Source organism: Sabethes cyaneus, chromosome 2 (assembly GCF_943734655.1).
Source record: "Sabethes cyaneus chromosome 2, idSabCyanKW18_F2, whole genome shotgun sequence".
Lineage (NCBI taxonomy): Eukaryota > Metazoa > Arthropoda > Insecta > Diptera > Culicidae > Sabethes > Sabethes cyaneus.
Genome location: NC_071354.1, coordinates 14,159,835 through 14,722,900, shown reverse-complemented (window position 1 = coordinate 14,722,900; position 563,066 = coordinate 14,159,835). Strand labels below are relative to the sequence as shown.

The 563,066-nt window shown below is 40.3% G+C and overlaps 7 protein-coding genes across 9 annotated transcripts; 5 read left to right on the top strand and 2 right to left on the bottom strand.

Moving 5' to 3' along the window:
- Positions 1-76,267: 76,267 nt before the first annotated feature.
- On the bottom strand, positions 76,268-331,970 carry LOC128733462 (uncharacterized). Of its 3 annotated transcripts, XM_053827061.1 has the most exons (7): positions 331,868-331,970; positions 295,455-295,495; positions 196,520-196,584; positions 130,991-131,051; positions 112,316-114,644; positions 94,555-94,841; positions 76,268-83,996 (listed from the first exon to the last, which is right to left on the bottom strand). In XM_053827061.1, the coding sequence occupies exons 5-7, from the start codon at positions 113,074-113,076 to the stop codon at positions 80,467-80,469; spliced, it is 4,578 nt and encodes a 1,525-aa protein (XP_053683036.1). In that variant the 5' UTR covers positions 113,077-114,644; positions 130,991-131,051; positions 196,520-196,584; positions 295,455-295,495; positions 331,868-331,970; the 3' UTR covers positions 76,268-80,466. The 3 variants fall into 3 exon arrangements, with proteins under 3 accessions (XP_053683036.1, XP_053683037.1, XP_053683038.1); XM_053827062.1 differs by lacking the exons at positions 196,520-196,584; positions 295,455-295,495; positions 331,868-331,970 and adding an exon at positions 194,623-195,151; XM_053827063.1 differs by lacking the exons at positions 196,520-196,584; positions 295,455-295,495; positions 331,868-331,970 and adding an exon at positions 193,554-193,683.
- Positions 331,971-334,437: 2,467 nt separating this feature from the next.
- On the top strand, positions 334,438-349,606 carry LOC128734544 (ADP-ribosylation factor-like protein 5B). The gene is made up of 6 exons (XM_053828799.1): positions 334,438-335,171; positions 347,004-347,119; positions 347,712-347,804; positions 348,405-348,530; positions 348,605-348,714; positions 348,788-349,606. Exons 1-6 carry the CDS (start codon positions 335,126-335,128, stop codon positions 348,834-348,836), a joined length of 540 nt encoding a protein of 179 aa, XP_053684774.1. The 5' UTR covers positions 334,438-335,125; the 3' UTR covers positions 348,837-349,606.
- An 8,483-nt stretch (positions 349,607-358,089) lies between these two features.
- Positions 358,090-384,602, top strand: LOC128735120 (homeobox protein vnd-like). The gene is made up of 5 exons (XM_053829614.1): positions 358,090-358,247; positions 369,903-370,188; positions 375,149-375,339; positions 383,303-383,754; positions 383,809-384,602. Exons 1-5 carry the CDS (start codon positions 358,090-358,092, stop codon positions 384,600-384,602), a joined length of 1,881 nt encoding a protein of 626 aa, XP_053685589.1.
- Positions 384,603-389,679: 5,077 nt separating this feature from the next.
- Positions 389,680-393,749, top strand: LOC128734521 (uncharacterized). Its single transcript, XM_053828764.1, has 9 exons — positions 389,680-390,477; positions 390,667-390,832; positions 390,888-391,031; positions 391,091-391,712; positions 391,778-392,166; positions 392,230-392,410; positions 392,466-392,814; positions 392,881-393,028; positions 393,089-393,749. The coding sequence occupies exons 1-9, from the start codon at positions 389,886-389,888 to the stop codon at positions 393,708-393,710; spliced, it is 3,213 nt and encodes a 1,070-aa protein (XP_053684739.1). The 5' UTR covers positions 389,680-389,885; the 3' UTR covers positions 393,711-393,749.
- Positions 393,750-419,342: 25,593 nt separating this feature from the next.
- Positions 419,343-421,636, bottom strand: LOC128734605 (peroxidase). The gene is made up of 5 exons (XM_053828885.1): positions 421,464-421,636; positions 421,028-421,401; positions 420,212-420,962; positions 419,827-420,154; positions 419,343-419,762 (listed from the first exon to the last, which is right to left on the bottom strand). Exons 1-5 carry the CDS (start codon positions 421,634-421,636, stop codon positions 419,343-419,345), a joined length of 2,046 nt encoding a protein of 681 aa, XP_053684860.1.
- Positions 421,637-462,261: 40,625 nt separating this feature from the next.
- LOC128735119 (uncharacterized) lies at positions 462,262-463,798 on the top strand. The gene is made up of 2 exons (XM_053829613.1): positions 462,262-463,209; positions 463,271-463,798. Exons 1-2 carry the CDS (start codon positions 462,262-462,264, stop codon positions 463,796-463,798), a joined length of 1,476 nt encoding a protein of 491 aa, XP_053685588.1.
- Positions 463,799-545,627: 81,829 nt separating this feature from the next.
- LOC128735118 (vanin-like protein 1) lies at positions 545,628-554,633 on the top strand. The gene is made up of 9 exons (XM_053829612.1): positions 545,628-545,846; positions 547,844-547,906; positions 549,397-549,824; positions 550,250-550,568; positions 552,792-552,866; positions 552,943-553,733; positions 553,790-554,023; positions 554,079-554,396; positions 554,465-554,633. The coding sequence occupies exons 1-9, from the start codon at positions 545,628-545,630 to the stop codon at positions 554,631-554,633; spliced, it is 2,616 nt and encodes an 871-aa protein (XP_053685587.1).
- Positions 554,634-563,066: the final 8,433 nt, after the last annotated feature.

The following is a 563,066-nucleotide window of genomic DNA, read 5'->3' as shown; positions in this document are numbered from 1 at the left end:
AAAGGGATCGCAAGTTGAATGTGACTGCCGTGAATGCGAACTTTCCGCATTCAAACTCCGCTTTTTGAACGATCATTTGACTGTTTTTTCAATCCAGTCAATCTCCCGCTTGCGCTGCTGCCGTCTTACAATTCATGCGGCATCTCTGTAGAAGCAAACAGTCAATCTCCCGTTTTGCTTTGCGCTTTGAGAATATAAACTGCAAACTGACTGGAAGCATACGGTGACGTATTTTTTCGTTTCTCTTTTTGTCTCCAAATCGGCTGCTCACAGTAATAGTTTGTCACCCGGACGTCGGTCCGACGCAAGCAAAATATTCGTTTGTATTGGACGGAGTCCCACCGACTTCTTCCATGCACATGTAGTGGTTGTTTTTTTGTAGTATTGAATCATACGATTGTGCGGTTGCTTTTCGTAAGCGTGGTGACTGCCAGTCATTTGACTGTTTTGCAGTCATTCGCTGCTCCAAACGGTAAAGGCAACTTGATCGAAACGAAAATGTTAAACAGCGTTAGAATGCGTTCATACTACTGCGTGCCATCGGCGTTTGACTGAGCAAACTGCCAGTTGTGTTATGCATAGCGTTCGTATTCCATCACTAAACGGACGGTGTGAACTTGAATGCGCGTTGATGGGACTGCGGTAGAAAAAAAGGATCGGTCGAAGCCCTGGTAGTAAGTAAAGCCATACTAATTTTCATCATTTGTTGGATTGGATGGATTTAATGAATACTCCAAAAGTTCTTGCGCTGATTTGAGTAAAACACACTTACCTTCCGATCCGTGAACTTTGAAATCACTGAAAAGCGATTATTAAAGCATATTATTGAAATTACGCAACTGACTTTCTTTCTTAAATTCGTCGTACCGTTTTAAAATCCGTCCATCAAAATTTTTCATCGTCCGAACTAAAAATCACAACAATGTTTACGAAGCTAACGCGCATGTATTTGTGTAGGACGGCATGACAAATGTTATTCTGCAAAATTTCTGCAGGTCAGACTAGTTTTCCTGGCTGTAGAATAACGACAATGCCTTGCGTGAGTTATTTTCATTTATGAATGACGGAAATTAAAACGATTAGTCGACATTTTCTTCTTCGTCGCACGAAAAAACGTAGGAAATTTGGCTGGTAGGACTTCTTTAATGATAAAAAGCATTTAAATAGATCTCAGTTCACTTTGATTGATCACGTATGATAGACAACAAACTAAAATATTAGGGAATATAACTAGTTTTGCATTGTATATCATAAAAATGCTGGATAGGACGGGAACAGGCAATTACGACGAAGCAGCAACATACCCTAAATAACTTTATAGAACATAGGAAAGCAATGAAAACATCATGTGCAAAATTTTTGAGCAGAACTGATTTTAAAGTGGCCCGCGCAGTTAGCGTCGGGGTACAATGCTAACCTAACAAGCCAGTCGTCGTATGTTCGAATCTCGACTGATCGTTGCCGCTACAGAGTTAATAGGATCTTTGCCCTAGCCCCGTAATTTTCCTGTACTCTAATAACCGGCTGCGAAGTCTGTCGATAAGGAAAGGTCAAGTTCTGAAGGACGTTTACACCCATGGCTTTGGTTGATTTTAAAGGAATTTCCCAAATCAAAAGGAACAAATCATTAAAATTCGCAACCAGTAAGAGATAGATAGTTACTATATAGCAAAGTTGCTTATTTTAGTGTGTTCTACAATTTTTGTGAAGACGCTATTTTTTTGGACGCGTTCAAGAAACAAAAATTTGTGTCACCCTATTAGGCGGGTTCACGGTCACCCTAAAAGTATTAGAAAATGTACTATATTTTATTAAATAACTGGTCCAAAGAAACGCCCGTTGAAAAATTTCACATTTTTACTCTATTATTCTGTTTTTGAGGTTTGGTCCCATTAAAGGTTTGGTCATTAAAGTTTTCTTGAATAAATTTCATCAATCATTTTTAAATATCTTTTGACCAATCTTTATAAAATTTGGCAGATTTGCAGTGTTAAGACCTCTCGTTTATTACTAAAATAATTGAAACTAGATAAATTATGTTGGTTAACCCCTCTAAGGTCTACATCATTTTTAGCACCGCAAAATTCACTAAAATGGCCATAACTTTTTTATCTTTCAATATTTTTGCACCAAATTTGGGAATTTTGCCGAAGATATTTTCTATTTTCATAATATCTATAGATAATGGCCATATATCATATGGTCCTGGAGTTATTCCGGAGTTCCTTGGGAGACCGAGACATGGCTTTTTTAGATAAAGTTGTCAAATATTTAAAATTTGTTTGAAATCTGTTGATTTTTGTAAACTTTTCATCGATTGTGGACATATCAGTTACTTTGCCGCAGTTATGAGCTACGGTGCGCGCCGTCCGGATCCGGGGAGGTACGATAAATCCGGGCTCTGAAAGACATGAGATGATCACCAATCGCTATTTTGTCGAATGCTGATGTTTTTTGATACGCGACACGACATACTTTACTGATGCTGAAATGTCCCTTTGTGGGAACCGGTTCCGGATTTATAGTGTCCAATTATGCGACATTCGGCCTTAAAATCGAAGATAACAATTTTAAAATAATTTCTAAAACTACGCGCTATATTTTGATAAAGCTAGCGGATGAGTTACTACAACGATTTAACACCAGTAACGAGATTGAGGAAATTGTTGAGCGTTAGTTATTTAGAAAATTTAGAACGGACTTCAGACGCCTATAGCAGTTCAAGCTTTAAGGAGATCGATTAGACCTGTACACCAAAACACTCTGCGGAATGAATTCACTTTGATGTAACTCAAGGATTGAAGAGCAAGTATTGGACTGTGCTTTTCAGTACCCTGAGTACAGCCTGAGAAAGAGAAAGAGAAAGTATTTTCAGCGTGTGGCAGATTCGCTTTCGCATGGTGAACAGTACATTCTGTGCATCTTAAAGTTGAATTTTGCAAGCTTCTCCTCTAGCAGCATACAATCTGGGGGTCGTGTTGCATCAAAAACTTGTCTCCACTGTACTTGGTCCTAGGCTACTTGTCACCAATTCATTGAGCTTCTCGAAGTCGGCTTCAACCTGGTCGTTGGGCACCTCTATCCATGGTATCGGTGGGGTTTGTGAAAAGAACAGAATTCAGTGCACAGTCATCTGTCACCCTTGCGACATTGCCGACCCATCGTAGCCTCCCGACTTTCGTCAGATGGCGTTTGAAATCACTCCAATTTTTGCAATTGCTAACCCTGTTCATTTTTACAAGGGCTCTATTCTCATAGATCTCAGATGAGAACACAATTAGCGATTTTGAAAGTACCTGGGTGACTACTGTTACCTAAGTGACAGTATAAATAAATGGTAACTGCAAGGTGAGGTGAAGTGACTTAAGAATTGGACCTCAAATAAAAGTACTAGCAATTTTTTCAAAGAACAAGGATTTTCTTTTCAAAGCTTTGGGTACCGCTACCAGTACCGGTATTATCGGTACTGCTCCTTCCAGTACCGGTATTACCGATACTATCAGTATCTATCACTATCACTATCACCAAAATATCGCAGTTGCGACGGATGCTTAGTAAAAAGAAATAAAGAAGAAAACTTTCCAATTATGTATATTTAATTGGAAAGTTTTCTTTTTTATTTAATTAAAAAAAATTGATGGCGTATTTATTTTCGCGATCTTTCATTCTAATATGCACAATTAAATTGAATGCGCATATGCTGCACAACTACGGAAACTACTTTTTAATTTAAAAGCGCTATTAATCAAATCGTTTAGGATGATTTGACAGTAAAACCTCAATTTTTCTTTTTACTACTATATATTTTCAAGCTAACAAAGCTGACTGATATATTTAGCTAGCTTTATGCTTTATAAGTTTGTAGAACAAAACGAAAAGCTTCATCAAATTATGATGGTTGGTGTCAAGCAGCGGAAAACATCCCTTTTATTATAACATTACTTCTGCAGAGCTTATAAAACCCTTCTGACAAGTGGCCCACTTCAGAGTATGACGGTTTTGTAGCAGCTACCAAAATGTTGTGGGGATCTCTAAGTTAGTTTTATGAAGTTTTGGTGTGGAAAACCAGTCCATGGGCCTAGAAAAACGAATAAAGCTAGACAGATATGACACTTCCGACGGCGGATTGTCTCAAACATTCACAGCCTGTGCTGCTAGCGTCTCGCGCTGAATCGTCAATAAAATATCTATTCATAGAAAAAGGAAATTCTGTAAATTATGCCTATTGTCTATTATGCCTATCGTCCTTTATACTTAACGTTCGTATGCCTAAAGTCCGTATATCTAACGTCTTGCACCAACATGTTTGATTGACCTGTAATTATCTACAATTTTCAAAGCACAGATATTTTTTACAAATTTTGTTTTTAAATCAATAGCCCGTATGAATAAAACAGTTTTCTTTGCTTTTCCTGGGTAAATCTTATGGAGAAAGTAAAGTAAACTATTTTATTCATACGGCCCAATGTGTCAAGTTTTAGTGTCATATGCTGTTGTAGTTTTGAAATAGTAAAATTCATAGAAAAAGTTAGTTTTTAAATATCAGGAACAGAACATTATTGTATTAATGTCTAATTTTGATGTAAATATTTCGTAAATTGTAACTTTCTATGTACAGTGAGCTTTTGTATCATAACAATCAATTGCACCAACGAAAACCTTCGGTCACTGAACAACAATTCGTCAGTGGCAATTTACCGCAAAATTGGATTCGATTTCGGGTTTACTTCCGCGGATTGCGCGATTTAAAAAATTCACCACCCCAAGCAAACATTGGCGTAAATTAATTGAAAATATGAACACATTGCACATGTCTACCCGCGAAAAGCCATTCTCGCAACCATACATTTCCCTATACCGAATGGAAAACTGGATTTCAGCAACCGGTCATATCCCTGTGCCTCTGACCGCCGGAGGTGGAATTGATTCAAGTATTGTACTTTTGGTTATCAGCCGCTTTCCCGCATTCTCTCTGCTCAGATGTAACTTTATGATGGCGTAGCTCCACCGTAGCCAACGATTTTTTTAATGTAGTTATAATTACAATTATATGAATGATTCGTATAAATATTACAAAATTTTCATAAGAAATAAAAATAAGTACATAAATATTTATACAAACATTACATTGAAGTCACCATTCATTGCCTTTCTCCACTAAATTACCTTCCGTATACGAATAACGACACTTAATTCGATGTAGTTTTTCACGCTACACCACCCACTTGATTTGGCCCATCAAATCGACACTCCGTTTGTTTTTGACAAATCCGAAAAAATCGCCCAGTCAGCCCAGTCACTAAACACACCCGCAAAATGCGAGAAGCGTGTCACCACTTCAAAAACCCCTGCAGTCAAGTACTCCGGTCGTCGGACGGACGAACGAATTGTTCGTTCGGTTCAATCCGTGCAACAATGATATGCCGCCGTATCCTGTAACCCCAAATTGCCGGTCGGTATCAAGCGGCTGGCTGATAACTTTTTAATTAATCTCCCTGGTGATTAAGCTGTTGTTCACACGACACGAAAATTCAGGAGGTTATCAAGCTGGAATCAATCGGGCTGACTGTAGGGGGCAACCCCTGTGATGCATGTTGTGGATCTTATCGTACACACAAGCTAAGTCGCGAGACGGAAATGGTCCTTCTAAAGCTACCACTGCGCTGGAAGGACGGTACGCGTCTACAACAGGAATCAGCCTTGAAAGGATTTGAACGAATAATTCCATTGTTCGCACAGGATCATACAATATGCTGTGCTGCACGGTAAACGTTCGAATGGCCAAGCCGGCATCCTTTTCTTATGTTCGTACGTACGGTTTAACAATCCAAATGTGTAGCTCTGCAGTAGAAGAAAAGTGTTGTTCCGATTGCAGAAATATAAAGCAATTGGCCGTGTGTTTATTAGTGTGTCGTTCTGCTGGGAAATGAGCTTGTTTTGTCACTTGCTTTTCGGTACATGAATCAGGCTACTCCATGTTTTGGTATGCTCGAGTTGGAATGGAACCATGCGTGCTCATTTTCTATAGCACTGTTTAAAAGTTTTTTTTTCGTTTATTTTCAACGAATCAACGAATTACCAAATTTAAGGTATTATAGTGAAAAAACCCCACAATCTCAATTAAGCCATAACTCTCCATTTCCGTGAGTGATGTTTTGCTTTCAGGATGATGTATTTTGATTTGATTACTTCCTCCCACAGCGCACGGAGAAAAAGAAGTGCAACCGAGAACGGGAAATCTGTTGGTGATGTTTATTGGCCATGGCTTAAGTAGATGCCTTCCGGGGTGGAAAATCAGTTGGGTTTCACGATGAAGAAGGGAGAACAATATAAATGCTAAGTGGGTAATAGATGGGTCTTTTTCAGCCACTCGGTTGAAACCTTGTTGTGCTACCATAATTGAAACGTAATTATGGTGGCAGCAATGTCAACTATTATAGTTAGTAAAACCATTTGTTTGCTCTGCGATTGCTGTTTTCTGGGAAACAAAAACTTAACTCTAGCCGCGACTGTTTGGATTCCTGCAGCAAAAAAAATGACACAAATTCACGCTACCAAACAACGCTGGCGAAACTCAATTTGCGAAAAACTAACATCCAACTTCATATTTGGCAGCTTTCGCGCGGTACAACAATTCCGATTAGAAAAACAACGTGCACCGGTTTGGTAATTAAATTTAAACTGCCCGCCGGGTATTGTTCTTACGCTGCACGGTTCAATTCCGCAAACCAGCAGCGGTTCCACAACATACGCGCGGTTTGGTACCACCGAATTTGCTTCAATATAGAGGGGACCTTTATTTATCCTATGTGCGTCTGTAACTTATACAACAACTCAACAAATGTGATTTTTTCGCGTTTTCGATAATGAAATGTTAGCTTCAGTACACAGAAAAAAATGATATTAAACCATTGATTGTTATTTTGAAAATCTGAATAGGTTTTCCAATTTATATGTGATCTGACAAAATGGGTATGAAAATGGTTCAAAATCAATGTCTGTTGAATTTGTAGCTTTTTACCACCAATAATCAAACCGGTAATGTTTGGTTTTTAAATTCCGATAAAATTTAATTCCGGCAAATTTTAATTTGTAAAATTTAACTGTTTTGGATTAGGTAATACAGGACTCAAATTCTAATATCGTTTTTAAATCCAAGTGTGCGGTCATCAGTTAAATTATGTTCGAAAACTCTAAAATCATGAGTCTTTTTGTGTTTGAAAGGGCAAGCATACGCGGAAACAAAGGCCTAATAATTTGTCATTTCGAAATATACCTTTTGAATACTTTTAAAATATTTATTTGTCTATCGGGGCGGGCAAATGGAATATAAACTTACCTACTTTTCAATTTTTTTAGTCGTTTTCGAATTGGTTTTCTTCACATCATAATCTACAATGCTCTTCCAGTAGTAGTGTAAAGCGTCGTAAATAAAAAACAACAACAACAACAACAAATCTTCCAGTAGTCCTAAGACAGCAATATAATTGGAAATATGTTTCTTAGCTTTGCAATGGTGCAATGGATCATGGCGAAAGGCGATTTTTTGATAAAATCCAACATGGCGGCCAAATCCACGATGGTCACCGATTTTTTTTACTTCGTTTATAAACCCTAACTCTTCTCTTTACAAAACCGTGTCATTTGTAGTTTGTTTCATAGCTAATTTTGGAAATATTTGAATAATTATATGAAAATTGTGAACCTTGCTACAAATAACTGGTTGTTAATACCATTGCACACCTGATTTTCTGAATGTTTATTGTAGCATTTTTTCTCAGCTTTCCAATGGTGGTTGAAATGGAAATCGGTTGGGGGGCTCATGGTGAAAATGGCGATTTTTTGATAAAATCCAATATGGCGACCAAATCCAAGATGGCCGCCAATTTTTTTACCCCATATTTGAAAGCCCAATTCTTCTTTACAGAACCGAGCCATTTGTTAGTTGTTTGTTACGTGTTAGGTATTTGTTTTTTTTAACTGTTAGGCCCCTTGCGAACGAAAAAGCAAAGCCTAGGTGCTACATTCCGTTATCGAAACTTGACCTTCTGTTTTTATATGACAGACTTCGCAGCCAGCTGTTAGAGTACAGGACAATTGCAGGGCCAGTTGCTACGATCCTATGAACTCTAACAGCCTCTCCCAGCCGAGATTCGAATATACGACGACTGGCTTATTAGGCCAGCATCATACCTCGACGCCAACTAGGAGGCAACCCCTTGGCGAACGAGGGGTCCACTATTTCGCGCTTTCAAAAGCGTAAGCGTTATTTTTTAATCATGTTCAACCAATTAAACGCAAAAATTCCAATATTTGAAGACCTCGTGTCAGTAGTGGGCCCGGTTCAGTGAGAATTACCCACTGTTTTCAGCAAGCAAAGTAATACGCAGACTTCAAGATCCTTCTCGCGAAGCATACATCGTACATTCGCTCGTGTATGTGTCGGTATCGTTTGCTTCTCGCTTGAATTGCGACATTAGGTGCTTGCTGTATCAAGAATTCCTCTTCACTGTACTCGGTCCTAGGCTACTCATCGCCAATTTGTTGAACGTTTCGACAGACGTAAGTCAACTTCAATCTGGTTGAGCCATCTAGCATACTGGGCCCTCTATTCCTGGTGTCGGTGAGGTCCTAGCTCCTTGATTGAAGCGGAGGGAAAAGTAGACTCGACATTCAGCTTGAATGCGTCGTTGAATCTCCTTACTCGTATTGTTGTAGGCGATAACCAGAGATCCCAAATATCTCAACAATCACTTCCAGTTCATCGACTCATCAATCACTCCCAGTTCATCGCCGTCAATAGTTACTGTCCGTAGGAGGCGAACGTTACGCACGTAGCACTAGAGTAGCTTTGACCAGCCGCGTCAGTTAGTCCGGAAAACCGTTCTCATATATTAGCTGTTATAGCTGTTCGACTGTATCATATACTGCCCTGAAATCCTCGAAAATATGAAGCGTGAGCATGTTGTACTACAAAGCAGTGAAATGCGTTCTCATCAAGAACCCCACCGGACCAGGAATAGGGGGAGCCGAACCTGCAAAATGGTTCGACTAGATTGATGCCGACTTGGGTGTGTCGAGACGTTTAACGAATAAGCGACGCGTAACCCAGGACCGAGTACAGTGGAAAGGAATTCTTGATACGGCAAGAGCCTCCCTAGCTCTATGCTGTTAGGAGTAAGAAGAAGTAAGCACGTTGTACTGCCGAAATTTCAGGATTTCAGGAGGATTTAGATCGTGAACATTTGATCCGTAGTAGCAAGGACCCCCATAAAGCTCGTCTGTTACTGCTCTACGAATTTTCTATTGGGGATAAACGACGTAACAAAATCTGGAAGAACACTTTGTAGGCGACGTTGATCAGCCTAATATGGCGGTAATTACAGTAATCGAGCTAATCAAACTTTTTATAGGTCGGACAAACAACACCTTTCGGCAGTTCCATTGTTCTTTAGCTGTTTCATCGAAGCCGGCACGCTGTTTTCGTTTGTTAGCACTCCTAGATTAACTTCCAATGGCTCAATATTTATTGGTGGGGAGTAAGGTGATTTGCAGGTGGCTTCGTGAATATCTTTGCATGGGAAAGAAAGTGTGCTTCTGATCATTTTTACTGTTCGGTTCGGTGCGCACGTTATGTGGTCCGATCACCGGCCTATACATCACTTCCCTGTCGATGTGGGCGTTACTATTCCCGATGACGATCTTGATGTCCCGTGGCGAACAGCTATCGCACCGTACCTCCAGCAGCGCATAGAACGCTTCCTTCTCGTTGTCGAGTCTACCTTCGTGTGGACAATGCACGTTTATAATGGTGTGGTTGAAGAAACGGGCTTTTGTCCTCAACATACACTCTCGTTGATCACCTTTCAGTCCACCACGCGATTCTGCATTCTACCCATCATTACAAGGCCCGTTCCAAGCTCATTGGTCGCCCCACCGCTCTGGTAAAATTGGGCCTTGCCACAACGGATCCTGCACACCTTCTCGCCTTTGCGATAGATCTCTTGCAGTGCCACGATGCCGAACTTTCGGGGTTCTTGCTGTTCCATCAGCACCCTGTCGCCACCCACGAAACTCAGCGATCTGCAATTCCAGGTACCAAGCATCCATTCCATGTCTTAATTTCGCCGCTTTTGTCCATGCCGATTGCTCCGAGTCAAATTTTGTTGATTTTATGTACCGTGAACGTACCATATTCTGCGCAGTTGAGACATTTTTATGATTCTTCCGCTATTCTATTGCGGCGGTTATGAAAAATCCTCCTGCAGCGGCGGTGATAACGCGCTCAGCAGATAACCGCGAGATAAACGCAATATTAAAATTTAGGTTTTATAGTTTGCAGTTCTACAAAATAACAGTTTTGTAGTATAATTTTGAAGAAAAACAATTGATTTACTAAATTCTCATGCATATAATTACTGAAATTAGTTCTGCGATGATCTTTTGGTGGTTTGGTTTAACAATCAAGATAACCGCGATGTGGGGTTTTTTCTTGCAAGCTGCAATAAGTATTCTAGATTTAAATTAACAATGTGGATAGCAGCAACGTGTAGGGCTACGGTCTATAATATCTGGTAAAGAATATGGGAATCATAAGTCGACCAACAATTGAGTATATTTTTCGTTTTGTAAACTTATCCACGGTGCCTAATTCTGCGTACTTTCTTGCCCATGTTCCTAATTCTGCGCTTGTTTGCTCCTAATTCTGCGCACCCAAAAAGTGAAAATAAATACTCCTGCCTTGCTGTTTATGTCTTTATACGCTGAAAGCACACCAAAAAATCCGGCATTAGCCATTACCATAATTAAATCTATGATCAGGCCTTCTTGTGCTGTCCGGGTGGCAAAGGAATATTGTTATCATTTTGATTGCCTCATTTTAAATATTTTATTTTCGATATCGTGAAGGGTAAATTGATTCGGCTTTTCTGCATACTGAACATTACATTTTACACTAATACTAAAAACTGTGTTTTCATATAGAAACCACTTCCCCACTCTCTGACAGCCCCACGAGGTTGGACATTTAAAAAAATAGAAGACATGGTTTCATGGTTTGGACCCCGAAACACAGCACAGGATGCCAATCAATACAAGTTAAAGATTCTACTTGAATTTTCATGCCTCTATACCTCAGTCTCAGGGTGGGGTTGCTTATTCTTTCGCGATTTTTTCGTAGGATACATTACTGCGCAGAATTTGGAACATGAATAAAAAATCTGTGCTTAAATCTGCGCATTATTGCAATGCATTTTTCTAAGGAAAGCAATGCATGCAATCACTCTTTTTGAAGGACTCTCTTAGCGTTTTGCTAACGACGATGTTTTCTGCTATATAAGATACTTTCAGTTTCACGTTAAATTATTTCGCTCTCTAATATTATGGCCCGTTTGTGAATAATGGCGTAATATTCAACAGTTATGCACAATGTTAAAAAATACTTATATAAAGAAAAATGCGCAGAATTAGGAGCGGTCACGGTAGTAAGGATGGTTTAGGTAGGTTGCTTTACTAGAGCCACACTGCCGAGTCTCGTAATGGAGCTGCCATCTTAGATATAGTGCCGAGACAACACAATTGCTAATTCGACTGTATGTGAAAATTTTATCCGTAGTAGCACACACCCCTCTATAGCAGAGCCCGCCTGGTATTGCTCCACGAATTCTTTGGAGAACACCTTGTCGGTTCAGCATAATGCCACGAATAAGTACAGCAATCAAGCAAGCCGTCTTTTTCGTAGATGTGGGCTTTAGAAGCGATTCAATGCAAAAAGGTAAACAGAAGCCATTCTGAGCTTGCCTACAGCAATAATGTGGATAAGATCTGCAGGAAATTCTCCGGAACTTACGGAAAGCAAGCTGCCGACCAATAGAATCTTCAGAAAAGGGGAGATCTGGTGACAAATAAGAGAAACGTAACAGACCTTTTAAAAATTAATTAATAGATAAAAATTTATTTTAATACTAATATGACTATTTTAATTAATTCTATTTTCAAACTTCATCAAAATAGGGGTAAATTATTCTATTTTTTTCAACTATTTTTCCTGCGTCTAATTGTCCAGCACTCTAGTCCATGCACATTATTTCGCACACAGAACTCGATCAATGTTGCATCTACAACTTTACCGAACAAAATACACAGCCGTAATAATAAAATGAAAAATTTCCGCTAGATGCAAAACCCACGTGCTGCATAATATTATGTCGTCGTCGCTATCGCGATGTCCCCGATAAGCAACAATATTGCGCGAGTGATATATCAGGCGACAGCGAAAGAGAAAATATCCCTCGAATCGGACTCGAACGGAGGCCACGCCTTTCAAGCGAAGAGCAGCAGCAGCAGCAGAGCATACTCTTTCTCGCTCTCCCCATTTTTGCGGCAGAACCAGCACTTCCTTCGCACAATATTTTAATCTGCTAGAAATATTTTCCTGCTTTTCCTCGTGCTTTCCATTTCTCCCATCATCGACCACCCTCCTCCCTCCGAGTGACATGATGGAAGTAATATACGCAGCAGCTTTTCCAGCGTTATGGATTTGAATACGTCCTCGTTGCTGGTGGTATAGCACTGCAAGTTTGTTGTAGGTACATGCCAGTGTATCTCCATGGAAGCAGTGACTTGCTGCAGGCGAGAGCAATATCAAAGAATCAGAACGGATTTCGCTGGCTGGAGTTAAATTCTTGGAAATTTTACCTAAATTGAAAAGCAGCTTCATTCATGCAAAAAAGCTTCTCTCGCATGGAAATTCATCGTTGCGGCGCCCACCCTCGTTTGCGAGTTGAGTTGCCGCTGTGTTACTTAGTGAGGAAAAAAATACGGAAAGATGGTAATCTTCGCACATAGGTGTAAGCGCTAGGGAAGTGCGACAACAGTATATTAGCAAGGGCGGCGACGGCGACAAGAAGCAAAGCCGTAAACAGCATTTAATTTGCCTCGGGCCCCCAGAAAACCGTTGGGACGTGTTTGTTGGTGTCGCCAGTCGTTCTGTTAGATGATTATAGGAAAATTATCAGCTCCGGTGTTTTGTTGACAAATCCTTTACGCTCGCTCATCGGTAATCTTGCCGGAAGGATAGTTTTTAATTTCATTTCGGGGAAAATAAGTTCATATGTTTTTTGCGTAAGTTTTATCATCAGGTACATGTAGGTAGTTTAGTTAGAGAGGAAATGAGGATATCAACTCTTGGAACAGGAATTAACAATAATTTTATTGATTAGTGTTTGAAGGATTTTTGAATACCTTAAAAAATGCGAAATACATTCCCGAGCAAAGTTTTATAACAAAAATATATCAAAATTATTACATATTCTGCTGTTGGAAACAGTTTTCTCCGGAACCACGCATCCGATTTCAACGATCTACCAATTGAAAGCTGTTACAATTATTAAGTTTTCTAGAAAGTTTTATTGAAAACAAACAATCAATTTAAAACTTATTCCTAAAAAAATCTTGTTTTGACTAAGTAATAGTTATCGCCTGTTTCTCAGAGATGGGCAATTTCTACGTGTATTTCAGACCTTTAAATTATGTTTCGAAGACACATCGGTTCTAAGTGGTTCAAGATGACAAGCTATTCATGAAGGAAAAATTTGAAAGGCCTTCAGAAGCTCAAGGTTCATGGCGTTCGATTAGGCCTGTTTTCCAAAAACTCCGTGAAATTCACTTACTTCAAAACTCATGGAGACTTTGTTTTTCGATGCCCGTTGGAGTACAGTTTGTTCTGTGATGATGGATTCACCGATAGATTCGTTTTTGAGTTTAAAAACCTGTTTTTGGAAGTCTCGTGTTATATATAATCACGGATACGGAATACTTTTCTACTCGAATGACGATTTTGAAGTTTTTAAATTGCCCGAATTGCTCAGAAACATTATATGAAATCTCTATCAGTCAAATAAGACCCACAAAATCATGCTTGGAATGATTCAATCAATCTAGTCAGTTCAAAATGTATAAAACATAGTAAATCTAACCATCTAAGCATTGCCACAAGGAAGGCTTTGCCCAAGTATCGACAAGCGCGAAATGAATTGATAACGATCCTGAGGAGCGTTATAAAGCAGAACAAAGATCGTGAAGAACAACTATTCCGAGGGTGAACCAATCTCGTAAAGGACACACACCGCAGCCTAATATGGGTAGAGATGAGTAGGGAAACTTAATCACAAATGAGCGCGACCTGGTCGATAGGTGGAAGTAATTCATCGATGAGCATCTCAATGGCGATATAACAGAAAGAGGCGAAACGGAAGTTAACCTAAGAGTGTCTACAAATGATAAAAGGGACCGGCTTCCAGTCTCGAATTCTCGGACATCTGAAGAATAATAGAGCCGCCGGAATGAACCGACTTGCGGCAGAACTCTTCAAAAATAGTAAAGAATCACTAGCAACGGTACTTCACTGAATAATTTCATGGATTTGGGAGGAGAATAAACTAGCGAAGGAGTGGATGGAAGGTGCGGCTTGTTTCATCTACAAAAAAGGGGATGGGGTCGTTTGCTGTAATTACCGCGGCATCACGTTGCTAAACATAGCTTACAAGGTACTCTCCCAGCTTTTGTTACATTGTCTATCCCCAATAGCTAAGATTTCGGTATGAACCATGAGCTGCTTTCCAATAACATCTATGAAGGTAATATGGGTTCCCTTCATTTTCAAAAGTAGATGTTACACTAACATTCCCCTTCCCCTACGGTTGTTTGGACGTAGCCAGGTATATAATTTGGTAATATAACCATCTACGGGGAGTGCAACCTCATACGCTAATGCTAATGCTAGTCGTAAAAATAGTGGTTTTCATACATTATCTTTTCGTAGATAACGAAGAGACAATTCATAAATATTAATGTCAAGTATTAGTTTGAATGTAATTCGCATCAAAGTTGGTTCTAATGCTATTTTTCCGTGCCTATATCGGGAAAGTATACGATGACCCGCCGTAGACGAATCCATTCGGCACTCTAATGCGCATATGAGAGACAACCCTGACTTGACAGTCATCTTCTCTTACCTGGACAAACATGTAGAGATATTGCCCTCTACACGCTCGTGAAGAACCCTTCAAATTACTGTATATAGAAAGTGATACGCCAGCAACGACACACGGAGTTTCTATAAAACGGTGAGATGCAGAAATTTTGTCATGCCTGTGATGTGCAATGATAGTGCTGGCAACCTGCTTACCGACAAAACGGCGGTAGCAGCCAGGTGGAAGGAGCACTTCCAGACACTGTTGAATGGAGATGGAAATGCGGAGATCAGCAGGGACACGATAGGAATTGTAAGCGATGGTCAAGCTGTTGACGTTGAGCCATCAACACAGGAGGAAGTTAAGGGGACATAAACGACTAAAACTTTTGAAAAACTCATTATTTTTTTATTTCAGATTTTGATTCTGCAGTCTTTTCCGCATATTTTGATACTGATTTTGTAATAATCCGACCGTGAGAAGTGGCCGAAATACGATCACATACATAAGCGTTCCAGAGCGGCGTGAAACAACCACTTCGGAATAAAACGCCGCTCCTGAAAAACTACGATTTTCAAACTTTAAGTACCTTTTTCTCAGAAACTACACAACGTATTGGAACAAACTTTTTTTTTGTTTTGTTGGTAGAAGCTTGATAAACACTTTTATAACTTTTGAGCTGGGTGTAAGGCTCCTGGGAAGGACGGTATCCCGGCTGAACTTCTAAAAGCGGGGAGCGAGCGGCTGTACGAAACAATCCTCCGGATCATTGTCAGGATCTGGGAGGAAGCACAAGGAGTGAGTGGTTGGATGGCCTCATTTGCCCAATTTTCAAAAAGGGACATCGACTGGAGTGTAAATACTATCGAGGAATTACATTGCTCAATTCTGCCTATAAGGTGCTTTCCCGTATCCTGTTCTGCAGACTGAGATCGTTAACGGAGCCCTTCGTCGGCGAGTACCAAGCTGGTTTTCGTGGGGGTCGCTCTACGACGGATCAGATGTTTACCCTGCGTCAGTTGCTAGACAAGTTCCGGGAGTACAAGTTGCAGACACACCATCTGTTTGTGGACTTTAAAGCGGCGTACAATTCAGTTAAACGAAATGAGCTGTGGCAGATAATGCTAGAACATGGTTTTCCGACGAAACTACATAGTAACACTGATTCGTGCGATGCTGGATGGATCCAAATCATGGATCCAAATAGCTGGTGAGACCTCAGTTGCTTTCGTGACGTTGGATGGACTGAACCAACGGGATGCACTCTCTAACCTGATATTCAACATTGCCTTGGAAGGAGCATTACGAAGGACAAACGTGGAAAGGAATGGAACTATCATCGTGAAATCTCACATGCTTCTTGGTTTTGCGGATGACGTCGATATCATCGGAATCAACCGTAGAGCAGTGGAAGAGGCCTTCAGGCCTTTTAAAAGGGAAGCGGCGAGATTGGGACTTACCATTAACACCGCCAAAACGAAGTGCACTGTAGTCGCTTTTAACGCGGTTTTTTACGCGATTTTCGGAATTTACGCGGTTTTTTACGCGAATTTCGGAATTTACGCGGTTTGTTTTACACGGTTTTCGGAATTTACGCGGTTTTTTTTTACGCGAACGCGATTTTTTACGCAAATTTCGGAATTTACGCGGTTTGTTTTACACGATTTTCAGAATTTACGCGGTTTTTTTACGCGAATTTCGGAATTTACGCGGTTTTTTACGCAATTTTTGGAATTTACGCGGTTTTTTTTACGCGAATTTCAAAATTTACGCGGTTTTTTACGCGATTTTCGGAATTTACGCGGATATGCTCAAAACGTCTATTTTTTCGCAGTTTTTTTTACGCGCAATTTTGTATTTTTCAGGCCTTTTAAAAGGGAAGCGGCGAGATTGGTACTTACCATTAACACCGCCAAAACGAAGTACACTGTAGTCGCTTTTAACGCGGTTTTTTACGCGTCTATTTTTACGCAAATTTCGGAATTTACGCGGTTTTTTTACGCGAATTTCGGAATTTACGCGGTTTTTTTACGCGAATTTAGGAATTTACGCGGTTTTGATTTACGCAGGACGTATCCTTTGCGTAAAAAGCGACTTGAGTACATGGTTGCTGGTACGGAATGTGGGAGCCCAAGTGCATTAGGTGGTGCCGAGGTGGAGTTAGATGGGGAACGATATGAAGTAGTGGAGGAATTTATATACCTTGGTACACTCGTGACATGTGACAACGATGTAAGCCGCGAAGTGAAACGACGAGTTGCAGTCGCGAATCGGGCTTTCTACGGATTACGAAGCCAGCTGAGGTCCCGTAGTTTGCAAATTCGCACAAAACTGGCGTTCTACAGAACACTAACCCTCCCGGTGGCCCTTCACGGACTCGAATCATGGACGCTAAAGGAAGCTGATCGGCAAGTGTTTGGGGTTTTTGAGCGTAAAATTCTGCGATCTATACTTGGTGGCAAAATGGAAAATGGAGTGTGGCGCAGACGCATGAATCACGAGCTGTACCAGGTATACAAATATGCTGATATAGTGAAGGTAGTGCAATGTGGCAAGCTGCGGTGGGCTGGACACGTGGCCAGAATGCCCGACGAAAGAGTAGCCAAAACTATTTTCCGTAGAGAACCAGGAAGAGGCAGATCCCTATAACGAGAGCTGTCAGCTGAAGCCGCCTCTGATAGTGGTGGTAATAGAGGTAGACAACAAATTTTGAAACAAAATTTATACGAGACAACGCATGTATTATTATTATTATTATTTATTTATAATACATCGAACGCTAGGGTTTACATGAGTGACTTAATACTACGTAAATTGTCACAAATTACTTAAATTCAGACGATTTTTAAACACAACATTTTTTATTTAATGCTGCGCAGTATGACGAATGCAGCGTGTTGTTTCCCCTCTTTCGTTTATCGTAAAAAATAAGACTATCAAAAATCAGAATTTTTCCTTTCTTATGTTGCCGATAACAGAAAAAACGAATATGTTTCATTATCTACATCCCACATGCAACAAATTTTCTGAAGTATAAAACCGTATGATTGCGTAATTCTTACAGCTGCTGTCAAATTTGACATAAAATCGAGCCAGCAAGCCTGGCTTAAACGGCTTCAAGAAAAATGTGTACTAGAATGACGTTCGTGCCAGGAATGTGAGAAGAGGCCGTAGACTCCGAGGCAGACCGCGCACCCGGTGGGTGTGTGCTGTCGAAGACGACGACCGACGGTACTGGAGGACCATAATTCGTTCGGCGCAGGATCGGTAACGGACCGTTGTCACTAAAGTAAAGTAAGTAAGAAAGCGATAAATTTAGTATTGTGAATATTCAAAATTCGCTCCAGATCTATGACAGAGTATGATGCGTTTCCAAAGCTTGGATATTGTCTACACTTGTAAAAGAATAAGCAGACAAAAACAAGATTGGGGAACATTAAGACAAAGTTGTAAAAATGAGAATTCATTTTGAAGAACATGTTTCTAAGTTTGCAAAGGCAAATAAAGAAATGATTAGACGTTCAACCCGTTTCAAATCAAATAGATGAATACTTTTTAATGAGTATTATTCGCTAACCTCCACAGGTACGGTGTGCATCGGCAAACGATTTTACCATGAGAAAACAGAGACGCGAATGATTCAGTTCGCCTATAACTGAATATACGAATATCGTGTGCAACGCAAAAATGTGAAATAACACGTTCTGCTGCTTCGAAAGTAACTAACACTACTTTAAACAATTTTCTTTTCTTTATTATTTTGAATACTTTCCGGTGTCCCCAGGCATCTTATACCCGCTAAATGGACCACACTCAATGTTCAATATTCAATTTTTGAACTAATTTCGATGTTCACAATGAGGTTCATGATAAAGGTCAAAACCGACGGATGCATTATCAGCGAGGTAGGCGAATAGTGTATGTTCATGAGGGATGTTAATCGATTCAAATGATAATTTTCCCGCGAATTCTCCAACCGCTGATAGCCTCTGCTAACATCCATCTCCTGTATTCGAATAATATTTCTTAGATATTAGACGTTATTAGGTGCCATCCATAAAGTACGTCACGCTTGTAGGGGGGAGAGGGGTGGTTGATCTAATCGTGACGATTTGTGACGCAGGGGGAGGGGGGTATGAAGTTATGTGACGTCAAATGAAAAAAAATTCAAACGGAAAATTCGCGGGAATTCGCGGGATCTATAATTTAGCCTTCATTTTAAGATACAACTATTGACGGCTTCTATAAAATTAACCTAGTGATGGATTTTAAAACAAATAGTTAAATTTTTTAATAACTTTTCTTTACCGTATGTGTGTGAACAGGACTCACTTATTCTTCTAGTATGAACTCTCCATTAAGGTTTTACAGAATATGCTGTACACCACTGAAGAGCTCCTTGAGTACCGTCCTGTCTAAAAGATTTTTGCAACCGCAAATAGCAGTCACACAAAATCTTGAGGGGCTACGGGGTGCTACCAGAGACCAATGGTAATGTTTCCCCTTGATATTCGTGCTGAACTCAATCGATGAACATAAACTCATACCGAAGTTCCACGGGTTGTTTTAAGGTTTTTCCGTATAACCTATGCTGTCTCACACAAAAACTCCCTGAAGGATAGAGTTTGTGCCACGCGAATTAAATTTCACATCTAAGGTAATGTTGAATGACTACAAAAAATACTCAAAATGACAAAATCCGTCAGAAAAGTTCTTCCAAGGCGTGTTGCTGCAAGACATCAGTAGATCAGACAAATTTGACTGAATGGATGTAAATGACAAGGATATGCGCGAAACATTAATCGACGACGCATCAGCGACTTTTGAAGCATATTCGGTCGCAATAATTGGAGATCATCTTCAAAATACGTGAATCGATGACTTATAAGCTCGAAAATTTTCCTTTTTTTATTTGCTGAAGTTCATTTTTTCTGAAGTTAAAAAGGTTGGAATGTATATTTCGGGCGTTGCAGTGACGTAACGTACTTTCTCAGGGGGATCATGAATGTGTGACAAAATGTAACAAGGGGGGAGGGGGGTTTGATTTTGGTCAAAATTTGCGTTACGTACTAAATAGACGTCGCCTTAGGAGTTTGGGAATATCAGAGAAATATACAAAATAAAACCAAAGCCACTGTGCAGCCCTTTTGGTCATCTTTTCTATGAATTTTTTTCTTTTGTGTTATATTTGTTTAAAACAGTTGTTATAACATTTGTTTCATGTGATAGACTGTTACATGTTTCACTGCAGATAGTAACAGAAATATAATATGAAAATCCTTGCTTCGTTTGAAGTGTAGAAAAAATCTCTAATTCGCAAGCATTTCGCCAGCTCAATGATACTGATGTACAATGAGCCAACAAACCTTTCTAATTCATGACTAACCATTGAGTGAAGCCAAATAAATTCAATTTCACGTCTTGCAAATTTACAATCGCACGATACCCGTTTAGGAAACTGATCGAAGGATTCCCTTTGGCCCTGGGCCACCTTTAGCAAATTCGGTAATGCTTATGTATTGCAAAACGAAAAAAAAAACAGATGAGCCAATAAACCCGAATCAACAAAGCCATAAACCCAGGTTGATTGCATCAATCAAAGGAAAGTGCTTGAGGTTAGAACCAAAATTTAAAAGGCTCAAAATTGTCCATTGTAGCGCTTTCTTTCTGGCTTTGCGAGAGTGGCGAAGGACGAGTGCGCCTAACCCAATTCAATCCGAATCTGGCTGGATGGCGGCGCACAGGACAAGCTTCGAATGAGGAACCATTTATGCCCTATCCCTGTTGGTTCAGCTGGCCTTTTTCTGTCTGTTTGCAGCACGACGAAGCCCTCTCGAGTGGCAGAAGGAGGAAGTTATTATACGAATTAATTGATGTGTAAATAGTTGGAAACGTAATACGGGCATGGGAATGTTTGAATAGGCTGCCGCCCAGGAGTCGGTAAATTCAAGTGCCCTTTACCTGAGTCAGACCAGGCAGGCAGGCAGCAGGCAAACGGCGGTTGGTGGAATTTGCCAAACTGCGGACAAAACGTGCAAACGGCAAATGATCAATCCGCTGTACGTTCGTCGGTGATTGTTGCCGATTGTCTGTGCGTTAGGTGTGGTATATCAATTATGACGTTAATTAGCATCCCGTTTTGTCGCTTTTTCGGTGAAACAGTGGTGCTCTACCATGCGAATTATTACAGCTGAGAATTAGTGACAGTGATCCGTGATGAATTACCTTTTTCTCGGCTGGTTCCGCGCGATGCGCATAACGGGTACGATAAGACTAAATTTTGGTCATAAATTTGGTATCGTTCAGGTAGTTGAGAATACGACCACAGCGTGAAATTTTGTATTCGTTAACACTGTGCGTTTTTCTCGCGGGTCGCTTGGAAAAATGGGAAAACATGAAAAAGGTGCGCTGCTGCCGCCATCGTACACTGGACTGACTACCCGGACGGGGAACGCGAACGAGAAATGTGGAATGACACAAAAATATGAAACTGTGTAATCTGCAATGCATAAAATTTTCAAAGGAATCAGTCATTCGTAAAACATGGAAATCATCAAATCATCATCAAGCGGTGCAGCGGAGTGTGGCCGAACAAAAAACGAGAACGAAGGGTACCTACATGCAATTTTAAAATCGGGTGAAGGACAGTTTCACGTTTTGACAGTGAGGGCGCGAGCGTATGTTCCTTTGATGGGTGTCGTCGTGAGATAGAATGTGGCAATGCTTAATTTTATGAGCTGGGATAATGAGTAATTCAGTATGAGGAAATATACTAGGATTTTTGCTTTATTACGCGTCGTTTCTTTTTTATGGGTTATTAATAAGTGCATTATAATGATTAGCGAGATTACATGAAAGGGAAGCTACGTCGCCTGTCGATTGAGTGCTTGCGGGATAAATTTTTAAATTTGGAATACACTTTTGTACTGTAGGAAAAACGGAATGGTACTGTACTGTTGAAAATAAAATAAATTTCAGAATTGCTTTCGATGTGAAAACTAATTCGCAAACCAAAATATTCAATTCAAAAATTAACATATGTATTTTTCTTTTGGGACATCATTTTGAAGCTCTAAAGCTGGACCTAAAAAAAAATACTAACTCAAATGTAACGCAATAATACTTTCGAAAAGTCCTTTAATTTTTCCATACAAATAATGAGGATCTGGAAAAAATTCGCTTTCTCTTCCAAATTTATCTCTATTATGAAAATGGAAATTAGCAGTTTGTTGAACATTGTCATAAAAATACCTATCTTTGAAAGGTTAAGAATTACGAGCAGAATCGCAACAGCGAGTGTTTTTTTTCATCAGCCCCGGATGTTACCCCCTTCGACAAAGACTGCCGTTAGCGAGAATTGAATATCATATTTCCGAATCACTCAGTTTTTTTCCCTGGAGCGAAACCGAAGCGAAGAAAAAAAACCTCCACCTATAAAAATATTATCCTTTGCATTTTCGACTTTACGGTAAGAGCTGCTTTGCTGCCTCCCGCACGACGATGGTTTTTCTTTGCATACATATTTGCCCACATTAAAATGGGCTGCTGCTTACCACCGAGGAGGCCTATCCTTTAGTGTGGCATCCATGCGGCCCGCGCACTGATTCTATATGCAAAAGGAAGTCGGGCGTTTACGCGCCAGCCGTGTCCGTCCGCCCGCTCGCTGGTGTAAGAAGCTTAAGATTCTTTTGGGGATATTTTTTTTCGTCGTCGACGGAAAAGATTTTTCCTCGCTATGTTTCCGCATGCATAAACAGACTGTGACCGGGGGTTATGTGGATTGAGGCGAAAAAAAAGATGATTCGGTTATTAAAATGTTTGGCTAAGTTGTGTACATTGCGACCGAACCTTCTTCGCATGGATAGAGAAGTAAATCTTTTAAAAGCTTGGAAGAAGATGGAATTGTCGTTTGAATGTCGTGCATAATGCTATGTTGTTCATTGTTGGCAAATTGATTCAAATTATGATTGATGTGATGTAACTTATTTTCTTGCTTCGCAGCCTGAAATCAAACATTATGTCAGTCCCTTTTTCAATTCGCATCAGCAATTCTTTTTAGCATCTGACAACGCCACGAGAATCATATTTGACTATTTTCAACTACAACTTTTTATTAGTTGTCTGGTGAATTTGCCAGAGACAAGTCTGTAATATTTATACACCAAATACCTGTGTTTTTGTTGTAGACAATAAATGAATTAATTCTAATAAATAATTATGTATCATCAGAAGAACAAGAAAGGAGTTGTAAAAAATTTACGAATAACATCAGGAATCACTTCAAATGAATTTAAAACCTCAATCACGGTCGGAGCTAGTCAGTGAAGCTGAATTATACATAATTCCAAGCATTAGAAACCGCTTTATGCACAGCTTTTTAGATATTCTCGCGCTACATACAGTAAGATAAGAAAGTTACTCGCATCATAGATGCAAAGCTGAATCGACGTATAGATGGCGCTTTCGGTGAATTTTCAAGCAAAGCTTTTTAGCTGTTTCCTTTATCCTGAGCTTTTTCTTTTTGTGCATGATTCGGTGGGTTGATGGAAAACGCGAGATAAATATGGTGGGGTCATTCTGTTTATTCGAGTAAAAGCTTGCGTCCTGACAACAGCAGACCTGTCTGTTATCCGCGTTATTAGCACCGGACTCAACAGTGTAATCAATTACCTGCAATACCACGATTCGTACACTTGAAAATTTTTACCGAACTCTGAGCAGCCGAACGTTCGGTAAAATTGGATGGTGCCAATCGACGTTTACGGATCATTAGTAATGTTTGGCATAATAAAAAAACCGAACTGTCTGCTGCTCAGAGTTCGGTAAAATTTACGGTAATTTACCGAACTCGGTACTTTTTTAAAGTGTGTAACGTCAAATCAAATACATCAAAAATTAACGGATAACAATTTTACGGCTAACAAAAATTTTTGTATTAATTAAAATTCTATCATTAAATTAGATATTTATGGCCCGTTACAATGTCATCAACCCCAAACTAGCTTACAGTCGGCGGCGAGAATAATAGAGACCTTTCACATTTTCTTCCATGATTTGACTTTTAATGCAAGACATTTGGTTCGGTTAACCCTTATATGGAATCGTATAAAATAAATATGATGAAAAAATTGGATGTATGATGGCTTAAAAAAAAAGTGATGGTTCTTGGCAGTTAAAAAAAGATACCGTGCGTCTCCATTGCATTATAGAAAATTTCCTTTAAATAAAATTGTATCTCCAAACTGAAATATTATAATTTTCCGGATTGTTAATATATCATGTGTAAGACAATCTTAGCTCGAAAAAGGTTGGATATTTGACGATGAGTTTACATGTGTATGTGTTTCGTGATGTGAGGACCAAAGGCCCCCAGCTCTATTAGATATTATATCAAAAATTCAGAAAAGTATTATATCAGATATTATACCAAAAATTCAAAAAAAATGCTTTTAAGATAGATTTTTTTAAACTAATTAATTTTCGATAATGAAGCGGAGAAGCATTATTTTTGTCCACGGTAAGGAACAGTTATTTGGAAATATCCCAAAACAGAAAAATCGGAAACGATCAATAACTTGTAATAATATATGGAAGAGTATATGTATATATGAATCATTATATAGTTGAAGCCGAATGACATTTTTTTTTCAATTTCGGGCAACTTTGCGCAAACCAGACAACCATTAGGAGAAAGTACTATATTTTAACCATAAAAAAATATTTCCATCAGGATCTCTAAAGGAATCTCAGAAAAGATCAATTGAAAAATATGTTATTTTTTGATAAAATTTTTTATAGCTCGTTAAGAGAAAGAGAGTTACAGTATTTAACAAAGTTGCTTATTTCAATGTGTTCTACAACTTTACCGAAGACACCTTACATTTTTAAACGCATTTAAATAAACGAAAATTTGTATCACCCTAATGAAACCACCAGAATCACAATAGTTTGCTATTATTTGCATCTATCGGCAATTTTAAGGTGACCGTGAATTCACCTATCAGGGTGACACGAACTTTTGTTTTTTTAAATAAGGCCATTGCAAATTATTTTTAAAGTTTTTGTCACCCCGCCCCCCTCTCTCTTGGAAATTGTGAAAAAAAAATTATGATATTCGTCAATTTTTATTATAAAATCAATTGCCGGTGGGCTCTGCAGCCTGAAAAACTCGAAATATGAGTATACGAGTGGAGTTAACGCTTCTAACACGAAACAGAAGTGGAAATTCGAACAATGAAATTTTTCTATCATTTTTGTTTTTCTTTTTGTAAGATTTTGCATGTAAAATAATAACTTGTATGTGAAAAGAAAGAATTGATTTGGTTTGCACGATTAAAGTTTAAGTAAAAATGCTTAAAACACATATTTTTTAAGCTTAATTAGAAAAATATCTTTGTTTATTTTGGCCTCCCCGGAACCTCCCCACCTTGGTTTTGTTAACCCCCCAGTACTGATTCTTTTATGTCAAGGAACATGTGTGCCAAGTTTGATGAATAACCGTCCAGGCATTTCGGAGTCATGACCTCCCCCTGTTACGACCCCCCCCCCTTTATTTCGGAGTTATGGTCCCCCCCCCGTGCTAATTCCCTGATGTCAAAGAACATGTGTGCCAAGTATGATAAAGTTATGTTATGCCCCCTCCCCTATCAGGGAACCTCCCCGCCTCGTTCTTGTTAACCCCCCAGTGCTGATTCTCTTACGTCAAGGAATATGTGTGCCAAGTTTGATGGATAAGCGTCCAGGCATTTTGAAGTTATGGCCTCCCCCCCTGTCAGGGAACCTCCTTCCCTCGGTTTTGTTAACCCCCAGTGCTGATTCTCTTATACCAAGGAACAATTGTGCCAAGTTTGATGAATAACCATCCAGGCATTTCGGAGTTATGATCTTCCCCTCCTGTTACGAACTCCCCCCCACCTTTTGTCAGGGAACCTCCCTCCCACGTTTTTGCTAACCCCCCAGTGCTGATTCAAGTTCAGTTCTAAGTCCAATTACATACAGTCCACAATCATGGGTCGATCACAGTTATGGGTCATTTTAGCTTTATCTACCGATTAATTCGTGAATATTATACTAACTGATTGATAAAATTGTTACTCATAAGTAGCACTAATAATTTGATCAATCATTAGCAGGGATCGAAACATTTGCCCGTATGCAGTGCCATTTCATAATCTCAGCCAATACCGTCGCTTCGTATTGTTTCTGTATCGAGAGACCCTGTCTCTTGATGTGTTGAAACTAGCCGGAATACGTACATGATAATAAGCAAACATTCTTATTTCACTGTGACCAGTCGAAAAAATGTCACAGTATAGACAGGCAAACGCCGCATTTTGGTTACAGTTCTAGCTGGAATAGTATGAACAAGCGATAGAGAATAAGGTGTAATTATTGATGCGTTTTTCACCTGAAATTTATGTAATGAAAATTGTTGAATTTTTGCACGGTTTTGTGGTTGATCACTACTTTAAAGATAGAATAGATGCAGTAGAGTTCGTTTTCAATTTTGGGAACGTTCTTCTTCGAATCCGCATTATTTGGGGAACAGCTGTAGGCATACGAATGAAGCAGCAAACGAGAATACCAAAAACCACTACACCTTTTGTCATGCATGGTGCTAGAATGTTGAAGGGTTGAAGCGTGTCTCGGCCGCTCCGAAGTGTGTGCGACACGACGAGTAAGCGATGTTATCGTTTTTCTGGTTTTTCTTTTCTTTGCGTGTGTACTAGAAATCTGCGCATGACTGGTCGCAAGAAATAATGTCCAATGTCTTCAGATTTTGGTCACCAACCAGTATGTTTTACGTCCCTGATCGTTAGGTGATATTTAAACGGAAATTAACAGCTAAAGTTAAAATGACCCACAATTGTGGGTGACCCATAATTGTGGACTGACTATACTTGAAGTTGGGCCTAAATTGGTCTTGATATTGATTTTAACATTAGAAGTTTGACTTAACATAGGACATGAAGTTATATTTGAAATAGAACTTAAATATTTACTTGGAATTACGATTAAATAAGACTCTGAATTGTACTCGAATTCGGACCCAAAAATAAACTTGAATATAAAATGGCAATTAGACTTGTAATATGTAGTAGTTGAAATTTTATGTAAGATTTCACTCGAAAAAGGAATTGAATTAGACTTGAAGTTGAACTTGAAATCTGAAATGAAATTGTACTTGAAATTTAATTCGAAATTGAAGTCGAAATTGGACTTCAAATTTTATTTGAAATTGAATTAAATTTTACTTGATATTGGTCTAAAATTGTAGCTGAAATTAAACTTGAAACGAGAGCTAAAATTAGACCTAAAATAGAACTTGGAATTAGGTTTAAAATAGTTTTAAACTGGGCATAAACGAGAGATGGTAATATACTGCAGCACCGAATAAACCATGGGTTGAATATCCATGACGTTCACGAATTTCATACCAACGTGAACGCCACAAATGAGCGGGGCTTGGGAACACTTGGTACAGTCGGCGAAAACGGCTATGGCTGAAGCATTGATGATGAGTGACCGCAGACATTGAAGCTAGGTTTTTTATTGCTTTGATCAACAGTTTTAAAAAAGTCGTGAAGTCTGGAAATATCGTTAACTCAAGGCCTCTGACGCATCTACCCGCGAGTTTGAAGAGGTAGAAGTACATCACGGAAACAATTCTTAATGCTGGGCATCAACGAGGTAAAACCAATAGTGAAGAAGGGAAACTTATAGCAGTAGACCGAACCAGAGGGATAACCTTGGGTCAACATCTATTGCAGCTGTAAACAGTGTAAATTAATTTTTTCTGGCTTTTGAAAATTTAGATGAAATCTTCTTGGAAACCTTTTTCTCACAATTTCTCAGCTTCCCAAACACGGACGGTACAGCTGCACACTTTTTGACTATTTTATTATTAGTACTAGTATCTTATTTTTAAGATTTAAACTTTCTAAAAAAAATTTTGGTTGATTTGATACAACGGAACTAAACAAATAAAACGGGAATAAGGTTTCGATTTTTGGCATTCCCCGAGTTCATTTTTAGCAAAAACATCCGTTTTACGTATTCTAAAGTAGCGCTTACTTACCAAAACCGCCTCTTCCTTTTGAGTATTTGGTCTTCTACGCATTTATTTTTAGACCCATCCCTAGACCACACTTTCAGTCTGGGATAGATTATTTTCGGCCTCGTAAAGCTCCTGGCAATGATATTAAATTCATTTGCGAAGCCCAGAAATTGGTTATTTTAGTGAAAATCGTGCCTCTCGTTTCGATGCCCGCTGGTAGGATCGCCTACTCGAGAGCGATGTCGAACATGCAGGATAAGCCATCTCCTTGCTTCAACCCTCGTCTCGGCGAGCGTCTTCGAGATGCGCACGAACCACATCACTCGATACAATGTAGCTATGATAAGTCGCGTCAGATTGTCCGAAAATCGTATTCGTGCATTATCTGTCATAGCTGATCTCGTTCGACTGTATTGTATGCTGCTTTGAAGTCAATAAAGATGTGACGCGCGAGCACATTGTATTCCCGACATTTTTGCAAGATTTTTCGGTTGGTAAAAATTTAGTCCGTAGTGACGCTAGCCCCCATGAAGCCTCCTGATAATTCCCTACGTAACCTGGTGCTATCGGGGATTACCGGAGTTCTGGTCTGGGATCTGGTAGAGTTGCTTGCAGGCGGTGTTTACCAGCGATAGTTGCAGCAGTCGAGCTGATCACCCTTTTTAAAGATGGGACAAATTTCGTCTTTTACATCCATTCCTCCGGTAGCTTCTTCTCCTCCATATCTTGTAATAATTCAATGTAGAACGGTTAGTAGCATTTCTCGGCCATATTTTAAAACTTTGATGATTGGTGGTCCTTACCGACGGCTTTGTTAATCTTCAGCAACCTAATTTCTTGGAGTGCAGGGACATTACATAGTCACTCCTAGATTAACAACCGTTTCACCTCCTTCTGCAACTCCGCCATAAAGTTTTTTATCGAAGAACTTCTAACCGTCAATCAACTCGCGCTCCCTCCCTCGTATCTACACATGTTAGGTTTGGTCACTTTCTCGCAACTTGCACCTGTCGTTAGCTCGAAATAGTTGCTCTAATTCATCACGATCTCTGTCCTGCTTCTGGCACTTTTTACTTCTCAGAATCGTGGTTAACACATTCCTTGTTCGGAGGAATCTCTCACAATCCACCATAGAAATAAATGTTGGTGTTAGTTGTTTGAAATAAAAATCAATATTATGTCGGTTGCTATGTTGCCAATATAACACTTGTCATTTAATCAGTCAAGGTATCGCTTATCATAATCAGTGTAAAGGATGAGAATGTATGACAATCATAAATCAGCAATTAACTACAGCACGCAACGTTGCCCATTTATTCTAGTATACATTCGCATCCTCTGGTTCTCTGGTTCTAAACTAATCTAGCGCAATTTACGACACTGAGAGTAAAATTATTATTGGTGATTAAAAATAACTGTGCATACATATAAGAGGATATTGACATCTATTGGCTACCATTGAATATTTCCTGTTTGTGTCAAACTGTCGCGAATAAACTAGTTAAACATTATGATTTTTTCACTGATTGCATCAAACTAATGTAACCATATTTGAAAGAGGGAATAACTGCAAGAATAAACGCTTTTTTGTTTGTATAAAATCATCAAATTTCTTAACCATCTATCGTTTGAATTGCAGAAACCTAATAAGTTATCGGCGGCAATACAATGCCTTTCGACTGATTTAATTGAATGTTACTCTGCTGCAGCAGGATAACGACTATCGTGGTAAGCCAATATGACGAAACTTCAGCCTTCACGAAGAATGAAACAACGATCGGGTATCAATCAAGTAGTGTGCTTAATTTCAACACAATGGGCTCGACCCTTTCCGAATCAATCGCGTATGGAAAAAGGTGTACTCCGACAAGGTTCAGCCATTCAAACCAAGCCAAATCAATAGCCGAAACGAAAGAACAAAAAAAAAAAGATCGGGCACTGCATCACACCACATCATCACTGCAATTTGCTGCACTCCACACTCTAACCTGAACGAACAATCTTGCAACCGGTACAGTTTGAATATAACCGCTCCAGTATAGGGTATCTTCTTCGAAATAGAAAAAAAAAACAACAAACCTGCGAAGTATGTCCTGTCATTGCTGCTGCCACCTATCAGGTAGACCGTGCCAGAGTTTTTTCAACTTTCGGTCCTGAAATTCGATTCGGTTTCCCTTTGGCCCCTTTGTGTTTCACGCACTCGGGCCCGGGACTCGGTTGGAAAATTTGCCGCTGTTTGTTCATTTTTGTTTTACCTGTCAAATGATTGATTCTCTCCGATGCCGTGCAATCGGACCGTAAAACCCATCAGCTGTCTCTCACTTCCCGTGATGTTACGACGAGACAGAATTAGTTCAACAGTTCGAGTGCAATTTAATTTCGTACGGTACAAACTGCTGCAACAACGCAATGAATGCAACGTAACGCAGCAGCTTGTGTGCTCTTTCACCACTGACTGGTAATAATGAGTACCTAATTGGGGTACGTACGTACCGGTGAACGGAAAATCATAATTTCATTTCTGCGAACTAAGGGGATTCTTTCTGTTCGGTCGTGATTAAGTCGCCCATATGTTGGAGCTTTTGAAATGCTGCTCTATTTTTGCTGGGTTGCGAATGGTTAGTTGAAGAGGACACTGTATCCAAGTCTCGTAACTGAATTGTGTCCGTGGAGAGCAGCTTGGTTGGTGCCATTGATGTAATTTAATAAAGGTGCAGAAACGTTTGCTTTTATATTTAATCAATAATTGTGCTGAACAAAGCGTTTCAAACTTAGTATTGTTGGAGATGTGGATTCGAAGCAAGGGTTTTTAATCTTCCAGTTTAATATAATAAAAGCAACATGTTAGGATTGATAGATCCATTAACATCTTTATTATCAAAGCATTAGTACATCGTTAATGCGACAATCAATTATGTCGTTGCTTCGAGTATTTTGCCCGCAGGGGTGTGTCTGTAAAGTGAAGAATCGGATTATTAACAATTACAGAAACCCGGTGCCAGACCAACCTCAAAACCCACTGCTTTTTTCTAGTTAATATTTTTCCATCACTTTTGACTTAAAATTTACTTTTCTGACTACTTCGTTTACAACGTCGTAATGACAAGAAAAATTCAATTGACCGTAACGAATCTAATCACTCCGTTGTTGCTGCTGGTTCTAGAACACAAATGTAGCATTTTGTTACCCGGAAGCACCCTAGCACTCGTCGCTGGTTCGTTGTTGAGAATTGACGCATTCACCCTTCGAACTCGACCAGAACCGTTCGTCGGATAAACAGCACTTCGACGACGATGCCAGCCAGCAGCCCAGAGCCAGCCAGCCAGCCAGTCAACCAGCCGGCAGCGCCAAAGGAGCAAACAGCATCGAAAGCAATAAAAGCTAATTAATTAGTTCGGATCGTAAAGCGTAGAGTTCGTACGTATTTGAACATTCATTGGAACTTCACGAGTGCTAATGACCATGCGAGGAGTTGGTTAAGCTACGCCTGGATATTTTAGATTCCAAGATTACCACCGGTTTAGGACCGATTCAGCAAAGTAAAGCTGACTGGGTCCCGCATATGGTTGGCCCCAGTGAAGCTGCAAGGGAGATAGCTCCACTACATATTGAATCTCGTGTCATCATCATTCGCCAAACAGGAAGCAATGGCTGGCGCAAAAAGGCGACTCTGCGCTAATTGCGGTTGATTGATCACTAAATTTAATTTAATGGCTTCGCGCGGACGTCCGCGTAAATAGATGAGTGCAGAAGAAAATACATAACTGGAACTAACGCAAGCTTATTCGGGGCGGTTCGATTTTCTCACGCGATGACAAGTACCATCAGTACCAGCAACAAGCACTACTAGCTTTCACCGTGAAGACATTCGGTAAATGTATTTTTACAACAGCCGCGTATACGAGATCTTGTTATGATCTTTGGCGGAAGATTGCGTGTTTCAAATGAAAGTTAAATAACGACTCAATTTGAAGTGCTACCTACTTTTTGCTGATGTTTTTTACTGTTAGACGAAAAAAACATTTGTCTTTTGACGCCAACGTATAGCTAGAATTACTGCTAGTTTGCATTAAAAATGTTTTTCTGAAGCATGAAAACTAGTTTTTTTATTATTCTATCTGAGGTAAGCTAGCATTTTTGCATATTTTCAAATTTAATCCTTTTAGTCTGATTCTGATTCTGCTTCTTTGAAAAAGAGGAATACCCCTTTCTTTATATGCTCACTTCAATCGTAATGAAACTAGAAGCAATTCTTCAAAGTGACTCACTGCTTATTTTCAATGTGCGGTCGTGGTTTTCATTTAATATTCAGCGCTGGTATATTAATAGTATTTTACAGAAGAGGACCTTGAAATGATATAAATTTTGTCAGCTGCCTACGTATTTTGCTTCTCGTTTTAGACGATCGATTGATTTTATGTAAATGCCGCAGCAATGCGACTGACTTCCGGTTACTTAATCGTCGACCGAAACTGCTTGTCATTTTCGGTCAGATTTTTGTCTATCATAGTTTTTTTTTAATTTTTAAATTTTATTCCATCGCTTCTTTAGGGAGAAAATAAGTTACCTACAATGAATGGTAACTGAGACAGATTTAATATTATCGATGAAATCTGCTGTCCCATTTTCGTTCATTTCTCTTATGTTTCTGTTTCAGTTCACAACACTGGGGTGCCGTAACATAATTTCATAAACGTTCATAAACGAACATACACTCATGTTGCTTTTTACGCAAATGATATGTTTCGCGTGAATCAAATTTGCTTGTATTCCGAAATTCGCGTGAAAAAGCCTATGCGGCAAACAGTTTTCAGAGACTGAAAGATAATGAATAACTTTGTAGAAGATTCAATAAACAATAAAAAAAATGTTATGCAAGGTTATGGTGCAGAATTGATTCTTCAAATGGTCTTTTTAAACAAATCAGTGTTTATCGCAAAATTAGAGATAGATACATAGTTACTATATTCAGTAAAGTTGGTCATTTCAATGTGTTCTACATTTTTGGTCATTTCAATGTGTTCTACATTTTTGCTGAAGAACAAAAAAATTTTTGGACGCATTTAAAAAAACCAAACTTTGTATCACCCTAGTAGGTTGATTCAAGGTCACCCTGATAGTGCAAAAAAGCGCCTATTAATATACCACCCTTGAAAAATTAATTAGTTTTTAATCAATAGCTAATGATCGCGTTTTCGTAATTGGGTATTTTAGCGGTATTTAAATTCTCGCATATTATGATAATATATGATGTCACTGTAAAGTCACATGAAGACTTTTTCAAATTTGACGAGTGAAAGTAATAAAAAAAGCATTTTTTTCATTAAAATTTTTTTTTGGGATAAGACGATAGCTTATAAGTAAACCATTTTTCTTCTCAGCTCGCCTTAGACAACACAGTGGATAGATAAACTATGGTCATCAGCCGATACAGGTTTCATATGGGAGCTGTCAAAAGCTCGGTCAAAATGAAAAGCTCTATCAGAAAGATAGAAGAGAGGAAGAGAACTTCTGACATCATTTCAATCAATCGGCTTGGTTGATATCTGTCAAACAGCAAATCATTCTATTTTTGATTTTTATTAAATTTTTCATCAAATATTCACTTAATTTAAATAAAAAAAGAACTCTTAGATTCAGAAAACGACGGGCTATCAAATGAGGTAAAAAAAGCAACTTTTTTGGGAAAATTAAAATACCCAATTGGCAGGCACCATTGTGCTCCTTAATTCTGCGTCCGCATTTAACACTCTTTTTTATATAAATACAGCAAAACACACCTTATGTTTGTGATGCGTTTGCGGGAAATGATAGAATATGGAGAATGAAACCAAATTAGGTAATAGGCTACCTAATATAACGGGCGGCAGTAGTTTAGTGAGTAAAACATTCGGGTACCAACCGAAAGAGCGTGGATTCTAGCCCCATCTGCCATTGTTTTTGCTCTATTTCGAAATTTTCCTGTTCATCAATTTAATCATTCTTCGCATTAGACACTTCGTCCTACTCCAACATAGTTTACGTCATGACCGCGTATATAGGAGCAAATAAAAAAAAATTTCATGCAAAACATGTTGTCTGATCCAAAGTTTGGTGATGAATAGTTTAAAATAGTACAATTTTTCTTGCTTCATGTCCAATAATTTTCTCAATTTGTATCAAATCTATATAGGGTAAGCGTATCCTTAGTGGAGGTAGTACCAGTAGTGGTGGAACTTGAATAAATACGCCCTTTATGCGATAAAACGCAATTATGCTTCTAAATAACGTACATATAATCTGCACCTGGGTTATACAGGTTTACTTGAAATAATTGTCTCTGCTCTTAGTGGTAAAATGAAATTTGTAGAAAAATTCTGCTGGTTTTATTAGGATTTTCTGATTTAATTTAATTTAATCTGAAAATTTAATTTTGCGTAGCTGCTAAAATAAGTTTGGACTTTTATCTTTTTCTGATATTATTTATTTATGAATTTAAGAAACTTAAATCAGTTGAGCATATAAAGTAAGTACGTAACCTCATGCAAACAAGCAGAACCAGTTTGTATAAATTTTTATTGCAGTAATTGAATGTTTAATGTGTTGCCTCCATTATGGGCTCACGATGCCTCCAATCTAGGAACCTCGAAAGGAGCCATACCACCACTATAGGCAAACCAATGATGGTGGAAAAAATCTTTTTCTTTAACAAAATTCGAGTTTTTAATGATTCCAGCCGTCCTTTTTAGTAATATTAAGAATATTTCAATCATATCGTGCGCGTGTGCATGTATATTTGTTCTGATATCACTGTATTTTGACCAAAAATTTGAAATTTTACTGCTAAATACACCACTACTAGTACGCTCACCCTACATAAAAGTGAGCGTGAGTATGTTTGTATGTTTCACCATAACTCCAGAATGCCTTGACAGATCTCTTCTAAAATTGGCACACATATTCCTTGATATAAGGGAATCAGCACTGGGGGGTTGATGAGAGGGGGGGTCGTAATAGAAGGGGGAAGTCCATAACTCCGAAAAGCCTGGACGCTTCTTCGTCAAACTTAGCAGTCATAATGTTCCTTGACATAAGGCAATGAGCACTGAAGGGTTGACAAAAAGAGAAGGGAGGGGGGGGGGGGTCATAATAGGGAGGAGGCCATAACTGTGGAACACCTGAACGGTTCATCATCAAACTTGGCACACATGTTCCTTGGCATAAGGGAATCAGAACTCAGGGGGTTGACAAAAGAGGAGGGAGGTCAGAACAGGAGGCGGGGGGGGAGGTGGTTCATAGCAGAGGGGAGGCCATAACTCCGAAATTTGCATTGAGCAAACCGATGCATAATTAGCTATAAGACAGAAGGGGGAGCTGACTGGGAAGGAACTGACATGTAAGGAGACGAGGAACGGGAGTATGAATGTATGTTCCGCCATAGCTCCGGAACTTCTGGACTGTTCTTCATTAAACGTCGTTTGTCAAACACATGTTTTTTGGCATAGTTCTTTTATGCCCGGAGGTTGACAAAAGAGGGAGACGATCTCTTACAAGGGGAGAGAAAGGTTCAAATGGGTAAAGGGGTGCGTTTCTCTTGCATTTGGAATTTATGCAGTTTTACAAGTTGTTTTATTTCTGAAAGGTGGAATAGGGTAGCCATTAAAAAGGGGAGGGTTCAAAAACGTAAAAACGGCTTTGTGTCGATTTGTAGGGATTACCGAGAAGAAGCCAGATTTACAAGTGGTTGGGAGACAATGTGAGAGGAACTGACAAAGGGAGTAGACATATTCAAATGAAAAAAAGGATTTTATTTCTTGCTTTATGAGAGTTTTCGTTACAAAAACAGATGTACAAGTGACTGAGTGACAAAGGGATGTATTATAAAACTCGAATAAAGTAGATAAATTGTTAGTAGTAAAATTTATGAAGTCGATCATTTTAGTTTTTTAATTTGCACTTTTTGCTTCTAGAATTGAAATTCATAGAAAGTTTTCGGACAATTTTGATTAGCTGTCACTCCCGTTACGTTCAGTATTAGTCGAGTCGATTCGAATGACGTTAAAGTTTCAAATAGAACCTTTTACCGCATAAGACTTGATAAGCATAATGCCGAAGTAAATACGAATGCGTTGCGCAGTTTCATAGTATTAGCCCTAGTATAGCACTGATATAGAAACAGGTCACAAATCGAAATCGGAATATAGGACATAGGCTTTACTTTTTGATTTCCGGCATATATGTAGCTATCGCGGCTAGCTTGGAGGAAGTTCAATGTTCGCACACTTTTTACCATAAATGATATCATGTATCATTGATAACTTGATTTTCAAGGCAATAATCGTAGGCGGCTTAGTGGCGTAAACCAGAGACCCTCACATGGCCCACAAAAAATAGTCCCATGGCGTTAAATCGTATAATCTTGGAAGTTAACTTGCGGATCTAGTACGCGAAATTCGATCGTCGTATGTTTCAATAAATCAGTTGCTGCACACACGATGTGGCATTCAATCCCATCTTGTTGAAACCACAGTTACTCTATCAGTAAATAATGGCACTCATTTGACTGAAGTAATCCCCCTGACTGCTCTGGTCAATCGTCAGCGAATGGAGCAAGCGTAAAAAAGTCGTCCTGGTCCTGGGTGTAAAAGTAGTGAAGAGGTTCTCCAAATTGCCACGAATATCATCTGTCATCGACATGCCTGCAAGCATTTTGGAAGTCTCTGAATTCCTTGGTACAGTCGAGTTGCTCCCTTGCTCTCTTAGGTCGTGCAATAGTCGTGTACTTGAGCTTGGAGAGAGGGTCCTCCAACCCGTTATTGTAGTAATTTCGATTCCCCTCCGTTACACCCTTCTTCCAGTCATCAATCGCTCGTCATTCAAGTAAAGATATCATTGCATCATTCGTTTTTCGATTGATTATCAGAACGTGAGAGGTTGGCGTACTAAAATCACTTAACTATGGTTATTGTTTAGTAGTCGCGACTACGTCATTTTCATGCTAACGGGAACATAGCTCCACGGACATATTGATAGCAGCGAAATCTCTTCCAAAACTATACGGTTTTATGTTCCGATCGCAACTCTTCAACCCGGCCTTCAGTCTCGGAGTGGCGGAGTGTAACCTGGCGTCAAATATCCCTGAGAAACTAAAGACTGTACTCGAAAAAAGTGCAACGCGTTGGTTAATCTTTTTTTTCGGAAATTAGTGTAATACTTACGTTGGCAGAATTTCGTCATACTCCGTCAAACGCGATAACCGATAGCATCGAAGCAAAAGCAGATCCGCCAAAAACATGTGTGCCCAAGTAACAGTTCTAAGTTTTATTACGTTCTTCTAGCGGTTATCATGACCAATTCCATAAAACCACAAATAAAATTATGAGCTTTGCCTTCCTGACTTTCAACTTCCTGATGACCGTTACAAAACTACCTTCCGGCCAAGCAGCTTACTCTTCAGAAGGTTTTTAAAACTTATTTAAGAATCAGGTCATAAGCTTAAGTAGTCTTATCACACTTTGCAGAAAGCAGCAATAAAACCGATTATGCTTTTCGCTACTTGACTTGGCAGCTACCGCCCTAAGTTAATGAAGATTTTCGCTTCAAAGCTATAAAACATGCAGCTAAATCAGTCCGCCATCATTGTTAACTTTAAAATACATCCGTAAGCTGAAAAAGTTCAAGTTTTACTGTCAGATCAGCCTGATCGATTTGATTTATAACTTCCATACTAAAATATCCCATAGAATAATTAATATATTCTCAGCAGTCACCGTCGGTTTGCAGTATATGCGCATTAAATTTTATCGTGCATATAGGGTATGAAAGGGGGAAGGCAATGAAGATGCGTCCAACAGAACTTTAGCCATCCCAAGTTCCAACCTAGCACCTCCACGTGGTCATACCCTGTAATGCTCTTTCCTTAAGAATGAGTAGCTAAGAGGAGGTGCGATGCTGCGTGGATCCCGGCCGCCTGATACCAAAATTGTGGTTTTGGGTAGACGGCCGATCCACTCGGCCCCGTTGATAGGTAAGTCCCAACATATATTCTAATTATTTGTTTCATTCTAGCTCTTCAAACACCTACTATACTATGGAAACATTTACCGTAAAACTTACTAATAATGTACATAGATATTGTTGGGCTGATGTACTCTACTTTCGGTATTGAACTCTAACATTCCTCATAATTGTAGCAATAAATCTGATCCAGACCAATCACCGTTAATATCTCTATAAAACTAACAGATTTATTGCGATCTGACAAGCAACCGTAATAAGATCAATTTTGATTGGTGCACCACATTGTATTGCTACGCCCCACATATGGTGAGTTTATAAGTGATGTGAGACAGCCAACTAGTTTTATTGTGGTAATATAAGCAACCACAATAAATTTGCTTTGATAACAGTTTTGTTACGGTTTTATAGCTAGCTATAAGTGTGTTTTGTGTCGTATCTTGTTGGTACTGCTTAATACCCTAATATAATCAGAGGTTATGATTAATACCGCAATATTACTTTTATAAAATTCAAGTAAAACCAAGTGGTTTTAAATTTGTTACTTTGGCATCGTCGTAAAAAAAATTATTGCGTTCCACAGATGAATCCACCAGGAAGCTGTATTGAGAGTGGCTATGAAACGGGTGCCATCAACGGGCAAATCTACCTGGGCGAGTGTTTCCCAAAACGCATGGTGCCCCCTGGTTTCCAGCTACTACGCGCAGCTGGTGTTAGAAGGAACGCCTGAGAAAACAATGGGTGTTTGTGCCACAAGACGTCAATTCACTGAACTCGCCGGTACTGAGAAGCGCCCGATTGAAGGGCAAATCAATGCTTCAAAAGCTAAATATATGGTAGGAAAAGGCTCCACAGAAAACAATGATTGATGGAATATATTCGGGATCTCTGGGCACCAGGTATTCCACGAGGGGCCCAACGTGCTCGACCAGGTTGAAGTCGACTTGCGTGTGTCGAGACGCTCAACAAATTGGCGACGAGTAGTCCAGGACCGAGTACAGTGAAGTGCAATTTTTGTAACAGCAAAACCCAGCCCGCCTCTATGCTACTAGAAGAACTACTCGAAGGTTTTTAGGTCCTAGGCACAATTTGTCGGTGTTGACGGAGTTTGAAATACGTCGCACGCTTAATAAGGGAGTTGTAGTGCTTCCGTTTTATCCAATTTGCTGTGATTCTAAAGTTCATCAATATCTACGATCCACAGGAACTGAGGGAAAAGTTGGATTATATTAATTATTATTTTAGCTTGGTTCGGAAGGAATGTTATACAAACTTAATAAGCGTTGCTTCGATGACCTTCGCTTACATAATTTTTCACTCTTTTCCTTTCACGCCTTGTGTGCCTCCCCTGAGATATATTTCATCACTTTCTAATACCGTTCCTTCCGTCGATTGTAAATGCCTACCGTTAAAAAAATTGATTGAATACCCGATCCTAATGCAAAAATCAAAGCAAAACCATGAGTTTTTTTTGACTACTTTGTCCATTAATTTGAACTTTTGAGTAGACCACGAGGTTTGTTGAGCACCCTCTGAGGTTACGTCTGGTCAACAGTCTTTCCAACCCACTTAACTTATTTGATGGCTTAAAATTTGATGGATAAATCTAAGAAAGCTCCACTTTATAACAACATTAATTTTCAAAACTAGCATTCACATTAAGCATTTGTTTGGTAACAGAATTGAAAACACAGCTTGTCTACTCATTTGATCTTAAGGATTAATTTGAGCTGTTTTAAGCATACTCATTTGTGAAACGCCATAGAAATTCCGCATTCCAAACATTATGTGCGCTCTTAGGGGAATTTCTCGAACTTTTTCCACACGACTACGATTGTTGATGCAATAATTGTAAAATTATAATCGACTGTGAACAATGTTATTCATACAAGCAACTATCAAAATTAGCTTTAATAAGTTCAATTCTGTTGTAAAACGACAAAAAATAAACAGAAGGTTTATTTATTGAGGTATATTGAGGCTTACGCAATCGGGCACGTTATTTGCTTGTTTGTTTTTATTGTGCTCATTAGTGTTAATCATTATGCTGGGCACAAACCGAGATTACCCATCAAATCGGCGCATGCACCACAAACATTAAATTTCACGACGCAGTTTGGCTCAGTTGCTTCTATAGCTTTCGACTGAGTTGCTTTTCAGAGTTGCTTTCATTTTTTTTCGGGTTTAAAGACAAATTGCTTACTAAAACGGGACTGTTTTGCGTCAGAGGCAATTTGTCTGAAAAGATTTAAGATTTTTACGTTTCACGGTATTTACGTTATACAGTTGCAGTTATAGATTTCAAATAAAAGTCTTCGTCTTCTTCGGTTAAGCAAAGATTTCGACACATCGCTGCGAGGTTAACCTTCAATTGATCAACCATGTACCCATGTCGGGTTTTTCGAGCTCCAGCTTCGGGCTGTTCTTTTTGAAATATCGTCAAAAAATTCCAAGTCCTCGATATTGGTACAATTTTATATAAATTGAAATGTTTATGCATAAAAACGGGGTGGTCCGCGTACTCGAATTTTCGGTCGGTCAAGGGTTAAAGACTTTCACGAAACGCCGGCACTTTCGCCGCGGGTTTTCATATGTCTGTTATAGTGTTTCAAGTTCATCCATCAAGTTTTGCATCGTTCGAAATTTCTTCCAAACTAAATCTAATTCAAAAAAGGACAACACATCTGGATCTCATCATTCAATATCAACTATTTTACCTCATGGTACCAATTTGACGTTTCACATTGGTAAAATCAATTACTTCACAGTAATACTTATCCAGCAAACGAAAAAAATTTTCATTACATCCTGCCAAATGTTTTGACTTCATTGCGGTAGAATAACTATCGAGTTGCAGTGACCGTTTGATCCTCCCCGACCGGCACTATCATCGTGCCAGGCAGGTTCGCATTAGTAACGGTTCCCGTAGTACTGTAAGTGTGAAACGAACGAAATGAAAAACGATCCTAGCCGCAGCGACTAAACGATCTAGCAGAACAAATTGCGGACCACCCTGGATTCGGTCGTTTCGATGATGAGCCCAGCGCTAGTTTATACACTGTATGAAAGTGGGAGTTGTTAGTGTGCCACAGTAGGTACGTAGGTATAAGGTAGCTAGCCTGCGATGGTTGTTGGTCTTCTGTCATCCTCATCCTCGGGTAACAAACAACATAGGCCATAGTACAGGTCGGTCGGGAAGTGAACCGCCAGTGCAAGATAATAACGAGAAGGAAAACGCTACGGAACGAAAGAAAAGACCAACCGTTCTCCGGTTCTAGCTGGCAGTTGACGACTTCCGTTTCGTTTTTCCACCAAGCAGTCACACACACAAAACCGACATTAGAGGCAAAGGCATTAGTTGGCCAGTTGAGTTCGTCTGCTGCTGCCAGCCACCCAACCACCGTCGTCGTACGATTTCACAACAAGACGAACCATGCAGGACACACAAATATGCTCATTAATCAAAAAGGCCGCATGCTAAAGGGGTGGCTCACTCGTTCGTCTCCCAGAGCCTCCCATATACGTATCCTATTTAGGCAAATGTATCCCTGGCGAAGTTTAGTTGAGCCTCCTTCGCCGTTCGGCCGACTAGAGCTTGAAAAATGTTGTTTTGGGTACGTAAACCTTTCCATATTTCTCGCACTGTGCGGGCTTCAAACCAGCGACGTTCGAAAACTCGGGACCCTGAACGACCGACAGCGAAACACTACAGGAAACGAAAGGCTAATAAGTGGTAATTTTTTAATGGACTGGAAAGCAATATAGCCGGCGTGCCCGGAGGTACCTAGTAGTAGAATGATTTGCTATCGTTTGTGGGCTTGAACTTGAGCTAGAAGAGACGTATCGGACCGGACCGGCCGGCCTGCAGAGCCCCAACTGCGCGTTTGATTGTATGACGAATTCAAGGTTCGTTTTTATTCATCGATGTCTGCCTGTCTGCCTGCACACTGCGAACCACATTGACAATTCTCATTTTCGGGCCCATTGTTTCGAACTTGCGACCTTCCCATGTTCCTCCCCTACGGTCGGTCGGTTAGGTTAGGAATGCAAGCTTCGACAGCATATGATTCTCTGCCGAACAAATTGTATCCGACTATGTTTATTATCTCGTCAAAAAAGTGCTTTCTGCACTTAGTGTCGAAGGTCGTTTGCAGCAGAAGGTCCTCTCTCCTGCCGGGAAACGAACATCGGAGGCGATTTCCAACGGTTGAGGGGGTGCCACTTTTTATGTTTGCTTTAGAACCGAATGCTTTTTCACAACTGGCGCAGCAAATTTGGTATGTTCGACAGGAAGGAAGGGAGAGGGCACTCGAGCCCGCTGGTGTTAACGGTCCGTTTCTAATAATTCTAATGTCTCTGTTTCGCAGGCACATTTTTGCTGTCGCCTTGGGAAGATTTTCCATCGTTCGACTACCTGTTTTGAATTATATGCACTAATTATTCCGCTCGTAAAGTATAACAGGAGAAGGGTGCGGTTTCTGGACAATTTGTGGCTTTTAAAACCAGAATGATTTGTCCAGTTAATTATCTTACTTGTGGAAATTAGCTATAATATTTATAATGATTTTATTCCAGCTGCTTTAATTATTGTGAACCAACATAAAAGTTTATTTATAGAAAATTCACATTCGCATGTTGAATTAATGTAATGATTATCGGTTGTAGCGTGTTCACATCTGAGCAAAACACAGTCCGCTAGTAGAACACCAAAAACAAAGAAACAGCGCAAATAGTTAGAGAATCTCGGAAACCGATCAAAATAAATGGCTCAACTTGAAATGAGTTTCCTACGTCTTGCTTTGCTAACGGTTGTAAGTGCAAGAGACACCTAACACAGAAAACTATGAAAACGATTTTTTTTTTCATTATTTTCTACCTCCACTGACCGGTTAGCAATTTTCAGAAGTGTGTAACAGTACAGTGATTATTGTCATGATGAGCAATTATTTCTTCGGTCGTCGCACTTTGAAGCCCACTCGTAAAATGTATACATTCGGATCGGAGCCCAACACCTCGCCCGGTGGTGTCGGGCTAATTGGTCGGGACAATTACGTTGCTCTTCGCTTTGTAGGTAGGTAGTATATTGGTGGCGACGGCATGACATCCGCTCGCATATCGAATGAAATTGTTGGCTGCTGTTATGCATGCCAAGTTTTATGTTAGTTTTGTTCTTTTTTGATTTCCTCTCACATTCCTTCCGTCTATTTTCGAATTATGACAGCGCCGACACTCGACAGGCTCATGATGGAGTTCGCAAAAAAAAGAAGGTTCCCGTCTGGCTATTATCTATGACCTTCGTAATTATTGAGAAAAGAGAGACCGGCGAATAAAAAATATCGTCATCTTCGGATCTTTTTTGACGATAAATATAGGCTTAGGATAAAATCATGATCAGTAAGCTTGAAGACTCGAGGACTGTTATTATTATTGCATTGTCGGATGACGACCAGACCATGACGTGTTGCCAAAGTAATCATTCTCTGATGTATGTAGATGTGTTATGATTCTGAAGGTTTTGATACAAATACAAATTTTTCAAATATGTATACTTTATAATGTTGAATTTTTCTTGCACAGACTATAACTTCGTTTGACATATAAATCACCACTATCAATTACAACTGTTTTAACTGTTTCTTATAGACCCACCTCGTGTTTTTGTGTTGACTTTTGTAATGAGGTCAGGCATTTAATAAATTTTTTATAACGGTAGTTTTTTTCACAATCGATGCAGATGCCAGTAGAAGAAGGTAATGAAGCAAAAGTGTTTATAGTATCTCAGGGGAGACAAGGCATGAAGGAGAAAGAGCGGGAAATTACATAATGGAAGATCATTGAAGCAACGCTTATTAAGTCTGTATAAGATTCCTTTTTATCCAAGCTGGAGGATTCGCAGATCGACCCAAACTGGAGGTGAAGTTGGGCTCGAATCTGGTTATAATTGGCTCCCATTATAGCTTAGTAAGCAGAAAAGAGATCAGGTTTTGAAAGCTTAAGGTGAAATTAGTCGTCATCGATTCTGCCAATATCAAAAGCAGTTTTTTTGTTCGTAACAAAAATTCTTTTCATGAAAATATATTCGCTGTATTCAGATTGGTAACAAGAATGTAGTATTTACTTTTTATAAACATAATCCCGCTTTTGGCTCCAAAAACTGCTTCCGAAATTGGACTCTTCGACGAAAAGCTAATGACTGCTAGTTTCCCGTTAAGTCCTCTATAGCTGGACACCCTTGTAGCACAAGTCATTTCAACTAAGTGTTGTAGAAGCGTGTTAGTTAGGCAGCCTCTATTTTCGGACACTAAAATTTCTCAAAAACAAAGATTGATGAAATTATTCGGAAAGAATGAAACAATAGTAAATTGCAAGATTTCATATAGCAGCTAATTACCGACACAAAGAATTTGAATAGCATTTTGGATGCCAATTTACAACACCTATGCAGTTAAAAAGCTAATATACAACAACGTGCAGTATAAAATGCCAGATATGCTGATTTTCTGGTATGTCAATGCTTATTGGTTACCTGGGATGGGTAGTTTAATATACAAATTTGCAATTTTTCCTCACAGTACAGTAGAAAATAGCTTCCTCCATTGCTTAACCAGAAAGCGGATAGCAATATTCGCCGTGATTGTACAACATTTCGCCGAATACCACTTCGCAAAACACTTTAAGCGCGATGTACCATTTCATGGAAAACTTTTTCGTGGAAAGTACCATTTCACAGGGGTGATCCTCTTCTTGCTCGCTGTCACTCGTTCGGACCCAACTGAAGGAAAGTAATAAAAGTCAGTAGACCTAGGAAAACAAATTAACTTAGACAGTGGTGATTCCATCACCCTCCCCCCCCCTAGTGGTCGGCGCTTCCGACGCCGGCAGCACTCGCGGCCGTCTCGCCCTGAATGATCTAGTTACTATAAATAGGTCTCTAACCATCATAAAATAAATTCAAGACTCCAAATTTGCCAAATCTGGTTCCATTTGCTTGATTAGCTCTCGAGTTATGCAGTAATTTGTATTTCATTTGTATGGGAGCCCCCCTCTTTGGGAAAGGCGGAATCTCTAACTATCATAAGAACCTTCCCCGGCCCCAGAAACCCCTTCATGCAAATTTTCACGCCGATCGATTCAGTAGTTTTCGGGGCTAGCGGGGCAAAAGTGCAAAGCTCGAATCCATGAAATTAGCACAGCAGCAGCTAACAAAACTATAGTATCTTCAATCTGCAGTATGTTTCGGTAAGGAATGTTCTCAATTTACCATTCGCATACCATTCGCAGTCACACCGGACGGTCGCGTTTTCAAATCGCTGCTGCGCGCGCCCTAAATAAATTTCATTTTACCGTGGTGCAAGTGTTTTTAACAATAACATAGTTATAATCGTTTAATTCGTGTGTCGTACAACTTTGTGTGCACGGTTACAGTTACAATAAAAGTTATTCGGTCAAAAAAACAAAAATAATTGAAGATGAATTGCGAAATTTGTTTGTCTGACGCTGCAGTGGACTCGATAATGTGGACCTGTGTCGGTTGTGACCGATCGTTCCATGCCGCATGTGTGGGAGTGCCGATTCAACGTGGTTCATTACGCAAAAGGGACAGAAAAATCGACCCACAGTCTTATCTATTGCCGTGCTGTAGCCCCTGTCAGGCGTTAATCAACATTAACTTCGATATAAAATCGTTAACAGCAGAACAGGCTAAGTTAACAGAAGTGATCAACAATAATACAGAGGTGATACATCGGACAACTCAGCAAAATAATGTAGGTGCCGTGCACGAGACCATCGATCGCATCGAGTCATTGCTTATTGAAATTAAAAAAGAGCTGACAGGGGGAAAAAGCGCCGCTTGCACTGGCAATGTTATTTCCGTAAAAAACCATATTACGTCAGCTTTAGACATAGCGATGCGATCGTGCTATGAAAATGTAGAAGCAACGTTAGCAACGATGACGACTTCAATATCAACTGACTTAAAACTAATCAACGAAGAAATCAAATTGATCTCAACAAATGCCGCTGTGTTTAACGATAGCGCCGTCGCTGCCGATATGCTTTATAATTGGCCGGCCACGCAGATTATGGGTGAACTACAACACCTAACAGAAGCTGTCATTCGTCTTGAAACCCAGCAAAGTGCACCCGCTCCTAGTATCGCCGTGGAACTGAATAACGCCAATTGTAACGATGATTCAGTTGATCACTCGGGATGGCGCATTATCGGATCTACAAGGCGCTGGTGTGCAGATTGGAGAGATTACGACAATAAGAAAAAACGTCGTGAGGCTCAAGAGCAAAGAGAATTTAAAGCGTGGCGGAATCGAAAAAACCGCCGGCAACGTAGAATGCGAACGAATAATAGAGGCAATACCAGTGTCAATAACAGAAACAGCAACGGGGTTTATAATAGTAACAACAGCAGCAGATACAATAACAATAATAGAAACATCAATAATAACAGAGGTAACAGTGGCAATAACAGCAATAACAACAACAGGAATAACAACAACAACAGGAATTACGACAACAACAGGATTAACAATAACAACAGGAATTACAACAACAACAACAACAACAACAACAACAACAACAACAACAACAACAACAACAACAACAACAACAACAACAACAACAACAACAACAACAACAACAACAACAACAACAACAACAACAACAGCTACAACAACAACAGGAATAACAACAGAAATCTCAACAATAGCAACAACTACAACAACAGCAATAACTATAACAACGGCAACAGGAACAATAACTATATTTCTTATGAGAATAATAGGAATAACAACTACAACAACAACTACAGGAATAACAACAATATCAACAGGAATAATTACAACAACAACAGGAATAACAGCTATATTTCTTTCGATCATCCACAACACAATAACATCAGCAATCATCGAAATCATCTTCCCCCGGATAGAGCACTACTTGCGGCTGCTAGACATCACTTTTCTGGACCACCTTTGAGACCTGCTATACAATTTCAGCGGGGAGAAACGCTCAACCCTTACACAACAAATGATGAACCGCAACGACCGATGGCATCTAATTCTTCTGCTACACATTGTATGGCTTGCCTGCAGCAACACTCGTGTTTTTGATGAAATAAGTCATAGTTCGGTAAATATGTTTGATAACCACGCTACTATTAATACTCATTCCAAACATTGCTTGGAAAATATACCAAATAATTTTATCATTGAAACCCCATCAACTTCTTCGCTTAATTATTCTACGGTAACTGAAGTTTCGGTATACTGCCAAAATCTAAACCGCATGCGAAGTGCTCACAAAATTAATGAAATTCAAAAGAATATTTTATGTTGCTCCTTTTCTATAATTCTTGTAACCGAAACTAGTTGGGATGATAGTGTACATAGCGAGGAAGTTTTTGGTAATAGATATAATGTCTATAGAAATGATCGTAATTATCAATTGTCTGAAATGAAATCAGGTGGCGGTGTATTAATTGCTATTCTATCAGAGCTAGACTCAGAGATCATAATCACTCCATCATTTACCGAATTTGAACATGTATGGGCGAAAGCACGAATAGCTGGTGAGACACATATCTTTGCGTCCGTCTATTTTCCTCCAAACAATGCACGTAAAGAAAACTATGAAAAGTTTTTTGAAGTCGCGGAAAATGTCTTATCTGAGCTCTCTCCTGAAATAAAGCTTCACATATACGGAGATTTCAACCAACGCAATCTTGACTTCATTACAGACACTGACAACGAGAGCATTCTTCTCCCAGTCGTTGGTGAAAACGAAACCTTGCAATTAATATTTGACAAATCTGCCAACTTGGGTCTTTATCAGATTAATCACGTAAAGAATAGGCAAGATTGCTACTTAGACTTATTGTTTACTAACATAGGCGAAGACTTCTGCGTAACTGAATCGCAAACTCCATTATGGAAAAACGAGGTATTTCATACCGCCATCGAATATTCGTTATTTATACATGAAAATCTGCGACCCTACGAGTGCGAATATGAAAAAGTATCGGACTTTCAGTCCGCAAATTATGGGAACATAAAACAAAGGCTTCACAATATTAATTGGCAACATGTATTTCGAAATGAAAACAATGTAGAAATGGCTGTCGAAGCCTTCTATAAGCTCATATTTGAAATATTAAAAGACGAGGTGCCTATGAAACAACGAAGACGTCAGGCTCATTCAAAGCATCCTATATGGTACAACAGTCAAATAAAAAATATAAAAAATCGCAAGCAAAAGGCACATAAAGCATACAAAAACCATAACAATGACAATAACTTAGCAAATTATCTTGATCTCTGTGATCAACTAAACCAAGCAATAAATGTTGCCTTTGAAGAGTATATACAAAAAACCGAGCGTGAGATAAAATCAAAACCAAAAAACTTTTTCAACTATGTAAAATCAAAATTAAAATCAGAAAACTTTCCATCTAGAATGCATTTGGACGAAAAAACCACAGATAACATAGAAGAAATTTGCGACCTTTTTGCCACTTTCTTCCGAAATATCTATGGTACATTCACAGAAGAGGATCGCGATTACGGCTACTTTACACATTTTCCAGAATCCTCAAATGACGTAAACGTTAAACAAATTAGTGTATTAGAAATATTAGACGCCTTAGAAACATTAGATTCCTCCAAAGGCCCCGGACCAGACGGCTTACCTCCAGCATTCATAAGGAAACTAGCAACAGAGCTAGCTACTCCACTATTCTGGCTTTTTAATTTGTCCCTTAAATCTGGAATTTTCCCAAGCATCTGGAAAAGATCTTTCTTAGTGCCTGTGTTCAAAGCTGGTAAGAAATCTGATATCCGTAATTATAGGGGTATTGCAATTATCTCTTGTATTCCAAAACTTTTTGAAGCAATTGTCAATAAGAAGGTATTCTCGCAAATAAAAAATAGAATTACTCATACACAACATGGTTTCTACAAAGGACGCTCAACCACAACAAATTTACTCGAGTTTGTTAACTTTTCGCTTAACGCAATGGATAATGGAAACTACGTTGAAGCCTTATATACCGACTTTAGTAAAGCCTTTGATCGCATTGATATACCAATGCTTCTCTTCAAATTGAAAAAAATAGGTATACATCAAGAACTTTTAATATGGATCGAATCATATCTCACATACCGCCAGCAAATTGTTAAATTTAAAGGAAAAACATCTAATCCCATTCAAGTCACTTCTGGAGTCCCTCAGGGGTCTCATTTAGGACCGCTATTGTTTATTCTATTCGTTAATGATATCTCATTCGTTCTCAAGAATATAAAAATCCTTATTTACGCCGACGATATGAAATTATACTTAGAAATAAAAAATGAGACAGATGTCAACACATTTTGTAACGAAATTCAAATTTTTTATAATTGGTGTAAGAAGAGCTTACTTCAACTAAACGTGAACAAATGTAAATTAATTAAATTCAGTAGGAAACGAAATACACATATAACCAACATCTCCCTTGGAGATCAAATGATAGAAAATTGTGAACGAATTAGAGATTTGGGAGTTATTCTAGACTCAAAATTAACGTTTATAGATCACTATAATACAATTACTTGTAAAGCAAGCAACATGCTCTCTTTCATAAAACGCTTTAGCTTTAATTTTCGAGACCCATACACATTAAAAACACTTTACATTTACTACGTTCGTTCAATTCTTGAGTACTGTAGCGTGGTATGGTCTCCGTTTGCCAATGCACACATAAATAGAATAGAATCAATACAAAAACAATTCTTGTTGTACGCACTCCGTAATTTAAATTGGACGAGCCTTCCTCTTCCGTCATATGACAACCGCTGCAAGCTTATAAATATCGAAACATTAAAGGCGCGTCGTGAATTTGCAATGGTCTCATTTGTTAATGACATAGTCTCACAACGTATTGACTCTGCCGAACTCTTATCTAAATTAAATTTTTACGCACCTACTAGAAATTTACGTGTTCGTACACTATTTGCCACGGATCATTATCGAACTAATTATGCTAAATTCGGGCCCATAAATCAAATGATGGTGCTATACAACCAACATTGTAATTTTATTGACTTCACAATTAAAAAAACCAAATTGAAGCAATATTTTAGGACAATAAGTAATTCAAGTCAATAACAACAGAAAACTAGCAGAAACGAGCAAACATAAATAGAATATGTAATCGATTGATAACATTAGGTTAAGCTTGTATCACGGTCTACACACGATTGACTGCAAATAAATAAATAAAAAAATAAATAAATAAATAAATTTGCATCTTTCCTGTTTTGCGCTGGTGTATTGCAGCTTTCGTCAGATCGAAACTTTTCCAAACGTTTGTTTTTTTGTTTCATCAGCGGAAAAACATTGCTTTCCTTCGGCCAACATCTGTAGAGTACACAGTTTTCTGCAGATCTTCCATTTCTAGTATCTGAATATAGTGCCTAAAGCTGTATATAATTAGTTATACATTTTTGACTCGTCTATGCATCGCACTTTTGCCCCGTCCGTGAATCGCACTTTTACCCAGCTAGGCGCTTGACGGGGTTTGATTAAATTATGGAAAATCGAAATATATTTTGTAAAATCTTTTCATCGTAGTTTCAAAACAGATACCATGCTGCATAAAAATCCGGATGTTACCTATTGGTATCCGGACACCTTCACTAATTCATTCAATTACTTATCAAGTAGTAATATAAATATAACCAATTTATGAGGTGTAGCTATGTGGTTTACTTTGCAAATATATCTAAGATCGTTTAAACATAATCGGTGGTTAAGTAGGCTGAGCGAAATAACTTAAATAAATCCAAACATAACGTTGGTGTCAAACAGTGTTTTTTTCTGCGAGTTTTTTAGATTACTATTAAGTAGTGCCTTCGCGATTTAAGATTTTGGGAACTTATTATTCAAAGAAACCAATTTATTGTAACTTAGTATCGACAAAAAAGATAAATTTTAATCAATTGAGACGGAGTCATTCATTAATGTGGTGAAATAAGATGTATTTTTGTAAATAATTACGCTGTTCGGATTCAAAACCATGTTTTTAAATCCGGACATGTTTGACTACTGATGGTAGCTGCCTAATGTTTTTCTTATAAAATGCGAAAGGACACGTTGAACCAGGGTACAAGAAGGAGCCTCGATCAATAGAACCGGCAAAATATTTGGAAATCTAAAATCCTTTAAGGCATTTAAGTACTTAATCACTTTCATTCTCTGGTTAGGTAAGTGAGTCAGTGTCGTACTTGACTAGAATCGTACCGTTAATGACACAACAGTCAGTGCAATTAAAATTAAAAATATGTGCAGAGAGATGATTATTTAATACTATACTGCCCATAAAAGCATAACTGTCCCAAATGGATTTTTTTCGATTTTGAGAAAAGCACGAATGTAGCTTATTTATATCCTAATTCACCTAAAAAACTGTAATTTAGACGGACTTTGTTTGAAAAATTTTCCAAAAAATATCAACCCTGAACAGTTCTATACGAAAAATAAAAGCATAACTGTTCCATTATGATATTGTCTATTATAAACATTTTTTTGCCAGTTGAGGCAACCATAGAGTATTATAGCTTTGATAAAATAATATTCTTTTAATTTTCGCCTTTATTGAGTACAATAACAACTCAACAAAAAAAGAAATATAACAGTAATATTTGTTTAGAAGTTTATTTCAACGACTAGGTTGACCCGTCGTGGCTAGCCACGATACCAAAACCTTTGAAAATGTAATATGGTTTACAGTTCAGTAGCACGTAAAATTTATTAGTGAAACAGCTCTCTAATTGGCAACCTTCTATTAATTAAAACACTTACTCTACAAAGGAAGCAAATGGGGCTTAGATAAAAGGGCAAAAATCTGTCAATCGCGAGAAACGTGCTGCTCGAGGGAATACATTTTGAAAAAGTACTCAATTTTAGAACTCGATTCGGTCTCGCCAAAATTATGATTGTAGAAAATATCGATTGAATTATACCGGGCAGACCCTTGCAGTCCAATCCGCTAGCACTCGTTGGACCACAAATGCAAAAACAACCTTCGTTTTAGTAAACCGGACAAACTCTTGGATTAGTTATTTGCTTGAAATCGAGTCAATGCAATACAAAATCTTTTGATATTGTAGATTTCGACGGGTTTTTTGCGATCTAGTTCTTAAAAATTAGAATGCTTTTAATATATGTACTTGAAATAAAATACTTTACAGTAAATGTCTAAAACTACTTCTACTAAATACATAAAGTTAGAACCTAAATTTGCAGACTTCAATATTTATGTTACTTTATATTGAGATATTTCTGGTCGCTGTCAGTTTAGCAATAAAATGATGAAACAACACGTTCCACATAAACCACATTTTGGTAAATTCTTGCTTTTTTATCATCAAAGATTGAATGTGTTCCTTGATAAAACACCAGACTGCGTTTAAGAAAACACGCTACATCACTTTTGTGTGATTCAGATATCATCCCACACCCAATTCAGGAAGGGTTTTAGCTACGCTTCTCGTCAGAAACTACGAAAGAAGCCAATGTAGGTATAAAGATACTCAACAGGAAATGCGTTTTCGCGCTTTAATTGAGTATGTGCTACTTTGGCAGCTTCTGATAATCAATTATAGCTTGATTAAATCAAAGGCTGTCCTTATCATCACGTGCTAAATCGCACGTTTACTCTATCAATCTCAAACGGTTGACGTATGCTTCAAAAATTTGTTTTAAAATCAAATGTTTTTATTTAAGCGCAGGACTTGTTGAAATCAGTATCGCATTATGTGGCATCCCATCAAATTGCCTATTTCACCCACCCACCCACTGATTGAAATCATTGTTACCTTCACAACGCGTGACGGAGTCTAGAATTTTTTTTATTCAACAGCTTGCTTGGATCTAGCGTGACAGTCAGACACAAGGAAACTATATATAGTAATTTTTCCAAAGCTTTAACAGACAGAATTTTCTTCGGCGGTGACAGGGAGCAAAACCTTGGGCATAAATCGTCTTTAGACATTACCCTTCTTTATCGACAGACTTCGCTACCGGCTGTTAGAGTACTGGACAGTTGCAGGGCTAGTGCAACAATCCTACTGACTTTATTTAGCAGCACCGTCTAGCCAAGATTCGAACATACGACGACTGGCTTGTTAGACCAGCATCCTACCACGAAGCCAACTGGGCGGACAACAGGGAGAAGAGTATTTAATAAAGCAACTTTTTCTCCGTTTTGAGTCCACGATGCCCTTTATACTAATTTTGTATTTCGATTAAAAGGTTTTCAAAATAATAACTTGTGTTGTTTTTACAACAGCAGCGCGTACTTGAAGTTCGAAGCTCGAACTTTATCAAGTTTGCTGTTGTATTAAACTGCGAGGCTGCTCTTTTTCAATATTATATCTCGAATATCTTCGCCTTGGTTAGGATTTATAAAATGTGTATTACGAAACCAGCATTACTGGTTCGAAAAACACTGACGACTCTATGCCCAAGACCGCGACAGCTTTCCTGCCTTCTATGATCACGATCTTAAAATCCTGGAATATTATAGATATGTTCCTATAGCGCGTACTTTGGCGTAGGAACTATCTTCCACCATGTACTGAAAAAAATTCGAAAAAATATGGGACAAGCATGCTTTTATTTAGCAACTTACACTTGTAAATAAAAGCATAACTGTCCCATCTTCGAAATTTTGAAAAAAATTGCATTGGTGTTTAATTTTACAACAAAATTTATGTGGATAGTTCAATTACTAGTGTAACGTGATGTTTTCTTCGAATAAAGTAAAATAATTCTTGTATAATGACGCACAACATATAAATCAGTCAGTCAGTTTCAATCTCATTTTCCCACACTTCACGTTTTTCCATATGGGACAGTTATGCTTTTATGGGCAGTACATGTAACAAGTGAAAAGTTGTTTACTTATAGGCATTCATTTCTTAGACAAAATATGAGAAAGTTTCACCTGTCCGGAAAACGATTCAAAAGTGTCTGGATATTGATTCACTGAGACGTGAGGTGTCCGGATTTATGAACACGACAAGCCTGTTTATTTTTCTTATTTTAATGTATTTTATTGAGTTTTTATTGTAAAATTGATGTGTTATTGCACATTTAAGCTTTATATTTGATTATAGTATAAAGCAATTACTAGAATGTTGCAAAATTATTGTTTACGGAGCACATTAAAAATATGACCTGCTTAAGTGTCCGGATATTGATGCAGCATGGTATGTGAGTGATGTAAAACGCTGCTACAAATTTTCAACAAGAAATATCCTCCTGTTGATATCGTCTTTGCCGCATAACGAAAAATTACATCAAAACTGCCCCAAAACAACATTTGCACATAACTCAGCAACTATACTTCGCAAGCAACCAGAGTTTATGTTAGATTCGAGCTGTAAAAGTAGTCACCATGCCAATGTAGTCAATTTACTCGGAATCTGCACCGATAAATCATTGAATCGCACTTTTACCCCTCCTTACTCTAATTCTCGCTGAAATGGGGCCACTACTGACACGAGGTCTTCAAATAGTGGAACTTTTGCGCTTAATTGGTTGAAAATGGTTAAAAAATAAGAATTACACTTTTAATACTTCGAAATAGTGGACCCCTCGTTCGTCAAGCGGCTTAATAGCAAACAATAGCGTAATAGTTAAATAATAACTGGTAGTTTATTCAGTTACTGCCATTGCACACCTATTTTTACCTAAACAGGTTGGGGGACTCATGGTGAAAACGGCGATTTTTTGTTAAAATCAAATATGGCGACCAAATCCAAGATGGCCGCCAAAAAAATTTTACTCCATTTGAAAGCCCTGTTCTTCTTGTTTACACAACCAGGCCATTTGTTAGTTGTTTCATGGCAAATTTATGAAATATCACATGATATAGATCTCAAGGTTTGCTCAAAATTCAACTTTTTTGAAACTATTAAGCCCCTTGACGAATGAGGGGTCCACTATTTCAAGGTATTAACAGTGTAATTCTTATTTTTTAACCATTTTCAACCAATTAAGCGCAAAAGTTCCACTATTTGAAGACCTCGTGTCAGTAGTGGCCCCGTTTCAGCGAGAATTACTCAGGTATAGATGAGGATATGATGATGATAACTCCGTTATTCAAATTTAAACTCCAAATGACAAACTCTTTTCTTCACATTCCTCAATGCACCTTTAAAATCACAAGTCCAATCATCATAGAATTTGAAAGTTAACGATTTAAAAGACTTTATTTGCTATCAATTTCGTTTTGTTTTAATATAACATAATTTCAATATAATGTATCGAAAATAAAAATAAGATAAGCACTATTGTATCTGTAAACAGCTGTACCTAAACAAATACGTGCAAATCAGCACTATTTTTCTTTGCGCGCGGTTAATGTGAAATATTTGTTCACTTTGTGCAACTCAGCCGCGCCAGATTTGCCGCAGCCGCTACTTGAATAACATTTAAATTTCATGAATCGACAGAACCTTTTATGGTTGGGGTTGTATTCATCTCAACATACGCACCTTCATGCAAATTCTACCCGATACGGCGAAGCGCGAACGAAGAATTAGTACGAAGTAATCTCTGCGCTTATCCGTGTGCAGTCTTCTGTCGTGTCAGCATTTATCATTACCACCTATTTTCCAAGGCGACAATTTCTCGCACGGGGGTTTCAATGGCTTTTCATAAGCTATTTCCAGATGTGTGTCATCATCGCATTCATTCACACTTTTGGGATTTGCTTCGGTGCCACCAGGCAGCAGCCAGCTAGTGCTCTCCATTCAATAGTCGCGCGTGAGTTTGCATCCTCGTCTTTTGGCACACGATTTCACCAGCGAAATAAAGGAAATGGACCTATTTTCGATCCTGTTTATGTTGAGTGGAAACTTTTTTGTGAGGTTTCAATGACGTACAATACAAAAATTTAGATTTTCAACCTTCAGAATTTTAATTTGAGTAATGACCGAAAACTTTCAGCTAACCAAACATCCTATATATCCCTAACCATAACTCCTGTGCAAATGATGCTAAGTTTTTCCATCCATTTATTTCTGGCTACATTTTGTCGCCAATCATCCCTACCAACCTACTGAAACTGTTCCTTTCTTCTGCCAAAAAAAGAGCCGTTCCGACAAAGGATAGGGCAATTTCCTACTCATATTTGGTCTTACTGTAATTTTTTATCGCTCGCCGCACCAGCCAGCAGCCCGACCGAAAAGCTAACCTGCCAAGCTCAGAGGGTTCATCATTATTCATATTTGTCGGGGGATCTCTCATTCTTCGGTCGGTCGGTCTCATACAGGCAGGTATATTCGGAGGAGTCGTTGCTCCACGGGACGGTCGTCGCTATTTCGCGCACTCCATTCCGTCTCACTTCACTCCAGTCCACTGCTCCCCACTCCGTCCGCCCATACACATAAGCAGGATTAACTGAAGAAAGTAGATTGTGCATGATGTGCCTCCACTACAAGGTTGCTGCCTGCTGCTGGTTGCTGCACTACAAAGAAAAACGGAAGCCTGCTGACTACATCAGATAACGATGATGATACTTATTGGGGAAGAAATTTTCCTAGCTGAGGCCAGAAGAGAACTGTAGCAAAGCTGAACTTTATAGAGTGAGGATCCGTGGAAAGCTAAAATTAGACGAATGAATGTGTAAAAATTTGCCTATAGATTAGATGATCGTTATGCGGTTGTTATCGGATGGCGACGTCGGCAGGCGGCGGATAGGATTTTAAAAATCAAGGCATGTTTTCTCTCTTTTTTCTCTTTACCCTTAAAACGTTTCTAGGGTTCTAAGATATTGATCTGAAGTAAAAATTTAATAAAAATTCCACATTTTTCCATTCTAACTGTACATTTGCATGGAATTATCGGGCATAAAATGCCGGCATTATGCGTGAAGAGGTTCCAACGAAATTAACGACACGGCCGCGCGGCCGTTATTACAACCGGTATCGTACCGCCAAGCTAAAATCTTTCAATTAACTCGACGCTCAGTTGTGCATAATTCCTTAAACAGCAAAGGTTACGCAATATTTTTTCATTTGAGGTCAAGTTACTGGCTGGCGACCATAAAAACAAAAAGCACCCGGTGTCATATATTTCCGCACAGCATACATACCGGTGAGTGCCAGAATGGGACAGAGTGCAGGAAACCACAATAAATATTTAAATATCTCATAGGAGTGATAATTATGATAATGAGCGGTCCGCTCCGGGCGTTCAAACCTTTCCCCCGTGTGTCGGCGGCTGGCGGCTCGCACTTTGGTGCACGAACAACGAACGAAGACACCAAAACTTTAGCGAGTCCAGAAGATAGCGAGACACCCAGCCCCCGGAGAGAGAGAAGGAAAACTTTTTTCATCTCCATTATTATCATCGTTATTGTTTTTATTGCTATTAATTGATTTTTCATTGCTGTGAATGTTTTATGTAAATTAATCGTTATTATTTTACCGGACAGCACCAACTAGGAGCGACGAGCCAAAGTTGATCTTTTCATGCTGCCAGCTGACTCTATCGTCTTTCATCTTGATTTCGCCGAACGCCAAGAGCTATAACTATTCTAGAAACTAGAGCAACGATGACGGTATAAATTTGTGCTGCATTGCAGCCACGCCACGCAGAGGAAGCAGGATGTTTTGTTCCACAGCTGTATTAGCATTGCAGAAAAATAACTTATATCAGAAAACAGGAAAAACAACCTCACCGACTCGAGAATTTCTCGATGCAGATATAATTCGAAATAGAAATCCTTTTCTCTATAATGAGTTAGTCTTTACTCTGAAGTTGTTTCTGAATTGCTTAAATACGACGAGTGCTGCAGAATGAAAATGAAATGTTTTTTATATCAAACACCGAATTGCGGTGTGTCGTTTGTCTTGTGTTCAAGCAAGTGAAATATTCAAGAGACCGGAGAAAATTTTAAGAGCTCCCTAAAGGTAAAGTTTGATATTCCGGTGACGAATCCGATCACATTTTGTTTGTCAGATAAAACTCAATAAACATCGACTTTTTAATGTATAGAACTACAGTGTGACACATATGTCAAAACAAAAACAAAGTCATATATTTTTGTAAATAAAGGCTGAATTTCGAATTTAACTTTTACAAGTTGTTTACCCACAGATACAGAACGCAACAAACAATCATTACTCTATTGAATCGTCTTTTGCCTGGATAACACGCTTAAAACGCTTTTTAAAGTCGTTACATGCGGCACGCACTACTTTCATCGGAATATCATCCCATATCTTGTTGATAACTAGCTTAAATTCATCCAAATTATGATATTTATAATCTTTGAGCTTCTGTTGCATGTACCTCATTTACAAAATCCAATGGGTTCAAATCAGGAGAACTTGGAGGCCATTCCTTTTTCGATATGAAATCCGTCGGATTGGCTTTGCAGCACGTCTTCACAAGATTTGCATTGTGGCTGGATTTCTATCCGGTTGAAAGCCGTAATCTTCTTCACCATACATTCCCCGGACGTAAGCTATCAAATTTTGTTCTAAGACTATTTCCAGATAGTATTTTGCATTACCTTTGACACCCTTGTCAATAAATAGAACAGGAAGTTTCCCTTTCTTTGAAATACCTCCCCATACCATGACCGTTGATGACTTTTGATATCGAGGTACATTCCGTTTGTGCTTTGGAACGTCCATGATCGAAACCGACCACAACCGATCATTTTGAGCATGATGCGGGGTTTGAAGTACAAACAACTTTTCTATTCAGAATATATCACATCTGAAACACCGTGCCGACAGAGCAGCAGTTTGCATCTTTCCTGCCGTTTTTGTTTTGTTACTTCCGTTAATCCATGGATTTTATCTTTTTTGAATGCTTTCATATCCTGATCCATTTTCAAAATTCAATGAAGAATTTTCCTTTTGACATTCAGCTGAACTGCCATTTTCCGTGAGGACCGGTCGCAACTGCGACGAATTCATTCTCGAACAACCTTTTTGACCTCTGCAGTGCTAACGCTTCGTTTTCTACCGGTTTCTTTACGGTTTTCAACAGATCCCGTCTTGACAAATCTTTTTAGTCTGTAGTACACAAATCCTCTTTTTATGCCGTGATGTTTGAGGTCACGAAAAATAGTGCCGCATGTAGCACCGTTGAACAATTTATTTATTATCAACGGCCGTAACTTAAACTCTGGTACGTGCACACCGAACGAGACACAATACGAAAATGAAACTACGTCAAGTAGGACTTAAGTCATGATGCCACACACACATGGTCTTAGTTTGATTGTAGTAATTGGATATGCCGCTGCAAGCATAAAATGATTTTTGTTCGAATATATATGTGTCACACTGTACATCTTACCGCAGGGTGTCATTCCATAATTTAGGCCCTAGTTACAGTCTCTAATATGTGAGAGATTTTGAGTGCAAATAACACTGCCTGGATTTTGATGGTTTGAATTCATAATTTCAAAATTCATTAAATTAATGAAAAGGTTCACAGTTATATTTCCCCATACATCTTCTTTGTTATCGCCTTGCTTCACAGGCAGGAACGAAAGTTGAATACACCATCTATTTACTATGATTTCAATATCTTTCCTTTTAGAAAAACCTGATTTAGTCCACCTAGTGGTGAAAGGAACCTTTTGTTATACCATCTTATATGTCATTTGATATGGGCATTTCCAGTTCAAATATTATTTTTGATTTGTAATTGAATTTGTAATTTTTATAAAACTGACAGAGTCAAATTCTATACGCATCACTTTGAGCTAAATTCTTGTATAAACTGTTTCTTAGGCCCAGCCGTTCTCAAGTTATTCAGATGTGAAATCTAAAAATTACACAGGTCTGCAAAAAATAATTTTTTTCTAGATGCATGAGATACTTTAGGTGAATTATATGTTTTTTGAGGTGCTGAATCCAAAACTGATTTCCGTTTCTCTCCATCACGTACAGATTTTTTGCAAATTATACTTCTTATATGGAAAAGTCATAAATTGGGTGGAAAAATTATTATCACAGATTCGTAATAAAGACCCTAAATAAGGTCTTTTTTAGTATTTTTGTAAATTTTTACTTATTAAATACAGGAAAAATACTACTATTGGATTGAAATATTTTACCTCTACTATTTTTTCTCTCTTCAATACAGGATTACTTTACGCAGGTACGCTAACTTGCGCACATTCAACTGCAGTGCCTCATAGAAGCAAAATCTGTAAAAAATATGTATGAAGCATTTGTCTAGTTGAATGTAATCTACAATTTTGCTGAATAGAGTAGTGCATTATTTTTTCCATTTATAATAGAAACGGCTTTAAACCTTATTATATAAATAGAATGTTTGTTCGCGTCAAGGATAAAGTTGCAACACTATTATTGCGTAAATACAACAGATAATGGAGTACTCAGTTCCGAATTTGTACTTTTACCGAATTTGCTTCTATTAGGCATTACAGTTGACTGAGTACAAGGCGTATTTGAGCGCACCAAATCTGCTTTAAAATAATATTCTCCATAGTTTCTCCATCATATTTCCAAAACATGGTAGGGTTTACATTAATAAATACAATTCTGATGTAAAAATAAATTTTTTGATGTAAATTCCAACCGGGATATTCCTACTGCTTTATGTCTAAAACCAACTTTCAAAATTATTCAACAAGTATTGCATTAAAACGTGACGTGATGGACAATTTTTATTGTTTTTTCTGAATTCAGTGGACAAAAATCTATAAGAATCAGTTGAAAAATCCTATGCAGTTTTTTTGATGCAGACCTGTGTTATCTATTAGAGTCGACTCATGCAAAGTATCCGATAACCGTGTAGGGGAAAGTCCGCCAGCGCCGGACAGCTCCCAATACCGGACACTTCTGACTTTCATAGTTCAAATAGGGCACCTTAGCAGCCAATATGATAAAATCAATAAAAAGGACAGCAAATTAACATGTGTGATTTTATAGGTCAGAATCATTCATTGGAACAGAGATTTTTTTGTTTTTATCTACCACCAATCGATTTTTATGTTTCGGCTAATTTTCGGATCAGCATTACAGTGTTATTCGGTTCCATAAAATTTCGTTTTTCGTGTATAAAAAAATATCTTTCATTAAATATTTTCCAAGCTCCATAGTTCATTTTTCCACAAAATTATTCAATTCGTTAAAAAATATAAATTGTACTCAGTGATTCCCGTCACCCAGTACTGGACACCGAGCTGTCCCCCAATACCAGACAGCAAAATGCTTTGTTTGGTTCAGTCAAATTCTTGAATGAAATTAAGATTCTGCAAAAAAGAGATTGAGAAGAAAGAAAACATCAATTATACCGAACCGGTTATCTTACATATGAAAAAAAAACAAGGAAACCAGTTTTGTTTTTTACGAAAAATTGATCACCAGATCAATTTTTCGTAAAAAACAAAAGAGCAAAGCGCCTGATCAAGCACCGATTCGCACTTTTACTCCACTAGCGGGGCAAAAGTGCGAATACCGCGAGACAAAAGTGCGAAGCTCGAATCCATGGAATTAGCACAACAGTAGCTAACAAAAACATATTACCTTCAATCTGCGGTATGTTTTGGTAAAGAATATTCTCAATTTGCACCTTTTCTATTTTGCACTGGTGTATTGAAGCCTCCGTCAGATCGAAACTTTTCCAAACGTATGTTTTTTGTTTCATCAGCGGAAAAACATTGTTTTCCTTCGGCCAACATCTGTAGAGCACACAGTTTTCTGCAGATCTTCCATTTCTAGTATCTGTAATATAGTGCCTAAAGTTGTATATAATTAGCTATACATTTTTTCCTCGTCCATGAATCGCACTTTTGCCCCGTCCGTGAATCGCACTTTTACCCCGCTAAGCGCTTGACGGGGATAGATTAAATTACGGAAAAGCGAAATATATTTTGTAAATTCTTTTCACCGTATTTTCAAAACAGATATGTGAGTGATGTAAAACGCTGCTACAAATTTTCAACAAGTAATATTCTTCTGTTGTTATCGTATTTTCCGTATAACGAAAAATTACATCAAAACCGGCCTAAAATGAATTTTGCACATAACTCAGCAACTATGCTTCGTAAGCAACCAAAGTTTACGTTAGATTCAAGCTGTCAAAGTAGTCACCCATCCATGCCAATGTAATTAATTTACTCGAAATCTGCACCGATAAATCATTGAATCGCACTTTTACCCGCATCGCACTTTTACCCCTCCTTACAATAATGATTTTTATCGATTTCTCATTCGGATTCTAGAATGGTTCATTAGTGATGCAAGTACGTATAACCTATTTTTATTGGAAAATTGTCTTCTAAATTACTTGTCCAGTTGATAAAACCTGAAACAATGCTAAGTGTTGATTTTATATATGTCAAAATCCTCCGGTGTCCGGTACTGGGGACTTCCCCTAATCGACCTTCACGAATTTGAACCAACTTTAGTCAGATTGTCCATTTTAGGTCAGAAAGCAAAAATCTTAAATTTGGTGCCGATTGATCCCCCACGATTAGTGGTAGTACCTCTTTTTTTTTTTTAAGGAAAGACCCGTTTTATCAAACCTTTTTATTTTTTACTTACAGATAAACATGGAAATCTCGGCCAACATGTCAAAAGGTCCAATGTGCAAATGAGATTCTCTGTGCGTTTCCTCTCTTATGCTTATTACGGTGGCATAAATGCATTTCAACTCACTTTTTGTAAAGGATTAGCTTTCCAATAACACCAGCAACCGTTTCATCCAAAATAGACGCATTCAAGCGCATTTATGGCGCCGTAATAAGCGTAAGAGAGGAGACGCAAAGAGAATCTCTCATTTTCACATTGGACCTTTTGAAATGTTTCTCGTCAAATATTAGGTTTAGAAAGAAACTATTTTCACATTCAAATTTCAATCGGAAATAGTCGATAGACAAAATGGTTTTTTTAGCGTTTTAAGCTGGAAATGATCATATAGAAATCGACACGTCTTCGGAACTTAATTCAACTGTTTGTTAACGCCGTGCTAGTTGTCATTCATATGCATCCTAGCGATAAACAATCGTCAGCGTGTATTTTATAGAGCATATGAAAGCAATGAAAACATCGTGTACAAAAATTTTTGAGCAGAACTGATTTTAAAGTGGCCCGCGCAGTTAGCTTCAGGGAACAATGCTCACCTAACAAACCAGTCATCGTATTTTGGAATCTCGACTGATCGGTTCCGCTACAGAGTTAATAGGATCTTTGCCGTAGCCCCGTAATTTTTCTGTACTCTAATAATCGGCTGTGAAGTCTGTCGATAGAGAAGGGTCAAGTTCTGAAGGACGTTTACTCCCATGGCTTTGCTTTGCATGATTTCAAAGCGGTTTCTTCAAACAAATCATTAAATTTCGCAACCAGTAAGAGATAGCTAGTTACTATATGCAGCAAAGTTGCTTATTTTAGTGTGTTCTACAATTTTTGTGAAGACGCTCTTTTTTGGACGGTTTAAAAAAACAAAAATTTGTCTCACCCTATTAGGCGGATTCACGGTCACCCTAAAAGTGTAAGAAAATGTGCTATATTTTATTAATTAACTGCTTCAAAGAAACACCCGTTGAAAAATTACACATTTTTACTACATTATTCTGTTTTTGAGGTTTGGTCCCATTAAAGTTTTCTTAAATAAATTTCATCAATCATTTTTAAATATCTTTTGACCAGTAGAACCAATCCCTATGAGTTTTGGCAGATACATTTTCAGTGTTAAGACCTCTCGTTTAATACTAAAATAAGGCTTATACAAATTTGAAAAAAAGTTTATGTCACCCCCCCCCCCCCCCCCCCCCCCTTCAAAAATTTTCGAAATTTGAAGGGGCAAAACAATAAATTGCAATTATGTTGCATTCTTTAATGGTAAGCAGATTTTTACAATTCAACCAGTTTACATCTCTAAATTACCCAATTCGTGCAAAGTTGAAGTAATTATCCCATTAGTCTCGATCAACTTTCCTACACCCTCTATGCTTTCTGATTCCTGCTACAGGTCACAGGCGAGTATTGTGCTTAACCTTTAAGTTCCAACGCCGAAAATTGGGATGCTTGGAATAAGATTTCTGCATTTACTTTAAATTTGGTTCCATTTTAATTCCACTTGCTTCAAAAGAATCGAATTAGATTGAGGCATCAATCAACTAAACAATGTATTAGTGAAATTTGCTACCACTTTTGACAGAGATATTCCGAATTGCTGTGGAATTATATTTTGCTGTCATATGTAGTAGATAAGATTAAAATAGAAATACAACAAATTACACACTCCGGAACATCTGCTTTCGGTGCTTTCGGGGCTCCAAATTGATCGTTTTATTCCGTAGTGTCCTTGTACCCACCCTAATTTTGGATAAAGGGACGAAAAACTTAAAAATACAATTTTTTACCATGCATTGGACGCATGCAGAAAGGATGTCACTGAACTGTTCGAAACTTTTCTGCCTATTGTCATGTTGTGATTATCATTGGGATCAACGGTGGCCCCGATCATTAAATCAAATCAAGTCATGTTAAGTTATATTGCTCTTTTACTGAGCTTTAGTATGGTTATGTACGAAAGTGGAATTAAATTGGAATAACATTTTCATTGCTAGGCATTCGAAACAGTTTATCTCTCCAAACATTTCAATAGTTCGCAAAATTCTAGAGCTTTCGAAGAAAGATCTAAACATTTATACTGATCTTATAACAGGACATTGTCCAAACCGCTATCAACTAAAGCTTATGGGGAAACTGCAAGGTGATATATGTCGATTCTGTGGCACAGAAAAAAAGACTCGGAACACCTGTTATGCCGATGTTCGGCATTTTTCAATTAAAGATCAAGGTTCTTCGACAGAGGGCTGTTAGAAGCCCTGATATTTGAAAAACAACTCCCAGCGCAGTACTGCACTTCATCCGAAGTGCACCGGACTGGATAAATGCTATTAGTCAAACAATGACAATCGCTTCTGATAGTGATGCGTTTGCATCCTTAATATATCAAAGATAAACACATTGTTAAGAACCAGCATCAGCCGAGGAATGGGCTGATATTCATATGACTAAAAGGTTGACCAAGAAACAAGCGGTTTCAAACGTGAATGGTGTCAGATTTTTTTTCTTAAAAAATGTCAGTAGCATAGCACATCCCAGATAACAATTTGGGTTTTATTACACTCTTATGATGGCATTTAAGACCAAAATTGGCCTTGAATACCGTCATAAGAGTACAATAAAACTCACATTGTTGCTTGAGATGCGTTCCACGTAAAAAAGTTTTAGGGGCCTAAATTGCCATTTTTACGAGAAGATTACATTCCGATACTATTTCGTGGTTACCGAGCTCTGAACTAGTAAGCGACACAGATTTTCGGATTATTCTAAAATACAAGGTAACTAACCAACGAGTGACATGCAAGTAAAAAACAAAATTCAAATGAAGGTCAAGTTACACGTTTATGGTTCTCTAAAGTGATCCTGTAGCACTCCACTATTTTCAAGTTGATTCATCTCTGCCAGAATACTTACTTTATGTGCTTGGATAAAAAATTTTGAAAGTTGTTTTGGTTTGAACTAAAATTTAAGTACTGTACAACTTTTTTGTAAAGAACTTTCATTAATCTGAAAAAATGTACACTGGTTTCTTCTCCTTTGTTTAGTTATTGAAGGTTTGATGTTATTATTTTTTTCTTGCCCCCCCCCCTTGAACAATATTTCGAGACCAGGACATAAACTTTTTTCCAAATTTGTATAAGCCTAATTGAAACTAGATAAATTATCTTCATTGAAATTGCTATAAAGTATTGTAAATTTTAACTTATAGTAATTTCAACTGCTCATAACTTTCAAACTATAGGTCCAATCAAAAAACAATTCAATAGTGATCTATCCGGCTATATAACCTTTCAAATGAGACTAATAGCGCATAAATCGGTTCAGCCATATCCGAGAAACAGGCTATAGAAGTGAACTGCACACACACACACACACGTACACACACATACACACACACACACACACACACACACGCGCGCGCAAGACATTGCTTAGTTCGTCGAGGCCCTCTGGCCTCGGATCAACAAGTTTTTCGACCAATTTCTAAACCTTTGTTATATACTATAACAAAGGTAAAACATTTGCATCTGCACTTTCGTAAAATTTTATCCATTCTCTTTGGTTTAAAGCTTTGACAGTTCTCAATTTGATTTCTTATAACGGTAGTTTTACAATCGACGGAGGCGACGCTAGAAGAAAGTAATAAAACAAAGGTGTAGTATAGGCTAACGGAACCAGTTTTCGCTGCCCTAGGGGTTCACAAGTGTTTTATTGATATCTGGAATACCATAATTTGCATAACATATTCAATAATTTAAACATAATTATGTACTGAACCAATAGAATATGACTCCAAACCCTTAATGGTTATATAACTCAAATTGGCATTATTTTTAGTTGGTGTCGTCATATTGAAATGTTTTAACCGTGATCTACTTTTCACCATAGGCGAATTTCAATGGACCGTTCCTAAGCACAACGCGCACCCATAATGCGGTTATTTCTCAACGGATATCCATTTTGTCTTCACTGTTCAACTGAAAATTAATTAAATTTTTCCGACAAAATATAAATATAAATGAATTTTTAGACTAGAACAAGATACAAATGATGCTTATGGGGGTGGCGAAAACTGGGTCTTAGGGGTCGAAAACTGGTGCGTTAACATGCATCACCAATTTTACATTTACAACGACTTTTTCAAATATTTCGGCTTAAGTCTTACGCTGAAAACGTAGCAAAAATGTTTCTGTTTAATGTAGGCTAAACAATTCTCATCGATATGGCAATGAATCTCGGTTTTTTTGTTTGCTGTCTGAAAAAGTGGCGATTTCTGGTGTCGTTATCCCAGTAAAGGTATCGTATCCAAACAGAATGGGACAAGGCGTGAAGGAGAAAGAACGGAAAAGAGTCATTGGAGTCATCTGAGAAAATTTACATGTATTTTTATACGGTGAAAAAAAGCAGCTAAAAAATTGATGTTCTAGATAAATATTGTATGTCATCGCTGTTCCTAATATAAAACATGACAAAATTGAATTTGAATATTCTTTTTTCTTCCTTTTATTTCAATCCCATAGTAAGCTTATTCTATGCAACAATGATATAACAATAACCAACAAGCAGCATAGAAGCAAGTCAGAAAGCAAATTTCTAATTTTATGCTTTTGAAGCGATTTAACAATATTTCTTCTGTTATAAAAAAATTAAAACGATTACTCATAATACCCTGCCGGAAGCCGAACTAACAGCAGAACAGAACAGTATCTTCGTTTGAAGCGCGTCATACGAACCGGGCAGTGTCGGCAGGGGCAGGGGGATGCACTGCAGCCAGCGCGTCAGCAACAAGCAGCAACCGAACCGAACGGTAAACGGCAAAGCCCCAAGGATTCTGTTTGTTCACGATGGAAAGGCGATGAAACGCGTCCTCTTCTTCTATTCTCCCTCGGGGCACATTCTCACTTTATTATCAAGCTCCATTCTTCTTGGCCGAACGACGGATGGGATGGATGACCGATGCGCTTACTGTGCCAGTGCACTGCACGATGCAGCGGAAGAAGAACGGTAGTAGCTTCATTCGAAATTCATGCTTCTGTTGGAAAATTGGCGCATATTTCATAAAATATTGCCGCGCGTTGGGTAACCACGAAAATATTTATCACACAATGTTGTAAATTTCGCCATCATTTCTCGCAGCGGGCTCATTTTTCGAAAACGGTTTTATCGAAATGCTTAAAAGAAGCTTAAATCGAAAAGCTACAAGAACACAGTGAAGGAGCCCCCTCCTCTTTCGCACTTGATCCTTCAAGTGACTAAATCAAAAGTTTGGAGAGAGGAATTTCAAGTGTTGACGTTATCAACAAACCATTTCTAAAGCGACCAACCGCCTCAGGGAGACCACACATACATTTACTTCATATTTCTTCATCCCTTTTCAACAATATATGACGGCGCCTCTGTAGCCGGAAACCAGCCAGAAACCCTCGCCGGAATAAGCTCCATCATGTTGTTGAGCTCTTTGCACAGCAAAGTGTTTCAAATTGCTCAGAAGGTCGGGATTAAACTACTATAGGATCTGCCGCTCACTGCATTATACGTTCGAACCTGGAGCTGCCGGGGCGATGGGAACGACTTTTGCTATCAAGGTACAGTTTAGTGAAAGGTTTTCTCGAGTTAATCTTATACTAAGGGTAGTGAATAGGCGACATAACTCTTCAGAACATCGCTCGGGGGTACAGCACGGTGGGCATGGTTCGGTCGGTTGGTACGGACGGACGGACTCACCAGCCACCACACCTGAGCAGCAGAAGGCAATAAAAATTATAACGGTCGGAATCAGCCAGAAACACATGTACATGAAAACTTCCCCGGAAGTATACGGGGGAATTAATGATTCAAAATACTCAAACCAATTGAAGGATACTCGTTCGGAGCGCGCAATGAATCGTGAAAACGATGATGCACATTCGTGCGGTTGATGGTACACCGGTCTGCGAAACATTCTCCGGACGGAGGTATGAAGCTGCTTGAATTGAGTGACCTAAAAACAACATTAGTGATACAGTACTGCGCTATTAATATATTTGTATAATAAATAGATGTTACCATTCTATAAAATAAACCTGCATGGTGATTTGCCTGTATGCCTCCACCGTAAATCTAAAGACTGTGGACTATTGTAATTATTTGCATTACCAATCTTGCTGTTGAGATATACGCCTATAACTGGGTTTCCCAATATAAAAATAATAAGCTTTGCATGAGAACAGGGCAGCCAAAGGAGAATAGTTTGTGAGCGTTTCATTTGCTGCTTTGCGTCAGATAGTTGCTTGTAAATATCAACATAGTTTCAATAGTATTTCTGTCAAGTATGCGAATAGCTGCAAGTAGAGGGTCGAAAGGAACTGGTAAGAAATAGAGGACGTTAGCTAATTGATATTTTAACTGGCTGTCCACATGTTAGTTGAAGCACAATTATACTTCAAATCAATCTATCACAATGAATGATAGACTTATCTCAAGTTTTTAGTCTTGACCTTGAAATGAGGTCATACATATATATTAATATTTTTTGAAACGATGGTTCTACAATTGATGAAGGGACGGTAGGGGAAAGAAATGAAATTTTTTTTTTGGCGAAGGAGGGGAAGAGCGGAAAGGAAGGGGGGGTATTGGTAGCTATGCTTGATAAGTAGTCATTTTGACTCCTACCTTTTGTCCAATGCTGGAAGGTGCATGAGTCGAACCAAGTTGTAATCTGAGATTATAACCGGATTCGAACCCACAACACCCGCCAGGGCATGTGGTTCGCTGGTACTTGTCCAGCGCCTCTATGGTTCAAAGGTACAAGTACCAGCGAACCACATGCCCTGGCGGGTGTTGTGGGTTCGAATACGGTTATAATCTCAGATTACAACTTGGTTCGACTCATGCACCTTCCAGCATTGGACAAAAGGTAGGAGTCAAAATGACTACTTATCAAGCATAGCTACCAATACCCCCCCCCCCCTTCCTTTCCGCTCTTCCCCTCCTTCGCCAAAAAAAAATTCATTTCTTTCCCCTACCGTCCCTTCATCAATTGTAGAACCATCGTTTCAAAAAATATTACAATGAATGATGCCATCAACAATTTCGTGGAAATTGAAGAATGCGAATCAGTGTTGTAAATGATACCCCAGAATAACTAACTGGGGTTAATTTTCTAATGCATGTCATTCACTGCAAAAATTCGTCACGCACCCTGTAGGCTGTACTCAACAGGGCAGAGAAGTCTGTCGAATAAAAACAGAACATTAAGTTCCGAAAGCGAAATGCAGCACCAAGCCTGTGCCTTCTTATTGCTGAATGAAGAATGGCTCTACCTTCGGTGTTCACAGTGAAAAGTTTTCATGCCAAACATTACATACCACGAAAAACAAAAATGGAAATGCAGAACGAATCAATTCACCAAGCAAGGAACACGGAAACGGTTACCGGATAATGATTGGAAACTCCCGGGAATGTCCGATCTCTTCATTAACCGCACGAGCTAGCATGCTTGCTCGAGAGCTACATCGATTAGGCGTGGAGCTGGAGATCACTGCAAATTCGGTGGCCAAATTTCAAAAAAAAAGAGTTCTTTTTAATATACTTTATTGCAGGCTCATGTGCAATAGGTTTCGTAGTATTGAGAAACCAAAAGCAATGAGTTATCCGATGGAAGCCTATAGATGACTGTATAAGCGTATTGAGAATTAAGGGCAAGTTCTTCAACTACATTTAAGCATCGACAAACGACAAATCCGGTGATGTTTAGGTGATGGGCACTCTCGGTATGTTCACTCGTAACTATCATATAATTCTATGATAGTAACGAGTGGATATACGGAGAGTGCCCATGCCCAAATTACGACATGAAAATCGTTAACCCAGATATAAATGCACTGTTTTTTCGGTAGCAAGAATTCTTTCGTCCTGTCATTAGAAGTCATGATAACGGTCTGAAGTTTATAAAATTTGCCGCGGGTTTTGACGTAAGACCACGTCTTACGGTAAGTTTTGAGACAGGGTGTCATTCCAAAAAATCGAAAAATGCGAGCGTCACGAAAAATGAAAGGTTTTGAGCGCTAATAGCTCAGCGGTTTTCCGATCGATTTTCAATATTCTTACACCAATCGATCGGAAAATCTTCTAAGAATTGACCTAAATGAAGAAAAGTATGGATTCTTGATGTTGAACTATTGAAAAATTGAAAATAATGAACCTATGTTTTACCAGAATTCTCGCTTCGTGATTGGTTGGAAGATTCTTTACGATGATCTAAACCTATACCAATTTTATATCTGTGCTTGGGAAGTAAGCCAAAACAAGTGACAAAGTTTCCTCATTTCAACAAGATTTCTTAACACCGCGGTTAAACCTAGACCATTTTGATGTCCTTGCTTGGGAAGTACGCCAGATAGAGTGACAAAGCCCCCTCGTGCCAACAGATTTCTTACGAACGCGATTAAACCTAGTCCAATTTGATGTCTGTGTTAGGGAAGTGTGCCAGAAAAAATGACACAAGTCTGTTGTTCCAACAGATCGCAAATTCTTTACTGCGAGACGATTAAACGTAGGCGAATTTGATATCTGTGTTGGAAAAATGTGCTACAGCTGTAGTGTTCGGTTATAATACGACTCTATATGAATACGCATGCTTGCCGATGCCGTTTCATTAGAAGTGTAGTGAAAAGATGTGCTGTTGATAAAATAGGATTGAATTGGTAAAATCCCTTCAACGTGGGGAACCATGGGTAATAAAAACAATCTTTAATTTCAGTAAGGTAGCAGGAAAGCAATAGTTTGTGTTCTTGATTTTGTTAAATTGTTTTCAAATGCACAATCTTTTGAGAATTGAACGTATGCAATATTACTACTTTGATAAATGTTACATACAACGCATGTAGCATGTATATATGTTGCATATAGCATGTATACATGAAGAATCTAATGATTACAATCTAATGAGCATGTATTCATGCATGCTACTATCACTACAAAGAGACATACATAGTCCTGCGTCACCTATATATGCGGTCATGTCTTGTACACAACCCCTCTGATTTTTTATAACGGTAGTTTTTTTTACAATTTTACGGAGGGAACGGTAGAAGTAATAAATGAAATAAGGAGTCGATAAGGTCAGATTGAGACCAGGCGTGAAGGGAAATTGATTGCTTTTTCTTCAGTGTCAAAAATAATTTTTAATTTTTTCAGTATCTTTTTATGAAAATTCTAAAAGTCACTAATTTTTTGTAGATCCGATAGTTTTCGAATGATATTTTTTATTAAAAAAAGTGAGCCCTTTCTAAAAGTCTAGACAAATTTTGGAAAAACTAAGTAGGTATGCGTTGTTGCTTGTTTACATGAACTCTTTACACACACAAAGTTTCATTGAATTCTGAGAGGGTCATGCCAACCTCTGGTCGAGTTGGCATGAAATCCGTCAATATCGTGTTCGCTTTTTAGCTCTTTTCCACGTCTGAATATTCAGGAACCTATCTGGAGGATGGCCACTAACCCATCGTGTGAAAGATTCACGCAAGGTTGTCGAACGTGGCGAAAGCGCGCACTGAAAGAACGGCAAATAGCGAGACAGCAGGATACGTCAGAAAGCTTGTTCAGCGCATCACAAAACAGTAGCAAGAAAGGCCGGAACATATAAAACGCGATGTCAACTTCTTCTTCTTCAGCATAGAGCCGGGAGGGCTCGTGCTGTTTCAAGAACTCGTCTCCATTTAACTCAGTCTTGGACCACTCGTCGCCAATTTCCTAGTCGTCTCAGAAGTCGCAAATCGCTTTCAACCTGGTCGAGCCATCGTGTACGTTGAGCCCCCTGTTCCTGTTGCCGGTGGGGTTGTTGAAGAGAACTCTTTTCGTCGCACTGTCGTCCGGCATCCTTACGACGTGTCCGGCCCATCGTAGCCTGCTAACTTTCGCTAGATGTACGATGGGAGTCTCCCCCAGCAGTGCCTGTAGCTCGTGATTCATACGCCTCCGCCACTCTCCGCAAGGGCGCTTATGTCCTCCGTAAGCAGCGTCACGGCTTCAAGTCCATAAAGAACTACCGGTCTAATAAGGGTTTTGTACATTGTTAGCTTCGTGCGGCGGCGTATGCTTCCTGATCGTAGCGTTTTACGAAGGGCAGAGTAGGCCCGATTTCCCGCTTGGATGCGCCACTGGATCTCCTTACTAGTGTTGTTGTCCGCACTCACCATCGATACCAAATACACGAACTCCTCTTCCGCTTCTAGTTCGTCGCCGTCAACGGTTACCATCCGTAGGAGACGCGCGTTTGTTTCCTTTGAGTCTCTTCCTTTCATGTATTTGGTCTTCGACGCAGTTATTTTCAGCCCAATTCTCCTAGACTCCGCTTTCAGTCTGGCGTAGATTGCCTCCGCCGTCGCAAAGTTCCTGGCTATGATATCGAAGTTATCTGCAAAGCCTAGAAGTTGGCTACCGTTGGTAAAAATCGGGCCTCTCGTTTCGATGCCCGCTCGTCGGATCACCCCCTCAAGAGCGATGTTGAACAGCATGCAGGATAAACCGTCACCTTGTCTCAACCCTCGTCGCGTCTCGAAGGGACTCGAGAATGTCCCAGAGATGCGTACGAAACACATCACTCGATCCAATGTAGCTCTGATTAGTCGCGTCAGTTTGTCCGGAAAACCGTGTTCGTGCATTATCTGCCATAGCTTGTCTCGATCGACTGTATCGTATGCTGCTTTGAAATCAATAAAGATGTGATGCTTGGGCACATTGTACTCCGGATATTTCTGCAAGATCTGTGGGATAGTAAAAATTTGGTCCATAGTTGCGCCAGCCCCCATGAAACCCGCGTGATAATTCCCTACGAAACCTTGTGATATCGGTGACAACCGGCGTAACAGGATCTGGGTGAGTACCTTGTAGGCGGCGTTTACCCGCGTATAATACCGCAATAGTTGCAGCAGTCTAGCCGATCACCCTTTTTGTAGATGGGACAAACCACTCCTTCCATTCATTCCTCCGGTAGCTTTTCCTCCTCCGAAATCCTCGAAATAACCCAGTGTAGAGCTTTTGCAAGCGTTTCTCCGCCATGTTTATAAAGCTATGCCGGTAGGCGGTCCTTCCCAGCGGCTTTATTGGTCTTCAGCAGCCCGATTTCTCGTTTGACTTCTTGGAGATCTGGTGCTAGGACATTACTATCTTCCATGGGCGCCCTAGGTTAATTTCCGTTCCGCCTCGTTCTACGACTTCGCCATTGAGGTGTTCATCGAAGAACTGCTTTCATCTGTCGATCACCTCGCGCTCGTTTGTGATTAGATCCCCCCCCCCTTCGTCGCTACACATGTCAGGTTTTGGTGTGTAGCCTTGCTGCGTTTGGTTCACCTTCTCATAAAACTTGCGCGTGTCATTAGCTCGGAATAGTTGTTCTAATTCTTCACAATCTCTGCCCTCCTTTTGGCGCTTTTTCCTCCTCAGGATCGTGGTCAACTGGTTCCTAGTTCGTCGGTATTTGGCCAGGTTCTCTCTAGTGGCTATACTTAGATAATTTTTCCAAGCAGTTTTTCCCCTCCACCGCTTGTTGGCATTCCCCATCAAACCAATCATGTTGTGTACTCCGAGGTTCAATACCTAGTGCCGCGGTAGCAGCCTCTCCGATGGCCGAGTCGTCAAACGAAATAAGCTGTGGCAGATAATGCAAGATTTCCCGTCAGAATAGTGGTGGGTGAAACCTGCTATTCAACATTGGCATGAAAGTTGCAACACAAAGAGCAAACGTGGAAAGGACCGGGACTATCATCGTGAGATCTCATATGCTGCTAGGTTTTGCAGATGACATCATACGAATCAACCGCAGAGCAATGCTTACGTAGCGAAATTGGAACCCACCATCAACACTGCCAATTCGAAGGGCATGATTGCTGGCAGGGAACGTGAGAGTCCAAATGCTATTGGTTTCGGTGTTGATATTGACGAAATTCATATACCTCGGTACGTTCGTTACATGTGAGAAAGATATAAGGTGTAAAGTAAAACGACGAATTGCAGCCGCGAATCGAGTTTTCTGCGGATTATATAACCAGCTGAAGTCCCCAATTCTCTCGGTGGCTATTTACGGCAATGAATCATGGACATTACAGGAAGCTGACTGGCGAGTGCTTTGGGTTTTTGAGCGTAAAATTCTGCGATCAATACGCAAACGCATGAACTACGGGCTATATCAAGCATACAAATATATTGATTTAGTGAGGGAAGTACAATATGACAGTCTGTGATGTGCAGGGCACGTTTAAATAGCGGCCTTACCCTCCCAGTTGTCTTCTGGTCTATCAATCCAGTCGTCGCATGCTAGAATCTCGACAACAGCGGGAGCATCAGTTAGAGTCTGAGGATCGTAGCAGTAGCCCCGCAATTATTTCATATTTTAACAGCGGGCTGTAAAATTTGTCCAAAGGGACAAGCTTTTTTTTATTTGAATGTGATTTTCAGCCTATCTAATCTTGGAGGGCAGTCAATTTACGGGTCCATTACGTGAAATTATTCATTTAGCAGTTGTTGGTGACGCGGTGTGGCATGTCGCACCATCTTGCTGAAATCAACTCCTCCACACTAAGATTACTCAAAAATTGTAGCGGTCACCATTCGTTTTGTCCGGACTGAATAGGGTCTTTCTCAATAGTATACTTTACAACTGCACCAACAGCTTCTTCGGAACGCGCTGAACGGCGTTTCCATTTTCCTGTAGAGTAAAAGTGGTACGCAAGCGATACATGATTGTTTGAATGTTTTGCGCTGATAGACTTTTATTTCGACCGTAAAATGGACTTTCTCGATGAAGTAAAATGGAATTTCTCGAACTGAACGGACCATGGTTTTCGTAAAATATCTACTAAATTTGCCAACATTGTTCAGATGCCATTCAACTGACGATGAAATGGCAAATTAAACTAAAAATAAAACAAGTAAAAGCTAGTCAAAATGGCACACATATGCCTAAAACCTATAAAAAACACCCGCTACATTGATTGTGCTTTCTTCGGGCCCTAGTTGCGAAAAAACGCATTTCAACAAGTGCCAAACAGCTGGGATGTGGAAAGTGTGGAAAGTACACGAATGAATTCCCGACCCACATTAAACTTGTCAAACAATGCTTTCATCGATAGCTTAGGAATGAAGGAATGCAGTCACCGTTTCAGTTATTTTACATCCCGAAACGATTGCTGGCATTCTTTGTTGTCCCACCAAAGTACCGGGAACCAATTGCAGTAAAGCAATTGCCTATCATAAATAGATATCGTAAAACATCGAGTTCGATTGTCTCGTCGACCTTAAACTAAAAGGTGACCTTTTTATTTTGCCGTGGAAAGGAAGGCCACTCAACGGGAACCGGGACTAATGTTTTATTTGTCGGTAAAAACTGCTTTGAAACTTGCGTCTAAAAATACCGGCGGTTTGTTCCATAAGAATTTAGAATTGAAATGTAGAATAGAGGTGACAATTTTTAAGGGGTCGGAGATGAAAGAACCAAAAACATAGCAGGGCCAACTTTCTCAACTCTATTTTCCGAAATTGTACAAAAATGCGTGTTTATTTTTTTTCATATTTTTCACTTTTTATTTTACTGAGTATATACTTTTCAATTATTTGCAATTACATAGGGTTTTTGTTTTTTCTTCTGGGTTTTCATCAGTATTCATAGAGAATATTATTTATATAATATATATAAAATAATATTTTGCATTCCAACTGCCGGAAGAAGCGAACCGCCCGCGCACGGTTTCCGCGCATCACAACAGCACAGCCGCCAGCGCCGCAGTCTAACTACTTTGCTTTACTTGAGCTGGCCGATAGATGCCATCAAATAAGAGGGGCTTTTAGCTTTCCGTTTTTTTTTTCATATCTCAGTTTTGAGATAGAAAGACGACCCCGGATATGCGTATACGAGCGCGGCCGTGCGTGCGTGCGGCGTTCGCTGCTACGGCGGCAATTGTTGTCTGCCTCAAAACTATTTTCATTACAATAGGAAACGACGGTGGAAATGGGGGAGAAAAACTGTAGGTAGTAAATATGGGACTTTTGCTTTATTTTGATCTGCGTGGGGGAAATGGGAGGAAAACTTTTCTCGACTTTATACAACAGAGTTAATAGAGGAAACGAATTTTGTTTTGTTCACGTTCTGTTTTTTTTCGTTTTGTTTTCTCTTTCACTTTCTTAAACTTCGCTTGAGTAAGCGTTACTTCCTTGTTTTTTTTCTTTTTTTTTTTTTTTGAATATTTATAATTTCATTATATTCAGAGCGGTCTGACTTAATATTTACTAATTTATATGCGCTTGCGGCTTTCTGTCGGATTTTTCTCTCCGCCATTCTTGTTTGTCTTGTTATCAATTTGTTATTTATAATTAAGGTCAGTTTCATATCGCTTAAGTGACTACGAGAGCGAGACGACGACAAAAAGGACTGTGGGTTTTCTCTCTTTCTCTCCGATCGTTTGCGTGGGAGGGAGGGGGGTGGGGGTGAAACAGGAGGACACATTTACAACTAGGATTTTTTTTTCTCGCAAAACAGAAAACGACGATGGCGCGGCGTACGCTTAGAGAGAAGAGATGTTTGTTTTTGTGTTTTAATTGTTTCGTTTCTTCTTTTTTTTTTGTTTAGGTTTGGGCGATTGGTTTCTAATATTTACTAGTACTTTGTTTTATGTTTGAACAGTTTAATGTTTCCTTGTTTCTGGTTGACTTACAAATTAATCAGTTTGCTAACTCTTTTCGTAATGACACAGACTTGTTTCAATTTTTGTTTTTTCGCTTTTTTATACACAAGTTATGGGACGTGATGTGATCGCTTTTTTTGTTTCTTGTTTAGTAAGTAGTAGTTTTCTTCACTCGGATTTTTTTTGCTCTGGTAGTTTTGAACTGAGAACAGTTTTTACTGATGGCTTGTTTCGAATGAAGAGAAGAGGAACGAATGAGGACGCAATTTATGTTCTATATTCGGTTAGCGAATGGACGAAGGATGGTATCAGTTAAAAAAAATGAAACGTTGAGAGTGGACTAGTTTGTCGTTGGATTTGTTATAAGTAATATTCATTTATCAGAATACCTTGTTTGTCAGAAGTTCAGTGGGCTAATAATGTTGAAATGATTCCTGGTTTGTTGATGCGTAATTATTTTCATTTATTTTTGATTATCTAAGAATGAACCGATCAATTTCTGTAGTAAAAAACTTTCTTTCCAAGCAACATATTAGGTTTTTTTGCACTCTTATTGTTTAGAACTAATTTTGGTCACTAAAACCGTTTTAGTTGTGTAATAAAACCTTAAATGTTACTTGAAGTGTAAAAGCAGCGTCACTAACATGAAACTCCATTGTTTTACTGGTTGTCATCAGAATTGTTTCTTAATATTGACCGACGTTTCGATTGTATTCTAACAGAATTCTTCGAGAAGACTTAAGAATATACCCGAAACGATGTCGGATGGAATTAAATATCAGTTCTGATTTCACATTAGATTGTCAACAAGTAAAACAGAGGGGTCACTAATAAACACTACTTAGAACTCTCCCTCTAAAAATCGGTAAAAAATCATTCTATGTGTCTAAGTTAAACGGAATGAAAAAAAAATATCAAATTACTGCAGCAACCAGCAGCTGATCAAACAATTATGTTGCGGGTTTTAAGGAACTAATCGTTTTTTTTTTGTTTTATTTACAGAGCCTTTTCCTGGAATCATTCAGCCGGGAGGGCTCTTCTGGTAAGGTAAGTGAATAATTAATTACAGAAAAAAATCTGTCGCTCCAAAACGGGCCCAAATTTAGAACTTTTGCATGATGATTGAATGGCTATTCAACTTTTTTCTATGGCACTGATCTAATATTAAATCAAAATAGTTCAAAAATATCTCAGAAAACTCAGACCGTAAATCAGTCTGTGCAAAGTAAAACACAACCCACTGTACTCTAACGTCAAAAACGGTAAAATGTGTCTAAAAAAATCTAGTTTCCGGTCATTACTTAAGACTCACTAAAACAATGCAATCTAAAAACCATAATATTGCTATTAAAAAAAGCAGAAATAATGTTTAGTCAACGAAATCATCGCCAATTAGGGCTTCCGGTTTCGGTTCGGGGCATAACCTGTATCTATTTTCTACACACTGCAGTAGTGTGTGATGCACCTAGCCGACGAAAGCAGGCAGCGTCCTGGGTTTGTGTGTTTATTATTGGTTGCCCACTGACACCGCCGACTCCGAACGGCGCGCGATCAGAGAAATGCTCTTCTAGGCTAGGTGCATTACACATATTTATGCTTCCACTTTTCCGCTTCGCATCGTAATGTTCCGCAACAAACTCGGTAGTTATGTTTTTTTTTAAAAAAAGAAGCTAAATGCACCGTGCGGCACCACCGACCCGAGAAGACAAAACCCGACGGATTAAATCATCACAATTGGTTGCAATTTCTTTTCCTATTTCCGTGCGACTCTTTGTTTTCGAACATTATTTTTTTTATTATTTCTATTTTTCTGCTTAATGACACTTTTCCCATCTTCTCTACGGTAGTAGTTCATGTTCGCATCTCTTCATTATCCTCTCTCTTCTAATCTGTCGATCTGTTATTTCTTTATTTTTGCACACGTTTGCCTGTTGGGAGCAGCACCATTCCTGCACACATTTTATGTGTCAGAGCTCTCTAATTGCATACATTTCTTACTTCAGCTGCAGGCTTCACTCCATCTTTTTCTCTTTCTCTCTCTAATTATAGCACACTGTATCGTTTCGTTCATGTTTTCTTTTTGTTTCTGCCGGTCGGTCGAGGCTTTCGCAGAATTGACTGCAATTTTACGCCCTTGCTTGGTTGTTGGCTTGCTTGCTTGCTACCTACTACTGACTACGGGATGGATGGATGAGTCAAGGCAAGACGGGATATCAAGGGAACGGGAATGGCATTTTAGCTGTTTTGCTTTAAAATTTTCTCCAAGATAGCGAAAGATTCGGAAAGCGATAAGTACCTACATATTATGTTTGTTTCTTTTTTTTCCTTCCGAAGGAAGGGTGGCTCTGAGCGATGAAAAATTAAAAAAGACGAACAATAATTTACAAACGACTTTGGCGCAATAATGGGGAGGAGTCGCGTGGGTTGCGGTTTTAGATTTCCTATTGCGAATAGCCACAACTAGCCACAACTTTTTTTTTCGGGTTAACGTTCTAACGAAATAAATCAATTGGCAACGCGCGCGCTGCTCAAGTGTTAGGCCGAATCTGGCAGCACCGCCGCACGCAAATCCTCCCCGCTCGCTACCGATGATGCGATGAAAAAGACCTTTAACGTCGCGACGGGAGAAAAGTATGAGCGGAAAGGAAGAGGGGGCACAAGAAAAACCTTAAATTCTTGCTTTCTCCACGCGTCTGCATCACTTCTGTTCTATACACAACTATTTAAATGTCATCAATTTGTTATCTTACGTCCTAGAATCGTAGCTTTTTTGTATTTTTTTTCTTTATCTTCTATACTTTTATTAATTATAGTAATAAATCGATCACTTGACTGAATTGTTTCGCCCGAATTCTGCCGTGCCGTACACCTACGCATAACCCACCGCTTGTTTATTTTTTTGTTTACTTTCGCGCTAACTATTTACAACGAGAGACTTGCTTTGCTTGGACTGATGACGATGGGGGGCGGCAGGGCGGGGAGCAGCAGGGTACGGAGTAAGGGGGGCCAGGCAGAACTGACGTGTGCGAATGTTTAATTTTCTTTTACGTTGAATCCTAAATCGAGAAAAAGAGTGAAAAAATGCTCAAACTTTACAGCTGTTGTTCCCCCGGCGGTGGGGGAGGCGATGGCGGCAGCCAGCCGGCGGTTAAACTCTAAGAATTCATAAATAGCTTGTTCTTATCCCTAAGGTTGGTTCGCGAGCTGAGCGCCGGTTCTTCCAGCGCCCGGAACCGCACGAAACCTTGCTCGGCGACCAGCATCGACGAGCTATCACTGCCGCCGCCGGCTCCTACGGCAGCCGGGGCAGCGATCTTACCGGGCAGGACTCCACTGGACGACCCACCGGAGCTGCTACCTCCTCCTCCTCCTCCACCGTTCATGCCGTTGATCGGAAGATTCGAAGCGGACATGGTGGGCGAGGAGCTGCCCGGTTCCTGATTCTGCGGACCATGATCACTTCCGTTGTTGTTAAAGCCGGTGTAGCTGGAGCTGGACGATTCCCGGGAGCGTTTCTTGCTGTGGTAGTAACTTGCCGAACTGCTGTTATCGTCGAAGTTATTCACGTGCTCCTGGGACGAGTGATCTACACCGTGGCCGTTGACTATCCGATCGTTGAAGCTTCCCGGATGCACGAAATCTCCGCCGGGGAGATTCCGAGGAGCTGCCTGCGGATGATGGTGATGGTGATGATGGTGATCCGGAACGCCTCGGCCACCGGCAGTGCTTAGCGTTTGAGCTCCGTTCATGTGCCGATCCGGACCGATGGCACCTCGAGGAGGTCGTCCCTGACCGGGCATCTGCTGCACTTGTTGTTGCTGCTGCTGTTGTTGTTGTTGTTGTATTGCACCACGGTTGTTGGACGAAGTTGAAGACGACGCTGACGAAGCGGAATTGTTGTTGTTCCGCCCGCTTCCGCCGGCATGCTGGTTAAAGTGCATTCCGCCGATGTTGTTCAGAGTTCCACTCTTCCGAACACCGATTCGTCGTTCGAACGAATCGTTGTAGTTGTTGAAGTGGTTGTAGTGATGGTGACCCATTGTGTTCGCTCCGTCGTAATTGGCCTGTCCGCTTTTGAGCGTTTTGAGGTTTTTCGAAGCCCGGAATTCACCCCGGGAAATTGACTGTGAGGAAGCTGCCTGATCGAACGAGGGTCTTTCGAAGTTTTGAAAGTCGTAGTTTCGGGATCCCTGGGGCAGATGCACTGCCGGAGGACCTCCTCCTACCGCTGCCCCTCTTAAGCTCTTGGTGTCGTATGGTGGAGCATTGATCGGCTCCGAGTAGCAGTTGTCCATGATGTCGTGATACTGCGGTCCATCCGGAGGTTCCCCCCGGTGGTGGTGCTTCAGTTCGAAGTTCGGGTTCTCGTAGTGATCCGGCATCTGTTCGCTATCGTTCATGAAATCTTCGTGTTGATCGGCCTGCTGGCTGCCGTTGTAGTTGTTGCTGTAGTTGTGTGAACTTGATCGCATGCTGTTCGTTTCGATCGATCGCTGGAAGTCGTTGCCTCCCGGTCCCAACTGAAGATCCTGATTGCTGTTCTGTTCCAAGTTCAACGAATTCAGCGCAAAATTATCATCATAAATCGGTTTACCCGTGCGCAGCGTGTAGGTGTGTAGATTCGTGTTGGCGTTACAAACCGCTGGGTAATCCGTTTCGAAGTTCTCCTGGCTGGAGGATGAAGTGCATGGGAACAGAGCGAATCCGCTTGCGTTCGGTTGTTCCATGTCCTTCTCACGCTGAATCACCTTAGAGGTACCTGTCTTAAGACCGGTAACCCACGACAGCAAAGCGATGATTACGATTTCGATGAAGCGTAAACTGAACTGATAGCCCCACTGGAACCAGTCGATTTCGATGTGCGACGCCCACAGGGTCTTCTTGGCGGAACCATCATTCAGATTGTTGTTCGGCGAAAGTTTGACCTTCGTCTGCGAGCTGATGCTGATGGCACCGTAGATCTGCAGGGCTGCCAGGAGAATAAAAAGCAGTGCAGTGGCGATCGTGATGTGGATTGCGTACGACAAATTGTTATAACCGTGGATGTAGTTCTGACTTTTGTGCAAAATTCGTTTCAGAAGTCGGTACATGTACAGATAGAGGATGCCCAACGATAAACAGATGAAGATGTATATGATCTGACAGATCAACGAAAGAACTCTCGGTGGTATCTGGATATTGGTGGGACCATGACCGGTCTGTCCTCCCCGACTGCTGGCCATCAGTTGGGCTTGTTTGTGGTAAAACTGCTGTGTTTCGTACGATTCGACCAGATGCAGGGTAACGCAAAGACCAACGTGAACTCCGGAACCAATCATGATGGTCAGCGGACGAAGAATCGAACTGTACCGGTTGGTTTTGTGGTTGATCGATCGTAGCAACAGGAACAAAATCAAAATGGCGAACGTTGTCGTGAGGAATGTAAGCGGAAGATTCAACAGCAACTCCGAAGTGAACAAATTAAAACTGAAGTGAATGTTGTACGCATCGTAGCAAAGGTAGAAAATTCGCAGCAAGCAGATGATGATCAGGATCAAATGGATACTGATGAAATACGACTGCGAAAACAGATGCGTCAGTTTATCGTAGAAGATTATCTTGAAGATCGAGTACACCGCTAGGATGGTGAACAAAATCGCCGACAAATACACGTGAATGTTCCACGCAATCGTCCACGTACTGATATCTTCGATATCATTTGCAAAATTCCTATCATTCCCATACCCTGCTCCACCGGACTGCCCGTCACCGTCCCCACTAGCATTCGCTTTGATCATCACCGATTTTAGGTTTAGATTCGGCATCTTCTGCGTGATCGGCGACGACGAGGAGGACAGATGAATCAACGAGCTGACCGTACTGGTCTGAACACTTTGTGCTTGCGTCGAATACAGGCTACCCTCGCTTTTCTCCCCACCGACCACATCATCATCTTCCTCGTCATCATCCTCATCGTCCTGATCAATCCCACTGTTTTCGTTTCCCGCTTCGAAATCATCTCCCTCGCCACGGCTATGATCGTTTCCCTTATTTAAGTTCTTAGCATTACTTAACGAAGTCACCGGCGGGTTCAAATCAAACGTCGGCTGATTCGGTCTCGGTGCCGACGTGACCGATCGCAGCAACACATCCGGAATCGTCTGCGTACGCCCATTCGAACCGCTTAGTATCCTCGAAATTGACGGAAAATGCATCCCATTCGGCAGTATTGCACTGGAGTTCCCGTTTCCGTCCAGCATAAACTTGCTGTCCACTCCGTAGTTCTTGGTCGAATCCAGTTTGCTGCTCTTCTCCGACGGCGTATTCAAAGCTTTCTTCCGCTGGGCATCAATCGATTGCGACGAACTAGAAGGTCCACCGCCGCCTCCCAGCGCCGGAGGCGCTACAGCACCTACAGGAGCCGCACCGGATGACGGTTTCTGCGCACCGACCGGCCCGTTCAAATCCGGCCGAATCGGGATCCGCTCGTGACCGGGCATCAAACTGGGCGGTGGCAGAGGACGACGATTCACGTAGCTGCCGGTGCTGATGATCGCACTGTCACTGTTGGTACCGCGCAGCGTGGGCTTGTCCGCGAACGGATTCGTATAGTTACGATGCAGCGGTGGCGTGAAGGCTCGCGATGGCGGCGGGGACATGTCTCCCGGGAACATCGGATTCGTCGGGAAGCCCTTCTTGTTGTGACCTGCAATGGGAACGGAAAAGATAAGATACCCGTCAGTGCCATCTATCAAATGCATGTACAAGTGAATCATTGCAAAATGCATAGGTTGGTTTTGTTGTTTACTTTTGATTAAATTTTATCAATCTACACACAAACTGAAGCTTCACTTTTTTGCGAAGACGAAACCCGTTCTACTCTATGCAGCAAGCGGAAACCACCGCTAGACCTGCTAATTCATGCCAGTCTACTTCCTGGCACCCACCACCGTTTTCCGCCAGCTAAATCAAATGAAGTCCGTTAAAACCAGGAAAGCGAGGGGACTCGGAATTTACGATTGTGACCGGTGTCCACGCGAAAAGGTTCAGTCCGTGTTTCTTGCTTGCTTGCTTGTGCTTGCTTGCAGTACGTACGCGCCGATTGCGTGAAAAGGGTTCATTAGGAGAGGCCACGCTGCCAAATCAAACAGTGTGCCGGGTTGGCACACAGGAAACCAACAACGCCGTTGCAACGAACGGCGCACAGCACCGGGTAAGCGGCGGGACGAAAAATGGAGCGAATAAATTGTTCTACATAATTTCTTTTATGTATGCTTCTTGCCCCGCGGCACTTTACGCGTGTCTGGCCGTGAAGTATGTAGCTAGCCAGCTAGCTAGCTAGGCTAGCTAGTTAGTGAAGTAAACCATCAGCTATGGTGTATTAATTTCAGCAATAATGCAGGAGCTCTATGTGTCCAGGAGGGACGTACAAATTGGACGATTGTATGGGAAGGAACTGTGCCATCCTGGAAAGAAAATTCCCAGCCGACGGCTCAAAGCATTTAATTAATTTTAGATAGTGGAAAAGTCATTACGTGCAAATTATTGCTGAACTAAGTGTGTGTATGAAGATGCCCCCAGGGAATCGGCCGTTTTGCTGAGGCTAGCACAAAATGTTTCATTAAGATTTCTTCGTCTTGCTTTAAAATGATTATTTAAAATGTTCCTTTGAAAACTCCGACAGCGAAGATGTACTCTGGTAAGACGTTGATCAACATAAATTTACGAGCTTCATTTCCCGTGATATACCACCACCTAGTTTGTGACAACAAAAGCATTTTATCTATGACACTCCTATTAAAGTTTTCTCACTTTCGGTTGAGGTAAGTGGTAAATGCCAAAAACCGAAACCGGAAAAATATAAAACTTTTTCCATCTCTCGAATAGCGAAGGCCGAAAATAGACCGCCTCTTTCGGGCTTGGCTTCGCTTAGAATAGAAACTTCAACCACTTCAAGGAGAAAATAAAGTGAATTGCTAGCGGAGCATCCTTTTTACTATAAATATGTGGAGGAAAAGTTGCGGAAGGCCACTTTTCCACCGTAGAATGATAGCCTTCATGCTGGTTTATGTTTCTTCTTATCACGTATCGCAGTCGCTCATAAAAGGTAAGGGATCACTTTGCCTGCACCTGGAGGATTAAATCCTCTCAGCCGCAGCAAGCATGTACCAGGTATGAGCTAGAAGAATTTTAAAGTTCCTTGTGATTGAGGTGAAACAAGTTTCAGCTTGATGAAGGCTCTAAATTCTTAATTCTAAAGAATCTTTCTCGCCCAAAAATGATGCAATATTTAGAAACAGGATACTAAAAAATGAAAACAAATTCGATAGAAGCACTAACTTAGTAGGTATGTACTTCAATCGAAGCGGATTTTTTATGCTTTTATTTTCAGAATATTAAAAACTTGAAGGATTTAAACAAAACAGCTAACGACAAATAAATACAAAACATTATCCTTCACGGAAGAATCACCACTTTACGATCTATAAGGGTAATCTTAAATCGAAGTTAACTGCGGCTAGAATAAAGGGGCAGTCTATTTATGACGTCTCATAATAAGACAGTATTTTGTTTTAATACATTTTGAAATTTTTCCTCAATAACAATCTTCCAAAAAAAAGACTCACCAGAGTAATTGATTCTAATGTATATTTCACAACCAGGTTAGTGGTCTTTGTATCTTACAACTGACCCTTGAAGACCTTGGATGAGACAGGATATGCTCGGCCATCAATGAGGCCACAACTGCTGTTCTAGGTGAAGAAACTTCGAATGCACGAAATGACTAATTTGATAGAGAATGGTTGCTGCAAGCTTGGAAAAACTATCTATGCATTGCCACGAGGTATAATTTGGCCAAGTATCAACGACCGTGAGTTGATCACGATCTGAGAAAGAAAAAACGCCTCAAAAAGGACATAGACCGTGAAGAGCTAGAATAACTATTCCGGATTAATAATCCGCGAAAGTTCTATGAGGAGGTGAAGCAATCTCGTAAAGGATACACACCGAAGTCTGATATGTATGTGTGAGAACGAGGAGGGAAGCCTGATCACAAACAAGCGCGAGGTGGTCGACAAGTGGAGACAGTTCTTCGATAAGCATCTCAATGGCGATATAACGGATGGAGATGGAACTGAAGTTAATCTAGGAGTGTCTAAAAAAGGATAATAGTGTCTCAGCTCTTGATCTCGAAGAAATTCGATGAGAAATGGGATAGCTGAAGACCAATAAAGTTGCCGTTAAGAACCGAACTCCGAAAAAAACTTTACAAAACTGATGAGGAACCACTAGCAACAGCATTTTATTGGATAATTACCAAGATTTGGGAGGAGAAAAAACTACCGATGAAATTGATAGATAGGGCTTTATGAATTTTCACACTTCGACAAATCCTCCAGAAATGACGGAAGTACAACATGCATCACATTTTCGGGGATTTCAGTGCAACATACAATACAGTCGAGTTATGCAACTGACGCGGCTCATCAAAGCTACCCTGGAGCGAATGATGTGCTACGTGCGTATTTCAGGGGCACTTTCGAATCCCTTCGTACCACGCAGAGGGTTTCGGTAAGGGGAAAGACTGCCCTGCATGTTATTTAGCATCGCTATTGAATGTGTGATCGAAATGAGAGGAACGATTCCAGCTGGAACTCGAGCTTCCTTTTCTCTCTCCGCAAGACGTTTCGATCACCGCTGCACAAAGTTGCCCAAGTAACAATTTGGGTTTTATTACACTCTTATGATGGCATTTAAGACCAAAGTTGGTCATGAAAACCGTCTTAAGAGTACAATAAAACTCACATTTTTGCTTGGGTGACGATGTACAAAAGCTAATTAGACCGGCAGTCTTTTACGGACACGAGGCTATAACTATGTTTACGGACATACGTGCATTTGTCGGATTTAAACTTGCAACAAGTTGCAAGTGCTACTTGAAGAGATTATCACTGTACAACCGGGCAAAGTCGCAAGGCTACACCGACACCAGAAATAAAAGGGCCTAACGTGCTAGATGGTTCGATCAGGTTGAAGTTGACTAGCATGTGACAAGACGCACAGTGGTAACGAGTAGTCCAAGACCGCCCTCCCAGATGACCTCAAGGTACGACGGTGGTCTAACAAGCCAGTCGTCGATTGTTAATCTCGGCTGGGAGAGGCTGTTAGAGTCAATAGCAGTGCACGAAAAAATTGACAGCCCTGCATGAAGGCGAATGTAAAACCCAATGAAGCGCATACGATTTTACCCCCCGTAGTATTCTTTTATCTGTCAGCCGATGGACATGCACATGACTACTGAACTGCTGACAGTGCTTGTCTTTCTCAGTTTTCTACCCTTCAAAACAATTCATTAATGTCTGAAATGAAATAAAAAGAAAACTTATCCAATTTAATTCTACTGTATTATATATTTATTCTTGACAGATACGTATTTCGCCTACGACTTGCAGGCTTCCTCAGTGTCTGTTTTCGAAAATTGCTTACGCTATTTTAGTTCGAAAACAGACACTGAAGAAGCCTGCAAGTCGTAGGCGAAATACGTATTTGTCAAGAATATATATACATATTAGAGTCAAATTGGATAAGTTTTCTTTTTATTTTTAATTCCAGGTTTCATATTCTATTAAGAAACTCCAAAAACTCATGAATTGCATTGATGAATGATTTCTCTACTATCCTGCCAGAGAATTACGATCTTAGAATGCTTAGAAAAAATCAAGAAAACTCCAACCGGTAATCTAGTGAATTGATAATGACCATTTTTGTTCGAAAATGCTGTAAATTTTCTAGATTCCCTATCAAGAGGAATTTGATGAAATCCAGACATCAAATCTAATGGTGTGAGAAATTTTGCTCTGCCTAGTTGGTTTAAAATGTCGTCAATCCTCGGTAACGGGAATTTGTCTGCAAAGATCTTTTTGTGCTTTCAATAAATTTCTTTGGTACGAGTGTGAGGAACGGGCTGCTCGAGCCAAAGATGTTGAAGATTGGAGAGCTGTACGACAATACAGAAGTTTCAATTATATTACTTTCTAGCATATTGTTCATTTGCTAATCGATTTTGTCGTTCTGTGAGTGAATCTATACCTATAAAGAAGGATTTCTGTCTGTCTGTCCTGTGTTCCTTATAGAATCAAAAACTACTGAACCAATCGGCGTGAAAATTTGCATGTAGAGGTTTTTGGGGCCAGGAAAGGTTTTAGTGATGGTTAGAGACCCCTCCCCCCACTAAGAGGGGGGGCTCCCATACAAATGAAACACAAATTTCTGCATAACTCGAGAACTAATCAAGCAAATAGAACCAAATTTGGCATGTGGGTGTTTTCGGTGACAAGAATTTATTCTAGGGTAATTTGAGACCCCTCCCCTCTTTATAAGGGGAAATATAACTCCTCTCCCCTTTAAGAGGGGGGGTTTCCATACAAATTTCCTCATAACTCGAGAACTAATCAAGCAAATGGAACCAAATTTGGCATGTGAAAGTTTTCGAGGGCAAGAAAATTTTCTATGTTGAATTAGGACCCCTCCTCACTTTAAGAGGGGGGGCTCCTGTACAAATGAAATACCAATTTCCTCATAACTCGAGAACTAATCAAGCAAATAGAACCAAATTTGGCATGTGTGTGTTTTTGGAGACAAAATTTTTTTCTATGATGAATTGGGACCCCTGCCCACTTTAAGTGGGGGGGGGCTCCTATACAAACGAAATACAAATTTCCTTATAACTCGAAAGCTAATCCAGCAAATGGAACCAAATTTGGCATGTAGGTGTTTTTGGAGGCAAGAATTTTTTCTATGATGAATAAGAACCTCTCCCCACTTTAGGAGCGGGGGCTCCTATACAAATGAAATACAAATTTCCTCATAACTCGAGAACTAATCAAGCAAATAGAACCAAATTTGGCATGTGGGTGTTTTCGGTGACAAGAATTTATTCTATGGTAAATTGAGACCCCTCCCTCTTTATAAGGGGAATTGTAACTCCTCTCCCCTTTAAGAGGGGGGGCTTCCATACAAATTTCCTCATAACTCGAGAACTAATCAAGCAAATGGAACCAAATTTGGCATGTGAAGGTTTTCGAGGGCAGGAAAATTTTCTACGGTGAATTAGGACCCCTCCCCACTCTAAGAGGGGGGGCTCCTGTACAAATGAAATACAAATTTCCTCATAACTCGAGAACTAATCAAGCGAATTGAACCAAATTTGGCATATGTGTGTTTTTGGAGACAATTTTTTTTTCAATGATGAATTGGGACCCCTCCCCACTTTAGGAGGGGGGGGCTCTATACAAACGAAATACAAATTTCCTCATAACTCGAGAACTAATCCAGCAAATGGAACCAAATTTGGCGTGTAGGTGTTTTTGGAGGCAAGAATTTTTTCTGTGATGCATTAGGACCTCTTCCCACATTAGGAGGGGGGGCTCCAATACAAATGAAATACAAATTTCCCCATAACTCGAGAACTAATCAAGCAAATAGAACCAAATTCGGCATGTGGAGGTTTTTGGAGGCAAAAATATTTTCTACGGTGAATTAGGATCCTTCCACACTTTAAGAGGGGGGGCTTCTACACAAATGAAATACAAATTTCCTCATAATTCGAGAACTAATCAAGCAAATGGAACCATATTTGGCATGTGGGTGTTTTTGGAGGCAACCATTTTTCCCATTATGAATTAGGACTTCTTACCTTTTTAGGAGGGGGGGGGGCTCCCATTCAAACGAAATACAAATGTGCTCATAACTTTAGAACTAATCAAGCAAATGGAACCAAATTTGGCATGTGAGAGTTTTAGATGGCAGTATTTTTTTTCTGTGGTGTATTACGACCCCTTTCCCTTCCAAATTTCCTTATAATTTGAGTACTAATCAAGCAAATGGAACCAAATTTAGCATGTAGGAGATTTTTGAGTCTTGAATTTATTTTATGATAGTTAGAGACCTCTCACCCCTGTGGTAGGGGGATATGGACTCTCATACAAATAAAACAGAAATTTTTGCGAAACTCAAAAACTAATCCATAAAACATTAATCAATAACAAGACCACAAAAAATATCTATAGTAACACTAGATCATTCAGGACGAGACGGTCGCGAGTGTTGCCGGTGACCCGCCGTCGGAAGCGCCGCCCACTGGGGGGCTTGCAAAACTCGAGATAGTGACAAAGATCATCCGAGATTCATGATTTATGTACAACACAGGTTAATTTGTGGCAATACGAAGTTTGTCGGGTCAGCTAGTAGTCTTATAAATAGACAGAAGACAAAGGCAAAATATGTCTTGATATTGGCTTATTCAATTTTTAAATTGATCTACAATCAGCCAAAAAGGTATTTGGACAGCAGCGCATATATTTTCTTTAAATAATATTGCAAGCAATGGTAACTGGTAACACATATTTTTTTAAACAATGTTTAACTAAAGCATGTGTAGATGCATGGCAATAGTTATGGGAAGAGCTTTCTGTTTTGAAGATAGAGTCCTTATAGTTTTGAATTGCTTAAAAATACAATAAAAAAAGTATTGGGACAGTAAACTGTTAGTTGAAATAAATGTCCTTTCTCGCTTGACTACTACCTTGTAGGACCATCTACTATCTGGGATAAAATTACCTAATTTCTCACATATTCTTATATGACTCTCAGCATCTCAAGTCTCTGTCTAGCGCCTCTACACGGCCCTACCCGGTAATGCTCTAGATTTCAATGGCAGGATCGCGGAAAAATTAATCATTTTACCGCAATTTTCTCAGTTAATGTTGCCAAATTAAGGTAGTATGATCTTTATTTGGTGAAAACCACAAGAAAAAAACAAGTGCTGTGAACAAACACCAAGCTGTTCGAAAGCAAATACAAATAACTTTCTTATGGCGAAAATAGATTAATTTATCCCAGCGTAATCCAGAGATATTCACTAGGGTAAAATACCGTTTGTTTATCTAAAGAAAAAAGAAACAACCATTATAAACAAATAACATATCGCCGGATTCCTCTTGAAAATAGCTTATTAAAGAAGGATCAAGTTTTCATCAGGACGTTTATACCCGTGGCTTTGCTTTTTACACTGGCTTATGGCACACCTGGTTTGAATTAACAGACGCGTATTTATAAAAAAGGCGTCAAATTTGCAACCTCAATAATTTTTTCCATGGCTAGAACTAAAAAAGGTACAAAAGGTACAATAAACATGTTTCAACCACAGCAGCAAAATATATGAAAATGCAAAATTTCGCGGTGGTAGCTGCAGAAACGGGAAAAGGCTCTCAAGCTCTAAAAACAAAAGCCATTTTCGGCCAGCCTTACTTGTTAGAGGGACAAAAAAGTAGTAGAGATTGAGCTAAAATTAACTACAAAAATAACGGGTGACAACTAAAATTTTGGAATTTTTTCGAAGCCCCTATACTCAACAACAAACGAGCTCAGGGAGAAATGAGAGTATGTTAGCTCTTTCTATCCTCTTTCGGTCAGTATTTTTTTGTTTATGCTTGCCAATTTTTGCTTAAAACGGTGTCAAAACAAGAAGCATTCCGCGAGCGCGTTGTACACTTCTACGAAATTCCACAGAAATCTCGGGAAAAAGTTTATGGTACAACATTTAAAAAGCGAATATGTTGCGGCTTCGACTGTTTCCCATATCCTAAGATGCCCAACAACTATTCGCAAGCAAGGCAGTGAAAGATCAGCCAAAATTATGGATGCAGAAGGGCATCTTTTTTTTTTCCTGTATGGACTCATCACTGCGACCAGTATTGGTTTGATCTATTGTGATATCGCCCGGGTGTTTGCTGTATAACCCGCACTGCATTTATTTTGGCTATAGTCGCTATTGAGTGAGCGATATGCTTATTGAATTTTATGCGTGCTTGTGTGTAATTTTAGTACCCTTCCCTCAATGCTTTTTCTCTACTTTACCCACCTCGCTCCACATGACAGCGCTGTCCCCAATTATAGCCATCCCTGGAACAGCAAACCAGTGCATTGAACTATAAGGATCTCATTTTGCACTGTCAATAGGCCATATCGGGATAACATAGAATTCAGAACGAAGGAAGGGTGGTGAGGGGCCTGGGAATAAACCCATGCTAAAGTCACTTTGCCAGCGAATGGCCTGATTCTACTAAGATTCGAACCCATGCCCATTCGCTTGTCAAAGCAGACTGGTAACCTTGCGGTTACAGAGCCCCCCTCAGAAGGGCATCGTTCCCTTTCTCGTTTCTTCAACAGCAAGCCCTCTGGTTTGGGTGTCAATTAAGATGCACCAGACGAATGTTTGAACAAAATTTTGATCTCGTTTCCACAAAAACATCATGCAGATGGACAATACGTGTTTTGGCCGGATAGAGTATCATCGCATTACGCCAAAAAAACACAATCGTTCCTGAATACCCATTGGGTCCCATTCCCATTTTTATCCAAAAACCACGACCCGTAAAATCTGGCTTAGTGCGCCCAATCGAAGATTCCTTCGGGATTTTGAGTTCCTTGGTGTACAAAAATAACTGGAGAGCCACGAATTGCAAACAGTTGATTGGTAGAATCACGAGATGCATTCGCAAAGTTGACGGTGATGGCCGTACAACGCTCCTGTTTCGACGTCAAACGAAAGTTTCGCCGAACACCCGTTTACGGACCGTTTTCAAATATACACCGTTTTTTCAACAATGGATAATGTATCTTTACTGTCGGTAGAATTTTTTTGACTGGCAAAAAATATGAAACTTTTTTTTGGTTGCCAACTCTATCTCTTGAAATTTACTAGTAATCATGAATACGCTTGAAGTGGATATTTCATAGAATATTTCTGTGCTGAAAAAATTGTGTTATTTCTAACTCAGCGAATATTAAGATGATAAGAATAAGAACCTAAACCAAAAATGTTGAAAATCACGAACAAAAAATTAAAATTGAAAAACACCATTCGAAGTCATTTCATTCATGTGTTTATGGACTAAAAATCATTTGACGAAATCCCCATAAAATTTAGGTATCATTTCGCGCAATTCATCTCATAAGCCGTAATTAAAGTTACTTAATTTTGTCTCCTTGAAACTTGATGAACGTTTTTGACGTATTAATGACATCCTTCATTTATTTTAGATGAATGTGTCTTGAGCTGTTGCTATATTTTCAAACGCTTTTGAGCAGAACTTTCTAAAATAAATGAGCAACCTGTAAAACCTCTCGCTCGCTTGCTCGGCACGTGAATTGCGCGGTAATAAAAAAAAGTGAAACAACCGGGAATACAAGAAGCATTGCTCGCGTCGACCGTAAACGAATGTCAGTTAAACGACGACATACCTCCAAGTCAATGGTTGGTTGGCCTACACTGCACTGGCCCTGGTTGTGCTGAAAGAGAGGCTATACAGCAAAATTTACTGCAAAGACACAATCATCTGAACGATGATGTGAAGAACTGAATTTATGGTGAGCGTTTGCACAACAAAACTAATTTGTTTGAGTAATTCAAGTCAGTCTTTTCACGTAAGTAGGTATAACTAATTCTCAGCAAAAATTGAACAAGTACAGTTAAACTTATGGTGCTCTTGCAATCGGTCTTCAAATCTTTGTTGTGACTTTATTACTGTGACTGTAAGTACTTTATTAACTTTGTTCAAAAATATAGGAGTACTGGCAGCACGGTTGGACGGTTGGTGCGGGGTGTTCCAGACGCTCCAGTTATTTTTTTTTTTTGCGATTTGAACTGTATTTACAGTCTTGTGTGCTTGTGAAACCCTATATTAAATTTGTAGGTCGCCATCTCCAACTTGGGTATCCGACGACTCGGCCGATTTCAAACTACTTGTTACCATCAGTGGGGATCAGTTCGGATGGTATTCTTAGCATTTAACAGTGCCTTGTGATGAATTTAGATGAAACAATTTTAAAAATGGCGAACAGAGTTCGTTTTGCAAGCACCAATTTAAGCCATTTTTGAGGCTAGAACTTTTTTTAATCGTTAACTACTCTTCTTCTGTTGGGTACTCTCACCACTGCGTCCATTATTTTGAACTATTGTGGTTAACTACTCTAGATTCTCTCATGATGACAGGGTGCTGAGAGATTTCTTTTACAGTTTTCATAAAAAAATTGTAAAAAATTATCAAACTCTATACAATTGCTCCGTCAAGACACTTTCAAGAGGGATTTTTTTTAATTTTTCATATACCGTTTTTAAAAACAAAGGCATTATTCAAAATGGCGTACTAAGACCTTGATGAAATAAGACATTTTACTAAAAAGCATTCAATCAAACTCACCGTGTGGGTATGGCGTCGAGTTCGAGTGCCGATGCCGGTCGTGGCCATGGTGCCGGTTCGGGTTCGGATAGGTCGGATTGCTGTTGCTCTTGAGGATTTCCGCGTTCGGTGCCGACGTCGGCAGCACATGGTCCCGCTCCAGATCCAGCTCGTAGTTCCGATGGTTGGCGCTAATCTGCTGCTGATTGTAGTGCGGTTCCCGGCCACCACCGCCCAGTCCTCCTTCCACGGCACCGGCTCCACTTCCTCCGCCTAGGTTCAGCGAATCCTTGTCCTTCTCGCGATACCTGTATGTGTGCGTGTGAGTGTGCGAATAGAGACAAGAAAAAGAACAGAAAACGAATGTTTTAGTACTTTATTACCTGTCAAACAGATGTTATGGCTCGTTATGAATTAGAAAGGTTCCACCGGGAGAAAGAAAAAAAAGCCAAAGAATGTTCCCTATTTTTTTCACTTCTTATTTCTCTCTAGTCCTTCGTCTGCGTGCAAGGGCAGAAAACACATGCATGGGGCGCAGAAAAGCAGGAGGCAAAGACCAGCTTTTTTTCCTTCCTCTTCGAAGAAATATATTCATTGATGGGATTCCGACAAAAGCGACCCATAGCATCGGCCAGCAGCGGGAGATGTTAAGCCAAATCGAAAATGTGTGGCCCTCTTCGGGCGGGCTGGGCTGGTCTGTTCTGGTCTGGCTAGGAGGTTGAACCTGGCCCTGGTTCTCGCAGCCGCAGCCAGCAAGCGCAGAAGCTTTTGCAAACGTTCTTGTTTGCGCGACGACCAAAGGCCAAAAGCGGCACAGAGCCGGCAGCGGCAACGGCAGCGGCCGCAATCAGCCGTCATCATGATATGTGCCGAAGAAGCACACAGAAAATAACAGCAGAATGCATCATCAATAAAAATTACGTTTTTAGTAGGGGTGCCTTTTGATTGGTATCACACGGACGATAAATTTCAAGCGCTCTCCGCCCGGCGCGTTAATGGTTTCTTTTTTATTTTTTTTTATTTTTGCTACAGTTCGGCGGGCGGGCGGTGCGCGGCTGGGGGAATGAATGTTTGCCGATCAAACCTTGTTTTGCCGCAGCGATGCGTCAGTAGGGGTACCTATTTGCAGTTGGTGGCGAAGTTGCCGTGTTCTGAGTTCCGTGACAGGCGGCTACAACAAGCTGTGGTGGAAGATTTGCGATGAAAGTAAGTGATCGGTTCGTTTTGTCAACAACATATTTTTGTTTTGTTTTTCCAAAGCCTTTGGGAGAATTAGGAAGGAAAACAGCATCGTAAGAAAAGGTGCAAACTATGGTATTAGGATAGGGAGGGAAACTTTTAGGGTCGGACGCACTCAGTATTGATGAATTATTGAGTTTCCGTCGCTTATAATTACAACCTAGTGGCACAAAACTTAATCGAAATAATCAACAAACTTGTTAAGAGTCGTATTTAAATACGAGAGGTAAATTAAGTGGAGAATAACTCGAAACTTGTAATTAGGAAATATTCACACGTCAGCTTTGAAATGTTGCAGCTTAAGCTGTGAAATATTTCAGCACCGTTTGTGAAACTTAATAATTCTCAACCGTATTGAGTTATTGGCAATAAAAACATGACCTTCTTGGTAATTCGAATGATTTGTCCGTACTAGCAAGCTTCAGTGAATAAAAAGATTGCATTTGAATGCTTGCAGCATAACTTATTGCCTTCCTGGTGCTGGATGCACTAGAGCCAATAAAACTCGTTTCCGTTCATCGGTCAAAGGCTGACTGTCGCCTGGGCTGGCTGGCTGCCTGGCTGGCTGACTGTCTGTTTGTCTGTCTGTCTGGTGCATTGACATTTGAAAGCCGCTTCTTCGATGGAGACATTAGTAATCGTAATACATAATAGCGTTGACGACGACGACGACGACGACGGAAAAGCGATTCGGACCGGAAGCTGTTTATTGCGGGACCTTTCTATTGCTGCTGCTACTGCCGCCGCCGCCGTTCGGTCATGGCAACGATTAAATTGATTTCGGAAACGTAATAAATGCGCCATCGTAAAAGAATTTCACTCCCACCATCTCCTTCTATGGTAGATGATGCAAAACACATCCGAAAACCATTCCGGCTCACAGAATCCACATTCAGCAACATTTTAACTTAAGCGGGCAGTAAATTTGTCAAGTTTATTACACGACCGCTTTAAATCTTAGGCCCTTCTTAAATATAACTTTGAGTGGTCCCGATCGCCGCAGGGTTCGGGAGTTATACGCCCCCCCCCCACTTTTTCGGTTCCGTACCCTATTATTAATGTATTTACATCTTATAGGGAAAAAATATGAATAAATTTTTATCCCAGAGCTAAACAACCCTTCGACACGGGCAAAGAAGGTTACCTGCCGGATAATAAACCTATTCAAAGAGATTTACCATCCAATGATGCTCGTTTCAGAGTGGATGGAAGCTTTACTACATGACTGATAAAAATAGGAAATGTCTGTGCTGTATGATGGCAGAAAACATTTTCTCTCTTCAGAAATCAAGACGAAAAAAAAAAGAAAACAAACAAACGTAGATTGAATGTGCTTCCTTTCACCATTATTGGATATTGCTATTGGATTCATCATTTTGCGTAGGTGAAATCAATGATAAAGAAAATGCAATCAGTTGCAGGATGCACTGGCAAAGTAGGTTTGCTTCCATCATACTTCTTTTTTCTCCCTCTCGGTCATGTCGGGATTGTGCAAAGAAATTTATTGACTACCGCTGGTGGCTGCTGCTGCAACACGGTGAGGACAAAACGTTGGAAAATATTTTTAGATTGTATGCCGCCGCTGCCGTTGCTGTTCGGCGCTTACAATAGAGCGGAAAATTCATCCTCCCCTGACGGTCGCATCGGTCGGTCGGTAGGTGCTCAAACACGGGTGGATTATTTGCAAGAAATAACGACCGAAAGCGACCGACCGGCTCTTCTACCGACTGGGCGGTAGGTGAATGCAGTGAGTGAAAGATTATTTATACCCGTCAATATAATCGACAGAGAGTTCAGCATGTCACTGCCGATCATGAATGGGATTTGTCAGTGAGCCGCCAGTGCCAGCGGCATTGGCAGGCAGGCAGGCAGGCGGCATCGGTGGCAACAGGCAAGAAATGTAACTCCGAGTGAAACCCTTGCCCTAGCTACCGTGGATGGAAGCCAGTTGAGCTGCTGAACGGTTGGTTGCGGCTGCAAGATGTGTTTCGATGCTTGACGCAGAGTGACAGCAACATTTAAAAGTATCCAAATGTGTCAGAGTTATGTGAGATTTGTTCTAGACAGCTTGTTACCGGGGCTAGATGTTTTCCATATGATTGTGGTTTTGATTCGCCGAAGGAGTTACAGCAGAAATTTATTAAACTTTTTTTTAACGAAAATGTAGATGCAATAATTTATTGCCTTTTTTCACATAATCAGTGCATGTCGAACTGTCATATATTTCTTCATTATACCTTAACTGGAAAAATATGTCATTATTTTTCAAGTAATAAAGTTAGTTAGCTATTATAAAGTATAAATAATGTAATAAAAATAATTTTCAAGGCTGTAATTGTAAACAAGAAGATTTTCTTATTTTTGTGCAGCCTTTTACGGCTTTATAGCATATAAAATAGTAATTGACTGAATGTGTGTTAACGCTCGTATGTCTAAACACCGGCTGTTGATGAAGCTAATCGCCTTTTTGAGGTATTAACATGAATTAATCAGAGTGATGTTTTGGTCGTTACTTTCAAAGTATTAAGTTGAAGTTTTGGGTAAGCTTTTGAAATCTCAAATATAAAAGATTTTAGTATTTAGTAGAGCAGAAGGACTAAATCAAAAAACTTATCTTTTAATCGGATATGTTAATGTTGATCTGAAAAACTTACACGATTGAGAATATTGTACACGGAATCAATACATTAAGAATAAAAAAGTTTTTAAACCAAATTTAAACAAAGTATTTCACCAACTATAGGGAATCTTTCTTAAATGAAGGTAGAAGATATACAAGAGCATCTAGAGTTTTGGAAGGCGTGCTGGTCATTGCTCCAGTTATTGAAGAGTACGCCATACGTTGTAGCTTTCCAAGCATTTTTTGAGCTGTTATTTGTGTAGTTTTAGGCCACCACAATAGCGAAGCATATGTTAGTCTGGGTCTCACAATTGCCGAATAGATCCAGTGAGTCATCCTCGGCTTAAGTCCCCACTATTTGCTAAATGTATTGCTGCAAGCCCAATGAGCATTGTTTGCTTTTGAGATTGCATGATACTCTAGATGATCGTTCCAATTTAGCTTATGGTCAAGTATAACACCCAAGTATTTTGTACGTTTGGATAGCTGCAATTGGACTCCCCTCAGCTAAAGAGCTGCAATACTGTATTTCCTTCTTCTTGTAAATGGTATTATGACTGTTTTAGAAGGGTTAATACTTAGTCCTTCCAAGTCACACCATTTAATTCTGTAGTTCAGGGCAGACAGCATACTATTGGAAATAGTATGTTCATGTTTCCCCTTACTTCCCTTTCCCCTTATTGTTATATTGTCAGCGAATCCTTTGACTTCATAGCCTTTTTCAGCCAATTTATTTAGAAGATCATCGACTACTAGGGACCACAGCATAGGAGATAGGACTCCCCCTTGAGGGCAACCTCTAGTTGGTTTTGTCGTTAAAGTAGATCCTCCCAGTTTTGTAGTTATTGTGCGGTTGGTTAGCATAGCATGTATCCAGTTGGAATTGCACCTTTAAAAAGCGCGTTTCTCCATGGCTTTATTTATTCAATTGTGGGAGGCATTGTCAAATGCTCCCTCAATATCAAGAAAAGCTGCAAGTGAGATTTCTTTACTGTCAAAAGACTTCTGTTTTTGAAATCAACGTATGAAGTGCTGTTTCAGTTGATTTTCCTGCTTGGTAGGCAAACTGGAATTAGTTCAAAGGTCTTCTTTTCAAATATGATAATTTGATATGAAGAGCCATGATTTTTTCAAACGTTTTTAAAATCACAAATGTGAGACTGATTGCTCTGTATGCTTTGGAATTTGTCCTGTCGCGTTTTCGTTCGCTTTAGGAATGAACATAACCCGGACGTCTCGCCATTTCTTAGGAATGTATCCTAGTATCAAACTTGCCCTAAACATCTTTGCCAGAAGAGGAACCGTGATATCCTTGCTTTTTTGTAATAGCACTGGATAAATTGCATCTAATGCTGGAAACTTGAAGGGACTAATAGAATCCACTGCCCACTAAACTCTCGACTCCGTGAAAATAGCACTGGTTAATTCTTGAACTCTATGTTCGTCCCTCATTGAACTAGACTGAGCTGCGTTGATGCTCTGTGCGTCATCGGAAGACCTTTGAATTGAACCTGGAAAGTGTGTGTCTATCATGATACTAAGCAATTCCTGAGAATCGGTTGTAAACTGGCCATGTTTATTTTTAAGGCTTCCAAGTCCATTAGTGTGATCTTTTGAAAGGGCTCTGTGAAGTCTTGCTACAACGGGCAAGCTGTCAACTTGCTCGCATGTATTCCTCCAATCCCTTCTTTTAGATTTACGAATTTCTCGATTGTACTCTGTTAGACATTCTCTACAATTAGCCCAATTAGAAGTAGCCTTGGCTTTGTTGAAATGTTTCCTAGTTAATTTTCTAAGCTTTTCAAGCTTTCGATTCCACCATGACGCGTCTTTGCTTGAAGTTTTCCGCTTCAGTGGGCAGCTTTCCTCAAAAGCTGTCATGATATTAGTGGTAAATGTTGACGAGACTGTTTCAAGTTGCTCGATGGAATAGTAATTAATAATTATATGTTTACTAGCTGACCCGACAAACTTCGTATTGCCAAAAATTAAACTGTGTTGTACATAAATCCTGAATCTCGGATGACCTTTATCACAATCTCAAGTTTTGCAAGTTTCCGAGAAGTTCATGGGTATTTTAATATACAAATTTTCCTCACAGTAAAATAGAAAACAACTCCCCCCATTGCTTAACCTGATAAAATAAAGCGGATAGCATTTAAAAATTCGCCATCATTACAAACCATTTCGCCGAATACCATATTGCGGAACACCAATTCTCGGTTGACCATAACGCGGAATATAGAGTTTCGCAAAATACCATTTCGCGAAAAAACTTACGCGTGATGAAATGGTACAATCTTTTCGTAGAAAGTACCATTTCGCAGTGGTGACCCAACTGAAGGAAAGTAATAGAGGTCGGTAGATCAAGGAAAATAAATAAACCTAGATGGAGGTGATCTCTACGGGGGGCTAAATTTGGTTCCTTTTGCTTGATTAGTTCTGGAGTTATGAGGAAACTTGAATTTCATTTGTATGGGAGCCCCCTCCCCCCCTCCTAAAAAGGTAAAAGCAAAGCAAAGCCATGGGTTTATACCGTCTTTAGACATTACCCTTCTTTATCGACAGACTTCGCAGCCGGCTATTAGAGTACAGGAAAATTACGGGGCCAGTGCAACAATCCTACTGACTCTAACTAGCAAGCACCGCCTAGCCGAGATTCGAACATAAGACGACTGGCTTGTTAGACCGGCGTCGTACCTCGAAGCTAACTGGGCGGTCCTAAAAAGGTAAGGGGTCCTAATTCATCATAGAAAAAAATTTTGCCTCCAAAAACACCCACATGCCAAATATGGTTCCATTTGATTGATTAATTTTCGAGTTATGAGAAAGTTTGTTTTTCATTTGTAAGGAAGCCCTCCCTCTTAAAGGGGAGAGGAGCCATAATTCCCCTTCTAAAGAAGGGAGAGGTCTAAATTCACCATAGAAAAAAATCTTGTCTCCAAAAACACCCACATGTCAAATTGTGTTCCATTTGCTTGATTAGTTCTCGAGTTATGCAGAAATTTGTGTTTCATTTCTATGGGATCCCCCCTCTTAGTGGGGGAGGGGTCTCTAATCATCATAAGAACCTTCCCTGGCCCCAAAAACCCCTACATGCCAATTTTGACGCCGATTGGTTCAGTAGTTTTCGATTCTATAAGGAACATCCCGACAGACAGGAAGACAGAAATCCATTTTTATAGGTAAAGATGATCAGATAACGATTACTCATTCGACACATTCCAATTCTCAATCATATCTGATAATTTAAAACTACAAAGTGTTAGATTAAGAACTTCCTGTCTAGTTGACGTAACAAATGTGGGATCATTACCTTGATTACATATGTTAATATTATGCGATAATAAATAAGGGGCGAGTCTTAGAAAGATTTTTAAGCCCAAGGTTTTAGTGTCTTTGCAACCCCCTACCTAGCGCCTCCACGTGGCCATACCTGGAAATACCTCAATTTGTATAATGGAGTAGCCAAGTGAGGAGGTTCGGGGTCGTGTGGTGTTCAGTTCCTAACCTTACAACCGTAGTTTTAGGCAACCATTAAACCACACAACTTTATTTTCAAGTGTGCTGTTATTCAAACTAATATTTTTGGTAGACTAATCTAATTTAGAGAGCGAAATAAGGCGCTATATCCTTGGTCAATTGCAGCCTGGCTTCTGGTGGTTCATCCCCGAGGGACCGAGTATCACTTAACCTTTATTAGCAAAGATACTTCCAGCGACTGTAAATAAATCATTATCTATGTGTATGGGAAACGTTTGGTACGGAAGGTCCACGCTTTCTTCCTTCTCCTTGATTTCAAGGAGTTTGATGGAATTAGGTATTATTTCTGATTCCACTTGATTCCTCGATTCCTTGCTACATACTGCGCAGTGCCCGGACCGTTGACAAGAAAAATGATTGATTGAAGTACTCGTCATTTTTCTGGATGCTTTCAAGAATTGGTTGCCTTAGTGTGAGATTAGATTAGATAGATTAGACAAGGCTTTGTTTTTTGCAACAATACTTTCTGGCAAAATCTTTATTGCGTACGACAGATTTGTAAAGTGAATATTTTGTGAGCTCACTACAGAAATGAAAGTTGTCTGACTGAAAGTTCTCTGAAAATCCTATTCCGAACTAAATACCAGAAAAACCGTTTCTTCTTCCTACTTTTTGATCGAAATCCATCTGGACAAGCAACCACTCTGCTTAAGTGGATAGAAAATGTTGAAGAGAAAGAATAATAGTGGGTAGGTACCTATGCACTCGTCCCGACGTGCATAATAAACAGATGAATGCAACAAAACAAAACACACGTTGGCACGCACGTGTACATTACTGTTAGCATGTTTCGCGAAACAAAAACAAGCAAATGTTGATTTATGCTTTGTTGTTCTAAATCTGTGTGCCTTCAACGAAAACTTCGGAGCTTTCTTTGAAGTAAACTATCCGCCGACAATTGAAAACACAGAATCGTAAAAGTATTTACCCCATTATTTCCCATCGAATGTAGTTGAACACAACTGAACATATTTGCAGAGAAAGGCCATCCGCCAACCTTCGAATAACGTTTATCTCCTTTATTCGAATAAAAATTTATGTAAAACTTAAACACAGCTAAAAATCATAAATCTGTAAACAGCACAACTCATCTATTCAACTTAACAACAGAACAGATCTTCTCGCTTTATGGCACGGAATGCCTGATCTCATGGCTGATACCTGTGTCACACTTTCTGCTGAAATGTGTCCCTAGGGGATATAAATACTATAGACCTTTTTCCCTTAATGAATGAGATTGTAAACAATAATAAAAGTACACGTGCCTGTATATTTTATTTATTATTATTTTTTATTGCAGTACAACTTAAAATAATACTTTTAGACTTTCCAAGAAAATGAACTTTAGCATGACAATTACTCAGACTTCTACCAAATAAAACTCGAACAACGCCTTCAGTCGAAAGTGTGCTGAGCAAGCTTCCGATATTTCGATGCTTTCAATTGTAGTCCAGAACTACTACAGTAATGTTCCGATTTTGTCAGCTCCCGATTTTGTCTACCCCCGATTTTATCAGCTTTTTATCCCGATTTTGTCAGCCTATAAATTTTGTTTAACTTTTGTGCTTTTAAACATGATTTATAAAACTTTTCAGCCGGCTTGAAACTATTCTGATTCTCTGGGAAGAGTTTTTGAATAAAATGATGCCTTCTTGCGAGTAGTTCGGGGTCAAAATTAGGGTATTTTTATAGTAAAAGTTCTATGGTTCCTAAACAAGCAAAGATAGAAGTATACTATATTCAGCAATGCTGTGTATTTTTACTATTTGTACAACTTTGTAAAACAGGAAAAAGTCCTACAACAACTACAAAAGCAGCTAAAATAGAAAAACTGATTTTAACGATTTTTCATTTATGAGAAACAGGATTTTTCTATCTTTGCTGAAGAGATAGAAGGTTACTGTCTGGACTGAGCTGACAAAATCGAAACATTACTGTACTAATGAATAAAGGCCTAAGTCTGCTTATAATAGTAGTCTGTGGCACAATTTGATGCAAATGGTGTTGTTAGTGTCTCAGGGGAAACAAAGAGGGAGTAGGAAAGGGGCTAAAATTAGGCAAGGGAGAATCATTGAAACAACGCTTATTAAGTTTGTATAACGTTCATTTTTACCCAAGTTTGCGAATTCCGCGGGTAGTAAGGGGATTGTAGAGTTTACTAAATAACTTGTTTAACTAAATTTTTAATATCACAGCGAAAACAAAATTGCATTGTGTATGAAGATAGCATAGCTCTACAAAAAACAACTCTTTATCCCTTTTAGGACGATAAGCCATATAAAACCGCGATTTTAGATCTGGCTGCAACAAACAAAGCTAAAAATGTAATTTTTCTTGTACTTGCAAACAGTGGTAATCCCGTCTTTGTGCATTTAAATTGACTTTTTTTTTGTAGAACTGTGCAGTGATTTAACGTACAAAACATTGCAAAATACTTTTACAGGAGTCAATTTGAAATTTAAATAGTTGTAAATATGGATTTCATACAAGACTTGTTGGTTTATTTGAACCTCTCTACAATAGAATAAAAAAGCAATTTCGCTCTTCTCTTACACAACAACTGAGCTCAATGGGCTCAATATGAGTACGCAAATGAAACAACGCCGTGTGCAAATAAACTTTTTGCTCGCACAGAAAACCAACCATCGCGATACATCGAGTGTAAAACTTGAGAAAGTGTATCCATTGTATCCCTGAAAATTAATCGTAAAACTCGACTTCGTTTCATTGTTATTGCCCTTATTGCAGAGTATACAAGAAGCGTTAATAAAAATCTGCGTAAAAATGAAATTATTGACTTGTGCCAATGAGTTATATTACCTCAGTTGGTCTCCCAGTTGACCTCACCGGTACGACACTGCACTGGTTTAAAAAGTGGTCAGTCGTCGTATGCTCGAGTCTCGACTGGGAGAGAATGTTAGAGTCAATAGGATCGTCCTGTACACTTGAACAGTTGATGGCGAAGTCTGTCGAACAAAGTAGCAGAAGGCCAAATTCCATCGGAAAGTAGCGCCAAAACTTTACTTACTTTGTTAGTTACCTCAACCATTTTTGATGAAATTCGAGGTGCCGAACATTTTGCCAATTATTGGGAATACAAATTGAAATTCATTTATATCATAATGAATCTCAATCGAGCATAATTTGTTTGCTGTGACACTCACAACGGTTCAGTAAGCTCCTCTTGCGTTTCACTCGGACCATCATCGAGTAATGCCTTTTAATTTTTTAAATCAACCATCCTTAAAATGTCGAAACCATTCCCTGCATTTCGATTTATCATCAGTAGGAGCATTGTCGTCATAAACTTCCACAAGCATTCTTCGTGATTTTCTCCATTTAAAGCAGGATATTAAAATTTTCTGTAAAAACCGCTTGATTTCTATAAAATTCAACCTTTGCATAACACTAAATAACAAGGTTTGTGTATGAAACTACCCGTTAAAGAATTTACATTACATTTTGTTGGAGAAACAATGCGTCTGCAACAGTTTTTATTGTGTACATTTAAAGTTATGATATATTTATTGTAAAAATGTAGGGAATTCAAGTTTTATTCACATTTTTGTTTCTTATTTTATGGAATAAAATTGGCCACATCTCAACACAATTTTGCTGCTTTTTTGAATTATATTTTACCACACCATATTACCATATTACCGTAAAAAAACGATAACTTCTACTGTAAATGAAAATGTTTGTTCGCGAAAAAAGTTTTTTTTATTGTTAAGGTGAAATTAGTCGTCATCGATAAATTTCTAAAGTAGTTTTTTTTGTATGAAATAAAAATTTTGTTCGTAGAAAATATTCGCTGTGTTCAGATTGGCAAGAATACATACAGTGAATACATTTCTATAAATAGATCCCAGCTTTTGGGCCCAAATACTGCTTCCGAAATTGGGCTCTCCGATGAAAATTTAATGACTGCTAGTTTCACGTTAAGATACGTAACAACCCGTCATTTTAATGGTAAACCATGAAGTTATGGTGAACTACAATAAGTTTGATGGTACGGTTATCTTTTCTGATGATAAATTTTAATGTCTTTACTGTATTTGGTATCCTACTGGTACAATAATTTTTATCTTCGTGTTATGGTTATTTTATTCCGGGTAAGGATTCATCCAATTTTTCACTTTCTATATCAATCCATTTTTTTTTCTAATCTATATCAATTTACTCTTTCTCAAAAAAAGAAAAGTTAAGCCTGATTACTATAAAGTCAATAAAAACAAGAAAGTGAAAGGATAATATTTATGTCTGGTAGACTTAGGCCGCTTTTTTCGCTTCGATTTTGCTCATTTAACTACAGCGACTTACCCAAACAGAATTCGAAAAAGTGATATGTAGGGCACCTGCACAGTTTACTACTATCAACAATATTGCTGAAGAAAGTAAACCTTTATCTTTTGCATTTAACCCACTATGGGGCTACAATATCATTGCATTAATAGCAAAAAGAGCGCTTTTTCTACCAATGACATTGCAACCCTATAGCGCCATAAACATGAACGATAAAACTATATTTTCTGCAGCAATATTGATAATAATAATTTCTACGATTGCCCCATACACCACTTTTTTGATTGAGACGCTGTACTGCGCCCAGTTAGCAACGAGTTACAATGCTGGTTTAAAAAGCCAGTCGTCGGATGTTCGAATTTCGACTAGGCGGTGCTACTAAAGACAGTATGATTTTTGCCACTAGCCCCCAAATTGTCCTGTACTTTAACCTGCTATCACCGGCTGCGAAGTCTGTCGATAAAGAAGAATCAAGTCTTAAAGACGTTTGCTTCGTTGTAGCCAAAAGAGGGACAACGAAGCAAAGAGAGTATGCCAAGCCTGATGTGTGGTATTGCCCTGGCCTCAAAGAAATAATCAAATAATTCTTGCGACTGATTAAACCAAACTCTTCATATTTATTCAATTAGCAAAAATAATAAATAATCAATTTACTACCGCGAAAGCGAAGTGCAGGCAAAACCATGTTCGTAACCAACAATATGAATCACCGAGGAAAGGATCGAAACAAATGTAAGAGTAGAAAGGACTGATCCTGTATTCTAAAACTTAATATTAAGAAATGTTACAATACCATTCGGACTCTCGGTTGGAACTAAGTTATCATTGTTGTTAACAAATAAATCCTTGTCGTTGAATTGTAAACTTTATATGCTTGTTATAAGTGGTATAGGTAGTGATTGTTTATACGAACTGCATAAGCAACAAAATTAGACACTCTTCTGGTAACTATAAATACTCTAAACCAACCAAGGTAACCATCATTTTAAATATCGTACAGTATATTCATCCAAATTTTGCACAAATGGGGCTTCGTGTATAGTCTTTCGTTCAGAAAACTAGTAAAGGACAAAGATGTCAGCGTCGTAGCGAACAAAGATGTCAGCGTATGGATAACATTGACTTTCGAAGATACCCTGAGGATATTAAAAGCCAACAAAATTGCTTCTGTAATGAAGACTTCTGAGTCAGTGACTGAATCATTAAACTTTTAGACTAAGGTTTTATCGGCTCCTCTGTTTCGGTTTTTACTTTGCACTGAAATCCGGAATCTTCGTACAATATGAATTTGGTAATCATCTTTAAATCGGGCTGAAAATCTGACGTATGTAAAAAAGGTAAGTCTTGGACTTGAACGTCTTTCTAACACTTGACCCTTCTTTATCGATAGACTTTACAGCCGGCTATTAGAGTACAGGACAGTGCTACGGGGCTACTGCAACAATCTTACTACCTCTAGCAGCACCGCATAACTGAGATTCGAATATACGACGACTGGCTTGGTAGACCAGCATCGTACCTCGAAACCAACCAAGCGGTATTCGAAACAAACTAAACGGTACGGTGACGTATATAATTATCGTGATACTGCCATTCTTTTGCATTCTACAACTATTGGAAACAATTATCAATGAAAAATTATTCCTTTAAATTAAAAACAGAATTGCAGAAACGCAATACGACTTTTTCAAAGGACGCTCGACTACGACAAAACACTTTATACGGACTTTAGCAAATCGATTTCCTTAAAAAGAGTAAGTATATAGAGTAGGGCGGGGCATAAGTTTTTAAGTTGTTATCAATTTTCATGAAATATAAATAAGCACAAACAACAAAATATATTTTATATTAATGCGATAACTCAATATCTTCACATTCAACTATAAATCATCCGGAATAATAGTGTTATGCAAAACAAATTTTTCATTTTTCTGAACAAGTGCCGATCGGGGGCAAAAGTGCGAATACCGCGAGGTAAAAGTGCGAAGCTCGAATCCATGAAATTAGCACAGCAGTAGCCAACGAAACTATATTATCTTCAATCTGCGACTGTATATAATTACCTATGCATTTTTACCTCGTCCATGATTCGCACTTTTGCCCCGTCCGTGAATCGCACTTATGCCCCGCTAGGCCCTTGACAGAGTGTGATTAAATTATGGAAAAGCGAAATATATTTTGTAAATTCTTTTCAAAACAGATATGTGAGTGATGTGAAACGCTGTCACAAATTTTCAACAAGTTTTCTTCTGTTGATATCGTATTTGCCGTATAACGAAAAATTACATCAAAACCGCCCCAAAATAACATTTGCACATAACTCAGCAACTATGCTTCGTAAATAACTAACGTTTACTTAAATTCAAGCTGTCAAAGTAATCACCCATCCATGCCAATGTAGTCAATTTACTTGGAATCTGCACCGATAAATCATTGCATTGCACTTTTACCCCCATCGCACTTTTACCCCTCCTTACTCTACAGGACTGTGCCGGAAAAACGCTAAAAAGGTTCCTACGCCCTTCTAGGTGGGTTATATTATCATTATTTATTAAACGTAGTCAAACAGTAACAAAATAAAGTAATATGAGCTATATTTTTGTTTTTGCAGTTCTTTTTGTACACGGAAAGAAATTTGATTCCTATGCCATGAATGAAATCATAAAATCATGAAATGTGAGTTCATGTCAAATCATGACTGAACTGCCATATCAGACAGCACAAAATCATGAATAATAGTTCATGGTTTTGCGTTGTGTTGTACTGCAAGAAGCTCATGATATCATGATTTTTATTCATGGTGTATTTTCATAAATCATGAGCGAGAAACCGGGAATCATGAGTCATTTTGCTCGTTTTGGAGATCAAATTTCTACCCGTGTATGCTTCTATATAACGTACAATTCGATATAACGTACAACTTGAAAATCGTACATTTCGTTATATCGAAGTTCCCCTCTATAAAACGCATTCAGCGTACACAGTTTTACCCCTGGTAGTATTATTTTATCTGTCAGCCAGGCTTCATTCTCGGTTTTTTGCTCAGTAAATGCTCATTTGACTGCAGCACCTCAACTAAACAGAATTTGAAAAAGTAGTGTAAAGGGCAATTGTAGTGTTAATTATTATCTACATTATTATTGGAGAAAGTATAGTTTTATCTTTAGACTACTGAGCAAAAATCTGAAAATGAAGCCTGCTGTCAGCTCATGAACTTCACTACTGAACTGCTGACAGTGTTTGTCTTTCTCAGTTTTCTACCCTTCAAAACGATTCATTCATGAATTGCAGTGCTGACTGATTGCTCGACTAAACTGGCTTGCTCTTGACTGATATTTAAGGTCTTAAAGTTTAGTTGTTCAAACTGTCTGCTTTTTAAAATCAACCTGGCTAAAAGAAATTATTTAAAATTTCGTCGGTGCAATGTTTTGCGTTTATTGTAATTTCGTTTGCCGTTATCGGCAGTTCAAAATGAATGAATTATTCACATTTGATTTCATGCACTATTATTGAGAATGAATGAATGTAGAGAACAACACGAACACGAACGCAAGTGATTCGCTCGAATCGTTGGCTTCAGGCTGGCAATGTTTCATTCATTACATCTGTACTAGAAACAGAAAAAATGAGCATTATATTGCAACAATTCAGGCGTATTGCATAAATTGAATATGAGATTCCTACGCACTGATAATTGCCCAAGTATATTTTCTCTTACATAAAATTTTCGCAGCCCGATCTCGATCGCGATAACGATGCCAGACATTAACCGTGCATCAAATGCATTTTGGTGCAAAATGTGCTTCGAATGAGTTCTCGTACCAAATACGAACCATTCGCAATAAGATTTAAAAAAATAAGCGGTAAAAAATAAACCTACAAATAGTTTTGGAATTTTGTATCAGTTACGAATGTAGTTTATAAGAAAATACGAAATTATGTCCTCAGTGAATACAGGTAGAATTTGTTCCGATAATGATAAAACCAGGGATCTTTATAAAGATTATTTAGCGGTAGTTCAAAATTTACCAGAAAGATTGCCGGTATAATCAAATCCACAAATCATGAACGACATATCTGGTCGACATCGTTCGCTGTAAGGAAAACATGTACTCAGAACTTCTGTTATTGTTTCCTGCTCATAAACCGCAAGGTTACAGAGTCTACTGATAAGCGAATGATCGTGGGTTGGAATATTTAGTAGAATCAACACCATTTAATGTCATGTCAATGAGCATGGGTTTATTCTCAGGCCTCTTATATTTACCCTTCTTTCGTGCTGAATTCTATACTATCCCTTTAACATCTCTTATAGTTTGTGTACTGGACGGAAGACCTATCTAGGAAGGACTTAGGCTCCATAACGAGGCGAAACTGGTTAGTAGAGCAAGCTTCGAAGGAAGAGTTTAAAAACTCTCTTATACACATAAGCAATAATAATAATACGTATATCATTTCCTCAGTCACGATTATATATGGCAAAACCAAATAAAGTACAGAATACAACAAACGCCTCGGGCCAATCACAATGGATCTAAGCGCTGATCGTGGTGATTATCCCGTAAAGGAAAAAAAATCATTCACAGTGAGGCATGTTGCGCCAGCTTGTTGTAATGAGTTTCTTTTTTCGTTCAGATCGTTTTAACAATAAATGTGCTAACATCCGCTAGAACCAACTGCATTACGTGCCAGCCATTATACTTAGTATAAACAACAATTATGTGATCAGAATCGATCAAACTTTTCACATGATACAGCATATATTTTAATTTGAATGAATCCCGTTTACACTCCTTTTGTGTACTTTAAAACAAGGAGCACTTTCATCGCCATACCGCGAGAACAATGATTTCGATCTCGATAGTTCATAGCCGAGATAATTGGTTATGAAATTGCAGTTTCTTTTTTTCCATTCCAATTTAGTATAGACTGTTTAAAATGGCAAAACATGAGGCAAAATAAAACCACATATTTGCTAAGGTAAATAAATAAGAATATATTCAACGAAATCAGAGAAAAAAGTGATTCAAAAATTTATTGTTCTTCCGTTCCCTTCTGTTCTGTTGTATTTATTTAATCGTCATTGGTCTCAATTATAAACGTATTGAATCGGGCAAAATTGCGCAATGAAATTGAGGCACCTAAGTACCATTCAACTAACTGGTAACAAAAACAAAACTACCTCCCTTGAACTTCGAAGAGAGCTCTCCTGCGCAGCATGGCTGCAACCAACGGTCCCTCATTTAACTTCGTTTAAAATTGTGGTAATAAACTTTATGCACGAACGATTCAATATAATTTATAAATCAACTAGGTATTTCATTTCGCAATCCATCAACGAATCAACGCATATTATATGCCTTCGTTGATTCTTTTAAGTACCTACGAATCGTATCTGATTCATCAACTGCCGTGCCTCTCTATTAATGGCTGTTCTCGTTATCGATGTTCTCCTGAGGGCTTCGCCGCGATACATGTTCAATAAATTATGAAATAAACGCAACACTGGCAGTGATGAAGCTGTCACACGCAACGGGGAACGGAAATCAGAAGAAAATTGAATTTATACAATAAACTACTGCCGCGCAGATGATACGTTTCCCAAGAAAAGCACACCAACAATAGCATTTCAATTGTAGTTTATAACGATGTAACGGCATTGATTGCCGTAAAACATGGCATCAATATTTAACCTTTAATCGAATTTCCCATTTTGTCCGAGCGGACGTCGGTCGTGTCGGGACGACGGCGACGACGACGACGGTGTAGGGATGGAAAGTCTATCGTTGCTATAAATCGTAAAATTTTTATGCTTAGCACTCTACTGCCTCCGGTGTCCTGTGCCCATCGCACGAATCGCTTCGCTCCGCGAGATGCCACAATCGTAGTGGGTGAGCGCCGGAAGGGGATGGGGGACAGGGTGGGGGTTATTGGAACTCCATGAACATCGACTAGCTGATTAAAGTGCGCTCATGTTCCGCCGCAATCGGTCGGAACGCAAGAGTCAGCACAGGCAAACAAACAAACAGACATAAAAAAGAGGGCAATTCTAGAGACCCCGTACTCGCTCGCACTCACCTAAACGTCGTTAGCAGTGGCGTCGACACGGTCGTCAGACTCGGCACGTACACGTTGTCCGGTATGCTGCGCTTCGTTGTCGTCGTCGAGCCGTACGCGACCCGGCTGAAGACGGCCGCTATGCTTCGTTCCAAGTTGAAATTTCCGAACCCGTCGCCGAAGGCCTGCACCGGAGCCCCGGCCGGTCCGGTGCTTTCTCCGTTGGCATCGAGCAGGACGGCCCAACCGGGGCTAAGGAGGAATGCTGATGGTCCACAGTGGCACAACAATAGAACGGTACTAATTAACACTATCGCTAAGGAGGAGTATCGACGCGTGATGATGAAACTGCTAGTGTAGGCCGGTCGAGGCCTTCGGGATCGGCTAGGTTCGAAGCTGCAGGTGGCATTGGTGGCACCGGTTCTCACCCGTACCTTCTTCACAGTGTCCGGCGGTCGGCACTGTCTCCGTCGACCGGAATTGCGGGAACTAGTACTAGAGCAGCTACTACTACAGCTGCTGTTGCTGCTGCTGCTGTTGCTCATGTTGCTATCGGAGTCTCCGTCAGGCAGCACCGGTAACGAGCGGCCGCAGGAGCAATCGGGGTCCGGCAGCCGGACACAGCTGCTGATATCACTGATCCTACTACTAAGGCTGCTGCTGTCGCAATTATCTTCTTGTTTTCGTTCGATTAGTGCACTCCTACTGCTGACTCTGCTGATGTTGCAGCTCAGCGGTAAGGAGATCTTATATTTCTTGTGCATTGTTCCTTCGGCAAGCATCGTGAACACTGGTTTTGTGCTGCTGGTGGTGATGGTGGTGTGGTGGTGGCACACCTATCGCACTTTGCCACCCCGTTCAAGAGGATTTACGGTTCACACACTTCACTCTTTCGAAAATTCCCTCGTATACTCGCACCCAACCAACAACCAGCACAGGATTATCGATTTTCACCCCCAAAATGATGAAAATTATCCTAAACTAGAGCAAAACCGCCCCGAAACACTGTCTAAGTACATCTTCTTCGAGTTTCGTTGAGGAGTTTCGTCATTTTAGCCGCTTCTTCCTTTCGTGTTTCGTCAGCGTTAAAACACAACACTTGAAACTTCTTCCTCGTTTTCTTACGCCCAACAACCTCGTCGCTTATATTCCTGGCAAGCCGAGGCCTTCGGGACTTTAGTTGAACACCGCTATGCTCATATATTTATCACATGTCTGTTTCTTCTTCTAGCATCTGCACACCTCTAAGAACACTTCTCCGAGCTGCCCTTTTCCGTCTTCCAATTCTGGGCTCTTTTCTCTTCGTTCCTCTTGAATATACAAACACTCATACACACATACACTAAAACCCTAGATCCCGACCGTACAATAATTCCAGATCCTCAAAACACTGAACACACCGAGCCGGGTCAGGCTGAGCCGCGGCTGTCCTAATGATATACCGAACCGAACCAAGCAAAGCAAATCGACTCTCGGAAGGTCGGAACGTTGCGTTTCGCTGCTGCTGCTGCTGCTTTCGCTTGTGCTGTGGCAAACCCAAAGCAGGAGGTGGAAGAGGAGGAGGACTAGAAACACCGGGAACCCGATAGAAGCTTACTCATTCCACGCCGCTTTCCTCCCGCGCGTCCAGCAGAAACGGAACATGAAAGAAACACACACCGAGCGCACTCTCTTCTTTCGGTTGCTGGATGCACACAGGCGGAATATTTAATTATTCACTTCTTCTTGCCCGTCCTGCTGTGCTGGTGTTGTTCTTTTTCCAAGACCCACAGTGAAAAACTAGAGAACACCAATACGCCGTACTATTCCGAAACGGGACCGTTCTCCGAATTTTCGCTTCGTTGGCACTGGCACTACAAACGGGACCGATTTTGATTCCGATTCGATTATGTCAGCTCACTCGGGATAGTGCTTCTGAGAAACGGGGCTGCTGGGGGGAAGCACAAGCACATACACAAAAAAACACGTATATAAGTGAGATAATCCCCCTTGAGTTGACACGCGTGACCCGATTTTTTACTCCTCGAGCCCAATTGATCGATCGTTCGTCCGTCTGTCTATCTATCTATCTTCGCACACACTCGACGTCAACCGGTTCGATGCTACTCCAGTGTCTTCTTGAAGGCGACTGACTCCAGCTCTGAGCTCTGAGCAAAGCGACCTACACGATACGGCCAGAGGATGTGGAAGGCAAATATCATTACCACCTCCTCACACTCACGGCACAGCACCGTACACTGTGTGTCCTTTTGTGCTTCCAGAGGAGTTCTGCGCTCTCTGCTCTCCGACTGCTCACAACACAGAATGGGCACAACAGTATCCTTTGCACAGCTAGACGACTATCGGTGTTCTGAAATAAAGAGAGCGAAAAAAAAGAAAAATTAATAAACACGACTAGAGAATGAAAAGAATGCCGATCTGTATACAGATGGAAATGTAGCCGAGCCACATAGACCGCTGCACACGGTTTCGTGGAACGGGCGGTGAAAAGCGACTTTCTGGTGACAAAATTAATAATCTCCGAAAAAAAAGTTAGCTTTTCAACTGCCTTTTTTGTGTATTCTAAATAACCTGAATTGAATCGTTCATCACACAAAACCGTTTCTGTCACTGGCATTTCAGTGAGCTATCCTAATGGGAAACCATCGAACCGTCGTCGCTCACTGGAGCCGAGGTTATGTCCAACCCCGTGGAAAATTGTTATTTTCCACCATCGCATCGGTTCAGGGTCAAAAGGATACCCATCTCTTGGGTGAACGCCGCCGCCGCCGCCGATGGGAAAATAATCACCGTAGTGTGCTGCTTTACCAATTCGAAATAAACATTTGCTGGGGGAAATTCGTTCGGAATCGATGCCAGAAGGTTGGTTTTTTATATTTGATATAAAAAAATGAAGATATAAAAATCGTTCGATCCAGAGAGAGTCGAATCGTTAAAACCATTCGATTTTTGCTTATCGCTATTGGTTCGAGAATAGTAAAAGTAGACATTTGTGAGGGTTTCTCAAAATTTGGAAAGGCTTTTTGATCCAGTGATTGCTGTAACGAACTAATAAAGAGCTTCCGAAGTAATAGAGATAATAACCTGGTACTCAGTTTATGATGACAAATAACCAAAGTCAGAGAAAAACATCATACGTCCCCATTGCATTATCAAAACAGAATTTCTAATAGAAAAATATAAAAAAAAAACTGTTGTTTTTTCGCTCCTCACACCTTTAAGGTAACATGAACGGCTTAAAATTTTGAAAAGTTCATTTTTTTATTTCAGACTAGCTGATTGCCCGATCTTACTCGGGGCTTTTGCCTCTCAGTCACTTGTACGTCTGTTATAATGAAATTTTTCATAATGCAAGAAGCCAAACCCTTTTTCTTCATTTGAATGTCTCTACCCTCTGTCAACTCCATCCTTCTGTTGTTTCCCAACCACTTGCAGGTCTGTCTTCTTTTCGGTGTTTTATATTTCACCTCCTAGAAGGAAGAGGGGTCCTACCTCCGAAAACCCTCAAATGCCAAATTTGATTCCATTTGCTTGATTAGTTCTCGAGTTCTGCAGAAATTTCTGTTTCATTTATATGGGACCTTTCCGCCTCCTTCCAGAGGGGTCTCGAACCATCATAGGAACCTTTCTCGGCCCCAAAGATCCCTGCATACAAACGCCGTTACGCTGTCCCCGAGTCAATAAGGAACATACAGACAGACAGACAGAATTTAATTTTTTAGGTACACTAAAGTCGCTTTTCACGGGATTTTTAGGCGGTTTGTTTTTTTTTCGCGAATTTCCGAATTTACGCGGTTTTTCGTGAGAATTTTGGAATATACGCGGTTTTCACATGATTTTCGAAATTTACGAATCTTTATTTACGCGTAGTTTTGGAATTCACGAGGTTTTCAGAATTCAGAAGCGAATTTTGGACTTTACGCGAATTTCTGATGTTTCGCAATTTTGATTTACGCGGAATGTATCCTTCGCTCGAAAAGCGACTTGAGTGTATAGATTACTTCCGTAATATTTTTTGGTTGCTTCCAAATACAGAAAAATCAGTTTTGCAACTGTTTTTGGCTTCTATTATTTCTATTATTTTTCCTGAATTCAGTAGACGAAAATCAAAAATAAACAGTGCCTAGTAATTCTAGCAATAGTAGTAATTCTGTGCAATTTTTGTGTAAACTTGTGTTATTAATATAAACCTTGCCATTTCTCAAAGAAAACTATCTTTCTTGCCATGTGCGTATCGTTGTAAAACAACAAAAACAAGAAAGGTCCCATGTTGTTGCCTTGAGGAGCTCCCGAGAAGTCGGTAAACCAGAAATCATGCTGAATGTGTAGAACGCTGTCTCACAAGTAAGAACTGATGCATTACGTGAAATTCCGAGATGCGTCGAGTCGCAAGATTTTCTGCAGCAGTACTTTATAGTCTATACGAGCAAACGGTGATTTCAGATCAGTATAGTTTACGTCAATTTGTGCTTTTTGTTCCATGTACGATAAACAGGTAGACGTGAAATCCATATGGTTCGTGCTTACGTGGATCGAAAAGAAAAGCCATGGTAATAAACGTTGTTAAGAACTTGGGCCTGCTTTATCGACAGACTTCGCAACCGGTTATTAGAGTACAGGAACGGGGCTAGTGTAAAGATCCTATTGACTCAATAGCGGTCCAGGAGCTAAATGGGAGGGCCCACTTGGATCAACCGGGCATAAATCCTCGGTGGTCGGTAAAAATGTTCTAGCAAGATTAAAATTACCCACTCACTGATTCAAATAGCTTGAATGCAGCAAAAATATTAGTAATGCCACTATAAAATTTGATTTACAATTATCCATTGGGTAAGACCATCTTTAGGAGGCCTTCGCCTCCTCCCCGACAGATTTCTTGACATTTTAGCTCAACCAACAAACGTTACATAATTTGGACCATGCGTACGGAAGTTCTCATCTCTCAAAAACACGAATTCTGGAAAATTGAGACAAAAACTATTTTGGCAATTTTGGCCATTTTTATTTTAAAAAAAAGGCACTTAGCCATGAAAACTGATCGAAGTCAATTTTTTACTGTAAATAGTTCATTTAGTTTTTTAAGGTTTGCAAAATATCTGATTGAAATATACCTATAAAAATAAATAAAATTTGTGTCACCCTTATAAGGGGATGTACAAACGTTATCTTAATGTTCTAGTAAAGATAGGTAATATTTTATCAATAAAGATCATCAAAGATCATATTTGTAAAATTACCCATATACACTCTGACAGAAACGCCTGATTTTGATGGGTTCGATCCAATGAGGTTTAAGAAGGTATGGAAGAAGAAAACATTTAATGGTATTAGTAGCGAAAAATCAGAAAACGACGTCAAACTACAAAAACTAACGCCATCGGACAATGGGGTTTGTTTTCGAAATTTGACGTCACGCTTAATCGTGATTGGTCCGTGTACGATTCCACCCACACCATCATGAAATTTCTTCATTGCACTAACACCACTCAACCAACATTGCCACACCTGTATATATCACATTGGGTTCGATCCACTACTGGCACTGTGGTTAGATCTCCCTCTCTCACCGATCTCTCTCTTTCTATATGCTCTCTCTCACCGCTCTTTCTATTTCTATACGCTGAATACGTGAAACCGATTAAACACGCTAGATTAGTACAAACAAATCGTGTTTATGTACATTGTCTGTATAAGCAAATGATGTCATATTGAGAATGACATTTGAAACATTTTTAATTTGCACGTCGTGCAAACCAGCGGGGTTCAAATTAAAAAGTGTTGAGATTAAAACGGTCAAACGAACAGGGGTCCACGGTACAGTCTAAATAAAATTGCTGCTGCGTGTGCGTCGGTACAAGCTAAATCATGAGCGAGTGGCAACATTAATTTCAACTGGTTGAATTGTTTTTACCTGTCCTATGAACAGGTTGAACCTGTGGACGAACCGACCACTGATGGACTGTTTGAACCAAAAAAAAACCTTGGGCTAAAACGTCTTTTCTAAGACTTGACCCTTCTTTATCGACATTCTTCACAGCCGGCTATAATAGTGTAACAATCCTACTGACTCTAGCAGCCCCGCCTAGCCGAGATTCGAACATACGACGACTAGCTTGTTAAGACCAGCATCGTACATCAAAATCAACTAAGACTAAGACTGTTTGAACCTTCTGTCATTAATTTTGCATTCCATTTTTTGACATTATCAAATGTTCTGCAAAGCCAGTCAGTAGGGTAAAGAAGCGATTTAAACCGAACCAAATTAGGGGTCGCCTATTTTAATCAGTTTAAAATAAATGAGCCTCAATTGCAGTCTCTTGTTTCTATTTTCAGAACCTTTTGATAAAAACATCATCTTGAATTTATAATATTTTGGATAAGAAATATGGTGAACTGATGATTGTTGCCAAAAAACTTACATTTTTTCGGCTGCTGAAGAGAATCGCCACCTCGTTACTTTGAGCACTCATTAAAGCATTTCTATAAGTTAAGTACTGAATATCTTACATACCATTTTATAGTAGATTCGTCATCTTGGGGCAAGCTTATAACAGTGATAATTTGGTACAAGTCTTCAATACATTAGTAAAATTCAGGACTGCTTAGAAAAGCACCTTGATGGTTGAAATACGTTTTGGCTGATTAAAATTAAAAATTAAAAAAGAAGACAACTTATGCAATTTTATTCTACTATGTATATTTTATTCACGACAGATACGTATTTCGCCTACGACTTGCAGGCTTCCTCAGTGTCTGTTTTCGAAAAATTACTTTTTCGTTGCTTTTCGAGTGACGGCATTTTGTCCTGTTTGACTGACGAAAAACTGACCGCGATAAAAATAAAGTGTAAACAATACACTCTAAACTACTTCTATCCAAACTTTCAAGAGAAAATACCCAATGAGTAATTTTCTACAGCGTTTCTTCCGTCATGCAATTTGATGTGGGACACCCTTTAGCTAACCGTTAAGAAAAAATGCATTGCTGCGGTAGAAACGGGATCAAAATTTTCTTCAAACATTCGTCTGGTGCATCTTAATTGATAGCCAAACCAGAGAGCTTGTTGTTGAAGAAACGAGAAAGAGAACGATATCCTTCTGCATCTATAATTTTGGCTGGTCTTCCACTACCTTGCTTGCGAATAGTTGTTGAGCATCTTAGAATATGGTAAACAGTCGAAACCGCAACATATTTGCTTTTTAAATGTTGTACCGTATACTTTTTGCCAAGATTTCTGTTGCAGTTCGTAGAAATGCAAAACGCGATCCCGAAAAGCTTCTTGTTTCGACGCCATTTTTAACAAAACTGGGCAAGCATAAACAAAACAAAAATATTAACAAAACAGGAGAGAGAGAGAGGTAGCACAGACATATTCTCATTTCTCTCTGAGCTCGTTTGTTGATGAGCATAAGGGCCACGAAAAAAATTACAAAATTTTAGTTGCCACCCGTTATTTGTTCAACTTTTTCGGGAGCAATAACGCAGGCTAGTGAACAAATTCTGTAAAATGTCACGCATAATTTTGAATATGTATCTCGTGTTTGCGAATATATTTGTAGAAGGAAGTAAAATTCTAAGTGGTATGAAGTGGTATGAGTGGTATCGTTAAGAGGTTTAAATTATCTTTCTGAAACCTCTCCAAATTCGAAAATACGTCAATTTTATGCTAAGATTTGGCCATTTAAATTTTGGGGTCAAATTGACCCTAAGTTACAGAGAAAGGATTAAGGAAAATAACCCCGCTAGTGAAATTCGTATTTGAAAACCTTGAAATTGAAAGTCAAAGCGCCAGATAAATAAGAATTGCGAAGTACACAGCCTAACGGTCCTTCATCGGGCTATTCTTTTTAATTGTGAGGCATTTTCATTGTTTTAATACATATTAAAAAAATATTTCCTCTACAATTTTTCCTTTGTTATTCAGTTTTAATAGTCTCTCTAAGGTGTTTTCTTCAATTTGTATAACTTGAAAGCTCGTGTCAAATATTATGCAATTTCGCAAACGGCAATCCTATCGCCGAAGAATGCAAACTAAAGTGAACGATTAAAGTGTTCGTGTTTTTTTTTCCATGACCAACGAATGCTTCGGTTCGGTTTGATTACTGTTGTTGAAATGAATTTTCTCATTTGCATTTTGCGCTGAATAACTGCCAGTGCAGGGATTTAACAAAGATTTTTTGTTCACCGTTAGAAAGATGAAATATGTTTCTTTTTTTTCTGTGTAATTCTAGTGTATCTATAAACTCTAGAGATGATCGAATGGTTATCGATGGGGGGAAGCTTGTTATGTAAAAATGTTTTACGATTCCAAATTGCGATGCTATGCATAATAGGGGTACACAACTGAAAGATGCAGCGAACATAAAAATATAATTGGTTTCTGATATAATGGAAGACGAAGCAGAAGCAGAACCAGTGCAGTGCAGTGCCGGTGAAGGACCTGTATGTGGCAGTTTAGAACTACGATATTGTCTTAATATGTATGCTGGAGAGCTAGAATGATGCTGGGTTGATGAAGGTTTTAAAGGTGCTTTACCAGATCGCTACGGCTTCCAGTACACCCCTTGAAACTGTGGCCTAATTGACTTAGTTACGGTTTGCTATTAACCAACCGACCGAACGGTGTGGAAACCAAGTGTGCAATCGGATTGTCAACCAATTGTTATTATCGCATCCGTCGCGCTTTTCAAATATTTGCCTCTATAGCGAAAGGATTAAATGGCTAAGAAGAGCTCAGACGAATTCCTGTGGTCGTGCATTCTTTGCATGAATCAGCTCGATCAGCCGATCGATCGAGCGGAGTTGAGCATTGTTTGAGTCATAGTTGGAGTTCAAATATACTTATGGTAATAATTTGTTTTTTGTTAATTTATTCTTAAACATTGAAGTGTTTAACCGGTTCATCTTTAACGTCGATGAGTAACATTTTCCTACATTCCGGCGTGTATACTCACCACAGGAAAGGTCGACTTGGCACCTGTCAAACATTATCTTTACGGTCACTTTCGAGCTTTTAATAGCTGTTGTCTAAAACTAAAAGCATCCTCACCCGGCTCGGTTGTTGAGGTCGACGGACACGCTGAATGATGCATTGTCTGGCCTTTTATAACCCTCTCTCGGCGCTATGTGTTCTTTCTTTCTCTATTTTCGGTTCCACCGTTCCACAGAGGCATTGTATGTAGAGGCTAGACCTCGCCCCGCAGGTAATCTCCGCTGGTGATGACGGATCAACGACGAGTGCACAATTACCTGCGATTTTATGACTCTTTTCGATGCCCAAATGAGGGACCTAATCAACACCTACCCACTCGTAAAATTGCTGCTCTCCGGTACGGCTTCCCGGGTTGCTTGCCCCGGATCAGGTTACCGGAATCGGACATCACGTACGACGGGGGTATAATTTACACTGACCATCTGTTTTGCGGTTGCCATGGAATGGAATACAACCCCATGTCAGGACTTAGCTCATAATAGCAGATGATTAAGGTGCTTCGGATAATTTCTGAACAAATCTTTCCGCACACCTGAACCGGTGTCTAACAAAATATTTGCCAATCAATCCATAAAACAATTAAATGAATGACGAAACGCGATTAAATAATTCTATTTAAAGGCTTCGATAGTTTTTTTCTCAATATCTTTAAGAGTTATAAAGCTCAATGTTGTTTGATTTGCTGGATGCTTTGGGCAGGTAACTTCTTCTGGGTTTGCAAGCTTCCTGAACACACTGGGTGCGCTTGATAGTTAAGCAGGAAAAAAATCGCCACGATGAGGGAATGTTAATTGAAATGAGTTAATAACCACCAGTGAAGGTTAACAACATACCTGACGAGCCAATGTTCGCTGCAAAATGCTTTTTCTCGATGATCGAAGGGAGCTTTCCGTACGGATCTTTTGTGGGATAACCCAATTCGTTGCTAGCAGCTACTTGTATTGAACGTTCGATTTTTATGTCCGATTCTTATTATCGCGAAATAACATCAATTTACGAAATAAAATCTACATGATTGTAGATTTATGTTTTTTTTTGCCCATAAGTATGCGATGTTGTTGGCAAATAATTGGCGCAATCAAATTCAAATTGCTATGCTATATGCGATCAGTCTCGATAGATGAGAGACGCAGCAGTACGTACCGTGACAGCCTATAAGTTCGAACCATAAAGCTTGTGTGTTGCAAAACGAGTTGTATCATTTCTAATTTGAACTCCTCCTTTATGACATTTGTCGATCGCGAGGCTGTCATAAAAGAAGGTAAATGATTTGTCGATCCGCGCGCGGCAGCGTCAAGTGTGGAACATTGGCATTTTATCAATAAATAGAGCTGATAGACTTGTAATGTAAGTCTGGAACTGCAATAACTCGAAGCCATTCACTATCTTATCACATTATAACAGCAAGCTGTACGATCGGTGGAAGGTAGCGAATATAAAAACAACTTTTTTTTTCTCGTCTGATAGGTAATAAATTTTCGTGATGGTCGAATACCTAATTTCGAAGATTGGTTTGTTGAGCTTTTTTCTCAAGTTATTTTTAACAATGTTCACACCAATGGGTGCATTAAAATTGGAATTAGATAGCGAATTTAAAACCTCCACTGCCACTGATAATGGATCGGTTGGTCATTCATCCAACCGCTAGAAACTCAACCTAATCAAGCCAGTATAATGACTGAGGCTGAATTCACACAATGAACATGAATCGACAAACAGCGTCAAAACATCGTTTATTACCATCCAGCCAACCGTACGGCGATAAAGCATTCGATACTGCTAAGGCTAATTACGGTTTCTAGGGCTTCAGAGAAAGGCAATATTTACAAACATGCGGGTTCATTTTCGTCTCATTACTAATCAAGCCTTCGCTATACGACCATCAGCGATTGTTATGACAGCACAGCTACTAAGGTGTAGGTTCGAATGTTCACCCTAACCGGACAAAACCTGTAGCAGTAAAAAAAAGCTATCCGAAATTAATGCTATCCACCTTTCATTTAGGTTGGGCCTTATTTCACTATTTTCGCTGATATCCTTCTGTATTTTCTCAGCAGCCGGACAATTACCGGGAAAGTATATTATCATATTACCACTCAAACATCTATCCACTGTTTCGCACATGTGCATGCACATACAACGGTACAAACTGTTGATGGACGACATAACATCGGCACAGGTGGGGGGTGGTGGTACAAGGGTGACGATGGCAACAGCAACTCCTCTCTGGCCAACCCCCTATCTTCACTGTCATCATCAACTCGAAACTAAACGTGATACAACGGCCGGCGAGGCGCGAAACGGAAACATCGCCGCCGAACCTGTAGCAGCAGCGAATTAAATTTCAAACCAGCGAAACCTCAGCTATTAAAATCATCAATTTAATTATTATTCATCAATTTCGGCCCATCGGTTTCATCATGTTACAGGTGTTGTTGCTGCGCTCGTTGGTTGGGGCACACTTCGTGCAACCACCCTGTGTGAGCGAGCCTTGGATTGATCGAACATTTTCCGAAGAATTAGAGAAAGACTTGAGATCGGTTTTATTTCCCTCAGTGCAGTGAAAAATTCCCGCCACAGAAATGCCACAGTGTGTAGATTACTTAAAATATGCCACGTATGTAGCATTTTTGACGAACGGGGGCGGGTGCGGCCTGGCCAGACTGCTGCGGCGCATTCTCTGGTGCATTTCTCCGACAGCACTAATTAAATTTGATCCCCACTGAACGGCTGTGCCGTTCCTTCCTCCCTACCCGGACACACTTTCCGGGGATGTTCATGAAGTTGCACCATGCAGAATATGGTGGGAGTTCTGCCGGAATATCCGAAGCTATTTGCATAATTTCCAGCTGGTTGCCAATCAGTCCATCGAATTGTAACATGATCGATTCGATTAGGTTCGAATGTGCTGCCGCCGCGACTTCCCGGATTTCCTAGCTACTGCATATGTATGGGAGCATGAAGCGCTAGCTCTCATGCCGTGGAAAATATGCTGGGAATTTCATGCGCTGTGGCTGCAATTTGCTGCCTTCTGTGTGTCAAATTATCCTTATTGAGTCAAAACGTACTTTCAACTCAAAATCAATAAGGTTTTTTGCCAGTAACAAAAGAAATTTGCCGCAATGTAGAAGTGTAATACCCAATCTTATTCTAAAACAGTTACCGCTTTGGAAGAAACCTTTCAAGTCTTCCGTACAGGAACGAATCAGTTTTTTTTTCAGTTTCACCAGTCATCAAATGCAATTGCCCGCAAAAGTTCATCAAACAATATTTGCTCGATGTTTTCAACGCAGGACAACTTGCAGGCAGGCTGCCTGCCTCCGGCAGCAACTAACAAACTTTCAGCAGTTATTTCTCAAGTTATATTCTTTCTGCATGCCGGACCGTATCTTAAATGAACGAAATGTTATGGCACTTCTTTTGATCGAATATTGAACTTAACTCTCGAAAGCAAACTAGCAAAAAGAGCAAGCCGCTAAAGTTATGCTTTAGTTAAAGTTTGACGAAACTTTTGACGATGCTATGATTTAGAACACTAGAAAGCATTCAGAAATTACAAGCAAAATTGAAATATTTATGGTAGGATGGTACCTACTTTGTGAGTGATTTGTTTTTTGGCATTGTATTTTCTTTTGTGCTGAATTCACTAGATTTAGAAAATAAAACCCCAATTATTAATTTAAGAACAAAAGTAGACCTTACGTCTCCGATTACTGTAGCGTTCTCAATGCTTGTCTAATGAGGGAACAAAATCAACGCCTTCAGACGCCTTCAATTTTTGAAATTCACTCTGATGACAAACAAAAGTGGTCTCGAATTGCTCCCCTGTGAAACGCTGGAGGAGTTGATAACTGGACCTGAACATGTAGCGTTCTTGCAAGCACACCAGCAGTCTGCCATTCAAGACAGTTCACGGAATAATGCGGAGTTTATGGTCAATTTTGTCGAAAGCCGCTTTTAAATCAAATTTCAATTCAAATGGCAAACAGGTGATAGTGAAGTTTAACAAATTCGTTGTCACAGATTTACTGGGAATGAAACCATGCCGGTCAGACGACATATGAAACTTCGTGGCTCGTAGAATCCGGTCACTACCGATGATCTCGAACAACTATTGAAGCGACAGAAAGCCTAGTTAGTCCGTGATAGTTTTTCACGTCACAACGATCACCATGAAAGCGAACGAGAAACTTGTATGAAAATTTCCAACACGAAGGAAATTTTTCTTGTTCAAATGGCTGGTTGAGAATGAAGACGAATAGTTCAACAAGTGCACTAGGATAGCAACAAAAAACAAACAGTATGCCATGTGGTTCAGGAGCCTAAAAATTTGTTTTCTTCTTTGAAGCTACAACAATCATTGCAAATGGCGAAATTTTGAAGGTATCTTTATCTACCGAAACCTGTGGAACATTTGAAGCGGCAAGTTCAGCATCTGCATTAGATGATTGTTTAAGTTCAACGAAATGCATCGCGAAGAAATCGTACGCTTCTGCTTCAATCGTAGAATCTCCGCTACTGATAGACAACATTAGGCGGTATTGACTGAATTCTTAGCATTTACAAAACCTCAAAAGGAACTATGGATTCCGACACAAGCTGTAATATCGGTCACTCGCACACTTTCAATTGTTCTTTATCGATGAACGCCCTTCAAACTTCGCTACCCTAAAACGACGCTGCCAGTGGTTGCGTAAGTATCTCGTTTGCATGAAAAAAAAAAACTACGGAAAAATTCCCAAATTTCCGAAAAAACTACCTTAATCTTTTTCTGGAAAAGGAGGAAGAGTATGATGCGAAGAATGATTAATTGGATGAACTGGAAAATTTCGATATAGATCAGAAATATATTGGATTGTGCAATGGCAGGTGGGGCTCGCACCCACGCTCTTTCGGTTGGTATCCGAATGTTTTACTCAGTGAACTACTGCCGTTCGTTGTATTAGGTAGCCTAATACTTAGTTTTGTTTTATTCTCCATATAATTCTATCCTTCTAAATTAGCACCGCACACTCGTCTTCCGACGATACTATTTTTTTTATGAATGCTCTTTGTTTCTACCTCCGAGAAAATAGACCGGAATCTGCTCGATCAGTGCGATAGAAACATGCCGTGTGTTCCCGACTGTCGCTCCGGGAAGTCTTCGTGTGTTTAACCACCACGCCCCGAGTGTTTACTCTTTTTATTAACTGTATAGGGGAGAGTAGTTAACAGTGAGACAACAGGAACAGTGAGTCAACAGGAATAGCTACGTCATAAAACGTTCAAGATCGATGATATTTTCATGGAAAGTGAAGTTTGTGAACCTACATCGCATAATGTAGTTTGAGAAAAATTTATTGATTTTTTTGATATATTTTTCAACAACAATGAGTTTTGGGGGGGTCAAAATAAATTTAAATTTAAATTACTGCATGGCAGCACATAGTTGTAAGAGTTAATATTTGAAAAAAAAGACAGTCGAATTGTTTGTTAACTCTGCTGGTTCACTATTTTTCATGAAACATTTCTAATGGCAACGGTGAGACACAGACACGTGGCTGATACTCCATTTTTTTTAATTTTTTTTTGTTGTGTTCAATTGCAAATCAATCCATAGGGATAGACTGTAAATGAATTCTGAAGTATAAGTTAAAAGTTGGATGTCCAAGATTTGTCCTTTACATGAGTACTAGCTGACCCGACAAACTTCGTATTGCCACAAATTAAACTGTGTTGTACATAAATCGTGAATTTCGGATCACATTCAAGTTTCTGAGCAGTTCATGGGTGGTTTAATATAGGGTATGAAATGGGGAAGGCAAATGAGGAGCGTCCAATATAGCTCTAGCTATCCCAAGCCCCTACCTAGCGCCTCCACGTGGCCATACCCGGTAATGCTCTATTGAGTAGCCAAGCTAGGAGGTACGATATTGTGTGGTTCCCGGCTGCCTGTTCTCATAATCGAGGTTTTGGGCAGACGGTGGAGCCACACGATCTGGTAAGCATAATATAAGTTATTTTAATTATTTTTTTCGTTTTAGCTTATGAAGCATTTACTGCTTTATAGTGAAATCTTTGGCCAATACGAGTGTTAATACTGCACATGGATATTGGATACCAAAAGAAAAATTAAATTAATTATTAGAAGCACCTATGGAAACTAAAAGGACGCAACTCTATTCCATTCGAAGGACTGCTGGTGAGATTGTTCTATTTTTACCCATATATACCACATTTCATAAATAAACTAGAATCGGGAAGAGGGAGGGACCATCAGAGCACTTGTTTGAAGCGGTGGGCCTAGGGAGAGTGAAACAGTCAACTTTCTAGGGTTAATCTTGGCCCGATTAACAACACATCGTAGATAATGAGCGGGCTCTTCTCCCCACCTGCTGGAGTCATTCTGCATTAAGACGGTTTATTCAACGATTGACTCAGGTGACTTAGATCTTGGAAGGAGATTCTCTAAATCCCTGGTACGTGTAAGTGATGTTGCTTATCGACCAATTCCCTTTTGGCCCTTCATACAAGAGTTGGGAAGCATGACCAATCGTTGAATATGTTCAACTCTTTTTGACATGATAGGCTCATTGCTATGAACGGATGTTCTGCTAAGGCAGGTGGTAGTACCATATATTCATTATTCATATTCATATTCAGTTCATGGGTGGTTTAATATACAAATTTCCCTCACAGTCAAGTAGAAAACAACTCCCCCCCATTGCTTAGCCTGATAAAATAAAGCGGATAGCATTTAAATATTCGCCATGATTATATAACATTTCGCCGAATACCATTTTGCGGAAAACCACTTCTCGGTTGACCATAACGCGGAATATAGAGTTTCGCGAAATGTCATTTCGCGAGGGATCATAATTCCCCTCCTAAAAAGGGGAGGGGTCTCAATGCACCATACAAAAAAAATTTGCCTCTCAAAACACCCACATGCCAAATTTGGTTTCATTTGCTTGATTAGTTCTAGAGTTCTAGAGTTATAAGAAAATTTGTATTTCATTTGTATGGGAGCCCTCCCTCCTAAAAAGGGAAGTAGTTCTAATTCATCATAGAAAAAATTCTTGCCTCCAAAAACCCCCACATGCCAAATTTGGTTCCATTTGATTGATTAGTGCTTAAGTTATGCGAAAATATGTATTTAATTTGTATAGGAGCCCCCCTGCTAAAGTGGGGGAGGGGTCCTAATTCACCATAGAAAAAATTCTTGCCTCCAAAAACCTTCACATGTCAAATGTTGTTCCATTTGCTTGGTTAGTTCTCGAGTTATGCGAGCCCATAACTTCATTTGTATGAGAGTCCCTCTTAGTGGGGGAGAGGTCTCTAACCATTATAAGAACCTTCCTCGGCCCCAAAAATCCCTACATGCAAATTTTCACGCCGATCGGTTCAGTAGTTTTCGATTCTATAAGAAACATACAGACAGAAGACAGAAATTTGTATTTCATTTGTATGGGAGCCCCCCTCTTAGTAGGGGAAGAGGTCTTTAACCATTATAAGAACCTACCTCGGCCCCAAAAACCCCTACATGCAAATTTTCACGCCGATCGGTTCAGTAGTTTTCGATCCTATAAGGAACATACGGGAAGACAGACAGAAATCCTTTTTTATAGGTATAGATTTGTATGGGAGTCTCTCCTCTTAGTGGGGGGAGGGGTCTCTTACCATCATAAGAACCTACCCCGGCCCCAAAAGCCCCTACATGCAAATTTTCACGCCAATCGATTCAATAGTTTTCGATTCTATAAGGAACGTACGGACAGACAGAAATCCATTTTTATAGGTATAGATAAATGCATAGAGTAAGGAGGGGTAAAAGTGCGATTCAATGATTTATCGGTGCAGATTCCGAATAAATTAACTATATTGGCATAGATGGGTGACTGCTTTGACAGCTTGAATCCAACGTAAACTTTGGTTGCTTACGAAGCATAGTCGCTGAGTTATGTTGAGTTCTGTGCAAATGTTATTTTAGGGCGATTTTGATATAATTTTTCGTTATACGGCAAATACGATATCAACAGGAGGATATTACTTGTTGAAAATTTGTAGCAGCGTTTTACATGACTTCTATATCTGTTTTGAAAATACGGTGAAAAAAATTTAAAAAATATATTTCGCTTTTCCATAATTTAGTCAAATCCCGTCAAGCTCCTAGCGGGGTAAAAGTGCGATTCACGGACGGGGCAAAAGTGCGATTCATGGACGAGGAATGAATAGCTAATTATATACAGCTTTAGGCACTATTTTACAGATTCTAGAAATGGAAGATCTGCAGAAAACTGTGTGCTCTACAGATGTTGGACGGAGGAAAACAATGTTTTTCCGCTGATGAAACAAAATACAAACGTTTGGAAAAGCTTTGATCTGACGGAAGCTGCAATACACCCGCGCAAAATAGAAAAGGGCCAACTTGAAAATATTCCTTACTGAAACATACCGCAGATTGAAGACAGTATAGTTTTGTTAGCTACTGTTGTGCTAATTTCATGGATTCGAGCTTCGCACTTTTGCCCCGCTAGTGGGGTAAAAGTGCGAATCAGTACTTGATCAGAAGAATGAAGAATTTATTTTGCATAACACTATTATTCCAGATGATTTATAGTTGCATGTGAAGGCATTGAGTTACTGCATCACTATAAAATATAGTTTGTTGTTGTCCTTCTTTGTATCTCACGAAAATTGATGATAACTTGAAACATCGCACTTATACCCTGCCCTACACTATGTGAAAATAATCGGAATTTTCAATCATACCCGACAATAATGTATGCTTTACAGACACAATAAACAGTACGTCTTTTAAATTATTGTTTATTACCCTAGAATATGATTTAAATTGATTTCAAATAGGTGTAGAGTATGCCATACTCGTTGTGTCACTCTTCCTACCTATTGATTAACAGTGAGACAAATTTTCAAGGATGATTTTGAAGCTTTAAGTCAATACCTAAATTGTTACGTAGCGGTTTATGAAAATTCGAAAAATTACCAAAATAGCGGCAATTTTTCCAAAAGAAAGGTTTTTTCATCAAAAATCGCCAATTAAGAGCTCATAAAAAATTGACAAATTGAGATATCAAAAAACCGCTGCGTAACTATTTAGATAATTAATTTATACACGCTGAAAAAAAATTTTTCAGCCAAATCGGTCCACTAGACTCTGAGATACATACAAAAATATTAGATAGTGATTAGTTTTGATTGGTAGTGATTGCAAAATTAACCATGCGTTCCCTTTTTTTGGCATCGATGGACGCGCCTTGTTTGTCACGATTGCAGCAGTAAGCTGTGACACTTTATCAGTAGGAAATTTGCAATAATATTCATTTTGTTGTTTACTTCAACGCTGCACTGCAGCCAAGTGATAAACAAGAAGCCTCCATCTTAATTGTAGTGAACCAGGCGCCTCCTCCTATTTTTAAGAAAAAGGAGACTAATGGTTATTTTCTATTTTGCAATACAACCAAATTTTTAAAGAAATGTTCTGGAAAAACCATGGTATGTTTTTCGATTCAATATTTTCCAAGCATTAACCAATGATTCTATGGCGCAATTATTGTCGTATGTATGATCTGGCCAGTATCATTCGAGGCAGGTCCATCGTGAGAAAAAAGACCTAAAACCTATATTAATGTTCCGTTATCAAACGCTAGACTATATTACAACAGAGTATCGCAAAAATCCTACAGATTTTTTCAAATGCTTACCTAACAATGTTCGATTTTCGAGAGTGCCAAAATTCGTCAAACTCCGTAATTGTTCCCAAATCTGTAACGAAAAAAAGTAAACAATTTTTAGTTGCAGAATCATGAATCACGAGCAGAGCATAATGTTTAAAGTTGTTAGCCATCCTTTGTCCCAGGTGAATTCATCTGCGTGCAAAAAAAAAAACCAATAAACAATAAACCATACTGAACAAACAAAAGACGCACAACAAATATTCACAGTATTGATTTTAATGTCGGCAAAGAACCAATTTACACCCCGGTAGGAACCTGCTGCTGCATACTCTCTTTAGTTAATGGCTTACTCAATCCGGGCTGGCCTGGCCTGGCCTGTCCTGGCTGCAACACCACGAGGGTCCCGTCGTTCGAAATTACTCGCTTTTTATTCCGTTTGCATGTGCACCACTTTTTGTTTCGTTTCTTTTTTTTTGTTTTGTTGTTTTTTTTCGCTCTCGCATCGTACTGCTGCACCGTGATGAGCTTTGCTGCAGCTGATGGTGTGGTAATTAATTCTGCCCGAGCCATGAAAATGTGAACGAAGGAAACCGTGTCTGCATGAATGATGATGGATACAGTTGCCCGGCGATGGACCGATCCATCCCCGTTCATGGAGCGGACTGTTTGTCGCTTGCGGTCTGGTCTGTTGGAAAATATTAATAATACATTGCTCGTGCTTTTTTTCCCCTGATGGCACCGTGTCCTACTGACGAACGAAGGACATACGGCGGTTGGGTGCATCTGACTGTCCGTCCAATCAATTGATGGATAAATGAACACGGATTATTCTTCTCTGTTCGTTAAGGGTTCGTGTGGCGGCTGCCGAGAGTAAAAACAAAAAAAAAGCATCACTCCCATAATGAACTGGTGGTGTCCGGTTCTATAGAAAACACAGAATGACAATTATCACGATCTGCATTTTTTCTCGCTGTGTTTTATCGAATGTGAACGATTGAAATGCCAGAGATTATCGATGAAAGTGGTTTGCGTCGATTTTTTTTCTGCAAGACTAATTCCATTAATCCCACCGTCGGTCGTTGTTTTCCAACTAAATCGGCTAGATCCACTCATTTGGAACAGTTTCCTAAAAACCATTTCATACGTTTTCTGAAACGCTTCAAATTGAAATTGCCTTCACGGGCCGAAGAAAACGCCGGCACTCTAATTACCCAACTGTTCGGGCGGTATACTAGCCGCCTGGATGAACAAGAAACACATCATTACCGGCGGGAAACTGGGGTAATTTGAATCCCTCCCTAAAAACTATCATTTACAAACTGACTCCCATTCAAAGTGCGCACCCGCAGACAAAGAGTTGCTTATTACTCGGCTACCCTAGCCTAGTCGTCGCAGCACCGAATTTCACTGCCAACGAGCGTAAATTTTCTATTGCACTCTGGCTATATGAGCGGTACCCACGCACCGTTGATTTGTTTCCTGCCTTTCTAAGCACTGCTAATTTTAATATTTGAATCAACCCAAGCTACACTGCATAGTAGGTCCACCGCCAGACGCGCACACTGGTTTAGTTCTACCAAACACAAAGCCTGGATCTCACAATTCAACCCCACAACGTTGCAACGTTGGAGTGGAGTTTCGAGAATGAATGGATTCCCTCCAATCGATAGCATTCAGCAAAAACAACAATCTATTTCAGAATGAAAGTATACCATCAATTTCCGCCATCGCCAATTTGGGCCCACAGTTCAATCAAGACGTTTCGTTGTGCTCCGTTTTTGAGCGAAATTCATAAAACTTCCTCGTTTTCCATCGTCATCGCCGTAATCATCCACTACTGGCGAGAAGAGAAAGAAATAAAAAAGCGGCTTCGATCAACAACGGAGGCTGAGTGTTTTTGATAGAAATTACCATCGCCTGTTGATTTTATGCTAGAAGGAAACGATTCGTTTAGTCGGCACTGCTGTGTGTGCACACCGTCCATTTCGCCTATCTCGAATGGATTCCGACGGCGAGCGAGAGGAGCCTGCCGAGGCTTGCTTGGGAGTCACGATCGACCCGACCCGGTTGCTTCGGAAGACAATAGATAACCGGATTTCTTATATTGGTAATCTTCTACTGTATCAACCGCAGCGCTCCGGCAGTTCCCTCTAAATCTTTCGTCTATTTATCTGTGGACCGACAGCACGATAGACAGGAAGACTGACACTGATGGCTTCGGGGGTCTTTCTTTCTTCAGCCCTGGTCCGACCTCGCCGTTGTCGTTATCGTCGCTCGTCGTCGTCGACGTCGGACGCGATACGAAGTGGTGGTGAATGTGGCATACATTATCCTCTTGAGCGCCAAGAAAGATGTGATGACCGATCTGCCTTGCCTGGCTGCTTGCTTGCTTGCTTGCTTGCTGTAGGCACAAAAAGCGCACCTCCGATCGAACCTAACCTATAAGCAGGCCGCCGAATGGACTTCACGGTTGCTGCATCGTCGTTACCACCGAACTCCGATAGATCGATATCGGGTTTTGATGAAAAACGGTGCCCTCTAGAAGAAGGTCGGTCTATAGAATGGTTAAACAGAGAACACTGAGAGCCATGGATGGCCGACGATAACTTCCCAACCGGAGACTGATCTGAGCTTTTTTTTTAATTATAATGATAAAGCATCAAAGGAGCTTTTGTTTTGTTATTTTTGTTTGCGGATTTGGTAGGTTTTTCAACAATAAAAAGTCCATCACCAGTGAAACAATTTGAAGGAGTTTAATTTAAGCAATTTCGAACCCAACCGCCCAATCCATTGTTCGGACAATCTTCGCCGAATTGAAGGAAACTTTATATGAATGTTGGCTGTTAGTCAAAATTTGAATTTTCATAATGTAAACTTTTTTCAGATTGTCTTTCATAACGGTAGATGATATCAATGGATAAAAAACTTGTGGTAACCGGGAAAATTGAAATTGTTGAAAAGGCAATGAAAGTTTGCCTATATTTTGTTGGTTTGAATATTATATCTGAAACTAAGCACGTTGCCAAAAAATAAAACCATAAAGTCATATTTACAGAGCTGAAAATAACAACCGAAAAAATTCGCTAAAATCAATCCCATTTTCTGTGGAGTTTCCTATATAAATGGGATTGTTATGCAAAGTAAATCCCAAACTTTTCTTGATGGGTTATTGATTTATTCTAGGAGATGATACGACTGCTAAAAATTGAAAAAAATACTCCAAAGACTTATTTTTATACTCCTGCGCAAGGGAACCAAAGATAGATTTCTAGTAGGAATTTGTCGGACGACGTCACGTCTAACGCATTAAAAAAATTGCTTGTGTCGGAAGACGTCCGACTGACAACCGTTTTTTGCATTTACATTTCACCTTATGTGAGGAATTCGATCGGAGAATGGCAGCAATACATTTACTCTTTTAAGAGAATTACGATTACGAGCGTGGGCTTAACGTAGGCCTACGATTTTACTTTCTGTTCATCATATTAATATTAAAATCAAAAACTGTTATATTCTATTAGGTTTTTATATAAAACTAATCTGTTTGAATACTATCGGGATAAAATGTGTGCTACTGTTGAAAAGATATTGAAAAATTCTGTATAAAATATGACCGAAATTGGTCATAAAAACCGCCATAGGAGTACAATAAAACTCACATTGCTGCTTGGGCGTGGTTGTGGTAGGGTACTGTCGTTAACGTCGGGCCATCACGATTTTACAGTTTTAGTAACTCATGATATCTATGATACAACAACCATTGTAAAACTTCTTACGGTGATAGCTAATTTTTCACAATATTGGGGTTTCAATCGTGTATTCAAAACACCCGTACTGAATTTAGGGACTAAATCTTACAAAAAAAGTTTTCTAGGCGTAATGAACTTTTCTTCAAGAAATGATTCATGAAATGCAATTATCGAGATAAATTTTGAAAATGTATAAAGTGTGTTGTGCTGCACACGAAGACTATAGAAAAATCCCCTCCAGTACGGTGTTTGGGAAGGCTAGGGGGAAATACAAGAAACGTGCTATTTGTAAAGGTCGGGCCACTTGAGTAGTCATGGTTGGGCCACCATAATTTTAAGCGCAGAAGCGCAATAATCATTAGAGAATGTCAGTCACGTAAAATGTGATGAAATAAAGCAAAATTAATACGATAAAAACCTAGGTTTTTGTTGTTTTTTTCATTGTAGTTGTACACTTCAGAAAAGGCGATTGTAGCAATATTGATTTTACAAGACCGCAAAATTTCGCAAAAATGCAATTAAAAATAAGGTATTTTTACCTATATGAGCCGTTGTTTACGGAATTCATTCTTTTCATGTCTCTATATAGAATTTCAATACACTCAAGTCGCTTTTTACGCGAAGGATACGTTCCGCGTAAATCAAAACCGCGTAAATTCCGAAATTCGCGAAAAAATTCCGAATTCCGAAAATCGCGTAAATTTCGAAATTCGCGTACAAATAGTCGTGTGAAAAGCGACTTCAGTGTACGTATGTCTTAGATTTTCTGCGGTGGCCCAACCTGTACAACATGGCCCGACTATGACAACATCTTTTGTTTTCACGTAAATGCCTATAACTTTTTTATTTTTCAAGCAATCAGTTCAAAACTTTCCGGAAATATACATTATTCTTAGATCTTTGCAACGATATATTTAGATTTCCAAAATTGCTTTTGAAACGAAAGTTATGGGCGAATTCCAAAACGTGGCCCAACCACGACGACAGTCCCCGTAAATATATTTACGCGTTTTTGGGCGAATTTCGGAATCAACGCGGTTTTTAACGCAATTTTCGGAATTTGCGCAGTTTTCAAATACGAATTTTCGAATTCGTTATTTTTGTGCCATTTTAGAGTAATTTTTATATCCCCTACTAACACAGTTGTTACAAAATAATTACCGATACAAAGTGGCAACCGATATATGACTAATTCTAGTCATAAATAAGTTTATGCAACTCAAGGTGCTAGAATGGTGCTGCTCGCGTCATTTGTGAATCATTTTTGTATCCTTTCTGTATCTGTTTGTCATACGTATCAGATTTGTATTATTTTGGCATCGTTCTTGTATCACTTCTACGCCAGTGTTTACACCAATTTATAATTTTCGATTTACTGCCATTTTTGTGTTATTTTATGGCCACTTTATCGTCATTTTTGGGGTCTTTTAGGTGATTTTATATAGATTTTTATTTCATTTTGTTTCTTCTTTTTAAGTATTTTTGAGCCATTTTTTGTACCTCTTGTATTATTTTTGTGTTATTTTGGTATCATTTTTGTTTCTTATTCCCAGTGATGGTAAAAACTCAACATCTCAAAACTCTTCAAAAATCAAAATCAACTGTGAATCATGTCAGCTCGATCCTATGCAGAAAAAAAATCACATGTGAGTTTTTCTGTTTTCATAGCAAGAAGCACAAAACTTACACAAATTTCTTCTCACTCGATCACATTCTGCTTTGCTTCAACTGCTACCCGGAGCTATGCACATATACATACAAATTCCTTGTTGAATAGCATAGGCATTCTCTCGTGCGATACGTAGCTGTGAGTGAGCGTGAGGGAATAAATCTCTAAATAAATCGCAAAGTTTAACTAAAACGAACATTTGAATTACATGTTTATCTAATTCTTATTAGGCTTGTTATTTTTTAGTTAAGAAAATGTCGATTCCCGCGAAAAAAAATGTAAATTCCGCCAATATGTGTGCCATCTTAATTCATGAATGTGTGTTGCATTCTTCGTTGCTGATGTTTTCTCTGACGGTAGATTCTCACATCGCATAGCAATAGAGACATTGCGTATAAAAGCGAGAGAAATTCATATGCGAGTTTCGCACTTGTGATCAAGGTTGAAATTTCATGTGTTTGAAATCTCATTGAGTTTTTTGCTGCTATGAATTTTTCAACACTGTTTATTCCTATTTTTCTAAAGCCATTACAAATATTTAAAAAAGTTTTTGTCCCTCCGGTTTTGGGCCACTGCAGGGGGGGGGGGGGGGTGAAAAAAAACAAAGAGAATTTTTTAATCGAGCAAAAATATAGATTTTAGACATTTTTATTTTAAGTTCAAACGTGAAAACCAAATCTATTCTAATCTAATCTAATATATACGTTATTAATTTCCATTCAAAAATCTACGAAAAAAGACAAAAACGAACGATAATTTTTTTGGGCAATTTTCGGAAATTCCGCTGAATTTCCATTTCTATTTCATGCTAGAAGCGTTAACTTGACTCGTATATTCATTTTTCAAGTTTTTCAGGCTGTAGAGCCCACAGACAATTGATTTTATAAAAAAAATTTGCCCCAGGGGGCAAAAAATAATTTGCAGGATATGAATTAAATTTTTCAAGCCAATTTCCAAGGGGGGGGGGGGGGGGGTTGACAAAAACTTTTAAAATGATTTGCAATGGTCTAACTATCTGTTTCACTAACTATTTTTCGAACTAACTAACTATTTTTAATTTTTTATCTGTAAATTAGTTTTGTATTTTTTATACCTGTTTGCTGTCTGTGCCATTTTTATATTATTTCTATGTCTGAAGTAGTTTTACATAATTTTAGGATGCTTTTGAATTTATTTGGTATTAGTATAAAACTGTCGTTTTATTTTCATTAGTCAAATCCTTTTAGTAATTTTTGTCAGTATGTGGATTATATGGATTTTAGGCATTTTTACTTAAAGTTTAAACGTGAAACCCAAATCTTTTCTTGCTTTTAACATATACGTTATTATTTTCCATGCAGAAATCTACTCAAAAAAGAGACCAAAACGGAAGAATATTTTTTGGTCGTTTTTCGAAAATTCCGCTCTTTGAATTTCCAGTGCTAGAAGTGTTCACTCAACTCGTACATTCATTTTTCAAATTTTCAAGCTGTAAAGCCCACAGACAATTGATTTTATTTTAAATTTGACTCATATCCTACAAATTATTTTTTTTACCCCGCTTTTTTCAAGCCAACCTCCAAGCGGCGGGGAGGCGGAGATAAAAACTTTAGATCTGATTTCCAATAGCCTTATTAGTAGTTACTGGAGTTACTTTTTACGCGACTATTTTACGCAAATTTCGGAATTTACGCGGTTTTTTATGCGAATTTCGGTATTTATGCGGTTTTTTACGCGAATTTCGGATTTACGCGAAACGTATCCTTCGCCTAAAAAGTGACTTGAGTGTATTGCTGTATAGTATTTTGTATCATATTTATGTCACTTTTTAATCATTTTCCACTTCTAAATCGGTAATTTCTTTTTATTCTTTGCCTTTGGGGTGAAAAATCCCAAAGATTGTGTCTCTTTATTCGGAGTCATTTTTTTATAATTTATAAATCATTTTTCTAATATTTTTAGCATTATGTTGACTCCTTTTTAATAACATTATTGTACCGTTTAAATGTCATCTGAAAAAAATCACTAAGTTTTGCACGACGAAGCAAAATTTTAGAGAAAATTACGTTCTACCTCATGGAAAATTGATCAAGTATTTTTTCTTAGATCAACAATATGGTTTTGTGTTAACTTATTAATGGTAGCCTTTCCAGCAGACAAGTAATGAAAAGAAAGTAATGAAACATAGGTGTTACTAGTATCTGCGCTAGGGCTGCGGCCCCCTTGGGTCTTGTCTCGCCCTGGAGATACTATAAACACCTATTTTTCATTACCTTTTCCGTTGTCTGTTGGAAGGACTATCATTATAAAAAAATGATATTTTTCCTTGATTGTCAATTCATATGCTTTTAGAGAGAAAATTTTCATAATGTTTTTTGCTGTTCCTGAGTTTTGCTGTTCCGAAAAACTCGATTACCCAAACAATTTCCTGCTTCAATACTTTAAATTTGATAGTTTCCAGCACAAAGCTTTAGTAGAGAAGGAAACCCCTAAGTCAAAGTTGGTTGTTCTTCGACACAATTTGCACGGAATTGGTCAATTTCGAAAATCATCGCACAATCCCGCGCGCTCGAGTGAAAGGGACGTCCTCCCGGTTCAGGGTTACTATCGGTCAGAGCTGGCTATTACGACACCCACCACAGCCCGAGCAGAGCAACAGCCGCGGCGGCAGTCACCGCTGCTAGTCAGCGTAAATCACCCGCGGAAAAACCGTTTCTTTTTTCTACCTTAAACACCCAAGCACATTAGGATCAATTAGTTCCGATTGCTTCCACTGAAAACAAATTACCACCCCCGGCGTTGTCAATCGAGCGCCGCCGCCGCCGCCGCTGCCACATCGATCAGCTCTCGGAGTCCGCTTTGACAATTAGTCTATCGAAGCATCGCCAATCGAAGAGTGGGGGGCTGGCAGGGATGGGTAGTAAGTAGTACCGACCGGCTGGCGGAGCTAATGGCAGCAGGATATTTAGTGTGCGACATAATTGAATATAATCACACAGCTGTCAACTCTTTTCCATCGGACCCTTACTGTGGACTCCTCTGCCAGTGAGAACGCGCGCGCTCGTCCTCTCGTTTCTTTTCTGCTACGTCTCTCAATTTGACTGTCGTCGTTTGCCGCAGGTCGCCGCTGGCCGAAAAGCAATTAATTTCCGTTAATATATCGATCACGCGGAAAGGTCCCCGCGAGCTGCCCGGGGTGCCGTGCCGTGCCCGGTGCCCATTTCATCTATTCGTCCGTCCGCCGTCTGTAGGACAACTCAACGTGGCGAGATATATGTGGTGTAGTGTAGTTGTATGTAGTGAGAGTGAACACAGCACATCCAAACCGAAACAGCATTAAGCAATTAATTCCGTTGATTGCATTTTGGTTCTGCTCACCACCTCGCGCGCAACGGTATGACTTCGGTTTCCGTGGTTGGAGAAAACATCTTTGATGTGGATGGGGGATTGGGCCGTAATGACCGTTCATCAGGTGTCCAAATATTTATAGACCATTCGAACGAAGTGACACAGCGAAGCACACAGGTTTGAGGTGGTGGTCAGTTAGGAAAAGCGAGAGTAGTTTTGTGGTTTGTTATCGTGCATAATAATGTACATACATTCACGAGCACCAAAAATAAAAGTAAAAAAACAAACACGTCTCCTTACGGTGTGCGTCGGGGCGCGCACAAAACAATTCCGCTTGCCTTATTTCGTCGTCGTACAATTGATGACTGTCTTCGCAAATAGATTTTTAATAGCGTTTGAAATAACAAGTGTAAACATTGCCGCCACTTGACAGACTCGTACACAACAACAACGACAGCGGACGGCCCTCTATTTGCGCACATATAGGGGCGGCACCGCCAGGCTCAATCCTCGACTCGCGTGTGTCAGCAATATTGGCAAGTACACTCGTAAATTAAGCGATTCGATTATGCATGCAAATTTGGCTCAATTAACGAATCCACTACAATTTGGCCATTGCGGCGCTTGATCCCACGGCTAACTGGCTGGCTGGTTGTGTTCCGCGTGGCGGCCGAGCTGGGGATTACTCACTTCGTTCTGCTCATGACACAATACCCCGACCGAATGCTGCGCATTTATGGCAAGACCGTGCGCGAAACCCGAGAAAAGAAGGCATAATTTACACCACTAAGAACAGCAACAACAATGTCGGGCATTGAAAGCCTATTCCGTTCATTCGCTCCATGCCCTCCATGCCGTCACACTGTGCTTGATAATAAATTGCTGTCACACGAATGATCGTCATCGTCGTTGTCGTCGTCGTCGTCTCAAGTAATCCTATTCGTCACGAGATCATATATCGAATGACTCGAGGGGTTCCGACTGTTACCCGGCCATCTCCAAACATGTTGCAGGATTGCAGAGCGCCTCGGTTCAGGGCGGCAGACTGCAGTCGTAACCGAGAGTGCAATGTACACACCCTGACAAAACGTTTCATTGATTTATTCCGTTATTATGTCGTTTTGTGTTGGGTAAGCTGATTTGGTGTATGACCATGACGAATCCGAATGTCGCCAAGTGGAGGAAAATAAAATTCTTCTTCTAGCGCTGCTCCGGTCGGACTCGCAACGAAACGATTTATTCACATTCGTCAAACCCGCCGGGAAGGGGTGTCGGGGGCTGCTGCCGTCGGGTAGAACCGCGATAAAATAACTAATAGCGCCATAAAATGGGCGACCATTCAACAAATTAGTGTATTCATTGTTTGAGACTTTAGCTGGCAGAGGAGGCCGGACGACGCGACGGTTCGGACGGACAGGCTACTCAAGTGCACCAGGCAAACAATAAACGGGTAAAATTTATCTGAATGACGCCGTAAGTAAATAGTCTAATTGTTTGTAGGCGAAAAGGTTTCTGATAGAAGCGGACTCTGTGATTGCCGACCGTGAAAGTGTCAATTTGTCGTCCTAGCTTTCGTGACCTCCCCCGAGACTCGTGAGAGTTCGTCCGTAACCCGAGATTTTAGTAGGTGACTCGAAATTATTGTCTAACCTAGAACCAAAAGTTGGTAATTTGCTAAACGAAAATAAAAAGTTGCTCAGACTGGCGGTGCATAATAAATTACCGCTCGTAAACTGGGATTATTGTTATCCACGTTGAAAAACTGGCAAACATTGACCTTAGTCTGATATTGAGGTATCGACATCACCATCTTCAATTAGCTGAAAAAATTCAGTGTAACGAATTTTTTTTGCGTTGAAAGCTTTTTACGATGCTAATACAGTCACTCCACAATCGTGGGTCATACACAATCATGGGTCATTTTAACTTTATCTACCGATTAATGCATGAATACTATACTAATGGATTGATAAAATTGTTGCACATAAGTAGCACTAATAAGTTGCCCAAATAGCACTCATTGTCACAATTGAGTCGTAGCGGCTGATATGCGACAAATTTAAATGTAAAACTTGGGCTACAGTAACTTAAAATATAACAGTTGTATAACCGAAATAGCACAACTTATGAAACTTAATATGGTTACATTAACAGTTACTCAATAACCAATATGTAACATGTATAGTTACAAAATGGTTACTATTGAAGTTACACATAAACTGTAAATTGACTTTCAATTGGTGGCAAATTAGATATCTTGAAACTTTTATTGCATAGCGGAAACAATGCAGCAGGTTACAATATTGCTAGAATACAAGAAATTTATTTCAATCTATGGTTGTCAACGTCAAGCAGTAAATTTAACTGTTGAATATAGAAGAGTGTATAAATTTCGCTTCTTATTTCAACACAAATTTTAATGCAGTTTCAAATTTGTGGTGAAATGGATGATTCTAGCTTTGAAAAATTCATGCGCTCTTATTTAATCTAGCTTTTCGTTACTTACTTCTTTATAGAATTGATTTTTTGTAAAACAAATATGTAGCATATAAAAATTTTAATTTTCTGATTTTTTAAATTTATTCTTAGTAATAATGAATTAGTGGAGCAATCACCTAGAAATCATTAAAAAATAAATTGTTTTCGCTATCACTTAGTAAAATTCATAGCCATTTTGCCTTTGGTTTTAACTACTACACCATAGTCCTTGAAATTTTGTATCATTTTCGGTATATTTCACTGAAAATGATTTTAAGCAGACATTGTTCATCGATATCGGGAAAAGATATTTTTTAGTGATATTGTGAAAAAAAAAGTTTTAATTTAATATTTTTTTTTTAATTCTATATTAGAGAGGTTTTCAGCCTGCGGCTGGTTCGCCTCTTCTTTAATTTAATATCAAAGAATAGTTTCAGTTTGAATAAAACAGTTTACCAGCAGTGTTAATCATAGAAGGTTACATTTTAGTTAAATTCTAGTTGCACGTAACCTTAGCCTTCGACCTGCTTACGCTATTGGTTACGGTAACCAATATTAAATCTGTTGTGGTCACCTACTAACTAAAATTCTAAATTCAAATAACTTTCCCGAAGAAAGTAATATCTTAAATTGCATGAATTATGCGCTACTGCATACACAAGAAAGTCGTATATTAGGGTAATGTCGTTATCGTCGGGCCACTGTTATGGTCGGGCCACCACGATTTTTTCAGTTTTAGTAACTCGTGATACCTTTATACAAGCATTGTAAAACTTCTTACTGTGATAGCTAACTTTTCACTATACTGTGAGTTTCAATCGTGTATTCAAAACACGCACACTGAATTCACTGATTGAAACAATACAAAAAAAGTTTTGCATGTGCAGTTAATTTTTCTTCAAGAAATGATTCATGAAATGCAATTATCGGGATAAATATTGAAAATTTATTAAGTGTGTTGTGCTCTATTCGAAGGCTATTGAAAACCCCCGTCCAGTTAGGTGTTTGAGTAGGGTAAGGGGGTAAATGATACAAAAGCGCTTATTGTAAAGGTCGGGCCACTTCTGTAGCCATGGTTGGGCCACCATAATTTTAAGCACAGAAGCGCAATTTTCACTAGAGAACGTCAGTCGCGGGAAATGTGATGAAATAAAGCCTAATTAGTACGATAAAAACCTAGATTGTTGTTGATTTTTCATTGCGGTAGTACACATCGGAAAACGCGATTGTAGTAAAATTTATTTTACAAGATTACCAAAAATTTCGTAAAGATGCTATTGAAAATAGGATATTTATACTTATATGGGCCGTTGCTCACGAAATTCATTCTTTTGATGTCTCTACATAGAATTTCAATACGTATTTCTTGGATTAAGAGCGGTGGCCCAACCTGTACAACGTGGCCAGAGTATGACAACATTTTTTGTCTTCACGTAAATGCCTATAACTTTATTATTTTTTAAGCAATCAGTTCAAAATTTTCCAACAGACAAATGTTCGAGAACAGATTTCTTAACATTTTGGTATCACTTTTACAACATTACGACCATGCGTTCAAGAGTTGTCATTTTTTGAGAACGAAAATTCATTTTGTGATTGATTTTGTGCTCAATATGCTTTATTTGCATTTGATGATAAATCTGATTTCAAAAAATTGCTGGCTACATTAAACATAAAAAACGAAAAAAAATGTAAGGTACATTTCTTACCTGGCGCTAATCTAGTTAATTATTTTTCATGAAAATCAAACCTTGAGCTACTTTTGAGTGTACTTTCATGATCGCATGAAAAACTTTGACAAAATTTAAACACAGTATAAGGCGGTTTCAGATAAAATCAATCTCATTGGGTAAATTTTTCTAGTTTTGTCAAAATATTCCGAGCTTTGCAGTGGACAGTGCATTACGGAGATGTTTTTATGTGAGGCCATACTGTCCGGGGGTCTGCCAAGTAACCGAGAAACGCCTGGAACGGCTGTACACTGGGTTATTTCCAAGATTTGGGAGAAGGAGAAGCTACCAGACGAATGGATGGGAGGAATGGTTTGCCCTATCTTCAAAAATGGTAATCGGCTCAACTGCTGCAACTATCGTGGCATAATGCTGGTAAACGCTTCCTAGCAGGTGCTCTCTTACGCCGGTTGTCACCGATAGCACAGGTTTTCGTAGGAAATTACCAGGTGGGTGTCATGGGGGCTCATACAACTACGGACCAGAGTTTTACTATTCAATAGACTTTGCAGAAATGTCGAGAGTTCAACGTGCCCACGCATCAAATATTTATTGATTTCAAAGCAGCATACGACACAGTTGATCGAGACCAGTTTCATGCCCATTTCGGGGACACTCGGCGGGGAGACACGGCGGTAGTTGAGTCAAGGTAACGGCTTATCCTGCAAGCTGTTCAACGTCACACTCTTCAGGGGGTGATCCGGAGAATGGAAATCGGAACGAGAGGCACGATTTCCACCAAGGATAGCCGATTTTTAGGCTTTGCACATGACTTTGATGTCATAGCCAGGAACTTTGCGACAGCGAAGGCAATCTACGCCACACTGAAAACGGAGTCTAGGATGATTGGGTTAGAAATAAATGCGTCGAAGACCAGATACATGAACGGAAGAGGCTCAAAGGAAACAAACGCGTGCTTCGCTCGAACGGCGACAAACTAGAAGTGGCAAAACCCTTATTAGGCCAATAGTTCTTAAGGGATTTGAAGCCGTGGCGCTGCTCACGGAGGACACTCGCGCCATTGTCGTGTTCAAGCAGAAGGTACTGCGGACGATATTTGGCGGAGCACAAATTGAGAGCAGAGAGTGCCAAAGGCGTATGAATCTCGAGCTATATGCGCTGCTTGGAGAGATTCGCATCGTACATCTGGCGAAAGTCGGTAGGCTACGGTGGGCCGGACTCATCATAAGGATGCCGGACAAAAACAGTCCTGAAATAGTAGAGTTTAATTGGAAAGTTTTCTTTTTTATTTAATTTCAGGTTTCGTATTCTACTAAGACGCTCCAAAAACTTCAGTTAAAAACAGTCCTGTTCAACAACCACACCGGCACCAGAAATAGTGGGGGAGCTCAACGTGCAAAATGACTCGACCAGGTCGAAAGTGATTTGCGACTTTCGTGACGACTGAGAAGTTGGTGGCCCAAAATCGAGTTGAATGGAGACGATGGCTTGAAACAGCACGAATCCCCCCGGTTCCGCCAACTATCGCCTTTCCAAAAGCTAATCTGAACCAATTTCGGAAAAAACTAATTATGCCAAGTATCCCAATTAGACGTGGGCTTTACATGCAACAAGTTTCATTTAATTCTGAAAGGGCCATGCCAACCTCTCTGGTCGAGTTGGTGCGAAATCCGTCAATAAACGATCCCATTAGTCAACAGCACTTGAACGTTTTTTTTGCACTGTACAAGCAAGAACGTGATTGACCGATGATTGCCTAACTGTTAAAATTTCACTGGGTAATCAATGAACTCATAAAATTGTTATAGACTTCATCTGGTCATCGATGCGTTAATGACGAACTTAAGTCCACAGTAGTAAACTTTCTCTTTTTCATTCCAGTTTGATTTCGAAAAAGGTCGTGCCGGATCGATTTACGAACCTCTTCAAGTACTCTTAACCTCTGAATGGGACGTACCTGTAACTCTTCCTTCACGTACGTGTCACGTCTGAAGAAAAACATAGTGTTAACTCGTGGGAAATTGACCTTCTGTTTTAATGCACGAGAAGGGTACAGCATTCATTCCAATAGAACGAGTTTCCAGCAGCGCGTCGTCGGTAAGTTCAGTTGCTCACAATCGAAGCAAAACTTTCTAGGTCTGTAATTATTATTATTTTTCTACGACCTAATGACAAGGCAGAAACAACGGCAATATTGATGACAACAGATATTTACTTCGGCCGGGGGCTATCGGTGACAACGGTTGAATTATAAATTACCTTTGATAAATTATTCTAGTCATTAAACCCATAAAATAATGGAATAGGAAAGCATAAAAAGTTTGTATGTATAAGCTATTGGTTATGTCATTCGTTTGAAATTGTTTCGGTAAAAAAATTGTTTGTTCGTCAGAAAAAAAAATCTGACCTAGCATGGAATCTTTTAATGGCATAAAAAGATCCCACGATTTTTTTTGCTCTGTCGAAATAATCGAAATCAATTTGAGTTAATTTCACAATTTTGTCCAGGCAACAATTTGTCATAAAATTGTCCCCGAGAGAATAAATTTCCTTCCAACAGCCGTGCCGGCAAACGTCAATCAACCTACTTCAATTTTAATCGAATCACTACCCGTTGTACTTTGCCCCGTTGCACGGGAGGAGTTGAGTGCCACTAAACATGTGATTTTTTACTTATTTAATTGTGCAGCTTTGATAGTTAAACAGTAAACTTCAATGAAAATTTCCCGAATTACAAGCTACCGCGGCTACAAATAACAGTCTTCGTTTTATCGTAGTTTGACGGCGGTTGGTGAAAGCTCATTTTAAAACTTTCTCCGGTCAATAAACGCAACTATAACAACCGACCCGCGACCGCGCACTCTGGTGGGCGCAATCGCATTCTATCTTTCGATGATTAGTTGGGCCCGTTTTATTGCATTCATTAAAACTAGCGGCATGCGTATTACAGTATCTTTAGAATTGAAGTTTGATAGAAGTTTTATTAAATTACTGTACGTGATTGTTTGCAACCATGGAACAGGATCGTTTCCTGGTTTGACATTCTTTTTACAATCGTTTAATGACCCCATCGAGGAAACTATGTTAACTGCATTAATCATACCTAATAGAGTGATTACAGCTGAATACGCGAGTCACTTGGCACGCTTGAATATTCCGGCATGGATCCGGTTCTGTTTGTTATGGTGAGGACAATAGATCTGTTAGGGGACCTATTATTCTAAAGCAATTCAATTTCATTCATTTCTTTTTCTTATGAAAACAAGCAGATTTTACGGTATACATGGCATGAATTTTATGATAAAATTTAACTAGCCACTTTGTTTTATGACAGTTTTTCTTATTATAAAGTCACTCGGAAAACATGATTAAATTTAATCATTAAATCGTCGTCATTACGTTTAGGCGCTGAAACACTCAGAGCAGTATTCCGTTTTGTTGTTATTTTGTTGGTATAAAAACAAAATTGTCCCTTTGAAAACAAAAATACACAATCAATTTGATTCATTGGAAAACTCATTTATGTTCCCCCTGTGCACGATAGTATAGGGTAGTAATCTTTCGTGACATTTCGAGCTTTCACCTGCATTCTTACACTCTGTTTTGCTCCTTTGCATCCAAATTCGCGAATTTGATTCATATCGTTATTTTCTCTTATAACAATATTTCAAGCAGTTATTGCTCTGGTACTTAGCTTTCTAATTTTTCTCTGCCTGATGATGTGTTATTAAATTTAGTAATTTTACTCTATCGTTCATCGAACGATTTCCGTGTGAAATAAAAGTCTTCGGAACACATCCGATCTTTTTAGAGACTAAATTAGGACTAAATTGATTTGTGGTGTGACAGCACAGGCAGCCATAAGAATGCATCTGGAAAAATGCACACCTAGGTGCATGCTATGAGGGCAGTCGATGGACCAATAGAGAGGCGAGTTTGATGAGCAGATCCACTACATTTTCTAAGGTTATTTGAAACTGTTTTTTCTGTTAACTTATTTTTAGTTACATAGTTGACTACAATTTATTTAATTTCCAAATTACATAGTGTCAGTATTTTGTGTGTTTCACATAGTCTTGCTCTTTTATTGATGTTGACCGTTCTAAAATCGCACAAAAACCACGTAAATTCAAACATTGGTTTAAAAAATTGCCCAAGTTCCAAAATTCACCTGAAAAAGCTCGTAAATTCCAAAATTTGTGGAAAAAAACTTTCAAAATTGGCATAAAAAATCGCTCAAGTTCCGAGATTGGCGATAAAAATTCACGTCAATTCTTAAATTTGCGTGAAAAATCACTTAAATTCTAAAATTCGTTTCAAAAACCGCGTAAATTACAAAATTGGCGTTAAAAAAAACCGCGTAAATTCCGAAGTGTGCATAAAAAATGCGTAAATTTATAAAATCGCACAAAGAGTGTGTAAATTTTTAAATTGGCGTAAAAAAATAGCGCAGATTCCAAAATTCGCGGATGATAACTATGCGTAAATCCCGAAAATCGCATAAAAACCGTGTAAATTCCGGAATTCTCTTGGAAAAATCGCGTAAATTTTGCAATTCGCGTAAAAAATCGCCTAATTTATCAACTAAAAATCGTGTTAAAATGCACAATTGTCCAAATTGACATGAAAAATCACTCAAATCCCGAGATTCGCGTGAAAAAACCAAGTAAATTTCGAAATTCGTAAGATACTGTGTTAACTCCGGGAAAAATTTTGCGTATATTCCAAAAAATGCACAAGAAATCATATGAAAAAGTCCAAAATTCGCATAAAAACTTCAAAATTTGCGTAAAAATAAAACCGTAAATCCCGAAATTCGTGTACAAACCCACAAACCCACGTGTACAATTCCACTACTCGTGTGAAAAAACGCGTAAAACCAGAAATTCGCGCGAACAAACCCGCATAAATTCCACTGTGGAAAAAATTCCTAAAATTGTACAAAAAACCGCGTAAATTCTGAAATTCTCGTGAAAACTTGTTATTTCGTCCGAAATTCTCGTAAAAAAAACTCCATAAATTCCAAAATTAGCACAAAATAAATTGCCTAAATTCCGTAACTCTTATAGAAAATCCACCTAAGCTCCACAATTTTTTTATGGCGGTTCCAAAATTTGCGTAAAAACTCGTAAATTCCGATATACGCTTGAAAAAAAACCGCGTAAATCTCAAAATTGGTATAAGAAACCGCGTAATTCCGAACTTGGCGTTAATAAAACTGCCTAAAAACCGCGTAAATTCTTGAAAAAATAAACATGTAAATTCCAAAAACTCGTAAACTCCAAAAAAAAATTGGGAACTCCTTAAGTTCCAAAAAATTTGCATTTAGAAACATGTAAATTATAATTATTATAATATTGTTAAATTGTAATTATTTGTCAACCCCTTTATTACTGATTCCCTTATGTAAAGGAACATGTATGCCAAGTTTGGTGAAGAACCGTCCAGGCAATTCGGAGTTATGGCCTTCCCCCTGTTATGAACACCCCCCTCTTATCAACCCCCCAGTGCTGATTCTTTTATATCAAGCAATATGTGTGCCAAGTTTGATGGAGATCGGTCAAGGCGTTCTGGAGTTATGGTGGAACTCAAACTCAAGCTCACTTTTATATATATATAGATTACATTTTTAATTTTTTTTATTTGTGTGTTTCTTGTCTGTTTATTTTTTTTTGCTAATTTTTTCTTGTTTTAATGACTTTTCATCTACTTTAATTTTATGTATTTATTTTACCTTTTAGCCGTTTTAATATGTTCTTTTATATTTTTATGTTTCCTTCATTTTCTATGTTATCTCATGTTATACAGTATGGTTCCGATTATACCAGCTCCCTGTTATATCTACCCCCGATTATATCAGCTTAATTTTCCGAGTTTATCAGCCCCAAAATATTTTTTTTGTTCTTTTTAAGTTATTTAATGTTTCCTTTGAGGTCATATGAACAGCCAAATGAGTGTTGCAGGTGCTTTAACCCTTTATGGGCTAGACTGCACAGTGGTCCAAACAGCGAAATACGTGATTTTTCGCTTTGGGTGTCTAAACCCTTCATTTGACAGGAACCATTATGTGATTAATCCCCTTACAGGTGAAATACGAAATTTATTTTCTTACATATTCGCGATACAGGTTTTATATGTTCAGCAAAGATATTGTAAATATCAATACGAATCCCTCTGTCAAAGATATTATAGCTGTATCTCTTCATAGAAATTAGCTATGAAGCGTTATTTGTGGACAAATCCCTAAAAAACAGTTTTTTGTCTCTAAATTATTCTGGTCAATTTTCACGTGTTCATAGTGTTCTAGAAAATTATTTATCTTACTAATATTCACGTTTTAGTGGAATATCGTAATACGCTATTTTCTAATTTTTCCGAGATATTTATTTCAGTGATAAATAGTGCTTTTTTGGGCTCAAATATTTCTCAAAGTGGTGGTAGATCAAACAATGTGTGGAACTATGACCACCATTATCAGATAAAAAAAATTTTACCGAGCGTTCGGCGGCTCAAACCGGAAACAAATCCTATGCAGCCCTCGCATAAGGAAGTGCAAAAATTAAACTGTTTTTGTTTGTTCCTAACGAAGACTTTAAAACAGTAGCGGGTGAAACCGTCGCAAAGTGTTTAATCAACGCAATTGTGGGTCACCGTAGCACTATGGGCCAGAAATTGAAATTTCGGGACAAAAATATTTGCGGTTAAACGGCATGTCTCAGCTCAATGTAGTCTTCGGCAACTTTTTGAATGAAAAAATGATGCATCTTTTGAAGGGGTCGTCCAATATTTACGTGTTACTTTAACAACAATTTGAGTAATAACTTTTTGAGTAAATTTTTTTTCACCTTTTTGGTTTCAGAATATTAAAGATAAACCAATTTTAAGTATTTTTTCTGAAGATATCAAACTTCTACCTTTTACCCATTTTCAGCAATAGACCTTTGTTTATAAACGACCCCTCCAATCGCATTTCTTCTTGTAACATGTTTATTTCAACAGACAGCTCAATGTGATGTTCTAGACATCATTTTGCACATTAAAGAGGAATATTTTTGCTGGAGACTGTTTCGTTTTTTCTGCATTAATTAATAAGATATAACTATTTTTACGCCAAAAACCGTTTGATGAAAAAAGTGTATTTTTTCAAGGGTGGTGTCTTCGGAGAAGTAAAATAATAAAATAAAGCGCATCTTCCTGCACTATTAGGGTGACCATGAATTCACCTATTAGGGTGATACAAACTTTTGTTTTCTTAAATAATTTAAAAGAAAAGTTTTTTTCTCCAAAAGTTGCATAAAATATTAAAATAAGCAACTTTGCTGAATAAAGTAACTATCTATCTCTTACCGGTTACGAAATATAATGATGTGTTAAAAAAGAGCATTTGAAAATCAATTACACTCAATAACTTTGCACACGATTATTTTATTGCTTACGAATGATCTACAAAGTTATTTAGCATGTTGAAATACATATTTTCTGTGAAGATTGTTTGACGCTAGGACGCATATTTATTGAGTTATAAAATGTATGAAAAAAAAAATCCGTACTATTCCCAGGTATTCCCAGTCATGGTATTCCCAGGTATTCTCTGAAATACGCATTTGGGCAGATAGCTCTAATAATTTCCTACAAATTGGTATGCAAACTAATTGCAGATACTTGCAGATGGCTAAGATATTCGGATTTTTCATCAGACAGTTTTTAACCTAAAATCAGTTATATCTTATTAATTAATGCATATAAAGCAAAACAGTCTTCGGCAAAAATATTGCTCTTTTATGTGCAAAATATTTTCTAGAACATCACATTGAGCTGTCTGTTGAAATAAACATGTTACAAGAAGAAATGTGATTTGAAGGGTCGTTTATAAACAAAGGTCTATTGCTGAAAATGGGTAAAAGGTAGAAGTTTGATATCTTCACAAAAATTACTTGAAATTGGTTTATCTTTAATATTTTGAAACCAAAAAGGTAAAAAAAAGTTTACTGAAAAAGCTATTTCTTAAATTGTTGTTCAAGTAACGCTTAAATATTGGACGACCCTTTCAAAATATGCATCATTTTTTTATTCAAAAAGTTGCCGAAGACCACATTGAGCTGAGACATGCTGTTTAACCGCAAATATTTTTGTCCCGAAATTTGAATTTTTTGGCCCATAGTGCGTAGGCAAGCCTAAAATAAGATATGTTTTAAAATGTAATCTTTGGCCGCGAAATGTGCCGCGCTCTTCATTCATCTTCTTCCGGACCACATAAAATAAAAAACTAGATAAGTACACACTGGCTAAAGTGCCAACGATGTCCCAGGCAGAGCCAGTGCCAGGCAGTGAAATGTTTGTTGATTTTTCCCTCTCACTCTCCCATTTAGCAGTTCAATCCTCTTCTTAAGTCGCACGCTAAGAGGTTTCCAAAGAAAGAAAGAAACGAAACGGAAAAAACTGCTAACACCAAATAATGGACCGAAGACCAAGCAAGGTGACGTTTGGCGGTCGGTCTTTAGCCTTCGGTACTAGGCATTGTAGAGGATTTAAAATGCGCTCTCGAACTGCCAAGGAAGTGCCCACGGAGTGAGTGCTTCGCTTTGCTTTGCTCGGTCGCCTTCGATTCTCGCCTCAGATTGTTGCTGCTGCTGCTCCATTGATTGATTGATTGATGGATGGATTGATTGAAGATTGAACGATTCACATGGCAGGTCAAGCCGAGCGAATTACGGTACCCGATCACTGATCGCTCGCGCCAATTCGGCTGGACCGCGGTCGGTGATGGCTGGCTTTGGGGAGAAAGTGCGATATCAATTTCTTCCTCCGACGATGAAAAGAGCGAGAGGAAAGGTAAAAAGTTTAGCCAAAACCCTAATGATAATTACACTATCCACAACAGCGGGTGCAAACAGCTCTAGCCGCCGGGTTGACGGGTTGGAGGCGGACGGCCGGCTGGCTGGTGGCGAATGTAGGCGAAGCTAAATTGCATTATGACGGCAAAATTAAACTTTCTAGCCAAACTTTAGGTCGGGTTCGGTAGCTCTCGGAACGAAATTAAGTTGACACGGCCAGGTTCCAGATGTACCCCACGGTACCGGTACTGGGGCGGAGGTGATCCAATTCCCCAAGTGGGACAGCCAATTCTCGGAACGGTCGGTTAGTTTGATGCTCTATGCGGTTGTGGAAGTAGCCATCTGGCAACGGGTGGCTGAGGAGGAGGAGGCGGTCATTGGATTTATTGGGTGGGATCGGAACCAAGCACGCGGTGTTCCCGAAAAATGGATTGCCGTCGTTTGTAAAAGCCAATCCCGCGATTGGCAGTCGAGCTGCCTGTGTGTTGTGTGTCCGGCTGGGAGTGTGAGAGTGTTTGTATGCACTGCTGGTTATGGCTTGCGGAAAGCGGAACCGACGACGACTGCCGCCGCCGCCGCCGTTTCGAGTGGGTCTTTGTTGTGATTGAGTGGGAACTTGAGTGGCTCGGTCCGGTACGTGTGTGTCCATTACGGTCGGGTATTTAGAAAAGCAAAAGCAATTGACGGTTGTCCGGAGTACAACGGCAGATTGCGGTGAAAGTCTTTCAAGGGTTCGACATGCTCTTGAATTTTCCATAAGTAATCAAGTTGTTAATTCTGGAAAACAATTGACCGACGACCGACAAGTGTGTGCGTGTGGAGCGTAATTGAAGTGTCTAAATTGCTACATTTCGACGACGACGACGTCGACAAGTAACGGTGGGAGAAAATTGACGGACTGGGAACTGAGCACTAGCAGCCCTCTTCTGCGATTGACACATTTAGGGGGATGAAAGCGTTTTATTTTTACTGCAGCAAGTCGGAGGCACTTCAGAGCCCCCTCGAAGCTATCAACAATCGATTTGTGAAGTGGTTGGTTGTATGTGCTTACGGGAATCGGTTTTAGAGTTAGGAATTTGATTACAACTTTCAATTAATTTGGAAAAGTGGACATCTAGTTAGATTTGTCGGCATGTTTTGTACTCAAGTACTGATAGCCACGATTGTTTTCCAGCTGGTAGCAAATTGTTTGTGTGTTGAGTCTTGAACTTTGCGACGGCTACTTTTACCCGAGAGGAGAAACTGGCACTAAGAATGATCTTCTAGACCCATCAAAGAATTAGTTGAACATCTCTGATATTTTAATGAATTTAAATCCAGAACAAGAGTTTCTGGAGATAAAATATATGAATACATCAGTATTGATAGAATTCTAATCCATACAGACCCAATTTGCATTTCTTGTTGTTGTCAATTTTCTCAGCCCCTGTTACTGGTTACAAAAATTGATTACAGATTATGCCCATTTACATTTCTGTTTTCTTCATTCTATACAATTTTCTTTTTATCTTCAATCTTCTTTAAATTTCGAATATTTCATATTCATTTCAAAAGCCAATTTAACATGCATTTTGATACAGATGTTCGAAAGATGCACTTAAAAGTTATCTATATATTTGGAATAAGAGAGAATGGAAAAAAATTATCAATAAAATATTTTTTGCTGCTTATCTAAAGAGAGTTCAGCAGCACATTTCGCACAGCAAGGCACTGATAAATTGATCATTTCGGTAGGCGCTAAAATGGCAGCCGGTGAAGAAACGAAACCAAAAAAAAGCAAGATTTATTTCATTCGGATTCTCTATTATCGTTCGCTAACCTCCCGAGGAGAGAATTTTACCTTCAACGTACTGTGATGCCCAATCACGGTTCACTTGTTAATTTTAATTCTGTGCATGAAAGGCCTCCTTGGTAGGATCTCATTTTTCTATCAAAATTCCATCAATTTTCTCAACAAGAATCATAATTGCGTCGATTGAAAAGGAATAAACCAATAAGTCACACTTCTATGGCAATGGCAATTTCCATTCGTTCAATAACCCGAAAAATTGCACAAAAAGTATAATAGTGTTTTTCCTTTAAAGGGCTCGACAAAATGTGAAAAAATAGGCCTATGTGCTTCTACACCAAGACTGATCGACTAGTCTATCTATCATAGATGAGCTGCTAGTTTATTGAGCTGGCTCGAAAAAACTTGTCAAAAATAATCTCGTGAACCCGACAAAACTAGAAGATTATAGGCCGATAAACTTATTCCCGCTGTACGAGTAGGTGTCAGAGGCGATTGTGAAAGAGCAATTGATGGCTAAGGTACAGCGTACTGGATCATTGCTGGAAGCACAGTCAACCAACTAACACAATCTTAGCTCTTTTAGTTGCAGCAACTTATTTATGACTGAAATTAGTCATATATCAGTTGCCACAACTACATTGTACTAACTGTGTTAGTAGGGCCGGGTATCGGAACAACCACTTGTGCGAATCTTTTAAACTTTAAACTGCAATGCATAAAACAAGGCAAAATAGTGTTGACCGTTTTCGTTGACTTCAAACGTGCCTTCGAAACAATTTATAAGAAAGCTAGTGGAAGCTTTTAAACGTTCTAGTGTCCGTGAAACCGTGCTGAAGTGGTTTTAAAGGTATGTAAAGGTCGTGTACAAGTAACAAGGTACAAGGGTGGTGTGTGTCACCAGAAGCTCCAGTAAACCTTGGTGTTCCACAGGGCAGTGTGCTTCGACCATGGTTGTTTATTTTGTAGATGAATGATGTGAAACAAATTTTGGAAAGAGCAGAATTTACCCCTTTTTGCGGATGATACAATATTTTTCGTAATCGCAAACAGCTAAGATTAGTGGTTCAATGTGATGAACAATAAATTGAAAACTTCTCTGGGTGGTTGAAGTGGAAAAAAAACTTAAGTTTAATGTTCCTACAAAACAAAATGTATGATCGTTACTACACGGCTGAAGAGTGACGGATATAGAACATTCTAAATTGACGAAGCAAGTACAGGTTGTGAAGTATCTTGTAGTAATGATTGGCGAAAAATTAAATTTTAATGAGCACTTTATTTATATCATGCATAGGGCTGCTCGAAAGTTTGGTGTGCTGCGTAGAACCAATCGTGTTTTGACAAGAAATGCAAAGATTCTGATTTATAAGTCAATCATCGCCCCCCTTTATTATCTTGTATTTATTGTCTACCGTTTCTTAGATCAAAACAATAGATGAAACGAATGCATATTTTTCAGAATAAAGTCATGCGATTGATTCTGTGTTGTGATCGACTCACACCAAGGATGTCCATGTTACATTGTTTGCAGTGGATGTCTGTAAAACAGTGAATCAAGTATAATGCGTTTGTTATTGTGTGACAAAAGGACGGCAACAGATCAACGGACTAAAAGTGGTAGTTGGGTTTGTGCATTTGGAATCGCTGGTAACTGCGCACAGCAACACTAGTAGGGAGATATAGCGGCACATTCAAACGGGAGGTCGGGCCTACTTTGCCCTTCGCAAAACGCTACGATCAAGAAGCATACACCGCCATGCGAAGTAATTTCTTACGGACTTGAAGCGGAGACGCTGCTCACAGTGGACATACACACCCTTGCCGTGTTCGAGCGGAAGATACTGCGGACGATATATGGTAGAGTACAAACTGAAAGCGGAGAGTGGCGGAGTCGTATGAATCACAAGCTCCGTGCACTGCTTGGAAAGATTCGCATCGTGCATTTGACGAAAGTCGGTATGTTACGGTAGGCTGGACGCGAAATCGTAAGAATGTGCGACGAACATTTTTCTTCAACAACCCCACCGGCCGGCATCAGGAACAGGGGATTCAACGTGCATGATGGCTCGACCAGCTCGAAAGTGATTTGTGACTTATGAGACTACTGGAATATTGCGACTGGAAGAAAGACGACTAATGGAAACAGCACGAGCCACCCCGGATCTGGGCTGCTAACGACGGCGTTCGTTTGTCCGGAAAGCCGTGTTCATGCATAATCAACCATAGTTGTCTCGATTGACTGTATCGAATGCTGCTTTGAATCTAAGAATGATGTGATGGGTGGGTATGTTGTACTTCAGATATTTCTACAAGATCTGTCGGATGGTGAAAATTTAGACCGTAGCAGTGCGAGCTCCTTACGAAACCTTGTGCTATTCGGAACAGTCGACATGACAAGCTCTGAGAAAATAGCTTACAAACGGGTTTAACTCTTTTTATCAATGTTGCCAATCGAGCGAGAAGTCAACGTTGTCTGCTCCCACGCGAGTGAGTATGAGAAGCACAGCATTCAATGCTTACGCTGCACACGCAAGCATAAAACAAACAGTCACCGTTGCTGTGTGCAGACATTTTGCTACCTACACACTCGCACACGCACACCCTCACATCGTTTTGCTGCATAGCTTATTCTCGAGGTAAATAACTTCTGAGCATTTAACTGCCCGTGAGGCAAATAGGCGCACATACAGGTTTTGCATTACTTTTTCTTTTCTTCTTCATCTTCGCCTCCAATTTTACTCACGGGCGGCAGTACGAGCGCCCGCGAGTAATCGGCATGAGCAATTCGGGCAGCAACGGAGAACGAGAGCGACGACCGTAGCTGTTAGCCAAACACACACTCGCAAAAATTCGTCGCAATGCATGAATAAGTGCGAACGAGAGTCCAAAAGGGATACTTACGCCGGCGCGTTCGTTAGAATGAGTACGCGTGTGTGAGAAAATGAGACTACACGAGTGTGGGTTTCGCAATACTGCTTTTTATTCATCCGATAGCTTCATTTCCGTTGCCGGCGTTTCTAGGCTATGTTTATAAGGCTCTGCTAGTAGGCGGTCCTAACTAGCGGATTCGTTGGTCTTCAGAATTCCTGTTTTTCGTTTGACTTCTTTGAGATCACGTACAGGGACATTACTTTCTTCTATAGGCATTCGTAGGTTAACTACCATCTGTCGACCACCTCGTTTGTGATCAGATTCCCAGAAAATCCCAGAGTCCCCGAAATTGGTTCACTTGAATAGAACAGTGAGCTTAACCATGTGAAAGCTAGTTGGCTCATTGAAGTAATTAAAGATACGCAAATATGCTAGTGATGGTCAAGGTCTTGAAAACCACAAGCATAAGCAACTGGTTTGAGAATTGAGGCAAATGAAAAGAAGACGAGCCTCCTACAAGGCCACGACAATTACGAGTACGTATGTACTCTATGAAGAACTAAACATGAATATGTGTAGCAAAAAATATAGAAAATGTAGAGAAAAAAATTCAATGGAGGGGAAGTAAGAGAAGAACAAGAAATTGCGGTGAAAATAAACGAATATTTTATAAGCAGCATTTATTAATCCAGTGGAGCTGACAGGAGATTTCACAGATAAAGATTTGTCTAGGTAGTCAGCTGATAAACCCAGTAATACAGCCAGTGTGCCTGATTCGTGGGGGGAATCACCTGCAGTGAATGGGTCGGTAAAAGCCGAAGACCTGTCCGATAAACATGCTTCCAATCTACGAAAATCTTTTTGAATTGATAGTCACGAAACCGTTGCTCGAATACGCTACAAGATTCCTGTGCAAGCACCTTAAATCTAGTTCTTGCGGAGAGGAAAAAAAACTCGAAGAAGAAGCAAAATGTGACGGCGGTGTTTTTGGATTTGAAAAGGGCATTCGAAACTACATCAAGAACGAAGTTCATCATCATCTCTAAAAAATATGGTATAAAAGACGCTGTCTTGCAATGGTTTGTATCCTATCTAGATGGCCGAACACAAAGAACTAAACATAATTCTGTGATATCAAATTCCAAAACGGTAAATTTTGGTGTACCACAAGGCAGTGTGTTAGGTGCTGTTGCATTTATTTTATATATTATTGACATAAAGAGAAGGTAAAAATGAGCTCGTAATCTCAATTATTTGGAAGCCGCTAGTTTTGAATCTTACAAAATACATATTTCTATGTAAAAAATGTAAGGAATTGATTGGTGATAGTGCCATCTTATGAAGACCTTGGGAAGATGTCCAATTTGCCCTATTATCACAAAAAATCATGGTGAAAGCTAATTAAACAGTATAAAAACTTATTTGCCGCCCATAAAAAGAACTCAAATAGCTTCTAAATGTTATTAAAACATGCGAAATGCAGGAATAGTCCATTTTATCCAATTCACCGCTAAATACATAGTAAAACCTAATTAGAGCGATTAAAACTAATCCAAAGGCCGGGAAATAAACTCAAATTTTAGACCGTTATGACCTCACAAACGGTCCATTTTTACCTGATTCTCTCCTAGCACTACAAAAACAGGTTCGTTTGCTATTGCGTAAACAATACGCTATTTTTCAACGACGGTGTCTAGAGAAGTTTATCGATAAAATACAGAGCATCTCATCACTATAAGGGTAAAAAATCAAAAGTTCAGGAATATATATTTCTTACTAGGGAATAAATATGTTTTAGTGAAGAACGCACATTGGAAGAACTGGGAAATATGATACACAAACTGTGAGAAATAATTGACTGTCTAGGTGGGATTTGAACCCACAACTCTCAATCTCGCGTTGAGTGCGATACCATATAACCACCGGCCAGTACAAATTAACGACACCAGTATAAATCAATATCAATACTGAAAAAAAGTCAGAAATATATGTTATATTTCTTTTTGAGGTTCAATTTTTGAAAGATATACAGTTACGAACATGCAATGGAGACGCCTGATGTTTTATTTTTACTTGCAAGGAAAACATCCGTTTCGGCAAAAAAACAGAAATGTTTGTTTACTTACCAGAAGTTAAGCATACCAATGTGCCATGAAAAACATTAAATTTCAATCGAAGTTTTTTATCGTTTTTCATATATCTAACTTACTTAATTTTGTTTTTATTAGTTATATCAGTCTGTTAAAATTAGAACAGATTTTATAATCTCTTCAACGTTTCGATTCGATATTTTTATACTTCTTCCTCAAAGGTTGCACACTGTCTGTTCTTTACCAAATATCTGTGTCTCGTAGATGTCCCACTTGTCATCTGTCCCAAGCAACAATGTTAGTTTTATTGTGCTCTTATATCGGTTTTCATTACCATTTTTGGTCTCAAATGCCGTCATAAGAGTGTGACAAACCCCAGATTATTACCTGGGGTGTGACATGTGACAAAAAAAACAGATAGTTTTCAATTCCTGAAGAAGACTACAAATATAGAGTCGAAACGTCGGAAAGATTATAAAGTTTGTTCCAAGAAGAACACCAAATTCTACTGTCTACAAAACGCATTTGACGAAAAGTACCAAAAAAAATTTTTGAGATCAGGTTGGTTTTGCTTTGACAGATTAAATGTCATAAAAATACAGAATGAGCACTGTTGGCTGCTCGCAGTGAAAATCCACATCTAAAAAGAGCGATTCTATACTTTTTGTGATTGGCTGGGGTTCGCCAAATTTCAAATTCGTCGAATCTCTTATATTTGGTTTAATTTCAGCAAACATTTATTTTGGCTTGTATCTTTGTCGTTTCATTTATCCTTTCAATGATGCTTTTGAAGCTTCATTTCCAAACCATAGGCATTAAATTGAAATTTTAAATCTAGATTGCGATACATTTTGTATTTTTAGCTAGGTCTCCGATTCGTGATTTTTATGCATTCAAATTATACCAACACTAAAAAAAACTTTCAGCAGCTTTCACCACGTTTATTTTTAACCCGATCGTTAATCACGCTTCGTTCATCAAGGTTCGAAAAAAAAACCTAATAAAAGCAATCATCGTTTATAAACTGACGAAAATGCAATCTACTGCGACTCATCTAATAAAAACCTCAACTCGGTTTCGCAAAGATAAATAGCTATTTAGCTGGCAGGCAGCATGATGTTTTTTCCTCCGGCAGAACGATCAAACAACGCACGAGTGCCGTAAAACACCCACTAAAATGCATGAGTGGAAAATTCCTTTCCAGCAGCAATGGCAGCAGCAGCATCGGCAACCGAGATTCCATCGATGTCCATCCAGAACGACTGAAAACGGACGAACGGACGGACGGCCGCAACCGTGGCACCACCGCAGCACCGCACCATCGGTGCCAACCGGTGCGAGCCAATCGTTAAAGCGCATTACGAACGAAAAATCCAATTTGCCAATTTCGCTCCGATGCCTGCTGAAGAGAAATGTCCGAAATCGCTAATGTGTATGTGCGTGGCGTGGCCGCACTTTCCGAGTGGTCGAATATTTTGGCAGACTATCTGTGCCCGGTTCGCTAGCTTTTCCACAAACGACCAATTGAAAATTACGCCTAGAAACAAGCTAATTTCAGTGGCCATATTTCTCCGTCTCCGCTCCGGGGCAACCAAGCGGACGCAAATGGCCGCGTCATGTTGCGCTTTTCCCCGGTTCTACCGAACGGACCGACGACGACGCACCGCTATTTGCGTTTGTTGTTGGTGCGGGATGCGGCAACCGTAAACCTGATTCCGATTAGTTTACGGAACCGATCCGATATTTATGGCCATCACCTCCAACCACCACCAACACACATCACATCAGCCGGTCTATCAGCCGGCGCGAACCACCCGCCAGCCGGATGGGCGAACGTTTTCTGGCCATTGAGAATAAATTAAGTGGACCGTAAAAATTGCAAGGTGCTAATTAACAGCCAACTTTCCTCGGATTGACTCAGCGCTCGCTGCTTTCGGGTTCCCGAAAATTTATACCCCTAAAAGCTCGTATATATCGGAGTCCGATTGGTGGTGTGTTTCCCTGGCAGAGCCAGAAACAAGAAAAAAAGTACTCAACACGCGCGCGGCGGCATAAACGGTAGAGTATTTCATGAATTCGCATTTTGCATTCCGCGAGGTTTGGTATGAAGTTAAACATTACCCTGTAAATGGAAATTTATTGGATAATGTATTCTAAATTGTTTATTTTCTTTTTTAAAACGTATGGCATGTCGCGAAGCGAAACTTTCCCTCTACATATTGATTTGCCTGGCTCTCCGTTCGTCCGTCCATCCGTGCCGAAACAGTTTTGGAAGCCCATAGCTTTTATATTTTATTAATGAGGGGAACATAAAATTAGCAAATGACTCGAGTCCGTTTCCGCTTTGCCTAGCCACCGTTGCCGCCGCCGCCGCTGTGCCGCCACTATTGGATGAACCAGAAAAAAGCCAACCCAACTTCGAACGCATGAGGGTGTACCATTTATAGGCGAACATCCTCGTCGCTAGTCGATCGACGGGCCAGCCAAAGAGCGCTCTGCTTTGCGCTAAGGGGGTAATTTAAATTCTTCCCGTTGAGGTCAGTTATACGGTCAGTTCAGCGCACGGGCGGCTGCGGCGTCCAGCGGCGGTTATGTACCGTAGCTCGGGAGCCGCATTTAACATTCATCAAAACTAGAACACCAAGCCCGAATGTGCCCGCTTGTTGTTGTCTATGTGCGCGTGTGCGCCAGTGTGTCTGTCCAGCCGTATCGACGTGCGTGTGCGTGCGTGGCACTTCAAACACAGAAAATTTTCGATTCGGGCTCGGGCTTGGCTTCCCGGTGGTCATTATTGTTGCTTGCTACATTTGGGATTCCGTCTGGCGGCCCAATTTGGAGGTGCTAATTTGGGAGGCAACATTCTATAATTTGACGGACCATACTTCCCGGCGGCTTTCCGTGTCCCGGAAAAATTTCGGGGCGTAGCAGCAGCAAAATGAAGCCCGATACGTACGTTGCGAGGAGATCGTGTCGGGCGGGATGGAGATTTGCTTTGCACCGGTGGAAATTTTCTCAATGATAAATTATGGTGCTGACTGGGTGAGGCACGGAGTGACATGGTCTCAACTCAAAACTGCTGTTTAGAGAAGTAGGTACCTACGAACAGTTTAGCCGAGGTGGCAAGCGTAACTTTTTTCTACTTTAGACGAGTGTGCAAAAGCGGCGAAACGTTTAAATATTTATGAGCGGTAACTGGAGTACCTACTCACTTGTGTTTTTTTTTCGTTATATTTATTCATGTACGTCTTCTGTAGATGTAGATCTAGCTGAGATTTCTGTTTTTTCGGTAATTTAATTGTTTGAGAGGAGTCGAACCCATTTCTGAGTCATCCAGAAACTCCACCAAGTTAGCGAGATAAAATTGAAGTGGATTTGAGCATTGTTTCAAAACTGCCGCATTTGTATGTTGACATACAAACATACATAATTTGAAGTGAAGGCAATCAGTAGCATTGCAGACCTGTCCGGTAGATAAAAAATTAACGGAATGAACTAAAACCAATTTGCATATGAAAATGGAAACCTGTCCTCCGATCACGGAGTATAACGGATGGATCGGAATAAGATGAAACAATTGCATGCAGAAATTATTTCAATGTTGGATTTATTTGAAATAAAATGGGTCTCATGTGATAAGCAGATAAAACAAATTTAGAAAACTGTATGTACCACTAGGTTGTAATTTATGTTCTTTGATATTCATTTTCTATATTAATGCTGTTTATACAGCAAATTGTTTTGCAACAATAATCTATGTTCTTATTAAAGCACTGACATCCATGGTAAATCCAAAAAACTATGGATTTAGGTTTTATGACATCAGCTAATAGCATGTTGTAACTACTTCGACCCGTCCATGGCTTCTTTCTTGTGTGGACTCATCACTGCGACCAGCACTGGCCACAATAGATCATTGTGATATCACCCGGGTATTTGCTAGGGTAAGGGATCTAGTTTTTCGACCCTGTGCTAGTTTTCGCACTACTGCTGAAATATTCACCACTCCTGGTGTTAGACCGCATGAAAACAAGGCTACGCTCGGTAAAATTTGGTGATCCGTCAAGTCGGGAAAATTTTCGTACAAGTATTCGATGGTCTTACACGGTCGGATGGTGCCTTCAAACCGTTGTACACTACGTCAATTTGAGCCTTATTTTCCATAGGCTAGACGCAAGTCTACCGAACATCCATAAGTTTAGTACAAACGGGTCGTGCTGGCATTATTTCATGTAGATCAACAGAAATATAGCTTTTCGTATGATAGAGAATAACATCGTTTACCAGCATTGAGAACAGCTTGTGCGACGCTGAGGACTAGGTAATTGTTTATATTTTGACGATCCCCGCTTTTAAAACCCGAAAACATGAAGCAGTCCTAAATTGCTGGACATTTTCTTTGCTCGAGTGGTCGGTTAAAGAAAAAACCCGTTTTTGTCAAACTTTCTTATTTTCGTTTACTTGTCTTCAGAAGTACAGTAATGTTCCGATTTTGTCTACCGTCGGTTTTATCAGCTTTTTATCCCGATTTTGTCAGCCTATAAATTTGTTTAACTTTTGTGCTTTTAAACATGATTTATTAAACTTTTCAGCTTGCTTGAAACTATTCTGATTCTCTGAGGAGAATTTTTGAATAAAATGATGCCTTGCTAGTAATTCGGGTTCAAAATTAGGTTATTTTTATAGTAAAAGTTCTATAGTTCTAGGGCTGTCGGTATTGGGCGCTTTTGATGAAAACCGGTATTTCGGTATTGGCGTAGAAAATACCGGTAATACCGGTAAAATACCGGTATTGGCACATTATTGGAAATCAATAGGAAAGTTGATGTTTTTCACTAAATGACTTTATTTTCAAACTTTAGCTGCAGTATTGTTGCTTAGCAATGTAGAATTTAAGCAGATAGAATACGCTTAGCGATTTATTTCCCCTGCTGGGACGGATTTTGTTGCCACCTCTTCCAACAATTGAAAAAACTTCCGCTTTCATCGAAGTCTGACGAACGGCTCTAAAAGCATCAGGAATTTTCCTTTCATTTCTTCAAATTTATAATAGGGAAATCCGCTTTTAACTATTTCAAAAATTCTGCTAATGTAGCTAATCTAGCATAATAAATTCCCCGGTCTCCTACAGTCTTTCCACAAATTTTTCCTCCATCCCCAAACAGGAACCCTTGCATAGCGTCATCCTCTTCATCGTCGGTCACCGATACATTCTCTTCTCTGTTATCAATCCCAATATGATCAGATAGTGAAATAGAGATTTCATCTGCTTGTTTAATCAATGCATCACTCGAAAGACTTGAAATGTATTCCAAATTCTATTCTGGCAGATCCTTTGACGGCAAGCATGCTCAAAAAGCGCAAAGATCCCCGTATTCTGATCTGGGCCCAGCATCGTCGAAACAGACAAATAAAGCTGACTTCTTGCTTCATAAATGAAGCGACTTGTTTGATTTGTTGAACAGAACGTTTCAAGTAACCTTCTGCTGAAGTTAGTGACTGTTTCAAATGACGACGACTGACAGTCAGGCACGATTTGTCGATGTTGAGTAGATTAATTAGAATATGCGCTAAATTGTAGGAAATGTTACTCAAATTCAATTGCATTCAAAGTTTCTGGCCTTCTACTGAATATTCGATAGAAAAATACAAATGAAACTTTAAAACCAGTCGTCATGATAAAGAGAAAACCGTTTCATTGACGCAGTGGCGCTGCTTCAGTTGAAGCTGATGGTTCATAACTTCATTATTGAGTGACGATTTGCTACTGTAAGTGTCGTTGACGGGCCCTGATCTTGTTTCCTAAATTCGTTATTCGAGAGCTTTGAATAATTTGTTGGCTTTTAAATATCAGGTCGTTCAAAAATAAATTGAAAGGCGACGTCTGACTCATGCAATGAAGGATTTTTACAGAAAATATGTTCTACTGTGCCTTAAACGGGTTCAAGAGCTATAATTATTTGATCCACAGTTTCACTCTCTTCATTGCTAGTAGTCGAAGAATCTCGTCAGCATTAACACCAAATTGTTTTTCTACAAGTTATACAATCTTCTATCAAACTTAGTTCTAATTAGGAAGGAGGAGGTTAGAAAATACCAAGATATTAGAAAATACCGGAAATACCGGTTTTTTTCCTTTCCAAAACCGGTATTTCGGTATCCAAAAATTGGTCGGTATTACCGGTTTCGGTACTACCGGTACTACCGGTTAGACAGCCCTATATAGTTCCTAAACAAGCAAAGATAGAGGTATACTATATTCAGCAATGTTATGTATTTTTACTATTTGTACAACTTTGTAAAACAAGAAAAAGTCATACAACAACAACGAAAACAGCTAAAAAACTAATTTTAACGATTTTTCATTTATGAGAACTAGAATTTTTCTATCTTCGCTGAAGAGATAGAAGGTTACTGTCTTCAGCAAAATTTCTTGTAATAACATGCTGTAAAACTTTGCGGAACACATCAATGTGTTATGTTGAAACTGAAGAAAAATAAATTTTTTATTGCACTTTTAGGGGGATTAATCAAAATTTGAATTCCCCTGGACGATAGAACGTCCCCGTCCCTGCAGGTTGAAGATTCTTTACGACGATTAAGCCTAGACCAATTTGATGTCTTTGCTTAGGAAGAACGTCAGATTTCTTAACACCGAGATTAAACTTAGACCAATCTGATGTCTGTGTTAGGGAAATGTGCCAGAAAAAATAACAAAAATCCCTTGGCCCAACAGATCGCAAATTCTTTACGGCGAGACGATTAAATAGGTGAATTTGTTATCTGCGTTGGAAAAGGGCGCTATCTATCTTTCAAAAGTATTAGTAGTAGGGTAACGACGCCAGTTTTCGCCATTTTTATCGGCGTAAAATTGGAAAACCCAGATTTACTGCCATATAGTTGCATATCGATGAGCAGTTTGAAGCACACAATAAGCAGAAACATTTTTTCTATGTTTTCGGGAAAAAAATTAAGACTAAATGTTTGAAAATATGATTGTAAATGTAAAATTTGTGATGCATGTTCAAGCACCAGTTTTCGACCCCCCAAGAAACCAGTTTTCGCCACCCCCGAGCTCCAGTTTTCCCCACCCCTAGAAGAATGAAGAAAAAAATGGAAATCCATTGAGAAATAACCGAGATATGGCAATTTACTTGAAATCAGTATCAGTAGCATCTGTTTATAATTTGGCACATGACCGAAATCGTATCAGCATGGGTGTCAAACTTCAAGATTTTATAATTTACTGACACTGAAAGCTTTTCCAGGTTCACGGCTTTCTAAGGCAACCTTGTAGCAGATTCGGAGTACCTCGGCGGAAGTGCTCATTTTAAGATATATTCGAAATCATATCAATATGTGTGTCAAATTCCATGATTTTTATGTCTCGTAAAACCTTAAAGTTCCACATCCATGAAGCTATAATTTCAGTCATTCCAAAATGGCCATAAACAGTATTGGCAATGTTTTAGGAACTAATTCTTAATGGCTACTTTTCTTCAGTCGAATTTCAGTTCAAGCAATATAAACGTGCAGAAGCCGAAGAAACCAGATTTTTTAAAAATAATTTCCGATATCCTTTAAATATTCAGGAAGAACCAGAGAATAAACCTCGACGAATGCAACCGGCTGGGCAATTGAATTTTTTTCTAGACTCTGTACATTTATTTCTTATTTATGAACTTGCTTGCTAATTTATACGTAACTCGACAAAACTGGCATTAATGAGTTCTTTTACAGAAGAATGCATCTCTATCTTTAAGTCACAAATAAGGAGATCCAGTGGCGTATTCAAGCAGTATATCGCGCCTACTTTGCCCTTCGCAAAACGCTGCGGTTTCGAAGCATAAAGGGCCTAACAGAATGCTGCGTCAACGATTCTGGCAGCGTTATTCTGACAATTTTCCCATGGGTTTACTGTCAAATTGACGCTGACGGATGCGTTAACGCTGCATTCTGTTTGGGCCTTAAGCCACCGTACGTACGTGACAATGTTCAACCCTCTATTAGTCCGATAGACTATGCTCACGGAAGACTTACGCGGAAGACTTTGCGGACGACATTTGGCGGAGTACAAGTTGAAAGTGAAGAGTAGCGGAGGTACATAAATCAAGGGCAACAGACACTGCTTGGGGAAATTACCAACGTACATTGGGCGAAAGTCGGTAAACTACAGTGAACCGGACACGTCGTAAAGAAAACGGTTCTATACAACAATGGCTTTCATCCGATGATTGGTTCTCCCTACTTAATCTAAATTGTGGAAGGGCATCCTGCTATAAAACGTAGTCCTACGTCAAAAGTACGAGTGTTTCACATTATCAACAAAATATTATAAGATAAGTCTTAGAAGTTGTGCAAAACTTTTCCGAATGAAGCATTTCAATTTCATAAGTTGTAACAAATTGTAAATTTGTGTTCATTTAGATTTTGCATAAACCGTAACCCAAAATTTTAGAGTGGAATAGCACGGTTGGTTACGATAAAACTCAAAAAAATAAAAAGCAGATTTGCTCCGCAATCTTATATTGGAATTTTTGGATTTTACTTTTGAAGGAAAACACCTTACGCTACTTTGATAGCCCTTGTGAACGGCCAGTATCATGGACCGAAACGTCAGTGGAGAAATTCTTATCTTAGCACAAATCAGGTAGCCGTTTAAGTTTGCATTTGAAGATTACTCTGTATCATTGCTTCTTAGCACTGCACTGCAGATTGCGAAGTTTAGAAATGTTTCTGTAAATTATTATCACTTCTATGTATAATTAAACATCGTACTTCTCTTTGTGCTCTTTATACTCGAAGGCTTTGAAAACAATTATTTGTAATAATCTCTGTTTTCACGTAAAAAACTAAAGAACATATTCACAGCATGGATTTTACTCCAATAAATCAGTTTCTACAAATTTGATCGATTTTACGTCTTGTGCTTGCGGACCATGAGCCAGCTAGATCAGGTTGACACCGTTTACACTGACCTGAAGGCAGCATTTGACCGAGTCGACCACGTCCAGGTAACCAATTAACATTAACATAAGCAGCAAATCAACCGCTTACTGGCTTATCTGGCTGCACGTTGTTGTATATCAGCTTGTTGACTGCGTAGGTGTCGTAAATTGGCATCCAAAATTCTATTCAAACTCTTCGTGTCAGTAATCAAGTGCACATAAGCATTCTCAGCACTATAAGAAGGTTAGCAGTAAAGTAGCCGTATATTTAGCCAAAATAGCATTTAAGTAGCATTTAAAGTGACTTAAATGCTTATGGTCTTGCATTTGACTAGCATTGATGATGCTTATTGGGTGGTATTTTGTTAGCAAAGCTAGATAATTTCGCAGCTTCAGCAATTTTTACAATGTGGCTTGCCTTTTGCCTACAGAACCGTGAATTGACTGTGAAATTAGGTGCCTCTTTATCTGACTGGTTCAGTAATTGCTAATGAGTACCTCAGCGTAGCACTATGGGATCTTTACTGTTTTCGTTGTTTGTAAATGATTTATCCCGTATACTACCGCCTAGCAAGCAATTGTTTTATGCTGACGGCACTAAAATTTAATATTTTTTGAAACGATGGTTTTTACAATTCAAGAGCAACATGTGAAAAGGGCCTATGTCCGAAATATAAACAAATCGAATTTCAGTGTTTTACTATTGTTTACATTCTATACCACGTCATCATATAAAAATTTTCGGCCGAACAGAGGTTTTACATTGTATAACAATTGAATTTTAAAAGGGCATACATGCATGCAGTTCGTATTTTTTGTATGCCCTTTCGACCGAAAAGGGCTTATAGCAAAACAAGCATAGTATGTGGCAAGGCCCTTTTAATTCAAAGGGCTAAAAGGCTGTCTCAAACAATTTGACAGTTTTCCGTAACGGCATTGTCGTTTTGGTTTTCTATTCTATCGCTTGGCTACGCAAATATCTGAAATTTCAATAATTTTTAATTTGCGACATGGATTTTTTCAACAGTACCGATCTTTTTCTTGGTAAGAAAAAATAAATAGTGAATGAGGCTTACAACCATAATTTACTTTTTTCTAATAAATTGCAGCTTCCGGCAAATGCAATGATGGTACAAAAATGAACACATCATGGAATGATTCAATGAATGTTTCTTTTTCAAATGTTTCCTGTTCAACACCAATAAACCGGTATTCGGATCCACAGCGTGTGCCTTTGGATCTTTCGGTATCAGCAATCAACGAGTCTCCACTAAATTTGACAAATAATTGTAATGAAGAGGCAGATTTGCCGCTAGACTTGGTCACTGCAAAAACAACCCCACAAATTGAAATCTCTCCAGTTCAAACATGTGCACTAAATTTGATAAAACATACAAAATTAGAAAACGATTTAGAAAAGAAGCTGACATCGTGTCCATCACAACTGATTTCGACGAGGGAGCCGTTGCAGCTTCACTCAAATCCTGTGCCTTCCAGATATGATTATTCGAAACATTCGTCGTTTCTTTCAAATTGTCGCACCTCTTCTAAAACGCCTACATCGGTGCCATTTAGTGAAGTGATAACTCCATCGACATTTTCGTATAACTGTACCAATGAATCACGAATTTCATTGTCTATAACCCCGTCTCCTACGTTATGTTCATCATGGTTGTCCACGTCATCAAATCACGAACATGCAGGCTTCTGCAGTAGCTCAACAAAATTACCTGTTCCATCTAACCGATTTCACGATTCCCCCAGTAACGAAAGTCAAATTGACACTCCGGTAGTATCCTCATGCGTTTCTTATAAGCAAAGATATTCGTCCAGTACTTCCCATCATCCATTGGTGGAGTTGAAACCATACAACTTGAATGAACCTGAAGGTATCACCGCCCCACATTGCTCGAGTAACCATGAACACATCGGTCATAATAGCGATACTGGTTCCAAGGCTGACAAATTAGATGATAACGGTGATGAAAGCGATGACGATGATGTTCAAATAGGAGATACCACATTGTTAAACGAGTTTTCGATGCGGGAATATTTTGAACCATATTTTAATCAATCTCTCATTGCATTAGATGGCGAAACGGCTGCAGACGGTACGTTCATAAATATTGTCTTATGTCTATCAAAATTTACAGAACCCCGTTTTATTTGGTGGGCTTCATTTAATTTGGTGGGCTTTTTCAAAAAACAAAAATTTCGTCGAATGCAAAATGATTTCCCACACATTTTCTGATCTAATGTATTTATAGTAGTTTTGATGATAAATTATTTTCATGTTCAATAACAGGTGCTTTTAATGCCGCAGATAATGTTATTGATGAGCTCCTAGAAAGAAACACCAAGCCAAAAAAGGCGTTGAATCAGAAAGAATTGAAAATGCTTAAGCAAAAGGGCCACGCTTATACACGACCTAATGGTACTCGAATTCCCGCTCGCAAGGTGAAGGATCCTTGTAGATGTTTAAAATTAAAATGTTATTTGAAGTATGAATGCAATATACGAAACAAGCTACTACGAAATCTTCTCAAGTTGACTTCATCAGCGCAAAACCAGTTTATTTCTAATCATGTGGATATTTCATATGCATCATCCACCAAGGTATTGTTAGTTATTAACTTACTAATTTAATATATACCTAACATTTCACAATGATTCAAGGTTATAAATTCGCGAAGGATATATACCCACAAGTATTACTTGCCAGGTGTGGGAGGAATGGTACGCGTCTGTAAAACTATGTTTCTTACAACACTCGACATAAAGGAGAAAAAGGTTCGTGTACTCTCGAAAAAGAAAGTTGAGGGGTCCGGTATCGTTGCAGATGACCAACGATGTAAAAACAGTAACCGAAATCCGATTACCGGTGAAATAAAAAAATACGTCGTAGACCATATATCATCATTCCCGCGATACACTTCTCACTATGGAAGAGCAAAGTCGACAAAGGAGTACTTAGACAGCAATTTAAATATCACCAAACTATATGACCTATACTGCAATAAATGCAAAGAGGACTCTGTCGATCCTATTCACTTCAACAGCTATCGTATGATATTTCGCGGCTTAAACTATAGTTTCAGAAAACCCAAAATCGATACGTGTTGCGAATGCGACAAATTACAAATATCGTTAAAGAATGCCCAGAGTGCAGAGGAAAAATCCGCTTTACAGACAGCCCAAAATTTACACCAGCAACGAGCGAAGGCTATATACGAAATGAAACGGGAAGATGTCGCAAGTGCCAAGAACGATACCAGTGTTTGTACTGCTTCGTTTGATCTTCAAAAGTGCCTCCCAACACCACACTTGACCTGTGGTCAAGCGTTTTACAGTAGGCAGCTGTACACACTAAACCTTACGTTCTTTCAAACATTCCAAGGTAAAAACAACGCTATTTGCTATCTCTGGGACGAGACGAAAGGCAGGCGCGGGTCGCAGGAAATTGGGTCATGCCTATACAAATTTATAGGCTCCCTGAAGAACCGCGAGTCCGGCAGCCCTGAGACTGTAATTTTCTATTCTGATCGCTGCAGCGGTCAGAACCACAATTTTATAATTTGCATGATTTTTTCTTTCATTGTGGAAAAGCTTGCAGCCGAAGGACAAAGAATTGTGATTATTCACAAATTTATGGCAACCGGCCACAGTCACATGGATTCCGTACATGCGGCAATCGAACGTGCGAAAAAAGTTAACAGTTTTAGCATTGAAACCCCGCGAGAATGGGCGGTATTTATAGCACAAGTAAAAAGGAGAATCCCATTCAGTGTTAAAGAGCTGGACTTACCTGATTTTCTCAATTGGAAGCTTCTACAAAAACGATATAAAAAGCCAAACACTGATAACAGTGGAGAGAAATTTAGATTTAAAGATGTAATGGTTTTTCAGTATACTACGGAGAGCCTAGGAGAAATTCGTTTTAAATACGATCCGCTAAGCGAAGATTATAAAACACTGAGCATCGCTACTGCATACAATATTCAAAGCGAATTACCAACCATCCCACCAATAAATACAGAGGCCATTCAACTTTCGAAACAAAAACTGGAGGACCTTAAAGGTTTATTACCATATGTATCTAACAAACGATACTACGAGACCTTCTTGAAAACTTTAGTGCCACCGAAACGAGGACGAAAGAAGCTGGCTGAAAATTATCACTTTGAAGAGGACTTGGACTTGACAGACGAAGACTAATATAAAATGAGACTAATTTATAATAATAAACCTTTTGTAAAACATCACACCATACCAAATACAATACTCATTAAAATAAAATTCAAAACAAACTAAAATATCCAATACCTACTTTTTTATTTCTTGTTTTTTTAATTATTGATCTCTGTGTCCGCCTAGCACATTGTGCCTCAACCTCTGGAAAACATGTCGATTAAAACTCCGTCCTAGTTGAGACTCTAGGACTGAATAAGTTAATGTCACCTTAAACATCATGAATAACGAATTCCTCCCGTAAAGCAACTGTTTTGCCCACATGAAAGTGGTTTAAGTTCTTATTTCGGCGCATGCATTAGATCAACGACAGATAGCAGCGATATTTTCTTCGTGCCGGTCGCTTGAATTCATTTCTGTACCGCTACTAGTATGTTTAATCCGTTTAATCACAACTCTCCTTGTTTCCAATGGCAATCATTTCGCGAGTTATACTACCAAGGCCATGGTAGTTCGCAATATCACTTAGACACCAATATTTCCAACACGTACAACTCGTTTAGATACGTAAACTCGTGCATAGAAACACCTGCAGTTGGGGTACTCTGGGTACTCTCTAAAGGCAGTATCTGATGACAATAAAACGAAACGTAAATTTGCAATTTCAGCATATTATTTGAAATTTACTTACCGTATTTATCACAGCACCACCTTGGATTTGAAGAATGTTCAAAGCTTATTATGCTATATGAAACACAGCCGAAACGAATAGTATCCACAGTAAACACTTTATTTACTAAAAAGGCAGATAAACTTTGTTGACGTGAAGAAGGGCACAAAAGAAAAGCCTTACAGACTGCAGTTTATACACAAAACAGCATATAGAATGGCGTATGAGAAAAAGTGTCGGCAAAAAGCCTTTTCAACGGGGGCATATAGCATACACTGAAAAAAAGTCGGCGAATATTTTATTTTTGTCATATTTATATGAAAATGAATTAATTGTTTAGATTTTGACTACTAAGCATGAGGATGTAGCATATATTGTTAGTTTACTGCATATAAATTATTTGTTAGCGAAGTCGTTTTAAAATACGATTTAGAATATATTCAATAACTTTCAAACCAGGTTTTCTCGTTTCTAATATTTTTGACATAGGCCCTTTTCACATGTTGCTCTTGAATTGATGGAGGGACGGTAGGGGAAAGTAATGAAAATTTTTTGGGAAAGGAGGGGAAAGAGTGGAAAGGAAGGGGGGTAATAGGTAGCTACGCTTAACAACTTGTCGTTGTGAATCCTATCTTTTGTCCAATGCTGGAAGGTGCATGGGTCGAACCAAGCTATAATCAGAGATTATAACCGGATTTGAACCCACAACACCTGCCAGGGCGTGTGGCTCGCTGGTACTCGTGTACCTTTAAACCATAGAGGCGCTGGACAAAAGAAGACTGCGCAACTCCCCTTATTAATGCAGCGACCTATCTGGTTTTTGGGTTAGTTTTAGACACACAAATTGTGCCTCTTCCTCCGTCTACTGTAGATAACCACAGACCGAGAAGTACGACTTGCAAGGTACTACACGTGACGTTGTTCGTCGGTCAGCGTGTTAGTCGCGATTCTCAGCGCAGGTTTTCGGGGAAAGGCCCCGTTCCTATGAAATAGACTAATCTCATGTTTTAGTCTTGACCTTGAAATGCGGTCATACATATATATTAATATTTTTTGACATCCCGAAATGTACACCATAAAAGGAGATGTGTTATTATATTTCTCCCGCATAAAGCAAACATTCATGTATGACTATCTACTACATTTGTAGTAAGTTGTAACTGATCTTGGCTGATCTTAACCTTCCACCAGCATTGCGACATGATAATTAGCAAAGTTAAACGCCAACTCGGGCTCATCATGGGGATTGGGAAGGAATTTAGGACCTAACATTTGCTGCCTTTTGCGAACAACACAGCAAACAAACTGTTTCACTTTTGATCTAGGTGGATACCGTTGAGATACCCTGATAGTTTGCCGCCTTGTGAGTAGCTTTGTTCATTGATCGGTATTCGCTTCGCTCGAACAATGGCGGAAAGACATCATAGCTACGACAGCGCATAAAATTCTAGCCCTAAGGACTGTACAACTGCCCGGTTATACTCACTTCGCTTCAGTTGCATTGCCTGTCATGACCTCAACGACTCCAACACCTGCGTCTACGAGTAGGAACACGGTGTACCAACTATGACCTGCATGAACCACTCCGGCATATGACCGACTGTTATTTACAATAGGCAACATGACTTTATTTAATGACATTTTGTTAGAGTATTGTTTTTATGCTTTGTAATTTGTATTTATTCGTTACTCTGTAATTTTTGTTGTGATGCCGGATTTTTATTGATGCCGCTTTGAGGATGGATAATTAATTTTACTCAAAGCGGCTTTTCCCAGCCACGATATTTCATGTAGACCATTACGTTGGATGAAATTATGTCAAATAAATAATAGTAATGTACTAATTTTGTTATTAATGACGCGACGTTGAAATATACCTTACTTGACTGCATTTTAGAATTCAAATAGAACGCAATTCGTATTCGATTTCTAGTGTTGTTGAGAAACGAGTTTGTAGCCCACATCTTAAAAAGTAATTAAAAAATAATAAAGATTTTATGAAATCAATTTCAGTAAAAAACCAAAACATTGCATTGAGAGATTCCATTTACAACAAGTATTAGAAACGTCAAGAAATTCGATGTAAAATTCCGAAGTGTAGTGTAACTATTCATTTATTTTTATACTCATGAAATTTTTAATTAGTGCGTATAACAAAATTCATTCACCCACCATTCCCACCTCACCTTCACCTAAGTTTGCGTCCAAATTACTTTCCTAACTGCAGTATTATACAGGTACATTTCATCTCCTGTGTACATTCGCAAATTTCTCGAAGAAACTTCCTTGTTACGTGAAAGCGACCGATATTGCTCGCAGCCTAATACTTTTAGCAAACCCACCCCAAAGGTGTTCTAAGCCTTTCGCTTAGCTTTCGAAACCGTGCGCCTGCAGCAGCAGCAACAGCAGCAGTCTGCATCTCGTTTGATGTTCCAAATGCTTCGTGACCTGACGACCGCGAGAAAACCCGGTTCGGCAACGAACGATGGGGCTGTGTGCATGTGGATTGCCGCCGACGACGAAAGAGGTGCACCAAGAGTCTTCTTAGTCCCGTGTGTTCGGTTCCTTCCAACTGATGAGATACAGCAACACAACGACGACGACGACAACAACAGCAGCAACAACAACAACAACAAAAAATCGTACACATTCAAACCCGACAGTGGTAGGTTAGGTACCTGGCCTGGCACAAAAAGAATGCGCCTGCCACAAGCTGCCCCTGCTCTTTTTCACCGTTCCTCCAGCCCACCCCAACCCATCGTCGTTCGCTCCCGGTAATGCGAAGCACCTTTTTTTTCGCTTTGCTCTCGCCCGTTTTCAAGAGTCGTTGGTCCATGCTGCTGCTGCTGCTGTTGCTGCTACTCGGCTAAGCAAGTCTTTCTGGACGGCCGCCTCACCGATATGAAGAGATGACGACAAAGAAGGTGCCTAGTTGTTTAGAGCTCTACGGTACAGCATCAGCTCAGCCAGCAGCTTGCCTTTGGTTTGGTTTGGTTTCATGTTAATAACGAACAGCCCGTCGACGAACGACGTACGTACCCCGTGCGCACGGACGGATGAAGAAGTGTATCTTTCCGTTGTTGCATCCCGAACCCTGCCCGTTCCGTTCCCTTCTGTTCTCGCAGCTTCGGAGCAGGTTTTTAACACAGCATCCACCGCTGGCTGGCTGGCCCGAGCATAGGCACGGATAAACACAAAGTCCACAGCATTGCACCCGGTGGAGTAAGGAAAACAAACCGATCGAAAACGAAAGAGATAGAAAAGCAAGAAAAAAAAGGTGAAGTCGTGTTCGTCGTCGGTTAGGGCGGCGGCCGCGGCGACGGCAGCAGCAGCAGTACGGTGCAGGAATTCCTAAGATCTGCGAGAGTTAGTCATGGCTTTCGGTACCAGTTTTCCCAGCCTTTTTCGCTGACTATCGTCCGGAGCAGCAGCCGCACTGGTCTGGTACTGGTAGGCAGGGCAGTGCTGCGATACGATGAGATGAGATGGGTTTTCGACGAAACTATTGAACTCATAATACCGACATTTGGTTGATGTGAATCATAAAGCTGCGTGGTGAATGGGTTCTACGGAATTTCGGTAAATTGTGACGGTTGAAGTTATTGACTTCGGAAATCTGAAGCATGCTGCAGTTGTGAGTAACACTAAAACACGCACACGCGTTCCGAACGGCGAGGCGCGGTGGTGGGTTTGGAATTTTCGAAATGATATCAGCCGGAATGATGTATCCAATTAGTTAATTCAATTCGGCTATTGATTATCGATTATAGTTAAACCTCCTTTTATGATGACAGATGAGAGAAATTATTCCACATTGCACTTCCACAGATGACCGACTGTCTAATCCACACTATTAATTCCAAGCTCGATGGAATTTCTTCCATCTACTATGGTAGTTTGTCTACTACCAAGTTACGTCACCTCCAACAGCACCATTAGTTTCACTACTTGTCCTTGCGTCTGCAGGGGCTTTATGTAGGACCGTGTAGTTTTTTTACTGTACAGGAAGCGACACACGCATAAATCTAAACCGAGTGATTAATTATTCACCAACTCATCACGATGGCAATAATAATGATGATGATGATGATGATGACGACCACGCGATGATCGCCATCATGATTACACGTTGATAGCCCGTGCGAGGGTGATTTGGCGTAATTTGGCTGGTGGCCTTTTTCCAGCTATTAAGAGGAGCTACTAAGGTCGTCGACGTGGAAGAGGGGGGCTCGTCGATACTGTGGGATTATACCAGCGGAGCAAACGGGGTAATGGGGGGTGCTGGATGTGTTTTGCGGTTAAATTGGTAGCAGCACATTATGAGGTTTGGTGAAAGGAACCGGAATGGAGCTTCCTCCAATTTGACCTGCTCCCACTAATAATAAAGATCCTTTCGTAACATTCGCACTGCGAGAGCTTGCCTTGGACTCTATCGGATTGGTTGATTAGAAAGGTTAGATCGAATGCTAGACGCACTAACGTATGAGACAGTAGCAACTACACTTATTTTCCAATGTTCATGCATGTTTCTTATAGAAAGGCCTATAAAACAAATATCCATGCCTAATTTAAATTTCAAGCCAACATAAATATGTAAATCAATCAGAATATTTTAAAATTATTTTCGAGCTTCTCTTAGAAATCTAAGAGATCTAATGGAAGCGCCTTATTCTGTCTGTAACCAAAATCATACCCCTGGCACGACGCCATGTTTTCGTAGCAACAATCGCTGCTCGCTCCATCAATCCTAAACACAGAGTTGAAACTAATACATCTACACCTTAACTACAGCTGGTGCGAGCACCTCACGAACACTTTCTTATCTGAGGCTGGATTTACTGTGGTGGGCCCGAAAAAAAAGGTTGGTGATACAAGCATAACATTATTCGTGACACAACGATGCACAGTAATCAGTGCACCGGTTAAACCTCCAGCACCACAGTTGACAGTGGAAAATTGGTATCATAAATGCGAGCAAAGTCTCAAACAATTATGCCAGATTGCAGTTAAGACTAGCATCCGTAACGTAGTTGCATCTTATATAATTACGTAGCGTCGTTAGAGGTACACTTTTTTATCTGCTCAAATAAGGAGTAGACTACAAGTCCGTTTTCCAGAAAAAAAATTTAAAACAATAATTAACAATTTAAAAAAAACTTAAATGGAATGCAGCTGTCTCTACAAACTACAAACTAAGCAGATTTTTAATATTAGCTTGTGACATGGTAACAATCATTTTATGCTGTAAATCGTTGAAAGGTTTTATGAAATGGCATGAGATGTAATTCCTGTTTCGATAAGGTGGATTACTTCGACAGACTTCGCAGTCGGTTATTAGAGTACAGTTACAATTACGGAACTAGTGTAACGATCCTACTGACTCTGTAGCAGTACCGCCCAGTCGAGATTGATACATACGCCGACTGACTTGTTAGGCCCGCATCGTCGTACCCCGGAACTAACTGAGCGGTTGAAGCCTGCATCTTAATTTCATGTTATATAACTAGGAAACTGATGACCATTAAACGTTTAACATGACGATAGCGTTGGTTCAGCGATCTCATTGAACAAGCATACCAACACGTTGTTCCTGGTCCTGATTCGGTATCAATGAAAGTAAAAAGTAAAAAGAGAAAGTGAAACAACTGCTATTTGATATGAAAACAGAGCGCGGTTGCCATGTTTGCATGCATCATTCCGATTCGCAAAATTGTCCCATTTGCTGGGTCAGCGATACCATTGAAATATTGATCATCGGGGCTACCCTAATTAGTTCAGGCAAGTTGGCAGAAGTTGTTTATTTCACTTATTTATGAGAACGATCTGACTGATCAATGCTACCTCGTTATACGTTATACTACATATTGTTTGTGGTATTCTGCAACGCTATAAGCATATTTCCCATTCTATGCGTGCATCGCAGTAAGGTTGTTATTCTTGAATTTGGTTCAATAGGTTCATTGAAGAAAAAGTAACTAACTGAAATGCATCCTAATCATGATATTTATAATCCTTGAGTTTCTGCTACATGCAGCCCATTTACAAAAATCTAGTGGGTTCAAATCAGAGAAGCTGGAGGCCTTTTTCTTTTTCGATATGAAATCCGCTAGATTGGCTTTGCACCACGTCTGCACAAGATTTGCAGTGTGGGTTGGAGCTCCATCCTGTTGAAAGCTGTAATATTGTTCACCATACATTCCCCGAACGTAAGGCATCAAATTTTGTACTAAGACCATTTCTAGAAAGTATTTTGCATTAACTTACACACCCTTGTCGATCAACAATACAAGAAGAAGTTTGCCTTTCTTAAAAATGCCTTCCCACGCCATGACCGCTGATGAATTATGGTATCGTGGTAGGGTATGTTGCTGCTTCGTCGTAATTGTCTATTCCCGTCCTATCCAACACAAATTATTGAAAATATCAGCGATTTTTGTGACACACAATGCAAAACTAGTTATTTCTTTATATTTAAGTTTGTTGACCGGATACGCGATCAATCAAAGTGAGCTGAGATTTATTTAAACGCCATTTTTCAATAAAGAACTCCTAGCAGCCAAATTTCTTACGTTATTTGGTACGACGAAGAAGACAATGTCTACTAATCGTTTCAATTTCCGTCATTCATAAAATGAAAATAACTCACGCAACGCATTGTCGTTATTCTGCAGCCGGGAAAACTTGCATGACCTGCAGAAATTTTGCAGAATAACATTTGTCATACCGTCCTACTCACAAATACATGCGCGCTAGCTTCGTAAACATTATTGTAATTTTTAGCTCGGATGATGAAAAATTTTGATGGACGGATTTTAAAACGGTACGACGAATTTAAGATGTAAAGTCAGTTGCGTAATTTGAATAATATGGTTTAATAATCGCTTTTTAGTGAATTCAAAGGACACGGATCGGAAGGCAAGTGTGTTTGAGCCAAATCTGCTGCAGATCTTTTGGAGTATTCATTAAATCCACCTAAGAAATGATGAAAATTTAAGTGGCTTTCCTTACTACGACGGGAATTAGAAATAAACCCTACATTCCATTTGTGCTTTGGAACGTCCATGATCGAAACCGACCACAACCGATTATTTTGAACATAATGCGGGGTTTGAAGAACAAACAATTTCTCATCAGAAAAGATAACTTCGGTATCACCGTGCCGACCGGGCAGCAGTTTGCACCTTCCTTGCCGTTTTTGTTTTGTTGCGTCAGTTAATCCACGGATTTTACAGTTTTTAAATGCTTTCATATTCAGATCCATTTTCAAAATTCGACGAAGAGATTCCCTGTTGATATTCAGCTCAAATGCCATTTCCGTGCGGACCTGTCGCAACTGCGACGAACTCGCTCTCGAACAACCATTTTAACTTCTGCAGTTCTAACGTTTCGTTTCCTTCCGGTTTTTTACGGTTTTCAACGGATCCCGTCTAGACAAAGCTTTTTACTGTATAGTATACAAATCCTCTTTTTATGCCGAGATGTTTGAGGTCACGAAAAATAGTGCCGCATGTAGCACCGTTTCGAAATGTATTTATTATCAACGACCGTAACTCAAACAATGGTACGTGCACACCGAACGAGACACAATACGACAATGAAACTACGTCAAGTAAGACTCAAGTTATGATGCCACACACACATGGTCTTAGTTTGACTGTATTAATTGCATATGCCGTTGCAAACATGAAATGATATTTGTTCGAATATATAAGTGTCACACTGTAGATATTTGATACTTGTATCAGGGAATTGCGCAAGAAAAACTTCCTTGTCCCAACAGGTCGAAGATTCTTTGCGACGATTAAACCTAGGCCAATTTGATATCTGTGTTGAGATGAGGAAAGGCGCACGTTTGCCATTTCACTGGAAGAGTAGTGAAAAGAGAATGTAACGGGTGGCCAGGGTTGAGTTGCTCTTTTTGCTTCGTTTTTGCTCTTTTGACTACAGTGCCTCAGCCCAACAGAATTCGAAAGTGATTTATAGGACAAGTGTAGAGTTACTTATTATCTACAATATTATTAAAGAAAGTGTAGTTTAATCTTTTGTATTTATAGCGTTACAGAGCTGCAATGCCATTGGTAGCGAAAAGAGTGCTCCTTTGGCTACCAGCAAGGTATTAGCCCCACAACACCATAAATATAAAATATAAAACTACAGTTTCTTCAACAATGTTGTAGTTAATAATCAACTCTACCATTGGTCTATGCATTACTGTTTCGAATTTTGTTTGACTGGGACACTGTAGTCAAAAGAGCAAAAATAAAGTAAAAAGAGCAAATCAAGCCTGCGGGTGGCAACTAAAATTTTGGAATTTTTTTACGGCGTTGTACACTTCTACGAACTCCTACATAAATCTCGGCCAAAAGTATACGGTACAACATTTAAAAAGCAAATATGTTGCGGCTTCGACTGTTTACAATATCTTAAGATGCCCAACAACTATTCGCAAGCAAGGTAGTGGGAGATCAACCAAAATTATGGACGCAGAAGGACATCGTTGTCTTTCTCGTTTCTTCAACAACAAGCCCTCTAGTTTGGCTATCAATTGAGATACACCAGACCAATGTTTGAAGAAAATTTTGATCCCGTTCCTACAAAAACTTCATGCAGATGGACAATACGTGTTTTGGCTGGATAGAGCATCATCGCATTACGCCAAAAAAACACAATCGTTCTTGAGTACCCATTCGATCCCATTTTTAGCCAAAAAACACGACCCAAAAAATCTGTCTCTGTGCGCCCAATCGAAGATTTCTTCGGGATTTTGAGTTCCTTGGTGTACAAAAATAACTGGGAAGCCACGAATTGTAAACAGTTGATTGGTAGAATAAAGAGATGCATTCGCAAAGTTGACACGGCGGCCGTACAACGCTCCTGTTTCTACGTCAAACGAAAGCTTCGCCGAACAGCCGATTGTGAACCGTTTAAAAATGTAGACTAATTTTTTTCAACAATAGATAAGGTATCTGTAATTTCGGCATATCAGATCTTCTTCATGTATCTGTCTTTTTTTGACAACTTGAGAAGAAAATTCCAAAATTTTAGTTGCCACCCGTTATTTTGTTGTGGCAAGGACGTGCTACGCATATAAAAAGGGATCGAATAGGTAAAATGTCTTCAACGTGAGGCAAAGGGTTGGCAATAAAAACAATTTTTGATTTTTGTAAATTAACAGGACAGCAATTGTTTTGTCCTTGATTTTCGTCAGGGCAACTATAATGTTTCCGCGTTGTTTAGTTCGAATATATTTATGCATAAAAGAAAAGCTTTGGGCTTAAACGTCTTTCAAAGACTTGACCCTTCTTTATCGACAGACTTCGCAACCGGATGTTAGAGTACAGGACAATTATGGGGCTAGTTCAATGATCCTTCTGGTTTTATCTAGCAGTACCGCCCAGCCGAGATTCGAATATCCGACAACTGGCTTCTCAGACCAGCATGGTACCTCGAAACTAACTGGGCGCGATTGAAATCCACAAATCCAATGCATGCGATAATTTTTTTGGGCAATGATTTAAAAAATATCAACTAAAGGCCGTTAGCCTGCTACCTACTGGGCTGTAAACAGCCAGTTTAGAAGACGCAAATACCCAATGATTGATATCTTTTCTCCTGCGCTAGGTTTACGATAAAACGTTGATTTTTTACTTTGTTGAAAGGTAGAAGGAGAGGTTAGTTCGTTTATGTGCTCTAAATACTCTCAACTTGCTTCTAGGTTATAGAATCACAACATTCAATTGAGAACATTTACATATTATTTATTGAATGTTGTCTATGAAAAGTGCTAAAAGCTACGCAAATGTACATCGCTGTTTTAAGATTAGTCAGTGAAAATTCGTGCCGGTTACGGCTTGATTGAAAACTTGACGGACAATGTATCAAAACAGAGCTTGCATTAAATCTAAAAAAAATGAAGTAATAATTGGAATACCACAAGTTAGAGCATGAAGATAAATATAAAACGCATTCAGCGCATAGTTTTACCCCTGGTAGTATTCTGTTATTTGTCAGCCCATGGACATGACTACTGAACTGCTAACAGTGTTTGTCTTTTTCAGTTTACATTTATGACTTGCAGTGCTGAATAATTGCCCGAGCCCGACTAATCTGTCAGTTAATTTTGTTGCTCTTGACTGATATTTTAGATTTCAAAGTTTAGTTTTTTAAACTGCCAGCTTTTTAAAATCAACCAACAAATCGGTATTTTAGCAAATAATGCGTTAATTTTATATGGTGTAGTCTAACTACCAATACTCCCAAGAACTTGTTTAATATAATGAACGTAATTGTTTTTTCAATGCTACGGTGACGAAAATATGCATTAATAATGAACGGTAGCGCAGCTATTGGTGCTCTACCACAACTATTGGATCAACTACCCTAAATGAAATGCATAATGCTGCTATTGAAATTTGCACAGAAATTTTTATAAATCCGTTACAAACAAACCAGTATGTTGTTTTCATCATAGCTAGAGACAAAAGCTATCGAAAATGGTGATGCAACTTTGAAATCAGTTACTACCGAATGCATTCAATTATAAATGTAAATTAGAGTTCAACCATTCAATGAAGGTTTTAATTTATCGAATTACAAATTCATTGTGGTTTCATTCTAACCTCCGAATTTGAATATCATAATGTACAAAGTAGTCGAAATTCTCACGCGAAGCTTGTAATTTTGAATAATTTAAACCAATATAATCAAGCATAAACAATATTTAAAGGAATAGAAAAAAGGCACGTTATTGGGATAAAAAAGCACTTCGTGACAATCAAGACCGGAGTGCTCTCATTAGGTATACTCTGCAATTTTAGTTTCTATTCGGTTCCATTTTGTTAGTACACATTCAAACTAAATTAGTCAAAAAATAAAATTCTCCAATACCAATTACGTTCGAACCTATGCAGTTAATTTATCCAAAACGATACCGTTGTTGCTGGCTACCGACCGAAATGACCTTGTCCTGTGTCTGATTGGATTGAAGCGGACCAGCGGACCGATACGCTTCTCATCATTTTATTTGTTCGGCCTTCGACCCTGGTCACACTGCATTGCCGCCGCTGCGTCCGGAGGTGCGTTTGTCCGGGCGCACAGTGCGTGTGCCTCGCCTCGGACTGCCTCTTCCGCTTCTGTGGGCCGCCTCGAACAACCCGTTTCTCGTCGTTCGGGGTTCGGAGTTCGGTTGCACGGTGCGGTGCGGTGCATGTTGAAAATGCAAACGAGAATTTCGAGGATCCAAACATGCGGTATGTACAGGCCAAAAAAAGGTGAAAAAAAGAGTAAGCATAAAAAGTCGACATGCAACAACATACAGCAGCAGCAGCAGCATACAGCTCGACGATGTTCTTTTTTCTCGCTACAGTTAATTTAATGCATGCGATTTTTTCACGATGATGCTCTCTCTCTCTTGCTATGCCATATGTGTGCTGTTTCGTTGATGGGACTATCGATTTTTCAAGAAGAAAAGATTATTTTTTCCTAGTCGGTGTGCTAGCGAAAATATGAAAATGAGATGGTATCATGCTGTTGGGTGGGAATGTAAATGTAGAAAAAAAAATCTCTGCGGTTGGAAATGGATTAAATGCCGTCGCACAAATTAAAAAAGTTAAATGCTATAGAATATTAGATATGATCTAATGTTGTAGAAAAGTCCACCACCACAGTTTGCTGTATGTTTTCTTCAACGCTCATTTTTTTTACCCCGAATGAAAAAGATCGTTCTGATAAACCGAAATTTTGAAGGCATTATGATTAAAACATTATCCGCACGGCGTCACAGGCGCTGAGTCATTATTCACCTGGAGCGGAACCCTTCCTTCCACGTTCCATCCTCTCCTTTTTCGACCGAAAAAGAATCCCAAACATTCATCTGTCACCGGTTGGGCAGCGAGAGAAAAAAAAACACAGAGAACGGCTTGATAATTGATTAAGATCCCCATTCCAAACCAATTATGAAAGGTGCGTTTTGATCCCCCGGTCGGGTCCGCACGATGAGAATGCTAATTCTCAATCGATTATGATTATGATTCCGCTTTTCACAGCCCGGGTACACTCAGGCAGCAAAATCCTGACAGCGACAAAAAGCGAAAGAAAAAAAATCTTCCACAAAAATGTTTCTATACCATCCCTAATGAACCTCACAATGCGTTATTTTTCTACTCACTCTGCTCACTCGTCGCCTCGTCTTGGGCGCTCGTAGAGTAAATATTTGAAATACTTTTTTTTCTCTTCCCGGTTTACTTCCAAATACCACCCCAGCGGGAAAGAACAAATTTTCCCCTTTCCATTTGACTCGTTCTGTTCTGTATGGTTGCCCGAGGGTACAGCAAGTAAGACAGTCGCGCCGCCCGCCACTATGACGAAGCTGACGATGATGATGATGACGATCATTACTATCAACAACTCCTCGAGCGACGACCGCGAACGTTGTTCGCCTGCTGCCGAAAGAAAGGATCATTTCGCTGCGCTGTAGGAAGACCTGTAGGTTGTTGCGTCAGTGCAGTGCAGTCCGTTTTCCCCCTTTCGCTATTCGGTTACATTTGGGTAAGAACAGTGCAGCTATTTACTGCCATAAATACAGTAATAGTTCATATAACCTTCAAAACCACGTCATAATTTCTGATTTCCAACCGAAAAATGCGGGTCTTATCAGCGATTTTATATCAAATCATAACCATCGCATTAGCCCTTAGTTCCCTCGTTCTCTCCGTACTTTTGCGGTAAAATAACCCGAATTGAGGATCCCTAATGAAGTAATCCAGCAGAGAAAAAAGCAACATTGTTTTTCCTCTGGATTTCGATCCCTCGAAATTTGTGTGCCTTTTTTGTTTCGCTCATTAAATACCTTCGCCCACACGATGCTTTCCGACGATAAGAGCTCGTTTGATAGAGGAAAATATCCAAATCATCATCATCAACATCGTCACTCTGCCGCCCGGGCGCTGCTGCTTCTGCTGCACTCCCTCGGCCCGGCCGCTCCGTGGCCACCACAGCTGAATGGTGGATTAGTCGATTTACGACGCGCGGGGCCGGGGGTGGTTTTTGACTCTAGCGAAGAAATGATTTATTTCTTTTTTTCCTCCCATTGAATGTGTTTGGCAGCAGCAGCAGCAGCAGCAGCAGCTATAGGGCTGGCAAATAAATTTTCACATTTTCACAATGTTCTGCGGTAGGTACCTGAATAATGGTTTTCTTTGTTTTCGCCGATGTGTGTGATGTGGTTTGATGTTTACAACAGTTTGTGTACATGTTATTGCAAAATGCTACGCACTGATATGCATGCAAGAAAAATCAAAAAGCTGTTAGCTTGTAATTTACAGGATGATTTATGAGTACAGTTTCACTGAATGACGACCAAAGTATCGATTCAGTTCGGGCCGTCCTAAATCAAAACACAATGATTTTGAGTTGTACCCAAAAACCTGGAAGCAATTCTACCAGATTTACATATGTGAGTGAGTCAAAACTATCCCGAAACACTTTGAAACATTTGAAGTTTTTAACGATTTGCCAACCACCCATTACAGGAGCAATGTGCGCCGCCCACTTGTATACGGTCGGGGAGCAATATTGCAACCCAAACGAAGTCATAACAATTTATTATTTAGCACCACGTGTTAACGGTAGTACGTACGCAAGAAACAAAAAAAAACTTTTTTGCTTACTGCTTGAATTTTACATAAGAAACAAAAAACGCATATATCAATCGCGGCGACTCTCCGCGGAACGCTAAAACTGTATGTCTGGCCCGGTCGTTCCGGCTGCGTCAGTTCAAATCCATAATTCATACAAATATGAAGTCAAACCTGGCTGACAGGAGAGAGACAGCGGCTTCGGCGCCAAGCCGATGTGGATTTGTGCATTCAATTTTTTTCTCTCTGGCATGATGGTTTGTTAAATATTTACTATTATGACGATATTCTGTGTCTTTTTTTTGCTCCATCAACACGGAAAATGGAAAAACGAAACAAAAATAATAAACGGTCAAGCATTGAAAATACTCGTGAGAATGTGTACCACCAGGCCTTGCCGCGCGCCGGGTGCGGAATAAAACGCTTTTTGTGGGATTCCTTTTTTTTCCTCCGATTCCTGTCTAAACCGTTGGGATTTGAACGATTAATAAAACACACCGCGCGCCGAAACAAAAAGATAACGAATTCAAACTTTGATGAGCATGAATCGTTAACTATCGATAAGTGGGACGTTAGCCTCGAGCACTTCGGCAGGGCACTTCCTGTTGGCAGATAGCGTTCTTTTTCGTTATTTGAAGAGGGTAATTTTTATTTTTGTTAAATTTATTCATAGAATATATTAAACGCAACTTAAATTCGATACGTTCTATATGTTTTGGTAGAAACAAGTTTTCTGTAAATTATCTTCATTTAACTTGAAGTTAAGCTTCGCTTTGATCCTGATACTCAGTACAGTGTGGCAGAATTATTAGTGATGCAAACAGGTAGTCTAAAATCAAGACGGAATCGTCTTTTGGGTTTTTGGGTGGGTCCAGCTTATCGACCAATACACAAAAATGATGGTTTCTCAGCATTCCTGCAACCAACGCAGAACGGAAGAATCGCTTCAAATCAACCCACGCGCATCGATCTCATTCATCTTGTTCTGAAGCCGCCATCGATCTGAAGCCGCCACAGTATAAGGTGGCTGGGAGAAATAAAGCTAGGTATTAGACCACTTAATATGAGGGTGCGGTAGTAGTTTAGCTAGTAAAACATTCGGGTACCAACCGAAAGAGCGTAGGTGCAAGCCCCACCTGCCTTTCAATGGCTCAATATACTACCTATATTTTACCGAAATTTTCCACTTTATCCAATTTATCATTCTTCGCACCCGATACTTTCTCAAAATTGCGATTTTTGGGACCGTATTAACTCAAAGACGGTCACCCCAGGGTCTAAACAATGTTGCGAATCGAGCGAGAAGTCAACCATGGCTACTCACGTGAAAGAGTATGAGAAACATAGCATTCAACGCGTACGCCGCGCACGCAGGCGTAAAAGAAATAGCTGCCGGTGCTGTGTGCAGACATTCTGCTACCCACACACTCGCGCACGCACATCTTCACATCGTCTTCCTGCATAGCTTATTCTCGAGGCAAAAAACTCGTGGGGAATCAACTTCCCGTGAGGCTGGTGGCGCACTGGGATACAAATTTTGCAATACTTTTCTTCTTTATCTTCGCCCTCGATTCTACTCACGGGCTTGAGTAATCGGTATCAGCAGATCAGGCTGCAACGACGAACGACGACTGTACCTATTAGCTGAACAAACACTCGCAAAAACTCATAGCAGTGCATGAAGAAATAAGTGCGGGAGTTTTAATGGGATGCTTATGCCGATGTGTTCGTTAGAATAAGCGAACGCGTGTGTGAGAAAATTAGACCACACGAGTTTGGGCTTCGCAACACTGGGTCTAAATGAAAAATCACGTGTCAAATTGTTTTTAAAAAGGAAAAAGTACAGCGAGTTTAAAGAAAATCGGAACAATTTTTTTTCGGTAGCTACGTTTTTCTTATCAGAACGAAATTATAAAATAACAGAATAAACAAAAAAACACCTCGCGAATTGCTGTAAAGTAGATCTCGTTCACAGTTAATGTGAAGAAATTTAAATCGATTTTTTTGCTTTTCAAGAGTTAAGTTTAGTATACAAATTATATTACAGACTGAACCGCCACGACTTTTATAAACCAATGCATTGTGGCTAGTATTAGCCGCTATTGTAGTGGTCCGAATCTTATGTTCGAGGGTTTGAGAAAAAAAAATCTGTGGGTAAACCATTTAGACATTTCCAAAGACTTGATCCTTCCTTATCGACAGACCACGCAACCGTCTGTTTTTTTTTTTCATGTGTGGACTCATTACTGCGACCAGTATAGTTGATCTATTGTAATATCGCCCGGGTGTTTGCTGTGTGACCTGCACTGCATTTCTTTTTGCTATAATTGAGTGAGCGATATGCTTATTAAATTTTATGCGTGCTTGTGTGTATTGGGGATTACCCTTCCTTCAAAGCTTGATCTACTTTATCCACTTATTCCTCGCTGCCAGCACTATCCCATATTATAGCCGTCCCTGGCGAGGACTTCTTCGTTCCTCTGACCAGTACACTTAACTATAGGAGGGAGTTTTGCGCTGTCAAGGGGCTTCTGTAGGTAAATATATAGAATTCAGCATGAAGAAAGGGTAAATGAGGGGCCTGAGAATAAACCCATGCTAAAGTCACTTGACATCGAATGGCTTTATTTTACTAAGATTCGAACCCACGACCACTCGCTTGTCAAAGCAGACTCGGTTTCCTTCGGCTACGGAGCCCCCCTAACCGTCTGTTAGAGTACAAGACAATTATGGGGCTAGTGTAACGTTCGCACTGGCTCTATCTAGCAACACCGCCCAGCCGAGATTCGCACATACGACGACTGGCTGTGGGGTGTTGAATTAAAGCAGATTTATTGGCATGCACATAAGATAGAACACACCCCCACAAAAATAGTGACCTATTCAAGGGTTCATTCCGAGAAATTATTGAGTCGAACGTTCCACGCAACACGTCCATAACGCAGAGTGGCATGCTGCACCATCTTGTTGAAAAAAAAACCCGATTTAATCCACCTTAAATAACTGCTATACTTTGCTATACCAAGAGATTAATCATTTCAAGATAGAAATTGCGTTATTGGAATTTTTTGGATTATTGGATTATTGGTTATTGGATATTCAATATCTGATCGCAAAAAAACGAATTTATCTCGAAGCCATGTTAATGAACTATAAATGTTGAGTACACAAAATGAAGGTCATTTATTGAACTTCAAAGAAAAAATAGTGAGAAAATGATTCCGGTTTGGTTTCGATGAAATCTTAAGCTAACCTGAGCGGCCAAAATGGCCCACCATCTCTTCATGTCTGTTGCATTCCGGGTCACCTTTCATTTTTAGTCATGTTTATAATGAAAACCTGGGTTCCGTAGCTGCAAATACATTGCCAGATGAGTGGCTTTACAGAACTTTTGTCTGGGAAGCTACCCGTAAATCATCCCGGTACGATTCACCGTCCATGAGGATGCATCCTTCGTTCTTCCTCCTGGTTCCTCCTATATCATAATAAAAGTCGTAGCGGTAACTCCCCAACACGGGAAAAAAACCTGGCCACGTCGGATTTTCGAAATGCCGAGCATAAATTTGCGGTTCCATCAAGTAGCGTATGTTGCTGCTTCGTCGTAATTGCTCCCGTCCTATCCAACACAAATTTATAAAAATATCAGCATTTTTATGACACGCAATGCAAAACTAGTTATTCCCTAATATTTTAGTTTGTTGTCTATCATACGCGATCAATCAGAGTGAGCTGAGATCTATTTAAATGCTTTTAATCATCAAAGAAGTCCTACCAGCCAAATTTCCTACGTTTTTTCGTGCGACGAAGAAGAAAATGTGACTAATCGTTTCAATTTCCGTCATTCATGAAATGAAAATACCTCACGCAACGCATTGTCGTTATTCTACAGCCGGGAAAACTTGCCTGACCTGCAGAGATTTTGCAAAATAACATTTGTCATGCCGTCGTACACAAATACATGCGCGTTAGCCTCGTAAACATTATTGTCATTTTTAGTTCGGACGATAAAAAATTTTGATGGACGGATTTTAAAACGGTACGACGAATTTCAGAAATAAAGTCAGTTGCGTAATTTCAATAATATGCTTTAATAATCGCTTTTCAGTGATTTCAAAGCTCACGGATCGGAAGGTGTGTTTTAGTCAAATCAGCACAAGAACTTTTGGAGTATTCATTAAATCCATCTAACAAATGATGAAAATTAGAATGGCTTTAATTATTTATGCAAGATTTGAATTTCTTAACTTTTTTGGAAAGCTCATTTATGCAATGAAATAGAGGAAATAGAGTGGAAGTGAGATTTCCAATTTAGCATTCCCCGAGTTTATCTGTAACGAAAGTACTCTTTTTTGGCAATATGAAATCGTTCATCTACCAAAACCAAAGCATAACATATGCGTTCTAGAGGACACACAACCTCAGAGTTTCACGTGGGATGATCGGAAATCCCACCGGGGAGTAACCAATGGAGAGATTCAAGCTATTAAACGAAGTACCTCGCGTTTACGGATCTCTCATATGTTTACAAATAAAGTTATCGTTTTTGAAATTACGCAACTGACTTTATTTCTTAAATTCGTCACACCGTTTTAAAATCCGTCCATCAAAATTTTTCATCGTCCGAACTAAAAATCACAACAATGTTTACGAAGCTAACGTGCATGTGTTTGTGTAGGACGGCATGACGAATGTTATTCTGCAAAATTTCCATAGGTCAGGCAAGTTTTCCTGGCTGTAGTATCGTATTTTATGACATAGGCAATGAATATGTAAATTATCATTAATTTAGGTACTTAAAGTAGAAAAGCCGATTAAAACACTTTTCTCTAGCATTGCATCCTAAAATGGTAATTTTGGGGCCAACAAACTACCGGTTGAAAGCTCCATTAAAATAGTAAATAATAAATAAATAAATAAATAAATAAAATATTAATTCAATTCGAATATTTTTTACAATGGCTTGAAAATATGAACATTTTTAATCTGAACCCCGGTAATTGGAATGTGATGGTCACGTTGAAAAAAGATCAAACGTTACACACAATTTACAATTAAGCTAAATTGCCACAGACTGGCCAAATTAAAAAGTAAGTTTGGCAATATAACTCATATACAGCTTAAATCTCCCCAGCACTCAAAACAGATAATTTTCGTCATTGCCGAGCGAGGTACTAAAAAAGACAAATTGGATAGCGCTTCAGACTATCATCTCTTAACAGCTAAGATTAACTAAGTTGCGCAATGTTTTGAGTTCAATTTTCTATTTGTTTTTAGTATGTTTATGTTATGTGACATAACATAATGTTGCAATAATAGTTGCGGGTTATAAATAATCTGCAAAATTTTTTGGATGTTTCAACAGTCTTAATGGTGTTGTTCAAGGTAAACTTGTCATTTATAAAAGCAATTTAGTTCAAATGAAGCTAGATAAAATATGTTTACTTCTACTACAAACTAAGACACTCCACAAGCAAAGTCTTGGCGGTACATTTCGACGAAAATTCGCAGTCAACCGTTAGTGCACAGGATAATTGCAGGACTAGCAGGGCATCCCATTTATTCTAACAGTCTTTTGCTGTCGAGATTCGAACATGCGACAACTGGCTTGTGAGACCAGGGTCGTACCTCGAAGCCAACTAGCAACACAATAAACACAGTCTCTAATGCTCTTTAAAACTTTTTTGTTAACTATATTGTTGTGCCCTTTGTAAGAATTAGTGGTCATTTTTCAATGCATTGATTGATATATAGAATATAATAAAAATTTATCAAGTCACTATTGAAATAGGCATAAATGTCAGACATTGTTCAAAATGAACAAATCAGTCAATCACGTGTAAGCGTGTTTTTAGTTCTCAGACCCGGTGCGACAATCTTATACATCTGCAATTTCGTTTGCTTCGATTCTCGAAAAAAGTTACAAAATGCTTCCGGTTCAACAGGTCAGGAATAGTGTATTTCGATAAAACCTGAACCAAGTTGATGACCTGAACAGCAAGTTTAGTTTATAGGTCTAGTTCTGTTAAATAAAATGGCACACTTACTTCATTATTCTATAACTTGCTGAGGTATCAACGCAACGGTGGCATATTGATTTGTTCAATTAAATCGAAAAATACCTGTCCAAGGGCAAATAAAGTAATTCTATTTTGATAATAGAATGATATTTATTCCCTACTACGCACGCAATACATTATTTATATATTGTTTGGAAAATGAGGTTTCCCGACTAAACTTAAGCATGAGTCAATAACCGTTAACATCATCATAAGTTGAGTGCTGTGTGTATCAGGACGGGTTCCCTTTACAAAACATGTTGATTGTCCCAAAGTTCCTGTAGAGAGAATAATCCTTGAGTCGTTATTTCAGCAAATACTTCAACCCCAACCACATTATGAGCCGCAATGATTAAATTATGACGTTCAAAATCTCATCACGACGACAATCTTCGGCTATCCTAGATCGCATCGAATCTTCCCTTCTCCAACCGGGACATCCACACCAACCAAGCACAAATAAATTGCCTTTTATTGCATGCATGTCCGATGTCCATCGTCAGCAGATTCGATTCAAATAGTTTTGATAAAAATCTCCTACGTCCATCCGTCGTGTGTCCGGCGAGGAGTTCGCCCTCATCACAGAGCATACTCACTGCGTAAATCCCTCCAGATTGCGACTATATGAACCTATGTGTGGTAGCTTCTGCGGGGAACCCTCATCGATTCGAGTTTGATGGATCATTGAACGCACGACTGTTGTCGCTAATAATTCCCCTCTTCCACCACTGAAGCAAATCTAGAATGTCGATTATCTTCTTTCAAAGCGGCATTTTTACTACGCAACCAGGAAGCAAGCAACTAGCAGTTCGGTAATCCGATTTTGATAGTTTTCCCAGCGCACTCGAGCGCATACACATTCACTAGAGGCATCGAGAAGGAAACAAAAAAACATAATTATCCACCGTTCAGTGCTTGCAGCATCCCTGCGTTTTTCGTTCTTTTGGTCCAAACAAACCGTGTCCACATATGGCAACACTGACCTCCGCGGTATTCACTTTATGCGCTGTGTTGCATCTCACTCAAAAACATCTCCGCAGCAGCCCCTTGCATGCTGCGTCTAATGGTATCGACCGAACGAGCCGAACCGAACGGGGAAATAAACCTAAACTCCTGACGCTACCCCGGTGTGCTACCGCAGTTCGTCCTCCCACAATCCGCGTCACCACACCAATAACATCTTTCGGTCACCAACACACACCGTTTCGTTTTTCGGTATTCTTTCCAAGAAATTTTCGTTTCATCTCTTCTCGTACTCTCATCCGCCGTCGGTATTATTGGTTTTTTCTTCTTGATTTTGTATGTTTTCACGTTTCGCTTTGGAACCTTCTTTTCACGTTCGTTCGATGCCGTTGCTGTTGTTGATTTTGTTGTTATTGGGTTTAGTACTTTTGAGCTGAATGCACAGTCCACAAACTTTTTTCAGCAGGGAACGTTGCTCGCTCTACGGTTCAGACGACTACGTTTACCTTGCCAAACGACCGAAGCAAACGCGAAGAGGCGCACAAGTGAAAGGTAAAAATGCTCTTCTGTTTAATGGGACAAGGAGGCAAGCAAAAAAATAAAAACCAACAATTTTCCACGAAATTCCACTCAAATTAAAATTTACTGCTATTGAATTGAAAATCAGGGAGACAATCAAAAATATCTGAATTCAACACACACTTCTCTTTTGCTACTGGTAGATTCCCAATTCTGCTGATTCTGCTTTCTGTCTGCGTACACCGCGGCCGTCGTTCCAATGAGATTTCGCACAAAATCCGGTCTAGTCGATGTTACACAGGGAAAATTTCACAGAAATTTCATTCCGTTCTTTGAGCCCAATAGCGAACCGCGCGAGACATGACCGATTCGACAAAAACGACACGACGTCTCGGGGCTAGAATTGAACAGACTCTCTCTTCTCGGTACACTACACTTCTGCTGCTGCTGCTTCGACGATAGGCGAGGGGAGGCAGCGCGCACGCGAACGAAACGAGGATGGATAGAAAGAAAAAAAGTCCTACACCATCTTCAACTTCAGTACTTTTCGAACTTCTCCCCGTGGAAAAATGGGGTCACAGTTTAATCAACGAGCCGATTTTTGCACTGCTGTAACACGATCGAATCGCAATTATCACTACCGCAGCTCGACGGACCACTGTACCACCGGAAATGACCACTTTGAGGACACAATTTTATTGATTTTCCGAGCTACCAAAGTCCTAACGAGCGAGTATCAATCGGAATAAACAAAATGGCCATCTTGACGACGTTCCCGAACAGTACTAAACGCCACTCTCTTGCTGCTGCCGCGATGGACTGTTCTGCTTCCGAAACTGTTATACAAAACCATTCGAAAACAACGAACCGACCAGACGAGAGAATGGTAGGAGAAAGAGATTTACGCTTGCCGATGAGAGGCTCGCAGCGCACGAAACGTCGGTCTGTATGAAGGGTTCGAGGTGAATTAAAAGTTTTCTGTAATCGATTATGGAAAAATTGAAAACGGTCTGTTTGCTTTTGCTTCATTCATTCGAGACGACAGATTAGTTCTGGTTGACTTGACTCATTCGTGACCTCTTGACATGTCACATAATTTTTAGTACAAATTGCACAAGTCCTTTCTCGAGTCCCTTTGAACTCTCCTCTCTACACACGGGTGTTTGCGGATCCACAGGAGAGACTTGTCAGCGGACATCGAAGCCATCTTGTTTCGATACTCTTCGAAACTGTTCGAATGGGAAGTCTTTCCCATTCATGTCTAAACATTCAAACTCATTCGAGTTTACTTTAGCATATAGCAGCGAGCGGTAGCACAGTAGCCCATGTTCGGCGGTGTGCGTGAAGTCCTGTTTATAAACACAAGTCCACTTACACAGTGGCAGCAGGAAGAACAGTATGAATAGGGCTTACCTCGGCCGATTTTGGATCTAGCAAACAACGTCAGATTGCACGACGCGTGCGAATACACGCGTTTCAGCTTGTAGCCTACGGTGCCAAGGTGCGTTCGTGTGAGTGGCAACACGTTTGGCCCATTCAACAACAACACAAACATTCCTTGTTTCTCCGTTCCGTTTGTACGTCGTTTGATCCGATCGAGTCGGAATTCGGTGTATGTCGCTAACGGAGAGAAAAAGAGCGAAGACGGAGTTTAATTTTTCGTTTGCTGTTGCTGCCACTATAGGTTCCGCCAGCCACTACTCGCTTGTCCGTTCATCCGTCTATCTGCTGGCCGCGACCAGGCCAAAAAGCATAAAGAAACAGGCCAGCCAGCCAGCCAAGTCGAGCCGAGCCAAACCGAACCGAGAGCGCTGCTGTTGCTGAACTTCGATTGAACCTTAATGCTAATGGTTTGCGGGGCAAAGTGCTGCCGCTGGTTCGGATACCATGGCATGAACCGACCGCGGTCTTCGCGGGCTGCCAGGGAGCACATTGGAAATGTGGAAAGCAAAGCAAAATAAAAAAAAAACGAGAAAATGGAAAGGTACACGAAATGAGAAGCTCGACGGGAGGATAGCAAGCGATAAAAAGAAAGAGATAACATGAAATGAGCAAATTGAAAATTACGAAAAAAACTTACCGTACACAGAGCACAGGCACAGCGCAGTGATCGTCTTAAGAGGGTGGAGGCATTAGATGGATTAGCTGGAAGTTGGAAAATTACACAATTATTGTTTGCGTTGAAACGTTGCTACTTAGGAAGTTATTCGGTGTGTCTGCGGACTGCTTCCTAACGTGTTTCTGTTTTGTGCATTTAGGGAAAAGCTGAAAGCCGACCGAGCTCAGGTGTAGGTACTGGCGTTCTCCAGCGGTGCAGATAATGTATTAAAACATATTGAGGCTCGAAACCGGTTTCGAAATAGTTTCTAGATAACAGCTAATGTTTTAAAGTATGATTATTTATAAAATATACCGACGTAATGTTGCGTGGTGTCCTGGCGCGGAACTGTTTGGAAGCCTTAGCTTCACCAGGTAGAGGTAAAGGTCAGAACTCGGTTTCCGAAAATCATTTTGAGGGAAAAAACTCCTTATCCACAGCATGATCATTTGCATTTTGAAAATATCAAGTGCAGATATCACAAGAATACATTAAAGCGCAAGCATCAACCGTTGATGCGAACGAGAAAGATGGCATTTTAAAATCTTGAGTATTTCTCGAAAAACCCAGCAAAACAGTTTTTCGAACACATCGCTATGGTTTAGTATTTAAAATGACCTAATCAAAATGCATTCTCATGTAAAATTTTGACGCTTTTATATAATACGCGCTTATGAAGCAGTAACGAGATGTGAATGGATCGCTTAACTTCTTCGAATTATTGACTTTGCCAAATAGTCCCAAAAGACATTAAAAAACGATAAATACAAAAGCGAAACATAAGTTTGCGAACACATTTTAATGTATGAGAAAGTTTGGAATGGAAGGCAAAAACAATATTTTTATAACATGAAGTTAGTTCATCTCAATACGTTTTAAATAGTCTATTATGTATATTATTTTGCTTTTATTCTCTCATAGTTTATGTTTAGATAAGATCTGCGCTCATTTTCTGTCCCTTTCTGTTCCTTCTCTTTTATTTTTAATTTAACCTGATCTTGTGCGTTGCATTTTCAGCACGTTATCAAAAATCTTGAAGCAACTATCTGCCCGTATCAAACTGTACTGGAGGAAGTGACTGGTACAAGAGTTTACGTTAATCTCTCATATGATCCGACTGAGCATAAAACTATGGAAAAGCGACAATAAACCCATAACTGGAAAATAAACAAGATAGAAAAACGCACGTATATGTAGTAAACGAACGTTCGAATAACCGACGAATTCAAACGCTCAGAAAAATTAAGAAAAAAAGAACTAACTTTAAGGCGCGCACAAAAGCTAATGTTCGCTTAACTTTTTTGAACTGTTAACTTTTCCGAGAGTCCAATTTAAATTCCATTCCAAATTCAATCCAAATCCAATTGAATATAGTATTCAATCCAGATCCAGTCCAAATCTAATCCAAACTCAATCCAAATCCTATCCCTATTCAGTAACAATCTAATAAATGTTCAATTCATATCCAATCCATGTCTAATCTTAATCCACTGCATATTCAGTTACAATGCATTCCAATTTCAATCCGTATCCAATCCAAATCTTATTCATATCCAAGCACAATCTAATCTAAATTTAGTTAATATCCAATCGAAATTTAATCTAAATCCACTACAAATAAAATCCTGACTTGCTATCCAACTTCAGTCCAATTTCAATCCAAATCCAATCTAAATCTTAATCTAACCGAAAGTCTATCTAAATCCGATCTAAATCCAACTAAATTTCTATCCGAATTCAGTATAAATCCGGTCCAAATCAGACTGAAATTCAATTCAAGTAAAGTTGGAATCCAATACACTCTGAATCCAATTTAAATCTAACCAAAGTATAATCGAAATCTTATCCAAATCCAACTGAAATCTAATCCAATCCAAATTCAATTCAAGGTTGGTGAAAATCTAATTTAATTCCAATCCAACTCTAGTCTAAATCTACACCAAATCAAATCTGAATTCCAGATTCAGATCGAATCCGAATCCAGCCGAAATCTAATTGAAATACAACCAAAATCGATAACAAATCTAATCTAAATTTAATCCAAAACATATCCGAATCGTATCCAGATCCAATCCGAATTCAATCGAATTTCATTTCAAATTCAATCCAAATCGAAGCTGAATGCAATCCCAATCGAATCCAATTCAATTCAAATAAAATCTAAATTAGACCAAAAACCAATCTTAATTCAGGTCAAATCCAATTGAAATCTAATCTAAATCCATTTCAAATCCTATCTATATCTAAATCTAATCCAACCCAAAACCAATCCTAATCAAATCTGAATCAAATCAAAATTTAATTAAAAGACAATCAAAATCCATTTCGAATCCTATCTAAGTTCAATCAAAAATTTACTCGAATACAATCGAAATTCATTTCAAAACCAATCACAATCGAATCCAAATTTTAAGTAGACCGAAAGCCAATTTAGTTCAAATCAAATTGAAATCCAATCCAAATTCATTTCGAATCTCATCTAAATTATCAAATTCAAATTGTCAAAAATAAAATCCCGTTAAATCGAATCCAAATCTAAGTCCGAATCCAACCAACATACACTCAAGTCACTTTTTATTCGAAGAATACGTTCCGCGTAAATCAAAACCGCGAAAACTCCGAAATTTGCAAAAAAGAAACCTCGTAAATTCCAAAATTTGCGCAAAACCCCATAAGGCCGTTACAAATATTTTATAAAGTTTATGTCCTTCCGGTGTTCGGCCACTGAAGGGGGGGGGGGGGGGGGGGGGGCGAAAAAGAAACCCTGTGAAGTGAATTTTTTGATCGAGCCAAAAAACTTGGGTTTAAGCATTTTTATTTAAAGTTTAAACGTGAAAACCGAATCTATTCTTGCTTATAATATATACGTTATTATTTTCTATGCAAAAATCTATGAAAAAAAGACAAAAACGAAGGAAATTTTTTTTGGACGATTTTCGGAAATTCCATTATTCGAATTTCCATTTTTGTTTCATGTTAGAAGCCTCAACTTGTACACTCATTTTTCGAGTTTTTCAGACTGTAGAGCCCACAGACAATTGATTTTATAAAAAAAATTGACTCATATCCTATAAATTATTTTTCTGCCCCCCGATTTTTCAAGCCAATTTCCAAGGGGGGTGACAAAAACTTTGAAAATGATTTTCAATAGCCTAAATTCCAAACGTAAAAAAGTAAAAAAAGCGTAAAAAACAAAAACGCGCAAATTCCGAAAATCGCGTAAATATAGTCTAAATAATACTAAAATACAGTTCAATCCAGTTCTAATCCATATTCAATCCAAATCTTATCCGCACACTATCCAAAACCAATTCAAATCAATTTCAAATCCATTCCAAATTGAACTGAAATTTAATTATAGGCCAATTCCAACCTTCACCCAATCTTAATTCAGTCCTAATCCCGTCTAAATCCAATTTCCTCCAATTCGAATCCAGCCTGAATCCGATCAAAGTCCAATTAAAACTCAATCCAACCCTAATCCAATGCAATAAAAATTCAATCCAAATCCCTCCAAAATCCAACCAAAATCTAATCGAAATCACTTTCAATTCCAATTGAAATCCAATCCAATCCAAGTCAAATCCAAATCCAATTGAAATCCAATGCAGAATCAATCCAATTCCAATGGAATTTCATTTCAAATCCAATCCAAATTCAATCTAAATGAAATCCGAATCGAATCCATATGAAATAAAATTCACATCAAATCCAAATCCGACTGAAAGCCAATCGAAATCCAATCAAAATCTAATTCTAAATCCTATCATAATCCAAACGAATTTCATTTCAAATTCAACCCAACTCGAATCTAAGTCCAATTCAAATCAAATCTAAATCCTTTCTGAAAGCCAACCTAAATTCTGTCAAATTTTAATTGAAATCTATTTCAAATCCTATTTAAATCTAATCCAAAATCTATGGGTCAATCCCGGCGTAGTGGTTAGCATTCACGCCTCTCACGCTGAGTAGCCGGGTTCAAATCCCAACCCTGCAGAAGTCTCGAATGACCTAAGCAGTGTTAAAGTGATTATAATCAAACAATAAAAAAAAAATAATCCAAAATCTATTAGAATTCAGTCCAAATTCAACCAAATTTTATCCAAATACAGTAGGATTTCGAAGTTGGCAACAAATGCGTGTCGCCTATGTTGCCAAAATCGAAACCATGCTAAAATCGAGACCCTTTTTCGATATGAAAAAATTGAATGTAATTGCATTAGATTGACTAAATATTATTAATCAAAGATTGCAACCATTTTATGTTTAAAAAGTCCGCCAAGAGCTATCTGTCCGGTGTGAATAAATTTTCGCCAGTATGTGATAAGACGTAGTCCTACGGCAATAAAAACATTGTTCGAAACATTCCATAACTGCAAACTTTTTTCCATGAACACACTGTGGGTATCATTTTTTCGCCATTTAAAGCATGTATTCGGAAACAGACTGATATTTAAGCATATTTTTTGAAGTAAAATATTTTGTGTTGCCAAAAACGGATACTTTTGTTGCTAACCATGCCAAAATCGAACCATACCAAATTCGAAATCCCACTGTAATACTGAAAGCCAGTTCAATCTAGTTCTAATCCGTATTCAATCTAAATTCAATTTAAATCCAATCCAAATGCGACCCATATCCAATCTAATCCGATCAAAATCTAATTACACTACAATCCTGTTCAATCCAAGTTTAATCCAAATTCAATCCATATCTAATCTAAATTCAATCCATATCTAATCTAAATTCAATCCAAATCTTACCCAAATTAAACTGATATCCAGTTCTAATCCATATTCAATACAAACCTTATCCGAATACTATCCAAAACTAATTCAAATTTATTCCAAATTGAACTGAAATTTAATAATTGAAAATAATTATTTAATTATTAATTCCAACCTTCATCCAACCTCAATTCAGTCCTAATCCAGTCTAAATTCAAATCCAGCCTGAATCCTGTCAAAGTCCAGTTAAAACTCAATCCATCGCTAATCCAATGCAATAAAAATTCAATCGAAATCCAACCAAAATCTAATCGAAATCTTTTCCAATTCCAATTGAAATCCAATCCAATCGAAGTCTAATCCGAATTCAATCCAAATTTAATCGGAATCCAATTCGCATCCATTCCGAATTTAACTGAAACTCAGTTTACATCCAAATACAGTATAAATCCAATCAAAATCGAATGCGCATTCATTGAAATTCAACTAAAATCCACGTCCAATCCTAACGCAATCTGAATCCAATCCAATCAAAATTCACTCTGAATTCAACCTAAATCAGATCAGATATAGAATCAGCTGTTAGAGTACAGAACAACTGCGTAGCTAGTGCTACGATCCTATTAGCTCTCTCTCTATCAGCCACTCCCAGTCGAGATTCGAACATATAACGACTGGTTTGTTGAGTCAGTCTCATACCTCAAGGCCAACTGGGAGACTGCGAATTTAATTTAAAATCAAATATCGCTCACTTCAAATCCAGATTGTATCAATAAGCGTCCCAAATCCATGCGCACTCCAAACTTAGGTTTGTTCCAAATCCCATCCAAAATCAATTCAATTGCAACTTACATCTAAGGTTAAATTCAATACACGTCCAATTCATTGCATATTCAATCCGATCTCGTCCGATCGTTCCAGCCCAATCCGATTTCAGTCCACTCAAAACTCAATCCAAATCGATTCTAAATCCAAGCTACCGTAAGTAGGCAAGCTTAGAGTAGGCTCTGCTCATAGTTCCTAATTGAGGTAAAAATTTGCAATAAATTATGAGATTTGAGGGAAATGTGGGGTATGCAGAAAATATGGGCAAGGGTAAATCGAAATTAATTCAGATTTAGTCCAAATCCAATCTAGCTCGAATCTAACTACATCTACATGTTTCTCGTCAGATATAAAAGGGATTCTAAAAATTTTCTCCAAAATATCACTTCAAATCATCTTGACAATCCCTAGAAATTCATAAAAAAAGCAGTCCCAGAATTTCAATAATTTGTAGAACAAATAAGAGAAAAAAATTAGAAGGGTAGAGGCGAATGCACGAAAGTGTAAAACCTCTCAAATAAAATAACAACAACAACAAAAATTTGAAGGATTTCCATGATTTGAAACGTAGATTTTCCAACTTTTCTTTGCAGTATTCCACTATGGTGAAAATTTTATTTGAAAACTTTTTCCAGATAAAATTTTTTCTGCAATTTGAGTACATTTGCTATTATTTTCATTTGAAAATTTTATCCTGCGATACTTGTTCGAGAAAATCGGAAAACTTTCCTTGGAGTTTACAAAGAAATCAGCTGAAAAACGCATTTTTAAATACATAAGTTTATTACCTATGCACCTGTGTCCTATGTGTCTCTTTCTCACTGCGGCAATTTTAAATATGCGAGTTATAGCATTTTTTATTATATTTTATAGTAATATTATACCTATTAATAAAAATCAAATATTGTAGTCCTTTAGACAATTGATGAATGTATGAAGGTCAACAAAGCAAAGCATAGCCTAGGTACTACATTCCGCTTCTGTTGACTCTTACAGCTTCTTCCAGTCGAAACTCGAACATACGACGACTGGCTTGTTAAACCAGTGTCATACCTCGAGGCCAATTCGGAGGCATGCCTGAAGGCCAATAAACTTAATTCGAAAGTTATTCTCAATCAACAAAAACAAAAAGCAAGAATCTCAGTTCAAAAAGGAATTCTTACAATAAAACAACCTACTATTTGCAGGTGAAAATGACGATTTCCCCATACCTCGCTGCAAGTACCAGCTTAATGCCAAACATCAATAACAAAAAAGGGGTTCCATCCCTTTCACGATCCCGAACGAACGGCCGGTTGGTTTGTCCTGAACGTCGGGCATAATTTCTCAATTTTCAAAATTTGTAGTCTTCAATCAATAAAATTTTCCCTTATGGCCAATATCAATTAATTTCCCACAGCAATTCGAACGGACCGCACGCAGATAGTGAAAGATAGGCCGAACCGAACCTGAACAGACCAAAATGAGAAGGAGAAACCTTCCCTCGAAAGCATTAAAAACACGAACGAAAAAACCTATCGAACCAAACACAACACCAGGTCTGTGCGCGCCGCGAGACGGGTCCGAAAGCACCAAACTGATCAGCACCGCATCGAAGTCCAAGATTCTCCGCGGACCGTCCCGGTTGCCACATGTTTCCCCCGGCATCGTCGGCATCCCCCGTTCGGTCCGGCCCCGTTCAAGAGCCCGGCCGAGATCGCGCTCTGTCTTAGCTTATCCCCGGAGATTCACTGCGATCGTGGCTTCACGGCGAACGATGAGGGGGACGACCGATCGGCTAACCAACAGCCAACGGTCGACTTTCAAGAGGCTGTAAAAACGTTTTGCCGTTGTATGTAATTTAGGTTCGATGCTGCTGAATCGGGCAAGGTCCGCGTTCGCCGGTTACCACCTATATGAAATATATTGCAATCCAAATGCGTGTCCCGCAGTGAAGAGACCCGTCCGTATGACGGCGATGGCGGCAACGACCAACGGTGCAGACCTGTGCGAAGATAGTGCAACCTTTTTCTTCGGTCGACGGTGGTGGTGGTGGTGGTGCAAGACGGCAGAGAGAAAAAAATCGCTATTATTGTAATTATTTCATAATATGTAATTTGTACGATCAAATATCAAACCGACCTGCGCTTCAGCTCGCAATAGAGAAGAAACCGCATTTGTAACAGGGAGTTTTGCACAGTGGGAAACTGTACAGATGACGTCATTCGTGTTGAATTGACTCTGAACACTGTGTGTAATATCCAAAGAACTATGTATTGAATTGCAAAAACAAAAGCACTAAAGTTGATCTACCAATCTAATAGTTAACGTATTTCAATCATAAAAAGTTCAAATAGGTTGTACTGCAAATCGTGCCATTTGATTTATTCTCCACAGTACTACTGTATACTAAGCGCCTCCATTAAACAACATTTTTATTTTCCCAAATAACAATTTGAGTTTTATTGCATTCATACTGCAGTTTTTTAATGATCATTTCCCTTAGGCACAGCCGTTTTTTTATTCAAAGCAATACCTACTCCTGAAACTTAATTCCCGGAGATTGAATTGGGTACCGATATCGTAAGAATTCCATTCCACTAGTAGCCGTCTACTGAAAAGATACTGTAGAGACTGTCTGTGTATGTGTATGCACTACAGGACGACTTATCTTGAGAAACTTATATTTCTGTCAATCACATTGATTGATAATTCAAGTAGACCCAAAATCATACTTTTCAATCACTCTTCCCATTCGTAGGCTGTGGTCGTCACTGTCTACGGCACGCTGTCTTCAAAGTCTACGATCACTTATGTGCCAATTGCCACTTATGCTGATACCTGCTTAAAACCAGACTCCCTACAGAGAAGAACCTACATTAAGCGTACAAATCCTGACAGTACCGTTCGTAGAAAACATTGAGTAGCATAAACCGAAGATCCTGGATTTCACTTATAGAGACTCATAGAGTATAGAGCAAAAAAGACTCATAGAGAGTCTAAACAAGACTCTCCCTACCGGGACGTATGCGGGACGCACACGATCCAATTCCGACGAAATTTATGCTGATTGGACACTAACGGAGATGATGGAGTGGAAACAAAGCGTTATATTTGATCATCATCATCATCAGCAGCAGCATAGAGCCGGGGTGGCTCGTGCTGTTTCAAGCACTCGTCTCCATTCAACTCGGTCTTGGGCCACTCGTCGCCAATTTCCTAGTCGTCTCAGAAGTCGCAAATTGCTTTCGACCTGGTCGAGCCATCGTGCACGTTGGCCCCCCCTGTTCCTGGTGCCGGTGGGGTTGTTGAAGAGGACCGTTTTCGTCGCACTGTCGTCCGGCATCCTTACGACGTGTCCGGCCCACCGTAGTCTGCTAACTTTCGCTAGATGTACGATGGGAGCCTCCCATCGGCAAGCAGTGCCTGTAGCTCGTGATTCATACGCCTCCGCCACTCTCCGCTTTCAGTTTGTACTCCGCCAAATATCGTCCGCAGCACTTTCCGCTCAAACACGGCAAGGGCGCGTATGTCCTCCGTAAGCAGCGTCACGGCTTCAAGTCCATAAAGAACTACCGGTCTAATAATGGTTTTGTACATTGTTAGCTTCGTGCGGCGGCGTATGCTTCCTGATCGCGTTTTACAAAGGGCAAAGTAGGCCCGATTTCCCGCTTGGATGCGCCGCTGGATCTCCTTACTAGTGTTGTTGTCCGCGGTCACCAGCGATCCCAAATACACGAACTCTTCTACCACTTCTAGTTCATCGCCGTCAACGGTTACCGTCCGTGGGAGGCGCGCATTTGTTTCCTTTGAGCCTCTTCCTTTCATGTATTTGGTCTTCGACGCATTTATTTTTAGCCCAATTCTCCTAGACTCCGCTTTCAGTCTGGCGTAGATTGCCTCCGCCGTCGCAAAGTTCCTGGCAATGATATCGAAGTCATCTGCAAAGCCTAGAAGTTGGCTACTCTTGGTAAAAATCGTGCCTCTCGTTTCAATGCCCGCTCGTCGGATCACCCCCTCAAGAGCGATGTTGAACAGCATGCAGGATAGACCGTCACCTTGTCTCAACCCTCGTCGCGTCTCGAAGGGACTCGAGAGTGTCCCAGAGATGCGTACGAAACACATCACTCGATCCAATGTAGCTCTGATCAGTCGGGTCAGTTTGTCCGGAAAACCGTATTCGTGCATTATCTGCCATAGCTTGTCTCGATCGACTGTATCGTATGCTGCTTTGAAATCGATAAAGATGTGATGCGTGGGCACGTTGTACTCCCGACATTTCTGCAAGATCTGTCGGATAGTAAACATTTGGTCCGTAGTTGCGCGAGCCCCCATGAAACCCGCCTGATAATTCCCTACGAAACCTTGTGCTATCGGTGACAGCCGGCGTAACAGGATCTGGGAGAGTACCTTGTAGGCGGCGTTTACCAACGTAATACCACGATAGTTGCAGCAGTCTAGCCGATCACCCTTTTTGTAGATGGGACAAACCACTCCTTCCATCCATTCCTCCGGTAGCTTTTCCTCCTCCCAAATCCTCGAAATAACCCAGTGTAGAGCCTTTGCTAGCGTTTCCCCGCCATGTTTATAAAGCTCTGCCGGTAGGCGGTCCTTCCCAGCGGCTTTATTGGTCTTCAGCAGCCTGATTTCTCGTTTGACTTCTTGGAGATCAGGTGCTAGGACATCACTATCTTCCATGGGCGCTCCTAGGTTAATTTCCGTTCCGCCTCCTTCTGCGACTTCGCCATTGAGGTGTTCATCGAAGAACTGCTTCCACCTGTCGACCACCTCGCGCTCGTTTGTAATTAGATTCCCTCCCTCGTCCCTACACATGTCAGGTTTCGGTGTGTAGCCCTTCCGAGTTTGGTTCGCCTTCTCATAAAACTTGCGCGTGTCATTAGCTCGGAATAGTTGCTCTAATTCTTCACGATCTCTGTCCTCCTTTTGGCGCTTTTTTCTCCTCAGGATCGTGGTCAACTGGTTCCTAGCTCGTCGGTACTTGGCCAGGTTCTCTCTAGTGGCAATACTTAGATAATTTTTCCAAGCATTTTTTTTCTCCTCCACCGCTTGTTGGCATTCCCCATCAAACCAATCATTTTGTGTACTCCGACGCTCAATACCTAGTGCCGCGGTAGCGGCCTCTCCGATGGCCGAGCGTATTCTGCCCCAACCGTCTTCGAGGTTTGAAGCACCTAACTCCTCGGAAGAAGGCAGTGCCTCATTCAGTACTCGCGCGTAGTTCTCGGCAGCTTGTGGGTTATCTAGCTGCCTGATGTTCAGCCGAGGAGGGCGGCTTTGACGTGTCCGGTATACGGTGGACAGCTTTGAGCGTTATATTTGATACGAAACAAGAAAATCTCGCAGCCTTCGGTTGGCCCGGTTGTCGGGTCGTAAGCTGTTCTTACTCGCTATCCCTTGTTCGGTCTTAAAACTGACGGATACGATAGTTATTTGCATGCAGTGGACCGTTGGCTGATAGTTTCTCGTTCTCGATAATTCATCGAGGCGACTCTAAATAGCTTGATGATTTTTTCTCAACCAAATGCGCAGTTGTACTCCAGGTTCGAAGCGGCTCACGACAGCGTCTGATCCGAAAAGAGTAACTAAATTAAGAAATGTATTATCTCGGTACTATAATTAAGATGGAAGTGTCATCACGAGACTTGGTAGCGTGGTCTAAAATCTACAAATACCTCAAACAATCAATGAAATTCGACTCGGAACGTTCGGTATGGACAAAAGCAATGAAATAAGGACATGGAATGGATGCTTGATACGTGGAACTGCAGATTACTGAATTTCGTGGGTGCTGTTGGAACAGCTAGATTCCCGAAAGTTTGGCATCGTGGCACTGCAGGTGATATGTCGCAAAAGCGAAAAGGTGTAGGGGATCCGTGGCGGTATGTTACCAGGGAAGTGGAGCGACCAACAAGCTGGGAACGGGCTTTGTAGTGATGGGCAAGATGCAGGATACAATCACGTGATGGACCGGAAGGTAATCAACGACAGGAAGCACGCACACTTAAAAAACTCGGCAAAATTTGGCAAATTCTGCTGCTCAGAGTTCGGTAAAATTTACCGAACTCGGTACTTTTTTTAAGTGTAAACGTATGGTAGCTGTTCGCCAGGAGACATCAAGATCGTGATCGGGGATATGAACGCCCAGATCAGCTGAGAAGCTTTCCCAGGGCTGGTGATCAGAAGCACTTACTTTCCCTCTAAAGATATCCACAAACCCACGTAGCGATCACCTGACCAATCCCAAGTAACAATTTGGGTTTTATTACAATCTTATGATGGCATTTAAGACCAAAATTGGTCAATAAAACCGCCATAAGAGTATAACAAAACTCACATTGTTGACCGGTTTTTCTCGATCATCACCAACGGGGTGCAGATATCGACTTGGATCATTACTAGTACAACAGTTCATAGGCGATTAAAACTATCGATGATACATACCTTGCGACAAACCCGCTTTTCTCGGTTAAACATTCGGCAATTAGATAAATCGGAGTTGCCGAGAGCTACGCGCACCTTTTCGGATGAATATCTGTGCAGCTAAGTGCTTGGACCTTCGAAGACGAATCGAACAGGATGCGCTCGGCCGTCAATGAGGCAGCAACCGCGATGCAAGGTGACGGTGCTAGTGCCACGAAATGATTGGTTTCACGCGGAATGCCAGCAAGCGGTGGAGAGGGAAAAAGAACTTGGAAAAATTATCTGAGAATTGTCACGCGAGGGAAAATTTGTAGTATCGACGAGCGTGGAATGAGTTAACTGCGATTCTAAGGTAGAAAAAGCGCCAGAAGGAGCACAGAAATCGTGAAGAGCTAGAACAACTATTCCGGGTTAATGACATGCTCAAGTTCTATGAGAAGATGAACCAATCTCGTACAGGATACACACCGAAGATTGATATATGTAGGGACTAGGAGGGAAACCTGGTCACAAACAAGCGCGAGGTTGTTCTTCGATGAGCATCTCAACAGCGATATAACAGAAGGAGACAGATCGGAAGTTAACCTAGGAGTGCCTACAAATGATAACAGCGTCTCGTCTCGTCAGACATCTCGAAGAGATCCGATGAGATCCCGGTCAGCTGAAGAACAACAGAGCCGCCGGATAGGGGCGACTCCTGGCAGAACTCTTCAAAATTGGCCAAGAACAGCTAGCAACGGTACCTCGCTGGATAATTTCGAAGAAAAGGGGAAACTATCGGAAGAGTTATTGGAAAGTGTGGTTTCTTCCATCTACAAAAATCGGCTCAATTGCTGTAATTACCACGGCATTACGCTGGTTATCGACGCCAAGTTGGTTCTCCTCAGATTTTATTGCATCATCTATCCCCAATAGCAGGAAAATGCTTCGAATCAAACTTTTGCTTCAACAAATCGTCGAAAAATGTCGAGAGTACAACGTGCCCACGCCCACGCACCACGCATAATATTTCCGTGGATTTCAAGGCAGCATATGATACAGTCGAGCGCGAACAGCTATGGCAGAAATCATGGTAGGAAAAAGGTCCGCAGGTAACAGTGGTTGCCTCCCAGTGACTAAAGGGTGTCCCACATCAAAAGACATCACGAAAAAAACGCTGTAGAAAATTATCCATTGTGTGTTTTGTCTTAAAAATTTGGGTAGAAGTAGTTTAGAATGTTTTGTTTGTTTATATTTTTATCGCGGTCAGTTTTTCGTAAATTGGACAAAATGGCGTTATCCGAAAAGTAGCATCGCAAATTTATTTTGCGCAAGCACCTGGAAAATCCTCAGCTTGAAACATCGAAAAACAACTTGGAATCGTGCAGTCAACGGTGAGTCGTGTGATTAAACGTTACTACAGTAACGTAACGTTACTACGTTACAGAGAGCCAAGGCCCGGGAGGGACTGCATACGTAAAAAGTGCAGAAGGTTCCAAATTGTGACGAACGGCAAAATACGGTGGGAAAGTCACGGGCCCGGAAACTAAAATGCTGACGAAGCTTCATTGTCTCATCATGCATGATGAGGCTTGGGTCAAGGCGGACTTCTGGCAGCTTCCGGGGCTACTGTTTTTCACCCCCCAGCACAAGGTTGACGTTCCGGAGGAAGTAAGAAACTTTCCAAGTTTGCCAAGCAATATGCGGCAGACCAGAATTTTTTCTATGGTGAATTGAGACCCCTCCCATGTTTAGAAGGGGAATTATGACTCCTCTCCCCTTTAAGAGGGGGGGCTTCTATACGAAATAAATACAAATTTCCTTATAACTCGAGAACTAAGCAAGCAAATGGAAAAAAATTTGGCATGTGGGTGTTTTTGGAGACAAGATTTTTTTCTATGGTGAATTGAGACCCCTCCCCTCTTTTGGAGGGAAATTATGACCCCTCTCCCCTTCAATAATGGGGCGCTCCTATACAAATGAAATACAAATATCCTCATAACTAAAAAACTAATCAAGCAAATGGAACCAAATTTGGCATGTGAAGGTTTTTGGAGACAAGCATTTTTTCTATGTTGAATTAGGACCCCTCCCCACTTTAGGATGGGGGGCTCCTACACAAATGAAACACAAATTTCTGCATAACTCGAGAACTAATCAAGCAAATGGAACAATATTTGGCATGTGGGAGTTTTTAGTGACAAGAATTTTTTCTATGGTAAATTGAGACCCCTCCCCTCTTTAGAAGGAGAATTATGACTCCTCTCCCCTTTAAGAGGGGGGGGGGGCTTCTATACGAAATAAATACAAATTTCCTTATAACTAGAGAACTAATCAAGCAAATGGAACCAAATTTGGCATATAGGGGGTTTTGTAGGCAGGAACTTTTATGATAGTTTGAGACCCCTCACCCCTGTGGTAAGGGGATAAGGACTGTCATACATATAAAACAAATTTTTGTGTAACTCAAAAACTAATCGAACTCGAGAAATTTTATACTCTTTCATAAAATATTAGTCAATAACAAGACCACCAGAAACTATCATTAGATGATTCAGGCCGAGACGGCCACAGGCCGAGAGTGTTGCCAGCGACCTGCCGTTGGAAGCGCCGGCCACTGCGAGGGGGGGGGGGCAGCCCCCCGTGGAGATCACCTCTATCTAGGTTTATTTATTTTCCTAGATCTACTGACCTCTATTACTTTCCTTCAGTTGGGTCACCCCTGCGAAATGGTACTTTTTACGCAAAGAATTTCAGTGCAATGATACATCCCGCGTAAGGTTTTTCCCGAAATGGTATTCTGCGAAACTCAATATTCCGCGTTATGGTCAACCGAGAATTGGTGTTCCGCAAAATGGTATTCAGCGAAATGATTTGTAATGATGGCGAATATTTAAATGCTATCCGCTTTATTTTATCAGGCTAAGCAATGGGGGGAGTTGTTTTCTATTTTACTGTGAGGAAAATTTGTATATTAAAACACCCATGAACTCCTCAGAAACCTGCAAAACTCGAGATTGTGATAAAGGTCATCCGAGATTCAGGATTGATGTACAACAGAGTTCAATTTGTGGCAATACGAAGTTTGTCGGGTTAGCTAGTATGGAATAAAAATATAGCTATATACGATATCACAAGTCCCAATATGAGCTTTACAACAATATTATAGCAGCTTTGCTAACCAACGTTGGTCAAGGAGCAATAACAGTGTCATAAAACACAAATTGCCATTTGAGTATGCCATCATAACCCAATGTAAAGGAAAGACATTGTTATTCATTTCCAATAATAATCGTAAGAGATCTTAACACAGTAAATATTTTCCAATTTTCACTGTAAATGTTTGATTACTTTGAACGCATAGTTTTTGAAAAGTAGATCACATCAATAACCGTGCCTGCAAGAGTCATAAATTTTCAGCGACCAACGGTAGATCTCCTCGAAACCCACTGAAGCGCACCATATTTTCGTCGCACCCAGGAGAAATTATTTAATACCGTCATAATTAAACCATGAAACTTTCGACAGTAGCTTATTCCCATCACGCGCAGGGTCAGTTTCTCTTTGGGCACACGTCACTCAATTCGGTCCCTCGGAACCGGATAAATTAATCGTTCTGTGTGTTACTGCCGTCGAATTTGAATGAAATATTTCATTCTATACGGCACGGTAGTTTCATTACCGCGGAGAACGCAGAACTTTCCCAGCAGGAGTGCCCCGAAGACATGCGAGTGCATATCACGAGCGAATACAAAAAAAAGCAAAACATTGGAGCCACCACAGTCAGTGCTCCGTTGAGGTCACCGGCCACCACACCGGTAATGAAGCCTGCCAAATCCCGCTGTGATCGAAAACCGAAAGCCATTATTTTGCTTTGGGGGGGAACTGTAGTGTGTCGCACCGGAGGACCAGACCGGACCCGATCGTCACACAGCAGCAAATCCAAAAACAAAACGACTACGACGGCGACGACGACGACGACAGAGACAACCAACCAGCAAAACAACGACGGCAATCCGCCCGTTTCCCGCGGTCGTTTCGTCGTGCATACCATTATAAACGGAACAGCGCGCAGAGCAACAACGCGGCGACCTCAGCGATGTGCACGAATTGCTCTTTAGCACCAATTCCGTTTTGAATATCGAATGCACCTCGACGAAAACCCCCTCACATGGTGGCGGCTGCTCGACGACCCACGAGCCGTATTTCGTCCGATATTCGTTCCTATTAATTGTGTGAAACTGTATACCGTTTGATTTCGGCATGTTTATTAACTTTTTCCTTATAATCTTTTTTCGTGTTGTCCAAACGAGGGCCAACCGTTTCGAAACAAGTTTGGTGCGGTTCGCGAACTAGCCACCAACCATCATTCGGTTTTATTCTTTTATAAAACGCAGTAACTCTGTTGATCGCACGCCGATGAAGATGCTGCTGCTGCCAGTTTTTATGGGCCCATCATACGTAGGATCTTCGACGACGACTGTGACGAGTTCGTCAGCAGGCTCAGCCTCCGGCGAAGATCTCCGGCAGCACGCCGTGACTAGCCAAATCGACGACGATTATGATGATGCAGCCGCGTTGGATTTCCTCTTACCTCGAGCTCGAACTGAAACTGCAACTTGATGTGATATTATTATAGATTATTTATGCAGTCGCGCTTACTTAATTGACTGTAAATATGTTTACCAGCGTGTTCGCGAGTGTCGAAATGGTGGGAGTAGCGTTATGATGGATTGGCATAACCCGACTGGCTGGTACTGGGAGGTGAACAGCGGTGAAGGTAAGGTTTCATCCAGGCAGGTAGTTTTGCCATACTTCCACCAAACTGCACACTTTAATTGCCTTTGCGCCCCGAGTGATGATGGTTAACATCCCAATTAGAGAAGGCAAACCGGCTTGTTTGGAATGCGCTAGTAACTAGGATAAATAAAAATGGACTCACGTTTATAGTCTTTGAAAGTTAATTGTTTTTTTTCTTCCGTCTACGTAACTGCAGTAAAAAAATCGTTCTCGTCTGTGGTACGAGCCGTTTGTTTTATGCAACGGTTTTGAAGTTGAGTCAGACTACACGTTTCGTGTTGGGTTCGAAACATAAAGAGCTAAACCAGATGAGGCGCCAAATTTTCACAGCATCCAGCCCACTAACCAGGGGAAGTAATGTCTTGATTTAATTTTTCAAATGAATCAATCTACCAGCAAAAGCCAGCTCGTTTGACACAAATATTTTGTACATAACCTATGCCATTATCTGTGTTTTTTCTCTCGTTCTTATTTGCAAGATTCGAGTTAAAAAGCAACGTGATTGCTATTTATAATCTTTCTCCACTCTGCAATCTTCCTATCGAGGGAAATCAGGCCAAAAGCGATCGTCAGGTCAGTTCAGTTTCGCACAAACATAAGAAGGTTGCCCAGCAATACTGATTTTGCAGACACCCGCGAAGAAAGGAACACCGGAGGAAACACGACGACGACGACGGGAGGAGGCCAGTCAGTCAATAATAGAAATTAGAACGACGAGCCACAAATCGTCACAAAAGTCACGCTTTTCCTCCCTGCGCGCAAAATCGAATCCGCCAATCGGAGCCGGCCCGTGGATGCCGCGCCCGGTTGGTTGCAGCGCAGCGCCGTCATCGAGAGATATTTCCAACCACCACGGTCCGAAGAGCCCTGTGATGTTGAATAGAAATCATAGAAAGAAATCATCGTCATTATACTATAATAGTACAACGAAGCAAGGGGCGAAGGTAAAAACGGAAAGAAACAGACAAAGAGGACAGCCCGAGCCCGAGTTAGAAAGGAAGCGACTGTGGGACTGTGTGCTGCTCGTAGGAATCATGCTGGAGGCCATAGCTGTCATCCCCGGCTGCCACCAGTACACCACCGTCGTCACGCCAGGCCACCGGTCGTCGTCGTCGCGTTCCGTTCATTCCTTGCGGCCGACGGCCGAATAAAGCCAGTTTCTGTACTGCTCGAACCGTACTGGATTGGATTGGATTGTTGGATGGATGGAAAGATGGATAGATGGTGACCTGTGTAGTATATATATGAGATTTTCCGCGCTTGTAGGGCGCCCGGATTCGAAAATAACACAAACAAACGCCAGTTTTCCACAGATCCTACAATTTACTAGCAGGGGCTGGGGAAAGTATCCGATACACTCTGCGACACAGTAATAATGACTATTAAATCGTTATAAATTTAGCCACCCTACTCTAAAGTTGTCTATCGACTGACATGATATGAATTGACTCTGCCCGAGTCATAGAGAGCGATATATAAGTTTGACTTGAGTTGAAGCGAATCGAGCCGCAGCCGCACTAGATTGGCGGCGGCGGCAGAGGATTGTCGCTAACAGTTGCTTGGCGTGCACGGGAAGGCATGCAAGCAAGGCAGCCAGGACGGGCCGGCAGAATAATTACGAACTATGACAACAGTGCGGCCTTGCAAACATCTGACAAGCCAACGAAAGAATTTCAATGAATAATGAAGAGAGTGGAGCGAGGTACATAGAAAAGTGAACAAAATAAAAAAAAAAAAGAACTGAAGATGGTAATAGATAGCAAGGGAACGGAGGAGTCATATTCAAATATATGGGCCGCGTTGAGTACTCTAGGTACTAGGATTGGCATAGTTAGGCAAGCCACTGCATTATGTGAGATTCCAGTAGCAGCAGCAATAATGATGAATGATGATTATTCATCTATTTCATAAAGCCATCGGTGATCGAATGGAGCCCCGGTTGAAGCACATTAAAACAACCAATATGGAACGATGATTAGTAATTAGGGAAATAATTTGTTTTCATTGTGCGATGGATCGGTTCTATTGCCAACGAAGTAGAAATCAATAAGCCCCCGAAGGACGTAATTATCTGGCAAACGTAATTAGTACTGTGGTAATATGTATAAACGGAGTCTTTGCAATCATAAAACCAATCGCGATCCGAGATGTTGACTAATAATTGTTGATTCGAATCAACCGTAGCGAAAGAAGCTTTCATGACGTAACGGTAGGAATATTGTTGAATAGGCTATTTTATTATAAACCGAGAAAAGTTACCCGCTGACAAAAAAATCGAGAAGATTAAATTGTTTTAAAAACTTTTATTATGACCATATAACTTTATTACCATCTTAGATTGTCAATGAATGATAAATGATGAATTCATAATTATTATTATTATTACGACTCTTTTAAAACCAGAAATATCCGAGGCCAGATTACTTATTGCGGTTACTCATTGTGAAATGAGTATTCTTAGATGCTAGACGACCTTCCGCAAACCATTTTTTGAAGGCATTCACCACCAAAAATGACAAAGGGAATTTTATAGGAACGAAAATCAGCACGAACTCAAAGGTACATTAGTACCAGCGAGCCACATGCCCTGGCGGCTAGTACTGTGCGCCGGTCAGATAATCGGCGTGCTGGTATTTTACACCATTAAAATACCGCTTTTAAAATTAGTCTAAACCAAATCTTCTCAATTGTACATCTGAAGCTGAACATAAAACAAATCTTATGAATGCTTCGCCCCCTCACCAATCTTCGCCCCTAGGTAAAAGTTGCTTTTACTATCAATTTTCATTTTACATCAATTGCATATGATTTCCTAATTTATTTATGATGAAATTTTGAACTTTAAGGGGGCATAGTACCTTTTACACCATGGTTGTTGCCTCATTTCAAATATTTGTTTCTCAATAACACGAAAGGTCAATCGAATCGGGTTTTTTGCATTCAAAACATTGTATTTAATACTAATATTTACAACTAGCTGACCCGACAAACTTCGTGTTGCCACAAATTAAACTGTGTTGTACAGAAATCCTGAATCTCGGATGACCTTTGTCACAATCTCGAGTTTTGCAAGTTTTTGAGGAGTTCATGGGTGTTTTAATATACAAATTTTCCTCACAGTAAAGTAGAAAACAATTCCCCAATTGCACAATGGGCAAAAACAAGCTCGTAATCCCAAGAATTAGAAGCCGCTGGTTTGGAATCTTACAAGATACCTATTCTTATGTAAAAAAATGCACGAAATCGATTGGTTATAGTTTCATCCTGCTCAGACTTCGGGAAGTGGTCCATTTTGCCCTATTTTACCCAAAAATTACGATAAAAGCTAATTAAATACTGCTTAATTAGCTTTAAACATGATTTTTGGGTAAAATAGGGTAAAATGGACCACTTCCCCAAGTCTGCGCAGGATGAAATCATCACCAATCGATTTCCTGCATTTTTTTACATAAGAATAGGTATTTTGTAAGATACCAAACCAGCGGCTTCTAATTCTTGGGATTTCGAGCTCGTTTTTGCCCATTGTGCATTGCTTAGCCTGATAAAATAAAGTGGATAGCATTTAAATATTCGCCATCATCACAAACCATTTCGCCGAATACCATTTTGCGAAACACCAATTCTCGATTGACCATAACGCGGAATATAGAGTTTCGCAGAATACCATTTCGCGAAAAACCTTACGCGGGATGTACCATTTCACGGAAAATCTTTTCGTAGAAAGTACCATTTCGCAGGGGTGGCCCAACTGAAGGAAAGTAATAGAGGACAGTAGATCTAGGAAAATAAATAAACCTTGATAGAACTGCTCTCTACGAGGGGCTGCCCTCACCGCAGTAGCCGGCGCTTGCGACGGCAGGTCGCCGGCAACACTCGCGGCCTGTGTCCGTCTTGCCCTGAATCATCTAATGTTACTATTGATAGTTCCTGGTGATCTTGTTATTGATTAATGTTTTATGAAAGAGTCTAAAATTTCTAGAGTTCGATTAGTTTTTGAGTTACGCAAAAATTTCTGTTTTATTTGTATGAGAGTCCTTATCCCCCTACTACAGGGGTGAGAGAAATCAAACCAGAATAAAAAAAATCCCGCCTCCGAAACCCCTCACATGCCAAATTTGGTTCCATTTGCTTGCTTAGTTCTCGAGTTATGAGGAAATTTGTATTTCATTTGTATGGAAACCCCCCCCCCCCTCTTAAAATGGAGAGGGGTCATTATTCCCCTCCTAAATAGGGGAGGGGTCTCAATTCACTATAGAAAAAATGCCTACAAAAACACCCACATGCTAAATTTGGTTCCAATTGCCTGATTACTTCTCGAGTTATGAAAAAAATTGTATTTCATTTTTATGGGAGCCCCCCTTCCTAAAGTGGAAAGGGGTCTCAATTTACCATAGAAAAATTCTTGTCTCCAATAACACCCATATGTCAAATTTTGTACCATTTGCTTGAATAGTTCTCGAGAAATTGGTGTTTCATTTGTATGGGAGCCCCCCCTCTCGATAAGGGGAGGCGTTTCTAACCATCATAAGAACCTGGTCCCAAAAACCCCTATATGCAAATTTTCACGCCGATCGGTTCAGTAGTTTTCAATTCTATAAGGAACATTCGGGCAGACAGACAGAAATCCATTTTTATAGGTATAGATTTGTATGGGAGCCCCCCCCCCCTCTTAGTGGGGGGGGAGGGATTTTTAACTATCATAAGAACCTTCCCTGGTTCCAAAAACCCCTACATGCAAATTTTCACTCCGATCGGTTCAGTTCAGGCGAAATAGCGAACTCATAAAATGCTGTAGTGCATCCTTTTAATAAGCATTACTAATGTTTATTTGAAGCTTTATCCAAACGTCACTTTACTTAGCCTGCATTATCGACAATCGCTTGTTGTGGAAAATAGCAATTTAACAGATTATCGTTGTGTATGAACCAAACCTTTTTTTTTCAAATAATAGTGAATATAATTTAATGAAAGTTACCTTTGCCAAGACTCGAACTCGGGGGTTTCCTTCCCTCTGCAACATTCCATCGTGCCTTTGCTATCTCAACTACGGCTGGTTAGGTTAGTGGGTGGAAAATAGTCGTACCTAAACGATTTCTGTGATTGACGAAGGAAAGCAAAGGAATTTACGAACTATTCTGAGGTAAGAAAATATCAAACTTAAAGCGGTTTGATAGTTACACATGTTTTACTTTCAATTTTAGACACTTTGTAAAACGATAGTGAAAACCTAGGTGAAAACCATTTTAGAAGGATCGACGAGAAAAGTCTCCGCATTTACTGATATGTTCAAACAAATACAACAGTCAAACCTCCGTGAACCAACAATCCAACCTCTACTTAAGGCGCTGAACTTCATTAAATCTCAAGTCGATGCGGGATGGAACTCTTCATTTACCAACACCAATCAAATTTACTTTTTGGCATGGATGGCGAAGGAAAACTGCGAGGAAAAGCACCATTACTGGATGACAAAAACAATGAGGATGAAGTAAGCAACATTGGGGGAATAGACATACCGGACGGAATGGATATTTTTAGTGAAAAACTGTTCTCGCAGAATGTGTTTGTAATGGTTTGACTTGTCTTTCATATTTTTACTAAATGTCAGACATTTTAACACGACGCTGTTCTTTATTACCGTTATTTTTTATAAAAATAAAATATAAAAAAATGCATTAATATACATAATTTTCTTAATCATAGCTACCTGCCCTGCAAAACTAATGGAGTAGAAAAAGACAGCATCTGTTAAGTGGAAGAGGGCAGCAATAATGGCTGCATAAAAGCAAAATAAGAAGTTAGATACACGCCCATCATTAACACTGCTTGTTTTAATGCATTTGTCTAAATGCTTGTATGCAATATATTGTAACATTATATGCGTAAATAATGCTATCTTTAATGTTAATTTTCGTTAATGCTTCTATGCATTAATCATGTTAATATAAGGTTTATAAGCATTAAGTTTGCTTATATACAGCGGTTTGGCACTAGAGATGCTGATTTATTACCAATATACGGTTTTTGATTCAAGTGTTATTGATCAGTGTTCAGTGTTATGATTCAAGGTGCTTCTATGTTCAAGTTTCATATATTCCTGACCTTGTTCCGGACACATCTTCGGAACCGCAGATCCGATCTAAATTATGTTCAATAAAATTCTTCTAGGCCACAAAACTTTGCGTTTGTTAGTTATTGCAGTCAAATCGGTCCAAGCATTTCTAAAAAGCAGATGTTTATTGTTATATTTTCACTACTGAGACTGTTATGCGTTTATTTCTAACTTGTGACTGATATAGTTTGATATTTTATTCAAAATTTTGGAAACAAACATAACATCACTGTTTGAAATATTGAAAGCATGAACAATTTAAGGCTTATCTCAAAAGTGGTGAAAATTACATGGGACTGTTATGCATTTATGGGCAGTAATGGTAGTTATCATCAACACATATGCATGTGTATGTAATATACTGCTAAATTTGTAGAAAATTTGAAAGCAATCAAAAAATCGTGTGCAAAGTTCTTGGGCAGGATTGATATTTAATGGGGACCCTCACTGGAAAGTCGAAAAACTTGTTTGTTTTGCCTTTTATCTTCAGAAATGTTGAGTCCAAAGTATTTTTCGGTACGTGGTCTCGTTGAGAATTTACAGTAAAACTGTGGGATCACTTGAAGGGAAGTGTAATGCTGTACAATAGATTAAACGCGCTCTCCTCGAAACCATACGTTTTCAGCAACGGTGCGTGTGTCTCAGTTCCAGAGGATCAATTTGACTGAATTTTTTTTGACGTATAAAAATTAATTATTTAAATTGTGACGTAGCCGCTTTTCGATACCTCAATTTTTCAATTTTCGCTGCATTTTTAAAAAAATCGTTACACTTCGCAACCAGTAAGAGATGGATAGTTACTATGTACAGCAAAATTGCTTATTTTACTGTGTTCTACAACTTTTGTGGAGACACTGTACTTTTTAAACGCATTTCAAAAAACAAAAATTTGTATCACCCTAATAGGTAGATTTACGGTCACCCTAATAGTGTGAAAAGTTGCGCAATATTTTTTAATAAACTTTTACAAAGACACACCACCTGGAAAATTGAGCATTTTCACGCTAGAGCACATGATCGCGTTTTTTTCTAAAGTAAAATTTGCTTAAATAATTTCATCAATGTTTTATCAAATAACTTTTAACTGGTAAGGCCAATTCTAATAAAATTTAGCAGATATGCGCACAATGGTAAGGCCTCTCGTTTGAGACTAAGATAATTGAAATCCGCTTAATTATCTGGTTAAAATCGTTTTAAATAATTGTAAATTTTATTATGCTGTACACGACTGCTCATAACTTTCAAAGTAAACATCCAATCAAAAAACAAATCAATAGCGATCTATGAGGCTATATTACCTACAAAATGAGACTAATAGTGCATAAATCGGTTTGGCCATCTCTGAGAAACGTGGCGCGTTGATTTTATCCACCTATCATATCAATATGCACGATAAAATTTAATGCGCACATGCTGCAAACAAACTAAGACTGCTCAAAATTCACTGTTCAGAATGATCTGATAGTAAAACTTTAACTTTTCTGCTCACGGATGTATTTTCTAGTTGATAAAGGCTGCTGAACTGATTTAACTTTTACCAGAGCGAGTAGCGAAAAGCTTTATTAAATTATGGCGGTGATTGTCAAGTAGCGAAAGCTCAATCAGTTACCTGATTCTTATAGAGGTTTTGAAAACAGGAGGAGTGGGATGCTTGGTCAGAAAGCAGTTTTATAGCTGTCATCAGAAAGTTCTGGTGGAGACTATGTGCTCTATTAGCGGTTTTATGAAATTGGTCATTATACGAACGTAATAAAACTTGGAATTGTTACTTGGGTACCGTTAAGTAAGTTAAATTGTCAGCTAGGTTTCAATAGTTTTCGATTTTGACATTAGAAAGTATCGAATAGCACGCATCGATTCAAAATTGTCAAGTATCGCGAAAAAGGGTTAATTCCGATTCAGTACCGCCAGTATCGCAACGTCATTAGTAAATTAGAATAATAGGGTAAACGCACCAATAGTGGTGATAGTACCAGTAGTGGTGGAAACTCAAATTATTCCATTATTTTTGCAGATTTTGGTACAAGTTAGATACTTATCAAATAATACTGTTACTGGTAGTTCGATACTTACCAAACTTGTACCAAAATATGCAACAATAATGGAATAATTCAAGTTTCCACCACTACTGGTACTACCACCACTATTGGTGCGTTTACCCTAACATAGAAAAATAACATATAGCACAAATCTTCTACTCAATTGTGATTGTGAGGAACGTCGAGCCACAACGGTGATACGGATACCAGCCTAGAAGTGGCATCATTACAGGCAAACATTGGATCAACATGGTACGGCGTTATAAGACAGTTGTAGTCGATAAAAATAGTATGTTAATACACGCTTCAATCAGAATAATCCATGAAGCACATCATTTATTTATATGTATTGATGAGTTTCTTGTGTAGATACAAGCTACTCAGAAAAAAACTAACCTCAGCTGTTTCCACAGAAACTGAAAATTGCATGTGTTCTTAAAATAGAATCTTCAAAGGTCAAGAATATTTTTCTGTCAAAAAAGAACCAGCATTCCGTTGTATAGAGAATGTCCTAATTAAACACTATTAAGACAATAGCATTCTGATAAATCGCTCCAGGAAACCGACTTCTTTGAAGTCAAAACCTTTCTATTGCTTACTGAGTTTTCAATCAAAGAAAAAAAATTACCAGCGACACTCGTCCCCATCCCTGGGTTCCCGGCTGATACGATCCTTGTGTCGCACTCTATTCAAATCGCTAGTGAGTGAATTATTCACATTCACATACCGTACAAGGAAGAGAACACACAACAAAGCCGCCCAATGGCATTTCGGTTTAGGGGTTTCATACTACGAACCACCGCCTGACTGCCATTAAGCAACAACCCCCTGTACTGTGTGAGTACGCTTTAATAGATGAGAATAAACTAAGTACTGGACTGGTTTTATAAAGTCCGCAACCGGGGTGGCCGTCACACAGCTGTCACTTGTTTCAAGTGACTCGAGCTCCGCTTTCCTCAAGTCACCTCAAGCCAGCCATCCACGAGTGAACCTTCAGGTCCCGTATAACTTTCTTTAGAAACCGCTTAATTATTCATGTGTGAAAGTCAACTTGAAACGCTAGGACGTTCCGATACATAATAGATATGACCGGCTCGGTTGAGATGCACGCTTCTTGCGACCCAGTTGGTTAGCGGTTGCATAATTTTCATGTCAAAATTAATATTCGCCAAACCTCATCCCGCTCGTGAAAAATCTTGTTGCCTCCACAGTCAGTAGTCTCCACTAGACAGGTAATTCTAGATTAGCCGCTTTCCGTGAACCCTAAGCGATTAAGATAATCCGGCTTATCTTTTTCTTTAGATTACTAATCGTGTATAAACTCGGAGGAGTAAACCCTCTAACGCCATAGGTGGCGTTTTTCATAACGTATCCCAACAATGCCTGCTGCTATATCGTAGACAACAAAAAGCAAAGTTTTCTCACATTTCTCATAAATATGACTAACATCTTGTTTTCGCACCAAACCCGCTCATCCCCGGGCCCTCCACTCCAGTATTAACAATCACCAAGGCAAGGACACCACCAACCACCCAGTCAGCATCCCCAGGTTGTGCAAAAACAAGTCCTACCTGGTGCCGCAAAGCCACAGCCATAGCAACCTTCAATCGGATGCGAATGTATGTGCCCTGGTGTGTGTGTGTGTGTGTGTGTGTGTGTGTGTGTGGCTGGGTTTGTTCCGAGTTATGTGACCGGAGATTCGTCCATCGCCTGGAGTAGTATGAATCTCAGCGCTGCTGCTTACCTGCGAAAAACACACAAAGAGAGAAGACAAACAGAAGAAATATTAAATGTTTGAAATTGCTTCAAGCATTGTTGTGTGGCGATCGATAAAAATATATAACCTATAACTGGAAACCGAACATGAACGACACACTGCACAAACAAGATCTCCGCACTGTGGCCACAAAAGCTTGTTTTTCCCCGAACTCTAGGGTGTCTTGTTTGAGTGTTTGCCAAATGGACACAAGAAAACTTAGTCATTCTTTTCCGAGACGACTCGCAGAACGAGGTATGAATATGTACTTATAGACGTCATTCTTGATAGGTGGGGCTAATTACTGTGATTGATTTTATGCTCTATCACCGGATAAAATAATTGGATTATCGGAGCCTGAGGCTTTTTCCACACAGAACTAAGGCCGGGAGAATTTCGCAACTCTGGCTTTGTGCAAAAATATGTTTTTTGACAACATCCTCCCTGAATATAAATATAACTGACAGCAATTCTACACCGAAACGGAGACACCCTAACGGTCATCTATATCTGTTCGCTCATTCCAAACGATTTGTGACAGGGACTAATTAGTGTTCTGTCCGTCTCCGGCCGTATATGTCCCGCTTTTCTCTTTTCCGGCACACACTGTCGCTCTATCTCCTTGTACCATTCGCTACCATTTATAGTTATGTGTGTACCACCCAAAAAAAAAAAGAAAACTTGAACGATGAAGAATGAGACATGAACCAACCCCGAAAAAGTTTCACATGTGTAATGAAAGATGACATACCACTGATAACCACTGCTGGAGGTGCGCAACTTGTACCCTCCACTTACTGTCCACTACCGCCGACCGATCTGTGTCGCCAACCGTCGCCGCCGCCTGCTTGCGGCGGAGAGGGCAGAAAGAACCAGCAACAAGAATTTAATAAACTAATTAAATTCCTCCGCCCCGGGAAAGGTACTAACGGTGAAGATACTGCCGAACCGGTTATTATTATTATTACTGCGCCAGCCGACAACTTCATCAATATCAATCGTCATCGCACGGGAATCGTTCGGTTCCTGTCCGGGCGTCGATAAGCAGCGATAAGGAGGGATAATGATGAATCAGTACCCTTGATGTGCACCGTACATGTTGCCGGTTGCCGCACGGTGCTTGTTCGGTCATTTTGTCGAACTTGAATTTGTCGGTAGTGATGCATCAAACCGGCACCCAAAATCGGATGTCACTTCATGCTATCGTTTTCAAATGCAGTTTTGGCTTGTTCCAACATTTCGCCCTCCAGTAATCTTATCTACTTGGTGTCATTTGCTGGAGTTGGGGATTTTTGCTGAACTTTTAAAACAACGATCGATTTGGCGGGCAGTTGGCCAACAGATTTAATTTGATTTTTTATTAAACCGTTCAGCTACAACTCTGCCAAAAAGTTATCTTTTATTCATGATCATGGAAAAGTTTGTGCATTTTCATCCTCCGGTTGGATTATTCCGGGTTTATTTGTGCACTCGCACGCGAGTGCCTCTATAAAGAATACAATGTGTTCGAAGTTTAGAACGCTTTCACATCTCTATTTATTATTATTCTTAGTGACGAATCAGTTGTGCTGCTGATGTTCGAATGCATAGAAATAGAAACACCTTCTTTAGCACCTGAGAGTGGAACACTCGAACACCGTCGACCACAGACGATAGTGGGAGAGAGAGACTATTAATCCCTATAAACATCAATCGAGCACTTGAAAACCTTTGAGGCTACCCTTGATCGGTTACCGATGAAGCGCATCACTCGCACATGTGTACACCGCTAGTCAACCACAATCTCACACCATCCGTGTTTACCACATCTCTCAGATAGACAGAACAGAACAGAACGGACGGGAAGTCGTACCAGGGACTTTCAATCGAATTTATGACGCCAGCAAGCAATCAGTTCTACTTTTCATCGTTCATTGCTCACACTAGTCACACAAAATCTCACGCTGTCGTCGTTGTCAAAGAAAAACTGCACCTTTCTATTCAGATTGTATGCATCAGATGACGCATTGGTGGAAGGCGCCAAAGGACATCTCACCATGCATGTGTAACCCAAACATGAGAAATGTTAGCAGAAAAAAAACTTGTTAAAGAAATCTTTACACCCGGTATTTATCAAAGCCGTTTTCTCAACCGTGAAGGTGTGAAAATATTTAAGAATATAAATTATCAATAGTAAGCGTTTACTGTCAGAGCTTCGGATTTGGGGAATATGCAAACTTTAAAATGGTGCAATAACGTGACTGAAAGTATTGGACTTCAAAACATTACATAAGTCATTAAACGTGAAAATGATTGTTACTGTTGGGCGTATGATTTAATAACCCAAATAAATAACAGTAAAAAATCCTATATTTTTTGTAGAAATTTCGTCGTCGTCGTCGTCGTCGTCAGCAGTCTAGAGCTTTCCTTTGAGGTTCTTCCTTTCATGTATTTGGTCTTCGACGCATTTATTTTCAACCTAATCCTCCTAGACTTCGCTTTCTGTCTGGCGTAGATTGCCTCCGCTGTTACAAAGTTAATGGCTATAATATCCAAGTCATATGAAAAGCCTAGGAATTGGCTACCCTTGGTGAAAATAGTGCCCTTGGTTTGATGCCCGCTCAAAAGCGATGTTGAGCAACATGCAGGTTAAGCCCCCACCTTGTCTCAACTCTCGCCGCGTCTCGAATGGGCTTGAGAGTGTCCCCGAGATGCGCACGAAACACATCACCCGATCCAGTGTGGCCCTGATCAGTCGCGTCAGTTTATCCGGAAAACCGTGTTTGTGCATTATCTGCCATAGCTGGTCTCGATCGACTGAATCGTATGCTGCTTTGAAATCAATAGAGATGTGATGCGTGGGCGTGTTATGTTCCAGACAATTCTGCAAGACCTGTCCGGTACTAAAAATCCAAATCGCAGTTGCGCGAGCCCCATGAAGCCAGATCGGTAATTTCGTACGAAAGTCATTGCTATCGGTGACAGTCAACGTATCATGATCTGGGCTAGTAGGCGATGTTTACCACTATTATGGCGCGATAGTTGCAGCAGTCGAGCATCACCCTTTTTGTCGGGACGGGACAAACCACTCCTTCCACCCATTCCTTCGGTAACTTGTTTTCCTTTCAAATCTTGTAAATAACCCAGTGTAGAGCTGTTGCCAGCGTTTCCCGGCCATATTTCTAAAGCTCTGCCGGTAGGCGGTCTTTACTAGGAGGCTTTGTAGGTCTTCACTAACCCGATTTCTCGTTTGAATTTTTGAACATCAGGTGCTGGGACATTACTATGAATAAATTCGTTTTCAACTAACCGCTTGCGGTCTGTTAGACTACACAACACATTTTCTAGATTGTTTGCAACGAGTTCAGGAGTACCCCAAGGGAGTCATTTGAGGCTCTGTTGTTCGTCATAATGGATTAGCAAATATACTCATTCTGATGACGTTAAAATATTCAAACCAGTACATTTTTTGAAAGATTGCACGATTCTTCAAGAAAATTTGAATCGATTTCTTGACTAGTGTGAGCTGTTGAACTGTGTAACTAGAGTTAATTGCAACTAAACCGTCTTTGTAGCAGCTGTTAACTTAACATAGGAGTGTATCATTGCTTTGAATCCACCAGATTTCTTAAAATTGTGTGTATAATAAGCTGATGAACCAAAGCATAACCTTTTTTGGCACAGTCTTACCCCGACAGACGGTACTATGTTAACAACTGGAATTCTTCCGAGGCCCCTATGCTCAACAACAAACGAGCTCAGAGAGAAATGAGAGTATGTATATGTATTAGCTCTCTCTCGTCTCTTTTTGCCAATATTTTTTGTTTTGTTTATGCTTGCCTAGTTTTGCTTAAAATGGCGTTAAAACAAGAAGCACTTGGGGAGCGCGTTGTGCGCGTTGTGGGAGCGCGTTCACTTCGTTGTACACTACACTACGAGCTGCACAGAAATCTTGGCAAAAATATACGGCACAACATTTAAAAAGCGAAAATGTTGCGGCTTCGACTGTTTACCATATCGTAAGATGCTCAACAACTATTCGCATGGTGAATGATCCTTTGGGTTAAAACCACTCTAAATAAAAAAACCCGAATTAATCCACCTAGCGGCGTGACCTAGCCTTTCTACTGCCACAATAATCACTATTTAATTTCTCAGGAACATCTCTATTTAACTTGACTATATTTTGAAATATCCGTTCTGTATTCCTCAAAATCCTTATTTGCCAGTCAAATTCACAACGTATTGCGTAAAATAATTATATTTTCTTTCCTTGGGTGCAGTAATACTTGTAAGCGTCATTTATGTTACTTGATGAACATATTATTTAGTTTTATAACATTTACGTGATTTATAGAAACATAATGTAAACTCAAAAGATAATTTTTGCAGACTTGAATGAATATATATATATCGACAGCCTTAACATTCAGGCCTTAGAGCCACATACGAAACTTGTTTTGAATTGACAATATGAAATATGTGTTCATAGCAGATTTTTTGATATTTTGATATTAATACCATGCGTTCAAAAGTTAGCATCTTTGGAAAACAAGAGTTCAGAAAAATTATTATTATATTTCGATTTTGAAGAAAAAGGTTATCTACAACAAAATGGTTGATCTCAAAATTTTACTATTAGTTTGCTTGGCTTCAATTTTGCAATATATCTGAATTAGAAAAAATAACTGAATAGAGCATTAGATACAAAAAAAGAGAAATGGAAATATTTCTTAGCTGACGCTCCTTCAGATAATTATTTTTGCATGAAAATCAAAACTTAAGCTTCTTTTGAATGTACTTTCATGAAAAGATAGTCATTAGCTTGATCGCATCGTTTGTACAATGTATCCCGTTAGAGGGTTAGGAAAACAAGATGAGGTCGAATAGTGCAAAAGCTGTACCATAAACATGCTTGAGAATGGGAAATATGATCGATGTGATTTCCAGTGCTTGTCAATTCGATTTATTTATTGAAATATGATGCATGACATAAGATTTCTGTCTTTTAAAGTGTCACTAACGAAAACAAATCGTACAAAATTACTACCGTACAATGTTTTGCTCCTATTTTTATATAAAATTTCTAAGCTCTAGTATTTATTGATTGGAAACAGCATCTATTGATGCGCAAAAATTGTTTGCAATTTATATAAGTTTATCTGGAAAAATCAATCCATTAGTATATTAAATCCTATACACCACTATATCTAAATGCTTAAATTAACTGCTTTTCTTCGCTTTTTGCTTTTCTTGTCTAATTGCGAGTTACAGCAAGTGAAGAAAATTTATTTATTTATTTATTTATTTATTATTTATTATTATTTATTTATTAAAATGACAATCGAAATCTGAAATTAAAGAAAAGAAAAAACTTTTTCCGATTGAATCCCACTACAGTGGGATTTCGAATTTGGCATGGTTCGAATTTGGCAACAAAAGTATCCGTTTTTGGCAACACAAAATATTTTACTTCCAAAAGTATGCTTAAATATCAGTCAGTTTCCGCATTACTTTAAATGACGAAAAAATATTGCCCTAAGTGTGTTCATGAAAAAAAAGTTTGCGATCATAGAATGTTTCGAACAATAATATTTTTATTGCCGTAGGACTATGTCTTACTGTAGGTCACCAAAAACTTACTTACACCGCATGGATAGGTCTTGGCGGATTTTGTGAAAAAGGTTGCAATCGTTGATTTATAACATTTAGTTATTTTCCAATGCATTTACCTTCAATTTTGTCATATCAAAAAGGGTCTCGATTTTGGCACGGTTTCGATTTTAGCAACATAGGCGACACGCATTTGTTGCCAAATTCGAAATCCTACTGTATTTAATATTTATTTGCGACAGATGCATAGTTCGCCTACAACGTGCAGGCTTCATCAGTGTCTTATAGTATTGGGCGATACCGTATCGATACCCGCGATATCGATACTCAAAGGCCGATATTTCGATATTTTTCATCAATACTTACGACGTCGATATTATGCTAAATCGATAATTTCATCCCGATACTGTTTTGATAAAGCGGGATATGCAGCTAAAAAACTACAAGGTATACAGCCCTAAGGGTTGTACGAATGCGTGACGTAGCACTAGATCAGATCATTAGATCAAAGACTATTGTAAACTGCATTTCTGACATATGTATGTTTATAAGAAACTGTGAGTGCCATTGTTTAAGTGAATGTTTAAAAGAGAAGAGTAATTCAGATTCAGATTCAATTCTTCATTAACGGGAAACTAGCCGTCATTAACTTTTCGTCGGAAAGCCCAATTTCGTAAACAGTTTTTCGGCCCAAAAGCGGGGTTCTGTTTATAAAAATATAAATACTGCATTTTTCTTGCCAATCAGAACACAGCGAATATATTTTCATAAACAGAATTTTTGTTTCAAACAAAAAAAACTGCTTTTAAAATTGGCAGAACCAATGACGACTAATTTCATTAGTTCTCGAGTTATGAGGAAATTTGTATTTCATTTATATGTGAGCCCCCCCTTTTAGAAGGGGAAGGGGTCTAAGTACGCCATCGAAAACAATACTACCTTCTAAAACCTCCACTTGCCGCCAAATTTGGTTCCATTTGCTTGATTAGTTCTCGAGTTTTGAGGAAATTTGTGTTTCATTTGTATGGGAGCCCCCCCCTCTTACACCGTTCATAAAATTGCTCTCTCACCCCTCCATAAAATTGCTGGACATTTTATCTTTCCAACGACACATAAATTGTTCAGTTTTGTTCAGTAGTTTAGTAGTTATTAGCATTTGAAATCTTTCATTCCAACGTTACACTTCTATTTTCGTTTTCGCAAAGTGCTACCCAGTCCCAGATAGTAAACAAAGACGTAGTCCTACGTCAAAAATGTAGGCTAAAACTGGGCCAGGAAATGCTCAAGAGAGCAATATTTTCAGGATTTTTTCTCGTGCTGTTTTCTTTTCAGGTATCTACTAAGCTTAATTCTCAAATTTACTTTATTGGAATTGACTCTTATCCAATTCAGAACTGATCCGAGAGCACAGAAAGTATTATTGGGCGTTGACGGCAATAACAAAGACTTTCCAGCTTTGTACACGCCATAATAGCAGTAAAAGTGACAGAGGTGGGACAGAGATCGAAAAGAGCTAGAACCGGAAAGGAGCAACTCCCGGTGGAATTCTGCAGGAATGGTCAAGAACCGCCAGCAACGACACCTCACTGTATGGTTTCAGGGGTTTGGGAGAGGGCTGCCGGACGAGTGGATTGAGGGTGTGGTTTGTCCCATCTACGGAAAGGGCGATCGGATAGATTGCTGCAATTGCCGCAGCATATCGTTGGTCAAAGCCACCAACAGGGTGCTCTCCCAGCTTTTGTTGCGTCGTCTATCCCCGGTGGCAGGAGAGTGTGTAGGGAAGTATCAGGTGGGCTTTATGGAGGCCAGTGCTACTACGGATCAAATTTTTACTCTTCGGCAAATCATCCAGATGTGTCGGGAGTACAACCCATTATATTTTTGTAGATTTTGGGGCAGCATACGATTCAGTCGGGCGCGAATAGGTGGTGTGGTTTCCCGTACAAAGCGACGTGTCCAAAATAGAGCTGCACTGGAGCGAGTGATGTGTTGCGTGCGTGTTTTGGGGGCACTCTCTTAGCTCAACATGTTTTTTATTGATTAACTTTTATGAATCCCTTTTTTGTGTAGCATTTCCTTATCCCAGAATGCCGCCTTGAATAGTATCGATAAATCTAATATCGATGCTTAACGAACGATATATCGACGGTATCGATAAAGCGGCGGATTTGATATTGATATTCAATTATCGATACTTTCGGGAATTTTGCCCAATCCTAGTGTCTTATTTCGAAGTGTATACGTATCTGTCGCGAATAAATTTTAAATATTGGAATTCAGTCGGAAAAAGTTTTTTCTTTTCTTTAATTTCAGAGTTCGTATTCCACATTCCACTAAGAGGCTTCGAAAACTTCAGACAATTGACATGTTTCACACTCTCCTTGAATTTCAATGCAAATTTCAAAATTGCAAATCGTCATCACAACACAAACACACATATACATACATACACATATACATACACACATACATACACACATACATACACACATACATACACACATACATACACACATACATACACACATACATACACACATACATACATACATACATACATACATACATACATACATACATACATACATACATACATACATACATACATACATACATACATACATACATACATACATACATACATACATACATACATACATACACACATACATCACACACATTGAATACAATCAACATTTGATTGAAATGTTTTGATTTTACACGTTTTAACGGTTTAATATACGGTGCATAAGTGTTAAAGTATGAATAACTTTTGAATGAACCGTCCGATTTTAAATAACTCGGTTTCGTTTGATAGATCTCAACAGTAATTTTCAAATGATAATAAATCTGGTGATGCTTTACATTGAATTAATGCTTATATGTTACAAAAATATGTTTTAAATACAATTTTTTCACATTTCTTTATGTAACTTTCAAACTACAAGTCCAATCGTCATGAAATTCGGAAGTTAAGGGTTTGCAAAGCTCCTCTTTCATATGCAATCAATTTGGTTCAAATCGGTTGAAGGACCTATGAGATAATGAAGCCCCATATTTTTCGTATTTTTATACATAACTTTTGAACTAAAAGTCCGATCAGTATGAAATTCAATAGCAACCTATGGGACACCTAGACCTTTCATTTGACACTAAGATCATAAAAATCGGTACAGCCATCTCCGAGAAAAGTGAGTGAGATTGACAAGCGTCACATACACACACACACACATACACACACACACACACACACACACACACACACACACACACACACACACACACACACACATACATACACACACACAGAAAATGCTCAGTTTTCGAAACGAAGTCGAATGGTATATGACATTCGGCCCGCAGGACCTTCTTTCCATTTCCGGTTTTTCGAGTGATTTCTATACCTTTATACTATATATTTATATAGTAGAAAGGCAAAACACTATTCGCCAGCTAGGTAGTGGAAGACCAGCCAAAATTGGATCCTCATGGAGGGTCCAAAAGTCCAAAAGTGATTGAAAATGAACTTGAATTGAAGAAAGTAAGATTAAAAGTGTCTATATAAGTCGACCCCACCACTGGAGAGTTCTGGCAACACGGTTAAGAATTGTTGTTTTTATTTTATCGCTCCGCTGCTTTCGAAATTTTCAGTGTTTATTTCTGCAGTTTGCGCGAGTGTTTTGTTTAGTGCTGATGGCTTCCTAATCTCACTGATTTACAAAGGCTAAGTACGGATAAGTATATTTTCAAACTTAAAGTAGTTTCCGATGACATGTCATAGAAACCCCATAAAAAATAATTCAAGATGCCAATTGTTTTCGATATTTATTGACGAATATGGGTTTCGTTTGACATGTAGTTGGCGCTACGGTACAGATGATGCTGCTATGCATCAAAATTAAAATAGTTAAGCAGAGTTTTGAAATGTGTAGCTGAGCAACTGAAATGTTCTCTTCGGCTGTATTTTGATTTAAATTTTAAAAGCGAATAATTTGAATGAATGAAATTTCGTGTTTAATGCAATATCTCCAAAATAGAACTTGAACGGTATATATATGGAAGAGAACTGTTCCAAATCAGCTTCGCATGCTGCTTGTTTCAAATTATAACTATGATTTTGTCAAATTAAATACGCGCCAGAATAATGAAAATTATTCTGGAAGTGTGGATATGTAAAAGTATCCATGCCAGGCTTATTGTTTATGAAGGCGACTTCGGAATGTGCGTGTATATCCAGTCATTCTAGAAATGGGTCGTTGGATGAACAATAGAGCTATCACCTTCTATCTCCAGGACTAAAATTATTTGCATTTAGGTAGACAAACTTTCTAACTAAAAGATGCAAGTAATTTTTTTTACATAAAAGCGCTGCCGGTCAGCGGGCGATGGATTGTATCACACCCACACCCACACACACACACACACACACACACACACACACACACACACACACACACACACACACACAATCACACACACACACACACACACACACACACACACACACACACACACACACACACACACACACACACACACACACACACACACACACACACACACACACACACACACACACACACACACACACACACACACACACATACACACACACTAAATAAGTCGACCCCACCACTACCCAAAATTTGATGAAAGGGTTGATGGCAAAGGGTACGGACGTTTGAGTTGAGAGAAGAGTCATGGCCGCGTAATGTAAGAGTAAATAAAATAGAAAAATAACACCCATGGTGGTGTTAATTACGAGACTTGCCGTGCGACCGTCGGAAACGCATTGCTTTGTTTCTATCGCACTGACCGAGTAGTTAACAGTCCAACTTCTCTGCGGTAGAAACAAGGAGCAGTCACACAAAAAAATTAATATCGTCGCATGGGTCGCATGGGATATACGGGGATGATAAAAGTAGGAAAAAAAAATTAGGATATTCTATCTAATATAACGGGGGTCAGTAGTTTAGTGACCAGAACATTCGGGTACCAACCGAAGGAATCATCTGCCATTGTACAACCCGATATATGTTTGATCTATATCGAAATTTGCAAGTTCATACAATTAATCATTCTTCGCATCAGACAGTTCCTCCCTTTTCAAAATTGAGAGAAGTTTAATGAAACAATAATGTTAAAATGTAATTATATATGTAGTAGATTTTCATTTACAGAAAGATTGAAGAGAATCGGACCTAAGAATAAATGGCAGCGGTTTTGCTGGACATGCAGCTTTTCGAATACAGTCTCTATTTTATAGATAAATTCATAAAAAATGAAAAGCGTTCGGAAATAACCAAAACACTGTTGTTACCGATTGAAGCTATCATCCACTGGCTGGGTGCCACTCGGTGCATTCCGAATACATACAACACTGTGCCAAATTAAAGATACCACTTTAATGTCTTCTGCGAAATTTCTTCAAAGTGAAGGATAAGAACTTATTTTTTTTAAACGATTGAACACAGAAACACTACATATAAAACTACGCGAGGGGAAAACAGTAAATTTGCAGCGGGACGCATTAAGCTTCTCCAACGTATACGACGGCACCCTGAACAAACTAAAAAGATTAGAACAGAACAGAAGAGAACCGCAAACGACGCGTGTAGTATAGTGAAGAAGTCGAGGATTCGTCAGCCCCGCCAAACATCGGTCCTTTACTGCGCACCCACTATCAATTTTCCAACACAAACAACCACAAACGAACCAATAGGAAAACAAATTTCGGACCGTTAGTGGCTATTAACTTATCAGGGTAAATTTCATCTTACATCCCCCAGCATTTGAGCACTGTCACAAGACAGGTCTACAAAGTAAATTGAGCGCAGCACAACCTGGACGTTAGCGGTAGTCGACAGAAGCTTTAAAATATACAGTCGCACCCGTCTCCCAACCCCTCGAGACCAAAGAGCTAGTGCACAGTATCTATAACGGAAATCCGTTACCGAACCCCAAAAACCGACCGCAAGAAATATGATTATTATGAATCAAATGTAAAATAGTATAAGAATAAGAATTGACTTCATTTTCCTTAATCTGCTACCTTGGCACCTCTTTTATTACCTGTAATCATTGTTGAATGCTCCTGCGGCATCCAAACCAGGTGTAGAATGCCGCTTACATCCCCTTGCTAACCCTAAGCCCCCGGCCGACCCAATTATACCGGCAGTTTTCGGAGATATTTGTGACATACGATGTTGCTACTTCCCAAGCACTGATGACAAATACATACTCGATCTACCTACTGAGGATCACTTTCGTAGTCGCAGTTAATTCTGGTTATTTTCAGTTCAGACAAGTGTAAACTTAAGGAAACGTTTATTTTTTTCCGAAGAATTATTTAAAATTTTCTTGAAAGCGTTAGAAATTCTCTAAAGAATTATTTCCTTTACGATTTCTGGACCTACCAAACACATTACTAGACGAGAACTGGATTAGATAGCATACAGTCGAAATTTTCATGTACGAATTGGTTATTGTGAACCAATTTTCGTGCCTCGACGGTTACAACTTCGGATTGATTGAGGAGGCAGACAGCACGGAACACATTCGTATGAGACTGAACAGGATTGGACGTCATAAGAACTGGTTTGATCATTACCAGGGCGAAAAAATTGCGCTTAATGTAGGGTTTTTTGAATTATGGTGGAGCCAAATTAAGTAACGGTCATTATTATTGTCACCAATAGTTAATCTGTAATTTTTGCTAGAGGTTAATCATGTAATAAAATGGAAACAATACAGTGAGTGAGAATGAGATTTCGATTTTGGCACTCACCGAGATCATTTTCAACTTTGTGTGCGCCGTAAGTGTTTGTGTTTTAAAGGCGTGATTCAGAATGGCACGCAAATAATAGGAAAAAATGTGTTTGTTAACCGATGGTAATGTAATAAATACTATAATCCTCCAAATCCTCCTAGAGGGTCGTTAATATAGTACTTTTTCGTTATTTGCGCTAGAACGCCTCTGTACAAACAATAATACCTACATCTTGCAGATACCATTTAGCGAGTAAATTCAAGATATAAAGGCCAATTATTTTATTTCTTCGGGTGCTGTGAAATCGTAAAGGTTTTATTGCCTTATTAGAGTGCTATTTCAGGATTTTGATACAAAGTACACCTCTAGGTGAGGTTTACAATAACTTTTATATGTTGTACAATGCTCATGCGGATTATAAAATATTATGACTGTAGGTTAGATCATGTTTGTAACATGAAACGTGAATGATCAGCTTTGCGATTTTAGAAAGAATAAGGGCACCAAATTTTCTGTTTCGGTTTTGCTTATTCCGATCATATTAAAATCAAACTGAACGTACTGAAACGTAATATTAATCATACGAATTTTAACGAGGCAATATAATGATATTAATAGTTGAATTCAGTAGCATTTTCATCGAGTATCGTTATTCAACCAGCAAGTCGATCCGCACCCTGACCCTGAGAGTACAGCTGCGGAATTTCGGCGACCCGTGAACTCCGATAAACTCCAATCAATTAAGTTCCTCTCCAGCCCCATGCTCGCTCGGTTAACCCAATCTTGATTTCATTTATCTAATGGCACACTACACTCAGGCTTGTCGGCACTAATCCACTCAGCGTGCGGCGTACAGCGAAACAAGCACAAGCACCAATAAATCACAATTGATCACTTCCAATTGCCAAATTCGCTCAAATTATGTGTTATCACTGCTTTACGACCGCACTCGGGGGCCATATTTCATTAAGTCCCCCTCGGCTCGTCTACTTCCAAAGTTCCTGCCACTTTTGTTCGTCTCGTCAGCGAATTAAAATCCCCGCATCTAATCCATCATCGTCGGGCCGTGGTCGTGGCATACTCCACCCCAATGCTCTAGCTAGCCCGTTCCCCACTCACTGTAACGATAAGTCCAAATTTCCTATAATTCGATTTTTAATAAGTCTTTATTGGTTTTTGCTTTGCGCTCCACTTCATTATTGCAATCGTTTGCGTTATCGCGCGTTCAGTTCCCCCGCCTTCTGCTCCAATAATGATGCTTTTCGGTCGGCTTCAGGCGAAAATTGTTGCCCCTGACTTCGACACACTCCGGGCAAACGAAGAAAGATAACGATAGGAAATATAAACAGAATCGAACAATATTAAACATCGAGGAAAAAAATGATCGATGGTATGTTACCCACTTTTTTTCCTCCAAAATTGCTGATAATTTTGATTTGTTTGCCTAAGATAAATACGGCCCGGCCAATCTGCTAGTGATCCACTCCACGGTATCATCGGTGCCGGAGCGTTTACGAGCTCGCCGATAGATGGCCCTCTCTTAATCGTATGCGTAATTTTCACCATAGATGTATTTAATCAAGTGAACGAGCGGCGCACATCGTAAATAAAAATAAACCGCACACGGGCTGTGTCGATAAGAGATCGTAATATCTGATTTCGATGCAAACCGGCTAGTAGGGGGTAGAGCAGATTTGGGCTGGCGTTCGTTCTATGGCGGTTTTCGGCTGCACTCGGCCGTCAGCGCCAGCGGCGCTTTTTATTGCAGGCCAGTTGTCGCAATCTGCTGAGGGGCGACCACTAAGCGCTGACGTTGATAATAAGTGCTCAAATCGTTAGACACTGATTTACGGGCGTGAAGTGTTTGAGAAAGATTGTCGATTATTTTCAATTGTTAACAAAGGTATCAGAAATAATGACAAAACTTTAATTATCTAACAGATTGAATAAAATCTGAGTTGCAAACAATCCGCAGCTAAATGCAACGCCCGGTCGCATTCGGCGAACCCCCGGTTGTTAGCCCAATTTCGGTGCTCGAAGATGGTGGCAAATAACGACCACATTAACATTAAAGGCGTCTCCCCCGCGATGAAATCCAATGTCCACTGATCAACGAGCTCGCGGCTCGCGGGGGTGATGAATCTCGCACCAAATATTTGTTTATTTGTGTAGCTTTTATTGCGTTTGCGGGTTTGCTTCAGCTTCACGTGGCGCGCGGCATACGGAATACGACGACTACGACGACGGACGGACGGACGGACGGACGACGAGAAAGACGTCGACCGTGTGGTTATGGAACGGCTATGGACTATGCCGAGTAGACTGTTAGTGTGTTTATGTATGTGCGTGTGCTCACGTGTATGTGTGTGTGTAAATGTTTGTGTTGGTGGATTGTGTACTATCTGGCGTCTCCTACGGGCTGCGGGAGTTCTGAACGTGGCGGATTGTTTGGAGCTGGTCGTAAATTATGACGATCATTTCTGGTTTCGGCTTATTGGTTGGATTTTCTGTTTATTGTGCTTGTGTAAAGATATATGTCCGAGCCTGCAACGCGTTAAGCGCGTCGGATTTCGAAGAACGGAGTGCTAGATTTGAAAGTTTGTTTGAGACTGTTTATGATGGATTTCCTACAATTGGAACGGTTTGTTTATATTGGATCACTCGGTGAAGTGCTGCGGCTGTGGATTGACGGTGCATAGCTATCTGCTGCACTGACTGGATGTCTGACTAAAAGATTCTTCAAATTCTTCCACTGAAATGAAAATAGATCAGTAGATTCTCATTCACAACAAGAAAAAATTAATAGCTAATTTGGAGTGGACTTTGCTATAAAATTCTAAACTGCACTCATTCATTTGAATCACTTAACTAGTTCAGGTGGAAAGAAGAGACCGTTAGCAGAAATATTTCCACTCACCAGTTAACAGGGTTTGCAACGTATTCATATTTGGCAGATTCTATTTGACTCATTTTCCAGAAATATTGTTGTTAATTTCTCCAGATTTTCGATTCTGTTTCGAGTTTCCATGATGTTTCAAATCACCTACAAGGTTACAGGTTAGTTTATTTAAGGGGATATAGCCCTTGAAATTTTTATGGAAAGACCATTATTTTTAATTTCAGGTTTAGATTCTATCTGTAGCATCCTGGTATTTATAGCATACTAGCTGACCCGACAAACTTCGTATTGTCACAAATTAACCTGTGTTGTACATAAATCATGAATCTCGGATGATCTTTGTCACAATCTCGAGTTTTGCATGTCTCTGAGGAGTTCAACCTTAGATGATTCATTTTGGCAGTTACGTAACTATGAAAGCATCCCAGGTAACCAAGAAGCATCATCAATGCTATTCAAATGTAGGCCAATAAGCATTTAAGTCGCCTTAAATGCTATTTTGGCAAAATATACAGCTACTTTACTGATAACCTTCTTATAATGCTGACAATGCTAATTTACAGCTAATTACCGACACGAAGAATTTGAATACAATTTTGGATGCCAATTTACAACACCTTTGCAGATGCCAGATACACTGATTTGCTGCCTATGTTAATGCTTATTAGTTACCAGGAATGGGCAGTGTAATATACAAATTTGCAATTTTTCCTCAAAGTAAAGTAGAAAACAAGTCTCCTGTCCCCTCATTGCATAGCCAGAAAGCGGATAGTAATATTCGCCATGATTGTACAACATTTCGCCGAATATCATTTTGCAAAAAACCTTAAGCGGAATGTACCATTTCACGGAAAACTTTTTTGTGGAAAGTACCATTTCGCGATCCTCTACTTACTCGCTGTCGCTCGTTCCAGGAAACCCAGGTAGACCTAGGAAAACAAATAAACCTAGACAGTAGTGATTTCTGCGGGGAGTTACCTCCCCCCAGTGGGCGGCGCTTCCGACGGCGGGTCGCCGGCAACACTCGTGACCGTCTCGTCCTGAATGATCTAGAGTTACCGCCATCCGGGGTGACATTGGGCCACGGGGGTGAGATTGGGCCAAAAACCAAAAATGTTTATTTGTGAAAATTTATTATATCTGTAGAAACTGGTGACTTAAATTCAAAATGATGATGAACATAACATATTTATTCATAACTTAGAATGGAACACAGATAATATTAGCAAACTATTTAGCCTAAGCAGGGTTTCAAAGTTCGCGATCAAAAATACGCGGAAATAACGCTTGTAAAAAATGTCCCGCATAAACCAACCCAAACAAGAAATCGCATCAACTTGCTATCTTGAAGGTATATAAACTAATCATTTACAATGTTTCGAAAGGTTATTATGTGTTGGATAAGTTTTGATTACGAAAATAATATTTTTCGAAACTTTGTACTTTTCGAGCTTCACGGGGGTGAGATTGTGCCAAGCCATAATGATCGATCCAATTTGTGGATTTCACATACACAACAAAAATACGTCAGTATACACCAGCACACTCACATTCTTTACTATTGAGCACAATATTTTGACAGATTAGATTGCATCATCCATTTTGGAGCAAACTGCATCATAGGTCTGCTAAATAATTTAAATAATTTTTACTTTTTCTCTGGAAATTTCAGATACTTTGAATAAACACTCTAATATAAGACGAATATATTACACCGTGTATAAACTGCCAGTTTTAAGGAGGGGGGAGGGGGGTAGGATAGGCCACATGTTCTGCGGCCGCGGGTTCTTGAACGAAGTAATGGTTACTTTTGTTAAATAATCAAATAGGTATGCTTCCTTAGGATACACCCTTTCATATATCTCCCCCTTGTTAACCCTAGAAATGCTACTGGCTATATAAAGGCTCTCCATTGACTACGAACTCATTTTTAGTTATTTCAGACCACTCCGGGTTATTTTCGTTCATATTTTTTGTATGATGCGTTGTTTTTGGCCGGCCCCCTGCCCCTAATAGTCCACTTAGTTCATGGACGGCCACATATGAACTACTTTATACTGATCTATATGTGTATTGTTTATAAACATGCTAATGTTCACTGTTTAGGTTTTTAGCCTAACTTTATGTTTTTGGCACAATGTCACCCCCTAGAAGGGGTGAGATTGTGCCAAAGTTGATGCACTTCCAGTAAAATTAGGTTTCATTGTAACTAGACCATCTCTACGGTAGTTGTTAATTGAACAATTTAGTACATATTGACAGCTTCGAAATCAACTTAGTTCCTAAATTGTGTGTATACTGAGCTAAAGAACAAAAATATATACTTTTTTGGCACAATCTCGCCCCGGATGACGGTACTATAGATAGTTTTTGTGGTCTTGTTAATGACTAATGTTTTATGGAAGAGTCTCGAATTTCTCAAGTTCGATTAGTTTTAGAGTTTCGCAAAAATTTCTGTTTTATTTGTATGAGAATCCATATACCCCTACCACAGGGATGAGAGGTCTCTAACTGTCATAAAATAAATTCAAGACTCCAAAATCTCCCACATGCCAAATTTGGTTCCATTTGCTTGATTAGTTCTCAAGTTATAGGGAAATTTGAATTTCATTTGTATGGGAACCGCCCCTTCTAAACAGAAGAGGGGTCTTAATTCATCATAGAAAAAATTTCTGCCCCCTAAAAGCCCCACATGCCAAATTTGGTTCCATTTGCTTGATTAGTTCACGAGATAAGAGGAAATTTGCATTTCATTTGTATGGAAGCCCCCCCGCTTAAAAGGAGAGGAGTCATGATTCCCCTTCTAAAGAGGGGAGGGGTCTCAATTTACCATAAAATAAATTCTTGACACCAAAAACACTCACATGCCAAATTTTGTTCTATTTGCTTGATTAGTTCTCGAGTTATGCAGAAATTTGTGTTTCATTTGTATGAAAGCCCCCCCTCCTAGTGGGGGAGGGGTCTCTAACCATCACTAAAACCTTTCCTGGCCCCAAAAAGCTCTACATGCAAATTTTCACGCCGATCGGTTCAGTAGTTTTCGATTCTATAAGGAACATACGGACAGACAGACAGACAGGTAGAAATCCTTTTTATAGGTTTAGATTGCCGGTAGCGTGTAACCGGCACAGAGACCGCGTAAATGGGATGAGTGAGTCAGTTGGTGTTGTTGGTGTTAGATAGTGAACCGCAGGACACTATCGACTGAGCGAAATGCGGAAGAGGATCCCAATCCACGGTGTAACACGGCTCGTACCGCGGGTTGAATACCTGAGGGGGTTGGTTTGAGTTTCCCAAGGTCGAATGGAGCCTGTATGGTACCTGAACACCATTGTTCCAAGTTAGTAAAGATAGTTGAGCTTTTTTCCCAGTAGATTTGTACTACCATCGTTTGAAAATCTAACTAAAAACATTGATGGAACAAGTAATAGCCCCACATGTGTGGAAGTAACGTTCGGAGGGAGATAGCAAGAGCATAGTACGATCGGTACGGATGTGAAGATGAAAAAGGACTCCCACCACCTTAACAGCGTGGGATGGAGGACTCTCGGTATCATTCCTGGTCCTGGACTTACTATGAGCAAATGAGGAAGGTTACATGGATAACTTTTTCTATCTGGCGACGCTACATGAGGTTAAGGGACAACCTAAAACGGCAGAAGTGTTATCGCAGCAGAGCCTGTTCTTACGATGAGGCGTAAAAACTCACCTTCGGTCGGTCGACCACCCAGCTCAACGGGATGTAATCGCTAACAAGATGCAGCGATCGGCTGATACGGCGTCGCCGAACATCTACAACAAAGGTCCCACTAAAAAAAGACCACGCAACCGAACTTGCACGTGTCCTCTGGGGCAACAAAACTCCCCTCGGGTGTCATATACAGGAAAATAGTGAAGGCTGTCAGCGTAGCTACGGCTGATTATCCCTTTTTCCTGCTCACATACCGAATACGCCATTGCAATGTGTTTCGAAAAACCGTTGAACTACTGATGGAGGATGATCAAGAGTGGACTAGCCAGATCGCTGAGCAGCGATTCATGCTAAGCTATATGTTTGGCAAAGCACGCATGCCACAGGTTGGCAGATGTTCGATCAACACTGGCGCAGCCAGTGTTGCGAAGCCCACTCTCGTGTGGTCTAATTTTCTCACACATGCGTACTCATTCTAACGAACACGCCGGCATAAGCATCCCTTTAAAACTCCTGCTCTTATTTCTTCATGCACTGCAACGAGTGTTTGTTTAGCTAACAGTTGCAGTCGTCACTCGTCGTTCGTCGTTGCTGCCCGATCTGCTGATACCGATTATTCGCGATGGTTTGTACTCCCACCCACCCGAGAGTAGAATCGAGGGCGAAAAAGAAGGAGAAGAAGAGGAAAAAGTAATGTCAAATTTATATCCCAGTGCGCCACCAGCCTCACGGGCAGCTGTTTCCCCACGAGTTTTTTGACTCGCGAATAAGCCATGCAGGAAGACGATGTGAGGATGTGCATGCGCGAGTGTGTGGGTAACAGAATGTCTGCACACAGCAACGGCGGCTGTTTCTTTTACGCCTGCGTGTGCGGCGTAAGCGTTGAATGCTATGTTTCTCATACTCCTTCGCGTGTGAGTAGGCATGGTTAACTTCTCGCTCGATTCGCAGCATTGGGCGCAACAGCCTTTGCTGCAGAGTCGACGACGGTACGAGCGGAGCTCCCTTGTAGGAGTGCCCTACCACCACCTAGAAAATGCAATTCTGCAGCGTTAAGTCCGGAATGTACTCTCCGGGAGTGTCCTGCTACAACCTAAACAATGCAACCGTACAAGGAAGGAGAGGGTACCGAGAAACCAACGGAACAGTGAAAATTGACAAACATTGGCAACGTAAATCTTTTCTGAAACTGCTGATTTGTCACCAAATGCTCTACACGATTTTCTCCAGAAACCAAATGATCAGGCGTCTTATTTATTCATCTTCATGAAAAATAGTTCTATATGGAATAATACATCTTTACGTTCTATAAGGCAACATTTTCGTCTTTAATCATTAGTCACGGACTCACGGTGACTGCTATGGTACACTTCGAATTGGTATCCCATGTTGCTATCTCTCGTACAACCCGACCCAATTTGACACGATTCAAAACTAACAAACTATTGATTCTATCCATCACGGCTGTGTACGACACGTACGATTATTATCAAGCATCGTCGAACAACCTAGATGTTATCTTTTCGTCGTTCCAAATTTTCCCATACAGTATTAGTAACAGGACTCTTTGTTAGGCGAATCGCTACCCGAATGGTAATTAATTTTACGTGTAATACAAGCGAAATTATTACCGTTGTTTACATCACGACAGCCAGCTAGGAAGGAAGCTCGCTCGGTCCGATTGGGGGCCCTTCAGGGCTGCCGAAAAACAAGCTGCGTGGGTTAGCGCTACAATGCCTCTCTGTTGTCTACGGGCGTCTAGCATGGGCCCTTCCTTACCTTTTGCACCCTTCCTCCTTATCTTCTTGATAGGTCACGGATGTCAACAGCAGCTCCCCTGCAAGTAACCGTAGTCGCCCAGGATTCAATTGGTAGTGGAGCACCATTAGTCGTGGTCGGCCTCCGGTGTCCTCCTCGGTCTCGTTCGTGTGTGTGAAAGCAACCAACGAACGGTGGCAACCGGCAGCAGGCCGGATCATTACTCAAGCTTTTGCCGACAGAAGCGCAACAGAGTGAGTCGGTGAAAAATGAGAGTTTTATCCTTTCTGCGTGTCGTGCACGAAAGCTGCGAGTAACGGCGGAACCATCCAACCCCGAATCCGAATCCGACCAACCGACCGACCGACCGGAACAGAACGGAACAGGTGAAGGCAGAATGACTAGCACACAGAATGACAAAGTGCGGGACTAGTCGGTACAAATAGGGCGGGTCAAAGTTTGCAAAATTTTCCCAAACAGCAGCGACAGAAGTTTTGCTCCATTCGGTTCGGAAGGAAAACCCGAACAACGACGGGGATGTTTTGAAAAAGATCGATGGAAATGGTTTGTTTACATGTTATTGATGAGTTTTGGTCGAACGTATGTATCGGACTGAAGTTTAGACTGTGGAGCTGAAATAGATGATAGCATTTGATTTAAGTTTGATAGGAAAACTACGATATGTTCACAATTGCATTTAAGCTCCGTGGGGAAACTATATCCAAATTAGTTGAGTAGTTATGTAAAGTAATTTTGCTTGTTCTTCCCGTCCGCCCAGTTAACTTAGAGGTACGATGCTGGTCTAACAAGCCTCTCGTCGTATCTTCCAATATCGGCTAAGCGATGCGATGTTTAGAGTCGCTACGAGAATCATTGCACTAGCCCCGCAATTGTCCTGTACTCTAATAACCGACTAATGTCGATAAAGAAGAGCCAAGTCTTAAAGACGTTCATATCCAAGGCTTTGCTTTTTGCTTGTTTGCAAGTCAACGATAAAATATCGGACATGGCGTCATTAGTTTCTCATGTAGAATTTATTACATCTCGAGTATGAAATATATGTTACTAAGACTGTCAGAAACAATGCAAATGCAAAAAATAGAGAAACAATGTGACAAATAAAAATTTTGAAATATCAAATCAGAATTAAAAATAACCTTAAATGGCTAAAAATGCAAGAAAAATGGAGAGAAGCAATACTTCTGTCTATCGTGATCGATTTTTACATTTCGTAGGCAGTGTTAATGACGAAGACAAAAGAAAAAGAGTCGCGAACGGATCTTGTATAACCGTAACGGGAATCCCATCCTTTCGATAGGTCAACTCGCACAAAAACTGGATTTGCCCAAATCTACCGTACATGGTGTACTTAAAACGTTTTCTTAGTGTAAAAATATTGGACGAGAGGATCGTGCTATAGATATGAAGTTAAAGCAGATGTTGAAGACGTTCTTTTTAGGATTTAAAAAGCGTTTTAGACGGTTCTGGGTCTAATTTGGGATCTTTTCTGAACTGTACGAACGTTTTATGGCGAATTCAATTTAAGGTAATTTTTTGTATCATTTCTATACTTTGACAATTTTTTATGATTCTGAACTTAATTTCGAGTCGTCTTTGTAGCTTTATAAGCCTTATAATCCTTTTAGGCAATTCTAAGCTTAGTTTTTGACCTAAGGTTACCGTTTTTGGCGACTCTGGCTCTCTTGAACCTTTCCTGGCATCAAATCCGGTTTCCTGAACCTTTGTTTTTTTTTTAGTTTTTCCTGATTTAAAGAATTGTTTTTCATCGATTCTCAGCTTAATTTGGGATCATGTTTTTGGATTTTAAGAAAAATGGGCAAATCTGTGCTTAATTTGGTGTCAATTTCATGCAATTTCGAGGTTTACTTTAACTCTTTTTTGGTCTTTTATCCCGCCGCCCAGTTAGCTTCGAGGTACGATGCTGGTCTGACAAATCAGTCATCGTATATTCGAATCTCGGCTAGGCGGTGCTGCTAGATAGAGTCAGTAGGATTTTTGCACTAGCCCCGTAACTGTCCTGTACTCTAATAGCCGGTCGCGAAGTCTGTCGATAAAGAAGGGCCGAGTCTTAGAAAGACTTGCTTTTTTGGTCTTTTATACACTTTAGAAGTTACGATTTTGAATACACTTGAATCTCGTTTTACATCCACTATTAGGGGGACTTAAAAAATATCTACGTAAAAAAAGAGAACGTTAATTCAAATTTTAGACGTAAAACGAGAGGACGTTAATTCGAATTTCGGACGTAAAAAGAAAAGACGTTATTTCGTATTTCCTATGACGTATGACGGCGACGTTAATTAAAATGTCGGACGTTAAACGAGTGAACGTTAATTCAAATGTCGGACGTAAAACGAGACGAGGTAAATTACAAATTCGGACTTAAAATAGAGGCCGTAGAAATCACGGAAAATGAATGGACATAAAATCAGATTCAAGTATATAACTTGAAATGATTTTTTGGTCTTTTCTGACCTTTGGAAGCACTTTTTGGCGATCCTGGGGACGAGATTTAAGTTTGGTATCTTTTTTAATATCATTTCTGACCTATGGAAATGTTTGTCGAAGATTTTCAGCCTGATTTTAGATTAACTTTTTAGTTTTTTCTGGCCTTTAAAAGCGTTTTGCAGCGATTCTAAGCTTGATTTAAGATCTTCTATTGGAATTTTATGACCTTTAGAAGTATTTTTCGACGACTTTGAGCTCAATTTGAGATGATTTTCTTGTTGAGCATTTTTTACTTTTGGAAGCGTTTTCGGTAATTTAAAGGTTCAAAAAATCGTCATTGATTTTTGGGATCTAATTCTTAATAATGCTCCTGGAGCCAATAGAATACACTAGAGTCGCTTTTTATGTGGTTTGTTTTTATGCGACTATTTTTACGCGTATATCGGAATTTACGCAGTTTTTTCACGCAAGATGGAAATTTTTTATAATGAATATATTCGCCGAGCATCGGCAAACGATTTTATCATGAGAAAACAGAGATACGAATGGTTCAATTCGCCTATAATTAATGAGCCACACACATTCACACTTCATAGCATCGCTGAATATACGAATATCGTGTGCAACGCAAATGTTCACAATGAGGTTATGTTCGTGATAAAATTCAAAGCTGATGAATGCATTATCGACGAGGCAGGCGAATATGTGTATGTTCATGAGGGATGCTCATCGCGAATTTCCTACCCACGGCTAATTTTGGAATTTACGCGGTTTTTTACGCAAATTTCGGAATTTACACGTTTTTGACGTACGTCTTATCGCAGGGTGTCAATCCAAAATTTGGATTCAAGCCAGCGTCCCGAAAGAATAAAAGATTTTGAACGCTAAAAGCACTTCCAATTTAGAACGGATGTTGATGGTTTGCGTACCATTCGATTAATAAACGATACAGCAATTTTATGGCTTTCTTGAAAAGATTGTTATCTAATCGCTAAAAAGTAAAAATAAACGGAATCTTTCAAGTTTAAATTTTCCCATACATTTTCCGTGTCGACGGGCGACGATTACATTCACCATTCATGTGGTTGTGACTGCTACTGCTGCTTCAAGACAGAGAAACAAAATAAACTTTCGGTGGATGCGCAGTCCTGTCTTCTTGATATGTACCGACTATTGAAATGACATAAAAAGAAAAGCAAAGCCATTATCGTTTGGCTTTTTGCTAGCCACATAACGTTGCAGACAGGCAACATATGCAGTCAAGAACTGGCTAATGTAAATCAATTTTCGTGCCTTAACGGTTGCAGCCGCGGAATGAGAGACCTGACAAGAGCGAATATATTCAGATGGCGAAGAATGGAATTAAATGGCATCTCCACGTCAAGCTTGCTTTTTGATAATAGTCAGCGCAGACAAACGTACACTAAATATAGTATTATGTATTTGGATTTATGTGAAGTCAAATCAAGAAATGGCTCTTATAAATGCTAATAACATGTTTGGAAGATTAAACTTTTTTCCTAGAATTTTGGTAACAATCGCTAATCAAGCATTCGTTAATTGGATGATTCGTTAATTGGGTGTTGGGCCATGAGTTGGACCATGCTCCAACTTGAATGTAAAAATTCGATTGAACTTTTCAGCTTAGGAATTTCTAACAACTGTCTGTTGACCCAATTAGAATCAGTTGGATTGCAGTCGTGACCCAATTAATTCCAAATGTGACACTGGTAAAAATATTTGTTTTTGGTATCAAAAAATACACAAAATATAGAATACATACCAAAAATACGATACAATATGGTGTGAAAAGTTTTCTTTAATATTCAGTTTCTTTGTAAAAACCTGCCTAAGGTAGTTTTACGCCAGCTACGCGATTTTTTCTGAACCTTTCTGATGTTTTTATGAGATTTTCGGCATTTACGCGGGTTTTTACGCGATTTTCGAAACTTACGTGGATGTGCTCAAAACGTCTATTTTTACACGGTCTGAAATTTACAAGGTTTTCGTTACGCGAATTTTGGAATTAACACGATTTTTATGCGAATTCCGGAATTTACTTGGTTTTTCTACGCGAATTTCGAAATTTATGCGATTTTTTAATGCGGATTTCAGAATTTACGTGGTTTTGATTTACGCGGACAGTATCCTTCGCGTAAAAAGTTACTTAAGTGTACTTAGAAGGATGATAGCTAACGCAATTTTTCTGCATTTTTCTTTCAGTCCAACCATCCAACCACGAAAGGATAGAACGATCAAACGAAAGTTTGATTCATTTAATATTTGGACACAATGCTCACTTTACTACAGCGCTCCTAGTGATCGAATTTGGAATCATTTGCCAGTGGTCTGTTTGAAAAAGTCTGATTTTTTCAGTAGCGAAAATTTGGTTGCACTTCATTCATCTAAAAATGTTGTGCACGGTTGAAGTTGAAAGAAAAACCTAAAAGTTAAAAATCCAACATGGTCAGGTTCAAAAATTTTGAAATTATCGGATTTGAGCAAGTCTACCGTGAACGGAAAATTGCCGTTCGGATGAATCACAGTATTGGAACTTCAGTGATCGGCGGCTGCGTTTGAAGGTATTGAGATCCATTGTAACAAACAAGGGATTCTCGAATGACGATATTGCCGCAAAAATCAGTTCTAATAAGAGCACCTTTCGGAAAATTCGTCTGCAAGAAGCTTTTCGTTGATTTTGTACCAGCAAGCAATCAAATCAAACACTGACGCAGTACGTAGGTGCGTTGTATAAAAATATTCTAACGAAATACCAGGGATGCTTCTTTATGGACGACGAATAAAGAAAGTAAAGATTAAAGATGGATTAAGGGAGGAGATGTCCTCAGCAAATTAAAGTTTGTTTTGTGCTAACAAATTGACTAGGAAACTCCTGATCTGGCAAAGGATATGCAACTGCAGTTTTCGCTACAAGTTTTCGTTAAGCGGTTACTGGAAAAGAGTAACCAAGTGACTCAGGATGCTGCCGCGATGAAAAGATGGTGGAATAAAACGGTTGACTAACAGTGTGTCCAGGAGATGATGAGTGGTATTCGAGGAAATGTTCGTAACTTCATCAAAACCAAATATAAATTGTTTGATTTCACTTTGAAACTGCAATAAAAACCTTTATTGTGACCGCCTGATATTTCCCTTATGTCAAACCGAACCCGAGATAAAGTTTATTTTGTACGTCCAGATAATAACTGAATCGAGCTTTATTGAAAATAATAATAAACTGTCTACTAACAAATCTTGTTAAAAGCTCTGGAATCAACCTACTGTACTAAGCCTCAGCTCAGCATTATCGTTCGTAGATGGATACAATACAATTTAGGGCATCGTTCCTGTTGTACACAATTGTAACAAAAAGCGAGTATCATCCTACTATTTTGCAAGGGACCATTAGTTATAATATTTCCCTCGTCGTTCCCGACTGACATCTGTGCTAAGATTGGAAACTCACCGTCTACAATTCACACCCTCTCCGCTCTCACTGCTTTGCTTTCCAGCTGTTCAGTTCAGTTGAAGTGGGTTAGTTAAGCCTCAGCGTGTATGCCTTGTAGTGGCGTATAACATTCCCCAAATAGGTAATTACTAGGTATTTAGCTACTGATGGAGGCGCTAAGTTATTTTGCACCGCACATAAAACCCCAAAAACCGACCCAAACACGGCAGCACTTTCTCCCATTTCCCATGCCATTCAATCCGCCATTAGAAGTACATAAACGAGGAACGATGTTTAGTTTATTTGGGAAACACTTCGGGATTCCTTCCTCTGCCCCCCCGGGCAACCGAATCGTTTACTATGTGTGTGCATGTGTGTCTAGCTAAAAGCGCTTTATATCACTGTGCCATGCTAAGAGACAGCACAGAGGACGGTCGGTAACAAGTGCAACCGAGGCGCATTTCAATGTTCCTGATACCATTTGTTTAGTAGCTGCCATTATTGACTTTGGGTGATGGCGCTGGCGGCGGCGGCGATGGTGGCGGCACCGACGACAACGACCGCGTCGAGTGACAGCATTGGTTCTCGATTTCCGAAGTATCTCGGAACGGCTGTACACCGTGGTCCTGCGAGTGAAACAAAATATTTCGATATGAACCCCGCTCTTAGAGTGAAGTGGGTTTTAAATGCCAACATCATTTTGGTACGCCCCAGCCAGCCAGCACAGCAATATCGTTAGTATAGTTTCTGGAATCAAGAACCATTGGGAACAATCCGTTGAAAGGGAAAAGGGATTGGAAGGGAGCACCGTATAGCAGCTGTCATGTACTGCCCCGGTGTGAGCGATGATGATACGCGAGAAACACATTCCGATATCAGCCGCGCCGGCAAGGACGTAAAATTACAGAATGGTGTCATCGATAGAGGCCGCACGACGACGACGACGTGGTCTCCTCCAGCGCGCCCCGTCACTATCGGGAACTAGCTTCTAGGACAACCGAGCAACACGTTCGCCATAGATAGTGGAGCAACATAGCGGCGACCTAAACGTGTGTAATGTTTTCAGAGATATTGATTTTGTCGATGGTTGCATGGCGGCGACAGCGGCGCAGCGGTTGCACTTCTGTGTGTCACATTTGCTGTGCAGATAATGTGGGTTTACGGGGCAGCAGCTCCACGGTGACAATCGGGTCGTTTAACGACAGAAAAGACAGCACGGTTGCACCTTTCGAAGGTACATAACGTGTATGCCATCATATCGGGCGGTGGTAACAATAGAACGAAGAGAGCAGTAGATTATTATTTAACGCTGCTGCAGCAGTACCCGTCCGTCGATGATATTTCATCATCTGCGAAAAGTGGGTCGAGTGGGGACTAGATACTGTTTAAAGGTCAGCAGAGGATGCTGCTGCTGCTGCTGCTACAGGGGTGGTAGCAAACAGCGAATATATCACCGTAACAAAGGACCTACTCAACTGACCCGGGTATTGTATGGAATGCAGACACAATGCATGTCCTTTGACACAGTCTTTTTTTCATTGCTGGAACGGAGTTACACAGTAACGAGCGATTAACAACTTTTGCCGCTTACGTTTTATTACTGTCATGGCTGCTTCCCCTCTACTTGATGAGCTTCTCGAGCAGAGGCGATTTTTATGAGGGCCAAACGAAATGAAATGCTGTATCCTATTTCAATTTTATTTTAAATTAAAACTGATGATTTTGAAACTTAGACCTGAACACCTGAAATCACCATTTGCTATCAAAATTTTCTTCTGACCTTATAAAACACATTTTTTCCGCAATCTCACATCACTGTTGAGTTTTGAATTCCAACATAATTAACTTTTTAATCACCCTTCTTTTCCTACTAATTGTTTCTTCGATCGAAACAATTATGTCGGCACCTTTGTTACTATCAGCGAATTATGTGAAATAAATTTTCCATTTTATTTACAGAGCTATTGGCGATTTAAAAGTCAGAATTGTTTTACTGTAATTAGTTGATTTTATCACCAGTACATGTTTATTTATAAAAATAGAAGAAATTATTTTACTGTAGTTAGACCAAAAGTATTTCAATAAAAAAAACTCAGAAACAAAGAGGTTATCGATTTGACATCATTTCCCGGGTGTGTACATGCAATCGCAGTGTGATTTTTAGTTCGGACGAAGGAAAACTTTGATGGACGGATTTAGAAACGGTACGACGATTCAATAAACGCTTTCTAGTGAAATTAAGGCTCAGAAGATAGGTAAGTGTGTTCGAGCCAAATCAGCACAAGAACTTTTGTATTATCCGAATGTGATGATGAAAACTGAAGTGTCTTTCCTTACTACGATGGAAATGAACACTAAACCCTACTGATGTCGGTTGTTTACGCAAGCTTCGGAATTTACGTTAGTTTTTAGAATTTTTGAGGAGTTGTTTATGCGATTATTTGAAATTTACGCGGCTTTTACGAGAATTTTAGAACTTACGCGGTGTTTTGCATGCAAATTTTAGAATTTACGCGGTTGTTTAGACTTTTTTAGGCTCTAATGGAAGATAAAGTACTGTTTAAACAACTATTTTATAAGGTATTTGCCAAAAAATTGGTGAAACAAGTGGCGATTCACATGATAAAAATGGCTGCTAATTGTGTCCCGTAACGCTGGAATGTGTCCCATTTGATTTTGTTGGCGGAAATTTCGTTCGAAAAAACTTTCATTCCAAAAACCAATCCGTTCGAAATATAGAATAGCGGTGTTAATTTTGTCTTTAGGCAGAGATTGTCTTAATTTAGTCTTATTTTTCGTATTGTTACGGTTACGGTTATTTGAGCACGTTTATGAAATTTACTCTATTTTTGTGACCTTTTGGTCAATATTAGTATAGCAAAAGCTGAACGATAGCATTGGTACTAAATGTGTTAAATACCGTTCTCCTAATTTTTGCGTGCCCTCTTAAGCAACTTTCCCCCCTTTACACCCTCTTGTCATCCAGTACTTCAGTCCTATCCTCAGGATACGAGCAACCTTGGAAATCGGATGACCAACCCTGGTGGAAGTCACGGTCGTGCGCTGGAAGAGAAGAAGGGCTCTTTTTAGCTACGCTGGTCCTCCGGCGGGTAAGGCTGGTGGGAAGGACGGTATCCCGGCTGAACTTTTAAAAGCGAGAAGCGACCCAGCTAGCACCAACTCGTATATCAATGTACGAAAATTATCGTAAATATCGTCTAACAAATTCGAAATCGTAACTAAAGCTTGATAAAGTGGGACGAAGTTGATTTTCCATCGTATATAATGTTAATAACTGGCATACATACGATTTTCAGCACAAAATCGTATATTAGTACGGACTGAATCGCGCTTAATCAGATATTATCGTATATAAATACTTATGTAGTTAAAATTATTCGTAATCACGTATATCGCCTCCAAGATAGTACGGATATGCCAATTTTGCGCATCAAATACGATTTATTAGCATGTATATCTGTACGTAATGCTGATTTTTATCTTTTTTATACATATATACATATTTATACTAGCTGGGGAGTGGCTGTACAAAGCAATCCACCGAATCATTGTCAGGAAGGAAGAACTCAACATAGACTCAAGGGCAAAATTTATCTAGGCACTACGTTCCTCAATTCTGCCTATAATGTACTTTCCTTCGTATACTGTTCTGCAGACTAAGACCGTTGGCGTAATTCTTCGTCGGCGAGTACCAAGCTGGTTTTCGTGAGGGTCGCTCCACGACGGCTCGGATGTTTACCTTGCGTCAGTTACTAGATAAGTTCCGGGAGTACAACTTGCAGACTCATTATCTGTTTGCGGACTTTAAGACAACGTACGATTCAGTCAAATGAAATGAGCTATGGCAGATAGAAAGTGCTAGATTGCTAGAACATGGTTTTCCGACGAAATTAACTACGCTGGCGACGTTGAATGGGTCAAAATCATGCGTCAGAATAGCGGGCTGTCTGATCTCAAAACTGCGGGTTTGGGTGACGGCTGAGCCACATGACCTTGTTAGTAGGTAAGCTTAATATAAGTTATTTTAATTATTTGTTTCGTTTTAGCTCATGAAGCACCTTATACTGTACAGTGAAAACTCTGGTCGACAAAAATTTAAATAATGCTCATGGATACCAGAAGAAAAATTAAATTAATAATGGAAGCACTTATGGAAACTCAAATGATGCAACTGGGATGGGATGGAATGCAGCAAGAGGACACGCTTTCTAACCTGCTATTTAAGATTGCCTTGGAAGGAACACTACGAAGAGCAAAGGTGGAAAAGAACGGGATTATCATCACGAAATCTCACATGCTTCTTGGTTTCGTGGATGATCGACATCATCATCGGAATCTACCGTAGAGCAGTGGAACAGGCGCATGCCCCATGAAATAGCAACCAGAACTATTTTCAGCAGAGAACCAGGAAGAGGCCGTAGACTTCGGGGCAGACACCGCATCCGATAGATGTACGCTGTCGAGAATGACGCACGGTCAGCTGGTGTTCGAAGGAATTGGAGAACGGCAGCTCAGGGTCGAAAGTACTGGAGTTCGGCACAGGATGGATGACGGACTTTTGCCAATAAAGTAAAGTTAGTAAGTGGACTACTGTGCGCTGCATACACACATGCATTCCAAGTAACAATTTCAGGCTGATTAAACACGTATATAGCTGAGCGCTCCTATGAGCTGATTATAGCTTTTATAGCTAATTCAACCATTGTCTGACTCTACTTCTTTAATCAAAAATGCATGTCTTCTTTGCCATCTGATCTGATCTGATGATCCATAAGCACTTACTGTATGATCTTCCCAATCTGCATCTGCAGGACAGACGGTTAGAATATCTTTACACCTAAAGCAATCCATAATTACGCTCCGCATATGGGCGAAGTGTGGAAAAGGTTTGTCCGATCGGTAAAAATAGCGATGGGGACAGTCTTGGATGCTCATTGACAGGCAGACGATAAAACAGTAGCGACTATTGTTTACGAAGCTGGACGAGGTGGTCGAATGTGTTAGGCAACAGTTTGAACTGCTCCAGGTGTTGTCCGGCGGCAGGCAGTCAAACTGGCGGTTCTCGACGTGGAGGAGGATGAACCTAGGAACAAACAGCTTGTCAACGTTGACACCAAGGTTCACGAACGGGGGAATGTTGTAAAAAGACCGGTCGTTGACACGACGCTACCACGAACATACTAGTAAAAAAGCAAAGCCTTGGGCTTGAACGTCCTTCTAAGATTTGACCCTTCTTTATCGACAGACTTCACAGCCGGCTATTAGAGTACAGAACAGTTATGGGGCTAGTGTAACCCACCTAGCCTAGAGATTCGAACATACGACGACTGGTTTGTTAAACCAGCAACATACTAGTTACCATGCCGAATGTGCAAGGTTTAAAACCTATTTACCAATTATTTATTGTCTAAAATCAGGATTTGTCTTATTAGCGACTGTTTATTAGCTTTTTAAAGTGGTTTAAACCGTTGCTTGTTCAAACACCGTTTTAGTGCTTATTGTTTAGTGCTTTGATCGCTTCAAACTAACCAGTAAATAGCCATTGCTTTTACAATTCAACTACAGTTGTTACTAGGGATACATTCATTTCTATATACTAGATTCCCAAAAAATATCCCATAATAGATGAGTTGAGGAAAATTTTTTCGCTGAATTCCACTATATTCTGTCATTGCTTTCTCCACAACCGTTTGCAACGAAACTTCAACAATCGAGAATAAAACATCGATTTTTGTCAGCTATTTATTCAAATCTTGGAAGGCAGCTTGAAATTCCATCTGATAGGCATTCGACTTTTTCTTTTCGATATAAAATAACCCCATTTTAAGAGTTTTTGAGTTTTTGTTTATTTTCTCCGGCTTTTTATTCGCTGCTTTTTCGTCTCGTCTTTCTCAAAGTGACCCAGAAAATGCAAAAAAGTTCTTAAAGTGGATTTCCCGAGCCAGAGTTTCAGGTCATCCACTACTAGGCTGAAGCCCTCTTACTGAAATCGATAAATAGACGTTTCGAAAAATACAAAAATTAAACTATTTATGTTCTCATTATACCATGACCCGTAAGGTTCGAGTTCAAACCAAAGGAAAATTGGCTGAGCGCCGAAATTAACCATACCAAGTAAGCGACGTAAAGAAAAATATGTGTTTCCCAAGCACGCCTAAATATGTACTCTGAATTCAATTAAAACCGGCTCATACAGGCAAGCTGCTGGATCTTACAAGCAAGAGGGATAACACGGCACAGCGACGACGGCGACGACGACGACGTACGACGCCCAGGCCGGGACCAGGCTGTTCATCTTCGTCCAATTTATCCGTTGGACCACCATTGCATTTTACACTTTACAGTCACCATCACCACCTAACTAGTGGCGGCTTGAAGAGAACCGTGGAATGCAGATAAAGTTGCCAACCGGCCAAAAAGCCACCGCAGAACGTGTCCCTTTCAGTCGGGTCAGTGGACGCGGACGTGTGTAGTGTTGACGGTGGCTGCCGAATAAAATTATGCAGTGACTTTTCCCGCTCCGTGTTGTGGAAGCTTGCCTGTTTGGTACTTAGTTAAATATAAAATAGTGGGATATTCCGTATTCTTGAGTCATTCGAGTTTTTTTTAAATTCAAGGGCCAGTGCCTGAATGCACATGTCTAACAATAAATATTTCGGCGATTTTTTATGTTCAACTTCTAATTCAACGAATCCACCAAAAAAGCTGTTACTCTTGACGGGGAACAACTTGTCCGCGGTCTTTCTCCTTTAACCGACAGGGGCTGACTTCGACTCCGTCGACCTGCAGACCACACTGCCCTGGTACGCCACCTATGCGGTGGGAACGAAAAAAAACCTATTTGCAATTTATAATCTAGGCTCGGCTAACCACAGCGCAACCACCAGGCAACGATAGAAGATATAGTTTGGTACCTTGTACGTATTACCATTTTTCTCGGACTCCGTTCGACCGTCAAATGTCAAAGGTACGTGCATAACTCACCAGCAACACCCCCCGCACAGGCCACCGCACCGAGTATCCTCCCCCGCGCATAGCTTAATTTGTCGAAAATTGCTCATGATTGTTGTTTAGTTAGTTTTGAATCATCGGCTCCGTGTATGTGTCCGTGCGAGTGTGTTTGCGGTCTTTTGGGCGTTGATGGAGATACTTCAAATGATGTTGCTGCTGCTGCTGCTGCGGCTGGTGCTGGTGGTGCTGCTGTCGTCGGCGACAAAGGAGGCTGGCTAAAATTTGACACGACGAGGTCGAGGCCGGGCCACGTGGAATGTTGATTGACATCTCTGCAGAGAGGGAGACGGTCTCTGCGACCGGCGACCGTCGTCGTAGACGCGATGATGAATGGGTTGTGTATTCGTCGGGGTCGGGCGGCTTTGTTTGTGTGAATTATGGTGTCCCAAATGGGAACATGTGCAGAAGATCTTTCCCGGCCCGGGTCTGCACGGCTTTGCTCGAAAACTAAATCCTTTCGGTAGTGAGTTTGTACAAGAGAGCTGAATTTTCACTCGCAGCAAGATTTTCTGAAAACATCAATAACTAATGGCGATTTTCTTGCTTGGAAACTGACTATGTTCTGCTCTTATATACTTTGGGTGTGTCAAGTGTGATATTTTTTCAACGCCTTTTGTATCAAGATGAAAGTGAATGATGCGTTCCTTTTGAAGCATTCTACCTCTAGGTGCTGTGAGAAATCCATTTAAATTAGTGTGCTAATACGAAAATAGAAAATGTTTTCATTTTGCAATCCGAAGTGTTTTCTTCGTCAGTATACGATTAAAAACAGTTTAACATTTTAATTGATTGAGAAATTTGTGGGAAGCGTGATTTGCAAACTTTAAGAACATCGGGGTAAAATAACAAATCGGTTAATAAATATATCATCAATATCAATCATTCCATTAATTTCGTACACTGACACCGCGATTTTATTATTAGCTATTAGATTATTAGCTAATTTCCAATACATTTCAAATACTGCCTCCCAGTACTGCTGGCCTAATAAGCCAGTCGTCGTATGTTCGAATCACGGCTGGGAGAGGCTGTTAGAGTCAATAGGATCGTAGCAACTGGCCCTGCAATTGTCCTGTACTCTAACAGCTGGCTGCGAAGTCTGTCGTATAAAACAGAAGGTCAAGTCGATAACGAAATGTAGCACCTAGGCTTCTTTTTCTTTTAATTTCCAAAACAAAACCCAAAAAAAAGAAGTAATTTAAAATATAAAAAGCAAAAAAAATTTCAGTCAGTAATTTTCATGCTTTATTTCAACTCTGTAATATATTTGGATTAAAAAATTATCTGGGTAAAGCGTTAGATATGAAAAACTAAAAAGGGAAATTGAACTATTCCTTACCTGGCGCTTTCCTCATAATTAGTTTTGCGTGAAAATCAAGACTTGAGCTTCTTTTGTATGTACTGTCATGAAAAAAAAATAGTTATTTGCTTGATAACATCGTTTTTACGATGTTGCCCGTTAGAGGGTTAAGTAATTAATTATGATAAGGAAACGATACTATTCGTAACCTGCGTAAACCATTCTTTCCTAAAGGGGGAAGGTGTGGTGTGTGTGTATATTAGCGTAATGACAATTCTTTAAATCATAGACGCATAATTCTTGATAATTGTCTTCCATTCCCGAACCAAGCATCACGCCAAATTACCACATTAGCACTTACTAGCACATAATTTATAAGCTATGAACGACCGCCCTGTGTGGTGTAAGACTCCATGGAAATTAAACATGCACTATCCCATATTACGTTACTTTTGGCGGTGAAGCAAATTAAATTCTGTCGAACACAAACATACTGCAACACAATGTACATCGTTGCAACCCAGCCATTCGCGCCTTGGGCTTAAACGTCTTACTAAGACTTGACCCTTCTTTATCGACAGACTTCACAGTCGGCTATTAGAGTACAGCACATTTACTGGGTTAGTGCAAGAATCCTACTGACTTTACTTAGCAGCACCGCCTAGACGAGATTCGAACATGCGACGACTGGCTCGTTAGGCCAGCAACCTCGAAATCAACTAAGCGGTTAGATCAGAACCGAGAAAATTCTGAAATTCCCGCAAAAAAACGCGTAAATTCCCTAAATTCGTGTAAAAAACCGCGCAAATTCTGAAAATAACGTCAAAAAACCTCGTATATTTTCCTAGAAAACCGCGTGAATTCCGAACATTACATAAAAAATGCATAAATTTCAAACAATCCAAAATTCATGTAAATTGAATCACATTAAAACCATGTAAAAGCTATTTCAGTGTATTTTAAGAATTGGAATCGATCCAAGCTTCAAACTAATTGGTATTAGGTACTGACAAGCTATATTCAATATTATTTCAATGTAACGTTAATTTTGACTGTATTTAGCTACAATAATTTTTGTAGTTTTTTTTCACAGTATAATTTATAATCTACTAGCTGACCCGACAAACTTCGTATTGCCACAAATTAACCTGTGTTGTACATAAATCATGAATCTCGGATGATCTTTGTCACTTCTCGAGTTTTGCAAGCCCCCAGTGGGCGGCGCTTCCGACGGCGGGTCACCGGCAACACTCGCGACCGGCTCGTCCTGAATGATCTAGTGTTACTATAGATAGTTTTTGTGGTCTTGTTATTGATTAATGTTTTATGGAAGAGTCTCGAATTTCTCGAGTTGGATTAGTTTTTGAGTTTCGCAAAAATTTCTGTTTTATTTGTATGAGAGTCCATATCCCCCTACCACAGGGGTGAGAGGTCTCTAACTATCATAAAATAAATTCAAGACTCAAAAATCTCCTACATGCTAAATTTGGTTCCATTTGCTTGATTAGTACTCAAATTATAAGGAAATTTGTATTTCATTTGTATGGGAGCCCACCCTCTTAAAAGGGAAAGGGGTCGTAATACACCACAGAAAAAAAATTCTGCCATCTAAAACTCTCACATGCCAAATTTGGTTCCATTTGCTTGATTAGTTCTAAAGTTATGAGCAAATTTGTATTTCGTTTGAATGGGAGCCCCCCCCCCCCCCTCCTAAAAAGGTAAGAAGTCCTAATTCATCATGGGAAAAATGGTTGCCTCCAAAAACACCCACATGCCAAATATGGTTCCATTTGCTTGATTAGTTCTCGAATTATGAGGAAATTTGTATTTCATTTGTGTAGAAGCCCCTCCTCTTGAAGTGTGGAAGGATCCTAATTCACCGTAGAAAATATTTTTGCCTCCAAAAACCTCCACATGCCGAATTTGGTTCTATTTGCTTGATTAGTTCTCGAGTTATGGGGAAATTTGTATTTCATTTGTATTGGAGCCCCCCCTCCTAATGTGGGAAGAGGTCCTAATTCATCACAGAAAAAATTCTTGCCTCCAAAAACACCTACACGCCAAATTTGGTTCCATTTGCTGGATTAGTTCTCGAGTTATGAGGAAATTTGTATTTCGTTTGTATAGGACCCCCCCTCCTAAAGTGGGCAGGGGTCCCAATTCATCATTGAAAAAAAAATTGTCTCCAAAAACACACACATGTTAAATTTGGTTCAATTCGCTTGATTAGTTCTCGACTTATGAGGAAATTTGTATTTCATTTGTACAGGAGCCCCTCCTCTTAAAGTGGGGAGGGGTCCTAATTCACCATAGAAAATTTTCTTGCTCTCGAAAACCTTCACATGCCAAATTTGGTTGCATTTGCTTGATTAGTTCTCGAGTTATGAGGAAATTTGTATGGAAGTCCCCCCTCTTAAAGGGGAGAGGAGTTATAATTCCTCTTATAATGAGGGGAGGGGTCTCAATTCACCATAGAATAAATTCTTGTCACCAAAAAAAACACCCACATGCCAAATGTTGTTCTATTTGCTTGATTAGTTCTCGAGTTAGGAGGAAATTTGTATTTCATTTGTACAGGAGCCCCCCCCTATTAGAGTGGGGAGGGGTCCTAATTCACCGTAGAAAATTTTCTTGCCCTCGAAAACCTTCACATGCCAAAGTTGGTTCCATTTGCTTGATTAGTTCTCGAGTTATGAGGAAATTTGTATGGAAGCCCCCCCTCTTAAAGGGGAGAGGAGTTACAATTCCCCTTATAAAGAGGGAGGGGTCTCAATTTACCATAGAATAAATACATGTCACCGAAAACACCCACATGCCAAATTTGGTTCTATTTGCTTGATTAGTTCTCGAGTTATGAGGAAATTTGTATTTCATTTGTATAGGAGCCCCCCCATCTTAAAGTGGGGAGGGGTCCCAATTCATCATAGAAAAAAATTTTGTCTTCAAAAACACACACATGCCAAATTTGGTTCCATGTGCTTGATTAGTTCTCGAGTTATGAGGAAATTGCTATTTCATTTTTACAGGAGCCCCCCCTCTTAAAGTGAGGAGGGGTCCTAATTCAACATAGAAAATTTTCTTGCCCTCGAAAACCTTCACATGCCAAATTTGGTTCCATTTGCTTGATTAGTTCTCGAGTTATGAGGAAATTTGTATGGAAACCCCCCCTCTTAAAGGGGAGAGGAGTTATAATTCCCCTTATAAAGAGGGGAGGGGTCTCAAATTACCCTAGAATAAATTCTTGTCACCGAAAACACCCACATGCCAAATTTGGTTCTATTTGCTTGATTAGTTCTCGAGTTATGCAGAAATTTGTGTTTCATTTGTATGGGAGCCCCCCCTCTTAGTGGGGGGAGGAGTCTCTAACCATCACTAAAACCTTTCCTGGCCCCAAAAACCTCTACATGCAAATTTTCACGCCGATTGGTTCAGTAGTTTTTGATTCTATAAGGAACACAGGACAGACAGACAGACAGAAATCCTTCTTTATAGGTATAGACTAGCTGACCCGACAAACTTTGTATTGCCACAAATTAAACTGTGTTGTACATAAATCGAGAATCTGGGATTACCTTTGTTACAATCTCGAGTTTTGCAAGTTTCTGAGGAGCTCAACCTTAGATGATTCATTATGGCAGTTACCAACCTATGAAAGCAAGGGTAGTTTAATATACTAGCTTGGAATTTTTCCTCACAGTAAAGTAGCAAACAACAGCCCCCCCATTGCTTAGCCAGGTAAAATAAAGCGGATAGCACTTAAATATTCGCCATGATTGTATAACATTTCGCCGAATACCACTTTGCGAAAAACCTTACGCGGAATGTACCATTTCACGGAAAACCTTTTCGTAGAAAGTACCATTTCGATTATTGGTGTGATTCTCACCTTACTCGCTGTCGCTCGTTCAGACCCAACTAAAGGACAGTAATAGAGGCTCAGGAAAACAAATAAACAAAACACTACCACAGGGGTGAGGAGTTTCATTTGTATGGGAGATCATCTCTTAAAGGGAGAGTGGTCATAATTCACCATAGAACAAAATGTTTTCTCAGAAAACCCCCACATGCCAAATTTGATTCCATTTGCTTGATTAGTTCTCGAGTTATAAGGAAATTTATATTTCATTTGTATGGGAGCCCCCTCTCCTACACAGGGAAGGGGTCCTAATTTATCAAAAAAAAATTCTCCCCTCCAAAAACACCCACATGCCACCAAATGTGGTTCCATTTGCTTGATTAGTTCTCAAGTTATGAAGAAATTTGTATTTCATTTGTAGGGGAGCCCCCCTCCGAAACAGGGGAGGGGTCCTAATTCATCAAAAAAAATTCTTCAAAAACACCCGCATGCCAAATTTGGTTGCATTTGCTTGATTAGTTCTCTAGTTATGAGGAAATTTATGTTTCATTTGTATCGAAGCCCCCTCTCTTAGAAGGTTTAAGTCGTGAATAACTTTGTTCCAGATTTTCTAAATAATGTCAACATATACTTCAGTTTTATTGGTTTTGTTATGCGGATTTCACTTCATTTTTTGTTAAATTTAGATTATCTTTATTTTAATTTTTTTTTTGTTATAATAAATAAAATAAAATTTGAAAAAAAGACATTCAAACTAAACTAAACTAAATGAAGACAGAAAAAGTGGTAACGAAATATAATTAGAACAACTGCATCCTTGAAGCGAACTAAATTGAAATTAATCGGAATGTATGTATGTATGTATGGGAATTGAAACGAAATCACGATTAAGACAATTTTGAGTTTGTTTGAATAAAATTAGGTACTAAGAAAATAATCAATTCGAGTTGAACCTTCGTTTGCCAGGGTTTTGAGAAGTGAACTCCGGTCTATTATTTTTACCTGAAAAGAGAAGAAAAGAAAAAAATATTACAATTTAATTCTACTGCTTACTATCTGAAGTATCATTTAGAAAAAGTAAAACCTAATCAGTCATGGAAAACTTTTAGAATCTTTTTTGGTTACGGATTTTAAATCATTTAACAGTGAAAATTTCACGAAAGGGTTATTTTTGTTTCTGAGTTTGGTCATGTGTCATCGTTAATCCTTTATAATTTACGATCACACAGCAGAAACCCAACTTTGTGTGGCGTCAAAGAACAAAGAATGTGCGTAACACCCTTTCATAGACAGCATAATGATCTGTTGACTGTCATCTGCTAAAAATAATTCAAATCCACTGATTTCATATCCCGGTAAAAAATACTTGAAACAGAGGGTAAGAGTATATTCTCTTCCAGTTGTTTTTGCTTTGGCTCAAACACGTTCAAATTTACATGTTTCTTGATTTTTATTTCAACATTTGATGCGTTGCGTTGTACCCATCTGCATTTACGACTACAAGAATGTCAGCGGCCTAATTTATTAGGACTTGCAGACGCGCGGAATCCCGTACCAAAATACATTAAAATTATTTCTCCAAAATTTCATCACACACCTTTCACACTTTCGCGTTGGCTTTCGTCGTACTTTAGGATGCCATGGCAATTTGGAAAGAAAATGTTAATAAATTCCGTTGAATTTCTTTTATTCATATGCAGGACATGACGGGGGTCATATGACATCAGCGGTCAACTCGAAATCAATGGCGTCGCAATGAGTGGTTTTAAGCGTGAAAGAACAAAAAACAGGGACTCTTTTTTTTTAGAACACATGTTACTCATGGGGTTCTTCAACCGGTAATTTTGAATATTTTTATGATAGACTTTTACTGCCGCTACTCGTATAACAATTCCACATTCTATGGAGTATCTTATATAAACGGGACTGTTATGCGAATAGCGGTAATTTATTGGTGAAAGTACACTACATAAATAACATTTGATAAATTTATTGCCAAACTGTTAACAACTAATTATCAACTTTCTTCAATGTAATTATCAATTCGCACCGTTTTCATTTCCAATAACAAAACAGAATTGAAACATGAGTCGCTGAAAAACCTGTCGCAGGCTGACATTTTCAGCCTTTTCAGAAACCTCTTGCTGATGAATAGCTGTCGCTCCAAGCAACACATTAAGGCTGATTGTCGTCCACTGTTCGAACCTGACAATCTTTGTTGGCTTTGATAGCTACATAAATACCTACTCAGATAAACCGCTAACGATAGCTAATTAAGGCCGCATTGAAAGCGTTAAACTGCGCAATACATAAATAACGTCATTCAGATTGACACGAAAAATCTGCTCGGAACAAACAATCTATTCAAAATTGCATCCACAAATAAACAAACAGACAAACAAAAAATCACGACATGTACCGCTGTCAACTTCAATCTTCGGCAATCAGCGTGCGCGTATTCTCTATGGTCTAGCAGTCAGTCAGTTTGTTTCCTCGGATGGCAGCGGCAGCGGCACCGGCGGCGGCGGCGGAAAGATTCGAGACCTACCGCACACCGCCGCGACCCGTGGAAGGATGCCGAGTTGTCGGATCGGAGGTCGGTTGACGAAAAATAAAAGTCACGTTTCATTCGCTGCCGGTCCCCCTAATAGACACACCGAAGTCGCACAGTGTGTGTGCGGTGATATTCGGGCTCTGTCTGGCACCGTGTGCGCGCCGAAATAATAAAATAGATTTGATTCATTAAAACCGTTTACGACGGAACAGAACGACGAAAGCCGTTGCCGGCGTTGTCGTCGAACGGTCATGACGGCGCGGGCATTTTATTTCAGGTGACAGGATGACAATTCGAGTTACACTTTTCATCACACCTTTCAGCTAGTATAGCACTAACTTTTACACGGTACAGAAAAATCCGATTTCCGCGCGTCAAAATTTCCGAATTTCAATTTACGGTATCTAAAAGAAATCATTTTAAGAACCAATCAGTGCACACGAAAAGTGCAAAATGCTTTTCGGAATGCACCGCACGATTTACTTCATTTGTACGAACGCTTCGTCTTTCTTTCCCTTCATAACCTCAAACTTTCACGCTTTCTTCGGGAGTCGGAATGGGAATGGGACGAGTGTTCTATATTAGCGCAGTCACGTCGTGAGGAACAATTTGCGCCATTTCTTCACCACGTTGTTGTCGTCGTCGTAGACGACGCAGGAGCATTGACCTCTTCGCCAAATTTCGAATGCCGAATTCGGAACTGCATTCCAATGAGATGTCGCGCGCAAAGCATCCTAAAATGCGAATAGAGTCAAGCAGAATACCCGTCCGGAGAAGAAAGCAAGTGCGATAATCCACCTAGAAGTAGCAGTATGTTTCAAAGCTAATCTTGAATTAGAAAACTTTTGTCGCAAAATTGTTGTAATCGCTAATTTTTCAAACAGCTCATCAGTAAAAGGAGCAGCCAACATTTAGGTACCGTCATCCAGGGATACTTGCAACACTTTTGAACTTTGACTTAATATAACTTTCGAAGTATACCGTTTAGGTCCAAGTGTAAGTAGCCAAAACTTGTATAGTGGTGAGTACTTTTGATTTATGATTATGAGAAAAAATATAAACTAAATGAATCTGTATAATGAACCGAAAATAGGGGTGTTGCAAGTTACCCAGTAAACGGGGTTACTTGCAACACTTTTCTGATTCTGCGTTTCTTATGATTTTATAACTGATTTCAAACCGCGAATGACTATTTTGAGATATTGTGAATGTATTTGTAGTAAAACAAGAGATACTGGAGGCGTTTTTTGTTTCCCAATTTCGTCCATCGCTTTTTTAATGATATTCGGTGAAAATGCAGCATGTCGGCGAACTCCAAATTACCGTTCAAGGCACGTGAAATTTTTCACAATTTTAATTTTTCTGGAAATGGTGGTAGACAAAATAACATCGTACAGATGCAAACTTACTTTGTACATACTGTCTATTACTATAATTTTTTCTTTTTATAAGCGCTGCAAGCCGCGCCATATTGGAAGTAACAATACTAATTCATAGTTTCTTCTCCAAGTTCAAAATATAAACAAAGCTCAAAGTTGCTATTTGTTAGCTATATGATGCACTTATTGTGTACAGGAGCCAAACAATAGAAAATAATTCCATGTCAATGAGCTGACGCAACTTTGCACATCCATTTTTCCTACTCTGAAAGTGAAGTTATTTTCTAATCGTATAAAAACAAGCAAAACAATGATGTAATGGATTAAGCTTAACTAAACAATAAATAAACGTCCCTTCTTTAAAATGGCATTGGGGACAAATGGTTATGTTAACAAACAAATGCGTTAGAGCTGTCAAAAGCGCGATGCGCCGAAGTGTTGCAAGTAACCCCGGTGTTGCAAGTATCCCCGGATGACGGTACTTTTTTTACGCTGTTCATACAGAATGCTACTAAAAAAAGCAAAGCCTTTTTTTGACCTTCTGTTTTTATACGACAGACTTTGCGGCCAGCTGTGCAGCACAATTGCCAGGGCCAGTTGCTACGATCCTATTGACTCTAATAGCCCCAGTCGGGATTCAAACATACGACGACTGGCTTATCAGGCCAGCATCATACCTCGAGGCCAACCATCCTATTGTTATAGATCTGTGATGTTATACAGCATAGGTCCAAAGTGCTCCTCTTCCGATATCATTATATTATAATGTAATGTGCTTCTAAGTTTATCAGCAAGAGTCTTGCCAAGTAGTCGCATTTTTACACGTACATTTCCAAACAAGACTAAAATCTACAAACAAAGACAAACAAGACTACAGACTAAAATAATATAAAAAAGGATATTGATATATGTACATATTTCTTTTTAAGACACCATCCACCATAGACAAAGAAATAGGTAAAGCTTTCTTGTCTATTCAGGTAACAGCGTACAGGTTGTTCCTGACAGCTTTTACATCGTTGAGGTAATGAAGAAATCACACAAAAACAATTAGTGCATGATTGTGGCACCTGTGCATGATAAGTTTAGAAATCTTATTTTCTTATTGTGATTATATGGACATATTTTACTTTCACGCTTTCCAACAATTTTGATTGTTTAACAATTTCATAATAATTACACCTAGGTTTCTAACAACGTAATAATGACCAAATTACCGTCAGTGGTAAAGAAATTACGATCATTAATTTTTTCTGTTGTGGTCATATGTTCGTTTTTACGACAGCTATCACACTGGAAGGTTAGAATACATACAGTAAAGAATGTCTGAAATCCTAACAACCGGACTTGTGCTGTCGTTAATCGTTAGTTTTTTGACCAAAGCAGAAATTTTCATGAGATACACCATAATTTTCCGAACACCGCAAACACTGCAGCACAACCGCAGCGCACATCAAAATTCAAAATGATATTCATTGCGCGTTGGATCGAAAACTTGTTACGGTTGTGATAGTCCTTGATTTAACAAATCCTTTGACTCAGTCGACCATATATTGTTTTGTAAAAAGCTCAAAAAAGCGGAATCCCGCAAGGGTTAATTTTAGGACCGCTTTTGTTTTCGATTGAACGTTTTAAATCATCTGGCAAACAGAAAACCTCGAAGTTTTTGAACATTGTTTTCATATTAATAGGTCTATAAACCATGCTTGCTCGTAAACTTCTAGGATTTGCGGCCCATTTTGTACGATAATTTTGAAAAGAGCCCACCTTTAGAAGTTTTATTAGTGGTCGTTTTTGTAACTTTTCTAGCCTTTGGAAGCGTTTTTTGGCAATACTTTGGCGTCATTGAGAAACAATTTTTGGTTTTTGTGCTCTTTTGGCTTAATTTAGAGTTATAATTTGAACTTATCTCCCTTCAAAAGCTTTTTTGGTCGAATCTGAGCATGCTTTAGATTTAGAATAAACCAACCTCGAGGTTTGTCTTGACCTTGGATGAGGCCAGGCATATAATTAATTTTTTATATAAAATAAAGTCCGCTGTGTTTCGAAGGATCCTCACTACCGGCGAGACACAAGGTCTGGGAAGGAGTAGTGGATTCGAATCCGGTCCGGTAATGCTCCAATTACAACTTGGTTCGATTAATCTATAATTCAAGCTTAGACAAAAAGGAGCGTTATAAAAAAATGATTTAGAATGTTTCCCGGTCATCAGAACAGGCTTTTTGGGTCCTTTTTCGTTCTTTTCTAGTCTGTAGAACCATTTTTCAACAATTCTGGGCTTAATCTGGGATCTATTTTTGGATCTTTTAGAAACGTTTTTCAGCAATTTCAAGCTTAATTTCGGATCAGTTGCACAATGAGAATGTCATACTACTCCCAAGCACCGTTCAATTGGTTCTTTGCGCAATCTTACTGGTTTGACCAACCACGGAGTGCAACTGCGGGCAGTCTACCTAAGCTAAGCTAGCTAATTCCGAGCTTAATTTGGGATTTTTTTGATCTATATTTTCCTTTAGAAGCGTTTTTCAGCGATTATAAATTTACGGTCATGTTATAGTTTTTTTAGTTCCTAAGGAACGTTTTAGGATGATTCTTGGTCTTTTTGGTCTTTTCAGTTCGTAAGAAGTAGTATTTTTGGAAAATTTTGAGGATAATTTGAGTTTCTTTTTGTGCATAATTTGAGAAGCGTTTCTTGGCGTCTTTTCTAAACTTAAGAAACGTGTTTCAGCAACTTGTGCGCTTAATTTGAGGTCGTTTCTGTGGCTTTTATGGTGTGCTTCGGCGATTGTGGATCTAATTTGAAATATATTTAATCTTTTCAATACTTAAGCAGTGTTTTTCGGCGGTTTTGGGCATAATTTGGGGTCATCTTTTAGTCTTTTCTGAACTTTAGAAACATTTTTCGACGACTCTGGCCTCAATTTTGTGTTGCTCTTGGCTTTCAGAAACATTTTCCTGCAAAGCTTGTTTTTTCGGCGATACTGCCTTAATCTAGAAGTGTTTTTGAGCAATTTTAAGCTTAATTCGAGGTCGTTTTTGTGGCTTTTCAGGCTTAAGAAGCGTTTTTGACGATTGTGGACGATTCTAATCTGGGATCTTTTGTGGTCTTTTCAGTCCTAAAGAAGCGTTTTTTAGCGATTTTGAGCTTAAACCGGGGTATTCTTTTGTCTTGAGCAATTATGAATTCAATTTGTTATTTATTGCTATTCTGAGCTTGATTTGGGGTCATTTTTAATCTTTTCAGGGTTTAGAATTGTTTTTCGACGATTCTGACCTAATCTAAAATTATTTTTTGAATTTTTCTCCATTCAGAAGTCGGTTTGGCATTTTTGCTGGCCATCAGAAGCGTTTTTTGAGAGATTTTGTGGTCTTTTTCACCCAGTACAAGCGCTATTTAGTAATTTGAGCCTAATTTGTGGTCGTTTTGTAGTTTTTCTGGCCTTAGACATGTTTTCGGCAATTAAAAGCTCAATTTTGAGTCATGTTTTATTCTTCGAGAAGCATTTTTCGTCGAATTTCAGTATTTTTGGTATTTTTAGTTTGTAAGAAGCTTTTTTTGACTATTTTGCGCTTAGTCTTAAGGGTGTTAAGGTGGCTTTTCCGGCCGCGTTTTGCGTTTTTTGACGATTGACGAGTCTAAATTGGGGTCTTCTGTAACTTTTTAGTCCTTAAGGAGCATTTTACGGCAATCTTGAGCTTAATTTGGGTAATTTTTTTACGTCTTCACTGGACTTTAGAAATGTATCTCAGCAATTCTGAAATTAATTTGGGGTCATTTTTATGGCTACTCTGACCTAGCGTTTTAGGCAACTGTGAGTTTGATTAGGGTTCATTTTCTGGTCTTTTTTTAACCTTTAGAATTGTTTTTAAAGATCCTCGCTTGATCTAGGATCATTTTTGGGACTTTTTTGTGTCTGCAGAAGCGTTTTTGCAAGAATCTCACCTTAATTTGGAATATTTTTTACCACCTGAAAGGTTTGTTTTTGAGATTTTTGAAGTCTGTTTTCGACCTTTCTGGTCTACTGAAGCATTTTTTGGCGATTCTGGAACTCAATTTCAGACATTTTTTGGATCCTTTGGAAGGGGTTTCGGCAATTTTAAGCTTGATTTCGGATAAATTTTTTGATCTTTTAAGTCCTTTAGGAGCGTTTTTTCGTCCTTTTGGTCTTTTCAGTTTTTAAGGAGCATTTTTGCTCAATTTTAAGCTTAATTTGGGCTTGTTTTTGTGGTTTTTTTGCATTAAGATGTGTAAATTTTGATGATTCACAGTCTTTTTGGTCTTTTCAGTTCGTAAGAAACGTTTTAGGCGATTTTGGAGTCGTTTGTGTGGTTATTCTGGTCCTAAGAAACATATTTCGACGATTCTGACTTTAATTTGGAATCTGTTTTAGTCTTTTCAGTACTAATTAAAAAGCATTTTTCCGTCATTTTAGTTCTAATTTGCGGCTATTTTTTGGTTGTTTTAAACTTTACAAAACATTTTTTTGACAATTCTGACTTTAATTTGGGGTTGCTTTTGGCCTTCAGCCGCTTTTTTAGCAATTCTAAGCTCTAAAACCGTGGTGATCTAAAACGGTGATTCTGGCTTAATTTAGGAGCATTTTTGGGACGTTTCTTCCTTCAGAAGCTGTCTTGGCATAATCTGGTTGGTTTGTTGGTTGGCTTAGTTGGTAATCCTTCCTTGCCATTAGAAGCAGTTTATGAGCCTTTTGGAGTCTGTTCTAGTCTTTTCTGATCTGTTAAATTCTTTTCTTTGGCGATTTTGAGTTTACTTTGGGATCTTTTTTGGTTTTTTATGCCCTTTAGAAGCGCTGTTCGACGACTACGAGCTTAACTTGTGGTTTTTCTAACTTTTGGAAGCGTTTTTTGATGATCCTTAGCTTAATGTGGGATTAATTTCTTGTATTTTCTGGCTTTTAGAAGTGTTTTTCCGCGATTAGCGTTTTTTAGCTTAATTTGGAGTCGAAACCCCTTCTTAAGAACTGAAACGAACTGTCGAAAACCCTTTTTTAAGACCTGAAAAAAGTAAAACATAACTTTTTTCAGTTCTTAAGAAGGGGGTTTCGACGGTTCTGGGCCTAATTTAGAATCCTTTAGGTCGATTTTGGCGATTTTGACTTCAATTTGATTTTTTGTGGCTTTTCTTGCCTTAAGAAGCGTTCTTTGTGGTCTTTTCAACTCTTAAGAAGAGGTTTTCAGCGATTTTGAGCTTATTTGGGATAATTCTTTCTCGTCTCTAAACGTTAGAAATGTGCTTTAGTAATTATGAGTTTAATTTGGGGTAATTTTTTGGTCTTTTTTGGGGTCTGTTTTCGACCTTTCTGGTCTACCGAATCACTTTTCGGTGATATTGAGCTCAATTTAGGACATTTTTGAATGTTTTGGAAGTGTTTTCGGCAATTCCGAGCTTAACTTGGGATCTCTTCAAGTCTGTTATGTCCTTCAGAAACATTGTTTGACGATTTTGAGCTTAGGTTGTGGTCGTTTGTGTGATTTTTCTGACCTTTAGAAGCATTTTTCGGCGATTATATGCTTAATTAGGGCTCATGTGTTGCTCTTCTCATTCCTTCAGAATGGATTTCGATGCTTTTGAGCTTAATTTGGGATCATTTTCAGTCTGCTTTTCTGAACTTCAGAAACGTATAGCAGCAATTATGAGTTTAATGGGTTCTCTTTGCAGAAGTGTTTCTGGATTGACATAACATCTGAGCTTACTTTGGAATCTTTCTTGGTCATTAGAAACGTTATTCGAAACCTTTCGGAGAATTTTTTTCACCTTTTTGGTCAGAGACAGTTTTCTGCGACACTGTGATTAATTTGGGATCATTTGTTGGATCCTTTGGAAGCATTTTCTTGGGATCTTTTTACCTTCTTCTATACCTTTTAGAGGTGTTTTCGGCAATAATTTAAGATGGTTTTTCATTTTCTGGCTTTTAGAAGCGTTTTTGGGTGACTGAGCGTAATTTGAAATCTTTTTTCTGGTCTATGGAAGGTTTTTAGAAGATTCTGAGCTCAGATTAGGATTAACGTTTTGGTCTGTTCTAACCTTTGGAAGCATTTTCAATTATTTTTAGCTTAATTGGGGATCATTTTTATGGCCTTTTCTGTTCCGTTTTTTTATATAAGCTTTTTAATAAGAACATCACAATTTTAGTTCCATTTAATCGTTATTCACAGAACCATGCAAAATATTCGTAATCCATTATCTTATCTTATCGGGGAAGTAAGTAGTAAGTTTGAACAACGTATTCCTAAAATTCAGAATGTCCATGACAATTAATTTCATCTTGAAGTAATTAAGAGATAATTCTCGATGAGCTCTAGCGAACCTCATCGAAATAAAAATGAAGATAGCTTCCAGCTGGATTTTATAGCTTTTCTTGGCAAAAATAAATAAAAAAAACTGACACAGGACACGAGGGTATTTTAAAATTGACATCGAATTGAAAAGTTTAAAAGCGCAATAAAAATGTTCACCAACATCATCATCATCATCATCATTCTCACCAGGTCACGCGGTTCAATGAAATTGCTGCGGCGGCGATCCAGAGATTCACTCTACGGCATTGATGGACTATCATTGGCAACGTGGTCGCTAGCATTGGGGTTCTTTCCCACACGTCAATAAAATGGCCGCGATAAAGGTGAAGTGTTATGCAAATTTTTTCCGCTCCGTCACTCCGCTCGCGCGCTGGCGAGGAATTGAATACAAAATCAATCATTTATAATTAAAACCTATCTCCGGCCACATCGTTCGATTTCATGCACACGTCCAGTCCAGTGTCCCGTCGCAAAAGGTCTCCGGTTGCCGACATGACTAAGTGCCTAGATGCAGATAGGACAACAACAACAACGTTACCGGGACTGAGGGCACGCATCGGTTGTGATAATACATCACCGTCCTCGTAGTCGTCGTCGTCGTCGTCGCCCGGCACAATATTGCCACTTATTTATCACCTATTCGATATCTCTCCACCAATAGGTCTTTCTCAAACTTGTCATAATAATATCGCATGCAGCCGGGTGATTTGATGAGCAATATAAACCGACCCCAAAAGCACACACAACACAACACAATACAATACCTGCGTCTCGCAATCCGACGGGTCGTTCTTCTAACGAATTGTGGCAGCTGTCCAATCGGTACTTATATATGGATGTAAACTGTATGGAAAAACAGGCCATCATAACGCAAACTGATCGGCCACAATCGAAACCGAATCAGCTCGATACGCCTAACGACAGGGAGCGATGGGGTAAGATTGTGTTCTGATTAATTAACCTAAATATTAAATTTTTACTGCAGATAAAAAAATGTGTCGAAACATTTGGGGGATTTTGTACTAATTCTTTCATTAAGCAAACAATCCCAGTCACCCAACACATGCAATCCTTCATTTTGCCCCGCAATACCTAACGATGAAAAATGCACAGACAGCACATGGAAGCCAATAGAAATTATACATATTTGTTTGAATTATTATCGATTCCGTGATTACGGTCCATAGTCCATGGCGGGCTGGCTGGCTGACATTGCCATCGCATCGAATCGAATCACATTGCAACGAAGGGAAAGAAAAATGAAACGAAACCTAGATCAGAAAATTTCCACTATCGATGGGAAAGAAGGAAAAAAACGCAAACTGCTTTCCACCGGCGGACCGCGAAAGGGCGGGAAAAGCGGGCTGCAACTAGTATACAGATGTAGATCAGGGTTTGCTGGTTTTTTTTGCCTCCTTTCGCGATATCTGAATCGTGCAATCTCGTCGCATAACGCGCGAACGACAAAACGACGACGGCGGCGGTGTGTGCTTGTAGGTACATATCCAACATTGTACAAATGCCAATATAACCGAAGAATGTTTGTCAGGCGATTTGGAGTTCAAGCAAGGCACAATACTAAAATATGCATATTTATTCTAGGAAATATTGTTGACAGTCATCAGGAGCAATGCGGATTCGCTGTTCGTCCATCATGATACTACTAGCCAGGACAGGACGCAGTGTGGCGGCTGATTCGGTGTATCAGGTTCTGGAAAAACAACTAGGTACCTTCTACTATAGTGTTAGTACTAAACCAATGAATGGCAGGATGAGTCGGATGGTAGGGATTCGCTTTTGGCTGGCACATCATCAGCACAATCCAGTGGTGTTCTTTGTAATAGCACAATAGGATGCAGGTTCTTCACTGCATTTTGCTGGTGACGTTGACAGGAATATGGGAAACCGTGCTGGCAACAACATGCTCCGGAATGTATACAATGTAATAACTTACTCTTCACTGTACACGACGGGATTACACAGTTTTTCGAAAGCGACGGAAAGCATGATTAGAGTTGAATAATTGTGTTGCACGGGATGCAGTATAATTTTCCAGCTGGGTATGCACATATTTTGGAGTGGTTGGTTCCAGGAGGATCGCATTCTGCAGCGAAAGGGAAGCCACCATGCATTACAATTTCATCTGCTGGAGCTTATTGTTTCGTTGGGAACTTTTTTTTTTGGTATAATTGAGGCTTGATTTGGAACTCTACACTCCTTGAGTAGTAGTAACCTGCTGCTTTACACTTTTGTGAGGTTTGCATAGAAGCCACTAGAGCAATCAACGGAGCATGTTTGAAATTTAAAGCTATTAATATGCTAATTATTTGCACCGCAATTTGTTTCACTTCGTAAGCAGCGCCGATCTGCAATAAATGCAAATTTTACGCAACTGAATTTTTATGCACTAATCTGTGATTAAAAAAACAAACGTATTTTCAGCAAAATCTAATGGAAAAAAGAAGCTAAAAATAATCTAATTAATTACATGAATAATGAGGCGTTGTGATCAATCATGCGATATAATTGATGTTGCCACCTACATAGAGATTTGAACAGAAGCCAAATGAATAAAATTGAATTTGAGTTAGGAGAGAACAAATATTTATGTTTATTTAGTTCCCATTGAGTTGTGGATAAAGAACACTAACATTGTTCACTTCAAGGTACACCTTATTGCAATGGCTACGAAGTTTTCGCCTATTCAAAATATTTCTGTTCTCCTAGAATGGCTAGATGTTCTCATCAGAAGACCTTCGAAGAGTAGCTAAGATTTAAGGTCAACACCAAAGTGTTGATTTTCCTGACCTGTTCGGATAACGGAGTTATTACCTTTTGTGCATGACGAACACATTTGCTTGTTCCCAAATCGGAGTGTATCTAATAAAGTTTATATCTGACACCTATTGCTAGTGAGGGATTCCACGGAATTTCGCAAATCGATTTTAATTTGTTATTTCCGATTTTGCCGAAATTTAGCATAAATGTTCCTTTTAAAATAAAAAGGATGTCATTTTGTGCTATCAGTTATTTTTTTAAGATCTCGACTGCTTTTACAAGAGGACCAAACCATAAATTATGCTGATGAAATAAATTTTATGCCGATGAATTGGAGCGCGATAACCCACAACGGAGTTATATGGAGAACATTGTTCAACAGGCTTTGTCTTAGGACGGCAAGCCATTTAAGTAACTAACCCAAGTAACAATTTGGGTTTTATTTCAACCCTTATGGTGGCATTTAAGGCCAAATTGGTCTTGAAAACCGTCGTAAGAGTTCAATAAAACTCACATTGCTGCTTGGGAAGTAATCTAGAAGTCTGATTTGCCCCATTACACTCAAGGATTTAATACTTACTTTTACTTTTTCGGCGACAATCCGCTTATCGAATCCATGCCGAATTCAGGAGCCGTCTCCACATTACTCGGTCTTGGGCTGCCGCTCTCCAGTCGCCCCTAACACCCGCTGTTCTAGCATCCTCGTCAACAGCGCTCAACCAACGGGTACGGGGTTTGCCTCGAAATCATCGGCCTCTGTCGGGTTCCCTGCTAAATATTGTTTTCGCTGGTCTCTCATCCGGTATCCTTGCTACGTGGCCAGCCCATTGTAGCCTGCCGTATTTTAATCGCTTCACAATATCCGCATCTTTGTGTACTTGGTATATTTCATGATTCATGCGCCTGCGTCACACTCCTTCGTCTAATATGCCGCCTAGAATTGATCGCAGGATCTTACGCTCGAAAACGCTAAGAGCTCGTCGGTCGCTCTCTTTCAACGTCCTCGCATCGTTGCCGTAGAGTATAACCGGAAGAATTAGCGTCTTATAGAGCACGAATTTTGTGCGGAGTTGTAGGCTTCGGGACCTCAGCTGGCTACGTAATCCGTAGAAGGCCCTGTTGACAGCCGCTATCCGCCTTTTACCTTCACCACCGCAGTTCCAACACCCGAAGGGCTACCACGCTCACTGCCAGCCACCATATACTTTGTTTTGGTAGAATTTATGATAAACCCTATCCTCGCAGCTTCTCTCTTAAGATGCGTGCACGCTTCTTCCACAGCTCTACGGTTAACATCGATGATATCGATGTCGTCCGCGAGATTATGAAATTTCGTGATGATGGTACTGCTTCTCTGCACGCCTGTCCTTCGAACAGCACCTTCCAATGCAATGTTGAATAGCAAATTCGATAGTCCGTCACCTTGCTTCAAACCGTCTAACGTCACAAACGAGTCCGATGTCTCACCCGCCATCCTGACGCTTGATTTCGAACCATCAAGGGTAGCACGTGTCAGTCTAGTCAGCTTTGTTGGAAAACCATGTTCAAGCATAATCAGCCACAGCTCATATCGTTTAACTGAATCGTACGCCGCCTTGAAGTCTATAAACAAATGGTGAGTCTGCAAGTTGAATTCCCGGAATTTATCGAGGATCTGTTGCAAGGTGAACATTTGGTCCGTCGTGGAGCATCTCTCTCGAAAAGAGCACTGGTTTTCTCCAACAAAGGTTTCCTGCAACGGCCTCAGTCTGAGAAATAGGATGCGGGAGAGAATCTTGTATACAGAATTGAGAAAAGTAATGCCTCGATAATTGCTGCATTCGAGTCGATGGCCCTTTTTATAAATAGGGCATATGCGACCTTCCAACCAGTCCGTAGGTAATTCCTCCTCAGTCCATACCTTTAGTATAACCTGATGGATTGCACAATACAGCCGTTCGCTCCCGACTTTCAAAAGTTAGGCAGGGACGCCGTCCTTTCCAGCTGCTTTGCCGTTTTTCAGCTTTCTCGCTGCTTTCATAACCTCGTCCAAAGTTGGTGGATCCATAGCTTATCCATCATCCTCAATCGTTATCCTGCTTCTGTTGATCGCTTCATCTTGTTCACCATTCAACAATGCATCGAAATGTTGTTTCCAACGCCTAGCCACCTCCGATCTTCCGGTAATCAGGTTCGTCTCCTTGTCGTTACACATAACAGGAGTTGGTACGGTGCGGTTCCTGATTCCGTTGATCGTATTAAAGAAGCTTCTCGTATCGTGCCTCTCGAAGCAATTCTCCGCCTCCGTACGAACGCGATCCCAGTGCTAACGTTTCTTACGACGGTGAAGTCTCTTTTCGGCCGCTGTAGCATCTCGGTATATCTCTTTGCTCTGGCGTGTCACAGTTGCAGCCAATATGTGACTTCTGGCTGGATTCTTCTCATCATTCACTCGCTGGCACTCTGCGTCAAACCACTCACTGGAAGGGGCTGCAGCAGTAATACCCAACACTTCCCGCGCTGTAGTACTGATCGCGTCGTGGATGTGTCTCCACTGTTCGTTCAGGTCCTTTCCGAGATGTTCACCGATCCGCCGAATGTTCAGTCGTGTCTCCCCAGTCAGCATTTTCATATGTATAATTAGATTGCAAATAAGAGTTACGTACTGATATGTATCCAACAAAATCGTATTCGACTCGCAAAAGCCGCTTATCCGTACCATTTTGGAGGCGATATACGCACTGAGGAATAATCTTGAGCGATACACTTATATAGGCATTTCAATACGATAAGATCCGATTAAGTACGACAAACTTCATACAGCTATACGACTTTGTGCTGAAAATCGTATGTTTGTCAGCTACTAGCATTATAAACGATAGAATATCAACTTGTGCGCACTTTATTAGGCTTTATTTACCAATCCGATTTTGTTAAGAGATATTTACGATAATTTTCGTACATTGATATACGAGTTGGTGCTGGCTGGGTCGTTGAACAACCGGGCGCGGATCTTGCTTACTATGCGATAGTGGTCCGAGTCGACGTTTGGTCCCCGGAAGGATCGCACGTATTGTATTGCATTGCATGTATTTGAATATAGGCTTTGATCCCGTTATCCAATCTTAACCTAGTTACAAAACATAAACATAAAACACACTTCTTAAAATGAATAATACATATAAACAATAAAGACACTAATACAATTGTTCTCTAAAATAAAATCTAAGCTTATGTCTAATTGTATCTGGGCTCATATCAATGGTGACAATTTTCTGAAGTGTATTGAAGGCATTCATGAAGCGGGACGTAGGCTCATTCTGTGTGTAGCTCCTGGTTCGTAACGGTGGCTCGAAGGTTCTCCTTCGCCGTAGCGAGACTGGACTATCGTTCAATATTAGTCGGCTGGCAAGAGATTGGCTGACAGTTCGTTCTGGAAGAATATTCGTGAAGAACACGATGTCGGCTATCTTATGCCTCGAGAGGACCGAGTCAAGGTCTACCTGGCAGCATAGGTCCTGATATGATAAGGTGTTAGCTCTTCTCCGTTCCAAATTTCCAAACATAACACCAGGCTGATTGCTGAAACCTTTTATATTAAGATTAGAGGTGAGGATTACATCGTAAACAAACAAATTGACTCTGTAACTTTCAAAACCGCCTACAACCCCGTGATACAAAAACTTGGGAGAGAGCAAAACAGAAGATAGTTTATGTATGATGTGTTTGTAAAGAGATAGAGTATGTAGTGTAAAAACGCAAAATGTGTAAGTCTGAATTTAAATTTAATTTGTAATATGTGTAGTTTGTTAAATATATGATGATGATGATGGTTTTATTAAATATATCGTTTTAGTGTCCGCAGATAATGAGTGAAAGGCAGTAAGTAGCTCGAAACGTACGGACAGACTAGCACTTGAATTTGAATTTATTTTCGCCGAAAACCGCCGATCACAAAAAGCAAACAAATAAATTAGAATTCTTGCGTGGGTGATAGCATCAGGCAATTCGTTATTCGTCACGAACAGCAGCGGTTCTATGTGACTACCTTGTGGTACTCCAGAATGTACGGTAAATGATCAAAATTTGTTGCCGCGACTTTTAACAAATTGTACTCTATCCATCAGATACGATATCATCCAGCTGTACAATATACCTCGAACGCCAAAGTCGCAGAGCAAACAACCCAACTAGATATGTCGCTACCTTAATAACCTAGCTTAGGGCCCTTCCCCCCTGCACCTTGCACCCATGCACCTTCCAGCATTGGACAAAAGGTAGTAGTCATAACGACAACTTGTTAAGCGTAGCTACCAATTATCCCCCCCCCCTCACCTTCTCACACATTCCCCTCCACTACAAAAAAAAATTCATTACTTTCCCCTCCCGTCCCTCCATCAATTATAGAACCACCCTTTCAAACATATTAAAATAAAATTGTTCATATACCATTTATACCATCACCAATCGATATCTCATGATTTTTAACATAAAAGAGTCACTTTTTACCCCTTAAAAACGCGGGACAACAGAAAGTTCCGTTTTTTCGTCGATTTTGACCACTGTATCATGTGTGTCAACATGTGTTTTTGATTAAGCCCTTCATAACTAGACGCTTTTATGAAATATGAATTTTTTCGTCATCTGTTAATAATATCACAGTTTATATGTAGTTATCGTTTCATTTTTAGTTTGTTACACTCCAACTGTTAACAGGAAAGCAAAACTATGATACGTTTTAACCATTGTATAACCCATAAATTGTGTTAGATTCAAATAGATACTATTCTATCATTTCGATGCTCTTCAGTAAGCAGAACTGTATAACATTGTAGATACCGTTTTTTTCATACCATATTTAAAAAAGTTTAAAAATGAAAAAAAAAACAATAAAAACGAACTTTATGTGTAAATTATGATCTTCTGATAGTGCTAAAGTCGAACGGCGCTGACCGCCAAATTGCGTAATATTTTGCAACCTTAATTTATTGTAATGTCGAAAAGACGCTTTCGGCAACCGTTTAGAGGAAATTCCACAGCTGACTAGCTCCGTTGATGGCATTCACTTGTGTTTATGATCACGGTGACAAAGCCCCGCCTGTAAAGCCGATTAGGCTTACCGATTTTGAATGTTTATAAACTTATTCAATTTCAAGGTTTCGAGGAAATCTTCAGATTATCATTCGAGCACATAACACGCCCCGGTGTCACAACGTGAGTGTGCTACAAGGGGGCAGTCTATACTAGCAGAAAGCTACCGGTGTTTAAACATTATGCAAATCTATCTAAACAAATCTCCAAAAGAAACAAACAAACTTTCCTTGAACTAACAAAACTCGCTGCCGTATAACATTACAGAGGCTTCGTGCAACGATGTGATCTACTGTGTTGACTTAAAAGGAATGTTGTTGCAATCGTTAAATCCCCGTAAGCCTTGAGAAATTTTCGTGTGCGTTCCATCATTTCGACCGATGCACAATCATCTCTAATCCTCCAAGCGCTTCATCATTCATCGTCATCTGGCTGGTCTGGCTGTTTCAATTCTCGACGAACGAACCAAATCATAACAATTATTATTAGCATTACGGGAGGATTAATATCCGTAATCGGCATCGATCTGTCGCTTCATTCCGGAATCAGTAACGCGACACGTTTTTGCTGCCGCCCCTCGCTTTCCTCGCCATCCCTTCAACCGTCGTCGCTTGTGAACTCATCATATTGCCAAACTCTACCCCGTTCCGGTTCGTTCCGCCGACTTCACTCCCCTGCAATGGCACCAATAATCAGGAAATTAAACCGGATTCTGCTCGCGACATATCTTAGCCGGTGCTTTCGGTGTGCTGCATGCATCCCGGTGTGTCCCAACCGCCGCGTCGCTCTGGCCTTGTACACTGGCCAACCAACCCTTTCTATGCCCGAGGCTTGTCCAACCACGGGATCATTCGTCCGTTAAATGACGCTCATCAGGTCTGAACCAGCCAAGCATGCATGAGCTCCCGGTGAGCCAGGTGAAGACGATATACGAACCTACAGGGTGACACCGGCGAGGGATTGATGAATGTATTACTAATGCAGCTGCCACATAAAATATTTAAGGTAAGTTAATGCAACGAGTCCCGATGGTTTCGGTTTAACTCTGATACATAATCGAACGCCACCCTGTTACAGTAAGCTTTCCAGTGCCGGACGGAGTTGGCGGAATGTAGAATTAAACTTTCCCTCTTTCATCATCCACTCGAATGGGTTTTCGCTTCTCTATTCATAGTAGCTATTTGAAGACCTTCGCATGTATTCCGAATCGATTGAACCGGCGAAATCACAGACAGATAATTAATTTGTCATATCGATAGTCGGGTATCATTGCTCCCACTGTTAGCTCCTTTGATTTCTTCGCCACAATTCGTCATACGACCGGACACGCTGATGCTGGTGCTGCTGCTGCTGGTAAAGCGGTAAAATGAAGCAGCTATCGATTTTAGCCGATCTTTCGATAGTTCACACTGGCACGGTTGATTCGACAATTCTCGTTAACTAGGAATGAGGAGCAAGGAGCCGGCTCGGGATAATGTGAAATGCAATTCCGTTCCGATATGCTCCGATTGGGCTTCTTGCAAATGTGATATATGTATCACCGGTACGTTGGTATGTAGCGTCTGGTCGTGCACCGAACATATGTCGCCTAAGGCGACGTGTCGGATGTTTCGGATCGTCGCACCGTTTTAGCTCCCTAGTGACGGACTCGGAATTTTCGGCCGGCCAAAGGCTGAGGCACGTGCCGCTACGTTAGAATGAATCTCGGTGCTGGGGAAATTTATATTATACATATGATTGCAAACCTTGTGAAGTGGTCTGGACCGGATTAGACGAAAATGAGTTATCATATTCGTCGACCCTAATAAAGTGCGTGCGCCAGTTAATTGGAAAATTTACCTTGTGATCTTTGTGAAAATGATACATTCGAAACTGGTTGGGCAAGGATTCTTTATAAGCGTATAAGATTCGGGTAAAGCTTCAAAAAAGTGGTGGGAAATACGATTTCGAGTATGAAAATGCTACGCGCTCAAATACGCAAAGTAACATCTATTTATTTTGTAACGCTTCTTTTTTTCTTTCTTTTTCTTTGTAAAATTTGATGCTAGCTGGGCTTCTGTTCAAAATTTCTTCCTGAAAAGCTCATTAAAATACTTTCCATTTGGTATTAACATCATTTAAATCGTTTGAGTGGTTCAAGAGTAATGAATTTTCAAAGAAAGGAAGGTGGCAAAAAATGGTAATTTTTGCGACCACACTGACTTCAAAAATAGAACCTCAAGTGACAAATAAAAATACGGGTCTAAAATATACTGCAAATTAATAAGTCAGCAAAATTTCAATGAAATCGGAGCAATTTTGAATTTCGATGTCCTTTTTTTATAAAATGCTGAGATGATATGCATTATGGCTAATGGTTGATATGAATAAAATGAGTCCTATGCGTAAAATTACACTGAAATAATACAAAATTGAAGAAAATTATCAATATTAACAATATTTTTTGTTCTTTTAAATTATTTTAGGGCAATCTATTTTTTCCCAAATTTGTCTACTTTTCAAACATATCTACCATAAATTTTCGGAGGGGTAGATAAAATCGGAAAACCACTGTATTACGAAATTTTTTCGCTCTTGCCTTCACGCCTTTGCACCTACAAAGAAATGATCTATGAGTGACTTTTATAACATTTTCTGAACTTTGATAAAAAAAATACTAGAAAATAAAAAAATCGATTTTTAGTTTTTGAAATGCTTGTTTTTTCAGTGCAGAAATTAATTTTTTTTTTCAGTATTTTGTTATGAAAATTCAGAAGATTTTCTAAAAGTCACTTTTACTTTTAGAAAAAAGCAATAAATCCCCTTCGTCCCAACAGTTCGAATATTCGTTCAGACTAATATTAATTTGATATCTGTGCTTGGGCCAGAAAGTGATAACGTCCTCTCGTCTTAACAAGATTGCATAGGACCGCGACAAACCTTGTCTAACTTGATGTCCTGAAAAGTGAGCAACCAACCTATGTTTCACCCGATTGTAACCACATACTACAAGAATTTATTCAAATCTAATGTCGTACTACGGGGATACTTGCAACACTTTTGAACTGACTTCGTATAACTTTCGAAGTGTACCGTTTAGGTCCAAGTGTAAGTAGCCAAAACTTCTATAGTGGTTAGTACTTTTGTTTTATGATTATGAGAAAAAATATCAACTAAGTGCCCAGTAAACCCAGTTTCTTATTATTTTAAATTTGATTTCAAACCGCGAATGACTATTTTTAAATATTTTTTGTGTGTTTGTAGTAAAACAAGAGATACTAGAGGCATGTTTGCTTCCCAATTTCGTCTACCCGTTTTTAAAGATATTCGGTGAAAATGCAGCATATCGACGAACTTCAAATTGCCATTTCAAGGCCCGTGGAATTTTTCACAATTTTATTTTTTCTGGAGATGACAGTAGACAAAATAACATCGTACAGACGCAAACTTACTTTGTACATACTGTCTATAACGATAGTTATCTATTTTACAAGTGCTGCAAGCCGCGCCATATTGGAAGTAACAACAAGAATTCATCGTTACTTCTCCAAGTTCAAAATATAAATAAAGCTCAAAGTTGCTATTTGTCAGCTTATATGATGCACTAATTGTGTACAGGAACCAAACGATAAAAAATAATTTCATGTCAATGAACTGACGCAACTTTGCGCATCCATTTTTCCTACTCTGAAAGTGAAATTACTTTCCAATCGTATAAAAACAAGCAGATCAATGATATAATGGATTAAACTTAACTAAACAATGGGTGAATGTCCTTTTTTTTAAAACATCATTGGCTACAAAAGGTTATGTTAACAAACAAACACGTTAGAGCTGTCAAAAACGCGATGCGCAGAAGTGTTGCAAGTAACCCCGGTGTTGCAAGTATCCCCGGATGACGGTATATGAGAAAGTAGTTGACGAAATATTCATGCATGTGACGTGATGCTGCAATTTCAAAGTGAGGAAGAATTAGCAACTGTCTGATCCGAAAATAAATTTTGGGTAGACCAAACCTAGTGTTTTTAATCTTGACCTTGAAATGCGGTCAAGCATATGTATTAATATTTTTTGAAACGGTAGTTCTACAATTGGTGAAGGGACGGTAGGGGAAAGTAATGAAGAATTTTTCTGAATGAAGGGGAAAGAGTGGAAAGGTGAGGGGGAGGGGGGTTTTTAGTAGCTACGCCCAACAAGTTGTCGTTGTAACTCCTACCTTTTGTCCAATGCTGGGAGGTACATGAGTCGAACCAAGCTACAATCTGAGATAAATCTGAGTAAACAAAGACGTAGTCCTACGTCAAAAGCTTTGATACATACATAAGTTTGAAAATCGTTTTTTTACAGGAGCGGCGTTTTATTTCGTCGAGGTTATTCCACGCGCGTTCCAGGTTGTACCAAACGTCTTTGTTTACTATACTGGGTAGGGGTAACATTTTGTGAAAACGAAAAAAGAAGTGTAACGTTTGAATGAAAGACTTCAAATGCTAATCTATCAATCTATATATGGTCGGTGTTAAGTCAGACCGAACCAAGTGACAAAAATCTGATTTAGAGAAAAACGAATCTAAAGTATTCTGCTCCTGTGTAATTTAAAGTTATCAGTCGTTTGAAATCATTTCATAACTTTGGCTGTTTGCAACATTTATGTAATCTGATTAAAGTAGAAGTAGCTTGGAAAATTCTTAATCGTTTACTGTCATTAACTTAGTTTTTTAAATTTTGCGACTTGGTCCGGTCTGATTTAACACCAACCATATATAAAAGTGAGCCTACAAGCTGTATGTTTGTATGTTCCACCATAACTCCAGAACGCCTTGACCGATCTCCACCAAACTTGGCCTTGATATAAGGGAAACAGTACTGGGGGTGATAAGAGGGGGGATGTTCGTAACAGGGGGAAGGCCATAACTCCGAAATGCCGGGACGGTTCTTCACGAAACTTAGCACACATTGTCTTCGATATAAGGGAATCATCACTTGGGGGCTGATAAGAAGGGGGGGGGGTGTTTGTAGCAAGGGGGGAGGCCATAACTCCGAAATGCCTGGACGGTTATTCGCCAAACTTGGCATACATGTTCCTTGACCTAAGGGAATCAGTACTAGAGGGGTTACCAAGAGGGGAGGAGGGTTCATAGCAGGGGGAAGGCCCTAACTCCGACATTCCTGGACGGTTCTTCATCAAACTTGGCACACATGTTCCTTGACATGAAGGAATCAGAATTGAATGGGGTGACAAAATGGGGGGAAGGCTCATCACAGTGGGGGGCCCCAACTCCGAAACGCCTGGATGGTTCTTCATCAAACTTGGCACACTGGACATAAGGGAATCAGCACTGGGAGGTTGCTAAAAGGGGGGGGCCTAGCAAGGGGCTAAGTAAAAGGGGATGCGTTTCTCTTGCATTTAAACCGATTGCAGTTGTGCAAATAACTTTGAGAAAAGGGGGAGTTCCACCGAAGAGGAATATATGGTAAAAAAGACCTTTGTTTAGTTTCCATTATAGTGATTTGCATAGTAGAACAAACCAATGCATAATTAACTACTTGACAGAAGAGGGAGCTGACTAGGAAAAAATCAACAAGTAGAGGGACGAAGAACGTGAGTATGAATGTATGTTTCGCCGTCGCTCCGGGACTTCTGGATTGTTCTTCATTAAACGCCGTTTGTCAAACACATGTCACGCGAAGGATACGTCCCGCGTAAATCAAAACCGCGTAAATTCCGAAATTCGCGTAAAAAAACCAAACTTTCGCGTAAAAAACTTTATGGATTTCAACACTACGCGAAAAAATAGACCTTTTGAGTACATCCGCGTAAATTCCGAAAATCGCGTAAAAAACTGCGTAAATTCCGAAATTCGCGTAAAAAACCGCGCAAATTCCGAAATTCGCGTAAAAAAGACCGCGTAAATTCCGAAATTCGCGTAAAAATAGTCGCGTAAAAAACAAACCGCGTAAAAAGCGACTTCAGTGTATTTTGGCATAAAAGAATCAGCGCAGGGGAGTTGACAAAAGATGGAGATGGTCTCTTACAAGGGGAAAGAAAGGTTCAAATGGGTAAAGGGGTGCGTTTCTCCTGCAATTGGAACGATAGCAGTTGTACAAGTTGCTGGATTTCTGAAAGAGGGGATAGGGTGGCCATTAACAAAGTGATGGTTCAAAAACGGCTTTTTGTCGATTTATAGGGGTTATCGGGAAGAAGTCAGATTTATCAAGTGGCTGGGGGACAACATGAGGGAAACTGACAAAGCGAGTAGACACATTAAAATTGAAAAAGGCTTTTGTTTTTCGCATTATGAGAATTTTCGTTACAATAACAGATGTACAAGTGACTGAGAGGCAAAAGGGCCCCGAGTAAGATCGGGTAATCAGCAAGTAACTACTAAACTACTTAACGAAACTGAACCATTTATATGTCGTTGGCTAGATAAAATGATCAGCAATTTTACGGAGGGGGTAAGAGAGAAATTTTATGGAGGGCGTAAGAGGGGGGGGGGGCTGCTATACAAACGTAACACAAATTTACTCAAAACTCGAAATCTAATCAAGCAAATGGAACCGAATTTGGCATGTGGGAACTTCAGAAGGCAAGATTTTTTTCTATGGTATATTAGGACCCCTACCCTCTTTAGGAAGGGGGCTCCCATACAAATAATATACAAATTTCCTCATAACTCGAGAACTAATCAAGCAAAAGAGACCAAATTTGGTATGTGGGGGTTTTTGGAGGTAAGATTTTTTTCTATGGTGTACTGAGACCCACCCGTATTTAACCAGGGGGGGGGGGGCTCCACAAATGAAATACAAATTGACTCATAACTCGAGAACTAATCAAGCAAATGGAACCAAGTTTGGCATGTGGGGGTTTTTGGAGGTATGAATTTATTCTATTATGGTTTGAGGCCCCTCACCCCTGTAGTAGGAGCCATATTTTCCATATTTTCTGCTATGTAACAAGCGGTAAGCGGTAATGTTATTTGTAACCAATTACCCTTTTAAAGGCCACAAGCAAGTTAAAGTAAGATTATTGAAACATGTCAAGCTACGCATAATCATAGTAAAAATTCAATACAATAATCTGTGGGCTGGTCATTCATTACTATTTCAACAATTACATTTTAATGCACGCAAGTGATTTTTAAGAAATCTCTATATCTCAATGGTTGTAGGCGTTGAACGAGAAACGAGAACGAGAAAATCAATATTACACATTCGAAAATATAAACCTGAACAGGCCAGCTAACATTTTAAGTTAATTTACCTGCTTTCAAGACAGCTATTCTTCAGATTTCGGTGTCTTACAAAACAAAATGAAACAAAACATTTTTTGTATCACCACCTTGCGACCCAGAAATGCTTTCATCCAGCTAGCTTTCAGCTACGAGTGGTTTGGAAAAAGCAGCCTTTCTATTGTTCTCGATGAGCTTAAACAACAGCGACCGTTTTCCTTCCGGTCACAGGTTACTATTTCAGCAATGCTTTACAATAAACCATGGTTTTATTATTTTTTAAATGATTGTATCTTCACAAGCCAAATCTACCATTCCCGGTATATATCTACCTGGAAGATTCAGTTAGCTGCCACAATTTACTATCATAACCAGCTTTTTACTCCAGCGCTTTTGACTCGTCATTTTAGTCATTAGGTTTCATTATTCCTTCTGTTTGGTTTTATTTACAAATATTTTTATGTAAATCTGTTTAATAACACAAACAGAAACGAAGAAAATAAAAAATGAAGCTTAAACACTTTACTGTTGTACTGGTTTAAAAATTCTCTGCACCTTTTGGAGAGTACTTTGTAAATCATTAGCTCCATCAGAGGCGAACACTCTTTCTGTCTCTCTGATATAATACCCAGGAATGGCTGATTATTTCGGCTTACGTGGAAGCTCACGGGGCAGCCAGTGTCTGTGTTGCAAATCTTTTGTAACGACTCAATTGCAATAAAAACAATCAATATTTTGGAAATTTATTAAATAAGCCTCTCGGTCGGTCCGAAAAAGAACTCACTCACTGATTCGCGGATTTAAAACAGCACACTTGCCCGAGAAACAATGGCGACGGCGGCATTTAATGGTCCCTCGCCGTCGCTCTGTTTCGCGCTCGGTCTCGCTATTTGATCGGGTTGACGCGAAAACAGCTCGTGGCTCATTGGAACGATAACAATAACATATAAATTTCTGTGTGTTGTTCCGCGAATGTAGTAAATTCGAGCCTCGTTCCCGTTTGGGTACGGCTAGCCAATGTTTGGAATGTAAATCGCACAGATTTGTTGGTTTTGCTAGCAGCTCATTTCTGCACCGGGACGACCGGCGGGGGCAGGTAGGGTTTAAGTGAAGAGTTGGATTTCCCAGAAACAGCAACAACTGCGAGGCGCTAGGAAATTTATATTTAACACCCAATTTTCGTCGTCATTTTGCAATGCATACTCTCCAACGAACCCGACCGAGGGCTCTGCAGCACCGGTCCGGTTGCCGTCTCCAGTTCCATGCCTGTCAGCTGCGCTGAGTACAAATTTAAGAGTGGTGAAAGAGATAGTAACTTTGGGGATGTCCTTTTAAGTTAAATAATACAAACTTATCACGGTGGGGAATCTCACAACTGTTTAAATAGAGCTCAATTGAAATGATTGCATTTTTTTGGCGAACGCTTTCTCAAAGTTCATCTGATTAATTTCCTTAATCAAAAAGTTACGCAAACAATGGTTTGAACATCTCTCTCATCTCTCAAATAACAAAAAAAATCAAACTGTCGAGCACCATTGCATTTGGCTCGTGGGCGCTTTGTCGCTATATTACTCTTCCCGGGCGCATTCCGGTGAATTGTGTATCTGTGAGTAGTGTGAAATGAGTTATTATTCCACAGAACCCAACTGCAGCATTGCACTTCAGAAAACTCTTCCTCTCCGTTGCCCCCCCCCCCCCCCCACACACACACACACACACACACGATTCTGGATCGCTGATTCCGGTCATGCTATAGTTTCCATTTGGTTTGCTCCACTAACTCCTTCCGCTCGCTCCAACCATACTCTACACTGCCAATCCAATCCGCGGAGCGGAGACCTATGGTCCTACACTGAATTCTAGGGCAACGTATCTGTTCGTCTGTTCACCCATCGGAGGTGATGCATTGTCCCTCCCGGGAAAAAGACCTTTGAACCAGCCAGCAGCAGTAGCTTCTCTGTGTCTTCTCTCATGCTAAGAGTAATCATTTCGTAATCGTGTCACGACATACAGTGATGCTGGGGACACTTTTCTTCTGCTGGCGGGAAATTTTTCTCCGAGTGAAAATGGTTTTTAGTTCTTTTGTGTTGTTCATCTTACTTTCTATGGCTCACGGTACGGCTTAAACTGCGCGTAATAGTAAATAGTAACCATTACGAGACAGCTGCATCTGATTCGGCCAAGTTGAAGAAATTCCTGCGACGCTCGGTGTTCGTTTTCAAGCCAAGTAGCATGAGCAATTTCCCACCGCTTATACTAGTTAGCCGACTGCTTTTGTGGTGTAAGCTAAAGCATCCAGTGGATAACGTTTCGCAGGATAGGAAAGCATACGAGATGCATACGTGATAGGGCAAACTGCCCTTGTGCTGGCCCTGTGGGCAGTGGAACCAATTACTTAACAGAACAGTACACTCTTTTCCAAAAAATTAAATAAGCGAATAAAATACCAAAAACTACGGAGTGGATAATAAGTTCTAAGCACGATTCTGGTACAATTTTTGGGACAACACTTTTCTATTGACCAGTTCCAGCTGAGACAGGACAGCCAATCCATTGCAATGTGAATAAAATTGGCACTGGCATTAGGTTCCTTTTCCCTACACTACGAATCATTGCATAATGCGCTCAAACCAGGAGTAGACCAGGACCACTATTGTATCACTGACCCCAAACCACTCCTGTTGGGAGACACAGAGCGCTCCAGTTTAGAACGAGCGGGTTTTGAAGCGGTGAACTATGACAGCACTGGATCGTTGGGGTTGGTTTGGTTCGCTGGTTGGCTGGCCGGATTGCTAGCTAATGCCCGCGTTGCATATCTCAGGCCCCATTTTGCTTTGGCAAAGTTGTGACGGCTGGGGGTTTCATGCACTTACTCACTCACTCACTGACGCGGTAGACGGTTTCTGCAACCAGGAAAGGCAGGCCGGGTTCGGGGCTCCGGTGGGGTTCGGGAGCCGTCAAGCGCAACCAGAAACGAACAGTTTCAAAGGCCGAATACCTCACTCACTAGTCAACAGATAGATATAGCACAGATATAACACAGAGACCAAGAGACACAGATCCGCGCGCACGAATGCTGTTTTCATAATGGAATTGTACATTCACACAATAATACTTGGCGCTAGCTGCTCTCCTCGGATTTCCCCCTGACCCGACCCGGTAGAAGCAGGGCCTAACGGACGGCACAGAGAAGATACAGATATGCTTAGAAACACCCGGAAAACGTGGCTGCATAGCACTTTAGTGGTTGCATAAATAATCAGCCAGCGGATAAGCGCGCCGGTGCAGAGAGTAAAAAAGTTTCTGTTTTTAAATTAAAGTACGATAACGTATGAAAACTTGTGGAAATATGTATCAAAGCTAGTTGAATTAAATGAATACAATTCTGCTACTGCTGCTACTCTGAGTCTAACTACTAATTGATGTTCTCTTGGTCGTGTTTATGGAAATCCCGGCAAAATTGGTTCAAGCTACGCCATTTATTTCCGTGTTCTCACGGGACGAACCGTGCAAAGTTTAGTTTAAATGTTCATGGTGCTTCAATATGATTTTTTATATCGTTGTCGGTTATTACGGTCTTATTTTTTCGAGGTCACCAATTTTCTCAGAGAACTTCAATGGAAATTGTCCGATTTTCACGGACCTCGATTATCTAAAAAGTTCATAACGCTTGAATCACCTCTTTTTTAATGATATGCGTGACTTGAACACCGAATAATAAAAGGATTTTGCGTTGATACATAACGATAGAAGAGGCATAAATTCGTCACTGAGTCGAAAAGAGAGAGAGAGAAGACTGGCTAGAACGTTTAAAAAACACTAGTCAGCAGGTAAGATCATATAAACAAACCGTATGGATATTTTCTCTGCGACCGCTATTTTGCTCTATTGTAATATCGTCCAGGTGTTTGCAATATTACTATTAAGTATACGACCTGCTTATTACCCGGGCTTAAGTGTCGATGTTTTCGCCAGTCTTGTGAAGGCCACACTCGTGGGGTCCAATTTTCTCACACACGCTTACTCGTTCTAACGAACACGCCGGCATGAGCATCCCCTTCGCTCTTGGTCTCTTATGGATTCATGCACTGTGACGAGGTTTTGCGAGTGTGTTTATTCAGCTAACAGCCACGGCTGTCACTGTCGCTCGTTGTTTCAGTCCGAGCTGCTGATACCGATCACTTGTGATCACTCAGGGCTTCCACCCGTGATTAGAATCGAGGGTGAAGATGAACAAGAAAAGAAAAAGTAATGCAAACTCTGTATTCCAGTGCACCGCTAGCCCTCACGGGTAGCTGGTTGCTGACAAGTTATTTGCCTCGCGAGTGGGCTATGCAGAAAAACGCTCCGAGGCAATGCGTTCGCGAGTATGTAGGTAGCAGAATGTCTGCACACAGCAACGGTGGCTGTTTGTCTTATGCTTGCATGAGTGGCGTAAGCGTTGTAGGGATGGGAACTATCATTAAAAATCGTTACTGATAACTATTCGTAATTTCATTACGTTACTGATAACTATCAGTAAATATCAGTAATTTAACTCATCAGGGCATTGAAGCAAAAAATAGGAAATTGTGATATTATAACGTTCTTCATTGTAAGTTTACTTTGTAATTTACCAAGCGGGCTTTATGGAGGCTCGCGCAATTACGGACCAGATTTTTACCACCCAGCAGATATGTTGGGAGTACATCGTGCCTACGGATGACAAGAACCAGTCGATCAAGACCAGCAATTGCACTTATTGGTTGAACACGGCTTTCCAGATAAACTGACGCTACTGATCAGAGCTATTTGGTTGGACACGCTTAGATACGCGGCGAGGGCTGAGACAAGGTTAAAAGATGACTGATATCATAGCTAGGAACCTTGCGATGGTGGGGGCAACCTATGCCAGGTTGAAAGCAGTAGTCTAGGAAGATCAGATTAATAATAAATACCTCAAAGATCACATACATGAAAGGAAGAGACTCCAAGGAACCAAACGCGTGCCTCTCACGGATGGTAACCCTTGACGGCGATGAACCTGAAGTGGTAGATGAATTCGTGTATTTTGGATTGCTGGTGACCGCGGACAACATCCAGCGGCGCATTCAAGCGGAAAATCGAGCCTACTTTGCCCTTCGCTATACGCTACGATCAAGAAGCACACGCTACCTTACGAATCTGATAATGCACAAGTCTTTTATTAGGTCAGTAGTTTCTTATGGACTCGTTAGGTCGCTCATGGAGGATATATACGCCCTTGCCGTATCCGAACGAAAGGGTACGGCGGATATTTGGCGAAGTACTGAATCCCATCGTACATTTGGCGAAAGTCAGTAGGCTATGGTGGGCCATACACGTCGTAAGAATGCCGGACGATAGTGCGACAGAAACAGTTGTCTTCAACAACCTCACTGACACCAGGAGCACGGAGCTCAACGTGCAAGATGGCACGATCACGTCGAAAGTGATTTGTGACTTTTGAGACGACTAGAAAATTGGCGACGAGTGGCCAAAGTTCGAGTTAAATGGAGGCGACTGCTTGAATCAGCACGAGCTACCCCGGCTTTAGGCTACTGACGTTGACTACGATATATTGTGTCGTCCACGTTTATCGTACGGAACTACCGACCAATAAGTTTAATATAACTAATTTTTCTAACGGGACAACGTAACTATATCAGTAAATATCAATAATAGCGAAAACTTACTGATACTTAGTGATAGTATTGCTTACTGATAACTATCAGTAGTTAATGATAGTTTTCCCATCCCTAAAGCGTTGACTGCTATGCTTTTCATACCCGCTCGCGTGAGAGTAAGCATCGTTGTCTTCTCATTCAATTTGCAACATTGGTTTACGCCCTTTTTCTTTCATGTTTTTTTTTCAACCAATCTATCTCTCTCTCTCTCTCTGGAGCCAGCAATAAGAGGTTTTATTACGCACTTCTAGTCTCGGCTAAGGCTGTATCATCACAGATAGAGGGTCTGTATGCTTTATTTCTTGAAACTTTGCATCACCAATCTCGTTCCTAGAATCAGGAAGTAGAACAAGTTATAATTTGCCCATGTACAAGGGATTTCATTATGCCACTCTTTTAGCTTACCTCAAGCCTGGCAAGAAAGATGTAGAGGGACCTGAGAATAAATACATGATAAAGCCACTTAACTTCTTGATTCTACAAAGATTTGAACACACGAAAACTCGTTTGTCAAGGCAGACTCCGGTAACCTTGCGACCATATACGGACTTACTTACGTATGTGCCCATGTCCGCCGATCCGGCAGAATAAAAGCATGAAATCATAGATTTGCACTGCCGACGGTAACGCGCCATAGCTTTGGCCTGTCGCCAAGACAGGTTCTCATCTACAGCCCGGATGTCGTTGGCTAAGCTGCGTCGCCATGAGCCTCTTAATCTGCCTCTTCTACGCTATCCGGGTGAGTGCTTCTCTGCTCGTTCGCTCATTTCTTCATGGCATGTCCACCTACGATCTCGAATTTCTGTTGCCTATAGTTGATGACATCGACGATGGAGTTCTTCGTTGGAAATCCAGTTGCCAGGCCACCAGGCACGAATGATATATCGATTATTTATTACCTGCCGTTTTTGCGTTGTCTTCGCTGAGACGTATACGTTTCATAGGCGCACAGCAGTACGAATTTAACGTTTGACTTGAAAAATCGGATTTTCGTATGGTAGTGATTTGGTTCCAAATGTTTCGCAGACTTGACCTTTCTTATCCGTGTGACTATATCAGTCTTGGTACCACCGTCGAGCGTTGTCTGGCTATCGAGATATTGAAAGGCTTCCATCTGCTCAACCTTTGTTCCGCTACATTGACTGTGAAGCAGGTCTCACAGCTTTTGAACACAGCATAGGCCTTCAAATAATATCTCATTCATAACGATGAGAAACAGCAGCGGTAATAAAATGACGCCATTGCCTCGTACTGCGCCTGGATGGGATGGTCTAGCTCATCTGGAACTCCTGTACGCCTAAAAGCCCCAGATGTTTTCGTGGTTGAGTCGGTCGAAAGCCTTTTCAAAGTCAACGAACACCAGCAGGAGAGAGTCTTGGAATTCGTTGATCTGCTACAATATAATGCGGAGCGTTATGATATTCTCCTGGATCCGGTTGACGATTACCTTACAGAGTACTTTAAAAGTACAGAGCAACGTGTTGTCACGTCATTTACCGTGTTCAGTTTGGTCTCCTTTTTAGGGACTTTAACCAATATGCCCTGCATCCAGTCCACCGGAAAGGTTACGGTTTCTCATATATCATTGAATAATTAATTCATCATCTGGGTTGACAAAGCTGGGGTCAGCTTTGAGCCTCTCGGCTGAAATGCTGTCATTCCCTGGCGCTCTGTTGGATTTCTTACTTTTGATGGCTGCTTCAATTTCATCCAGTGATGGCGCCTCAGCGTTGACGCGATTGATGTGACGAACTATTGGCATCTTGCGCTGCTGGTTGTTCAGGGCATCGCTTAAACTGTTCTGTACGGTCAGTTAGTAACTGACCTTCTCTATCTATGAATTCGTAACTTTTTAATGTTTGCATACTTATAAAAGATCCCTTGGATTCATTCGATTTGTCGTTTTTATAATTGAATGGTTTATTGATAGAAATAAATGCTGATCCAAGTGAAAAAACATTTTCCATGGGTGATTGTTTGTTTTGTTTATAGAAATGAAATATAAAATTGAGGGGTCAGTCCCGGCGTAGTGGTTAGCATCCACGCCGAGGACCCGGGTTCAAATCCCAACCCCGCAGAAGTCACGAATGACCCAAAACCGGTTAAAGTAACTATAATCTAAATAAAATATATATATATATATATATATATATATATATATATATATATAATTAAATTTTTTATAAAAGTTTCATTCCTGGAACACTTCATTAGGTAGGAAGATTAGATGATCCAGATCTGCTGCGTTATGATTTAAAAAATCTATACTACATATGATACAATCAAGTTACAAGTCATTATATCAATTTTCAAAAGGTGACGTTCCATTGCCGATATAAACTATATATTATTCCATTAATGCCTAGTTGAGCCCAGTAAATGAAAAAACTATGCAAAAGATACTTCAATTTCACACGATTTGAGGGATTTGAAACACCAAATAATTTATACCTTTTATTTATCCAGTACTCTACGACCGTCGTTCTTGGAACCTGAAATAGAATAAGGAATAATATGTAAGACAACTTGATAGAACAGTTTTGATTAAATTTTTTTCAGGTTTCTTTTTCAATAAAATAAGATTTCAGAACCACATTTAAAGGTGATAACAATTGTAAATGTGACCAAAGCGTTTCTATGAAATGAAACGTTTCCTTTTTCGGACTTTGTTACGTGAAATATTCTATCATAGCCTAATCTTATAGATTTTTGCCAGGTCAGTCCAATCATCAGAACAGAATATCACAATCTTTTTTTGCAATAATGAAATTTGTTGTCGTATAATTTATTCATCAACTTAATTATCTAAAACAATTGCTTGTAACGCATTCTCACGTATCATATACTATATTCAATTAAACAGTTGATTTTCCCCGTGGGAAGCGCAGTTCTCAGATCTCGGCAACGCGGTTCTTCATCCCAGCTCGGAAAGGTTCAGATACATTATTCTCCGGGTTCCTGTGCACCGTTTTTGACTTCAAACCAACGAAACGCAACGTATAGAATTTCGGCAAATGTCACGAACTGCGCCGTCGCTGTCAATCTGAGCTCATTAGCCTTTCAAGCATAAACACACCGTACGGTCGGTGGCAGGTTGATTAGTTGTTGGAACGAACGAAAACATTTCGGAATTCCACCGTCACATCGTTTGCCTTCTTCCATCGACAGCCCTCCACTGACTATACGGTATTGATGAAAATCTGTATGCAAAACAGTTTCAAAGTAGCTCATGTCATCGTGCCATCCGATATCCATTTTAATATTCCGTCAGCGCAATTAGGATTCCTGGAAAGCCATTAGTACTCGACGTTCTCGCGCGTCGACGGATGGATTTCGCTTCGTACCACCTATCGAGTAGTTCTGATGGCGTCTGGCGATTGCAGGAAAGACGACTGCCGATTTCGTAACACCGATAGTTAAGCAAATCCCGACACATCGCAAACGGTTTCGCCTATTATTGTGAAAGCGGTTGAAATGTACACCGAGCGCGCGTGAATAGCGCAATAAAGCCAGCAAAAGCAGCAGCACCTTCGTCTACAAATATCTACCTACTATCTGATATCGAAAGGCTCCCGTCCATCTCGCTCTTCTGTCGTCATTGATACCAACCAGCACAGAGCCTTCCATCCTTTATCCTATCAAAATTCAACAGCGATTCGACGGTTGTTAGATACTCCATCGCTGGGAGCTCTTTTCTTCCATCGTTGCTGGTCGCACAGTGAGAAAGCTTTTACGAATTTTTGGACATGTCCTTTTCTTGCGAACAGAAACGAAACCACAAATTATAACTTATATAGTCCGCAAGTTTGTAATCATTTTGGATCTCTTCGCTTATGATGCACAACACGCATCACGTGTTGTCTATTTAGCAGCTTCCCGAGAGTCATTTCGATCAGCTTGGCCAGCCAGCTCTGACAGCGGAACCGAAAGTTGGCATTGTTATCGAACAAACCACGAAAAAAACCAATTCTCTTATTTGGTCTTTACCAACGACCTGCAGTATCGGCTTGGCATCGGGTTCGTTCTTCGCGAAGGTCAGATTATATTACGATCGAGGGAGGGATGAGCCAAATAGAAAACATTCACCCATTCCCTGCCGAACGAGTACGTGCCAGAGTCCGAATCAGGATGACACTCTCGGCTACGGCTAGAGTAGAGCGGAAAGCAGCAATGAAGTGGCATCCACCAAATGGAGCAAAGCCTATCACCACCGCGGAGCCTTTAGCTCTAGCACTAGTAGCTAGAGCTGGGAAGAAGGAAGCACCAACGACGGATTCATCGAATTCCGAACACGATTACGCCGAGAGTGCTTTTTTCTGGCTCTAATTTTCCCACGAAGGCGAAAGCGAGCAGCGGTGGCGGCGGCGGCGGCATACATTTCACCATAACATTTTGATACAAATCCTGACCATCCATAAACTACACAATAATCCGAGGGGAGTTTATAACGCCGCGAATGCGGTGCTTGTGGGTTTCCGGTTTCCAGCAGAAACAAAGAAGCGGACAACGGTGATTTGAAGTGCAATGTTTGCAAAAAAAACCATTTTCATTTTCACAAATTTTATTTAAAAAGAAATCGAAATCTCATTTTTGATGCAAAGTACCTTAAAAATGCATTAAATCGCAAGGTCCTACTTCATTTTCGAAATACTTATTATTAAAAATACTTACATTATTATATTTCCTTTGATGTTACTGTGAAAATGCTTTCTAAATTCAAATATGGCCTCTGGCCTGTATTTTCTTCTATGTTTTATTTGATTTTGTGGCAATGTTTCTTTCTTTATTCTATTTAAATAGAGCTTGGACGCTATTTTTTCCAATATATTTTATTTAAGATTTCCGTTTCATTTCAGAGCTTTCGCTTATTCTGACGCTAATTTTATAACGATTCGCTCCGAGGGGAGAAGTGGATGAAAATAGGGTTCTAGCGAAGACCCCGCTATTAACAAGTCTCTCTGTTATTTTTCCATATAAATGCCGTTCACCAGCATCAGCGATGCTTCTATTTGCGAAGGTGGTAAATTTTGCATGAGTGTTAATATGCTCACCAAAATTCTGTATTGGTGTTTGTTCGATTATGTTGACATGGCGGTATGAATAGGGTGTTTGCAGAGTGCATATGTATTGGAGATCTGTTGGGCAGGCAAAAGTGACAGCTCCATATAAAACACACGGGCTGGGAAGAGCAAAATTTTTTAAATGATTTATTTTCTTCATTTAAAACAGAAATTACAAATTGCTTCATACTTATGGCAAGGTAATATATCACTTTTCTAAATAAAAAATATATTTTCAACAAATAAGCTAAGACGCGGTAGTAATGATCAAAAATGTAACTATGACCTATGTTAGCGGGACAAAACTAAACAAATATCAATAACCAGCAGTTGCTTTCGGCTAAGAATTATTATGCTAAACCAATTTATGCTAAAACAAATTTTATATTCCGCTACTTTCAACTTGGCCTATGCCGTATACTGCTTCAAAAAACAGTATATTTGGGACACCGATTTAACGCGAATGCACCGAAACTCTAGTTACCAAAAGTCAGCATATATTTCAGGGAACATTTGTCGGTTACTTGGACTATTAGTTGCTTTAAAATGATGAATAACTTTAGAAAAAATGATAATTTTATCCAGCACGTTTTGCTGCATCGAATAGGAAAATATGCAATGTGTGCCCAACACATGTCTTGCATGTGTGTGTAGCAAAAGCCCTATATGGGCATTCACTCACACAAATGCATTTAGGGACCGGCAGAGCGCGCTGCCATCATTGTCTGCCGAATATTAGCAGAGCTGCCAGCACAGAGAACAGACAATTATCTTCTATACCTATAAAGAAGGATTTCTGTCTGTCTGTCTGTCCGTATGTTCCTTATAGAATCGAAAACTACTGAACCAATCGGCATGAAAATATGCATGTAGAGGTTTTTTGGGGCCAGGAAAGGTTTTAGTGATGGTTAGAAACCCCTCCCCCCACTAAGAGGGGGGCTCCCATACAAATGAAACACAAATTTCTGCATAACTCGACAACTAATCAAGCAAATAGAACAAAATTTGGCATGTGGGTGTTTTCGGTGACAAGAATTTATTCTATGGTAAATTGAGACCCCTCCCCTCTTTATAAGGGGAATTATAACTCCTCTCCTCTTTAAAAGAGGGGGCTTCCATACAAATTTCCTCATAACTCGAGAACTAATCAAGCAAATGGAACCAAATTTGGCATGTGAAGGTTTTCGAGGGCAAGAATATTTTCTATAGTAAATTAGGACCCCTCCCCACTTTAAGAGGGGGGGCTCCTGTACCAAAGAAACACAATTTTCCTCATAACTCGAGAAGTAATTAAGCAAATGGAACCACATTTGGCATGTGGGTGTTTTTGGAGACAAAATTTTTTTCTATGATGAATTGAATTGGGACCCCTCTCCGTCTTAGGAGGGGGGATCCTATACACATGAAATACAAATTTCCTCATAACTGAAGAACTAATCAAGCAAATGGAACAAAATTTGGCATGTGAAAGTTTTCGAGGGCAAGAATATTTTCTATGGTGAATAAGGACCCCTCCCCACTTTAAGAGGGGGGCTCCTTTACAAACGAAATACAAATTTCCTCATAACTCGAGAACTAATCAAGCAAATGGAACAAAATTTGGCACGTGGGTATTTTTGGAGACAAAATTTTTTTCTATGATGAATTGGGACCCCTCCCCACTTTAGGAAGGGGGGCTCCTATACAAATGAAATGCAAATTTCCTCATAACTCGAGAATTAATCAAGCAAATGGAACCAAATTTGGCATGTGAAAGTTTTCTAGGGCATGAATATTTTCTATGGTGAATTAGAACCCCTCCCAACTTTAAGAGGAGGGGCTCCTATACAAACGAAATACAAATTTCCTCATAACTCGAGAACTAATCAAGCAAATGGAACCAAATTTGGCACGTGGGTGTTTTTGGAGACAAAATTTTTTTCTATGATGAATTGGGACCCCTCCCCACTTTAGGAAGGGGGGCTCCTATACAAATGAAATGCAAATTTCCTCATAACTCGAGAATTAATCAAGCAAATGGAACCAAATTTGGCATGTGAAAGTTTTCTAGGGCATGAATATTTTCTATGGTGAATTAGAACCCCTCCCAACTTTAAGAGGAGGGGCTCCTATACAAACGAAATACAAATTTCCTCATAACTCGAGAACTAATCAAGCAAATGGAACCAAATTTGGCATGTGGAGGTTTCTGGAGGCAAAAATATTTTCTATGGTGAATTAGGACTCCTCTCAACTTTAAGAGGGGGTGCTTCTACACAAATGAAATACAAATTTCCTCATAATTCGAGAACTAATCAAGCAAATGGAACCATATTTGGCATGTGGGTGTTTTTGGAGGCAACCATTTTTTCTATGATGAATTAGGACCCCTTACCTTTTTAGAGGGGGGGCTCTCATACAAACGAAATACAAATTTCCTCATAACTCTAGAACTAATCAAGCAAATGGAACCAAATTTATCATGTAGGTGTTTTTGTAGGCAAGAATATTTTCTATGGTATATTTTCTATGGATTTCCCCACTTTAAGAGGGGGGGGCTCCTATACAAATGAAAAACAAATTTCCTCATAACTGGAGAACTAATCAAGCAAATGGAACCAAATTTGACATGCAAGTGGTTTTGGACGCAAGATTTTTTTCTATGGTGAATTGAGACCCCTCTCTTCTTTAGAAAGCGAGTTATGGCCCATCTCCCCTTTAAGAGGGTGGGCTTCCATACAAATGAAATGCAAATTTCCTCTTATCTCGAGAACTAATCAATCAAATGGAACCAAATTTGGCATGTGGGAGTTTTAGATGGCAGAAATTTTTTCTATGGTGAATTACGACCCCTTCCCCTTTTAAGAGGGGAGCTCCCATACAAATGAAATTCAAATTTCCTTATAACTTGAGAACTAATCAAGCAAATGGAACCAAATTTGGCATGTGGGAGATTTTGGAGTCTTGAATTTATTTTACGATAGTTAGAGACCTCTCACCCCTGTGGTAGGGGGATATGGACTCTCATACAAATAAAACAGAAATTTTTGCGAAACTCAAAAACTAATCAAACTCGAGAAATTCGAGACTCTTCCATAAAACATTAGTCAATACAAGACCACAAAAACTATCTATAGTAAGATCATTCAGGACGAGACGGTCGCGAGTGTTGCCGGTGACCCGCCGTCGGAAGCGCAGCCCACTGGGGGGCTTGCAAAACTCGAGGTTGTGACAAAGATCATCCGAGATTCATGATTTATGTACAACACAGGTTAATTTGTGGCAATACGAAGTTTGTCGGGTCAGCTAGTGTTCATATAAAATATTACGCAAATGGTGTGTAAGCTTTTAAACAAGACACTAGCGACATCTCTCTTCGTGTGCACCAGTTTCCCAATATCCACGTTGCCAAACTCATTATATATTCTTGTCATAATCTACATATTCAAAATACTGGCAACTCTAACGTTAGTTACTGTAGCAACCTAGCAACAGTTGTAGCAACGGATCGATTTTTTTTATGTTATTTGTTGAACACGGCTAAACATCGAAAACAGAAACCAGAGCGAATTCAATTTTTTCTGTTATTTTGATCGTATTTAGAGTTTTTCAACATTGCATCGTACCATCGTTACACGCAGCATGACCCCACCGCGGGAGAACCGTGGTAATTAGAGCAATTTAGCCGATCGCCCATTTTGTACCCGGGACAAACCACACCTTCCATTCACTCCTCCGGTAGTTTCTCCTTCTCCCAAATCCTTGAAATTACCTTGTCCAATGTTTAAAAAGGAGATAAATGCAACATCGAGAAACACATCTTTATGTGCTGGTTCTAAGTTATTAACCTTCCGTTACTCGCGCTGTTGTATTTTGTACAACACTTGTAGATTTTTGGATGCCATTTTGTTTTAAACTAACAGATCGATGTCAAACCAAAATGTATTCTTCAATAAACTTATTATGAACAACATGACATAATTATTCAATACATTTATGCTTTAAACTGTTCAGCAAAATAGATGAGCATTAACCGAAATCGCAGAAACGATTCAAGCGGCGTGTGAGGGGTACCGCACTACTGGAATTTTCTCTTATTTCTTCGTAAGGGAAAATGGTTTCTGTATACAGCAAAGTTATTCAGCAGTTAATGGACATTCCGCAGGTGTGAAAAAGTTCATAGTTTCGTGACTTCACGGCGCTAGTGTATAGGCTTGTTTTCTGAATGTGTTCTATGCTAAAAAAATTAATCAATAGAATGTGTTGCAGCACTATCTGCAAATCTTGTATAAAACCCTATTTTCATAAAAACGATAAAAATCGTTCAGTAAGCTAAAACAGGAAACACTGTTCGTTATCGCTCTCGTTATAATATACATCATTAACGCTAACAATTGATCTCTCTTGCCCGCCCAAATTGTATTCCGATAGGTACTGCCTTCTTTCTTGAGGCAGGTCAGTTCAGTTATCAAGTTTATATCGATCGAACCAGTCGAGAAATAATATACGCTATTTCGCATTCGAAACCACACGTTGGGTTTAATTTTGTATCACGGGTCGAATTTTAATTAAAGTTCAAGTATTAAACAAGAACGTGTTTTCGGATATCATCAGCATATCACACTACTCCTTGGAAATCCCGGATTCCCCGACGAATCCGCACAAGTTCCGGAACATAAAAATTGGTGCCGAAACCCGGGACCAGGAATGCAGATTCATCATTGGCGAAAATTTGGAGGTTAGCGTCTGGAACATATCGGCCAATCATCACTATTGGAGTGGATTGGATACCCTTTCGAGGCTTTGGCGCCTATTTCGGACCAGCCGCATATAATCTTTTCTTCGCACATCGCATTCGGAGGAATTTGGAATTTTTGGGAGGATTTTGGACCAAAACCCAATCGTGAGTGGACACGTGGTTGTAGGTTAGCAAAGTGAGCACAGGTAAATTCACTCCATTAGATCAGGTGAGTGACAACTATTTAATACCTAGTACAAATAAAAAGGCTTGGATGTCGTTTAAAGTACCAGCTGGTGGTGTAAAAACTCGTAAAGGTGGCCGTGCCATGAAAGGTGATACAAAAAAGGTTAAGCGGCTCTTAATACGTCGAAACAATATTGTTGGTTCGGCAAAGTTGATCAGGGAATATGACGCTAATTTCGATTTCGAGCGCGACTTTCCTCAAATAAAGTTTCGACTCGAAAAGCTAGATTCTCTCTGGGACGAGTTTAATGAAATCCAAGCGGAAATCGAATGTGAGCATGAAATCAGTGATGAACTAGCTGACGAACGTATTGAATTCGAGACAATATATTTTGAGCTGAAGGGTTCCCTGGCAAGCAAATTAGGCGTCACAAACACGTCTTCTCCAATACCCGCCTCACCTGTTGCTCCACCTACCCCAGCCTTTGGTGTTAGGCTACCTGAGATAAAAATCCCAGAATTTAACGGAAATTTTGATGAGTGGTTAAATTTCCATGATTTGTTCAACACTCTTATTCACACCAGTACTCAGCTATCTCCTATACAAAAGTTCCAATATCTTAAAGCGGTTTTAAAGGGAGATGCACTTCGTTTGGTACAATCGTTGGCAGTGAGCTCGGCCAATTATATGATTGCATGGGATCTGCTCAAGCAACGTTACGATAATAAAAATTATCTGATAAAGCAACACCTATCGGCCCTTCTATCCACTCCATTCCTAAAACGGGAGTCTTCGGCTGCGCTATCGGGTTTAGCGGACACATTTGAAAAACATCTTGGTATGCTAAATAAATTAGAAGATCCTAAGGAGCATTGGAATTCCCTTTTAGTCGAATTATTAAGTAGTCGGCTTGATGCTACGTCGCAAAAAGAGTGGGAAAATCAATTGGATGATGACTCCCGCCCTTCGTATAGTGATCTAATCAAGTTTATACAAAGGCGCTCTCGGATCATACAATCGTTAACGCTCTCCCAGTCGTCAAATGCAACTGTTAGGCCAGAACCGAAGTTTAATCGAACTAATGTATCATCTCACCCTGTCGTCGCAAATGAAGATGCCAAAGTGTGTGTGGCTTGCCGGAAGGATTCTCACACTCTGAGTGCTTGCGAAAATTTTGTGAAACTGTCTCCAAAGTTACGCTACAATCTCGCAAAAAGGCATGGGTTATGCATAAATTGCTTAAAGTCGTCACACTTATTGAAAGATTGTCAGTCTGGGCCTTGTCGAGTTTGCCATAAACGACACAATACTATGTTACACTTAAACACCTCCACCGCACTAACAGTGCAGGTAACAAATTGCACCGATAGCTCTGAATCAGTTGCAAGAACTCGATCAAACTCACAATCGGCCACGGTCGACGAGTCGTCGTTGTCGGTAGAGCCATGCATTGCCGAGCAATCGCATGGCATCCCTCGGGTAATGGGATACAATCGTTCGTCGCCGGGAGGCCAAAATCAATCCGTTTCGTTTGACCCTCCGTCGGTGGGTATACCGTCAGGGTCGGCTCATGGTTCTTCACACATAACAAGCTATCCAGTCGTTACTCCATTGCCCAAATCCACTAAGAAGACTAACAGAACTGTCTTCATGTTAACGGTCTACGTCAAGGTTCGTGATGTCGATGGAACCTATACTCTTGCACGCGCTCTGCTGGACTCTGCGTCTGAGCGCAATTTCGTCACTGAAAATCTCGCACAAAGGCTTCGTTTGAAACGTACTGGTTCAGACATTGACGTCTATGGAATTGGAAATACAGTACAACGTGTAACTCAAACAATCACGATTAACCTGTCCTCTAGAATCAGCCACTTTAATGCAGATATCGATTTTCTCATCCTTCCTAGCCTAACGAGAATTCTCCCGTCGGTCGATGTAGATATAACAAGTTGGGAAATCCCGAACAACTTACCTTTGGCTGACCCAACGTTCCATCGCGCCCACGGAATAGATATGATACTAGGAATTCAGTGGTTCTTCTCATTGTTAGAAAATGACCAGATTACCCTCGGTCCACAGCTACCAATACTACGCAAAACAGTATTTGGTTACGCTATTGCTGGCGATCATACCCAGCACAATCCTATTCGAACAGTGGCATGCAATGCTGCAATGACAGTTGACAAACTAACAGCAGCCGTGCAACGGTTTTGGGAAGTGGAAAGTTTTGAAGGACAAAGCTCATTATCGTTAGAAGAGCAATATTGTGAGAACCATTTTCGCACTACACACTCAAGAGCCCCTGGCGGTCGGTACGTGGTGCGATTGCCAGGGGCTCTTGAGGAGCTACTTTCGGATCTGGGAGAGTCGTTGCCAGTCGCAATACGAAGATTCCATGCAATTGAGAGAAGGCTCTCATCTAACAGGCAACTTCATTCAGATTACAGCAAATTTATTAATGAATATCAATCTCTGGGTCACATGGAAGAAGTATTGCCGGACCCTTCAGTGCCGCATTTTTATCTCCCTCATCACGCAATATTGCGCCCGGAGAGTAAAACGACCAAAATCAGAGTGGTTTTTGACGGTTCGTGCAAATCAGCGAGCCGCATCTCGCTGAACGACCTGTGCTACATCGGCCCTACTGTACAACCTCCACTCATCTCAATTATTCTCAACTTTCGGTTACCAACATACGTCATCACCGCTGATATTGAGAAAATGTACAGGCAAGTTGTTGTACATCAGCAGGATCGACCGCTGCAGCAAATCGTATGGAGGAACAATCCTGAGGCCCGTTTGCAAACTTTTCAGCTGAAAACAGTGACGTATGGCACTTCGTGTGCCCCGTTTTTGGCAACGCGAGTGCTCAATCAGCTTGCAGATGATGAAGCAGGAAAATATCCATTAGCGTCAAATGCCATCAAGCGTGCGTTTTATGTCGACGATTGTTTAACCGGTGATGATAGCAAAGAAAGGCTGATAGCAACCTGTAAACAGCTAACTGAGTTACTTGAGTCTGGCGGCTTCGTGCTACGAAAGTGGAGTTCGAGTGATCCAGAAATTATATCGCACATCCCAGAGTCACTTCGGGACCTGCAGGGTGATTTAGAAATTGATAAATCGAACATTGTCAAGACGCTTGGTTTACTTTGGCATCCGCAGTCTGATTGTTTTGGCTTCAAGGTACCAGCATTGTCTGATTCAAATCCAGTAACAAAACGCATTGTGTTATCGGAAATGTCCCGATTATTCGATCCAATGGGACTTGTTGGGGCAGTTATTGTTTCGGTAAAAATTTTCCTGCAATCACTGTGGTTAGAGAAATTCACGTGGGATCAGCCGCTTCCACAAGATTTCCAAAACTGGTGGAAAATGTTCAGAGAAGAAATGCAGGAGCTGAGCACTCTTCGAATCCCGCGACGTGTCTTTTTGCACAATTATGCAAATATTCAACTGCACTGTTTCTCAGATGCCTCTGATAAGGCTTATGGATGCTGCCTTTACGTCACATCGTCAAATCGTAATGGAATTTCCATAACCAACCTTCTTATGTCGAAGTCTAGAGTGTGTCCGCTTGATAAGCTCTCCATACCCCGTGCCGAGTTATGCGGAGCAGTAATGGCAGCGCAATTAGCTGATTGTGTGCGGGCTTCTACTAATTTACAATGCCCGATTACGTTTTGGACAGATTCAAGTATTGTTTTGCATTGGCTAACCACCTCGTCAGCCAAGTGGAAAGTTTTCGTTGCTAACCGTGTAGCCGAAATACATCGTTTAACACAAGGCTTTGTATGGCGCCACATTCCCACTGACCTGAATCCTGCAGATCGCATATCCCGAGGAGTATTGCCTTCCCGTCTGATTGATGATGAACTTTGGTGGCATGGGCCATCATTCCTAAACAGCGATTCCAGCTGCTGGCCAAAAAACATCGTGGAACTCTCGCAGCTGCACTTGCAGGCTCGAGAATTAGAAAGCAGAGAAACCGTATCACTCGTCGTCACCGCGCTACCGTCGATGCTCCCATTAGCGGCTAATCATTCTACTTTGGAACCATTGCAGCGAAAAATCGCTTGGACATTGAGATTCATACACAATTGTCGCACAAATAATCGATTGCTAGGTCCACTTTCTCCAGCAGGAATAGACAAATCTTTAACTTTGCTTGTCAGGCAAGCACAAGAGGAATGCTTCGCCGCGGAAATTCGTTTTCTCAAGCAGCATAGTGGACCATCAATGAAAAACATCAACTTTAAATCACATTTGAAAAATCGTAACCCATTTTTGGATGAAAAGGGCCTATTACGACTATATAGTCGCCTCTGCAATCAAGAAATTCCCTTTGATACTCGATATCCTATCGTGCTACCACAAAATCACCATTTAACTAATTTGATCGCTACTAACGTGCATATTCGAACTCTTCACTCGGGCCCACAGCTTCTATTAGCCACATTACGTCAAAAATTCTGGCCTGTTAGAGGAAGAGATTTAGCGAAGAGAGTTGTGAAGAATTGCCTAGTATGCTTCCGCTGCAAGCCGTCGAGCATCAATCAAATAATGGGACAGCTACCATCAGTGAGAGTGACTCCGTCGCGCGCGTTTCTAAAGTCCGGCGTGGACTATTGTGGGCCATTCTTCGTCCGTCCGCCCAGCCGTCGCGGATCGTCGGTTAAAATATTCGTCGCGATATTCGTATGCATGGCCTCCAAAGCGGTCCATATCGAAATGGTTTACGGTCTGTCGTCGGCGTCGTTCATTAACGTTCTCAAACGGTTCGTTTCGCGTCGCGGTCGAACCTTGGACATTTATTGTGACAACGCCCGTACGTTTGTTGGAGCTAACCGGCTTCTCCAAGATGATAAGCGTCTATTTGACGAAGTACATTCGTCCCAATCGTTGGGCAAGTACTGCAGTGAGAATGGCATCCGATTTCATTTCAACCCGGCTCGCTCTCCTCACTTCGGAGGGCTGTGGGAGTCAGCCGTTAAGATCTTCAAACATCATTTGTATCGCATAATGAAGGACACACACCTGACGATTGACGATTTTAACACCTTGATAATCCAAATCGAGGGAATGATGAATTCACGACCCCTTACACCGTTGTCATCGGATCCTGCAGATGTCGTCGCTCTAACTCCAGGGCATTTTCTTGTGGGGGAGCCCATACACTCAATACCAGAACCCGATTTGAGCGAAATTCCACTAAATCGCTTGAATTCTTTTCAGAAAATGCAACAAAAGGTCCAACATTTTTGGAAGGTTTGGTCTCGGGACTACATCGGTCAGCTGCAAAGCAGACAACGCTGGCCTATGGTACAACCGGATATCAAGGTAGACACTCTCGTCTTGCTAAAAAAGGATTCTACACCTCCGATGCGCTGGAATCTTGCACGAGTCGCTCGTGTGTTCCCGGGACCAGATGGCCATGTCAGGGTGGTTGACGTCAAGACAGCACACGGTGTTTATCGACGGGCGATTACAGAAATTTGTCCACTCCCCATAGAAGACGAGACGCCACGAACTGGACCATCGCCACCTTCACCACCGTCACGACCTACCCAACAGTAACATTTGAGCATCGCTATTAGAGTTATTTTGAAAGTGCCTTTCAACGTGGCCCGGCATGTTGCAGCACTATCTGCAAATCTTGTATAAAACCCTATTTTCATAAAAACGATAAAAATCGTTCAGTAAGCTAAAACAGGAAACACTGTTCGTTATCGCTCTCGTTATAATATACATCATTAACGCTAACAATTGATCTCTCTTGCCCGCCCAAATTATATTCCGATAGGTACTGCCTTCTTTCTTGAGGCAGGTCAGTTCAGTTATCAAGTTTATATCGATCGAACCAGTCGAGAAATAATATACGCTATTTCGCATTCGAAACCACACGTTGGGTTTAATTTTGTATCACGGGTCGAATTTTAATTAAAGTTCAAGTATTAAACAAGAACGTGTTTTCGGATATCATCAGCATATCACACTACTCCTTGGAAATCCCGGATTCCCCGACGAATCCGCACAAGTTCCGGAACAGAATGCTACATCATTTAGGAACGGTAAAAGGATCTTTCCGAATGCAGCAACTTGTATATGTCCGCAATTGTAAGATGTACAATTTATAGCAGGTTTTGACGCCGCCTGGTGACAAGCTTATAAAATTCTATCTCCCAAACGAAGGTCTTAACCTACTGATTAATTTTGCTGAAGACAGTAGCTTTCTATATAGCTAGGATTCCGAGATATTCCGAGATAAAGAGTGTTGTACAAAATACAATGCGCGAGTATCCGTGTTACAAAACTTGGCGCGAGTAACGAAAGGTTAAAGGTTGTTAGATTGCTTTTGACCGTATTGACCAACAAAATTTTACTGACCAGGAGCTTCTGATGAATTTGTCAGCTGGCTACAGACATACTTGACGAATCGTAGACTCTCAGTGTAAAGGTAGGCTTTATCGAGTCCGGTAATTTTTGCAATAAGTCTGGTGTTCCACAGGGAAGTGACTTAGGACCGTTACTTTTCCCCATATACTTCAACGAAAAGTGTTTTGTAAGCCCCAGCTAGATTCAAACCATTATAGCGGATAACTTGCAAATATTCCTTGTAAATTTTTTGATCGATTGGGGTAAAAATATTGAAAATCGATCAGAAAATCACTGAGTTATTAGTGGTCAAAATATAAGGACTTTCCGTGACTCTTGCATTTATGATTTCTTGGAATAACACCCTACCTTCCCAGAAGATGTAGTCCTACGTCAAAAAATCGTTAAGATCTCTTAAAAAAGTGCGTTTACGTTCTATCTAAGGATAAGTGTTTTAGCCCAGATCTTTCGTCTGGAATACCGAGGTTTGTTTCGGATAATCAATGCCATTCCCTAACGATTACGTTTTCACGAAAATATTTCTAGTAAATAACTAATAAACATTCTAAAAGAAAATGCCATTTCGAGAAGTGTTTAACAATCCAATGAATTGTACATTGCAAATCGTTTAAAAACCCATGCATCCAGTATACCGCAACGTGTCCGATAAATAAAGAACATAAAAGACGGTTCCATGCTGCAATGGACACTTGGACAGGAAAGATGAAAATTGATGTGCAAAAAAATAAAAAAAAAACGCACTCTACCCAGCGCAGCAACGGCAGCGCAGAGAAAAAACCCACAGTGAATAATCGAAACTGGCCAGCGGCAATGCCATTTTGATGACCGCCAACGTCGGTCGACGTTACGCGACGAGCCACAACGTTCTTCGAGACGACGACGACGACGGTGGTGGGCTCTCTCGGTCCGATACTCGCGTCGTACTTCCGTCCGGTCGGTCGACCGACCGTCTTCCCGTGCGAACAACCACCGCACCGTGGCCAGAGCACTCTGTGACAAACGATATTTAGGTCTGGAACTAATTTTATTGCACACGTACACATCGAAACAGCGGCAGCAGCAGCAGCAGCAGGCGTGCTCACAACAAACCGGAGGAAATCCAATAATTCACCGTATCATCATGGCGTCACTCAGACAGACTAGCCGCCATTGTAGAAGAACGGAACGGTCCGGCAAACGGGGATCGAACCGTTCGAATCGAGTGCGCCGATTGTGTTCGGGCTTGACGTCGGATGCTTAAATATTACTGACAGGCGTTGAATTTCCGCTACCTACGAAGATTTTCTGCCAAAGTATCATTGTTGCGTTGTGCAGGCGAAGTGAATGGGCCAGAGTCGATAACTCATGGTTTAAGGCAATCGGTGTATCAATTTCTTTCGAAACGTGTAACTCATTATTGTATGTAAACAATTTTCCATGTGCTGTTGGTTGTTGAAACGTAATAAAAAGCGTAATATTATACCCACTTGACGACGACAACGACGACGAATGTATAAATGGTACGTCAATCTCTCACATGTCGTCTGCTTGATTGAAGAACAAACATAAGACAAACCATCTATACTTGAGTTTCATGAAGTATAAACCACTCTGATATCAGTTAAAAGTAATTGAGTATTTGACTTGTTTTTCAGCTGGATTACTCATGATTGTGTTTAAAGCTTTGAGTTGAAATCATTATACCAGATTAAATGCGAAATTCCGGTATAGTTGAGACCTTCATAAGCGACCGGTGATGTGGAAGGATAACAGGTACCGGATGTTTTCTGATTCAACCGGCTGGATAGGAATCTGTTCCAATCAATACCAATTGCCCTAAGCAGTTTCAGCATACTTTCGCACAACAATCTAATCCGAAATGCCATTTCGTGGTAAGATTTATGCCAAAGATCTCCTCACTCGTCATAGTTCGGTCAGCGCATATTGTCGGTGGCACTCCCAGCTGCGAGCTGACCTGTGGCCGACAGCCTACCGAGCGTCAAGTGGCTGCACAGGAGACCCCGAACAACGATCACCTCGATACTAAGTACATTAGTTAGCTTCGTGCCAATAGCTAAACACTGGACACCGATTTCCTATCTTTGGCCATCACAGCCTAACCGTTCGCACTGGGTTGCCGAGCAGCCAGCAATTCACTCTGGGGCCTTAACTCATGGAAGCGTTAAATTCTTCACCTACAACCCTACCGGACCCATCCTGCCCACAGAAAATAAAAACGCGCCAATAGGATTGCATCACACTCCAAACTGCATTGCCGCCGCGCGTTCAAGCGCGCGAGATCTCTTTGCATTATACAACGAACGCGCCATGTAAGAAAAATAGTATTCAAACCACATTGAAACGAATAACGAAAAATTCAAACACCGCTCGGCCACCTTACCCGCCGGGCCAAATGGCTGCCACCACAAATCCCCATAAATTGTGTGATATATGAGTAATACATGGGAATGAAACCGCCGCGGTGCAGAACTTGACGGCTGCTAGCTGGCTGGCTGGCTGGCCGGGGAAAGGAACAGCACGGCAAGTCATAGCACACCGGCAAGCAAGGAGCCAAGGCTGTTGTCGTTGCTGCTGATGTTTGCGGCGGTCCACACTCGAAAAGCTTAGCAACGAAGCGATCATTTCACATCAGGCAGGACGGATGCTGGTCCGTTGGTGAACGCGCGAGCGTGAGATTCGTGAACAGGAGGAGGAGTCGTCGTTGTCGTCGTCGTCGATTACGAAGCCCAGTCCGCAATGGCATAAAAGGTACATAATGGCATATGCGCTGCTGCTGCCAGTGCGACGCGATTCACTGTTGCTTGCTTTTAGTGGGCACTTTCGGAGAATTGCGGAGCCAGGAGGAATCCGGCCGGAGGAACCCAGCGACGCGGTAAAATAGCGATAGAAGGACACATTTTATGCGCTGATGCTGTTGTAAGTGTTCGAATAGGGAAAAACTTGTCGCATTCTGGTGCGCGTTGGAGGATGGAGTGCTACCAGTTCTGCGGATACGTGTCCAGCCTAACTCTCGCGAACTACTATCACGATTTTAACTAAACTACTAAAATTCTTTTCTACATCCGAAAAACTTAAATCAACATTTACCCAACATTGCCCTTTAATCGTTCAATCGAATTGCCCTGCCATAAAACACTCGCGATTGGCCACATCACCGGCAGCACTGCCGCCGAGTGACTAAGTAATCTTCGAACAAAGCTCTAGGATCAGGGTCGCCGCAGCGAAGAGTGCAGGACACCATCGCAGCAGCGGCCACCAGCGCCCGGTAGGAGGCGGACTGCTGCTGCTGCTGAAACGCTTGATTGCGCTTATGAGTTTTGCCGTAGTTCAATCGAGCTTTAGTTTTTTTTTCTTCGCCGCCGCGCGATACTCCGCGCGTACTGTGCATGCAAGAAAAGGCTGCTGATGCTGTCTCGCTGCTGCTATGTGACCATGTATCTAATGGATAATAATTTAACTTAAGAGTCGTCGCCGACCGGCAGATTAAAAGTTACGACGGGCATGAGATGCTGCTGCTGGTGCTGCTGCTGCTACTACAACAATTCCTCGGTGCCAAGCTGCTCTCTGTGTAACACATCAACTTGAACTAACCCTTCCGCATGCGCTCCTTTGGCACTGCCTCCGGCCACAGCACCGAAAATTGTTCCAAGAAAAGTGGTTCTTCGAATATGACTATGAAAATTTATGCATGGAACGAGGAAAAATAGCGATAGGATTACAGCTCGTTTTTCTCCTGCTTTGGAAAGACGCTTTCGCGAGTTTGCCTTCAGCAGGATGGGGCTTGGGGCGCTCGGAGGCGACAAATACGATACTTTATTGGTTGTCCGCACGCGTTTCGGTTACGAAACTAGTGTGATCCTATCCGTGCTTAAGTTGGATTGGCTGGCATGGCATACATATGCCGGTTGCATACCTCATTGCCTTTCCCTTTCTGCAGGGGATACGTACGAAGCATGGGTTTATCATCGCCTCGCGAACAAATTACTTCGCCACTAAGCAGCGAGCGATTTAGAAGGGATCCTCTTTTGCTGGCTGTAGTCGTGTGACAGAAGCGTTTTATTGGATTGTACCTGTACCTGTCAGTTGAAACGGATCGGTTACAAACATTGGCCTGTCGTTGGCAGCCGTTGGCTGGCGGGTGAAGGTACAAGAGGACTTATGGCTTTCGAGTCTTCACGACGACCTACCACCATACGCGGAAGCCTGCCAACTGGCGTGACATGGTCGAAATGAGGAGCAGCTTAGTTTGTTGTTGTTACTGTTGTGGTGGCCACATGCTGCTGTTGGACGCCACCATCATCGTAATGGTACAGCAGATAGGTGACTTTTGTCGGCACAGCCTAGATACCCTGATGCGACTCGGTTTGTGTTTTGTATGCGCTTTGAACTCTTCATTCTCCTGTTTGGCCCCGGTGCCCTAGTAAAGCGATTACCAGCGACTGGGACGTGCCTGGCTTTCAAACTCTGCCTCGAGGGACACTTTCGCGGACTTAATGTGTAGGTTGCGATTCGTTTTATCTTCGTCTTTTTTATTTCCGTAAAACTTATGAGTCCCGGATTAGCACAATGTATCTAGTTACAAGCTACGTCACGAATTGTACTGGTGACATCATTAAGGACTAATTCCGCACACGAGCCGGTTTTGTGCTTCTCAAAGGGAATATTATTCTAAATGCCAAGGTTGTGCTCACCGACTCTAGGTCAAATAACATTCGGACTAGCTAAAATTACCATGCATCATGAATAAAAGGATTATGCTAACGATGCTTGCAAAACATGAGCAAGATACAAAGACGCTTAGGTTGACTACATGTTTGAGAAAGTTTTAATAGAAAATGTTTATTACTTGGTTATTAAAAGTAGATTGTCCTACAGTACTAAGCTTAGTAGTATTAAATTAGTATGAAACAATAACAAATGCAGGAATTGATACAAAATTTAACTAAATAATCATTTCTTCAGCTGTAACCTAAATAACAATTACCGAGTATTGGTAAAAATAGAAAATTAAGTTCCGAAATATTTTGCAAAAATAAACTATTCAAACAGCAGGCTGTGCAAGCTATGGCTATGTTCTTGAAGGTCAAGAGCAAATGTCATCAGACGGGACTAAGTGTATTCCGGTGAGGGCGTTTTGTATCAATCAAAATGAAGTGATAGTCGGACGGTATCAGTTCTGGTGCATGTGGTGGGTGGAAAAAAACTTCCTATCCTCTATTCTTCAAATATTATTCGATTGGTAGCATCCTAATAAAAAATATTGTCATGTTGTCATGATGGAAGATTCTAGACGTCTCCATACATCTTCCAAAATGGATATCTTTTAATGTTAGTTTCAAATGAAACAATTGTTGGAACAATTGTTCGTCACTCGTTCATGATTTCGCTTCATTTTATGTTGACAATACACTTTCTTATTACAATGCTCGTTATTTCATTGGTACAACCACGGTATAGAATATAGAATTAGCTGGTTCAAGTATATCACTGAGCAACTTACTACTACGTAGTCCTATGGCCTGCGCTTCGATTCCATTTTCCTTAGCTACGAAGCTGATGAATAAAACGTTCAACATGACATTAGCGTTGGTTCAGTGATCTCATTGAACAAACAGACCAATACGTTGTTCCTGGTGCTAATTCAGTATCAATGAAGAAGGGTAAAAGAGAAAAGAGTTTCCAGATACTGGGTTCGCTAAAGAGTTGCGCCAGCTCATAGTTCTCACCGTTCCCACTTACAAGTCCCCGTCGAACATTGTCCACGTTTCGTGCCTATAGAGGACTACCGTTTTAATTGCGCTTTGTACATGATATATTTAGTAAGGGGGTGTAGCTTGCCAGACCTTATGGTCTTGTGCAGCCCGTAGTAAGCATGACTTTCGCCAATAATACTTTTGCGTATTTCTCTGTTACAGTTATTATGCGACGTCAACAACGCCCCGAGGTATACAAATTACCTGTCGATTACCATACTGTTGTAGTGTTGTCTATGCGAGTTCGATCGCGCTCGGTTCCTTGATTTTTAGCTCATTCATCACTAGTCCAACCTTCTCTGCTTCTCGTTTCAGCTTTGTATACTGCTCAATAACTACCCGGAAGGTCCTTCCGACAATGTCCACGTCGTCAGCGAAGCAGATAAATTGCCTAGATTGATTGAAGATCGTGCCCCGCATCGCCCAGTTATTTACGAAGTACGATACTGGTCTCACAAGTCACTCGTCGTATGTTCGAATCTCGGTAGGTATTGCTAATTGAGTCAGTAGAATCGTTTCACTAACCCCGTAATTGTGCTGTACTCTAGTAACTGGCTGCGAAGTCTGTCCATGAAGAACTGTCAAGTCTTAAAGACGTTTATATCCAAGGCTTAGCTTTGCTTTCTAGCGCGATGTTAAACAGGAGCCCGGGAATACCACTACCTTGTCAAAGTCACCTGCCTATTTTAAGCGGGCTTGATAACGCGCCCGATATCTTCACACAGTACTGTACATCATCCATACGGGCTTTAGGAAGTCTTGTCAGCTTCCCGGGAAAGCCATTTTCCTCCATCATTACCTCCTCATGGTCGATAGTATCACAAGCGGCCTTGAAATCTATGAATAGGCGGTCCGTATGGACTTGGTATTCGTGACACTTTTAGACACTTTTACCGCCCACTTAGCTTCGAGGTACGATGCAGGTCTAACAAGCCAGTCGTCGCATGTTCGAATCTCGGCTAGACGGTGCTTGCTTGATAGAGTCAGTAGGATCGTTACACTGGCCCCGTAATTTTCCTGTACTCTAAACAGCCGGCTGCGAAGTCTGTCGATAAAAGAAGGGTAATGTCTAATGATGGTTTAAGCCCACGACTTTGCTTTTTGACACTTTTAGAGGATCTTCCGCAATATTAAGATTTAGTCCGTTGTCGATCACCCGTCCATAAAAATGGCTTGATAACTTCCCAAAAATTTCATTGCTAGCGGCGATAGACGGCAAAACGGCTAGGCGGCGTTGAGAATAATGATCGCTTGCCCACATTCCAACTTGTCGCCCTTTTTGTATATTGGGAATATATATACCTCCTCCTTCCACTTCTCTGATAGCTGTTCTGTTTTCTGCTTCCATATTCTTGAGCTGCTTGATGGCCTGGATCACTTTACCTATTGTGGGAGTCGGCACATCACTATCATCCGCCGTACTGATGTGGTCGACAGAGCGATACAGCTGTTCCATGTCGTCGTACTCCATTTCTTCCAGGCGGCATTTCTTATCGCGAAAAAGCTGGGTTTGCTGTCTTCGTTTCTGTCTATACCGTTTCACGTTTTGACAGGTCCCCTGCTGCATCATCGATGCCCTTGCTGCATTCTTCTCATCTAACATCTACTGGCATCCCTCGCCGAACTTGTCGTTGCACCTTCCGTCGCGCTGTTGATGACCGCCGTAACGCTATCAGAGCAGTCCTCGAGGGTGAAATTGGCTTTCTCTCACCCGGCAGCACTGCCTCAAGCCTGCGCGTACACATTAGCGACATCAGGTAACTTGAGTCGTTGCATATTGTACTTTGGCGGGCGACGGTACCGAATATTGATAACAACGGAAATTCTTTGGCGCACATCAAAAGAACCAGAATCGATGTTTGCACCACGATAGATCCTAACGTCGATGATATCTAAGAAGTGCCTTCGATCAACAAGGGAGTGAACGTTGAGGAGTATGATAGTTTAGCAGAGATAGAATGTTCGATGAATCAACTTCTTCATTCAACAACTCAGCAGCTTGCTAAATTTTCTTACGGCGTTCTAAGGTGTCAAACCCGATTAGTCGACACCGTTCAGGATATGGAGGCGGGTTCAAAGGATCACGCAAGGGTAGGTCACGTAACGCTAGGCGGCTCGTTCTTTTCTGCAGTCGTTCAATTATCAAATTCCAGGCTAGTTGGTAAGGAGCCTAGATCAAATACCAATTTTCCAAATTTTCCAATAATGATCGTACTAAAAAGCAATATAAAGCTTTTAAACAGTTTGGATCTTTAAGATCTCACCCAATTCTCGAGATAAAACCGAGCTACCGAGTTGCTTTAAAGATGATTATCGAGTGATTCAAATATAAATTCAGCTTGACATCAAATATCTCCAAGACATCATCAATTTTGTATTCGAATAAAACTGGGCTAACAATGTGATGAAATGTCATCATCTGGCACTTTGCAGTGCTAATGATCAGCCATTTCTTGCGGCACCAGTTTACGAAAATATTCAACAGCTTTTGAAGATTACACTCAAATACTTTTTTTACACGGTTTGTTTTTTTGAATAATAAGAACAAGGCAACTTAGGGACCATTCAATTATTTCTCAATACATTTGGAAGAGGCTCGACATTCGTTACGAATTTTGTATTTGGTCTGTAAGCTGCACCGTTCTTGAGTAAGCTAAAAAAACAAACCGTGTAAAATAAGACTTGAGTGTATGACAATGTTCAATTGACCGGACCGTACAGCTAAGTACAATTTTAGATCGTCACCCAGAAGTAATGCTCCGTTATCAAAATACAACGAGAATAGTAATGGACCCACATTGCTGCCTTGTGGTACACCCGATTTGTTTGTGAATAGTGAGAAAAGGTGTACGCGTAATGTTCGACCACTTATGGGGAGCTCAACCACTCAACAAAGTGTTGCGAGGTCGGGAAATTTTTCGTAAGAGTATTCGGTGGTTTATACGGTTAAACGCTACCATCAAATCGGTATTCACTTACAGAATCAGTAAACCCGACTATTCCAGGAGAAGGAGTGCGAATAACTCGAGCAGCTGTATCGCTTTCAAGACACACGGAAGTTCTACAGAGACTCGACGAATCTCACAAAGGCTTTGTGCTGCGGGCCAAAATGTGCAGAGATAAAGATGAAGGTATCTTGACTGACGACGATGACTGACGGTGAATGGCTAGCAGGCAAAAGATCGTGATAGCGGAGGAAGTGAGCACATTGGTGTAGCACGCAATAAAAATGTGCCACCCCCATTGATAAGGGAAATTAAAGAAGCCATCCAGTGGCTGAAGAACAACAATGCAGCGGGAAAGGATGGCATTGGAGCGGAACTTATTAAAATGGTCCCGGACAAGTTGACCGACTTTCTGCATCAACTGATTGTCAAGATTTGGAATACGTGGACGACTACCGTAGGAGTGGAAAGACGGGGTTATTTGCCCTATCTACAAGAAAAACGATAAGCTGGATTGTGAGAACTACCGAGCGATCACTATCCTGAATGCCGCCTACAAAGTGCTGTCCCAAGCCATCTTCCATCGACTATCGCCAATAGTCACTAGATTTGTGGGAAGTAACCAGACCAGCTTCATGGAGGGTCGGTCTACAACAGACCAAATCTTCACCCTGCGACAGATCCTCCAAAAGTGCCGCGAATTCCGAGTCCCCACGCATCACCTGTTCATCGATTTCAAAGTCGCATATGATAGTGTAAACCGACAAGAGCTATGGAAAATTTTGGACGAAAATGGCTTTCCGAGTAAACTTACTAGACATATTATGGCTTCGATGGATGGGATCCAGTGCTGTGTGAGAATCTCGGGTGGATTGTCGGACCCATTTGAATCTCGCAGGGGACTTCGACAAGCAGATGGTCTTTCCTGTCTGCTATTGAACATTGCGCTTGAAGGTGTTATAAGGCGAGCAGCGATCGAAATGCGGGGCACGATTTTCAATAAATCCAGTCAATTTATCTGCTTTGCTGACGACGTGGATGCTGTCGGCAGAACATTTGAGGCGGTGGAAGATCAGTACACCAGACTAAAACGTGAAGCAGAGAAGATTGGGTTGAAGATAAATACTTCTAAAACGAAGTTTATGCTGGCGGGTGGGACCGAGCGTTACATGACCCGCTTGGGCAGTACCGTGGAAATCTACGGGGATGAGTTTGAGGTAGTCGACGAGTTCATATACCTTGGCTCACTCGCAACAGAGGACAACAATACCAGCCGTGAGATTAAAAGGCGTATTATCAGCGGAAGTCGGGACTACTACGGGCTCCACAAACACTTGCGGTCGAACAATCTGAGTGCAAAGTTCACACAGTACAAAACGCTAATTAGACTGGTTGTCCTCTACGGCCACGAAACGTGGAAACTGTTAGAAGAGGACCTATAAGCACTCGGAGTTTTCGAACGGCGGGTGCTAAGAACCAACTTTGGCAGAGTGCAAGAGAACGGTGTATGGAGGCGAAGAATGAACCACGAGCTCGAGCGTCTCTACGGCGAACCCAGTAGTCAGAAAGTGGTTAACTGGACGGATACGTTGGGCAGAACATATTGCTAGAATGCCAGACAACTATCCTGCAAATATGGTTTTCTCGTCGAATCCGGTAGGGACAAGTCGAAGAGGGGCACAGCGAGCGTGGTGGCAACACCAGTTAGAGCGAGATCTGGCGAGCACTGTCAAAATTTAGCGATCTGCAGTTCCAGGTACCAAGTTTCCATTCCATGTCCTTATTTCGTCCCCTTTGTTCATGCCGAATGTTGCGAGTAAAATGATATCTTGAACATTCGTTAATAAAACAATAGACAACAAAAGGCAACCGACTTAGAACAGACATTGTGAAACTGTAAAAGAAACAGTTTCCTCTGACACAAAAAGTGAATATTTTCACAAGCAGCTAGAACTTGCAAAACTGACATTACTTTAGCGCGATTAACACCAATCAAGAATGATGTGAAAAACGAAACCAATTACCTTCATTACCGGGGACGATCAGATCTTCTAACCTTTAATGTGCCTTTGTATAAAGCTACTGAAGCCCAAGTTTTTTTAATGCTCCACAGTAACAAAGCAAATGTTCCCAAGTTTCGCTTTCTGCACTAAAAAGTCCACATACCTACCTATAAGACTTTGTATGAAACCGCAATGAGCTATGCATCACCACATTGAATTACGTCGAATCATTCATGTCGCAAACTTGCTTTCATGCTCGGCTAGGATTTGCCGCTCGCTCAGTTTCAATTTCACTCCGATATTGCAGCAGACTGCCAGCACCATAATAAACTAAGCTAATTTTGAAATGTACCTGTTGCAGTACCATTAAAGAAGAGCTTTGTAATCATTTTTCTATATTAACAAAGCAGGATTGAGAACGACATAAAAACAGATCGTAAGTGGCGCGTTTTTCATTTTTCTAAAATGCAGCTCCTCTCGCAGGAGCCTGTATCGCGCTTCCACCTGCGTGATGTTGTGATATAGGTCACACGTAAGTGAACACAATAAAATCGGTGGAATCTGCACAGAGCAACCACGTTTATGAGGCACTTTTTCAAACAAACGAAAATGTTTTGAAATGAGCTTTATGTTTAAAAGATTTCGTGGGAAAAATGTATTATAGAAAACATAAAGGGTATAGATTAACTTTACGATGCTTATGGTAAATTACAAGTTGCTTCTGTTTTTAATAAAAGAAGTTATGGGAGGTATAATTGAAATCTGAAAAAGCGACCCCCAAGAAACCGAACAAAGCGATCAGTGATAAGCGCATTTACAACTCATATCATATCTAATATATCTAGCAGCCATATTAAATAATCACTCATGCAGTTGATCGCCAAGATCTGGTGTACGTAACAGTATGTGTTAGATGACGAAAAGAGCGCGAAAAGTGTTTTTCTAAGCTTTTCCAAAAGCAGTTTTGCTAAGAAATAAAGTAGCGATAATGCAATGGAGACGCACTGTGTTTTGCTTTTATTCTATCCAAGAGCTCATTAATCGAAATTTAATTTAACTATAAAATAAGAGAGCACGAAATAAAGCAGACAGAAATCCATAAAACAATGCCAATCATCATTTTTAAATAGTCGTTAAGGTCCAACGTTCAGGTTTAGGATCCGTTCGGTTGTTGCTTAACTCTATCAAGGTTTAGTTCAATACTAAAAACCATTCGATCGAATCGTGATTTACCTTTGTTTGAGCACTCTCAATTACCAATGACACAGTTTTTTTTCTTCGCTCGGGTAAAGCTATTATTACGTATTTCTTATTTCGCCGTTTCCGTGGCACCATCAACACTTGCGACGATGAGGAAGCGCATTTCGTTTGATCATGCAACCGAAATCGCGCTCCTCAAAAGCATCTCGCTAATGCTAATATTTCCAACAGTTCACCTTCGCATTTGATTTGTACTGTTCTGTTCATCGTTAGGTTAGTTTACCCGCCGCAACCGCAGTGTGCACATACCAGGCACGCCAATTTTGGGAAATGACCTTCCCTTCACTTTTCGTCGATTCCCGATTGCTGCTGCTGCCGCTTCAGCTGCTGCTGGTACTGCTGATGTTACGAGGCCCCTTCGGATATCTTGTTTGCTAACTAACTAACGAACCAATCGCCGCAAAAGTGTTTTTCTGCCTTGCCCATAAGTTCTCTCAAGTTCATTTCATGCACGAGGCACCGGAGCGCACTACGACGAGTCTAGTTTAGTTGGACGGATCTGGCCGCGACTGTTTAAGTGCTTATTTTAAAAGCCATTACTTCCCCTCGTCGTGTCGATATGGCAGTGAGCCTGCGGTTGCCTCTCGGTGGCAGGAGCGAAAACAGGAGGAATGGGACGAAAACATTCCGCGGTTTAACGTTACTGGTGTATATGTTACGGTACCGCTACGATCCTCGTCGTTCGCTCGCTAGCTAGCAGCAGGGATGTCGAACGAGAATCTAATTCAGCTGTTGATTTTATCGTCGATGTGTGTATCCATTCGAGTATTTGAAGTTTTTTGATCTATGTAATATGATCATTTTAAATTGTGCTTCTCATCGTGGATTTGTGACGAAGGAAACCTCTGAAATAATGGACATCTTTGTTTCTCATCTTATCAAGCCCATCGCATCGAACTCGAGTCGATGTAATGATATCGCACGAAAAAGATTGGAAAAAGTACACAACCACAACGTACTCTCTCCGCCGGGGTTCGGCCGGATTAGGCGAGGGATTAATCGCTGCGGTTTTCTGCTTCCAGTTTTTCATACGCATTAAAGTAAAGCAAACGAAAACCCACCCGAGGGGGTTCCTCATCAGCCAGTAAGCCGCAGTCAACGCGGGGTGTGCCGGTCGGAAGGAATGGATCTCGCAGCGGGGGTGTAGACAAGTTTTCGATTCTATGCGGTGATGAGCAGTAGCAGTAGCGCTGGCGGCCTGTAATTTGGAGGAGGAGAAGGAGGAGAACGCGTGTGCACCCAGTCAGTCAGTCAGCCAGCCAGCGGGTGCAAATGGAAAAGTGTAAAATTTTCCTTATTCGATGAGGGATCTGCTTTTGCTCGTCACGGTTGACGCAGGGTGAGGAAATTGTCTCGCTGCCTGCCTGTCAAACAGCGTCAGAACCGAACGCGGTCGGCGATGTGTGACAGGATGTTGTGATGAGTTTGTTTACTGTTTACGTTTTTTTCGTGCGCTCGACTTTTTAAGTCGAATCAATTTGAATATTTTACGGAAAATTTGATATGTTTAGGAGGCATCCGCGTCTAAAAGGGGTCAACTGCCGGTGTGGTAATAAAAATCGAACAACTGTTGTTTTGGTTCGTAGAAATCCGGTTTAATTCTTGGTAGTTCATTTTTTGTTTTCCTTTTGATAACGAAGCGCAGACGTGAGCAACAATCATCAATCATGCAGCGCTTTGGGTTGTTATGAAAAAATTGAACAACGAACCACCCAGCTTTGTAATGCATTCTTTAACAGTAAATCTATGAAAATTTTAGTACAAAATACTTTTGGCAAGAATTTTTTATATGTTTTTTAAAATCCTTGAGAAGTAATGTTTTCTGTTCTTCTTACGCTTCAAACAACCAACGTGCTATTAGATATTTTTCATCAGCTAATCCTAATAAAATCTCTAATATAAGCTGCAGGCAAATAAATAAATTAATGAATAGATTGAAAATAAAATAATTCCCTTCAGCGCAAGACGGGCGCAAAAAAGTCAACATTGCGTTGCTAGTTAGTTAGTGAGAAAATCAGAGGCACTAGTGATAAGCAGTCATATTAGAAACTTTGCTTCGGGGGAGTTTTTTATGGGTTTAGAGGCTCAAGATATTCAGGAAATCATTAAACCTGTCTACGTGTCAAGTTTATGGGCTGTTGACTAACAAAAAACATGAATTTTGTGAGATAATAATAATTGGAATTTATTTCTCGGACATTATTTGACTGATATAACAAATTAATCGCGCATAGTATAATGTATAATCAACATTTTTAAATAAAATAAGAAAATGTTTCATTTCATCAAAAATGTATGATCTGAAAACAAACCACAGTAAATGAAAACGTCGAAAAACTGTTTTCTTAATTACGAAAAGCATTTTTTTCATAAATGATTACCTAGTTTCTAGGTGGCAATAAAAACCTTTTCTTCTATTTGACGGATTTCGCGCCAACTGGTGTATGGGGCTGGCAGCACCTTCTCAGAACTCAATAAGTGTAAAGTGGTAGTGATAGTCATGTAAATAAGCAACTATACATACTTCTTCATCTTCTTAGTTGACCTTAGTCTTTTGACAAAATCTGCGTAACATAATTCCTCCATCCCATTCGGTCCAAGGTAGCTGGTCTCCAATTCCGCGGGCACCCAGTGCTCGCCAGATCTCATTCTACCTGGTCTTGCCACTTCGCTCGTTGTGCCCCTCTTCGTCTTGTTCCTGCCGGGTTCGAAGCAAAAACCATTTTTGAACAATAGTTGTTTGGCATTCCAACAACATGTCCTGCTCAACGTAGCCGTCCAGCTTCAACCACTTTCTTAATACTGGGTTCGCCGTAGAGCCGCGCGTGCTCGTGGTTCATTCTTCGCTCCATACACCGTTCCCTGGCACACCACCATAGATGGTTCTTGACATTAAAAAGCAAATCCATGGGTATAAACGTCCTTCAGAACTTGACCCTTCTTTATCCTATCGTCAGACTTCGCAGCCGGTTATTAGAGTAGAGGAAAATTATGGGGTTAATCCAAAGAACCTATTAACTCTGTAGCGGCACCACCCAGTCGAGATTCGCACATACGACGACTGGCTTGTTAGGCCAGCATCGTGCCCCGGAGCTAGCTAGGCGGATCTCCGCCCAGGTTCTTAGGATCCGCCGTTTGAAAACTCAGAGTGCTCGCAGGACCTCTTCTAGCAGTGTTCACGTTTCATGCCCGTAGAAGACAACCGGTCTAATTAGCATTTTGTACAATGTGCACTTTGTACGGAGGCTCAGATTGTTCGACTGCAAGTGTTTGTGGAGTCCGTAGTAAGCACGATTTGTGCTCATGATACGGTTGGTATTGTTGTCCCCTGTTGCCAGTGAGGCAAGATATACGAACTCGTCGACTGCCTCAAACTCATCCCCGTTGATTACCATGGTACTGCTTAAGCAGGTCCTGTCGCGCTCCGTCCCGTCCACCAGCATACACTAAGTTTTAGACGTATTTATCTTCAACCTAATCTTCTCTGCTTCGCGTTTTAATCTGGTGTACTGATCTTCCACCACCTCAAATGTTCTGCCGACAGCATCCACGCCGTCAGCAAAGCAGATAAATTGACTGGATTCATTGAAAATCGTGCCTTGCATTTCGATCGCTACTCGTCTTATAACACGCAATGTTGAATAGCAGGCAGGAAAGACCATCTCCTTGTTGAAGTCCCCTGCGAGATTCGAATGGGTCCGACAATCCACCCGACATTCTCACACAGCACTGGATGCCATCCATCTTAGCCATGATAAGTCTAGTAAGTTTACTCGGAAAGCCGTTTTGGTCCAGAATTTTCCAAAGCTCTTGTCGGTTTACACTATCATATGCGTCTTTAAAATCAACGAACGAACGGACTCGGAATTCGCGGTACTTCTGGAGCATCTGCCGCTGGGTGATGATTTCGTCCGTTGCAGGTCGACCCTCCATGAAGCCGGCCTAATAACTTCTCACGAATCTATTGGCTATTGGCGATAGTCAACAAGAGATGACTTGGGAAAGCACTTTGTAGGCGGCATTCGGGATAGTGATCGCTCGGTTGTTCTCACAATCATCTTATCGCCTTGTCTTGCAAATAACCCTGCCTTTTCACTCCTCCGGTAGTTGGTTCGTATGCCAAATCTTGATAATCAATTGATGCAAACAGCTGGCCATCTTGCCCTGGCCCATTTTAAGTTCCGCTCCAATGCCATCCTTTCCTGCTGCTTTGTTGGCTCCCACAGTCCTCAATAGGAGCTTCATCCGACTCACCCTCATCCGACAGCATGGCTTCGAGAGATAATGCGTAGCTTTTGACGACATCCGGTTCTCACTCGCATTAAATTATACCATGGCGAGCGCCGGTATGTAGCGTAAGCCCTGATACGACTACCTATATAACTTACTAAACTAAAACTAAAAAGAGTCACGAAAATTCTCGGAACATTCGGCATAGACAAAGGCAACGAAATAACGACATGGAATGGAGACTTGGCACCTGGAATTGCAGATCGCTAAATTTCGTTGGTGGCGACAGGGTGTTGCTCGATCAGCTGGAACCCCGAAAGTTTAGCATCGTGGTACTTCCGGAGATCTGTCGCAAAGGCGAGAAGGTGTGGAGGATCCGTGGCGGGAAAGCCCTATTTTCCCACAGCGGTGGAGCGACCATCGAGCTAGGAACGGGTTTCGTAGTGATGGGCAAAATGAAGGGTCGCGTAATAGACTGGAAAGCGATCAACGAGTTTATAAACATGCATTGTCCACACGAAGGTAGACCCGATGACGAGCAGGAAGCGTCTATGCGCAGCTGGATTCAACGTACGACAGCTTCTCACGATCGGGGATATAAACGCCCAGGTCGGCAAAGAAGCAATGTATGGACCGGTGATCAGGCCCCATAGCCTGCACACCTACAAGAACGATAACGGCCAGAGATGCATCAACTTTGCAGCTTCCCGAGGCTTGGTGATCAGAAGCACTTTCTTTCCCCGCATAGCCACCTGGAGGTCACTTGTCTAACGAACCTTGAACTAAATCGACCATATTCTTATTGACGGCCAGTTTTTCTCGAATATCACCAACGTACGGGGTGCGTATATCGCCTCGGACCATACCAAGTAGCAGTAAAGAGTGTCCCACATCAAATTGCACCACGGAAGAAATGCTGTAGAAAATTACCTAATTGACCGATGCTTTTCAAACTTTCAGACAACAAAATATAACCCATAAGTAAGCTTTTGGCATATTTGTTTCATTTAACTTCAATACCATAACCGTATGCTCGCACCTTACGTTTAACTCCACTCAAAAAGTTTTATACAACCTAACTGCAGCTTCATCTGTACGGAAATCCACTTTTTCTTCATGTCTTCCTCAGACTTGACCTCTTAGAGATGCTCCGTAGTGCCTGCTTCATAATAGCGTAGTATTTTTCGATGGGTCTTAGTTCCGGTGCGTTGGAGGCGTTCATGTCCTTGGGTACGAAAGTGACTCCGTTAGCTTCGTACTGTAGAGAAGTAATGAACATAAGGAAAAATGTAATATCAGCAGATGAGAAATACGCCCTATTGAAATATTACGCACAATATTTGATTTCAGTATCGACGCCCAATTGTAATACGAAGCAGCAAAACCCGCAATCAAACGATCGGTTATAATAAGAATCGTGGATTTGCGAGAGAATATAAATGGTTAAAAGAGAGAGAAAAGGCGTCGTATATCCGTGTGTATGTATGCGTCGGTCGGTTTCGGTTAGCGGCAGTTGCGGCGGCGAAAAGAAAAATTGCTCATGTAGATCAAGAGAGGTTTATAATTGCCGATTCCTCTCCATCGAACTCATTCTTTCGGCTGACGTTAAAAAGTAAAGACGTGTTACGCCTTACGCGGAGAATGGACCGAGACCCAACGGCTAACCACGACACGTACCACTCCAATATATCCCTTGAATATTGGCACGAAGGTAGATCTGCCCAGAAGATCGTAGGGGCTTCGTGCTGCTTCGACAGAGGAAGCAGATGCTTCTGTGGACACTCTTTGAGGTAGATCTGCCCGTTTACAGTCCCGGTAGTCACCGAACGGCGTACTCCGTTAGCCACATGAGCAGATCGCTTGCTAAATCATGTATTTCTTGGCAAACTATGAAAGTTTCTGCATCCTTACTTCCCCCGGAACATCAAACTTGTGCTGGGCGGTAAAGTACAGTAGCCCCGGAAGCTGCCGGAAGTCCGGCTTTACATAAGTCTCATCATTCATGATGAGAGAATTGAGGATTTTCCAGATGCTTGCGCAAAATAAATTCGTGACGTTGCTTTTCGGGTGACGCCATTTTTTCCAATTTCCGTAAAACTGATCGAGATAAAAATAGAGTGTGAAAAGTACACTCTAAACTACTTTTACTCAAATTTTTAAGAGATAATACCCAATGGGTAATTTTATACAGCGTTTCTTCCGTGGTGCAATTTGATGTGGGACACGCTTTACATTTGGGTTCAAAGCTATCGACGGTTTATACTTCGCGACAGAGCCGCTTTCCTCGCTGAATGTTTACGGCAATTAGACAACCCGCGAGTTGTCGAAAACTACGCGCGTGTACTGGATGAAGCTCTGCCTTGCTCTGTAGAGCTAGATGCTTCGACCCTCGAAAGTGTATGGAATAAGATAAGTCGCAACCGCGGTGCTAGGTGAGGAAATTTCGAGCGCACGAAACGATTGGTGTGACGGCGAATGCCAACAAGCGATAGAGAGAAAAAAGAACTTGGAAAAACCGGTCAAGTACTGACGAGCGCGGAATCAGTTGACCACGATCCTGAGAAGGAAAAAAACGCCAGAGGCGGACAGAGATCGTGAGATGCTAGAACAACTATTCCGGGCTAACGACAAGCACATGTTTTATGAGAAGGTGAACTAAACTCGTAAGGGTTACACACCTAAAAATGACATGGCACGGTCGAGGGAGGGGATCTAATCACAAACGAGCGCGAGGTGGTCGACAGGTGGAAGCAGTTCTTCGATGAGTATCTAAACGGCGACATAACAGAAGGATACGCAACGAAAGTTAACCTAGGAATGCCTATAAACGACAACAGCGAGACGGCTCCCGATCTCAAAGAGATCTGTCGAGAAATCGGTCAGCAAAAGAATATTAAAGCCGCCAGAAAGGACCGACTCCTGGCAGAACTCTACAAAAATGGCCAAGAACGGCTAGCAACGGCATTTCACTGAGTAATTTGAAGGATTTGGGAAGTACCGGAGGAGTGGATGGAAGGTGCGGTTTGTCCCAGCTACAAAAATCTGTAACTACCACGATATTACGCCGGTGAACGCCGTCTACAAGGTGTTCTCTCAGATTTTGTTGAGTCGTCTTTCGTCTATCCCCAATAACAAGAGAATTCGTAGGACAGTATCAGGTGGGCTTTATGGGGGCCCGTGCTACTACGCATCAAATTTCCAGAAATGTCGGGAGTGCAATGTGTCCATGCATCATATTTTCGTGGATTTCAGGGCAGCATACGATACGATAATGCACGAGTACGGTTGTCCGATCAAACTGACGCAGCTGATCAAAGCAACCCTAGAGCGGGTGATGTGCTACGTGCGTTTTTCGGGGACACTCTCGGTCGTTTCGAATCGTGCAGAGGGTTGTGGCAAGGGGATCATCATTACTAGAAAGCTTGGGACGGCGGAGGTAATCTACGCCAGACTAAACGGACGAAAGCTAGGACGATAAGGTTGCAAACCAATGCGTCGAAAACCAAATATATGGTAGGAAGAGGCTCCAGAGAAAGCAACGTTTGTCTTCCACAGACAGTGAGTATTGACGGTGATGAACTGAAAGTGGTTGATGAATTCGTATCTTGAAATCACTGGTCAATACCGACAATAATACGAGTAAGGAGAATCTTACCTGCTTTTCCCAAAACTGACGATGTACAAAACGCTAATCAGACTGGTAGTCCTTTAAGAACTTGAGATAGCAACTTTGCTTATGGAAGACATACGTGCGCTTGCCGAATTTGAATAAAAGGTGGTGTGGACTATTTTTGACGGAGTACAAACGGACAGCGGAGAGGGGCGTAGGCGTAGGAACCATGAATTGTAGGCACTACTTGGAGAGATTCCCACCGTACACCTGGCGAAAGTTGGGAGATTACGGTGGACCGGTCACGTCGCAAGGATGCCGGACGACTGTGCAGTGAAATCCGTTCTCTTCAAGAACCCCACCGGCACCAGGAATAGAGGGGCCTAACGTGCTAGATGGCTCGACCAGGTTGACCCCTACTTGCGTGTGCCGAGACGCGTAGCAAATTGGCGACGAGTCCGAGTACAATGGAGAGGTGATGCCGAAGGTACGAATATCACCTCGGACTAAACCACCACAGAATCCAACCACATGTTCCTGGAGGTAGAGGCAGAACTCTTTGATTTTTGCACGTCTTCGTTGGAACAGCTGGCTGGTCTTTGGGACACGAAAAGTTTGCAGTTGTTATTGCACGAAGGTTGTGAGGTTTTGCTGATGGTAATGCTTGTAATGATGGCCTACTATAAGGCTTGACGTCTGATGATTTTTCGAGAGGATAATCGGATTTTAGCGCACTCGTACGAACTGATCCTACGGTAGGATTCCTACCATGTATCCACAGTATTTTCTACTAATCCAAAAAAGCGTTATATGCGTGAACTGAGCTCAGTTTCGACAGCGTCGAAATGGGCACAAAGCCATTTTCGCTCTGAGAAAGCTGATCTTCTCAAGAGGGTCTGTAATGGGGAAGGCAATTAGGAAGAAGGCGGAAATACTCTAACTCAGTTCTATGTGAGAATTTACAACAGAGCTGGTCGAGATCATTAGAATCCTACATATGGCTTCTTCAAGGTTAATATAAGGCTACACAGCTACGGGATGCTATGAATCGACCGGATAACAACGATCGACCGCGGTGAGTTCTAGGTTATTGACGAATTTGTCTGCCTTGGCCGTCACCAGTAAGGTGACGACCGACAGTGACATTCGAAAGCGTATTGTCAGCGGAAGCCTAGCTTACAATAGGTTTTAACAAGTAACTGCAGTCGAACAGACTAAACCGCCGTACCGAGTGTACTCTGTACAAGACGCCCATTATTCGACCGGATATTTTCTACGGGCATAAAACGTGGACAATGCTTAAGGAAGACCTGCGAGTGCTGGGAGTATTCGAGCGACGAATGCTTAGAACGATCTCCAGAGAACGGAGTATAGAGGTTGACAGTGAACCATGAAATCGCACCGATCTGTAGCGAACTTAGAATTCAAAAAGTGGCTATAGTTTGCCGGATATGGTGGACAGGGTATGTTGCAAGAATGCCAGACAATTACCCTGTGAAGATGACGTGTGCTTCGAATCCGATAGAAACAAACTACCAGGGAATTAGAGAGCAAATTTACTAAAGAAATTTCGTTCATCATAATTTCATAATTCTCCGCATGATTCCTAATTCTTCGCACCACATATTTTCCTTAAAAATCCAAATGAATAGCTTTATGTACATATTTTCCTAGATGTGCTAATTAAAATAAACATTTGCGAGAATTTAGAAGTTTTGACTGAAATATGGAATGCGCAGAATTGGGCATTTACGGTCTCCCAGCTTGTGCCTAATTGCAAAAACATTATAAAAATACGAGTTATTGTGCTTTCATGATGTGATAACCATAAAGTTCCCTTACTAACATAACAGGATTCCTGCTTTCAAGTTCTTGAGGATTCTTGTTTAATAGCAAAAACGATACCTTCACCGAGTTATAGGTTTCTGGGGATTCTAACTTTGGATTCTCAAGCGAGAATCAAGGCATTCTGTGCGAATCTTCCGTAGGATTGCTTCACACGATTGCTATTCCAGACGCTCTGTCTGTTTCCACATGAACATTTTCATATTTTCTGTGAAAATCTAAGATTGTTTTACATTAGCCATCAAAAATTCAAAAACGTTTTCGTAATGCATTAAAGTTTCGATTACTTTTATAAGTGATCTAATTCACTAGTAGGATTTTAAGCGCTGAATCTCTGAATTTCATGAAATGATATACCTAGACACAGTTGAAAAACTTTTTCAAGGTAAATTATTTTGAATTTATTGTGGAAAATTTTACGAAAAACTATTCCCAATAATATTATTTCTAGATTATATTAAGAAAATGTTATCACATTTTGGTGCAAATATTTGCTACAATCAAGAGATTTTTATTTTATTTTCAAACATCGTTCGTATGACTGACTGAGTTTATAGCACTTGATTAAAGTCTCATTAAACTTTACAATAAATCCAATCAGCAATCAATTTTTAAAATAACTAAAATATTCAAGCAGAACCGGATTTTTTCCTTGACGAGAAAACTAATTACAATTTAGTATCATACTGATACAAAATTATAGACTAGTAATGAGTATTCAGTAGGACAATTATAATACTATCAACATATTTCTTAATTAGCTGATATAATTTGCATTATTTTACGTAGTCTATACTTCCTTCAGTTAAGAATGAATGGTTACTCTTAATTTGAATGCTGCCTGATAAAAAATCTTACCTTTCCAAAGTACAGATGCTATGACCGTAAATTGCATCAACCGCATCAAAAGCACAACATAGGTTCGTATACCTGCTGTAGCGAAAATCAATCTAAATCTCAATAGTTTGCTATTCCACTGGATTATCAATTACACCAAACAATTCAGAACACTGATTTCTCGAATTTCCAGAATATTTTAACTAGAACTGGTTGTTTTTAATTCTTTTCTCAAATCAGACAAGCACGATTTCAACTTTTTTTTCACTATTAAATATACTGAATTGAAACCAGTTTTATTCTCGTATAATTTCTTCACAGGACACAAAACAGTTTCCTTAAAATTTTTAGATTCATCCGAAATTTTCCCTTATATTCTTTTATCCACCACAATAAATCACAATACACTTTATCCCACATTCGAAAGTACAATAGTTTCTGTACACGATTCAACGAACTAGAACAGAAAATTTTACCCGAATCGGGAAAATCTTGCCAAAAATTAAATACACTACTTTCTTCCACTTCTCACTTTTGCTGCCGCGGCTGCTGAGCAGAGCAGGGCCATCTCGCTAGTACTTTCCACCGTGAAGAGACTATCGGCGAAGCACTTCTGATGCTGCTCCCGTAAGCTGCTGCGGCCATTGTTCCGTGCCGAATTTCGGTCTCACTGGTCACCAATTGCCACCGTATATACCTTGCGAAACTTGCGCGATTCGTGAGGAGGAACATCTGCGAAAGAAAGGCACGCAAGCCAAGCAGTACAGAATCACCCGCAGCAAACCTGATTCGACATGTTGGTGAGGGTGAGGCGAATCGCGAATCACTTGTTGTGAGAAACTTGCTGCGTGAGGTGGCGCTTGCGAGAAGAGAACGACAACAAAAATGTCAAAACATGCGAGAGTGTTGTTTTCTTTGTTCTCGTTGGATTCTCTTTGATGCGATCGCACTCTTTGGAGAGAGGAAATGTTTTGTTGATTTTTCGAGGGGTAGGAATTGCGTATATGATTTGTCTGTTCTTCAGGGCTGAATGTTGCATTGATTTAAAATTAAAATTTAATTTAATAAATTTAATTACGGGAATCTGGCCGAATAGAGATTGCTGACAGTTACCGTAGTGATATTTTAGTGAAGCATGATTGCAGGGTCGTATTCACTGACATTAATAATAGCTCAACCCTACACTAACAATCAACTTTACTGGTATGGGCAACTAAGAAATCGCCTTGGGCGTACAGCCCACCGCCACTGCCTAAACTATAAAACAACCATTTCTTGTCTCGGAGTTATATGAGATCTGTTACTTTTTAGAAAAATTTCGGAAGTTACATACCTTTTTAACACGGCTTAAGACTTTACGGTAAAACCATAGGCATGTGATGCCTTCATGTTCATATTGTTGGAATCTTATCTTAGCTTTTGCGGAAAAAATACCATGTCACCGCGAAAGTTTTACTCAACAACAGGGATAGAAAAACTGTTGTGTAGAATGGCGGCACAATAAAAGTATTACGGAAGTACACTGAAGTCGCTTTTTATGCGGTTTTCTATTACGTGGTTTGTTTTTACGCGACTCTTTTTACGCGAATTTCGGAATTTACGCGGTTATTTTACGCGTATATCAGAATTTACGCGGTTTTTTACGCGAATTTCAGAATTTACGAGGTTTTTATGCGAATTTTGGATTGTGCGTGGTTTTTACGCGATTTTCGAAATTTACGAGGACGTGCTCAAAACGTCTGTTTTTTCGCGTACTGTTGAAATCCGAAAAGTTTTTTTTTGCGCGAAATTTTGGTTTTACGCAAATTTTGGAATTTACGCGGTTTTTTTACGCGAATTTCGAAATTTACCCGGTTTTTTTACACGAATTTTGGAATTTACGTGGTTTTTTACGCGGTTTTGATTTACGCGGGACGTATCTTTTGCGTAAAAAGTGACCTGACTGTATTGCTGATAGCAAGAAAAATTATACTTGTCAGAAGTGCTTCATTTTTAATTAATTATCTATAATGCTCACAAAAGAGCTATTTTAGTGTGAATCGCTTCTAAGATAACACTTTAATGAGTGATTGCACACTTTTTAATACAAATTTTCTCTTGCAATCAGCAATAAATAATAAAAATTCTAGCAAACGAAGTATAATCAACATTTTGAAAAAGAAGCAGTTAGGACAAAAATTTTGTGAAAAACTTTTTTTTCACGTTGCTCAGAAAGTGGCGAATGAATTTCCAGGTTTAAAACCACTCTCTAATAGAAATCAATACCAACCAACGGTGCTCAGAAATTTTATAGTTTTTACTTAGTTTTACTTCATTTTCATTTGGCGCTGACCGTACCAAATTTATGCTAATTTAATCAGGCATGAGCTCAAATTGTTTTTGTTGTATTTAATACCGCAGTATTTCCTGCGCAATATTTCAAAATTATTAAGAAATAATTGTTTCAACATTCCTATCCCTTCACTTACAGCAACGGTGCATTTTAGCTGTGTAAACTACGTTACGAGAAAAGGCAAAGCAAACGAACGAAAGAGAGAAACGTCAAAAATGCCATTTGCTGGGCACTCGAATTTAGAGCAGCCAGCAGAAAACAGACGGGAAAAGTCAGTCAGCCACAGCAAGAGAAGTGAAATAATTTCGTAAACCTTTTTATTCCGTATCGCTGTGCTCGTTTTACAATTTTTAAAGTGCCACCATCAGATTCTGTTAAGAAAAGATTATCAGTTTCCCGAACTGTGAACCCAAGTGAACCGTGTATGTGCGTGCTTTAATTCGACTACATATCTCCGTTTATGGCGTCGGGTATTTCTGCGTTTGCCAGCAGAAAAAAATATCTCACCTCGAAATTATTGATGGAAGCTGCACAAGTTGAGAAATTTCGCTGCACTCGTGCAGTCTCGAACTGAGACATAAGTCAAGACAGGTGAAGAAAGAAAACGGAGAAAAAACAGTACCTGAGCCCCGTTTTATGGTAGTGGTTTTTTGGGTTCGTTTTCTGCGCACTGTGAATACGGATTTGGCTAAGCAAGAGCGAAGAAAGCAAACCTCGGTCGGGGTCTCAAACTCAACCAAATTTACACGCATAGCCACAACCACGCGGAGTAAACAACGCTGTTTCCTAGCTTCGATTGGTTGAGTAAGGCGACACTTTGTGCAACACACATTGGGCTAATAACCAGAATACGAAGGACGGAAGCGGTTATGGAATTTAGTTGTGATTTAGGTTGAGCTACTTCAGAGAAAAAACAAGCTGCTTGTCTGCGCTATACCTGCATCACAATGGGATTACTCTTCGCCAAAATCTGGAGTTTGTTCGGAAATGAAGGTAAGTCCTTGAACAGGTTTATTTTCCTTTCGTTTGCTAGCGTTGTAGATCAAGGTTCTTTCGTCGAGTGTTGCTTGCGAGTATTTGCGTTCGAGTAACTATAGCTAACAAAGGCGTAGTACTATTGAAGCTAATGATTAATTAATGAGAGCTTCCGAGCTTTAACTTTAATTACTCTTGGTTTTCGTGTCAATTATTATTAGCGTCATCAAGTAGTGAGAGTGAAATATGATGCGTATCGTGATCGTGTGAGGAGCGTTTCTGTCAGAGTTTATTGCCCGCATATTTCGCGCAAGTTGAGGAGAGCAAGCTACGAACATCGGTGCTTGTTTTGGTGTTCGCCTTGTCCTGTAAATTGAGGGTACCGAACAGTCGCATTCGAGTTATGCTTCGAAAGCTGTAATAGCTACCAGTTAAATTGAAACTGACATGTTGACAGGTACCTACAAGCTGCTTTCAGTGACCTGTAAACGCGCCGCCCGTACAAATGCACCGAACACATTTTGCGCCCTAACGAGTCTCCGTTTTATCCAACCGACAGATCTAAACTGGTCTGGCATGTGTCAAAATCCTTATTGGTAGCTAAAAGTAGTCGTCCCGATTTTTCCCAAGCTCTACTACTGACTCACATTTCTGGCGGAGCTCCAGGGCAGTCGTTGGGAAAGGTTTTTATTTAACAAGTTGGTAACTAAGTGTGTGTTCATATTGTGTATTGGGTTCAATTTTAAAGCACACCCAACTTAATCTGCAGGTGGTAAACCGTTGGTAAAGACTGCCTACATGACATAACCAGTATTGGCGATTTGAAATTCTATTTCTTTTTGCTTTAATATGTGGTTTAGACAGAGAGGTAATCAAATAATCCAATTGTTTGACATTTGACTTGGCTATTTTATAATAACAGTTTGAGTTTGGGTAATACAATTAGCAAATTATTTGGTCTCAGGATAAACATTCATTCATAGTGGTTATTTTGAAAGTGAGCCATCGTGCAACGCAATTTTTCGACTTAGGTTTAAAGACGTGCAATTGAATTATCAGCTCACTTGCGCTTTCACTGTCTCTCTATCTTATACCGTCACTCGTCGCCAGTGGACTCTGCATGTATACCGCGTGCGTGACAAATGAGCGCGTCAGTTCGCACCCATCTGCGGTTTCAACTGTTTACTCTGTTTGGTATAGTCCGTTTCCCCTCGATGCAAATGCTGATAGTGGAACTAGATTTCCCGTGCATATGTGGGGCACACGAGAGGCGCAGGATTAGGAAAACCACAAATTTTGGTTTATTACTTAGTCAGATCGGCTATGTCTGTCCCTCCTATTAGGTGACGGACACAAACCGATACGCACACATAATCATCGATTTAATTATTGCTACACAGTGTAGAGTGACTGTGTGAGCGTTTTCAGTTGGTTACATCACAAAATTGGTAAACAGAAGTCGGTCAATTGTGGTTTCTCGATGGCTGATGACGTGCCGGTTGCTGGTCAGCTGTGTAAATATTCGACTTGTATGTTTTGGAAAAGTTTTCTGATCACATTTTGTTTGTGAACGATTAGTGTACATTTTTTATTCAAGTTAGCACGAACTCATGTTTGGTTGATAATAAATTTTCAAGCTATGATTTTTGTTATTATTTTTTTCAACCCGTAACTTAGTGATGAAATTGTAAAATTATTTACTATTTAAGCATTTAATGTATTTTACTCATAGATACTCTTTGCTTGCAAGCGTGCGATAATTTGTATGTTTATTCCAAACAAGTGCCACTAGTGGTGGACACCGCTAGCCGAAAAATTAGCGCCGTTAACCGTTCACTCGCTAACCCTAAAAAGTTAGCTCGACACTCGCTAAACGCTAATTGATTAACTCAGATTGGCGAAATCCAAATTACCTCGTTAAATAAACTTAGAGTGCGCTTGCACACTCCATGAGGGTCGGTTTTCAGTTTTATTTTCAAAGTTTTATCTACTGCTTGATTGCTAAACTTGATTTTAGATTCAAACTGACAAGTACTTTTAGGGTCAAAAATTACTGATTACACGAACGCTGTTACGCTGGTCTAACAAACCCCCGAAATTATCCTGTCTAACAGCCGCCAGTGAAGTCTGTCGATAACCAACCGTTCGTTAACTATTCTTTAAATCGAAACACTTTCTAAATATCAATCAATCAATCATATTTTAGTTCGGTTGTAATGCTCCGATTACTTCTTTAGCGTTACTTCAATGACCCTCCCTTATCCTCATCTTTCGCTCTGTGAAGTTGGTGGAATTGTCAGTGTTCACTACCATAGACTTAGTTGACTTAGTTGTCTTAGAATCAGAATTAATACCTAATTCCATTAAACTCCTTGAAATCAAGGGAAAGGAAGAAGGCGTGGACCTCCCGCACCTAACGCTTCCCATATAGATATTGATTTATATTTACAGTCGTTGGGAGTATTTTTGCTATCAAAGGTTAAGTGATTCTCCGAACCCTCGGGGATGAACTAATGGCATTTAAACCAGAAGCCGGGCTGCATGTGACCAATGATATAGCGCTTTTCGCTCTGAAATTGGATAGTTTACCAAAAAATATTAGTTTAAATAATATAACACTTGAAAATAAAGTGTGGTTGCCTAAAACTACAGTTATAAGGTTAGGAACTGAAAACCACACGACCCGCACTTCCTAGCTTGGTTACTCAATTATACAAATTGAAGTATTACCCAGTATTAGCCACGTGGAGGCGCTAGGTAAGAGCTTCGGATAGCTAGAACTATGTTGGGATTGTTGGGCGCTTTTTCCTAGATACCTTCCCCATTCCAACCCTTACCACTCAGTACAACGCTATTGGACGGAACTGAGGACGATTAGGTGGATTTACAAGTTTTTTTTGCGATGAACTGGACTCATTTGTCCTGGCAGGAATAGTATAGCTGGCTAGATCTGACCAAAATGTAACTGGACCATCACGGGACTTCATGATGGATAAAAAAGGAATTTATAGTCATGGACGGATACATCACAAAAACGGGTTTCTTGCAACATGAACTTATCAGCGAAAGGAAAATTGGATCTGATAGAAGCTTTGTAGAATTTAATTTGTGGGATTTGGTTGAAATCTGCTATCGCGTTTCGTCAATCATGAAATCGAATAGCGTCAAATTTTAAGGATTTGGGAGCAGGAGAAACAACTTGAGGAATGGATGGAACGTGCGGTTTCTTCCATCTACAAAAAGGGCGATCGGCTCGATTGCTGTAGTTACCGTGACATTACGCTGATAAACGATGCCTAGAATGTACTCTTCAAGAAATACTAGAAATACTAGAATGCTCTCCTAGAAATCTTCCAGAAATGTCGAGAGTACAATGTGTCAACGTCTCATATTTTCGTGAACTTCAGGGCAGCATACGATACAGTAGAGCGCAAACAGCTCTGGCAGATGATGCACACGCATGGTTTTCCTTACAAGCTGACGCGTCTGGTCAAAGCTACCCTGGAGCGAGTGATGTGCAACGTGTGTGTTTTGGGGGCAGTCTTGAGTACTTTCGAATTGCGCACAGGATTACGACAAGGGGATGGAGTGTTCTGCGTATGGTTTTTATTGTCGCTGTTGAAGGTGTGATTAGGAGCAGGCATCGAAATGAGAGGAAAATTTTTGTTGATGTTGATAAAGCAGGGTCTAGTCTTAACGACGTTTAACACCCAGACGGTTCTTCATCAAACTTGAACTACTATGCAGTCAAAAAGCTGATATACAGCAACCTGTAGTAAAAAACGACAGGTATGCCAAAAACCAGTTGATTTACTACAATCAATCCGGCAGGCAATCCGGCAGAAACATAGCATTCAACGCTTATACTGCACACGCAAGTGTAAAAGTAACAGCCGCCGTTGTTGTGTGCAGACATTCTGCTACCCACACACTCGCACACGCACATCCTCACATCGTCTTCCTGCATATTTTCTTATTCGCTAGTCAAAAAACTCGTGAGGAATCAGCTACCCGTGAGGCTAGTGGCGCACTGGGATACAAATTGTGCATTACTTCTTCTTTTCTTCTTCATCTTCGCGCTCGACGGGAGTGCAAACCGTCGCGAGTAATCGATTTCAGCGGCTGCAACGCTCGGGCTCGAGCTCGGGCTGCAACGAAAAACGAGAGCGGTGACCGTAGCTGTTAGCTGAACACACACTCGCAAAAACTTGTCGCTATGCATGAATAAGTACGAGCGAGAGTCCGAAAGGGACGCTTATGTCGGCACGTTCGTTATGATGAGTACGCGTGTGTTAGAAAATTAAACAACACGAGTGTGGGCTTCGCGACACTGCTTTTTTTGTTCCGGGTTTTCTTCCTTTCCGTTCAATTTATCCTCGTCTTCTTTCTCGTATTGCTCATTTTCTTCTACATTTTTCCTCTTTTCGCTTTTTTCTTCCTTCATTCGCCTTCTGTCTAGTCTCCTCTTTTATTACTTCATTTTCCCTTTCTCCAATTTTCTTTTTTTCCTCTTTTTTATTTGGAACGGAACATATTCCGTTTTCCTTCTCATTGTGCCATGCTGTTCCTTTCGTTTTTCTTTTTTTCTTGTCATATTTTTCCTCTCATATTTTGTTCTGGTCGATTCGGCTATCAGTTTTCTTTATTCTCTCTCATTATTCTTCTTTTACTTTTTGGATTTTCTTTCGTATTCCTATTCTAGTCTCGTTTTCCTTCTTTTCCACATTCATTTTCCCATTTTCTCTGTTTCTTTTCTCTTCTTTTTCTGTCCCGTGTTTCCTTTGTACAGCCCAGCTAGCTTCGAAGTACGATGCTGGTCTATAACATGCATCGTATGCTCGATTTTCGGTGCTTGCTAGATAGAATCAGTAGGATCGTAGCACTGACCCCGTAATTGTCCTGTACTATAACAGAAGTCTGTCGATAAAGAAGGGACAAGTCTTAAAAAGACGTTTAAGTCCAAGGCTTTGCTTTTTTTTATTTCATCCGACAGATGGGATTTTCGTGTTCTTTCTTTTATCTATTCCTGGTATTGTAATGTCCGAACTGGTCATTAAACCATGATTGACTGAAGTTTTTGGAACGTCTTAGTAGAATACGAAACCTAAAAATAAAAATAAGAAAACTTATCCAATTTAATTCTACTATGTGTATTTTATTCAATGACAGATACGTATTTCGCCTACGACTTGCAGGCTTCCTCAGTGTCTGTTTTCGAACTAAATTAGCCAAAGCAATTTTACAGTTTTTATAGGAGCTTAAGGTTCCTTGCTGCTGGTATACAAAAGGTGATAGGTAAAGCGATACATTGTTTGCTTAAGACTACCTGTGTCAAACGATACAATGTTTGCTTAAGACTACCTGTGTAAAGCGACACAATGTTTGCTTAAACTACCTGTGTAGGTATACACAGTTGGTGTAGGTAAACTGATAATATTGTTAGCTATATTCTACTGGTAAACTAATTCTATTGCAGGAGTCTGAAATCTAAAAAATAAAATGTTAGTTAAATGAAGGAAAACCTGACAGGGTCTAATGGGGTTATGCGAAAATTGTGAAAAATGTGAAAAATGTGAAATCGGGATCCGAGGAAGGGTGAAGTTTTTAACCAGAAGTTGTTACGTCTGTGTGTATTCCTGTATGTCTGTGTTGCCAACCTACGCTAGGAGACGATATCGGAAAATTACGAACTTCAAACCCTACATTACCCAGAATAAAAGGACAACCCAAAATACACAAACCAGGAACGGAAATGCGGGAAATAATCACGGCAAACGGATCACCCACGGAAAAGATTGCCAAGTGGTTGGTAACCGAGTTCCAAAGAATGCCTATAAAATTCCCGAGCCGTTCTGTCAGTAGTACACGAGAATTCGCCCAGTACCTAAAAACATCGGGAGAACTAGCAGAAGACGACATAATGGTCTCTTTCGATGTTACGGCCTTATTCCCAAGCGTCCCCGTGAAAGAATCGATAAGCCTCTTGGAAGACTGGCTATTGAAACAGCATGAGGATAACGCATGGAGAAAAAAGGTGGGAGGATATTTGAAGCTGACCCGGTTGTGTATGGAGGAGAATTACTTCACATTCAGGGACAGTTATTACAAACAGCTAAAAGGTGCACCAATGGGCAATCCTTTATCACCGTTTTTGTGCGAACTATTCATGGCTAACCTTGAAAACAAGCTGGAACAAGACCAAGTACTCCCAACAAGATGGTGGCGCTACGTCGACGACATTTTTAGCATCATCAAAAAAGGAGAGCTGGAAACCATTCTAGCAGCCATGAACGGTACACACAGGAACATACACTTCACATATGAACTAGAGAAAGACGGAAAACTTCCTTTTTTGGACATCATAATAATAAGACAAATTGAAAGCACAGAAACAGAAATGGAAATTTATAGAAAACCAACGAACACCAAACGAGTTATACCTAGCTCATCTAATCACTCGCACCAACACAAAATGGCAGCTTTCCATCACATGATACATAGGATGGAAACATTACCGTTAAGTGAGCTAGGGAAACAAAAAGAACTAGCACATATTCTTGAAATAGCTAAACTGAACGGATACAAAGAAACGACAATCCAGAATATGATTTCCAAAAAAAGAAGAGACGAATACAAGAAATCACTAACAACACTTACACCAATCACACCAGAACTCAAGAGAGTGGCAGTAGAATACGACGGAAACATTACACGCCCTCTCCGTCAGAAAATGAGGAAATTTGGAATTGATCTAGTCTACACGAGCCGAAACAACCAGCTCAAAAATAAGTTGGGATCAACTAAGGACCCGATTGAAGAACAAAGAAAATCCGGGGTGTATGAAATCAGTTGCCCACAATGCGAGAAGGTGTATATCGGCCAGACTAGAAGGAATCTGGAAACACGAACAAAAGAACACCTGGCAGAGGTAGCAAAAGCATCAAGAGATGCCGAGAAAGGTCTGACACACCAATTTAGATCTAAAGTGGCTGAGCACGTCTTCAACGACAACCATCCGCTGACCATTGACAACGCAAAAGTAATTAACAACTGCTCTGCGTGGAAGATGGATGTAGCGGAGAGTTTAGAGATTTATAAGAGGTGCTCCTCCACTTTACTAAATAAAGACCCTGGAAACGGTTACTCCTGGCTTTTCAAATATGTGCCAAAACACAGACATACAGGAATACACACAGACGTAACAACTTCTGGTTAAAAAACTTCACCCTTCCTCGGATCCCGATTTCACATTTTTCACATTTTTCACAATTTTCGCATAACCCCATTAGACCCTGTCAGGTTTTCCTTCATTTAACTAACATTTTATTTTTTAGATTTCAGACTCCTGCAATAGAATTAGTTTACCAGTAGAATATAGCTAACAATATTATCAGTTTACCTACACCAACTGTGTATACCTACACAGGTAGTTTAAGCAAACATTGTGTCGCTTTACACAGGTAGTCTTAAGCAAACATTGTATCGTTTGACACAGGTAGTCTTAAGCAAACAATGTATCGCTTTACCTATCACCTTTTGTATACCAGCAGCAAGGAACCTTAAGCTCCTATAAAAACTGTAAAATTGCTTTGGCTAATTTAGTTCGAAAACAGACACTGAGGAAGCCTGCAAGTCGTAGGCGAAATACGTATCTGTCATTGAATAAAATACACATAGTAGAATTAAATTGGATAAGTTTTCTTATTTTTATTTTTAGGTTTTACATTAAACCATGCCATGCATACTATAGAATACTAAGATTGTTGCATTTTCTTTATATTGAACAGAAATATTGGTATTGATATTTATTGAATAATTTCAATCGACTCGTTAGTCTAAATGAAATAAGCTGGCTGGGAAAAACTATCTTGAGTTGCCCAAATCACGCATCCTCAAAGTGGCTTAAAAACCCAGTATCTTTTCAGTTGTTTTGCATTACATGGTGAACTTCCCGAAAAAAAAATACCACAGCACGAAGATAAAAATTATGGTAACAGTAGGATACAAAATACAATAAAAACAATAAAACTTATCGTCAGAAACGATAACCAAACCATCAAACTTATTGTAGTCCACCATAACTTTCATGGTTTTAAGAGATTCTACCATAACAATGACGGGTTGTTAAGTATCTTAACAATAAAAAAATCTATTTTTTCGCGAATAAAAATTTTCATCTACGGTGAAAGTTATTGTCCTTTTATGGTAATTTTTTTAAGCGAAAAAATAAAATATTAAAAAAGCAGTAATTTTGTGACGAAATATGACCAATTCTATTGCATAAAATTAAAAACAATAATATGACAAAAATCGAGTCTGAGACACTTTTACAATAAATTTACCATAAGTGTCAATGGCTGCAATAAAAACTGTTGTAGATGCATTGTTTATACTACAAAATTGAATATAATTTTTTTTACGGGTTTACATCTTAACTTAACCATAAATACATTTTAGGACAGAATAGCAAATTACACTAAATTACAAAAATGTAGTCTACTACAATTTTATTCTGCTGCCAAATGTCGGTTTGGCTCCTGCAGGCCATAGTTGGTACGGTGTGTTCCTATACGTAAAAACTGTTGATGTCGTTTAGGGCGCAATGGGAAATACAGCTGGAATAAAGAAAGTACAGAAGGGCTATCGTATCTTCCGACTTGCATCTTGTGTGCCATAGAAGCGACAAAATCTTTCCGCTCTGATCAAGTGAAGTAACGCCAATTAAAGTACAGAGGTTTTCGCTAGATGACAAGGTAGCATATGGCAATTTTTCCTGACGAAACGTTTCTGAATCCTCTCAATTCGTTGAGACGTTAATGCTTAGTCAGTCTTTTGGGGTCCCAAACAGCGCTGTTGGTTTTTAAAATGGAACGAACCTGCGAGCAGTACAAAGCGCGCAATGTTCCAGGGCTTCGAAATTCTTTGCCAATCTTTAGTACTATTCCCAGTTGTCGAGTTTCTTTGTTGATAATCATCTCATAATGTTGTCTAAACGTTATTCGATCATCCAACATAACATCGAGGTCAGTAACGCTATCACCACGTTGCAAAATTTGAACATTGATGCGATAATCGTACATCAATATATATGTTTTTTCGGGAGAAACTAATGGCGGTACATTTTGAGACGCTTATAGTTATACAGTTGCCAGCGCACCATTCAGAAAACCGGGCAATCAGTATTTTGAAGACTCAGTGCTGGGCGGTAATAATCGGGATATGTCGTTCATAAACAAAGAAAACGGTAGTGGTCATAACGTGTTACCCTGAGATGCTCAGGGGGAGATAGGGACGCATCAAGTTTTACAGCCATTCTGCGCTCTCGTAGATAAGAATCAAGCCAGGTTTTTAAACCAACGGACACACCACCCAATTTGTCAAGCTTAGCCAGCAGAATTGCATGGTCCACGCGGTCAAACGCTGGCTTCAAGTCAGTGTAGATTGCATCAAACTGATAATGCTATGGCAACATTACGTTAGACAAAGAAAACCAACGGATTTGCGATAAAGCTTTCGAGTGACTTAATCTGAAATGTTTATTATAGGATACGTGAGGGTATTTACAGCCTATTAAGCGGTAGCCTGAACAATATTCATGAATTATGGTTAAACTCTATTCGAGACACGTTTTTCATACCAATCGGTTGGATAAAAGCAAAGCCTTGGGTTTAAACGTCTTGGCTTGTTAGACCAGCATCATACCTCGAAGCTAACGGGGTGGTTTGATTTGTTGAATAACATTTACTGAATAAAACGTTGTTAAATTTAAGTTATAATCGCGATAAATATACCTTTTTGAAGAAACCTGAGACATTGCGATGAGCAAACAGTACCACCTAAGAGCCTATTCGGTGGATTACTGTATTTTACCAGCAGACCAAAAGGCAATCAGATGGTTTTTGTATTGACGTTTTTGAATGAATGAAAAATGATTTATTGTTTCATGTCAGAATGGAATTTTTGTGTTATTCCTTGATTAAAATAAGTAGTATTGTTCTGTGGTACTGTATTAACAGTTGTTTAAATTTCTAGAATAAGCAAATGTGAACAAAATTATGTGTTTTTCAAGCCAGCATCGAGAGCGGTTACCCGTTCGTGATTGCTTCTCTTTCTTCAGCCTAATTAACTGCTGGAGGAACAGTAGTTTTTTGATGTTCATTTAATAAAAACCAGAAAATTTTGTGAAATTTTGTAATATAGTTGAAGCGCATAGTTGCTACATTCTTTTCAGTATTGTTATATAGCAGCAAAGTTTTTATTTAGGAAAGCGCAAAAGAATAGGATTGTAGGCTGGACTGAGCAACAGCAGTCCCGTTTTTTAATAACATATTGCTCGTCAATCGGCATGTACGCACATAACGCATTACTTGTTAACACTCTCTACTTTAAGATTTGAGATTTTAGATTTGAGCTAAGAAATATTGCCGAAACAGAGAATATGGAACAGAACATTGAGTGGGTGTCGTGTGGACCAGCATCTCGAGCTGCACATTCCTCTTGTGGACCAACAGACTATACAAACTGTCTTTATTGCGAATCAAACGAACCGCTTATTCTAAGCTGCATGTTCCATAAAATCAGTTCCCATCAGTTTGTTAGAATGTTTTCCAAATGGGGATTCGTGAAAAATTAAGTTCGCAGCAAAATAGTAGTTCTATATTTGGTCCCGTGGAAAAATCTATTCAGGTTACATTAATCGATTTCATTCAGGTGTTTATCAACACTTCAACAAAACTTCAACTTCTTTTTGAACATCACGATCAATGTGTTCTGGCAGCAATTTCTAAAAAATGGGCTTACAAGGAGAAAAAAGCGTTCGCCGTAAAAAAATATAGGACTGTCAGTCAGTTTGAAACAGATACTGATGAAGGCTGCAAGTCGTAGGCGAAATCTGTATCTGTCTTAATAATAAAATAACTAATCAAATCTAACCAGGTAAAAATATTTTTTCTTTCTTCAATTTACTATAATTTTTCCAAGATAAACCTCATAACTTTATGCGTACCATACTCAGAGGGTTATTAAAAATTCTGATCCAGTGTCTACAGAGATCAGATTACAATTCCAAATCTTCCCATTTCCCTCCAATTATAAATTTAACTCTTTCAAGAAACAAAAAATGGGCCATTCATTATTCGATTTGCGGAATTATGGTGACGTTGAGTCCTGCTTCAATTTCACACCCAGCTGCAGATGTAAACAACGGGCTTGGAAGCGAATCGAGACAGTCAGTGCGAAGAAGGAAATTTAATAACGGCCGCCGACAACTGCCGCCGCCACTCTAACTCTTCCGTCTATCGTCAATGGCAGGGTGAAATGGGCAAATTGTTCAAAGTAAAATTTGATTAGCACTGGCTGGTTAAGTTACAACAAAACCGATGACAGGCAGCGGCTAGGTTGTCTGCAGTGTCGGATCGGATTTCTAAGACTTTGACTTCGCTGGAAGGTTGAAGCGTGAGACTGGTGATGATGGGTGCTGCTCTTACGTAGCTCTTGAAACGGCTGTGGTTTTGGTTGCACCTGTTTGTTTGTAAAATGAGGGGGGGCTTTTTAGGCTTCTTTTTTCAGGGCAAGTGTTCGGGAAAACCGGCAGAAGCATAATTAATCCGACTTGTAATCCCAATGTTATACACGTACTTTTTAGGCGGGCAAATTTATCGTTGTTGGAAATATGAAACTGAGTGTGAATTATTGAGGATGATATTAACTTACCGGTTCATCGCATTTCGGTAGCATTTCGAAAAATCTGCAATCAAGATTCTGTCGAATCCTAGAATAATTACTAGAATAAAAATTACGATTTTATTAAAACATCCCATCTGCGTTTTTTATTCTCTCCCTTCTATTCAGAACACAAACTGGTGATGGTCGGCTTAGATAACGCCGGCAAAACCACCATCCTGTACCAGTTTCTGATGAATGAAGTTGTACACACCAGTCCGACGATCGGATCCAACGTGGAAGAGGTACGTATCCGTGCGGCAGGGCACCGTTTCTTCGGACCAAAAGCCAAATCCTGCCAATCAACTGAAGCTATTTTTCTTTGTGTCATCTAATCCGACTGATTGTCAACCCTCCGGCTGCGTTTATGCGTTCCTATGTTTGTGAGCACTGTGCGCTGCTCAATGGCACCCGGCCATTGCATCGGAATGAATAGGAATTAGCTTTAATGCTGTTCAAAATGTGTATCCTTTTGTTCGTTTCACGTACGTGTTCAGAAAGCTAGGTCGAGAAAATTTGGAAACCCATTTGCCGTTCATTCTGGATGATGGGATAAAGGATGTCCCTAAACCAATACGGTCCGGAGCAGAAACACAGTTGGCTAATCCGATTTTTGTGTGTCCTCTTGTTGCTCGGTTGTCATCGATGATTTCGGAGATTTAGTGCGGATAACTTAATCGTCGTCAAATGCGTTTGCTTGGCTGCGTTGTATTGATATTTGTACTACAGATATTGGAATTATAGAACACAAAGAATAATAGCTCAGTTTAATGATTCAAACAAATAAGAAACTAACCCCTTTACCTTTTCTTTGCTAATTAACTCAAATGCTACCAGATCGTGTGGAAAAATATTCACTTCCTTGTGTGGGATTTGGGCGGTCAGCAGAGCTTACGGGCAGCATGGAGTACCTATTACACAAATACAGAGGTAAGTTTCATTAAAGTTGGGCCACAGGCTCCCTATCGGTTAGGTTCTTTATTAGAGCATTTGTAATAAAAATTACGGAAGAGAAAACCGCCACCGCACCGTGCTGGATTCACGTGTCAACATCTGCGCTCGTTGAGCCGCGGTTGTACCCGCGAGCTTAGTGCATGCACGAAGGGGATGGCACGTTCGCATCCAGTGGTAAACTCGGGATGATAAAGCAAAAGCAAACATGTGCATTAGGGTGCCGTATATGTGAACCCGCATTGTCTAGTTGCTTCCATTATTCCACCGGAACAAATTGGGCACACCCTAATATGCGTTTTTGTTATTCTTTACTGGCTGCGTCTTTTACACGATGCCATATAAGCTTATTTACGCCGGGAGTCGGTTATTTTTAAACAAACATGTGCGCCTTACGTCCCGTTTTTTTATTTTAATACGACCACAATACCCTCGCACATAAATGGTGTTTATGAACACTATCAACCGTGCAACAACTGTTTTGTAAACATAGAATTCTCATGTTTTTTTTCTGTTTTTCGACGCTTATTTCCACCTCACCAAATTTACCGGATTGGGTTCAACACTTTGGGCTATCAGTTTATCATAATGGTTATCGACTCAACCGACCGGGAGCGGTTAGCAGTGACGAGAGAAGAGTTGTACAAAATGTTGCAGCATGAAGACTTAACCAAGGCTAGTTTGTTAGTTTACGCCAATAAGCAGGTAAGAAGAAAGGAGCCAGAAAATCACCGAAACATTTACTTTTCAATTAAAATAATCCTTTCGTTCCGAAACAGGATCTAAAAGAATCAATGAGTGCAGCTGAAATTTCCAAACAATTGGACCTGACCTCAATCAAAAAGCACCAGTGGCACATACAGTCATGCTGTGCGTTAACCGGTGAAGGGTAGGTCTAATCCCCCAAGCGGGAATGTTTGTTGAGTTTCCAACTAAATCTAATAATGTTCTTCTTTTTTTAGACTCTACCAGGGTCTCGAGTGGATAGCTCAAAGGATTAAAAAGAAATGACACCCTCCCGAGTAAGGCAGCTCAGTGCCGTTGCAGTTCGCCGGCAGTTTTTCGTCGTCGGCTTGACTGAACCTCTAATCGAGCATATGCGCTGCAATCTGAGAAAAAAAGTCAATCGACGCGTCGGCCACCCGAGAAAAGTGAGAGTTGGAAGCTAATCAAGATTGATCCCTAACCTCTGTATACAAATACACACACAGACACATACACAACTAGAAGAAAAATCAACATTACTGTAACAAATTGCGACACACGCAGTAACAAATTACTCATAAACCTGTTGAAGTGAGACAAAACAAGAAACGTAACTGAGAACTACCTACTCGATTGTGCATCGATGTGTATGGTTGATGATAATACTTTATTAGAATAATATCCTACCCCCGTTTTTCCTTCCCCCGTTCGCCGTTGATGACGCGAGCCGGTGTACGTAAGTTGAAATTTTGTAAAATAGGAGGGCGATAAACCATACCCACGTAGAGAGACAGAAATGAACGATTGATGGCAGTGCGCTGTAACGAATTAAGCTTTAGTAAAAAAACCTATAGGGGTTAAGCCCCTATATGGTCCTCATTTTCCTTGCCCCGGCAAAGTCCCCTCCCCTATAGCCCTGTATTCCCGATTCATAGATAAGTGTTTTATTTCCGAAATATAATTTAATGCTAGGACCGTGAAAACGTTCCGAAAAAAGGCGAAACAACATTAGGAGAGGTAAAAAAACGAAGAGAGAAAATATACTTACATCATGAGTTAATAAAAAAGCTGTAAAATTAAAAGATGGTATTTCGATGTTTCGTTTGTAACGATATGTTGCGTGAAATTTGTGAACTTTTGCAGCTACTAGATACGATTGCGACAGTATGGAAATCTCTGTCGTTTGAAAAAAAGAGCTGATTGCTTTTAGTAACATTCATCTCGAGAAATCAATCATCTCTCCCCACTTAGATTTTTGCACTTCCTTATTATTTTTAGCGAGTGAATCACAAATATCGATGTTACAGCGTTTACAAAATAAAATCATGCGTTTGATTTTGAGACGCCGAACAATGATACCAATCGTGAGATTCGGAGGTGTATTATCAGCGGAAGTCGTGGGCATTTGCGGTCATGCAGACTAAGCCCTGATACAAAGTGATATAGAAACAGATATAGAAGACTAGTTTTAAATTTAACTGTTCTTTCTATTAGAAATATCTGATCTAACTGCTAAGTTGTTGACAAATTCGTAAGTGTTCAGGAAGGAAGGTTTGGATGCTTCTGATTGTTATTAGATGTATAATTTCCTAGCCAGTCAAGAATTTTTTCGGGTTGGAAATTTTCTTGATTTCCCTGGGTGAGGATGCCGTTATAAGTCTCAAGCTGGGTTGAAGGTTGGACTTGTGCTTTGCTTGTTGGCTACAGCAGGAATTACCTCGCCAGGACTGCATCGACTTTCACCGCTAATCTTTTTTTTATAACGAATGTTTTTTCGAACGAAATTCCTGCCAGCCAAATCAAATGCGCAAAACATCTCGTTCGAAACAAGTCGAACGAAATAAAGATTCGTTCGAAATATACGCCTCTATTCTAAATTCCGATCGGGCCTGTTCCGATCGACGAGTGTTGTAGCATACGTTGTATTTCGATCGAAGCGCAATTTCTGATCGGATCCGGCTCCAATTGGTATGTAGAATAGAGGCGATGTCTGCGTTGAAAATCAGATTGTTTTGTTTGCTAATCTGGTTCAAATTCACTAATTGTCTATTAGATATATCGACTACCGCAAACCTTTGTAGGGGTATTTTTTTTTTGTTAGATTATCTGACTGACTTCTGCGGGGTTGGGATTTGAACTCGGGTCCTCGGCGTGAATGCTAACCGCTACGCCGGGACTGACCCCTGGGTAATTAGGTAGGCTCCATCATCATCATCATCATCTATATTACTCACAATGTACAAATTACAGTTGAGCTTTTCATATTTTGCATAATATGTTAACAAAAAGAAGTCATGCATTAAACTGTTTGTAACTGGTCGCGATATTGATGTAAAATTGCGTATAAATCGTGATTATCAGCCATCCCTAATCATGACACATTTCATTCAATATCATTTAAAACATTCTATCTAGAAAACTTGAATGGAATGTTTTTAATTTCGTTCATGATAGCTCTTGCTGGGTGAAATATTTCCTACCGGTAATATTTCATTGCCTTCACTCCTAGATGTCTCTGTTGCATTAAACTGGTCGTATAAGAAGCTTTTTCAAGTATTGAATATATAAGAAAAAGGGATATAGAATATTCCTAAATTCAGAATACATTCTAACATAAATAAAATATGCTTAAGATTCAGAAATATCCAGGCAAAATCGCGTTTAGTAATTTAATTTTTTAGAGATAAAAAGCTTTCTATGACGTTTACCGTAAACGTAGTTTTTTTTTATCTTTAAAAATTCTTCAAAATCAGTATTTGACCTATCTACGTATCTACTAAGACCAGGAAAAGGGAGAAATTGTAGACCGAAAGAAAGTAAGAAAGTAGAAACCCCAAGCAGCAATGTGAGTTTTATTGTACTCTTATGGTGGTCTTCAAGACTAATTTTGGTCTTTAATGCCATCGTAAAAGTGTAATAAAACCCTGATTGTTACTTGGGACATCTAAACCTCTGCCTTTCTCGATTGAACATTATTTTAGTATCAAAGGGTGTCCCACATCAAATTGCACCACGGAAGAAACGCTGTAGAAATTACCTAATTGACCGATCCTTTTCAAACTTTCAGAAAATAAAATATAACCCATTAGTGAGCTTTTGGCAGATTTATTTCAATCACCTTCAGTACCATAACCGTATGCTCACACCTTACGCTTAACTCCACTCAAAAAGTTTTGTGCAACATCTCGCTGCAGCTTCTTCTGTACGGAAACCCACTTTTTCTTAAAGTCTTTCTCAGATTTGACCTCTTTGGGATGCTTCCGTAGTGCCTGCTTCATATTAGCCCAGTATTTTTCGACCGGTCTTAGTTAGTTGCGTTGGGGGGGTTCTGGATCCGACCAGAAGATCGCAGGGCCGTTGAGGTGCTTCAATAGAGGAAGCTGACGCTTCTATAAAAACTCCTTGAAGCAGATCTGCCAGTATACAGTCCCGGTCGTCACGAACGGCGCACTCCGTTAGCCACATTAGCAGATCGCTTGCTAAATCATGTATTTCTTGGCAAACTTTGAAAGTTTCTGCATCCTTACTTCCTCCGGAACTTCAAACTTGTGCTAGGCGGTGAAGTACAGTAGCCCCAGAAGCTGCCGGAAGTCTGCCTTGACGTAAGTCTCATCATTCATGATGAGACAATGAGGCTTCGTCAGCATCTCGGTGTACTGTTTCCGGGCCCGCGACTTTCCCACCGCATTTTGCCGTTCATCACGAACGGTGCGCTTTGTACGTATGCAGTCACTCCCGGTCCTTAGCTCTCTGAACAAAAGACTTGGACAGATTCAACTTTTTGGCCACGTCTCTGACCGAAGCATTGGGATTCCGCCTAAACGCTTCCACGCCACGCTTGTGATCCTGATCATTAATAGATTAAATCTGACCGCATTTCTTCTTCCGTTCGATGCTCAGTCGTAGTAACGTTTAATCACACGACTCACCGTTGATTGCACGTTTCCGAGTTGTTTCCCGATCTCCCGATAAGAGAGTTGAGGATATTCCAGATGCCTGCGCAAAATAAATTCGCGACGTTGCTTTTCGGGTGACGCCATTTTTTTCAATTTTCGAAAAACTGACGATAAAAATACAGTGAAAACAATACACTCTAAACTACTCCTACCCAAATTTTCAAGAGAAAATACCCAATGGGTAATTTTCTACAGCTTTTCTTCCGTGGTGCAAAAGTCATTTGGCATCAAAACAAATTTTTAGGATAAATTTTCTTTTCGTGTAGAAAAAAATTCTGACAAAATTTTCCACATGATTTTCTTGTAAGTGATTCTTGATTGGGCATGATATTGATTGTTTAAAAATTGTTTATTGATGTTTTAAACTCGAAGAAAATTGAATACTTTCGAAGTTCTCATGTATCCCATTACAAACAAGGACATCAATAGATCATTGAAGTTAGCCAGTTTTGGAGTGACAACAGCGTGCTTCTGGCGCTAGTATATATGGACGATTAAATGCACACTAGCGCTGTCACGGATTGATTTAGCGCAAGCAACTAGAAAATCCTCAACTATTTTATCGGGACATTGGAAAACAATTCGGAACCGTGCACTCAACTGTGAATCGTGTGGTTATATGTTACTGCGAAACTTTGAGCATCGAACGGAAGGAGAAATGTGATCAGAATGGATTTTCTATTAGTAATCAGGATTACAAGCGTGTCGTGGAAGCTTTAATCTATCTTGAATCTATCCAAGTCTTCCGTTCACCCCAACCCAAGGAACAAGGGGGATTGTATACGTACAAAATGCAGAAGCCTACAAATCGTGACGAACGGCAAAATACGGTGGAAATGCAAGGGTCCGGAAACTGTACATCCAGATGCTGACGAAGCCTCATTGTCTAATCATGGTGACATTTTTTTTCTATAGTGAATTGAGACCGCTCCTCTCTTTAGGACGGGAATTATGACCCCTCCCACCTATAAGAGGGGGGCTCTCATACAAATGAAATCTAAACTTCCTCATAACTAGTGAACTAATCAAGCAAATGGAACCAATTTTGGCATGTGGGGGATTTTTTAGGCAGGATTTTTTTATGATGGTTTAAGACCGCTCACCCCTGTGGCAGGGGAATAAGGACACTCATACAAACAAAACAGAAATTATTGCGTAACTCAATAACAAAGACTCAGACAATAACCACCCAGGTAACCAATAAGCATTTCCAATGCAATTTAAAAGCAAGCCAATAAGCATTTAAGTTGCCTTAAATGCTACTTAAATGCTATTTTGGCAAAATATGCGGCTACTTTACTGCTAGCCCTCTTATAGCGCTGACAATGCTTATTTGCAGCTAGTTACCAACAAGAAGAATTTAAATAGAATTGTGGATGCCAATTTACAACAGTTATGCAGTCAAAAAGCTGATAAACAACAACCTGCAGTATAAAACGCCAGGGATGCTAATAAACGACTGATTTACTGCTTATTTTAATGCTTATTGGTTACCTGGGAAGACCACCAGAAACTATCTGCAGCCCCCCGCAGAAATCACCTCTGTCTAAGTTTATTTTTTTCCTAGGTCTACTGACCTCTATGACTTTCCTTCAGTTGGGTCCGAACGAGCGACAACGAGTAAGGAGAGGATCACCCTTTGGATCGAAATGGTACTTTCCACGAAAACGTTTTCCGTGGAATGGTACATTCCGCTTAAGGTTTTTCGCGAAATGGTGTTTGGAGAAATGTAAAACAATCACGGCGAATATTTAAGTGCTATCCGCTTTATTTTATCTGGCTAAGTAATGGGGGGATTGTTTTCTATTTTACTGTGAGGAAAAATTGAAAATTTGTTAATTAAACTACCCATGCTTTCATAGTGACGTAACTGGCAAAATGAGCAAACTAAGGTTGAGCTCCTCAGAAACATGCTAAACTCAAGATTGTGACAGATTCACGATTTATATACAACTAGCTGACCCGATAAACTTCGTATTGCCACAAATTAAACTGTGTTGTACATAAATCGTGAATCTCGGATGACCTTTGTCACAATCTTGAGTTTTGCAAGTTTCTGAAGAGTTCATGGGTGTTTTAATATACAAATTTTCCTCACAGTGAAGTAGAAAACAACTCCCCTCATTGCTATGCCTGATAAAATAAAGCGGATAGCATTTAAATATTCGCCATCATTACAAACCATTTCGCCGAATACCATTTTGCGGAACAACAATTCTCGGTTGACCATAACGCGGAATATAGAGTTTCGCAGAATACCATTTCACGAAAAACCTTACGCGGGATGTACCATTTCACGGAAAATCTTTTCGTAGAAAGTACCATTTCGCAGGGGTGACCCAACTGAAGGAAAGTAATAGAGGTCAGTAGATCTAGGAAAATAAATAAACCTAGATAGAGGTGATCTCTACGGGGGGCTGCCCCTCGCAGTGGCCGGCGCTTCCGACGGCAGGTCGCCAGCAACACTCGCGGCCTGTGGCCGTCTCGCACTGAATTATCTAATGTTACTATTGATAGTTTTTGGTGGTCTTGTTATTGATTAATGTTTTATGAAAAAGTCTAAAATTTCTCGAGTTCGATTAGTTTTTGAGTTACGCAAAAATTTCTGTTTTATTTGTATGAGAGTCCTTACACACTTAATCGATTCGGTAAAATTTTACCGAAATCTAAACAGCTGAACGTTCGGTAAAATTTTTTATTGCACCAAACATTATTAATGATCTGTAAACGTCGATTGGCACCATCGAAATTTTTACCGAACGTTCAGCTGTTTAGATTTCGGTAAAATTTTACCGAATTCGGAGCTTTTTGTTAAGTGTGTATCCCCCTACCACAGGGGTAAGAGGTCTCAAACCATCATTAAAAAAATTCCTGCCTCCAATACCCCCCACATGCCAAAGTTGGTTCCATTTACTTGATTAGTTCTGGAGTTATGAGGAAATTTGTATTTCATTTGTATAGGAGCCCCCACCCTCCTAAAGTGGGGAGAGGTTTCAATTCACCATAGAAAAAATTCTTGTCTCCGAAAACACCCACATGTAAAATTTTGTTCCATTTGCTTGATTAATTCTCGAGTTATGCAGAAATATATGTTACATTTGTATGGGAGCCCCCCCTCTTAGTAGGAGGAGGGGTCTCTAATCATCATAAGAACCTTCTCTGGCCCCAAAAACCCTTATATGCAAATTTTCACGCCGATCGGTTCAGTAGTTTTCGATTCTATAAGGAACATTCGGGCAGACAGACAGAAATCCATTTTTATATGTATAGATTTGTATGGGAGCCCCCCCCCCTCTTGGTGGGGGGAGGGATCTCTAACCATCATAAGAACCTTCCCTAGCACCAAAAACCCCTACTTGTAAATTTTCACGCCGATCGGTTCAGTAGTTTTCGCTTCTATAAGGAACATAAAGCATACAGAAATCCTTTTTCATAGGCATAGATTTGTATAGGAGCCCCCCCCCCCCTCTTAGTGAGGGGAGGGGTCTTTTGCCATCGAGAGAACCCTCCGTAGCCCCAAAAACCCCTACATGCAAATTTTCACGCCGATCGGTTCAGTAGTTTTCGATTCTAAAAGGAACATAGGGACAGACAGACAGAAATCCTTTTTTATAGGTATAGATGTACATTATGTACAATTATGTACATTATAATTTGTGGCAATACGAAGTTTGTCGGGTCAGCTAGTTAATAATAAACATCATAAAAAATTTAAATTCATATAAAACTGAAGCGCGATTAGGGTTGCATCGGAACAATATAATACAAAACACAACACAAAGTACAAAAAAATGTAATTTTTTTTGAATACACTACAAAAGTAAAAAAAACAAAAACCTGAATAATGCATTGATTTATTTCAAAACACATTGCAGTGATATAGTTTTTCGTTCCGCAATACACATTGCAAAATAAAATTGCAACAGGACCGCCCAACAGCGGGAGAGTGTGTGTGGGTTTGTGCTGTGCATCGATAAGGTTGTCCGTTATCTCGCACTATCAATATGCAATTTGCAGACACCGGACGAACTAACCTGCGGTTCGGTTTCGCGCACGGTGTGTGCATTTAATGTAACGTGTTTCTGAAAACTAACAATTTTTCTTTCTCTTCGCGATTGTAAAAAGCCTGACGGCACTGATAACGGCAATATTGTCTGCCAATATCGTGGCAGGTGGCCCCTGTCCCTGCTGCAAGGGTGCGCACTTGCGTTTGCAGGTGAATGAAATAGTGTACGTAATGGGTCTGCAATCGGTGCACTACTCGAGGTTACGGTTGTTTTTGCATTGCGAATAACTATTTTACGACACCGGGAGCTGAACTGGAGTTCATTAAAATTTTCTTTATCAGCCTGTGGGTGGATTGCAGGATGAAGATACGAAAGTTTGATCCGTAATTCGATAAATTATTGTTTACATTTTGACTTCTAGGATGTTAAAATTTTATACTCGAAAAAATCCCTATTCTGTTCAAAAATCAAATATAATGTTATTATCATGTGTGTACCATGGGCCTTTAAAGCTGGAAATCACTATATCATCAAAACGACAGATTTTTAAACTTCTTCATAGATTTTCAGCTAGCAGAAATCTTCCCCGTTATTATTGCTGTAGTAAATTTTACTGTACACAGCGGAAACTTTGCCTCGAAGCTTATCTTGTCGTTTTAGTTTGTAACTAAATCCACCAGCCTCGTGTTTCAGACAAAATGATGATCTACTGATAATACCACACTAACTATAACGAGGTGGTATATTATCAATTAGCGAAAATAAGAAGTGAAAAAGGCTGATAATTACCCGCCACAGGACCAACCGAGTTGAGCTGCATTATCTACCGTCGCTATCACCGGACCTCGATAATAGAAAGCGCAGTCTATTGTGGGTAAATGGTGGATTATTGAAGAGCGGAACAGGGGATTAAGGAGTCCTGCTAAGCACGGTTGTCCTGCAATGCGATGCGACCGAAAGGTAATTTTTCAACATTTAAAATTTACAATCCTCAAGGCTTTTACCCTTTTTTTGTAGTAAATCCCACCTGTAAATATTGCTGTTATTATCAGCGGGGAAAGTGGTATTGCGGTAAGCGTTCGCGCTGATATCGCAACCCGCGAGCAAGAGCTTATTGGGGTTTGATACAGCCCATCATAATATCAATAAACGGCTACTCCTCGTCCACCGCTCAGTGTTTGCCTCGTATTGTAGTACCCAGCTTCGATTAGGTGCAGATAATGACTATTTTCCATCGAAGTTGGTGGTTATTATCGGTCTTCGATTTCCCAAGATCAGTTGAACGATAGTTGTCGGGGAATTCAGTGGAACTCTTTCAATCAAATTTTCTCCCCCGTAACATATCAATAATGTAAAGCAGGTGCTACGTTTTGCGATACTTCCGTCCAGTATTGTATCATCAACTGGTGCTACCGAATATCATCAAGTGCCAAAATAAACACTTTTTTTGTGAGAAGAGGGTTCGTGTAATCAATTAGTGATTTTTGTGAACTCGACTGAATAGCTAATCAAGTAGAGCCCCTCCTTGTTGACTTCAAGTGAGACAATTATACGGTGTGACAAGGACCCACTCCTGCTGAACAACTCGGGGCAAATATGTGCAATAGTAGCGCCTCTGGGACTGGCAATATTGGCCAGAGTGGAACGATTTCCACAATTCCCACGGCTGTGAGCGGTTATGACGAGTACTACGATTCCAGCTGGCAGCTCATTCCGCCGGATTACGGTGCCACAGAGTACGACTACAAGTACGAGTAAGTTATCAATCGTCCGTCGTTCTACCGTCTGGTCGCATTTTTATATAGACAGACTGATTTATGGCCTTCCGTAATCAATTGGCTTTATATTGGGCAAGATAAACCCGAATTTAGCGTCAAGTGGACAGACAAAAATTTGGCACGCGGCCTGCGAGGCTAAATCGTTTCGAACAGAGCAATTTTAGGGAATAGCTTCGCCACTTGAAAATCAGAATTGGTACGATTGGTAGCGATTCGGTGTCAAACCCCATATTGATGGGATGCCGTCCAGGAAGTTAATTGGGGGGCCGCCTGCTATAGGCAATAAACATTAGGACCACTTGACATATCTCTGCGCTATTTTGTCGGATGAGAGGTACTGCTGTGTGATTTGGAGTGCGGGCTCTTGAGATTTTGATTTCGGATTCCCGGTCGTAAAACTTGGTTTGATGGTCTGACGACATTCACGAATTGAGTTTCAATTCTGTCGCTGTGATTGGAATCGGACTAAAATCATTATGTTGCTAATTAACAGCAAATAGCTGCATCATGTTGTGCAGCTTTATTACATCAGTTAAACTTTTTCTTAGTGAGACTATTGGTTAGGGTACTTCTAAACGCTGTAACAAGGAGTGCAAAGGTGATTTGTATGAATTTTAAGGCAACCGTATGGGGATATATGAGGATCGCGTGCGGCGTCTACTCTTACTAACACACCAGGATTCTTGGTTTCAGAATTCAGAATCCCAGTGATTCTTGTTTCATAGTAAAGGCGATTCCTTTACCGAGTTATAGGTATCCTAGGGATTACAACTTTGTATTCTTATAATAGAATCTTGGTCCTATAAGCAAGACTTTCTGTACGAATCTTTTGCAGAATTCCTCTATACGATTCCTACACGAGGAACCCCCAGAGATTCTTTGCAAATCTTTTTTGACTGAAGTTTTTGGAGCGTCTTAGTAGAATGCGAAACCTGAAATTAAATAAAAAGAAAACTATTCCAATTCCAATTAAATTCTACTATCTATATTTATTCGCGACAGCTACGTATTTCACCGAGGTCTTGCAGGCTTCATCACTGTCTGTTTTCGAACAATTCGAATAATTTCTTTAATTTCAGGCTTCACGTCTTATCCCACTTTGTTTGGATACTATAAACACATTTGTTTCATTATTTTCTTCTACCGTCCCCTCCGTTGATTGACAATTGACTTTTTTGGTTATTTTCACTGAAATAAATGAATATTAGATAGCCCTGTTTTAGCAATGCACCTGCAGATTAACCGCAGTTTTCGTTGTCATATTTACGAAGCATATGCATATTATTTACTTCTTGTTCATGAAATCCTTTTTCAGTTATTCGATTTTTTTTGTTAGATTATAGTCACTTTAACCAGCCTGGGTCATTCGTGATTTCTGTGGGATTGGGATTTGAACCCGGGTCCTTGGCATGAGAGGCATGAATGCTAACCACTACGCCGGCACTGACCCCTAGTTATTCGTTATTGTACTTTGGCATTAACCCCACCCATGAAATTTTGCACAATTTCGATATGTTCTGCATATTAGGCCATGCTTTCTTCATTTCATCAACTGTTTTGACTACTTTAAGATGTTTCAGAAGATTCTGCGTTTCCTAATAGCCCTGTATTTCTCGATTGGCCGCAACACTGGTGTATTTTAGGGGTTATGATCTTTTGGCATGAAATTGACATTACTTGCCTTATGCCACTCCAGCACGGCTTTTGCGTAATGTTATGAAACCAAATTCTACCACGTGATCGTATGATAGTTGTGAGATTTCAGAAGAGGAAGAAATCGTTTTAGGAGACACTCTTTCAAATACACCAGTTCATTCATGGTATCTGTGTTCACGAAAGGTGTACTACTATCCTTGTCCACGTGAACAAATTGCTTGTCACATCAAGAATTTCTTGGAAAAGTTCGGCATCTTCTGTTTTCGGTGGTTCTTTGGATATCAAACTTATCCTTTGCAGTGAAATACTGGTTCCCCGGAATCTGGTTGGAGTCCGCATTCACGTAGGCGTCATCGTCCATAACGCAGCAATTAGGTTTCGTCAGCTTTTGATCGTATAACTTCTGGGCACGACTTTTTGCGACCGTATTCTTTTGGGGCCTTCTGAAGCTTAACCCATTATGACCCAGCGTATGATATATCATACCTCGTCTTCAAAACCTGTTTACTGCTGAATTTCAATAGTTAGCATTGTTAATATATCACTACAAGAGAGATAAGACATCAATCTGATGTGTGTGTGATATAATTTGTCAGTTTTTGTCATTTCATCTGTATTTTTAACAGTGCAAAGTTGTGACAAATGGCGGAAAAAAAGTTGAAAAAATGGCGAAAAAATGTTTGTCTCCAAAACGCATGAAAAAGTCTACATTTAGTGACAAAACATTACCTGACATGTAAATTAGTATTTATATGTAAAGTCTATCACAAAATTCGATAAGAAATCTGTAAAAAACTTTGTGATTTGTTTGTTTAAAACTGAGCCTATAAAATATTTAACCTGCGATAATTTGAAAGCATTCCAAATGACGATTTTGCGTTTCCCGACACATTCGAGCCATAATATAATAGATTACAGAGTTTCACTTCATTTGGTCCAAATTTAGGTATACCCGGGTCATAATGGGTTAAACATACGTAGGGTTTATTTATAATTCCCGTACTAGGCAAAGTCATTCTAATTTTCATCATTTGTTGGATGGATTTAATAAATACTCCAAAAGTTCTTGTACTGATTTGACTAAAACACACTTAAGCGATTATTAAAGCATATTATTGAAATTACATATAATAGCATATAATTGAAAACTGACTTTATTTCTTAAATTCGTCGTTCTGTTTTAAAATCCGTCCATTTAAATTTTTCATCGTCCGAACAATATTTACGAAGCTAACGCGCATGTATTTGTGTAGGACGGCATGACAAATTTCTGCAGGTCATGCAAGTTTTCCCGGCTGCAGAATAACGACAATGCGTTGCGTGAGTTATTTTCATTTTATGAATGACGCAAATTGAAACGATTAGTCAACATTTTTTTCTTCTTCGCATGAAAATGCGCAGGAAATTTGGCTGCTAGGAATTCTTCAATGAAAAAGCATTTAAATAGATCTCAGCTCACTTTGATTGATCGCGTATGATAGTCAACAAACTAAAATATTAGGGAATAACTAATTTTGCATCGTGTGTCATAAAAATCGCTGATATTTTTAATAATTTGTGTTTACGACGAAGCAGCAACATACCCTACCTAATTCAACTCGAGTTCTGGCCTTCTGCACGAAACTTGTGCTCAGATTCTGTTGTTTTTGCTACCTCGAGAACGGAGGAGTTTGGTTTCCGTCGAAGGCCCCAACTAACAGTAGTTCTTAACAGTATACGGACGACTTGTTTCTCCACATCTTGACTCACGATCAACAGTCAGATGTTCTCTGAACCGTTTTATTACACGAGAAACCTTAGAATTCGGGATTACCAACTTTTTGCGTGCCATTGGATGTGATAGATTCTTATTTTCGATCTACAGTCAGTCCACAATCATGGGCCACACACAATTACGGGTCATTTTAGCTCTGCCAATTAATGCGTGAGTATTATACTAATTGATTGATAAAATTGTTACTTATAGGTAGCACTAACAATTTGATCAATCATTGGGTGATATTTAAACGGAAATTAGCAGCTACAGCTAAAATGACCCACAATTGTGTGTGACCCATGACTGTGGACTGACTGTACTTGTGCAGATTTTTTTTCGCAAACGAGCTGTTCTTTCGACTCCATTTTTCATATCTTTGCGCATCTGATAAAAACACTCACACAGTATAAACAATACATTTTGAGCTTTCTCCATGCAAAGTTTCAATGAATTTTATCCAACAGTTCAAAAGTTAGAGCAATTTGAGTGTGTTGGAATTTTATCGTGGACATCCTTTATGCTTAAGTGTAAAATTTCATAAAATTCTAAGACCTATCGGCTCATGTTGTACGCAATCCATAATTGTAGAATATGTTACCTTTTCTTTTAAAAACTAACCCATTCGTTACCGGAATTCAAATAATATCAAATATATCTTCGCTTGATATGCAGTATTTATTCAACACCTGCTCCTTTAGGTATCCATTCTGCGCTACAAACCCTTCCTTAAGTGTAATATAAAATTTCAACCTTTTCGCGTCAGACACTTTCAGTCAGCTTTACAATAGCGTGATTGGTGCAAATTAAATTACGTTATAACGTACAGTAGTTAACCAGACTTACAATGATGCGCTTATGAAAGCCCACGTCAATAACATTACTGTTCGAATTATAGCCCCAACGATTTGCAATCCAGTTTTATTCGCATGTAAAATGAACATATTTCGTGCACCTAATTTAGCTTTCCAGCCAACAAAAGTAAGTTAGTCACAAACATGAGTTAAGTATGTTTGCCGTTTTGACAGATATGAAATACATAGACTACCATCGATTGATTTCTAATCATCAACCATAAACATTAGCTCTCTAGTTTTAACAATTATTTTTACCTTATTAATTCGTAAAAATGTTTTACATCTATTACTGTACTAAACAATTCTCACTCTATGCTGTTCCGCTCTATTGGTTCTTCATGGGATGCACCCTTTTCTTTATTAGGTAGTGCCAGGTTCACTAAAACCGGAGTGGTGCTTGCAGCACTGGAGAGGGCGCTTCTATTTGGAAAACCAATTAGGAAGTTGCCACCCTTTATGTGCTCAACTGTGCTTGGGTTATACACGCATTACCGTACCGTTAAGCCACACCTGGCACAGAAGTACAGCTACTTATTCAGCGTTAGCTGACCTTCCACCCGGTGTGATGTGCATGTAAAATCGGCTAATGGAAAAGGATATGTATGGTATGGTATCCTCCTGTGCATGCAGGTTGGAAAATGAAACGATCACATGTCAGGTCCCAATTCACCTGCTCAATTGGGATGGACATAAATCAAACGGAATTATGGATAATTCGATTTATATTTGAGTTGTTTATTTATTTTAGTTCAGGGTAGAACGGATGAGAAATGAGGACGCAAAACGACCGTAGATTGTTAAGTTCAATTAAATTTGGAAAGCCGAAAAGTTGAGCTGGATTGACAATCTGATGGAAAACTCAGTCAATACGGACAATTTAGGTAGGCCACCATTTTCGGTCGGTCGCTTTTGCGAAACAGAATCACTGGCTGTGTATAATATCTTTAGGTAGAAAATATTCCCAACCACCTTAGATAGAAAAAATTGAGTCATGCAATAGTATATTAAAGAAGCGCTATAGGCACATATATCTAAACGACTTCGGTTTGAAGAAGACTGCACCCATTTGTGTCGCAAGCGGGTTTGTCACGAACGACTTGTTGTTCGGCAAACTCGAAAAGCCGAGATATTATTTTTGATAGTCCTGGGAAAATCGAAAGATGTTTTTCTAACAAAGTAATTTCGGTTGGCTCCCATTGAAGACGCTCATCCATCCGAGCTCACATGTCTCACCGTAATTACCAACTATTTATAGGCTCTGGCGGTAGATTGTTTTTCGTAAAACTCGCCGGGTTTTGTTTTTGCGTGGTTTGTTTCGGTTTCGGAGCGCTGATGATACTCATCAGGATCTGCCACTTTTCCTTGCGTACTCTACAGTCAATGTTGCCGGTAGCATTGCGGCCTGCCTCGCGTGTTCATATGTAGTTAGACGGTCTACAGTCAAGTGTGCTATCAAATGGAGAATGCTCATTCAGGTAGGAAGTACCGCAGCAGGTTGAAAGGTTTTATCTTCAAAATGAACCGAACGAACCAAGAACATGCAAACTCTTGCTAAGGCGAAACACTATTCGGCAGGATATGTGCTAGTTCTCATGGATTAGAACGAAGAAAATTTGCTTGCACTGCACTGGTCGAGTTTGAACATTCCAATAAAGATTAAATGTTAGGTGTTTACTTGTATTTAACGTCTAATAAGTTTTTATATTGAACTGTCAAATATTTGGCAGTCGCATGAGAGTATTTCAAAATAGACATGTGCGCCGCCGCGCCGCGCCGCCGCCGCCGACACTTTTGCATGCGCCGCCGCCGCCGATGATTTAGAACCGGCGCGCCGCCTAGGTCCTTTTTCCCACGCCGCCGAGGTCATTTTCCCACGCCGACGATATAACCCAACATTGACAAAAATGCGGGTCAAAATGGTTACAGCACATAGTGAACCCGTTTTGTGAATTCATTCTTATATTGTACCTTTAATTTAGATTGAATTTAACTGCCGCGTAGATGTACCCTGAGTATTACCATGCGTCCAACTGAGAGCGAATCCAAAATGCCTAACTTAAACAAACTTCAGTAAGACGTTTTCCGTCAAACTTCTGTCTTGCTTCCCGGTGTAAATTTCTTTTTAAAAATTGCTTTTCGTTTGGGAGGTATGATTACTTTCCTCGGCAGTGAGGGTAAGACCGGCAACTCTTAGTTTTACTAGAATAGCATCAATTAATTGTGAAAAACTGAACTTGTTAGTATTCATTACTTAGATATTTTAAGTCGTCATGACCGATATCAATCGTCAAATATCAAAATAAAAACAAAAATAATGCGAGTGCCGCCGACTGGATGTACGCGAAATGGATCCGACTGAATGGACTCGCGAGTACGTTTTAACCTCTAATTCTTGAATGATCTGCAACTCGTTTACAGTCTTTTACAGATAAAACAGATGTTATTCAATGTTACGGCTGTTATGGCTACCACTTATATACCGTATATACAACTACTAGCTGACCCGACAAACTACGTATTGCCAAAAATTAAACTGTGCTGTTCATAAATCCTTGGGGCTACCATCCGCAGTGGACGGCGCTTCCGACGGCAGGTCGCTGATAACACTCGCGGCCTGTGGCCGTCTCGCCCTGAATCATCTAGTGTAACTATAGGTAGTTTCTGGTGGTCTAGTTATTGACTAATGTTTTATGGAAGAGGCTAAAATTTCTCGAATTCGATTAGTTTTTAAGTTACGCAAAAATTTCTGTTTTATTTGTATGAGAGTTCGCCCCCACTACCACAGGGGTGAGGGGTCTCAAACCATCATAAAATAAATTCATGCCTTTAAAATCCCCCACGTGCCAAATTTGGTTCCATTTGCTTGATTAGTTCTCGAATTATGAGGAAATTTGTATTTCATGTGTATGGGTGCCCCCCTCTTATAGGTGGGAGAGGTCATAATTCCCCTCCTAAAGAGGGGAGGAGTTAGATTTGCTCGATTAGTTCTCTAGCTAAGCAGAAATTTGTGTTTCATTTGTATGGGAGCCCCCCCTTCTTAGTGGGGCAGGGGTCTCTTACCATCATAAGAACTTTCCCCGACTCCAAAAATTCCTACATGCAAATTTTCACGCCGATCGGTTCAGTAGTTTTCGATTCTTCAAAGAACATACGGACAGACAGTCAGAAATTTGTGTTTCATTTGTATGGCAGCCCCCCTCTTAGAGGGGAAAGGGGTCTCTAACCATCATAAGAACCTTCCTCGGCTCGCAGTCTTATCCGCGTGTGTAAGTGAGGGCGTAAGGTGAACAAAAAGGGTAAAAATGCAAAATATGTATCCATATATCCTAGTATGCCGCTAGCCCGCACAGGTTGTTGGCTTCTCACAAGTTGTTGGCTTTGTGAGTGGGCTGTGCAGAAAGACACTTTGTAGCTATACGCCTGCTAGTAAGTAGGTAGTATGATGTATGCACGCAGCAGCGACGGTTGTGTATCGTGCGCTTGCGTCGTTGCGTAAACGTTGGATGCTGCTTATACTCGCTCGCATGAGACTGCGCATACTTTACTTCTCACTCGATTTGCAACATTGCCGATTTCACCCGCAAAGTTTTAGGCGTCGTCCATTATACGCAATGCATGTAATATCCCTCAATTTAAAAAAAAAACTAGGCAGAAAGCTGAAATTTAAATTCGATCTATAGCAATCGGACGTCCATATGTATGGCATAGAATCGAAAGATGGGGTGCGTATCCAAACCTTCCCTGCCTTTTACGTACCCGTGCCTATCATATTGCGTATTCACAAACATACAAATAAAAAATAATTCATAGATTAAAGTGTCATTAAAAATCATTCACAAAATAAGCATTATTAAGATTTGTTTTACTTGTCAACTTTATTTAATTATTTATTTATTGATCTCTAAAAACTTGAGACTTCTGTCTTTTATGTTCAAGTGCCGAGGGTAAGACAAGTGATACGTGTGAAAAATTAACAATAAGAAAATCTATACATGTAGAAACGTGAAACATTGATTTGAAAAAAATCTTAATTTGAGAAAACTCAAAAGAAATACTCAAAATATAGTCCTCTGAATCCTACTGCTGAATTGTTTAACTGTATGCTAGATGGTAACTCATTCCATGTGCTGATATTTCTTACAAATAACGAGCTACCATAGTGGGAAGTTCTGTTCCGAAGAATTAAAAACTTTCTACCGCGCTGACTTCTCATAGGCGTCAATTTTTCAAATAAATACTTTGGCGTTACATTAGTTATTATCTTATGTAAAAGAAACTTCAGTTCGGTTTTTAAAAAGATTTTGTTTAAACTAATACGAAATGCGGTATTTTAACGGTATGAAATACTCGCACGCCGATGCACGCCGCCGCCGCCGCCGCCGATAGTAACGAACGGCGTCACGCCGGCGACGCCGCTGCCGCCGAATAAAAATTATTCCTGCGCCGCCGCCGCCGGTAATCTGACCGGCGCACACCTCTATTTCAAAAAGCATTCATTATGTAGTAATGTCGCGTGTTTTGATCCACCGTGGCTTTTGCCAATAATCGCTATTATTCCCTTGCTGCATGTTGTAGAATAAGCAGAACGATACACCATGTCCCGGGCTCCCGGCAATTATCAAGATAGGACTTATAATGTGGTTTGCAGCCGTTGAACTAAAAACGAGATACGTCGTATCTGCTGAAGCGTGAACTCCATCAAAGGATATGAGCATTGCGTAAACTGTGTTCAGCAGTCGGGGCCTGCCACAAAAGACGATCATTAAGACTGTTGCAGTGGCCTTTTAACCCAATGCCTTTCTTATGAAAGTACGCTAGAAAACTGAAGTTTTGATTTTCATGCTAAATTTTCTGCAGGTCAACATTTTTTTCTTATCTAGCGCTCTACCCACATATATTTTCAAGTCAGTTATATTACACTATTCACAATTCAGATAAAGCATGTAAATTACTCATAGAAAAATTATGACGCCATTCATTTTGTTCTGTAGAAGTCCTTTTTCTCAAACATAAAAATGGTCAAAATCCGCGAAATATTTGTTTTTATATTTATTATAAAGTCTTATTAGATAAATTCTTATTAACTGCAGGAGAAAGAGAGTTTTTACAGCCAGCTGAACAGCGTGGTTGAGCAAATCCCGAAGGGGAATGTCCAAATCCACTTAGGCGACTTCAACGCGAAGATTAGCTCAAACAGCGCGGAGCTTGAACGCGTCATGGGACGCCAATGCCTAGGAGAGATCAGCGAAAACGGGGAGCTGTTTACAGAATTCTGTGGTAATAATGACATGGTCATCGGTGGACCGCTCTTCCCCCGTAGACCAGTACATAAAGTCACGTGGATTTCCCGCGACGGCCGAACAGTAAACCAAATCGACCACATCTGCAGCAGCCAAAATAGGGCGAGGGAGCCTTCTTGATGTACGCAACAAGCGCAGCGCTGATGTCGCATCCGACCATCATCTTTTCTCGCCACCTTAGTGGTGCCAGGATGAATACAAAGATGCCACAGAGATCGACAGAGCTGGTCAGCTACTGACTGACCGTACAGAACAGCTAACGCGATGGACTGAACATTTTGAACAACTCTTCCGAGTTTCAAATGTCAGAGACCAACAAAACCAGCAGCCTATGACGCCTACAGTTCGTCAAATTAATCGCGTCAACTCGGAAGCGCCATCGCTGGATGAAATTGTAGCAGCCATCAAGAGTATGAAATCCAATAGAGCACCAGGGATAGACTGTGTTTCAGTCGAAATGCTCAAAGTTGACCCATCTTTGTCAGCCCGGATGATGCATCAGCTTTTTAGCAATATATGAGACTTTTCCGGTGGACTGGATGCAGGGCATATTGGTCAAAGTCCCCACGAAAGAAGACCTAACTGAATGTGGTAACTGGCGTGGCATCACGTTGCTTTGTATTACTCTCAAAGTACTCTGTAAGGTAATCCTCATCCGGATCCAGAAGAAGATCGACGTTACTCTCAGGCGGCAGCAAGCTGGATTCCGTGCTGGCCGATCATGTGTAGATCATATTACAACGCTCCACATTATATTGAAGCAGCTCAACGAATTCCAGGACTCTCTTCTGCTGGTGTTCGTTGACATCGAAAAGGCGTTCGACCGACTCAACCCCGAAAATATCTGGGACGCACTTAGGCATAGAGGAGTTCCAGATAAGCTAGTCCATCTCAACGAGGGTCAGTACGAGGCGTTCTCGTGCAAGGTTTTGCACGACGGCGTCTTGTCCGACCCCATATGGGTTACTGCTGCCGTGAGAAAGGGCTGCATTTTATCACCGCTTCTGTTTCTCATCGTTATGGATGAGATATTAGTTTGAGAATCCTCTGACGATGCAGCAGCTAAATGACCTCGACCTAACCGACGACATTGTCTTGCACGCACAACGCCGAAACGATATGCAGAGCAAGTTAGATGACCTCTTCGAGAGCTCCCAGGCAGCAGGTCGCACAGTCAATGTAGCAAAAACGAAGTCTATGGTAGTGAACACTGACAATTCCATCAACTTCACAGTAGCGGGACAACAAGTTGAGCAGGTGAAAGCCTTTCAATATCTTGGTAGCCAGACAACGTCCCATGGTAGTATAAACCTGATATAGCCACACGGATCAGGAAGGCCAGGGGTGCCTTTGCAGGTTTGCGAAACATTTGACGCTCAAATCAGATCACTCTACGTACGAAAACCCGAATCTTTAATACAAACGTTAAATCCGTACTGCTGTATGCCTGCGAAACGTGGTTCGTCTCAGTGGAAACAACGCAAAAACTGCAGGTATTCATTAACCGGTGCTTGGTGGCCTGACAACTGGATATCCAACGAGGAACTCCATCATCGGTGTCATTAACGGCCGATAGCCACAGAAATTCGTGAACGTAGATGGAAGTGGATCGGACACACCTTGAGAAAAGGAGCGAACGAGGTTTGCAGAAAAGCACTCGACTGGAATCCACAAGGACAGCGTAGAAAAGATAGACCCAGAGGCCCATGGCGATGCAGCTTAGCCAACGACATCCGGGCTGTAGACGAGAACCTGTCCTGGCGACAGATAAAAGCCATGGCGGGTAACCGTCAGCAGTTGAAATCCCTTTGTTCTGCCGGACCGGTGGACATGGACACATAAGTAAGTAAGCTATGAGGCAAACCCCGTCTGCGCTAGACATTTTTCTACATTCGCCATATTGCCATTTTACCACGTCATAACCTTCTCGTCGAATTTTTCGATGTAAACGGCCTTCACTGATTCAGGAACATTCTTACATTCTTAGCGGTTTGTCGTAGTACCCTCAAAGCAGTCGTTTGCGATACCGTGAGTCCAGACACTGAATGGGGTTTCCTTACCCCAGCCTTGCCGCATATGTAAGGTGCCTGGGAATGGCTCGTGCAGACGGTGAAGAGGAATTTGGCAGCAATACGTCCAGTACGGAAGCGGACCAAGGAATCGCTCCGAAACATGTTTATCGAAGTGGAAAATACTATCAATTCGCACCCGTTAACGCACGTCCCGATGGAAAACCCAGATTCTCCAGTTCTGACCCTGTACCTCTTCCTCCTGGGTTCCTCAAGTGGTCTCAAATCAGCGTCAACTCTGGACGATCGTGCAATGGCTTTGAAGCGATCCTGGTGCGCTTCGTAGGTAGAGGTCAACATCTTCTGGCAAGGATGGGTGCGAGACTACATGTCGGATATAATGAAACGAACCAAGTGGTACAGTGAGGTAAAGTCAATCAAGGTAGACGATGTCGTCGTCTTAGCAGATCCAGGGTTGCCTTGCAATTGCTGGCCCACGGGATGAATAATTACGACTAACGCGAGTAAGGACGGACTAGTAAGATCTACAGCTGTGTTGATTTACAGCCGGATTACTGGAAATACAGGACAGAATCGTAGTAGGAAGGAATGAAAAAGAAAATCAAAAGAGTAAGAAATAAGTAAGTGAAGAGGAAGTGAAATAGAGTAAGTGATTATTAAAAGATCAAAGGTCAACACAACTGATGTTTTTATGTCAAATGCAGAAAGTTTTTAATATACGGTTTCGATATTCAAGAGTTCGGATTCATCTTATTCCCTCCCATCTTTGACCTGAAGTCAACACCACGTATTTTAAAGCTTAGAGACAGAGAAATAATAAGAAAGAAGTTGAAAAGGTGAGAAAGAAACGATAGAGATGACAGAAGGAAGCGATTAAGAAAGAAAGAGAGAAGGAGAGGAAAAAAGGGTAAAGAGGAGAGCTAGAGCAAGACAATAGTCCGTATGAATAAAACAGTTTACTTTGCTTCTCCCTTGTTAATCTTGAAACATAACATGAAACATATTCTCGGCTTTCTTTCAAAGTGTGTCAAGTAATAACTCACCAGCTTTGTCTGATACGTACCTGAGCAGCATTCCGCAATGCGACGTGAACCTGCTTCCGAATGAATGAATTTCTCACCCCACGAAGTCCTATTGAAGTTGCAATCCATCGATGGATCAAAAGGACCCGGTCCCGATCAACTACCTCCCCTCTTTGTGAAACAGTGTGCTAATGCTCTCGTTTATCCTGTAAGTATACTGTTCAACCGTTCAGTTGACGAGAGGCACTTCCCAGCTATTTGGAAATCTGCTTCGATCACACCGATTTATAAATCGGGTTCGAGTAACGAAGTAGAGAACTACCGTGGGATCTCCATTCTTAGCTGTCTGCCAAAGGTCCTTGAAAGTATGGTACATGATTCGCTCTACCAATCTGTCAAGTCCATAATATCTGCAGAACAACACGGTTTCATGAAAAACCGTTCGACCACTACAAAAGTGCTAAGCTATGTATCGACTATTGTGGATAAAATCGAAAAACGACAACAAATCGACGCTGTGTATGTTGATTTTGCCAAGGTGTTTGACAAGGTTCCACATACTCTGGCGGTTGAGAAGTTTAGGAGAATGGGACTACCTGAGTGGCTGACAGCATGGATTCTGTCGTATCTGACGGGGCGTAGCTCAACGGTGAGAGTTGGCGGGGCGTGCTCTACTCCGTTCCAGATTCAGTCCGGAGTGCCTCAAGGCAGTGTCTTGGGACCTTTACTGTTCGTTCTTTTCATCAACGATCTGCGGAAAATTGAAATTCCCGAAACTGTTATACGCTGATGATCTCAAATTTGACCTCAACAGACTGCTGTGCGCTCCAAATGGACATTGACGCGCTCATTGAATGGTGTAGAGTGAATGGAATGAAAGCTAACGTAAAAAATGTTGCATAATCTCATTCACGAGGATACGTGCGCCGATGGTTTTTGATTACATCATGGAGACAACAAGCTTAGAACGTAAAGGCGTTGTGAAGGATTTGAGGATTCTCATCGACAGCAAACTGAAATTTGTGGAACATATCTCTGCCGTTACTGCTAAGCAATATGCAATGTTAGGTTTTCTGAGAAGGAACACCAATTTCTTTGTTGATGTTCATAGCCTCAGAACACTTTACTGCTCGCTCGTACGCAGTGTTCTCGAATATGGAGTGCAAGTTTGGGCACCATATCACGCTGTTCACGTCAACAGACTCGAATGAGTACAAAAGTAGTTCATCCGATACGCTTTGCGGAATCTTAATTGGAGAGACCGAATAAACCTGCCACCATATGTAAACCGGTGTAAGCTGATCAACCTACCGACGCTGGAAAGTAGACGAATATTCCTCCAACGTATGATAACATTTGACGTGTTAGCAGATCGCATTGACTGTCTAGCTATTCTTGAAAAACTACGATTCAACCGTCACGAGCGATGCGCCAATCGGAGTTCTTTCAACGATCGACTCACCGCACGGCCTACGGAAATAACAACCCGCTGGAAGTTTGTTGTAGTCGTTTCAACGAAGTTTATTATTTGTTTGATTTTGGCATGTCAAAAAATGTGTTTAGATTAAGGATTAGCGGTTATTAGTACTAAATAACATGTCTGTGCGATGTTTTTATTATATTGAAGATGAATAAACAAACATGTAATATGTAATGTAATGATTTTATACATTGGCAAATTGCTTGCAAGACTAGCACTATTTTCACAAATTGATCGCAAAAAATTGACGTCTCCGAGTATGCATTAGTACTAACAAAAGTTTCATCACTCATAAAGATGCACATTTCCTTTGTGCTCAAAACTTTATCATATAACATATGGGCTTGAGTTTTCACGGAATTTGTTTCAATATACGGCGTTTAGATTTTTGATTTTTGTAGGATTTGCTGATAGAATTACGTGTCTTGGCTCGTTGAAATATTGCTTGATGTTCCACAAATTTTAGCGTAATCCCTAACTGATATCTCTTTTTTTTCTTTCAAACACTTTACAAATCTGTGTCCAAATTTTGATCCTGCAATGTGTAATGTGTACCAAACCGATCAATTGCATTTTAGACCGCATGAAGACTAACTCCTTCCTGCTTCGTCAATTTTCTCATGGATAATCTAGTTTCAGTACAGTATTTAGTCACAATCGATTTATGTTTTTCTTTTGTAAGGCTACTCATTATTATATATGTGGGTCATTCCGTCTCAAACGTACACAAGGTATGGATTCGACCATCAGCGATTTCAACCAAAGTTGGCATAATTGTTCATTCCGACCCCACAACCAATTTCCCGAAGTTTTACGCCGATTGATCAATTCCCCTAGCAGTGGCGCTACTTCCTTTTTTACAGATTTTCAAAAAAGTCATTATTCTGATTTAAATATCTCTGAAACAGTTTGATGTGAAGACATGCCAATATACTTTTTCTATGGGTTTTTGGCCGCGCAATCGAATGATGTTATCAGTTTTTATCTAATTTTGCACCATCATACATTTTTTTGCAGTTTAAAACGAAAAATGCGAATATCTCAAAACACCCTTGTATGAAATTGTTACTTTTATTTTAATATATACAAAAGTATCCAGAACATCAAAATTTATTATGTTGATTCTATGTTGAAAATGCATCTTTTCCATTAAAATACATTATTTAGTCATGAAGATGTCTGGAAGCTTCAGGTAGACGTGTTTAAACATACTTTCACTCACAATTCAGATAGAATCACGCATGCTCCAGATATTCAAAACGCCATATCTCCCAAACTATCAATATTGTTTTTTCTAGTTAAGTGATTCTTATGTAGAATTTTCTGGCGAGCATTTTAAGCATATTTATTTGAAAATAAAATTGGGGGTGTTTTGACATATTCGCGTTTTTCGTTTTAAATTGCAAAAAAATGTATGATGGTGAAAAATCAGATAAAAACTGATAACATCATTCGATTGCGCGGCCAAAAACCCATAGAAAAAGTATGTTGGCATGTCTTCACATCAAGCTGTTTCAGAGATATTTAAATCAGAAAAATGACTTTTTTTGAAAATCTGCAAAAAAGGAACTAGCGCCACTGCTAGGGGGATTGATCAATCGGTGTAAAACTTCGGGAAATTAGTTGCAGGGTCGGAATGAACAATTATGCCAACTTTGGTTGAAATCGCTGATGGTCGGATCCAATTCTTCCGATTTTTGTGTACGTTTGAGATGGAATGACCCATGTGTATTTTCTACGGAGCAATTTGTGTTGAGAACGCGCGAATAATTAACAATGTCATGGTTTTTTAACACAAAGATTTAAAGGTGAATCCATAACAAACAACACGATCCTTAAAACTGCTAGAAATAACCTTTGTTACAACATTTCAGACAACATAAATTGTAAAAAAGTGGAAAAAAATCTCATAAATAAGTAGCCATCTAAAAGGTTAAAGAGGCTAAAGGCTTGTTCCACTCAAATTTTTACGCCGGATAATTGTCTAAACTACGCAAACGGCTTTCAAAACATATAAATGAATCTAAATCAATTCAAATCTATGCACCACAGGTGACTTATCAACCACTTAACTGGGGTTCCAATGGGAGCTTTTCTAATTATCCTCGCTTATGTTGCAATCGTTGTTTTCCGATACAAAAATTCGATAGTCCTTCAGTTTGCATACTTACTACTAACATTTCACTTATGCGGACTGCTTGAAGCCACATATTTCCACTCGACTCGACGATAAAAATTAGCATAACGACGCGCCACTACCGTTGCTCTTCTTTTCTTGTGTAGTACCGCCCACTCTCGCGTGCTATTGGTTTGCCGTGCGGGCGAATCCACGCTGAGCCTGTATGCGAAGTAAAATGGAGAATCCAAAACTCGCTCGCGTGAAACGATGGACTTACTTATTAGAGAAACGAGTGCTCGCTACTTGTGCAATTCAAATAACAATAACAATATGCAAGCAATGAAGTTGTGTCACGAGTAATTTATTATTTTTCTTCTACTGGGTGGTTGGGGTTTGATTTGCCACATAGCAAGTGAAACATTGACGAAAAAGTTTCAGCCAAAGTAAACGTTTCGTCAAAAGCGGAACGGTCGAAATAAACAAGTTCGCTGCCATGGCGATCTATTAAGTAATAGTCGAGTATATCCTAGCGGATATGCCTAGGATCTATTCAGTCAGTACTGACGTACACGTGCTCGCGATCGGTTCGGAAAGCTTAACAACCAATAAGCGGATTCAATAACAATTGTAGTTTTCTCCCGCGCTGTTAACGATTTTAAGGAAGCTGAAAATCCTATAAATTCGAAAGTGGCGACCGAACGGGTATCGAAACCAAAGTTGGATAAGCTGCTCTCGAAATGTGCACCATTACTGCAGTGGGCGCCCATTTTCATGCCGGCAGCCGCGCTCAATCACAGCTTACTACGTGCGGCGGCACTGTACCCGATTATGCTGAATTCTTCGCTGCCTGGGTAGGAATAAAGTTTCGAATTACGATTGACAACGATATACCTACCTAGATACAACAAATTATTACAAAAATTAATTTAAGTGTTTGGGAATGGTTGGGCATACGAAAATGCTTTTAGGCTATCGAATTTTTCAAAAATGGAGGAAATAATTTAGTAAGGGGACATAAAAAAATGTTTAGGCGATACAAGTTGTGTTATCCAATCAATGTGATGTGAAAATGGACGTTCATTTAGTCACTAATAAGATACCTACTAGCTTTGTAGCGCCGTAACTACAAAAGATACGGCAAAATTTTATTCAGCCAAATTATAGATAATAACTTGTTCTACAAATGTCCCATATATAACTTTGTCATATTTGGCCCCGTTAAGACGGTACTGTCAAATGAATCAAAATTAATTAAAAGTGATCGAACCATCCCTGGATGTGATAATACAATGTTTGGAGAATTTTGTCTTAAATTTTAACTGCAAAATTTTGAAAATAGACCCAGTGCACAGTCTATTTCTAATAGTTTTGAAAGAATCATGTACAAACGCTCTCCAATTTGAGATTCTGTGGTAAGGAAAGGATAAGAAGAACGTTGGGAAATAGGTATATGAACAATTTTATTTTAACAAAACATAATCTAGAAGTCTGTTTTGCCCAGGCGTGACATTGCGATTCTCGTTTCGGGTGGTTTTGGTTCCTTTCGCCCATTCGTTTAACGTGGTCGAAACGAACCAAAATCACTCGAAACGAGAATCGCAATGTCACCCCAGTTTTCCTCAAGGTTTTGGTACTAGTCAAGAGTGCTTTTATGGTGGTCATATAGAATTCAGCATGAAGGAAAGGTAATGAGGGGCCTGAGAATAAACCCCTTGCTAAAGTCACTTGACATCGAATGAGCTGATCCTACTTGTACTGAAACTGGTACCTACTTGAACTTGTACTAAAATCTAAGACAGTATTGACAGGAAAACGAGCAACTGTAAAAATGTTCCGATTTCGTTCAAATTTGGTGTGCTTGTTCCTAATCAAAAAATTTTAGACTCATATTTTTTTAATGGACGCTTAGTGCCCTTTTCTAAATTAGGGTGGCTTTAAAAATCGATTGTTTGTCATTTTTTTCTTTCTTCAAAGTTTCTATATATTTGTTGTCCGGAATACTTTGAGCTACAGTCGGATGTATTTTCTGAAAAGTTGATTGAAATATCTTTTATTTGGAACAAAAATCATTAAAATCGGTTCAGTGGTTCAAAAGTTATGAAGTTTTGAATGAAAAGCATGTAAAATCAGAAAGCATGACGATTTTTGTGACAACCCTAACTCAGAAAGGGACACCCTAAGCGTCCAATAAAAAAATATGGGTCTAAAACTAGGAACAAACACACCAAATTTGAACGAAATCTGAACCCTTTTACAATTGCACGTTTTGCGATAAATACTTTCTCAGATTTCAGTGCAAGTCGTAGGGTAAAACAAAGCAAAACTTTCTGTTACACGACATTTTTGTGAAAAACTTGATCGTCATTCGATATTCTGACTGGTGAAAACCTTGAGGAAAACTGGGCAAAACAGACTTCTAGATTATGTTATGTTAAAATAAAACTGTTCATATACCTATTTCCCAACGTTCTTCTTCTTCTCAAATTGGAGAGAGTTTTTACATTATTTTTTCAAAACTATTAGAAAATAGGGGTAAATGGGGCAAAATGGGCTACTTTTCGTCATTTCCGCGCGTTGAGACCATCACCAATCGATTTCTCGTGATTTTTTACATAAGAAAAGTCACTTTTTACCCCTTAAAAACAGCGGCAACAAAAAGTTCCGTTTTTTCGGTCGATTTTTTGCCTACTGTGCAGTGGCAGTGAATCTTCCCGTGTGTTTCGAAAAAAAGTTCCAGTAGTTTGGTTATATATACCTTGCTATAAGACATCCTCGTTATAAAACAACCACGATATAAGACAATTCGATACAAGACAATTTTTACCTCGACATAAGACAAATCCCTTTGACATAGCTGGTAAAGATACCCGAGCTTATTTTCCATTCCAAAGTCGGTGCCATGAAGATGTTCATCATTTTAAAAATAACACTAAAAATTGTAAAAAACTAATAGCTCAAACAATTAGTTTAAAAAACGCAGATCAAAATTGGCGACTGCTAATGCAAATCTTTTTAAAAAAATCATGCTCCGATATAAGACAAACTTTTTGAAATTATAAATTGTCTTATATCGAGGTATCCCTGTAGATGTAATAAAGCCGGATTTATTGAGTTTTATCTGAAAACCCTTAAGGTGCCTGAAGTGTCCGAGCGTAGAGGACCTCCCCTATACTGTAGCTGGTTCGCTGATGCGGTATGCGCACAAAAGGCCCATTGCGTATTGCCCTGAATCTGAGCCTCTGATCATATCGTGACGAGGATTCAAGGGGTTAAATTGATGAATCTGCAGCGCAGCGTTGTTCATAGCAAGGTGGCTGGAAGGGGTCGTTCTAAGGTAATCTTTGAAGAACAAAACGGATGAATCTGCGGCCTCTGTTTTGGCAGTAAGGACTCCACACTGGAGCGTAGTACCGTGGACCCCTGTTCGTTTGAACGATTGCTCGTGCAAACTAACGGGGTTAGTTTTTAATTTGAACAACTGGCAACCCTAAATATGCTGAAACTTGTATGAGCTGGTCGCCCTGCTCTTTGTTATTGTTTTGGTGGTTTGATTTAGTTGGCAGTTGCAAGCAGCGTATATTTCATTCTACTATCGGATTTCTATCATAATCGTTGGGAAAACGAAATGTAAAACAGATTAAACACGCTAGGTCAGTAGAAACAAATCGTGTTTATATCCATTGTCTGCATAAGCAAATGAGGTCATGTTGAGAACGACATTTGAACCATTTTTAATTTGCACCTCATGCAAACCAGCGGGGTTCAAATTAAAAAGTGTTCACATTAAAAACGGTCAAACGAACGGGGGTCCACGGGGTACTCAGGATTGGACTCGACTAGTCTACAGTAGAACGATTTGAGACAATCAATGTTTTAGAAGTTCTAGGCGAAGCGCATACTAAATTCCAGGTTTCTGCAGTTCTTGTCAACAATAAATGCAATGTGCTGTTTGAGATCAAGCCTACAGTAGTCAGACGGTATTCCAGAAGTTCCAGTAGTTCTTGACACAGTTTTCACGATGTAAAGGCACGTCTGATAGCGTGTAGTCGAAGACGAAAGGGTTTAATTTTCTGCAGGATGTAATCACTTCACATTTGCCGAAGTTCAACAGCCTGCCATTATCTTTGCACCATTTCGCAAAAATCGATGGATAAAAACGACGTCGGACGGATTCTCTACTTTTGCATACAGCTTAAGATTGTCAGCAAAATAGAGTCGCGGACATTTAAGTAAGAAATTGACATCATTGAAGTATATCAGAAAGACTAAAAGTCCAAGATGGCTGCCTTGTGGAATTTCCTGAGCAAACAAAGAAAGATCTTCAGATGAAAGCCGCCGATTTTTACCTCTGGCTGGCGATCTGAGAGATTTGAATCAAACCATCATAGCAACAGGCGTCCGTTTTCGAGCTTGTTCAATTTACCGATTGCGATTTGATGGTTCAATTCCACGGTCCATGTAAATCCATCTGCGACCTATCGTCAAAGCTTTTTATCACGTAGGAAATGACAGTTGGTTGATGGAGTTTGGTTGTTGGGGACCGCTTAGTCATAAAGCCGTGTTGATCGTCCATGATATACTGCTTGAAAAATGCGAATAAAGGTGCACTCATGACGAGCTCAAACAGTTTTGATATTAAGTGCAGAGATAACCCAATAATATTTAAAATTCTCCTATTTCCCTTTTTATGAACAGGAAACATTTATGCCGATTTCGATTCCATACAGTTGGGAAGACATCTGTACTGATGGCTATATCTGCCAAGAGCATGTATGACTATCAAGTCAAGGTTTTGCTCAGTACGATTGATTCGTACGGACTGTCAGTGCATGCTGATCAGCGCGAGCAGATTGAAGAACGCTCACATTCGTGCCACCCACTTTTTGATAGTAGCAGTGAACATGTTGAAGTTCTGAGGGGTTGTACAGTTGCTATTTGGAAGGCGAAGAGCTTGAAACAGTGCACGCAGGACCAGAACGGTTACTGGTCGCTGGCTAAAATGGCTCGAATGTGGCAGGGAGGTTGGTAAGGTCCGTAATACTAACAACAATGCGTCCCCCCGTGTTTTGAAATAGGCAGTTGAGACTAGAGGAAGCGTCAGACTGGCAGGACTCCAAGGATCGCTTAACCGGTAGTTCGAGAACTGAAAACGTAAATTTCATCAGCGGAGAAATTAGGGCTCAGCGTGACATACTTTCCGCGGTAATGTGTTTGGAAGCCTTTTTCGACACACGCACGCAGGACCGGAACGACTGTTGTAACGGGTGACAACTAAAATTTTGGAATTTTTTTCTCAAGCTCTCAAAAAAAGACAAGGATATAAAAACAAGATCTGATTAACTGAAAATAAAGATACATTATCCATTGTTGAAAAAAATTAGTGTACATTGGGCACACTGAGACAGATTTTTCGGGTCGTTGTTTTTGGGCACAAATGGGATTACATGGAACGATTGTGGTTTATTGGTGTAATGCGATGATGCTCTATCCGGCCAAAACGTGTATTGACCATCTGCAGGATGTTTTTGTAGAAACGGGATTTTCTTCAAACATTCGTCTGGTGCATCTTAATTGATAGCCAAACCAGAGGACTAGTTGTTGAAGGCACGAGAAATGAGAACGATGTCCTTCTGCGTCCATAATTTTGACTGGTCTTCCACTACATTGCTTGCGAATAGTTGTTGGGCATCTTAGGATATGGTAAACAGTCGAAGCCGCAACATATTCGCTTTTTAAATGTTGTACCGTAAACTTTTTCTCGAGATTTCTGTGGAAGTTCGTAGAAGTGTACAACGCGCTCGCGGAATGCTTCTTGTTTTGACGCCATTTTAAGCAAAACTTGGCAAGCATAAACAAAACAAAAAATACTGACACAAAGAGCTAACACATACACACTCTCATTTCTCCCTGAGCTCGTTTGTAGTTGAGTATAGGGGCCTCGACAAAATTCCAAAATTTTAGTTGTCGCCCGTTACGTGGGCGGAATATCTTCCATGATACGCGAGTACAGGTGAATCCCAGTATCGTCTGCGTTTCAGAAACTATACTTCTTCTTGTGCAAGATGCTGCATTGGGCCTGGAGTCAGGAGTTCAAAAGAGGCTGGAGAGACCGACCCAACTCCGACTACCATCGGAGTAGTGGATAAGGTGCCGATAGTAGAGTTTCTGAGATGTCTAACTGCTGGAGGCACAGGGGTAGCGCTTGTATTTGGAAGGTAGCATACTGCAAAGTGTCGGGGTCACAGTCGCAGTTTTACATTTCAAGAGAATGCCTTTACTATAGGGGGACAACTCATATAGCTTCGCGAATTTTTGGGTTATCTCGAACTAGTCTTTCGACGACGTCAGTAGTAACGGTGGGGTGGAAACGCAACAAGTACACCCAAAACAAGTTCGCTGGGGAATAGGCCACAAGCTTTTTATGGTACTCGACAGTTCTAGGGCCGATGGCCGGTTTATTTGGGATCTCAGATTTACCGTGGCAACGTTTTGAAGCACGATCGCGAACAGGAATTTAGCTGAAAAATTTAATGAAGACGGGATCGAAGATTTTTCAACTCGTATTTCCACTAAGTATGGATAATGAGTTCTCCTATTGTTCGGAGAAGTTCAATACCGCAGAATTCATAAGGAGTTATAGCAGGGGAAAGTGGAGGAAGTCTAGGTAAGGTTTTTCTTTCATATCTCTCATGAGCAAACAAAAACGGAACAAATTTTTTACACCATGTTTTCATCACCACATTCTTTGGCACGTTTATTAGAAATAATTCATCGTCTTGCTTATCAATTAGGTATAGCTAATTATTTTTTTTGGTTTTTGGTGTAACCGGTTTCTTAGCACGCGGCTTGCGGGTTTTTTTCGGCTGCGTTGATTGATTGTTTGCGGAAAGTGGCGTTGGCAGAGTTTTTTGATAAGCTTGGTAAAATACATTACCAACAAGGGGCCGTTGCTGCTGGCAGCGGTGAAAGTCCGAAATAAGTTTTTCGATAAATTTCTCACGACGGAATAAGGTACCGTCGACAGCGTAGGCTCTGCACATGTTTTCCACCATATCGTAAAGCCATAATATTACGAAGTCTTGGGTTGCAGGCGAGAATTGTTTGAATATTTCCGTCAGCTCGGTTAAGGCTTCATAAAACAGCACATGGCATCGCTCGTAGACGAGTACAAATGCGCCACCAGTACGGTAATGAATCTGTGGATCAATGTCTGGAGTAACCGAATGCATTACTGCAAGTAGGTTTGTTCCAGTGAACTTAGTGATGGCGTAAATAACCAAATGATTGATCAATTTGCTTACACATTCCTTGTTTACCAGTTCGGCTACTTCGGGTGGGATACTCGTAGCATTACGGTTATAGTTACTACAAGCAGCCGCTTCGTTTAGAAGAGTATCATTGAAATACAGTCGCCTGCCTAGCTCTGCTTTAATCTCGTTTTGATGCAACGGATGGTGCGCATGTGGAACTTCATCTGCTGGAACTGGCTGTTCATTTTCGTACAGTCTCCGATCCATTTCATGGTCGGCATCGGACAACATAGATTCTGCCCGTAAAGCTTGACTGGTGACCCACTGTTCGGTGTAGTTTGGCTTGATATCTGACTCTTCATTTTTCAGCACAGCATTTGCCAGACAACCATCGCTATCCAGCGGAATCGTTATCGCCGTGTCCTCTGATTTAACTGTTTTACCGCAGAGATCAATGATTTCTGTGTTCGGGTCCATTTTATTTTCACGTAATTGGGGCTGAAAAAATAGTAATTAAATTGTATAAAAAATAGTAATTAATACTACCTAGAAAAAATTATTTCACTCAAAGTTGCTAAGAACAAAAACACTTCAAAATGGAAACTAAATCTAAACAAACGTAAAACGTACTGTGACGTCACTAGACTAGAATAGATAACAAATGAAGGTCTACTCTGTTTTTTTATGCTCATTTTATGACTACAAATCAAAAGATATCCTTTAGCGCATGGTAGGTTATCTACCGTCAAAATGACATTTAATGTCATTTCAACACATAAATATTTAAAAAAAAACAATTTTTTTTTTGAAAACACCCAAAATAAAATTTAAATGATTGTATGATGATGTTTGATAATGATGTGTTAAAAGGCACAAACCGGAAATATGTCAACTAAGAAAGCATGTTTTAGTAGTTTGGTTCAGAAAAAAACGATCATTCTTCTTATGACCAGTTTGAAACTTAAGCCATTTTTTACGATTGCAAATTACAGAATAGAGATGTTTTGAAGTGTTGGATTACCTGTGCACCAGCGAGACAGCGAATAAGAATAAAGTTGAAAAGTTTAGAAGCAAATGAAAGAATGGGATTATATGACTTTGCAAACGAGGAAAAATATTGCAAGTGGGATGAAAATCTGATTATCGTTTAATTAATCGTCTTACCCATGGCGGAATTTCTGCGTGTTCAAGGGCCGTGACAGTACCTAATACAAAAAATTATCACAAAATGTTGTAAATCGTAATAAAAACTCACTACAATGCTAAATAATATTATTCTTAAACCTAATCCTGACTGACAGATGTTAAATTTTTGTTAAATAAAAAAACTAAAAGAATAAAAACACCACGTAAAAGTGCTGTGAAATGTTCAAATTCTACGTCATAAACACCTACTATACATTCAACTCAAATGTTTAGAATAATTCAAAAACTCACTAGAGCAACCTTTCTGCTGTATCTTCTGAAATCGCGAGTAGCCGTCATCATAAGAGGGCATTATTGATATTCAACACCAAGACTGTATCGGTTGCAACTAAAATAAGTTACATTATTTTTTTGGCAGAATTCTGGATAGCATGAAAATTCCTGCTGTTCAGCGATCGGGCTTTCATATCAGTGACATTTTGGAACTCAACAATCATAACGTCCACGGTAAAGAATACCATCAAGCCCATTTGCATCCCGGTATCGCGACTGCAGCCTCTGATCCGCATCCAGCACGTGGAGAGAGTACAATTGGAGTAGAATACTCGTCCATCTCTGCACTTCATCACCAACCGGATTCGGACCAATCGCATATTGCGCACTACAGTTCCAACGGCGGCGGCACATCGAACAACTACGCGCCGCTACATGTGCCTCCTCCTCCCCCACCACCAGCCTACGGAGAGTTACCACCATACTACCACCATTCCCATCCTCATTTGTTTCCCGGCGCAGCTGGTCCATCCTCCAATGGAGTTTCATCGACACTACCCCGAACGTGGTACTACGACAACAACAGCACCGATTACGGTAGGTCACAAACGAATTTGGATCTCAATAAATTATACATTTTCTTACTTTCAGTACCTTCCGTTATACAAAACCTTGAAGCTGGCATCAACCAGCAGGTTAGTCCGGACAGCACATCGCCGGTAGCAGATATTCCACCCTACACAACGATCGGCGGCAACTATAACATACCGACAGCGGTTATCGAAACCTCTGACCGTTTGGAGCGAGCGGGCACCGACAGCAACAACAACAACCATAACAGCAACAACACCTGTGACGGTGACTCGCTGGACGATAGCATCGAGGTCGGTAATTCGGGTGATGACCGGGCGGAAAACGATAGACCAGCCGGTTCTGGAGGTTCTAGTCAAAAGAAGCGCAAACGGCGAATACTGTTTTCCAAATCGCAAACCTACGAACTGGAGCGACGATTCAAACAGACCCGGTACCTTTCGGCACCCGAGCGCGAGCATCTGGCCAGCATGATCCATCTGTCACCGACACAGGTGAAGATTTGGTTCCAGAACCATCGGTATAAGACCAAGCGGGCGCAAACGGAAAAGATCACAAATTTTGCGCATCAAATAGCGAGCTCACCGAAGCGGATAAACGTGCCGGTTCTGGTGCGTGACGGAAAACCCTGTCACGGAGCGGTGGGGACAATGATACCGGGAAAGGCCGGACAAGAGGGACTACATTCTCAGTCACAGCAGCAGCAGCAGCATTTTTTGACTGGAAGTCTGCACTCGCTAGTTAGCGCCGGCGGTACGGAACATGGCACTATTGGACTAAACTATCAGCACAATAGCACGCAGGGTATTATGCAGAATCCAGTTGGAACGGGTGGCTCCAGGTGGTGGCCTTGAGCAAGCGACGTAGGTAATTTTTTCGTGATATGTAACATGTAATAAAGTTTCAATTTAGTGAATTTTACTGTTCACTGTTTCAGTAATCAGTATGTGTTGCTCCTTACGGTTGTCAGTTAAGGTTTCAAAATTTCATTGAAGAACAGAACAGAACTGAACAGCTAAATAACAATTCTTATCCAAAGAAATTTTCAGTTGAATGCGGGAGTTATTGTATGACTTATTCGCCAGACCAGAAAATTTGTTAAGACGTAGTTTATAAAACTACCTACCTATCTAACATATGTTTTAGCTGAAGGTACGCATTTCAAAAATTATTCGTCGAGTTTCAAACAATGTGAGGGTTCCAATATTCAATCGGCACGATGAAATAATTAATCAATGCGGGTTACTGCCCGGGATGCTTGGTCATTCGGGACAAGTCATCCAAACCCCTTACATCTGGTCACACCTTATTCTTATCGCATTATGAATAAGAATAAAATACGTATAAAACATTAGATAAGTTTCCACTTTCTAAGAAAACAAAAAAAAGACTGAACAATGGAGCATTTTGTACTATCACCGGTTCAAAATTTGTAGCACTTTGTGTAAAAATGTTTTATCGACTTAAGATAAATACATTCTCATACATAAAAGCTATTGTCTGCCTTTCCTGCCATATCGCGACAGGACAACCACGAAAATACATGAAAAACGTCGCTGATATGGAAGCCATCTGCAATGCCCCTACTATGCAGGAAACAGTAATAACGCAATCGTTTGCAACTAGGTATTTTTCGATAAACTAGATATTGTGTAAGCAATTCTGATAGCAAATTTACATTTGAAAGCACCGGTAAAAGAAATTATTACTAAATTATTTGTTGTTTACCTATTTTATGATCTTCTTCAACACTTTCCGTGATCCGTCGTGATTCAATTTCAATTTTATTATTCTCACCGTATTCACCACTACTCAACTGCTCAACTCCCCTCTTTAATTTAAGGGTTGGCCAATGCATTTTTGCTTGCATTTTTGTGTGCTATAAAAAATCACTATAATGCAATACAATACACGCTCGCTTCTTCTTACTAGAAATATTGCTCTTTGCATTGAAAGTTGGATTTTGAGCACACTTCCCAGGTAACCAACAAACATTAGTATAAACAGTAAATCAATCGTTTATTAGCATCCCTGGCGTTTTATACTGCAGGTTGCTGTTTATCAGCCTTTTGACTGTTGTAAATTTGCATCCACAATTCTATTTAAATTCTTCTTGTCGGTAACTAGCTGCAAATAAGCATTGTCAGCACTATAAGAGGACTAGCATTTAGCAGTAAAGGAGCCGCATATTTTGCCAAAATAGCATTTAAGTAGCATTTAAGGCAACTTAAATGCTTATTGGCTTGCATGTACACTGCATTGGAAATGCTTATTGGTTACCTGGGTTGTTCAGTCACACATTTTGCAGGTGAGGAAAGTTGCCAAAATTTCGTGGGAAAAAACCATGAATCTTGGTAGATTCCTATTTGTATTCTAATGCTTACGTAGAGTTGTTATCGACGCTAAGAATAATATAGAAATAGTTTCTAAATACATCACGCATAATTCATAACTTGAACAAATATGCAGCATATATGAAATAAATGAAAAATTAAATACTAAGGTAGTTGATCCAATAGTTGTGGTAGTACCAATAGTTGCGTTACTATTCATTATTAATGCACATTTTCGTCACCGTAGCATTTTAGATAAAACAATTACGTTCATTATATAAAACAGGTTCTTAGAAGTATTGGTAATTAGACTACACCATTTAAAATTAAAGCATTATTTGCTAAAATGCCAATTTTCCAAAATCTAACACAACTATACCCGCAGTTGGAGCGCACAACTATAGGCGCTCATTTCTATAGTTTTGCAACGATGTTTTTTCACTTAGCAACCTAGCAATGTATATGGAATAACACAATTAAAGGAACACCAAACTTAATTAAGGAAACATTAGCGCAAGTGTTGGCACAATATAATTGAATCGGAAAATTCATTTTTCTTTATAAAGGTTCTCGTACAACGAAAGCAATTGTCTTGCCTTGTAACAAATACCTTATATTGCGACATTTGCCTCTATTTAGACTACCCCGATTTACACCGATCACAGTCGAATCTCGCACACGGTTTCGCTCAAGGAAAATGAAGTAAAAAAGGAGTGCAAGATGGAAAAAGAAGTCAAACTCATAAGTTGATTAAACTAAACGCCACTCTAGTGTCAAATTATGCAAAATGCGGTATGTTTCATTAAATGATTATCACAGTATTATAAATATTCATAAAAGGAGCAATACAGTGGACCCCGTTCGTTTGAACGATTCCTCATGCACACTAACGGGGTTCGTGTTTAATTTGAACAACTAGCAACCCTGAATATGCTGAAACTGGTATGAACTGGCCGCCCTGCTCTTTGTTATTGTTTTGGTAGTTTGATTTAGTTGATAGTTGCAAGCAGCGAATATGTTATTCTCCGATTGGATTTCTATCGTAATCGTTGAGAAACGAAATGCGAAACTGATTAAACTAGGATTAAACACGCTAGATCAGTTCAAACAAATCGTGTTTAAGTGCATTGTCTGCGAAGGCAAATGATGCCATGTTGAGAATGACATTTGAACCATTTTTAATTTGTACATCGTGCAAACCAGCGGGGTTCAAGTTAAAAAGTGTTCAGATTAAAAACGGTCAAACGAACGGGGGTCCACGGTATTTGATAAATTTATTGTGCTTTGTCACTCTTTCTCTTTCTCACTCACAGCATTCGCATTGTCGCACTTTTTGTGCCAGTCGCACATTTAGACTGCTGTCTAGTAAGGTGCAGAATGCAGGATATATCCCACAAGCATTAATTGAAGCATATACCTCAATAAACAAGAAAAATGACGTTATATTGTGCTTAGTGGCGCGACTAATGGAGCATCTACCCTATTTGCTTTTCCTATAACCGGTACTGGCGCCACTGCTAATTCAATGTCAGTTCAGATGGGAGAGTTGTAATGATGGGAAATGCCGATCAAAATATATAACGATTATTGATAAAGTTTTCTTATCGTTAATAATTAATAACGATAATATGACAGTATTAGCAAAAATACGTAAGAAATAGTACAAAAATGTTAAAATAATAACGAGCCAAGAAGAAGATTTCACTTTAAACCCCTCCAATTTTCGATATTCTTCCCTGAAGATAAGGTTTGATGGTATTATCGATACAAGATTACTAGCGATATTATCAGTAGCACACTTTTCATCACAGTTTTGAAGGTTGCATTTATAACTGTGCAGTCCAATTAAATGCGAAGAGCGCAATAAAATACAGATTTTTTTTAATCTAGCACAGTTTGAGTACAGACAAACAGACACTCTTTTCTCATTCTTCGTACCGATTAAACCGTCATTTCAAATTTGGGCTTAGTTGGGAATGTCTCCGTTTTGGTCAAAGTGGCGCTTTTTGACGAAAGAAGGGAAATTCCCCATAAAAATCCTTGCTACTTCGAGGGATACCCATGTTGCTATTTGATATTTGGGAATGTCGATGATTGATGGTGGTAGTGTTCAGGCTAAATGTGAGGTACGATAATTTTTGTTGATTTTTCCTCCAAGAGTTATTTCTGCTTGTCTGTGGTTGAGCTTACGTGACACTCTTTGCCCCATCTTACCCTATTTTTATGTGCACCTTACTTCTGTTCTCAAAACAAACATCTCATTTTATGCTTCAAACAAAAAAATATCCGACATTAGCACGATATGGATTCAACATTTTACAAAATTGTAACACCAGCAAAAAATGATGCAGGCATCCCTCATGAAATCTTGCCCTTCGGTCAGTTGGCCCAACTAAGGCCCCCATACACGTACGCATATGTTGGGTTGCAAAAATGAACAAAATGTTGGTGGTTCATTCCGGTCGAGCGACGAGCCGAACATTTTCTTCTGTCAGTTTGGTTCGTGGCATTCACACACCGGCGAGCGTGTTGGACGAACATGAATTCACCAACATTTTCGACCAACATGTACGTACGTGTACGGGGCCTTAACGACTCACTTTCACTAGTTGGGCCGAGGTGGTGGCTCAACCAGCGAAATCAGATCCCTGTCACGACAGCTGTCAGCTGAAGCCGCCTCCGGTAGTGGTGGTAATAGAGGTAGACAACAAATTTTGAAACAAAATTTATTCGAGACAACGCATGTATTTAATGCTGCGCAATATGACGAATGCAGCGTGTTGTTTCCCCTCTTTCGTTTATCGTAATAAAATAACACTATCAAAAGTCAGAATTTTTCCTATCTTACGTTGCCGATAACAGAAAAAACGAACATCTTTCACTATCTACATCCCACATGCCACACATTTTCTGAAACATAAAACCGTATGATTGCGTAATTCTTACAGCTGCTATCAAATTTGACGTAAAATCGAGCCAGCCGTTTATCAAGTAAAATGTATGAGAATAACGTTCGTGCCAGGGATGTGAGCACCAACTTTTCTAAAGGGACAACCTGCAAAATGTAAACAAACTGAGTGAGGGTTTCTTTCGCTATGCTAATCCAGCAAAAACTAACCCTCACTCGGTTTGTTTACATTTTGCGGATTGGCCTTTTTGAAAAGTTGGTGCCGATTTCACGATTTTTTATTATTTCTAGATAGAACTAACAAAAGGGCGAATGTCGCAAATGTAAACAAATCGGGTGAGAGTTATTTTTTGCTGGACCAGCATAGGAAAATCAACCCTCACTCGGTTTGTTTACGCTTGCGACATTCGCCCTTTTGTTAATTCTATCTTCATTTATGATGGTGCGCGCATTGTGCGCCATTATGGCAGCTTTTAATCTTTTATCGATCTTTTAACCAAAATGAGTGATAATTTACTCAATCTAGAATAAATAACTTTAAAAGTGTTGACAACCCTGACGCAAAAGCCCGCTTTTTTCTTGCTTTGACAGCTTGCGTGGAAACTTGACGTACGAGCTAAACAGAAACAATCGTGCGAGGGCAGAGCAGCAGCGGCAGCAGCATCTTTTCTTGTAAAGCTTTTTTTCTCTGGCTATTCAATTGCTTTGTTCCGTCAACGTGCTACTGTACTTGTGCAAAAGCGAAAGCCGACTTTTGTACTTCTGTGTTCTGCAAAAAGTGTCCAGTAGAAACACCACATTGCGAGGGCCCGTTATGAAAAGCTAGTATAGGGTGGAGTGATTAGAAAATCTAGAATAGTTCACACTCCACCTCTTGGAAGCGCAGCGTATTCAAGATGGAGAACCTCAACTTCCCACCGGTAGAATTCACTCGGCCCGATTGCTCCGACAACGGCAAAACCGTCTTCCAGGAGTTTACGATCATACTCCATAATATACACCTCTTCGAAACTATTCCGACGGCCAAATGGTTGGGGCTGTTGCAGGAGAAAGCACTGGCAAGGCGAAAGATAGACATTCGCGAAGCGGACCGTCTGCACAATCTATCCGCACAGCTGGCAGAGAACGACGAATTGGACAAAGCGATGGTTCACATCACCCAGGCGCTGTACCGTTGCCCGCTGGACAGTATACTGGCGAAGGCAATCCTGTGCCAGAAGGGTGAGCTGCTGCGGCGTAAGGAGCGTATGCAGGACGCTATCCGGCACTTGGAGCATTGTCTGCAGATCGAAGGGGAGCGGTTTTCCTTTGGAACGTATCTGTGCTTGCTGCGTTGTTACAAAGCGATGGGCAATGCGATGAAGGTACGAACGACGCTGAACCGTTGTGCGACATTTTTCAACCGGTGGAAGGAGGAATTTCATCGGTACGATTCGCAGCTGAAGAACGAACCGGACGTGCACATGGAGGAGATGAAGAAAGAGTTCGGTAGGCAACTGGGTGGTTGGTTGGTTGAATTGATTGATCATTGCGGAGGTAGTTTATAAGTCTCTGATGGTGACTCATGAGGTGTTGTCATACAGTGAAAAAAACAAACGAACGCGCATAAGATCGATTAGATAATTGTCGGAATGAATTGTGAGGATTGTTTGTATTTTTTCTCTTCTACTTGTTTAGATCTACACGCCAACTGTATTCCGATCGAAATTATGCACGACAAAAACTTTCGTAATGAGCCCGCCGTGCAAGACGATTACGAGGAGGAGGTGAACATTGAGCCGTATCTTGGATTTTCTACCGACAGAAATATATGCGGCGCTTCTAGTGCTTGCACTTTGGATATGTAGGTTAAAGTAACTGAGCCGAGAGCGAATGCTTACTTTTTCACTTTTTTGCAGGGATGGTGAAACACCCAAGCTAGTGGCAAACGTGTTCATTCCGGAAGGTTCAATTGTGCTGATAGAGAGGCCGCTCGCGTCGCATCTAGAATTTTCCAAAGTACAATGCTACACTTGCCATACCGTTCGACCGCATCTTATTCCGTAAGTACGATTACGATGGTTTATTTTTGTAATGTTAACGTCGGTAACTTCTGTTTTAGCTGCTTCAACTGCCAAGGAGTGTTCTACTGCTCCCACGAGTGCCAACGAAAGGACGAAGGTTACCACAGGTTCGAATGCCACGGCTATCAGTTACTGTTTTTTCCTCTAGTCAACGGAAACCTCGAGCTACGACTGCTCATCCGAACTCTTAACACACTGCGGAAGGTGTTGGCTGTCCAGCCGCACGCCTATCTGAGAAAGCCCCGCACGGCTAACGACCTCTTCAATTTACTCCTCGAGGGTTGGGAGTTTTTTGCCGATCTATTCAACACTCTGCTAATTCGGCCAGATTATGCAAGTTTTCGTGTAGAAGACTTCGAGGCACTTATGATAAAGACGGAAAAATTGCTCAGCTACGTCAAGGTTGACGGACAGGTGAAGCGGCAATACTTCATGCAATGGAAATACTTCGACAACTTGCAGTTTGATATCTTCATCGGAGGCTTGCTGTTGCACTTTTGCACCCTAACCATGACTAAGGTGCACCGGTTGTCGTTTGAAATTCCGGCAACGGAGGAGTTTGTTGGTCGCGTTCCGAACCACGTCACGACTAGCTGTTACTACGAGCAGGAGCCACTTCGAAAAACCGTTCTCGAAACCTTGGAGCGATACGGCAAGGCGGTAAGTGTAATTCTATGGGATGGCAGCTTAACCCTTGTCATTGGTATTAATTTACGTCGTTTTAGCATTCAAAGCGAAATACCATCGACACTGGACCGCTGAGGGAGGGTGTCTGGTGTCACTTGGAAATGCTCCGCAGTGATTACGAAGACGTAAAAAAACCGGAAAAGCTGGATGACGATGCGTGCTACCAGGTATGGACGCGAGCGAATGTGAAGCGGCTGTGGCAGGAATGCCAGGATAGCGTGCAGTTTGATATAGTTCCGGAGATTCTTTTTCACTCGCGAACCGACGTCGTATCGAGAGCACTGGAACGCTTCTATGACATTTATTTCGACCATTTTGGCGAAATTCCGACGTGCAGCCGAAATCGTACCTTTCCAAATGTGATGCGTGCGCTCTACTCTACGGCGATCAATGTTAAGCACTCGTGTGGGCCAAACTTGTTTTTTGCGTGAGTATTTGTTTGCGCTTTTGTTTTCGACATGTTCAGCGTATTAAGGAAGAATTTTTGCAGAATGATTTCCAATGGTCTGTTCGTGGCCCGTGCTTGCCGGGATATCAGCCAGGGGGAGGAGCTTACGCTTAATCATGGTCCTCACTACAAAGATGCACCGCGAGACAAACGGCGGAACTACCTCCGAAAAATCTACATCAACTGTGATTGCACCAAGTGCGGAGTGCTCGATGATCATTGGGTAATTGTCCATTTGTTTTAATGTTCACTCGATCATATCAATTCTCTTTTCCTAGATTCGCTACCAGCGTGTCAAATGCGACTTCTGTATGTTTAATCCACAATCGTTGAGCACTTGCCCGGACTGTTTACGAATTAAGGAGATGCCGTGGGAGGTGGAAATTCTCATCCAACAGTTGCAAGACTTAGAGTCAAAGCTGTCGAAAAGTTCACTGCCCCAGCTTATGCCACTGACCGCTTTCGGACGCACGGTTGGAAGTTTACAAACGGCGACAGCGTCTGGCAAGCGAAAGATCGAGCTGCTCATGTTCTTCGAACGCATCTGGAAGATGGTATTCGTCGAAGAATGCAATATACCGCTCTATAACAATCTCAAGGAACAGTTGTCCTGCTTCGCAGAAGAAGGTGAGATGCGAAATAATTACACCTCGGCTAGAATGTGTGCTAAATTTCGATTTCTTCAATCCACAGTGATTCGTGATGCCATCGATGATGTGTACGTGCTGTTAAAGCGCTGTAAGGATGTGATCGATACTTTATTCCCATACATGAGTGTCCAGGTGGCGAACGAATACGAGCTGGTAGTTCGTCGTGCAGTAAAGTACATGTTACCGGCAAAGTACGTCTTTATTTCAAATAGTTTAATGAAGCAATTTAAACATGTCTTTGTTATTTTCAGATTCCTCGGGGTGGACCGCAGTCAAGTGTACCGAACGTTTGACTTGGCTTATTCCATGATCAAGCACGCATTCCAGATCCTCGAATCTCGCTTTTTGTACGAAGACGAAAGCTACCGGAAGTTGACGGTGGTCGAGTATTCGCTGCGTATGTTCGAGGAGAATTTGCGAATTACGGGTGCCAGCGAGGATGCCGAACTGGTACTGGCAATGATGAAACCTGTTAAGCGGAAAAATGACACTTCAAATCAAACTAAGCAAAAAGGACGAGAGCAAAAGCAGCAAAACAAAACAACCAAAGAATCAAAACAATCCGATCAAACGTCAGTCAACGGGGACTTAGAGCACCCGGAGAGTGATAAGAAGGGTATCGGTAAACTACCCAACGGTATCAAGCATTACAACAATGCCAGCTCTCACGATAGCAATAGTAGCTACAATAGTGATGACAGTGCAAACACGGTTATTGTCAATGCCGCCGAAGAAGTGCCACCGGAAGTGGCAAAGGAGGAGCTTGGTGCGTCAGTGTCAGTGTCCAAAAAATCGGAAAAGATTCCTAAGCGTAAGGAAACCGGTGCAGTACCAAAGCCATGTCGAACAATGAAGCACCATCGGAAGGTTTGAGTGTTGCCGGTAAGATTTGAATGAATAATGTTAGCTTTTCTTCTGTTCTAGAGTAAACGATAATAACGTTAGTGTCATAGCTAGGAATCACGAGTTGTTTGTTTCTTTACACAGCAAACGTCCGAAGGATGCGAATTCTTCGGAATATCATTCCGTTTTTTTTAACGTAACGCTTAGGTATTTTAAAATTTGTTTTGTTCTAGCTATTTGCCAGCGATAAGTGCGTGAGTTATTCTATCAATTAACAAACTAAAACATTATCGTACAAATACTTATTGAAAAAAAACTCGTAGTGAATCTTATTATCATGTATATTCTAGCATAGAAACAGGCCATTAGCAGTTATTGTATCTTTCACGAGGAAACAAACAGATAGTTACTGTACTTAACTTATGCCATACCTTGCAAACATCGATTAACCCTGAATCGTAGAATGACAAACGGTAACTACGTTAGCGAAGCTTGCTCATAATATTCTTTAGGCTAGCCAGCAGAACATATTCAACCAAAGGATCATCATACTACCCTTATTATGATTAACTACCGTTCTAGTAAAGCTCAAAGCTTATCCACTAGACCGTTCAGTCTCGGTTTGAACCAAATCTTCCTCAACATCTGACGATCCAACTTAAGGAATGAATGAAAGTTCGTGCTTTTGTGAGCAGTTTTCACTGGTTCTTTCGTGATAGGCCCTTTTTCGAGAGCAGTACCCTCCGGAATCAGGGTTCTAGACCTCAATAATATTGCTAGAATAGTTACACTTCCCAAAACAAAACAAAAAATGATTTCAAGAGATAGCAGTTGTCTCCCGAATATGTGCATCCCGCGATGACTGTGCAAAGTTTTAAAACAAGACCGTTGTTGTATTAAATTCAGGCCAATAAAATATGTTATCAATCACACTTTAAACATATAGGGGAAACAGCATAAATTTGATAGAAGTGCGTAAATACTTAAAAAAACAGATTGTTAAAATTTCCAACACTCACCGGACAAGACGCACAGAAAATATGAGTTTAAGATCAACTGTTTGTCATTTTTGTTAGTTATTCTTTCTTGTTCAAAAGTCAAAGTGTGAAATGCAGTAAGACTGCAGTAAATCGAGTTTTTCTTTTGCTCACTTAAGTCATTACGTTTCGAATCAGTTTTATTTTATTTATTAAACATCGAACCAATTGCAGCAGGAACGAAACAGCAGTAGAAAAAAACATACCTACATACATTGACGCTAATTCTGTCTGTAAATTTGATCAGATTTAGAAAAAATTCTTTTAAAGCCATTCATGATCTATAATTTCAAAAGTTACGCATGTTATTTAATATTGCGCGGCATCGAAACGAGACGCTCGATTTTTAGCAAAAACAACAACCAACTCGTATGGCTCGTTTGTAGGTTGGCCTATAGCTCCCTATTTTGGGAAGAAGTCGGCAATCTACAGTTTGATTCTGACCGGAGTGAAATTCTATCAACCTGACTACTCAGGCAAGTTTTTCATTACGTATTGCAACTGGACTGGTCTTCTGTCTAATAATTTTTGGCTCACACGTCAACAACAGCGAACATAACTTCAAGACACACTCCAATTTTTCCGACTCAATCACTCCTTCAGTATTATCGGTGTCTTCATCTATCGTGTGTTCTCGCAAAGAAACTCCTATCACTAAGACGCTTATAAAATACTTTAGTCAGCTCCTAACAATCAACTGCCGCAGTTAGAGATGCGAAGTCTACGTTACAAAACGAACGAGTTACGACTACTGCTTTTTTCTAGTTGCGGCCTGCTGTCATGCCTTGGTGTTCACTGAAACCTGGCTTTGATCCGACAGCCACGAATCAGAGGTATCATCCGAGTGCTGTTTCTTACGATGCGACCGTCCGATGGGAACTTACTAGTGATCTCTCGAAGGGTGGAGAAGTGCTTGCTGCAGTCAGAATCAATCACAAATGCATCTCAGTCTTGCTACCAGATTGCAATAAACTTGAGTAGGTCGCTGTTCTAGTCAAACTTCTAACTCGTTCAGTATATTATTTTCGATTTTGTACCAGCAGAGAACCAGGGCAGGCAGATATTAGATAGAAACAGGAATAACGCTTTTACTTTGGCCAAACAACGTTTTACAAGAAGCAAGGTTCAATGGGCGATTGACACTTTTGAACCCTTCTCTTCAAATCACCGGGTAGAGACGGAATTTTTCCTGTACTACTGCAGAAGAGCAAGGCGTTTTAACTCCTATTCTAACGAACCTTTTTCAATCAAGCCTCATACTATGCCATATACCAGCAGTATGGTGACAAGTGCGGATCACGTTAATCCCGAAGGCTAATAAGAGGGATAAAACTTCACCAAAACCCTTCTGGTCGATAAGCTTAGTGTTTGTTCTGTTAAAAACAATGGAAAAAATAATTGAGAATGTGAAATATTCATATTTAGCCAAATATCCTTTGAGCAAATATCAATTCGCATATCAAGAAGACAAATCTTCAATAACAGCAGTACAAACTGTTGTTAAAAAGTTAGAAGAGTGTTTTGAAGCGAAAGAAATTTCACGCCTTAACATAGAAGGCGCATTTGATAGTTCATCTCGTAATTCAATGATTGGATGGAGAAAAAATACAACTTTAATGGAATATTTCGTATATTTGAGCCTAGACCTGATTCTTGGGAAGATGGTAGTCCCGATCTTCGTCCAGGCTCGACTGTTTTCTATACAGATGGTTCAAAAATGCACAATCAAGTGGGAGCAGGGGTATCTGGCCCAGGAATTAACATGTCAATTCCTATGGACAGATGGCCAAACTGTGTTCCAAGCGGAAATACAAGTAATTCTAGAATGTACGACTGTGCGCTTGCGCACAAACTATAGGCATTCAAATAATTGCATCATGTCCGACAGCCAAGTAGCTCTGAGCACATCAAAACTTGTCTGAGAATTAATTCAATCACTCCAAAAATTGTCTTGTCGTGGCTATGTGAACTTGTACTGGGTCCCTGGTCACTTTGGAATCGATGGAAATAAAAGAGCTGATGCGCTTGCAAGACCCGGACCATCTACCACTTCGTAGGACCTGAGTCCTTCTGTGGCTTACCTGCTTCTGCTCTAAATATGAAGCTAAAAGCATGAAAATGTAGGTACGAAAGTGGAATCAAATTGGAATAACACTTTCAATGCTAGGCAGTCGAAACGGTTTATCTCTCCAAACATTTCAAGTACTCGCAAAATCTTGGAGTTTTCGAAGAAAGATTTAAGCATTTATACTGGTTTTATAACAGGACATTGTGCGAGCCGCTACCCTCTGAAGCTGGGAAAACTTCAAGATGATACATGTCGCTTCTGTGGCATAGAAAAAGAAAACTTGAAGACTGGCGGGCTTGAAGAGAACGGATTTTACTGCAGAATCGTCCGGCATCCTTGTGATGTGGCCTGCTCATCGTCGTCTCCCAACTTTCGCCAGGTGTACGATGGGAATCTCACCAAGTAGTGCCTCGTAGTTCACCAAATCGTAGTTCATACGCCTACACCACTCTGTTATCCGTTTGTACTCCACCAAAAATAGTCCGCAACACATGTTTGTTCAAATACGGGAAGTTCACGTATGTCTCCGTAAGCAAAGTTGAGGTCTCAAATCTGCAGAGGACTACCGGCCTGATTAGCGTTTTGTACATCTTCAGTATTGTGCGGCGGCGTATGTTCCTTGATTGCTCCGTCTAGCGGAGAGAAAAGTACGCTAGACTTCCAGCTTGAATGTATCATTGAATCTTCTTACTCGTTTTATGGTCCGCGATGACCAGAGATCGGGCTGTTGAGAGACCAATAAAGCTGCTGGGAAGGACCGCCTACCGGCAGAGCTTTATAAACATGGCGGAGAAACGCTAGCAAAGGCTACACTGGGTTATTTCGAGGATTTGGGAGGAGGAAAAGCTACCGGAGGAATGGATGGAAGGAGTGGTTTGTCCCATCTACAAAAAGGGTGATCGGCTAGACTGCTGCAACTATCGTGGTATTACGCTGGTAAACGCCGCCTACAAGGTACTCACCCAGATCCTGTTACACCGGTTGTCACCGATAGCACAAGGTTTCGTAGGGAATTATCAGACGGGTTCAATGGGGGCTTGCGCAACTATGGACCAAACTTTTACTATCCGACAGATTTTGCAGAAATGTCAGGAGTACAACGTGCCTATGCATCACATCTTTATCGATTTCAAAGCAACATACGATACAGTCGATCGAGACAAGCTATGGCAGATAATGCACGAACACGGTTTCCCGAGCAAACTGACGCGACTGATCAGAGCTACATTGGATCGAGTGATGTGTTTCGTACGCATCTCTGGGACACTCTCGAGTCCCTTCGAGACGCGACGAGGGTTGAGACAAGGTGACGGTCTATCCTGCATGCTGTTCAACATCGCTCTTGAGGGAGTGATCCGACGAGCGGGCATCGAAACGAGAGGCACGATTTTTACCAAGAGTAGCCAACTTCTAGGCTTTGCAGATGACTTCGATATCATTGCCAGGAACTTTGCGACGGCGGAAGCAATCTACGCCAGACTGAAATCGGAGCCTAGGAGAATTGGGCTAAAAATAAATGCGTCGAAGACCAAATACATGAAAGGAAGAGGCTCAAAGGAAACAAATGCGCGCCTCCCACGGACGGTAACCGTTGACGGCGACGAACTAGAAGTGGTAGAGGAGTTCGTGTATTTGGGATCGCTGGTGACGCTTGCCCTTCGTAAAATGCTACGATCAGGAAGCGTACGCCACCGCGCGAAGCTAACAATGTACAAAACTCTTATTAGACCGGTAGTTCTTTATGGACTTGAAGCCGTGACGCAGCTCACGGAGGACATACGCGCCCTTGCCGTGTTCGAGCGGAAAGTGCTGCGGACGATATTTGGTGGAGTACAAACTGAAAGCGGAGAGTGGCAGAGACGTATGAATCACGAGCTACAGGCACTGCTTGGGGAGACTCCCATCGTACATCTAGCGAAAGTTAGCAGGCTACGGTGGGTCGGACACGTCGTAAGGATGTCGGACGACAGTACGACGAAAATAGTCCTCTTCAACAACCCCACCGGCACCAGGAACAGGGGGCCCAACATGCATGATGGCTCGACCAGGTCGAAAGCGATTTACGACTTCTGAGACGACTAGGAAATTAGCGACAAGTGGCCCAAGACCGAGTTGAATGGAGACGAGTGCTTGAAACAGCACGAGCCACCCCGGCTCTATGCTGTTGATGAAGATGATGATGACCAGAGATCCCAAATATACGAGCTCACGAACCAGTTCCATCGCCGTCAATAGTCATTGTCCGTGGGAGGCAAACGTTGTTTTCTCTGGTGCCTCTTCCTACCATATATATTTGGTTTTCAACTCATTGATTTGTAACCCAATTCTCCTAGACTCCGTTTTTATTGTGGCGGAAATTGCCTCCGCCATCCCAAGGTTTCTAATTACGTCGAGGCCATCTGCAAAGGCTAGGAGTTGGCTACTTCTGCAGAAGACCGTTGAAGATTGCACGTTGCACATCACTCACTTCAGGGTAGCTTTGATCAGCCGCGTCAGTTGGTCCGGAAAACCGTACTCGTGTATTATCTGCTCGCGCTCGACCGTATCGTATGGTGCCTTGAAAGCCACGAAAATATGATGCGTGGACATGTTGTGCTCCCGGCATCTTTGGAGAATTCGTCGGAGTAAAAATTTGATCCGTAGTAGCACGCACCTATAAAGCCCGCCTGATACTGTCCTACGAATTCTCTTGCTATTGAGGATAGAGGATAGACGACGGAAGATTTGGGAGAGCACCTTGTAGGCCGCGTTGACCAACGTAATTACAGCAATCTATTCGGTAGTTTCTCCTCCTTCCGAATTCTTGAAATTATCTAGTGAAGTGCATTTGCTGGCGGTTGTTGGCCATTTTTTTGTAGAGTTCTGCCGAGAGCCGGTCCTTTCCGGCGGCTCTATTATTCTTCAGATGACCGATTTCTCTCCGGATCTCTTCGAGGGCGGGAGCCGGCACGCTATTATCGTTTGTAGCCACTCATAGGTTAACTTCCGTTGCGTTTCCTTCAGTTATATCGCCGCTGAGATGCTCATCGAAGAACTACTTCCACCTGTCGACCAGCTCGCGCTAGTTTGTGATTAGATTCACTCCTTCGTCCCCACCTTACAATATTTTGCAAACCGCTTTTTTGCTTTCCTGTGCTGGTTTGGTCCTTGGTGGTTTCTTGTTTTGTTCCACTTATTCGTCATTATTCAGCAATTCATGCATGGTAATTCGTATTGGCAGATGTGTTTCAAGCTGAAATCAATGCAGTTCTAGAATGATCTGCGTTTTTACTTGCGCGGAAACTATGCACACTTGAATCATGATCGACAGTCAGACAGCTCAAAATGCTTTGAAGTCAGTGACATTTCTTATAGATATATCGTCTTGCTCAAACCTTTGTGGGGGTTTACGGGTCGATCTGTCAAACTGCCCGTATCGTTCGTAAATTTCGGGTTCGAGTTAGCACGAACCCAGGTTAATTTATGAATTCGCTAATAGTTTAATCAGATACCAAAAAGCAGTAGCACTGTAGCAGTCATATTGAAAAAACATAAAAAAGCTTGTGAAGCAGCTGCAGGCAACTTTTGGTTTACGGAAGCTTACAGTCTAAATACATGTTATTGTTTGTTTTACAAAAGATGCTGCTGACTCGAAGAAAACTTTGGTACAAGAAAATAACCTACTTTAAATCGCTCATTGATATTATTACAATATTACGTACCTACCTTGGTTTTAGTTTTCGTAAGATAAAAACCAATATCTAATTTAGCGTCTTTTTGACTCGCTCTTGACTTGACAGAATAGTGCGATAATAACGCGTAAAATAACGTGTGATCCAAGTAGCTCATTTCCACCCACTAAATTCTTGACAGATCGCGAGAAAAAACATGTGGATTGTTCGTTTTCACGAAGGAGAAACACAAGGAGCGATAATTGTTCGAGGCAATGTTCCTTTTTTGTTTTCTGGTTTAATTTGTCATTTAACGATCGATCAAGATCATTTTCAGTATTGATAATTCTCTAAATGCTTATCTTCATCTTTGGAAGACAGTTTCTTAAGAAAAATCTAACTCCTAACTTGTTGGTTACAAAAAGTTTTCTTATGAGGGCGTGAATTGTAGATTAAGTCGTTAAGTCTAAGATTATAAAAATAATTTCTGAGCCGAGCTGATAAGTAAGATTTTTAACGGAAATCAGTTTGTCGTATTTTTGATGAAAGACAAATATTTTTTTATCGTTTTTCAATTTTTGCTTAGCAACCATGTACAGAACGCACATGAAAAAATTGTTTTGACCATAGTTGTGAGCCGTGGAAATTACGAACATATAACATACATGAACAACAAATGTAGTATTGTTTTGCTCTCATGACGAGGTTTATATAAATGATGATAACGATAAGTTGTTAAGTATGAAACGGACCTCAAACTTTCAAGTTCTTAAAATAATACAAGCTTAGTATGAAGCTTTCATATGTAGGTACTGAACGAAAAAAACATCAAAATTCGAAATTATTTAGTTGCATAACAGTTCTGTTTTTCCGTTATTTTGTGCACAAACAAAATCAGTTGCCTATTTATTACTTCATTTTTTTATATAACTATTTTTTTAATGTTTTTATTCACCTCTTGTTCATGTTTTTCACATTATGTTGTTTGTTCTTTTTCATTTATTATGTTATACTGATATTCATTGTGCAATAACGGATGCAGTCTAAGTTATTTCCCTAATCTGGCAGAGTCATTCAGACACAATTCAATTGCAAAAATTTAATTATTAGATAACGTTTCAGACCTACACTAACAGGTATTTTTTATGTTAAACAAACCTTTCGGTAAGACTACTTAATTATAGGTTCACTTCACAGACAGCGTCGCTCTCATAATGTTTCCTTTTACTTTTCATCACTACATACTTAGAATATTCATATCAAAGTTCAACCCCAAAGGGAATTGATTCGTGTATTACAGTATTCACTAGTCCATAAATGCGATAGCGATAATGCTCAGTTCGCGATTGTTCAACCGAATTTGCGTGTCCAAATGTTTAAGTATGCTTCTGTGGTCTGTGTGTGTTTTGTACCTCAACCGTGCTCAAACTAAAAAGGAAAAAGAAATGCCGATGAGAAAAAGATTGAACGTTAATTTTATACGCACAGCCATACCTATCGTCATAACGCTATACGGTTTATAGATATTGAATATTAATCGTTAAAACAGGCAACAGCAAAGGTGATTTTAATTAAACAATGTATAGAAAAACATAAGATACAAATCTTTCAACGTTACACAGCTAGAAGTATTTATCCTAACAAACAGCAAAAACAAAGACATAGTGGTAAACATGCGCATTATCCTAACGAGAATAAAAAATGCCAATTATTTCGCGCCTCTTGGTTTCTGTGTAGCTGCGCGTAAAGTAGTGGAAGATAGATTTTTGTTTCTGCTTGCTTTTCTTGCGAGGAGGCAAACGCACATTTCAGCTGAACAATTAAAAAAAAGAAAGTTCGTGGTTTGGCGATGATTGCTTGCACAGATTACATACAGTATAAGCTTATATATTTACCTGCCACCTCGGTACTTTTGCGAGAACGAAATGACTCACCCTGCGGCCGGTGGTGAGGGAGGTGTGTAAACTAACTAAACTACATTTATATATATAGAAGGCTTTACGGAACCAAATGCGACTTGTTTTGTACATAGATTAGCTAGGCATATTTTCTGTTGGTTTAAAATAGTAGGATAAATAATTTATTTTGATAATCTTACGAAAGAAGTGCAGACGAATTGGACGCGATGTGAAGGAATTTATTTGCGAAGGAGAGGAAAATATAATGTTGGTACCGTAAACGGTTCAGCTCAGTTGAATCATATTCGAACAACTCCTGATACTGTGGTATTCTACTGGGTGTATACATTAATTCGATGCATTTTTATAAAGTCAAAAATCAAAGCAAAGTTTCGGTTACGAACGACCGTCTTTTAGATATTACCCTTCTTTATCGACAGACTTCGCAGCCGGTTATGTTACTGGGAGAATTAGAGGGTCCCCACCTACTATACCCCTGGTCCCTGGTCGAACCACTGGGAACCACCGGAGGTGGGTGCTCATGACCTCTTTTCACACTCCAGCACGAGCGTGAGGCTCTTATGGTTCAACGTCGACTCTGACTTACTCCGTTAACCAGGAATGAATAAACCTGCTGTATATAATTTTTCCTTTTAAGACTAGATATACCAGCTATTTAATCATTCTGTCTGGTACCGGAAGAAATGTCAATAACATAACATTAGGTATATAAAATGTACTCTCTACTTATAGCTACCAAAGTCATAACATTATTTCTGAATAACAATGTTACATGTTGCAGGAATATTGAGTTAAAATTGGACGGCCAGTCAAAATGACTAGTGTTAATTTAACCCTAACTTTCACATTAAATTGTGTGTGCGTGTATGAGTAGTGTGGTGGTGTATATGGGGTGGTAAGCGTTCACTTACGGCCGGGATGGGACGACAGGCTGACGGAATGACGACGGTACGAACCTAGGCAGGGTTCTGCTATCTACTAGTTGTAGATCGTTGACGATTTCAGCGGCTGGCTACTCTAGCGTGTCTCCAGAGTACACGTGATAAACCAACGATAATAAAGCGCCTGAAATTCTTCTATCGTGTTGACATAGCTAGTATTTGAGTGACAACCACTTGCATCTGGTGCTAATGTATATGTACAATTCAATGATACACTAGCGCCAGTAGCAAGCTGTTGTCACTGCAAAACTAGTTATCTTCATTGAGCCGGTATCTAGGCAATACCGACACGTTATCCATTGGTCTCTCTTTTGAACTGTTTTTGAAAAGCATCTAATCCCTGTGCAGGCTATTTCGGCCGGTCGGATTTAAAAAAACACAGACACCACTATAAAAAATAGGCCCAATTTAGCCGCAGCGACTTCATCATTTCCCACGACTATAACTCAAATTCAGTAGCGTATCATTAAGACCAAAATACACGCCGATATTCAGTAAATATTATTCTATCAACTGGTATTAAAATCTTGTCTCGAATGAATACAGTTTCTACGTAATTCCTGAATATTGTTTAGGCTACCGTTTAATGGGCTGAAAATACCCTCTCGTACCCTAACTTGTCACTTCAACAGTGCTTATTTCCTACGACATGGAAGATTTCTGTTATGTTTCCTGTGTATAAAAAGGTGACAAACGCAATATAATTGACTACAGAGGTATAACATCCCCTCGCGCTTGCTCGAAGGTGTTCGAAATCATTATACACGACGTTCTTTTCGCAAGCTGTAAACAATGCGTATCAACAGATCAACATGGATTTTTCCCGAAACGCTCTACCGCAACGAACCTCGTGCAATTCACAGCAACTTGCTTACAAAACATGAGTAAAGGTGCCCAGATAGTTTATACTGACTTGAAAGCTGCATTCGATCGGGTTGATCATAATATACTACTGGCCAAATTGGAAAAAATGGAGTTAATTCTGCACTTGTGCGATGGTTTCGATCTTATCTATCTATCTAATCGAATGCTCTGCGTGAGGATTGGAAACCAGCAGTCTGCGCATTGCACGAATCTCCGGCATTCCACAAGGCGGTAGCCTCGGGCCGTTGCTCTTTATGCTCTTTATGAACGACCTAACGCTTTTACTTCCGGATGATTGCCGCATGCTGATTGCAGACGATATCAAATTATACAAGATTGTCAGAAATACTGCTGACTGTTTGGAACTCCAACGTTTGATTGACATTTTTCTGCAGTGGTGTTCCGGTAATCTTCTAACCGTCTGTATCGAAAAGTGTTTTACGATTTCATTTCATCGTAAATCCAGCCCGATTACTTTTAACTATACAATGTGTGGTCAGAGCATAGCTAGAGTAAACCTGGTTCGTGATTTGGGCGTTACATTGGATACTCCGCTTACATTTGGCCCACACTACAACGAAATAATTGCCAAGGCTAATAGGCAGCTTGGATTCATGTTCAAGGGTGTAGATGAATTTCGCGATCCTATGTGCATACGATCGCTTTACTGTTGCCTGGTGCGATCTCTTCTTGAGACCAACACGGTTGTTTGGTGCCCATTCAACGCGAACTGGATAGTAAGAATAGAAGCCGTGCAGCGGAAGTTCGTGCGATATGCTCTACGCTTCCTGCATACACCGAGCCCTATCAGCTTCTCGGAATTTAGACTTTGGAGCGAAGACGGTTCGAAGCACAAGCTGTGTTTGTGACAGCCGACGGACTTCAAGGCGGTGTACGATTCAGTTAAACGAAATGAGCTGCAGTGGATTATGCTTGAACAAGATTTTCCGACAAAACTGATTAGACTGATACGTGTTATCCTTGATGGTTCAAAATCAAGCGTCAGGATAGCGGGTGCGACATCGGGCTCGTTTGTGATGTTACTATCGGACTATCGTATGTGCTATTCAACATTGCATTGAAAGGTGTTATGCGAAGGGCAGGCGTGCAGTTCTTCAATGAACACCTTAATGGCGAAGTCGCAGAAGGAGGCGAAAAGGAAATTAACCTAGGAGCGCCCATGGAGGATAGTAATGATGACCTGATGACACCTGATCTCCAAGAAGTCAAACGAGAAATCGGGCTGCTGAATACCAATAAAGCCGCTGGGAAGGACCGCCTACCGGCAAAGCTTTATAAACATAGCGGAGAAACGCTAGGAAAGGCTCTACACTGGGTTATTTCGAGGATTTGGGAGGAGAAAAAGCTACCGGAGGAATGGATGGAAGGAGTGGTTTGTCCCATCTACAAACAGGGTGATCGACTAGACTGCTGCAACTATCGCGGTATTACGCTGGTAAACGCCGCCTTAAACGTACTCTCCTAGATCCTGTTACGCCGGTTGTCACCAATACCACAACGTTTCGTAGGGAATTATCAGGCGATTTTCATGGGGGCTCGCGCAACTACTGACCAAATTTTTACTATCCGACAGATCTTGCAGAAATGTCGGAAGTACAACGCGCCCACGCATCACATCTTTATTGATTTCAAAGCAGCATACGATACAGTCGATCGAGACAAGCTATTCCAGATAATGCACGAACACGGTTTTCCGAACAAACTGACGCGACTGATCAGAGCTACATCGGATCGAGTGATGTGTTTCGTACGCATCTCTGGGACACTCGAGTCACTTCGAGGCGCGGCGAGGGTTGAGACAAGGTGACGGTTTATCCTGCATGCTGTTCAACATCGCCCTTGAGGGGGTGATCCGACGAGCGGTCATCGAAACGAGAGGCACGATTTTTACCAAGGGTAGCCAACTTCTAGGCTTTGTAGATAACTTCGATATCATAGCCAGGAACTTTGCGTCGGCGGAGGCAATCTACGCCAGATTGAAAGCGGAGTTTAGGAAAATTGGGCTAAAAATAAATGCGTCGAGGACCAAATACATGAAAGGAAGAGGCTCAAAGGAAACAAACGCGCGTCTCCCTCGGACGGTAATCGTTGATGGCGACGAACTAGAAGTGGTAGAGGAGTTCGTGTATTTGGGATCGCTGGTGACCGCGGACAACAACACTAGTAAGGAGATCCAGCGGCGCATCCAAGCGGGAAATCGGGCCTACTTTGCCCTTCGTGAAACGCTACGATCAGGAAGCATACGCCGTCGCACGAAGCTAACAATGTACAAAACCATTATTAGACCGGTAGTTCTTTATAGACTTGAAGCCATGACGCTGCTTACGGAGGACATACGCGCCCTTGCCGTGTTTGAGCTGAAAGTGCTGCGGACGATATTTGGCGGAGTACAAACTGAAAGCGGAGAGTGACGGAGGCGTATGAATCACGAGCTACAGGCACTGCTTGGGGAGACTCCCATCGTACATCTAGCGAAAGTTATCAGGCTACGGTGGGCCGGACACTTCGTAAGGATGCCGGACGATAGTGTGACGAAAATAGTCCTCTTCAACAACCCAACCTGCACCAGGAACAGGGGGGCCCAACGTGCACGATGGCTCGACCACGTCGAAAGTGATTTGCGACTTCTGAGACGACTAGGAAATTGGCGACGAGTGGCCCAAAACCGAGTTGAATGGAGACGAGTGCTTGAAACAGCACGAGCCACCCCGGCTCTATGCTGAAGAAGAAGAAGCAGAGAAGCGATATCATCATCACGAAATCTCATCGACATCGTCGGTCGCCGTAGAGCTGTGGAAGAACCGTACACACATCTTAAAGATGATGCTGCGAGGATAGGGCTTATCATAAATTCTACCAAAACCAAGTATATGGTGGCTGGTAGAGAGCGTGGTAGCCCTTCGGATGTTGGAACTGCGGTGGTGTTAGATGGAGGTACTTTTGAAGTGGTCGACGAATTTGTTTACCTTGGTACGTTAGTGACATGTGATAACGATGTGAGCCGTGAAGTAAAAAGGCGGATAGCGGCTGCCAACAGGGCCTTCTATGGATTATGTAGCCAGCTGAGGTCCCGTAGCCTACAACTCCGCACAAAACTCGCGCTCTATAAGACGCTATTTCTCCCGGTGGTACTCTACGGCCGTGAAGCGTGTACGTTGAAAGAGAGTGACCGACGAGCTTTTGGCGTTTTCGAGTGTAAGATCCTGCGATCAATTCTTGGCGGCATATTAGACGAAGGAGTGTGGCGCAGGCGCATGAATCATGAAATATACCAAGTAGACAAAGATGCGGATGTTATGAAGCGATTAAAATATGGCAGGCTACAATGGGCTGGCCACGTAGCAAGGATGCCAAATGAGACCCCAGCGAAAACAATATTTAGCAGAGAGCCCGACAGACATCGAGGCAGCCCCCGTACCCGTTGGATGAGCGCTGTTGACGAGGATGCTAGAACAGCGCGTGTTAGGGGCGACTGGATAGCGGCAGCTCAAGACCTAGAAATGTGGAGACGACTTCTGAATTCGGCATTCATTTGATAAGCGGATTATGGCCGAAAAAGTAAAAGTAAAAAATAAGTAAGTGTTGCTTCGATGGTCCTCCTCAATCTAATTTTTCATCACCTTAGCTTCATTACCACAATTTCCTTTGTCTCTTGGAAAGACTACCGTTAAAAAAACTATCCAAATGTCAGACTTCATTAATAAGTTAACACAAAACATGAGGTTGATCTAAAATATTGCGACATTTGCCCCTATTTAGACTACCCCGATATACACGATTATCACAGTCGAATCTCGCACACGATTTCGCTCAAAGAAAATGAAGTGAAAAAGAAAGGGAAGAAGGAAAAAGAAGTCAAACTCATTAGTAGATCAAACTAAAAGTCACTCTAGTGTCAGATTAACAGTGCAAAATGCGGTACGTTGCATTAAATGAATATCACAGTAGTCTAAATAGTTATAAAAGGGGCAATATACTAATTTATTCACTAATAGTCAATAAACGTGGATGGTAATCGGATCGGTTCAGTTGAAGTGAACTGTAATTAAAAGTACAGATTAATCTTAAATTACATCTTTATTCACAACAAAACATACGTTTACATTTCAACATGTACACTTTTACTATACATTAAATAAGTCTAAACAAAAACATAGCACTACTATCAGCTAGCGGTAATGGTTCTATGTATACAGAGGGACTCGCTGTAAAATGTAAATTTTGTGTCGTACGTTCTGAATCATTTACGTTTCGTTGCACGGTAACTCTGAGTTTCCTGTGGAATGTGTTGCTGGTTGGCAGACTTTGTTTCTTGTTTCTTCTCTTCTCTTTCTATCATTTCTACTTACAGCATTATGGCAAACGATAATCTAATGTTCGGGTAACTCTTCTTTTTTTTTGTTCGTAGGTAGTTTCTGCTGAGTATGAACAATTTTTGTAGACAATAGTGTGAAATGTTTGAGCTTTGCAAATATCTTATATACTTTCACGATAGAATAATTCGAAAGTAAGTAAATATCAGGCGATTTTCATGGGGGCTCGCGCAACTTCTGACCAAATTTTTACTATCCGACAGATCTTGCAGAAATGTCGGAAGTACAACGTGCCCACGCATCACATCTTTATTGATTTCAAAGCAGCATACGATACAGTCGATCGAGACAAGCTATTCCAGATAATGCACGAACACGGTTTTCCGAACAAACTGACGCGACTGATCAGAGCTACATTGGATTGAGTGATGTGTTTCGTACGCATCTCTGGGACACTCGAGTCCCTTCGAGACGCGACGAGGGTTGAGACAAGGTGACGGTTTATCCTGCATGTTGTTCAACATCGCTCTTGACGGGGTGATCCGACGAGCGGTCATCAAAACGAGAGGCACGATTTTTACCAAGGGTATCCAACTTCTAGGCTTTGTAGATAACTTCGATATCATAGCCAGTAACTTTGCGACGGCGGAGGCAATCTACGCCAGACTGAAAGCGGAGTCTTGGAAAATTGGGCTAAAAATAAATGCGTCGCAGACCAAATACATGAAAGGAAGAGGCTCAAAGGAAACAAACGCGCGTCTCCCACAGACGGCAACCGTTGACGGCGACGAACTAGAAGTGGTAGAGGATTGCGTGTATTTGGGTTCGCTGGTGACCGCGAACAACAACACTAGTAAGGAGAACCAGCGGCGCATCCAAGCGGGAAATCGGGCCTACTTTGCCCTTCGTAACACGCTACGATCAGGAAGCATACGCCGCCGCACGAAGCTAACAATGTAGAAAACCCTTATTAGACCGGTAGTTCTTGATGGACTTGAAGCCGTGACGCTGCTCACGGAGGATATACGCGCCCTTGCCGTGTTTGAGCGGAAAGTGCTGCGGACAATATTTGGCGGAGTACAAACTGAAAGCGGAGAGTGGCGGAGGCGTATGAATCACGAGCTACAGGCACTGCTTGGGGAGACTCCCATCGTACATCTAGCGAAAGTTACGGATGGAGGCTATGGTGGGCCGGACACGACGCCGTCGTAAGGATGCCGGACGATAGTGCGACGAAAATAGTCCTCTTCAACAACCCTACCAGCACCAGGAACAGGGGGCCCAACGTGCAACGATGCACAGAGGAGTATTTGGACCAAAAAGCTGGCCAAAATCCCCTCCAATTAAACCTCGCTGTCTTTCCAGATATCTATCACACAATGTTACGTTAATTTTGAAACCATTTGTTTTGTTTACACCTTGCATAGAGCTGTCAAACTTCGAATAAAAATGAGCCATATATTTTCGCTCATATAGGTAAGGATGTTGCCTTCCACATTTCTAAAGTTACATATATCCTATCGACCAGCTGTAAAAAGGGTTTTTAAACTCAAAGATTTTACAGTTATTTGTTGATATAGACTTTAGATTTCAATGAATATAATGATGACAAGCAAGCAGTATTTATTATAGCAAAATAGCATAAATATGTTGCTACTTTAAAGTGCTATTTGTTTATGTTCTCACCATTTCTCATCACAATCTTTGATGCCATTTGAGAGCTTAGAGTCCCAGGAAGAGGGTTGTGAGTGAAATTTTTGCAACTTTTTGCAATTTTGTGAAATAAAAACTTTTTACTAAATGATGAAATATTCAATTTCGCAGCATGTTTCTTACGATAAATTATACTTAATAATACGACGGTTCGACCGCTGCTGAGCCAAAACTAATGTATAAAGCCTTTGCCACACTCGTACCCCACCGCAAGTATTAATTTGGCTACCAATTTGCACGTAGTAGGTGCAAATATTCAGCATCACAATGTTTCGTATTATTGAAGTATCAAAAGTTAATAGGTACTATTCCTTCATTACCGGTGCAAACGGTTCAAGTGCGAGCATTTGGCGATAAGTCCAGGAAATTTCAAAACGGCAGCAGAACAAAAGCAGTGGATATACTAAGATCGGACTAATATATAGCTAAGTATGTAATTAAATATGTTTATAGTTGTTCCATGGCATATCAAATATGTAATACTGAAGCAAAGGTTCAAAATAAGAAACAAAACCAAAGAAAAAATTAAATAATTTTTGAATTAAATTTGTCGGGTTTTTCCATCGTCATAGAAATGATTAAACCTATGTAGATAGCTCATACATTTTAAACTTAACTTTTTTTAAATATTGGATTCATTATTCTATAACATGCTTGCTTCATTAATTTGCGTTTGCAAGACAATTGAATTAAAAACCTTTTAGTAAAGTGTTATTCTGTCACAAAAGATGAACCCTATGCTGGTCGCAGTTCTTTTAACCTAGCATAAAAAATTCGCATTACATAAAGCAATTGATATTTTCCTTGTATATTTATATATTTCTTCAAAATCACCATCCGCAAGCTGTATAAAACATGAACCTTTTCTTAAGAGGCGTTTTCCTTTTTTCTTGCACATATTCAAAACTTGCTGTTTTTGTTCTAGTCACTCAATTTTTTTAGGTGACAGATTCGTCACTTTTTTCTTGCGTTTCGGTGACCACCGAATCGCTGTGAGAATCGCTCCGTTAGGTGACGAAGGTCACCCAACGCGATTCTGACAGTCACTTAGGTGACTGAAGTCACCCAGGTGACTGTGAAAATCGCAAATTGTCACCTCACCTAAAAAATTTAGGTGAGGTGACTGTGAGAATAGGGCCCACTATCATGAAATTTCAAGCATGTGAAAGATGAATTTTATGTCATTGTGCTTGTGAGACACCAGAGGAATGCTCTATAAACTAATTGAACAAGAAATTTCAGGTATTCTAAGCATATGTCGCCAAATTTCTTTAATTTCTATCAAATTTGCGCATGCTTTGAGTCTCTTCATTACGCAATTCATTCGTTAAGCGTGTTATCAGTTAAAAAGCCTGTTTTGTAAGAAAAATAAATACATGCTGGATCTGGATTAGGTTTTCCTGCGAATATTGAGGGTCACCCATCGAAGGGATTCCATAATGGACCGAGAGAAGCATGCGTAGGAAAACGAAGGAAAGTGTTTAAGCTCGCACCTCTCTCTTTCTCTCTCTCTCTCTCTCTCTCTCTCTCTCTCTCTCTCACGCACACACTTTCACTCTCTCTCTCACCTCTCTCTATCTTATCTTTCTCTCCCTTTACTCACACAATTTTTATAAAAGTTTCCATTCTTCAACTACAGTAAAAGCAATAGCAGAAAAGTTGTGCTACACTACTAGGTAGATACAAACATAAAAAATTGTTTCATAGAACTAATGATACTATTTTTCACTCATTACCGCTTGTTTACTCTAATAAAAATGATTTACAATACTTTTGGCCAACTTTTCGGCTCAAATACTCCTATGTGCGATGGTTCGACCAGGTCGAAAGTGATTTGCGACTTCTGAGACGATTAGGAAATTGGACGACGAGTAGCCCAAGACCGAGTAGAATGTAGACGAGTGCTTGAAACAGCACGAGCCACCCCGGCTCTGTGGGCGTTTGTGTTGTTTCGTCAACAGGCTTCGGCTATACAAAGAGAACAAAGGTGAATCTTTCTTTTGCTTTGTTCTATACACTTTAAAAAAGTTCCGAAGTCGGCAAAATTTTGCCGAGATTCGGACAGCCGAGCGTTCGGTAAACTTTTTAATGATACCAAACGTTAGTAAAGATCCGTAAACGTCGATATGCACCACCGAAATTTTTACCGAACGCTCCGCTGTCCAAATCTCGATTAAGTTCAGTTTTTTCAATCCTTGATTAATTTTTAGAAATTGCCTTCGCTAGTCAGTTGTTTTCGCTAATGGAGAGGCCTGCTCTCAGATCGACCACGTTCTGGTTGATGGCTGGCACTTTTCTGATGTCACAGACGTGCGATCCTACCGGAGACCAAACGTCGACTTGGACCACTGTTTCGTAGTAAGCAAGATCCGCGCCCGGTACTCCAACGTATTCAGATCGAGACCAACGAGGAAGATGCGACTGAACATTCATTCGCCGGATATAAGCGGAAGGAGTTGCTGCAGAATACTCTCGGGAAACTGATGAGCGGATCGGTGAAGAACTTTTAAAAGCCGGGAGCGAACGGCTATATTGTGCAATCCATTAAGTTATACTAAAGGTATCAACTGAGGAGAAATTTCACACGGACTGGTTGAAAGCTGAGAGAGATTCGCGAAGAGGATAAAATCCAACGTCAAATGCAGCCAAAACGATCTGTCAAATGCAGCCAGTTGATATCGTTGGTCGCAAATGGAAAAGTATTGATAATTCACATAAGTTTTCTGCTGGTTTTTTTTTGAAATATACACATTTGGGATTGAATTAGTATTGTCTTTCTTAGTTGTAAATTAACTTTTTTGCAAAAACTGAAATACCCGTGGACCAATTAGCACCAAAATATGTCCTTATAAAACGCACACTTTACACGTCCAATGAGGAGTTCACGCACAAGTTTGAGTTATTTGCCAGAAAATGAAAGCAAACGTAATGGGAAGAAGAAGAACAGCTAAAGCATGAGAAAAAGAAGACCGTCTGCGCGACTCTCTCAGGTTGAAAGGTCTCACATGCCCTATTTATAACAGGGGTCACCGACTCAAATGCAGCAATTATCGGGGCATTACTCTCCTCAAGCTGCATACAAAATTCTTTCCCGCATCCTGTTTCTCAGACTGAGTCCGGCACAGGAAACCTTTGTTGGCGAAAACCAGTGCAGTTTTCGAAAGTGACGCTCTATGACGAACCAAATGTTCACCTTGCGACTTACTTACTTACTTAATCAGCTCCAGGCCGTGGTTTCCTCTGCTGTACGAAGAAGTCGTCTCCATTCCACTCGGTCCATGGCCGCAATTCACCAGCCACGTAGTCTACTTAGGGTCCGCTGGTCGCCTTCCACTTGATCGATCCATCTTGCTCGCTGCGCGCCCCGCCGTCTCGTTCCAGTCGGATCGTTATTGAGAACTTTTTTAACCAGGCAGTCGTCCGACATCCTCACGACATGCCCAGCCCATCGCAGGCGACCGATTTTTGCGGTGTGAGAGATGGGTGGTTCCCTAAGCAGCTGATGCAATTCATGGTTCATTCGCCTCCTCCACGTTCCGTCTTCCGTCTGCACTCCGCCGTAGATGGTGCGCAACACCTTCCGTTCGAAAACACTAAGGGCGCGTTGGTCCTCCACGAGCATAGTCCATGTCTCATGGCCGTAAAGCACTACCGGTCTAATCAGCGTCTTGTAGATTGTTAACTTCGTGCGGTGGCGAATTTGGTTCGATCGCAGCGTCCTACGGAGTTCAAAGTAGGAACGATTACCTGCCATAATGCGTCTTTGTATTTCTCTGCTGGTGTCGTCTGCGGTAACCAGTGAGCCCAGATACACGAACTCTTCTACCACCTCGATTTCATCACCGTCAAAATGAATCCGGGGAGGGAGGTCAGCATTCACTTCTCTAGAACCTCTTCCTTTCATGTATTTTGTTTTCGATACATTAATGACAAGTCCGTTTGGCTTCAGCTTTCAGTCCGATGTACGATTCCGCCATCCTCTCAAAGGTACGTGTAATGATGTCAACGTCGTCAGCGAAACCAAGAAGCTGGACGGACTTCGTGAATATCGTGCCACTCATGTCTATACACGCTCTTCTTATCACACCCTCCAAAGCGATGTTGAACAGCAAACATGAAAGCCCATCACCTTGCCGTAACCCTCTTCGAGATCCAAAGGGACTCGAGACTGCCCCTGATACTCGAACAACACACATTACTCGATCCATCGTCACCTTGACCAATCGCGTTAGTTTATCCGGAAATCCATAGTAGTGCATAATCTGCCATCGCTGATCTCGATCGATCGTGTCATACGCCGATTTGAAGTCGATGAATAAATGATGCGTGGGCACGTTGTATTCGCGACATTTCTGCAACACTTGCCGAAGCGCGAAAATCTGATCCGTGGTGGCACGGGCACCCATGAATCCCGCTTGATATTGCCCCACGAACTCCTTTGCAAATGGTGATAATCGACGACATAAAAGTTAGGAGAGTACCTTGTAGGCGGCGTTCAACAGTGTGATTGCGCGGTAATTGCAACAATCCAACTTGTCGCCCTTTTTGTAGATCGGACACACGATGCCTTCCGTCCACTCCTCCGGTAGTAGCTCATCCTCCCAAATCTTGACAATGACCCAGTGCAGCGCTCTAGCCAGTGCGTCACCACCGTATTTCAGCGACTCGCCGGGTAGCTAATCAGCCCCAGTCGCTTTATTGTTCTTCAGCCGACCGATCTCTTCTGCTACCTCCTGGAGGTCGGGGGCTGATATTCTGTCGTCTTCTGCACGTGCTCCAAGATCTATTGCCATATCGTCACCTCCATGTTCAGCTGCTGTAGCCTGCCGTAATACGGCCACCTATTCAGTCCACTATTCGTTTCCCCAAATCTCTGAAGCAAGTGACTTAAGCGCCACCTCGTGAGAGGGCCACTTGCCACGTTCAGGCTTGCCCGGCCAGAAACTCCGCCTTAGGGCGGGTCAGTTAAATAAACTCAAAAGGGGGGAAACAAAACAGCAGGCGCAATCCGCCAAAGGTACTCAGTCTACGAACGATAAGGTCTCTAAAGTCCTCAGAAGTTCACTAAAAATCCCTACTATCAGAAACCGACTCGTTTTTCTCATCACCGGCCAAACCTCTGTACGAACAGATCACTGACCAGCTTCGAAAGTCCGAGTGCGGGGGCTGATTTCCCAAGCAGCCCAACTTGGAGTACTAAACAAACGCCAAACAAACTATGAACGAACGCGACACGTGAGACCTTTAGACTAATTAAACCGTATTAAACATCATTCCACTAATACAGAAACTAACAGAAACGTAATTTACAATTTTAACAATTTATTCTACACGAGCATGTTTTAAACCTAGGATTTTCTTGAACCACTCTAATACTATCTTACGGCACCATAATTGCGTGGGTGGAGAATTCTAATGCGCCTACATCTATACTTTTAGCACGGCCTGCTGCTCTAAAAATTCTTCAGCGTATTGGCTAGGCTCGCGAGCTTTAATTTACTATGATGGTATGTGTTGGCTCACTGTAGCGCTTTACGAAGCGAAGATTCACACTACTCCAAGACGATGCTGCAATCCGGGTACCGCAGCTACAGTGAATCACCGCCAAAGGCGGTTTATGTGCTGGACTGCACTATGTTGGCTTCCCAAATCAAAATGGCGACGATGTTCGATCTTAGCATGTGCCGGTTAGTCCAACCAGCGGGGTTTAGCGTTCTGCACGGGCCGATTATCCCAATCAGCTGCAGTTTTCGTTCAGCAGGGACCGATTATTCCAATCGGCGGCGGTTTGGCGGTGCCAGAATCCCCGATTCTAGCCGAAAGTGGGTCGAAGAGTGTGCGGCAGGAGAGTGGATGATCTTTGCGGGCGGTGTGTTGAGTTTCGCCGAGCGCTTAAAGAAATTTCAAATACGACCGAAAAAGCCGTCGAACGGCTGTTCGACGCGGTGAGCCAACTATTCGAAAAGCCACTTATTTAAATTTTAAATTTTACCTTTTAGGATCTCCACACTTGCTTGCAAACTCTCCACTATTTGCAACTCCTGACTGCGCTACCTATCTAATGAAAAGAAACTTAATACATCTAACTACCCTAAAGAAATCTCACTATCACAAACCTCGGTTTTAAAACGCGGAACACAAAATCACACACTCTGACTTCTTCGACTGTTCAACTAGAAATGATCGATCCAAGATTTGGAAAACCCTCAGATAGGAACGAGGTTTTTAAATTTGAAAGCCGGAATTTTGTAACGAACTTCTGCGAACAATTCAAACGCGAACAAATCTCTCTTTTTCCCTTTGGTTTTATACATCTAACCATTTCATTTCCCAGAGTTTATTGAACTTTCTTCGGGCTAATTTGAAGAAGAACATGGCAAGGAACTCTACGCTTCGTGCTTCGAAATTTGAGTTTTGCGAATAGCGAATGAGCGGCTCTAGGAAAGAGAAAACTCGGCTAACTTGTACGCAAGGTGTATGGCGTATGCGTAGCCAACTAACCATAATTTCTAGTGACACATACTCTAATTGCTAAACTTATCGAAACTACAGGAACAAACTAATTTAATGACCCTAATTGCTGCACTACATCGCTGTTAAGGTGCTCGTCATAATACTGCTTCCACCTCTCGATCACCTCACGTTCGTTCGTGAGAAGATTACCGTCCGAGTCTCGACACATATCAGCCTGCGGCACATAGCCTTTGCGCGAACGGTTTAACTTCTCGTAGAACTTCCGTTTATCGTTAGCACGGTACAGTTCTTCCATCGCCTCGCGATCTCGATCTTCCTGTTGGCGCTTTTTCCTCCGGAAGACCGAGTTTTGCCTGTTCCGTGCTTGTTTATATCGATCCACATTCGCCCTCGTACGGTGTTGCAGCATTCTCGCACGTGCTGCATTCTTCTCCTGCACTAATTGCTCGCATTCGCCGTCGAACCAATCGTTTTGTCGGTTCGGATTCATTGTACCTAGTGCCGCTAGAGCAGTACTACCGATGGCGGTCTTAATGCCTTTCCAACCATGTTCAAGAGTTGCTGCGCCAGGTTGCTCTTCCGTTAGTAGCGGTGGTTCCAGCTGCCGCGCGTATTCCTGGGCAGCTCCGGTGTCTCGTACCTGCTCGATGTTGGGTCGCGGCGTACGACTTCGACGCGTGTTATGCATCGTCGAGAGTTTTGAGCGCATGCGGACTGCAACTAATACATGATCCGAATCACCTTGCGACAGATCATTGATAAATTCCGCTAATTCAACTTGCAAACTCACCATTTGTTTATAGGCGGTGTATGATTCAGTACGTACGAAATGAGTACGTACGATTCAGTACTGTTCAACATTGCATTGGAAGATGCTATTCGAAGAGCAGACGTGCAGAGAAGCGGTACCATCATCACGAAATCTCATATGCTCCTATAGGGTTCGAGGACGACATCGATATCATCGGTGTTAATCATAGACCTGTGGAAGAAGCGTACACGCATATTAAGGAGAAAGCTGCGAGGATAGGGCTTATCATAAATTCTACCAAAACAAAGTATATGGCGTGTGGTAGAGAGCGTGATAGCCCTTCGGGTGTTGGAACTGCGGTGGTGATAGATGGAGATACTTTTGAAGTGGTCGACGAATTTGTTTACCTTGGTACGATAGTGACATGTGACAACGATGTGAGCCGTGAAGTGAAAAGGCGGATAGCGGCTGCCAACAGGGCCTACTACGGATTACGTAGCCAGCTGAGGTCCCGTGGCCTACAACTCCGCACAAAACTCGCGCTCTACACGACGCTAATTCTCCCGGTGGTACTCTACGGCCACGAAGCATGGGCGTTAAAAGAGAGCGACCGACGAGCTCTTGGCGTTTTCGAGCGTAAGATCCTGCGATCAATTCTTGGCGGCATATTAGACGAAGAAGTGTGGCGCGGGTGCATGAATCATGAAATATACCAAGTATTCAAAGATGCGGATATTGTGATGCGATTAAAATACGGCAGGCTACAATGGACTGGCCACGTAGCAAGGATGCCGGATGAGAGACCATCGAAAACAATATGTAGCAGAGAGCCCGACAGACACCGACGACATCGAGGCAGACCCCTACCCGTTGTATGAGCGCTGTTGGTGAGGATGCTAGAGCAGCGGGTGATAAGGGCGACTGGAGAGCGGCAGCCCAAGACCGAGAAATGTGGAGACGACTCCTGAATTCGGCATGGATTTGATAAGCGGATTTTGGTAGAAAAATTAAAAATAAAAAGTAAGTAAGTGTTGCTTCGATGGTCCTCCTCAATCTAATTTTTCATCACCTTAGCTTCACTACCACAATTTCGTTTGTCTCTTGGAACGACTACCGTTAAAAAAACTATCCAAATGTCAGACTTTAATAATAACACAAAACATGAGGTTGATCTAAAAGTATACTAATTATTCACTAATAGTCAATAAACGTGGACGGCAATCGGATCGGTTCAGTTGAAGTGAACTGTAATTAAAAGTACAGATTAATCTTAAATTACATCTTTATTCACAACAAAACATACGTTTACATTTCAACATGTACACTTTTACTATACATTAAATAAGTCTAAACAAAAACATAGCACTACTATCAGCTAGCGGTAATGGTTCTATGTATACAGAGGGACTCGCTGTAAAATTTAAATTTTGTGTCGTACGTTCTGAATCATTTACGTTTCGTTGCACGGTAACTCTGAGTTTCCTGTGGAATGTGTTGCTGGTTGGCAGACTTTGTTTCTTGTTTCTTCTCTTCTCTTTCTATCATTTCTACTTACAGCATTATGGCAAACGATAATCTAATGTTCGGGTAACTCTTCTTTTTTTGTTCGTAGGTAGTTTCTGCTGAGTATGAACAAATTTTGTAGACAATAGTGTGAAATGTTTGAGCTTTGCAAATATCTTATATACTTTCACGATAGAATAATTGGAAAGTAAGTAAATATCACACACACGCAGTTATTCGAAAGCCAAAAAACATCGATAGCAATACTTTAAGTTGATAGATCTAATGCGAAAGAAGGAGGAGGGATTGACGGTTACCCCTCCCAGAACAATCTGGCAGTTGAAACGGGAACAATCTTAATAAAGATAAGGCTTTTCTAGGCACACACGCACACAATCAGTACCGAACTTATTTGTTAAAGTCATGATAGTAGTAGAACGAGTGCAGACTGTTGTCGTGCGACAGGTCCTTCCACATGCTCAGATCGACCTCGGGGATCTCCGAGCAGGATACAACCTGGTTGTGGGACGAGGGTCTCCAGAAGGCCTTCGGTTGCATCGAGGCTACGTGGTTACCGTTGTCGCAGAACAGACGCGCCATGCTGGCCTTGCGCAGTTCAGCCAGCTGTTCGCGAGTAAAGGCAGTTTCCTTGTCTCCTCGCTCGTAGAAGAACCGATCGGCGACACGCGTACGGTAGAACTGTTCGGTCAGGATGCACAGGAACGTCGGTCCGGCCAGGGCACCGTTGACGTGCGCTTCCAAGGCACCACCCACGGTTAGATCCACATCGTCGATGCTGGTGTACAGCGATTGCAGCTTGGAGACATCCTGCCAGACAAGAAACATCTTATTTAGAAAGAGCTGTTCGAACTAATTGTTATGTGTTAATTACCTGTGCGGAAATCAGATCCAGGAAGTCTTCCCAGTTGTGTGCACGCTTGAAGCCACAGAACTCACGGTAATCATTGTAACCGGCAAGACCGTGATCACGGTTACGCTGAACGTCGAAGGCACGCAGATCTCCACCGAATGGCCGACCGCGACGGAACAGGAAGTGCTTGATTTCGGCATCGAAGTTGACATCGGTTAGTTCCTCGGGCTGGGTGGCAAGACCGCGCGTTAGGTAATCGTAGTTGTCGCCGGCTTCGATGATTGAGGGTCGGTTGAACCAATCGCTCAACCGCAGTGATCCAGTTGGTTTGCGAACTTCCGACACGAGGCTGGAAACGAAAACAAGGTTTAGCATTTGTTTTTGGAGAACTTGGAAGCAAACTTACTCGAGACGTCCCTCAATCTGAGAGTGGAAGTAACGGAAGGCAGCGGTGGCGTGCGAGTTCAGTACTGAAGGATCCTGGGCTGGGTCGTAGTCGTTGATGTAATCGCCTGCCTTGACGTTGTAGATCAGACGGTTCTTCAGCATGTTATCCTTGCCGAGGAAGATTGGCAACCATTCGTAGTAGTTGATGTGCTGATACTGACCGATGTTGATACGGCGAGCTTCCTGGAACAGTAGTTCATCGTCCCAGTGTGGGTTGTACTTCTGCAGTTGGTCGGCGATGCGGTTGTGTTCACGCAGTAGAATGATCTGAAGGATGGTCAATCCTGGGTTCTGATTTACACGAGCATCACCGGCCAGGTAGCATACTTCGTTGCGAGAAACCAGATCACAATCGGTGGTAGCATTTGGAGTGTTTGGTGGCCATTCATAACCGTCACGTACAACTGTGGCCATACGTCCTCCGGTGAAGGCACGGATGCCGGCATTTTGCTGATCGGAGTTACCATACACCAGGGACAGATCCAACCACGAGGTGACCGTTGTGAGCTGTTCGGCTGGCTGCGAGGGATGAGACGGACTGCACTGGTCTTCACGGGTGGTTAGCGTGCGGACGAAGTTGATACATTCGGTTCCAGTTTGCGAGTGGGCAGGATCGTGCTCCGGTACGATGATTGGGTAGCAGGTGGTTGGGGCTGACGACTTTCCGATCAGTTTTCCGTCGTCCGTACAACATCTGGTAGCGTGTTTTTCTGCGAAGAATCAGTCGGTTAGTGTGTGAAGAATTGTTGAGAGATCATGTGTTCAAAAAACTTACTGGATTGGGTGCCGCCAGCCTGTAGACTCATGTCGTGGGTCATGATCTGTCCCCATTGCATGTTGGCCAGAGTGAACTGCGGATCTGGGATATCCTCTTCGCCGAAGACGATCAGTGACACGAGACGAGAGTTGGGAAGATCCTGGCCGGTGACTGAGGTGGTTGGAGTGGAGACGCCATCACCGTATTTCGGGGTCAGTAGACGGCCGTATGGACGGTTTGGTGTTCCCCAGGTTGGGTTCTGCAGATTGTTACAGGAACCATCCAGAGTACGGTAGCGAGAATGGGTGCATACTGGGGGAGCTGGACATTGAGTGACCGGGTTGTAGGCACTCAGGAATGGGACGGTGTATTTGGTTTTACCGATCAGTGGTCTGCGAAAAAGATTATGGAAGGTTAGTGTTGGAGATTGAATTATGATTAGTTCGAAACCTACGCGTAGTGCGGGGAGGAATGAACCAGATGTGCCGAAGGTGCATATAAGGAGGGTTTCGATAGGACACGGGCCTGCGGTTGCTCGTGATGGATCACGCTGTAAGAGGTGGCCACGTTAACGGCGTCGGTCTGGGCCAGCGCAAGCAGCGCTGATGCCACAACAAACAGCATCATCTGCAAAGAAAAGTAGAAACAGAAAATATTATAATATTTATTGGGCATATAAGCGGTAAAGAAAAAAGACATCAAAACGCAATGCGTCATTTTAATATGCATTATTCAGATTGCTTGCATCGTCGGTATTGCATACCGCGCTTCAACCGCCTTGGCAAGTTGAGTAAAATGCGCTTATGCGCTTGATAATTAGTAGACGACACGGCAGTGTTGCCAATCCCTTAGACGGTTTCCGTGTTAAATCTTAATCAGTTGACTGGTAAGACAGACTGAGTTCTAGACACCTTATGCCATACTTTCGGTAGGTAAATGCAAATCAAAAAGCCGCTGCCGCTGCAACCTCAGAAGCAAACAATTTTCTCATTCTATCTAAATTTATTGCGGTGCAGCAGGTTTAGATAGATACCTGGAAGGTGGAAGGTATTGGGTGAGAATCGCTTGTTGGTTTACGCCGGTGGTGCACCGATCGCGCAGCCAGCGCCTGCAGCAGCAGCAGTGCAGTGCAGTGCGCTCTTACATTGTAGTTCACTATGCCAACGAGATCCGATCCGATGGCGCCCGCAGGGGGCCGGGGGTGGTGGTTATCCGCGCGTATCATTAGCAACTTCACCCGAGGTGGTTGAGGTTGGTGTGGCAAAGGCCACTCATGATTGCGTTTTCGGAACGGCGTGCAGCAAGGGAATCGCTGCATTAGAGTTCTCCGTTGTTGGGTGTCACTCTTCTGACTTCCATTCAGTTTTTTTTGTATAAATTATGCGCCGCAAGGGGGAAAAGCACTTTTCTGTTGATTTAAGAAGTAGTTTCTTTGTTTTGATATAAAAGGCATTCCGCGGTTATTCTTTGAGGTTCTGTAAGGTGTTCCACTGTAGTGCACAGGACAGAATTTATTATCTCGGAATCAGGAGTTCAGCACTTTTGCTAGAATTTATCTCTGTGCACTAGTATGAATTAGAATCGTGATCGAATCGTTACCTTTTTCAAGAATAAATGAATTTTACCTGGCGCTGTGGTTTTCCAAGAAATTGAGTAGGTCGCTGCAGTCGCACCAGTTGACCGTCGACGTGTCAAAAAGGTCGTATGGGAACGCAAAACGAACTGTATGATAATTTTTCTTGCAAACCATTTATAGGTATTCACTCGTTTAATTTACATTTTTCCATGTGACGATTTTGACATGTTGATTACCGTTTTACTATTTAATTGGGCGATTGAAACAGATATTCACCCATAGAAAATTGTTATTTGATGTCATGAGAAACCACGACGTAGCCTGCTTTAATTTTATTGTGACATTCGCACTGGGAGGACAGGTGTTTTCATTTAAAAACTTTCAGCTCTCAGAAATAATTCAGCTCCAAGGGCAATTTAGAATACCTAGTGCCAAATGATGCAACTCTAATTGATATAAATATTTATAATGAAAGTTAAATGTTTTGTTTTATTGTCATGCATCATTTTAGTACCGTTTCTGTGTTACTTTAGCATGAAACTACGGGCTTATAATTTTTTTTTTAAATAAGGCATGATTTGAAATGGCAAACTAAATTCGATGATTTGTGTGTCATTTCTGTGCCTTCTCAAGGAACTTTTTTTTGTTTGTTATTTAATTTTGCCAGTCATTATAGGTGATTATAGTGTTACTTTTGTATTTTTTTCAATACATTTTTCTGTCGTTCTATCATTTTGTATCATATTTGTGTCACTTTTGTATCATTTTTCCTCCTCACAATTTTATTTCTTACATTTCGTAGCACTTTTGTGGAATTTTATATCATTATTTTCGTTATTTTTCGATCACTTCTGTATAATTTTTGTGTTATGGTCGTGGCAGTTTTTGTATTCTTTTAGTGGTTATTTATTTCCTATCATTGCTTTATCATTATCACCCTTATTCTTGTTTACGTTCGAATGATATTCGTTCGAAAGTTAAGCCGATTCGTATCTTTGTTTTCGTTCGAATCTATTCGAACGTTCGAACGCTCATTCCTTTTGTTCATTCGAATATGAGAATAGTGCTTCCCGATTCGTTCGAAACAAACTATTCGTACGAATGCAGGATACGGCCGTAAACAAGAATAAAGGTGTATATCAGTATTGTATTATTTCACTTATGTTATGTTCGTATCATTTCATATTATACATATTTAAGACATTTGTCTGCCATTTTCTTTGCAATTTTTGCATCATGTTCGTTTCATTGAAAACATGTTTTTGGAATTTTTTTTCTTTGTGTCATATATTTGCCAGTTTTGAATGATTTTTCTTTCTGCTTTTTGTGTACTTTTCGTCAATGTTTGCTTTTTTTCTCATTACAGTAATGTTCCGATTTTGTCAGCTCCCGATATTGTCTACTCCCGATTTTATCAGCTTTTTATCTCGATTTTGTCACCCTATAAATTTTGATTAACTTTTGTAAAAGCACCACTTTTGTAACATGATTTATAAAACTTTTCAGCCTGCTTAAAACTATTCTGATTCTCTGGGAAAAGTTTTTGAATAAAATGATACCTTCTTGCGAGTAATTCGTGTTCAAAATTAGGGTATTTTTAGAATTTAAGTGCTACAGTTCCTAAACAAGCAAAGATAGAGGTAAACTATTTCCAGCAATGTTGTGTATTTTCACTATTTGTACAACTTTGTTAAGCAAGAAAAAGTCATACAACAACTACAAAAACAGCTAGAATTGAAAAACTGATTTTAATGATTTTTCATTCATGAGAAATAGATTTTTTCTATCTTTGCTGAAGAGATAGAAGAATACTGTCTTCAGCAAAATTTCTTGTAATAGGGCCCTATTCTGTAAGTCACGTCGAGTGTCACTTTGCTCGACTAGTCGACTTTTGGTATTATGTAAGTCACACGCGACCCGGTTTTGTCGAGTAACTCGACTGAGTCCACCGCTAAAAAGCTAGTGACTAAAAGGTTAGCAAGTGACGCCTGAGCTAGCTTTGTTTTGGTCGTGCAATGGACCGCTATGCTGCCCGTTCTTCTTGCACTCGACACTCGACAGTGACTGAGTCGAGCCGAGTTGCTCGACGTGACTTACAGAATAGGGCCCATAATATACTGTAAAACTTTACAGAACACATCAATGTGTTGTATTGAAACTGAAGAAAAATATTTTTTTTATTACACTTTTAGGGGGATTAATCAAAATTTTAATTCCGCTGGACGACAGAACTTTTAATTTTAAGAAACTCTTCCAAAGGTTCCATAAACCTAAAACCAAGTTTTCCTGCTCAAAGCTAATGCGCATCAAAAAAAGGTCCTGGACCAGTGTGCTGTGCCCGGTTGATTGAGCTTTCGGTTGACCAATTGAGGGTTAAAATTTCATTTTTAGTAGCAGTCTTCGATATTGCAAGGTCTTAAGTATTGAATTTTGAAAAAAAAAATTCGAAAAAAAATTTCCCGATTTTGTCAGTTTCCCCATTTTGTCAGCCCAAAATTCAACATGGGGCTGACAAAATCGGAACATTACTGTATTTGTATCACTTTCATACCAGTTCTGTATTATTTTTTTATGAGTTTTATGATATATATTTTTGTGCTATTTTTGTATTATTTCTGCGTAATTTCCATACCAGTTTTCTTTTTACTTTTGAATCTATTTAGGGTTTTTTTCGTACTTTTTTAATTTTTTCTCTCTTATTGTGCTATTTTTGCATTATATCATGCACGTTATGTTAGTGTCCTTTCGTGTCATTTTTGAATCACTAGCTGTCCCGACAAACTTCGTATTGCCACAAATTAAACTGTGTTGTACATGAATTGTGAATCTCGGTTGGCCTTTGTAACAATCTCGAGTTTTGCAAGTTTCTGAGGAGCTCTACCTATAGATGATTCCTTTTGGCAGGGGACTTCGGGAGGGGTCTCAAACCTTCATAAAATAAATCCATGCCTCCAAAATCTCCTACACGCCAAATTTGATTCCATTTGCTTGATTAGTTCTTGAGTTATGAGGAAGTTTTAGGTATAGATTTGTTTATTGTGTCAGTTTTATGTATTGTTTGGGTGTCATTTTCGTTTAATTTTTGTATATTTTTGTATCATTGGTAGATCATTGGTTAATTCTGTGCCATTTTTGCCGTACATTTTGAGTTTTTTTCATTGTTTGTGTTATTTTTACATCATTTTAGTACTGTTTTTGAGTTTTTATTTCCAGAAACTTAACTACATTTTTCGTATGCATTTGCATATGCAGCATTTATTTCTTTAGCCAACAAATGTAATAAACTTGGTACCATTTCTATAACATTTTTGTTTTTGCGCTATTTCCGTACTTGTTTTTGCGTTATTTTTAAACCTTTTTGGGGTTTTTTTGTGTTGTTTTATTTTTTTATTTATATTTTATTTTTGTATACTTTTTCGTAATGTTTCTGTAGTATTATTTTTTAATATTTTTGTTTCAGTCCTATGTCGTTGTTATATCGTTTTCATTTGTGAATCTTTTTTGTGGAATTTCTGTGTCACATAACACATAGGGGGACTGGGGGTATAATGCCTACGTTAAGAAGAATATCATATTATTCATCAATGCGGAATGCATTTCCATAAACTAGACGATAAACTTTAAAGTAGAACAGTTTTTTACCTGACCTGCTCGTCCTGAAACATAAAAATCAATAAAACACGTCGAAATCGTGTAATTATATAAGGCATTTGAAAATTTGTTTTCAGATTCGTTAGGGGTAAAATGCGCATAGGTGTGTACAAAACGAACCACAACAAAGGGTCAAAATGTACCACAACAAATTAGCAAAATGCGCTGTCTGTTCTATTTTAATGCAAACCCAGCACGACTCAGAACAGCGTGAGGACCTACCTACTTGTTAAATCTGTTATGTCGGATCGCGGTTTTGCAATCGCCAGGTCCATCTTCGCTGGAGCGATCGATGCTAACATATCACACAAGGGTTTTTCTTGGTACCTTGCCGGCAACGCGTCTTTCACTGTTTTTCACTGGTTTTCACTACCGTCGCAAGTGGCAAGCTCCGGTCAAGACCGACGGTGGGTTTTTCTTATGTAGCTTTGCGACATCTTAACCGCGTTTTTCGGAGCGAATCAGAATTAAAACAACACTTTGCCTTTTGTTTTTACCAACGTTTTGACGTTTGCCTAAAAGTGTATAGGCTACTAGATCGATTTACGTTTGGTTGCACTGCAAGTAAATTCATACTTCTCACGGCGCATTTTGCCCCGCTAGAACTTGTTTAAAAAAATCGTTTAAATCACATAAATAATAATTCAATTAAGCAATTTTACGTTGGCTGCTGGATACCGAGACCATTGTTCAAAACAAGGGCCATTTACAGATACGTAATATTGTTTATTGGTGGCGTAATGTCTTACGAAAAAAGTTGCGAAATTTGTAAGAAATAAGCCTGCAAATAATTTGTTTGTTTTTTCATAGGATTTATGTAATTTAGAAAGCTTATATGCTCAACACAAGTTTGTAATGTAAAATAGAAGCGATTGGCACCTTAATTACAGTTTAAAAGTGAGTAATTCGTGAAATATTACAGCGGCGCATTTTGCCCCGACTGGGCATTTTACCACCAGTTACCCTATTTGTGCCTATTTGGGATCATTTGTGTAACTTTTTATTAGAGTTGTATAACTTTTTTGATCATTATCAAATGAATTATTCAAGACAAAAACATGAAGTTGAGGTTTGCTCTTTATTGTTTCATTTTTGTATTCTATTTTGTTTTGTTTTTGTGTTAATTTTGTCTTATTTCTGCATTTTTCTGTCATATTCTTGTCGATTTCGATTTTGGATAATTTTTGTGTTGATTCTATGTTATTTTGGTGTCGTTTTTATAACATTTTAATGTTATTTTGTTTAGCCATGTCCTGCCGTGAGCTTAAGGGGACATAAACGACTAAAACTTCTGAAAATTTCATTATTTTTTATTTCAGATTTTGATTCTGCAGTCTTTTTTGCTTATTTTGATACTAATATTGTAATGATTGGACTACGGGAACTACGGGCCGAAAAACAATCATACATATAAGGATTTTAGTGCGGCGTAGAACAACATCGACGGAATAAAACGCCGCTCCTGAAAAACCACGATTTTCCAACTTTATTTACCTTTTTCTCAGAAACCATAGAACGTAATGGAACAAACTTTTTTTTGTTCTGTACACATCTCGACTCCTCTATTTGCCGCAGAATGCTTTTTAGCATTAAACTGTTTCATACTTTGATTAGTTCATAGGTTTTTTTTTCGAATTCCGCATGACATTGGTCCAATATTTGATGGATGGACGGAGCTCTGATCTGTTGGAAAGGATATTGGGCCGTATGAATAAAACTGTTTACTTTGCTTCCTCCATAAGATTTACTCGGGAAAAGCAAAGCAAATTGTTTTATTGATACGGGCTATTGTCTTTCCACCACCCTGTACGCTGTTGGTCGCCTACCACTCTATGACCTTTGTTCCGTAATGGCAGGTTGCTAAATCCGACCAAAACAGCACACAATATTCGTATCACTTATGCAAAAGGGTTTTACCAAATATTCTTTGATGTAAATTGCTTGGTTGACGGCCCGGTTACAATAGAAATGCCACACGCCTACTAAATCAGATATTTGTTAGCGAATTTTGACAATTTCATATGCTTGAAAATGTCTACCACCTTTCCCCTTCCGATTGCCGTAAAAAACTCCTGACTTTTGATTTTGCTACTTTCGACGAATTTTGATAAACCGACGTTCGAATTTTTCGGATTTGCACGAGGCGCAAGCAAAATGTTCATGCGTTCTTGCTTGCTCAATTCCGCCAGGTTTTGATACATGAAGATCAAATGTCAAAACCAAAGAGAGACATCATTTGACACACATCGACAAAATGGGGATGTAGGATGTGTAACATCTTTTATAACCTATCAATATTAGGTGGTAAATGGTCACTAAATAACAATTTGACCTGGGAAAGTAACAAGTGGAATGCCAAAATCACTTGAAATTAGAATGATTTGATAATTCAAAACAGGCACATATAAAGAGATAGGCAATTTTATTGCTGCTCGCAGCAATTTTCTTCATCTTAAACACAAGCATTTTATAGTATTATGTCACATCTTCTAGAATAAATCAACAAAACTTTACAACTGGCGTAAACAAAGTTATTATTCTTGTGGTTAGTGACGTCAATTTTAAGTTTCTTTCTCCTTTTTATTGACTTTGTAGCATACTTACTTTTTTTTCTTGGGGAAGAGTAAATGTTTGATGTGAAAATTTTTATGGTTTTCGTATCAATTTTACTATCTAAATTAGGAACATAATCCTACAATTAGGTAATACTAGGTAGTTAAAATAAACTTTGTTATTCGACACGACAATTCGCACGCTAGAAAGTTGAAATAAAAAATGTTGTAACTCTGACTAAATGCGAAAAAAGGAAATAAAACTATACAATTTAATATCAAACATTATACATCAGAGAACAGAACAATTTGTTGGCCAACAATACTGCTGAGAATTAAATTAGAAATATAAAATAAAATTCAATTACGCTGATATATTCCGCAACAAAAGGCAGCGTTTGTCACGTTTCAATCGACTCGTTCGAACAGGGCAATTTTAAAATCATTTCAAGCACTTTATTGTGAACCATTAATCTGGACACTGGTTCTGTCTATCTTTCCTTAGATTTCAATTGAATGGTAAACGCTCTGCTGCCCTGACTGGACGAGCATAGAACAAAAGTGTTCCTCCTTTCCTCCGCGCTCCGTGGGGATTCGCTTCAATTTCAACCGTTTGCCTATGCTATTGCTGATTAGCGACGCTATTAATTGGCAACCGTATCATTAATAATAGCTGGCCGCATTGAATTGCACACGCCAATAATAACAATCCGTATTGCGCCACGGGGCTCCAATTGTATGTGAAATATTTATCGTGAAATATGCCCTGGTCACGCTGCCGTTTGGTGCACCAAATAAACACGATAGTCGTACATAAAGCAGCGTCTAATCAGGTGCAATGAATTGTCGAATGGACGAACGACGACGACGAAAGAGTGGAAATGCTTATCTGAGCATAGCAGACCAAGCCCGACCAGGTAAGTGTGGTTTAACGTATGTAGTTAAGTGGTTTAGTGAGGGTACAGGTGCGGCTCAATCGGTGCTATTTCAGTCAGGTGCCGGCTCTCAGCTGGTCGGTAGTATGTTTGCCGGAGAATTATTGCTTTATTTTTATAACCGTTTCATTTCCATACGGAAAACCAAAGCCTTTTCCGCTCTGGCAATAGTACTTGACTATGAGCTTTACATTCGTGCAGCAATGTTAAGTTCAATAACTCGAACGCTTGCGGCTTAACTTTATTCATCGTCACTGAATGGATTCGTTTAAGTATTTCTATTCATTTATCTCGGACCGTTTGAATTGTGATTCTTGATTCAGCATCATCTCAAGAAGCCATTAAGCTATTTCGAAATCTGCCCTAGCAGGTCAAAGAGCGTGCAGAAACCGTTGCGCCATTTATCACTTTCGAAAGCACGCATTGGTAGGTACTTCAATGGAAGCGTACGAGAACCTTCGCGATCATAAAGACTACTGATTGATGGTCCCAAATACCATTCATTTTACCAGACCGCGTGACAGAGATCGCAATCGGCGGGCGACCATCCAACGTACCTCCACGAGAGTGTGCTCCACGGGCTGGCTGGCTGGCAGGACTTGGCGGACAGAAAACATGCTTGACTCACGCGCGCGTCAACTGCGCGGTTCGTTTAACACCTCTAAGTGTTTGCACTAACCGGGCATAAACTTAATAAATTACCATTAACAAAATATTACCTTGATCGGTGCGAGTCCGACCGCATCGTTGCCGTTACCGGTGGTGTCGGTGGTCGTGATGGTAGCGCGATGGTCGCGAAACGTTTGGGCAATTTGATGAGGAATTATCAATGCTTACAAAGTGTTTTCATTACCAACATTATGATGGCTTCAGCACACCCTCATTGCCACCGGATCGATGCAGGTAATTGGGTGCCCAGCAGTGGGTCGACTTTTTCTCTTTGTTTAGAGCGATTGGATTGTGTAAAGTGTATTATCACAGTAATAGCTTGGTGGAAGTTGCATTGCAAGTAGCCATGGGTGGCGCAAAACTTGTGATATTTCATCTGTGACGAGTTTCAAATTCGATTAAAGCCACTTTCATCTAAAGATGACTGGAAAGATGATTTTTTTCTTTAGATTTCAGAAACGACTTTCAAGGGTCACAGAGATTACTTCAGTGGGTTCTAGCGCAATGTTGGAGAATACACAGTGGAGACCATTAGCGTGTCGAAGTCTTCTATAAGATTCGAATGATTTGAGCAGTCTATCCAAAATTCTTACACGGCACTGAAACCTATCCATCGCATCATAACCATGACTAAATTAATCGGCCAACAAGAACATAAGATTTTCCATGGGGGGAAGATGTGGCATCCTTATCGAAATGTTTATGCAATATTAAACGAGTTGTCTAAAGTGTGTAACAGGATGTTTACACAAGATTGAACAACTAAGTTCTCTAGAGTATATAAGCAAATGAGAATTTTTCGGTGGACTTCCTGTGAGGATAATTTTTCGGACTTAATTGCGGTGTAGGCCTGAATAAAATACCGGATATCACCAGACGAAGAAATTGGTTCTGATGAAGCTACCTAAACATAACAAACACCACTAACTTATATCTAAGCAGAGAATGCGGTGGTGTTTCAATTCTCCCAGCGCTCTACGTTTTGGCGGCAAGTGGGAGGCAGAGGTTTGATCTGCTAAAAATCCGTGGCCAGCGGTTTTCATTAATGCAGATCAATTAGTTGTCATACAAGATAATAATCCGTCTCTTATGCGGTGGAAAATGGGGAGAATTATTGAAATTTATCCTGGTGAAGAGGGCACACTGAGAGTACTATCGCTAATGGATGGATGGTATTTTAAGAAACGTATGCGTACCGGGTTACGAAGGGGGGGGGGGGGGACTGCGGGGGTTGAAAAAATATCCAGCCGCTAAAGGATCCTGTAGAGTTCCAGGGCACAGTTATCTACCTTAACCGCTTCTTGCTAGGCCCTGATGCGGCGGATTCTTATGAGGATTCTGAGGAATCGCGTGCAATTGATCGAACGAAGAAGCAAGACCTGGAGGATAGCTTCAATCTCGACAGGAATTCGCTAATCCTGAGTTCACCAAATGGGAAAGTGGAGAGCCGTACGGACAATCTTCCTGATACGCCGACGCGGCCAAATGACGAAGGGGTACCGAAGGAAGGAATGAGGAATACATATTGGAAGAAGCCAGGAAACTGGCCCTTCGTTTTGTCGATCAGCAACTGTGGTCGCCGTAAACTGTGTCGCCAAAGGCGAGCGCAAAAGATGCAAGCACTTACTGTAACACGCAGTCCACTGCGAGGACAGCGATTCTGGTAACTAAAGAAATAAAATTTTCTCCCATTACAGAGTTCCTACAACGGAATGTCGTCGTCGTCAAACTGGAAGTGCCTACGGCTACGGGGAAGCAAGAGCTGATCGTGGTGTCCGCGTATTTCCAGGGTGATGATGATCATCGATTGTGATGCTAACGACTAGGGGTGAGTACCTACATACTTGAATACTTAACTTCGAACAAAGTAGGGAACGTCCACATTTTCGTTAATGCTACCAGAGATGAGGACCTAGGACCTCACTCTGTGTAGCATTTCCAGCATGTGAAGATCAAAAACTGACCTGTTTCTGATCAACCTAGTTTATCAGACCATAGGCATATTATTTTTTATATCGAGCCGAACTCTCTTAGGAGACAACAATACAGAAACCCGAAGAAATCTAGCTAGTGTTCTTTCAGGGAACAATTGGAAACTCTTGAAACTTCTGTCATATTAATTTATGCATACCAGTTGAACCTGGACGTTGTAGTTAATGACCTTTAAAGTATGATTATTGATGATTTTACCGCGAACTCTCTGCTAATTATACGAATAGTCTGCCGTGGCGTGCTCTGGTGGATTGAAACGCTCAGCAACCTTCGTCCCGTTTAATCAGGAGGCCTCATCAGGACATCTCTCACCAAATATAACGCAGAGCTTCGCAAAGCCAAAAGGAAGTCCAGAGTCAAGTTTTGCGAGAGCATTCAGCCAGACTCAGCCAGAGGCTGTGCGATTTCCAAAAGCGTTGGCCAAGGACCATAGCAGCACAGAGAACAGTGCCCTAGGGTAATCGAAAAAAGAACATTGTTGGTGGGATTAACTTCTTTAACTCTTGGTTTTTAACTTTAATCGGTACGCCTTACTTATTTCGACTCAAAATGAACGTTTGCTTCTTCCCTCTGTCAAACTTTCTTCCCCTTTACTTTATTTTCCTATTTCGCGTCGCGCTGTCAGACTGACAGTCGTGATCAAATTTGCAAAAGAGCGAAACCGGTACGCACTTATGTCGACTGCACAGTGGGTGCGTCCACAACCCCCGTCCGTGTAGTTCCGGTACGTCTGAGACCTTCATCTTCGGTTCTCTTGATGTCCCCTGAACGGTCGGATGACAGCTTCTCTTAGCGTGGTAACCACTACCCGTCGCACTTGTCCATCTTAAGCCTTCACGACGTCCAAGATACGGCCTCGGATCCAGCCATTTCACTTCCGTCGTCAACTATGACCACCAAGTCGCCAGATTCCAATGGTTTCATGGGCTTAAACCATTTCGCGTGTCGTATCAACGTTGGCAAGTATTCATAGACCCAGCGTTTGCAAAATGTGTCTAATAAGTATTGCGCCAACTTCCAGCTATCGCTCAGAGTACCGTCGATTCGGGCGAAATTGATCAGTCGGGTGAAATTGATCAGCTTGGACTAACGAGTAAAAAACTCTTTATTCTACGTTTATACTGATTCATAAAGCTGAATATGCACCCATCCATATAAAGATTGAGTTACAGGTCAAAGTCACTCGGCTTTCAGCAAGATTGATCTTGTAAATGGCTTGATTTTTTAAAATTTACTATTTTGATCGAATCGCAATTTTCAACATGCCCGATAAAACTCCTTGCTGTTAACACAAATTTCGTTGCAGAAGGAAATTTTGATAGAACTAATTCGATTCTCTAATTATCTGGCTGTGCTTTGATAATTTCCATGAATAAAATTATGCGACAGAAATTGTTTGATTTGACCTTTTACGAAATAAAACGATTGATAACATCATGAACTGAGGCAACATAGATTTCTAGATCGCTATGGGTGCGAAATGGAGCTGCCACCTACGAAAGTTTATTCTTTCTGTAAAGCAGAATGGAGATTTATAAAAGGGTGCAAAAGACAGACAATACTTCGCACAAATTTTACAAACGCTCCATATGGCAGTTGCATGAGAGTGCAAGAGATCGGTTTGTGCTTACATAGCGAAATGCAACTACACATTCAAAGAGACAGTCAAGCTCCCGTATATGAGGAGAATTAAATAATTTGTTTCACTAGATTGGTGAAGATTGTATACGAAAATCGTACATTTACACATATATACAGCAATGTTTAAACAAAAACAAACGATTACGATGCTAAAATTGGCTTAATATCTTTTCTATCGTTCATATTTATTTAGCAGATGCATCAACCATGCTAATGTAGAGCTGACTGTTTGATTTTTGTGCTAGTTGCTGTACGCGACATTGTTGCCTACATACAGGCAATATCTCGATTACGCCAGATTTTATACTGCACGTAAGGTTATTGCTGTCAGAGCGTATGGTTTAATAGCAATATCGTCTTGATTTCTACGTGATCAATTTCACCCGTTATTTGTAAATTTTCAATTTCACGATTACATTAAGTTTTATCTAAAATAAAACTATTTATATAAGATATAGATGATACTGTCGTGTAGCCAGCACTACAGTACTTATTTTAAAATTGAATCATCTTCCTAAATATGTTTCTATTCAAAGATATTTAAAATTTACTCGAAAAAGTGATCAATTTCACCCGAATTCACGGTACACAGCAAGTAGTTTGGTGTACTCAAGTATAATGTACATAAGTGGGTGGGAATAGACCACCCACTCGGCCTTGAGTGGTACAGTCTCCAGGGTTTCATCGTTGCGATGGTAAGGATGAGCTGTGATGGCTGCTAACGCTGTTTTCACCGACCTAACCTTGCGTTCCCACGATCCTCCTATGTGAGACGCCAGTGGAGGATTGGAGAGCCATTATGTTTCGGTGTTCGTAAACGTAGTTGCGCAATGCCTGTTGATTAAACGAAGCTGCTTACTTACTTACTTACTTTAGCAGCCGAGAGCCGGGGTGGCTCTTGCCGTATCAAGAATTCCTATCCATTGTACTCGGTCCTGGACAACTCGTCGACAATTCGTTGTGCGTCTCGACACACGCAAGTCGGCTCCAACCTGGTCGAGCCATCTAGCATGTTGGGCCCCTCTATTTCTGGTGTCGGTGGGGTTCTTGAAGAGAACGGATTTCACTGCACAGTCGTCCGGCATCCTTGCGACGTGCCCGGCCCACCGTAGTTTCCCAACTTTTACCAGGTGTACGAAGGGAATGTTTCCAAGCAGTGCCTGTAGCTCGTGATTCATACGCCTCCGCCAATCTCCGCTTTCCGTTTGTACTCCGCCAAAAATAGTCCGCAACACCTTTCGTTCAAATACGGCTAGTGCACGTATGTCCTCCGTAAGCAAAGTTACTGTCTCAAGTCCGTAGAGGACTACCGGTCTAATTAGCGTTTTGTACATCGTCAGCTTTGTGCGGCGGCGCATGCTTCCAGATCGAAGCATCTTGCGGAGGGAAAAGTAGGCCCAATTTCCAGCTTGAATGCGTCGTTGAATCTCCTTGCTCGTATTATTGTCGGCGGGGACCAGAGATCCCAAATGTATGAACTTTTCAACCACTTCCAGTTCATCACCATCAATAGTCATTGTCCGTGGGAGGCAAACGTCGCTTTCTCTGGAGCCTCTTCCTACCATATATTTGGTTTTCGACGCATTGATTTTTAACCCTATCCTCCTAGCTTCCGTTTTTAGTCTGGCGTAGATTGCCTCCGCCGTCCCAAGGTTTCCAGTAATGATGTCGAGGACGTCTGCGAAGGTTAGGATTTAGTTACTCTTGCTGAAGATCGTTCCTGCTGCGACTCTGCTTCACGAAGACTGGGTCAAAGTATTCCAAACCAGTGCGCGTAAATGACCTTATCACGAAAGTCCCGCCAACAAGGATGGTAGTCTCACTGTTACTATTAGGGAAACGGTGGATTTTACGGATCTCGGATTATCTTGGAATCCTCACTACTATATCTTCAGCAAAGTTAATCAGCAATCGAGAAAAGCTTTTCTAAAAAACCACATTTCAAATAAACAGATTCCATATAAAACCGAACCATAGACTAGCACCGTGAAGTGACAAAATTGTGACATCTGCGGAATGATCATCAATTGCTGAATAACTTTACTGCGCATAGAAATGTGAGAAAATTCCATTTGGAAGCAATTGCGGTACACGACTTTAAACACTGCTTACTCCATTTCAGTTTACGACGATCTATTCTTCCCAACAATTCAAACCATTTCTGTCTTGAATAATTATGTCATTTTGTTCGCAACAATTTTATTGAAGAATGCAGGTTGGATTCACATTGATGTGTAACTTTACAAAAAAAAATGGCCTTCAAAAACCTACATGCGTTGTGCAAGATAAAATAGCTCGAGCAACCGAAGGTTGCTGGAGAAGGTAAAAATGATGGACGGTATCTTTGAATCATTTTGCCAATTCAAACTATTAAAAGTGGTGTAAAAAATTTTTACGTTGCCCTTAAGGGCCTCGATACCAAATGACGGAGAAAAAAGTTTGGTTAAATACTAGGCATTTTTCGACTGGAATTGGTATTGGTAACAATTAGGATATTAGCAGTTCAATCAATGATTATTTCTAATTGCTGTGCTAGCCAGTGCATGGTGGTGTCCTAATGGTTGAGTAAGTATTCTTATTTTGAGAAAAGCTTTCATTGGAGGGGATTTCATTACAATTACAGATGATTACGTAGAAATCATCGAGTTTAAGCTTAATTGATCACGGTGAGGCATTATTGGGCTTTTCTATTGAGGCTTTTTAGTAGTAAGAGGCAATTCATTAAATTTATTTTAATTGACCACTCGTGTCTGGTTAAGTTAACTTAATGTGTTTTCCACTGAATAAACCGTTTTCCCGCCTCCAATAGGAACCAGCTATTGAAAAAAGTTTGTCACTCTGTCACTGAGGTATAGTTTGTAGAAATAAATGAGATATGTGCGCTTAAAACTTGACCACTGTCACATTGGTTCAGCTCCCTTCAAGGTGTTTTAGCACAATTCTAAAAGACGTACGTATTTAAATAATGGCTTGTTTTAGGTTATAAATCTCTTAATGCGTTTCTGCGAATCGTGCATCACCAATTGCTGCTACCTTTAATTCAAATCAATCGACATTTCCTTCTCGGCTGTATGTGATTCAAACATTCATGGCTGATTTGCCGGAGGCTATCACATTTATTGAGAATTGACACAGTTTTCATATTTTTTCTGCTTTATACATCAAGGGTCGATGAGCAATTTAAGACTGAAATGTTAATGAATTAAGACTAGGTTGACATCAATGAATTGCGTTTAAGTAAAGTGAGACACAAGACGCTGAATGCCATTAAGAACATTTATTAAGCGAAATTAAAATTACGTCCCGCACTAGGTAGTTATTATACGTCAATTATAATACATTTGAACAAAAGCTTTTTTATTACGAGTAATTTCCCCCTGGCAAGTCGCTAGTTTTTAATAACTAATGATCCGTCCTCAGAATGCGGTTCTTTTTTCAAAGAACAAACGCATGAAACTGCTAAAAGAAAAGGACATTGCATTTGCAGGCTGCTAATGGAAAAAAAACATAATTCGAACGTCAACCTCAACCGCGCTAACGAGCCAGGCGGATTTGAATACTTTATTACTACATGACAGTATCATGATCTGCGGTGTTGATTTAAAGCACGCTTTTGACTGTCGCTGACTGAAAAGGCAATAAACAAGAGCCGGTTAGTTACTATGGGAACGTCAGAAATCACAATCACAACTTTCAGATATCGGATATTTTTTGCGTGTGCTGTATTGCTCAAGGACCCCGTCTGTGTCGTGTTGACTGTCGGAGAGCGGTTATGATCACCGATGTCCCGCCATCGTCAGAGGGCCCGTCCTATCCATATCGGTTCGTTCAATGCGGATACTTAGTAGAGCTAGAACTCCACCATTCATTGTTCAAAGCGTTAAACTAATGATAGGTAAACATAGTCAGCCCAGTGGCGGTATCAAGATCTAATTTCCACCCCGTCCCGCACGGTAGCTCGCGCCATTCGAACAATTTACGGTCTGTGAAAAAATAAATTAATTCGAATCGACTTAATACCAGACTGGGTACAAGATTCCGCTTGCCATATGGAATGTGAATAAATCACACGGAACCGCGCCATCATCAGCTGCAGATTTACACACTAAGAATTAACCACTTTGAGCTGGTTAGAGGAAAAAACCTACCTTGCTGGAGGTTGATCGGTGTTATGTAGATTTATGGTCACGTATTGCCCCGACGGTTTGCAACTCTCGTGATCCTCCAATATTAATAAAGCAATTGCAAGCCTAGAATATAATGGACTTCTTTTGTCCGCATCTGTGAAGGCACGGTATGTCCCAAGCCCGAGTGGCCTACGGTGAGGCTTGTTACATAATTTTATCTGGCTCGCTGGTCGTCTGGTCGTTAGGTATGTGAGCAAATTTTAGAAGCAAAAAAAAAACTAGACAAGATCGTGCCCGTTCGAAAGCATCCATTCATGAACTCTACCGAAGAAGCGAAACGGTGTTGTGCTGCTAAAGGGAATTTCTGGTTGCTGCTCCAGTTTGAAGAACCGTCCGTCGTCGTCGTCGCAGTTTTTTTCCTTCATTTCACGACAAATGCAAAACGTGTTCTCAGTCGGGCAAAGGGGCAGCATTCTTTGCCATTTTGCAACCAGATCGCACGAGAGAGGTTCGAGAAGGTTGAATATTTTACCTGAGTGCCTGCCTAAGTACTCTGTCGGCGCGGTGGATTACCTATACCTGCCCGTCCGTCAGCCCGTGTGCTACCGGGGGAGCTTTTCAAAAGTTGCCCGATGACATAAGTGAGATAAATGCTGTTTTTAGGGCAAGCTATCCACAAGGGTATCATTATCATTACCGTTATTGGCGCAATTATTGCTTTGCGGTAATGGATTCCGTTTAAGAAGGCTAGTATTTAAATGGGTTTACAATATTATTGACACAGCAAATCATCGGTTAGAGTAAATATTACGAAACGTTTAATTTTTCAATCAACGTTTATGGCAAATGATTTTTTCGCCGATTTTGTAGATGAGTTCATTTTAATTCTTAAATTATTTCAAAGCTTCTGAATAAAAACTTAAGATCCATTGAATTCTATTAGAAGATTAGCATTTCAATCGTTATTTTAATGTAACTCAATCCTTGGTGTCAATTAATTACTGACGAGATTATCTGATTCTTGCAGTAGTCATTAACACAAACCAGTTTGTTTAGCTGTTGCCGTGAATCATTGCATTGAGCACCTGTCCAAGGGATGAAAGGTGAACGGATAATCCAGCTAATATACATCGGTTGCGCGCACCGTTTTGTTGGGTGAGAAAACAAAAAGTCAGGACAAAACCTTCCCGTGCGCGCCGAGTTTCAATCGGAATAGCACAATGCACAATGTGATTGACTTAGATTAGCCGCCCTCTGATCTGAACGTCGGATCACAATCGGAGATTGTTTTTTAATGGAATATCCACTGCGGGAGTTCCTTCAGATATGATTTACCGCCTTGTATGGCACCCAATGGGTAGCCCTACTGAGCGCCAACTCCTAATTGGGATCAAGGTTACGGGACCATTGCTGTTCAGCATATCGGAACTGTTCCACGCCGCCAGTAATAGTCAGTTTGCTTACGCCAAATATACAGCTATTACGATGACTAATTTTGGGCCTACGATAGGAACCCCTTTCAACGATCAGAAAGTTGATCGTTTTTTTCCGTCGCACTTCACGGAAGCCAGCACACGAATTGAGCGTCGTGGCCTCCCCACTTTGGTGGGTCTGTCGTTTGTTGCCCCATTAACATTGAACCGGACGGTAGCACGGTTGCTGTTGCTGGGAGTGTCCGTTCCGGTAATGGTGTTTCACAATGTTTCTCTTATGAATCATGGAGTGAATGCCGTGACTTTGACCAATTCCACTGAACATGAACACAAAAAACTAAGGGGCACCCTTTGCAGTTCCAGACATTACAAAACGGGTTTGCTGAACTGCGCCTGCGCTTTTCCGCAACGTTTCTTCTCCGTGCAAGCAAACTCGTCGCCATATTCATTACTGCATTTCTTTACCAGCTGCACTTAGCGAACGACTTAAATGCTGGTACAAGTGAGCTAAAAAGTAAAACTGGTTAAAACTTCAACCAAACCCAAGTACCTACGAGCCGCAAGAGGTCCGAAACCGGCCCGGAGGGTGCGCACACTTTCATTACTCTTGAGGTCGTTACAATGCAGCCATTTCTGGATCACCCGCACCGTCGACCGTCGTCGTTGAGATAACTCCAAGTGGATGAACGGTCTTGGTGCTGCGCTGGTTGATGGAAACGGCCGTCAGCGGCCAAGGTCAGATGATTTCAAACGGTTTCACCGTTGCGTCACGTGACTGACAGTTTTCGTCCGATTCGGCTCAACCGTGATCGCTGCTCAATGCAAATCGATTGGCGTGCGCGGGTGTAGACCGATCTCGGTTGAAATGGTTCTGAACGTAGCCACCGGCGGCACGGCGCTATACCGCGATGGCAAAACGGTTCCTGCAGCTTGCCAGCCAGTTGGTGGTCCGTTGCGCCACACCACACCGTCCTGGGCAATCAATTGGAGTTTTGCCGTAGGAAAAAGGCTACCAGTAGTAGTCAGAAATTCCACTGGTTTCGCGGGATTGTCGGGTGATTCTGGCTGGCACGACAAGGTTGATTTGCCCCGTTTTGGACGATTGTGCAATGCGTAATTCGTGGCTCGTGAAGAGTTGGCCGCTTAGGATGACAGGCTGAAATGCGGTGAATGGTGAATGCAGCAGAGCTGCGATCAGATTCTTTCAATTAAAATCGGATTTACGTCAAATAGACCCACCAATTTGGTCGGATTTACGTCCGTCAATCGGTGCCGAGCTCAGTATTTATTGAGCAATAAATAATTATGACAAGAATCGGAAGCTTTCGAATGGTTCAACCGGTTCAAGCTTGGGGCACTAAATTGAATATCATGGTCGGCAGGAGCATAAAATAAACAGCAAGCCATGACCTAATGTACCCAGCTGCAGTGAAATGATAGTGAGCTGATCTTAGAATAACGGCGAAATCTGATTGAGGTATTAGGTATACCTAACCTTTATTTATCTACCTATTAGAACGTTTTCAATTTTTATAATAAACATAGAATGGCCCCCCAATGATCTCTCGCGTTGAAAGGATGCCGGTAAGAGGAAATGAATGGTCGCTCAGAAGTCAAGACTAACAGTTAAAAAGGGTCTGAAGGTTATTCTTCGCTAGAGTGTCACAATAAAACAAACCCTCACTTGGTTTGGTTACATTGTTGACATTGGGCCCTTTTCAATTGATAGTCTTGGATTGAAACATATAATCCTTTCACAAGTGATTTAAATAGTAGCTTTATTTGTAGAATAGTACCTTTGTTCGATACGAGGCGTTGACCGTCATAAAGTGTTCAACCTATGGCTAGGCTTCATTTAATGGGGTTCTTTTAACTACAGCGCCTCAGTGAAATAGAATTTGAAATAGAAGTGAATAGAGCAATTGTATAGTTAATTATTATCTGCAATATTATAAAGGAAAGCATAGTTTTATCTTTTATGCTTGTACCGCTATAGAGCTCAATGTCGTTTGATAGCAAAACGAACGCCCTTTTTGCAGCCAACCATATACACTGCTTTTTCAAATTCTGTTTGGCTGTGACGCTGAAGTATAAAAATATGCTGATATAGTGAAGGGAGTATACTGTGGCCGGCTGCGATGGGCTGGGCACGTGGCCAAAATATCCGACGAAAGAGTAGCCAAAACTATTTCCAGCAGAGAACTAGGAAGAGGTCGTAGACTGCGGGGCAGACCCCGCACCCAATGGGTGTGCGCTGTCGAGGATGAAGCACGGTCAGCTGGTGTTCGAGGGGATTTGAGAACACCGGCCCTGACCGACACAGTTCGGCACAGAATCGATAACATACCGTCGCTATTAGAGTAGAGTAAAGTAGGAGGCACTGAAGTTAAAAGAGCAAATGAAGCCTGCCTATGACGAATATTTTTACACTTTCGTCGCTGGTACTTGCTTTAAATTCCGACTTTCCACTCTCCGATGCAACCAATTCAGGTTAGTTCTGAAGTGGTGCATTCCTAACTAGTTACGTGCAATATTACACAAAAGATTTTTTCGATAGTGGTCGCGGTTGTTCACCATAGAGTCGGCAAGGCTCGTGTTGTTTCATGCAGCCGTCTCCATTCAACTCGGTCTTGGACCACTCGCTGTCAGATTTCCCAGGTGCTTCAGAAGTCGCAGTCACCTACGAATTGTTCGAGTCATTTCGCCCGTTGGGCCCCTCTGTTTCCCCTGTTGGTTTTCACTGCACTGTCATCCGGCATCCTTACGACGCGTTCAGCCAAATGTAACCATCCGACTTTCGCCAGGTTTAGGATGGAATTTTCTCCAAGCAGAGTCTGTAGCTTGTGACTCATTCGCTTCGGTCACATTTCGCTTTGAGTTTGTATTTCATCAAAAATCATCCACAACTCCTTCTATTTATGCACGGCCTAAGCATATAAGTCCTTCTTCAATGGGGTATGGCTTTAAGTCTTCAAAGAACTGCCGGCCTAATAAAGGTTTTGTACATTGTCAGCTTCGCCCAGCACGGTGGTGTATGCTTTTTGATCATGGGGTTTTTGAAGGGTAAAGTGATCTAGATCTCCTGCTTAAATGTGCCACTGTATCTCTTTATTAGTATTGTTTTTCGCTGTTACCAGCGAATAATGAATTTTGATAAACAAATTCATCTGCTACGGCCTACGGGGCCCGCCGTGCGGCGCAGCTGGACCAAGACATTGGAACATGACCGTTGGACGGCTGCCACATTGATTTTCCAGGTGCAGTTTTTTCCTGATCCTGTTGTTGGTGAGTTGCTTGGTGTGCTTAGCGTTCCATCTGAGTGATGTTTTCGACGAAATTGAATTTTCTGCAAACATTCTTTCTGGTACACTTCTTGGTTGATGGCCAAACTGCTTGGTGGGAATAAGGCTTTAAAGTTCCCTTTTCGGATATTGCGATGTATAACATAACCAAGAATTCTAACTTGTGTTTGAAATTGAATATCACCTCTGGAGGAGTAGTAGATTTACTTTTAGTGTAGAATTGGGCGTTTCTGGGTTTCTGAGATTTCGACAGAGGAAAGCAGCTTTCGTCATCCAGAACACTTTTCCGCCGTATTGCCGAAGCATCCAGCTGCATTGGAATCTCACGGTTTGGTTTGGCTCATCAGTGTACTCTGAGGATCTGATTTTTCTTTCACACAGAATTCTCTCCTTCCTTAGAGTCGGGCAGATGTGTGACTTGGAACAACGGAGCAGAGCGGAGCGTCTTGTTAATCGTTATTTTCGTTGGGCGGCCGTGGACGCCCATTAGTAATGATATCGAAGTCTATGGTGGAGCCTACGAGCCGTCTACTCTTGTTGTGAATCATGCTGCTCGTTACGATGCCTGCTCGTCGAATTACCCCTCGAATGGTAATGTTGAATTGGTTGATTTCGTTCGACTGTATCGTCTGCTGCCTTGAAGTCTATAAATATGTGACGCGTGGGCACATTGATTCCCGATACTTCCGCAGAATCTGCCGGATGGTGAAAATTTGCTCTGTAACCTGCTTGATAGTTTTTATTGGATGTAGGATAGATAGTATTTTGTAGGAAGCGTTGGTTGCATAGCTGTTATCCTTTGTGTCGGAGTGCAGACTACCAGGCCCACCGATCTATATATTTATCGTTCCTCTACCGACCCGGGTATTTATAGCCCTGATAACAACATTGATGTCTCGTGGCGAACAGCGGTCGTACGTTTGGGGCCAGCTGCGCGTAGAACACTTGCTTCTCGTAGCCGGGTCTGCCTTCGTGTGGGCAGCGCACGTTGGCTATGTGATGTAACTGAAGAAGCGGCATGTTATCCTCAACAGACACACCCGCTAGTCGAACGCCTTCCAGTCCATCACATGGTCTTGCATTCTTCCCAACTCGGTACAGCCCATTGCTATTGTGCCGTTGTTCCGATATAAATGTGCCTTTATACTATAGATTTTCAAGATCGATTTATCAAGCCGGTTTCGTTGAATTTACACTGCTGCAGATCCTACAAAATGGTCGTGAATAAAGAGCTCCCACGCACCATTTGTTCATTGAATTCAAAGCTGCGTATGATACCATCGACCAAAAAGAGCTTTTGAAAATCAAGTGTGAGAACGGTTTGCTTAGGAAGCTAATCAAACTGATTCAATCTACAATGGATGAAACACAGTACTGTGTTCGGATTTCGAATGTATTGTCGAGTTCATTCGAATCACACAGAGAATCGGATAACCTCAAATCGTCATGACGAACCGCAGCCCTTCCGTTCAGGATCTTACTGAAACTCCTTGCGACACGTGCGGGGAAGTTTCGAGGGAAAATGAAATGATGATCGCTTGCGATGGATGCCCAAAGTGGCATCACCCTCGTTGTGTCGGAATTTTCGATGCAAAAAAGGAAAATAAGTGGTATTGCGAAGAAAAAGCATGCCAAAGGAAGAAGAAGAAAAGTCGCTCCAAGAAAGCTGGTGACGATTCCAGCGTCAAATCCGATCGTTCGACATCACTAGAGAACAAGTTGAAAGGAAATTGAAAAAGGCATTCTGCAAGCACGACAGGAACAGGTAGACCGGATGATAAAGCAGCAAAAGTCATTGGTGGACAAAATGAAGGCGATGGCTGAAGCGATTGAAGCAATCAGCCTAGAAGAAATCCGTCAATACTAGCGAAGGAATGTCTGGCAAAAGTAAAAGGTGGAGTCCGAGGGTGAAAAAGCTGACAAAAGCGAATCTGCAGAAACTCGAAGAAGTCCATGATGAAGATAGAAATTTCAGTAAAGACGACAGCGACGGCGACGGTCTACACGAAAACGAATCGGACGGTGAATCTGAGGGAGTTTCGGAAAAAAGTGAACATGTGAAGAAGGGTACAGTCTGAAAGAAGTCCGATCGGTTGAGTCGACACGGGCAGGGGCAGGCACTAACAGGACCAATCAAGACGCAACTGGCAGCGCGAAATGGGGTAAGCAAGAAGTTGCCAATTTTCTCGGGAAAGCCGGAAGAATGGCCATTGTTCTTCGGAATGTACCAAACGTCCAACGAAGCCTGTGGGTACTCGAATATCGAAAACCTTGTGCGGCTACACGATTGCCTAAAAGGTCAAGCTCTGGAAATGGTTCGAGGACAGCTGCTTCTACCGAAATCAGTTCCGAAAGTAATCGCAAGGCTTCGCCTGTTATTTGGTCGTCCGGAACAACTTCTGCGGAGCCATCTGGAGAAAGTACACAAACTAGAGCCACCGAAGGCAGGAAAGTTGGCCACATTTATTCCCTTTGGGATAGCCGTCGAACAACTGTGCAAACATTTGGAGGCGGCGGATCTCAAACAGCACTTGATCAATCCGCTACTCATTCAAGAGCTGGTCGAAAAGCTCCCAGATGACGACAAGCGTGACTGGGTGCGTTTCAAGCGAGGGTAGAAGAAAGTGACCCTCAGGACTTTCACCGATTTCCTCTCCGAAATAGTGTCGGATACCTGCGAAGCGAACGTCAGCATCGAGTTCGGGTCTGTCGGAAAAGTCAACACCGATAGCCGATCGGCAAAATCCCAAAGTAAGTCGAAAGAATACAGCGAAGAAAGCAGAAACATGAAGCCGTGTAAAGTGTATCAGCGCACAGATCATCGGTTGCGGTATTGCCAGAGCTTAAGAAACCTGTCGTACGCGGACCGGATGAAGGTCGTCGATCGTTGGAAGTTGTGCCACGTGTGTCTGAACGATCACGGATCGGCGCAATGTAAGTTCAAGCTGAAATGCAACGTTGATAGCTGCAGACAACCGCATAACGAACTTATTCATCCAATCGACGGTACCATTGGAACCAGCGCTCATATCTGGACCAACAACAATGCGCTGTTCCGGATGATTCCGGTTAGTCTACACTGTGGGGAAAAGTCCGTCACTGTCTTGGCCTTCCTGGACGAAGGAGCGTCAGTAACCCTGGTTGAACAGAGCGTGGCGAATCGCTTGAGCGTCGTTCGAGTTCACGAAAAACTAACGATAAAGTGGATGGCTGATATGACTAAAGTGGAGAAGGATTCCAAACGGATGAACCTGTGGGTATCAGGTGTCGGAGATGACGAGAAGATGTTGTTGAAGACAGTCCACATCGTCGAAAGGTTGATGTTGCGTAATCAAACGATAGACGCAGGCGATCTCGCACGATGCTAGGTCTGCCTATTGCGTCGCACAATGGACGACCAGAGATGCTAATAGGACTAAATAACCTTCATTCGTTCGCCCCTCCTAAAACCAAGATCGTAGCAGTAGATGATCCGATAGCGGTGTGCTGCAAGTTTGGGTGGACAGTCTAAGAACCGCAGCAAGTAAATGCCACCGAATCGAGAAGTGGATTTCTGGGATTCCACCGTGAAGTATCAAACGACAAGGACTTCGATACAAAGATCGAAGTGGTTCGAGGAACAGGAGCCGTTGAAGGCGGACGATCTAGTCTTTATTGTAGAAGGCAAGAACCGAAAAAGCTGGATTCGAGGTTATATACAAGAGCTGTTTCTGCGAACATATGAACGAGTGCGACATGCAACCAAGGTGTTGCATGGTCACCAAGGTGTACCGGTGAGCCGAAGCCAACTTAGCGGTGATCGAAGTCAGGTTAATTCGGAACATCCAGCGGAACTACCGGATGTTACGGGCAGGGGTATGTTGACACCGCAGGGCAGCACACCAACACAACAATGCGCAACATGGCGGTGAGCATACCAGCTTCTGCTATGCCGTCTTGTTTATACTGTACCGTCTGTCAGTCCGATGGATGAAATAAAAACAAACCGAGTAAAGTGTAAATTTAGAACAAGAATTTGCCATCGTAAAGTTCAGTGAATTAAGTGAAATTATAAGAAGCTAAAACCTAGTGTAATTGTAGTGATTAATTCGGAAATTGCAAATTACGCGTAAATAATGAGTACCGGTGGATTATATGAGAAATTATTGTAATTTATCGTTATGTAAAGTTCTTCTGCATCGAAAAATCCGTCTCTACGTAACTGCTGTTTTGCTAACCAGAAAATAGAAATAATAATTTATTAGTTAATCGATTGAATGACAGTCGTAAGTAATTATCTAGTTAAGTGATTATTTAGGCTAATTAGTGCTAAATTTAAACAGATTTAGAAGGAGTAAAATTTAGAAGAAGTCGAAAGCACATCAATCGCGAGGCACAAGAAAGGTGCCGGAAAATATTATAGGGTGCAAGAGGGAAAAGTGGACTACCTTTCGTAAGTTTATTTGAAACTGCGAACAACTGAATATTTGCTAATTAAAACCTAATAATTACAGTTGGACCTGTCACAAAACAAGTGCTGCTTCAGAAATTTAGTTCTTCATCCGAACATAAAGGAATTGAGAATTTATTGCGGTGACCACTCTATTTTGCTGATAGTCCACAAGCAAGGATTATGTCATACAGTAAAGGCAATGGATGGTATATGGTTGCTGTAAGTGTTGATTCGAGGATAACAAAATAAATTAAATTAAATAAAAGCAATAAATGAAGTAAAATTAATTGCTCGTATTGATTTGGTGCGTGACTAACAGTGATACATTGTATTATATCATAAACTGAAATAATTCCCTACAGATAATACAAATAAGATATGCAAGCAATTTACATCGCAACAAGTAAACCGAACAGGACATTTTTCCCAGGGGCCCAAAAGCGCGTTCACAACTTTCGTCTCGGCTCGTGGTCCGATTGCGACACCGAGAAACAATGTGGGGCAGTTTGTTTTCATTTTATTATACCGGGTATGTGCTGAGGTGACTTGTATCGCACGGCAATTTTCCTGCTCTCCTTGAAGTCATGTGCAATTACTTGCTTCGAAGGTGATGTTTCTCTACCAGAAGAAAGTGGCAACCAAACCAAAAACGAAAAAACATGAAATGAGAACGTTGGCTGTGCGATGGCATTGATGCAGAAATGATCTTTTTTTTGTGGTTCTGCCAATGATTGAATGAGTCAGCGATGTTGATTCAGAAGCCGTGGGTTCTGCAGATGGCAGATGGACGCCCTGAAGTTTCAGTTTTGCGGATTATTTCAGTAAACATTTCGATTTTAGTCTCAATTGCACGAGTAATATGATCAATATTAAAGCAATTGAAATTGATTTTAACAAACATGTCACAGCACAGTTAAACGTGTTGCGAAATGTTAAATAATTAAACAGCAAATAGTTTAATAAAAGAAAAGCAATAAATCGTAGTAAGTACCAAGCAATTTCAATTCCCTCTTCCTTAATGTATAGAAGAAAACATCGAACTATCAAACATCTATTCAATTAGTATGCTCAGCGGTTGAGCTGTAATTTAGATGTTTTGCGATTAAAATTCATCACCTTACGCGGTGTACCTGATCGCCCCACGGCGAATATAAATTAGGTACTGGGAGAAATTATCTAATGGCAACTACCCACTCTTTAGTGAGTGGATTTTGCAATTCGTTTTCCGTGTGGTTTTACTCGAGACAAAATGAACTAGTGAAAACTAGTTTGGATAACTATACTAGTCGGTATTAGTAAAGTTTATTACTTTAAAAGAAAATCGATTTTAAACAATTTATAGACATTCCACAGTTTTAGGTTACCCAAAGTTAGATAAACCTGCATTTAAATTAAAACCTCTATTTTGACACTTTTATTTTTTATGAAAGTTAATGATTTATTCTGATAAATCAGCGATTGTACCATCATCATGCCATACAATTGCGTTGATAGGTAGCTTCTTGAAATTTTTTTTAGTTCTTTCCAACATCAGATCATGTGACGTTTTTCGTCAAAACTTTTCATAAAAAAACATTTCTTTAAGACTGTTACTCAAAATAGTTCGGCTTTTGACGAACGACTTTGTTGAGCTTTCTAACTTTAACCAAACATTGAATCACTCTAGTCCTGTAGGCCATAGGCTAGTCTGCTGATGTAATAAGTTAATCAAAGCCTTTTAACTAAAACCATCGTGATGTGGGTGCAGTAAACTAGCAATCTTTCAGCGTATGTTAAATTGCAAGCTATTTGTAAACTGTCAAATTAAACAACTCCGATCGATTAGAACCGTGATACAAAACGCAGACTAGTAAACTACGTTTCAAACAGTGTTGCCTGTCAATGATTGATGAGTATCATTAGTTTCTGTATTATTATTATTACCTTAGCATATAACTTAGCGCGTCTGTTTCAACGTGGAGCCAAGATGAAATGGTTTGAAAATAATAAAACTAACTTGCTGTACGTTTAGTACCTTGGAAAACTTTTTTGAGAAAGTTCTGCTCTAGAAAGTAGTTACATAAGAGACAGGGTTTTACCTGGAATGTGCACCTGTCTATTGCTAATAGCAGTGCAAAACCGGTGCACCACTGTGCTACTGGAACAGATTGTCCTCGGGGTGACCAATTTGTCTCGATAAACTGAGGGAGTAAATCTCGTCTGGGCAAACAGTAGACCTCTATGGCTCTGGTCTATGGTAGAGAAAACTCAATCACGCTTGATTGAAGATTTTGATCACATACAAATTGGCCAGGTGTTGTATCTACGTACTCAGTCCGCGTACGGGACGACCGACGGGGCGTACGGCTTCGGCTCGGCAGCACGGGGAAAGCAAAACAATTTTTCATCGCTGTCAAACGGTTCGATGCAGAAACAACACGAAACGTGACAATTAGAGGGAAATTTGTCTATGACAAAACCAAAGGCGGGAGAAAAGGGGAACACCCACCCGTGTGATGTATACTGATTTTAGCTGAACATTGTCGCATCTGACATAACCATGTTCGTAATTTCAGGTGATCTAATCCCGCGCGCAGACCTACGGTGTTGCCTTACGAAAGCAGGAAATGATCTACTAAAAATGAGCTGTATCACTTCGGATCACGTCAGCTTTGGCAGGTTTTAGGCTGTAAGTGCGGTAAGCCTGCATTAATCGTGGGAATCGAGCTGCACCACCCACTGCGACCGGCGAGGATGATGGGCTGGCATTTGATCATAACGTGAGGAAAATTGATTACATACATATAAGGAGAAAAACGGCTCCACGGCTGGGCGAGAGAAGGGGAAAGCTTAGTCATGGTATACGCTCTGTTTACAAGACCTCAGGCCGCGTGGCCATAAACAGGCTCGTGTACTGCCGGGTGCCTAAGTTAGGTACGAAACAATCAAGTTCAAATTACTGGTTTTCCAGTCTTTTTTTGTTGTTGTTGTTGAACACTTCAACAAACACTTCGGTTTCAGCCGCTCGACGGGATCAGTGGCGTTGATAGGGGTTGATTGAGTGTGAGGAGTTATTACCTTTGTTGGTTCTTCGGTTGGAATCCAATTAAGACCTTTATCATTAATACGCCACCGGGGAGCAAACCGTGATTGTTTGTTGCTAATGTTCAAACAACAAAACCGAAACATTTCCCACCACAGAATCCACCACCGTACCGGAGTGCCACAACACGCGGGCGGGAAGCAGTTTATCAACAATGAATGGATTTTCCTCTTGTTGCAATTTTCGAATCACGCTTCGCTTGTGGTGCACCGCAGCGAGCGACAAGTGGCTGCCCATGTGATAAATATGCTTCGGTTTGGTCGGAGGACTGACTGTGCGCTCGCTGCCACAATAGTTATGACATATTGTAATAGGCGGTTAAGCCGGCATTGTGGTTAAACGATCTGTGATGTACTGGTTGAAGTATTTACCAGTTGCTTACTTACTTACTAACTTCTAGTGTCGGCAAGAATGTGTGACGAATGCGCTTGTATCTGAACAATTTGCACCATTTTTCTGGTGCTCGTCGAAGCACGCTGCTGATTGCCTGCGTCTCTGTGTGTTTAATCAACAAGCGATTAATTGTACGGTGCCGTTCCGGGTCAGTGACTGGCATGGTTTTTTTATTTAGTGCAGTTATTGCCTTCAACATTGTGTAGTGAGTGAATTCAATGAAGGAAGTCAACAAGACAGGCACGACGCTTGTTGTGAAACACAAAAAAAAAGATTTCGTCTCCTTGCTTGTAAAGTTGAAATTGGTAGCAAGGTCTAGGAGGTGTTTTGCCTTCAGTTTTTTTTTGTCGGAGTCATAAATAACTAACCAAGTATGATGGTGCTTTATAGGGGCTTAACTAATCGATTTCTTATTGTTCTACAAATGCAGTTCGTTTCAGATAGTTTTTCCGGTATTAACTACACGAATAAAGTTGTCAGGTGTTAAATTCAAAAGACAGTTTAAACGAGTGGATATGCTAACGCATACAATCATTTATACCGTAATTAGTCCCAAATTAGGTTAATTACGTAGTAGTTGGCTGCAAGATACGATGTTGGTCTGATTGCTTTTCATCATTTCATGCATTTCGTAGTTTGTCCTGGGTCTGTCTACATCGAAAAATGTATTAGCACGGAGCTCACGTCTGCGGATGTATACGTCCAAGAGACCGAGAAGTTTAGGGCAGTTCATGCAGAATTTCAGTAGGTCACGGACGAAATACGCTTTGTAGCGACATCTCTCATAAGCCGTAGAGGATCAAGATGGATTAACAGCGATCAGCAAAACAAGGAAGGTTATTTCGGTCGTTCCGTGGTAGATAACGTAGTGCACAACGTATGAGTTTTCGTTGGACAGTCACGATTTTGATGATTCCGTTTCGATAATACGGCACCGAAACGACGGATGAGTATTCGAGCATTGAACGCACTAAAGCACAGTATAAAGTTTTGAGGCAACAGAAATAGTGTGAGAAAGTGTCTGATGCGAAAAATGATTGATTGGATAAACTGCAAAATTTTGATATAGATCAAAAGTCTATATCGGGGTGATGGCAGGTGAGATTCGCGTCCACGATCTTTCAGTTGGTACCCGACTGTTTTTCTAACTAAACTATTGCCACCTGCTATATTAGGTAGTCTAATACCCGCTGTGAGAATAAAATGCGTATTGTCAGCGGAAGTCGTACCTACTACGGACCCCACAAACATTTGCGGTCGAACAATCTGAGCCTCCGTACAAAGTGCACATTGCACAAAACACTAATTAAACCGGTTGTTCTCTATGGTCGCGAAACGTGAACACTGCTGGAAGAGGATAGAGGACCTGCGAGTACTCGGAGTTTTCGAACGGCGGGTACTAAGAACCATCTGTGGCGTCGTGCAAGAGTCAAAGAATGAACCACGAACTCGCGCGTCTCTACGGATACGTTGAGCAGGACACTTTCCTGCAAAAATGATTTTCGCATGGAATCCGGAAGGAGCATAGCGAGCGAAGTGGCAAGACTAGGCACCCACGAAACTGGAGACCAGCAGCCACAGGCAAGAAACGAACCAAGATGGCTGCACTGTGGAACTCCGGACTTAACTGGGAACGTAGACGTAACATTTTATCTTATTTTATTTTTTATCTTAACTGACATATTCCGTCCCGTCAGATCATAGAATCTTAACCTCTCGTACTCAACCAATACGATTTCGTGATTCATTTTATCACATGCAGCCAAATTAGTATATATAGCGCATCATTTCTCCATACGACAAATAACAAAAGAAGTGAAAGCCACAAGGTTAGTGCCAGTTGATCGCTTTGGGGCGAAACCATGTTGACCTGCCGAAATATATGGCAAGCTTTTTTGTGTCAAAAATGCAAGAACAATTAGTTCAAAAAGCTTCGAAGAGGAATGCAAGACGGCAATTCCACGATAATTGCAAACTGAAGGCTTGCATCCCTTCTTGTAAACCGAAAAAACGACAGAATTGTTCCAACAGCTAGGGAAAACGCCAGTGGCCAACGAGGAGCCGAAGATTGAAGCAAGTGGTGATGCAATAGCATGGTTGTGACTCTTTAGAATTTCACAGTCACGAAGATTGTCTTTTGTAGCTGGCCCCGATTGCTGTACACAGTTTGCGGATTGTTCATACCCATTGATGGAGTTGAGCTGGGTTGTAAGACTGTGCTCCAATTAGGTATTACATGGTTAACAAAACCAACTACCTTCTTGAGATGAAGTTTCCATACTGGAGTTGATAGGTAGCTTCCGAAAAAGCTGAACCTGGAAGACGCAAGAACTCCACAGGAGCAGAGCAAGTGCGCTGAACTTTCTAGTTCTAAATTGCAAAAGCGGCAAATGTCGGTTAAGACCTTGCCAGGGCCCCTTAAAAAGGAATATTAAATTCCACTGGGCGCCCATTAAATAGTTTTTAAATAATTTTATGTATCCTCTTTATGTTTTCCTCAGCTTAAATTAATTTATTTGTTTAGTGTGTTGTCCAGTTCTCTTCTAAGCTGAGGTTTCTGTAAGTGTCCGATACCAGGGGGCTCTCTGTGTGAGCTTTTTGGTAACGGGGGTGAGCGGAGGGTTAGTTAAAAAAAAAAAAAATCTCTTTAAATAGTAAAGAGTGGGATAATGTCCAGTAAGGAGTCCCGTGATTGTGCGCAGTTCCCTACGCGTTAAGGTAAGTAGTTTGTTAACTACTGCAGGGTCTAAGTAGATAAACTGTTTAGCTTGTCAACAGCCCTGCGCTTTATACCAACTGGATGCTATTTCTAGCTTTTCCCAGGTCAGTAATTCGCTTTTGGCAGCGGATATGGAGGTGCCCAGAAACGGTTCGGGGCCAATGAACTGATGAGCAGATCCTTGTCTCGCTAGGCTGTCGGCAAGCTCATTGCCCTCGATTCCGCAGTGTCCAGGCACCCAGAATAATGAAACTTTGTTCTGGCGGGAGAGTTCCCTCAAGGTTGTGCTGCACTCCCAAACTAATTTGGATGCACATTAGGTGGACTTGAGAGCCAGTAGTGCAGCCTGGCTGTCCGTGAAGATTCCGATTTTAGCATACCTATACTTTCGTTTTAGACATATCATAGCGCAGATGTATATTGCATATACTTCCGCTTGGAACACGGTGGGCCATTTGCCCAGTGGAAGAGCTTCCTTTATTCCGGGTCCGACTCCAGAACCTGTGTAAGTCCCAATTTTTTATCCTTCTGTAAAGAAGCAGATGGTACCGGATGGAAGAACAGGCCCTCCATTTCTCCATACTGCGCGATCAGTAACAATTACACTGTACGGAACATCCATGTTAGGCCGTGCCTCCATCCAGTCAGAGATTGTCGTTACTAGGGGTGATAGTACTTCCTTAGTACGCGAAGGTGATCAATTTGATCCCGCTCAAGTATGTTACGACACCTCTGCAACCTTAGTGCACCGAGTTCGGCTTCCTTCTTCACATGAAGATGTAAAGATAGCAAGCATAACATTGCCTCCATGGCTGCAGTTGGTGTAGTGCGCATGGCGCTGGTCACTGACAAACATGCCAGGCGTTGAACTTAGTTTAGGTTTGCCTGCGCTGTCACCTTGTTTACCTTTGGCCACCATACAAGAGCAGAAGAAGTTAGCCTAGGCCGTGCAATAGTAGTATATGACCGAAGGGCTAGTTGAGGTTTTTGTCCCCAGGTTTTGCCAAACAGTGAACTGCATGCCCAGATGGCTGTTGTTGCTTTCTTGACAGCATAGTCTAGGTGAGCGGTCCAGTTCAGTTTATGAACTGGATAATCTCTAAAGCTCTTTAGGATAATGGTTGGAATTCCATCAGGGCCAGCGCACTCGAAGAATATTTCAAACGTTTAGTTGCTGTTATAATGGAATCGCTTGTGATTGATTGATGAAGACCGACGGCAAGTAAGGATGTCACGTTTACACAGCTGTATCGATGATAACTTGCGGGCTGGCTGATGCAATCAGGACAACACTGTTAAACTGTTCACGAAAATGGGATGCTATTTGATCCATCGTTGACGTTTCTACGTTTCCATTAAACATGGATGTAGGAAGACCGGTCTATTTTCGTTGATCGTTGACGTCGATGGAATATTGGAATTTTTAAATCGAAAAAGGCGAGTTTGTGTGTGCAACGCCGTAGCGTGCAGTTGGTCAGATTGGCCCCCGCCAAGGGCGCTAGTTCTAGGAGGTACCAAAAACTCCTTGATCGCCAGTAAGGTTAAAAATCTGGTCTTAGTCCAGTATGTGGTTCAAAATATGGTCCGAAATCTGAACAAAAATGTGGTCCAAATTTGATAAAAATGTGGTCCAAAATCTGGCCCGAAATCTAATGGAAGTCCAACATTGGATTCAGGTTCAGAATCTGGTCCAAAATATAGTTTAAATCCAATAAAAAATGTAGTCCAAAATTTGGTGCAGAAGCTAGTTCAAATCTGTTTCAAAATTTGTTACAAAATCTGTAACAAAATTTGATAAAAAAAATTGTAGTCCGCAATCTAATCAAAGTTCAAAATAGGGTCCAGGTCCGGAATCTGGTTCAAAACTTGATCCAAAATCTGGTTGGTGGATTAAAATCTGATCAAAAATGCGGCTCAAAATCTGGTTCAAATTCTGGTCCAGTGCCAGGATCTGGACCCAAATTTGCAAACAAAATCGGGTCCAAAACCTAATAAAAATGTGAACCGAAATCGAGGCAAGGTCCACAATCAGCTCCAGATCTAGAATCTGGTTCAAAAACTGATCGAAAAAGTGGTCCAAAATGTTATTCAAAACCTGGTTCAAATTTGACAAAAATGTGGTCCAGAATCTGATGGAGGTCCAACATCTGGTTTATGTCCAGAATCTGGTCCAAATTTGGTCCCGAAGCTGGTTTAAATCTGTTTCAAAATTTATTACAAAATCTGGAACAAAATTAGATAAAAAATGTGGTCCGCAGTCTAATTCAGGTCCAAAATACGGTCTAGGTCCAGAATCTGGTTGGTGGATTATAATCTGATAAAAAATGTGGCTCAAAATCTGGTTCATATTCCGGTCCAGTTCCAGGATCTGGGCCCAATTTTGCTACAAAATTGGGTTCAAAATCTAATGAAAAATGTGGTCCAAAATATTATCTAAATCCAAATTTGATAAAAATGTGGTCGAAAGTTTGGTTAAGAATCATATGTAAACAGAATGTAGTCCAGCCGAGGTTTAGAATCTGGGTCCAAAATCTAATCCAAAGTTTGATTCAAAACTTGGTCCAAAATCTGACAATTTAATCATATTTGGTCTAAAATCAAGTCTAAATCTGATCTAAAATCTGGTTTAAATTTGGTTGGTGGATTAAAATCTGATCAAAAGTGTGGCAAAAATCTGGTTTATATTTTGGTCCAGTTCCAGTATCTGAGCTCAAAAAATGTGGTTTACAATCGAGGCAAGGTACAAAATTTGGTCCAAGTTTAGAATCTTATCCAAATTTGATCAAAAATGTGGTCCAAAATATTAGGCAGAATCTGCTCTAAATATGATAAAAATGTGGTCCAAAATCTGATCTAGAATCTAGAGTTTTAGAATCTGGGTCCAAAATCTAACCCAAAGTCTGATACAAAATCTGATCAAAAATTTGGTTCAAAAGATTGATTTACGATCTAGTCCAAATTTGTTCTAAAATCTGAAACAAAAGTTGATAAAAAAATCAATGTAACCCCCGATGATCAATCCCAAGTAACATTTTTGTTGTATAATAGCTTTTCAAGCACTTGTTCCACGGGAATTAGCTGTACAATAGTTTAATAAGCTATTATGCAACAAAAATGTTACTTGGGATGTTACCCCATTTTACGGTAACAATCCAGCTTTCCACGAGCGATAATGGCGTATATTGAGCACAAGTGGGCACAATATTTTGGCATTCATTGGAGGAGCGTCGAGTTCGCCCTGACGGAGTTACTATGGATACATTCATGATTGTTTGTTGTTCGAATGTAAAAATGTAAACATTGTTCAATTTTGCAGATCAGGTAAAGAGGAACATAATTGAATGGACAACAAGTTTTATGGATTATGGCTTTGCAGTTTTCGCAAATTTCAGAGAGAATGTCCAAATACGCAACGGAAAGTTTCTTATCAAGTCGAGACGCTGTTCGAGAGCAAACTTGACAACGGCTCGACCAACATGAAGTTAATGTTTGCGTTAATGCGTAATGTTTCGAATGTTTAACTCGCACGATTGTGAAAAAGTATTCTGAGCCAGTGTTTTCAGCAAATTATGGCCGCAAACCACTATAAAAGTTTAAATCCGTTTAGTTATGTTCCACTTCAGCTGATCTGCAAAATTAAACAATGTTTACATTTTTACACTCGAACAACAAACAATCATGAATGTATCCATAGTAACTCCGTCAGGGCGAACTCGACGCTCCTCCAATGAATGCTAAAAGATTGTGCCCCCTTGTGCTCAATATACGCCATTATCGCTCGTGGAAAGCTGGATTAGGGTTTTATTACACTCTTATGATGGCAGTTAATACCAAAATTGGTCATGAAAACCGCCATAAGACAACTTGCTCTAAACAACTCATGAACTCGCGTCTAATTAAGAGTGAATCGGAGGTACGCTATGCTATCTGGTATAATTGGTTCGTAATATTGAATCGAATCGAATCTATCAGGATAATCTGACAGTAAAACATAATTGGTTTTATTACTGCTTTAAATAGAGCGTACAGCGTATTCAACCTCGTTCAGCTTTTGGTCTGACTCTTCAAGAGGGTTTTGAAGAGGTGAGCCTCTTAATCGGAAGAAACTTTTATAGCGGTCTTCAGAAGGTTCTTATTGAACTCATAGTTTTATTAGCGGTTTCATGAAACAGGTCATGAAAACCTCGTAATAAAACTTAAATTGCTGCTTGGGAGGAGATGTGCGTCAATAAATGCGCTTTCTGCACTACTGGAATAATACACGATGGCGCTGTAAAAACAAATGTCAGTGAAAGCAATTCTCACGTTGTTATGTTGAGGATATGGTCCACCTGGTTAAAAAACAGTCATAAAATATGAAGCATAATTTTTAAATTACAATGACTGTCATTAGCTAATGCTTTGGAATGTTTTTGAAAATGTTTATTATTCTAGAAAGGAAATTATTCGATGATGAATTAACATTAAATTTTTACGTTTGGAAACAAAATTCCTTCTTGTGTAGTGAAGATTAAAAACCGCGGTGGACATAATTCTAATTTACGAATTAATTTTAATTGAACAACGTAAGTAATATGGTGGCTGGAGGGACGGGTAAAATGAACACGTAATTTTTGCTTTGTAGTCACTGCTTTCCGTTTGATTTTCGTTAATAATTGCGCGTCATTACATTGCTGTCTGCATCAACATGTCAACATGCAATGTTTGTTGTTGTAAACACAGCAACTTATATGGGTTGTGTTTAAATACTAAGCTTCTCTCATATTGTCACTGCCAGGTGTGCTCATTTCGTCCCTTGCAGTTATGTCCAATAAAACTAACTTTAATGATACAATAAAATGGCATATCACAGGCATTATTTAGAGTAATTGTTGATTGTTTAGTAGCCGTACATAGAACCGGGAAGTCCATTAAATGCACTAAAACACATGTAGAGCCTATTTGGCTGATTACACTTCTTGCAATATTTATTAAAGGAATGAGTGAAATTGATTGTATAATGTGTTCCCCCGCATGGTTATTATGTTTATGTCACCGCCGTTGGCTCTACAAAAGCTCAGTGTTTCAGCTGTGTTTTGACCTGATTCTTCCGTCAGGCTCTAAATAATATGATTTTTATGACAAAGTAGATGAACACTGAAAATTTACCAGAGCTTTTGCGAATTTGAAAACAATTCGAAAACATGTTGAAATTTTTGAAAAAGAGCTAGAGTTGCAATAAGTTTAGATAAATACAATGAAAGATGGGAAACTCGATTCCTTATTGATCTCAACTGATCTCAACTTTTCCGTATCTGTTCATGCCATATTGCGCAAACACCCTGAGAGAGTACCCGAGGCTTTTAACCTTTTATCAACAATGGTGGGTCTTCTGACTGGTCTGGTTTTACTTCTTGGTTCGATGAAAGGCATGGTATAGAAATTTAGAAAATCTCAACATCTTTGGCTGGGGTTAAACCCAGACCAGTCGGGATTTTATATTTATTATAGACATAAACAAAGACAAGCAGTAAGCCAGTAAAAATATTATAGTCTAGTTGTTTTACAGATTCCGTAATGCAACAATGACGGAACAATCCTCGCAACCAACGTCATAAAATTGTTGACATACATTTCCTCATTAGTGAGATGTACTGAATCAACAAGAACGACAACCAACGGGGTAATCACCCAGAGTCCTACGAGCCGACCCGTAACAACCGTGACTGTCTAGTGAATTACGCTGCTGCTTGCCTCTAATGGTGAACCCTTTTCGGACCTGTACCAATGTAGAAGTTCAGAATTGCGGTGCATCAACTAGTAGGTACTCGGTACTTGGAATCGTAACAATTATCCACTGAACTGTATATTTTATTCGTTGCAACTCTATTTTTCTAGTCATTGGTGGCCTATCGTGCTAATGACGTTCGTCCGGTACTCAAACGGATTCTCCTGGTAACTTGCGTATATTAACTAACTAGTACTAAATACTACTATGTGTTACTGATGGTGATATGTTTGAGCCTATGAAAAACATTGGAATTTTAAGAACTGGTACAGCAAATTTAGCTCAACATAATTTCATTCTAAGAATTGAGTCAATCAGTCCAATGACTGTTGCCTAGAAGTTTCGCACTGTAATTTAACAAGATTGTCGAACGCCCATTAATCCACCTTCTGACCGCCATTCCAAAGCGCACATCTAACTAACACCAGAGTCTACGAATAAACTCGTGATCAGTCACAACACTTGTCAACATGTAATTAATAGTCATTGGAAGTCCATAATGTCACTACAAAAGTGTCACCTTCTCAATCGGCAAACCACTAAGCTAATTTACTTTCAATTTCGAACAAGTTCGCTAATCATTAATAGCCTGTTTATTATTGCTGCCGAGCTGCTGTCAGGTCGGAAGCTCTTTTCAAGGAAATAAATTTTTAACTGCGTTAATGGAATGGACTTTCAAATCCATAAAAAAAGTGCTTTGGGCTAGAATTTTCGGCACCATGGTCAACGTGCGTCCGCCGCTTGGTTGGTTGGTTGGTTAAGTCGTTCGTTGAAAGTGACTGTCAAACGCACGTCATTGATTAGCTTGGTCTTAATTTGGACGAAAAAATGCGATAATCAGTCAGCCAACTGCTTGGAAACAATTTGCTCGCCGTTCACCATTGGCGAGAGAAAAAAAAGGCTTTGGGTGATTATGAATTTTTGCAACGGTAATGTAGCAACATTTTGGTTCGCTTCTAACAGGTTTGCCGCCGCGCGAAATTAATTGAGGAACTTCGTTCACCTTTTTTTGGATCCGTTCCACATTCTAAGTTTTCAGTTTGGCTTATACTGTCGATGGTTATTCGTCAGCAGGTCTCGTAAAAGCAACAAACTCTACGGCTCGAGTACGACCTAACCGAATGATCTAGTTTAAAACCACCACGATCACCGCCAGTCTGTGTTTACTAGAAAACTGGTCTCGTTGCAAAGTGTATAGTTAATCGCCATTGAGACCATGTTGGTCGGTTCAAATGTGACTTTATTACAGGTCTTTCACAGAAGCATTTGTTGTAAGACAATTATTCAGTTATTGGAATTTCTGTCTTACCGAGTACCGTGTCCGTTCAATTGTGTAATGTAGATTACCAATCCATTGTTTGAATACCTTCCTTTGGTATGAACAAGTTCAGTTGTGAACTATAAATCATTACAACCCTCGTGAGCTATACGCAATTGAACGAGGAATTCCTGGTTCGCCCCCGCTCGGTCAAGCTGGCCCGTATAGGATGACAGGTGCCGCAGCTGCAATCGCGGTTCTACAGACACATGTCCAGCCCTAGGAGCGTGAAAATTATTCATGCAAATTCAACGTTGATTACCTTCGGCGTCAGAGCTTCCATCTAAGTAGTTCATTCAAGGTACAGGTACATTCAATTGTACTTCAATCTTCAACAAAATCCTAGAAGACGAGTTACTGGGTACGGCCTTACTCTAACTTCGTTAACAAAAGTGAATATATTAACCTAATTTTGAGTAAAAATAAATTTAACAAACAAAAAGCTCTCGTGCCCGGTCTGGCCACATAATTATATGCCTTCTGCTGCTGCTCTTCGCTTCGTTCACATGCTCGACCAATTCTCGATGGGTTGCGGAATATAATTTTGCATTATTCGATTGACGGTAGAGAGGCCCACCCATAGGGTACCGTTTGATGCATAATTTGGCCCGATTTCAACTTTGGTGGCTCAACAATAACAACAACAACAACAACAACTGCTGACGACAATAAGTCTAGCAGTACAATGAGAACCAACCCCATGGGAAAGCCCATCTACTCCTCCTCCTTGGCTAGTAGATCGTGCATAATTAACCAATGTTACGCATAGGTGAGCACTTTCGTTCGTCTCTTCGTCGTCGGACCGTGCGGAGTGGCTTACTAGTAGCACAGCCAAACAGACATAACACTCGTTTACTATTCTTCGCACCGATTAAACCGTCATTTCAAATTTGGGCTTAGTTGGGAATGTCTCCGTTTTGGTCAAAGTGGCGCTTTTTGACGAAAGAAGGGGAATATCCCATAAAAAATACTTGCTAATTCGAGGGATACTCCTATTGCTATTTGGTATTTGGGAATGTCGATCATAGCTGGTGCTAGTGTTTAGGCTAAATGTGAGGTGCGATAATTGTTGTTGATTTTTCTTCTAAGGGTTATGTCTGTAAGTCTGTGCTAGTAGTCTGATTTATTGGCGCTTGATCGACCGCAATCAGCTGCCGGCACTAGACTCTACAAATTACTCTCTTTCTGCGTGTTGTGGGTTGGAGGACGGGACCAGCAGCAAAGCAACCACACACAAGCTGGGATACCAACTACTAGAGAGGGTCTTACATCACTGCGAACCGACGAAATGTGGGCTGTCTTCTATGAATTGGATGATTGCTGGCTGGAAGGTTTAATTAGGAGTCGAATTTGGTAACCTCAATCAAAGCTTCCGACGGTAGGTGCGTTGACAGTTGATGAAGTCAATTAATAATTTTATAGACAAAGACTTTCGTAGATTAAAAGAAACTCACTTGAAACTTTTCTTACAATCCGTTGAACAATAGGTTGACCTACCTGAAATAAAAGAAAAGAAAAACAAAATGGTTAGAAACACGAAGGCAAAATTTCAATCAGTAGGCTAGTGTTAAACGCAATCATTCAGTTGTCAAATTACCGCATCAACGTATCAAAATTTCAACAATTCTGCAAAATTCTAAATTCCAAACTTTTACCGAACAAAATGACCGCAAACCGTATCTTTTTGGTGGAACTGATCGTTGACGAACTGCAAATGTTCCCCCGGGAAAAAGAAGCTGACGCCGAACTAGCGGCGGAATCTCCGCTGGCTACCTCATCCGAGGTTCAGGTTCAGGAAGATCGCACCGAATGTCCGGAACGATGCGTTCGCTTCCAACTGGCTAATCTGGCTCGCTGTGAGGTATGCGAGAAAGATTTCGGTTCTCGGCTAGACCTAGAGCACCCAAGCAAACTAGGCGAAAGTTGCATGTTCGTACTGAGCGAAAAAGCCCTAGCCGACGACGAGTTGGAGTTTGAAATCTCGGCCTTAGAGAAGCAAGAGGATGGCGGAAAAATCGTTCTTGGAAAATGGAAACAACCGGCGAACGAAATTTTCTCCAAGTTGGTTAAAAGCTACAATGAAATTAATGGAAAGCAAAGTTCCGAAACGTCAATCCATTCGGCTCGCTCCGAAAACTCCATCGCGAAAAAAACAATCCCAGTTTCGGAAACAATCAAGTCTCTTTATCCGCTACACTCGGACAACGGGGAGGACGTTCAAGGTTGCGTCGTGGTGACGCTGAGGATCTCCTGTTTGGGTTCAAGGATTACCCAAAAGGTAATGTTTGGTGCTAAAACCGAAGAACCCGGAGTTACTTGCTTCAAGTCGACCGATGCCGATGAGCAGGAGCGGTACATGAAATGTGTGGCTTTTGACGATTTAGCCCACCCACATCCGGTGCTGTGCAAGGAGTGTGACAACCGAAGTATCCCCTCTCAGCCTCCAACTCCAGCGGTCTCGGTTACAAGTAAAGAATCGGTATGTGCGCCCTACGATGAGTACACGGCCGAGATGAATGGCAATGCGATTTCGATACGAGTGGAGAAGAATTCCGACATCAAAGTCATGCTGGGCGATGAGCAGGACGGGAAATGTGTGAAAGGTTGCTGGGTAAGTGCTTCACTCGCTTAAACTAAGTCTAGAAAATAATTTTCTATGATTTAAATACTAGACATCGCTAACACTTCCGGAAGGAGTGTACGCCCTACAGGAACGCTACGTCGAACGACAGAAAAACCCTTGCCGTTTGCCGGTAGTTCGCGGCAACCTTAAATACCCCGCCCAACAGTGGTCCGGTGATTTTCTAGTATGCAAGCAAAAACGTCCAATCTGCGCAGAAGATTTCCGAAAACGGCCCGATCCGACCAGATCCATTTGCATGCAAACACGTGACCCGGAAAGCACGGAGGATCCAGCAGCGGCCAACGGTATTGAGATTTGTAGGAAAGGTTGGCACGACCCGAATGTGGATGTGTTCGTGCTAAAGTTGGGTAAAAATAAAACCACCCACGGCGACGGCAGCCCCAATCAGATCGAGCTGGAACTCCGAACACCGAAGGGACCCATGGTGGAGAAACGCCCGAAAGAAACCCGAGGAGTACAGGTGATTGAGGCAGAGTTCGATGACGTCAAGAAGCCACCGGTCAAAGAGGCACCCAAAAAAGCGAAGAAACCTGCCAAGAAGGGCAAAAAGAAGTAACCACGGAAGAACTGTATCTTACCTGTTAAGTGTTTCCTAAACATTTCTAAAGAAATTTATTTTTCAACCCACTTCATTGAAGAAGTGGTGTTCGACATATTTTCAATTCGCTTTTTGGTTTTTGCTTTCTTTGCTTAGGGGTTTGTGTTACTATAATGAGTGAAACAGCAATTGGATGCGACATTGTCTCGTAAGCTGGTTTGAACGCTTCATTAACTCCATTGTTTCGATTGTAGTAAACTCCGCGATTGATGAATGGCGTGCCTTGTAACTGACGCCGTCCTACGGATGGAATGCCGAGCCGGTAATAGCGCCGCTGCTGCCAGGGTTTTTCCTGCGCCAGTTAATATACATTGAATTGAAGGTGCATAGTTTCTTCTGGTTTACAAGTAGTTTATCGAATGCTGTAATTTGTAATATTTTATGCGTCTGGTTGACAGCGAAAGGTTTTAAAGTATGATAGTAACGGTTTGTATGGCATTGATTGGATATTGTCTGCTTTCAAGCGTAATGCGTGTTTGTTCATCTAACTTATTTGAGATGCATTTTAATCGCTGATGTAAACATCTTTTTGAAGTAAGGTTGATCAGTGCGAAATTTAAATTTCTCTAAAAAGAGATATATGAAGAAAACGATAACAAAAACGTTTGGGTTTATATGTAAATGGAATATTGACGTGAGCAAGCTTGTCCATTTATGCTGATGAATTTTGTTTCGACTATAAACTTTAAATGAAACGATAAAAGCTTTGCATACTTCGGAGACAATTTTAATGAGGTTTTTGATGAATTACCACCAAAATGCAACAATTCGAACTTCACCTGTAAATCATGAGAAAAACGAAGCAACAAAAAAATGATTTTAATCACAATTTTGGGTAAAAAACACATTTTGCTACCGGGAAGAAATACTTAAAAAGATTTGAACCATTAACTCGAAGGGCAAACAGAAAAAGTGTCAAACCATGACGAAAACAGCTGCAAAAGTTGGCTTAAGGGAGGAGAGTTAGAATAGAAGAGAAGCGTTTATTATTAAGGATGAGTATTATTATTATCCTCCGAACAACGGGTATGGCGTAAGAAAGAATAAATATTGATGTTCTACAGGGGAGTAATTAGGAATCTGTATTTTTTCCTATCTATATCTATACAATAATCCTTGTTGCAACACCTGGGTGCTCAAAGCATACCACATCAACAAGTTTACAGTTTTATACTGCTTGTAATGTAATATTATTTACGTTTAACTAACTGCCACTACTCGTATAACTGTCTTATTTTATATGGAGTTTCCTATATAAATGGGACTGTTATGGCAGTAAATTTCGTTACAATTTTACCTCATTTTGAAAAGAGCAAATTACTTCTATTTTCTGTGTGATTCAATTCAATTGAAAAATATAAACCGGTTTTTTAGTGAATTATTCAAAGCGATCGGTTTTTTTTATCTATTGTGCATTGTTCAGGCCTTTGTTGTATCCCGCTCTTCATTTTCTCAAGGCGAACTAATTAGAAATGAATTCCTTTTAGTTCTACTATAATTTGACTGACGTGACGAATACGTATTTCGACTACGACTTGCAGCTTTTAGAACTCTAGAACACCATAAACAGTTGCAAAAATAGGTGAACGACAAGAAGGGGAGCGAGTCTGAAATGGAGGGAGCACCTTTAAAGGGGGAGATCAAAACAACGAAAACAAACTTTGTTTCTATTGCATTTGTGTAGTGAAAACAGTTGTTTAAGTGGCAGTGGCGAAAAGTGGTGACGAAGTGACCAGGTGAGGAGCACGAGATGAACTGTTCAGGTAACATTAATGTCTCTTATGAGCAAAAGAAGCTTTCTTTCTTGCATTATGAAAATTTCCGAAATGAAAACAGGTATGAAGCAACTGCAAGCTAAAGGGGGAGACCTCTTACAAGTGGGGAGGTCCAAATGTATATAAAATGAATGGTTGTTTATATGTATGTATGCACCGCCATAACTGCAGAACGCCTGGACAGTTCTTCACCAAACTTGACTTATATGTTGCTTGCCATAAGGGAATCAAAACAGTGGGTGGACAACCCAAGTAGCACACTTTAGGTCCATTAAGTTGAGGCAACTGAAATTAGTCATAATTCGGTTACCACAACTACTTTGTAACAATCGTGCTAGTAGGGAATGGAGTCACTAATAAGGAGGGGAGAGGTCAAAATACGAGAAAAAAGGCCTGCATTATGCGAATTGTCGGATCGATAACAGGTGTTCAAGTGGCAGGGAAACAAGAAGGGAGTCTGAATAGGATGGAGGTGGCGTGACCATTGACGATAAAGGAGGTTCAAATCAGGGTAAAAGCCATTGTTTTCTTCCTTTATACGGATTTGGGTTGGGGAAAAAGGGTTGTTTCTTGCATTATATAAATTTCCGTTACTATAACACATGTACAAGTGGCTGGGAGAGCAAGGAACTCTGAGCAAGATTCGGCATTTGTTAGTTTGTGCATAGACTTCAAGGCGGCATACGATTAGGTTAAGCGAATTGTGTTCGAAGGGCAGGCCTAGACGCATCATTTCATTTCAATAGTACACAATGTCATTTGAGTAGTACATAGGGTCTAGCCTCCCAGCTGGTTTCGGGGAGAGGCCGTTAGAGTCAATAGGATCGGTGCATTGGCCCCGCAACTGTCCTGTACTCTATAACAACTGGCTGCGAAGTCTGTCGAATAGGAATTGGTCAAGTTTTGAAAACGGAGTGGAGCACGTAGGCTTTGCTTCAGCGTCTTCTATGGATTGCGTAGTCAGTTGAGGTTTCGCAATCTGCAACTTCGTACGAAACTATAGCGATCTATAAAATAATCATTCTTCCGGCAGTATGTTCTGCGACTGTGAAACGTGGACGTTGAAAGAATACGACCAACGAGCTCTAGATGATTTTGAATGTAAGATTCTGCGAACAATTCTTGGCAGCAGATGAGAAGCGAATGTATGGCGCAGATGCGTGAGTCACTGGAGGTGTATAAAGATATAAATATTGTTAATCGAGTACACCATGGCAGACTACAGTGCAGTGTTGAAAAATTCATAGCAGCAAAAAACTCAATGAGATTTCAAACACATGAAATTTCAACCTTGATCACAAGCGCGAAACTCACATATGAGTTTCTCTCGCTATTGTACGCGATGTCTCTGTTGCTGCTATGCGATCTGAACCAAATTCAGCTGTGAGCATTTTGCTTAATTTTTCTACAGCTGGCATTTCATACAACGAACCAAAGAGCAAAAGTGAATCTTCCGTCAGAGAAAACATCAGCAGCGAAAAATGCAACACACATTCATGAATTAAGATGGCAAACATATTGACGGAATTTACATTTTTCTTTCGCGGGAATCAACATTTTCTTAATTAGAAAGTAACAAGCCTAATAAGAATTCGATAAACATGTAATTTAAATGTGCGTTTTACTTTAACTTTGCGAATTATTTTGAGATTTATTCCCTTACGCTAACTCACAGCTACGTATCGCACGAGAGAATGCCTATGCTGTTCAAAAAGGAATTTGTATGTGTATGTGCATAGCTCCAGGTAGCAGTTGAAGCAAAGCAGAATGTGATCAAGCGGGAAGAAATATGCTTGAGTTTTGTGCTTCTTGCTATGAAAACAGAAAAACTCACGCGTGATTTTTTCCTGCATAGGATCAAGCTGATATGATTCACAGTTGATTTTGATTTTTGATGTGTTTTGAGATTTTGAGTTTTTACCATCACTGCTACAGTGGGCTGGCCACGTAGCAACTATCGAAAGCAATATTTACCAGAGCACTCTCAGAGGTCGATAACTCCTTGGTAACCTCCGTATCCGCTCTAACCGGACAGTTGTGGTCACCGATATATGATCAATTTCAACCATAAACGTTTCTGAAACTAGAAGTGCCAATCGTGTGCTGCTTGGGTAGTGGACGGCATATCTCACACACTCACATCTCAATTTCAAGGATTTGGGACGAGGAGGAACTACCGAAGGAGTGGATGGAAGGTGTGGTTTGTCCCTTCTACAAAAAGGGCGATCAACTAAATTGCTGTAATTACCGCTACATTACACCGGTCAAGGCCACCTACATGGTCTATCCCCAATAGCAAGAGAATTCATAGAGCAGTACTAAGCGGGCTTTATTGGGGCCCATGTTACTGTGGATTAAATTGTTTCTCTCCGACAAATCCTCCAGAAATGTCGGGAGGACAACGTGCCCAAGCATCATGTTTTCGGTGATTTCAGGGCAGCATACGATACAGTCGAGTGTGAACAGCTATGGTAGATAATGAACGAGTACAGTTTTCCGGACAAACTGATGCGGCTAATCAAAGCCAGTGATGTGATTCGTGCGTGTTTCGGGCCATTCTCGAATTCTTTCGCAACGCGCAGATGGACTGTCCTGTATGTTATTCAATGTCGCTGTTGAAAGTTTGATTCTGCTAGCGGGCATCGAAACTAGAGATATGAGCTTCAGGAAGAGTAACCAATTCCTAGCCTTCGACATCATTACCAGAAACCTTGGGACGGCGGAGGCAATCTACGCCGGACTAAAAACGGATTCTAGGACGATTGGGTTACAAATCAATGCGTCGAAAACCAAATAAATGCTATGACGAGGCTCCAGAGAAAACAACGTTTGCCTCCCACGGACAGTGACTATTGACGGCGATGCACTGGAAGTGGTTGATAAGTTCGTATATTGGGGATCTCTGGTCATCACCGACAATAATACGCGTAAGAAGATTCAATGACGCATTCAAGCTAGAAGTCGTGCCGACTTTTCACTCCGCAAGATGCTTCGATCAAGGAGCATACGTCGCGCACAAGGCTGACGATGTATAAACCGCTAATTAAGCCGGTTGTCCGCTACAGACCTGAGACAGTATCTTTGCCGTATTTGAACGAAATGTGTTGCGGATTATTTTTGAAGGAGCCAGGGCCTTTAATTATCACCGAATTTCAAACAAAACAGAAAATCTTTTTTCTTAGCATACATTGTTTTTCGTGCCTCTGAGTTTCGTATGTACAACTGCACAGTGATTTTCATCATAGTATACAAGTTCAATATATCGTGAAAATAGAACGGGAGAAAGTGATTTTCAAACCCAGAAGGTGATATTCACTTCAGGAAAAAAACAATTTTAAATGCAGTAAATGAAAAGAAAAATCTTATGTCCAACAGCTGAACGCAATAGATGCTAAATAACAACATAAATTTTTTTTATTGATTTTCACTGCTCAAACGTGAATATCAGTTTGTTACAATATCACAGGGCGCTGATATTCTATATTCTCGTGCATGAAGTTCATGCTTGCTGTATATAGTTATTATGTACGTTTGATCAAAGCAAGCAGATTTTCAACGCAAGGTAGACTGATAATCCAGAAGTTTGAACGTTATGCTGATGAATATTAACAGCACTGGAAGGAGCACAAATAGATAGCGGAGAGTGGCGTAGGTGTATGAACCACGAGTGGCAAGCACTACTTGGAGAGATTCCCCTCATTCACCTAGCGAAATCTGGCAGTCCACGGTGGGCCGGCAACGTCGCAAGGATGCCGGATGACTGTGCAGTGAAATCCGTTCTTGATAAGAACCCCATCGGCACCAGGAATAAAGGGGTCCAAGACGAAATCAGGAGAAATATATTCAACTAATGTACCTGTGTTATTATTAGTGCAATAAGCGTGTTCCATGGGTTACTGTGATCGTGTATTCGTTGTACCTGTTAAATACGCGTGTTTTTAATAAGTCACGCATCCATTTGCTATAGCAGAATGAAGTGCTTTGCCACGTTTTTATTTGATTGAGTTAATTTTTAAAAGCTTAGTTGACCAAGCAGATTGAAAATACCAAAAGAAAGTGTTTCAATTGAAAAATAAAAGGTAATGAAGGTGTATCAATTCGAGAAATCAGACGCAGGCTCAGTAAGTATATCGATTAAAGTGAGAAGATTTAAAGGATCAGGAAAAACTATGCTATGATCATACAAAAGTCGAGGTTTTTGTACAAAATGGTGAGCGAGGTAAGGGTTTTGTATCAATTATTCAGTTTCTAATCAGTTTAATGTTTGATTTTTCGCTGTTCATTTTTTCTGATAAAAAATCAAATTGAATAGCATCGATGAATTTATGACATATTGACGAGATCTATCAAAATCCTGAAATGAACATCTTACTAAAAATAAATAAAACTTACATTTTGCAGAATAGATCAATAGGTAATGTTTTGAACAACTACAAAAAGTTGCACTGCATTCCAATAGGGTGAATTGCTGTGAGATCCACCCTTAAGCAGCCTTACAATATTAGCTTTCCGACAATCGTACTAGTGTCATCGACTTTGTATCTTCCTCATAACTATTCATTGACTTGTTTACAATTGAAACCGGCAAATTGTGCACCGTATAGTACCTACACCGTTATGATAGTACTGTATTAGATCACCCCATAAATAGTAGTCACCAGCTAAACATGATTGATTGACAGATGATGCGATTGCGATCGATTCGCTTAGGGCTGTCCCGCGGAGAAAAGCGCAAAAGGCTGCTAGTTACTGTCTGTCAGGACCCTAATTGATGACGGTGAAGGTAGGTGTGAAAAAATCGGTGGGAGGTACTCGCGGACACCTTGCAACGCCTAATGTCGGTTACAATGTTCGCTGACTGACTGTCACTCGATAAGGCTGCTCGCTCCGGCAAAGTGTGAAATGAGTTGTTAAAATGGCATACAAACATAACGTTCATACATGTGCTCTCAACGCGAGCTGGTCAGCTCCTCGGTTTAGGGCAAATGACAATGCACTTTACAGCGACTGCCGCAGAGATTAATGGCACATTAATGGGGTTAATGGCATGATTGCGGATTAGTATGATGGCCTGCGAAGAGTTTTTGCCAAGTCTGGTGACATAACACTTTTACGCTACCATCGGTTTGATATATGCAGCAAATGATTGCTCGTTTGGGCTGTCAACTACTGCGAATGAGTAGGTTCAGCATTGTTGTTGGTTTTAATTTGCGCTTCCTTGCTGGATTTGATTACACTGGGGTAGCTGACGGATTAATTTAATTGCATAATTAGATTGTGTATCATAAATCAACTGTTTCATGGGACCTAATTTAGTGTAATAATCACTTCAGCGTAAATGAGACACGCATTTCAAAACCCTTCCAAATGAAATGAAATCACTAAAATTAATAAAAATAAACATCAATTTAGGCCTTTCGCAAATTCAATAAACACTGTGTGCCTACGGGCAGTCACACGATCTAAGCTAATAAAGCCATCAACTCTAATTGGAACAAACAATCGGTTTCCTCTTGCAGTAATTTTCCTCTGCTGCCACTGAGATTGGTTTTCATCGCGCACTTTGCACAATAAAAGATGAACCTTCAACGGTTTCACGCTTGCTCGGCCCGTGTTATTATGGTTCCAAACTTCAATTGACCCTCCTCTAATTGGTGGGCCACCTTCAAACCGTCATCTCTGATGTTTCGGCAATTTTTTTTTCGAAAGCATGCTCTTGAATTTCAAGCACTGCTCTCGGGCCGGAAAAATATTGATTCAGCTAACTAACCGATACCAATCAAATGTTGGTCAACGCAACACTCTGTGCTCCTTCACACGTGCGTTCGCGTGCGTCATTGCGTATTTCCTTGAAAAGCCTTGCTTTTGAAGTTTCCGTTTTCCTTCGTGCCGAATGTTCATTCTGTTTACAATGAACGATCAACCGCTCGCTCGAGTAATTTCCTCACGCCTTCATAGAGACAATTCCCGGCCGAAACGGCACCACGGAACAATTCTCACGTGTTCTTGCTCAACAACTGTTTAAATCTTTCAATCCACCACCGGCATTCTAGCAGTACAACCACACACATAAATACGCTGCTACCTACCGCATATTATCACATTCATTGATAATCGGTGAGATTTACTAAAAACGCGGTGCTTAATGGAAGAAAAAATATCAACATTCCAATAAAACCTTGCATGTGACCCCAGCCAGCCAGCGCCAGTGCGTTGTTGATTCTGTATGCTACACAACTTCCACCAGCTACATGCTCTTGAGAAAAATGTTAAACGATCTGAGAACGGCCGCGGTGGCGTTGATCTGCTTGCAACAGCTAATGCGACTGCGTCCACGCAGCAGTGAGCTTTAATTGCATCTGTTTGCGCCTATACCACAGCATCTATCATCGCCGGGGAAGGGGGCTAGTGGGTAAGATAAACGACCCACCCGATCAAAATAATGACGCTGAAACCGATTTCGGTTGTGTACACCAGTGGACTGCGAATAAATAAATCCCGTTTATTATTCGCAGAAAGTCCTTGATTGCTGGTGCTAACTACACAAATGCCCTCGCTTGTTACCGGGTGCATCAATCGAACTGCAACGAACTTTACACTGCTGCCCAACTTCTGAACCATTGGAAGCTCTGTAGGCAAATAAGCCAAATAAGGCAAGCCAAATAAGGCAAATGCTGAAATCGATGCCTGAGGTTAAAAGGTTATATTTGCGAAGCAATGATTAAATGGTGCCACAACATAATGACAGATCAAAGTTTAATAAGATTCATCAACTCATGTGCCTACGTAATATTATTATTGTGGTGCTCTTACGTAGGCAAAATAATTGCTCCTCGTCGAATAACTTTCTTTGATATGTAATCTTTTTTTCTGACTTCCTGATTTTTCTCCGTAATTGTTCTTCTTTTTAAACCTTTTCGTATGGGCCAGTTTCTGAACTAAAACAGCACTATACGTGATTTACCGGCAATCGATCACCGTAACCGGTATTGCTGGAAATTAACACGGTAGGTTATTGCTTCTATATGCGATTAAAACATAACCATTACCACGTTGCTGGTGAAAACTATTTCAATTTAGGTTTTACTACTATGTATGTATAGATAATTTACAACCAATTGTCATAAATGAACCCAAATTAGTATTTTGCTCGGAACATTCCTTTAGTATGGAGGAGGGACTAAATTAGTATCCACCAGATGTACCAATGACATCATTGCGCTCCATCCATGGCATGTCAAATGTGGTGAAAGACTAGCCATTATTAGCTGAATGAGACACAGCAATAGAAACCTCCGACCTAAAAGTGTGAGTTCACTTTTTATACCTGTTTAGTAATCTGCAAACCATCGTCCCCTGTTTTATTTGTGTGTTTTAATGGATCTCTTTTTTATGTCAAAAACAACCTATTTCCCAGAAATTCTATTAGCAATGTAATTCCCTTTTGTGTCTGTTTTCACATTTTACGGTGTGAAAAAATAACAGAACCAAATTCTAAAAATCTGCTGCGTTACTGTGTTGAATTGTGCACAAAATCTGTCTACAGAAACTATTAGTTAATTGAGAAGCGCACTAAAATTGTTTTATTTTACACACGACACAGGGCTTCGAGGAAAAGTAAGGTTCGGATCCAGTTATAATTGGCTTCCATTATAGCTCAGATCAATCCAGGCATTGTGAAAGTTGGAAAAAGGAAAAAACTACGAACTTAGTTAAAGTTCGAATCTTGAGCAGTAACACATATGCGCATACAATGTAAATGTTTAGGTTTACCATGCCCATTGCAGCGATACTGGCATTTTCAATCTAAATGAGTTTACCAGTAAATAAGCTGGATTTAGCCAAAACTTTGTTAAAAGTACTCAAACTGCCCTTACGAAGTGATTACAAGTTTACTGTTCACCCAAAAGATGTCGAGAGAGCTTGCCAAGGTGGTATGATGTCATTTAGCCATCAAAAAGTCTGCAGGATGGTCCTAAGCAGTGGAAGCCGCGACGTGGAGGTCCGCGATTTGCATGTACACGTACACCAAACGTGAACAAATCGGCTCGTGTAAAGATTGCTGCAACCGGTACATTCCATAAGGAAACTTGCCAAGAACGACAATTTTTTTTTTTTTTTGAAACTCCATTCGAAGAATCATCCAAGAAGACTTGCACGCATCATCCAGAGCTAGAGTGCCACTTGATTACGGGGCGGCTAAAGGAACTATGAGTGACTCTTTCGAAAAGATTGCTTTCTTTATTGAAGAAGGGAAAAAATTCTCCTGTCCTCCTGCGAAAAGCTGTACTGTATCGATGCTGTGTCCAACAACCGCACAGACCGGTTCATTTCATTTAGGGATCCCTTAGTAGTCCGGACCTTAACCTATTATGTTCTAGCGAACGATATATCACACCCCGTGTTCTAAACCTGTTTACTGCTGAATTTCAATAGTTAGCATTGTTAATATATCACTACAAGACAGATAAGACGTCAATCTGATGTGTGTGTGAGATAATCTGTTTGTTTTTGTCATTTCATCTGTATTTTCAACAGTGCAAAGTTGTGATAAATGGCGGAAAAAAGTTGAAAAAACGGCGAAAAATACTTTGTCTCCAAAACGCATGAAAAAGTCTACTTTTTGTGACGAAGCAATGCCTGAAATGTAAAATGGCATTTATAAAACCATATTATCTCCAATATGCGTTATGTTTCGCTAAGGAATATTCTCAATTTGCACCTTTCCTATTTTGCGCTGATGTATCGCAGCCTCCGTTAAATGGAAACTTTTCCAAACGTTTGTTTTTTGTTTCATCAGCAGAAAAACATTGTTTTCCTATGGCCAACATCTGTAGAGCACACAGTTTTCTGCAGATCTTCCATTTCTAGTATCTGTAATATAGTGCCTAAAGCTGTTTGGACAGATAAACCGTTTGGACTGCCTAGCATGGAACGTGTTATTCCAATTTGATTCCACTTTCATACATTCCCAAGCTTTTAGCTCCATTTTTAAGGGGACTAAAATTTCTGAAAAATTCATTATTTTTTCATTTCAGATTTTGATTTTGCAGTCTTTTCCGCTTATTTTAGTACTAATTTTGTAACGATCCGACCACGGGAAGTGGCCGAAAAACGATCATACACATAAGCATTCCAGTGCGGCGTGGAACAACCTCGACGGAATAAAACGCCGCTCCTGAAAAACCACGATTTGCAAACTTTACGATGGAAACTGAAGACGCAACATTTCTTCACACTCACTAACAATTGATTCCTTACGCACCAGTCACTAAACAAGTCCAGAAGCTTCTGCAACACTCTGCAGTCCTCGATCCTTCTGACTTCAAGATAGATTTTCAGATCATCAGCGAAGAAAAACCTTCCACCTTCATTGAGTAGTAAAGTTGCATCATTTATGTAGATACAGAATAGCAGGGGTCCCAAATTGCTACCCTGTGGCACACCAGATCCATTTGCAAACGCGGCAGACTGAATAGGATACTGAGATGACCTGTAAAATCACCTTCAAAGAAGTTCATAGATCTTTTGATCCTCAGATCTCAGTACTCTTTTCAGCTTCTAATTGTATAAAGCATACAATAGCCGAATAGATCCAATGGATCATCTTCTGTTTCAGTCCCCATTACTTCCCAAAAGTTCTTTTACATAACCATAGAGCATTTGTAGCTTTGTTTACTGCTTGCTCTAGATGTGTGTTCCAGTTGAGTTTTCCGTCAAGAAATACTCCAAGATATCTGGCAGTGTCAGAAAATTTCGAAAGTGTTCCTTTCAATCTAATGTTGTTCAATGTATTTTTTTCTTCTCGTAAATGGTATGACAGTAGTTTTATTGGCATTTATATACAGGCCCTGTCTATTGCAGCATGATGAAATCAAATTTAAAGCAATTTGCACTCGGTTATCGATAATAGAGTTAAATTTTCCTCAAACAATTATGACCATACCATCTACGAAGCCAACTATTTTAATGCGTAGGGCTATTTACTTTTGACGAATATCATCAACTACTTACGACCATAATAGAGATGATTTACTGCTCTAACACTTATAGATGAGCCTTCAATAATAATCCAATAATAATGTTAATGGATATTGAATTACGAAATGTAATTATCAAATGCGCCTTCTATGTCAAGGAAGGCAGCTAGTGAAATTTTTTTTGGCTTCAACAGACTTTTCTAGTTTTCTTACAACAGTTTGTACTGCTGTTATTGAAGATTTGACTTCTTGATTTGCTAATTGATATTTGGCTCGAATTATGACTCTATATGGTCATCCATTATTTTTCCTATTGTTTTTAACACAACAGACGACAAGCTTATCGGCCTGAAAGAACCCCGCAAGTTTTACTCACTAAACTACTGCCGCTCGTAGGTAGTCTAATACCTAATTTTGTTTTATTCTCCCAATTCTATCAGTTCTCGAATATGCACCACGCACCTCCTAATTATACGCCGAAAGAATTTATTGGCTAGGAGCAACTGCTTGAGTGCATCTTTCTACAGTATTCGTTGGATGGTTGAAATCTTACAAGGGTAATCAAACTTGGTTATTAATAGCGGTGTAATTTTATTAACAACCTACCGCAGTACCAGCAGTACCTCAGGGAATCAACCCGGGACCTTTACTATTCTCAATCGTTTTAATGATATTGATCAACACATGTTTAAAGAATAGTACATGCTGAGGACCTTGAGATTTTTATCGTCGTCAAATCAAAAGAAGACCATAAAGGAAGAATAACAAAGCACTGAGCACATAAATAATGTAATTTAAGCATGACTCTTTCTGACAGCGGATGTACCAGTTTGTTGTTCATATCATCTCGCTTGCATTCTTGGCGGCCTCAGCCAGCGTCGCAATGTGTGACAAGTGAGAATGAAGTTTTAATTTTGTCCTTGCTGCATTTGTCCAGGCTAGTGGGAATGACCAGGAGGACTGTCGTTGGTACGGGCATTAATTGCTGTGCCATGTTTGTTATAGTAAGGTTTACTTCAGGTATGCGTTCCTTTCCGATATCTGTTCGCTCGTTGAGGAGAAATAGGGAAGACAACAAACTTTGCAGGTTTTCCGAAAATTACATTTACGATAAGGACAGAAATTTCCGCTGCAATCTTTCGCTAGCAGCCAGGTAGCATGCGGAAAATTATGGCTTGCCGTACACGTAACACGATTTCTTATGCATGGCGCTGCACTGGATCGATGCACAAAATTGTCACCTTCAATGTTTCTTCACCGACCAAAGTCATTGGTCTGGATGTCTAAAGGAAAACAATTATCTGCGGATGCTGCTCATCCGTATGCTTGCTATTGACTATGAGTGAACATAAGCGACACAAGCGGACAGGATGTTGGCAGCCGTAAGTTACGTAACTTACGGTGACTGCGTCATCTAATCACTTAGTTCGATAGATGGGTGCAAGATTAGCACGGATAGGCTAATGCAACCCGGAAGTAACGTATTTAATGGTTGCTAACTTCTGGTAAAAAAACCCGAGCAGGAGCGAAGAGCAAAATAATATAAAAACAATATCAAACTGTGTTATAATGCTCTATTTCACTAAAAACCGTTTCGGTTGGAATTTCCTGTTTAAAAAATTATGTTAGGTTATTTTTTGTTGTTCAATTCGACACAAAGAGGTCAAATTCAGCCTTAGAAGCGGAGACAACCCAAAATATTTTCAATTTATAAAAATAGTCATTCGTAATAACTACCCGCGTGGAAGTTGTAGGGGCAAACAAAATTATCAAATTCCAACCAAACCATCTACGAATACAATTTTCTTGGTCACAAAACTAGGTAAAATCTCATGACCATCTTACCTCGCTAACCTCAAGACAACAACGTTTTGTTCTGCGGTTTAATATCGCTACGCGCACCAATTGTAGTGCGGTTTGATGTTTCAATCTGCTTTCAGAAGTTTATAACCACTGCACTCTGCATGTGTAGTTTTGTGGGTTATGCGGATGGTGCACTTCATCCGAGCGATGCAGCAGATGCCGATGCCGGCGGAGACGATGTCGAAATGGTCGAAAACTAGCTGCACGCGTGGGAATGGGACCTTCCTTCCCATATGGATTAACCAAGCAAATTGTGGCCCAACCATAACATGAAAGCCGGGCGGGTGAAGTGCAAATCGTGCGTCGTGTTGTTGGTTTGAAGTGTATGTACTGTAAACTGCAACTTGTGTTTACTATTTACTAGAGGCGTTAGTGTGTCTGTGATTTGTATGGTGCAGGGAAGACAACCGATGGGGTAATTAAGTGTGGGAGGCTAATAGCTCTTTTGCTGTGTGGTTTCAATTACACAATTTCACTTTTCGAATCGATTTGTAACGGATATGCTACTTAACTTAACTACTTAACTACTTTATTGCTGATTTTTTACCCATATTAGAACAAGGGACATTTTCTTACTTACAGTGTTTTCTGATAATCGGAAGTTGCTCAAATTACCTGTAAAGAAAAATGAATTTTCGATTAATAAAAATTTGAAACTTCAATAAAAATGCAGAGTTATCCTACACTTGACCGATAAAATAAAATTACTTAAACCATATCGAGTCTCATATAATTATAAACTAACATATTATTACAAAAAATATGTAACTACTACGTTCGGTAAATCCAGAACACTGGGTAATAATAACAGTGTGTCGTTAATAATTATTAACCACAAAGTGCAATCCTTTTTCTTTTTAGTGGTCAATACCATACGTCAATCTTGTATGCCAACCAGACGGAGCTGAAGTAAATTACCGACCCCCGTGCTGCTATCGTTTTAGTCATACGTTCCCCGCACAAACCGTTGCCGTATCGTCGCGCTTTTCATTAAATGCAATGACAGTTTTCATTCCCGCCGGAGATTACGATAAGTTCTTTAGATTGTCTCCAATTTAGCGTGCTTTTCCGTGCGTCCATCAGCGGAGGCCAACCGCCACCAACCGGCTGGCTCTGATGAGATGACAGGTGTTGAGCAGAGATTGTAGCTGGTCATTAAATCTCGACGACCGACGGTGCGACGGTGTTGTGCAGTCAATCGAAAGAGCTAACGTGAGTTGGCTGCTCATTTCAGCAAGTCAACTAGCTGATTTGCAGGAATAAATCTCCTGCGGTCAATGAAAATCGCGGTGGGAAACCCCGGTCAGCCAACCAGCGCTGACGACGCCGACGGTTCGCTTGAGTTTAATGGGTGCTACGTGATGTTTATTTTGGTCCTCTGATTGCAATCCGACCACCTATATTTTTCAAACAACAACGCATTTTTCGCGAATCAACCTCTAATTCGATCTAAATGGCACACTTTGTATCATGATCCCGATCCCACCGACTCACGAGCTTGACATTCAAAAAATGTAAAATATTGCCACAGCTAAGTGCATGGTACAAAGGCAATGAATCTTCCCATCGTGTGAAGGTGGAATCGTTCAAACAACCTAAATGTAGCCCTCTGTGACATTACACACCCTCCGCCAGACTCGTTGACGTGATCTCCTCCTTCGACAATTGGTATGTTCCGCAGATCATCATCGTCGTCGTCTGCTGCTGATGAATAGACAGACAGACGCATCCAGCCAAGATGAGGTGCAGCATCACCGGCGCTTAGGAAAATGATGATTAACCGCTTAACCGGTTTGAGGCAGCCAGCCATAATATCGTAGCTTATTGGCGTACTTCTCAGCCGTGTCGTCTCATCAGCCGGCAGCGGCATGAAGAAGTGCACGCGAGAGCCATTACAGAGTGCGGTGGATTCCTAACCCCCGACTGTTTGCTGATCAGTTTGAAAGTGAAATACATATTTCATACCACGTGGTGGACGGGGGTGCCAGAAGTGGAAAGATCTGTTCGGCCGTTTTTCGCGATGTGTTTTTTTTGCTGCCAAGGCCGATAGGAAGTGTGCTGTGCGGCTTGCAGTGCACCGCACATGTTGCGCCGCTAGAGGATTGGCTTCGCGTAGGGCCGGGTAGCGATGAGTTTGGTTGTTGAAAAATTTGACAAGTGGCGGTAATTGGACGTCGAACTTTTCAAAACTCAACTCGAACCGAACGGCTGCGATGGCTGGGCGGGCGAGCGAGCGAACCAAATAAGTGGGTCTCAAAAGCCAGAACGTCAAGATTTCCGCGAAAGTGTTTGCTAAATGATCGATGAGTTGCGATGCGGCTTTTACGCGATGGGTTTGAGAAATGTGGCCTTTTTGAAATTTCACCAAAATAACCGGTTACCTTCTGAGGAGATGCAACTTCATTAGTTCGATGATTTTCGAATAATGAAGTTGAATTTTCTTGACGTTTTTTAATACCCAGGCGACAAGCCTTATTGCTTATTTTTAACCCGCTAATTGCGTTTGAAGTTCAGATTCGAGACAAAAAATCATGTTTGCGAAACTAAAATCCCACTTTGCTTCCTATCACGCTTCACATAAGGTTAAAAATTAAAAAAAAAGAACATTTTTCGTTGAATATGCGAAAAAAAAATTTCTATTGCCTTTACATAAGCGTGCGATCTTTTACCAGCCCTCTATAGTTCAAAGGTCATGCAAAACCGGTGACTGATTGGACTTAAGAAAAAAGTTGGGCTCGAATCCGATTATAATTGGCTCCCATTATAACCTGCTTCATCTCGCATATCCCTTAGTTTGGTAATAGAAAACGAACTATGAACTAGACGAGCAATATTCGGAGAATATAGTGGAAGCGGTAAAAGTATTCCAGTTGAGCATTTCCAAATTTCCAATAACTTTTCTGCGACTTTAGCAACGTGAGACCGAGCATTGTCATGTAGCAGAATAATTGATAGATTTTATCGGAAGGTACGACACAAATGAATGGTCAAAATTCCCGTAATTAAGTTGTCAGTTTTTAGCAGCTCATTGTTGTTGAACATGATTTCAATGATTGGCCGGGCATAGTAGAGTAGTTTTTCTTGTAGGGTTTGTCGTTAAATTTTCATTTCTAAACCCCAATAATAGTCCGATGTAAAAAAGACCAACCTCGTGTTTTAGTCTTGACCTTGATATACAGTCAGGCATATAAATTAATATTTTTTGTAACGGTAGTCCTTTTCACAATTGATGAAGGGACGGTAGAAGAAAGTAACGAAATTTTTAGAGTGAAGGAGAAAGAGCGGAAAGGAGAGAGGGGGGGGGGGGTAGTTATTAATAACTACGTTTAACAAGTAGTCGTTGTGACTCCTACCTTTTGTCCAATGCTGGAAGGTGCAAGGTGCATGGGTAGAGCCAAGCTATAATCTGAGATTATAACCGGATTCGAAGCCACAACACCCTGTGGCTCGCTGGTACTAATGTACGTTTGAACCATAGAGGCGCTGGACCAGTCATTGTTGCCATTTGCCATTTGTCACGGGAAAAATTATTCCCTTACAGCCAAAAACAGTATACAGCCAACAATACTACAATACTAAATCCCCATCTTTGAAACATCGATACGGTCAGAGCAATCTTTGAACAGACTCAATTAATTTGTACACCCAATAATTGAAAAATACAAACTTTCCAACACTTTACGGCACGAGCTACTTAGAGTTGTCGATGGAAACCCAAAAAGGTTAGTTTAAAGCTGAATTTTCCAATAAAAGTTTGAAATACTTTGTAGCTAAACATCTACTTTCCTTATTTTGCATATGAAAACGAAAAACTTGGCAGGATCGCCAATGTTTCAACGCACTATAGAGAGCATAACAATTTGGACGTCTTACTTCGCTGGTAGCCCGGTCGAAAATGGGCTATTCTATGAGAAAATTTCAAATCATGCTTCGAAGCGGGAATTTGCAATTTGATCATTATCTTTTTATGCCAGCTTGTGTGTGTTTTGAGTTTTATTCAAAGTTTGTTTTATTTTACCCACTCTTGTTGGTGAGGCCTGGGTTTCCCCTCAGACCACTGTACTTAACTATATAAGTGACCTTTCTTGTACTGCCAGGGGACTCTTATGAGGTAGAATAATAATCAACCTAAGCTTAAGTCAAATGACTTTCCGTGATTCTAATGATATTGGAATCCGCGACCATTCGTTTGTCAATGCAGACTCTGTAACCTTGCGGCTACGGAAACCCCTTACAATTTACATACTAAACCCAGGCATTTTCTACCTACCAATCATCCCCTTTCTGCTTCGTTGATATGTTGTAAGTAAACTTATCCTACGGCTTCTACTGTCGTTTCTCGCTAAAAATCTTTCACAAATTCTTATTTAGAATTGAAGAGTGTCCCACATTAAATTGCACCACGGAAGAAACACTGTAGAAAATTACCCATTGGATATTTTTTCTTGAAAATTTGAGTAGAAGTAGTTTAGAGTGTACGGTTTACACTGTATTCTTATCGCGATCAGTTTTTCTAAAATTGAAAAAAATGGCGTCACCCGAACAGCAACGTCGCGAATCTATTTTGCGCAAGCACCTGGAAAATCCTCAACTCTCTCATCATGAATGATGAGACTTACGTCAAGGCGAACTTCCGGCAGCTTTTGGGGCTACTGTACTTCACCGCCCACAAGTTTGATATTCCGGAGGAAGTACGGATGTAGAAACTTACATAGTTTGCCAAGAAATACTTGATTTGGCCAAGAAATACGCCATGTGGCAAATGGAGTGCGCCGTTCGTGACTATCGGAACTGTAAACGGGTAGATCTACCTTAAGGAGTGTTTTCAGAAGCATCTGCCTTCTCTGTCGAAGCAACACGAGGGCCCTACGATCTTCTGGCCGGATCTAACTTCGTGCCAATATCTAAAGGATGTATTGGAGCGGTACGAAGCCAACGGAGTCACTTTCGTACCCAGGGACATGAACGCCTCCAGCGCACCGGAACTAAGGCCCATCGAAAAATACTAGGCTATTATGAAGGCACTACGGAAGCATCCCAAGGAGGTCAAGTCTGAGGAAGACATGAAGAAAAAGTGGATTTCCGTACAGATGAAGCTGCAACTAGGTTGTACAAAACTTTTTGAGTGGAGCTAAGCGTAAGGTGCGAGCATACGGTCATGGTATTGAAGTTGAATGAAATAAATAGGCTAAAAGCTTACTAATGGGTTATATTTTGTTGTCTGAAAGTTTGAAAAGGATCGGTCAACTAGGTAATTTTCTACAGCGTTTCTTCCGTGGTGCAATTTGATGTGGGACACCCTTTAGTGGAATTCGATGATGAAAGCTCACTTCAATGACTTTTCTTCGCCTACTATTTGTAGGTCCGAGAACCGTTCCTCTTAAGGAGAAGACGTACATTCGCCATTTGTGCTCTTTTGTCCGACATATTTCAATGAATTTTTAAATTCTAAACTATAACATATTCCGATAAAGATTAGATAGATTGTTTTAACATAGTTATTTTCCATTGATGACCTAATGTCTTGTCCCATCGAGCTATTGGGTTTCTGTTTTTTTTCTTAACCCCAGTATAAATTCAGATGCAGTTATCAAAAACTAAACGTTTTTGTTGATAATATTCTGTGCATATCGTCTAACCCCTTTGAACCCATAGAAATCAACTGTCAACAGCAGTCCCAACTAATTTGTACACCCAACCATTGGATAGAAACGTTCCAACTTCCAATACTTTACGGCATGAGTTACTCAGAGCTATCGATGAAAACATAAAAATACTGATTCAAAGTATAATTTTTCAAAAAAAAAAAAATTAAATATTCTGTACCTAAACATCTACTTTCCTTATTTTTCTTCATACGAAAACGAACAACCTGGCAGGATCGCCATTGTTTCAAGGTACTATAGAGAGTCTAATAACTTGCACGTCTTACTTCGCTGGTAGCCCGGCCGAAAAAGGACGATTCTATGAGGAAATTTCACAGAATACTTCGAAGCGTAGATTTGTGATTTGCTTATTAAATTTTTATGCGCGCTTGTTTGTGTACTTTTGGTTTATCCTTCCTTCAAAGCTTGCTCTATTATACCCTCTCTCGTTCGTCGAACCAGTACTATCCCAAGTTACAGTTGTCCTTGATGGGGGCTGGGTTTTACTTTTACCTTTAAACTTTAAATAATTGAAAAATATTACGCATTGTCTAACCAAAAATCCTTCGTACATTCTCACCACCATAGACGTATGAAAATGGATGGATTGTGTTTGGTCGCCATACAGCCAGTATCAAGTAAACTCTGCTGCCTTCGTCAAGTATGTATTTTAAAGTCAAGAAGTCATTATTGGGGGCACCATAATTCAGTATTGAAGAGTTTTATTGAAATTTCCAAATCGCAAAGTTGAGGAGCATCTTCTAGGTACGAGAGTTGTGACTGAGCCATTTCTTAATTTATTCCGAAAATTTTTCTGTTAATTCATTGAAATTATGCAATAAATCTAGCGCAATATTATAACTTTTAGTGCCTTTACTTTCGCTCAACAGATAGCACGACTTGAATCAAGAATGGATTTGGCGCTAGGCACTTTAACATTAAGCGTTTCAGGTTAATTACAAAATTGCCTGGCAAATTTTGGCGCTTTTATCTGCCAATGCACATTTCGAAAGGAGAAAGCGAAGCAAACCATTGATATTTCTCAGAAAGCCAAGTTAATGGAAACTCCGATGCTATCGCTAAGCGATTCAAAGCCAATCAATCCTTATCAGTGCCAACAGTACTAATAAATTGAAGATGAAATAAGTTTTTCCACACATGCAAATTAGTGTTTATTGCAGTGCTCGAAAAAATTGACAACCTTGCATGAAGGTGAATGTTAAACACATACAGTTTTACCCGTAGCAGTATTCTTTTATCTGTCAGTCCATGGACATGATTACTGAACTGTTGACAGTGTTTTTCTTTCTCAGTTTTCTACTCTTCAAAATAATTCATTCATGACTTGCAGTGCTGAATGATTGCTCGACTAACCGTCAGTCAATTTTTTTTTGCTTTTGACTGATATTTTAGATCCTAGTTTTTTAAACTGCCTGCTTTTTAAAATCACCCAAAACCTGAAGGAGATTAATTGAAACATGAGCAATGTTTACGTTTATTGTAATTTCGTTTGCCGTTGTCGGCAGTTCAAAATGAATGAATGATTTACATTTGACTTCATTCACTATTGTTGAATACGAATGAATGTAAAAAACAACACGAACATGATCGCAAGTGATTTGCTCGTATCGTTGGTTTCAGGTTGGCAATGCTGAGTTCATTTGATCTGTACTAGAACCAGCAGAGAATGAGCAGTTCATTGCATAAATTTAGGTGTACTGCATAAATTGAATATGAGATTTCTAAGCACTGGAATTTAGATGGACGTCTCAAGACTGAAACGTTTGTAATTGATAATATCTTCTACCCATCGATAGTTTTATTTCCATTCTATACAATTTAAAATGAAATTTACAAATTACACCCGAAATAATTACACCCGTAATGTTTTATTTGACCCCCAAGGGAGTCTTTCTGAGTTAGGGTGGTCCTAAAAAACGTGATTTTACCTATCTTCCAAACTTTGAAAAATCATAACTTTTGAGCCATTATTCAGAAAGGAAAAGTGCTAAGGCGGTGCTAAAAACTATACATCATTCAAAAGCTTAAAAAGTATTTGTTATTGAAAAAAAACCTATTGTTTTTCTTACAATCGGAGAAAGGAAAACTCTGTATTTTACATACTCGTGCGGAAAAAAGCAAAGACTTGGATTTCTACCGTCTTTAGACATTACCCTTCTTTATCGACAGACTTCGCAGCCGGCTGTTAGAGTACAGGGAAATTACGGGGCCAGTGCAACGATCCTACTGACTCTTGACTCTTGATCCTACTGACTACTGACTCTAACATGCAGCAGCCATCTCATGCGGAAGCACTTAATTAATATGCCATCTATTCCTCAGTAAGGAATGCTCTGGTTAACCTTTTGATTATAAATAAATATTTAAATCAGACAATCGCAAATCCAACGTCTACGTTCATCTGCATTCTAGTTGTATAACTCTAATAATATTTTTCCAACTTTGCATAAGCGTAACTCACAAGGCACCGGTTTCAGAACGAGTTTTTCCCGCTAGATTTGCCCACATGAGTACATGCAGCACAAGCGGATATCAGTGCACATTCTACGATATATTTCAAGAAGTCTACATTACGAATGTAATCAGAGCAAAATTACGCCGTGCGAACGCGCTACTGCGGTAGCAGCAGGTGCCGTTATCCAGCGATCTTTGCTTTCAATCGAAGAAATGATCGCCTCCCTGACACGCGGATCAAGTGCAATCTCCTAGACCCTAGAGCGCAGAGGGAATGGCGTTGACTAAGCTGTGACTTGCAAGAGTCAATAAATCATAAGACATTAATTTGTGCAATTGCCGCGCTCGAAATGTTCGCCGTGTGAAAAACGCCTGGCCAAGGCGTGGACGACTGGTTCGCGGTTGCAATGATCGTGTTTTACGCGGAATCCGATCTGAGAGGGGCTAACATGTCAATCTAGAGTATGATCTAGAGTGCATATCACATCGCGCGGGGGACCCTCTTATATAAGCGATAATGAGTTCGGAAGGGCACCCTCTGGCAATTGGCGTGCCGCACGAGCTGCCTTGCCACCAGCAAGGTTGGGTTTTCTTTGCCCCGTTTAGAAACAGAGAATAGCGACGTGTTGAAATGTTGCTTCAGCCGAGATTTGTTCCACTATACACTGATCGTCGGTTGGCGCGTTTTAGCAAACAATCTTTCATTTGTCATATGTCGGTCTAGATCAACCACGGCACACGGTGGACAAGATACTTTCACGCATATTAATCTGATGGAACTGAATGGTCAAAAAATTCGTACTTGTTCGAAAGTTACGAAATTGGGACACGATCCAGTGCACTCTAGATGTTGCATGTTGGCTTTAAAAACATTTACGGCGACCGACGGCCAGATCGTGGGTCTTTGCGTGCTCCTAATATATTTGTGGTTTTTTTTTGGCTGCTCCAGTGACCGGTGATTGACGGATTAATCGAGCCAAGTTGGTCACTACAAATAGGCAATGGTTGGTAGTAGTGAAAGGAAGGTTGATATCTTCCTTGGGGGGCCAACGTCCATCAGCATCACAAAAAAAACACTGCAGCGCCGAGTGACAAACATTTCGCAATTCATACTGGCTCCTTTTTCGCTTGGTAACAGCTCCCGGAATTACGATTGACGGTAACCTCGATAAAAGGCACCATTAAAGTGTTACCGTAATGATTGACTCACCGGCCGACTCCATAAAGAGAGTCCCTGGTCGGAAAATGCAGTTTCACTTTCACAAACATTACCTCCTCTATAAAGTCTTTCGAATTTTGCTGGCCCGTTCAATGTCAACATCTTTGTCAGACAGACCGAAGTGGACATGTGAACTGCGGGACGGAAAATGCACTCGGGCCAGCAGCGCCAGCAGTGGTGCCGGGTCTGTGGCATAGATGCTGCAGGAGATCTGTTGGCAACAGACTTGTACGTCCTTGGCGGCGAAGTTGTCGAGTATTATTCATTAATGGTTCGTTCAACGAGTACCGAGAAGTTTCCTATGTACCTACTTTGGTTAATTCGATTTCGAAGTTTCGAACTGCGGTTTAAAATTTATTGCAGAAATAATTCAACTCAAAGGATTCGAATGACCGCAACGTGCAAGGTTCTTTTGGTCCGCAGATACAATAATGAGGAAAATGCTTTTATTTTTTAAGCTGAATCCTACTATATACGGGTCGGCGATTAAAACTTCATGAGCCTTGACCGATTGCGAGCTACCAGATATTGAAGTCATTTTATCACGAACTAGCACTTAATTTTTACAATCACATTAATTGCCGACAATCAACACAGAAGAGAAGAAAATTACCCATTAGGTAATTAAAGTTGCGATCAATTTCCTAACCTCCGAAACAATACACCGTACAATGATTGCCAAACGCAGATAACTCACCTGTAACCAGGGGAAAAGCGCCGCACAATACCTATCAATTTCCTCGCTCGAAAATAGGTAGCTATTGACAGCTCGGACAACACTCACTCGGTTGTATGGTCGGTGTGAACTACCGAAGGGTGTCCGCGATCAATCTTGTAGTTGGTAATGTAAAACGCTACGCGCACAAAAACAATAGCTGTGAATCGGTAAAAGCCAAGAGAGATGTGCACTGAAAAAACTTCCAACTGGAAATGCCGAAAATGGTCCAGCTGTCCGGCGGTTATATCACCGGCCCACCGCACCGGTCGAAGCAAGTGTAAAATATAACGAGTAAATGAAAGAAACCCCAAATGTAGGTATGTTGGGTATGACTTTTTTCTTTATTTCTCTCTTGTTTGGTTCCCTTCGTTGGTTATTAAACTGTTTTGACAGGTATTTCGTAAATCGAAAAAAAAAACAAATAAAAAATGACCATGCGGTTATGTTTAAAGTAAATGGATTTTGATGATGAAAAAAGTACTTTGTTTGTCCGCAAGGATTTATCAATGTCAGATGACTATTTAGTTGGAGGCTGATGATCAACTAATCATACTGCGCAGTTCAGTTTAGTGGCTCAAATAATTGGTCTGGTAAAGAATATAATTTCTTTTTTTCTATAAAAGTGTTTCTTCCCGTGGTGATTTACCAACTGATGAAACTGGTTTGTACTTTCCCGACGACGTTCGATTTCGTTGGTGATTAAACTAAAAACCAGTATTCACATGATTGTTTTGTGACCGTCGCCGTCGTTCTTCCCCATGGTGAATCAAAGCAGGCGATGCGTTTTCCCAAAATAAACCTGAATCGCATCGAATGACTGGTTGGGGCATTTCGACCATAATTTACGTATCTTTTTGTAAATTCCCTAATTAATTCTACGGGTTATTATGCTGGTGGCGGTGGCACTAAAGTTTGACTTTGAAAGTCATTTCTGAAAGTCGTACTTGATTGGAATATTAAAAATTCCTCGCGATCAATAAGTGGTCACCATGGCTATGGCATTGGTTGTCTGAGTAGAGAGAGTGCATCGGAACCTCCCAATGAAAATGTCATCAAAAGCGGATCTCGATTGGGATTTGTAGTCTCTTAAATAAGTCGCATTTTATGCAAGTCAAGACTGGAATAAGGACTTTGTTGACATTAGTTCAAGCTGATCCTCAAGAAACAAGTTAAGTTTCTTTTGTTTTTCTAAATATTTCTTTGAATTTTCTGCATGAATTGTAACTTTTTACTTTAATTTGATCAAACAGAAATTACTCCACCATTTGGTTCATTTGGTAGTTTTTAAGTTTATAGTCTTATTCTAAGATTATTTTTAGCAGTTTTTACAATGTTTTAGTTACAACTACATTTAGTTATTATTTGATTCATTCTTCTCACTTTTCAATCAATTTTAGCATCCCGTTTAATGATTTTTTCTTTTTATTCCATGTTAATCACTCCTAACCATAAAGTAGATTTCTACCCTTTCAAATTAGTTATCCGAAAACCGCACTATCCGCACCACCTTGAAAAAAAAGTTACCTTGGCCTTTGTTTGACAGCTCTTTGTGTTGGTTATCACAATAATAGAGCTTGAGAGAAAGTGTGTTTATTAAGGAGTGAGTTTTTTTCGCGTGGGATTTAGCAAGTATGGGTCAAACGAGGCATCTAACGTTCGAGGAAAAGATTAAAATGAAAGCCAACAATGATACAGGCTTCTCTAACAGAGAAATCGGACGGAAAATTCATCGATCAAACACTGTGTCTAGAAACGTGAAAAGAAAAGCATGCTCTCCCCAAAGGATAAACGGAGAATTTGCCAAATGACAGTGAACCAATAAAGAATAGCATCACAAATTTGTGCAGAATTGAAACTTCCGGTCGCTACACGTCGAGTACAACAAGTTCTCTCAAGCTAGGAGAACTTGGAGTATCGTAAATGACTTGGAAAACCTAAGTTGACGAATCAACATAAGCAGAATCGCTTCAAATTCGCAAAAAGTACATCTCTTGGACCGACGAGTGGAAGAAAGGGGGTTTTTTGGATGAATACTGGCAAGATTAGCGCAAAGCAGGAAATTTGGTGGTGGTATAGTCATGTACTAGGGAGGTTTTTGCTGTCGAGGAAAGCTTCCTTTAGTATGGATTACAATGAAAATGAAGTTTCAGGACTACGAGGAAATGTCCCGCCTTCACCTGACGCTTGAAGTGGCTATTTAGGAGAATTTCTGTAGCACAGCGGATGCCATTAACTATGATTCTGGACATTATACAGAGTAAACTGAAAACAGTGCCGCACTCGTTTTGGAGATACTTCAACGAGCAAAGGAAAGAATTCGGTCTACATTCAGCAATGAAGTACAGAGACAAGACGGGAACGAATGCAGATGAAAATTGTAAGCTTTTCTCCGAGCGGCTTTCCAGTGTATTTTCGTTTGAGACACTGTCAGCTGGTCAAATATTCTTGGCTGTAAATAATGTTCCGCTTACTGGACTTTTGTTGAATGTTATTAATGCGAGTGATGCCATGATCCGAAAAATCATCTCCAAAATGAAGCCGTCTACCTCCGTTGGACCAAATGGGATACCTGCTCTTCTTCTGAAGAAATACACCGCATGTTTGCTTGCTCCTCTTCGTCATCTTTACAATTTGTCTTTGTCTACCGGAATGCTAAGGAAAACAACTTTCTTGATTCCAGTTCATAAGAGAGGTGATAAAAAGGACATCGATAATTATCAAGGTATCTCTGCTTTGTATACGGCATCCTAGCTATACCCAGTGAGTTTATTGCTACGTCCGGAATTCTACAAGGCAGTGATCTGGGCCCGCTCATCTTCGTGCTATACTTAACCGATTTAAACTTTTCGCAACGAGGACCCTAGCTTTCCTTTACTGATCTATCTTAATCTGATCTTAAGATCTATCTCGAGGTTAAAAAACTAGAAGACACCATGTTCCTGCAACTGTAACCGGAAACGGTTTCAAGATGGTGTAGCGAAAATGGAATGGTGCTCAACATTAGTAAGTGTTCAGTTGTGTCGTTCTCCAGGAAACACCGGCCAATCCTTTTCGGCTACCGTCTCGGCAATGAACTGACTAAAAGAGAGTGCTGCATCAACAAGCATCCTCACCTATAAGCATCCGCACAGTCTTGGCCTAATTGTGAGAACAGCGGAAAGCTTCACTGATGTACATTGCTTGAAGAATTTGCACTACGCGCTTGTCCGTTCGATGCTGCAATACTACTTGGCGGTCTGGAAATCCCCTTATCTCCACGACGTTGATCGATTAGAGAAAATACAACGCAAATTCATTCTATACGCCTTCCGTTGCCTGTCACGGAACAACCCGCTCCAACTTTCAAGATTCCAAGGGCGCCTGATGCTAATCGGGTTGGATACCATAGCAACCAGGAGAAATCTTTGCTGAGTAATCCTTGCAGCTGATATCGCTAAGTGTCAATAGATTTTCACCTTACTCGAGGGAACTTTTTAAACATTTTTCGTACTAGCTAGATTAAAATTTTCTTTAGTACAATAATGTCTGTTGGTACATATCTATCTATCTATCTATCTATATAAGAGCCTTGTCTGTAGCCAAAACGAGGGGCGCGATATGAATTTTCGTGGTAATAATCACCCACATTAAGCAAAGACTCAAACCAATCATACCAGATTGCATTCAAGACGTGCAAAAGAAACGTAGTTGCACCTCATAGAGTTGCATAGCGTTAGCGTTACATAGCGTACCTCCAATTTGATCTCAATTAGACGCGAGGCAAAGCGCGCGGGTTACAGCTAGTAAACAAATAAATAAATAAATCTAGAAAATCACATTTTATTTATAAAATCAACTCTACATGTAAGGTAACATGCCAACAAGTCTGCATAATTCTGAACAATCAAAAGCATTAGCAGCTCTGGTGCTGGCAGAGGGTAGAATGTACTGCAGAATGAAAAAATAAAGCTGCACGTGTTTTTCCAAAACGATAGATGGTATAACATTTGTTGTTATTGATCGATGTACGTATTATCTCTGTCCCGTTACGATATATATATTCAATAAAAATCCTTTGAGCATGGCAAATTTTCTACAATCCAAAGCAGTGTTTTATGTTTGCAGTACTCAAAAGTGGTGAACGTCGGAATTTAAGCAATTTAAGTAGCCTCCTTGGTGCCGCTAAGCTATTATTTCGAATTATACGCTTTTGTTTTGCTCCAAACTAAAAATTATATATTAACCGATCAATACGGATTTATACAATAATTCTTATTGATTTTCACACACAAAAGAGAAGGCTAAAGTTGATTTGAGCTATACCGATTTGAAACTGGCGTTCAGTCGGATAGACGGCACATTGTAAAAAAAAAATTTACGACTTGCGGAACCTGCGTGATAGAATTCTAATAATTGTGGTGTACCACAAATAATTGTGGTGTCCCACATCTATATATGGCAGCAATATGGAACATTTACTATTCATACTGTTTTCACAAGGACGCTACATTATTGTTGAGCGTTGGTGTTAAACAAGTATACACCAGTGATCTAAAACTATGACTGACTGTGCGATCCATTATAAGAGTTGGTGCCCGTAACAAGGCCTAAGCTGGTATCGTAAAAAGTGTGTCATGTTGTTTCCTTTGTCATGTATCATATTATTGCCTCTCACAGTACAGTGTGTTTCAGTATTAAGTATTAGACAATCAGGAGCAGGCAATCAAATAAACTTTCAGTCTGTTCAATAGGCTAAGATAACAAAAATATGAATTATTGTTATTGTTGGTCTTCGTCAAGTCATCATTCCGATGTTTTTTATGTCGAAAATTCAAACGGCTGTTCTGCACTGAACAATGGAAAAACAAAATGTGTAACACCAACCAAGTTCTTCTTCAGTTTTTCTTTTACAATTGACTTGTTCCTTAATCGAGATTTTGGTCGGAGTCACAGTAGCGCCATTGTCGTTGTACCACCTTTTGGCCTAATTTGAATGGTGCCTTCTTGCCAAAGGGTCGGGTCGGAAAATGCATCAAACAACAGTGATGCCAATGCCCATCATATTATTTGAGGCAGCTCGGATAGTAATCTAAGAGGATCATAATTGGTGGAACTTTTGAGTATTGACAACATTAGCATGTTCAACATTGGAGATTGCCAATCTTATGTGCAGATGGATAGTGTTCGACATAACACTATGCTCTACCAAAATCATACACCAGTTGACACAATGGATCGTTGTTTCATATATTTCAATCGCCTTGGGGTTTCATTGAGTGCTGCAGCGTTTCTAAATCCAACACCTGCTGACTCAAAACTTTTTAAAGAGGAACTCGTGGCAAAATTTTCAGGATTCGAATGGACCATCGAATCGTCAAACGAGTCGGATGTGGCTGTAGACGTCACAACATCATTGATTACAGAAATTCGAATGGCGAATTCTGCAAGTATGAATTGCAATGAAATCCTGGAATGCTTTTTAGCAATCATTTCCAGGTTGTGTGGAACTGGAAGCTCCGCGAGATTCAGGAATCGCTTTAAGTGACCCAAACGCTTATGTTTTCACCGCTGAGTGGACCACGATCACGAACAGCTCTTTTTCGTACAAATTTCTTAGAATAGCTTCTTTCCATACAAATATTCTGAAGAATGGTTGTGGGCAGTACTGCTATTGAGTACATCCATCTCTCTCAACTCATATACTCACAGAAGCAAGTTCGTAAAATAAGTTTAGTAAAAGTTCAGCATAGCATGGTTATCAAACTGCTCAACCACTTTTGTAGTAAATAAAATCGAGATTCCTTTTTCACGAAAGAAATCTTGCTTAGGAGCTTTTCTGAATAATGTAGGCGCTTTTGATAACGTTATTTTTGCCTCCATTTTGGAGGCTATTTGTCATTACAGTGTACCCTCAATAGTGGAAAATGGAGTAGAAAGGAAGCTTTGAAAAACGGTTGTATTTAGCGTCGTTCGAAGCAAGTGTGGGTGTCCAGAAAACCTCTCCTGTTTTAATGGTATCTTGTGGTGGATGCATCCATGGACTCCTGAAGAATCTCAACAATCTGGGCTATCCATCATAGAGCTTCGCGGGTTTCGGAATGTGGATAAGCAAATCATTTGTTTTACTGCAGTGGAAATGTAATGTTGTAAAACATGATGCTGAGAATCTAGTTTTTCGCTAAATCAAGATTCTACGCTTTTATGATTGGAATGTCCACATTGTGGACGAAGTGAAGTATACTTGATTTTGATTTTCTCCCAAGCCTTCAAGCCTGGCTGATCCACATATATTGTTTTCCGAATTAAGAAACCGTGGCCTTTGGACAGCGCAGACGGTCTATTGGCAACTGTTGACGGATGGTTTCGATGGTCGGATGATGGCAGAAGCTACTAAATCATCTTTAAATGCAGTGTCTATCGGCAATGTCTGGAGCCCTGGAAGCAATTTTCAATATAAAACTTGTGCACTTTCAGCTGAAGCAAAAGGCACTGATATGTTCATATCAATTACAAATCAATTTTATGCGACTGGCCTTAAGCACTTACAGTTGGTTCCGTCAAACACACTCGACTGTGGTCCCAAATATTTGCCCTGGACAAGATAATTCTTGCTCCTACCGATATAGTGCTCGCGCATAGTTTTCCGTATAGGACTTTCTCAAGTGACATTTCTCCTAAAGAGGAGTGTTTATCAAGTTACAGGGAATAGGAAATTTTCTGACTATGTAATTTGCAATGCCGATGGTTCTTTGTTCGAATGTTTCGCTGGTGCTGGTGTTTACTGTCGCGAGCTGCAATTGAAGGAATCCTATTCGCAGAGTAGAAACTGCACCGTTTTCCTAGCTGAAATCGTCGCAATTAAGATTTTGGGCTTCAGAAAGAGTTGACGGGCAAGATTTACCGCTTCTGTTCTGAGAGTCAGGCCGCCATAAAAATCCATTGTGTGCAGCTAATTCATAATCGGAAGCATTTTTCGGCTGCCACACTCAACTAGATGAACTAAACATTCTAACTGCTGTTGATCTGGTTAGCGGTACAGGTCAATATTGCATAACTGGAAAGGAATGTGCAGTTGAGCTTGCAAGATCTGTAGCAGAAAAATAAGTTTTGGTCCAGAACCTGCTTTATCAACGGCAGTATGTTGAATCAAACCAAGGATTCGATCTTGGGTTTCGTCTGAACGTTTACGTTAAACTGCAGTGTTATTGTCAGACTAGAGTACTTCGCATGACGTAATTTGCTACTGACCTAGTGTAGCACATTGGCGTCATAAGATCGTTGTAACCTTCTTTTTAAATCCATCGGATGTCAGGAACATTAAATTAACTTTGGCAGTGAAATAACTCTTTAGTTTTAGAAGTTTTAAGTCCAAAATCTATGAAAGTGGAAGAAAATGGTCGAAACGATGACCCAAGTAACTGTTCCAAAGCCGCGTAGTTCTATTTGAATTTTATAAAGGTTTTATTGTAGTATGAATAATATGTCTTCATGGTATTGCGCAATATCAATATGATACAAATCAAAAACTACTTATAGCTAGCTCCAAAACCGTAATAAAACTGTTAAAGCAAATTTATTGTGGTTGCTAATATTACCACGATAAAACTGGTTGGCTGCGTCACATCTCTTGTAAACTTAGTATAAGTTGGGGCATAGTAAAACAATATGGCGCACCAATCAGAGTTAATCTTATTGCGGTTGCTTGTCAAGATTAAGTTGCTATTAATATGGTAACACCCTGACTAGGTTTGTTACTGCTATTATGAAGAATATTAGAGTTTACCACCAAAATCGTTTTTTTATGCGAGGCCATATTGCCGTTTTCTAGCATTTTATTTAATCGCCAGACAGCAATTCATCAAAGCAAACTGTGAGTTGCCGAAAGGAAGTTATTATTAATCAGTTTTCATGTCAGAATGCAACTAGAATGATTTTTCTAAAAATTGAGATTGACAAATCGAATATATTTATTTTGTTTAAGGTGAAGGTCGTCAGAGGCTAGTTGTTTTTTACCGATTGTAGTACTTGCTGCCACTATCGTTTTGTTGAGGATAGAGTTGCTAGTAGTAGGTAATAATTTGTTATGACCAATTATGAAACGTGGAATCGCGTATCTATTTTTGCTATTGAACTAGATCCGACAGTAATTCTATCACATAAAATGTTGTTTACGGTGAATTTTATTATCAGTGAATTTTATAAGTATCCGACAGTAATTCTATCACATAAAATGTTGTTTACGGTGAATTTTATTATCAGTGAATTTTATAAGTATATTATCGACACTCTGCGACCTTTAATTTAATAGCGGTCAATTTCATGCTCAAACGTTTACTACGTTGGCATCACTCCATATAAACGTCCGTTCCCTTGGTAACGTACAACAACGACTGTTGCGGATTCGGAATTGCAATCGAAACCAAGTGAAGTTTTTCCTATCAATTCAAGTGAACAGTTTTGGGCAAAATCATTTTAATATCTTACTAAATAACTGTTCGGGTTGTAAATTAAAATTTTTTGTGCCTCAAGTTAAGTTTCGCGAGTGATGTAACGAATGGAACGGCCGAAAAAATTAATGAAAAATCGACGGCGAAAAAGTGAAAATATAGTGATGAATTTTAATTGGGCAGAAATCTCAATATTTAGTGTAATTTATGCCCCAAAAAGTAATAGAACCTATAAAATGCAATGTTTAGTGCTTTGAGTTGCAAGATCCTATTACGGCTAGCAGGTTAGTTGAACTGATTTGGTACACTGAATGTTGCATGTTGGTACACTGAAGAAGGGAAGGGAAGGATGATATTCGGTGCCATACTGACTGCCATAAATGTACTCTGACGGCTTTGCCGTTAAACAAAAATTGCAAAATTTTGATGGCACGTTAATTTCCGCCACTTGTTATTCCAATATGACGATAAAATTCAATGCGTGTTTGCTGCACAGCTACGGAAACTATTAAAAAATTATATATTCTGTCGGATATTTTACTATGGTCGCTGTAAATCAAATTGATCAGGATAATCAGACAGCAAAACTACTGACAGCAAATATTATTAGCTTAATAAAGCTGTCTGGGTGATTTGGCTTTTTACGCAACAAGCATCATACTTTATAGCGTCATAAAAACTGCGGTAATCAATGTTATTCCGCTTCACGGTAATCAAAAAATCGTACAAATAAACCGTGTAAAAGAAGACTTCAGTGTATTTTAATCATATTTGTACTGCAAAATAGTTATTACAATGTTTTTTTTTATTTTGTCAAAATATCGAATTTTTTTTTTGAAAATTGTGACTAAGTTGTAAATAAATAAAATTAATATTATGTGACAAATAATTCCAAACTAAACCATTCAACAATTTTTTGTTCTTTTTTAAATCAATTTTGCAATATATAAGAATATGATGATTTGTAGAAAACGTAAATAACTTCATTGGACTAGCATGTGGGTTATTCAGGAAATCATGTTTCTAATTTTAATTTACTTCCAATCTCTTTAATTTTGTAAATTTTGCTTCGATATTATTTAATATTTCGAATAAAAACTCTGATAATATGTTTGTGAAACCTATCTTTGTTGAGTCTGATTTGAATAGGTGAAGCGTTTGTCAAATGCATTACAAAACAAAAATCAATGGAACTACAAACGAATGCACAAGAATTATTAGGAAATAAATATAAAATAGAAATTCGGGAGCCAACTAGACCAAAAATTCGTATTGTAGGATATGAGAAAGATGAAAACGATATTGATGGTAGTAAATTCATTAGAAGCCTAATTGAACAAAACGATATTCATGATACAGCAGACATCAAAATTGTAAAAACATTCAAGAATGAAAAATGGAAAAATAGTTCAATGATATCGATTTTGGAAGTAGATGCTGTTACGTTTGAAACTATTATAAAGAAAAAGAAGGTAAATATTGGATGGGACAGATGCAAAGTGTTTGAAGAGATTAGCGTAATGCGTTGTTATAAGTGTTGGAATTATGGCCATAAAATAGCAGATTGTAAAGAAAATGTTTGTTGTCCCAAATGTGCAGAAAATCATGATATAAAGGAATGTAAAGTTAGCTTGGAAAAATGCATAAATTGCGACAAATACAACAAAAAAATGAAATTAGAGCCAGATAACCAGTTGGATACTTGCCATCCAGCATGGAGTTATGAATGTGATATGTTCAAAAAAAGACAAAGTAAGGCTAAACGATTTATTGATTACACAAAATAGCAAAGAAAGTTCATAATAATGTATCTCAATTCTGCCGGATTGACTTCAAATTTTGATGAAATTTGTTTAGTTGTAAATGAGAGTAAACCATCTATTATAGTGCTAACAGAGACTCATTTGACTGACGAAGCAAGTGCCGCAATATTTTCAATACAAGGGTATACTATGTTTAACTGCTGGTCACACTCTAGACATACAGGTGGCGTAACAATATATGTTAAGCGTAAATTGACTACTACAGTAGTATTGAATGTCAAAGATAATGAAAACTGGTTTCTAGGGTTGAAGGTTAAAATTGGTACCCAATATGTTATTGTTGGAGGATTATATCATTCCCCAAATTCAAGTGACTTGGCCTTTCTAAGAAAACTTGAAGATGAGTGGTTGTTGGAAGCACTTGATGATACTATTGATAGCATTATCTGTGGTGATTTTAATATCGACTACAACTTAAGTAATGATAGTAGAGAATTAAGAAGAGTGATGGATGTATATGGACTTAAACAAATTGTGAAAGAAGATACACGTGTTACGCAACAAAGCAGCACAAGGATAGATTTAGTTTTTGTTAATTATGTTAATGAAGCGGAAGCTAGTATTGAGCCAAACTTACGTGTTACTGACCATGAAACGATATGTGTTACAATCGACAATACATCGGCATTAGATGATGAATTCACGAAAGTGAAATGTTGGAGAAGGTACAATCAAACTGATTTATGTTGTCTGCTAAGGCAGAGTCGACTTGACACACAAGCTTCTTCCTGTTGCTTGCAAAGGCGAGACAGGCAAGATAGAGATGAGATATTTGCCATAGATCAGTGCTTGAATTGTAGTACACATGAAACGTTTGAAAATTGTGTCCAAAATTATGACCTAATGCTTAAAAACAATGTAGCCAGATTACTAGACAACAGAATTTTAAACACAAATCGGTGTGAAGGTTGGTATACTAATGAATTAGCCCAGATGAAGCGAGAGTGTATTCAGTTAAATAGAGAACACAGAAGACACAAAACACAATATCATTGGAACAAGTATATTATGGCCAGGAACAAATACTCTAGGGCAATTCGAGATGCTAAAAATAAATCTATTCAAGATGAACTAAACAGAAATAAGCATGATGGTAAAAAGATGTGGAAAACTATAAAAAGACTCACAAATCCGAAAATTGAACATGCGAGTACAATAATATTCGATGGGATAGAGGAATCAGATGAACTCACAGTTGCTAACAAATTTAATGACTACTTCATAGATAGTATATACGAGATACGAAACAATATTCCAAACACAAACAGTAGTCAACCAGCTATGTCACAGATAACATGCAACCGGTGTATGTATAGATTTGAGGTTATCTCAATGACGAATTTGCGTAATATTGTGAACGAACTGAAACAAACGGCAGGAATTGACAATGTGTCTACCAGAGTGTTCAAGGATGCATTTTTGGAAACCAATGACATACTATTGCGATTTATTAACACTAGTCTATCAACGGGTTTGGTGCCAAGTGCATGGAAGGAATCAACCATAGTCCCAATTCCGAAAGTGAGTAATACAAAGAATGCAACGCAGTATAGACCAATTAATATGTTGGAGCTCCAAGAGAAAACACTGGAAATCGTTGTCAAAGGACAATTAATGAGTTTTGTCAATTCTCAGGATATTATAATACCTGAGCAGTCAGGATTTAGAAAAAGTCATTCCTCAGAAACGGCTATAAATCTGATTTTGCATAATTGGAAGACTAATATTGAAAAAGGAAAATTCACTGTAGCTGTTTTTTTGGATTTCAAAAGAGCATTTGAAACAATTGATAGATCGCAGTTGTTAGATCTTTTACATAACGTAGGGATACGGGGAACTGTTTGGAAGTGGTTTAACAGTTATCTTTCTAATAGAAGTCAAAGGACTAAATACGGAAACGCTGTTTCGAATTCGCGTAGGAATGATTTGGGAGTACCACAGGGAAGCGTATTAGGACCCTTACTTTTTATTTTATACATCAATGACCTAAAAACTTGCTTGAGACATGGAAACCTGAAACTCTTTGCAGATGATGCCACAATTTATTGGGCCAGTGACAACTTAGACACGGCAATTCGAGAAGCTGAAATTGACCTCAAGCAGATCGCAGAGTATTTGAAACGGAAAAAACTAAGCTTGAATGTTTCGAAAACAAAGTGGATGATTATAGGAAATAAAAAATTTGCTCAGAATGTTGAACTCAAAATAGACGAAGAGGTAATAGAAAGAGTGACTGTTTCTAAGTATCTAGGAGTACAAGTGGACGAAAAGCTTAATTTCTCTGAACACGTGGATTACGTTATAAAAAAGATTGCCATAAAGTATGGAGTACTGTGTCGGATAAACAGATATCTAACGTTTTGGTCCAAGCTAACATATGTAAGATCAGTTATATTGCCGCATTTTGATTACTGCGCAACGGTGCTGTTGCTGGCGTCAGATACGCAAGTGCAAAGGCTTCAAAGGTTGCAAAATAAGATAATGAGACTATTGCTCAGATGTGGACGGTTAACATCAACGAATCTTATGTTAGATATGCTCCAATGGATGTCAGTGAAACAAAGAATAATATATAACAGCTTGATGTTCATACATAAAATGAAAATTGGTATATTGCCTGAATATCTTACACAAGAAATACAGTTTGGTAGAGATATACACAGACACAACACTAGAGGTGCTTCTGACTTTAGACTGCCTCGTTTTTTGAAACAGACGACTCAGAGGTCGCTTTTCTATAAAGGACTTCAAATATACAATAGTTTGCCACAGGAAGCCAAATGTTCAACGAATTTGACCCAGTTCAAACGCATGGTTATTGAAACAGTGAAAAGCCAATTTTAAATCAACGATTATTGCGAACTTGTCGAGTCATTCACTTTATAGTCTGCTAAGGCAGAACCGTTTTTTACTAGGAAATATCCTGTTGCTTGCGAAGGCGAGACAGGTGAAATAGTAATGGTCCTGTTGCTTGCGAAGGTGAGACAGGTCAAAAGTAATGGTAGCCCAAACTATATGAAATCATAGAAAATACGATTATCAGAATTTAATAGTATTGTGATGGACATACGCGGGAGAGTGATGCAACAAGCAGTATGGCTGATAAATAGATAAGCAACAATATGTGAAGTAACTATATTTAAATATCCAAGAGATAAACGTCCCTCCCACTCCAAAGATGCGTATGGGGTGGAGGCAAAGACCATATAGGGTCTGGGGCCATCACAAAAAAAAAAAAAAAAAAAAAAAAAAAAAAAAAAAAAAGGTACAGACGAAAAATAAGTTTAGTAGTTTTCAAATGATAGCCAGGACTAATTCCCACAAACAATGTATGAAAAGTCTTTATTGTTTTACTTAAAGTTTCATTAGAATCTGTAAAGTGAGGCCGTAAAATCCCACAGATATCAAATTTAATTTTAAATTGCAAACAGCTCTTTCATTTTTATGATTATTCAATAAACCTGTGAACCTGCCATAAAACAGTAATTAACAATCATCAATCGTAAACAATGAACCTGTGCTAGAACGGTTTTTATCTGATCGTAAATTAACATCCATACAATAACACCGTTATTATTCTATCGTTAAACATTTTCGAAATAATTTTCCATAAAGTAAAGAGTATAGGTACTGCGATTCAGGTTATGATCACCGCCCAAAGAACAATTTATTACACTCTTATGATGGCATTTAAGACCTAAACTGGTCATGAAAACCGCCATAAGAGTACAATAAAACTCACATTGCTGCTTGGGCGCCAACAAATCCTGACGCTCGATAACCAAAAATATAGAACACTGATCCGTAAATGTTGCACTGAATAACATAACCAATGGAGCTGTTCTTCCTGCTGATCTTCACATTGATAGAAGCGAATCAATTCTTGATCAGAAACATAATATAACGTTGTTAATCCATGCGACAGATGAGCGTTAAATTGTTGAAGTTAACTAATTTGAAGCCTAAATTGTTAACTTTATCATATTTATGGAACCATTCATGCCTGCGCGTAGCCAATAAAGATCAATCACAACAACTGTAACTTTTTGTAATAACTTTTACTTTGACACAATTTCAAATAAACCCAAAAATATTTCAATATTTCCTGGCCAGTCCTGTCCACACTCTATTTTGAGTAGAATACTCCACAATTTTATCTTCGGAAAATAATATTTCATACAAAAGTATGCGAATAAACTATTTGCAGTTCACATTTTCACGAAAATAAGCGTCCATATTTCATTTACACACAGTCGAACAGTGCTTCTGGCTACCAAATAGTCCTTTTTGGTCCACCAAATTTTCTGAAATCCTTGCACCACATTTTGAAGTCCACACTTTGCTCACCTTTTTTTTAAAAAAACTGGCTGTCACTCAAGCTAACTGCCAACTAATCCACCAGCAACAGGATTTTCGAGGTATCCACTTGAACCTCAACGCTTCACTGGGTTACCCGATCACGGCGCAAACTCTACACACTGCACCTGTACTGTACTGTGTACTGAACCACCAGGAGTATAATAAAAGGGGGAAAAAGTAGTGGAAACTGGATCGTGAATTCGGAAAATTCCTCAACTCTGACACCCGGCACCGATGCCCACAATGAACTGTGAATGCGAGCACTTAGTTCAATCGGTTTTATACGCGAAACATTTATAGTTTAGGCACCGCGCACACTTCGGCAAGGTAGGTGAAGCTTTTTCTCAGGGAGGGCGAGAGTTTTCGTCGCTGGAGCCTCGCGCACTCTCGCACGGCCGGGTAGCCTCCTAAACCATGTGCTGCCAGTCGTCGACGAAAATGCAGACAAAACATAAACAATCGATGCATAATGCATTTTTCCGCACGGAGAAACCGATCGCAGCGGCTCTCGCCGCACGATCCGCGCGCCGGTCAACCGATCGACCAACCGATGAGCGTGCTATAAACCGCCACGCGAATCCGCTCTCTTGCTATAATCAACCACGAGGTTCCACGAGTCGACCGGGCAAAGTGAATGGGAAACCCGCACTCGCTAGCCGCTCTCTTTGAGAACGGAAGGTGCTACAAGCCGCAGAGCTTTCGGAGGATAATAAATAAAATAAATTGACTCTATTAAGGGGTCTGGCAACACTTTCGATTAGGGGATGTACCGAAAACGATCGACCGGCCGTAATAAATCCGCAAGTTTTCGTTAAGCATGACTGGACACAACCGTTTTATATAGGCCAAACGGGGTCTTTCGCGGACTCACGGCGAGGGGCGCGGGAGTCAACTTTCAAACCGCACGGATCGCCTCTGGCTGGACATTGTCATTCCAGCAGTGGTAGAAATGAGACAAAGTAGCAGCCAGCTCTTGGCCTGGTAGCCGCATAATTAAATTGATTTACCTGTTGGTTGCTTTCGTATTCCGGCGGTGTGTGCGGCTGCAGCGTGGGGTCACATAAATCGCACTCGGTGTGGTGAGTGACAAAAAAGTTGCACTTTTGCATAGGCAGGCTTGGTTTATAGTAATTTTCCTGTTTGGAAGCCGCAGCGAATATTTATAAGTCAATTTGATTGTTGTTATATCACTTGTTGTGGTGTTGTTGTTTTTTTTTTCTATCGCGCATGTGTCTTACTACTCATGGTGAGTAAGTTTCGATTAATCTGATTCGGTACTATGAATGGAGGAGCTGTGGGGCTGGTTTACTCCCATTATATTGCGATAATATCGGGAAACTGGATACGGTGTGATGCAAGCTTTCGCAATGAATGGCACGAGCAAGTCGGTACCGGTTCTCGTACGGGCTAACTGCATTCGAATCATCTGAACTTGATCTGCATGGGTGCTTTGATTGAAACTGTTTTATTGACACACCAGTGAATATACAGATTGAAACGGAAATCATTACACCCATGTTTACTTGATATTTTATCTGGCTCAAATAATATTTTTTTAGTTTATGCTCTGATTCATAGTTAATTGCTGTAAATAGAAATTGGCTGGTATGTTGATTATTAGTGAAGGGTTCACAGCACAATAGAACGGGTTGAAAGGTACCTAACAGGGGTTGAAAGCTGCACAATTATCATGTGTACAGTCAATAAAATAGTGTAATCAATAATTTTAAGCAATGCCTATTACGTACCCGTACCTCAAAACAAGTTTTATAGTTCTTACGTAGTGGCACGTTCGTTTGTGGTTCCCAGAAAATATGACTCCTGTTTATCTGTGCCACTGTTTAGGCAGCAGCAGCCTAGCGGTGACCATGGCTAGTGACCAGTTGGTGTTTAGTCAGCGTCTCAAGTATTCTTGAAAATGGTTACTGCAACAAAGCGTTTGCTTTAAGTCCTGCCCGTAGGGGCGCTATACTAACTGCCCATTCGCGTAGCAATTTGTACATGCAATCTATGGTCCGCGGTTTGCAGGTGCGTAATTTGATCAATTCAATTTCCAGTTTATAAGGGTTCTTCAGTTTCCTAGTTCCATGGTGCGTCCACAATCCGCCGCACGAATGTCTAAAATCGACCGCATAGTACAGGGACAAGGTCAATGGCACACTTGAGGCGAGATACTGTAGTTGTTCGCTCTTATTTTCCACTATACTACTAACAAAGGTACGAACGAATCGGTCGAAGCTATCGGATCATTTAATGCATGTTAACACATGTTAACAATGTATGTCGACAGATCCGCCCTCTCGATATCAGAGGCCGAGTGATCGATTACAACCCATCAGAAACAAGAACGCTCGAGGGCATGTTTCTTTTTTTGTGTTTGCTAGCAGTGCTTTATGTAACAATTTTGGTTTGTAGTCATCCAGATATTTTAACTGGCTGGAGAAAATCATATGTTGAAAATAAAAACTAAGCGTGACTTCTTGAATCCCCACATGACCTTCAGTCAATTCCTGCCGACACCAGTGAAAGTTCATGAAGCGAAAAACTGCTGAGTCATGAGGTCGTTTGAGCTACTATATGGGGAAGTAAAACCAGCAGCGCCAGTTTTTAAGGTTTTGAATAGAGTCGCCTTTTCGAGCGATTATTATTTGCAAACCAAACAAATTTTCATGACCATTCCTATTAATAAAAGTTTATAGCGTTTTTTGCATCACTTTAAATATAAAATTAACACTTCTATTCTATCCCCACTAGTAGTAAGGAAGTGACCAAACCAGGACCATTGGTTTGAGAGTAGTCAGAGCACTTCAAAGTTTATCATATTTTATAATGATTTTCCTTAAGCGAATTGTAAGCCTTTAACTGCTCAGCGGGAATCTGGGAGGAATTATTACTGATCAAGCAGATACAGTCCACTGATTTTAAAATCATCACACAATTTGCTCGGATACGGAATCGTAAAATCTATACCTGTAAAAAGGGATTTCTGTCTGTCTGTCTGTCGGGATGTTCCTTATAGAATCGAAAACTACTGAACCAATCGGCGTAAAAATTTGCATATAAAGGTTTTTGGGGCCAGGGAAGGTTCCTATGATGGTTAGAGACCCGTCCCCCCACTAAGAGGGGGAACTCCCATATAAATGAAACACAAATTTCTGCATAACTCGAGAAATAATCAAGCAAATGGTACAAAATTTTACATGTGGGTGTTTTTGGAGACAATAATTTTTTTCTATGATGAATTAGGACCCCTCTCCCTTTTTAGGAGGGGGGGGGGCTCCCATACAAATGAAATACAAATTTCCTCATAACTCGAGAAGTAATCAAGCAAATGGAACCAAATTTGGCATGTGGGGAGTTTTAGAGGCAGGAATTTTTTTATGATGGTTTGAGACCCCCCACCCGTGTGGTAGGAGGATAAGGACTCTCATACAATTAAAACAGAAATTTTTGCGTAACTCAAAAACGAATCGAACTCAAGAAATTTTAGACTCTTTCATAAAACATTAGTCAGTAACAAGACCACCACAAACTATCAATAGTATCAATAGTATAATTAGATGATTAGGAGGGGGGGGCAGTCCCCCGTAGATATCACCTCTATCTAGGTTTATTTATTTTCCTAGATCTACTGACCTCTATTACTTTCCTTCAGTTGGGTCACCCCTGCGAAATGGTACTTTCTATGAAAAGATTTTCCATGAAATGGAACATCCCGCTTGAGGTTTTTCGCGAAACGGTATTCTGCGAAACTCTTTATTCCGCGTTATGGTCCACCGAGAATTGGTATTCTACAAAATGGTATTCGTCGAAATGGTCTGTAATGATGGCGAATATTTAAATGCTATCCGCTTTATTTTATCAGGCTAAGCAATGGGGGGAGCTGTTTTCTACTTTACTGTGAGGAAAATTTGTATATTCAAACACCCATGAACTCCCCAGAAACTCTCAAAACTCGAGATTGTGACAAAGGCCATCCGAGATTCACGATTTATGTACAACACAGTTTAATTTGGGGCAATACGAAGTTTGTCGGGTCAGCTAGTAAACCAATAAATATAGATTACTGACCTAAATATGCTACCAGTTCCTTGAATGCTGTAGAAAACCTAAATAAAAAATAATATTAATACCATAAATCAAAAGACGAGGGCTGGTGACTCCTTTCGAGTTCGGTTAGCGATAGGCAGAAAGATTGAATTGCGGACATTGTTGTATAAGGCGAAAAACTAGTACTACAATGACAATTTCAGTCTTATTGCTCCCCGATCCCAACGGTTTCTGAGTTTTTATATAATCTACTTGCACTTTTGTACTCTTTACGCTGAAGTACTTGGCTGGTTTCTGGTGTTCTCAGTCGTCGTCGAACTGTAAAGCTTTCCACAAGGACTTCAGGAACCGTAGATAACGGTTCTTGATGCTACTGAATATGCATAAAATTGTCCTCCGGTATAGTTTACCAGGAATTTGACCACCGTAGTAACGTAGTAACGTAGTAACACAGGCTGCTGGTCGTGATGACATTCTCCGGGGATGTAAGGTTTCGTATCGTGAACCGTATGCACGGATGGTAACTGGTATTTCCCCCACCTTGAACGGGTTGTGGAATAGAACCTCCGGACGAACCGGAACTAAGAACAAAAATGCCCCTCAAGGACCATTTTTTCAATAGAATGTTGGTCTCAATAGTAAATTGACTTGATTTCGGGATTTTTATTTGCCTATCAGAAAACTAGCAGTTCAATTTTTCACTGCATAAAAACAACAACAACAATACCTATCTGCCAAACAAATTATATTAAAATTATTCTTTCATTAACACCGCGCGCACTACTTACTTCGTCCAATCTTTCGGAAGCTTTCCGATTTGAACCGATATATTGACCTGGCAACAATTCTCTCGGTTTGAATCTTGTAGCATTTGAATACCATGGTTGCATTATTGCCGATCTATAAGCGATTTTTTTAGGGATGACCCCTCCGTCCTTAGATCTTGAGTGTTTTTCTTGTATAAGTGACCCCGCCGTCCGCGAGCTTGGAGTGTTATCACCCATACAGTCGACTGTATTCCATCTTGGTAAAGCCATCCCGCATGAGTGAGCCCTCCGTCCGTAGACTTGGAGTGCAATCACTCATATAGCGATCGCTTGGCCGTAGTTGATTGCTGGAGATAATCGACATCTATATCGGATAAAACTTTACTCTGTGAGGGATTCATCGGTCCGTTCATCTGGAGGTCTATCATTCACCCAGTCGACTACTTGCTCAGAGGTGGACTTAGGAATTTTTATTGGATTAAGGAAATTCGAGCAGATTGAGATCTGCACAGTAAATTGACGAAGTTTATTTCATATGAGATATATAACCCAAGGCTACAGAACTGTGTCTTATTGTCCCCCCAGACGAAAATTTGTTCTATACTTTCAAGCTAGAAATTTCACAGCCAGCTGTTTAGAGCACAGGAATATTTACGGGGCATGTTGTACGATCCTCATCGTCGTCAGCAGCAGCTTAGAGCCGGGGTGGTTCTTACTGTTTTGAAGCTCTATTCAACTCGATATTGGGTTACTCGTCGCTCATTTCCCCGGCATCTCTGAAGTCGCAATTTTTTTATTTAAAAAATAAAAAATGTCACTTTAGACCTGAACGAGTCATCTCGCACGTTGAGTCCCTCTGTTCTGAGTGCCGGTGGGGTTGTTGTGAAAAACTGTTTTCCTTACGACCTGTCCGGTACACCGTGGCTTACCGATTTTCGCTAAATGTACGTCTCCCAAGCAGTATCTATTTATTTATTAACTTTTTTCAATGGGGCTTTCAACCAGATGTTGTTTCGCCCCAAAAGCAGTATCTATTACCCTTGATTCATGCACCTCCGCTGCTCTTAGCTTTCAGCTTGTATTCCTCCAGATGTCGTTCGCAAAGGTGCGTATGCCCTGCATCAGTATTGTCAAATCTATTAAAATCTTCGGTCTAGTTCGGGTTTTGTACGGCGGCTTATGCCTTTTGATCGTAGCGTTTTGCGAAGGGCAAAGCAGGTTCGATGTCCTGTTTGAATACGCCGCTTGTTTTACCTGAAATTGAGTGCGACGGAATCTATTACTAAATTCTCTGCGAGACAAATAGCTTTGTTAAATATAAGAATATTAAAATAATGTAACGTTTTGACGAAAATTTGTCCTGTTTCGCTGTCCATTGAAAGCTGATATTATTCGTCTTCTGGCCCACAGGATAAGTTCAAAGATAGTGGGTATCGTGCTTTCGTCTGCGGATTTGTGCTGTCCGTAATCGGTGAGCAGTAACATCGTTGGATCTTCTTATTTGTGTTGTCCATGGCTATCAGTGATCCCACATACGCGAACTCATCTACCACTTTTGGTTCGTCGCCGTCAATGATTACCGTCCGCGTAAAAATCACGTTCGTTTCGTTTGAGCTTTTGTCATTCATGTATTTCATCTTCAACGCGTTTATTTTAGGCCGAATCCTCCTAGCCACTGCTTTCAGTTTAGCGCAAATGGTCTCTGCAGTGGCAAAGTTTCTGGTTTTAATATCAAAGTCACCTGCGTAGCCAAGAAGTATGCTGCCTTTACTGAAAATCAAACCACCGGTTTCGAAATCTGCTCGTCGGATCACTTCAAGAGCGAAGTTTAAAATCATGCAAGATAAGTTGTTAACAGCACCTTCACTGCGTCTCGAAGAGACTCGATCCGATGGACTCTAACAGCCTCTCCCAGCCGAGATTCGAACATACGACGTATCTCAATGCCAACTGGGAGGCCAAGTTTTAACATTTGGCTTCTATTATTTCAATATTATCTTTTTAGTCAAAAGAACACTCAATTTCAACCAAAATAGCTTTTAACTGAAAATAATTCCCCATTTCCTGAATAAACTCCTTACGGTTAGGCTATGTCAATTTTTTTTGAAAACCCCCCCAGGAAACTTTTCTGGTTACGCCCATGATATATATTAATATTTTTTGAAACGATCGTTCTACAATTGATGAAGGGACGGTAGGGGAAAGAAACGAAATTTTTTTGGCGAATGAGGGGAAGATCGGAAAGGAAAGGGGGAGGATATTGGTAGCTACGCTTGACAAGTAGTCATTTCAACTGCAAATTAGATTTATCTTAACAGTTTTGCCATCAAACACTCTTAAAATTGTATATTCTTGGAAAAGAAATCATACTTTTAAGAAAGAGGCACGCCCAGTTAGCTTCGAGATACAACGCTGGTCTGTCAAGCCAGTCGTCGTATGTCCGAATCTCAGCTGGGTGGTGCTACTGGAGTCAGTAAGCTTGTCGCGCTAACCCCGTAATTGTCATGTACTCTAATAACCGGCTGCGAAGCCTGTAGATAAAGAAAGGTAATATCTAAAGATGGTTATATCTTCGTTTTGCTTTGCATCAAGAAAGAACATAAGAGGGTCCGTAACCTCAAGGTTACCAAATCTGCTTTGACAAGCGAATGGTCCTGGGTTCGAACCTTCATTTCTCGAGCAACAGGTCAAAAGGTCCAATGTGCAAATGAGAGATTCTCTCCGCGTCTCCTTTCTTACGCTTATCCCGCTGATGCAAATGTACTTGAATGCATCTGTTTAGCATGAAACGGTTGCTGGTGATATTGGCTTGCTAATTTTTAAGGAAAAATGGGTTGAAATGCGTTTATGTCACTGTGAGAAGCGTAAGAGATTAGACACAAAGAGAATCTTTTATTTGCACGTTGGACCTTTTGACATGTTGCTCGTGATTTAATGTCAAGAGACTTAAGCATCAGCGTTGCCATATTTTGCTGAAGAAAAATCCGTAGTTTTACCATCTGTTTTTATCACCGAAGCAAGGGTTTTAATTTCGTTTTAAAATTTAATTAAATTTTTGGTTTAAATAAAAATTTAACCGGCATTTATGCTTTATTTGAAGATTCTTTGAAACAAATTAATACTTTTTTTAACGGGAAACTAGCAGTCATTAACTCTTTGTCGGAGAGCCGAATTCGGAAGCAGTTTTTGAGTCCAAAAGCTGGGTTTTTGTTTACAGAAATGTATTCACTGCATTCTTCTTGCCAATCTGAACACAGCGAATATATTTTCATGAACAAAATATTTATTTCAAACAAACTGCTTTTGAAATTTGCAGAATCGATGACGACTAATTTCACCTTAAATCAACTCAGTTTCTGATACATTTAGGATTTGACTTAAATTATTCAAGGACACTTACTCTCGACTCTGTTCTTGATTTTTCGTCTTTGTTTTTCCGTGTTTCATGTTTCATTTTTCGTCTTTTGTCTTTAATTTCTTGTATTTTTTGTTATGTTTCTGTGCTGCCTTTTGGCCTTGACTTAGTCTTTTTGCTGCTTTCCAGCAGTTTGCTTTAATTTTTTATCGTCTTTTGTGACGTTTTGATTGCCATTATTCCATATTTTTATCCTCTGTATCGCCATTTTTGCATCTGTATACAGTCTTTTTGTTGTCTTTTCTGGAGTAATGGTGAATCAAACATTCACATACATACAACATACAGTCATACTCACGTTCTTCGTCCCTCCCGTCCTCTGTTTGCTCTCTGAAAATACCTATAAAGGGAGCAGACAAACGGGAGCTTTTTTCCATATATTCCTCCATGACGAAACCCCTCCTCCATAACGGTTCACGGTTCCGCGCCAACAAAATTCGTTTTGCGATCACTACACATTTCTGAAGGTTTGAAATGACGGATGGCAAAGATACAAGAGATTGCATTGAGCGAATGTGCAATAACCTTGTGATTGACATGTGTCACCCTGTGTGTGATGAGTACTCCTGTCTGCTTGGCCAACAGATACTTGCGTCCGACCGAAGTAGTCACATGCACACATAGGCGAAGCGTCGGGCTTGCTAGTGGAAAATATGCCATTATTGGTGATTACTGCAATCCCATTATACTAGAAGGCATTCTGTTGGAAACATTTCCAGCAATTAAAAACAATTGCTTCGGATTACTTACTTACTTTAGCAACCGGGGTGGCTCTTGCCATATCAAGAATTCCTCTCCATTGTACTCGTCGCCAATTTGCTGAGCGTCTCGACACACGCAAGTTGGCTTCAACCTGGTCGAACCATCTAGCTGGTGCCGGTGGGGTTCTTGTAGAAAACGGATTGGCTGGCCCACCATAGTCTTCCAACTTTCGCCAGGTATACGATGGGAATCTCTCCAAACAGTGCCTGTAGCTCGTGATTCATATGCCTCCGCCACTCTCCGCTTTCCGTTTGTACTCCGCCTAAAATAATCCGCATCACCTTTCGTTCAAATACGGCTAGTGCACGTATGTCTTCCGTAAGCAAAGTTACTGTCCCATGTCCGTAGAGGACTACCGGTCTGATTAGCGTTTTGTACATCGGCAGCTTTGTGCGGCGGCGTATACTCCTAGATCGACGCGTCTCGCGGAGGGAAAAGTAGGCTCGATTTCCAGCTTGAATGCCTGGATGCTTGAATACTTGAATAATTTCTAGAAATACGTTCCATATCCATAAAAAACTGCAACCCGTCTCGTTTACGTTTGAAAATTTAATGACTTAATAATATTCGTTTGTTTAGCACAATACCACAATCTGAAAATAGAGAAATAAAAAAAAAGTCTGCTTTTGATTCCAACTATTTGGATTCGGCATACGACTTCCAGGGTTTATCAGGTTCGAAACAGACACTGCTGAAGCCTGCAGAGGCGAAGTCGAAGGCGAAATGCGTGTTGGTTGGAATAACAAAATAAATAGGTAAAATTAAAAACGGATTAGATCCTTTTCCGCTTCAGAAAGTTTTTAAACTGCAATCAGCTGCTCTTTAACTTAACATTTAGTTATAGTCGAATGGACTTTGAATATTCTGTCGTTTCCAAAAATGGAAGCTCTGTGCAATGCCAAAAGAACCCTTCCCTTGTTCAGCTATATTTAGATTAAACGATGCACTATAATGCATAAAATATAACCGGCGACAATATATCTTATTGTGAAGACAAAAAAATTATTGACAGCTCGCCACCCCCTGAACCACTGAACCACACCGCCAAAATATTTAATGAAAAAAATTAACAATAATAGTTGAAATTGTGACTTCGTCGTTATTGTCGATTGTTTTTCGCAAGGGTTTCGAACGGATTGCAACTCGTTTTTGTGTGCAAAAGATGGGCAGCACACTTTCCGCATTGTTGGGCTCGCTGAGTTGTTTTTTTCTCTCTCCCCTTGACAACAAAGTTTATGGTGCTTTGATAGAATTTTAAACAGCCTCATATAACCAGAAACTTTGGCTAAACAAAAAGCTAGCGAAACATCGACGAAACCAAGCAAGATTATCTGTAACGTTTTGGAACTGACCGAATGTGTCGGAAGCACCACACCGCTGGCCGCGGATGCCGGTTTGCGGTTTTCTGCTAACCTGCTGGTTTCCACGAATAATTCCGAAAGTTACTCGCTTGTCTGACATTAAGCTATCCATTAGTTGATTGTTTGGCTGCAAATGATATAGTAATACTAATAGTATTAATCACACATATAATTGACCGTAAAACGATTTTTTGAATAATACAGGTGAATGATTGTTTGCAAGGCTCTACAATTCCTTTTACTCCATAATTATAATACAGCAAAAACTACGTTGAAAAAGATCGCATGAAAAACTGCCTATCATGTAAGCTGTTGTTTGAAATGGTCAGGGAATTGTATCAATGGTGGCAATAAAGTACATGACAAAGGTATATAAAACTGCCTATTAGGGTGCTTTCTGTTGTGCTTCTCATATGCACCAAGATAGTAGTTTTCAGAAGGGATTGATTGATTTGGATTTTTTTGTTAAATTTATAGACGTTCTGAACTGCTCTCAATAAAAGTTATAAACCTCTCGCATAATAAATTTTTGCAGTAGTCAGGATTATTATGGCTTTCCAAAGGGTTACTAACCGGCTTAGCGGTTAAATCATCCCATCATCTGATTCATTTGTTCATTTGTCCAAATCTCTAATTATTCTACAGTTTTTATTCCTGGCAATCAGCTTACATGTTTTGTAATTTTATTCAATTGCATAGGAGAATGGCATTTTTTATAATCTTCTTCACTAAAAATTAAATATTCAACCGTAAGATCGTAAAGAAAAGTTACTTCCACATACTGCACACGGTTCGATTGGATCACCTGTTCGGGCGTTCGAACGTCCGATTAGACTTTCTGTCTTACACAACCGGCAATCACACATTGTAAAATGCGGAAAATTCATTTCGAAATATCTAAACCGTTCGCCGGAGACACAAACAACGCATTCGCAATAAGTTACACGAGTCCTCTCCATCTACCGGTGATCCGTGGGCAGACAGTATGGAGACCGACCTGATGTATGTCTAAACGCTTCAATGAGTTTGCACTCTCACCGCGTACCGTTTCCGTATGTTCAGCGTGGCGAAGGAAAGTACAGGGTTTCGAATGGATATTGTACCTTTTAACCGAAAAGTAATAAACGGTGTGACAACTGCTTTTGCTAAATCGTTTTGTAAGTCGGTGATAGCAGAAGACCAGACATATAAAATATTTTATTTCGCCTAATTTTAAGTCACAAGATAGATTTGGTTCGTTAAACCCAACCAATTCGTTGCACTAAACAAATTCCAACCAGACACAGACGCTCTGCTGTAGGTGAAACATAAACCGAGCATTATTGTAACTAAAGTTAACAGCCATTTTAATGGTCCAGAGATTGGCAACGACGTCGCCTGTCATAAAACACTGAAACGAAGCTTGAACTAGAAACTAGCGTTAATTAAACAGCTAGAAGCGATTTATTTGCTGCCACATCATAATATTAATTTCATCAATTTAACATTTTGCTTTACCTATTATCGATTTTTTCATGCTAGTTGTTTGTATCACGTAATTTAATCTTAAGACAATTCATCTCCGTGTGCATCATCCGAAGTTGGCAGCATAACACTTCTCCGTAATCATCAAGTGATGCATGCGAACGAATCGATGCGAACTAACCGAACTATTAATCATTTCGCAAAGTGTCTTCCTCGTTACGGTCTTTCATCGGTCCATCGTTGCGCAAGCAACCAAAGTCAGGAATAAAACACTTTTCAAATCTATTCCATCAACAACGGTTCGTTGATATCCTTTGCATAGAGGCCATTTTAGACACAATTGATTGACAAATGGGACACTCTGGCAAGTCAGATACGTAGGTATTGTTGCGAACAATCACTTATGCTTAACGGGTTTAAGCTTGCAAATTTGTTTCACGGTACGGACTTTCCCCGCCGTCTTCGTCGTTGTTGTTGCCAGCGACACATGTTACGCGCCGCACCGGCCGCTAATCCGCAAACTTTTTTCTTTTTTTTTTTGCTAACCGTTTACACCTATCTAATACTCCCATTAAGACTGCCGGCACTGTTTGACCTGAAGCGGAACGGAATGTTATTTATTGTAGAGCAGCTGACCTAACCCGTGTTACATGTACAGTACCAGCTGGTACATTGTTATGTTTCACCTTACAGTGTAAGAGTGCTCTTCTAGTTGAAAGATTTCTGTAAAATACTGTAAAAACAGTTGTTAAAATAGCAAATAATCGTCTCGTAGACGAGTTGGTTCAAGGAAAAGCGAATATGATAGTTTTCCCACCTTTGCTAATTTTATGATCGATAATAAAAATGATCTACAACTGGGAACAGATTTTAATTTATCGAGAGTTTGTCAATTCCGGAGTCATTCTATTTACGTTGCATGAGTTTTTTATGGTAAAAAACCATGCACCTCCTTTTACTGTTGAATTGATGGAGGCGCCTTGTCATATGTCGCTGATCTTTTTTAATCGGTCGGTCGGTAGTGTTTACCTGCCGGGTAACTCAAGTGTCCCACCAAATCAAAGCCATTGACGTTTGTACTCCAAATCGATAGCAACATTTTAATGATATCTTTTCATCCACTTCCCATGGTCGGATCATTACAAAATTTTGGGATTGCATTTTTGCGATAAGTAAATTAAGTTGATCACCAACTTACTTTACTCTAGTGGCAATGGTCCGTAACCGATCTTGCGCCGAACGAATTATGGTCCTCCAGTACCGTCGGTCCTGGGCTGCCGTTCTCCAATCCCCACGAACACCAGCTGAACGTGCATCGTCTTCGACAGCACACACCCACCGGGTGCGGGGTCTGCCTCGGAGACTACGGCCTCTTCCTGGTTCTCTGCTGAAAATAGTTTTGGCTACTCTTTCATCGGGCATTCTGGCCACGTTTCCTGCCCACCGCAGCCTGCCACATTGCACTATCTTCACGATATCAGCATATTTGTATACTTGGTACAGTTCGTGATTCACGCGTCTGCGCCACACTCCATTTTCCATTTTGCCACCAAGTATAGATCGCAGAATTTTACGTTCGAAAACTCCAAGCACTCGCCGATCAGCTTCCTTTAGCGTCCATGATTCGTGTCCGTAAAGGACCACCGGGAGGATTAGTGTTCTGCAGACGGCCAGTTTTGTGCGAATTTGCGAACTACGGGACTCCAGTCGGCTACGTAATCCGTAGAAAGCCCGATTCGCGGCTGCAACTCGTCGTTTCACATCGCGGCTTACATCGTTGTCACATGTCACGAGTGTACCAAGGTATATAAATTCCTCCACTACTTCATATCGTTCCCCATCTAACTCCACCTCGGAACCAACACCACATGGGCTCCCACGTTCCCTACCAGCAACCATGTACTTCGTTTTGGCGGTGTTAATGGTAAGTCCCAATCTCGCCGCTTCCCTTTTAAAAGGCCTGAAGGCCTCTTCCACTGCTCTACGGTTGATTCCGATGATATCGACGTCATCCGCAAAACCAAGAAGCATGTGAGATTTCGTGATGATAGTTCATTCCTTCCTAATGCATCTTCCAAGGCAATGTTGAATAGCAGGTTAGAGAGTGCATCCCCTCCCCAACTCCAACTACTGTTGGTTAAAATCAATCAGTCAGATCTGTCAAATGAATCGCAAACTAAATATAAAGCTGGGTGCGTTTCGCTCCTACAGCATTATTAATCATGCCGGAGTACCTCAGGGAAGCAACCTGGGACTGCTACTTTTTTTGTTAGATTATAGTCACTTTAACAGCTTATGTGACTGTGACTTCTGCGGGGCTGGGATTCGAACCCGGGTCCTCGGCGTGAGAGGCGTGAATGCTAACCACTACGCCGCACAGTGGGGAATCGCTGGCCAGCAGCCAAAAAATGAAAGTTCATTTCGACTCTCCGTTGTATTTTTCCTGTGATTCTATACTGTTGAAGTGTTCAAATCCAAAATTTTAGATCAATATGACAAAATTTGAATTTTCTATGAATCTTGAAAGTATGCTATCTCAGCATGTTTTAGCGTTTTTTTGAAAAATAACCCAATATTTCAAAACATTCTGGAGGTCTAATGGAACCTCGGATTTCAACGGTGTCTAAGGAAAAGTTCTTCAAAAAATAGTGCTGAATAGAGCCCATTGATTGAGTATGCTGTAATTTTATCATAGTATGCCACAATTTTAATTTTCATTAAAAAAGTGCCATATTTTCGCGTAAAACACGCTTAAAAGTTTTGAAGCCAAGGTTCGCCACTATTGACACTACCGGTAAAAGTTGGCGTAAAATATGAGCTTTCAAATGGATATAGTCTCATTTAGCGCAGAGTAGCGCAGAGCACAGATATTACGCTTGTAAGGCTACTATATCAGAATTCAACAATATAGACAAAATGCAAACACGCAAAGTAAACGTAGGATATCTTAATTATGGGATATCTTCTTTACATGGTTGGATGAGCTGCTTCGAATGTATGGTCCATATTGCATATTGACTAGATTTTAGACGTTGGAGGAAGTCTGGAGGATACAGCGATAGTAATGGCGGAAATACAGCTCAAAGATCTTATGCCAATCCTGGTATTAGTTCTGAAATCACGGGTATAGATATGAAATTAATTAAAAGGTTGAGAAATTTTCTTATAGCAAGTTCTTGAACACATTATTTCAGAAAAATTGTTTGTATACCAAAAACCTTTATGTCAGAGTATAGTCTCATATAATACGTTCACTGCAATGCAAAGAATTTGAATTCGCGGTCATAAATGAATCTAGACCACTATATTGCTGATAGGACGAATGACAAAAGAAGCACAAAAATAAGTTTTTTTTGTTTAATTATAGTCACTTTAACAACTCGGGTCATTCGTGACTTCTGCGGGGTTGGGAATTGAACCACGGTCCTCGGTGTGAGAGGCGTGAATGCCGGTATTGACCCTCACGAAAATAAGGTTATTGCCTTATGCTAAAAATAGTGATAAATATACAAGACAATATTTTACATGCAAAAATGAGTGTGAGAATATAAATCGTGATAGAATTGTTCCTCTTTTTATTTCTCCGGATAAAGCTTATAGCTTCTTCGAAACGTAAAAATGTAATTCTTCTAATCTTTCTGAGAACGCTATATTACTATTGAAGACGAAACGTGAAGCGAGTGATTCTGCAAAAGGAGAAAAAGAAGAAAAAGAAGAAAAAGAAGAAGAAAAAGAAGATGGAGATTTTTTTTTTTTTTTTTTTTCCATGTGTGGACTCATTACTGCGACCAGTATAGTTGATCTATTGTAATATCGCCCGGGTGTTTGCTGTATGACCTGCACTGCATTTCTTTTTGCTATAATCGCTATTGAGTGAGCGATATGCTTATTAAATTTTATGCGTGCTTGCGTGTATTGGGGTTTACCCTTCCTTCAAAGCTTAATCTACTTTACCCACTTATTCCTCGCTGCCAGCACTATCCCATATTATAGCCGTCCCTGGCGAGGACTCATTCGTACCTCTGACCAGTACACTTAACTATAGGAGGGACATTTGCACTGTTAAGAGGCTTCAGAGGGTAAATATAGAATTCAGCACGAAGGAAGGGTAAATGGAGGGGCCTGAGAATAAACCCATGCTAAAGTCACTTGACATCGAGAATGGCTTGATTCTACTAAGATTCGAACCCACGACCACTCGCTTGTCAAAGCAGACTCGGTAACCTTGCGGCTACGGAGCCCCCCAAGATGGAGATAAAGAAGATTAAGAAAACTAATAAGGGGAAAAGTTTTGATTTTTGATTTGATTTTAATATTGACTTATAGGGATTTTGTGTTGATTATTAAAGCTCATACTTGCTTTGTATTGTTTTGCATAATGTTTTATCCTGCAAAAATCCATCTGCAATAGTTTTCCAAATGACCCTCATTTCTTATACGTCTTTATACTTAAAAAATACTTGAAAAATAGTTGAAAATTCTCCCTAACATGAAAAATATACGTTCTAATGCAAAATAAACTTGAAATTCGGGCTCAGCACCCCAAAATTACTTAAGAACCACATTTTATCGTTGATTTAAAGAGATTTTTTTGCTTGGCCAGCATTTGTATGGAGTCGCCCCACTGTGCGCCGGGACTACCCTAGTATCACCTGTTTGATTTTAACTTATTCGTGTGATGTAAATAGTATTAGTTTCAGTTTTAATTTTTATTCAAACCAAAGCAACAATGTGAGTTTTATTGCACTCTTATTGCGGTTGTCAAGACTAATTGGTCTTGAAGGCCATCATAAGAATGACATAAAACCCAAATTGCTGCTTGGGAAACATTGTCCGATGGACCAATAAACAACAATACAATACAATACAAGTCCAATTGATTCCATTTTTAAGTTCGATTTAAGTTAAGTGATGGTGCAGAACTCCAAAGTGAAGTCGGAAAAAGTGGAAATGTAAAAAATGTAGGAGGGAGAAAGAGAGTAAACGAGGCAAAAACGAGGAAACTGGACAGAAAAAGATAAAGAACAGAAGAGGAAAGAAGAAAAACGAATGGAGTGCAGGATACACCATAAAAACCGAGTACAAACTGAACAGAAAAGGCGAAAAAACGGAACGAAAAGGGAAAAAAAAACGAGATAGATAAGAATGAAACGAAAAGCAGAGAATAATAGAGCAGAAAAATGGAGAAACGCAAACAGAAAAAGAGGAAAAACTGGAAAGAAAAATTAGAAAATTTAATACGGAACACAAAAGGGAACGAAAAAGAAAAACAGAAGGGACAGAAAAGAAGAAAAAGCAGCACATAATAAGAGGAAGAACGGAACAGATAAAGACGGAAAACGAGAAAAAAAGGCGAAAACCAGAATCAAAAAGGGGTCAAAACGAGACAGACAGACAATGACACAAAATGAGATAGAAAAAATGGACCTGCAAACGAGGAAAAACGGAAGAAAAAAGACGAAAAACGGAAACGAACAATTAGGACACAGAACAAGGGCAAAAAACCGGACAGGAATAGAAGAAAAAATTAACAGAGAAGGAGATAACAAGGGTCTGTCCATTGAGAGAGAAAAAGATGGAAAGATAGACACGACAGGGGATACGGAACAGAATATTAAAAGGGAAAAGAAGAATAGCTCGACAGACATAAGAAAACACGAGGAAAACAGGAAAAAGTGACTGAAGTTTTTGGAGCGTCTTAGTAGAATACGGAACCTGAAACTAAATAAAACAGAAAACTTGCTAATGATTTTCTACTGCAGTGGTTTACCGATTTTATCTACCCATCCGAAAAGTTTTGGTAGATATATTTGGAAAGTAGCCAAATTTGGGGAAAAATAAATTCCTCCAAAATAATTTAAATGAACAAAAAATATTGTTATTATTGATATTTTTTTAATCAAGTATTATTTCAGCGTAATTTTACGCATAGGGCTCATTTTATTCATATCAACTATTAGCCATAATGCATGTCAACTCAGCAATATTATGGAAAAAGACATATCAAAACTCAAAATTGCTCCGATTTTATTCAAATTTAGTGTGCTTATTCCTTTGCAGTAAATTTTCGATCCGTATTTTAATTTGATAGGATATGTTGCTGCTTCGTCGTAATTGCCTATTTCCGTCCTATCCCACACAAATTATTAAAAATATCAGCATTTTTATGACACACAATGCAAAACTAGCTATTCCTTAATATTTTAGTTTGTTGTCTGTCATACGCGATCAATCAAAGTGAGCTGAGATCTATTTAAATGCTTTTTATCATTAAAGAAGTCCTACCAGCCAAATTTCCTACGTTTTTTCGTGCGACGAAAGTGAAAATGTCGAATAATCGTTTAAATTCCGACATTCATAAATGAAAACAACTCGCACAAGGCATTGTCGTTATTCTACATCCAGGAAAACTTGCCTGACCTGCAGAAATTTTGCAGAATAACATTTGTCATGCCGTCCTACACAAATATATGAGCGTTAGCGTGATGTGCGTTTTTATGCACGGATTTTAAAACGGTACGAGGAATTTAAGAAATAAAGTCGGTTGCGTAATTTCAATAATATGCTTTTCAGTGATTTCAAAGTTCACGGATCGGAAGGTAAATGTGTTTTAGTCAAATCAGCACTAGAACTTTTGGAGTATTAATTAAATCCACCTAAGAAATGATGATAATTAGAATGGCTTTACTTACTACGACTGGAATTAGAAATAAACCCTTCTTAGGGTTCTCTTTTCTGAGTCAGTGTGGTCCCAAAAGTTACCATTTATTCCACCTTTCTTTAAAAATTCATAACTTTTGATCCATGGATCCGATTTGAATGATGTTAATACCAAATGGAAAGTATTTTAATGAACTTTTCAGAAAAAAATATTGGACTGAAGCCAAACTTTTTTTTATTATAGCAAAGGCATTGAAAACGTTCACTTTTTATGTTTCCATGGTGTGTAGACCAAAGAAACTCTAAGTTTTCATAAATTGTCGAGAATACAATAGAGACGCATGGTTTTTGTTTTTACTTGTAATGAAAGGGGTTTTTGACAAAGAAATGTGTCTCTAAAGTCCATTGTGTCTGGGAGTCCATTGCATTTACGCATCTTTATTTCTTAAAAAAAGAGTTTCTCAAAAACTGAAAATGTCACAGATCTGTTTTTTTATATCGTACGTAAACAACTAGCTTGCCATTGAAAGTATAATGAAAAAATAAAAATCGAATATATTAAATGTTTTAAGTGATTTTAAGAGGCTCCTACAAAAAATGTTTTTACAATCATAAAAAAACTTTGAACGTCAGTTTACTGTTTTTTTCTGAAAAGCACATTAAAATACCTTTTATTTGGTAATAAAATTATTAAAATCGGTTCTATGGTTTAAAAGATTAGAATTTTTAAGGAAAGAAAGGTGACAACCATAGTTCCTAGCGGAGACGGGGTGTGTCCGTTAGCGTTACGGTATAGAAAAATCTCACGAAGAATCGTTATGAAATGTTAAAAATATGCGTTACAAAATAAATGGAAGTTACTTTGCGTATTTGACTTCAGTATTATTATACCCAATCTGTGTATAATTACATACCACAAATGTCATACAGCAAACTATAAAATACAAAGAAATATTCTCTGTTATGCATAAATTCATGAAATCTTCCAAATTTTCATGCCGCATGGTTGAAATGACAATTTAAAAAAAAGGTTGATAAAATCGGGTCAAAATGGTAGACAAAACCGGGGGTACCTAAAATCGGGTGTAGATTAAACCAGGTGTAGATATAATCGGAATACCACTGTATTTATATTTATTCGTGACAGATACGTATTTCGCCTACGAGTTGCGAGCTTAATCAGTGTCTGTTTTCGAACTGATGAAGCCTGCAAGTCGTAGGCGAAATACGTATCTGTCACGAATAAATATAAATAGTAGAATTTAATTGGAAAGTGTTCTTTTTTTTAATTTCAGGAAAAAGTGGTCAAACGAGATACAAAAGGAGAAAAATGTGACAACAAAAGGGAAAACGAGACAGAAAAAAAGAAAAGGAAAACAGAAAAAAACCGGCAAAAGAAAAAAGTAAAACGAAAGGGAGTAAGAGTAAATGAAAGTGTAAAACGGGAGATAAAAATGAAAAACCGCAGAGGAAAATGGAGGAAAGGGAGCCGAAAATAGAATAACACAACAACAAAAAATGGAAAAACGGCGGATCAAAACGAGTAAAAACGGAATAGACGAAGAACATTTACACCTTTTTTACATTTATTTAATAATTATCTATAGAAAAATAGAAAAGAGAAGACGGGAAACGTCTGAGAAAATCTAAGAAGGTAGGCTTGGCGTAGGACTACGAACCTAACCTATTAGATATAGTCCCTCTCGTTAATACTGGTAGCACCAGTCTGGTACAGTCTGTATTTTTCTATAGATTTCGTGTAAAGATATTAAATTTGAATATTATTAGGTCGAAGTAGGGTAGATGCTCTAGTAGTGGTAGAAACTAAAAAAAATCCATTACACATATTTGCAGATTTTGGTTCTAATTTTGTTACTTACCAAATGATGCTGGTACTGGTAGTTCGATACTTATCAAACTTGTACCAAAATCGGTAATAATAATGGAATTTTTCGAGTTCTCACCAATACTGGTACTACTACAACTACTGGAGTATCTACCCTATACACTACAATTCGATACTTCTACAACAATGAATTCTACATTTTAAATATTTTATATGATAGAACGCAATTCGTGTTGCGTTAAATCTGCGTTCGTGGCTCAAGGAGATCTAAATTGTCGTTTTCCATTTATTACCTACTTTTGATAGTCTCAGTTTGTCTCAAGTTTTAAATCAAAGCTTTTTGTATGGGAGCCCTCCCCCCACCTCTTAGAAGGAGGGGTCTCGGTATACCATAGAAAAACTTTTTGCTTATAAAAACCCCCACATGCCAAATTTGGTTTATTGATTATTTCTCGAGATATGAAAAAATTTGTATTTCATTTGTATGGAAGCTCCCCCTCTTAAAGAGGGGAGGGGTCATAACTCACCATAGAAAAAATTCCTGCCTTCTAAAATTCCCTCATGCAAAATTTGGTTCCATTTGTTTGATTAGTTCTTGAAATATGAGTAAATTTGTATTTCATTTATAAGGGAGCGAAATGAAATGAATGACGAAAAATTTCTGTTTCTCATTCTTATGTAACAGAACGATTTCAAAAATACCTTCGTTAACACATGTTTGTTTACCCAGCAACGACCACAACAACTTTGCTAATTTGATATTGAATGTGTTCCACCGACAGCTGCTTTCCATCGATAATAATCGAAGCAGCATCAATATATTTTGTACGATGGATGCGGAAAAACTAAAATATCGGTTTTTTACTATTTTCTATTTTCCATTCAGGTATAAATCTGAAACAGATCAAAACAAAACAGCTGAAAAAACTATTCGATTCCGTCAAGCCGTTCTTGAGTTTTTATCGTGATATAAAACACTAACTTTTATTATAGGCAGCAAAATTAGAGATTTGAAATCGAAAGTATTTTTTCTGATAGCTACTTAACCATAACAGCATTGTACTGTAATCGTTCTCTTTCACGTAGGCTTTATCGGAATGCTATTACCTGCCATCTTTAGCCTTGCTCGACTTTTTTTGTTGTAAATGGGAAATTATACCCTGCGAGTTACGATTCAATTTTACGACGCACTCATAGACTCAAGCTTCGAACTTGAATAACATCAAAACTGACCAAATCTCGTTATGCAATCCCTACGCGTTTTACGACAGCAAACATTCCTCGCAAGGTCGTCCGCAGCGGGGAAGCTCTCTTTCATAGCTTTACTCGGCTGAATTCTTTTCACGCTTGAAAGTTCACTTTTTATGGAAACACATCGTGTGCATGCGCTTTTCCATCATCCATCATCATGAGGCTCCAATGAGCACTCCAATCGCACCCAACCGCGGAGCCGCGGAGATCACTTTCAGTTGATTAAGGTTCAAGTTTAGATCGTGCTCCGCCGACGTGTTCACCGGTGCCGACACCCGCGACACGAATGGGTCGCCACAGAGGAAAAACACACCCAGAATTAGTTGAAATTATCATGGCGTTACCATCAACAGATGAACGAACGGATCCTTTACTCACCTGCTGCTAGTGCCAGTCATCGGCGAAGGCAAAGCAATTGGATTTATTATAGATTTTTGCCAACATAATCGCATGATCTAAAACATCACACGTAGATCGCTCAAATCCGGCATCGATAGTAAAAGCGAATGGTGCGACCTTGGTAATCGCGTTCTTCAGTCGCTACTGGCCGAAGCCAGCCTCCATTCTTCCGCTTCTGTTGAGCAATCAACGTTGCGCCCAGACCCACGGTATTGACAGCTAGGCGAATGTTCTGTCCGCTGTCAAACAAACCAACAGCTATCTACACTAATAGTCATAATTGTTGTAAATCTGACAATCACTGGGTAAACCGAACATTTTCGTTCCATTTATACCATAGTTTCGGCAGAGCTGTAAAAAAGCTAAGCGCATGGTGTCCGGCTCAGTAGATTTTTATTTATTGATTGAATTCTATGAATCAATTACCGCGAACAATAGCAACAACAGCAAAGTGCGTCAGAATTCCTCTATGCCAGGATGTGAATTTGTAAAGCGTGCTGTGAAATGTTGTTAAAGTTTCCTGCTGGTTTCCACACCGGCCCCAAGGCAGTGTCAAATGCAACGGACGGACACCCGTCCGCCGTTGCGACGATTTTGCATCGTCAGCGGGTAATAGTAGTGTACGCAATTTGCCTAATTGACAAATGGTGTCAATTGTCTTCGTGGTCGATGCACGGCCTGCCGTTTCAGCTAGCCACGGATGGTTTGGTACGACATGGTTCAATTTCCTACCCTACAGTTCAGCCATGCTGCGTGAACTTTCGTAACTTGTCTTAAAATTGCACGGTTATTCTGCGGACCGTTGTTGGCGTTGCACTGCGAAACAGGTGACGGATTTTGCAAATAAAGCCCCTAGGTGAAGACGTATGTCATGCAGTCTCACTTTATATGTCCATCAAGAAGCTAGCTGCTGAACGTTGGATTTGGTCCACATAATGATGTCGTCTTTTGCAATTGACATTTTTACCATCTGTATCCCCCGAATTACGCCTAGAGTGTGTTGTGTTCAAGTCCGCTATTTCTTACTAAATACAAAACATGGTCATATCTTCGATCGTAGGTCACTTCATCCGCGCACGCCTGCGCTTGACCTTATGCTGTAGAACAACCCCCAATTTCCTGTCGCCTTGCAGTTGCATTAGAATTATCCTCGCCGGATGCGTGGTTGGAAGCCGAACCAAAACATACCGAATGGAAGAAATTAGAGCGTGCTACAACAGTAATTTAATTTGGCCATTCCCTCTCTTCTAGCATGATGGGCGGTTTTTGCGGTGGCTTCACCTATGATGCAAAGTTCGCTAGCAGTTGCCAACCATAAACACTCAGCTATACCTACTGACTAACGCTGCGACTTCGAGTTGCAACTTTCGTGGCCGAATGCAAAAAGGCACCGCAAGCAAGCCGAAGGTTAAATAGGTACTTTCCACAATGATTCAGCACTTTCTTGCCTCTCCAAATTCGTGCCTCTGCACGAAACCTGAAAATCCCATCTGTTGCTTAATCTTGATGGCCACGGGAGTGAGAGTAGCAAACTCTGCTGGTTCAATAAGGACTGGTTGATTTTAAAAACAGTTTGTAAATAGTAGCAGTGGATTACCATCTATTTTCAGCAGTTGACGAAAATTATCCTGTCAATGCAAACAGGTAGAAATCCTTCGATTCAAATACAATATATTTAAAACGGATTTTAGGTTTTAGATTCCAACTTTCTATTTTTTGTATCATGGTCCTTATTTCAGATATCTTATTTATCATTCTCCAATTTAAAAATGGCTTGTGACACCTAAACAACGAACAAAAAAAAAACGGAGGAAAAAGCGACAATCCGCTTAAAACGGATAACAAAGCACAAAAAATGACCTCACTAGCCCTGAACAGGTGGAAACCAGCTCTTGAAGCGGCAAAAATAAACGATTTATTATAACTGGAAGGAGCAAAAAATGAGTTTAAGCCAAAATGAAGGAAACTTAGCTAGAGGTTCTTGCTTCTGTTTTGTTAAAAATTTGAGAATGTGTTATATGATGAAGTATGTCGGACTTTCGAAGATTGAATTGTTGGAAATGTTTAGTTGAAATACTATCGAAATAATCGCTAACATTTTTTTCAACATTCATTTCATTTCACTTACCGTATTCAAGGCTATTTATATGATTTATATCATACTAGCTGACCCGACAAACTTCGTATTGCCACAAATTAACCTGTGTTGTACATAAATCATGAATCTCGGATGATCTTTGTCACAATCTGGAGTTTTGCAAGTTTCTGAGGAGTTCAACCTTAGATGATTTATTTTGGCAGTTACGTAACTATGAAAGCACCCAGGTAACCAATAAGCATCACCAATGCTATTCAAATGTAGGCTAATAAGCATTTAAGTCGCCTTAAATGCTACTTAAATGCTATTTTGGCAAAATATACAGCTACTTTACTGATAACCTTCTTATAGTGCTGACAATGCTAATTTACAGCTAATTACCGACACGAAGAATTTGAATACAATTTTGGATGCCAATTTACACCTATGCAGTCGAGAAGCTAATATACAACAACGTGCATTATAAAATGCCAGATACGCTGATTTGCTGCTTATGTTAATGGTTATTAGTTACCAGGAATGGGTAATTTAATATACAAATTTGCAATTTTTCCTCACAGTAAAGTCGAAAATAACTCCCCTGTCCCCTCATTGCATAGCCAGAAAGCGGACAGTAATATTCGCCATGATTGTACAGCATTTCGCCGAATATCATTTTGCGAAAAACCTGAAGCGGAATGTACCATTTCACGGAAAACTTTTTTATGGAAAGTACCATTTCGCGATCCTCTCCTTACTCGCTGTCGCTCGTTCCAGGAAACCCAGGTAGACCTAGGAAAACAAATAAACCTAGACAGTAATGATTTCTGCGGGGCGTTGCATCCCCTCAGTGGGCGGCGCTTCCGACGGCGGGTCGCCGGCAACACTCGCGACCGTCTCGTCCTGAATGATCTAGTGTTACTATAGATAGTTTTTGTGGTCTTGTTCTTGACTAATGTTTTATGGAAGAGTCTCGAATTTCTCGAGTTCGATTAGTTTTTGAGTTTCGCTAAAATTTCTGTTTTATTTGTATGTCCATATCCCCCTATCACAGAGGTGAGAGGTCCAACTATCATAAAATAAATTCAAGACTCCAAAATCTCCCACATGCCAAATTTGGTTCCATTTGCTTGATTAGTTCTCAAGTTATGAGGAAATTTGTTTTTCATTTGTATAGGAGCCCCTCCTCCTAAAGTGGGGAGGGGTTCTAATTCACCATAGAAAATATTCTTGCCTACAAAAACATCCACATGCAAGATTTGGTTCCATTTGCTTGATAAGTTCTAGAGTTATGAGGAAATTTGTAATTCGTTTGTATGGGAGCCCCCCCTCCTAAGAAGGTAAGGGGTCCTAATTCATCATAGAAAAAATTTTTGTCTCCAAAAACACCCACATGTAAAATTTGGTTCCATTTGCTTGATTAGTTCTCCAGTTATGAGGAAATTTGTATTTTATTTGTACAGGAGCCCCCCCTCTTAAAGTGGGGAGGGGTCCTAATTCACCATAGAAAATATTCTTGCCCTCGAAAACCTTTACATGCCAAATTTGGTTCCATTTGCTTGATTAGTTCTCGAGTTATGAGGAAATTTGTATTTCATTTGTGTTAAAAGGGAGAGGAGTCATAATTCCCCTTCTAAAGAGGGGAGGGGTCTCAATTTACCATAGAATAAATTCTTGTCTCCAAAAACACCCATATGCCAAATTTTGTTCTATTTGCTTGATTAGTTCTCGAGGTATGCAGAAATTTGTGTTTCATTTGTATGGGAGCCCCCCCCCCCCTCTTAGTCGGGGGAGGGGTCTCTAACCATCACTAAAACCTTTCCTGGCCCAAAAACCTCTACATGCAAATTTTCACGCCGATTGGTTCAGTAATTTTTGATTCTATAAGGAACATCCCGACATACAGACAGACAGAAATCCATTTTTATATATAAGATCACATGACATAGATCTCAAGGTTTACTGAAAATTCAACTTTTTTTAAACGGTTAGGCCCCTTGACGAACGAGAGGTCCATTATTTCGAGGTGTCAAAAATGTGATTCTTATTTTTTAACCGTTTTCAACCAATTAAGTGCAAATGTTTCTATTTTCGAAGATTTCGTGTCAGTAGTGGCCCCGTTTCAGCGAGAATTACTCTTATTATTTTATTTTGCCTCCGTATCCGAATGCTCGTACTTTGCCCTTTACCCCACCCATGAAGTTTTGCACAACTTAAAATGCGACATGTTTTTGCATATTAATATTAACCATGCTTTCTTAATTTTCTAATTCTTAAAAACTGTTGGACGTTTCAGAATATTCTGCTTCACAATAGGGTGATTTATGTATTTTGCACAGGCGTTACTCGTACGCTATTTTGGACATTTACGGTAAAATCAAATGGAAATATTCAAAATAGCGTGTGAGCCGTTTTTTAGTTTCGTCGGTTCCGTTCTTCCCCTTATTATGTTCTGCTTTTCCTCCTTTGCTATCACGTTCTGTTTTTCTTTTCCGTTTCATGCTTTTTATCAGTCCCTAACAAACATTTTTGTTTAGAAGCGCTTATTCAGCTATTGTATAACTAAAACTCGTGGAACAAGCGCATGATAAGCTATTATGCAACTAAAGTGTTCCTTGGGTCGTTTTCATTTTTTCTCTCCATTTTTTTCTTTATCTGTCCCGATTTTCCTCTTCCTCATTTCCTGTTCTCGTTTGTCCATTTTCACACTTCCATATTTTCTCCTCGTCTTTTTTTGCCCTCACTTATTTTCCGTTTTCCCTCTTCTATCGTTTTCCCTTTTTTTCTGTCCCGTGTTTCCTGTTTCATTGTCCCATTTTCCGTTTCATATTCTATTTTTATTGTTTTCAGTTCTGTTTCAATACTTTTTCTTGCTATCCCTTTTCTTTTTCCTTATTTCTGCCCACTGTTTCACCTTTCTCTGTTTTTTTCTCGTCTCTACTGTCCCATTTTCGCCCTGAGTCCTGATTTTCTTTTCACTGCTCTATTTTTTTCGAAGCAAAAAACGTGGAGACTGGACAGAAACGGATAAAGAACGATAGAGAACAGAAGAAAAATGGACAAAAAAAAAGAAAACCCATAAAGAAAACGAAAATGAGAATAAACGGGACAAAAAAGGAGAAATACGTGATAGACAGGATGGAAAAGAAAAAGAGCAAGCGTGAAATAAATGGAGTATGAAAATGGAAAAATTAGAACAGAAAAAGAGGAAAACTGGGACCGAAAATAAAAAAATGACAAAAAAAATGAAAACGGAAGACAAAAAAGATTAAACAACACGTGAAAGAAAAGGAGAAAAAGCAGGAAATAATAGGACGACAAACGGAACAGACGTTCCGGTCCCAGTTTTCCTCTTTTTCTGTTCTAATTTTTCCATTTTCATGCTCCATTTATTTCACGCTTGTTCTTTTTCTTTTCCATCCTGTCTATCACGTATTCCTCCTTTTTTGTCCCGTTTATTCTCATTTGTTTGGACGTAAGTCGGACAGAAAATGACAAGAAATAAAACAGAAAAATAAAAAATGAGCCTGAAGATGAGGAAAACGAATGAAAGACGATGAAAAACGGAACAAAAGAAAATCTGGGCTCAAGAAACGGCGAAATCGGGATAGAAAAAAGAAAAGAAAAGTTACAAAGAGGAAACAGCGGGAAAAAAAATAAGAAACCAGAGTGAAAACGAGGGAAATGGGACTTAAAGCAGGACATAAAATCGCTTTTAAAATTTGACTTGAAATCGGTGTTAAAATTGGGCATGAAATTGGAATTGTATTAGAACTGGGAATTGAGCTTAAATTAGGCTTGAAACTGAGCTTAAATTTAATTTAAAGGGTGTCCCATACCAAATTGCACCACGGTAGAAACGCTGCACGTAGGAGTACATCAGCCAAAAACCTGGCCAAAATTCAAAAATCAAAAGGTCAATGAACCATGTTCTATTTATCATTGTTGTATTGTTAGATACTGATAGCATCACATGTCGACCATTTTGAAAACATCTCGATTGTTTACAAAGTTGTGCAGCTGTCAAAACCTTACTATAATTCGGAACGTGATTTTTTTTGCAAGTGGTCCGACCAACAAGGTTGAGTTCCTGCTGTGTTTTTGTTATTTTCTGGAAACTGCTTCATAAAAATTCAATATGGATAATCAAGAGAAAGGTATTTGGAGTAAATTTCAGCTTAAGTTTCTTTATACATAATTAGGTGAAACCCGTAAGCAAGGCGTGGAAGCAGCAACTTGTTGCGTTCATTTTTTTAAGGTATTTTTTACAAAAAAAGCATATTTGTTTAAGTTCTAAGCATCTCTAAGCAAAAATTACACGCATTGTCACGCTCTCAATTTATTTTTGAAATCGAAGTTTTGAAGATTTTGCGGGCATTTTTTCAACTTTATCAAATAGTTGTGTTTGTCATGCATTAGTTAAGAAATTTCGATTATTCTTTCAGATTCTGAGAGAACTGACTGGAAATTTTCCAGAAACCACCTCTTTCAGTTTATACAGCAATACCCTGATCATTGTCCAGAAAAACTTTTGTTTATGGAAGATAGACTTAAATGCCCTCAGAATCACTATCAAGCACTGAAACATCAGTTGAGAGGTTTTAAAACATAGTTCAAACGCAGATGGGCAGTTTCTTCTAACCATAACGATCGGTTCAAAGAAGCAAACAAAATTGGTTGTGTTTTACAATCAAGTCTTGGCTCAGACTTGGTCTGAAATATCAATTCGTCCAAGTAAGAAGTTTGCAGAATCTAGTAAGAGAAGCAAGCGAAGAAGCACCCTGGAGCTGAGAGAAAATTTCCCAGCTGAGGTCTTAAGGTATGCAACACATATGAGTCAGAGATATGTGAGAAATACGATGGTTTCCAGCATCATTAAAGACCCTCAAAAGCTTCAAAATTAAAAAACGTGGTGAGAGCTGTCCAGTCAAATACTGTTCAAAAGCATTCCCCAGAAAAGGCTTTAGCTATATTCGTCGAAGTTATCCTTTCGAAAAAGCGATACAATATTATATATTGTGCAAACAAGAATAATTATCATTGTTATTCGCAGAAGTAGAATTTTGCTGGGTATCTGTTACTCAAAATTCTACTTCTAGCAGACGCTTCTAGATCGCTCAGCTTATCGCTTATGTATATGCATCTAGATGAAAATATTTTTTCCTTGCCGGATGTTGCAAAACAAAATTTGGACCTGCTCTGCAAACATTTTTATAAGTTTCTAGGTTCCCCTCCGGATGATAAGCAACATTAACGGACAGAAGAAAATTGTATGGCAGAATCCAGCGCCTTCATCGCCGAGGTTTTGCCATCCAATCAGAGTCAGATTCGTCCGTGAAACTAATGATATAACTAGGAAAGAAATTTGCTGAGTAGTTGTCGCGCAAAGTCAATAAAACCTTTTCAGTCTTTTTCAATCGAAGCACTTCAACTACTTGTTCCAGGTCAGCCAAACATGGAACTTGAATGATACAACGTTACATCAAACGCGAGCTCAGATGAAATGGAGTGATTCGAACTCATAGCGGTTTCTAAATCGTGAAAGATGGACTTACAGTTTACATTTTTTTACTGTACTGCTGAAAAAATACTACAATGATGTAATTTTTGTTTTATAAATATGCTTTACTTAATACTGATATTTGATTAACAATAAATGAAAATACTATACCGAAAGAGTATATCGAAAAGCACATATGTGGCTAGGTGAAGGCAAATTGTTATTTACAAGTCTTATCATCTAAAAATAATAAATAATAACTTTTTTAAGCTATTTGAGGCACTAACTGACTGAAAATCCTTTGAAATAATTTTGACCACGTTTTTGTTCTGCATACTCCTATGTGCGCTGTAGGAATTGATTGACCGATCCTTTTCAAACTTTCAGACAATAAAATACAACCCATACAACCCCAACCCAGCTTTTGGTATATTTATTTCATTTAGCTTCGATACCATAACCGTATGCTCGCACCTTACGATTAACTCCACTCTAAAGGTTCTGTACAACATCTGGCTGCAGCTTCTTCTGTACAGAAACCCACTTTTTCTTCATGTCTTTCTAAGATTTGACCTCCTTGGGATGCTTTCGTAGTGCCTGCTTCATAATAACCCAGTATTTTTCGATTTGCCTTAGTTCCGGTGCGTTGGAGGCTTTTATGTCCTTAGGTACGAAAGTGACGCCATTGAATTCGTACTACTTGACATCCTTTGAATAGTGGCACGAAGCTAGATCCGGCCAGGAGATCGTAGTCAATGTCAATGATGAGACAATGAGGCTTCGTCAGCATCTGGGTGCACTGTTTCCAGGCCCGTAACTTTCCCACCGTATTTTGCCGTTCGTCAGCCTTCTGCACTTTGTACGTATGCAGTCCCTCCCGGTCCTTGGCTCTCAGAACGAAAGACTCGGTCAGATAGTTGAGGATTTTCCAGGTGTTTGCGCAAAATCATTCGCGACGCGTTCCTTTTCGGGTGACGCCATTTTTTCCAATTTTTGAAAAACTGGCAGCGATAAAAATACAGAGTAAACAACACACTCTAAAGTACTTCTACCCAAATTTTCAAGATGAAATACCGAATGGGAAATTTCCTACAGCGTTTCTTCCGTGGTGAAATTTGATGTGGGACACCCTTTATAACTGGCCTTGGAATCGGAATTGAAACTGGAACTATTTTTACGCAATTAATTTACTCATTACAAAATGAGTGACCGATTAAATTAAAAACTGTGGACCTCTAGGTTACAAAAGTAATTTGTTTCACATTAAATTTTATCACAGTGTGCCCCAGCCTGGGCACGCCGGTGCTACTGGTACTGGTACTGAAAGAAAATCGAATTCTTGTTCGAAAAATGTTTTAGTTTACTTTTTATTTGCCGATAGTTAATCTACATAGCTATAGACAAACTTTATGCTGCCACCCGTTAACCAGTATAATTCATATTTTTTTATTGAATTGCATTTTAGGTGGTTGGCAATATAGTAAGCAGCGCTCACTAATTTGGTAAATTCCACGTACATTCCATTAGTTTCATTCAGTATGCGAACGAAAATTAACACATTGCTCACAATTAGTCGCGCAGCATCAGGCTAATGACCTTCCTAATTGGTCGGCATGCGTTCTTTTTCTGTGTAAAAATTTGGCCTAATGCTGATGTCAGGTACGTGCAAGTAGAGCTGCAAGCTTCTGTACTGGTTAAATGGACTCTGGCTAGACAGCTAGGCAGCAGAGCAGCGATCTGATAATTGCTTTTTGAACAGTCAGTGTTGCAATTCTTCTCGACTTGGTGATTCGTTCTCATTGCCCAAGTTACACTGGCCGTACATTGACCACTGTTACTCGGAGTCTTCTGTAGGCCCAACGCGAAGGGAGTCAGCCTCCAAATTTGCATTCGCAGCATACCGATAGATTGACCGAGCATAGCGCTTACCTTATGCAACATTCGCCCAGTCGAGAAAGAAAGACCTCGGTAAATCATTATTGTTGCGGTGATCGATTTCTGTCCGGCTAATTGGAGTTCATGGTGGAACTTGCTAGCCAAAGCCTGCCAGGTCGTGTGCATGTCATGGGTGGTCAATTTGGGACCGATTTGTTCGCATTAGCAACGGTGGGCATTTCTGTGTGGGGGAAGATGTGGTAAGTGCCCTGGAAGCAGCACCAGCAGATGCTAGGTAACTAGGTTATGATTGCCGATCGTTAATGTTCGAAAATGTTTGATTCGAGGAGATTGCCACTCACGAAATGAGGATTGCTTTAGAAAGAAAATTGACTTCGGTTCCTCATAATCTTGTTAGTCGTAATTTCATAATATGTACAATCGATTGTTCAATTACATGTCAACCGTGTCAATGAAGTAGTTAGAATGTATGATTTTCCTCGCACGCGTAAGTCCAATCAATGCATGCACAGGTAATTGCAACCCACAATTATTCACGCTTTGTTATACACCGCGTTTCGCAACATATTTAAGTCATCCATTTCCATACCTCTGCTAAACACCTAGAATGACATCCGCTAAAAAGCGATATCAGATCGAGCCACATTTTAATGGTTTCCGCAATTCGTCACAAAAGCTAGCAATCCTGATGACAATCACTACAAGGAATTTGTCATTAGGCGTTCTTGCCGAGATTACCAATCGCTACGGTTTTAATGAAGAGATCTACAATGGCCAATTTGACACACTGACTCGCAACGGAAGGCGGGAGGCTCGTTGAGTCACGGACACCGGAGTTTTTCCTCCGTTTTTTTTGTGTCACATTTTGCGGTTCGTTTCTTCTGTGACTATCAAGATCATTGCCCAAGTTATGATTTTTTTTTATTTGTACGCCTTCAAATGCAGTCGTCTGCGCGGACGCACACGGATTTCATCGACTGCAAGCAAGTCCAACGACAAAGAGGAGGATAACCATAGCTTACCGATTCGAGCAATGTCGTGGACAGGCGTATAACTGCTGGTACATGACGATTTTCAAAGGTACACCTCTCTATCAAGGTGCTCGTTTTACTTTTGAACGGCCGTGGTCAGTCGATACTGCCTGTGATGTTCGTTTGACTTGAAGCACATGTCAAAAGCGTGCTGTCGAAATCCGCTCGTGCTACGATAAAAATGAAGACACAAAACCGAAGAGCCAATTTAAGTGAGAAGTGCTATGTTGATTGGCATAATTGTGGATTTGCGATTGGAGATGTATGGACGTGTAAGAACTAGGCAAATAATTGGATTATGTAAAGAATAATTCGGAATGCCTCTTTGACTTTAAGTGTGGCAATCATCGCTTCAGTTTAAACTGAACTGTTTGAACATTTAAACCAGAGCGACAGCATTTGATCGTAAACAACAACACTTGGTAAGATTTGCAACACAGACACCTTGGGAACATTACGAATCATTGCCGTTTCTTCTCGTTGTCAGTGACCATCCAGTTTACTTTCTCGAAATGGTCTGCTTCCAGCAGCATGGAGTAGATGTTAGATTAGAAAACCCTTCGAAAACCGTCCCATAGCAACTATTTTGATTTAATCTTATTGCTAAAATCAGCATCCTTGGTACGTTCTATAACGAACCTGCCAACACCCACCCAGCACAATCGTCAGGTACAAACTCAAACGACCACCAAAATCAACGCGCGAGCAGCGTTAACACCCAAAACAATACCCACCCTCTTTTCCATTGGCAAGTTAATGAAAATGGCACAGCCTTGATCTTGGCGCTTCGAGACATTGATGCCTTGCTTGCAGATTGTTGCCGGTTCGGTGCGATGGGCGGTGGCATGCGCCTCTCTAACCGAGCCGATGATGGATGCTCGAGAGCGATCGGATCATGCCATTATGACGCGCCTAAGAAAACTGCAAATTCAATATCGTGCGCTATTATACTACCATTGAACATTTTTCCAGAACAGTGGATTGCACTAAATCGGTCATTAAATTTGGTATTAAAAATTAAGCATCCAATTAGGAAGCATTCTTGATTCGCACCGTCGACTGATTTTATAGGTAAGGTAGGTGAGTATCTTCTTGAACCTCGCGGCAGGTGAATGTGAATAAAATATTTGAAACACTTTAGATCGAAAACCAGAATGCCTACCACTTAAATAGATTGCCAAAATTGACTGATGATCAACTGGCAGTGAAGGTCGATGTTTAAACTTTTAACTAACCAAACACGGGTTGGCAGTTGGGTTGAAACCGTTGGCCTTGCAGCCGTAATATTTTCTCAACTAGTGCTAAGTTGGAGGAAAAAACAGTTCGCCCATTAGTAGCACAAATGGCTGTTATTAAGGCAAAGGTTGAAAGCATCGAACTCTCAGCGGAATGAATATCAGTTGTTTTACCGTACATGTTCAACTATTTAGGTACAACATTAGAGCTTGCAAGTAGATCAGGAAACTCTAGCAGGAATAGAACTTTCTAGATAATTTTTTATTTTATTCATTACTCGTTAATTTTCTGTTAGTAAAAAACTAGAGGGGTTGTGTACAGGTCACAACCGCATAGACGACGTAGGACTATGTAAGTCTCTTTGTAGTCATAGTAGCATCCATGCAGTATCCATGCGTGTAATAATACGGTTTTTCATGTATACATGCAGCATATATACATGTGCATTAGGAAACAATTTAAAAAAATCAAGAACACAAACTATTGCTTTCCTGTTACCTTGTATTTTACAAAAATTGAAGATTATTTTTATTACCAACTAGCTGATTGCCCGTATTTCAGCCGAAATGCTCAAAGCTGACCCATCTTTGTCAGCCCAGATGATGCATCAGCTTTTCAACAATATATGGGAAACCGCAACTGTTCCGGTGGACTGGATGCAGGGCATATTGGTCAAAGTCCCTAAGAAAGGAGACCTAACTGAATGCGGTAACTGGCGTGGCATCACGTTGCTCTGTATCACTCTCAAAGTACTCTGTAAGGTAATCCTCAACCGGATCCAGGAGAAGATCGACGCTACTCTCCGGCGGCAGCAAGCTGGATTCCGTGCTGGCCGTGCCGTGCTGCAGAGGAAGTTAGATGACCTCTCCGAGAGCTCCCAGGCAGCAAGTCTCACAGTCAATGTAGCGAAAACTAAGTCTATGGTAGTGAACACTGACAATTCCACCAACCTCACAGTAACGGGACAACAAGTTGAGCAGGTAGACGCCTTTCAATATCTTGGTAGCCAAACAACGCCCGATGGTGGTACCATGACTGATATAGCCACACGGATCAGGAAGGCCAGAGGTGCCTTTGCAGGTCTGCGAAACATTTGGCGCTCAAACCAGATCACTCTTCGTACGAAAACCCAAAACATTCAAACGTTTCCGTACTGCTGTATGCCTGCGAAACGTGGTGCGTCTCAGCGGAGACAACGCAAAAACTGCAGGTATTCATTAACCGGTCCCTGCGATTCGTGCCTGGTGGCCTGATAACTGGATATCCAATGAGGAACTCTATCGTCGGTGTCATCAACGGCCGATAGCCACAGAAAATCGTGAACGTAGGTGGAAGTGGATCGGACACACCTTGAGGAAAGGAGCGAAGGAGGTTTGCAGAGAAGCACTCGACTGGAAACCACAAGGACAGCGTATAAGAGGCTGACCCAGAGGCATCCGGGCTGTAGACGAGAACCTGTCCTGGCGACAGGTAAAAGCCATGGCAAGTAACCGTCAGCAGTGGAGATCTCTGATTTCATCCCTTTGTTCTGCCGGACCGGCGGACATGGACACATAAATAAGTAAGTAAAAAGCTGATTGCCCGAACTTACTCGGGACCCCTTTGTATCTCAGTCACTTGTACATCTGTTATTGTAACAAAAATTCTCATAGTGCAAGAAACAAAACCCTTTTTCTTCATTTGAATGTGTCTACTACTTTTGTCCGTTCCCCTTCTATTGTCCTCCAGCTACGTGTAAATTTGTTTTCTTTTTGGTAATTCCTGTAAATCGACACAAAGGATGTTTTACGTATTTGAGCCTCCCCTTGTTGATGGCCATCGTATTCCCCCTTTCAGAAATTCAGCCACTTGAACAACTGCTATCGTTCCAATTGCAAGAGAAACGCACCCCCTTTACCCATTTGAACCTTTCTATCTCTTATAAGAGAAAGTCTCCCTCTTTTATCAACCACCCTGCGGAATAGCTAATACATTCATACTGCAGAGACTGCAGATTACAGAAGAGACTAGGCACTCAAAAACCGCTAAATTTTGAATCAAAACGGACAGTTACATTTATTTGTGATGGTACTCTCCGTTTTGATTGAAAATTTACCGGTTTTTGAGTGCCTAGTCGCTTCTGTAATCTACAGTATCTGTAACTCAGACTCACATTTCATAATTCATAGTCATATATATATCTTTTCAACTTTTCACTACATTTCTTTCCAATGAAACGGAAAACATGCGCATCCATGCAGAATTGTATTATAACCGAACACTACAGCCGTAGCATTCTTCCAATACAGCTATCAAACTCGCCTAGGGTTAATCGTCTAGCCCTAAAGAATTGGCGATCTGTTTCTCCGAAAACCTGCGCCGAGAATCGCGGCTAACAGGCTGACAGACGAACAGCGTCAAGTGCAGTACCTTGCAAGGCGTAAGGGCCTGCATATTGTCGTCGTCCTGACAGTAAAAACAAGTTAGATTAAAACTTCTCGGTCGGTGGTTTCTACAGTTGACGGAGGAAGAGGCACAATTTGTGTCTAAAAATAGCCCAACCACTTACGTCGCTACTTTAATAAGAGGGTTGCGCAGTCTCCTTTTGTCCAGCGCCCTGCGCTCTGGGTGAGTGAAAAAAGTATAATAGCAGGTTTGATGAATTTTGAGTCAACCAATGATTTCCTACTCCTAAGTCTCTCATTAAATTATAATCACCTTTATTCTTGTTTACGGCCGTATCCTGTATTCGTACGAATAGTTTGTTTCGAACGAAGCGGGAAGCACTATTCTCATATTCGAATGAACAAAAGGAAGGGGCGTTCGAACGTTCGAATTGATTCGAACGAAAACAAGAATACGGATCGTCTTAACTTTCGAACGAATACCATTCGAAAGAAAACAAGAATAAGGGTGAATAATACGAATACGAAAATGGACATGAACACAATTTTGCCTATAAAGTGGTTTCTCGTATACTGCGGACTGTGACCGTTGGCGGTGTCCTTTGTCGGAGAGTACCAAGATGGTTCTCGTGAGTGTCGCTCCACGACGGATCAGATGTTTACCCTGCGTCAGTTACTAGACAAATTCCGGAACTACAACTGGCAGACTCTGGCACGTAATTAGGCTGAAAAAACCAGCAGCAATCGCTTACGCGTATCCGCTCTTGATGGTGGTTTGGAAAACACACAATATTATGATCACGTTTACTTATTCTAGGTACTAAACAGCTATGCATATGCTATCACAGAACAATTCTACTTCTTTTTATCGCGGAAGAACACAAAAATTCCCCTCTTATACGAAAATATAAGTCAATTTTCATTCAGCCATTAGCAGCATTTTGTTTTTAATTCCAGCATATGGTGCGTTATTTACACTACTACCGATATGTGAGGCCTGAAACGCTTGAAAAGCTTCTATCTTGTTGACATTAGCTAGTTAGACAATTAGACATAGCAGCAGGCTGTTGTCACTGCAAAACTAATTATCTTCAATGAGCCCGGAATGTAGGCAATAGCGACACGTTATCCATCGGCTCTCTTTTGATCTGGTTTTATTGCTGTTGCAGTTGAAAACCATAATAATCGACGTGCAATACTCGGTTTTATTCTTGTTCTGTGTGTCGCAACTACGTCGCAGGTGGTGCGCTGTATAGCTCATCAATGTGCGAACACAGCGCACCACGTGCGACGTAGTTGCGACACACAGAACAAGAACAAAACCGAATGTCGCACGTTGATGATTACGGTTTTCAACTGCAATACAAAGCATCTAATCCCTGTGCAGGCTATTTCGGCCCGTCGGATTTAAAAAACACAGACACCACTATAGAAAATAGGCTCAATTTAGCCGCAGCGACAGCATTAAGCGGTAATGAAGCTTAATGGGCTGGAAATACCCACCCATACCCATCACTATTGAGCCTCCCAGTTTTCTCCGGAACACCACAACGGATTTCAACGATCTGACTTCCAAATGAAAGCTCTTGCTATCATAAAGTGTTCTAAGAAGTTTTATTGACAACCAGTATGTAGTTTGAAAGATGTACTCAAAAAACTATTTTTGACTAGACAATAATTACTGTTTGTTTGTCAGAGGTGGCCAAACTGATTTATGCGCTATCCATTTCATTTAAAAGATAATTAAGCCTCATAGATCTCTATTGAATTGTTTTTTGATTGGACGTATAATTTGAAAGTTTTGTGCAATCGGGTACACTTAAAAGTTTGCAATATTATATTTTACGATTTTAACTAAGATACTTTATCTAGTTTCAGTTATTTTAGCATCAATTGAGAGATTTTAGCACTGCAAATATATCTGCGAATTTGCATAAGAATTGGTTTTACCGGTCAAATTTTATTGAAAAATTGGGGAAGTTCGTTCAAGGAAACTTTATTGAATCAAGTGGAATGGCATCTACAGAACTACAGAAAATCTATAAACTAGAGGTGTGACATGCAATGTATATGTTAAAGATTAATATTTCCTCTTACAATTTAATTTTACTTGTAGTTATACAAAACAATAACAACTTACTTTAACGTACTCAGCAATTTCATAAAAAAAGCATCAATCAAAATTTAGAAGTGACCCGTTTTTGTTCAAGCTTTGTAAACTTATTCATTTGTAAACTTATTCATTCATTGAATATTCATTCAAGTGAAAGTTATTATTTTAGTTTACATTTATTATCTGACAATAGAAGTGATATGAACCAACTAGCACAGCGATAACTAACAGTTGAATTATGTTCCGAAGACGTGTCGATTTCTATCTCAAATATCAAGTAAGATGGTATAACAATGTTTCCTTTCACCATCAGGTGGATTAATTCAAGTTTCTTTTGTGGAGAATTAGGATGTTGTTATTTTAATATAACTTTTATCCATTAAAACATCATTGTCAGATGTTAAAAGCTGTTAAATAAACAAATAAACAAATTATTCATGGAAAAAGTGCCGTAAAACCACCTTGAGTACCTACCAAATACAAAAGTTGAAAACATTACAGGCATTAAAGCGAAAGCCTTGTCGTTTGCAGTGCTCTTCACATGATGTTCTACCGAATGGTACACCACACTTCACACGTCCTAGTGGTGAAGCTCTGATGGATCTTATAAGCAAATGATTCTCCGGTTGAACGATACCTGTTGTAACAGCAGATTTTTATATTTTACAACTAACCGTCAATGAATGAAATTTATGCATCTGAAAATTTTATCACCTGGCGTATTTGGCTTGTTAAGATATTCCGGACCATCTTCGAGTGGATCGCTGTTTTGTAGAATTTCGTTCGCGGTGGTGCACACCAAGCCGAAGCCAATGATTACCGCATACATGATTAAATTCATTTTAATTGAGTCGAGTAACTGATCTTAGGTTATTGCTCACTTCCGCCTGTCACTAGCTACTGATGTTTGGTATAGAATCAAACATGGTTTATATGAACTTTTTATCGCTGCTGCGTAAGCAATCCGCTTGTAACCAGTGAGTGTCATTATAGAACAAAATTTTCTTCTGCAGACATTAATCTGCTAGTGTGCTTTGAATACTGCAGATTTGAAAGCACACCGGAGTTCCCAGACTTTGAGAGATGGTAGGGTAAAGCACTTTCACAACAAGAGGATTCCGCTGCATGGCGCAATCTGCGAGTAAACAAGGAAGGAAGATAATTTTCATATCCACTGCAGACATTGACCTGTTTGTGTACCCAGACTTTGAGGGACGAACGAGCTTATTCAACGTATTATATTTAAGCGAGATTGACTCAGTCATGTTAGAGCAAATTTTAACCGATTCATCCTTTACAATCAGTAGATGATCGAGACCGTACTGGTCCCCCGGTTTAGAGTGTGCGTAATTGTTGTTTTGTACTAGTACGATACCACTAAAAATTTTCATTAACATTTAGTGCTGTGCTGCACTAATGATGTACATAATTGTTACTGCTAGTTTAGGGGATGTTGCTACCAATCAAATCCTTTATAGTCGTTCCAGTTGTCTACACGTTGTAAAAGTGTTTCGAGCACGTTCGCAATCTTTGTAAATTATTCATTTCTTCTTTTATTGAAGTTTCCCCACCCGAGCGTTTACGGCGTGGTTTTTGATACAGCCTCACGCATATTTTGATAACTAGGATATCAATTTGCAGACGTTGTATAGCCAGTAGAGTGTACCAAAATAGCACTATGTCAGAAAACCCGGGGGCTCGCCCTTCAAACGATAGCTTAGGACGTCACAACAAAACATTTAAACGGCGTCAAGTTTTATGAAAAAATGGCATTTTTTAGGAGTAGATTCAAAAAATTTTTTTTAGAAATGTTAAAGTAGGTCAAACAAGATACTTTTTTTCACAATCACTGAGATGTGATAGGGCACGGGAGGGTATTTTCTGCCCATCAAGCGAAGGCATCTATTTTTTCGTCCTGTGGCCTAGTTCTAGTGGAAGAACAGGTGCTTTTGACGTTCTTTGAATAAAAAATAGTAGATTACTTACACTATTGAGAAAATAGTTATAACATATTAAAATTGTATGTCGGCAAAGTATTTTTATTGGCGACAGAAGAGGCAAATAGGCTGAATTTAGAAACCTGTTGGAAATACCCTTCCGTACCCTACATTCATAAAAAAGTTCTGGTAGAAGTCTGGAGTCATTTTTGGTTACTAAAATTTATTGAATTTCGCAAAATTTTGAAATTTTCGAAATTTCATTTAATTAAGCGCCAAAACCCGATACCCTGGAACAGTGTCTCAGAGCAACGTAGTTATACTGTATAGATGGGAAATTGATGACGTTGTTCGTCTGTCAGCGTGTTAGCCGCGATTCTCAACGCAGGTGTCCGAGGAAAGGCTCCATTCCTGTGGAATAGACCAACCGTCGGTGGTTTCTACAGTAGACGGAGGAAGAAGCACAATTTGTGTCTATAAATAACTCAACCTGCCAAGTGCTGCTAGAGTTTGTAATACGTCAAACGCTTAATAAGGGGGTTGTGGAGTCTCTATTTTGTCCAGCACCTCTGTGGTTCAAAGGATCATTACAGGTGGGAGGGATGGGTTCGAATCCGGCTGTATTGCTCCGATTACAGGTTGGTTTGATCCATGGAATCTAAAGGTAAAGGTAAACGCTAACGTTTGATACTAAGGTAATTGAAACTAGATAATTTATCTTGGTTAAACTCTTTATAAATTATTGTAAATTTTAATATGTTGTACACGATTGCTCATAACTTTCACAAAAACGTAGAATCAAAAAACCATTCAATAGTGATCTATTCAGCTATATTACCTACCAAATGAAGCTAATAGCGCATAAATCGGTATGGCCCTATCTGAGAAACAGGCGATCATTTGAACCTTGTCAAAACTGGTTTTAAAGGTTAACTTTTAAGCTGATTGTTTGTTTTCAATCAAACTTGGAAAAAAGTTTACCAATAGCAAGAGCTTTCATTTAGTATTAAGATCGTTCAAATCGATTGTGTGGTTCCAGAGAAAACAGTGTCACGTAGTTTTCACATTTTTACTTATAACTTTCAAACGAAATGTCATGTCGGATCACGAAACAATGCAATACTGTACTAGGCTATAACACCTTTCAAACAAAAATAACAACGGACGAATCGGTTCAGCCATCTTCGAGGAATAGGCGATAGAAAATGGAGCTCAACACACACACACGCACACACACGCATACACACACACACACGCACACACACACGCACACACACACGCACGCACACACGCACGCACACACACACGCACGCACACACACACGCACGCACACACACACGCACGCACACACACACACGCACACACACACACGCACACACACACACACACACACACACACACACACACACACACACACACACACACACACACACACACACACACACACACACACACACACACACACACACACACACACACACACACACACACACACACACACACACACACAGGCCGGTGAAGGCCCTATCCCAGGTTATGGGGCCGATCAAAGTCAGTTGGCTTTGTACGACCCTATATAGCCATTAAAATGGGAGCGGGAACTCTTGTCCCTACCTCCACGCGGTGCCGGCTGGGACGCAACTGGGCCTTGGGTCGACCAGTCTTTGGTGGCAGCCTCGGTTCCCAGCTAGCACCAACTCGTATATCAATGTACGAAAACTATCGTAAATATCTCCTAACAAACTCGAAATCGTAACTAAAACTGGATAAAGTGGGATCAAGTTGATTTTCTGTCATATATAATGATAATGACTGACATACATTCGATTTTCAGCACAAAATCGTAGAGTAGTACGGAGCGACTCGCGCTTAATCGGATATTATCGTATATAAATACATATATAGTCGTAACGCTCAAAATTATTCGTAATCACGTATATCGCCTCTAAAATAGTACGGATATGCCAATTTTGCGCATGAAATACGATTTATTTAGCATGTATATCTGTACGTAATGCTGTTTTTTACCTTTTTTATACATATGAAAATGCTAGCTAGCCTCCGGACGACGTAGTGCAGTGGTGTTAATACGCGGGCTTAGCTTAGTGCAGCTTAGCTTAGAGCAGTGGTGTAAAGACGCGGGCTTAGCGGCCATGAGCCAGCTGCAGATGTTGTAATGTCCTGTTGGAGCTCAGGACTTTAAGCCTAAAAGTCATGTCAGGAGTGCTGTGGGCACATTAGGATCGGTTCCAGGAAGATCCTAATTATGGTATACTGGAATGGCGGGAAAACGATTTGACTAGGCGCTATAGGGCTGACGTTACGGCTAAGGAAGCTACCTTAGGTAAAGGAAGGTGACACTTTCCCGAAACGGCGAGTAGTCCAATGGTACAGTTGCCATCCCTCTCACTAAAACCGTGGCTGGTCTCTAGGTACGTTCAAAACTCGTCCCTCACGACAACGTGCGGTGGTCTGGGCTCAGATGATACGTTCCTAATTAACGCTGATCGGATGCTGACATCCCTATCCCCATGAAGGACAGGGGAGAGTGTCCCTAGCCATGGCCTCCCTGCTTGCACAGATACCCATGGGATCGTAAAGGCGAGTGCACAAATACGAGCGGAGATAGCGGCCTAGAGTTTGGGACCCAACAGAAAAGATGAGTACAACCAACCGACAGAATGAAGAAGGAGACAAGGGTACGACGGAAATGGCAGAAGGTCAAACCAACGCGTTTGCGAGGAGCGGAAAACTGCTGAGATAACCGCTTTTAAACCTGTCGATAATACAAAGTCCTAGGAGCAACAGTACTAGCGAAGACCAGCAAATCTCTCAGACAGAGCAGAGCCTGGAATTAAACCCTCTATTTACGCCGAGAAATAGTCAGACCAAGGAGGAGCGGTTGCCTGGAAAGACAATATTGAGGACAATTATCGCGAATTATCGTGGCGGCAGATGCGCGAGCCAAGGTGAAGGAAACACAAAACCGGTCAGAGAAAAGGGAAAAAAGAATCGCCTGTGGAATCCGAGCTGCCCAAAAAGCGCAAGGGCGACCAGAGCGATAGCGATGAAGAGGGCACGGATTGGAGCATAACCACGAATTAAAAGGATGGGAGAAAGAAAGAAAAGGAAAACGAAACAAGACGCAAGAGGAAAAACCGGAAGCTAGGAAGCAGGAAAAAGCGAAACCGAATCCTCGCCGTTCGCGAAGCAAAGGCGACGCACTCATCGTTGAAGCAAAGGGAGAGATGTCATACGCAGTCCTTTTCAAAAGGATGAGGGATGACCCAAAACTGAAGGATCTTAAGGTCTTAAGGAGAACGTAGTGCAATCTTGGCACACCCAAAATGGTGAAATGTTGTTCGAACTGAAGAAAGGCCCCGCAGTTAAGAGCCTAGCGTTCAAAGAGCTTGTTGAAAAGGTCCTAAGCGACGAGACGAATGTTAGAGCCTTATCCCAAGAGACCACGATAGAATGTAGAAAGCTGAGCATGTTTACCACAGAGCGCGATCTGAGACTGAAACTGGAGACCGAAAACATCCTGGGGAAGGTGCCGATGAAAATTCGGCTAAAGGTACCAGTACACTGTTTGCTTTATCGTCAAATTTTCTTCCTGTCAGAATTTGGGCAAATTTTGGTATTTGACAGACATATTTGTCTTGCCCAGTACACTGTTTGTCAAATTTGATGTCAAAAATTCGATCTGAGACGTTACCCGTGTTACAAAATCAAATAAATTTTGACATATTTTGTGGGGCCAGTACACTGTTTGCAAAACAGCATGAAATTCATGAGATTATCAAATACATTCGGCCCGAAAATGTTTGCGCCAGCAGATGTCTGTGCAGATCAAACAGATCAAATACACAAAAAAAAGTACGCTCGGAGAGTGAGGCTATTCATTTAACAGGAAGCTGAAAGCCATTTTAATTTTTTTAAACACGTTTTAATACAGGCATTATTATTAATTCAAAATAATTAATACAAATTACTGCGGTATGAAAAAATGCAATTTATATACACTGAAGTCGCTTTTTACGCGATTTTTTACGCGACTATTTTCACGCGGTTTTTTCGCGGTTTTCGGAATTTACGCGGTTTTTTTACGCGGTTTTCGGAATTTACGCGATTTTGATTTACGCGGGACGTATCTTTCAGGTAAAAAGCGACTTGAGTGTAAATTCAATTTCTACATTTAGTGATGTCCGGTAATTTCTCGATTAATCGATTACAGCATGGAATAATCGAATAATTTGTAATCGAATAGTTTAAATAAGATAAAAAAATAAGAATAATCCCCAATCCATCCCCATCGTTCATAACCGTAAGATTAATCGAATAATTTAACGAAATATTCGAATATTTATAGTCGAATACTACTAGCTGGTGTTCGACATCGGAACGAAAATTGAAGTCCGGGTTCCGGTCCGATCTGGTTAAAAGGCGGCACGAACTTTGTTATTCCGACTATAAAGACTAATGATCCGGTCCGATTTGGCTCTGTTCAGGTTCCGGAACCGGAACAGAGCCAAATCGGACCGGAATAAAGTCGGAATAAGAAAATTCGTGCCGATTTTTACCGGACCGGAACCCGGACCTCAATTTTCGTTCCGATGTCGAACACTACTACTAGCACGAATACTGAACTAATCGACCAGTGCCTACTCGATCGATTAATCGGCAATCGAATAATTAAAAATTTCGGACATCACTAATATCAATACCAATGTCAGCCATGTCGCTGATATTGGTATTGGAATATCAGCCGAATTGACCATTTTACGAACCATAACAACATTGCTGATATTGATTTTGCTTCACAGCTGCCAGAAATACAGATATTTGTGCATGCATAAATTTGGGACCCTACCGTTTTCTCCGGAGTATTTAATTTTCTCAATCTAATCTTTTAAATAACATAAATAGTTTATGGACTACTTTAAAATTCAGGAACATTAGTAGAGCCAGAAATCACAGCAACTGAAATAATTGATGGGTCCCAAATTTATGTATGCACAAATATCTGTATTTGTGGCAGCTCTGTTTTGCTTTCCCGTGGGGCATCTGCGGATTGTCAAAGTACCAGCACAGCACAGGGAAAGCGCAACATCGATATCAGCAAGGCAGCATGTCGCTTTGTCACGTAAAATGCTCTTTACATAAAGGCATTGCTTGGTATATAATAAGTTCGGCACCAACTTTTCAAAAGGTCGTAAGCAGATGCCAGATATATCCAACAAACATTTCTGTTGAATAACAGTTAATCAAGCGCTTATTACCCGGTAATCTATACTCCTACTATTCAAGAAAAATGAATACTGGGGAAAAATAATGTCCCAAATTTATGCATGCACATAAATTTGGAACATTATTTTTCCGCAGTATTTCATTTTTGCAGTCTAATTTTTGCTATAATGTACATAGTTTATGAAGTTCTAGTACGTATTATAGAGATTGCTGACATTTACCGCACGCACAGTTCGCCGCGTATACGTATACGCGGTTTGTTTGCATCTCCAAATTTATTTTCGCTGCGAAAAATTTTTCACGATGCACACAAACCACTGTATTAGTCGCACATTAGCAATCCTGATACCGTTCGTTATTATTGCAGATGGTGTAAAAAGCTGGATAGCGCATCACTGTGCGATTACAGCGCACTACTTGCGACACACAAAACCAGAATAAAATTGAATGTCACACAGCTATCCACCTATTCGCGTGCGTAATGACGGTTAGTGGATACAACTTTCGGACAACGTTAGCATGCTTTTGGCAGCTTTGTTCACGTTAAGTTAATATTTCCAGCCTTAATTGTCGTTGTAGAACTTTCAAGCATACGTGAGCGGAGTTCCCAAAAGCAAATAAACATTGTCGAAAAACGTACCCACTAGCCGCCATTAAGCGCGCGAAAAGGTGGATATGCATACAATTATTGTTCATATTTTCTAGTAAATTATCCATGTTAACAGAAACAGAATGTAGCCTTTCGATCCTGAAATGAACGTTTACATGCTGACTATTTACTAGATTTACTAGAATAATGTTTCACATATGTAGTATTATATACGTGACAGTGCCTAATTTTAGAAGGTATTTAAGGTGAAATTAGTCGTCATCGATTCTGCCAATTTCAAAAGCAGTTTTTTTGTTTGAAACAAAAATTCTGTTAATGAAAATATATTCGCTGTGTTCAGATTGGCAAGAAGAAGGCAGTATTTATATTTTTACAACCAGACCCCAGCTATTGGGTCCAAAAACTGCTTTCGAAATTAGGCTCTCCGACGAAAAGTTAATGACTGCTATTTTCCCGTTAAACAAATTATGTTCGAAAAACAGGTCTATTAAGTGATCTCCTCATTATTCATAATCTTTTTAACTTTTCACTATTGATTTAATAATGTCCTGATTTATTCCAGTGTCATTTCCTTTGCAAAACTTCCTTTCTGCACGATTTTTCATGTACCAAATTCGATTTTGACAGCAGTTCAAATAATAAACATTGTGAGCTTTTTTGATAAGTTTCAAGCAAACAAACCGGCGAACAGCGCAAAATGTTACAAAAACAAATTTAATTTGATTGGCATATTACACTGTTTTACAAACCGCCAAATTTTATTGGAAAAGCTCGGCGACATTTTGAAAAATAAAATTTGTTCGTATATTTGGTTGGGTCAGTACACGGGTTTTCAAATTTATTTGATGAAATAGATCAAATATTGGATGATTCAGCAAACAGTGTACTGGTACCTTAAGAAAGGCTAAGAAATTCGGCTACCACGGAACGCAGACCGCCACGATACGGCTCTCAACAGATGCAGCAAATAAGTTGCTGTAGCAAGAGAAAATAAACGTTTGCTGGGCAGTGGGTCGCTTCAGAACTCTTCCCCGTGTCCCTAATCAACTGGAGAGATGCTTTAACCGCATGGGCTTCGGCCACCAAGCAAGACATTGCGCGGGCCCTAACAGGTCCAAATTGTGCAGAAAATGTGGACAGGAGGGATTTTTTGCACGAGGGTTTCGTAATTGCTAAAATTAATGGAACTTTCATTTGCAGCTGCTAGGCACCCCCAAGCTGAACATTAAGCCAGTTCCACCATATGTTGGACATTTGCACTGAGAAGCTCGTCGGAAGGAAACCGGTCGATATAGCAGGGGACTTCAATGTCTGGGCGGTGGAGTGGGGAAGCAGATGTACCAACGTAAGAGGAAACAGCCTACTGGAAGCCCTGGCTAAGCTAGAGGTAAGACTCAGCAACGAAGGCGCCATCAGTACCTTCCGCAGAGATGATCGGGAGTTTATGATTGACGTCACCTTCTGCAGCCCATCTTTGTTGGCAAATATGAACTGGAGGGTGTGCGAACAATACACTCATAGTGATCATCAGGCGATCCTGTACACTATTGGCAAACGGAATCTTGCAACAGGCCGAAGAAATAGAGCTAACGACCGAAAGTGGAAGACGAAAGCCTTCGACAAGGACGTATTCATCGAAGAACTACACGCTGATAGTGATTCCCTGGACTTGAACGCAGATCAACTGACAGAAACGTTAGCGAAAGCATGCGATCTTACAATGCCGAGGAAACGGGAGCCGAGAAATAAGCGACCTCCAGCTTATTGGTGGAACTAAGCACTCAGCGTTCTCCGCGCCAACTGTCTTAGGCTGTGAACCATTTCGCGAAATTTTAACTTTTTGGTTAAAATTTGACAGTTCCATGGTTTTTCGAAAATAACCCTGCTCGGAAGCATAGTTAGTTTTGACAGTTCGATGGTTCGCTAAATTCGCTGTTATAGAAACATATCTTCATCCTCAGCTTCTATATGCTTTCATTGAGAAAAACAACTATCAATTTGTCAAATATGAAATGGTCCGCAGTCTGAACTGATTTTTACCACTCGAGGAGAAATAACCATCGAACTGTCAAATTTTAACAAAAAAGTTAAAAATTTCGCGAAATGGTTCACATCCTTAGGGCGAGAAGACGCGTCCAAAGAGAACGGGACGACGCAGCCAGAGAAGTTCGTAGAGAAGCGTTTAGAGTGGCCAGGGCCGCCCTTAAAAAAGCGATAAGGCAGAGCAAGACGAACTGCCTCAAAGAGCTATGCCGTGATGCGGATGTCAACCCATGGGGCAACACATATCGGGTGGTGATTGCGAAAGTCAGTGGTCCAACGGTGCCAGCTGAAATGTGTCCCGAAAAGCAAAAGGTGATCGTTGCAGGGCTATTTACAAAGCATGACTCGACGAGCTGGCCATTTTCGCCGTATGCCGAGGATACTGAACGCAGTCAGGTATCGAACGAAGAATTGATAGCAGCTGTAAAAAACTGACACGCTAAGGAAACTACTGGCGAGGATCGTTCTTAATAGGCTGATGGAATGTCTGGAAAATAACCATGGACTCTTCGAGACGCAGTTCGGGTTTCGGAAAGAGAGATCTACAGTGGGTGCCATTCGCACGGTAATTGAAAGTGCCGAGAAGGCAGCCAAACAGAAGCGTAGAGGAAACCGATATTGTGCAGTAGTAACCATCGACGTTAAGAACGCGTTCATCAGCGCCAGCTGGGAAGCCATCGCTATAGCACTTCATCGAATGAGTATCCCTAATTATTTGTGCAGGATCTTGAGAAGTTAGTTCGAGAACCGGTTGCTTCTCTATGAGACCAACAAGGGTCAAAGATCGATCAGGATAACAGCGGGAGTGCCACAAGGCTCTCCTGGATCCATCTCTCTGGAACGAGATGTACGAAGGTGTACTCAAGCTGAATCTGCCCAGAGGCGTAGACCTAGTTTGTTTTGCGGACGATACTGTGATCGTAGTAACAGGAAAATCGCTAGAACAGGTGGAAATGTTGGTGATAATTGGAAGCTGGATGCAAGCGGTAAAACTACAAATAGCCCACCACAAGACAGAAATGCTGGTGGTAAGCAACCGTAACGCGGTTCAAAGGGCGAAGTAGCAAAAGTGAAAGAAAAACAAAATTTCATGATTTTTTCATTCGCTTCCGCTAGTAGACGTGCTTTATAATTGTTAATGAGATAAAATTAAAATGCATTTTTTAAGAAATAGACTCGGTTCGAAAATAAGCTAATAAAAATGTCGCATAACAGTAATAAACCTATATGCTAATGTGCAAGCGCAGTAGGAAATCGTCAAACATCCAACAATTTCTTCAGCTAATGCAATTAACATAATTACTATTGGTAGTCACATTTCCATCATCTTCATTGACACATGTGTAAATACATGGTCTTCTGGGAGACATTTGGCTGGTGGTTCGTCTTGTTTTGCCCTCAAGCTTTCGGAGCGCCTGAAATGACCGTCGTTGTTGTACAGTTCCATCCAAATTGAAACTGCAGAAAATCTCCTGACGACCTGTCGTAATTGAATTAAAACTAGTGGTAGCCTACCAAATTATATCATCGACAAAACAGAGCCAGCAGCGACGACGACGATGATGTCGATGTGTGCCATATTTTTTTTATTTTCTCAAATTGAGCGAAGGGGCCACCGACACCGGTGACGACAATAATCAGCTCAACGATACATGACGATGAAGTGTGATAATTGTACAATATTTATTTTCTTCGGCCATATGCCTTTAGTTGGCTGTTTTGATTTTATTGCGAGAAAACAGAGAAAAAAACTTTAAGTTACACATCGTCTATGTTGTTACTAATTAACTTCATTAACTTAACTGATTCAATTCAGTATATCATAGGTTATTTTGCATGCATTGCATATCTTGGCACCCAACTATCTGACAGAAATCTGCTCGACTCGATAACGTGTTCGGGCTCATACTCGATTGCAGCGAGGAAGCAAAAATACTCGATATTTATATATGGAAGTAATTTTTGAAGCATAACTTCACCCCATAAAACATAATTAACGGTAGGTCGTCGAGCTTTTTGAGATTGGTTTGCCATGTAATCTATAATTGTGTGCCAGTTTATGCTGCAACTGTAGCCATTAACGACAAAGTAAAGGCTTGCTATTACATTTTAATTTTAGAACTTGGCCTTCTGTTTAGACTAGTTTCAAAGTAGTTTCCTAAAGTTCAGGATAATTACAGAGTTAGTGCTGTACGGCCATACAGACTTTAAGAATGCCGCGCTGAATTTATACATATAGAGACTGCTTATGAGCTCTGCAATTTGTTTCTGTACAAACCAAGGAATTAAGTTTTACACGAGTGACATTAATTATAGGAACATAATTATAAATGAAACTTTCAGATAGCGTCAAACTCCAGTACACTTTTCGAGGTTACTGCATTGCATACGACATCAATAATGCTAAGATTCCTGATAGTGACTTCCGAATATACAGCATCTAAAACAATAATCTACTATCAATCATATTACAATGAAATTTTCGGGACAAAGAAAGTATAGAAAAGTATAAAATCAAGATAAGAGATAACTTTTTGGTGGAAACTAAACAAGTACCAGCAGATTACCAAGCTCCCCGCTCAGTTGCTCATTACCTGTGTTTGGGTGAGGATCACTTAGAGTGCAACCAAAATGCTGATAAGCCAAGCATTGTTGCTCAGTATTATAGCTTGCTATATTGTACTGAGTAATCAGGTACTGATAACAGCTTCATATCGCTACTACGCTATTAGGCGATTACGGTAACTCATTCAGGTTTACGCGATTCCAGGCATCAACCCCCTTAGATGACCACTACTGGGCGGGCGTTGTGGAATTCAGCACTAAAGACAAATACACAGAAGAGCCGGACATAAACACAGCGAAAAACCTAGCAAAATACATCGAGCTCATCAATTCGACCGATGCCGATCCTCTGGACATTATCGTCTTTCCGGAACACGGTCTAGATAGCATCGGAACTGCTTCATTTGTTCCGTCCCCGGAGGAACGAGTAGCACCTTGCAATAATTTACTGTACGAAACCACCGTTCGTGATCTCTCTTGCGTAGCGAGACTGCGTCAAAAGTACTTGGTAATCAACCTGCTGGAGAAAGCACTTTGTCCGCAGAATGATGATACGCGACCATGCGCTAAGGATGGATTGTACCGTTTTAATACGAACGTCGTTTTCGATCGAAACGGATTCGTCATCGCACGATATCGAAAATATAATCTTTTCGGCGAAGCCGGAATCAATACGACGGTTTATGCTGAAGCGGTGAAATTCGAAACGGATTTCGGGGTTACTTTTGGCACGTTCACTTGCTTCGACTTGTTGTTTGATCAACCGGCAATATCGCTGATACGTGATGGAGTCACTGATATAGCTTTTCCAACAATGTGGTTCTCGGAGTTGCCTTTCCTAACGGCGGTTCAAATTCAGCAAGCGTGGGCCTATAAGAACAATGTCAATTTCTTAGCATCGGGAGCGAGCTATCCGGAAATTGGCAGCACCGGCTCTGGAGTTTTTGCCGGAAAGCGGGGAAGAGTTGTGTCCGTTATGAAGCACCATGCCGATGTGTAATGCTTTTTAAATTTGTTCCAATGACTATTTACTAAATTCAAAGTTTTTTCAGCAAACTGTACGTGGCTAAGGTTCCTAAAATCGACCGACCGGAGGCTACCTTAGAACGGCAACCTCCTGAGAAATATACACCGTTGGATATGAATAATCTTGGACTACTTCGAGATGAAATTCAGAATTATAATACAACGAGTTTACCGATGTCGAGTAACAGTTCTTTCCAAACCACCTTATGTCAGAAGCGGATTTGCTGTGATTTTGCTCTGGATTACACGGTTTCATCATTGTCATCTGACGAAGTCAGTTATGGTTTTTTACTCAAAGGAGAGTCTAAAATACAGTTTTTTTTCTGAACAGCATTATTACAACTATCGGTTGGTGGCACGTGACGGAATACGTACGTTTAGTGGCCTCGCGGATGCTGCTGTTCTGGCCTGTGCCATAGTTGCTTGCACCAATGCGAGCATCGATTCCTGTGGAACACGGTTCAACGATCCGTCGGCTGTGGTTAATGCAGTACGATTCAATTCCATACGGATAGATGGTGTTATCCCGGGTGACGAAGATTTTCTTCTATTCCCGAATAGTCTTGATATGAGTATTTTACCACTGGAGGTCGAAGAAACCCAATTCAGCGAACGGATGTATACGGAAAATTCGTAAGTTTATCATTTAGAATGTTGTAGTTCTATTATTATACGACACATGTCTTAATCATTAATTTCAGCACTACGTACAGAGAGATTCAGCACAAATTGGTTAATCCACGCTCTGATCTCCACACGTTTGCGATTTGGGGTCGAGATTATACCCGATGGGCCAGCAGCGCAAAGCGCTTGCTTCATAGTACAGGGTTGGTGTTGATTGCTGTACTAAGCTGCATTTCATTTAAATAAAGTTTTATAAAATATATTGAATTTTCAATAAATTTATTACATTGAAATATTTCCTTACAAGTACAAGTTTTGGTCGATAAGCTACAGAATATTTTCCGCAGGTAGAGTTTATGATGATAAAACTACTAAAAGTAAGGAATCACTTTGTTGGAAATAGTGTTTTCCGATTCATTATTGGGCCTATGACGGTTTATTTCCAAGCTGTTCGGTTTTGGGCTGTCTGTCGCACCTAAGGCTTCACAGTTCTGTCGTTCGACATCCTTGTTACATGTCCAGTTCACTGTACCCTGGGTGTATCTGCTTGATAACTTATCCATTCTTGACTGAAGTTTTTGGAGCGTCTTAGTAGAATACGAAACCTGGAAATTAAATAAAAAGAAAATCCAATTAATTTCTACTATGTATATTTTATTCTTGACAGATACGTATTTCGCCTACGACTGGCAGGCTCCCTCAGTGTCTGTTTTCGAAGCCTTCAAGTCGTAGGCGAAATACGTATCTGTCAAGAAAAAAATATACATGGTAGAATTAAATTGGATAAGTTTTCTTTTTATTTAATTTCCAGATATCCATTCTTGTTTACTTGGTTAGTCCCGTAATTTACGCTCATTACTATTCATGACCTTTTTTTGGTAGAATTTATAATGAATTGGATTTTCCTGCTCTTCTAACGTCCCTTTTGTTGGAAAACCAAAGATGGTTTAATTTCACTGAATCGCACGCTGCCTTGAAATCTATGTACAGATAACGGAATTTTCTGAATATGTCGAAGACCTACAGCAAAATGATCCGTTTGAAATCCAACCATCCATGAAATCCAACCACTTCCGTTCCGTCGATGATTGCAAATCACAGTAGCTGACGAAGTTCGGTTCTTGATTTCTTTTACAGGCTTATAATAACAACATGTCTACAGGATCACAATGTCAGTATTGTTTCTGAAAGTTACTCTTGTATCTCAATATTAGATATACTGAAAACGACTGCCAAAGTCAAAGCTTAGAATGGAATGCTTAGCTTAGCAACTAACATCCGTGGCCGTAACAAACAGGACTAGACGAAGTATTACTCTTTTTTACTCAGATAAAACGAGTAAAGATATATGTTCTTCTAAAGTTAAACGAGGGCGCGCAAGCAATGATCTTCATTTGCAGCCTTCTGACGTATGCAATACTCTTGCTTTAGCTACTGAATCAGTATTTTTGGGTCGAGCAGCATTTTTTCTCATCGCATAGTTATATCCACTGACAATCGACAGAAAGCTTAGTATATACACTCTAGTCTCGTTTGACGTTCACTTTTACGGAGCGGAGTCTATCATCGACGTGACATTCGGCAGTCCTGGTCTGATAGGAGAATGGAGGGTAGCCTATGGCTACCGCTATGGTATCGGTCAGATAACGAGGCGGCAGGCGACGTGTAGAGCTGACTCCAACCACCCGTGGATGGAAGACATCATACTTCGATCCCGAAGTATTTGTGGAAGCGATCCGAAGAGAGTGCGATGATTGCGGTATGCCCGATCCAAACGCTGTTCGTTTGGTTGAGGAACTGTCGCGAGCGTGTGACGCTACCATGCCTAGGTAAGGCCGTCCTCTGTGTGGGAAATCACCGGCTTACTGGTGCACAGATGAAATTGCGGAACTCCGCGGAGCGTGCCTTCGTGCGAGGAGAATTATGCAAAGAGCTCGTTCGGACGAAGGCACGTCGAGTAGCACTGGTTGCTGCACGCGCAGCGCTTAAGAGTGGGTTAAAAGCTAGTAAACGAGCCTGCTTTGAAAGGTTATGTGCTAGTGCCAATACGAATCCGTGATGCCTACAGGATCGTAATGGCAAAGACCAAGGGCGTGATGGCGCCCGCAGAGCGATCACCAGTCGATGGTCGGCCTCCATGCCGAACATCCAAAGTGACATGGGCGACGGCGGCTTAGAGGTTGGGAAGGAAACGACGGTTACGAACGAGGAACTCATTGATCGCTAAATCGATAAAGGTGAGCAACCCGGTGCCTTGCCAGACCAGACGGAATTCCGAATTTGGCCATTAAAGCGGCTATTTTGGAGGCTCCCGAATTATTCGGGACAATAATGAGTAGATGCCTGGAAGATGGTCACTTCCCGGACAGACGGAAGCGACAGAACCTTGTCCTATTGCCGAAGCCGGAAAAACCTCCGGGTGTCCCCTCGTCATATAGGCCGATCTGTATGCTCGATACTGCCGGCAAGATGCTGGAGAGGATTATCCTTAACAGACTCGTACAGTACACGGAGGGTACAAACGGTCTGTCAAGGATTCAGTTCGGCTTCCGTAAAGGCAAATCTACGGTGGATGCAATCTTGTCTGTAATTAAGACAGCCGAGGGGGCAATCAAGTGTAAGAGGACGAGTATCCGCTATTGCGCAGTTGTCACGCTCGACGTGAGAAATGCGTTTAATAGCGCTAGTTGGGACTCCGTAGCCAACTCTCTTCGGAACGTCCAAGTGCTGGTGTCGCTGTACAAGATTCCGGAAAATTATTTCCAGAATCGTGTGCTATGCTACAACACGGAAGAGGGTCAGAAGTGCGTTCCAATCACCGCAGGGGTTCCGCAAGGTTCCGTACTAGGCCCGGTGTTGTGGAACGTCATGTATGACGAGGTGTTGAAGCTAAAGTTCCCGGTTGGGGTGGTGGTTGTCGGCTTTGCGGACGACATCACCTTGGAAGTCTACAGTGAATCTATCAGAGAGGTTGAGTTGACGGCTGCCGACTCTATAAGCATTATTGAAGATTGGATGCGCTCCAGGAAACTGGAGCTAGCGCATCATAAAACGGAGGTTATCGTGGTGAACTACCGCAAGTCGGTGCAGGGTGCAGCATGCAAAGATCAGCGTCGGGGACTGCACTATTTCGTCAACGCGGTCCTTAAAACTTCTGGGAGTCATGGTTAACGATAAGCTCAAGTTCGGGAGCCACGTCGACTATGCTTGCAAGAGGGCTTCCACAGATATTTCGGCATTGTCTCGCATGATGTCTAATAGCTCTGCGGTATATGGCAGCAAGCGAAGGCTATTAGCCAATGGGATCCAGTCAATACTTAGGTATGGCGGGCCGGTGTGATCATCGGCGTTAGGAACCAAAAGCTACCTGGGTAAGCTGGAAAGTACCTATCGTCTAATATGCTTGAGAGTGGCGAGTGCGTATCGCACAGTTTCACATGACGCAATCTGCGTCTTAGCGGGTATGATGCCTATTGGTATCATCATCAGCGAGGACGTAGAGTGCTTCAACCAACGTGGAACTAGAGACATACGGAGTACCACAAGATCGGCCTCGATGACCACATGACGGCGGGCATGGTCTGATTCCACAAAACGCCGGTGGACACATCGACCTATCCCGGAACTGTCCGGGTGGATCAACAGGCGCCACGGCGAAGTCAACTTCCACCTGACACAGATTCTGTCAGGGCATGGTTGTTTTAGACAGTATCTGCACAAGTTTGGACATGCAGAGTCCCCGCGTGCCCCAAATGCGTGGATGTGGAGGAAACTGCAGAACATGCTTTCTTCATATGCTCTCGTTTCGCGGACGCTAGAAGCAACATGATGGCAGTGAGCGGACAGGATACTACTCCGGATAACTTAGTCCAAAGGATGTGTTCCAGTTCGGACGTCTGGGTAGCGGTCAATGCGGCTGCTACCCAGATTGTACTTGAGCTACAAAACCGCTGGAGAGCCGATCAACGGCGATTAAACAGCCTAACTACCATTGTCCAGTAGTTATCTAAGAGAGTGCGTTAAGCACAATAACCCCTCCCTGAAGTAATATCGATAAGGTGGTGCCAGGGGTGATTGAGGCTGGAGACTCCAGTAGGGTTTTAGTGGCTCTGGATCCTCACGCTCCATTAGGGGGGTCGGGATACCTAACCCCACTCCCTGAGTTGTTTTCTCAGGTGTCTGATAATACCGTATCTTCTAAGATGCTCAGCAGATTTCCCTACTCGTAAAAAACGTCCACTATTTGGGGGACGTAAAAAAATCGGTCGTAAAAAAGGAGGACGTAAATTCAATTTTTGGACGTAAAAAAAGAGGACAAAAAAAAGATTTCAGTGTACTACCAGACCGTTGGAGGTTTGGCTGAATGATAAATGATCGCATTATTTCAATTGTTTAATTTCAAGCAATGCATATTGTCTATCGAACAAATCGGAAACCATCTGGTAGCAGTGGTAGTTCAGTTCAGTTCAGTTCGAGAACCATAAAAGCAGGCTTGCTTGCAGCATGTTTCTGGTATATGAAACTTCAAGCACAGTAAATGTACTGGCAAACCTTTTGCTAAGCACTTTTTGAGCCCGATTCGAATCGTGACAGCTAATTCAATTTAAAATGAACATGCCATCCGTGACAGAGGTACACAACATTATGTTAAACATTGAAAATATTAGTTTTTCGGACGAAGACGTTCTTACTGCACTGAAGAAAAATGCGCAAATGGCTTATGTGGTCCACGCAAATTAATTTTCAATCAGTCACTGTCGCATGGGATATTCCGTTGGAAAGAAAATTGATATGTTTCCCATCCTTGAAAAGCGAGAAATCATACAATTTGGTTCTAATTATAAAGTTTATTGTTCATTGAAAATACGTCCAACCGTAGGTTTTGCTATCGAAAATTTTTGAAACGAGTTTGCACAATGTGATGATATTGAATGAATACATGAAATATGAATTTCCAGTGATTAAATGATAAATTATGGACTGAAATTTTATTGGGTTATTCAAGAAATCCGCTGAATTCCCACTACAGCTCTATTTGGCATTCAAATCTCCTTATCCGAGTAGAAAGTCCATCAAATCTTGCGGGAAAACCCCTCTTCTGGTGTATTGTAAAATCAGCCCCATATTGATGTCTGATAATCGGTTCAATTGTTCATTTTGCCATTTGTTTTTTTTTATAATTTGGTTCAAAGTTTATACAACCGGATATGCAACAATTGACGCTTTCGACTGATAAGCGAGCGGAAATTACTCTATTGACTCTTAATTGATCATCTAAGTACATGTCTCATTTTATATTCCAATTGACCATTTTATATTCCTTGACAATAATGTCAAGAGGATCCATACCCTCATTATTTAGAAGAATTTACTCTGATTCGTCTGTTTATATGGAATAGACCTTAGTGGAGATCGGGTAACCTACTCCGGTGGAAACTAAGGTCGTATGCTGATAGGGAAGTGGGTCAGTCTGAGATGTTAAACAGTACGATGGTCCTCCTGGGACACAGGAGATTGGTTCAGGCCTTACAAGCCAGCGGTGATATCACGGGTACAGCTTTTATCGTGATAGGCAATATACAAAAGCGCATGATTGGCTGGTGGCCAATCGACAGTTGAATAGTTTCTAATGCTAATTTCTTCAACATTAGCATTATCAACGTGTATAGCCCACACTTAGGAAGTGACGCGTTTTACGCGCAACTTGAGGGTGAATACGACAACTGCCCAAGACATGACATCAAAAGCGTTATCGAAGACATTCCACGCTCAGATTGGTCAGGGGGAAGTGTTCAGTTATTAGAAAGTTCAGCGCACACCCGCTTACGAACAAAAATAGCCATCGACTGATGGACTTCGCCGCCTCCAAAAATATCTATAAATCTACTTCCGACACTGCTTCCCATATCGGTACATCCGGAGATCACCAAAACAGCCAACAGTTACCAACATTCGGTACCGTCGCCCTCCACGGTACAGTCCGAAACGACTCACGTTACTTGAGGTCGCTACTAAGTCCGCGCAATGCCTTGAGGCTGCGCTACCGGGTGAGGAAGAGCTAAGCGAAGCCCCTGCTGAAGGGCTGCTGAGATAGCGTATAGCGTTAAAGCAACCACCAATGGCGCAGCGGAAGGTGCTATTGCGTTCACTGAACGGAATCGACGTAACGACTAGTTCGAAGAGAAATAACAGAGGATGTTAGACGAGAAGAATGCAACGAGGACGGTGATGCTGCAGCAGGGGACCCGTCAAAACGTGGAACGATATAGACAGAAACAAAGTCAGTAAACCCAGTTTTTCCGGGATAAGAAGCGCCGCCTGGAAGAAACGGCGGATGATGGTGATGTGCCGACACCCACAATAGGTGAAATGATCAACGTCATCAAGCAGCTCAAGAACAACAAGGCAGCTGGCAAAGACCCAGAATCGCAGCGGAGTTCATCAAGATCGGCCCGGATAGGTTGGCTAGCTGTCTGCACGGGTTGATAGTCACGATCTATGAAACAGTACAGCTACCGGAGGAGTGGAGGAGGAGGAAGTAATATGCCCAATATACAAGAAGGACGACAAGTTGGAATGTGAGAACTATCAAGCGTTCACCATTCTCAACGCCGTCTATAAAGTGCTTTCTCAGATCATTTTTCGCCATCTATCGCCACTACCAAGTAGATTCGTAGGAAGTTATCAAGCCGGTTTTGTAGATGGGCGATCGACAACGTGCCAAATCTTTGTGTTGCGACAATTCCTCCAAAAGGGTCGCGAAGACCAAGTCCCTACGTACCACCTATTCAGAGCCGTAGCGTGACATTGTGGCACCTTTGGCGGAAACCCAATTTGACGCCCCATCATTTCCCAAATCACTGTTCCTTCCAAGTTTATCATTATTTCGTATTCGCTCCTTATCCAATACTACTTCGCTGCGCTTAACATGTGTTTTGAAAAAGTGGACGAATTGGTAATGGTAATGAAAAAAATACAAAAGATAATTCAATGAAACAAATTTTCCTTCAATTCAGCGTTTTTAGGGTTTCCATAAAAAGGTTTCGATGCCCTGCCAGGTGGCTTTGCAGCTGTTCACCGAAACCATCGCTATGGCCGATCAAAAGATATTCATCGGCATATTATTCAACTCTTTCGTGGCCTTGGCGAGCAGCTCCTTCTCCGCTTTGGTCTCAAAATTATTGGAGCAAATGCTCCGTTTAAGCTGCGCCCGAAAATTTTCTATTGGTTGCAGTTGGAGGACATTGGGAGAGTTGGTGATCGACGGCACAACGTTTGTCAAGTAACAGTATGAGTTTTATTTTAGCCTTATGGTGGTCTTTACGACTAAAATCGGTAATAAAAACCACAATGAAAGTGCAACAAAACTAAAATTGTTACTAGGGATCTCTTGGCATGATGAGCCAAGGCCAGGTTCGGTCATTCTCTTGGCGATTATCTGCTAGTTAGAGACAGCCAGCCAGCAAGACTGACGTTTCCGCATAAACATCTATTTTGGCCAAGTACTTCTTCACCGTTTAGCAGGTGGCTCCGTCCTCCCGGTTCAAAGCGCGGAACCGCAACGCGGTTGAGACCACCTTACTTTCTGTCTTCAACTTCAGCTTCTGCTACATGTTATGGTCACGCAGAACTGTCAGTTCAACGCTTTCGCCTTTCTCGCGGGAGAGGATGTTGTGTCCGACTTGTTCGCTCCGGAGTGGAGATGGTAGTACGAACAAAGCATCGTGCGTAGTTTTTTGACCGTTTTCGCCATGGCTGCTGCAGGCAAATCAACTGATTTTTGTTGTTTAATGTGGTTTTAACCAGTTGGTCATTCACCAAGAATCAACTGATGACGTGGCATTAAAAATAGCTAAAATCAGTCCAGTTTTTTTAATGCACGTGTTATAGCTAATGCTTTACTGAAAGGAAGGGTCTTTTTGGCGCCCCTAAGAGCTAGCGCCCTTGGCGGGGGCCAGTCTGGCCAACCGCACGCTACGACTCTGCACCTATTCATAGATTTCAAGGCCGCCTACGATACTAGCGATTGATCGTGAAGATCTATGGAAACTTATGGACGAAAACGTCTATCCCTAGAAGCTGACAAAGCCACGGTGGATGCTGTACAGTGCTGTGTGAGGATATCGGGGGCGTTACCAATCCCGTTTGAACCGTGTGGGTTTTAACAGGCCGGGCCCGAGCTTCAATAATTCTAGCCAATTCATCTGTTTCACTGACGACGTGAACATTGTCGAAAGGACGTTCCGGATAGTTGCTGAGTATACCCTACTGAAACGTGAAGCAGTGAAAATTTGATTAGTGATGAATACGTCCAAAACCAAGTATCTGGAAGAGGAACCAAGCGCGATCGAGCTTGCATAGGTAATAGTGTGCTCGACGCGGCGAATTCGAGGGACACGAAACGTGAACAATGCTCACCGGGAGCTTGAAAGCACTGGCCGTTTTTGAACGTTGCGTACTTACGGTGTATGGAGAAAAAGAATGAACCACGAACTGGTGTAGCTCTTCGGCGAACCCAATATCCAGACAGTTGCTAAGGCTGAAAGGGTACAATGGGCGGGACATGCTGTGAGAATGCCGGCCAACAGGCCAGCAAAAATGGTGTTCGCCTCGAATCCGGTGTGTGTTGAATCTGGTTCGCCTCGGTGGAAAGTGTGCGACAGTCGAGAAATTGGAGAC

Excerpts from the sequence above, each read along its gene's own strand:
- LOC128733462 (XM_053827061.1), bottom strand. The coding sequence starts at position 113,076 with ATGCTTGCCGAAGGAACAATGCACAAGAAATATAAGATCTCCTTACCG. Across the intron at positions 94,842-112,315 it reads CCACTGCTAACGACGTTTAG|GTATCGCGAGAAGGACAAGG; the intron begins GTGAGTGCGAGC and ends GCACACATACAG. Across the intron at positions 83,997-94,554 it reads CTCGACGCCATACCCACACG|GTCACAACAAGAAGGGCTTC; the intron begins GTGAGTTTGATT and ends TTCCCATTGCAG.
- LOC128734544 (XM_053828799.1), top strand. The coding sequence starts at position 335,126 with ATGGGATTACTCTTCGCCAAAATCTGGAGTTTGTTCGGAAATGAAG. Across the intron at positions 335,172-347,003 it reads GAGTTTGTTCGGAAATGAAG|AACACAAACTGGTGATGGTC; the intron begins GTAAGTCCTTGA and ends CCTTCTATTCAG. Across the intron at positions 347,805-348,404 it reads CCTATTACACAAATACAGAG|TTTATCATAATGGTTATCGA; the intron begins GTAAGTTTCATT and ends TTGGGCTATCAG.
- LOC128735120 (XM_053829614.1), top strand. The coding sequence starts at position 358,090 with ATGTGCAATAGTAGCGCCTCTGGGACTGGCAATATTGGCCAGAGTGGA. Across the intron at positions 370,189-375,148 it reads AAGCGATCCTGGTGCGCTTC|GAAGCTGAAAATCCTATAAA; the intron begins GTAGGTAGAGGT and ends AACGATTTTAAG. Across the intron at positions 375,340-383,302 it reads CTGAATTCTTCGCTGCCTGG|AATTCTGGATAGCATGAAAA; the intron begins GTAGGAATAAAG and ends TTTTTTTGGCAG.
- LOC128734521 (XM_053828764.1), top strand. The coding sequence starts at position 389,886 with ATGGAGAACCTCAACTTCCCACCGGTAGAATTCACTCGGCCCGATTGC. Across the intron at positions 391,032-391,090 it reads GTTCGACCGCATCTTATTCC|CTGCTTCAACTGCCAAGGAG; the intron begins GTAAGTACGATT and ends CTTCTGTTTTAG. Across the intron at positions 393,029-393,088 it reads AAGTACATGTTACCGGCAAA|ATTCCTCGGGGTGGACCGCA; the intron begins GTACGTCTTTAT and ends TGTTATTTTCAG.
- LOC128734605 (XM_053828885.1), bottom strand. The coding sequence starts at position 421,636 with ATGATGCTGTTTGTTGTGGCATCAGCGCTGCTTGCGCTGGCCCAGACC. Across the intron at positions 421,402-421,463 it reads CATTCCTCCCCGCACTACGC|ACCACTGATCGGTAAAACCA; the intron begins GTAGGTTTCGAA and ends TCTTTTTCGCAG. Across the intron at positions 420,155-420,211 it reads CAGATTGAGGGACGTCTCGA|CCTCGTGTCGGAAGTTCGCA; the intron begins GTAAGTTTGCTT and ends TTTCGTTTCCAG.
- LOC128735119 (XM_053829613.1), top strand. The coding sequence starts at position 462,262 with ATGACCGCAAACCGTATCTTTTTGGTGGAACTGATCGTTGACGAACTG. Across the intron at positions 463,210-463,270 it reads AATGTGTGAAAGGTTGCTGG|ACATCGCTAACACTTCCGGA; the intron begins GTAAGTGCTTCA and ends TTTAAATACTAG.
- LOC128735118 (XM_053829612.1), top strand. The coding sequence starts at position 545,628 with ATGTTGTTCGAACTGAAGAAAGGCCCCGCAGTTAAGAGCCTAGCGTTC. Across the intron at positions 550,569-552,791 it reads AGGATACTGAACGCAGTCAG|AGTGCAACCAAAATGCTGAT; the intron begins GTATCGAACGAA and ends AGGATCACTTAG. Across the intron at positions 554,397-554,464 it reads CGGATGTATACGGAAAATTC|CACTACGTACAGAGAGATTC; the intron begins GTAAGTTTATCA and ends CATTAATTTCAG.